The 471,926-nt window shown below is 35.9% G+C and overlaps 3 protein-coding genes across 8 annotated transcripts; 1 reads left to right on the forward strand and 2 right to left on the reverse strand.

The window, feature by feature from the left end:
- Positions 1-76,321: 76,321 nt before the first annotated feature.
- PolQ (DNA polymerase theta) lies at positions 76,322-253,130 on the reverse strand. 2 transcript variants are annotated; one of them, XM_081732413.1, is made up of 28 exons: positions 253,004-253,130; positions 245,961-246,641; positions 243,238-243,349; positions 238,810-238,925; positions 234,272-234,396; positions 227,702-227,830; positions 215,027-215,228; positions 212,083-212,215; positions 207,106-207,282; positions 199,691-199,903; positions 196,218-196,351; positions 191,239-191,435; positions 189,817-189,994; positions 183,360-183,533; positions 179,729-179,879; positions 178,245-178,488; positions 173,250-173,391; positions 166,175-168,398; positions 160,809-161,065; positions 152,768-152,966; positions 146,762-146,943; positions 142,724-142,900; positions 131,985-132,288; positions 128,243-128,394; positions 123,506-123,650; positions 116,714-116,833; positions 104,172-104,395; positions 76,322-76,617 (listed from the first exon to the last, which is right to left on the reverse strand). In XM_081732413.1, exons 2-28 carry the CDS (start codon positions 246,513-246,515, stop codon positions 76,477-76,479), a joined length of 7,107 nt encoding a protein of 2,368 aa, XP_081588539.1. In that variant the 5' UTR covers positions 246,516-246,641; positions 253,004-253,130; the 3' UTR covers positions 76,322-76,476. The 2 variants fall into 2 exon arrangements, with proteins under 2 accessions (XP_081588539.1, XP_081588544.1); XM_081732418.1 differs by lacking the exon at positions 104,172-104,395.
- A 440-nt stretch (positions 253,131-253,570) lies between these two features.
- Caf1-105 (chromatin assembly factor 1, p105 subunit) lies at positions 253,571-310,807 on the forward strand. The gene is made up of 9 exons (XM_081732426.1): positions 253,571-253,729; positions 257,363-257,495; positions 263,907-264,039; positions 267,894-268,109; positions 269,487-269,583; positions 271,753-272,019; positions 293,891-294,178; positions 297,734-298,105; positions 304,401-310,807. Exons 2-9 carry the CDS (start codon positions 257,364-257,366, stop codon positions 304,837-304,839), a joined length of 1,944 nt encoding a protein of 647 aa, XP_081588552.1. The 5' UTR covers positions 253,571-253,729; position 257,363; the 3' UTR covers positions 304,840-310,807.
- A 22,706-nt stretch (positions 310,808-333,513) lies between these two features.
- LOC145665149 (uncharacterized) lies at positions 333,514-370,931 on the reverse strand. Of its 5 annotated transcripts, none has more exons than XM_081732435.1 (3): positions 370,773-370,931; positions 360,424-360,976; positions 333,514-343,952 (listed from the first exon to the last, which is right to left on the reverse strand). In XM_081732435.1, exons 2-3 carry the CDS (start codon positions 360,900-360,902, stop codon positions 342,686-342,688), a joined length of 1,746 nt encoding a protein of 581 aa, XP_081588561.1. In that variant the 5' UTR covers positions 360,903-360,976; positions 370,773-370,931; the 3' UTR covers positions 333,514-342,685. The 5 variants fall into 5 exon arrangements, with proteins under 5 accessions (XP_081588561.1, XP_081588571.1, XP_081588557.1 ...); XM_081732445.1 differs by lacking the exon at positions 370,773-370,931 and adding an exon at positions 370,595-370,737; XM_081732431.1 differs by lacking the exon at positions 370,773-370,931 and adding an exon at positions 370,446-370,694.
- Positions 370,932-471,926: the final 100,995 nt, after the last annotated feature.

Raw genomic sequence — 471,926 nt, forward strand, 5'->3', positions numbered from 1 at the left:
AAGTCCTTAAATCCCGAAATGGAATAATTTTAAAGTAAGTGGATTGCAATTTTGAACAACAATCCGTAACAAAGCATCATTCGAGATATTTGGTAAACTGGCATCCATCACGAGAGCAGAAAGAGGGAGACACGATGAGCAAAGTTATGCGTATTTACAACGATTCTGATGTTACCTAGATGGTACGCATATTAACACCTTCGCAATACACTATCAACAATCTACTAACTCGGGGGACCTATATCTATAAACCTAAGCATCCTGTGGAGCCATCTCGATCATCTGCTGCATTACCACTCTCGTAAGAAAAGTGTCAAATGTACGACACTCACCATACCTTCGAATGCAAAAATCCATATGTTTCTAGCTATTGCTGCGGGCCTCATTCCACCTGCATATACATGAACATGTATCAACCCCCTAAGTATCCCACTTGTACTAACCAACGCCCTGCTTACAGTCACAAGTAGAAGGGAAAGCCATTGACCAAAGAAGCACAGTCTGAGCTCGTTGTTCCATTAGGCATTGCAGAAACCCCCACAACTTCTACCAACCAAACTGTAGACGAACCTGTCACTGTCAGCAAATTGCTTCAGTTTCTCGCCCTCTCTCCAAAACACTCATCCATTTCAGCAACAGCACATTCTTCATTACATCATTCAAGCTGCCGAGTCTCTATTCAGGGTACCTATTCCAACAATTACGTATTTTCACACAACAGACTCGAAACTTCAGTTTAAAGTACGCCATCATGGATATTGTTTTTTTTTCTGAATATAAGTTCCTCCTGAGAAAAAGGCAGTATTTGAAACACTACTTGTTGAAGAACACGTTTCCGCCTTTTTCTCAACGAAACATTTATAAAAACGTTTACAGCATCCAGCATTCCTCGCTACATATTATTAGGAGACAATAACTATCCTCCATTCCTCCGAGCCAATGGTGGCGCTGCAATTGGTCTCTGCAATACTCTGTCTTTTAGACATCACAACTGTCCCGAAACATACCATCACCACGCTCTAGTTCAAAAATATTACCATTATTCTTACAACAATTTACGTCAGACCAGGGTTTCCAATACCTCACAAGTTCTTTTCACATACAGTATCTTTGATACATACAATCATTATATGATTCTTACTGATATTAATATCCACAGCCGCTCGGCTCTCGAGCAAACAGCCTTTAGTAATTTCATTACAATGTATACGACAGGTACGCACATTGATCTACCTTCTCCAACTTGCCCCATCTCAAATACTGCCCCAGACATAGCACTAGTTTCTACTAGCATTCTCAATAATTACACAGTAACAGTTCTTGACTTCCTAGGTAGTGACCACTCATTTATCAAAATCACTTATCACTCTGGTCTTGATTGTTATTCGGCATTCTTCATCTTTTCCTCGCCTCTATCCACGATACGATAAGGCTGATTGGCCCGGTTAAAGCTCATACATTTCTAACGAATTGGGCTATATATATATATATATATATATATATATATATATATATATATATATATATATATATACCGCCCAAAACTACCTCCTCATTATCTAGCTTTAGTTCATCGCTCCCTTCAATTCTACTACGAATATCTTCATACACGCAATCCTGGCGCTCCCCAGCCTTCATTGTCAGCTACAACGAACAGTGCGCAATTACACCTCTGCTTATAAACTTCGGCAATGGGTGAAAATCTACAATCGTCTTTCCAACATCTCTGATCCAACGCTCTACTGAAAACATTTTAATGCTCTCTGTGGTAAACACACCAAACGCTCTTATCCGTTACTATTCCAAGATACACCCTTGCACTCCGACGTGGATAAGGCCAATGCATTTGCAGATTTCTTCAGACTATCTTTACACCTCAAACACTAGAGCCCACCGATCCCGTCGAAAGAGTCAATCTAAATTCTCGCACGCTTTAACCAAACACCAATCACACACTACCAGAGCAAATTTTTACCAGCCCAATTACAGTATCTGTAATTATATTTTTCCTTCAGCGGAAACGGAATACAGCACCTGGTTTCGATAACATTACCAACTGTAAAGGCATATTAAAACTGGACTCATAGTACTTCATATCTTTTTCGCTCTCCTATAGGCCTATATATTCATCCGTACTGATATTTCCTTATCTAATGAAAAGTATTCAAAACTATAATGTTTTAGAAACCTAATAAGTCACAATCTGCTGTATCAGTTTACTGTCCAATACAATTAACTAGCAGATTTGGCAAAATCATCGAGAGGATCCTCTTGAAACGACTGCACCCATATTTGCTTGGCCGACAGTTACTTCCCACAAACCAAGAGAGCTTCCTCCTAGCTTTCTTCATCAACAGTCAATTGTTACGACTCACCACTCTTATCACCAACTATTTTAATTCCGCTCGACCCTCTTGCCTTCTCTTTGATCTGGAGAAAGCTTTCGACAAAATTTGGCATTTGGCTCTTCTATATAAACTCATTCATTTTAAACTTCCTCTGCCATATATTCGCATCATATATCATTTCATCGTATGTAGAGTTTCTTATTTCACCACCAACGACCAACTGTCGCATCACATATTCCTTCTATGTGGTGTACCGTAAGGTATGCCGATGATACGGCATTTCTCGTCTTTGGAAACACTATTTCTCACATGAACATATTCTTACAAGAAGCAATTAACACTTTCATTAATTGGTGTACTAAATGGCGTCTGAAGATCAATGCAGCTGAAACATAAGCAATAATTTTCTTAACAAAAGAGACACTGACCAAAGCTTAAAATTTTACTTTATTTTAAATTATAATTTGTAACTGTTTCGGATATTACTACATAACGGATTAGTATGACGGTTAAAGACGGTAAAGTAGTTGATTAGGATGACGGTTAAAGAATTTAAACTCTGTTATAACAACATTTATATATATGTCTGTATTTTCATTAATTTCGATCGTGTCTGAAGAAGGATATGCTAGATATCCGAAACAGTTACAAATTATAATTTAAAATAAAGTAAAATTTTAAGCTTTGGTCAGTGTCTCTTTTGTTAAAACAATTAATCCAAAGCCATGAATAGTCTTACAATAATTTTCATACATTACGTAAACGTAAAACCTTCTCTGTTATCACTGCGTGTACAAGATATTCCTATTATGGTACAAAACCTGTCATGTACTTAGACATTATCTTTGATCATCATCTAACCTGGAAGTAACACCTCAAACAAATCACAACTAAAGCCTACGACAGACTCAATTTACTAAAACGTTTAACAGGCGCCAGCTGGAGTCAAAAACCTCATACTATTCTTAATACATACAAGATTTTTCTCTGGCTTGTATTAACTTGTGAATTCTCCGAATGGATTTCGTACTTTTCCAAATTGGCCATTTTAGAACGACATAAATTTCGCATTGCTTTCCGAATTTCCTTCCCAAGACCTGCCCATACACTGAACTCCCTCATTTTTTCTACCATTTTCTACTATCATCTGAAAGCCTTCTGCCTAAAATTTATTACTGATAGCTACACAACTTATCAACCTCTTCTCCTACAAACAATGCGTTATCTTGGTCTTCACTCATCGCGACCACCCTATCACTTAACCCCACTCCATCTATTTTTTTACCCTGTATTGTTATACGATTCCCACAATTCACTTGAACCATCTTCTCCTTCAAGATTTATTGTTTGCATGTCCATCTTTCTCATATTTTCTCCTCAATTCATGCACAGTGATCTCATTTTGACTAACAGGGCTCAACACAGGGGTGGATCCAGGGGGGCGATCGGGGCAATCGCCCCCCCCCCAGAAGAGGGAACTTTTTTATTTTATATATATAAATAAAACTCATCTCAAAGTTTGGAGCCCTTAAAAGTAGCAGTATGACAACCCACCGCCCCCCCCCAGAAGTCGGTCCTGGATCCGCCCCTGGCTCAACATATCCTTATTAGCCTAGAGCAGCCCTAGGCAGAATATAATTAGATTCGTTTTGCTAATCACCTCTCTCATCTTGAGTTTGGACTTCACTTTATCCCTTATTCTAATTCTATATTCTTTCTTCAGCGTCTGTATCCGTATTATCAGTATTATTTATTTTGCACTGCACTTAATTTACTATTTACTTAATTCTTTATATCAGTATTATTTCTGTTTTACAGTTTGTTCGATGTGACCACATTATCTGTTTTGATTTGTTCACAAGCACCTTAATTCTGATCATGATCGCAAAGATCACAATAACCCAACAGTGATATATTATTATTTAAATAAAGTTAAAATAAACTAACTTCCTTAAGATCATTCCTCTTTTCGTTACATCCTTCTTTTCTCTTTATATCCCGTCCTTGAAAGAGGGTTACGTACAGGCACGTAGTCAGGATTTTGTAATAGGGGGGGTCCGTGACGAAATATTGCGATTACCACACCAGGTGCTCTATTATTCTAAACTAGGGCCTATTTAACTGGCAACATATATTGGTTCTTTTAACAAGGATTTCATAATGGGGGGAGGGGGGAGGAAGAGTGACATGAAATACTGCAGTTATCACACCAGGAGCACGACCAATCTAAATTATTTTACTAGCAACATATATTGATTTGTTAGGACAATAAAATGTTAGTAAGTATTTTAATAACTAACTATAAAGAAATCTGGACTAAAAGAATATTTTTTAAAAATATTGAAAAAGATATAATCTTCCGAAATCATTGGAACTCGGTTCTTGTTGTCTTCTTCGTTCTTCTTTTTATATCTTCGATTAATGCCGTCAAAGATAGCAACGAGATCTCTTTTGCAGTAAACACATCCTATAAAATGGATTAGTGTTGCCGCGAAATTGAAAATTACTTTAACAAGTGTAACTGGAATCAATGTTGCCAGATTCATATTATTGCTGATTGTGGGCATTTCTTAGGTTCTACCTGACCTGACGGTTTATCGATCGTCATTTCTACTTTATAGGATTAGCATGGAGCTAGATGGAATTGGAAATGCTCCGTTACAATAACATCCATTTTTAACTTGATCTCCCCACCTGTTTCCTTCACACAAAGCTCCTCATAAGAAAGAGTAGCCAAACGCTTGCTGTAGCTTTATATTTTTAACACTGATTCTTCTTTTTCTCGTTTCTTTTTGTTTCATCCTTCCTTAATTTTTTTTTTTTTCATTTCTGGTTTCGAAAGTAGGGGTCCAACCCCCCGGACCCATCCATTGGCTACGTGCCTGGGGTGTAACCCGCTATAAGGTGGCTATTGGCTTGCATTAAAAAAATATTTTCAAAAATCTCTGTCATATCTTCGATTCATTTTTAAATTTCTTACGTGACACTAGATTATCTGTGTATCAACTCCAGTTTCTCATTTCTCATTTTTTTTTTTTTTTTTTTTTTACTCGGGTCTTTCACAAGGATTAGCTTTGTTGTCCTTACTGAACATTCTATTTTGACCGACTTTCCTCCGGTTCCTGCAACTGTAAAACTATTTCAACATGCATACGACACTGCGCTGTTTGCCACCGGCAAAACCAAGCATCAACTTAATCTGGCTTTACAAGACCTTAAGGGCAGACTACTAAATATTTTTCAAAAACTAACAATTTTTCTTTTGCTAGCTTTTCGTAAGTGAAAAGAGATAATGAAATGTAACTTACCTCAGTGATAGATAATGTTATTCTACACCCGAAAATAAGAATCGGAAGAATTTTCAGTGTTGTCATCCATAGAAATTACAGTATGACCAGTATTTGAATTATCCAAAAATCTAGGCTATGGCAGCAACTAGAAAAATGAACTAAACTATAATTGATGACTTATCATGCTATCTGTGTTCCTTATTAACTACTTTTTAAATAATATTTGTATTTATTTTGTAATAAAGAGTACAAAATAAACATTTTTTATTGTCTTGGTCTTATTTTTGATCATTGTCTCACTTGGTTACCATGGGCCTTATGCAAAGTCATTTTGACGTATGGTTAGAGTCATACTAAAGGGCTGGCTACTGCAGGAAACATACGTTAGTAGAACTCTTTAGTATGTCACTAATATACATATACAGTGAAACCTCCCTTAACGGACACCTCTATAATACGGACAGATTTTTTTGTCCCGGCAAAAATATATGTTCTCTTACGGAACAAAACCCTCCCTTTTACGGACACTCTCAGATACGGACGCGGACAGTCCTTTCTTTTTTCCAAACGTTTCAATAACCTCTTCATAATGGACAGGAATTATTCTCGGTTCTGTCATATATTACAGTCGAAAGAAAAGTCTTTTCCCCACAAGTGTAGCTATCGTGAGTCTAGACCTGGAGAACCATCAAACAGAACAAGCTGAGCTTGCGAAATCCTTTTTTTTTTTTTTTTTCTGTCCGCAATAAATTGCTTTCTAGCGGAAATCCTAGTACACCTTCAATAAGAAATAATACTCATGCAGGGTCAGTCGTATGGCCAAGAATTCTATGACAAAGATCTTCCTTTCCCTAACAAATTTAGTCCTTTTTTTCTGGGCCTTGCATCTTTCTTGACAATTTCATAGATAACAAAACAAACATTGCTTGTTTTACAACAACATTTTCAACGAGTAATGTTTACTCTCTTACTTTTTGGAAAAGTGACATTTTTGTGTACAAATTGGCGTGTCGAACAGTTGAACAATTAAAGAAATATGCCTTTAATCGCGGTAACACCCAAGCTCTTCAATTGATCAAACAGTTACAAACAAATTTCGAACAGAAACTAGTGTCCCTAGATTGCAAACAATTATTGCAGACTTTTTCCCAAAAAAAGCATATTTGGTGAGTTTGTTCTTCATATTTTCAGTATGTAATAACAATATTGCATGCTCTATTTTTACTTTTAAGATAGGCGGTACGTGAATTAATGGATTTTTTTAAAGGGTGTTGACATGTACGTAAGAAAATTACATTACAGGCATTATCTTTTCCAGTATTCGAATATATTAACACATCCCCCAGCAATAATATTATTTAACAGAAATGAATTTCTCCTACATCCTTCCCAGTAATTCAAATACGTACCACATAGAGAATTTTCATATTGAATTTTACGCATTTACGCTAATACATAATGTATTTACTGTATATTACTGCATACAATTACCGTTGTGAAAAATTAAATTTCTATAACCTCTCTGTAACGGACACCTCTCAGTAACGGACAAAAATTCTCGTCCCATTGGTGGCTGTTATTCAGAGGTTTCACTGTATATAGGGATGCGCACGAGACGAGTCGAGACAGGATTTTCGTGACAAAATTCGAGTCGAGACACGGCTCTTCCAATAGAGAAATATACATATTTCGAGTCGAGACATCGCTTTTACAGCACATTTTCGAGACGAGACAGCTACAAATCTTGTCTCGTGCGCATCCCTAACTGTATACATATATATGTCTTCCCTTTCCCTCCCCCGCCCCAGGGTTCTACCGTCAAAGAAAAAATATATTTAAAAGACTTTCAAGTATAAATCTCATCTAAGTTGAAAATTTGATCGTGATCGGTCAGATGGTTCAAGATTATATATATATATATATATATATATATATATATATATATATATATATATATATATATATATATATATATATACCCATCCCCTCTCCCTCTACTAGGTTCTACCGTCAAGGTGAAGTTATATATATAAAAAAACTTTCTAGTCCCAAATTTCACTTAAGTTGAAAATTTGATTGAGATCGATTGGGTCTTGGGTGGTTCAAGAGTTATTCACATACCTTGTCACTTTCATTTTCACTTATATTGATTTTTATATATATCTCCCCCTCCACCCCCTCCCCGACGTTGTTTCATCAAAGAGAAGTGATACAATCCATCCCAGTCTCGAACCTCATCTACCTTGAGAATTTGATCGAGATCGGTCTGATGGTTCAAGAGTTATTAAGTTTTATTATTTTTTATCTCCCCTCCCCTAAGTTCTAACATCAAAGTGAATAGATAAAAACACTCCCAGGCCATAAACTGCATCTACATAAAAAAAAAATGATCGAGATCGGTCGGTCGGTTCATGAGATTAAGAGTCACAAAGATAGTCACTTTCAATTCTATAATATAGATTTTTGAAAGTAGCTATCATAGTCTAAGTTCTGGTTGCCCCCGTTTTTACCTTCTAGATCCGCTACTGCTTTCCTTGAGCAAAATACGAAAAATAAATATTTAGGCCTTGGCATCGATCCTGAAGGCCGAAGGTGCCCGAGCTCATCAAAGTTTGCTAGGGCTTTCCATAATCTGCATATTTTTGCTTGGAGTTTTGCTGGAATATACCGAAATATGGCAGCGAAACACATATATACCTGAATCGACCTTCAGAAAGTTATACAGAAATCGGCGCCACTGCATTTAGGGCTACATGTACCTATACAAAAATCCTGAAACGGTTTGTGTTTGGGACCTTGAACCCCATCTCTTGTTTAAATTATATGTACGCTAGTCCTACAAACAGTAAGGACTCTGCAATAATAATAATATGATCTTGTGTGTATGTTAAAGTATGTCTAGATGACAGCAAAAACGATGTTCAAATTTTCTGTCAAAACATACAGCTAAATGAACATTACAATGCAATTGATTAGGCAAATTTTGATAAAATATAGAAATCTACTTCAACAATAGGAATTTTTGTGCTCCATCATAAATAATTAATTAAACAGGTAGATTAATATCCAAACAAACGGGATAAGAATGTGAAGTTCTTTATTTTATTACAGATAATTGTTCCTGTGGTATAAAATTCCACACTGAAACTCAAATTTTTGGAATTCGGGCAGTAGGTGTTTTATGCCCGCGCAATAGTCTTCGAAAGTTTTGCATTCTAACCTTTATTCTACGGGTGAATTGGAGCGCTCGCCTCAAATACCAAAACATCTTCTCGGTTTTCTTTCGAAATAAATTAGTAATTAATCACTAAGGTAAGTGACCACAATAAGGCCCTGTGGAGGCGCGTAGCCAGAATTTTATTTCTAGGAAGGACAAGGACATAAAATTCTTTCGAGGTTTCTGATTCAGGAATTTACTCTCTAGTCTATAGATCTGTACGTTATGACCACTGAGATAATATAAACAACTAGAGAAACCCTGACGCGAGATCTTTGATGGCATCGAACTCGCATATATTGAATTGATCCGCCATATTGGAAGAGGATAAAGAGGTGTTTTTCACGTAAGACTCCATAGTTATTTATGTCTATTTTATTGTTGATTGTCTGTGTTCCTAGGAAAAATTGTACGACGAAAAAAATCAACGTTCTTTGGAGTTTCATAATATGTGAAATAGGGTGGCAACCAGTTATATGGGAAAATTTTGAAATTTATTTTAAGAGGGTCTCAGCGCCTAAATTTATTCCTTTTGGTTATTTAAGCATGCGTGCAAAATTTTATGAAAGTATTTTAATATTTAAAGATCATTCAACGCACTCAAACTTATAGCTACGTTTACATTACTTAAGCATTACATGCGAAACTGAGCGTGTCTTCACCGGCATCAGTCCAACTCTTTCTCTTTGAGTTAGAGTTTTCACACTTACAATATATGACCTCAGGATGTATTCACAAGGTATTGTAAAGTATAGTGATGGTAGTTTAGAGTTCTCATATATAGGGTGCGTGACCAGTACATTTCATTGGGTGCTTGTCACTAGTGTTGTAAATAGAAAAAAAACGGTTCGTATTTTTTCAGAAATTTACGTTTTTTTTTAGAAAAAACACATTGCCTCTCGTTTTTTTTCTAAATTTCGTTTTTTTTCAAATAGTCATTTGTAATACATCTTTCGTCTATTTAAGTATGAAATATTTTTATGTAGGTGTAATTACCGTAAAATGCAACATAAATTATACGCTAGATACTGATACGCTACAAATATTTTACAATTTACATGAATACCATAGCTATTAACAATTCGGATTTCAGCAGTTTTCATCAATATCAACTAAGAAATAAATTGGTGAAATGAAATTTTGTCTTTTCGTAAAAGCAGACCTTTAATAAGTATAAAAATAATGTCACGAACAGTATCCAATAACTTGTCTAAAGGTAAAAACTAATGCTAATTTGCCTAATAGTATTTTTCTAAATGCCATATATAAATATTTTGTCGACTAGATATATATGATATGCAGAGCCGGCTCTACCATATATGCAACACGTGCATTTGCGTGGAGCGGCAAGCTTGGATGGTCCGGCAAAATCTGTCATAAGTATATTATTTAAATTAAATATTTCTTGTTGGAAACAGACTTCATAATGATGGTAGTTACATTTACTAAGCTGACCCTCTATTTGAATACTACATTCATAAATTATGTTTAGGTTGCATTAGTTTAAGGTCACATGGACAATGCTAAAACAAATGGTCGAATAAATCCGAGCACAAATTGCTTGATTGTTGTCAAATGCCAGAATTTAATTCTCGAATAGTACTGAATATCTGTTCCATTTAGTAAGTTATCACAATTTGATATGAAACTAGTCTTGTTTTTGTCAGAAACAAGTTCCTTATCACTGAAGATAGAAACAAGTTTTCTTTTTAAAAAAAATGTTAGAAGGTGTAGAAGAAAAATCAAGAAATAAAGATAAAAGAGCTAGTTGCACTGGAATTGCAAACTGATACATTGAGATTGAAGCTCGATAGTGAATTCTATAAAAAGAATTACCATCTTTCCTCTGCAGGTGTGTTTGCTTTATCTTTCACTAACATAAGAGATTAATATTTAAAGAAAAACAGACACAACGGAATTGCATTTTTAGTAAGTATTTAAGCCTTTCTGAGTGCGACTGCACTTACCCTCACCTTTGTTGTTCATGCTGGAGTAGCATACTTAAAATCATGACTTTTAAGATTTGTTCTTTCTGGAGAAAGGGGGGCGGCAAATTATGCCATTGCATGAGGCGACAAATTGACTTGGACCGGCCCTGATGATATGTATATAAAAGACATGAATATAGGAGGACTCAATTTGAAGTAATGCAGGGTGTTTCAAAATTAATATTAGGGTTTTGAAACTTTGTAGTATCTATTACAATTAACTTACAATTATAAATATTATATCAAATGAAAGAGCAACTCAAACAGTTTTGTACGCACGCATGTGCATGCATTGTTTCTTCTGTCTGCCGTTAGAAAGAGCAAGTAGCAAAGATGGAGACTAGAGAGCAGAAAGCTTTTTGTGTTTTAATAATGACTGAATCTGTACAGTGCAACCGTCTGTGTGAAGAATATTAAGGAGACGCTTGCAACTACGCCTTTACCGTTTGCAGTTGCTACAGGTCTAAAGCCTACAGACCACGGTTTACGTGCCAATTTCGCAAGTGAAATATTCTTGCATAACAATGAAGATTTTCTGGATAGTGTCGTCTTCAGTGATAAATCGACCTTTCACCTAAGAGCTAATGTGAACACTCATAATGTTTGCATCTGGCCGTCAGCAAATCCTCAGGAGATGGTACAGTTGAAACGAGACTCTCCTAAATTGAATGTGTTTTCTGCCATATGGCGGAAAGTTTATGGGCCTTCCTCGCCTATCGACTAGATGTGTGACGTGTGACGCATGAATCTCACATTGAACACTTGTAGCAAAGACTTGAAGACTTCTAGAACACTTGGTGCTCTTTTGCTTGATGCATTGCTTATAATTGTACGTAAAACGTAATAAGTACTACGAAGACTTAAAACCCCAAAATTTATTTTGAAACACTCTGCACTTCTCAGCAACAGTGTTGGAACTAAGATGTAAAAAGAAGAGAAAATTTTCCTTATAAAGTTATTGTTTACAACGATAATATTATTAGTCAAGACTATAACTACAGCAACATCATGAGTTAGTAGTCCAAAAAATGTAATCAAATGTATACTCGGTGGCTCAGGTGGCCAAAGTGGTACACACGGGTGTGTCACTTGTTTAATCCGCTCCTGTGTGGACACTAATTAAGATATCGGGATATTATTCTTGCAAAATATGAAAAATGAAATCTTTGAGTTTTACGTCACACGGTTATGCCGGTTAGGCTAAAGGAACCACAAGGAACTCGCAACTAAAATTTGTTCGTCTTTTCCATCTGGTAGTCCACTTAGTGTCGAAGAATTTGAAGCTTAAAATATACAAAACGATAATCATGCCTGTTGTTTTGTATGGCTGCGAAACATGCTCACTTACTCTGAGGGAAGAACATAGACTGAAAGTGTTTGAGAACAAGATCCTGAGACGAATATTCGGACCCAAGAGGAACGAGAATGGGGAATGGCGGAAACTTTATAACGAGGAACTACATAATTTATATGGTTTACCCAACATTGTTAGGGTCGTCAAGTCTAGGAGGCTTAGGTGGGCAGGTCATGGAAGAAAGTAGAAACGCTTTCAAAGTCTTGACTGGAAGACCAATCGGAAAACGACCATTAGGAAGACCTAGGCGCAGATGGGAGGACAATATTAAGATGGATCTCGTAGAGATTGGAATACAAAGTAGAAACTGGATGCAGTTAGCTAAGGATAGAAGTCAGTGGAGAGCTTTTGTGAACGCGGCATTGAACCTCCGGGTTCCATAGGCCATAGAGTTAGTTATTAGTCCACTTACAATGCATTGGGATAAGAAGTTGTTATCTGCTCTCACTTCTAAGGAACCGGTTAATTTCACAGCGGTTCTCGTTTCTGGGAATGGTGACACGAGACTATTAGAAGTGCCTGCTATTCCAAATGAAATTCAATATTTGGATTAATATAATTTATCCAAATATTGAATTTGGACCCCCCTGAAATAAATTCCTTCGTACGTGTCTGCTTACAAGCTAAGAGAAGAAAGTTAATCGAATGTATTAATTCTGGTCTTCAGCTTTCTAAACCACTATAATCTTTCTTCTCTTAGATTCAGCAATAGATTTTTTCTTTCTTCGATGTGACTCGCACTAGACATCGCCACTTCGATGTGTCTCATACACCAGAAACATTCCTCTTTGCCAGATGTTCGTTCAAAATTAGAGTTTGCTTCTCCTATTTTGAATTTGTCTCAATTAAAAAAAATCATAAGCAATTAGAAAGAATACAGGCAAAATTTTTGGAATTTCTAACCTATAAAGAAACTCACATTCATCCTGCTTACGACAGCTATAAAACAATCCTTTAATCTTCTAGAATAAAGACGTCTTATGATTGATTTATTATTTATTCAGAAAGTACGGTAACTTAAAATATTTTGGACTGTTCTGACTTAGTTTCTTTACTGAATTTTCATGTTCCTTCATTAAAAACACGTAAAAATACTGACCTCTATTACTGTAAAAATAAAAATAAAAATCTAATATATTCAGGAAAACGCCAATCTAGAGAACAATAGCTTTGTATAAAGGTAAACAAGACAGTTCAGTCGGTCTTTCACCCAACACCTTCGAACATCGATATGCCAACCAAGACGTATCTGGAAGATCAAAAATAGTTCCCATCAGCATCGACTATCTTCTGCCAACGTTCTGGAACGCCATGGTTTCCATGGTAGAACTTGGTAGGTCGTGAAGCGAAGAAGGTATCAAGTGCATTTTGCACCTCTACTAGGGATTTGAATTGGCATCCTCTAAGGTGATTATCCAAGGAATGGAACAGGTGATGTTCGGACGGTGCAATGTGCTGCGAGTATGTCAAATGCAATACTGTTTCCCATCCAAGGCCCAGAACGGTATCCCGTGTCATCCTAGCCACATGGGGCTTAGCGTTGTCCTGTAACAGGAGGACCCCTTTGCGATTCAGAAATACTGGCTCCAGAGTTTTGAGTTTGTCTTGAACATGGCTCACCTGCTGACAGTACACAGTTGCATTGATGCTCTGACCAGCTGGTGGCAGTGCCTGATGCACCATGTCGGGAGCAGTCCACCAACCATACAGGAATACCTTCTTCTGGCGCTGGGCTGGTTTCGGCTGTTTTGGAACTGGTTCATGGAATACTAACCAATGATGACGGCGCCGTGGAGCTTCGTACAAGACTCAGTTCTCATCACATTTCAACACATTGCCCAGAAATGGCTTCTTCGTCAGACGAGACAGCAAAGAAACACAGGTATCTGCTCGCGTTGCCTTCTGGCCCGGAGTCAAATCATGTGGCACCCATCGACTTAAATTGTAGTGCTTCTCAAGTAGATGGAAGTGCTGCCGAATTGTTTCTCCACTCACATTGAATTGTAGTCCCTGTTTTTCACATGTCTGGCCAGTAAGTACGCCAGAAATTTTTACTTGGGGGGGTGTTCAAAATAAAAGAGGGTGTGTGCTCTAAGAATAGTGATATAATTTTTAAACAAACTCAAACAAGAAATAAGTATATTTTGTTACGCAACTATTGCAATACTATTGCTATTATTACTAATACTATTATTATTATTATTATTATTATTATTATTATTATTATTATTATTATTATTATTAATAATAATAATAATAATAATAATAATAATAATAATAATAATAATAATAATAATATCAGCTCCTCGCAGTGGTAGGTTCAATAAAGTAAGTTCACACATTTGAGCATTTATTATTATTATGAAACTAAGTAATACAGTGAAACCTCTCAAAACGGAATCGGTTCCGAACACGATTATTTGTCCGTAAATGAGGAGTGTCCCTAAAAGGAAGGGTTCTCTGTCATAACACCACACCACACATATTTATGGAATGGAAGAATAAGAAAGTTTGTCCTCTTATGAAGACGTCCACTATTGAGATATGCCCGTTAAGAGAGGTTTCACTGTATTAGGAATTAACCTCCACTATTTTACCCAGTAATTACACGTGAATTGATTACGTACGAATTATTGTAATTATTTTGCAAAATTCTGCTATTATTTCAATTTATCCACCCCCAGCAAGTTTTAGTGGGTGATATTTTTTTTTTCAAAATATTAATTGGGAAAAAAATCCCTCGTGCCATGCTAAAATCACATCCGTTTAGTAATTTATTCTGTACATAGTTCCAATTTCATTATTTTAATATTCTAACCCTGTTGTTAACGTTAATTGTTGTAATATTATTTGATCTGTTAGTCTCCGTTCTGCCCCTTCCTGGCTACGTTATTGGCTCTGAATATCTTTTATAAGAAAATTATTAATTGATTTAGTTGTTTTCCAGAAATCCAGTTTTTCAATTTACAAATATTTTGTATCTTTCTGTTTTGTCTTCTTTAATATATCCTAATTTTAATAATCCCAGGGCTCATAGTGGTCTGGTCTCTTGTAAATAGTTGAAAAGTGACCAAAAGATGGCCAAAAGGACACGAAAAAGTGACCAAAATCTCATCATGTCCCGTTTTTCCTTTGTCAATTTCTCCATCACCTCTCTCTTTGTTGTTTTGTTTCTTCTTTACTTCTTCTTTTTGAGCTTCCTCCTTTCTTAGGTTTTCAAAGTAAGCTTTGTAGTTACGATAAGCAGACTTAGCAGATGTAAGAAGTTTCTGAGTAAGTGGAACCAGTTCTGGCCTATTTCCGGATTTCTTCATCCCAGACATTATATTTAACTTCGCATTAAGAGTTCTCAAAAACGTGAAATATTCATCACCTACTCTTAAGAAGTACATACAAGAAGCATAACACAAGACGAACATGATGAACCACACAAGCACACACACACACACAATGTTCAACGAGGCGTTAACTATTACGAAAGGAAACTAAAAGATTATTATGATAGAAGAAAGAATAGACACAAAAGGGTTCTCAACCCCACCTTGAGAGCTTAAACATCCACCAACCGTCCACTGTGCTTTAGAAAGAATAAAAGATGAAGTGAGAATAAAGCTGACTGTTTCAAATGTGGCAGCAAGTACTGAAGCTTTCAGAAGAGTAATGAGTGACAAGTTTCTGCCTTTTTCCATTTGTTTTTATATTTTTCGTAGAAAACTGCCAATACAAAACATAATAATATGTCCAAGAAAATTATTGTAAGTTTATTTTGTAATGCACCAACACTATAATTGGGCTTTGCCTATTTGTGTTGTTCACAAATAAAAATAAAATAAATAAATCACACGAAAAAGTCACTTTACCTCTCAAAAAAACCTTTAGTGTCAAATTTGAAAAAAAGTAACTTTTAGTAATCAACTTTTTTTTAAAAAAGTAAAATTTTAGTTAAAAAATTGACTCGCTATGAGCCCTGTTCCAATCAATGAACTTACGTGAATAAAAATATACTTTGCAAAAAATTAAGCTAGCGCTAAATGCGTTCCTGCATAACACTAGACTCATCTAAAATACATATAATTCTTACTTCGATTAATCTCTTCATTTCTAAAAACGTTTTGACTACACCCTTCTAACGTCCGTCTGTTGATACACCACTTGCAGAGTAGGCTCGAAACCAGCCACAGAGCTTTGGGGGCCATGAATATGCTAGGAGTGGCCAAGTCATTAAAATTCTCTTACAAACATCTAAATTGTGCATTTTGTATTGAGGTCTGATGGGACATGAAAAATTAAGGGAGGGCCAGGCCCCCCTCTGGTTGCGAGCCTGCTGCAGAGTAGCACTTACCAACTGAATCTGGTATAGTCTTATTAATATATTGTCACATTTTTCCTTATTGAGGAGGAGGTAGGTGAATGACCGCTTAAGACGTTGCCAATTTCAGTCATCTACATCTGTCCATCGATTTCTTTTCTCGGTAACGACCGCGGAGCCCAGGAGGGTAGGTATGAGCGGGTCTGTTTTGTCAATTGTTTCGATCGAAACACCGCCCGAAACAATGAGGTCATGTGGTTCTCGAAGCCGTGCATGAGAACGAGGTCGCTTCGTATTTTGAAGTAAAATAAATAAATAAGAATATTGCCTTCTTTCCTAAACGCTAAACCTTCTTTAACTTGATGTAATAAATAACCTATATGATACTGATTGATACAATTGGATTTGGGGAGTATTCCTTTTCCATCCAGGGGTATGTGTAAAGAAATTTGGAGGGGTGTTAGGGGGGTGTTAGGGGGTGTAGATTACTCCCTGTGTCTGGCCACAGTTCGCTTCAATTGCTGTCTGAAAATCTTCATTTTGTACATATGTGGGTCTTCCAGCACGTGGTGCGTCTTCGAATGTTTCATCACCGTTCTTAAACTTGTTAAACCACTGCTGCACTGTCCGCGTAGTCACGACATCCTCACCAAAGGTCTAGCATATCTTTCGCCCAGCTGCAGCGGCGTTTGACCCAATTTGAACTCGTACAGCACACATGCCCTTATGACACTCTGTGGAGTTCCCATGTTCACTCTATCCTTACGCAAGTTCACGGTGTAACTGAATTACCACAACCAGGTAATGTTGGATATACCCCCACCAACAACTGACCTTCCCCTTATCTCCATTTACATTGAACCCACGGTGTGAGGGCCAATTGAACACAGACCTCTACAAAAGCGACAGAACTTTCTTGGTTACCTTTATATGATAGAATGTGTGTAAAGAACGATAAATTGGATATATGTGATAGGCCCTATGTCGCCTAAGAATTTTAGAAATGCCGTTATCGAGGGTTCCGAATATTTAATTATGTAATCTTCAACACTGCAACTGTCTTGACAATAAATAAGTAAATAAGATATTTCTACAACGCTACATTACAGATTACGATTGTTAAGGAACTTTTGGTACACCTTGTAGTTCAATTTTTGTTTAGAATAGAAATTAATTTAGTAAGAGACGACACCATTGTCACCTGACAAAACTTTCTTTTTCAACACAACACTCATTAGTTGGTAGGGATAAATAGCTTTTTTTTTTTAAAAAAAAAAAAGAAAAATACGCTCGGTAGATTTTAGCACAACCTTCTTTACAACCTGAGTAAAATAGCTTACAATATCTTTAAAATAATAGCATAAAACTAAAAAGACTTATGCAACTATAGCGTTGTTGTTACAGCACATGCACATTTTATATATAATTTTCAAACTTTTGAAATTATGGCATTTATTCCGAAGTTGGGCGTCCGCTTTCGCCACGTTTTTTCGCTGTTATCTCCTTTCCACACTTTCTGCAGTTTGTTATTAGGTTCATTAATCCGTGCTCTTCACAAACTTTTAAAAGATTTTGCTCGTAATCAACGTATTCCTTCACAAATGTTAAAGCTAGTAGTTCATTTACCACAACCAGGTAATGTTGGATATACCCCCACCAACAACTGACCTTCCCCTTATCTCCATTTACATTGAACCCACGGTGTGCACCCACCTTGTCTCAAAAAGGTTGAACGCATTCTTTATTGGTGTTTTGAGGCAAAAATTTTCAAAGTCCAACTTCGGGTATCTTCGGGAAATAGTAAACCAGGTTCGAACCTCCAAGCCAGCCTTTGTAATCGGGAAAAAGTTTGCAGATGTGTTTTTCTTCTTTTAAATATAATAAGACCTGTTATCAAGTGTTGAAAAAAGCAACATTGATTGAAATACTTAATGACACAATATTTCGAAACTTTGTATTAATGTCACCACATGCTTGTTTGTCATTTAGCTCTCCATACGTAATGGAACATTTAGATATGTAAACGAATCTTTCCATATGTAAAAGAATGCTCAAAGTTAAGACATAGAACATAATTATCGCCTAAGTACTAGAATAATAGTCAAAGTAGAACAAAAACAGCGTTTCTAGTGGGTATGAATGTCATAATTTTCTTGAGAACCGTTATACATCACTAAAAGTACCTTAGCAGAAGTCCTTGTGTTAGCTCACTGGTAAGCTGTTGGATTTCAAATTATAAGGTTGTGAGTTCGAATCCCTTCTGGGTCAATGCTCTTTTAAAATTATATTTTCCGCAATGCATGAAAAATTATATAAAATAATGACATTAAATACATCAGTTGTATATATATATATATAACATAATCATTGCAGAATGTAGTAATTATTATGTTTAAAATATAACATCTGAAATAGGTAGGTGTCCACAGTAGGTCTCTATTATATATATGAGAATGTTAAATACAAGTTAAGAAACTCGTTCACTAGCAATAAATAAATCATGTAGTGTGTTTATTTGCAGCTATTTGTCATATAGAGGGTAATTTCCAACATTCAGAATACAGCATGTCATTTATGTTCTTGAAAACTTATTCGATGCATAAACCGAAGGTTTAAACAGATAATCCAAAGTCGCAACGCTCGCAAGAAATTCATGAACCCCAAAGGTCACGTGAGCAGACTGGAATTGTCCTTATGAAGCACGCCCCAGCAGAAAGTCTTTACATAGATTTTCAATTCAATTCCTGATATATGCTTTTGCAATATGGAAGTGGTGATGCCTTTAGTCGCTCTCTCTCGCTCGCTCGCTCACTCTCTATTTATAAAGAATATAAAAGTGGATGTATGTGTGTGTTTCAACATAATTCTGATATATCTAGCGCAATTATAACTATATTTCTTACAGTCTGGAAAAGAGTACTGTCGGGATACATATAAAAAATGCTAGAAACTGGTCGATATTAGTATCGAATCCATAGCTTCGTGGTCGCTTAGGTGAATAGTTCTACTTTCAATTCAAGTCCAATTAAGTTCCCATTAGCACCAAGGGTGGTTACGTAGCGACATAAAAATATCGAAATCAACTGATATTAGAATCGAATCGTAAATTTTCAGCGCCGCTAACATTGCCGCATTTCCCATTAGTCCACATTAGTCCACATTTCACATTAGTCCCATTGCCTAGAGGGCAATATATTTGCAGAGTGCAAAGTTTAAAACTTGAATAATATTTTATTTTTTTCCGTATGAAAAAGTTAAAAATCAAGAGCAAATATACTATTTTATGAACAATCCTCTTTTACTGTTCTAATATGTATAATAATAGCGTAAGAAATCTAAAAATAATTCAGAACACGTTTCACATTTGTTATTTTTTTGTTACGTAGTTCCAGCTGTAGCATGTAGTGAGTGGTAATTAAATGTAATAAATTCACTAATTAAGAATATTCGAATTAAGTTTTATTTTTAAATTAGGGATGAAGGGGCGGAGAAATATGTGGTTATTGGGGCGCCAAGAGCAAAAGTGCGTAGAGGCGCCGAGCTTTTAAATGCAACACTGGTCGCTAAATTAATTGGTAGAAATTTTAATGTCATTTAAGACCAAATTTAGTCCTAACGGTGGCAGTATCCGTTTGCTCTCCTAGGAGAAATGAAAGGGGCTGACATCAAAATTATATATATATATATATATATATATATATATATATATATATATATATATATATATATATATAAAGACCGACATTAGTGTCGAATCCATAATTTTCGAGGTGGATTAGATAAAGAGTGGCACTCCAGGTGCTTAATGATATAGAAAATTAATTTTTCTTTCTTTTTTTACGTTGGTCTACTTTTCCTTGATTTGAGACTTTCAAATTTCATCCTATTTTCTACTGAAATGTGTCTGTAAGGCAACAAAGAAATAATTATATATGATAAATTTAAATTCATTTTAATTAGGAAGTTGAGAAACACTTTGCCATTATATATCGTAAAGGTCAGATCCACCAGCATAGTAACAGAGAGGTGCTTGAGCCATTGACGGTAGAAATTCAAACTCCGGTAAGTGATAATTTCACAGTCTTGTTTTATTACAAGTGTAGCCTCTTTAGTCAAGGGAGAAGAGGACGTGGATCATGGGTCAGAGTTGATGTCGATGGGTCGGAGTTGATCGCAATGGTTCAGAGTGGTTCATAGTTGGTGGTGGGTCAGAGTAGATCACGATGGATGATGGGTCAGAGTGGGCCAATGGGTCATTTGGGTGGTGGGTGATACTGGATCATGGTGGGTCGTGAATCAAATTTTCATTGACCCACACCATCTCTGGTTAAAATTGTTCTAAAGATACGAGGCACCGAAGATGCATGTCGGCTATTATGCTCAAATTTTGCACATAGATAGTACCCCACCAGAAAGCAGTAAATCTGAAACGGTTCACGGTATCACGTCCTAGAACTCGAGATGTAGGGGTTTGTCTGATTGGCTAAATTAAGACGTCAATGATTTATCCATCAACAAGCAAGCTTTTTATGATCGTTTCCGTAGGGAAATCAGAAGAACACGTGCCTAGTAATCGTAATATTGATAGTTCGAGTCCACCCCGGGGTATTTGTTTTGTGTTTTTTTGACTCACCTAAATATAAACAAATCACACATATAGGCATTTTAACATATTTTGGGAGAGTAATTTTGTGGTTCGTTGTCGTTTCATCGCGTCTCTGCCGCTGGTAGTAAAGTTTTCAAAATGGAACTGGGGCCACCGCATATTGTCGCTGCGGGGCCACCAATTTTTGGCGAGAGGTCAATAGTTGACCATCTGTAGTCCAACGACGCTTACAGCTTAGGGTAATGAACGATGTCTTTGCCTTGTAGACGTCATGACTACCGACGTCGGCAGTCAACTAGCTTTTAGTATTCCTTTACTAACCATCTATCGTTCATGTTTATACACGGTGAATTATTATTATTATTATTATTATTATTATTATTATTATTATTATTATTATTATTATTATTATTATTTGTAGTAATAGTAGTATAATTGATAATAGAATAATTATATTGTCTATGTATTGTCTAGGTAGGACTACACACAGGATTTGGCTCGTTTTGGTTTGACTCGACTCTAATCCGAGTCGAGTTGGAGGATATTTTTTGCGCCGAGTCCTAGAATAGACCTCAAAGATGTCTGTTTCGAGTCGAGTCGAGTTTCAAAGAAAAGTCGCTCGTGCCCATCCCTACTAATGAGAGCTTAATCGGAGTTAAGCGAAATCGAAAGTCACACTATTTATCTAAGCGACCCCGAAAACTATGAATTCGACACTAATACCGATCATTTTCTAGCAATCTTTTATATGTATCCCCCTCCCATTCACCATAGGTAACCCGACAGCACTCTTTTTCAGACTATAAGAAATTTGGTTAAAATTACTCTAGGCCAGTGGTTCTCAATCTAATTCCTATCACGATTCCCTTTTATCACATCCTCTTGCCAGCGACCCTTTTATAATTTGTTTTATAATAAGCTTGTGTGGGATTTTTAACTTACCTATTTCTATAATAGTATAATCCATTTCTTTTTTATAGTGAACAGTGCCGTGGCATGGAAAATCAGCGCTCGGGGCGAGAGTATAAGACGATGTCTCCGTACATATGAGTGAGGTCGGCAGACTAGCTGCGAAGCGCCACCATGGTTGGCACGAAGCTCAATAAAATTTTCAAAAGTAAACTCTGCCTTTTCTTGATTTTGAGCACATTTTATTACGTTTTTCCTTCTATTTTATACATGTGCACATGCACTTTCTTATAGGGATGCCGCGAGACGCGAGAAGTCTCGTCTCGTCTCGCATTTGCGATACGAGACACGAGACGAGAGTGAAAACTTTATGCGAGACGCGAGACGAGACTAAACTATGCGAGACGAGACGCTAGCCGAGACTCGGTTAAGTCTCCCACGAGAAGTCTCGCGAGACTTCTCGCAGTCTCGCAACATTTATGAATTACATTTAATTGTATATTTAGTAATTTTACATTTATTGAGTTTTCTAAGTTGAGCGTTAATGCCTCCAGGAACAAAAAAGTGATTGGGACAATAGACATTTTATGAGATTTATTATTAATCAAGGTTAATTTTCAGAAATAAAGCCTTCTTTAGTTTCTAAAAAAGAAAAGCTTTGTAAATTGGAAATTTATTACAGCATCGATTTAGGACTTTATTTTGCGACACAAACATGTACACGCGGGCGCGCACGAATACATGAACTTCTATTTTTGGTCTGAAAAGCGAATAAGACTCCCTATTGCTGCGAAATATGATATTTCTGTTGTTTCTGTCTTTTTCACATTACTACTAGCGATTAATGTTGGGGGATGGCGGGGAAATCCCCTCTCGTCAAAGTTTATCCCCGGCCCGGCTCGCAGAAATAACATGATTTTTTACATGGAATAAGTATTTTCTTTCTATATATTTATCAAAAACATCCCCCTCTAGTTCGGAAGTGTAATTCAAATACTGGTTTGGCAGGATGTCCCTATAGGTTTCGTGGGAGATGGTAGGAATGGCCCTATATCTGTCAGTAATTTTATTTTCTAGATCTGGCAGTATAAGTTGAAAGCGAAAGTTGATAAAATGCGATAATCCAACATTGCTACAAGCCCGAACGAACCAAAAGAATTGGGTCGTATTGTGTTGTGAGGAGTTCTTTTGTTGTGTACAAGCGCTTTTGGTGGTATAAAAACATCTTTATACTGGAAAATCACCCTTCAAGGAAACGACCAAAACGTGTAAATGTTGATAGTGGCGACGATATTTTAGAAGAGGCAAATATTGCTGGAGACCTCTAAGCTGGAAAACAATGTTGGATCCAGCAACAATTTATGCTGGTTTTGCTGTAAATTATGCGATTAATTTGACGAAAATTAATGGTCCAGCGATCAAATTCCAGCACAACTTTTCTTTTAATTTGGAGCGGAGGGGACACAAGTTCGGATACCATATTGAACTCTACGTTCCGTTTCCTTAGGATGTTATGAACATTCATCCCATGGAAAGCAATGGCAAACCACCATTCACCTTGCCAAGGGACTTTTAGGTCAAAAACCTGCAGAATATCACATCATCATTCATTAACAGCCATAGAATAACACATTGCAAAATTTTGACCTAGAATATATGCGAGATCATGCAAGAAAGTCTCGCGCGAGACGCGAGACGAGACTTCACATTTGCGAGACGAGACCTTACGCGAGACGAGACCTTACGCGAGACGAGACCAACGCTTGAGGTTGCGAGACGAGACGAGACTTTTCCATTTCTCGTCTCGTCTTGTCTCGCGTGCATCCCTACTTTCCTAACATGAGTAGCACACTTCCTACGAAATTTGTGCCCCCTTTTTTCGGCGCCCGGCATTGACAGTGGATACAGTAACTGTACTATCTATATTCCCAACGACGAAGGTGCTGGTTCAAGATGGATGTTAAACTCCTTCTTTGAAGAGGCCATTAACGTATTTGATCTAAGCCCACAACTTCTTAACCAAATAATAGAATGATCATGCTACAAGTCTTTGCAACTGGTTTTCTGTAACAAAGACTTGGACAAGTTCTGGCTGATGAGGAGAGAAGAATATCCTGGTCTGGTATCTGCTGCTTTAAAGTAATAATTCCATTTGCTACATCGTACTTGTGCGAAAGTTTTTTTTTTCATGGTAAACATTAAAACAAAGACAAGAAATCGCTTATCAGTTGAAAATGGCCTCATAATGTTCGTCACGAAGATTGAACCGGGCATTGCTGCACTAGTGAAATTACACCATGCTTAGGTATCTCATTAGGTTTCAATTTTAATTGTATTTCAATATGCAGGTTTTGTTCCATGTGTATTTTTCTAGTATTTCTATATACAGTTCTCATTAGTATCATATCATACGTCTTTCATTTAAATTCATTTTTAAACAACTCTGCACCCTTTGACAATGTTCAGTAGGCTTATTTTTTATTGTTCTGTACAGTATGTATAAAAAATAAAAGTATGCCTATCAGAACAAAATTCAAAATAATTTCCGGTATTAGATTCTAACTATATTTATCTCTTCCGCTTATCTTCGCGACCTCCTAGGGGCCACGACTCCCAGGTTGAGAAACCCTGCTCTAGGCATACATGAGTTATGTTGGAACATACATACATACACTTTTATATGTATAAATGCAGATAAGAGAGAGTTGAGAGAGAGCGATTAAGGTATTATCGCTCTCAATCTCTTCACTTTACTTTTGCGATTCGTGAATTTCTTACGTGACAGTTTGGGGCTAGCTAGTTTTTTGTCTTGAACCACGATCCGATTTTCGATATGCTCTACCTAAATGCTGTAATGCGAATATTGAGAAGTTACCTGCGTATGAAAATAGCTGCAAATAAATACATTACATAACTTATTTATTGCTATTACACGATTTTCTTAATTTGTATTTAATATTCACATATAACATACCGACGTTCTGTCAATACCTTAAATGTTATATTTTAAAGATAAGAATTGCTTATGTCGTGAAATGATATGAATATATATATTCAACTGATATATACAACTGATGAATTGTAATGTAACTATTTTACATAATTTTCATGCATTGAGGAAAGTAGAATATCATAAAAGAACCTCACCTGAACGGATATCGAACTCACGATTTAAACGCTCGGGGGTGTACCACTGAGCTAACATGACCGCTTTTCGGAAGCTGCTTCTAAAATGTAACTGAACTCATACGTAAATTATTTTTTTCGTATGGAAATCACAATGACGAATCGAGAGTGTGAATATATAGTTTCGAAATATTGTATCATTAACTATTTCAATCAACTTTACTTTTTTTCTACACTTAATACCATTTCAACATGTCTTATTATATTTAACAGAAGGAAAAACATATCTGTACATTTTATCCCGATTGCTAAGGTTGGCTTGGAGGTTCGAACCAGCAGCTTTAGTTTACTGTTTTCAGAAGATACCCGAAGTTGGACTTCGAAAGTGTTCGTCTCAATACAGCTATCATCATATCGCTCAATCTGTTTGGTATATGGTATATGTTTTTATACGTGTAAAGTCAGCATAACAATTCATTCTTTAAACAGCTTTTCGTATGTATTAATACTCCTTTATAAAAACTGTTTTTAATATTATTATTACGGCGCACCATTTTCAGATTTCTTTCACGAGTCGTTGACCAAGTCGTTCCCCACAATAGGCGTGTCGTGCAATTAACCAACCACGCGTCAGGTACTATCTTTTACCTATTGCTTCCTGCTCACAGCTCAGAACATTGGTAACTATGGATAGACGTACAGCAGTAATTACTTTATGGGAGTTGGAAGGCTATTCTGCAACTGCAGCTAGCAGGCGAGTACGTGTCACGGCCTCTACAGGAAGGCGATGGATTCGGAAATATGGTCCTACACGTCAAACTGGTAATTTACGATCTTCTGGTTGTCCGCATGTGTCAACCGAAGCCGAAGATGTGAGATTAGTAAACGAAGCCCGGTTAGACCCACTAAGGACGTCTAGACAGCTAAGGGAAGCTTCTCTTTTTCCTGGTAGTAAGCATACAGCTCTGCGAAGGATTCGTCATGCCGGGTTACGTGGCTGTGTTGCTGCCGTGAAGGAAAAACTCTCAGACGACCACAAAATTTACCGTCTCGCGTTTGCACAGGCGAATGAGGGTCGCAATTGGGAAAACGTAGTTTTCTCAGATGAATCCATATTCACAACATCAAATGAGGGACGCCGTTTTGTGTATCGCCCGAGAGGCACCCGATATGACCCTGGATGTGTTGCTGCTTGAAATCGCAGTGGCCATGTATCTATTTCATGTTGGGGTTGGATTTTCAGGCGCGGAGCAGAACAGCTTCACAGAATTGAAGGACACCTGGACAGTGCTCAGTACTTAGATATTATGAGTAATATCATGGTGCCATCTGTACGAGTATTTCAGCCTGATGGTGTAATTTAGTTCCAGCAAGACCAGTCGCCAATACATACTTCCCGTGTGGTTCAGGAATGGTTCGCAGGGCAGCCTGAGATTGATTTAATTGACTGGCCGCCTCGTGGAGCAGACCTCAATCTCATGGAAAATATGTGGGCAGAAGTGAAGAGTACTCTAAGGGATAGTTGGCCTGAGGCAGATCCACCAGATCCCAAGATGACATGTGGCATCTTGTTTCCGAACATAGCTGGAGGTAGGGGAAGGAGATAAATTTGTCACCCATTTAATAGATTCCATGCCCAGAAGAATAGGGCGTGTAATAAATTCAGAAGGGGGAATTTTTTTTATTCTAGTGTTTGTTTTAAATTGATAACATAGATGTAATATTTTATGTAAGACTCCTGTAATTGGGATTCTCCTGTTGGAGTCAGCGGATTTAAATAAATAAAATAAGTATTGGACACAATATTAATGTCCCCGCCTTAACTTCCGAAAACAGTCCTTTTCAGGGCTACCTAAACGCTTCTGAAAATATTTCTAGAAGTAAACCACTCCTTGAATCCGATTTCTGTGCAATTCTACTAACAAAAAAAAAAGATAATTCTCTACAGGCTTTGAACTTAAGACGACCTCATTAACAAGCCCGTACTCTACCAGTGAGCTAACATGAACACACAAATCCAACCTGAAGAAACACGACTTTCAATTTCCGGTATTCCATTACACTGATGGTAATATACTTTGCAAATGTTGTATTCAACTTGGGATATTCCGCAACACATAAACAAAGCGAAAGAGAGAGAGAGAGAGAGAGTGAGAGAGAGAGAGAGAAATGAATATACAAAAGCATATTCAACGTATTCGAATGAGACTCTAAGTAACGATATTCCGTTCTAAAGAGAATTTGTGTTTCTTCCCGTGACGTTAAGGGGATCGGGAAAAGTTATGTGTTTTGAAGCAGGATCCGACTTTGGATACTCTGTTTACACACTTTCTATATTCGTAGGAATATACTGTATTTCACGAATGTAAATGACATGCTGTATTGAGAATATTGAGAAGTTACATCTGTATGACAAATGGCTGCAAATAAATACACTACATAATTTATTAATTGCTATTAAACGATTTTCCTAACTTGCATTTAACATTCTCATATATAATACCGACCTACTGTGAAAATTATCTCAGATTTTATATTTTAAACATAATAATTACTATATTCTGCAATGATTATGTTATATATATACAACTGATATATTTTAATGTAATTATTTTATATAATTTTTCATGCATTGCGGAAAATATAATTTTTAAAAAAGGCATTGACCCAGATAAGATTCGAACTCATAACCTTATGATTTAAGGTCCGACAACTTACCAGTGAGCTAACACAAGGACTTCTGCTAAGGTACTTTTAGCGATGTATAAATATTCTCAAGACAATTATGACATTCATATCCACTACAAACGCTGTTTCTGTTCTACTTTGACTTTTATCTTAGTACTCAGGTAATAATTATATTCTATGTATTAACTTTGAGCATTCTTTTACATATGGAAAGATTCGTTTACGTATCTAAATGTTCCATCACGTATGGAGAGCTAAATGACAAACAAACATTTGCTGACATTAACACAAAGTTTCAAAATATTGTATCATTAAATATTTCAATCAATGTTGCTGTTTTTCTGCACTTGGTAACAAGTCTTATTATATTTAAAAGAAGAAAAACACATCTGCAAACTTTTTCCCGATTGCAAAGGCTGGCTTGGAGGTTCGAACCTGGTTTACTATTTCCCGAAGATACCCGAAGTTGGACTTTGAAATTTTTGCCTCAAAACACCAATAAAGAATGCGCTCAACCTTTTTGAGACAAGGTGTACATTCGCCATGTTAATAACATAAATGCTCGTTTCTTTCCTACAATGCAACTGTTCGGTTACCTTGCGCCAAGTAGTTCCCTCCGCTCGCCGTATAGTCCCATGTTTGTAACCGCTTATATATAAAAAATAAACTGATTTTTTGAGACTCTTATATATTATCAAGCACACAAACGATCAAATTATCCATATCTTTCTTGTAAATTTTAAAAATTTTGCTGGAAACGGACGCCCAACTTTGGAATTTAACCCGAAATTATTTGCAGTAAAGTAAAAATAACCGCTAGCAATAACTTGAAAAGTAATTATGTAAGAATGGCGCACCAATCATACACATTCGACATACTCCAGATCGATATTTATTTCGATCTATCAGCTGTGACGTACCACACGTCAGTATTGCTGTTTTTTGCTACCTTCCTGCTCCTCATCCCGGGTTTTTTCTCTTGCCTCACTTCCGAGCACTGTACGTCAGACTAATCAAGCCAAGGGCGTCGAGTGCTACGAGTTTGGCACCTGAAACTACTCAACCTTGACGGCTATCCAAACGGGTCGTCTCACCTTATATTTTTCATCTCATTGCATCACATCATCGCATTACTAGTTGGCACGGCTTTGTGCCCCTTGATCGGCTTCTCTGGCTTAGTTTCTGGACAATCCTTAGAATGTCGTCACGATTTTTTACCGCCAGTTATCCCTGGTCCCGCTGGTCACACTGCGAAGGTAGAGAAGCGGAAAAACCGCAAGGAGAGACATCGCCAAAACTCCGAATGCTCTACGGCTTCCGCAGCTTCTGGCACTTCAACTCGGACGAGGTCTCGATCACCTCAGAGTCGTACGAGTTTCGCTGCCAAGGTAAAACATTCACCCCCAGCTAAGAAACAACACTTTGTTTCCGCCTCTGAATCTTCAGATATGAAAGCCGAAGGCACTTCAGCAGTACGCAAAACATCTGACCAAATCATTCTTTCTTCAAACGCTACTCCATCTCGGCACTCTTTCCTACTCCAACACTACGATTCTAAGTTCTCCAACGAAAAACTCATCATCTTGTAATTACGGAAATATCTACCTAGCTTCCCACTTCAAGAAGTAGTAAAAACACGCAATGGCTATATCTTCAAATCTCCCGATCCAAATTTTGCAACTACTGTTCGCAACAAAGCATCCTTTGAAATCTTCGGAAAACAATCAATCCTCACCAACCTCACATCTTCCCGTCGCAAACAACCTCCTCCTCCGAAGCGACCCCCCATGTTATCTGTTGTAATTCGAGGAGTCGATCCTACCTATTCAGATGAGGAAATTACGGATGAATTACAATCCGAAGGACACACGATTCACAAAATCATCCGCATTCGTAACAACAGCGGTGCACCTACATGGTGCGTGTCCTTACACCATCACAGGAAACTATTGACCGCCTTCTTACCCAAGGTGCATACATCTATAAACGCAGACACCGCGTGGAACCTTCTCGGTCACCTGCACCTATGCCACTCAGGTGTGAGAAATGTCAGGCGTACAACAGCCATTCAACGGCTCAATGTACAAACCCTGCTGTTTGTGGTTATTGTTCCGGTCCACACCAAACACGTCTCTGTCCGAATATGCAGCTCCCTCCTCAGTGTTCTACCTGCAAAGATCAGCATCCTTCTTATAGCTATAAATGTAAAAGTAAACCTCTTCCTGACCACGCACATCCTGAATTAGTGGCTCCCTTACGCACACAGTCAACCTCCACAAACACAGATCAGCATGTTGATGATCCCGTGACAGTAGGCAAATTGTTGGAATTCCTTACACTTGCTCTTCAGAATATTCACCCCTTTCATAGACAGCATGTTCTCCAACAACTCACCTTAGCAGCAAAACAAACGTTTAACGTTTCTCTCTATGCTACGTATTCAAATAATTACGTTCATTTTCATACCATTCGATACGAAACTACAGTCTAACTTCATACGCATCATGGATTTAAACTTTTTATTTCTCAACATCTGCTCACTCCCTAAAAACAAAGACCTTTTTCAGGCAGTACTATTAGAAGAGCATGTCACTGTATTTCTTCTAAACGAAACCTTTCTTAAAAAGTCCATCACGTGCAGAATCCCTCGCTATGACTTGATCCGACATGACAATACCCTACCAATCCTCCGCGCTAACGGTGGAGCTGCTATTGGGTTTCGCAATAACCTGCCATACAGACAGCACTCTTGTCCTCACCTTCAATTACCTGAATATGTCATCACCACCATTTATTTCAAGTCCATAGCAATTACGTTCGCTACAATCTATGTTCGACCTTGCAATCCCATTCCAACCGCCTTCTTTTCATATATATCCGATACGTACAAACATTTCATTATCCTTGCAGACATAAACCTTCACAGTCGATCAGCCCAGGAACGCACTCAGTTTTGTAACTTTGATCACCACTCATACTACTGGCATACTACTTGCACTTCCTTCTCCTACTCGACCAATCTCAAACACCACGCCAGACATCGCACTTACTTCCAATACATTAGCTACTTATTGCACTGTCACAGTCCTAGATTTGCTCGGTAGCGATCATGCTCCTATGAAACTGACCTACCATACGGGTCTTGCATGTCCATCCCTTTTTCCTACTTCTCGAGTCACACCTCGAAAATGACAAGGCCGACTGGCCTAGCTATCGTACTTATATATTTTCTACTATAAAACCCTACCAAGGTCCAGTCACTTCTGATGATCTTACTGAACAAATTGACACTCTTACTACAACAATCCAGTGCGCATCTAAACTCTATATCCCGCAATCTTCATCCGTTCCATATCGCCCCAAACTTCTACCCCATTATCTTGCTTTGGTTCGACGCTCTCGCCAATGCTATCGCGACTACCTTCGCACACAAAATCCTGATGCACTTATACTTCATCACCAATTGCAGCGTACTGTCCGGAATTATCTCTCCGCCTATAAACAACGTCAGTGGATTAAAACATGCAATAATCTAGCAGACACTTCACATCCAACAATCTATTGGAAACGTTTCAACGCTTTATGTGGCAAAACCACTAAGACAACTTATCCTCTCCTTGTTCATGATAAACCGCTCCAACCAGATCTGGACATCACAAATGCCTTCGCTGATCATCTTCAAGGCATTTTTACACCTTCAGTTTCCGATCATACCTACCGCACTCATCCTACTGCTCAAGTCAACATTGATTCACCTCAATTACAGCCCAACATCACTCACACTCTTCCGCAGCATGTTCTCACTCTTCCCATTACACCTAATGAAATCACCGCTGTACTACGCCGCAAGAGAAACACTGCTCCAGGATTCGATGGCATCACTTATAGACATATTAAAGAATGTCCCTTTGCTCTTCTCTCACTACTTGCTCTGATATACACCTTTATTCTCCGCACAGGTCTCTTTCCCAATGACTGGAAGGTTTCGAAAACACTCATGTTTCTCAAACCTAAAAAATCACCATCCGATGTTTCATCTTATAGGCCAATACAACTCACCTCCACTTTCAGTAAAATTTTCGAACGGATCCTGGTTAAAAGATTACACGCATACTTAAACGATCATCATATCATTCCACCACATCAAGCTGGCTTTCGGCCCTCATATTCAATAAACGACCAGCTCCTTCGCCTTACGTCACTTGTCACCAATCATTATAACTCTATTCAGCCATCTTGTCTTGTTCTATTCGACCTCGAAAAGGCGTTTGATAAAGTTTGGCACCTAGGACTCATCTATAAACTTATCAAATTACGACTTCCTGTTGCATATATTCGGCTTATCTTTCATTTCCTTACCTGCCGTCTTGCCTATGTTGCCATCAGCGATCAGCTGTCACACCCGATCTTCTTGTTATCAGGCGTTCCACAGGGTTCGGCATTATCACCACTCCTCTATCTGCTTTTTGTCGCCGACTTTCCTGAGCTACCTCCGAACGTCTCTTTATTCCAATACGCCGATGATACTGCATTTCTTGCCCTCTGCCGCACAATAGCACAAATCAATCTTGCTCTTCAGGAAGCAATTAATCGTTTCACGGATTGGTGCCACACTTGGCAACTGACCATCAATGCCGCCAAGACACAAGCCATCGCTTTCATTCCATTCCGAAAACGTACGAAGGTCCATCGAAATCCTTCCAAGCTATCCTTACAAGTCAATGACGTACCGTTACATCCTACCAAAACAGTTACCTATCTAGGCATCACATTCGACCACCACCTCACCTGGACACCACATCTCAATTCAGTGAAGACAAAAGCATATAACAGACTTAATCTTCTGAAACGTTTAACAGGTACCACATGGGGTCTCTCTTCGAATCTTGTTCTTAACACTTATAAAGTCTTTCTTAGACCAGTACATACATATGGTTTTCCCGCCTGGATCTCTGCACCAACCTCATATTACGAAAAACTGGCCATTCTCGAACGTCATGCATTTAGAATTGCCTTTCGCATCTCATTGCCTAGTCCTACACAAGACATATATTCTCGTATTTCTTTTCCTATTCTCAAGTATCACCTAGAAACTTTACGCTGCAAGTTCATTACCGACCGCTTCACTCATCACCAGCCACTTCTTTTTGACACCATTCATTATCTTACATTCCATTCCTACCGAGCACGCTATACCTATACACCTCTACATTTACTCTTCACGCTATATTATTACACATTACCTGCTAATCATCCAGCTCATGCTCTTATAGAGGACTTTTGCATTCATGCTCATCTACCTCATATATTTCCATCTTATATCGCACAGTGATTTCCTCTGTTACTAACAGGGCTTCCCCATGTCTCCATCAGCCTAGAGTCGCTCCTAGGCAAAAGTTAACTGCATTCGTTTACTTAACATCTTCCTAGTGTTGTGACGTGTCTGCACCTCATGCCATCTATCATGCTCATAACATGTTTTCCTTGCCGACTAAATAGAATCTTACCGCCTTTTTACTCTTCACTTTGCTTCATTCATTGTTTTGTCCTTTCCATCACCATGTATCTTTTCAAATTTGTCTGTAAATATCGTCTTATACCCTGCTTATATTATGTGTTATAATCTTTGTACCGTACTATAATATTTGTATTGTATTTGTAATATGACTATGTTCCCAATTTCTTCCACTACCGATGTCATAATGATTATGATCGCAAAGATCATAATGTCCATGTTCTTTTGATTTAATAAATAAATAAATAAATGTATATAATGAAAACTATGACCTGGTATTCTAGCCTCCCTTAGACCATCCACAAATAATCCATGCACCAAAATTTATCCTGTAACTTCCCATCCCTGAAAGAGGGCGTACCCCTCTTAGAGGTAGCTAGCTTTCAAGCTAGCCTTGTAAAAAATAATATCATACACATTACCCGAAGAAAGGGCACAACCCATATTTATATGGAAACATTTCAATCGTCTTATCGGGAAAACCAGTGCACCTCACTATCCGCTAGTTGAGAAAAATACTGCCTTGACCACAGATACAGAGAAAGCTAATGCTTTTGCCCGGATTCTTCAAACCACCTTTACACCAGAAGTCCCTCTTCGAGACAGGTCCAATCTCTATCAACGTGTTGCGAAGTACAGCAACCCACATATTGGGTACCTAAGAATAAATATGGATCATACTCTGGACGATCAGAATCCTTTGACAGCACCTATAACTCCACTAGACATTGCCGGGGTCCTACGCCACAAAAAGAACACTGCACCTGGCTTCGATCGTATCACTTACTGTCACATTAAGGAAGGTCCAGCTCTTTTATTCCACATTTTGGCGTCGCTGTATACTTTCGTTCTCCGAACCGGCTATTACCCACCAGATTGGAAGGTTTCCAAGGTACTCATGTTTCTTAAGCCACATAAAGAAAAATCAGACCCAGCATCATACAGGCCAATTCAACTGACGTCAACGTTAGGCAAAATATTTGAACGTATAATCGTTCGCAGACTTCATCACCACTTGTCAACCCATGATCTTCTGCCTACACACCAAGCCGGTTTTCGAACTAATCACAGCGCCATCGATAGTCTCGTACGTCTAGTTACTATTCTCACGAATCATTATAATAAAACAGCGCCTTCCTGCTTACTTCTCTTCGACCTGGAAAAGGCATATGACCGAGTGTGGCACAATGGTCTTATCTATAAATTACTTTTTTCGTCTTCCTGCGGCCTATCTTTGGATGGTATATCATTTTCTCACTAACCGGCTTGCTTATATTTCAATAAATAACAGTCTATCCTTTCCAATCTTTCCTTGCACTGGCGTCCCACAAGGTTCAGCTTTATCGCCTTTATTATATATTCTATTTGTTAGTGATCTACCTGTTATGCCAGAACCGATTTACACTTTCACCTTTGCGGATGATACAGCGCTGCTCGCTTGCTGTCAAACCATGCATCAAATCAATACCCATTTACAACGGGCCATTGATGCTTTCAACAACTGGTGTAGTCGGTGGCAATTAAAATTAAACTGTGACAAAACACAGGCGTTAGTCATCCTTCCTCATAAGAGGCGTAGTCGAGTGAGGCGTAATCCATCTCTGCTTAATATTCAAGTCCATGGTGTACCCATCCATGCAAGTACTACCGCTAAATATCTGGGAGTGATCTTTGATGCTAAATTAACATGGACACCTCACCTTTTTTCAATCAAAGAGAAGGCCCAAAACCGCTTAAATCTATTGAAGCGCCTGGTCGGTACCACGTGAGGCTTAAATGCTGACACATTGTTAAAAACGTATAAAGCGTTTTTCCGTCCGTGTCTCACACATGGCCAGACTGCCTGGGTTAGCGCTGGAGATGAATTTTATAAGCGTCTTCTTATCATCGAACGTCATGTATTTCGTCTAGCCTACCGCATCACCTTGCCTAGCCCTACTCGCCTTTTGTACGATAAGCTGACCTTTCCGCATATCACTCGACATCTTGAAGACCTCCGCTCTATGTACATAGATAAAAAATGGACAACTCAGCATCACACCCTCCTAGAAACCATACACATTGATGCCAGTCTTTCCACTCCTCCTAAGTATGCTTATACACCTTTACAGCATCTACTTACAATCTATAGTCAGAAACATCCAGAGCATCCGGATCAAAATTTCTTTCAATCATATCATCCACCAGAATTCAATCATCACGTTTATCCATCGCTTGCACAGTAACTCTCATTCTAACAAGGGCTTCCCCATGTCGCTCATCAGTGTCGAGTAGCCCCAACACAGAAGATAACCTCATTTGTGACTACTAACACTGCCCTGTGAACTGTGGCGTCCATGCACTTCATCTCATCATCATAACCTTACGACCACTCAGATTTCATAATATTCCTTCCTTGTTTATTTCTTTTCATTTCTATTGTAAAACTTATGATTATTGCAGTCTTATTTTGATGTTAAATAGGCTCTGTGTATTTATCCTTGTGTCTCCTGCCATGATTACAACAACAATAATAATTCACCTATATGTATGAATAAAGTGAGCTTTTTTATTATTGTTGTTAGAAAATTTCATAGCCCACGTGTTCCACTGTGTTCCACTTCTGACTGAAACTAAACTTAAGTCCCTCCCGAAGAGACGACGTTATCGTCTGCGGAAAACAGTTAAAAAAATGTTCGTTTTAAAACCAGTTTTGAGACGAAAGTGTGAAAAGAAAGAAAAGAAAATGAGTGGTTTATTCTGGTTTGTATGGTAGATTTAAGTTCCTGTTGGGTATAGTTCTACGTACGTTTCATAAATCCACGTAAGAAAAACATTGGGAATTTATAATTGGATCAAATTCCCGAAAAATTCAAAAGCGCTAATGATATTTTCTAGTGCAATCGTTAGTGCTGCTTAGAACAGCAACTCCCAATATTAGTGCTTCAATAGTTTGGATGCTAGAAGCAAAAAACTTTGGGGGGCAATTTCACTTTAGCTCCCCCAAAAAGCACTAACGATTAAACCTAGTGCAGTCGTTAGTGCATCGTTAGTGCTTCCAGAAAACACTAATAGTTTCGTTAGTGCTTCACTATTAGTTTGGCTTTGGCGAATTACATGTCACGAAACGCCCGTAAGGAATACATGGGGAATTTTTCATTGGGACAAATTCCCACCAAATTCAAAAGCGCTAATGATCTATTTTAGTGCAAACGTTAGTGCTTTGTTAGTGCTTCTTAGAATACCAAGTCGAAACATTAGTGTTGCAATAGTTTGGACGCTAGAAGCAAAACACTTTTGGAATTCAACTTTACGTTAGACCCCCAGGAAACACTAAGAATTAAACCTGGTGCAATCGTTAGTGCTTCCAGGAAACACTAATGGTTTTGTTTTGCTTTACTATTGTTGTAGATCTGCCCACTTATATGTCACAAAGATGTCCAAACTCACGAGGTCGACGCTCACGAGTTCGAAACTTACGCTCACTCGACCTCAGCCTCACGAAGTGAGCGTGAGATAAGGCTGGTGATGTGAGCGTGTGGTTGAGTGAGCTCTAGGTGACTGGTGAGGTGAGCGTGAGGTCAGATTAGTGATGTGAACGTGAGGTTGACTGTGCGTGAGGTCAGACTGGTGATGCGAACGTGGGGTTGAGTGAGTGTGAGGTCAGGCTGGTTATTTGAGCGTGAGGTCAGACTGGTGATGTGAGCGTGAGGTTGTGTGAGCGTGAGGTCGAAATTAGTTTTTGAGCGTGAGGTTAAGTGAGGTTAGGTCAAAGTGGTCACCTCTGGTTACGGAACTTCCATAAATACATGGGGAATATTTCACTGGGACAAATTCCCGACAAATTCAAAACAGCTAATGATATCTTTAATACAATCGTTAGGGCTTCGTTAGTGCTTCCTAGAGCAGTGACTCTTAACACTAGTGCTGAAATAGTTTGGACACTAGAAGCAAAAAACTTTGAAGGACAAACGTGAAGTTAGCCCCCAAGAAGCACTAACAATCAAACCTAGTGCAATTGATAGTACATTGTTGGTGGTTCTAGAAAACACTAAGAGTGGAAGAGAATGTGAATAATGAGTGTTTATTCACACATACTCTCTCTTCCACTCTTCTCCAAAACCCATTCCAGAGTTTGGAGCTCTTAAAAGTAGCTCTAAGTAGGAGTATTACAAACCACCAAGCCCCCAGAAGTCCATCGTAGATCCGCCTCTCGAGAAGAGTATGCGTGAATAAACACTTATTATTCACATTCAGTTTGCACATCTCAACAAACAAACAATATTTTCATTCACTTCCATCTACTACTGCATTCTACTGAACTGTAACGCCTTTTTATGTTTAAAAATAATTATTCATTTTTCAATAATTGTAAATGTTTAAGTTCAGTAATTCACCATGAATAGAGTCAACTAGAAGTGTTTTTGTAACGAAGAAATAACAACATGAACTGTGAAATATCTTTCAACAAACTGTCGAGGGTTGAGATTCGACAAACTTTAGTCTCTAGTTTACCGATTACCTCGAAACCGCGGTAGCCAGAATTAGCCCAGGATAGGGGACTTATATCAAGAAAATGAAAATCTCAGGAAAATGCAGAAGTCTTTTAGTCTTGTAGCTCTTAGTCCATATGAAAGTACTGATAGAAATATGGACAATAAATTATGACTATTTTGTAGAACATTCCACTTTAATACCACAGGAAATTCATCTTCCGGCTTGCTTGGTTGTGAAAAGTTATAGAGTGTGTTGGTATACTGTGTAAAGTATGTGTACTGTCGCTGATTTGTGATAACAATCAGAAACAGAAGTAAAAGGTAAATTACAGTAATAGTTTTCTCTTAATAGTTTTGTATTGAAGGGGAAATGGAAAACCTATTTTATCTTAATATTTTCTTTCTTAAAATTTCTATTCGGGTTCACACCCTTCCCCCTCATCATTGAATACGGAAATGGAGAACTTATTTAGAATTTGATTGTTGATTCCAGTATATTTCAAGCATCACTTCTCGGACCTAGGCCTGTGTTATGTCAATAACGCTATCGTCGATATCTATATTATCATATATCAACATTCGATATCGCAAATATATGGACATGAATATATCATTCTAAATTTTCGATATCGATATTCGGGGGGGGGCGACGAGGTATAAGGAGCCCCTAAAACTTGCGATGGATGAAGAAATTAGTTACTTTTTACATCATTACATCTTTATTACCACAAATTGCAATGTAAATACATCCACTTGCAAATTTGCAACATTATATGATATAATTTCTTAGACGCCCGAACGTTTCTGTTCCCTGAAAAAAAAAAAATCACGTCCAAAAGCAAGTGCTTCGAACTTTGAACTAGAATTTACCATAAGAAAGTTTTTTATTTCTCTCTTATTTGCAGTTTGCCACACTGATATATTTCTGACAAAATTGAGGTTTAGTCCAACGCCTTTCGAAGTTGCAACCAACCCAACCGCCGAGGTGTTTGGGTTGCCTGCTATTTTAGGAAAAGGAGAATTGCAGGTGGTAATGCAGTTTTGGGGTCGTGTATAGGTATACATATCACCGTTGAGTTGATACATTTATAATTATTGAAGTATGCCTTCTTTGTTTTATTTGGTTTGTGTATAATGAATAATTAGTAGAACACTGTATGGTATTAAATTTCGTATGTTGCTGGTAACCCTGTTAACAATTTGTATTTAACGTTGGAGATGTCTGCTAGGGTAACCGGGGTGACAACAGGAATCTCTTTAGAAGAATTGTACAAGAAAAAGTTTAATCAATAACAGTTACTTCACATTAATTAATTACTCCACATTAATTAACTGTAAAGACACTTACATTGTTTTAATTACAGTCTTCTTAGCATTTTCATCTTCGTATACAACTTTGAATCATGAAGCCTAAAGTTCACAAATAAATAATACTATTCTAAAAGATCAATTAACGTTGTTCCAAAACCTGTAAACACCATTTTACATACTCAACAAACGGAACTAAACATACTAAAATTAGCAAAGGATTGTAGTTAATTTTTATCGTATCGTAAAACAATGCAGAAGAAAAAATAATAAAATGACTGTTTATATATGAACCAAGGAAAAAAGATTACATTTTCATACGAAAAAATTAGAAACATAATGAAATTCATCTCCCAAAACAGAACTAATAGAGAAACAAACAAAACTATTACTGTTTTCTAAAAGTCCTAACGATGCACTATGGATTGCACTAGATTTTGTCGTTAGTGCTTTCTAGGGAACTAACATGAAGTTAGCTCTCTTTTTTTTTCTTTTTGCTCCTAGTATCCAAACTAATGAAGCATTAATGTTCAGAATTGGTGCTCTAAGAAGTATTAACGATTGCACTGGAAGAGATCATTAGTGTTTTGAATTTGGCGGAAGTTTAACTCAACGAAAAATTCCCAATGTTTTTCTTACGTGAGTTTCGTCACTAATAATGAACCACTAACGAAACTATTAGTGTTTTCTAGGACCACCAACAATGTACTATCAATTACACTGGATTTGATTGTTAGTGCTTCCTGGGGGGCTAACTTCACGTTTGTCCTTCAAAGTTTTTTGTTTCTAGTGTCCAAACTATTGCAGCACTACTGTTAAGATTCACTGCTCTAGGAAGCACTAACGAAGCCCTAACGATTGTATTAAAGATATCATTAGCTGTTTTGAATTTATCGGGAATTTGTCCCAGTGAAATATTCCCAATGTATTTATGGGAGTTTCGTAACCAGAGGTGACCACTTTGATCTAACCTCACTCAACCTCACGCTCAAAAACTAATTTCGACCTGAACTCACGAACTCATTTCGACCTCACGCTCACACAACCTCACGCTCACATCACCAGTCTGACCTCACGCTCACCTCACCAGTCTCACCTAGAGCTCACTCAACCTCACGCTCACATCACCAGCCTTATCTCACGCTCACTTCGTGAGGTTGAGGTCGAGTGAGCGTAAGTTTCGAACTCGTGAGCGCCGATCTCGTGAGTTTGGACATCTTTGTGACATATAAGTGGGCAGATCAACAATAACAGTAAAGCAGAACAAAACCATTAGTGTTTCCTGGAAGCACTAACGATTGCACCAGGTTTAATCGTTAGCGTTTCCTGGGGGGCTAACGTGAAGTTGCACCCCAAAAGTTTTTTGCTTCTAGCGTCCAAACTATTGAAGCACTAATGTTTCGACTTGGTATTCTAAGAAGCACTAACAAAGCACTAACGATTGCACTAAAAGATATCATTAGCGCTTTTGAATTTGGCGTGAATTTGTCCCAATGAAAAATTCCCCATGTATTCCTTATGGGAATTTCGTGACATATAACATGCCATAGCCACACTAATTGTGAAGCACTAACGAAACTATTAGTTTTTTCTGGGAGCACTAACGATTGCAATAGGTTTAATCGTTAGTGCTTTCAGGGGGGGCTAACGTGAAGTTGGCCTCCCCCAAAGTTTTTTGCTTCTAGCATCCAAACTATTGAAGCACTAATGTTAGGAGTTGGTGTTCTCAGAAGCACTAAGGAAGCACTAACGATTGCACTAGAAGAGGCCATTAACGCTTTTGAATTTGGCGGGAATTTGAGCCAATGAAAAATTCCCCATGTATTCCTTATGGGAATTTCGTGACATATAACTGGCCATAGCCACACTAATTGTGAAGCAGTAACGGAACTATTAGTGTTTTCTGGAAGCACTAACGATGCACTAACGATTGCAATAGGTTTAATCGTTAGTGCTTTCTGGGGAGGGGCTAACGTGAAGTTGGCCTCCCCCAATGTTTTTTGCTTCTAGCGTCCAAACTATTGAAGCACTAATGTTGGGAGTTGGTGTTCTAAGAAGCACTAACGAAGCACTAACGATTGAACTAGAAGAAATCATTAGTGCTTCAATGGGGAGGGCCAACTTCTCGGACGTATTATACTATGGGTGCGTATTAAATTAATACTGCACGCCTAATGTAACATAATCTAACGTAACTTCCTATAACCGAATGCAATTCATTTTGGTTCTTTTTTTCAGTTTTGAAAGTGGTCCGGCGATACGGCACAAATCCCTTAGTTTTATGTAAAACGTAATTTAAACTACAATATAGCTACCAATTAGGTAATATTTGTCTTTCCAAACCTTGGTATTATAAAGACAAAGCAGAAATTTTTGTTTACAGTTTAACATACATCAGTTGTAGATTTATGCTCAATAGATGGTAGCACATTTCTTCCTGAAGCTTGGTTGAAAAGTTTTACTCAAATTAAAAGTAATAGTTCAAACCTGTGTGGTACCTTATATCTGTAAATTGAGGTATCTAGAATAATTGTAAATGTTAATTACAATTTGCATATTTTTGTAGCTATTTACAATAAAGTATAAACAATCGTATACAATTATAAAGACTAAGGTTATATATACAAAATCAAAGGCAGTTAACGAGCCTCATATCAGTCAGCTCATCCTATGAGCTTTTTAGCAAGTTTTTGAAAAGGGTATTGTTTGTAATTACTTCGGTAATTCTCAATACTCTTAAACCACAATATAAGTTGAACTAGTCCTATGCGCACGGTTGTCAATTCACCAGTGTGAAATGTCGCTAGTTTAGTACTCTAAAGTCGCTAAAAAAATAATTTAAATGGAAAACTCGAGTATTTTTTCTTTTAAAAAATTGACCATCTTGACAAAACCACTGCACTATGAGCTTTGAAGAATACAAAATTAATAAATATAGCATTAAAAGTTTGCAAATACTTAAAATTTTGGATCACTTTTCCCCATTCCCTCTTATAGAGTACGATTATCTTTTTTTTTGGGGGGGGGGCCGGGAATTCATATTGCTTTCGTATTGGAACACTTCACCGATCTCACCCCACGAAATTTCTGTATAATTTATATTAAGAACAACCGCAGTTAAATTAATATATAAATCACACGCACACCACTGAACCAGAAAAGCACAATGTTCTACAACATCACTGTCACTCTACGCACTGTGCAATGCAAGAGGTTGCCAGCTATAACGCAACGCAATTAGTTAGATACGGGAAATTCTCGGATTTCCGAACCGCAGTCAAGAAGGGCATAATCCCCATAGCAGCGATGAATCCAACGAAGTAAGTCGCTCATAGCAGTAGCCCAACCGAGTGTGTAAAAGTAATTATTAGTACTGTATCACAAACTGCAAAATTTTGGAAACTTTAATATAAATACAGATCAAAATATTTGAATTCCTAAATGTCGCTAGATTTGTCGCTAGGCGCTAAATAAAATTTTTTGTCATTAGACACTTCCAAAAGTTGTTAGTTCTAGCGACAAAGTCGCTAAATTGATATGAGTTTCCTTTTGTTGGAATATAGATACATGATTGATCCAAGCTGAATTAATGCCAAAACTCCAGGAAAGTTCAGGAATAAATCTGGAAGAGGCTACGTAATTAAAAGATAGAACCCCAAACGTCTTTATTTCAGTCAGAAGTGTCTCTATCCTACTAGCGTCGGAATGAGGCTTCTAAAAAGTTTCGAGTTCTTCGGTCACTTTCTGCGTCTCTCTGATAGCTTCAAACCGTAGTTTTTCTAAAGAATTGTAATATTCTTCTATTTTTCAATTTGTCGTTTGCAGAGAGAGCTCAAAACACATGTTCACAATCTTGAGATCACACCTGGGTTATTGGTTTCCACCCCAATTCACCATTTTTAGTTTTTTCATATGGATAGTTCTAACCGGAATGAATGAAGTCAAAGTTTCCGTTTGAAATCTCCCTTCGCTCTTTCTTTTAAATTCACTCAACCAGTTACTAGTTGAGATAAATTTAATTTCTAATCTTGTGTTTAGGTAGTACTGCAAAGAGAGTCGTGTGCATGATATCTTGCTTGTGATTCAACCCCTTTAGAATATATATATATATATCATGGAATAGACCTTTGGAATTTGTTTTATACATCTCTAGTAAAGCTTTTCACATCAGTTTTTTTCATTTATTCAAGCGTAGAAGCATCAAAGAACATGTTTCATGGGCATTTTGCAGTCACACGTGCGATGCCTGGGTGTAGTGACGTCACAAGTTTTCACTAATTAAAACAGAGGGTAAATTTTAGACATTTATTTTAAAGAAAAACTTGCCACATGTCTATTTAACCTAGGGTCATGGTTCGACCTTCATTTTGTTCTGAATGAAGCAGAGTTTTCAACTGTACCACTCACGTGTCCCTATTGTGTACCTAAGGTAGGAAAATCCGATCTAAAGTGAGAAAAATGGATTATTAAAGGAACAATTCCCTTTCTCGGGAATTTCTTTTCTCATGTACATGATAGGAAAATGCGAGTGGTACCGTTTGAAACGTAGCACCATGCCGAAGAAAACGAGGCACCAATCGTGATCCGAGGATAAATACTAATGTGTAAAAAGAATTCGGAACTTTTAAATGTTTCCTCTATTACAATTTGTAGTCAATGTGTTTAGTAAAGTCAGCATTGATCCTTAAACCACCTCTGGAATAAATAAGCCTTTCAAACAGTACCACAACCATGTCGACATCACGTACCTGAAGAGAAAAAATACCTAAAAAGGGAAATTTCTGAAAGGAGCGCAGATTGAAAAGAGGGATCTTTTTAGGGATTTTATTCTCCTCAGGTATGTGATATTGACATGGGAGTGGTACTATTAGAAAGGATGCTTCGTTCCGAAGAGAACGAGGTACGATTCATAGTCCTGCGGTAAAAAGGGGTGTGTCAGGAAATTTATTAATATGTTCTCTGTCATGATAAAAAGAACATGGAATTTTCTTCACAAATAAGTAAAAAAAAACTGCCCTCAGTTTTCAATATATGAGATTGCAATTTTCCATAAATATTACATACATTGCGTAGTATTTCTCAGGTGATTTTAAGATTCGAGCGATAAAACAGGGAGTGCCTAGAGAGGCGCAAACTTTGAGCAAAGGGTTTTTTTCAGTATAAAATCCACTTTTAAGGAACTGTTTTCTTCTTAGGTACATGATACCGACTGGAAGCTACCGTTAGAATGAATGCTTCCTTCTGAAAAGAGGTACGATTCATGGTCCTATGGTAATCTTGATGCTAAAGTTGATGGAATAAAAATTGGCGTATTATCCAAAAATGGTTAATAGGTAAAATTGGTAAATTGGCTAGAGCATCAAGAATATTTCTCCTAGTAACATTCTTCGTACCTCATTCTCTTTACAATAAAGCAAACGTTTTTTGGTACAATTCGCATGTTCGTGCATTTAGGTGAGGAGGGAAATTCGTGACAAATAGGGATTTTATTTTTGGATCAAAAGATTCAATATATTTCAGGCAAAATAATTTTGTAGGAATTATATCTGGAATAGTGTAGCCAAACCCAAACTATCACTTAACTCAATATGATGTTTTTTCGGTAAAAAAATACGAAAACTCGATATAGGGGCTATTCAAAAATTCATTCATTCCGAACAAATGAAGGTCGAACCATAATCTTAGAAACAGTTTTGATATTGTAGCTGTTTGAGTGAAAATTTAGAAATCACCTCAAAGGACCAATGTCCTTAAATGATTAAATACTGAGTTTTCTTCCCGTTTGGAAATGTTTTTTCTTCTATTCGTAATAAGTGATGTACATAAACAGAAAACGTGTGATGGTAATCATAGAAGCGTGAACAAAAAAGTGGAGATTCAGTTGGAAGCATTGGCGGCCGGTGGATTGTAGTTTCGGGTGTTGAAGTACGAACGATAAGAGTCAGAAGATATAAAGTTGACTCATTGACTAATCAGCTTAACTTTGTATGCAAATGCTATGTGACATGCTAAATTAAATGAAATTCTGTTTTAAAAAAACAAAAAATGCAGAACATTTTATCCGATTAATCACCTTAATTAATTAGTAGGTTCATTATCCTCTCTTTGATTGGAGCAAATCTGTCTAATACATGCTGGTTGAACTCTGGTATTCTTATTGTCAGGTCTTTTTCGATGGAAAGCATAACCAATGGTGATAACCTTTCTTGGGACATTCAATTCCTTCAAAGTGTCAATTCTCTCTCATGTGGAAAAAAACTCTTCGTCTTTTGCTGACGACATAGGTACAGTTAATATTCATTTCTGAAGCTTTGTAGATTCACTAAATATTTTTTCTAGATTATCGCGAAAGATTCATTCTAGCAAACTCAGTCCCTGACAGTGATCCGAATTCCTCTTCAGCGTTGACTGAAGAGAATTCGTACCAGAGATTAGTGTTATAAAAAATGTACATTGAACACACTTTATTCACAGTTTATCCAGGAAAATTTAAAATAAATTGAGGAAATGTATCTGGTGCAAACAGCACTACTGCAATAAGATATCCTGTAAATTTAAACTAGATTTTTTTCGAACACTCTCCTGAATTACCCTTGTTTTGTCTAAGCCTTAATTGCAAATTTTTCCTCAGTTGAAAGCTTGTCAATGGTTTTTGTAAGTTATTTACAGAAGTCATGGTATACAATTCATTCGGAATGTGTAGGTTATTTACAGAATTAAAGTGCACACAATAAAATTAAACCTAATAATTAAAAACCAAACCAGCTGATACAAAAGAGGTACTGGTATATGAATTCCGAATGTCAAATATTCATACATCAACGCACACACATGTGCGTAAAAGAAAAAACTACATTCCAAATCATCCGTCTTGGTTATTACGCAATGCACGATGAACACAATATACTTCCACATAGGCGAAACAACGCTTACCAATGTGATGTGTTCTGGAAAGGAAACCTCGAAACCCGCCAGATGAAAGATCCGCATGTAACAGAAGCCAAGAATCAAAGAACATCAAAACAAACAGCACTGCCAGTTCTACACCCAGAAATGTTAATTGGGAGGGGTCCAAAGTATTTGAGGGAGGTCCAATACGTCTACATAATATGGAACCTGTCTTATACTGCACCGGAAAAGACGATAAGTAATTCTTACTTACTGTCACCTGTATTTTTAGAAAAAAATGATAGAACGATTATTTTTATAAGAAAAGAAAAGTACATGATGAGGCGTAAAACAAAATATTTAGCCTACATCAATCGTTTCTCTGTTAAACAAGTAGAGTTCGTTAAGAAAGTCTACAAATGTTACACAAGTTTCGAAATTTTTGGGAGGTCCGGACCCGGTGGATCCCCCTCGTGGCTACGCCCCTGAGCATTGCCAACTAGTCCCAAATTCAATGTGGCGTTCTCCATCATACAGTTTTATGTGGAAATAGTCAAGAGTATAAAATAAGTACCAAGATTATAAAATACAATTATTTTATAAAAGAAATATGTTTATACTAAAATACAGTCCCCAGAGGTGGGGGGGGGGAGCGATCCTACATACTGACTTATTAATATTTGAATCACAAATTACTGTACAAGAATCCTTCATTATCAATATAAGCTAAGAATTAACTTGTAAATGCGGGTCTACTTTCATTTGTTTTCTCCTTTACTAGATATTTTCTTTTTTATTTTGCAATTCTGCAATCACTTTTTTAAATTGCCATTATATTGATTTGCTTCAGTATGGTCCCGTAATTTAAATATATGAATGCATAAAAACAAATTCCATTTGTTAATTGCTAGTGAAAGAAAATTCAGAAATCCTATTTAGCGCGAAAAACCTTCTCGTTCACTGGAAACCGTGCTGTGTTGCAGAAGCACTGCAACGACCAGTCCCTTTAACTTCTGAGATAGGAAAAAGGACACTTAACATTCGCTCCAATTCCCGCGCTGAAGGAATCTGGTCGTCGTATGCTCGCTGGAACACACAGTAGCGTAGCTAGAATTTTTTCAAGGGGTGCCAATGAAGGGCCTAAGAAAATTTTGAGGCGGCCACCTCTAATGAATGAAAAAACTATTCACCCACCCACCCACACACACATAGTGATGGGTAAATTCCCGGGAAGATATTTTTCGGGAATATTCCCGGGAAGATTCCCAAAATGGGAATTTATGTACAATCAGAAAGAAAATTACATTCTATTACTATATTATGATTTCAAAGTTGAATTAATTTTTATATCACAGCATATTATTACTGTTGTCTACAGAGGATTCTTTAAAATCTATATATTCTGAACGGTACTATGTTACTTTATTAACACTTTATTATATTTAGAGAGTACGCATAAATGTATATTTATTTACAATATGTTCTATCCATTAAATATGTGTCAAAAATTATATAGTAACAATTTAAATTTATATGTAAGTGGATTTGCTCAACTTGACTCTATTACTGATATTATAGACACATTAAATTTATAAATGTTATAAACCAATTATATTGGGTAAGTGCTAGAAGATACATGTATCACCAATTTATCAACATTTGCGCATACATATTTATGTTCACAAAATTTGAGAGATACTTACTTATCTTTATATTTTAGCACGTAACATTGCCATACACGACCTTTCATTCTACCTATTTCTCGAAATTCCATACGAAATGTAAAAGAAGTCCGAGTACTTCTTCAGAAATTCGAGTCAGAGAGAGGAGACAGACCGATGTCTATTACTAATGGTGGTTCAGGGTTTATTAATAGTACTTCATCTCTATTTCTACATAATTCTAAATTACTTTACAAAATGGTTCCTTTTCATCATTTCTAAATTAATACTTTGCTAATTTGGACTGTTCTTTAGCATTGGAGGCCAGCTTTTGCATCTACTTTTTTGCGATATTCTACTCCGATGCGGTTGTTTTATGGTTTCATACGTTAAATTACATTACCAACATTAAATTCACACAGCATTGCAGAGCGAGCGTTAGCGAATGAAGGCGGGTTAGAGCCCCGCATGGCACGTTGTTTTCTATCTTCGTTACCAACAATTCACTTTCTTTTCTCACATAAATCACTTCCACTTACCTTTCCGTTTTATACAAATCCCCTACTGCCTTAAAGAAAATTGTGTTCGATAGTTTCTTGACTACTTGAACATCACTATCAACTCATTTCTTCCGTAAATCATCCTACTTTTTGCTAGTTTTGGCCTCCAATACTAAACAATTACCTTACTTTTTAGTGCAAATGGAAATGGAACTTAAAAAATCATATTATTAGTTATATAAAGTACCGTCAAATAATTTTAAATTTTTTAACCTCCAAATTCTTTAAACCTAGAAGTAAATCATAATATACTAAAATAAAGTAATTAGTCATATGGTTCTTATAATTTGGAAGATAAAGTAAAGAAATGGAAATAATTTTTTTCCCGGGAATTTATAGGTCAGGGAAAAACCCGGGAATATTCCCATTTTTAAATTCCTTCCCACCGGGAATATTCCCACTGCCCATCACTACACACACACACACACACATATATATATATATATATATATATATATATATATATATATATATATATATATATATATATATATATATATATACAGTGGCGTATTTACGATTTTGTTTCGGGGAGGGCTTTGCTAATTTTCGGAGGGGGGCTTAAGCCCGGAAGCCCCCTAAATACGCCACTATATATATACAGTATATTGACAACGGTTGAATTTTTGAAAAATAGCCCTCTACAAAAGTTGTTCAGAACTAAATTTTGAGCTAATTCACTGTTTTAACGTTTGCCCAGTGTAGTAGCATGATAAAAAATTTAGAGGCTCCACTATTTCCTAAACTATCTTCTAAATATCTGGAGTATACTTATATTCATATGATGAAGAGGTAAGTAGATATTTCAGAGGAGAAAATTGGGGCATGTACTCCCTGTTTCAACTTCCCCCACCCCGACGCGACGCTCTTTCCTAAAACCTACCTTTATCGAAAAAATGCGCACAAATCATGATAATGTAAACGTAAACACAATATTTTATTTTATTTACTTTTACGGTATTTAGTTAAATGTAAGTCACTGTAATTTCTCATAAATTGTATTTCATTTAGTAGAAAGAGTCGTACTGTATTTAGTAAAGCCAGTATCAACTTTTTTTTTGTATATAACCTACATTTTTTAGATCTTCGTTATCTGAGTTCTGAGTATAAATCCTATTTACTTACAAGAAAATAACTTTATTCTGCAAAGATACTTAAATTACGTTTTTGCTTATTACCATGTTGAGTTTGAAGTTGATATTTGTTTATTATTTTTTAAATTGTATCAATTGTTTTCTCTCCCATCACTTCAAATACTGATTACTAGAGCAACCCACATTATGCTTTATTTTTTTGTTTAATTATGCTTTATTTTTCCAAATTATGCTTTATTGTTAATTTCAATCATTGTTTTACATTAATCGTGTATAATGTATAATATTTACTATACATTAAATATTCTAAATATCTTGACTTATTTATTAATATTTTATGCAACCAATTTCTTTCATATTCAATAAACTTTCTACTTAATGCACTGTAAACAGATACCTTTTACTCGAGTCAGTTTTTATTTATCACTTGTGTGTGCCTTAGAAGTGCATATATACACAAAGGGAAAGTAAAGATGCCACCAAAAACTACAGAAAGTGCTAGAGTTCAAGAGGTATACATAATAATATCGTTGTGTGCATATGCTCCTGAGTCTTACCTGGTCTCAGGGCACAGCGCACATTAAACGTTCTTGTCTAGATGAGGTTTCCGTACCTTCAACCTAGAACGTATCTTCATTTTTAAGTTATTGGGAGAGCATTTTGGGTGAATGAAAAGGTACACAGTTTCGAGGAGGAAATGTGCGAGCAGAAAGGAAATATTCATTCACAGCAAAGGCAATGTGTGAGGCTTTAATGCGAGTGCCTTTGTTTCTTAAACGAATCTAATTTGAATTTTAATTCCCGATAAATTTTTGGGTTGGTGTTGGATTGGAAACAACACAGCCTAAAAGGAAACATTCAGATATGAGAGCAGGATGGAGAATGTATGTATAGAAACTGCAACTGACTCGGATTTGCCAATAAATGAATACTACTTACGGCTTTGGTTCCATCCATTCCAGTTCGTAGTAGTCTGTATGAACACTCACCCTAGCACATCACTAATACACAGTTCTTGAAGGTTGTTAAGTGACACTAGTCAGAAAAATAAGGTGGGAAGGTTTTTAGTCCATCAAGCATCTAGATTGATTGTAGATTAACTCTGGGCGACGACCAATTATGAGTCTGGACTCCAGCATCGTAGACTGCTAGGCAATTATCTCTTCCTTCTTAGGGTATGGACGAAGTTTTCGGTGATTTTCCCTCTTTTGGGAGGACCACGAGGGTGTCTCCTAAGGTTCTAAAATACCCTAAAAGTCTATGATAGTCCTTTTCTCATTTTAGGTATTTTCTTCTTCGGATTCGTATATGCTTGGATAACAAAATAACACAAATCGGAGTAGCTCGCGCACAGAGGTGTTGCGAGTTTGAAATACCGAGGTAAAAAGCTTAGTGTTACAAGTCCTTGCTTCTATTTGTAAGTTCGCTCGGCGTTGTTCGAAGGATCTGGCGTCCCTATCTCAGCAAATCAATTGCCTGTGATGAGAACGTTCTCTTCAGTGTGTTTCCATCTTATGTCTGCAGTTTCGTTGTGTTTTTTTTTCTATTCTGCTCTATCTGCATGTTTGCTTCCGGCTAATGTTGAATTATTGCAAGCTAATTGCATGAGACGCGAAAAGAAATCGTTTCTATGCAATGTAAAATTAAATTTAGAATAATCGCGTATCTTTATTTCCTTTTTACTCTTTTCTGATTTATTTTGTATTCCTTTTAGAAATTACAAATTAGATCTGTTTTACGATATAGTGTAAAGTTCTTGTGTACTATTCATTGTTGGCGGAAAATTTCTTTCTTCCTTTAATTTTTCCACATCAAAGGATTATTCCGAAAAGAAGTTTACAGGAATAAAAATAAGCTTTGCATTGTAATGTTCTCAATGATTTTGCGTTGTAAATATTGGTTTTAAAGAATATTAATACAGTATGTTAAGCTTGAAGTTAAACACAATTTTCCAAGAATTGTTCTAATAGAATTTTCCCACAATTGTGTTATATATTTTAAATTATGCTTTATTATGCTTTTAAAATTAGTTTCTTCTGGATCCTTAGACAACCATAACTATGTTTAAGGTACTAACCGTATGTGTAAACTGATTACAAACGTACAATTACACTACTGAACGTACAAACAAGCACCTTATTTCCATTTTTCTTTATAAGTTACACTAAGTTACACTATTCAACAAATAAGTTTGAATATAACTGCAATCGATAAACAAATAAAGTGATTCTAAACTAGATGTTATTTAGTTTAGAATATACACATTTTTTACACGAATAATGTACATAGATGTAATTTATAAAAATAGACGTGATTCGGTAACATGAAAATTACGCGAACGGATTTTTACATTCGCTGCTTTCACAACTGCAGAATTGACAACAAGACATGACATTAAAGCGACACTTAATAGATATGTTTCTTGTGCATTTTTGCAAGTACACGGCAATGGGGTTCGATAGGAAAATTCAAAGTGTCATTTCTGGGATCCATTCGCCATCATTGTCTGTGTAGCCATACTGAGATGAGTCGTGTTCTGGGGTTTCACCATCTATGTGGTACCACTTGTAGCACAGAAAGTAAGCTCTTCTGATGTGAAGATGTATCGAAGATGAGGTTGGCAGTAATTTGGAGAAATCCAGACACCTCATGCGGCGATACTGGTGAATTCTATATTTATCCATCGATGAGAATATACTTGACATCATCTGCACTAGAAAAGTTTCTGCAGACATTACCATAGTTTCTGACAGTTGTTCTTTGCCGAATTCAGCCAGATACTGTGTCATGTTCTTTGCTGCGGTAACAGCAGAATGCTTAGTGCCAACTTAGCTTCTAGTGTCACAGCCAATTAGAGTGTGCGCTGCTGGTAAGACATCAATCATTAGCATGGGCGGAGTTATGGGGGCATAGGGGACATTGCCCCCAACATTTTGGCAAAAAATAAAAATGCCACCTATAAGATGGTCACCTAAGACCTTCGAGACCGACCAAAAGGTTTACCCCCCAGCAGACAATTCCTAGCTCCGCCTATGATCATGGGACGCCGAAAACATTCCAGCTTCTATATAATACCCATAATTCTACTAATCTGTGACTTCTGAAGTCTTTCTGTTAATAATACACGGCACAAGTGAAGGGGTAAATATTAAAGATGTAAGAGTTAGGCGTTTTAATATTCGACTTGGAGACTGCATACTTAATAATAATATGAAGAAATGTCTTCTCATCAGCTTCTAGCTCGCATTGCAAATCAGGAACATCACTTATTTCCTCATTTAATATGCGGATGCTTCTTTCGCCACAAACTTCTAACCCACCAACGTACACATCCGTCCTCACAATTCATGACTCTGTTTCATTAAATAGTCAGCAAAAACATTTGTGGTGTGTACTTAATTTGGAAAGATGCCCAGAATGTACGCATATCTTTTGGCATTGGGCTTTTAGTGCCGTTGATGGTAATTTCAGTTTGTTGATTCTCAGATCTTCTGAGGCATTCGTGAGATTTTACACTATTCTCTTGATACATCGAATATAATATCTGTTCTTCTTGATCCTTGTGCTGAAAATAGAATTCTACACAACTTATGATGTGTAAAATGTCCAAACGTGAACAACGACTTTCCGGCAGACGCAGAAAAACACGGGCATGAAGCATGAAGTCAAATGTAACTGAAGTTGCTAAAGAAGATGCAGAGAGAGTTAAAGTAAGCATTTCAAGCAATTCTTTTTCCAGTTCCTGTATCATTTCGGATTTGTTTGATTTGGACAGGAAAGATTCTCTTGTTAGGAAGAACGAACTTGGAGTTATTTCGTAGCATAATAAGCGATCGAGTGGGTACTCTCTCTTTTTAGCTACGTGAAATATCCTCATACTTTCAGATGTTTCCCTTATTATGTTAAATTTCCTGTTTTCTTGTTGTCTTTGTTTTTTTATTCGCGGCAGAGGACTGAACAACTTACTGTCTTTTTTAGTAAATCTATCATCGCGAAATTTAAGGTATTCTCTATCGCCAATACTCATGCACGTTAGCTAAAGTTCTAATCGGTTTCCGTATAATGTTTTCCAGTTACTAGATTTTGCAAACTACAATTATTTAAATCAAATGGGTTCTGTCTTTTACAGATAAAAATCACATTTTTTTCAACAGATTCGGCATCTGATTACGTGACACTTAATGAGAATTCGTGGTGAAGTGTGCACTCATCATTTTTCTGGAACCTGCACATCTTGCGATTGAAGTGTCTGATGTTGTTCTTTTCATGTTGAATTAGATCGCGTTGGGTAACAGCTTCCTTCCGTCTTGTGATCCTAATGATTCCTCTTGGACCTTTTGCGAGTTTGTTGTAAAGGTGCTCCAGTGTCTGGTCCATTGCAACTCTACTAGTTTCGATCTGTTTGTTGGACAACAAAGTGATCTTTCATGAACTCCTCATGGATCCTTTGTGTGTTTCTTCAAGCTTCAAGCAGTCTTCCAAATGAAATGAGCCCCATCTTAAATATTTTTTTCCGAACGCAAAGAACAGTGGAAGGAAGCGCCGGAGAGCAGACACATAACGCTCCCAATTGCCCTCTCTGTCATCTCGAATCGTATCTCAAGATCGCAAGACTGGAAACACAGCACTGATGAAAGTATTCCAATAACGGAACATTTTGACTTATTGCGTCCGTCTTCCAAAAAGGAACTGAAATCATCGATCATGGGTTGCATAACATTGGAAACTTCAATATCTGAATATTTTTATACATATTTCAGAATTGCGTTATTAAACTTTAATCCTTCTAGGAAACAATAAGCTTATAAGCACGAATGTAATTTAGTTATCTTTGCAGTTTAAAATTATGTTCTTTTAAATAAATAGGATTCATACTCAGAACTCAGCACACATATTAGGGAAAGAAGATATAATTAAAACGGAGGTTATATACAAAAGAAGGCTTTAGTTAATACTGGTTTTGCTAAATAAAGCAAGACTACTTCTACTTCAATAAATGAAACCTCTGAGAAATTAAAATGACTTACATGTAACTAAATACCGTAAAAGTAAATAAAGTAGAATGTAGTACATACATATTTAATGTAGCATACATATTTATGTTATATATCAGCATTTACCTTGCGTGCATTTTTGCGATAAAGATAGGTTTTAGACAAGAGCGTCGCGTCGGGGTGAATGAGATTGTAACAGAGAGGTACATGCTCCAACTTTCTCCTCTGAAATATCTAATTACCTCTTTATCATATGGATAGAAGTCTGGTCCAGACATTTATAAGATAATTTAGAAAATAATGATGCCCCTAAATTTTTGATCACGCTACGACACTGGACAAAAGGTTAAAATAGTGAATTTGCTCAAAATTTAGTTCTGAACAACTTTTGTAGAGGGCTATTTTTCAAAAAATTCAACCGTTTTCAATATATTCAAAGATTTCTGATGTAAGGTAATTTTTCGGTGACCTTTGACCTTGGCGGTCATATTGCCAAAAAACTCACGGTTTTCAGAACATGTGACCCAGCCAGAAATGATCCAGTAGTACCATTAGACAAAGTACAATAATAATTTGCTCTTGACCTTTTCGATCCAATAAGACCTATGGGTGGTCCCAGCACTACAATGACCCTGTTTTGGGGTTGCCTACTATTGCAGGAAAGGGAGAATTGCAGGTGGTAATGCACTTTTGGAGTTGTCCATACAAGGCAAGAGGTTGCTGTTTACACATGATAGATTAAACACCGATATTTGTACCACTCATATTTCGAACGCCATCATAAGCTTGTCCTATGATTTGAGCAACGGGAAGCTAGAGGCTCACCGTCGCATCAAGAATAACTGAAATTATAAGCTCACCACTAGTTTCTGATATACCGGTACTGTAGAAGCCAAGAAAACTTTCATGAGGATAGAAATCTGCATCAAATCACCTGGCACAAATACTTAATTGTTTTTCACCACTCACATCACTGGAACCATCAGATATGATAAAGAACAGAGGAGGTTTTAAGATTTGATTTTGTTACATATGTGAAAAAACAATTTCTTGGCTTTTGTTTTCCACAATTTCGTTCTGAATTTTACCGTCCATGAAATTGCATCTCTTCATGTTTCCATGTATCCAGCTCTTCAATTGTGGAAAATCTTCATAGCGAAGGCTCATCAACTGAAACAAACTCCCGAACCTGGAAGAGATTTGTACGTTTCTCCTACAGACACTGGTGTTTATGGTGACCTAGTACTCAGATTTAAAATTTCATTGTCAGTTTCAGTTAATCCATCCGATAAACTATATTTTGAATCATTTTTTCTCTTCTTTTCTTCAACAATGGCACTACTTTAGCCTATGTATTGTTTTTTTTCTTATGACAAATTTATCAATTTCAAACAAGAAAAAATACTAAATAGAAGCAACAGATGAAAAACCTCAGATCAACGTTATATTCACAGTTACACACAGGGACACAGCTGCCAAAATAACGTTAATGTTGAAGAAAACACGTCCTCTCAAAAACAGTGGCGCACGTGCGTAGAGCGCAGTTGACAAAGTTAAACAGTACGTTAGAAAGAACACACAAAAAGACCTACACACCCACACACGAAGAAAATGATCTTTTAAGGCAGGTTTTCAGTCATTTTCCAAATTAAACACAGTGTTGTAATGTAAGTCTTCCATCCACTTGTAGCTACTGCTTTCTCGGAAGACTGAAGATAAAAAGTTCAAGGCAGAAATTTCTGAAACTGAGCATGGAACTTCTGATAAGTACTAAGTGAGATTAGAAATATATTAGCCTCAGAAGCAAGTTATAGCTAAGTCTTTCACAAAGCGGTAGATGTACAAAATAAAAAGAAGCACTAAGAACTACGTACTTTCAGTTCGTATCTACTATTCTCGGGTATATTTTAAGGTATAAAGATATATTTAAAAACTTTCTTAATATTTTGTATTGTTTTGCCTAATGTTAGAAAGGCTGTATCGTCAGCATATTGGAACAGATAAGTATTCGGCGCTCGAGATGACAAATCTGGACCATACAAGATGTACAAAAGAGGCGATAAGCTAGAACCTTGCGGTACCCCCGTGTGTTGAAATACTGGATGGGATAAAGAGATTTATGGACACTGACATAGGCAATACGGTTAAGTATGAACGAATAAATAATTCTGAGATTAACACCAGCCACATCGCCTTCAGAGCATATCAGAAATACCTCTTTATTGGCTGTAAGTATTTGCATTGTTTTTTATTGTTTGGTATGAGCAAAGGTTTGCGAAACATATTTCGTATTTATGGCAAGTAGCTAATAACACTATGTTTTCTGTAGCCGATTACAATAATATTGTTATAAACCTGTCAATCATCTGACAACAGTTACATACATAGCTGTGCTTCCATCTTTTTTCTTTATCTGTTATTCTTGTGTCTTAGCATATATGAACATAAGATGGCAGAACTGTTGCCTATGTAACTTATCAGACGATACACAGGTTTACAGCAATATTATTGTGACCGATTACTGAAAACATAGAACATTATTCCTTACTTGGCATAAGTGTCAAAGATATTTCGCAAAGCTTTGCACATATTAAACGGTACATACCAATGGAAATTCTCTCATGTAGTAAGTAGTTATTTCTGATATGCTCGGAAGGGTATGTCTTGGTGCTGAATTCCGCGGTGGCTCAGTGGTAGAGCGTTCACCTCTGGTGCTTAGGGTCCCGGGTTCGATCCCAGCCCCCGCCAAGTGAACTTTGTGGTGGACAAATACCGTGTGCGTGGGTTTTCTCGGGGTTCTCCCGTTTCCTCCCACTTTCTTCATTCCACCACTTCATTCATCACTCATCATCACCGTCTCCTTTAGCCTAACCGGCATAACCGTGGGACGTAAAACTCAAAGATTTCATTTCATTTTTGGTGCTGAATTAACACACAAGTAACATGCTAAAGTGGTAGTCATTCTGTGTTGTTTCAACACCTCATTTTTTACAGTGTACCCAGTTTTCGAAATTTTATGCGTTAATTTACATGTAAGAGAAGTCCGAGTACCTCTTCAGAAATTCGAGTCAGAGGCAGCAGATAGTGATGGGCAAGTTCCCGGGAAGATAGTTTTAGGGAATATTCCGGGAAGATTCCCAAAAATGGGAATTTTCCGGGAATTTATATACAATCACAAAGGAAATTGCATTGTATTACTATATTATGATTTCAAAGTTAAATTCGTTTTTTAATCAGAGTAAGCTATTACTGGTGTCCCCAGAGGATTCTTTAAAATATATATTCTGAACGGTATTGTTATTTTATTGATATTTTATTATATTTAGAGAGTACGCATAAACGTGTATTTTCTTACAATATGTTCTATGCAAGTAAATATGTGAAGAAAAATGTATAGTAAGTCTTGAAATTAGTGCGCATCCAACATCAGCTATGATTGTTGCTGTCAAAGAAGAAAATGTACAGTAAAGGTTCAGTTCTACTGATGCCGATGCGAAAGTCAGTGAAAATATTGAAAAGCGTGATGCAGCAGGGAACAGAGCAACGAATTCTTTCATACATCCTCAAGAGGATGATATGATGAAGCTTTTGAGATCCATCCCCATCAACCAAAATAAATAATACCTTTTAAACCTGAGTTTACATGTAAAAGAGCAGATGGCATATTCTCCAGCGTATTCACAGCTTATTCTGCACATCGAAGAAACGCGTTTCTTAAAGATTCTATACGTGACGAATGTAACACTAAACCTGCCTTATCAGCGAACAAGAGAACACAAGAGCGAGCAAGAGATATTTCAAAAAAAGTCAATCAAGCTAGAATGTTTTCTGTTCTATTACACATTACTCAAGAGACCAGGGCTCTGATGTTTTACAGTATGTTCTTGAAACTGTTGTTAGAGAAAAAAAAATGATGCCATTGGAGCAAGTAATATGCCAGCACGCATTTTTCAAAACATCTATGATCAGTTACACGTGGTCGTGTTAAGCTCATACACTCAATCTTGTCATATGTAATCTGACGAAAAGTTGCATTGATTCTGTGTCATTGTTTGTTCTGCTGAATAAGTGTGGGGTATTTATGCATGAGTATTACCTATGAATGGACATTTGGAAGACCAAATGTCAATAAAGGCATCTGACAGTTATTGCGGAAACAAGATGGTGGAAAGCACTCTGCTTTGTAGAAAAAGTTTAGTCATTTTTCGAACCCAGAAAGTGCTTTGTGGGTAGAGTTGATCATAACAATGAAGAAAATTGCTTCTACAGAGAATATCAAACCAGAAGTTAGGTGCAAGTCCGGGTAGGTAAATGAATCCCAAAGTAAAGTCCGGGTAGGAAAATTTTTGTACACGAGTTTTCACGTCGAAAATGGCCTGAAACAAGGAGATGCGTTGTCGCCATTATTATTTGAATTTGTTCTGGAATACGCTATAAGGAAAATCAAAGATAGCAACCAGGGCCTAGACTTGAACGGTATTCACCAGGTTATGGCATATGCTGATGATGTAAATTTAATAGCGGATGATAGGAGAACAATAGAAAGAAATGCAGAGATCTTACTAAACGCTTACAGGGACATGGGTTTAGAAGTAAATGCAGAGAAAACTAAATACATGGAAGTGCGTCGGGACCGTAATATGGAAAATTATGGATGCGTTAAAATATTAAATAATACTTTTGATAAAGTGGATAGTTTAAAATATGTATGATCAGTATTAATAAAGGAAAATCATATTCACGAAGAAACTAAATGTCGACTAAAAGCAGGGAATTCGTGTTACTATTCGGTTCAAAATCTCTTGTCCTCGCGAATTCTGTCGAGGAAGCTTAAAATATAGAAAATGATAATCATGCCTGTTGTTCTGTATGGTTGCGAAACATGGTCGCTTACTCTGAGGGAAAACATAGACTGAAAGTATTTGAGAACAAGATCCTGAGACGAATATTCGGACCCAAGAGGAACGGGAATGGGGAATGGCGGAAACTTCATAACGAGGAACTACATAATTTATACGGTTTACCCAACATTGTTAGGGTCGTCAAGTCTAGGAGGCTTAGGTGGGCGGGTCATGTAGATAGAATGGAAGAAAGTGGAAACGCTTTCAAAGTCTTGACTGGAAGACCAATCGGAAAACGACCATTAGGAAGACCTAGGCGCAGATGGGAGGACAATATTAAGATGGATCTCGCAGAGATTGCAATACAAAGTAGAAACTGGATGCAGTTAGCTAAGGATAGAAGTCAGTGGAGAGCTTTTGTGAACGCGGCATTGAAACTCCGGGATCCATAGGGCCAAGAGTTAGTTTAGTTAATTAGTTTAGAAGTTAGGAGCGAAATGAAAGGACATATAAAAGATCTCAAATTCAAAACAATTCTGAAAGCACAAATATTAACTGAGAATATTTCAAGTGACGACCGCTGGCTAATATTTCAAGTGAAGACCCCTCTGTCGAACTATTTCCAAACACAGAGTGTTGAGGTATAAAATCGTATCCAATGGCGAAAACTACTCTGCCCCAACTGAAAGAGCTGATTTTGAATATGTTAAGAATTCAGTGTCAAGATTTACAAAATGGGTCAATATCAAATTTGAAGAATTAGAACATGACTTCTTTATCTCTACAGACCTGTCGACAACTCGCCTTCGGAGGTGGAAAAGGATGCTTTCCTATGAATGTGAAGATGAAGCTGTTACTTATCCAATGGTCAGGTACGGATTGAAGCATTCAATACAATTTTGGATGAGGTAATTTTGAGTATTTCTTCAAGATTCAAGAAGCAAAATAAACTTACTCTATGGATTGTTTGGACCCTAGAAACTTCAACCATGGAAGAGAATTTCCAGACACGGCTTTCGATAAACTTACTAACCTTCTGAAAAAATTCAGTAAATATAGTGGGGTGTGGGGACACTGAACAATTTCGTGGTAATTTACCTTATAAGCAAACGGTTCGCAACGAATGGAAGAAACTTTACATGGAATCGAAACCCCAATATGTTGTTCAACACTCGGTGCAAGCACTGCGCGATATCTGGTATAGAATGGATGCTACGTGCGTGGAAATGAACTCTTGTTTTCTGTTCAGAGTCACCCACGATCGAGAGGTGAAACTGAACAAGGGAGGGGTGACACTGAACATTAAAAAAAAAAGCACTAAAACTATGCAGAAATACAGGGAAGAATAATCTGCATGTATGATCTGTGCAATAAAAACAAAGAAAGAGATTTATTGAAGTCAAAACAAAATCAATAATATATCTACTGTGTATTAAAACTTCCTGGGGAACGTAGACCCCGTAGAACTAAGTAATGCTGACATGTGCTCACGCACTGGTTCTGCATCGTCCACATATAAAAAGTACATTGTCTCCAGTGCTCACACAGACTGTGGTACCAACGGCTGCATCTTGAACATTGTATCCAGATACCTATTGCAGATAACCCAGGACAGAGAAATGAAAGCGCTTGCAGCATTACATCACGTAATTAACGAAACATTTTCTCCTTTCTCGGCGCATGTCACAAACACTGCGAACAAGCTTTGTCTGCCACAACACGCTTTGGTTTATTGTTGAAAGAAAGGTCAGTCTCTTCCACGTTGTAGATGTGTTCCGGAGAGTTGACCAAGCCAGTGCCTTCTTCGGTTTGATGCAGGAGATCAAAATATTCTGTGAGAACTTCCTTGCTGAAACCTTTTGCACTTGTAAGAGATAACGGTTTCAGGGTTCGTAATAATAATAATTCAGGGTTTCGTTTGAGAAACAATCGAACCCAATCTTTTCCCGCCGATCGCGTCTTCCTGTCGAAAAGATGTTTCAGTGCTTTCTTTTCAGCATAGTCAAATGCGGCTTTTCTTACATTTTGCGGTGTTATAGGGAAAGCTTTCCGTGCCACCTTGAGCAACAAGTTTGCCATTTCGTCTTCCTCTTCTTTCCCAAACACGAACTGACCTCCTAATGACAGACTTCAACCGCAAGTGTAACGTGCCCTTGGGTATCTCGTATTTCTCGGCAGCCTGGCAGAGGGACAGTTTTTTTAATTTTCTCGAAGGCTTGCACCATTGTTTGCTCATTCCATCGTTCGTATTTTGTGCCATTCTTTAGTTCCTTGTAGTTTCTGGGCAGCTGTAATGAAACATGAAACCCTGATAAGGCACTGTATACAAATTGTACAGTAAAAACATCATAACACTAATATAAAGCTGTATTCAGTGTCATCCCATCAAATCTGTTCAGAGTAGCCCCACAACGCAGATTGTCGGTTAAGTGTTCGTAATTTTTCACAGATGGCAACACCAGTCAGGCATGACTAAATCTCCGCCAAACTTCCATGCATCAACAACGTGGTTCTGTGCTGTCTCTCATAGAAATTACACACTATATACATAAGATCTCAAACTACACTATGGCTATTTTATTACTTGATCCTTACATTTGTATTTGTCTCTTTCGCTTTCCTCTCCAAAACAAACATGAGTTCCTCACTTCGCACGAATAGTTAGCTCAGCACACAAATGTCTTCCAATTCCACCACTTTCTACCAAACTCAATGTGGCAGTTTTAGGAAACAAATGACAAACGTTAATATGTTCAAAGTCGCCCGCCGTTCAGAGTCCCCCCACCCCATTCTAAGTTTCCAAAGATTCTATAAAAGTCTTTTCTTGGACTTTTCAAGGAAGTGGGAATTCTTGAAAGTCAGTGTTGATGACGAGTACAACCGTGAAGAAACTACTGATTCTACTGATGGCGTGAGTGATTCAGAATTAGAAGAAAATACATTTTTTTCCCAAGGAAGACGAGTGCAAAACATGTTGCGAAAATTGTCCAATGTGCTTTTTAAGTTATGCAGAGTTGTAATATCTATAGTAGACCCCTAATGGTTATTCAGATTTGCAACTAGCATACAAATTTCTATTGGCTTTGCCCGTAACTCAGGTAACAAGTGAAAGAAGTTTTTCAAAATCGAAATACATTAAAAATAGGTTAAGGAACAGAACCATTTGGAACATTCATGATGATGTCTATTGAAAAAGATTGCTTAATGAACCTTCGGAATGAAAAGATTTTAAATAGAGTACCATCGAAAAGTAGTACACTAAAATATCTGCTAATTTTATAATAAAATATACGTACTCCTTGAACTTCATATAATATTTTGAACAATTCAGAATAATGTACTGATAAAAGAATATAAGGTTTTAATTGTTAATGATTAATAGTATTGACTTACTGTAGAAAGGAAAGTGGGTAATTTAATTTTTAACACTGAGTGAGGTGCTAGTGACCATTGTGGGAAAAAGCGCCCGCGGCCTACTAATAATGCCTATCCGCCCCTGTTTTAAGGGGCAATACAGCTATATTGCTTATACATATTGAAATACAAAATTAAATTGCTTATACATAATAGATATGCATAAACAAGAATAAAAGTAAGGCAATATCCGTTGAGTTTATCATTCGATTTACTTGCTACTTTTTTTAAAGCATTTGGCCATTACTGATTTACAACTACATAATTATAAACTGATATAAAATTAGTTTTGGGTTAAATCCCGTATCACCGGACCAATTTTAGGAAATTTTACAGGGTCAATTGGAGAATTTATTTAAGTTTGTGAGAAAGAATGAGTACAAGGCAGGTAAGGGGAATAGTAAAAGTTAAGAAAGTGGTTGTATTTGTTGATTGCTTTGATGTTGTTAGAGGCACTGTAGCCTATGTGGAGGCGGATGGACTATTTCGCGGAGAGGTACACTTGTTTTACTATACGAATCCATAAATTGTAAAGTGTACAGAAAAATTTGGCAAGTGTTTAATTTGCCCATTTCATGTCGAGAAAAGAACCCAACTAACCCCTGCAGGGCTTCTAACCCGTTTCTACTACTACTACTATTACTACTCTTACTCCTGCTCCTACTACTACTAATACTTATACTATGGATCCATATTAAAGTAATACTACACGCCTAATACACAGTGTTGAATTCAGACATTTTCACCCGGGGGGGAGTGAACTCCTCGGGAGGGGGAAGGGTTGTTTTTCTGAATTTTTGCAAGAAAGCAGCATGTTTAACAATTCCATTCACATGCACATCTTACCTAATATTGAGACTTATTGCTGATAAATATTCAGTGTGAGATTATAATTTTAAAAAAACAAACAAACAAAAAAACGCAATCGTTTAATTTTATCAAAAACATTAAATAAAGACTGGCAAAAATATTTCAGATTAAACTTTAACTGCTATTTACAGTAGCTATTTTTGTTGTTATTTCCTGTGTTCAGTAGTTACTGTTTGTTAGCCTACTAATGTAGAAGTTTTCAAAAAGATTTAAATTAACGCAAATACTTTTTTGTTCTAAAACAAACAGGAATATCTTAACAAAAAGTTATCATTCTTTCTCACACTTCTGATTCTAAATCAAGCATATTAGCCTTGGTTTCTTCATTGCATACACATCAATAGTTTAATTTACGAAATCTTCAGTAGCACTGTCTTCAATAGGATTTTCCACGACTTTGTGCCGTGTCGTGGAAAATCAGCGTTTGGGGCGAGAGTATACGACGTGTGAGTGAGGTTGACAGACCAACCGCGAAAGGTGAGAAAATTTTAAAAAGTAAACCCTGCTTTTCCTTGATTTTGAGCACTTTTTATTATGTTTTTTCCTTTCATTTTATATATGTGCACATGCCCACATGTGCATATGTGTTTCATTCATCTCTTTTTTCTTTCCTTCTTTTCTTTTCCCTCCCGAATTTTGCGCCCCTTACTTCGGCGCCCGGGGCCGGTGCCCCTCCCCCATCGCACGGCACTGAGCAGGATCTTCGTCACCTTCAATAGCAATATTTCACTCATATCTACTATTATATTGATAAATTCTATATAAATCTCTAACCTAGGAGGGATAACTATTCCTCCCTGATCCCTCTGAATTTCACCCTTTAACTCACTTATTTTTAGTTAAACAAAGGTGTGTTTACTTTAACAATCGTAAAACACATTTACGAGTGTTACTTCCGATGCGAGAAATGGAATTTAGGCGCTCTATTTCAAATAATGCAAGAACTGTACAATTTCAAGAAGTGAATGAATTCTGCTGACATCAGAGATCATATGGAATGATCAAAGCCCTATCTTTCCTTTCCTATCTCAATCTGTGCTAGTGCTACCTACAGTACTAATATATAATATAGGGCGAGAGTATAGTAGCCTACCTACTAAAATACAAACCTTTCTTCAACAGTTGACAATTTCATGTTCTGCCAAACTCGGTCATAGCGTTAAGAAATACAGGTTTTATTGACTATTTTGGTATTCTATCTTAGATGTTAATTGTTTAATGTTTATATAGAATGGGTCTGCGTCATTTATATGTATATTGAGAGATCGGATTTCGTCTGCACGTGCACGGAAAGAAAAGCAAATAATTGGGTCAGTGGCGTATTTAGGGGGGTGGCTTCCGGGCTTAAGCCCCCCCCGAAATCTTACTTAGTATAGTAAAGTAAATGAAATATTTTGCAGAATTTTCACATTTCCAGGCAAAGCCCCCCCCCCCGAAAGTTAGCAAAGCCCCTCCCGAAACAAAATCGTAAATACGCCACTGAATTGGGTGAAGTAATTTCTACAGTTTGAGACTGAAATTTTGGAAGTTTCTCCGGGGGAGGCTCCCCCTGAATTCATCCTTGCTTATACAACGTAGTCTAACGTAACTTAATGTAATCCAATAAAATTTAACCGATTGCAATACATTTTGCTGTTTTTTTTTTTTTTTTTTCAGTTTTCAAAGTGGTCCGGCGATACGGCACAAATTCCTTAGTTTTATTTAGAACGTAATTTAAACTACAGTATAACAATTAAGTAATATTTATCTTTCCAAACCTTGGTATTATAAAAACAAAGCAGAAATTTTTGTTTACCGTTTAACAAACATCAGTTGTATATTTATGCTCAACAGATGGCAGCATATTTCTGTCTGAAGTCCGGTTGGACAATATAGCAAAAATTAAGAGTAATAGCTCAAAACTGTGTGGCACCTTATGTCTATAAATTGAGGTATCTAGAATAGTTGTAAATCTTAATTACAATTTGCAAATTTTTGTAGTTATTTACAATAAAGTATAAGCAATCGCATATTATATTTTTAACAAAGGTTATATATGCAAAAACGAAGGCAGTTGACGCTAGATGTGTGGTCAGCGCACCTTTCGCGCTTTTTAGCAGTTTTTGAAAAGGGTATTGTAAATTACTTCGGTAATTCTCAATACTCTTGTACCACTACATAGGTCTGAAGTGAATATATATATCTAGATGATTGATCCAAGCTGAATTAGTGCCAAAGCTCGTGAAAGTTCAGGAATGAATTTGAAAAAGACTACGTAATTGAAAGATAGAACCCCAAACGTTTTTATTTCAGTCAGAAGCGTCTCTATCCTACTAGCGTCGGAATGAGGCTTCTAAAAAATCTCGAGTTCTTCGGTCGCTTTCTGCGTCTCCCTGATGGCTTCAGACCGTAGTTTTTCTAAAGAATTGTAATATTCTTCTATTTTTCAATTTGTCGTTTGCAGAGAGAGCTCAAAACACATGTTCACAATCTTGAGATCACACCTGGGTTATTAGTTTCCACCCCAATTCACCATTTTTAGTTTTTTGATATCCATAGTTCTAACTGGAATGAATGAAGTTTCCGTTTGAAATCTCCCTTCGCTCTTCATTTCAAATTCACTCAACCACTTAATAGTTGAGATAATAAATTTAATTTTTTACCTTGTGTTTATGTACTACTGCGAAGAAATTCGTGTGTGTGATACTTTGCTTGTGATTTAACCAGGGGCGTCATTTCAGACTTCGCTTGGGGGGGGGGGCAAGAGCACCACCGACATAAGACTTTCACGTTTTGTACTATTACATTAGTAGACAATCTATTAAAGTATATGTATTCCTCAAACTCTTGGGGGGGGGGCAATTGCCCCCTCCTTCCCCCCCTAAATGACGCCCCTGGATTTAACCCCTAGAGCTAGACCTTTGGAATTTGTTTTATACATCTCTAGTAAAGCTTTTCACACCAGTTTTTTTTTCATTTTATCAAACGTAGAAGCATCAAAGAACATGTTTCATGGGCATTTTCTATTATCACGTACGATGCCTGGGAGTTGTGAGGTCACTACATACCGTTAAATAGGAAAGCACAGATCATTTACCACTATGCATTATAGGATTAATGAACTTCTTCAAAACTGCTGCTTGTTTTTCTTCCTCGTGGATGTTTTGCTGTTTCCTTTTTCTGTAATAAGATCCGGAATGTTTTTCCTCTAACATTTTAAAAATTGTACCCTGCTTTACTAATATTCTCTAACGAAATAACATATAGGACGGACAGCCTCACTACATCACACATCCGATATCCTTGAAAAGGCTTACTGACTCTTTTATAGTGAAGGAAGGGGGGTTGAACTGATGAGTTTTAGTTTATCGACCATTGCTATTAGTAACAATGAAAATAACATGTGCTAGCGGGAGGAAGGGTTCGAAATAGTAGCTGAATGTTATGTTTTTCGTAGAGCCGCTTTTAACCCCCTCCTATGTTGTTGCAGAGTGGTATATTCGATTTCACAAACACTGTCGAAATGAATGATTTGGCAAGAATTATACATAGCGAAGCAATAACACCTCCTAGACACTACTTTCAACAAAGACCGACAGTTTGGCGAAGCGGTGTCGTTTCTAAGAAATCAAAAGTAAGTGTTGTGTATATACGGTACTCCCTCTCCATTACCACCTTAAAAGAGTAACATATATAAAAATCCAATAATATTCATTGTCTGGGAAAAGTTCAGAACGAACATGGCCCGCTATAAACAACACCAACTCTCACTCCACTCTTTTTTCTACATGATATGTCTCCATCCTACTAGTACTATGAAACTCTCTTCTTCCGTGGTGGAATGGAAAAATATAATGTAATTGACCCTACTTTACAAGAATATAAACCAAAAAAGTCAGTAGGAAACATTATAAAATTTAATTTTTGAGGCTCGTTTTGGCGCCCCAGGAAGTTGCCCGAATAACCCAGCCTTTGGTCTGCCCCTGCGTGGAGTCCCTGGTTCGACCCCACGATTATGCCTTTTAGGCTAAGAGAGACGGATGACTAAGGCAAGTGAATGATTGACAATCGCTCAAGCGTAGGGTACTCGTCACATGTTTGGCGAGCTGCTCAATATTTGCTCATTACTAATTTACAATTACATACAGTAGAGCGTCGATTATCCGAACGTCGGTCAACCGAACGACCGCTTAACCGAACTGTGTACTCGCTCGCTTAAAGGATTTTTTAAACGTTAATTTTGTGTACTGTGTGTATTGTTCATGCAAAATGCGTATGTAATATATACATATTTTTGTTTAATAAACTGTGCCACATACTATATATTCCTACTAAAGTTGCCTTTGTACGTTACTTTGTAATACTTAAAATGATGCCTGTTTTTATGAATAAATTTACTGTACAGTACTTCTTTTTGGCAAATAAACATGTACAGTTCGATTATCCGAACAAACCAGTTTTCCGAACACCCATGTCCCCCAATTACTTCGGATAATCGACGCTCTACTGTAATTACAAACTGATATAAAATTAGTTTTATTTAAATGTAATTTATACTGCAACAATACGATTAAATAATACGTGTCTTACCAAACCTCCGGGAAGATTGGCAAATTTCTTGTTTGCCATGGTAACACAGCTTTTGATGCAGATCTATACTCAATAGATGGAAGCACATTCGCAGGTAAAGCCTGATTGCAACAAATGAATATAAAGTAAATTAATAGCGTAACATTCTAAGGCAGCAATGTTAGGCCTATTGGGAAATCCGGCCTCCCATTCTAAGGCCTATTGGGAAATCCGGCCCTGCATACGTTTGTAAATTGCTGCAACTAAAATAGTTGTAAATATTTATTTTAATTTGCAGGCTGTTGTATCTATTTACAATAAAGGAAAAGGAATCGAAGATAGTCCTTTTAAAAACTATTATACATTCTGCCCTGTCGCGACAAAACGCTGTATCTTTGGTGGAGCAGTTTTGAGAAAAAGAGCCGTAAAGTCGCTACAGACCGGCTAATTTCCTACTTATATCGAAATTCTCTTTGGTATATTTTCAAAAGTATTTGACTCAGCTCAATGCTGGGCCTAGTGAACATAAATATCGGTGGCCTGAAATTCAAAAATGGTTATAGCGACAAAACAATGTAACTCAAGTTACAGCGCAGCATTGCATGGCAGCATTGCAAATCACAGGGTCAGAGCGATTCTTTTTCTCTCTCTCCATTTTCAAATATGCACCAAATGAAAACAGCAATCGAGGAGGAAATTCCCCTTATCCCCCTTGCAAATCACATACAGAAGAAGATATGAACTGCACATCAAAATATTTGTAGAGGAGCTAAATAGGAATATTCCACTAATACATATTGCGTGTTTCCCTCATGTAAATATTTGTTGAATAACAACAACAATAATAATAGCCTACTTTTGCTTATATAAACATCGGCGTCGCCAGAAACTTTCGCAGAGTCAAGAACAAACGCTAATTATATATATATTAAACAAAATCACAATATTATAATTAGGAAGTCATGCAAGTACATATACTATGTTGACTTTAGAAGAACTTTCCAAAGACAGAATCGTATGTTCCCTCTTTAATACTTCATAATAATTCCTGTTTTCAACATCTCAAACGTTGAAATAATCAAAGAGAGAGAGAGAGATTGCATGTTCGTGACTATGTTGCTACCGTACGTGCCTTTGGTGTGGGAGATTCGAGTTAGATTCCCGGTAGAAGTTGAGCTCATGAAGTTTGCATTCCATATGAAGCTTTATGTCCACATCTCACCTCGGGGCTGTAAGAGACACTAAACTCAGAATAAACCAACCCCAAAATAGAAAACTTTATAACAATACTGTGTTCCTTGATGTTTATTTATCAGTCCTTTGCGAAGTCATGCAACAACGAGACTGCTCTCGGTATCTCGATAAGTACAAGAAAATATTTTTTGTGCATGAAAATCAGAACCTAATCATTTCACATAAACAGAAATAAAAAAAATAACATATGCAAAAATGTATTTACGAAAATATTACGGTTTTACTTACCAAACAGGAAAAGAACAGATTTTATAAGATAAAATCGTTGTCATCTTCGTGTTTGTAAATAACTAAGCCACCAGGTAGAAATAATTATTTGTCTTGTTTCATAAAGTTCACACAAAATGCACAAAATCTTTCTTTCTTCCGTAACCACTTTACAAAACGCAGAACAATCAAATTATATATTGCGGGTGTGAAGCGAACACACAATATAGAGGAAAGTGCACATAAAAAATCTATATATAGATAAGCATTATTACGTTTTATTGCTTTATTTCCGGATAAAATGTGGCGTGATCCATCAAATCAAAAAGAGAGTTTCTCTAAACTGTCTGCATCTAGATTTCTGTGTTTCCATAAATCGTACCAGCATTCAGCTTGAGGAAGGAAATTGTCAAATTCATAAATTTCATTTATTTCATCCATCATCTTCATGAATTGTAGTTTAGAGGTGTTTTTTATTTCACGGGGATGCAGTGTGAAGAGTGAAAAGCCTGGACTATGTTCTTCCGAAAATCTATTATTTAGCGACTGTAACAAAGAATCTATGTACGATATAAATATGATTCGCCAATAATATTCTTCCGCATTTGTGTATGGAGTATTAGCACGATGAACTTGTCGAGATGCAAGTCTGGGAACTGACAGCTGAATATTAAGTTCATCAGCAACACGAATACACTTTTCGAAGATCGAATGAAATGTAACTTCAGCTGTATATCTCTGTTCTTTGAACATACAAATCAACTCCGAAATGTGTGATTTTGCCGCCATTAAGTTCAACTGAACTACTTGCAAAATTTGTGCTACTGGCTCAAGGTACGAGGAATATTGACTGATAACTGACAAAGAAACAATAAAGTCTCCTGTTGTTTCTGCACAAAAAAGACGATAAGCATTGCTTCTAGTTTCAGAAACTGTAGAATTTATTGACAGTTCTTCTAACGCACACACTATTTCTATGAAATGTTCAGAACATTTTTTGATGCCGCTGTTTTTGGAAGTCCAGTGGGTTTCAGAAAGAAGTGGGATATTTGGAATATTTTTTCTTCTTAATGGGCTCTCGCGAAAGAAAATTGTGATTTCTTTGATAGTATCCACTGTGTTTCGTATGTAAGAAACGGAACAGCTTATTAACGACAAAATTAAGCTTGTGTGATGCACAACGGTAAAAAAAAAAACGCTTTTGGGAATTGTCGTCTGATAATGCTTTGTACACCGTTACTACATCCAGCCATGGTGGAACAACCTTCGAAACCCTGCCCTACAAGTTCACACTGAGATAATCCACGTTCTTCCAATGCTTTTAGAATTATTCTAGCAATATATGCGGCGTTTAACTCTCCTAATGGAATGAAACCTACGAAATCTTCTCGCATCTGATTTTCAACAGTGTCATAAAACCGAATACTTAGAGACAATTGTTCTACATCCCCAATATCAGCTGTCTCACCTGCAAGCACACTATAATAGTGGGAGGAAACAATTTTAGGCTTTATATACTGTTCATATAAAGTGTTGCCTGCAACTGATATCAATTCATTTTGAGTCTGCACAGATAAGTATTTTGCATTTTGAGCGGCAATTTCAAAGTGTTGCTTTAATGTTATATCTCCTGAATCTACTTGAAATTGGAGAAGATCGTAGAAATTGCCAGATTTAGCATTCTTTCCTCGTAAAGACAAATCATGTGTCGCACAAAAGACAATTGTCTTAATGATTGATGAGTTTTTTTTTTTTCGGTTTTCGGTTGCTTCCGAGCCGCTTCGTCAATTTTCAAATCAACGGACAAACTTTTCGTAGACATAACATTCGAAAATAACTGAGCACGTTCTGTGGACGCCCGATGCCATTCAGATTGTTCGTGTCGTCGAGCAGATGCAAAAAAAACATTATATTTGCTAAACGGTGTTAGTATAAAAGACCCTTGCAATCCTCTTTTTACCGGAGATCGAAAAAGAACACTGCTTGCACAATCCCCCTCGCAACTTTCTAGAATATGCTAGCCACGGAAATTCAACAAACCACTTATACAAAAAGGGGCGTTTTCCTGGCATAACATCTTGTTTAAAATCACATGTTTCGGTCGGGTGCCACGGCGACATCAATATTTCATATCGACCAGTGTCCGACAAACTTGACTACAAATTAAAGTCTATATAATTGCCAATGTCTTTTGGGTCACAGGACGTCTCCTCACCTAATAAAGTTGCACAAGGGGACATTTGGGGAGAAGGTACGCTAACGATATTGCCCTCTGGCAACTCTTTTCAACACAGAATATCACGTTTGGTGTTTTCCAATTTTGAGGACACTTGCTGTTTTAGAAAAACATCGAGTTTCATTTGCTTATGCTTATGCTTGATTAATTTTTAAAAAGCAATTCTTTCTAATTCACTCACCTACACATGAGATATTAAATAAATTATAAACTAAGGGGAAAACACCCACTAAACTCTGAAAGAGACCAGAGATCGAAAACCACACACATTTATCACTTTCCGACACTTCCGAGGAACTTTGAAGTATTGAAAACGAAAACCGCCTATATGACACACCAGAAACACGGATTTCCAATAACTGCGCACAACCAACTATGCAAAACTAAACCTTTCTCTTCTTGAAAAGGGCCAATCTCCATCCTCCCCGCTAAAAATAACATTGTACTTTTAAACCGCGGGGTCTCATAAGAAAAAAAAACTCAATTTCTTTCTGCTCAGAACGCTACTAAGAACAAGGAAGACAATGTTTGACAACATTAGAATCATTGTCCCTGCTGCTCCATTTGCAGTTTTGTTTTCTCGACCCCTTCCCCTCTCTGTAATCCATCAAGATTCTTGGTTTAAATGGAGGCTAGGTCATTCAGGATCACCTTGCTACAGCCAGAGGGCAAACAGGTGCAGAGGAGTCGGTGACATTATTGCCTTCACAAACAGAATTCTTGGGTTATTTTTAACATCAATATGTGTTAAATGCTCATACTTTTCCGATTGTTGCAAAGGTCAGACAAATGAGTCAGAGAAACACTTATTCTGCTTTACAAAGGAAACCGCTGCAGAAGTATTAAAAGATGTGGCTCTTCATTTTCTATGGGAACGATTGAGGATAACTTACTTCATTCTTTCAACGTTTGAGATTTTGAAAACAGGAATTATCGTGAAGTGATACGGAGGGAACATACGATCCTGTCTCCGGAAACTCCTTCTAAGTTCAATATATATACTTGATTACTTCAAGATCAAGGTAATATTAACTAGGAATGCAATGGATGTACCCGATTGCAATGAAATGAGCTGAGCGAGCTTAAACTACGTAATCATTCCTGGCCATTATGCAATAATAAATGCCATTTTTAATTGTTGACAAAAAATCGCGTGAAAACTTTTTCCCCATGTTAAGTCTACGCAAGCGTTTTTCGGTGATTATTCCCCGATGGTACATCGGATTTTTGATTTCGACCTATGTTGTCACTCAGCACGACATACTCTATCAGCGTGCTAAGTTTGGTTGAGATCGGCCAAACGGTCTAGGAGGAAGCGTTTTTCGGTGATTATTCCTCGATGGTACATCGGATTTTTGATTTCGACCTATGTTGTCACTCAGCACGACATACTCTATCAGCGTGCTAAGTTTGGTTGAGATAGGCCAAACGGTCTAGGAGGAGTTCGCGGACAACCAAACGGCTAACCCGAGTATAAGAGCTTCGCTTCGCTCAGCTCAACTAGATTTCCAGGGAGGTCGACCCCCCCTGCCAACGCCCATGGTGAAAACACACGTTATCTTTTATCAAAATTGGAAAATATTGTTACGGACGCTATTCAACTTAATTATTTAATTTTTGTCCATTATTGTACGTACTTTTAGTTCATTACTCTTTAAATAACTTTCAAATAACAGTGAAAAAATGTTAAGTATTTCAAAATTCAATTGTAATTAATTAATTAAATTCTTTATCTGTAAAACTACTATGTAATTATGTCTTTAAAATTGTTTCCAAGTACTAAAATGTATTATCTTTCAGAAGTCAACGTGCAAGTAAGTCCATGCATTGACAAATATGATTAGAGAGAGAGAGAGAGAGAGAGAGAAAGTAGCTTCATTGGTACATGTCCTTACAGTTTCACCGCAAATACAAAAAGTCCATGACCTCAGCTCGAGTCGAAAATCACAACTACTTCGCTTTCCGAAATCGTGGTAGTTGTGACAAAATACTTATCAGGATAAACATCATATTAGAGCTGATTGATCTACTTGTGTTGGATTCTACATCAATAATCTGAGTCATGTACCTGTTTCATATTTGTCAATGCCTAGTCGTGAGTCAGTGCTTACACGACAAAACGTAAAATTACATACACTAAAACCATTTCCCCCAAAATCCCATTCTTTCATTTCAACAAAACAAAATGTTCATAAATATTGGTGTACAAATTAACGATGTCTAAATTTGTAAAAAAGTTGGTTATTGCTATAAATATGATACGTCTCGCATACGTCCCGTTCTATGTAAATCATAAATAATACATAGCATAACCGCATGGTGGAGGCTTAAACTTCTAAAGAAAACAGCGATTTCAGTTTTTCTTTTATTCAATTGTCTTAGTCTGGCATCGATCCCAACACCACCAAAATTAAAACAATGCATCTTTGGTTTTGAAATGAAATCTTTCAGTTTTACGTCCCACGCTTAAGCCGGTTAGGCTAAAAGAGACGGTGATTATGAGAAATGAATGAAATGGTGGAATGAAGAAAGTGGAAGGAAACGGGAGAATCCCGAGAAAACCCATGAGCACGGTGTTTGTCCACCACAAAGTCCACACGACGCGAGCTGGGATCGAACCAGGGACCCCAAGCACCGTAGGTGAACCACCGCGCCCTCAACATCTTCGGTTTTCTAGCCTCACATAGCATAACCGCAATATTTACAAAAAGTTACGAAAGACAGGCAAAAATACACAAGTATTTTCCTCCTATATGTTGATACGTACTTGATAACTCACTTCAGAAAGCAGTACAACTACTAAAATATCTAACAACCATTTTGAATAGACGGCTTAGCACTTGATTATGTATAGCAAGGAGTTTTTCCAGATACATTAAATTTATCCTTATATAATAAGTCTTTGCATAGATAAACGAAAAAACTGGGCAACTCATTTCACCTCTTAAAATTTTATCTTGAACTACTCCGTGCGCACGGTAAAAGTCGTCAAGTCAGAAAGCTTGATAATCTCATAATATAACCTTGCACTTTAACATGTTCTCTTTGATGTGAAACACTTACGGACAAGTATTTTCAGAAAGGCTTAAGTGACAGGGAACACCGAAATCGTACAGTTAATAGGACATTAAATATTAGACGCAGTTAAAAAATGTGTAAATTTATAATTTATTATAACCATGCGTCAATTCATAATTTAAATAATTAAAAATGCATAGAATTTAAAGTAATATTTTAACGTATTTTATTTTATTATTTACAAAAACTGGATAAAATAGTAGACAATACCTACAGACAATACAAAAGATTATAGGAACGTTATCATTATATAATTTACAATGTCCATTGTTCCATTAATTACGTACAATATTAACATGAAATAACATCACAAAACGTCATCTCACACACACGCAAAATTGTTGCACACTATAAACTACTAAAAATTTATCACAGTTTTCGTATAGCGAGAAAACAAGAGTGTAAAACTCTCAATAAAATAAATAAATAAGTAAATCAAACAATTCAGAATCTTAACGAACAGTACTGTTCAAACGTTAATTCTCGCTGATATTTTCTCCCCTGCAATAACATTCGAAACGAGCGTCATTTTTTACTATTTGTGTAAAATTAAATGAAATTTGATTAGTTGAACATATGCATAAGCGCGTGAGGCTTCTGGATTAAGGGAAGGAGAAAAATAATTATTAATAAGTCATTGGAGGAAAAAAATCTTTAATCTGCTTCAGACTTCATGATGTCTTGTAGGATACGAAATATTAAAGGAACATTTCTTCTTAACCTTTTCGATGTGTACGTCTATGGTAGTATAAATAACGGAATTTTTACTCTTTCCATTCCCAAATCCTATCGAAGAACATATTTACTTTTGAGCTTTAGCATAAATATATAAGAAATAACATCCTTATCTATGAGAAAAAATCAGCAACAAATAATTTATTATTTACATAATTTTGTTTAATACTGCAGGTGAAAATAATTTAGTAAATAATTAAACTGCAATATACGAGATGTATCAATTTAATTCCTGAAATAAGCAGGGTGCACAATCATTCGTACTTGTACGTGTTCTGACATGTTCGAACATGCTGTCAACTTGGTTGCACACCAATTAACATAGTTTTCACGTAGCAAATGTGAAAATAACTTATATGTGTATTTTCATGTTAGCGAAAAAATTACAGGTATCTAGAGCATCGTGTTTCTAGCTTCCAAATTCATTCCGAAACTTAACCAAATTATTCCCCTGACTTAGCACTACGTAACTTTTGCCTGTTTACAAAATTAAAAATTGCCTTTAAAAAAGCACAGCTTCGATGTCATTCTAAACATCGAACGCGTGTAACAAACATATTATGCAAATGAGTTCCAGGAGTGTTTCCGGGTAGTAGTACATTCGTGTACCAAAGTATGTCCCTTACCAAGAGGAGATTATCCTGAAGTTAACAGCTTCCGCTAGTGTATCGGTAAGACGACTTTTTTTTATCTACAGAAAATTCAGGAATTAAATGATCATACCTCGTATAATTAGATGTACATTAGATTTAATATTCGATTAATCGTAATTAATTATAAATTATATAATCTGAAAGGTCTTGATCAATTTTTAACTTGTCGAGCGTAACAAAAAAAAAAAAAAAAAAAAAAAAAAAATCTCAACAATGTTTCACTAACGGCACCTGAGTTGTCAGCTTATCAACACTAACCTAACCTAAGGTTTCAGCACACCACAAATAAATAAATTAATTAACAATTTACTCAATTTAAGTTCATTTCGTTAAGCTTGCCCCAGGAATCTCCACAAGATATTTTTACTGGTAGATGTACAGATAATTCCACTGCGCCTTCCATTCCATTCTTCACAATTTGAGCGACTTCAAGAATATCCTTGGATGCAACCTTTAAAATAAGAATTATTTTTAATCCTTCAGTATTGAGAAAGAAGAAAACGCAGTAACAATGAGACAAAACATACAATTAACGGTAAATTAAGTTACATACATTGACACAGAGGGTACTGCTATGATCGTACACAGAAGGTTACCTCTCGTTTAATTTATACAAGTCTCAGTGTCAGGCCACTTACAGTCGGAAAATATAAGGGAAGGGAAGATTAGACGATTTCATCTTCACAATGAAGGTAATATTGCTTTTACCTAATGATAAATCTCAGCTAGAACCGAAGAACGACTACAGGAGATGATTGACAAAATAGTTGACACTGGGAAACTATATGGAATGGATATCAACATCGAAAAATTGAAAATCAAGAGAATATTCTGTGGAAACGCGCCCTTACGGATCAGAGGAAAACAAAGAGAACTGGAGGAAGTCGATCATCTCAAATATTTCAGAAGTATTTTAACGAGAGACGCTTACTACAGCATCAAAGAGATGAGGTCAAGAATTGCCACAACCAAAGAAGCATTCAACAAGAAACGATCACTCTTAACTAGCAGGCTCAATGTTGGACTTAAGAAAAAGTTGGTCAAGTGTGAAGTATTGGACTGTGTGGTTCTGAAACTTTGACATTACGGTAGTTACAGAAGAAATCTTTAGAGAGTTTCGACATGTGGTGTTGGAGGAAGATGGAGAAAATAAAATGGACAGAGAGAGTACAAAACGAAGATGTTTTAAAACGGATAGGAGAGAAGAAGAGATGTTTTTAGCCAGCATCCTTCGTAGGAAGACCAATCGGATTGGACACATCTTTCGAAGAAATTGTCTTCTTGATACCGCCATAGAAGAAAAGATGGAAGGAAACCGAGGAGTAGGAAGAATACAACTGATCGATGATTTGAAAAATAGAAGAAAATATTGGGAGTTAAAACAGAAAGCTGAAGATCGAGAAACGTGAAAGAGACGACCCACTATTTTTCTAACAAAGGACTTCTAAAAATCTACAGCAATACTGGGTATTTTCAAAACTTACAGTAAGACTACACTAAAAATCAAATCAGATTCAGCCCTTCTTTAGATTTCCTCAGTGGAAGGGTTTATTGAATCGTCAGTGTCACTACCAGTGTCATTATAACCTTGGTTTTCTTCACGGAGAATATGGCCCTCAGTCCCACATCGTATGGCGCAAAACTAAAGGGTGAACCCACATTTTTAAGCATGAAAGTGCAGCAAAAGACCTGCTCTTGGATTCGAAAATATACCGTGAAACTCTTTTTACGTTACAAGAGAGTTAGCGGAAGTTGCGGTGATTTGAGGTGATTTTGAGTTTTACGTCCCGTTCAGCAGCGAGGCTATATGAGACGTGGACCTACTGATTAACGTGGAATCCAAACCACATGAGCTCCCGCCGGGAATCGAACCAGCGGAAGTTGCGATCGCAATTACAGTTGAGTTGTAGTTTGTATGAATATGTTGGAGTGCTGATTACAAACATGTATAAACTAAGTGCCATCGCCAATTACACTGTAAGCTACGAAGATGCGATATTTCGCTCACAGTGGACCAAACTGAACATGATATAATGATGTTGGTAACTGCATTCATTGTAAACAGTGTTCTTCCAACTACTGTAGGTATGTGCAATGTATGCTATAGTGAACACGCCGCGACGTACCGAAGGTCACCTGACGACGCGACATCTAGTGAAACCAGACAGACATGAACGCATAAGAGCAATGAACCCAGTATAATAGTGACCCCCTGTCTGTGTTGCATCAACGTCGGCAGTTACTCCGTCCGTGTATGGTGTTACCGGTTTCGTAGCGCCTTACGTTACTTGTGGACGGCAGACAATCTCTACGCGTGCTGATCGTCAATTGGGACAATTGACGAAGCGGCCACCAGGCGGCAGCACGAACAACCAATACAGTCTCCACGCATCCCAGCAGGGACTCGTCCTCATTCTCGCAGTTCCAGCGGTAGGAAGCAGCAGAGCTCCAGCAGCCGGTGCCAGGATCGAGGAGCAGGTTGGAACAAGGGGGCCACATGGACTCGAAATGAATCCAAGGCAGGGGACACCAGAGAAGATGGCCTACCAGCATACACACTGAACAAGCGTATCGTAACATTTCTCTTATCATTTAACCTGTAATCGGAGCCCTCAGCTCAAAACTTTGTTTTGTAATATTAACTTCAATAGTTTTTGGTTCATATAAACTTTCTCTCATCATAAAATTTTGTTTCTTTTGCCCTAAATGATTCTTGCGATTGTGTTTGACAATGTCATTTTTTTTGCGCAACTACCTTTGCGTAATGCTGAGGCAAGTGCACCCTCGGATTCATTAGAATACGACGGTCACATACTCTCACTGTTAATGCAATCGTGTGATAATGAATCCTGCAAATATAGTGAGCATTATTGTTAGCCATTACAAACACAAAAGATGATCTATAGAAATTACAGTAAATGAGAGAAATACAGCTGCATTCATAATCAATGTGATAGATGAAACGGTGGCAACCAATGGTAATAATATACAAAAAGGAAAATACAATCGACTACGTAGAAGAATATGAATACGCAGAAGAAGACTTGTCTGATTGTGAAGAACTTATAGATAATCCAGAACCTGATAGTGATTAAGAGTTGTTAGGAAGTGATGGAATCCCGTAGTCTGCTTATGTGCCAAGCCCACCGAAGAGGAACAAGTGGGCTGATATAACTTTTGAAAAGACAGGAGATAATTGCATTCCAGGATTCTGGGAAAACTAAATGATCAAGCTTCAATACAGTACAAAAACGATATCATATGGTGCAAGACATACATCATCTACGATACTTACGTCACGTGGTAGAGAGAGGGGAGGCAGGCAAGCGGTCAAAACTGCACGTGCTTGGCGATTATGTAGCTGAAAAAATCAGGTTTAGCGAGAACTGTTCTAGGCACTAACGCTCACGACATCGATATTCGTGCGTGGAGTTTGGAAAAAGCCCGAGAAATAGGACTGATCCGATTCACTGCATCTATCCATGGATGAGTTGCAAGGTTTAAACGGAGACACCATCTTGGCTCACGGGCAATAAAATGTGTAATCACTAAAGCCTGGAATACAGGTGGTGACGTGGATGAAATATGTGAAGCGTTTCGCAAGGAGGTAATGTTCTTAATGAACACCATGGAACGTATACAGATTTATAATACCGATCAAAGTGGTATACGGAAGAAACTTAACTCATCGCAAGCTTTGCATTTCAACGGAGAGAAGTCGGTAAGAAGTTTGGTGCGGAGTGATCATGCTACAACTAATTCTTACACCATCCAACCCGTTACGTTGGCAAGTGGATACGTGTTTCCAAAGATGCTGGTAACTTACAAGGAACCTAGAGGTCAGTTTGGAGTGCGAGTAGTGCAACACATGCTGAAACCGCAAAATCTGGTTCAAGTTGTCTCGAAGTCCGGCCTAATCACTAAGCTCCTGAAGCAATTCTCTCAACATATCTCCTTACCATATGCAGCGGAGGAGTCTCTTCTTCTGGTTGATTCGCTCGAGACACACCGTGACAGGACTCATAACGATGCTATCCGACCACAAAACATGGTGTATACAGTCAATACCATTCCTCCAGGGTGCATACCTTAAAGGCGGTGCTGAAGCGGATTGAAGACTACATTATCCTTCACGACTATCAGTTCACACCATCGTCCAGGGATTCAATTTCGTTGCTCATGTGTATTCTGCATAATCAGTTCTGTTCTCCAGTCTTCGCAGACTTGTTCGGTACTCCTGGACTGTAGCTGGATATGATGACTTCCGACCAGAGAGGTTTCAAACAGTGACCGAAGCTTTTTTTTAATGTTTAAACGCAGTGCGACTCGGAAGACTGCTTAATGCAGGCATTCATGAAATGCCCCTACTGTGATAAGCAACTCTGCTTCCGGCACTTTATATATTGTGGTCATGTTCATCCTCGTAATCTTTTGCCCAGAGGTATCGGAACAACCCATTTTTTGAACTTGGTGACTGAATATGCTCATGATTGTTAAGTGCAATGTAATCGTCGATGGCAAATATTGTGCGAATATTTGTACCGTACATGTAATTCTCTTACGTGAAAACCACAACTTTGTTGCAATTGCGATCGCAACTTGCGCACAACTCCCTTGTTAGAATACATCTAAGCCTCACAGGACTTACAGTAAGCAAATATAAGGGTATGAATATTACACGATCTTATCTTTACAATAGCTAATATAATTTTGCTTTTATCTAAGAATATTTCTCAGCATCACAGAATTTACAGTTGAAAAATATAAGGGTATGAATATTACACGATTTCATCCTTATAAAAGGGAATGTAATATTTCTTTTACCTAAGGCTATGTCTCAGTATCATAGGACTTACAGTCGAAAAGTACATATAAGGCAATGAATAGTAGAGCATTTCATATTCAAAACAGCGAGTGCAATATTGCTTTCCCTATTGATATAGGCCCCTATTGTTGATCAACTAATTTGAGGATTCTATTTGTATTGTTTTCTTTTTTTTCACTTTTGTAAAATTGATGGACACTGTTTACTGTGTAAAAATGGGTAAATTGAGGAATTAACGTAATACAAGCCGTAGGAACCGAATAAATGGTGATCAGTGTATTCATTATAAATACTGAAAAAATGTTTTTCTTCTGACACCTGTCGACACACAGACGTAGGTAGACAGAGATGGGCACCCTCACTCATTTTTGCCCTCAAGAGGGCCGCCCTAACCCTCACTCACCCTCATTTCGGTAGATGAGGGTGAGGGTGTCTGAGGGTGAGTGTGACAGATTTCATTGAGGGTGAGGGTGGGAGAGTCGGTTGAGGGTAAGGGTGTCTGAGGGTGAGGGTAAGAGTCGATTGAGGGTGAGGGTGGCTGAGGGTGAGGGTGAAGGCGTCGATTGAGGGTGAGGGTGGCTGAGTGTGACGGTGAGGAAGTCGATTGAGGGTGAGGGTGTAGGAGTCGACTGAGGGTGAGGGTGGCTGAGGGTGAGGGATTCAACTGAGGGTGGCTGAGTTCGAGTATGAGGAAATCAACTGAGGGTGAAGGTGGCTGAGGGTGAGGGAGTCAACTGAGGGTGGCTGAGTGTGAGGGTGAGGAAGTCGATTGAGGGTGAAGGTGAATGAGGGTAATGTTGAGGGAATTGATTGAGGGTGAGGGTGAGTGAGGGTTAGCGAAAGTGCCCATCACCAGAATGAATTCCTGAAGGATGTTTGCTTGAAAGTTATTTATTTGGGAAATGGTTGAAGAAATAGCAATTTCCTGCGAACTTCAAATAGAGTAGGGCCGCGCTGGCTCAGTGGTAGAGCGTTCACTTCTGGTGCTTGGGGTCCCGGGTTCGATCCCAGCCCCCGCCAAGTTAACTTTGTGGTGGACAATCACCGTGTGCGTGGGTTTCCTCGGGGTTCTCTCGTTTCCTCCCACTTTCTTCATTCCACCATTTCATTCATTTCTCATCATCAACGTCTCCTTTAGGCTAACCGGCATAATCGTGGGACGTAAAACTCAAAGATTTCATTTCATTTTTCAAATAGAGTAGCAACCTGTTTGGCACAGAGTGACGTAATTAGGCCACAAAACATCAGTTGGTGCAGTGAACGAATTAATGGGGATGGTGAAAGGGATATTCCGTGTGACAAAAATTTAATTCCCTCCCAGAAGAACATTTTAATTTTTTCCCCTCTCTAGTATTTTTTTCGAGTGGTCATATAGCTAGAAAAGAAAACATATTTTATGTAACCAAACAAAAACATAGCATTTATGTCTGACTTAAAAGAGGTTATTAACATTTTCGCAGTCGTTAGAATCACATACTTTGTTTCTTGGAATACTTACTTATTTTCTAACTTTCCTCATCACAAGTCTAGTGGTTAGCGTGTGCGCCAGTGATGCACAGGGTCACGGGTTCAATTCTCGGTAAGCGAACACAAGGACTTAATTTTACCTTTATTCATTTGCATTAGTCACCCGTCTCCTTTAGAATAAAGGGCATAGCCGTGGAACCTTAAACTACTCATTCTAATTTCGTATTTAAGGAGCTTGACTTACCAACACTTCTTGATCGTAAGGGATGGTGCATGAGCGTGGCTGAGGGTGAGGGAGTCGATTGAGTCGGGAGTCGGCCGAGAGAGTAGATGTACTATTTGTAATGTGTTATAATTATCCACTTGAAGAGTGTGACACATTTGAGGCTGGTTTTGGAAATGGAAATGTTTTTTCCATATATTTTCATGAGTGATGTTTGAGGCTGGCATTTGTATTTGTTGTCTAAGTAACAAATTCCATTGCATCTTTTTTTTTTTTTTTTTTTTTTTTTAAACATAAACATCATAGAGTAAGGAAACCTCTTGAATTTACAAGGTAGGAAATTTATATAAAGTCTTTTTTCGAAAGCTACTCTGAAACAACGGTGTGTCGTTTCCCACAACTCGATTTTGGTGTAGTTTGTCACAATATTTTTATTCAGGATATAACAGTTCCTATTCCAGTAAAGATTAGCACATATCTGACGAAACAGCTAAATGTTGCCGGGAACTTATATCCGTATTGATCCCTTGGAAAAAAGTGGTGAGTGTTCTTGCCTTCGGGACGAGATAAGTCTCATACAATCTCGCTGCTGAAAAAATATTTAGCTCCAAATAAACACGAAACATCCTAAATTTCACGATAACTTCTCTTTTAACGGAGTCATTTATATTAACTCATTTTATATAGTGTACTTTTATATACTTAAAGTAATGTATAGATGAATCGAAAAGTAGAACCACATTATGCTTATCATTCTCAAATGTATTACACATAACTTCTAGACTCAATGTGGTGTTATGACGTAAATTTCATACTCACAAACATCTTACTTGAGCTTTCATTAACTTTAATATTTGTTCTTTTAGCAAAATACAGGCTATAAAATTGTAAGTCAACTGTTGTAAAAGATCCTATAATTGGGGATGATCGTCCCGGTTGGAGTTAGATTGTTAAATAAATAAAATAAAATAAAATAAAAATATAATCAACTCGCCCTTTCAAAGTTTGTATTCTTATATTCGGATTTAATAAAGAATTGTTTATATTTAACGTACTCTAGCAGGACAATGTGTTCTCAAGCACATAATTAAAAATAGAGGCTGCTCTTGAGGGAAGTCACACTGGTAAAAAAAAATAGTTTTCTTGCCTCAAAGTAAGAGAAAGAAGATAATCTGATCCAGTTAGAAAGTGCAGGGCACAATTCGGAACAATATTGCGGTGTCTCAGGTTCCCAAATATATATAAGGAAGGCTTGGTGCAATATAGTGCGAAAACCTTTATTGTTCTCAGAAGAAAATAAAAATTCCAGCTGTACTACCATACTAATTAATGAAGGCAATAACAGCACTTATGGTATTTATTGGCATCTAGTCTCCTTTTTTAAAAACTTGTCAACAGCAACGGGTCATATGATATCCAAGAATACTTTTTTTTTTTTTTTTTTTTTTTTTTTTTTTTTACAAATTTGGCTTAGCACATAGGTGACCAAACTTTCGAGCAAGCCACTCGCGCTCAACTGAGCTCGGGTTCAATAATTAAGAGCGAGCCCGAATCCTAATAAAATAAATCAGAGGAAGCCGAAATGAGTGCGAGCACAACTGACCGAAGTGAGTCCGAGCGAGCGCAATATAAAATGACTATCTATTTAATATATATATATATGTAATATCAATAATAATATACCGAAGATATAATGTATTCCTATCTATATTATAATATATAAATTTCAATCACTTGAATGAGAATCATATTTAACCTTACTTATTGTTTATTAAATACATGAAGGTAACTGTATGAGGGAGACGATTGACGGTGAGAGTGGCTGAGGGTGAGGGTGTTCGATTGAAGGTCAGGGTGAGGGTGGGTGACGGAGTCGATGTACTACAGTATTTGTAATGTGTGATATTTATTCACTTGAAGAGTGTGTGACATTTGAGGCTGGTTTTGGAAATAGAAATGTCTTTTTCATAGATTTTCATGAGTAGTGTTTGAGGCTGGCATTTGTATTTGTTGTTTTAGTAACAAATTCCATTGCTTTTTTTTTTTTTTTTTTTTTTTTTTACATAAACATCATACAGTACGGAAACCGGTTGAGTTTCCAAGGTAGGAAATTTATATACTAACAACTAACGAACCCGTGCGATCATAGAAATATCTAGCGAAATAGGTATTATTTTAATTGTAGGTTTTATAAATCCCAACAAACAAGAGTAGCACTTAAGTGTGTTGAATGTCGACAGCATCATGGTTTCTCAGCCCATTAACTTGTATGATTAAACATTCTATTTATTCTTTGAAATAAACGAAAATTTTAGCAAGTTAATTTTACTGATTTCTTCTTGACATCTTTAAATGTATACTACGCAAAATGTTACTACTGTATGATGTAATTTTAATATTTATGAACAGGAACGTACGCAGGAATTTATTTCGGGATGGTTCCAGAGCTTCTCGGGGAGGGTCCAAACATAATTTCAGGCTAAATTATATTAAAAATTGTAAAATTGCCCCTAAAATAAGACTAAATTTACAAAAAAGTCAGATTTCGGGGGCTCCGGACCCCCAGGACCCACCCCTTGCGTAAGTCCCTGTTTATAAATAAAAATTAAAGCAACATAATATTATATATAAGAATACTTTTAAAGCAAGGGACACGAAAATAGGCCAGAAGGAGAAATTAAAAATCAAAAAATTTAAATCACGAACATTAAAAAAGAATACTTTCTCTAATAAAACAATGGGCTAGAATAAAAAAGAAAGTGGCAAGTCGACATCCTAGAAAACACACACACACACACTTTCTTTTATTAAAGTCTTTTTTCGAAAGCTACTCTGAACCAACGCTGTGTCGTTTGTTACAACTCGAGTTTGGTGTTGTTTACCACAATACTTTTATTGAGGATATATCAGTTCCTTTTTCAGTAAAGACTACCACATACCTGAAGAAACAGCTAAGTGTTCCCAGGCACATATATTCGTATTGATTCCTTGCGAATGAGTGGTGAGTGTTCTCGCCTTCAGGACGAGAGAAGTCCCATACAATCTCGCTGCTGAAAAAAATGTTTAGCTCAAAATGAACACAAAACATCCTAAGTTACACGATAGCTTCGTAAATTGAAAATTGCATTTCTCTTTTAACGGAGTCCTTTATATTAACTCATTTTGTAGAGTGTACTATTTTTCCGTTATATTATGCTACTTAAGAACCGGTTTTTATATACTTAAAGAAATGTATAGATGAATCGAAAACTAGAACCACACTATGCTTATCATTCTCAAATGTATTACACATAACTTCTAGACTCAATGTGGTGTTATGACGTAAATTTCATAGTCACAAATATCTTACTTGAGCTTTCATTCACTTTAATTGGTGTTGTTTTAACAAAATACAGGCTATAATCAACTCGCCCTTTTAAATTTTCTATTATTAAATTTGGATTTAATAAAGAAATGTTTATATTGAATGTGTTCTAGCAGGACAATATGTTCCCAAGCACAAAATTAAAAGTAGAGGCTGCTCTTGAGGGAAGTCACATTGTTAAAAATATTAGTTTTCTTGCTTCAATTAAGGAAAAGAAGGTAATCTGATCCAGTTAGAAAGTGTGGGGCACGATTGGTAACACTATTGCGGAGTCTCAGATTCCCGGTGCAATATAGTGCGAAGCCACTTATTGTTCCCAGAAAAAAAAATTCAACTCCACTACCATAACATTTTTTTAAAGCGGAGAAAAGCAGTTATGATATTTATTGGCATAAAAAAAAAAAAAAAAAGAGAGAGAGAGAAATATTCAAAGGTGCACACACACTTGATGCAAAATTTTAATCTTGCTATCTTGAAAACTAAGGGTGTTTTTTTTATTTACCTCACCCCTCCGCCCCCACTTGGCACCGGCAAGTTTACCATCCGGTTCCGAAACGAATCTGGGGTGCTCTTTGGTCCATGCTTGACTTGACCATTTAAAAAAAACGGGTTCAATACGTGTTATATGAGCTTAATAAGCGTCTAAACACAGCACTATTCCATGGTACCGATTCGTACCATAAATTCCCAAAGGGTTAAACACTACTAAGCAAATACCTGTATTTTCGAAGTGACGGCTGTATCGAAATGATTAAAGATTGGTGTGACATGCTCATACGCTACAAGTCTTTCCTGGCTTTTGTTTTCTACCTGTTCCTGTTAACAAATTTTCTTCAATTTTCTTTTTTATCTGAAAGAAAATGAAATAACGAAGAAATATGTTTACTTTTAACCCGTCCCTTTTTTTTTCTTCAGTAGGTTGAGGAAAAACTACTACTAGTACTAGCTGCTGAGTATTTATCGAAATCAATCGCTCCTTTCTTTCATGTCAACTGCGGCTACAAATGAACAGTACTAATCCGAGGTTCGCTGTTGTATTCGGTGGTATTCAGAACGACGGTGAATGCTTCAAACTAGACCAACGATAGGTCAGATGTTTTGTTATTTTTGTGGAGGCCAACGATTTCTTGGCGCAAATACATTCATTTAATTTCCTCTTAACTCTCAAAGGAAAGGCCACATTTTTTTCGGAACCTCCTTCCGCGTTAAGAAAGGAACTTTTTCTATTCCATATTGCCTTGCTTAAATTGTATCCAATCGACAGACTTTGAATTGAATTTGGAATTTGGAAGGTAGGAACAACGCATGTGACATCTTGAGGAAAAATCACTGCATGTTCAGAGCGCTGCTTTCCATTATAGAAGAGATTCTGAGAAAATTTGATTCCCACATCCCGAAAACGCAAATATTTTAAAAGAATTTAGACATCATTCGCGGTAACAACCTGACGACCAGCTGTTTAGTGAGATATTTTTGTTTTGAAAATTTCGTGAAAAGCAGTTGTTGTTTGTTCCAATGAAGTGAGTACACTATTGATCGAATGTAGCGTATACCGGCGTACTTCCTAAATTTTAGGTGGCTATGCGATAGTTTCCAAAAATTAGAGGTGGGTATACGCCGTATACCGTGTATACCCTCCATTACATCCTTGAAACTAATACGCTCATTTATCCTCAAAGTTGAGTTTTTAATAAATCCTACGGTCTACTACAACGAATCTTTCTTGACACCTAACATTCCCCACACCGAGTTTTCCGTACACCGAAGTTTCCTGCTCCCGAAGGCTTGGTGCAATATAATGCGAAGCCACGTATTGTTCCCAGAAAAAAAGGAAAAATTTCAACTGCACTACCATACTAATTAATGAAGGCAAGAACAGCACTTATGGTATTTATTGGCATCTTGTCTCCTGTTTTTAAAACTTGTCAACAGCAACGGGTCATATGATATCCAAAAATCCTAAAAATAGTAAAATCTGTTTTTTTTTTTTTTTTTTTTTTTTTTTTTTTTTACTTTACTTGAATGAGAATGATATTTACCCTTACTTATTGTTTAGTAAGTACATGTAGATAACTGTGAGTGTAAGGGAGTCGATTGATGGTGAAGGTGGCTGAGGGTGACCAGAGTGACTGACGGTGGTTGAGGGTGAGTGTGAGGGAGTTGATTGAGGGTAAGGGTGAGTGAGGGTTAGCAAAAATGCCCATCTCTGGTATGGACCATGATCCTGCGATAAAGTCTCGACGAAATAACTGCTTGACTGAAAGTCTAAAATTTACCTAAAAAAGCGTAAGTCTCAAACGGTTTAATAGAAAATATGTATTATGCAGTACTTCGACAAAGCTGCTGCAATTGAGTATTTTAATATATTTAATGGCAATAATGTATTTTGAACTGTGTACAATACAAAATAATGTATACCCATATTGTGGAGTGTGTACTCTCTATCATTTTATTGTAAATTAATAATATTTAAAAAACACTAGTGCCTTTGTTTGGCATGCTGTTTTCTATGACATGCTGAGATTTGCCACCACGATAGATTTTTCAGAGGGTTTAGAGGTTCAGACCCTCTGTAGCAACGGCGTTGATTATTATTAGGTTATTACAAACATAATTTTTATCATTGTTATAACATAGTTTGTTGTACCATAATTGTGTTATTTACTGTGAGTTTATGACCGGTTAGCTTTTGTCCGCTTCTGCATCAATATAGGTGAGCTTATGTCCACGATCCGCCACTACACCAGTGTTGTCAGATTCAGAATAACAGACTTCCCGCTCAAAGACCTGAAATTTCCCGATCCCTTTCAAAATTTCCCGCCAAGAAAGAATATTAACCTAATTAATTATTAGTTAATTAATCATTATGTGAATAATTTCATATATAAAAACAAATGACAATGAACAATGAATCAGAAGTACATTTTTTTCCTGCGGGAGAAGAAATATCTTTCTATCTGAGGGTTATTTGGTATAGAGAGAAATTTATACGTGCAGGGGCGGATGCAGGATATGATCAAGGGAGGGGCTAAACCATATTTTGCCGTTTTATCCAGTGTAAAGTAGGATTGAAGCCCATTTTATCCAGTGTATACCTGAGCGTCAAGGGGGGGGCTATAGCCCCTCCCTTGGATCCGCCACTGCACGTGTGTATGTGTATACTAGTTCCAAGCATTATATTCTTCTTTCCTCTTCTTCACCTTAATATTCCGTGAATGACTAGCCACATCAAATATAGTAAGCAAAGGGCCATAAACCCTCTCTCCCTTCTTTCTTCTTGCAGAAAATGGATATTTACACGTTTAATTATCAGTTCCATTTGGTTCCGTTTGTAAATATTTCTTGCTGTTCTGATTCTTTTGACCTTTCGACATATTCCATGTACACAAGGAGTTAGATAGAGACAACATAAAATGGAGAAATAATGATATAATTTCCCATTTTTAACACGAATTTCCCACATTCTCGCCAATGATAAGAATTTCCCGTTTTGCGGGAAATTTCCCGCCATCTGACAACACTGCACTACACGCAAGAACCACGTCAGGATGGAAAACTTGCTAACTTAATTTCAAAAATGTATATGTTAATGGTAAAAGATTCACTTTGGAAAAACTGGAAAAGAACGGATCCCTATCAACTCTCCCTTCCAGATGTTGGTATGCAAGGAACAAGTTTAAATAATTCGCCTGGGGCGAATTCCAAGAAGCAGGAGTCTCTTTAGGAAAAAGCGAACTTTTCTGAACGCGCAGCTGGTGACAAAAACACAGCCTCATAGCTGCCCTCCCGAAGTCTCCTAATCTTCCTCGTGGTGTTGATAGAACAACAGCGAAAGGCTAGAATTGATCCCTCCCCCTGCACTCAACCATGTGTCAGTCTGCAAGAAATCTTTGGTAACAAATTTCCAAGAAAAAGTGATGTACCGTACTTGCCAAAAGGAAACATCCCAGCGGAAACAAATAAATACGGTGGTCTCCGTATTGAGGACAATACAAAGATTGGAAGCGGAAAAACTGGTAGGTTGTCTTCAACTGATCCAAGTGATTTATTCAAAACAACTGGGCATTCACAAAAGTGCATTTGCACACGATACCAGGGAGCAATCTACACCCCGCCAATACCCCCTAACACCCCTCCAAATTTCTTTACACAAACCACTGGATGGAAAAGGAATACTCCTTAGAGACCTGCACGGGCCGAATTTTTCGGCCCGAGCCCAATCCAGCCCGAACGTACCTAGGCCCGGCCCAGCCCGCGCCCGAAAACTTTTGGAGATTTTCGGCCCGAGCCCGGCCCGGCCCGATAAGTTTTTTTAAAATTCTTGGCCCAAGCCCGGCCCGGGCCCGATAAATTTTTAACGTTTTTGGCCCGACCCCGGCCCGATAATTTTTTTAAAAAAATAGCTCGAGCCCCAATGTTTCTCAAAATTTAGTACTAAATTTGACCTAACCTCCGAAACATTTTCTAAACTCTGGTTCACAACCTTGCGCTTGTCTGCCGAATGGTGCCATTGCCTCCTAGAACTTTGCCTGTCATCGAGAGACAAAAACTCTATTCCCTGTAACAAAAATCTAACAATTGATTTTTAACATAAAGTGAAGATGGCAATATTGTTTAGCGACAGGCAAAACATTCCCACCCCTTCTTGTTATATTTTGAGTTCAGTGAAGGTCAAGGTCAGAGCTCAATTTACCGCATAATGACTGCAATCCTCTATAGTGAAAGTGGAGCCGCTAAGCAACACAAACTGTAAATAGCTATTGCATTCTTTGTAACATTTTTCACGGACACATTTCCTCAACGTTTGGCTTTTTCCAATTATCGTTTAACGAAAGTCAATAATTATTAAAGAATTGCAATTGATCGGCCCCAGCCCAGCCCTGAACAGAAATCAGTGTCGGCCAGCCCAAGCCCGGCCCGGCCCAAAGAAATAACAGTGTCGGCCCACCCAAGCCCGGCCCGGCCCAAAGAAATAATAGGGTCGGCCCGCTCAAGCCCGGCCCGCTTCGGGCCTCGGGCTGGGCCCGGCCCGTGCAGGTCTCTAATACTCCTCCAAATCCAATTGTATCAATCAGTATCATATAGGTTCTTTATTGCATTAAGTTAAAAAAGGTTTAGCGTTTAGGAAAGAAGGCAACATTCTTATTTATTTATTTCACTTCAAAATACGAAGCGACCTCGTTCTCATGTACGGCTTCGAGAACCACATGCCCTCATTATTTCGGGCGGTGTTTCGATCAAAAGAATTGACAAAACAGACCTACTCATACCTACCCTCCTCGACTCCGCAGTCGTTTCCTAGAAAAGAGATTGATGGACAGATGCAGATGACTGAAATTGGCAACGTCTTGAGCGGTCATTCACCTACCTTCTCCTCAATAAGGAAAAATGTGACAATATAGCAGGGGCGGATCCAGGGGGGGCGATCGCCCCTCCAGAAGAGGAAACTTTTTAAATTTATATATAAATAAAATATATAGTTTATTTTTTGACGCTCTTAAAAGTAGCTCTAAGTAGCAGTATTACAACCCACCGCCCCCCCAGAAGTCCGTCTTGGATCCGCCCCTGCAATATAGTAATAAGTCTATTTCAGAATAAGTTCGTAACTGCTACTCTGCAACAGGCTCGCAATCAGAGGGGGGCTAGAGAGGGCCTGGCCTTCCCTAAATTTTTCATGTCTTCTCCAGACCTCAATACAAAATGCACAATTTAAATATTTGTAAGAGAATTTTTAATGACTTGGTCCCTTCTAACATATTCATGGCAGCCCAAAGCTCTGTGGCTGGTTTCGAGCCTCTTCTGCAAGTGGTGTATCAACGGACGGACGTTAGAAGGGTGTAGTCAAAGGGAACCGGTCAAAACCCCCACAGCCAAAACCCCCACACTCAAGAAATGTCAAAACGCCCACACAAACTGTCATAACCCCCACACAAATGGACAAATCTCCCAAACGCACGAACGGTCAAAACCCCCACACTCAAGAAATGTCAAAACGCCCACAAGATCGGTCATAACCCCCACACAAATGGACAAATCTCCCAAATACACGAACGGTCATAACCCCCACAGCCAAAACCCCCACACTGGTAGACGGTCATAACCTCCAACGGTCATAACTCCCACACAAATGGACAAAACAGCCACACATAGCAACGGTCACAATCCCCACATAAATGGACAAAACCCCCACACAAATGGACAAAACTCCCACATGCAGAAATAGTCACAACTGCCACACAAATTGACAAAAGCCGCATACTCATGTATTGCCCTTGTACTTTTTAATAACATTTTTTATTCCACTTAAACTGATGTTGCAACTATCTTCTTGGGCGTCATAAAGAGCCGCAACAAAGACGTGAAATGACGATCATTTCAGAGTGTGGGGGATTTGTCCGATTTTGTGGGAGTTTTGTCCATTTATGTGGGGATTATGACCGTTGCTATGTGTGGCTGTTTTGTCCATTATTGTGGGGGTTATGACCGATTGTGCGGGCGTTTTGACATTTCTTGAGTGTGGGGGTTTTGGCTGTGGGGGTTTTGACCGTTCGTGCGTTTGGGAGATTTGTCCATTTGTGTGGGGGTTATGACCGTTTGTGTGGGTGTTTTAACATTTCTTGAGTGTGGGGGTTTTGACCTAGACCCTAGTCAAAACGTTTTTAGAAACGAAGAGATCGATCGAAGAAAGAATTATATATATTTAAACTGAGTCTAATGTTATGCAGGAACGCATTTGACGCTAGCTTAATTTTTTGTAAAGTATATTTTTATTCACGTAAATTCATTGAGCAGAACAGGGTTCATATCGAGTCACTTTTTTAAACTAAAATTTACTTTTCTTCAAGTTGATCACTAAAGGTTACTTTTTTTCAAATTTGGCACTAAAAGTTACTTTTTTGAGAGGTAAAGTGACTTTTTCGTGTGATTTGTGTTTTGCATTGTCAGTTTTCTAAGAAAAATATATAAACAAATGGAAAAAGGCAGAAACTTGTTACTCATTACTCTTCTGAAAGCTTCAGTACTTGCTGACACATGTGAAACAGCCAGCTTTATTCTCACTTCAGCTTTTATTCTTTCTAAAGCACAGTGGACGGTTGGTGGATGCATAAGCTCTTAAGGTAGGGTAGAGAACCCTTCAGTGTCTATTCTTTCTTCTATCGTAATAATCTTTTAGTTTTCTCTCGTAATAGTTAACGCTCCGTTCAACGTTGTGTTCTGTGTTTGTGTGGTTCATCATGTTCGTCTTGTGTTATGCTTCTTGTATGTTCTTCTTAAGAGTAGGTGATGAATTTGATTATTTCACGTTTTTGAGAACTCTTAATGCGAAGTTAAATATAATGTCTGGGATGAAGAAATTCGGAAATAGGCCAGAACTGGTTTCACTTACTCAGAAGCTTTTTACATCTGCTAAATCTGCTTACCGTAACTACAAAGCATACTTTGAAAACCTAAGAAAGGAGGAAGCTTAAAAAGAAAAAGTAAAGAAGAAACAGAACAACAAAGAGAGAGGTGATGGAGAAATTGACAAAGGAAAAAAGGGGCATGATGGCATTTTGTTAACTTTTTCGTGTGCTTTTGGACATTTTTTGTCACTTTTCAACTATTTACAAGAGACCAGACCACTATGAGCCCTGGGATTATTAAAATTAGGATATATTAAAGAAGACAAAACAGAAAGATACAAAATATTTGTAAATTGAAAAACTGGATTTCTGGAAAACAACTAAATCAATGAATAATTTTCTTATGAAAGATGTTCAGAGCGAATAACGTAGCCAGGAAGGGGCAGGAACGGAGATTAAGAGATCAAATAATATTACAACAATTAACGTTAACAACAGGGTTAGAATATTAAAATAATGAAATTGGAACTATGCACAGTATTAATTACTAAACGAATGTGATTTCAGGATTTTTTTCCCAATTAATATTTTGAAAAAAAAAAAATCACCCACTAAAACTTGCTGGGGGTGAATAAATTGAAATAATAGCAGAATTTTGCAAAATAATTACAATAATACGTATGTAATTAATTCACATGTAATTACTGGGTATAATAGTGGAGGTTAATTCCCAATACAGTGAAACCTCTCTTAACGGGCATCTCTCAATAGTGGACATCTTCATAAGAGGACAAACTTTCTTATTCTTCCATGCCATAAATATGTGTGGTGTGGTGTTATGAAATAGAACCCTTCGTTTTAGGAACACCTCTCATTTACGGACAAATAATCGGTTCCACCGATGTCCGTTTTGAATCATTTCACTGTATTACTTACTTTAATAATAATAATAAATGCTCAAATGTGTGAACTTATTTTATTGAACCTACCTCTGCAAAGAGCTGATATTATTATTATTATTATTATTATTATTATTATTATTATTATTATTATTATTATTATTAAATAGTTACGTATTTTAGATATCATATTTGAGATAAGAGATAATATTTTGGTGACCAAATTACCGGTGACGAAATTACCGTGACGAACTTTCCGATGACGAAGTTTCCAGTAACAAAATTACCGCCGCCCGTCGGACATAAGCTCACCGGTAGTCTTATATTACAGGGGCGGAAAAAACCTCACCGATAGCAAACATTAGCTCCCTTCAGGGACATTTAATAAAATTCACCGAATATTGAAATTTATGCGCTAGCTACTTCCTAAGCGGAAAATGGAGCTACTATCTTATATCATTTATCAGGTGTATAAAAAAAAAAAACACTTTTGGGAGTTGCGTTGTATTAAACGTGGACAGACCTTGAGGAACTTGGATCTTGCATCGTTTGGCCTAATCCTCGTTTCGCCTAACCAATTATCTGACATTTTTATGGCAGATGAATGATAAGATTTGTGTCCGCCATTTTAGGCGAAATAAGTATCCTCGTTTGGCCTAATCCTCGTTTTGCCTAAAATGGCGGACTATAAAAAAATTCGCGGAAGTAAGACTAGAGGTAAATTTCGAAAGATTATTCCCTACTATATGAAGAACTGAGAATATTTTATTTCCCCAAAACTAATTTGTAGTACGAGCATTTGCTTTAGGGAAAATGCTTCGACATTTGTCTTATGGTTATTTTTCCATTCCATTTTCAGAACATTAACATTCGATATACCATTCATTTAAACTTAACGCCCTCACAGCATCTATAGTGGCTATATTTCAGATATGAGAAAAAAAAAAAAAAAAAAAAACTAGTTACTCATACTTTAATCCCTATTATTAATTTCGTTTAAAGATGCGTGTTTTATTTTGCAGTTTGTTTCCAAATATCTGATATTGTCAAATGGTACTGCTAATAAGCATCTTAAAGGAAATGTAGTTTGCATGAGTATTACGAAAATATGGATTTTATATTTCTGTTTCGTACTAATGTGGATGCAGAAGTTATATTATTGTAGGTTTTGCTGGTTTTTCAGATTTCATTCCAATTTCAATGCTTTTTTAAAACTGTTAATCCATTATAAGAGATCCTATTGTGATTCTATATTATTTTAATTAATATGAAATTTGAAAACGTTTCGAGCTAGATCTGACAAGAGATATCTAAATTAGCTCATAAAATGGACAACTGTGATTGAAATGAATGACTTGGACAAATCGCTCTACTAGCAAGTTGATCTTTGCATAATTCCACAATCCCAAATATCTCAATGTGTTACTAACAAAAGAAAAAAATAAAAATACATTTGAATTCTAAGTAACCATTAGCAAATAGCTATTGAAAATCTGTTAAGGAAATAAAATTGTATAAACAAAAAATATATATAAGTATTCCTAGACATTCCCTTCAAATATCGTGGACAGGCATTCGCATAATCACAGATAAGTTTTTTTTTTTACTATTTCCAGTTTTGGCCAATCAGAAGCAATTATTTGTTACGTCTTTCAGGTGTATCTATCATGTATTCAAGTAACTGTCCTTTTACTTTTCTATAAATAATCCTTATATTTACGTTTAAATCTTAATTACTGTTCTTAGGATCAATGAAAAACATTTGTTATATATTGTTATTGTATAAATTGTTATTTAAAATAATATTAAGTTTTAAAAGCAATGGTATCAATTACTGATGATACTATTATTTATTTGCTTATTTGGATGCATGTTTAAATGAATCCCAAGGTGAAGTCCGGGTAGGAAAATTTTTGTCCACGAGCTTTCACGTCGAAAATGACCTGAAACAAGGAGATGCTTTTTCACCATTATCATTCAACTTCGTACTGGAATACGCTATAGGGAAAATAAAAGATAGACAGGGACTAGAGTTGAACGGTATTCACCAGGTTATGGCATATGCTGATGATGTAAATTTAATAGGGGATGACAGGAGAACAATAGAAAGAAATGCAGAGATCTTATTAAAAGCTTACTGGAACATGGATTTAAAAGTAAATGCAGAGAAAACTAAATACATGGAAATGCGTCGGGACCGTAATACGGCAAATTATGGATGCGTTAAAATATTAAATAATACTTTTGATAAAGTGGATGATTTCAAATATCTGGGATCAATATTAACAGAGGACAATCATATTCACGAAGAAATTAAATGCCAATTAAAAGTAGGGAATTCGTGTTATTCAGTTCAAAATCTCTTATCATCGCGAATTCTGTCAAGGAATTTGAAGTTTAAAATACATAAAACGACAATCATACCTGCTGTTCTATATGGTTGCAAAACATGGTCGCTTACTCTGAGAGAAGAACATAGACTGAAATTATTTCAGAACAAGATCCTGACAAGAATATTCGGACCCAAGAGGAACGGGAATGGGGAATGGCGGAAACTTCATAACGAGGAACTACATAATTTATATGGTTTACCAAACATTGTTAGCGCCATCAACACATTAGGAGGCTTAGGTGGGCAGGTCATGTATCTAGGATGAAAGAAAGTAGAAACGCTTTCAAAGTCTTGACTGGAAGACCAATTGGAAAACGACCATTAGGAAGACCTAGGCGCAGATGGGAGGACAATATTAAGATGGATCTCGCAGAGATAGGAATACAAAATAGAAACTGGATCCAGTTGGCTAAGGATAGAGGTCGGTGGAGAGCTTTTTTGAAGCGGCATTGAACCTCCGGGCTCCATAAGCCATAGAGTTAGTTAGTTTCTTATTTGGTTGCTATGTCGTATTGCATTCATTTAGAATGTTAGATGACTGAAATGCGAAGTTGTGTTTTACTTGTTTACTTTTAATGCAAACTTTATTTTTTAGTTACTCATTTTACATAAAATTTTGGGAAATAAAAGTAACGTTCATTCTGAAAAAATAAGGTTTCTCATTTTCCTTTCAACATTTCTGAGAATTCGCTATTGAAAATAAGCGTAATATTTTATTTTTTCTTTTGGTTTAAATCTCATTTTTATGCTCCAAGGCTAAGAGAGGCGGTGATGATGACAATGAACGAAACTGGTGGGGTGAAGAAAGTGGAAGGAAACGCATGAAGCCCAAGATAACCCTTACACAAAATTTGTAACGTACACTTGAACATGGTATTTCATTCGATTCAAACATATCTGCTATTTGTATAATTATTTAGTCATATGATGTTCCGTTATAGATTTTTTTTTTTTTTTTTTTGTAGCAAGTGAATTTCACATGATACTGGAATGTTTCCCAGTGCAGTATTCGCTCAAATCTTAGAAATTCGAATGCATGAAATGACTACAAAGCTCTCCCACTACTTTCAACATTTGCATTTTTTATTGTAAAATGTTCTGAAGTACATTAAGGTGAGATGTGCAAGAACGCATCTGAAAGAAGCTCAAGATAAACAAGTATTCTTTATACTCTAGCAGTTTTTTATACGTCTCTGCTTCATTTATAGTTTTGTCGTCCCAATACATTACAAACTGAATTTTCTCAAAGCACTTAATCAACTAGTTTTTTTTTTTTTTTTTTTTTTTTTAATTTATTTGCATTGGTGAAATTATAACGTTTGAATTCAAATTTTACTCGTTTGACACTACCGGAACGTCCATAGCATAAGTCTCTGATTAAGATTGCTGCGTCTCGGAGATGATGTAAAAATTGAACAAATTTTAATGATACTAGTTAAGGATAATCACGCATGATACAATCAAATTTAACTGGTGTGCATAATAGTGAATCTAACATCCTTATTGCATAGTACTGATCTTTTTGTCTCCCGGGCGGACTCACTTTTTCTCTCTCATACAGACACACACACACATTATACTATATACGGACATGGTAAATACATAAAGGAGTTTTGCTAATCCTAACTGCTTGAAAATATTGAACGCGGGTTAATATAATATCAATATTAATTTTAAAAATGCATTTCTTTCTAGGGAATTTTCTTCTGTAAGTTCCCTTTACTTGAATTTCCGTGATTTTTTTTATTGTCCGCCATTTTAGGCGTAACGAGGATTAGGCCAAACGAGGATCCTTTTTCCGCCTAAAATGGCGGACTGAAATCTTATCATTTATCGGTCATAAAAGTGTCAGATAATTGGTTAGGCGAAACGAGGATTAGGCAAAACGTGGCGACACGAGGAACTTGTAACAAAATACCCTGGATATTAAAATCTAGACATTGACTACAATTACAAATAGGCCTAATAATTCAGTAGAAAGCAGAGCTACTAATGTTGTATAGCAGTTATCAGATATCCGAATAAAATAGGAATGTTGCAAGTTTAATGTGTTAAGCATCGGCGACAGAAGGCGTAATTTTTGCCCTGGAAATTTTGGGACCAAATTTTTCTTATAGGCAGGCCCGTAGCCAAGGGGGGGCGGTCCGGGGGATCCGGAATCCCCCTTCGAGACCAGAAATGGAAAAAAATAGGGAAGGATGAAAGAAAATGAAATGAGGCAAAGAATAATCAGCGTTAAAAATAAACTACAGGAAGCTTTTGGTTACTCTTTCTTATGAGGAAATTTGTATTACTTGCAATACATGGTTGCGAGGTGAGCGATATATCCTGTATGAGTCAAGGAATTCGAAATTTCTAGAAAAGTTGCGGAATTCTCAGAACTTCTGCTACTAGTCAGGGAGATTTCAAGCTTCCGAAAGCATAGTGCTGTTGTGTAACAGCGTGGACATTTTTTATCATAATTTTTCGTCATCGCACCCTTGCAATATCGAATATGTTATTTCAAAAACAATTTTCTACTGCTCCTTTAAACTGTCATTTGAAACAGACAGTAGTTGAATAATAAAAACATAAATATATGTGGATAAAAGTTCGGTTAACATTTGATTCAACAGAAAAAGGAACGCAGATATTGCAAAATATTTTACAAGACATTATTGAGTATGTACTTTTTATAATAGTGAATATGTACTTTCATGGGCGGCGATTAGGGGGGGGCAAGAGGGGGCAGTTGCCCCCCACTTTTTTGAAGTGCCCTAATTTATATAATTTCATTTGGAAATGTAAACAGGGTGTCCATACAATTTGGAGAAAAGATCTCTGACTTTTTCCTGACTTTCCATGACAAAAGTTGCAGATTTCCCCGACCCCTGAATAACTTAAAAATATAGAAAAAAGAAAGAAACCCCAGCCTCCAAACTCCCCATAGTTGACCCTGTTCTATTCCACTTCTGTTTCTTTCTTTTTCAATTTTCTTTCCAAAGGAATGTAAATTTACAAATATGTGCATTAGGCCATTATTGATTAGGCCTACATATTACACAAAATATAAAGTAACAAACGAAAGTGTGCAGTATACAGAGTACTTAAGATATGAAAAAAACTACACATTATAATACCAATTACACAGCATTATAATATTGCCTATAGCAATAAACAGTTCATACATGATTTTACTGATTATTTTTTTTTTTAAAAAAAGCACACACACACATTATGTAACACATACTTTTGCTGGTGCAGTTGATAATTGCAACAAATTTAGAAATTTGTTTTCATATTTTTTTGCATAGTTTTCTTCTCATTGATCCAAATGTCCTTGTCTTCGCAGGTTAATTTTCTTTTCTTCCTCCAGCTCCTTTAGTTGTTGCTGAATCTTCCGTTTCTCTCTCCTCTTCTCGTCTCCAGCATTTATTTCTCTTTTCTGTTCCAAATACACCTGATATTGTCTCATTGAACTTCTCACTGAATTTATCATGCCTCTTGTAATTATTAATCCTGATGATCCACCTATTCTCATCACAGAATCATATATGATCCATTGAGCCACCAGAGATTCTTCTGGTAAGTTGTCAACAATAAGAATTTTATTTATTGTGAAACCACTTTCAAAAACTGCGTTTTCGTGAAAGAAGATAAACACATTTCATAACTGACCATAAGTCAACGAAGTTCTTTCCATTTTCTAAGACAAAAACTCATCAAGTCCAATACCATCTCTATCATTGGCTATGAATTCATTCGAGTGTTACTTAAATTTTTCAGTCTGAGCTTTCACTGTGAGCTGGAGATATTATTTCTTCGCGTTCTCAGCCACTTGTCCAGATATCCTCTTGGCGCCATACAATTCTTCTAGAACAGCGTCTACCCTTTTGAGCAAATATGCTAGGATATAGTTAGATGTGTTTTTCGCAGAAAATTAGTTTCAACGACTATATCAGAGAACACTGACTCCCTCAATATCATCATCGAAAACACCACATTTTGCATCCAGTAACAGTAAAGAAATCAACTCTATTTCATAAATTCAATAATTGAACAATGGACCTAAATCGATTTTCTCCTGACTTTCCCTGACCAATCTGCCATTTCCCTGACTTCACCTGATACATTTTTACTTCCCTGACCTTTTCCTGACTTTCACTTATTTTCCAGAATGTGGACACCCTGGTAAAGGTTTTGTATGTATTACTGTTTCATAGAAAAAAGTGGTACCATATGATATTTGCCGTTGCGTGAGAACATATTGCTTATTTGTCTTCCCATGGAGTTAAGAAAGCTACAGGAATTGCGTTTTAATTGTAATTCAAAGCAATTAATATTGCAATTGCATATTTCTTTAAATGTCATAGCATATGCTTGCAGTACTTACTGTATTTCATTTTCTAAGACTAGAACCATTCATTTAATGGCATGTGTGGAATTAAAAGTATAAATTGTTCATTAATTCCCAGTTTCAATATAACTTGTGCAAAACAAGCGTCATTATTCATTACTATTATGATTAATATTATCCCTTCTATTTATTTATTTTGCAAATTTGTTCATGAGCATGAACTCAAATCTCTTCTTACACTTTCGTTGTTTAAGAGTATAAAGGACTAGTACCTACCTGTATTGCTCTTATGAATTTACTTAAAATAGGAATATGATATACGGCATTTTAAGTGAAAAAAGATAGTATCCTATTAGTTATACAACCTTTCATGAAACAGTGTTAGAAACAATCAGGAAATCTAACATTGATATACAATTGTTCAGATCATGTCTTGCCCCCCCACTTCTAAAGTCCAACCGCCGCCACTGTGTACTTTTTATAATAGTTGAGGTCATAATGAAAGGAAAATTGTTATATTTGAATAAACAGACGAAGGATGTACATATTGTATAATCTTTTTCAATACGTTTTTTTTTTTACTCGAGATTTCTTCATAGTTTATTAAAATACTTACCAATATATCCTCACAAATCAATATATGTTGATAGTAAAGTAGTTTAGATTGATCTAGCTCCTGGGTCTTCAGAATTTCATGTCCCCTCCCACCCCCCCGTTATGAAATCCTGGCTAAACAAACCAATATATGTTCCAGTAAAATTGTTCAGAATGATCGAGCCCCTGGTGTGATGACCACAGCATTTCATATCACGGACCCCCCCCTTCACGAAATCCTGGCTACGTGCCTGTTATAGGTCGGACAATTCATCACTGCATTAAAATATTTTGATGATTAGGCATTCATACTTACATAATAGAATTTGGTTACCTAACGGGATTCGTGATTCTGTTTTTTTTTTTTTTTTTTTTTAACGAATTCATCATACTCAGATGTAATTAGGGCTTGCTTCTTAGTGCTGTCGTCGTGTTTGCAGCCTAACACTCAAAGAAATCTCTTTCTAATTTACTAACACAAAGGTTTTTCTTTTGGTTAATAAGTTCTTGTTTTGTTCTTAATAAATGAAATAAGAAAGAGATTCATTTGATGAGCCTTGGTCTGCAAGTATAATAATAGACTTAAGACTTGAACTCTGCAACATTCTTAATATTTTATTCTGATGTCTAATAACTCCTATATGACGTTAGTAATATAGCCTACTTTCTATTGAGAAGGTAGGCCTACTAGTAGTCAAAGCCCAGATTTAAATATCTGGAGCATTTTATTACAAGCTCCTCAAAGTCAACCCACGTTTAACACATTAAACTCTGCAACATCCTTATTATTTTATTCTGATGTCTGACAATTGATATATAGCATTAATAGCTCTATTTTCTACTGAATTAGGTCTACTACTAGTCAAAGTCTAGATTTTAATACATCTTCATACCCATCATACGTTTTTCTAAAGGGGGAGAGCGGTAGATCAGTGGTAGAGCTTTCACCTCTGGTGCTTGGATCCCGGGTTACATCTCAGTCCTCGCCAAGTAAACCTTGTGGTGGACAACTACCTTGTGCGTGGGTATCCTCGGGGTTCTCCCACTTTCGTCATTCCACCATTTCATTCGTTATTCATCCGTCTTCTTTAGCCTAACCGGCATAATCGTGGGACGTAAAACTTAAAAGATTTCATTTCATTTCTTTCTAAAGAAAAATGAAATATTTCTGAGTTGATTTCAGCCATAGTAAAAAAAAAAAAAAAAAAAAAAAAAAAAAAAAAAAAAAAAAAAAAAGGAGACAGCCTTTCACCAAAATTTCGTTTACCAATATTTCTGTGCTACAAAATTTCCTGCACCGAAAGTTTCAGCATAGGGGAGGGGGGTTGGATTACTTTCTTCAGTAAAAGGAAATAGTACTCTTTTGTTTGTCCAAATCCGTTTTCAATTTATATTTTAATATTGAAAATCTACTTCATGTTAACATTCAAAATCTGGTTTTCTGTTTGCCATTTTTCAGGTGCTTTTTAAAATTTTATTCAGGTTTATTTTCCTTTGCAATTAAATTAGTTAACCTATAAATGTATTTAATTATCATTATTGTATTCTTTATTGCATTAATTATCTTATTATAATATAATTATATTATTAGTGGTGAGCTTATGTCCGGAGAGCTTTTGTCCGCTTTTGCTTTAACAAAGGTGAGCTTATGCCCGGTGAGCTTATGTCTGCGACCCTTTGATATTCTTTCTTGTGTTGGTGAACTCGAGCGCGAGCGATCCCAGTGCAAAATGGCCATTTATTATATATATACAGGTATATGAAATATAAATAATATTATACCGTAGATATAACGTATATCTACGTAATATAAATTTCAATCACTTGAATGAGAGTCATATTAACCCTTACTTATTGTTTATTTAGTACATGAAAGAAACTGTGAGTGTGAGGGAGTTGATAGAGGGCTGAGGGTGAGGGTGAGGAAGTCGATTGAGGGTGAGGGTGGATGAGGGTGGCTGAGGGTGAGGGAGTCGATTGAGGGTGAGGGTGAGGAACTCGATTGAGGGTGAGGGGGGCTGAGGGCGTGTCTGAGGGAGTCGATTGAGGGTGAGGGTAAGGGAGTCGATTGAGGGCGAGGATGTCTGAGGGTGAGGGTAAGGGAGTCGATTGAGGGCGAGGGTGTCTGAGGGTGAGGGTAATGGAGTCGATTGAGGGTGAGGGAGTCGATTGAGGGTGAGGGTGGCTGAGGGCGAGTATGAGAAAATCAACTGAGGGTGGCTGAGGGTGACTGTGAGGGAGCCAACTGAGGGTGAGGGTGGCTGAGGGTGAGGGAGTCAATTGAGGGTGAGGGTGAAGGAGTCGACTGAGGGTGAGGGTGACAGTGTCGATTGAGGGTGAGGGTGGCTGAGGGTGACTGTGAGGGAGCCAACTGAGGGTGAGGGTGGATGAGGGTGAGGGTGAGTGAGGGTTAGCAAAAATGCCCACCTCTGTAGGTAGAATCGTATCACAATGACCTCTCATACTTATGCATGCTTTGGAAGTCTAACAAGCTCTGGTAACCCTAACTTAAAAGAGAACGATCATAAAAAAAGAAAAACAAAAACAATTATTTTCTTTTACCTCATACAAAAGCTCGTCATGAAGATGCAGTACTAAAAATGCGCCATTCGTTAGTGTTCTAGACTCTCTCTTGATTGAACCTTTACATTCTCGTTCATGAGCAGGGAGCATAGAGGACGGAAACAGCACCTTCAACTGAGAATCTATTAGAATCATCGCTGTCTTCACTATATCAGCAGCAGTGCCTTGGATTGTTGAATTCACAGCCTGGCGTTCAGCATGAGCTATCAAAGAGTAACAAATATTTAGTGATATCCTTATAAAATAAAACATACTATTGATTGCTTCAATGTGCAACAGAAACTACATGATTTCACAAAGTCTGTCTTTAAAAGGCTATTACATCAACTTTACAGTGAAAGAATTTATATATACACAGTTTATTGTCTATTTAATGGGAAACACCTGAAGTACGAAACATTATCAGATATCTGGGTTGGCAATGGTCGGGCGGCGATGGCAGCGTCGGGCTATTGGTATTGGTTAAAGCAAACTCCGTACTACGTTAGCAGCAGTAGAACGGTAGTGTCCACTGAGCAGAGAAGACGGTGACAGTATAAAATGAGCACTCTCTCTGATTTTCAAAGAGAGCAAATTATTAGCGCTCGGTGCGAAGTATGTTGGGTATATTCAAAAGGATAGTACCCAAAGTGATGAAGTACAAAATTCATGGCAAAAACACATCGGCGAAGAGGAATAGTGGTCAGAAGAAAATCCTCAGTGACAGGTCCAGTCGAGCATTAACGTGGATTATCACTCAGAAATATGTTGGGTATATCCAAAAGGATAGTACCCAAAGTGATGAAGTACAAAATTCATGGCAAAAACACATCGGCGAAGAGGAATAGTGGTCAGAAGAAAATCCTCAGTGACAGGTCCAGTCGAGCATTAACGTGGATTATCACTCAGAAATATGTTGGGTATATCCAAAAGGATAGTACCCAAAGTGATGAAGTACAAAATTCATGGCAAAAACACATCGGCGAAGAGGAATAGTAGTCAGAAGAAAATCCTCAATGACAGGTCCAGTCGAGCATTAACGTGGATTATCACTCAGAAATATGTTGGGTATATCCAAAAGGATAGTACCCAAAGTGATGAAGTACAAAATTCATGGCAAAAACACATCGGCGAAGAGGAATAGTGGTCAGAAGAAAATCCTCAGTGACAGGTCCAGTCGAGCATTAACGTGGATTATCACTCAGAAATATGTTGGGTATATCCAAAAGGATAGTACCCAAAGTGATGAAGTACAAAATTCATGGCAAAAACACATCGGCGAAGAGGAATAGTGGTCAGAAGAAAATCCTCAGTGACAGGTCCAGTCGAGCATTAACGTGGATTATCACTCAGAAATATGTTGGGTATATCCAAAACGATAGTACCCAAAGTGATGAAGTACAACATTCATGGCAAAAACACATCGACGAAGAGGAATAGTGGTCAGAAGAAAATCCTCAATGACAGGTCCAGTCGAGCATTAACGTGGATTATCACTCAGAATCGTGGTGCGACTGCAATGCAAGTGACAGAGGAACTCAAACATTACTTTACACAGCCTGTGTCAAAAATCACAGTTCGCCGAGAGTTGCATGTATTTACTTGGTCAGGTTGTACGGGAGAAACTGATGATAGAGGACCAAACAACACCTTAGCACGACACCAGTGGTGCCGGAAACATGAAATATGCAGGGTTCCCACAAAAAAGTGCAGATTGATTTCCCTGACAAATTCTTGCTTTCCCTGACATAAATTCTTGAATATAAATGGGAAGATATGGGGTTATCATACACATTTTTAACGGCCTCCTCCTTCCCCATATCCGTCCAACAAACTCCTTTACCATTTACATTTTTGCTATGGTCAATGTGAGTAATTGTTATTTACACAAATTTATGATGTAACTATACAATAATATACGTATGTATGATTAGGGTGGTCCTTAGGTATATGGGAAAAAATAAATTTTCGAATTTCTTCCGCCGCACCCCCTATTTGTTTTCCTTTAATAATAAAAACATCATATTCAAAATTTCACAAAAATCCATGAACGTTAACTCGTGCCGCAAAGCACTTGATTTCTGAAAATGAAAAATTCATTAGAATTTCAATGACACTCGATTTACTATTTGTCAATAAACGTATAATAATTATCACAAATTTAAATAGAACAATATAAAGTTTTCCTCCGTAATTCAGAATTGACTGGTGTTCAAATACAGTCGGTTGGTTATCAGGCAACAAGCTATCAGCATCATAATCATCGTCCGTACATATAGTACTTATAGTAATACATAGTATTATGAACCACTGTGCAGAAGGTATTTGGATCTTTTCCTCATGCCACTTATTTCTTAAATAAAATTTACATTAGTTAGGAATCAATCAGCTAGCAAATACAATAAAAATGATAGTGGCTATTAAATGGTGAAATGTAGATCGACTTAATGATAACTTTTGCTTTTTACACAAGGTAGCTTTTCCTGGACACAAATTTCTATAGTCTTGGACTACTTGCGAAAGGAATTGCTTCTTTTCGTCATTTCTAGGTATAATTGCATTGTAATCTTCCATTACGTTTACGCTCTTTCGGCTGCGTCATTTCTAACATACGGCTTATCAACCACTTTTCTCCAGAAAAGAAATTCATCATTTGCCGATCAGCAAACCGGATCAAGGTCCAAAACCTATAGAAATCCGAAAAATTTCGAAGAACTTCTTCGTGTCAGAAAATCTGAAATTTCTTTTCCTTCAATACCACCTATTTCACCAGCGTGCAGTTCAAATCGCTTCATCGTTTACCATTTTTAAATTTTTCCGCCATTCTTTTTTTTCTTTCTTTTTATTTTTGTTCATTATTGACATGCTCGTCAAAAAATGAAAGTGCCATACACTCCTCTGAGAGGTACCAAAGATTCCAGGGAAATTTCAATAAAGCCACTCTGGAGATATCAGAGTTTGAGTTCGTACGTTTGAAGACTCTTCAAAAATTGTAAATCTTGATGTGGTTCACGAGATGCACTGGGACAAGTAAAGCACGCTTGTACATGCAATAGAACAAGAAAAATGCACAGTCCTTCTTCTTCCCTCTCATTTAATTTAAACTGATTACGGAAGAGAAATATTTATGGCATAAGGCTTTTTTCCCATTCAACTTCCCTGATGTACAGCTCCAAGGAAACGGAAAGAAATACCTCCGGGAGGCGTATTTCGTAGAAAAAATACTATTAACTCCAAAAGTTCTCTGCAATTCTTCATTTCCAAATTTTGAACAGGAAAAACTAGCATATCTTTCTTCGTGTTGCACAGAACTGACTTGACACTTCGATCAGAAATTTCTATAACAAAATGAGTGTGTTGAAATCTTGGGCACACTGCGATAACTGTATTCACTAGTCATTGAACACATAACGATCACTTTTTGTTTATTTAATCACACGTGATTATACAAGACCCACAAGGAAACTTCAATCCTCTGAAAATAACGTTGAAATTATCATGTCAGAAGACTACAAATACGAAATGAAAACATTTTTTTATTAAGGTTAAACCCGATCAAAGGGTTACGCCCTTTCTTCGGTAGGAGGAAATCTAGGTATAGGGTTGTACTTTTATTGATAGTTGGGCATTGAGAGTTTGGAGAGCATTAATTTATTTTTATTCTTTTCTGGTCATCATTTTTTTTTCAATATGGCTTTGGAGGCATCAATTGGCATAAGGAAGGCATCGGTATATTTAGGGTCCATTTATTATTCACTATTGCAGTAAGGAGGCCGGGCTATGGTTGTGAAATGAGAGATGAGGTGAAGTGCTGATAGACGCCACAACAAAAACAGGGATATGGTTAGTGTAGACAAATGAATGGTTTTCTTCTGCCCTGGGGCGTCACAGGGATGATGATGACAGATGAAGCCCGCTGCTAACAACATTGATGAAACACTAGTGCAGAGATGGATAAATGCATGGACTAAGGTGAGGTGGACGGTATATAGCAAAATCGGCCTTGTGGGGTCATTATCGTCTAAAGTGTTATGGTAAAGAGTAAGAAGATGTTGAAGAGGTGTGGCTTGATGTTCAGGAGGGGTATCATGAATGATGTCCTGGTGGAAGGTGTCGAGGAAGAGCGGATTACCTTCGGCAATGACTTTTATTATGTATTTTGTGCGGAGTGTTTCCAAGTGTTGTAAGATGGTGGGAAAGTTGATACGGCGATAGAGATCGGCAGTTGGTGCTGGTAGTCTTATGCGATAAGCAAGGCGGAGAGCATGACGTTCGGATATGGCAAGTCTAGTATATAGTGCGTCAGGGGCAGAGATCCAGCATATATGGCCATGTGTGAGAACAGGTCGAAGGAAAACCTTATAAGTCTTAATAACAGTGTCAGTATGTAAGCCCCAAGTGGTGCCCACTAGCCGCCGGAGAAGGTTTAATCGATTTGTAGCCTGTGATCGGATTTTCTGTAAGTGAGGTTTCCAGCTGAGTTTTGAGTCAAAGATAATTCCAAGGTATGTTACTTGTGATGATGGGCGTATGAAAGTGCCATTGACGTGAATATGAAGAAGAGCAGGATTGCGATAAATTCGTGATCGGCAGCGAGGTGGAAGAAAAATGATAGCCTGTGTTTTGAGGGGATTTATGGTTAGGCGCCATTTATCACACCAAGAAGTGAAGGCATCTATTGCTTGCTGGAGTGTTCGATTTATGTGTTGAACCGTATTGGCTGCGGTGAAAAAAGCTGTATCGTCGGCATATTGATATAATGAGACATTTTGTGGTAGAGGGGGCATGTCTGCTACGTATAATATATAAAGAAGGGGTGAAAGAACAGAGCCATGAGGAACACCACAGTGAAGAAAGATCGGATGTGAAAGTGATTGGTTGGTGGTAATGTAGGTCATACGATTTGAAAGTAAAGAATGGATACATCTGATGTAAGAGAAAGGAAGATGAAAAGAGTGAAGTTTTGCGATGAGGCCGGCATGCCAAACTTTGTCAAAAGCCTTTTCAAGATCGAACAATAACAGGCAGGAAGGTTTGGAGGTATTGTAATGATTAGTTATGGCGGTCGTGAGGCGTAAGAGTTGATCGGAAATACTAATGTTTGGGCGAAAACCAGCCTGATGAAGAGGAATGAGGTTTCGTTCAGAAAGATGGGTATGAAGGCGACTGACAAGAATGCATTCAAATATTTTGCTGAGGACTGATGTCAATTGTATAGGACGGTATGATGAGAGTTCTGTAGGAGATTTATTGGGTTTGGTGAAAAGCAGAGTTTTTGAGATTTTCCATTGTGGTGGATAAAAGCCGGTGCGAAGAATGAAGTTGTATATGGCTGCGAGAAGTGTATATAAAACGGGAGGGGAGGCTTTTATGAGTTTATAAGTGATATGGTCAAAGCCAGGCGCCGTGGTACGTTTCGATTTGATGGAGGAAGAGATATCTGCAGGAGTAATGGGATCATTAAGAGGTGAATCGCTGAGTTGATGGTGAATGTTGGGTTGTAGGAGGGGGGAGTGAGGATTTGCAAGGCGTTCGACACGTCGGGTGATAGTTGGATATGGTAGTTGGACGGTAGGGGTAAATATTTCTTGGAAGAAGAAGGCAAAAGCATTTGCTTTATCAATATCGGTTTGGAGAGGATGATGTGAAATGATAGGGTATGATGTATGTCGAGGTTGACCAGTTAACTGATGGAATTTTTGCCAGAACTTGGTAGGATGTGATGTAGTTGAGAGGGAGTTGCAGGTGGAGATCCAACGTTTTCTTTTATAGGCAGTAAGGTAATTATGAAGCATGCGAGTCCAACGACGATGCTGTGCTAAGGATATAGGATTATGAGTACGTTGAAAGTCGCGGAAAGAGCGGCGAGAAGCAGAAAGGATGGAGTGATATTGTGGAGGGATCGGAGGTTTGTGTGGATGACGGGTACGTAGGGGTATGTTATTGTGGGTGGCTGTGTCAAGACATGCTGTGAATTGGTCAACAAGGTCATAGAGTTCGTGCTCTGAGGTAGGCTCTTGAAGATGTTGTATCGAATTTGTAAGATCCGCTTGGAAATTAGCCCAATTTGCATGATTATAATCAAAGTAGTGAATGGGCGGTGGTTGCGTTTGAGCTGAATAAGTGAGAATAATATCTAGTAGTATCGGAGCATGATCGCTGCCGAAAGGTGGGAGAACTCTAAGATTTTGAATATTCAGAGACGCAGAGCTGAGAAAGGAGGTGTTGCTGATGGGGCGAGATGGCGATGGGAGATGATGAAAATCGGCGGCAAGGATATTAGAGATGTAGTTGTGAAATTTTTGTTTCTCAGCCTGCGTGCGGCAATGAATATTTGTGTCTGCCATGATGATGTAATGTCTAAAAGTATTGTCAATGTATTGAAAAAAATCATATGGTATGGAGTGGCCTGGTCGAATGTAGATAGTGCATAGAGTGATGATTTTGGTGCGAAAATATAGTGTGACTATGGAATACTCGGGAAGGTTATGTGGCTTTGGAAAATAGTGAGTGCGTACAGGGATATTGTGATATGTTCCAATTGCAGTGCCTCCATTTGCTCGTTGATATGGTCTAGAGCAATCATGACGGTGTAGTTGAAACTGTGGAAGACAGACATGATGTGTAGGTTTGAGATAGGTTTCGTTCAGCGCAAAAGCCTGTATTTGTTTCTCCCTTAGGAGTTGTTCAAAAACTGCTTTGTGAGTGAGAAGAGATCGAATATTAAGGAAGAGGAAAGTGACTGCCATGAAGATTGATAGTGTTTTAGAAGCTGCTGGACGATGGTTGTAAATTATAGAGATGGCCATTCTGGATCTGTTTTAGTAGATGTGATGGAAAAGTGGGCATGTGGACCGGTGTAAGTGGCAGAAAGTTGTAGGCCAAATAATTGTTGGGCTATGTGATCGACCTGCATAAGAATGTGTGGGCGTAAGAAGGGGTGGATATTTTGAAGAATAAGAGTGGTGAAGCGGAGCAAGTCTTCAGCGGTGATGGGTTCTCGTAAGGAGTTGGCTGGTGGTGTAGCGGAATCGGTGGTGCGGATGGGAACTGATAGTTCAGGTTTATCAGTTGGTGCAGCAGGTTTTTGATGGCATTTATAACTATAGGTTGGGTGTTGTTGATGGCAGGTATTACATAGAGGTGGTTTTTTCAGGTTAGGACAGTTGTTAGTGGAATGGTCCTCATTGCAGTGTCCACAGCGGGGTGAGTTTGGACAGTTTTTAGTCAAATGTGAGGCATATGTTTGACATCTTTCGCAGCGGATTGGAAGTGGTGGTGAAGTGCGGGATGGTTCTACTCTATGGCGTCTGCGATAGATATAGGCACCATTTTGAAGCAGATAGTCTACTGTTTCCTTGGATGTTGTAAGGACTCGAACGAGATAGGTGGGACCTGACTGACACTTGATGCGAATGCATTTGTGAACTTCATAACATTCGAGTCTTAATTCATCAAGGATTTCTTCATCGGAATATGCTGGTGGAACGCCTTTTATCACCACTGAAAACATGGGTTGACGTCGAGGTGGCGGTGGTTGCTTTTTTCTGGTTTGAGAGAGCTTGGATGTTAGCCTTTTCGCCAAAAATGTGAAAGCCTGCTTTGTTTCTGATGGTAGTAACGAAATTTTGATCTGGAGATTTGATAATTATTCCGTTCCTAGTGAAGATGATTTCTGATACATTAGCTCGCGGATAGTATATCATAAGTTGAATTAGAATGTGTTTAGGATTCGAGTATTTGTTGTCAGCATTTGTCAGAAGATAATTGAAGGTTGCTGGAGGTTGGTTGATCCATAGCTAGATCATAGAGGTCACTTTCGGATGCTTGACTGCCAGGAGATCTTGATCGAGGACGAGGTTGCTTTTTCTGATTTTGTGATTGTAATGTTTCACCTGATCGTTTTTGGGAATTGGGACCCGTTCTGGGTTTGGCCCCCTTGCACTCCATCGAGTTCACAGGGGACACACCCACGGATCGCGAAGACTGCGGAGTGGCCGAAGCCAGTACAATAGAAGAAGAGAACAACAATCATCAGTCCGGTTGATGTCGAAGATATGAGATGAGATGATGAAACTGTGTACAACGATGATGATAGGTTTCACCCTCCAGCACTGAGAAGTACTGTCAATCCCAGTGAGAACGTATGCGTGCTGGTCTCTACTGTGCGTATGCAACACAATGTCCTCGAAAGCACGTTAACGATACTCAGCTAGGCTAGGCTTGGTACAAAATGCAGCTTGTGACGTCTGGTACGTCAAGCTGGTAAGAAAGTATGTTTTTTGAAAACATTCAAATACATATTATAAATAGTCTAAAGTTATTTTCGTTACAATTAGAGTTATAATTAAAAGGAAAGGGAAAGAACGATTAAGTCGTAAATAGTTGTAAACAAATAATTGTTTGATATTTGTTTATTATTTTCAATTTAATTTCGTTCATAAATCTCCTCTAAATTACACATAAAATGGAACTGAATACACGAATTTAAGCCTGTGAACGCATTGCCATCTATTGAACAACATAAGAAGCTACTGTTTTCTAAATCGTATTCCTACAAACATTAAAATCGGCACCATTTATCGTCGTCATAACGAACTCAAATTTACACAGGACACTTTTCTCATTAAAAGGAAAAAATTAAGGGGTGTGGTCTCAGATATATACAACTTTAGAAATAAGGACCACCCTAATGTACGATACAGTACCACATACCTTGATATTGTAAATTTTATATATATATGAAAGGAGTTTTACGTCCCACGGTTATGCCGGCTAGGCTAACGGAGATGGTGGTGATGAGAAATAAGTGAAATGGTGGAAGGAAGAAAGTGGGAGGAAACGGGAGAACCCCGAGAAAACCCACGCACACGGTGTTTGTTCACCACAAAGTTCAATTGGTGGGTTATATATATATATATATATATATATATATATATATATATATATATATATATATATATGCATGCTTGAAAAAAACAATAAAAAGCAATACAAGAATATATTGCCAAGTCCCCCTGAGATCTATTACTATCAGCCCTAAAATGAAATCTTTAAGCTTTACGTTCCATGGTTATGCCATCTAGGCTAAAGGAAACTGTAATGATGAGAAATGAATGAAATGGTTAAATGAAGAAAGTGGGAGGAAACGGGAGAAAGCCGAGAAAAGCCACGCACACGGTGTTTGTCCACCACAAAGTTCACTTGACGCGAGCTGGAATCGAACCAATGACCCTATGAACCAGAGGAGAACACTCTACCACTAAGCCACCGTGGCCCACTATCAGTTCTAATATTGCCAATTCTGAGACATGTTAATCCTCATATTTACATTTTATACACAATTTTGTTTTGCTTTCAGTTCCTGAATTTGTTCTACGAGAGCGTCTTGTTCTTATTTGTAACATAATTCCATTTGATTTTTCTTTACTCCCAATTTCTTAACTTCAGCACTTAGTTTTCTTCTTTCACCTGCATTTTTGCATTTTACTTTCCTCTGCATTTTTGATTCGTTTTTGATTAAGGTATTCATCATAGCGTCTCCGAGCTGAACGAACTGAGACAAGCATTCTTCGATCTCTGTCAGATTCTACACCTCCATAGTACATAATTGCATCATGAACCCTCCTCTGTGGTACCAGAGAATCTTCGATTTGGTTTTCTACAACAAGTGTCTTATTGACTAAGAACTCGCCCTCCACAGGCATTGCCATGAAATGAAATTAAACATTTTCACAACATTCCACAAATCACAATATTCTTGTTTCTTGGACATTACACTTGCAAAGAAGTCATCTAACCTGATGCTACCCATCTTCTTTACGTTTTCTCTGAAGGCATGAGACCCCTGAATTTCAGTACAGAAAGACATAAATTGACACTTTGCTTTCTCAGTTACAGAATCAGATATTCTGTTTTGCTCATGCAGAGTTTATAGGATCCGTTTCATCCTAGTCTGAGGAAGTTCCGGATTATTCTTTTGTAGCCTCGGGTCCAAAGCTGACAGAGCACGTACTAGTTTGTACTTCAGAGGGCTCCTTTCCACAATCAACCCCACAATCTTAATTGTGCCGAAAAAAAGTTTTCGACAGTCAAGCCTGAAAGCTAGTTTATCTTTATCTGATGCTTTCAGTAGTTCTTCTGTTTTAAAACCGATTTCACGAAGATGACAGGTCACACTTCGATTTCTGCTTTTACATGTTTAATTATCACCCTTTCTGTCTCACACATGTTACACTTGTACATTTACGTTATGTGACTTTCTATGACATTTTACGCAAAATGCATGTATTCCCTGACTTTCCACAATGTGGGAACCCTAAATATGGAGCACTGATGACTGGACACGTGTGATATAATCGGATGATTCATTATTCACCTTGTTTCCAGTTATGGGTCATGTTTATGTGTGACGGACGCCATATGATCCGCAGTGTTTCCGCCCAACCGTGACACATGGCGGCAGCTCTGTTACGTTGTGGCCCGTAATATTATGGTGGTTTCAAATTAGTCCCGCGCTGACGCTTATCAGTCGCGTCACTGCCCTTGATTATGTTTCCATTTAAGGACATCGTGTGCATCCTGTAATCTAGATGTAACTTCCGAGCTATGACGCCATATTCTAGGGAACCGTGTGCATCCTATGGTCTAGATGTAGCTTCCGAGCTATGACGCCATATTCTAGGGAATCAAGTGCATCCTGTAGTCTAGATGTAGTTTCTGGGCTATGACGCCATGTTTTAGAGAACGGTGTGCATCCTATGGTCTAGATGTAGCTTCCGAGCTATGACACTATATACTAGGGAACCGTGTGAATAATGTAATCTAGATGTAGTTTCCAGGCTATGACGCCATGCTCTAAGGAACCGTGTGCATCCTACGGGCCATGACGCCTTATTCTAGGATAATAAATCGTTCATTCACGTAGTAGGAGCTCTTGCGGCGTGATTTAAGCATCATCCAGGAACATCTGTGGTCTATTTTGGAGACACGAATCCAGTGCAGATTTCCGCCTGCATCTCTTTTCATGGAAGTAAGTAATGCACTGCACGTGTAATGGTGTAATATTCCACCTGCTATCATTCATGACCTCTACGATTCCATTCTAGGTCACATCGGACCTGTTCTGAAAGCAAAAGGTGTTTTAACGCCATATTAATCTGGTAAGTTGCACCTTTCCTAGGCATTTTCATTAAATGATATGGACATGTGTAAGTAATTACCTACCTACTACATGCTCAGTTATCTAGCAGCGGTCGCCGCGCAATACGGATTCCTACAGGCAGATGGAGAATCCACACGTGCATTCCTCATCTGTAGCGATCTTCGCATCTCGCGACTCATTCGCTCATTTTTACGTTATTGCATTTATTGGAAGCGACTTGGTGTATAACTTTTAGACCCGATAGCAATGTCTTTTCCTGTTCATGGGATATTCGATACTATATCAGCGCCTTCGCTGTTTTCTGAATACCTTTAACTGTAAAACGCCACTTTCAATCCATGTTCATTAGATATTTTTTACTTAATTTAATGTGTACTATCCCTTCTTTAGTTTCTCGGTGCAATAACGTACCACCCTGTATAATAACTTACTAAACATTTTTCAAACTTTGATTTTCTTATAATTACCTAAGGAAATAAACTGACGTATGATTAAAATATTAACTATGACTTAGCTTATTCTACGTTGAGATATTTAATTAGGGGAAAGTTTTCGATGGTAATTTCTATCATCTTCAGCGACACTTCTCAAAATATCAACGTCTTCTGTTAGTCTCTGGAAGAACGCTGCTGAAAATGATGGAAATCACTACCAAAAACTAAATATCTTTGTTGTATAATAAGTTGGGTCACAATTAATATTCACTTTCTTCTGTTAAGTTCAAACAGGATATATTAAGGAAAAGAACAGTAATTTAAATTTAGTAATTTCTTTTTAAAAAATAGTTATAAATTGATGTATTTTTTCATAAACATTCATTGAAGTTGAATGTTTATTATTATTATTATTATTATTATTATTATTATTATTATTATTATTATTATTATTATTATTATTATTATTATTATTATATTTTTTTTTTACATTTGCATTGTACAGTAGAGCGCCGATAATGTGGACTAATTGGGACCGGACCAGATCCGGATAATCAAACATCTGACTAATTGGAAGAAAAAGTCAAAAAAGACTATTGTATTCTATTCTGTAGTACAATAGTAAAATTATTATTGCAGTAAAATACTAACATACACAATACAACAAGCACTAGTGATAGTGATTGACATTCAATGTAAACAACAGAGGCAAGCAGATGTCCGACGGGCTCGCTAGCTACCACGTACACTCGCACCGCTATACACTATCCGTAGTACGATCACACTGAAAAATTATCTCACTATGTTCTCGGCAATTTCTCGATTTTTCGCAGCTACTTTTTTTTTTCTTTTTTTCTGAAATCGATCCGGATAATCGTCGCCCTACTGTAATAATTACAACACATACTGTTTCAAACTCAGCAAGTGATATAAAATAGACTTACCTCTTGCAGCATTGTTAGTATCATTAATTTCTGGAAGATATCTTCTTCTGCCAAACAGGGTTTCAGCATAACCTCGTTCTCTACACCTTTCAATTATCTTGTCGATGTAAGTTTTTACTCCTGCAATAGGAATTTAATTTCTTAGTAAGAAAATTATTAATGTTTTACTAAGGAATTCATTGTGTTCAGTATACAATTACTTATATATTGAATGTTTAAGCTATTAGCATTGAGGTAAGTAAAAAAAAAAAAAAAAAAAAAAAAAAAAAAAAAAAAAAAAAAAAAACAATTTTAACATAACTCTTCTTATATTGTTGATACCGACCTCTGTCCTCGTTTATTTTATTGTTATATTGTTCTGGTCATGCTATGAAAGTTTGATCCTAATTCCTCCATTTGTCTTCCTTTTGTTGTAGATAGATCATGGCCGCTCCATTAGAAGTTCGCACCAAAGAGGAACAACGAGCAGTGATCCAGTTTTTGTTATTGGAAGGTGTAGGGGCCGCGTTTCATCAAAGACTTTCGATATACGGGAACAGTGTCTTGCCGCAACAGAGTGTCTACGAATGGATTGAAAACTTCAAAAATGATCGCACAAGAAAGGAGCCGGACGACGATCTACAACCATAAATGACAACATTGAGCGTGGATGACTATTATTGAAGTCGCACATGGTCTGGAAATTAGTTATGGTTCAAGATACAACTTCCGATCACAAAACCCGGATCACTGCTCGTTGTTCCTCTCTGGTGCAAACTTTTAATGAAGCAACCATGATCTAACTACAATAAAAGAAAACAAACGGAGGAATTAGGATCAAACTTCCATAGCATGACCACAACAGCATAACAACAAAAGGAAAACAAATGGAGGAATTAGGATCAACCTTTCATAGCATGACCACAACAGCATAACAACAAAAGGAAGACAAATGGAGGAATTAGGATCAACCTTTCATAGCATGACCACAACAGCATAACAATAAAAGGAAGATAAATGGAGGAATTAGGATCAAACTTTCATAGCATGACCACAACAGCATAACAACAAAAGGAAGATAAATGGAGGAATTAGGATCAACCTTTCATAGCATGACCACAACAGCATAACAACAAAAGGAAGACAAATGGAAGAATTAGGATCAAACTTTCATAGCATGACCACAACAGCATAACAACAAAAGGAAGACAAATGGAGGAATTAGGATCAACCTTTCATAGCATGACTACAACAGCATAACAATAAAAGGAAGACAAATGGAGGAATTAGGATCAACCTTTCATAGCATGACTACAACAGCATAACAACAAAAGGAAGATAAATGGAGGAATTAGGATCAAACTTTCATAGCATGACCACAACAGCATAACAACAAAAGGAAGATAAATGGAGGAATTAGGATCAACCTTTCATAGCATGACCACAACAGCATAACAACAAAAGGAAGATAAATGGAGGAATTAGGATCAAACTTTCATAGCATGACCACAACAGCATAACAATAAAAGGAAGATAAATGGAGGAATTAGGATCAACCTTTCATAGCATGACCACAACAGCATAACAACAAAAGGAAGACAAATGGAGGAATTAGGATCAACCTTTCATAGCATGACCACAACAGCATAACAATAAAAGGAAGATAAATGGAGGAATTAGGATCAAACTTTCATAGCATGACCACAACAGCATAACAACAAAAGGAAGACAAATGGAGGAATTAGGATCAACCTTTCATAGCATGACCACAACAGCATAACAATAAAAGGAAGATAAATGGAGGAATTAGGGTCAACCTTTCATAGCATGACCACAACAGCATAACAACAAAAGGAAGACAAATGGAGGAATTAGGATCAACCTTTCATAGCATGACCACAACAGCATAACAACAAAAGGAAGACAAATGGAGGAATTAGGATCAACCTTTCATAGCATGACCACAACAGCATAACAATAAAAGGAAGATAAATGGAGGAATTAGGATCAAACTTTCATAGCATGACCACAACAGCATAACAACAAAAGGAAGATAAATGGAGGAATTAGGATCAACCTTTCATAGCATGACCACAACAGCATAACAACAAAAGGAAGACAAATGGAAGAATTAGGATCAAACTTTCATAGCATGACCACAACAGCATAACAATAAAAGGAAGACAAATGGAGGAATTAGGATCAACCTTTCATAGCATGACTACAACAGCATAACAATAAAAGGAAGACAAATGGAGGAATTAGGATCAACCTTTCATAGCATGACCACAACAGCATAACAACAAAAGGAAGACAAATGGAGGAATTAGGATCAACCTTTCATAGCATGACCACAACAGCATAACAATAAAAGGAAGATAAATGGAGGAATTAGGATCAAACTTTCATAGCATGACCACAACAGCATAACAATAAAAGGAAGATAAATGGAGGAATTAGGATCAAACTTTCATAGCATGACTACAACAGCATAACAACAAAAGGAAGACAAATGGAGGAATTAGGATCAAACTTTCATAGCATGACTACAACAGCATAACAATAAAAGGAAGACAAATGGAGGAATTAGGATCAACCTTTCATAGCATGACTACAACAGCATAACAACAAAAGGAAGACAAATGGAGGAATTAGGATCAACCTTTCATAGCATGACCACAACAGCATAACAATAAAAGGAAGATAAATGGAGGAATTAGGATCAAACTTTCATAGCATGACTACAACAGCATAACAACAAAAGGAAGACAAATGGAGGAATTAGGATCAACCTTTCATAGCATGACCACAACAGCATAACAACAAAAGGAAGACAAATGGAGGAATTAGGATCAAACTTTCATAGCATGACTACAACAGCATAACAATAAAAGGAAGACAAATGGAGGAATTAGGATCAAACTTTCATAGCATGACTACAACAGCATAACAATAAAAGGAAGACAAATGGAGGAATTAGGATCAACCTTTCATAGCATGACTACAACAGCATAACAACAAAAGGAAGACAAATGGAGGAATTAGGATCAACCTTTCATAGCATGACCACAACAGCATAACAATAAAAGGAAGATAAATGGAGGAATTAGGATCAAACTTTCATAGCATGACTACAACAGCATAACAACAAAAGGAAGACAAATGGAGGAATTAGGATCAAACTTTCATAGCATGACCACAACAGCATAACAATAAAATACACGAGGACAGAGATCAGTATGAACAATGTAAGGAGAGTTATAGCTACATTGCGGATAATTTTTGACCTACCCTCGTACCTCTGTAACATTACTTGTGCTTAGGTTGTGCAGGGTCAGAAAAAACTGGAAAGTTTTTACAATACTCTGTTCTTTTTTTTTTTTTTTTTTTTTTTTTTGTTACACATTATGGTTAATGAGATTTACCTCAATATTATCATTCACCTTCAACTTTAATTTTTGTTTAACTATATACATTTTCCCAAAGATAAGACACACATCAATCACAGATGACATGGAGCTGAACCAATGCCATACTTGAGATAAATTTTTATGTTCGTTGCTAATAACAACTGACAGCTTTTTTGTTAAAAAAAGATACTCGGTACAGCATTTACTAGCAGATTTTTTTTCTATTGTTGCCTTTGCTGAACAATGACGCACATGTTACTTTTAGTAACAAGTAGCAGTGTCACGTGTACACCATGTGAAGGAGTTTGGTTTGTAGAGCGTGTTATTTTTGTCAAATACTGAAACCGGAAGTGGTAGTAGATAACGTTTTAAGATAAGCTTCGAAAATAAATTATCAGCGTGTAATGAAAATAAAAAATAAAAAGAATGATACACTAATCGAAGAACTCATTAGAACTGGAATTTATTCTTACTAAACTGATATTTATTTATTTATTTATTTTTTATTTGTTTTATTTTTTTGCTTTTTTAGTTGGATGAATTAATGATTGCTAATGTAAACTGTTTTGATTGAAGGATTGCGGAAGTATCGCTAGACTTTTGAGGTGTCAGAACCAACTGATATAATACTATACTACTACAAATCTGATTATCAACGTGTTTTTCTGATTTTCTTTACTAAATATGAGCTCAACTTATTTACACAGCCTTATTTACATGATTCTATACTGTGTTGAGAACAGATTGTTAGATAGGAGTGATTTTTTTTTAAAAAATAAGTATGTTTATGACAATGTATTATATATTCCTGCATAGAAAAAGGACACCTATATCTATACACCAATCATAAATGGTTTGAAGCGCGGCACACAATGTCCAATTCTGCACTTTTGCACAGTAGTTCCGCTCATTTCGTTATTATAATCCTTATGTATCCTTAGTATGTTTCCGTCGGCATTATCAGCTTGACAACATAGTAAAATTTTATATCAATGACACCTAAATTATCTACAGAACCTTTTTCAAGTACACAATATTTCAGGAGATACTATACTAGAGCCAATCATTCTTGCAAGAACTCTGGTCACGGCTGACCACGGCGTATAAACGTACCTACTGTTTGAGTGATAAAAATATTGCAAAACTTATGACTCACCCTTGTATTGTTGATCGAATTCTTCTACCAGTGACACACATGATCCTAACATAGGGTTGCCACTCGTTCCGGATTTCAGCGAAGAAAGGAAAGGAATATTATAGTTTGCTTTTTTCACAGGATTAGGTATATAATTATTCTCTTCAACTTCTGAGTATGGCAATTCAAAGTAAAACAAAACTTGAATACATAAAACATGGAGTAATGGATTAACGCATGGAAAATGAAATGAAATCTTTGAGTTTTACGTCCCACGGTTATGCCGCTGAGGCTAAAGGAGACGGTGGTGATGAGTAATGAATGAAATGGTGAAATGAAGAAAGTGGGAGGAAACGGGAGAATCCCGAGAAAACCCAAGCACACGGTGTTTGTCCACCACAAAGTTCACCTGGCGGGGGCTGCGATCGAACCCGGGACCCCAAGCACCAGAGGTGAACGCTCTACCACTGAGCCACCGCGGCCCAATTAACGCATGGAGTTTTAATTAAGTTCACGATTTAACTACTTTGAGAATGAACGAAGCATTTATTTCATTGGGCAAGAGAGAAAAGGTTTTACTGTGTGAAAGGAAACATTATACCTTGAATGAGCTAAAACAGACTCTGAAAGCCACGAAACATAACAGATCCTGAGAAATTAAAAGAAAAGCTTACCAGGGGAGGGGGTAAATCATCTGCTTACGTTTGTTCAACTAGGGAGGGGAAAGTCTACTAAAATGACTAAAAATGTGATTACGTAATACTTGAACAACTCTATCTAATGGAAGAAAATAAATTAGTATATAACACTTCTTTTCATTTTAAGCATTTCAAAAATTCTCGTAATTTAGTAGCATCCTAGATTTTCATTCTATTATGAAATTTTTTTAGGAAACATGCAATGTTTTGTACATGGAACTGCCTGTAAAAGTCTGTCAGATTTTGACAGGCATTATACAGGCGCCTGTTTCGGCGGAAACACATGTAAAGAAAATATTACAGGCACATTGTCTTCAGGTGATATGCGTGTCGAAAAAGTATTAAACTTCTGTTGGAAATTTTGCACGGAAACACGCGTTGTACAGAGCCAGTACATTGAAATGAGAACATGCAATGTACACGTAGTCACTCACATGCAAGTAAATGGAGGGAATATGTACATGTAAAGTACCTTGAATGGATTGTTGATAACATTCGCAAATACAGTAAGAATGAAAAGTACAACGAAGGTGCCTGTTTATCAACATGTAATATACATCTGTGACATTCGCATTACATGTAAATACCATGTATTAGCGTATAGCATGGAAAACGCACGATGTAGAATGTGTTGTTTTACATTTATCATTTTCGTGTACACGCGAAGTGTGTAACTCTTCCTACGTGCAGGTACAGGCAATGTACAAGTGAATGGGAACATGCAATGATCATGATTGCCAATAAATGGATGAAACAGATACGTGTGGTGAACAAGATGGATTGGAGCTAAACATTCACGTTATAGGCATAGGAGACATGCAATATTCAGGCACAAGTCTCCAATTCGCTATTCGCTATGCAAGGTCCTGACACATGTATAGTACTTAATGAGATATACTTTACATGTATATTCCGCTAACACGCCCACCAATTCATTAACACCTGTATTTCACATATATTTAACATATCAATTACATTTTTATCAAATGAAAGCAGTTGTTGTCAGATCCTCATGAGGTAACGTATATGTCAACTACATGGAATATGTCGGTTACGTACATGTCTTTCCACTCTCTACATGTTGTTTACACGCATTTTTCACGTTGCAAGGTTGCAACCCTATCAACATGAAAACTACCTGTTTCCGTGAAATGAACATGCAATGATCGTGAAAAAAATCGATACTTGTCTCATGCATTTAAAAGTGTTCCATTTTCAGACGCATGTACAGGTGCCTGTAAAAATATGCCTGTTCATGCATGTTTCACAGGCGCCTGTAAACCACCTGCATTTTCTGTTTGGGTTTTTAAAATATGGCAACCCTATCCTAACAGTCACGTAATAATGTTTATAAATACTGTAAATAAAAAAAATAATAAATAAAAAAAGAAAAGAAAAGCACACGTTTCTTTTGAGGCTTAAAAATTACAACGATTATTCTATTGACGTTGTTGACGGGTAATATGATGAAATCTCGTAGCAAAAAACGCTTGTTTCTATAATGCATAACGCCACAAGTGGAAGCCTTAGTTTCTCAGTGAACAACCATTGCACTTTGTTTTAAACTTACCAGGATAAGTACTTTTGAAACTATCCATAAACGTAACTGCTTCTTCTTCTTCGACCTCAAGCTCTTCTGCTAAAGATTTTGGTCCCATCCCATAGATCATGCCATAACATATATGCTTAGCTTGTTGCCTCAGAGTCTTCGTTACCTGTCAAAATATCCGTTCATTAACCAAGTGTACACGAGAACAGTCGTAAAATAAAACACATGAAACAAGATTGAGAACTGAAAATGGTTACTTAAGAAATAACAATAATACCAGGGTCATTCAGAAAGTAAAGAACGTTTCAGCATGGTTAAATGAAAACAAAAGACATCAGCACAAAACTTTATTTAGAAAGTCACAGGACCTTACTCTACTTTTCTATGTAATCGCCATAGTTGTCAAGACACTTGTTATAACGTGGGTCCAATTTTTCAATGGATGTTATACTCATCTGCTGCCAAAGATTTGAGCCAGGCTGTTACTGCATGCTTGAGTTCCTCAACGTTTGCGGACTGTTTTCCACCCCAAATTTCTTAAGTTTCGGGAATAAATGAAAATCACTTGGTGCCAAGTCAGGGCTGTAAGCAGGATGACCACAATTTCCCACTTTAGACCTTGAAGTTTCTGTTGTGTTCGTGCTGATGTATGAGGCTGGACATTGTCATGGATCAACAACACTTTTGTCGACAGTATTCCACGTCTCTCCTTTTGGATGGCACGTCGATGTTAGAGAGTTTCAGAATAGGTTTCTGAGATTATTGTCGCTCCTCTTGGCATGAACTCCGTACTTCACGTTTGGCGAGATTTTCGATTGGCGCTGGCATTTTGAATCGATGAAAAAGCAAATAGCGTGACCGCATAGCATTGAGGCTCAGCTCTCACTGAGGTAAAGGGAGAAGCTAATTGCCGCGCACGCGATCGCAATGGCGGGAGGTCGATGCTGTGCGCGATGTATTTAATTTTTGGACGACTTTCGTAATAGCAGCATCCATTGAGTGCTGCGAACAGCTATTGAGCAAAGATACAGCACTTTGTAGAATATCAATATATATCCTGGTACAATAGATTAAAAGTAAAATAATAATAATAATAAATGATAATACATTTGTCAACCGAGTAGATTAAGACTTGTCAGAATGTTAAAATATACAAATTTATTAAGTTCAAAATTATCCTAAAAATACGACTCAAATAAGAATAAGCAATGTTCTAAAATACAATTTCCAAACCAACATACTGTAATTAAGTTTCATTTAAGAGGCATTAGTCAAACTTTTTAAAGTAAACTAATCGCTTTGTTGTCATACTGGCTATAAAGTATGCTGGAATAATAAACAATATTATCAAAGGTTTGCAAATAATTCCTTGTTATAAAACTAATAGAGTCACTGTGAGTTTTCTTTTTCCTAATAACTCATTACCAACAACGTTTCTGTTAGTTTCGTATTTCTAACTCCGTCACTCCAGAGCATTATTTTATTATGTCTGTCTTTCTAATTCAGGAACTCGCATTTTGGAAGACATAAAGACATAACAAATGACCAAAATTCCATATTCAGAAAGGAAGATAAAAAAAAAAAAATATTAATATCTTTGTTATTTTGTTGCATTAGTGACGAAACCATGATTTCCTACGAGGATTGAATGAAAAGTTCTAGCCTCACCATTGAGGAGCGGGAGTCGGGTGATGCAAAGGAGCTTTTTTTCACACAGTTCCCTTGAATTTTCACACACTTTGCACAACGCCTCTGCAGTTTTTCTTATCCCTGTTGAATGGAGCATTTTCTCCTGCGTGTGCCAACTATAACTAATAAACTTTTAGCAAGATGGCTTTTGAGCTGAGGGAATAGCGAATAATTTGAAAACGTCAGTATTGGTGAAATAGGTGGGCGGAGAATGAGTTGGAAGCCTCACTTGTGTACTTTGGTCATGACTATATCTGACATGGGGAGGAAACAGACATAGTACTCCCCCTTCCCCTTCTTTTCGTATGACACGATTCTGTTTACTTACAAGACAAGCATAATAGTTTCCTGTATCATTCTGACTCTTTCTAACTCAGCAAGATTCCTTTTCCGTCTAAAAAAATGTGCACAATAGACCCTACTTGTATATGGAAATGCTTTCGTTATTTTGGCAGTGAAGAAGAAGAGGTATTTCCACTGCTTGGATTGTTGTTTGTACAGAGGATGAAAATGGTGAACCTAAATTTTATCCACAGTTACAAACCGAGCATAGAAACCACCAGGATACTGTTTAAGGAACGTCACATTTTGTTTTTGCTTTGCAAGTCCCACTTGTTAACAGACAACGACCTTGTGACTCACGCTCAGAACCTCACTATGTTAAACACCCTCACGGTCCCTGGTATTGTTTCGATCGTCCACGTAATGTGATTTTTTTTTTCTTCAGTTTTTTCGCTTATTGCAGTGCGTAGTCATTTTTCAGCTTCTCATCACTACATTTAAATTCTGCTATCTACTTTTGATTGAATCATGTATCTCCAATGTGACCATCAAGTCCTTATGGGTCTCCATTGGTCTCATTCCTTTTCTGTTCAAGTAACGGATGAAAACTCCACATAAATTTTTCTTTCATTTTGCTCGGTTTTTGCACGTCCATTAAATACACACAAAAGATCATTGCTTATAAAGAGTATCCCATAAAGAATGCAACTTTTAAAATGCCCCCATTTCTGTTCTAGTAAAAAATGAAATTAAATCTTTAAGTTTTACGCCCTATGTTTATGGCGCCTAGGGTGAAGGACATGATGATGATGATGAAAATGAAATGGTATAATAAAGAAAGTAGGAGGAAACCGGAGAACCCCAAGACCCACGGACAGGGTGTTTGTCCACTACAGGACTCATAGTGTTCTGGTCTCTAGTAAATAGTTGAAAAGTGACCAAAAGTAAACGAAAAAGTGACCAAAATCTCATTATGCCCCTTTTTTCCTTTGTCAATTTCTCCATCACCTCTCTCTTTGTTTGTTGTTTTGTTTCATCTTTTCTTCTTTACTTTCTTTTTGAGCTTCCTCCTTTCTTATGTTTTCTAAGTATGCTTTGTAGTTACGGTAAGCAGACTTAGCAGATGTAAGAAGCTTCTGAATAAGTGGAACCAGTTCTGACCTATTTCCGAATTTCTTCATCCCAGACATTATATTTAAATTAGCATTGAGAGTTTTCAAAGCCATGAAATATTTAAATTCATAACTCACTCTTACGAAGAACATACAAGAAACATAACACAAGACGAACATAATGAGCCACACAAACACACACACACAACGTTAGGCGGAGCGTTAACTATTACGAGAGAAAACTAAAAGACTATTATGATAGAAGAATAGACACAGAAGGGTTCTCAACCCCACCTTGAGAGCTTAAGAGGCCTCATCCCGGCGAAATTAAAATACCGTTAATTTTACAGTAATTATGTGATATCTTCAAATAGATAAAAGATAACTGAAATATGGAACAAGAGCGCCATAGACAATATTATTTTGCGCGAGGTACCGTTATCACAAGTCACCTAGTGGCTTTCCGTTTTCAGCTGTTTACAAACGCGAAAATAAATGCCGATTTTCAAAATGGCTCGAAATCGAAATCAGATAAAGTGAGTCGTGATAACGGTTTCTCATGTAAAATAATATTGTCTAGGGCGCTCTTGTTCCACATTTCGATTATCTTTTATCTATTTGAAGATATCACATAATTACTGTAAAATTAGCGGTATTTTAATTTCGCCGGGATGAAGACTCTTAAGCATTTACCAACCATCCACTGTGCTTTAGAAAGAATAAATGCTGAAATGAGAAAAAAAGCTGATTATTCCACATGTGGCAGCAAGTACTGAACCTTTCAGAAGAGTAATGAGTAACAAGTTTCTGCCTTTTTTCCATTTATTTTTATAATATTCTTCTTAGAAAACTGTCAATGCAAAACATAAATCACACGAAAAAGTCACTTTACCCCCCAAAAAAGTAACTTTTGGTGACAAATTTGTAAAAAAGTAACTATTAGTGACCAACTTGAAAAAAAGTAACTTTTAGTTAAAAAAAAAAAAAAGTGACTCGCTATGAGCCCTGCCACTATACAAAGCCTACTTGACGTGAGCTGGGATCGAACCAAGGACCCGATATGCAACAGACGTGAATGCTCTACCACTGAATCAACGCGGCCCTTTTGTTTTAGTAAGTTGGCAATACTGAACGTTACACGATTTTCATCTGTTGTCTTTGTGGTTAGTAGTTGCGGAGAGCACAATAGCGCACGATCGTAATCTGTTTACTGTACAGGTAGGAATGGAGCGCTTCACAACGAAACAACATGTTATCATAGTGAAAACTTATCACAAATGTGCTGAGTGTTGTAAATTTCTACCCGTACAGAAAACAGATTACGATTAAGCGCTATTCGGCGCTGGCTACTACTAAGCACAACGACAATAGACGAAAGTCGTGTAACGCTCAATGCTGACAACTTATTACAACAGAAATGGAGGACATATCGAAAGTTGTGTTCTTTATTGGACACCCATTATATGTTAAATTTTATCACTTGTGTAATGTAACTTCATCATGGTGAATATACGAATTTTTCATTTCACTTCCGTAGCATGTATTGTATATGAATAAGGCAAATGACGGTTTTCCATTAGAATGTTATTTCAGAAGTATGATAAAACAATCTGGAAATAAAAAAACAGAATATGCTATTGTTTAAAGGAAAATAGAGCTGAGGGATGCTTCTTACTTCTTTCTCACTAATGCCCTTCCAAGCCGCTGCTATATTACAGAACACGTCTCCGCCACTGTTTAAATTTGCACAAAGTTTAGGGTCTTGAGACAAATGAGCTAGAATTCTCAGTTCCAACTGTGAGTAGTCTGCAGCTAAGAACAGATTTCCTGAAACGAAAAATTATGTATGAACAGAACTGGCAATACACTTTAAGGTACAAAAATAAGTAGAACGAAATTATAAACATAACTCTGACTTAAATAAAAATAAAATCTAGCCAAAGCGACATTTATTATTATTAATATGTTTTACAGTTTCGGCAATATATTATTGCCTTTATCAGCTTACTATGAAAGTGCGGGGGCTGTCTAGAAAGTAGCAGACGTTTCGAAATATAAAAGTAACAGAGTGAACACACCAAATTGTATTATATACATTTGAAAGGTACACACTTAAGCTATTTTCCCACATAATCCCAATGCAAATTAAGGCACTTATCATACCGTGGCACAAGCTTTTCAATACCGTCCCGGTAGAAATCTACCGCCTGTAATTTCAACCACTGGCTTACACTGGCATGCAGTTCGGCGTCAGTATCAAAGCTTTGTGTAGCGAGCCATGTCTTCATTGCTGGGAAGAGGTGGCAGAGCTTAACTCACGAATCTCTGTCGCGATTGATGCAAACGAATCGCGGCAGAGATTCGTTTTTATAGTTGCTCAGCGCCAAATACGGACTGTATGGTGGGTGATCGAACATCTCCTATCCAAAACTATCCAAGAATTCTCGGGTGCACTTGGCCGTGTGTACCATTGTTCTCACCCGGCCTTCACTCGTTATTTCATGTCCGTACATTTCACATAGTTGGCAATAGATTTCAATTGAGTTTTTTTTTTTTTTTTCAACAGAAACCTAATCACAGAACACACCTCTCAAGATTTTCTATTGCAGTGCACATTGTAACACGTCACAGAAAGCACAGTAAGAGCGTCACAGTTCTCACGCTACCCAGCTGAATGCGTACTGCGTTCTGACACCAAGATCATTACTCTAGCCCCGCCCACTGCGGCGATGGGCTAAAACGACTGGTATTTCCCGTACAGTTCTCGTACAACCTAAAGCTACAGTTTATAAACTTCAGAAAATCAGACGTTGCTTCAAAACACAAATAATATTTATATATTAATGAAAGGGAGAAATAACCGGATTTTTAATACATCAAATTATCTGTAGGTGCGAATTCACTGATACACGAAGAATGAAAAAGTGGATTACTGGACCGCGATCTTCGACTACCGTGCCGATGCGTTAACCACTATGCAACGCAGTCCGCTTCCCAGAGTTGCCATACACTCTCTCCCTCTCGAAGTTGGTGCTCTTTACTTACATCACATGGCTTCTACCGCAACCTAAGCTGTTGTGCTAGGACAATCCAGTATTTATATTCAGAACACCCTTTGACCCTTATAATATGATGGGTGTGTAAAAAGTGCGGTTGTTTCTTCTTTTTCATTAATATGAAGACTGGATTGTCCAAACACAACAGCTGGGTTGTGGTACAACCCATATGGTCTAAGTAAAGAGCATCAATTTCAAAAGTGAGAGAATGCTACGAGTTAATGATATAATAAACACTTCTGACCAGAGTATATACACTTGTTTATTAAAAACTAAATTCCAGTGTAACAGTTTCGACAACGTAACGTTGTCTTCATCAGACACTAACTGAAAGAGATATCTTAGAGCGTAGGTATTTATACTAAAAGTGAAAGTCCTTGTGTGCATGGGACGCCACCTGGGTCGTACTTCTCCGGGCGTCATCTTTCGGCCACCTGCCCTGACTTAATTACCCTCCCACCTGTGTTTATCTTTTCCAGACACACCTGTTGTTTATACTTGACCAATTGCCTTAAAACTTTCTCTTAATCTACCTCTGATGCCTATTAGAAATAAATAACAAACTATACTACATACAACTGATTATAAATACAGCAATATATATATATATATATATATATATATATATATATATATATATAGACATAAAAATAAACTATAAAATATATAAAACTCTATATAACTATATACAATATTAAACTATATATAATATTAAATATATGAATATAAATTACATATAAATATGTTCAATCTTGTTTTTTCACTTCAATTTGTTCCAATAATTTATCCCTTAGATCATGTATTAACAGTCCACTTGTCGAGTTCATTAATTTGTCACTTTTCTCTTTCTTTATCCTTCGTGCTTCCTTCCATTTCCTTATCATTGGTCTATTCTCCCTTTCTAGCCCCTTTACACCTTCCCAATCTATATCATGCCCCGTTTGTTTAACATGTTTATATATGGCATTATTTTCTCCCTTAAGTCTCACATCATCCCTATGTTGTTTAATTCTCTCCCTAAGTTTTTTTCCCTGTTTCCCCTATGTATATCATATCACAATCCTTACACGTCACTTTATACACTACACCTTCATCTTTCTCACATATTTCCTTCGTTCTACTTTTCGCTTTCCTAATCACTTTCAAAATTCTTCTTCCTCCTTTTCTGTACGTCTTCACACCACCTCTTCTAAGTAAGTTCTTTAGTACTTCTGTCTTCTCCCCGATGCTCTCTATCCCGTGCCATTTGTTCTCCTCCTCTTCCTTCCTCTCCTTTCTCCTTCCTTTCCTTCTTTCCTCTTCAATTCTGTTCTTCCTTAACTTCTGTCTGTTGTACCCATTCTGCTCTAGTAAACTGTGGAACTTCTCTATGTCCTCCTTCTTTTTCTCCTCTTCAGTATCTATTTCTTCTGTTCTTCTCTCCATATTTAGTTTTTAATAAACAAGTGTATATACTCTGGTCAGAAGTGTTTATTATTTCTTTAGTGAGTTCCAGAGTCGTGATGGATAGAGTTAATGATCATTTTGGGGTTTATTTCGGTAACTATACACTATATTGTCAATTTGCTAGCGACATAATAAAGAAATTGATTGGTCAAGTTGGTCAAGTGATATATACGGAGTATTGGAGTGTATGGTTCAGAAACTTGACATTACGGAAGTTAGAGAAGAAATATTTAGAGAGCTTCGAAATGTGGTGTTGGAGGAGGAGGAAGAAGATAAAATGGACAGAGAGTAACAAACGAAGATGTTTTAAAACGGATAGGAGAGAATAGCATGCTTTTAGCCAACATCCTTCGTAGGAAGACCAATTGAATTGGACACATCTTGGGAAGAAATTGTCTTCTTCATACTGTTATAGAAGGAAAGATGGAAGGGAAGCGAGGAATAACAAGAAGAAGAACACAACTGATCGATGATTTGAAAAACAGAAGAAAATATTGGGAGTTAAAAGAGGAAACTAAAGATCGAGAAACGTGGAAGAAACATTTCTAGGCCCAAACTAAAAAGATACACCTCATTAGTACCACCAAAAGGCAGAATACTTAATAATAATAATAATAATAATAATAATAATAATAATAATAATAATAATAATAATAATAATAATAATAATAATACCACCTCAAAATGAGTTTAACCTTAATAATTGGCGTGGTTCTTGTATAGCATCAATTTTTTGGTTTACAAAGAAAAAACAGTTTTCCCCAATTTTCTCGTAAACTACGCATGTGCTTTTAAACTGCGATATATCATTTTGTTCAGCGCAACGGTATCTCTATTATATTGTGCGTGTAAGCAATAAGAAAAAAAAAAAAAAAAAAGACCATAGTTGACAATAATCTAAATGAATACACTCACCAGAACAAGGTGTAAAAGCCAATCTCATGCTAATACACACAGTATCCTGAGCACCTTTAATGTACGATTGTAAATGCTTCATGGCATCTGGGATCCCTTTCTTGGATTTTCTGTGCAGCGTAGATGGAGAATTGCTATCAGACGAGATTAATATATCCGACACGTCAACATCGAAGTCTCTGGGAACATTTTGAAGATTGGGTTCATGCATTGTAATTCTGCCAGTCGATGTATAAGTGTAGTAGGTTCCATAGATACGAGCAGTCGATTTCTCACGAAGCACTTTTGCTAGAGGAAACACAACCTGAAATAGAAATAGAAAATATATATATAGCGTGTTAATCCGAAAGATCTTGTGATCTTTGCGTAATAATGATGCAACAATAATATAGAGTTGTATATTTTGAAAAAATGTGTAAACAAACAGATTATACCTAGGTACTTAAGGTTTCTTAACCTTTGACCTTTTTCTTTGGTTTAAATTGAAAATTAGATATGTCAGTCCTTACCTTGTATTTCGAATATTTCTGACTCACTCAAATCATTTTAGCATTCTTTGACTTTTTTCAGTGATGTCTAAAACTTGCTAAACTGGGTGCATTGTTAAGGTTTATCTCTTTCTGTGGAACTATAATAATAATAATAATAATAATAATAATAATAATAATAATAATAATAATAATAATAATAATAACAATAATAATAATAATAATAATCAACAACTCACTCTTCAAACATCTTTGAAATGGGCAGTAGTAAAAAGCTTCCCTCTGATGCGTAGGATCCCTGGTTCGATACAAACTCGCGCCAGGTGGGCTTTGTGGTGGACAAACATCGCGTAAGTTTTCTCGGGGTTCTCCCATTCTCCCTCAGTCTCAGGGCACAATTATGGGACATTAAACTCAAAAGAAAGGAAGAAATAAAGTTTTTTTTTTTTTTTTTTTTAATACATGTTTTGTCCAATTAACAATATGTCCAGTTTAGCACGTTTTAGATGCCACCGAAGAAAAAGTCAGAGAACATTGAAATGATTTGAATCTCAAAATGTTGAGTAGCAAGGTGAGAATCTAAGCAATCTAGCAGCAAAGATTCGACAGGTCCTTCACTAGTATGTTAAATTATATCCCATTGAATTGATTTATACGGTAAGCTGTTGAAAACAGTGCTATTGCAACAAAGATACAGCTGACCTGTTAGACATCAAACGTCACACAGTTTGAGGCATTTCTCATTATCACAAAGCTTGGAAAATGGGATATCATATTACTATTTCATATTGAAATTCTAAAGGAAAAGTCGTATTTTGACACTCGTATTCTGTAACTCGACAATCCGCAACACCGGCTATTCTGCTTTAGTAATAAAATAAAATAATAATGATAAAAAAACAATACAATTATTAAGATGCTGTAGGATACATTTTAATAGGATAGGCCAATAGATATCTTTTTTTTTTTTTTATTACTCAAAGGGACATTTTGCTGATCGTGCACCACATAATGACAAAATTATTTGACTTCTATCAATAATAAAATAATAATATAAATCATGATAGACTGACTGTAAATTTCTACGACATAATGACTATATAGCACTGAACATCGTTGATGCCGCTGGAGGCTCGCTGATTAGCATTGACTATCTCAAAACTGATTTTATCTAATTATGAAGTGCTTCATGATATTTACATTCTAAAACCAGTGGGGTAGGATAGCGTTTTCTCAGATAGTGGAGTGACAATACCAGCCGAATATGTTTTAATATCTAAGTGGTTTTCTCGGAATACTCGGAGTGTCTTTTCTTTTCCAGGAAAAAAAAAAAGATTAAAACGCCAAATTAGCGGTGTCCGACCAGATGTATGTGAAGTGCTCGCGTTCAAGGCCCTTGAGAAAGTTGAAATATCGAGAAGAATCTGATAAAAAAACGAGAAAGTAATGGATACAAGGTATATTTAAATTTAACAAAAACCGTATTTATGATAGATTTTGCACACCTTGAGGAACACCTGAAATATTTGCGAACAAACGGTATTCATTAGTTTGCCGTGTTTTTTCTCACGTTTATATGTGTTCTAATGGATAAAGGTCGTACTGAGCACATACACCGTTCAACAATTAAGTAATGAAACTGATTTTATTGTGATCAAAATACAGATAATGTAATAATATCTGTTTATTACTCAAAGTATATTCCTTCTGCGTCAATACAGCGAGTGGCACGATGACGTAAGAAGCAGAACGACTTCTGCGACTTAGTTTGTGGTATGTTATGTAATATCGTTGTCACAGCTGCTTGGATGTCTTCAACATTGTCAAATCGTCCTTATAATAGTAACTTCAGCTTAGGAAACAGAAAATAGTCACAGGGGGACATATCTGGAGAATAAAGGGTGAGTGCTGCACCACACACATATACTTATTTTTTCGGCCTAATATTCTTGAACAAGTACTGGCTGGTGCGCGGGTGCATTGTCATGGATAAGGAACCAGCTGCTTGGGGCTGAGTATTCAAGTCGAAAATAACGAATTCTCTTCACAAAACGCCCCAAAAAAACACTTAAATAAAACTGGGAATTCACTGTGTGACCTTCTGATACAAATTTATGATGAATGCTATCCTTACTGTCGTAGAAACACAGGAGCATTGTCTTCACTTTTGACTTCTGAAGTCAGAATTTCTTGTTTTTTGGAGATTCTGGGGACTTTCATTCGGCACTGTGACGTTTAGTAGCTGGACCATAACGGTAACACCAACATTCGTCTTTTGCAACACTGGAAAGAAGGAATTTTATTTCTATGGGCCGTTGCCATGATGTTAAAGGCGTAAGCAATATGCTTTTGCTTTTATTCCTCAAACAATGAGTGTAGCACAAACCGCGATGAGATCTTCTTGCTCAAGTATTTCACTAAGATCTTACAAATTGTCTCCCAGTTAACACCAAACTCATCTGTCATCAGTCTCACTCACGGAACAATCTTCTTGCACACGTTCATTGACTTGAGTTCTCCGTGACGAACAGACATTGGACGACCTGGCCGAGATTCAGCTTCAATCGATTCCACACCACGTTTAAAACATTCACACCATCTAAAGATCTGTGCAAGAGACATACACGTATCGCCATACATTCTCGGCATAAAATCAATAGTCTCTGTGCCACTTTTATTCCGTTTAACACAGAATTTGATATTCACTCTCTGATGCATCCTGCTGGCGTGACGAGGGCCTCTGAGCGACTGCGTCGTATTTCCCGTCACGCTTCGCTGCGACAAAGCAGTATTGTCCGATTGTAGAGAAGGGATTACTGTTTCAAACGCACTATTGGTTTACATATTACAGTCACTGTTTCGTCACAATCAAACGCACATATTGGTTTATGGATTACAGTCACTTTTTCGTCACAATCAAACGCACATATTGGTTTATGGATTAGAGTCACTGTTTCGTCACAATCAAACGCACCACATATTGGTTTATGGATTAGAGACACTGTTTCGTTACAATCAAACGCACATATTGGTTTATGGATTATAGTCACTGTTTCGTCACAATCAAACGCACATATTGGTTTATGGATTACAGTCACTGTTTAGTCACAATCAAACGCACATATTGGTTTATGGATTACAGTCACTGTTTAGTCACAATCAAACGCACATATTGGTTTATGGATTAGAGTCACTGTTTCGTCACAATAAAATCAGTCTCAGTTAGGGATGGCCAATTCCGGAAGTTTTACTTTCCGGAATCCGGAAAGTAAAATCGGAAAATTCCGGAATTCGGAAAAATTCCGGAATTCAAAAAAATTCCGGATTTCGGAAAAATTCCGGAATTCAGAAAAATCCGGATTTCGGAAAAATTCCGGAATTCGGAAAAATTCCGGAATTCAGAAAAAATCCGGAGTTCGGAAAAATTCCGGAATTCAGAAAAAATCCGGAGTTCGGAAAAATTCCGGAATTCAGAAAAAATCCGGATTTCGGAAAAATTCCGGAATCCGGAAAAATTCCGGAATTCAGAAAATTCCGGAATTCGGAAAAATTATTTTTTCTTTTTGTAATCCTAAGAATTTTGTTCAAATGCAAACGAACAAATTTCCTTTTTGTAATCCTAAGAATGTATGATGCAAGTTAAGCTGAAACTTACATCCTAAAGTATACACTACTCAATCTTCCCATGGTTAATGAGATGTAGTCCAAAAGTACGATGTACTCCTAATATTTAATTTTTGTTTTACTGTGATATTGTCCAGAGGTAATACATATATCACACTGAGATAAACAACTTGACATAATGAAGATGTTATCATACGTAGTTTTCCAGAAAATCGTGAGAAACGAATTTTTATGAAGTTAAAATATGCGTCGCTTGTTGCCAGTGTGATACAATTGATAACTTTTATGCTGGAATAGTCTTATTATTATTATTATTATTATTATTATTATTATTATTATTATTATTATTATTAATCGTTTATGTACTGTAAAAGAAAAATAAGAACCGTTAAGTAGTAGATTTTATCTGTTGTTTTTTGATATCTTCTAACAGTAATAACAAACTGCTTGTAAATACGCAATGATTATCAAGGACAATGGCATATTAATGTAAGGACTACTCTGCAGACTAGCAATAAACAATAAACAATAACAGATAAACAATAGTTGCAAAAAAAATAATAATAATAATAATAATAACTAACTTGGGCATGTCAGAATGTTCGCGAGAATATAGGGACGCATTGAGACTCTAGCAAAGAGCGTTGCGTTATTATTACTCAAAGGGCCGTACGATGGAGGCATTAACGCTAATGTTAATGGCACTAATGAGCACTTACTTGCTCTAACGGTTAACCTCATTTTTGAGATGATTCTTAGAAGTGGGCGTGTTGGCATGCAGTTAGAAGACTTATATCCATTATTTAAAAAAAACACGTTATCTGTGGAGTACTAACGATTTGCGTCACTATCGAACACTAACATAGCACTAGCGACGTTTAAAGTCGAAATTGGAGTCTGACGTAAGTGGCTTGTTAACTTCACGGACATTATATTTTCCTTGAATGCGAGAATTTTGCGCCCGGGAAATTTGCGCCCTACCACAAAAATAGGAAAAAATGCGCTCACAATATATTTGCGCTGGGATGTTTGCGCCCTACCGCAAAAAGAGGGGGAAATGCGTCGGCTATATATTTGCACTGGGATGTTAGCGCCCTACAATTCAACTTATTTTTGTATTGTGTAAAGTAACTTCTACTCACATTTGAACTAGGCTTGCCTCTCATCGACTCAGTGAGTTACTCCATCCGTTATAATATTCCGAACAAATGAAAAAATACAATTTTAGTTCACTAAAGGGCAATCCATACAAATACAATTTTTCATTATACTACAAAATTTACAATAAAAGTATAAATGACTGATATATAATTATTTATTAATATAATGAAAGAGTATAATTTAATCTACAAAAGGCTGTTTGGCTCTACCCAGATATCTCTGTTCACAATCCTTGCGAGTTGTTTGGCTTTTCAGGACACAAAATATAGAAAAGAAAATGTAAAGTGAATGTAAAATCAGTTCAGTAATATTATCAAGAAAACTATGTACATTGTGTTTACTTGCTGGAATTACACTTCAAACAGACAATTGCGTTCAGTCGTTCTTTCAGAAAAAATGTTCCGGGGGGCACACTTAGTATTCCGGAGGGGGGGTTACTATTGGTACTATTCTATTTATTATTATATTATAGACGTATTATTTTGGTCTCCTCCGAGGGAGCACTCTGAGAGCTCTGGGGAGGCCAGTGTTCCCCCAAAATCATCTCTGGAAGAAGCAGTGATTGCGTTGATCCGTTGTGTTCTTTTGGCTTATACTGAAGTTTATTCTCCCCTTATATAGCCACAATGAAAATAAATCACAAATGGCATGGTTGTGGGGGCAGGATTGTTTATGCTGTAATGTCAGCCCCTCCTAGCAAATGCGTAAGCTCCAATAGGTTCTTTTATTTCGCAGGGCTCAAACTTCCCGGTGGAGGTACATCGCAGGCGCAATTTTCCCTGTTCTTGAGGTAGGGCGCAAATTTCCCAGACGTAAAATTCTCGACACCGTTCGAATGACCTCGGAAGACTATATCTTTTTCAATACTTTTTTATATTTTTTTTTTACTCGAGATTTCTTCATAGCTTCTTATTAAAATACTTACTAATATATCCTCATTTTATTGTCCTAACCAATCAATATGGGTATGTCAGTAAAATATTTAGATTGATTGAGCCTCTGGTGTGTAACCACAGTATTTCATATCATCCCTCCATTAGAAATCTTGGCTAAAGGAACCAATATATGTAGCCAATAAAATAGTTTAGAATGATTGAACCCCTGGAAATAACCACAATATTTCGTGACAGACCCCCCCCCCCCCTTCCTATTACCACATTCTAGCTACGTGCCTGACTCAGCTAATTCTCTACATTCTTTACCAAGCACACATTTTCTAAATCGGAAAATGCTCTCTAAATACCTAAGCTCATTATTTTCAGCAGATGCACAATTTGGGTAACATTCTATCTACATGAATGTTATATAAGTCGATTACTGGAAACCGCTTATCGCTATCTATTACCATATTTACTATATAATGATTAACGTTAAAACCGGAAATGGTTGATTTGTACCGCTTTCGGTTTGAATATTACATTCATCAGGAAACTCGATTATTAACTATTGACTCTGTACATCGTGGCCAAAATTGATGGTAATCCATCAGATAGTTCTTGAGACTGTTTGTTTCACTGACGGACAGAATGAATATATAGCTATAGAGTTTTGATAAACTAAATTCGTTAATGAGTGATGATGGAACAAATATAAGAAAGGGAACCAAGAGTAGGCCTACCACCGGAAAAATTTTCGAACACAAAATTAGCCATCGAAAACCCACATGTCCTGGGTTAGAATACCATAGATGAAAACTCTACCACTGAGTCATCAATCACCCGCTTATTAGTTTTATTAATTATTATATTAATATAAATTAATGAATGCCTGCTTATGTTAATTATTGAACAATTACATTGTATACTTCGTAAAGTCAAAAATTGTAAATTTGTATTTACTGTACATACAGTGAGCGCAGAAAGTGTTCGTACACCTATGCTATTGGAACGAGAATGCCTGCGAAAAAGAAACAGAAAATTTAAGAAGTGTAATAACACACACAATATGAATAATGAAAACTAAGCTTTATGAATATATCAATAAAGAACCACAAAGACAAGTTTAATGGTCAGAAAGTAAATAAATTCCGTAGAAAGTGTATAGAGTAGACGCAAAAAGAGATCGTATACCTGACGTACGAATACGAAACAAAGATACCACAACTGGGGTTCACTAGTATTCACCTGAGTATACACCTCTGTATAGCTTGACGAATAACAGAATGAGTTTAGTTGTGAATAGGAGTGAAAAAACTGCACGGTAGGCTGTCAAAATGGGAAGCAACCGAACAGAAACGAATGAGGAGACAAGAAAAGTAATTATTAAATTGCATAAGAAAGGTACGTATTTGAGAAAGATAGCAAACCTTGCAGACAGGCCTCGTTCAACAGTACAAACAATAATTGCGATGTATAATGTTTCTATCACTGTGCGAAAAAAAAAAAAAAAAAAAATGGAAGACCAAGAGTGTTGAGTGAACAAGATAAACGTTACATTATTAGGAAAAGAACAAAGGTTCCGAAAAGTAGTGCTGTGCAATTGGCAAGGATCTGGAAACACGCGGTGTTAAAGTATCAGCCAGTACAGTGCGGAATAATTGCAGGGTATCATGGTCGGATAGCCAGGAAAATGTTATGGGTGAACAAGACAAATCGTATAAAGAGACTAAAGTTTGAAAAAGAGTATAAAGATAAGGGATCAGGCTTCTTTCTGGAATAGGGTCATATTTTCGGACGAAAGTAAATTTAATCTTATCGAATCCAATGGGAGGCGTATGGTATGGCGCAAGGTGAATACAGAGATGAATCCTCAAAATCTCGTCCCTAAAGTAAGACACGGAGGAGTGTCCGTGCTCGTCTGGGGTTGTATGAGTGCCTCAGGAGTGGGTCGTCTCCACTTTGGAGTGATGATCCACAAAGTGTATATTAACATATTAAAGGAAAATCTCCATAATAGTGCGCAGAAAACAATTTATTGTTCAGCAAGGCAACAACTCCAAACATACAGCGAAAAATACTCGATTGTGGCTACTCTATAATACCTTGAAACAGCTTCGCACACCTCCCCAATTCCCAGACATGAACCCCATAGAACATCTATGGTCTGTTCTGGAGACAAGAATCAGAAGGCACAGCTTCTCTACTAAAGAAGGCCTGAAAAAAGCTATTCAAGAAGAATGGAACACAATCAGTCCCGAAGCTACAGAACTACGAACTACTACAGGTGAAATCAATGCCACGAAGACTACAGACAATCATTAACGCACAGGGTAATCCCACAAAATATTAAATAACGTAATATACTTTATAAGTATAATTCAAGCATAAGTGTACGGTGACTTTTCGCGTTTACCAAAAAGGAATTCTCTCTTTCTTCTGAACAAAACAGTGATTGTCTTTGTTTGGCCTTTCTCTTGTATATAGAAATAAAATGTATGAATGTGTAGTCTTAATTCTGGTTATATATATATTTTCAACCTCCCGTTCTCATGCTAGCTGTTTCCAATATAAAGTATGCACGGTGTACGAACACTTTCTGCGCTCACTGTAGGTATGTTGACAATAAGCGAATGTTATTAGAATATTTGTTGAGATTTCTTTTCCTTCACTGCCTTTCGCCTGGTTAAAAAGTAGTTTGCAGTGCTTTGGAGCAGCTGCAGGTCGGAACGCGATAATGTTTGAGACATACCGGCGACTTTTTTGTGTGTGAAAATAAGACCTTCCTCATAAAGCAGTAAATAACTGCAGTAGCAATTGTCTACGTAAGTGATAAAGACATATCCAACTACAAGAAACTAATACAGTATATATATTCATTATTGTGTTTTTCTTCTAACAGCTACTAGCTAGGGATGGCCAATTCCAGAATTTTTACTTACCGGAATCCGAAAAGTAAAATCGGAAAAATTCCGGATTTTTTCCGAATGTCGGAATTTATCTGAATTCCGGAATTTTTCCGAATTCCGAATTTTTTCTGAATTCCGGAATTTTTCCGAATTCCGGATTTTTTCTGAATTCCGGAATTTTTCCGAATTCCGGAATTTTTTTCGAAATCCGGATTTTTTCCGAATTCCGGAAAGTAAATTTTCCGATTCCGGAAAACAATTTCCGGAATCCGGATTCCGGAAAATTTTGGCCATCCCTAGTCTCAGTACTTAATTATCAGATGGTGTATTGAACATAATTGTTTTATTATGATTATTAACATACTACTGTAAGTATGGTCTGGAGCGAAACCATTTACTATTAACTACAATTTGATGTCGATATTTTTTGTATCAGCGTCTCTCATTATTATATTTGACACATCTTCCCACTAAGAAATTATTAATTCCTTGTTGGCACTTGATGTATAAATGCTTATTAAAATTCATTTTCTTTGCATGTATCTAATTTTGATGCTACTTTTTGAATGTATTTCTAATGGAGCTTTTTATTAAGTGCTGAATCCGTGATGCCGTCAATAAACGAAAAATGGAATTGGAATTACACCGTCTACAAAGTAAATATTCATTTTATAGCAAAAATACAATAACTTATTTTCACTCAAATATTCACATCCTAGTTCATATTGTGCCCAAATTCTGTTTTTTCGTCATTTAATTGAAAAATAAAACGGTGTAGCAGAACTAACATTTTTGAAGCAACGCTATGAAACAACGAGATATTAAATTTAAATCCCTTATTACAGCTTGATACAACTATCAAAGAAGTTTCAAAAGAGGAAACAAAAAAGTACTGCTTAACTTCTGTGTTTTACATAGCAATCTAATGTCCAAAATGTAAACTGGGTTGTTTTGCACCTCGAAAGTTTATCGAGACCTTTATTTCCAGGAACAGGATTTAGAGATTTAGATTTCTGAGCTTTCGACATCTATGGCCATATTAGCCCGTCTGAGGAATGATGTCCCTCAGCGATCACACTATCAGAGGAAAAGGAAAGAAGGAAGCGGCCTGGGATCTATATGCTAGGTACTACCTCGGCATTTGCCTGATGTGAATGAGGAAAACCCCATTCAGGTTGGCTGGCCTGAAAAAGGTTTTTACACACTTTCGATCGAGTGCTCTCACCGGGAATCGAACCCGGGACCGCTGTTTCCAAGAACAATAAAGTGTTGAAATGGAAGTCGATCCTCTTTGTCGTCAATTCTGCGGCCATTCCCCAGTAATATGGTATGTGACATTCCGTAGTGGAATTGTTTGTGTCATTGAAACCTAAAGGGAAACAGGATTTTCGAAGCCACACTGATCACTGAACTTTATCTATATGTGAGATAGAAGGAGAACCATTCTATCATAATGGAAGGTCAATTATACACTTTTTTTTTTTTTTCATAAACACAGCTAGCTTACTTCGGAAAAAAAAAAAACGACTTTATTTTGCTATTCGTTTGCATTACATTTCTACGATTTTGTGTAGCAAACTGGGATGTGATACCACCTTCCGTAAACGTTGATATATACATAAAATTTAGTTCTGAAATAGATAAATAAATACACTAAAATGTAAGTATAAAGAACTACTTACTTTGCTAAGTATTGCATTAATCTTCCTCCACTCTATAATAACACCTGGAAGCGGATGCAAATTTACTAATTTATTAAGCTCACTTTTGCTGGTTCCAGGATATGTTCTGCCACTTCGTCGTGGGGTTTGTCTGCCACAGCTATTATCAGCAGTCAGAGCTAACTCTTGATACAGAACCTATTAACATATTATAAAATAAAATATCAGTATTTATTTGTTTAACATCCATCAGATACAGCTCAGAAGCCATTTTATACTGGATATCTAACAAAAACAATAACAAAGGAAGGGATTTGGGAAGGTATCGGCCACGGCTTGTTCAGTAGGTGCCATCTCGGCATTTTCCTGGTAGGACTGAGGAAAACCCTGGAAAACCCGAGTCAGGATAGGATGGTCGGCAGCGGGAATCGAATCCACGACCACCCAAATGCGACAGCCAACACACTATCACTTGAGTTACTTCGCTCGGTGAATTATACAGGATGGAGCAGAGGAAACGCATATTTTTTAAACTGTTAGTACTCGATGACGAGTAGGCGTAATTGATTTTGAGCGACTGTTCGTAGACAGTTCAGACAATGCAGTTTCAGTGGCTACGGAGCGTTGGAGCATAGCGTACCGTGTTTTCGCAATGGAGCAGCTCTTTAGAAACAATGATTCTGTGGTCATGGTTCAACGTCTTTTGCGTGGAAAGTTTTATGTCGAATGTCGAGATACAGTGTCAGATCGAAACACTATACTCCGTAGTGGATTGCAGCGTTCAGAAGACTGGATCTGTGATGATAAAAAAGAAAATTTGAGATCATCATGTATGATACGATGAAGCGAACGACGTGATATATCCAGCGATACAGCCTGCCGCCTAGTGGATCGTTTCGAACTAAAGATATACCACATTGACTTGATCCCTAGTCTTCCGTTGCAAGCGCTGCTATTGGCTGAAGGAATTCCACTCGCTTTCTCTCGCTTAGCAACAGCTGAACCCTTATTGACTCAACGCATGGGTGCGTGAGGGTGTGAGCTTTAGTTCGCATTTTTGCCACGGCTCAAGACATTTTGGCAGCACAATAGTAAGAACTGCACTTTCAAATCTGTCTACAGACCAGGTGGTTTCTTTTTCATCACAAATCCAGTACTTCTGAACGTTGCAACACATCGGAGTATAGTGTTTCGATCTGGGAATGTACCTCGATATCAACAAACTTTCGATGGAAAAGACGAACCGTGACCACTGAATCATTGTTTCTAAAGAACTACTCGACCGCGAACACACGATGCTCTACGCTCTAACGCTTTATAGCAACTGAAACTGCATTGTCTGAGTTGTCTGCCAACGGCTGCTCAAAATCAATACCCTTACCCGTCGTCAAATACTAGCGGTTTAAAAAACATGCGATTCCTCTGCTCCACCCTATATATATATATATATATATATATATATATATATATATATATATATATATATATATATATTTTCACTGAATTTTGACAAGAAAAGAATCATACTATGTGCAGAACCTTCTGATATGACATGAAATGTCTAGTTTAATGTCTAACGGTTATGCCCATTAGGTTAAAGGTAACGGATCGCTAATGAACGTGAACAATTACGAAATAATTTATAGAATGAGAATGTGGGAGAACCCCGAGAAAACCCACGGACACGACGATGTCCTCCACGAACTCACATGGCCTAAGATCAAACCAGAGACCATTCGTACTAGAGGCGAGCGCTCTACCACTGAGCCCCAGTGCTTCCTACGCAGAACTTTAGGAATGATTAAAAAAATTTTAGGAATGATTAAAAAAATGCATTAAAAGATTGTGATCTTGGCCAATGATTAGTTTTTGGATCAGGAGCCATAAAATTTTTGAATGTCCACTAAATCGAGTTTTCGTATTTCCTACGGAATAAGCGCATCATACTGAGTTAAGTGATAGTTTGGGTTTGGCTACATTATATGTAGTTCTCCAGATATAAGGCCTACAAGAAAATTTTTGATTGAAATATATTTGATTTTTTGATCCAAAAATTATTATTCATTATCACTTCGTCTTCTACGACCTCGATTACAGACGTGTATTCATTGAAATCTTTGACTTCTTCAACTCCAAAATAGTAAGCACAAGGAATTAGTGACTGCCTGTTACCAAGCGGTTAAAACGTGGCCTTTCTGTGCGCATGGTCTCGGGCTCAAATCTCACTTTACTCAGGAGGATCCCGTTTCTCATAGTCTAAGTGCTGAAAAGGTATGTAATTAATTAATTAATTAATTAATTAATTAATTAATTAATTAATCAATCAATCAATCAATCAATCAATCAATCAATCAATCAATCAATCAATCAATCAATCAATCAATCGGCTATAGAAAAAAATAGGTAAACTATATAGGTATTTTGAATACACCAAACTGTCATTTAAATATACAAAATAATTACAAAATGCCTAGAAATCATTATTTTTAAAAGCGTAAAATGTTGATATATCAAATGAGTAACGGATGATAGTAGACAGAACCTATCTCCGAAAGACAACCCCCCAAAATTCCGCACAGCCTGGAGACCTAGTTATCCTGGGATAACTAATAATCAACAATAATAAGGATAATAGTAAGGAAGTTGGGCAAGGCCTAAGGTACCATTTCGTTATTCGCCCGGTGAGAGGCTGAAGAAAAATTCTGGAGAAACTTCAGTTACCGCTACCGGATTTGAAGGCAGGATCGCTCAAATATGAAGTAATAACGCTAAGTACTAGCCTATGTTCGGTTATACAGGGTTAGGCAAAAAGATGTTATCATTAAATGGGTGTTCTTTTTGTTTTTGCTTTGTAGATTAAATCATGGCGTTCCGATATTCCATTAAGGAACAAAATAAAATAGCTGCATGGATGGAGGATTTTCCCAAGCATCGTACATAAAAAATTCACGGTCTGGACCGGACATGATGCATTTTCGCGCCTGACAATTGGTAGGATCTACGAGAAGTCTGTATGGACGGGGGTGCGTTCAAGACGATTGCAAGGGAGACAGTGGTAGAAAGGGATCTGCCCGAACTCAAGAGAAGATCATCCTCGTCCAGGGAGCGATGGTAGCCAGCCTAACCAAGTTTTCGCGCAGACTTTCTCTAGAGACTAACATTTCTCAAAGGTCAGTGGTTCTGACCTGACCTCAAGTGGCCCCTGCCCATTACAGTCAGATGGTTCGGAATTACCTGAACGACATGTTCGGTAAACGTTGGATTGGTAGAGGTGGTCCTCTCCCATGGCCAGCATGTTCCATCGACCTTACGCCATGTAATTTTTGGTTGTGAGGCATGGTCAAGGATCGTGTGTATGCCAGTAAATGAAGCAACTTTGACGACCTGAAGCACTTCATCACTCAGATCATCGCTGCTATCCCTACTCAAATAACCCAGGGGGCCACACAATCAACAATGGACAAACTCCATAAGTGCATTGAACGGGATCAAATCCTTGCCTTGTAATTTCACGTGAGTAAACCCCCATTTAATATTAACATCTTTTTGCCTCCCCCTGTATGGAAATCATTGATACGAATTTCTGGCAAATACTAACCACGATGTTGTGACATTTTTTTAGACTTATTACTGAAGCCTTCTGAGGAAAAGTGCTACATGTAATTTCTGAATTATGAATTTCAACATGAGTTTCCTGGTGGTTATGTGGATATTATACGCACCTTTGGGAGACCCGAGTTCGTTTCGCGACTGAAGTTCATGTGGTTTGGATCCCACGTTTAGCTGTAGGTCCACGTCTCATATACCCTCACTGCTGAACAGGACGCTTAACTCAAATCCAATGGAATGCAAATAATTTTAACACAATCTTTCGCACTCTACAATATGTGTTCTATACTGACTGTAACCTGTTCGAAACTACCACCTTGAAACAAATTTTATAAGAGTTATCCATTTAGTGGGTGGTGATTTTAATGCACTGCAACCCATAATATGAGAGTTATAGTTTGTTGCTTCATATGGTACTATAATTATTCAACAAATTATCGTAACACATACCTTAGCAACATCACGTGGTGATGTAAGCGAGAACGTGTGTCCAGCCAATTCATAAGCTCTTTCTTCCAGTATCAGCATCTTTGCTCTCATCAATTCGTTCAGACGATCACTCTCTTCTTTACAGAAACCAATACCGTTAATCTCTAAACGAGCTAGCAAACATACAGTTGGCATTTCAACCTCTGGGAAAAAAAAAAAAATAAAAAATAAAAAATAAAAAAATAAAAAAAATAAAAATAAAAATAAATTTTACAGTTTAACGTCCCACTATTATGACCTTTAAGCTAAAGAAGACAGATGATTACGGTAAGTGAGTGACCCCGAGAAAACCCACGGACACTACAACCTTACTTACATGATGCTGGAAACAGTCACCAGCTTGCCATAAGCATAATTATGTGGACAGATAAAATGGAACTATGACAACGAGCACTTGGAGTAACAATTTAATTAATGCAACCTCGTGAAGTGACGTACGCCTCTCGGAATGAGACATGTTCAAAGGCACTTGGTGTTGCTCGAATGGTGTTGCTACCGCGAACGATGAGTATCTCCAGATCGTGAACATCCTCGACAAGTGATGAGACAAGAGTTTTGAGATGGCTAAACGTTAAATTTCGTCCACGATAATGGGTATCCTGTTATCTGGTGAGCATCGAACATCTTTAAAATCTCTGGGATTATCAGGTATCACGTATATATTAATTAGAAGTTTTTGTTGTCTATTCTTAGAGGAATCACGTACTGAAGTTTGAATATAAACTTTTTGTTGCCTCTCCTTACAGGAATCGTGTTCTGAAGTTTGATTATAGATTTTTTTGTTGCCTATCCTTAGAGGAATCATGTGCTGACCTTTAGATATACTTCAGCGCAGCACCTTGTATACAGTAGGAGAGAAAACAACATGTTTGCATATTGCGTTGTTCTTACTGAAAATGCGTTACAGCAATATGAAATATCGTTATGTGTTTGCGAGCTCCTGGGCCAGAAAAAGTTCCCAAAATTTGACCAACTACCTTATTACCCTAACTTAGAACTATACGGCTACTGGCTGCTGATGATACTCTTGATATTGAGTGCGTCACGACACATATATTGCAAGAGTTCTAGAGATGATTCCGGCAATAGGACAGCCTTGTGAAGTACGTTGATTCATAAGGAAACAACTCTGAGTTGAAGGTAACAGCACCCTTCCGTGTATAGCTAAGCAAACATTTCTTTCTTTTGACAGCGGATATTAAATATTACATCTTTCATATTATTTTTACCACTCTCTAATAGTTAACGATTACAAATTACAAGTTTAAAACACCAAACTCCTAATCCTAAACTCTAATCAAATAATAATAATAATAATAATAACAATAATAATAATAATAATAATAATAATAATAATAATAATAATAATAATAATAATAATAATAATAACAATAATAATAATAATAATAATAATAATAATGAAGGCGTATCTTATGGAAAAATGCAGGTTTCACAAGAATACGGCAAACAGGTAAGTGGCTAGATTAGCAGCGATAGTAAATATGGATATCGTATGCATTTTTGGCGTAGAAGACGCAGTTTCGATTGCTGACGGAAACTCATGTAGTTCGGATTCCACGTTAAGCTGTATGAAATGGAATATTTAAATTTTACATCTCACGCCTATGCCGGCTAGGCTAAAGGAGACTGTGATGTTGAGAAATGAGTGAAATGGCGGAATGAAGAAAGTGGGAGGAAACGAGAAAATCCATGCACACGGTGTTTGTCCACCACAAAGCTCACGATGCGAGCTGGGATCGAACCAAGGACCCCATGCACCAGAAGTGAACGTTCTACCACTGAGCTACCGCGGCCCCGTTAAGCTCTAGATTCACGTCTCATATGACCTCGTTGTTGAAAGGGACGATTTTGGTGTAATCTAGTAGTAATAAATAAAGGACAGAAAAATAATACATGTCTTATGCGAGAATACAGGTTCCACAAGAATAAATCGAAGTTAGGCAAGCGGCCAAATTAACAAGTTTTACTCTGCTTATATAATACAGTGAAACCTCCCTTAATTGACATCTCTCAATAACGGACACTTCTATAATACGGGCAGATTTTTTGTACCGGCAAAAATATATGTTTTCTTACGGAACAAAACTCTCCCTTTTACGGAAACCTTCGGATACGGACGCGGACAGTAACCTCCCCCCCTTCCTTAAACGTTTCAATAACCTCTTAATAACGGACAGGAATTATTCTCGGTTCTGCGATACATTACAATAGACAGAAAAGTTTTTCCTCACAAGTGCATCTATCATGTATCTAAACCTGGTGAACCATTAAACAGAACAGCTTCAAGCTGAACTTGAAATTCTTCTTTTGTGCCCACAATAAACTGCTTTCTGGTGGAAACCCTAGAAAGCTTTCAATAAGCAATAACACTTATCCAGGGTCAGTCGTATGGCCAAGAATTCTATGCGTAATATCTTCCCTTTCCTAACAAATTAAGCCCTTTTTCCTCTTGGCCTTGCAACTTTCCCGACAATTTCACAGATAACAAAACAAATATTGCTTATTTTACAATAACATTTTCAACGAGCAATGTTTCCTCTCTTACTTTTTTGGAAAAGCAGCATTTTTCTTTCATTTACGATACTGGAACAAGTCTGGGTTGGAGTTTTTCCGGCTTCCTTTTCCACTTTCTCAATAAGATATTCTTAGTGATTGGGGCTAGGTCAATAAACATATGCACTCCCAACAACTTGCCTTTTCATCCATTCCACCAACGAAGATACCGCGCCAGTACACAAACATACACACACATGTTTCTTCCGCAACCGTACTGAGGATTCTTAGAAGACGTTGCTACTGAGTTTCATTATATATATATATATATATATATATATATATATATATATATATATATATACCCTTGTAGAGGAAAAAGCATACAAGAGTTTAGCCAGTTGGATCCTAACACATCTTTTGAGAAGGTTCTGAGAATTTGAAAAAAATGAAAAACGAGTTTCCTCCCATGCATCTTTTGCAGTATACGTATATATTAATACATTACCAGCAACAATATTATTTAACATAAATGAATTTCTTTTTCATCCCTCCCAGTAATTGTAATAGTAGTAAATAGATTATTTTTATACTGAATTTTACGTATTTACGCTTATACATAACGTATTTACTGTATATTACTGCATACAATTACCGTTGTGAGAAATTAAATTTTTGTAACCTCTCTGTAACGGACAAAAATTCATGTCTCATTGGTGTCCGTTATTTAGAGGTTTCACTGTACTACTTACATACGCAGTTAGAATCATACTATATTTACAGTATATGATATTGCACTTATATATATACTGTACTTGTATATGCACTTAGAAGAATTATGCTGTACTTATATGATACTGTACTCCTATCTATCTATCTATCTATCCATCTATGATCTCTATCTATATATACAGGGTGGTTACAATTAAAGATCCGCTATTTAGGGCGGTCCAGCTCGAGCTGTAATCAACATATTACATTGAAATTTGGTAAATATGCTAATGAGACCATGTGGCAGCAAGTTACGCTGAAAAAATGTTAGTTCCACTTTCCGCCACCAGGGGAAAATGTGGCACTGTACGTAATGTGCACGTGGAAATGCTCTTGAATGTACGAATAAGACGATTATCTAGGTTTAAGAGGTCAAAACATGTGAGACAAATGTAATGCAAACAAGGTGAAGGGTAAGTGATTGTAACGAATGGTGCAAAGGGAACAACTTTAGGAACAATATGAGGGTAACAAAAGGCGAAACTTTATTTCCATTTAATTGTAACAAGAGGTGCAATGGGAGTACCTTTATTAACATTTGCAGTTACAGTGACCAATTTTTTTTACAGAACATGCCACCAGACACATCGACATGTTTCATCAGCACAATGGTTTGCGCAACATTTGCTCGTAGCATTTCCGGTAGAATTGTTGCGACATGTCGCCTTATGCTGTTCTTGAGATCCGTCTGGGACTGGACATTTCTCTGGTAGACTCGAGCTTTCAGATATTCCCACAGCCAGAAGTCAAACGGATTTAGATCGGAGGATCTTTGCTGGTTATAGATCTGAAAAACATCAGGAGATAATGCGATCAGCAGTGAAGGTTTCACGAAGCAGATCTTTCTTGTGGCGACCAATGTGCAGTGTTGCCCCGTCTTGCAAGAAAACAGCCATCTCCAAATAGTTTCGTCATGTAGCGCAGGAACCACATGTCGCACTGATAGGTCCCTATAACGTGCCCATGTCACGGTAATGACAACTAATTGGGTTCTCACCTCTTCAAAGAGAAAACGGCAAATATTGAATGTTCCTGTGAATCCATACCACACGATCACGTACGAATAGTATAATGGAAATAAAGTTTTGCCTTTCGTTACCCTCACATTGTTCCTAAAGTTGTTCCCTTTGCACCGTTTGTTACAATCACGTACCCTTCACCTTGTCTGCATTACATTTATCTCTTGTTTGACCTCTTCGACCTAGCTAATCGTCTTACCCATACATTCAGCACCATTTCCACGTGCGTATTACCTGTACAACGCCACATTTTCCCTTGGTGGCGGAAAGTGGGACTAATACTTTTTCCAGCGTAACTGGTTTTTGCATGGACTCATTAGCATATTTACCAAATTTCGACGTAATACGTTGATTAGAGCCCACGCTGGACCGCCGTGAATAGTGGGACTTTAATTGTAACCACCTTGTATACTGGTATATTATACGAGGTGTGTTAGAAATGTAATGAGACTGATTTTGTACTAATTAAAGTTTTTATGTTTTTCAAACAACAATGTTATCCCCTTCAAAGTGTTCCCCTGGGCAGCTATAAACTGGCGGAGTCGTTGTTCCCACTCTTGGTAGCAGCGCTGGAAGTCTTCAACTGGTATGACTTTTAACTGGTTGGTCGCAGTCTTTTGAATGTTCTCCAGAGTTCCAAAATGACGTCCTTTTAGGACATGTTTTAATTTCGGGAAAAACAAAAAGTCACAAGGACTCAAATCAGATGAATAGGGGAGTTGAGGAAGAACAGTAATGCGTTTTGAGGTTAAAAATTCACTGATGGAAATGGCCGTGTAACACGGGGCATTATCATGATGAAGCACCTACTTGTCTGCAATGTCTGGTCTCACACGAATCACTCTTTTCCTGAGCCTTTCAAGGACACTTTTATAAAACACTTGGTTAACAGTTTGTCCTGGTGGAACAAATTCTTTGTCCACGATACCTTTACTGTCAAAAAACATTGTCTTGATATTTGTTCCACATTCGACATTTCTCCGGCCGAGGAGATGACGGAGTCTGCCACTCTTCGCTTTGTTGCTTTGTTTCAGGATCGTACTCAAATATCCAGGATTCATCACCTGTGATCACACAATTGAAGAATTCTTGGTCATTGGCAATCCTCCCAAGAAGATCAACGCACACGTTTTTTCGATTGTCCTGTTCAGTTGTGATGTTTTTCGGCATCATTTTGGCACAAATCTTTCGCATGTTCAAATCGTCTGTCAAAATTTGATGTACGATGAACGTGTTTAAATTTATATTGTTCACTCATCATCCTTATTGTTAAATGACGGTCTGATCTCACAAAAGCCCTCACACGTTCAACGTTTTCGTCAGTTTTTGAAGTTGAAGAAGGTCTCTAAACTTTTCAAAAGTAACACTCGCGGATTCACCAAGTTTAACACAGAACTTTGTTGCACAACGTTGCTCTAAATTCCGATGCTCCATTTCTGTAACACACAACTTCACTGATGGCGCTGTCAAAAATAATGTGTTAGCTGTACGGAGTTGTCACTCGGACTGAGGAAGTGGAAGGGATAAACAAACCGGTCTAGCACTGGCTGGTAGACACAACGTTGCCAGATCGCCCGCAGCGTTGCCAGTCTCATTACTTTTCTCACATACCTTATATATATATATAGTACTTATACTGTATATACACTTAGAAGAACCATACTTGTGTATGCTTTCATCATGTTCTCTTTAATCAAAAACTTCTTCTGCGCATTTACGATATGGTAAGTCACTATAGCTTCCATGGATGATCGAACTTTAGCTGCTACAGGAATGTGTATATTTAAAGCAATGCTTCCAACACCTCGGTAATGGCCTCCAGTTGACAGCAATTTTGACATTTCTGGACAATACTTCATCACCTGGAAATTACAAAACATCTGGTGTAAATGTCTTTCGCCTACATTATTTAATGTGTATGCAGGAGAGATAGTAAAAAAGAGCCTACAAAATGAAGACGGCCTACAAAGTGAATGTAGAAGAGAGAGTAAAAGAGCTTACAAAATGAATGTAGAAGAGATAGTAAAAGAGCCTACAAAATGAAGACGGCCTACAAAATGAATGTAGAAGAGAGAGTAAAAGAGCCTACAAAATGAATGTAGAAGAGATAGTAAAAGAGCCTACAAAATGAAGACGGCCTACAAAATGAATGTAGAAGAGAGAGTAAAAGAGCCTACAAAATGAATGTAGAAGAGAGAGTAAAAGAGCCTACAAAATGAATGTAGAAGAGAGAGTAAAAGAGCCTACAAAATGAATGTAGAAGAGAGAGTAAAAGAGCCTACAAAATGAATGTAGAAGAGAGAGTAAAAGAGCTTACAAAATGAATGTAGAAGAGAGAGTAAAAGAGCCTACAAAATGAATGTAGAAGAGAGAGTAAAAGAGCTTACAAAATGAATGTAGAAGAGAGAGTAAAAGAGCCTACAAAATGAATGTAGAAGAGAGAGTAAAAGAGCCTACAAAATGAATGTAGAAGAGAGAGTAAAAGAGCCTACAAAATGAATGTAGAAGAGAGAGTAAAAGAGCCTACAAAATGAATGTAGAAGAGAGAGTAAAAGAGCCTACAAAATGAATGTAGAAGAGATAGTAAAAGAGCCTACAAAATGAATGTAGAAGAGAGAGTAAAAGAGCCTACAAAATGAATGTAGAAGAGAGAGTAAAAGAGCCTACAAAATGAATGTAGAAGAGAGAGTAAAAGAGCTTACAAAATGAATGTAGAAGAGAGAGTAAAAGAGCCTACAAAATGAATGTAGAAGAGAGAGTAAAAGAGCTTACAAAATGAATGTAGAAGAGAGAGTAAAAGAGCCTACAAAATGAATGTAGAAGAGAGAGTAAAAGAGCCTACAAAATGAATGTAGAAGAGAGAGTAAAAGAGCCTACAAAATGAATGTAGAAGAGATAGTAAAAGAGCCTACAAAATGAATGTAGAAGAGAGAGTAAAAGAGCCTACAAAATGAATGTAGAAGAGAGAGTAAAAGAGCCTACAAAATGAATGTAGAAGAGAGAGTAAAAGAGCCTACAAAATGAATGTAGAAAAGAGAGTAAAAGAGCCTACAAAATGAATGTAGAAGAGAGAGTAAAAGAGCTTACAAAATGAATGTAGAAGAGAGAGTAAAAGAGCCTACAAAATGAATGTAGAAGAGAGAGTAAAAGAGCTTACAAAATGAATGTAGAAGAGAGAGTAAAAGAGCCTACAAAATGAATGTAGAAGAGAGAGTAAAAGAGCCTACAAAATGAATGTAGAAGAGAGAGTAAAAGAGCCTACAAAATGAATGTAGAAGAGAGAGTAAAAGAGCCTACAAAATGAATGTAGAAGAGAGAGTAAAAGAGCCTACAAAATGAATGTAGAAGAGATAGTAAAAGAGCCTACAAAATGAAGACGGCCTACAAAATGAATGTAGAAGAGAGAGTAAAAGAGCCTACAAAATGAATGTAGAAGAGAGAGTAAAAGAGCCTACAAAATGAATGTAGAAGAGAGAGTAAAAGAGCTTACAAAATGAATGTAGACGAGAGAGTAAAAGAGCCTACAAAATGAATGTAGAAGAGAGAGTAAAAGAGCTTACAAAATGAATGTAGAAGAGAGAGTAAAAGAGCTTACAAAATGAATGTAGAAGAGAGAGTAAAAGAGCCTACAAAATGAATGTAGAAGAGAGAGTAAAAGAGCCTACAAAATGAATGTAGAAGAGAGAGTAAAAGAGCCTACAAAATGAATGTAGAAGAGAGAGTAAAAGAGCCTACAAAATGAATGTAGAAGAGAGAGTAAAAGAGCCTACAAAATGAATGTAGAAGAGATAGTAAAAGAGCCTACAAAATGAAGACGGCCTACAAAATGAATGTAGAAGAGAGAGTAAAAGAGCCTACAAAATGAATGTAGAAGAGAGAGTAAAAGAGCCTACAAAATGAATGTAGAAGAGAGAGTAAAAGAGCTTACAAAATGAATGTAGACGAGAGAGTAAAAGAGCCTACAAAATGAATGTAGAAGAGAGAGTAAAAGAGCTTACAAAATGAATGTAGAAGAGAGAGTAAAAGAGCCTACAAAATGAATGTAGAAGAGAGAGTAAAAGAGCCTACAAAATGAATGTAGAAGAGAGAGTAAAAGAGCCTACAAAATGAATGTAGAAGAGAGAGTAAAAGAGCCTACAAAATGAATGTAGAAGAGAGAGTAAAAGAGCCTACAAAATGAATGTAGAAGAGATAGTAAAAGAGCCTTCAAAATAAAGACGGCCTACAAAATGAATGTAGAAGAGATAGTAAAAAAGATTCAGTAGGAAGTAGAATGATTAGGTGTATACGGTTTGCAGATGATATGGCGCTTGTTGCAAAATCTAAAGGGAAAATCAATAAGAAGTTAAAAAACTTGAGGAAACGCTGTGAAGAATATGGCATGAAAATAAATGTTAGAAAGACAAAAGCCCTGGTGACTGGAACGAAGAATTCGGTGTCAAATGTAGAAGTAGAAGGAGGGGGGGAGGGGGATGAGAACAGGTGACTAGTTTCCCGTACCTGAGTATTATTATTAGTGATGATATGAAGTGTGAACGTGAAATAAAAATAAGGAGTAATGGCAAAAGAAGCCTTTAGGAAGAAGAAAAGTCTAGCTTGTGGGTCCTTGATAAAAAGTTGTCAAAAAGACTCATAAAATGCTTCTTGTGGAGTATTGTACTGTATGGGTCTGAAACATGGACATTATGCAAAAATGATGAGAAACAACTCGAAGCTTTCAAAATGTGGGTATGTAGAAGAATGGAGAAAATTAGCTGGGTCAAGTGGAAAACGAATGAGAGGGTGTTAGAAATGGTGGGGGAGAAAAGAAGAAAAAAATAGATATTATTAAGAAGAGGAAGAGAAACTGGTTGGGACATTGGCTAAGAAGGAACTCTATCATGAGAGATGTGATAGAGGGTATTGTGGCAGGAAAGAGAGGGATAGGGCGAAGGAGACTACAACTAATGGATGATATAGAAACAGAAAGATCATACATAAAGACGAAGAGGTTAGCGGTGGACCGTGTAGCATGGAAATTTCTCAGCTGCTGCAAGTGACCTGCCAGTAAGGGCAGAATACCTATGATGATTATGATGAATACATTCTGCTACAGTAGTATGTTAACATTATTTTGATGTCCATCAGTGTTATAATAGATATCACATTATTTAAATGGTAAATTCTAATACTGATAACCCAGGGTTGCCAACTACATTGAATTTCCTCTAACTTTCGAATCAGTAACATTTTCATGTAATGCCATTATGTTTCTAATTCGCATTCAGTTGAAATAAAAAGAATATTATCCACTGAAACGTGTATGGAACACATTCGACTACATCAACTCAAATCCTAAACAGAGTTGCCACATTGTACAGAATAACAGTGGGGTACATTATACCGTAACGCGCCTGTGTATGGGTTATGATGTGTATCGAATATCGGATGTTCTAAAAAATAGCATGTGGTTAGCGCGCCCACCATTGACGGATTTCAGGTTCGTTTTTCGGTAGGAAAGCCTTGAAATCTGAACGCATTACGATGGTTTGCATTCCACACTCGTAATCTCGATGCTGAAAGAAGTGCTAATCTCCAAACTAATTAACCAACCAATCCAATGATTACATGTTCTTGTGTTCACGTGGGTTAAGGTTCGATTCCAGGTAGAGAAATAAGTGGGAGGAAAGTTCAGTTTCTCCGACAGTGGAATTCCAAGAAGCACAACGCTATTTGAAAAGCGATAACACCATACTAATTATCGAATTATGACATGAATAATATCCATTTAAAATCCTTCAAAAACAATGCTTTCATAAAATGGAGACAAAATTGTTGGGGAAAATGAAGAAATGGAGCTAAGATTAAAAGCATTGGGCGCGATTTGAATGGGGTAAAAACGAAGAAATGGAATGAAGACTAAAAACATTAGGCGCGATTTAGGGACTTAAAATGAAGAAATGGAGCATACTAAAAGCATTGGGTGCGATTATGTGGAACAAAATGGAGAAATGGAGATACGATTAAAAGCACTGGACACGATTTAAGTGGCGTAAAAAGGAAGAAATGGAATTAAGGCTAAAAGCATTGGGCGCGATTTAGATGGAGTAAAATGAAGATACAGAACTAAGACTAAAAGCATTGGGCGCGATTTAAATGGAGTAAAATGAAGATACAGGACTAAGGCTAAAAGCATTGGGCGCGATTTAGGCAGGGAAAATAAAGAAATGGAACTAAAACTAAAAGCATTGGACGCGAATTAGGTAAGGTCAAATGAAGAAATGGAACTGAGACTAAAAGCATTGGGCACGATTTAATACTTAAGTGAGATTTCTTAGCTCTTAACCTTAGGAAGAGGGTTTAATGCTTTAAGTCTCATTTCTTAATTTTATCCCACCAAGAAATATTTTTTTCTTCCTTTTAGCCCATTTTATAGACAAATTATTATTATTATTATTATTATTTTACATTTGTTACTTTTAACTGTTTCTTAAAAAATGTTTTCATGTTTAACTAGTTCATGATTGAATCTTAGGAGGGGATGTTTTAATAGACACTCAATGATTCGACGAAAGAACCCTTTCTTAATTGCATTATGAAAGGCAATAGTTCCTAACTTTTCCCTTCGAGGCGCCACATACAAGTTTCGAACTAGCACTGAGGCACTCTGCCATTTATTGACGTAATGCCTAATAAATTTATTTGGTAAATCTCTCGTTGATAGGAAGTCAACAGAAGCTTAATTGCCTGCAATCAACCAACTTCTGTGAGGGTTTAAGTTGTTATAAAGGGTATTCCATTAAAAGCGACAGATCTATTATGTTTAATAAAATACTGTACATTTACAAAATAATAAATATTTTTACTTCATTACAAGGGAAAAATATTTCCGATTTAAGAATGAAAGATGACATCCGACATATGTCACTCACGACTTCCTCTGTAGGTCATCTCGTAAAAGGAATCGTCATGTCGTTGAAACCACTTGTGTTCCACATGAATTCTGTTAAGGTTCACCTTCTCTCAAAAGACTTATAAACCCTATTTCGGTACCTTTCTCTATTAACTCTCATGGCATTCCCAACCTCGTCTTGGAAAGAAGTACGATTCTATCACGTTACCAACCAAAATCCACACTACATGCTTACTTATGGGGACAGTATTATCAACCCAATCACAAGACATGTTACGTAAAACAAACTTGGCATTCTTAAAGCAGAACATTTACGAATTAAAAAGGCAAAGTAAGCCACACTCTGGCTCTGATAACGTAACACATGTTTGACTAAAAAAAAAAAAAGCTTGTATCGATACTTCTTCTGATGCCTTTGTTACGGTAACTTAGACGTAGCACAACTTGTACTACTAGACTCCTGTACTTTGTTCCTGTACACAAATCAGCATATTAACATTCAAATACAGCTCTAACTCAATATATGAAATGTTTTCCAGTAGTCATTTAATATATAGCTATATAATTAATCAGTTACGGCGTCTTCCCACTTTGCGTAATTCCCATTTTGCCTAACACTTTATTAGCTATTAATCACACATAAAAATCACATTCGTCATTTTAGGTGAAATTCCAGTTCCCATTTAGCCTAATTTCCATTACGCCTAACGATCTTATCAGGAAGGAAATGCCCCCAGATCTGAAAGTGTTTCTATACTTATACACGTATACATCTATTTCACACAAAAAACAACTTACATTAAAGAAATTACTACAACCACTAGAAGTTAATTGCTATGAAATTACTAGAACAGCTTGCTGGCTACACCGCGGAATGACTATGTACTGTTTCCTGCATACATATTGTGCTATATATCACACTAGACATCAGTGTTACTTCTTGAATTGTTCTTTTTACTTTCTTTGTTTCTTTTTGGCTTATGCATATTAACTGTATTACGACATGTAGTAAATATAGAAAATAAATTAAATATTCTTTGAATTTTAAATTTTTATCCTGTGGGCTTTCACCCGCGATTCGTTATAACTAGACTCCGGATTGACTGAAGTTGCAGGGATCATGAAACAAATCTTCGAGTTTGTTTTCTTCAGCATTACAAGACTTCATTCACATATACACTTGTTAATAGCTTGTGTAATTAATTGAACAAGCATATTAAATGCTAAAATGACAAGTTCTTCTTTCTTGTGACAAGTTAGGCTTTTCATTGGAATAAGTTGAAAAGTTCGTTGTGATAAGTTGTTAATATGATTATAGAGCCTTTCTAATTCAAGTGTGCCCTCGGAAAATATGTGAAATAAAAAGCCTTTATATTTTAAGTGTGCCCTCGGAAAATATGTGAAATAAAAAGCCTTTATATTTTAAGTGTGCCCTCGGAAAATATGTGAAATAACAAGCCTTTATATTTTAAGTGTGCCCTCGGAAAATATGTGAAATAAAATGCCTTTATATTTTAAGTGTGCCCTCGGAAAATATGTGAAATAAAAAGCCTTTCTATTTCAAGTGTGCTCTCGGAAAATATGTGAAATAAAAAAGCCTTTATATTTCAAGTGTGACCTCAGAAAATATGTGAAATGTAAAAGCCTTTATATTTCAAGTGTGCCCTCGGAAAATATGTCAAACATACTTTGGCCTCACCCCCGCCGCCATCTTATGGAGAAAACCCTTAATTTGCTTTGGGGAAAGAAGTGAATGATCTCGGCTGTGTTGCCAATTGGCCATTCAGTCGTTTGTTTTTGACGAGAGAATATCGTAGGCTACTCAGAATGGCAACGCTGTCCGCTACCACAGCAACTTGTCCCTCCTATTTTGAGGGAGGTACGGGAAAACACACATCAACAGCGAGGGAACACTTAAAATAAAAAGGCTCTAGTAATTTTTTCGATGTAAATTATTTTTTGTGTTTGAAATATTTTACGTTGTAGTTATTTGAAACAAATGTGGCTTTTGTATGTAAGCTTCTGTCACTTATTTATGTATAAGCATGGAAACACTGTCAGATTTTCTATATAAGCGGCATTTCCTTCCTGATAAGATCGTTAGGTGTAATGGGAATTAGACCAAATGGGAACTGGCATTTCACCTAAAATGGTAGATGTGATTTTTATCTGTGATTGACAGCTGATAAAGTATAGGCAAAATGGGAATTAAGACAATTAACGAGTAAATTATCAGCTACAAGCTGCCATAATATTTAACTTTAGGATTTAACATCCAACTTTAATAAACTTAACACTGCAACTAACATAAGGAATTCATCAAATATATTCTTCTTTCTTTTTTTCTAGCAGACACGGTGATTCTATGCCAACTCTACCAGTAATGATGTAGAAAATTGTCATTTTTCTAATATATATATATATATATATATATATATAGCATATTATCCATCAATTTTGTTGACACACCCTATATAAAGCAACAGGCGCTAGACAATTATTTAAAATTTATTAATTTTACAGTAAAACTATAAGCTACAACGAAAAATTATCAGCAGTAGTTCGATAATTCTTTTTAACTTATTAGTTTTTACAATAACAGGATAAGCTATGGCTAAAAATTATGTGAAAATATTGTATTGTCATCTGGTTTACGTATGTTTTAAAGATTTCAGAGCTCTTGTTAGTACGGAAGTGCGTAAAAGTTAAGTTGCACGATTCGAGGGAAAAAAAAAATAATAGAAGCATTGTAATTGTAATAATAATAATAAATTAAAGTAGCAAAAAAGACAATAAAAATAAAGAAACTTACTAACGAAAAGAGACTTTTCTCTTTTTCTGAATGTTTTAGCAACCAGTCTGCAACTTTCGGATCGCGAGCGACAATTCCTTCCAGAGCAATACCAGTGGCCTGATACAAAATCTTGTACTGGGCTTTAAAATCAAACACAGACACAACTGGTAAAATGTTTCCAGACGTCCCCTTTTCAAAGAGGGATGTCAGAAAATGTAGTCTCTCTGATAATGTTATGCTGTTTTCCAAAAACATAGATTCCGAAGAATTATCATCTGAAATTGTAAAATAATAACTTTGTTTTGAGTGCTGCCAACGGTTTGTAAGCTAAAATACAGTACTTGTAAAATATTACATAATAAAACCTGATACAACAAGCTACAAGTAAAACAATAATTATAATGAATTATAAGTTTATTGTAAACTTAATAGGTTTAGGACCCTTGTCATAAAGAAATATATACAAATTCTCTAACTCAAAATCCTTTTAAATTAAGATCAAATAAAAACGGTTAATGTTCTAAAATACTATTCTCTAAACCAGGGTTTCTCAACCTTAGGGTCGCGAGAGGGTTTCATGGGGGTCGTGAAGATAAGCGGAAGAGATAAATATCATTAGAATCTAATACCGGAAAATATTTTTAAATATTATTTTGAATTTTGTTGTGATAGGTATATTTTCATTTTTATACTTACTGTTAAGAACAACAAAAAATAGATCTATTGACATTTTCAACAGTTGCAGAGTTGTTTAAAAATCAATTTAAATGAAAGAGGTACGATATGAAACTAATGAGAACTGCATACTGAAATACAATTAAAATTGAAAGCTAATGAGATATCTAAGCATGTGATGATTTCACTAGTGCGGCAATCCGGTTCAATCTTCGTGACGCACATTATCAAGTAATTTAAAATACCGAATAACTTTTTTTTTTTTTTTTTTGTTTCATATGACCCAAAATTAGGGAGTTTTAAAATTTTTAAATGGCTTCCATTTTGAAACAGTATGGCAGATCAGATTCGATATTTGTAATATGAATGAACTGACCAAATTTGATTTTAATACATTTGCTCTTAGGGAAATTACTGTATCTACTATACAAGAAATGGATTCTACTCTTATAGAAATAGATGGATATTGTGACATCTCCACAACAGGTATATTAAGAATCCACACAAGATTATTACAAACCAGAAATTATAAGGGGGTCGCTGGAAAAGCGGATGTGAATTAAAGGGGGGTCGTGAAAGAAATTAGGTTGAGAACCACTGCTGTAAACAATGTGGTTAAAATTTCATTTAAAATAAATTAGTATAGCATTCTAAATGATCATGCCTATCAAGGTAAAATATAAGTTTTTTTTTTTTCATATTGTTAAAATATACTGGAGATAAAATTAGCAAATTTATTACAAATTAGCAGATAATTTTTTTGTCATAAATTTAATATATTCGTTCATCTATACGCCAGTTATACTGTAAGAGTTTTATCATCGTATGGGGAAAATAGGGTTATGGAAAATTCGAAAGGTGAATATAAGCCCCTTATCTCTTGTCTTAGAATGCGTATTTCAATCGAAATCTATTGGTGAAAACTCAGCTCGACCCAAGTGCTAAATTCTATTTGAAAACGATTACTTAATATTTGGCTACCACAATATATTCATGCATTTTCCTCATCTAACCGCTTCAGTGTGATTTCTTTTTACTATGCAGGTCTAAACCTGCCGTTGGACATAGTATGACTGGTTTTCATCCGTAATTTCTTCGTTGATTTTGGAAGTATGTTTAAAAAAATAGAAAATATTTTATGACGTGCAAAACTGAAAAAACGAATGATATATAAATGTAATAAGTAATGAATCCATTTTTTTAAAAAAACAAAACATGTCAGTTGCTCCGGCTTTAGGTCGTAATGTATCACAAACAAAATAACGTTTTTTATTAATATAACTAACTAACTAACTCTATGGCATATTAACCCGCAGGTGGAGCTGAATGCCGCGTTCACAAAAGCTCTCCACTGACTTCTATCCTTAGCTAACTGCATCCAGTTTCTACTTTGTATTCCAATCTCTGAGAGATCCATCTTAATATTGTCCTCCTATCTGAGCCTAGGTCTTTCTAATGGTCGTTTTCCGATTGGTCTTCCAGTTAAGCCTTTAAAAGCGTTCCTACTTCTTCCATCCTGGCTACATGACCTCCCCACCTAGACTTGATGATCCTAACAATGTTTGGTAAATGATATAATTTATATAGTTTTCTATTATAAAGTTTGACCCATTCACCATTTCCGTTTCTCTTGGGTCCGAATATTCGTGTTAGGATCTTGTTTTCAAATACTCTCAGTCTGCGTTCTTCCCTCAGAGTACGCGACCATGTTTCACAACTATACAGCACAACAGGCATGAATATCGTTTTATATATTTTAAGCTTCAAATTTCTCGACAGAATTCCTTTTTATTAATAGAGATTTATTTATTAATTCTGAATCTAAGAATCTGATCTCAGCTTTTTAATAATCAACGTATAATATAACCTTTGGTGATAATCTCGCGAATGAAACACCGAAATTTTTGACTAATCAGTAGCCGTGAAGAAAGAAAGAAAGAAAAGGAAGGTGTAAAAAGGAATATTCTCACTTTTGATATATTCGATGAGGACACAGGCTAGCCTTGTTGGTCTGCTGTTAAAAGTACACACTGTTTCAAAAAGAATATACGTATTACGAAGAATTATTTTGTCTAAACTATCGATCGCTGCGTCTCGGCTCAGCTATTGGAGAAACGAATATATAGTCTAGTTTATATTAATAGCCGCTAGATGTCAGTTGTCTTCTGTTTTGGTTGGTAACCGTCATATGTTTAAAATGGCTACTCCGCAGCAGATATCATTTTGTGTTCTTGAGTTTGCGAAGTGCAATTCCGTGATTACAGTGCAAAGATGTTTCAGGTTGAGGTACCAAATTGATTCTCCGAATGGGTGGAACGTTCGCAGATGGTATCGACACTTTGTAGATACAGGATGTGTATGTAAAGGAAAGAGTCCTGGCCGCCCTCGTGTTCTTGAAGAAAATGTTGCACAAATTCAAACTGCTTTCCAACGTAGTCCTTCAAAATCAACTTGTCGTGCCAGGCAGGAGTTACAAGTGCCAACAACAACAATTTGGCGTGTTTTGAAACGTCGGTTGGTTATAAAGCCATACAAGTTACAGCTGTTACAAGCTCTGCATCCTGATGACAAACGCAAACGTGTGGCATTTTGTAACGGGATTCTGGATGCTATTGGCAATGATAACTCTTTTGCACAACGCACCGTGTTCAGTGATGAAGCGACTTTCCGTGTTAGTGGTCAGGTAAACAAACAAAATGTTCGAATTTGGGGCCTAGAGAACCCACATGCAGTCATTGAACATGTACGAGATTCGACCAAAGTCAATATGTTTTGTGGGATATCCCGATCATCTGTTTACGGCCCATTCTTCTTTAATGGAAACATGGTTAACAGTCAGCAGTATCTCGCTATGTTACAAAACTGGTTGTTTCCGAGGCTGCACGAAGACAACTCCATTTTTCAACAAGACGAGGCATTTCCTTACTGGAGTCGCCAAGTGCGTGAATATCTGAATGAAATTCTACCGAATCGTTGGATTCGGAGCTGGCGACTTAGCATGTTGTTGCGCGATTTTATTTAATTTCATAAAAAAAAGCCATAAGTTGAAGATAGCTGTTTAATTAGTTTTTGTTGCCATAGAAACCAGCCTTGACCTTGGCCTCCTGGCGGTCAGGTGGGTGGGTAGAAGCAGGCTGACAGGTGCTGACATCTATAATGTGTAATCAGAGGAAAAATACGCAATGAACCTTCATACGACAGAGGAACATGTTACCGGCGGGATCCAATTAGAAAGTATTCTTCAAAATTATAACCTATAGTGTAAAATGTGGACTGTTTAATGGACATATGTGTTATTAGTGTTTGGCCTTTATAGTCAAAATTCTATAAAATGGATCTATTAGTCGGTGTTAAATAAAACAAATATTTCTTCGAAAATAGTGAATTTACTAAATTGTATTTGAACTGACTTTTCGGCAAAACTATTGGAAACAGAAAGTGATAAGTGTTGTGGATTGGTGATTTATTTTTCATATAACTATATACTGTGGAAGATTTCAGGTATTTGTTTGATTTAAGTGGCACTTGAAGAAATTACCGAGAAATATTTGTGTTGAACCAAAATTAGCTAGACTTACGTTTGAATGCGGAATAATTTGTTTTGTTTGTATTCTTTGTTTTTGATTAAATACTTGTTTTCATTTACATGACCATTTTTAAATTTTATATTTAATAGAGAAGTCAAATCCGCAGTTACAATAACGGTATAATATATCATGCAACAACCTTGGAACAATGTCTCAGCTGGCCTCCACGGTGATTGATTTGACACTTAGCATATCTTGGTATATGGTTGTACATATCAAGAAAATATCACTCTTAACCAGTAGTCTTAATATTGGACTAAGAAAGAAATTGGTCAAGTGCTATATATGGAGCATTGGATTGTATGGTTCAGAGACTGGGACATTACCGAAGTCAGAGAAGAAATATTTAGAGAGCTTCGAAATGTGATGTTGGAGCAAGATGGAGAAGATAAAATGAACAGAAAGAGTAAAAACAATGTTTTTAACAAAAATTTTAGGAATGATCAAAAAAGCATCAAAAGATTGCGATCTTGGCCAATAATTAGTTTTTGGATCAGGGGCTGCAAAATTGTTGAACGGTCCCTAAATCGAGTTTTTTGTATTTTCTACAGAATAAGCACATAGTTTGGGTTTGGCTACCCTATATGTAGTTCTTCAGATATAAGGTGTACAAGAAAAATTTTGATTTAAATATATGGGATCTTTTGATTTAAAGAGATAAGAGAAAAGAGAACGCTTTTAGCCAGCATCCTTTGTAGAAAGGCCAATTGGATTGGACTTAACTAGAAGAAATTGTCTTGTTCATACTGCCATAGAAGGAAAGTAAGGATTAGGAAAAGAACACGACTGATCGATGATTTGAAAGATAGGAGATAATATTGGGAGTTAAAAGAGGAAGCTAGAGATGAGAAACGCGAAAGAAACATTTCCAGGCAAAAAGTACCAGAACATACCAAAGGCAGAATACTTAATAATAATAATAATAATAATAATAATAATAATAATAATAATAATAATAATAATAATAATAATAATATCTGTCAAATAAACCTTGTTTTCTCCTTATAAAAACTGGCATTCTACCAGTGTATCATAAAAATTAAAACCGAGTGTGGTGTTAAGTATGACAAAACTAAACATTTCTAAATTTTCAATAACACAAAATAAAGAAACAACACTTACTCTCTTTTTCGTCACCCTGCAAAGCCACATAATATGCTTCTTGAGAATTCCATGCGAAAGCAACTCCTACAATGACCACATCACCAAAAGAAAGACTTATTACTGGTTCTTTTTTGCTTGTTGGCTTGTTGCGACGTATTCCTAACACTTTGGCTCCTATTTTCTTAGTTGGTGACTCCATTTTCTTTGCACAAGCGATAGAGACCGCATATTTTTTACGCTTGGATAATTCAGTTGTGAAGTTCTGATAAGTCACCTTGTTTTCGCAAACATTAATTATATTAAAAGGCTGTGAAGATTCTTTCTTCTCTGCATCTTGTTCCTGCTTATTTGAAATGGGATCTTTAGTTTGATTTTTAACGTTAGAAAGGGTACTTCTTTTTGTATATTTAGCATCAATAATTCGCGATGATTTCAGCTTAACAGTCTCATCTAATGAAGAGTCTAATATTTCATCGTCTTTATCTTCTTCTAAATCTTGTTTGATTTCTTCTTTTCTAGAAGAGAGTTTTCTCTGATCTAATCGAGCAGATCTTCGACTGCCTTTAAGGTTAGATATCTGAAATTTCGTAACAAGGCTTTTCTCACTACAAAGTTTGTCATTTGATTTCTTCCGAGACTCGTCATTTTCTTTCAATTTCTTAACTGGAGTCTCGTTTACATGTGATTTATTGTAGTTGTCATTTGCTTTTAACTCAGAATTCTTGCGAGATTCACCATTTTCTTTAAATTTCTTAACTGGAGTCTCGTTTTCGTGTGACTTATTGTGATTGTCATTTGCTTTCAACTCAGAATTCTTCCAAGATTCATAATTTTCTTTAAATTTCTTAACTGGAGATTCATTTTCGTCTGCTTTATTCTGGTTATCATTTGCTTCCGATTCACAGTTTGAATTTTCTGATACATTATTTTTACTTATCTTCCTCTTGGTGGGATCAGGTTTCCTGGTTGTCACTTTAATTTTTCTTCTACTTTTTCTTTTCGGTTCATTTTCTGTAATTGAGCTTTCAAGTTCACTTTTGTCTGATGCTGAATCCTTATTTGGTTTCTCTTCATCATTTATACACGCTTCTGGAGTACAGTCTATGTCCATGTAAGTGTTGAAAGCTCGATCTAGAAAAGAATCTGTGATCACATCATCATAATCTGTACTTAGAATAGGACTTTTTACAGGTGTTTCTTCGTTATGTTTAGTATCTGCAGTTTTATCTGATTTGTCATTGTTTTTTGCAGGATTGCTCCGTATTTTATCAATAATTACGTTTTCAGAGTTTATATTACAATTTGCGGATGGAAGAGTAGAACTGCTCTTAATTACTTCTTTACAGATTTCTTTTTCAGTAATGTTATTTGATTGTTTTGTGTTATCTATAGGAGAACTAGATAGTTCAATAGGCTGAGCTAGGCCCAAGCTGCAAGATTTGTTCCTATCCTCAAAATACTTTTTAAACTCCGTGGACGATTGAACATTATCCTCCCTTTTCTGAATACACATAATATCTGAGGCTTTGACAAAATTTCCAATATTACTATTATTATTATTATTAGCCTGATTCTGATCGCTAGTCTGTTCGAGTGGTTTCATATCACTTTGTTTAAGTGTTTCAAACGATCCATCCAGAACGTGACCAAGCTGAGTGTCTACAAGAAAACTATCTCCAAACAAACTTGGACTCTTTCCCGAAGCCAAACTGTTGGGCGAATCTTGGAATATCGGTGATAAACATTCGGCACTTTCTCTATTTGAAGTACTCGTTCTATTCTTTGAAGACGCCGGAGTTTTACTGTCTGTTACAGGGGACAAGAATTGTTCTTTAAATTTCTTCAGCGAAAGACGACTTCTGTCACTGGGACTTGATGTATTTGCAACTTCTTTAGTTTCTAAGTTCAACTGAGGTTGTAGAACTTCTTTCTGTAGACAAGATATTTCTTTATCATTTTCTTTGACATTTAATGACGCTACTGGAGACGATAGATCAACCTTTTCAGCAACGCTTTTGTCTTGCAGTTTTAATGGTGGCTTTGGAGGAGATACTTCTTCACTTTCTTTGTTAATAGTTTCTTGTTCAATTTCGGAACACATACTATTTCGATTTTCATCACAAGAGTCAATATGTATTGTTGAATCTTGAGTATTAGTATCATTCTGTGTTTTAGAAGTATTATTTTCAGTTGATTCTGCTTCTTTTTTCTCCCATTTTACATCTTCAATCCCAAGTTCTTTCTGAAAAGTAAATAAAATATATTAAAAATACACAAATAAATACATAACCAAAACTGAATAATACGAGACGCATCCAGAAAGTAAGTTCTCAAAGTGTCCCAAAATGGCATGAATAGTCAGAACGGGACGCCTTGCGCAGGCGTGGACAAGGAACAAGTGCCAATAATCTAGCGCGAGGGCACTTGTGTGAAGTCAGTTGTGAGAGAACTGTGGTACCGTAAACATGGCTTTGCGCAGTCTCCCGCCGAGTTCGAGGTGTACGCGGTATCTAAGTTTCTCCACGACAAAAAGTCAGCGTCAGAGATCCGCCGGCAGTTGTGTGAAATGTATGGACCGAATATCATGAGTGAAGGAATGGTAAGAAAATGGCGCACAAAATTCAAAGCAGGCCACACGAATGTGCACCACGAACATCATAGTGGCCGACCGTCCATTGTTACGCCTGAATATTAGTGCAAAGTGCGGAGCAAGCAATTCTGCAGAACTGGCGTTCTGCACAACGTCCTACTCTCGTTTAGTGTTCGCAGATCTCCCATTCCGTGCTGTATGAGAGTATCACTCAGCAACTGTTCGTCCTTGGCGGCAAACTTTTTGCTATAGATATACAGAAGCTGATGCCAGGATAGTGCGTATATTGAAAAGTACGTTATATATCACTAACTCCATAGTAATAAAACCATTTTCTTATGTTGCTTGTTTTTGTTTGTTTTGAGTTTAAAGTTCTACGATTATGCCTGGGCAGCTAAGGGAGACGTGGACCTACTGATTATAGTGAATCCGAACCACCTTTTTCGTTCAACTATAACCCCACCGGGAATCGAACTCAGGACCACGCAAACCAAAGGCAAGCGTGCTAGTCACTTGGGCAAACGCGGGTCTTGCTTGTGTTTAATTTTACAGTCCATTGTAACTTACTTTCTAGATGTGCCTTAGAACAATAATAAAGACTGATAACAAATAAAGAAAATTTACGTTTAACGCTAAATGTATTAAGCATTTTATTGTTTCTTACATTTTTAAATAGTATAGTTTAACCTACATTAAGTGAAAACCTGTATCCAACGGAAATAAAGCGTCGTACCAAGCGATTCTGTCATAGACAGGACTTTTACTGTGTATTTTTAAATTTGATGATTTATGGGAGCATAGGACACAAATAAGAAACTAAACTTGATTATTGTATAGAGTTACGGTACTGTAGTCGGTACGGTGTGCCAACCAAACGGAATTTCTGGTGGAAGGAAGATTTATTTTACCATTTTACCCTTGTTGGAATGTGGCTCGAGTTCATCCAGCCTCTATATCGATATTTCGGAAAATGTCCGTTGAATATTCTGAACAGCCAGCAACTTTATGGGGAACTTCATGTGATCTGTCTCTGTAGAAACTTGGATCTTTTTTCCCCAAGAGCTTGGGACTTGAGAAACAATTACCAAGGTATTATTCCACGTGTAGCTAGATTAGGCAACCATATTCTGGCATGCAATGTTACTCTATATGCAGGGTTTGAAGTAGAAAAAAAAGCAGAAGCGGTATGTTTTATTATGATTTTGGCTCGATATATCGGCTAACTGAATGTTGGAATACAGTGAGTGTATGTTTGCCTAAAAGAGTGCATTTCTATTTACATAATGGCTCAAAACCATGGAGGAGCTTCTCCGCAGTTATGTGGGAGGGGGTAGGAAAAGGCTTTGCCCACGTTCCGAACTCTGAGAATAATTTTAAAAAATATCCCCTTATGTTGTGTTATAGATAATTAGCTAGGTATACACAAAAATGCTCAAAAACCAGTTTTTATATTAACAATTTTTAAACAATTTGCCGCAGGACAACTTCCGACACGCACATACATAAGAAAGAAACAATTGAATATGACACGTCAAAATATAAACTGGGCGAACTTCTTTTGTAGACACCTTTCTAAAACAAAAGGTAGGAAAAAGGTAACAAAAATGTCGGCGTTGTATCTTAAAAATTATTTCTACATAAGAAATAATATATTTGTACATGCGAAGCGATTTGTCAATTACTGTGTTTAAAAATGGATTTATTGAACGTGTATTAGTACCCACTTTCCAGTGACGGTATGTCTTGATCACTGAAAAACCAGAGTGGTATGTCTTCATTGCTGAAAAACCAGAGGCGGGAAGTCATACCACCTCATACCGTCTCACTTCGACTACGAAGCGCATGTCAAAAGAAAGGACCGATTACTTTTAAAGTGAACTAACAAAACTGACGAGGCTTTGAGTGTGCAAAAGCATGCTTTACATTATGCCTGCAACATCAGTGTGTAGTTGCGTATGTACGTGTAGCAATAAGTTGAAACGGTTACCGTTATAGAAAAATCTCGCCAAATGTAAAGTAAGGTTTATGAACCAATTTGTCAACGCAAAAGGATAGAATACAGCTGATATCCATCGGTACTTCTATGCCATACGGATCAACAGTAATGAGTGAAGATAAGGCAAGGTAAGGAAATAAGCCCGCGCTTTTCGATGTTATGGCATAAACGTGTTTTTCTGATTCATGACAACGCCCGCTCACACACACACACTATTGCGACTATTCAAAACTTCCGATGGGTACTTTCTTTAAGATATTCTCCTGATCCTGCCCCTAGTAATTTTTTTCCATCACCTGAAAAGGTAGCTTGCTTCTCAACAATAACAGTGAATCCTCAAGATTTGGCGGTAGATTTCGACACAGAGAGTCTATGAAAACGTGCGCCACGATGCCAAAAATGCTTGGAATTTCATAGTAGCTACGTAGAAAAATAGCCAAAGTATGTACTTCTGTAACATCAATAATAAATTTTTTCTTCTCTTCTCTTTCACTTTCTTTATTTCAACAACCAATCATCTATTCGTTTCTAACATACGTCTTATACTACATACTATAGCTGATCCACGACAGCATCATCTTGAAATGAACTGAACACATACTTGCTAGCCAGGCTCTTTAGTTGTATTACGAAAAATGCTGTTCTCTGGTCCATTTATTGTGAAACTTAACGTATTCTTCATATAGTTTGACAATTACGGATATTTTTTACGAAATCTTTATAAGAATGGTCTCATACCTTACAAGGTAATAAATGTTTATCGCACTCATGTGAGTTTGTGGAAAAGAACATGTCCGTAGATTTTCTCGGGGTTTCCTCCCACATTCCTTCATAATTAATTACATTTATTAGTAATTTTTCTCTTCTAGCCTACACGGCATAATCGTGGGACGTAAAACTACAAATTTTATTTCATTTTTTAAACTTCCATCAAGGTTGCATACACTGTATGTCTTAATGTCGATATTAAGGTAGAAACATTTTTGTTAGACTGAATTCCATTAGATATGCAAAACAGATGAAACCGCTCGAAATATGTCTCCATGCCTTCTTTATCTGCATCAAAATTAGCAGAAAGAAACAGTTTTTAATCATTTTGTAACCTGAGCAGTTGCTTCCAATATTAATATACTTCCTCAGCTCCAGTGGGTTTCTATCTTACAATATATGTCGCCACATAGATACAACTAATCAACATTATATCTGGCAGATCATTTATTATTTGAAATAACTATTTACCATCTAACATATATAACACATGTGTCATACCACATACAAGTTGGAGAAAACAATACCAGTTACTGGTATTGTAATCTCAAATGCTGAAGAACTAAACAAAGGACTGGAAAAAATGAAATGAAATATTTCAATTTTACGTCCCATGGTTATGCCATGTAGGCTAAAGAAGACGGTGTGGCCCCGCGTGGCGAAGTCGCTAACGATATCTACTTTGGTCCGAGGTTCGATTCTCGGTGCGGACACTCGGTCGAAAAAGTGTAACAGCTTTTTCAGGCCAGTTATTTTGAATGTGATTTATCCTGGGTTTCCTTCATTCACACCAGACAAATGACGGGATGGGACCTAACATAATGTTCCCAGGCCGTGTCCTTCTTTCCCCTTTATTGGATAGTGTGCTCACCGACGAACGTCATCCCTCATACGTGACGGGCTAACATGCCCGCACATGTCAAAAGCTCAGAAATCTAATTGCTAACTCCCCCTAAATAAGACGATGATGATAAGAAATGGTGGAAGGAAACGAAGGAACCCTGAAAAAATCCACTCACACGGTGTTTGTCCACCACAAAGCTCACTTGGCGCAAACTGGGATCGAACCAGAGACCCACGCACCAGAGGTGAACGCTCTAGCCCTAAGCCACCGCGCCCCACAAAGGATTGGAACTTGTCTAAATAAACATTGTGTTAACGACCTCAACAAATTAAAACTTTTAAAAGCAATTACGCATTATGCGATTTTTTTTAACACTTCTTGACGTACAGTATGTCTTTCCTTCTTCTCTGGTCCCTATATAATGTTTCTTCAAAGAAACACGAATCTTATTAGTTTGAAAATCTGTAAGTTTTACGTTCCACGGTTATACTGGCTAGGCTAAAGCAGACGGTGATGACGACAAATAAATGGAATGGTAGAATGAAGAGGGGAAGGAAACCGGAGAACCCCGAGAAAACCCACGCACACGGTGTTTGTCCACAACAAAGTCCACTTGGCGCAAGCTGGGATCGAACCAGGGACCCCATGCACCAGAGGTGAATACTCTATCATTGAGCCACCGCGGCCGTGAACTATGTAAACAATTTTTAAAAACATTTCGTTAAGTGTTTCTGAAAAAAATCGGATGGTTTCTACGGTCTGACTATAAATCCCGTGTAGCTTGAAACGCAGTTGTTTCTTGCAGAAAGACAAAAATGCTAAGTGCAAGATACTTCTACATTTGATCACCACACTTTTAATCCACAGGCCACCACTATTCGACTGTATATCGTACCTGCAAAAAACTTCTGGCTTCTTGAACTAGCATTTCTGCTGCTTCTCGCTCTGTTAATCCATGCATTCCCATGATCCATATAGCTTTCATTTTTTTACGTTGGGCTGTATCATACTTGCTTTCACCATCAAGCTCTTTACCACTAAAAGAAATAAATATAATAAAATAAATAAATGAAAATAAAATTATATAATATTTAAGTACCACTCTGAAGCGATAACATTAAGGTTTTGAAAGTGATAACAGAATAGGAATATAAACTTAGCTTTCATGCGAAATATTGAAAATAATTTCTTCAAATATTTCACCTAACAATCGCATGCACGGTCAGGAGTCCGAAAATGTTAAAGCTTTTAGCTGAAAAAACTTCATAGTAAAGTAATTCTAATCTGCATATAATTACAACGCCCATTAACAACACACTGTTAGTTAAAGCAGCACTATGTTTTTTTTTTCCCTCCCTTATGTTCGTTTAGGTTTCATTTAACTTACTGTCTTGTAAACTTGTTGAAAATAAACGAAGAAGAAAACACATAGGTATTATGATAACAGAAACGCTAAATATGAAAATAGGTAATATAGTGAAATCAGATTGAAAAGGAGTTCTATTTCCCAAACCAATTAAGCCTTTTAGAATACAATCATAAAGTGTAACACTGAAGCCATTTAGAAAACAATAAAAAATATAACAATGAAACATTTTAGAAAACAATCACAAAGTATAACACTGAAGCCATTTAGAAAACAATAAAAAATATAACAATGAAGCATTTTAGAAAACAATCACAAAGTATAACACTGAAGCCTTTTAGAAAACAAACACAAAATATAACACTAAAGCTTTCTAGAGTACAATCGCAAGTGTAACACTGAAGCTTTTCAGGAAACAATTACAAAGTGTAACACTGAACCCTTTTAGAACTAATAATGAAATTCCAAGCTCGAGGCTCAAGACAGAGACAAAGTATTGAGTTCAAGATTTTAATGACTGACGCTGAGTCCAGATCCTGCATTCGATTGAGACTAACATGATCATCTCCCTAGTCCGAATTAGTTTCGAAGACTAGACGTTAAAGTCAAAAGTCTAAATAGTGTCACGTGATACTGCTTTCGTACGAAATGTCTACGTGTGATACAGTGAGTCGATCTCCGATGTACATGTCTTTACAGACACGGAAACACATTTTTAGTTTGCCTAATGTTTACTCGGTAAACAAATCAGTAGAATTACAATTCTTTGGCAAAGAACGGCTCTACAAATAGGCACAGAGCCTATAAAATAAGTAAAATAGAGACATTTTTATTTTGAAACCTGTTAGCGGGAGATGGTAATAGAGACGACAGCGGTGCAACTTGTAGGGTACATGGCAATTACGGCCCCCATCTTGAATGCAAGTTCGAAATTTCAATTGGGCACGTCACACATCAAGTAGCACCGTCGTGAGCTCAGGAATCCAAAGGTGCAGTTGTTTCTTTCACAGCTTGCATAGTTTACAATCAAAGTTTGAAAATGAAATGAAAGGAAATCTTCTCAGTTTAATGTCCCACAATTATGCCAAGGCAAGTGAATGATGATGGAAGAAACGGTGAAATGAGAGTGTGAGAGGAAACAGCAGCACCCCGAAAAAACCAACGGACACGATGTTATCCATCACAAACTTACTTGGCCGGGTATCGAACCAAGGGCCCCGTGCACCAGAGGTAAGCGCTCTACCAGTGTGCCACCATGCCCTCCAATGGAAGACTGAAAAATTTCACTGTTATTGACAGAATCTTTTACAGGTGGTATATGATGCCTCTGAGAAAGGAACATAAGATGGGAATCATCCTAATATCCGAGGAACAGTTTCAGACATTGCAGAGGACTACAACAGATGGTATCCAGAAAGAAATCCAGTAACACACAGCACGATCGCGTACGTGATCCCAAATTCCGAGAAACTGGTACTATGGAAGATGGCACGTAGTGGCGACGAAAAACTATCACCAATGAGACAGCAACGACGATTCTAATATCATTTGTGAAGAGTCGCAAACGCAATATTCATCTTACTCACTGGAAAATGGTATCAGCCAGTCCTCCATTCTCCGAATATTGCGTATATGCTGGCATCCTTATAAGCTGCACAAGCAACATAAACTAAATGAGAATTACCTAGAGTGACAGAGAGAGTTCTGCACATGGGCTATGAACCAATACGAACTGATTCTTTGTTTACACGTTGCATACTCTTCAGCGATGAGGACTGTTTCTCTGTGAGTAGGGGAGGCCAATCGGCATAACTGACAATACTGGTGTGACAGTAGTCCGAACTCAGATTGATTCGAGTAATTAACACAGTGCTGCAAAGGTAATGGTGTGGTGTGGCATATGGGACTTGCATCATTGGTCTATTTTTCACTGACACTGACTTAACGGCGCAAAAGTTATTGACGCTCATGCTATGAAATTTCGCGACCTTTTTCGTGACTTTTCTTTCCCAAATCATAAAATATAGTAACATTCTCAAGAGTGAATTTGGGTGTGAATTGGGCCGAATTTTCATGCATGCGATAGAAGCGCGCTTTGCTTGCAATTTGGTAGCGTCTAAAGCCGACCATAGACATTTTTGAATTTCGACATTTTCATAGAACAACAATTTCCAATCTATACTTATGTTTGTACAGATAATAAAAATCATGACCCAAAAGTTAAATTTCGTGACTTTTTCTTGACTTTCATGACCGTTTTCTGATTTCGTGACTTTTTCATGACTTTCGTGACCGATAGACACGCTGGGGAACAAGTGTTTCCTTCCCTTCTAAACAGAGACGGCAACTTTCCTTCTTATTTTCAGCACGATAGGGTCTCTTCCCACTATGGCAATGGTGTGCATCAGTGACTCGAGGCACAACTCCTAGGGAAGTGGATTAGGTCCCTGTCGAATGGTCTCAAGATCACTTGACCTTACACCCCTTGATTTCCAAAGGCATGACCATCTCAAGTACTTTGTCTATGCTGAGAAACCTCATGATATAAGGCATGTAAAGCAATGCATTTAGCATGAGTGTGATCATATTTCTACTAAAATAAAATTGGCGCATATAAGGATTTAGAGACTTCACGCTAGATTGAATTGTAGTCTTCATCGCGTGAAGAACACGAGGGAGAAAGAGGGAATGCAAACAGTACTTTTAGGTGGGTTGCTCAATATATGTTTTCCTAAGCTGTAATCTATATATATATTAAGATACATTTATAAAGTATACATACATGTGTAGGGTTCTTCCTCACCTCTCTACATAATTCCCATTAAGATTCAGGTATTTATCTCATCGTTACAACAATTTGTTCAAACCCTTTACAAAAATTTGGGGTCTGGCTATTTAACACTCTCCTCACATTTTGTTTCACTTCCTCATCAGCAGTTGACACGAGATCAAGTCGTTTTTGTCGAACCTAAACTCTTCTTCAGGGAAATGGAATTCGACATAAGCGACCTGGTCGCTTCTTCTTGACGGTAACGCCCACCTCCATTCAGCACGCAAACAAGACACAAGATTGAAGAATTAGGGTGGGTACGGCTACTCCACTTTCCACACAGCCTCAATTTAGCGTCCATCTTTTTTCGGTGTTAAAGTCTACATTGCAAGGTGAACGTTTCGAAGCATCAAGTGAAGCGGAAGGTAAGGAGAGTGCTACATAACCAAAGCCCTGATTTTTTGCAAAGGGATCAGAAAAAATTGATGCAGCGGTGAGACAAATGCCTGAATCTCAATGAGCATCATGTGGAGAACTGAGGAAGGATCCACCTATATATGTAGGTACAGTTTACAAATGTATATTAAAAGTGTTTTTATAGCTTAGGGAAACATATATTAAACGACTCATGTAGTTTGATCATGAAACTTGAAGACGCCACCATCATTGAAATTCTGGAGATGAATAACTGGTGCAAATGCTTTCCGAGGAAATTGCTGATTTCGAGCCAATTTTTGGGTCTTTTAATGATCACGTATATATAAAAAAAAATGTTTCTTATAATTATGTTAAGATGATAATTAAAACTAAAAGCAAAAAACGGTTAATTTAAAACTTTAAAACAGCAGTTATCTATATAGTTATCAGAGGTATTATGGACAAAATGAAACAAAATGCAAGAAACTAAAGGGTACATTGGAGTACGTATGGTGCAATTGTCAAGAGGCTAGGGCTAACCTGGTTAGCAGTACATGATATTGGTATAAGGCACTGAGTGTGCACGAAAACTGGAGTGCTTGGATTCACTAGTTTAAAGCTGGATTGACCTGGGTTTCTGAAGATAGGTTTCTGAAGTTACGCATTTTGTAACTTACAAGCATGCTCAATCGCAAGAAGAGGTTGTGAATTCGGCCATAGCACATGATATTGATTCACTGACAAGAACATCCCTAATTATTCACCAGCTGAAATTCTGGATAGCAACTAACATATGCTGCCCTCAAACGTAAAAATATTTTATATTACAAAGAATTTTTGCAACTTCAATATCACATTTATGTTCAAATCTTTCAGTTTAACGTCCCACGGTTATGCCCTTTAGGTTAGGAGAGACGGATGATTATGGCACGTGAATCATGATGGAATTGGGAATGTGGTAGAAAACTGGAGTACCTCGAAAAACCCACGAACACAATGTTGTCCATCACACTTGAGGGGGATCGAACCAGGTACCCCTACGTACCAGAGGTAAGAGTTCTACCATTGAGCCACCGCCCCCCCACCTCATATATATATCTTAGCTGTGTTTAACTTCCTTCATATTAACAGATATTATGCATTTAAGTCTAGCTTAATTTGAATATAGAATAATATATTAACCATATCTATTGAGATAATTTTCACATTGAAAATATGATTTAATACTTCCCACCAAAATGGCCTTAACAGGTGTGGTTAATATTTACTCCGCTATTCTACTTAACCCGACATTGAATACATTAATCTCTATACGGTTTTTAAAACAAGTCACAAACCTTTCAAAAGGTACGGAGCTATGAAGGGCATTTTCCACATCTGCATAATCAGCTACAGCCAATTCTGATATATTTGTTATCCCTGAGTTAAACAGAGCTCGAGCACGTGGTCCATTCAGAAGAGGCAACCTCATTAAGTCACAAAGCTCTCTTTGGACTCCGAACTGCAAGCGGTCTTGGAATTGAGATACTAACAGTTCCATGCTTGACCAACCAAGTTGCCTACAGAATTGGGTTACCATTCCTGAAATTAAAGAAATGAACAAATTATAAGCTTTGTTGTCTTCAATATTTTGTAACGTAACACTTAATTAGATAAATAACCAGTAATATATGGATATATTTTAGATTATTCTCAATATGGAAACATTTTAGTACCTCAAAAGATAATAAAGAACTTTAGTATTTGAGGAAGACGTTTACATATCGAATAATATTTCAATAAATCAACTCAATTCATAATACGAATAAAAATAATGAAATTAAATGAAATCTTTCATTTTAACTTCCCCTAGTTATGCCTTTTAGGGTAAGGAAGACCGAAGATTAAGACAAGTGAATGATGACGGAAATATTAGTGGAATGACAATGTGCGAGGAAGCGGGAGTACCCGATGTTGTTCCCCATAAACTTATTTGGACGGCGATCGAACCAGGGACTCCACATACCAGAGGTACGTGCTCTACCACTCAATAACCGTACTTCCCATCAAAACAATTAAAATCTAGTGACAAACAAGCAACGAGGTGAAATTAAGTACTCACGTTTACCGGTTGCGACACTGACCGTGATTGTATCGTTAAATGACGTTTACTAGTTGCGTCATTGCCCGTAATTGTATCGTTAAATGACGTTTACCGGTTGCATCACTGTCCGTGATTGTATCGTTAAGTAACTTTTACCGGTTGCGTCACTGCCAGTGATTGTATCGTTAAGTAACTTTTACCGGTTGCGCCACTACCAGTGATTGTATCGTCAAATAACGTTTATCGGTTGCGTCACTTGCCCTGATTGTATCGTCAAATGAAGTTTACCGGTTCCCGGGCAATGACACCGTATTCTAGGATAATAATGGGCCTACCTGAAGATGTTGTGACGTGGTTTGAGGAACACTGAAATGGAGCTGAATACCTTCCCTGGTCCGCTCAATCCCTAGACAAAATGTAATTAAACATTTATAGTTAGTTTAGGAGAAAGGATTCACGAGGAAAGGTGTAATATTTCCCTTTGCTCCCTTTCACAACCTCTAGGACTCCATTCAGAAGTAAGGTATCAGGGAAGTTCTGAGGGCGAAAGTTGGTCCAAAGCCATGTTAGTCTGATAAGTTGCACTTTTCTCAAGTATTTGTAATATTTTGATATACATCTATAGATGGTATAGTAGGTAAGTGAACTAAATGTGTGTTGTGTTTGATCTCAAAATCAACCAGCCTAGTTTTTTTTTTTTTTTTTTTTTTTTTTTGTACTTCTTTTCAAAATACATACCTGCAAAAGTGGAAGCTGATTGCTGTAAACTTTGTAACATTCCCCTGGAACAACCAAATTTTTGAGCTACCTTGTTTAGTGGCACTTCATTCACTAAATCCTGTAAAGCTAACGCTGTGTAAAAACGGCGGTGAATAGCTAATTTCTGTGCCTGAAAAGAATATAACAAATAAATGTTTTTGTGCAATTAAATCAATACTACTTTCTGTTAAGACTAAAAGGGACACATTCGTTAGAATTCATACATCTTAAAAGAACAAAACGAATTACTTTATTTTCGGGCGAACAGAAGAAGAAAGTTGGTTCATTTTCTAAGGCACCGTACAAGAGAATATTTTGTAAGAAAATAAAGGAACCAACTATTTTCCTTTTACACCATATTCCCTATAGGTAGAACTTCACGAAAATTCAAGGAATGAAAAGGTGTAACTAAGACCGAGATTCCAAACCAGATTTGTAGCAGGATGTTGGAAACTTAGTTGGTGGTTATTGAGCAAATATTACGACTAAGTTACTAGCATTTCTTCGGTAAAGATCTCTCTCGAAATCTTGATGTGAAAATTGCTAGATTTAGCTAACAATTTTATATATGTTTCATATTATATATATATATATATATATATATATACAGAAGAGCAATTAGAAATATATAACGCCGTTTGGTTATCAATGCATACACTTGCATATACATAACTTCTATTATACACATTAGAAAAGTACAATATTACATTACTTTTCAACATATTCACTATTCAAGGCACTTGTCATAACGTTTTACAAGGTTTGAAATTCATTCTTTAAAAAAACCTTTCGCCTGGGAATGAAGCCACCCACTAACAGCATTATGAAGCGCATTGTCACTGTCGAAGCGGTGCGACGCAAGCCACTGTTCCATGTGCTTGAAGAGGTGCAGCAGAGTTCAATGCTGACTACAGATGGGCGCCCACTTCTTGTGGCACCTTGCACGTTAGTTCATCCATCTTTAAACATTCATCACCATTCACGTACGACACCTTCACTCATTATGTTTGGTCCGTAAACAGTACACAGTTTGCGATGAATCACAGCTTCCGAAAGTTTTTTCGCACTCAGAAATCTCATTACCGCACGCATTTCACATTTAGTGAGTTTTTCTACTAGAGCGTTCATTTGCAACTGTTACAGCGGACAAATGAACTACAACACGATCTTCTTCCACTACTCACAGTCTCTGAACTACTGCATACAGCGCCACTGGACTGATGTTGCTCTTCCCGGCCACTACTCCCACATGCGCAAACGGAGTTTTTTTTTTTTTTTACGAATTACCCTCGTATATATATATATAGAGAGAGAGAGAGAGAGAGAAAGAGAGAGTATTTTACAATGTAGAAAGTTACAATACAATAGTTCGTTACCGTACTCCAAATGGTGATGACAAAGCACTTCCAAAATCGCTAAATGATGACCTTAGAAATGCATTCACTTGTTCTTTGCTATTAGAAGATGTAAAGCTAGATACATTAACCCTTTCACAGAGGAAGTCGACTTTTGTCGACAGAACCAAATTTCCTTAACATGCGAATGTCGACGTGTTAAAATTTGTTTGTCCGTATCTTGGCTTTGTCGAGACTAGTCGCCAAAGTTGTACCGTTCATTTTTGTTTGTGTTCTATTGTTTTCGATAAACAATAGAAATCACACAGAAAACCTTTGGCGACTACAATCGACAAACCCAAGATACAGACAAATTTAAACACGTCGACTATAATCGACATTCGCAGGTTAGGGAAATTTTTTTCCGTCGCCTTCCACAGTGAAAGGGTTAAATAAGAAATACTGCGAAAATACTATACAGCTATGGTTACACTTCATCTGTAAATAAGCACACTAAAGTTAGAGAATATACGACATATTGTATAGAACACGCTCGTTTAAAGCAATAAAGATCACTTAATGTAAAATCAGCTGTTTTGCAAATAACTGAACACATTCTCACTAGTATAAATGTGCCCATTACTATACAGTAATGGGGAAAGAATATCATATGAAACAAGTATTATGGATTATACTTTAGTAAACGAAGAGTTCAAATAATGCGATTTGAAAAAAGGTATACAAAGTAATTGTATAAATACTGAAATTTCTAATTTCATTTTTGTGTTAACATTGTGTTAATGCTAAAAACAAAATTCTACTTAAAATAAAAACTAAGATTTATTATTCTTTCGCAACTGCAAATCTGACTTATTGTAAACTTGTCCATTTATAATTCTTATAATTCAGAAAATAAGTTCCATATTCGTCTTGATATACCTGAAAACTCTATTGCTGTTACTAGTCAAAAACTAAGTTTTCACAATTGAAATACACTAGGGATGTATCGATACTACTTTTTCACCGATACCCGATACCGATACTGAAGAAGTCGATATTGCCGATACTTTTGGACACATTTCTTATATATTATCAGAAATTTTTAGAATAATAAAATGATCAACATTGTAATAGGGTATATTAGATATAAGGCCAAAATTTGACATATAAAGACAATAAACAGAATTTAATGTTAGGTTCCACACAAAAAATATATTGCCTCTAAATTTAATTCAGCTCACATGAAGTGAACGAAAAAACAGCAAATACTTATATAAGTGTAAACTTAATTCTAACAAGGAACGGTCATGAACGTGTCATCCGGACACCCGAATCAAATCTAGTCCATTCAATAAATATAACAAAGATATGTTCATATACAAAAAATTAGGTGCCATGGGCAACGGAGTGGAACCCTCTTACTATAATGAAAATCGTAGACTCGCAGTGAAATAGCTATTGCATCAACACTGTGCATTGGAAAATCATGGATTATAGTTCACTCTTTTCAGCATAAAATAAGCTTTCCAGGGGTGCTATGTATTGGGGCCCAAAACATACTTGACTACGCCTCATTGTGGGTCCACAAGCTTCGAAGTTGCCATCTTGCAATAGGTTTTATCATTCAGATTAAAGCAAAGCGCCTGAAATGTCCATCACCCGGCTACACGTAGCTCCTCTACTGGTTGTCTTTCACCAGAGTATCAACCTTAACGTCCTAGTGGCAATACTAAACTAACAGGGTCAATAAACTAACAGGACGCCTAAAATGTGGAATAGAAAAATAAAAACAAGCTTTTTGAAAATTTGAGTGAGAACTGACAAATCTTAAAAAACTTGGAATTGACCAGCGAAATCTTGCTTCTAGCACTTGTGGTTTTCGAGATCTCATTGTCGAAAGGACTGGCCACAAACATATAAACTTTTTTTGACCACAAACATATGAACCTAGCATTTTAATACATAAATGAGCATTGGGCATTTTAAAAGAGAAAAGAAAGTTTGTAATGAGTTTCTAGTGACAACTGGTTTGGATTAATTTACAAGTTTGTTAATAGTTGCCACTATAATCTATTTTCAATAGTTATGTAACTATCCAATTTCAAATAAAATATATTTCGTTTTCATACAAGGTTGTGTTTAGGTATTTATATGAATAGTTTCTGAAATATTAAATTGTTATATTCTGTACATGCAATATTAATATAAATATCAAATCAAAATTTTCGAAAAAGAGTGGCTTTTTACTTTCTGGACATGACTGTACATATACACACCTGTCTAGATGCGTTGATGTTAATTGTTCCTCTCATTGCTCTAATGATAAACAATTCTTCCACTCCTACAAGCTCACCAACACGACGCATACTGGCTGGAAGCTCTTCCCATAAGGAAAGATATTGAAGCCAGTCCAACTTTTCCCATTGGTCAGCCAAATTCAAAGGTGTCACCTGCAAAGAATATATATATATATGTTTAAATTTCTAACGCAAAGACCAGCTACACTGATGTTAGAAAAAAAATTCTTAAAATAAAATAAAAAAGAACTACTCTTGCTCTTTTGTATTCTATTACGGATTTGTTTAAAACATCATATTGTAAATACTAAGTAAGTATTAAAGAAAGCTGTGCCAAAAGAATCAAGATGGTAAATCTCATTGTGATCGTTTTAGCAAAGACTTAGTCTTCTTCAGCACAGATTCATTCAGTAATTTTAGTAACGTCTGTTTTATTCAGTAAATTACTAAAGGTGAATTAATGTTGTTAACAAACAAGATCACCCGGAAGTATTTATTATTATTATTATTATTTTAATTTTTCAAGTAAATATGCCGAGCTCTATCCTATGACCGAAAATATTTCCTGTAAATATGCTGTGCTCCTATATACTATGAACGAAACTATTTCCTCTAAATATGCCGACCTCCTATGTCCTACGAACGAAACTATTTCCTCTAAATATGCCAAGCTCCTATATCCTATTTCTGTAAAAATGCCTTCTTCCTCTTCTTCCAAGCCCTTTTATCTCAGTTAGCTGGGGTCGGCTTTTCGGATCCCTGTCCTCCACTTGTTTCTACTTATGTCATATCCGCTGTGACACCACACTGCACCATATCGTTCTTAACACAATCTCTTCACTCCTTTGGTTGGAATCGGACTCATTCGAACTATTTCCTGTAAATATGCCATGCTCCTATATTCTATGGACGAAACTATTTCTTGTAAATATGCCGAGCCTCTATATCCTATGAACGAAACTATCTAAATATACCGAGCTCCTTCATCCTATGAAAGAAACTATTTCTTGTAAATATGCCGAGCTTCTATACCCTACGAACGAAACCAGTTCCTGTAAACATTTCGAGCTCCTACATTCTATGAACGGAAACCATTTCCTGTAAATATGCCGAGCTCCTATATCCTATAACGAAACTATTTCCTATAAATATGCCGAGCTTCTATATCCTATGAACGAAACTATTTCCTGTAAATAAGTGAAGCTTCTGTGTCCTATGAACGAAATTATTTCCTGTAAATATGCCAAGCCTCTACATCTTATGAACGAAAATATTTCCTGTAAATAAGTGAAGCTTCTTTGTCCTGTGAACGAAACTATTTCCTGTAAATATGCTGAGATTCTATAAGCTATGAACGAAAGTATTTCCTGTAAATATGCCGAGCCTCTACATCTTATGAACGAAACTATTTCCTGTAAGTAAGTGAAACTTCTTTGTCCTATGAACGAAACTATTTCCTGTAAATATGCCGAGATTCTATAACCTATAAACGAAAGTATTTCCTGTAAATATGCCGAGCCGCTACATCCTATGAACGAAACTATCTAAATATACCGAGCTCCTTCATCCTATGAGAGAAACTATTTCTTGTAAATATGCCGAGCTTCTATACCCTACGAACGAAACCATTTCCTGTAAATATGCCATGCTCCTATATCCTACGAACGAAACCAGTTCCTGTAAACATTCCGAGCTCCTACATTCTATGAACGGAAACCATTTCCTTTAAATATGCCGAGCTCCTATATCCTATAACGAAACTATTTCCTATAAATATGCCGAACTTCTATATCCTATGAACGAAACTATTTCCTGTAAATAAGTGAAGCTTCTGTGTCCTATGAACGAAATTATTTCCTGTAAATATGTCGAGCCTCTACATATTATGAACGAAACTATTTCCTGTAAATAAGTGAAGCTTCTTTGTCCTATGAACGAAACTATTTCCTGTAAATAAGTGAAGCTTCTGTGTCCTATGAACGAAATTATTTCCTGTAAATATGTCGAGCCTCTACATATTATGAACGAAACTATTTCCTGTAAATAAGTGAAGCTTCTTTGTCCTGTGAACGAAACTATTTCCTGTAAATATGCTGAGATTCTATAAGCTATGAACGAAAGTATTTCTTGTAAATATGCCGAGCCTCTACATCTTATGAACGAAACTATATAAATATGCCGAGCTCCTTCATCCTATGAGAGAAACTATTTCTTGTAAATATGCCGAGCTTCTATACCCTACGAACGAAACCATTTCCTGTAAATATGCCATGCTCCTATATCCTACGAACGAAACCAGTTCCTGTAAACATTCCGAGCTCCTACATTCTATGAACGGAAACCATTTCCTGTAAATATGCCGAGCTCCTATATCCTATAACGAAACTATTTCCTATAAATATGCCAAGCTTCTATATCTTATGAACGAAACTATTTCCTGTAAATAAGTGAAGCTTCTGTGTCCTATGAACGAAATTATTTCCTGTAAATATGTCGAGCCTCTACATATTATGAACGAAACTATTTCCTGTAAATAAGTGAAGCTTCTTTGTCCTGTGAACGAAACTATTTCCTGTAAATATGCTGAGATTCTATAAGCTATGAACGAAAGTATTTCTTGTAAATATGCCGAGCCTCTACATCTTATGAACGAAACTATTTCCTGTAAGTAAGTGAAACTTCTTTGTCCTATGAACGAAACTATTTCCTGTAAATATGCCGAGATTCTATAACCTATAAACGAAAGTATTTCCTGTAAATATGCCGAGCCGCTACATCCTATGAACGAAACTATATAAATATGCCGAGCTCCTTCATCCTATGAGAGAAACTATTTCTTGTAAATATGCCGAGCTTCTATACTCTACGAACGAAACCATTTCCTGTAAATATGCCATGCTCCTATATCCTACGAACGAAACCAGTTCCTGTAAACATTCCGAGCTCCTACATTCTATGAATGGAAACCATTTCCTGTAAATATGCCGAGCTCCTATATCCTATAACGAAACTATTTTCTATAAATATGCCAAGCTTCTATATCTTATGAACGAAACTATTTCCTGTAAATAAGTGAAGCTTCTGTGTCCTATGAACGAAATTATTTCCTGTAAATATGCCAAGTCTCTACATCTTATGAACGAAACTATTTCCTGTAAATATGCTGAGATTCTATAAGCTATGAACGAAAGTATTTCCTGTAAATATGCCGAGCCTCTACATCTTATGAACGAAACTATTTCCTGTAAGTAAGTGAAACTTCTTTGTCCTATGAACGAAAATATTTCCTGTAAATAAGTGAAGCTTCTGTGTCCTATGAACGAAATTATTTCCTGTAAATATGCCAAGTCTCTACATCTTATGAACGAAACTATTTCCTGTAAATAAGTGAAGCTTCTTTGTCCTATGAACGAAACTATTTCCTGTAAATATGCCGAGATTCTATAACCTATATACGAAAGTATTTCCTGTAAATATGCCGAGCCGCTACATCCTATGAACGAAACTATATAAATATGCCGAGCTCCTTCATCCTATGAGAGAAACTATTTCTTGTAAATATGCCGAGCTTCTATACTCTACGAACGAAACCATTTCCTTTAAATATACCATGCTGCTATATCCTACGAACGAAACCAGTTCCTGTAAACATTCCGAGCTCCTACATTCTATGAACGAAACCATTTCCTGTAAATATGCTAAGCTCCTATATCCTATAACGAAACTATTTCCTCTAAATCTGCCGAGCTCCTAAATCCTATTAATGACACTAGCGTTTAATAATTAATAAAGCATTAATTTAAAGCTTCATTTATTTCATCTTTAGCTCAACCCGAATCCGATTACCATTGAAGTGAAAATGGAACAAACGGTATATACAGTAAGTAAGATTTTAAATCAACGTTTCATGAATTATTAATCGCTAGTTTTATTTATAATTTTATACGGAATTCGGTACATTTCTAAAATCACTTCTGGAAGTACGTAAATTATTTTTACAGTAAAAGATAATCAACAGTTCTCTTGTTCGTCTAGCAACCTTTATTTTCTGAAAGTTTCCATCTTGAAGAAAATAATATCTCTGCTGATATGTTTACAATGAGACTTAATATCTGGGTGCTTACGGAAAGTACAGCTTTTGTTAGTATTTAATACGAATCCTATCAAGTCTTTCAGTAACTAAGAAAATATCTCTTTAAAGGTCTTAATTAACAACCAATATATTAACTTGCTATTAAAAAAATCGCCTATTGGAAATTGATTGGAGTTAACGTCCATTTTTTACCGATGTTATACGAGCGGTACTTACAGCTTAAAGTGGGATCCGCAGAAAATCGCACATGTTTTGTGTGAAAGATTGGAGAGACAACTGGAATTTTCAAAATCTCAATGCTTTGAATTATACAATATCATAAATTTACCCTTTAAAATACTTAATAGATCTAGTGACGGTAAAGACAGCAGAAAGATTGTGTAAGTAGTGACACTAACAGTGCTGACAGAATGCATTGTGACATAGCATGCTTCCGCATTGATCGCGTGAACCAATACAAGATACATTTGGTACAAGACTATGCCCATTACTGTTTGTTCCATTTTTCCTACGAGATCAGGCTTTTGGAACTAAGAATGTTCCGAAAAGAAATTTATGAACTTCGGACGTATGTTTGTCACGTCGAAACAAGAAAATATATGTTCACTTTACTGAGAGACGCATAATCATGGAGTTACAAGAGCCCGAATATGAGACAAGTAAAAATATATTAACTAAAGAAATAACTGGAAGGAAACCCAGTGTTAGCAGGAACTATTATGAAATGTATGCATATATTTAGAGAGTTAAGAGTTGCGATTTTATACACACTGAACACAAGATGTAGGTGGAAGGATGTTACAAGATTTTAACGTTAGCTGTTTTTGAATGTAAGTTTGCCTGGTGCTATGATTCAAGTAAATTAGTTTTTAAATATTACAGAAGGATTATTGGTGATTATATATAGTCGTGTGAGGACAAATGAAAAACAGAACAAAGCATAGTGGAAGCTGAATTTGTTCTGTTCTTTGTGCAAACATTGATTGGTGTAGACTTTCCTTGAGTGGATCTAATATTACTGAATTATATCGATCTATGTTAGGTATAACACTCTGTTGAGGGCGGAAATGGTTACATTTCCGTGCACATGCCTTAAAAGAGGAAAAAAGAAGCAGCCTAGATTTTTTATAATGATTATCAAGTTAAGTTTGTAAATTGGTTATTGATGGGAAATCTTCATGTCTTTAGGTAGAAGTTAAATACATGTTGTAATAGTGGAAACGGTTTAATTATTCTAATAATTAAGACATAGAGTAATATAAGGTGAAAGAATAACAAATGGCGCAGTCGGTATTTCAAAACTACGTGCAGTATTTTTTATATAGGCCTAAGTACTAATAATGACAATGCTCAAAGAACCATTATATGTTAATTTAAAATACAACGATCAGATGATAAAATTTCTGCTGGATACAGGGGCAGCCGTTTCAGCTGTTGGGTATACTTCACCGTTATTAAAAGGCGTACTGATAGAGCCGTTTCAAGGACGACTTAATAATGCTGATGGCTCTCCTATTAACACATTAGGTAGATGTACAGTCAAGGTACAGCATCTAGAACACAATGAAAGCTTATCCTTAATAGTCGTTAAGCAAGAAGAGTTCCATCCTATTTTAGGGAGAAGTTGGTTGGATGCTTTGGTTCCGCAGTGGAGAAATCAGTTGGCATTAATGTTATATAGTACTGAAGAATTGCAACAGATGGAAGTTGCTGAAAGTCAGTCGGTAAATGTTTTACAGGATCAGATTATACAACAGTTTAGTGAAGTTTATTAAAGTACAAATCCAAAATGAACAATCTTTATACCAATGCAATACATTATAAATGTTCAATGTGTCCACCGTCTGCTGCACGGCAAACATCTATATGGTAGCTGAACTCGTCCCACACACGAGCAAGGGTATCTACTGTTACTGAGTGCACGGCAGCTGTGATATGGTTTCGCAGATTGTCCAGAGTTACTGGTAGAGGTGAAACCTAAACAGCTTCCTTAACATAACCCCATAAGAAGTAGTCACATGGGGACTACAATTTGTGACTCACTTCTTGCTAACTCAAGAACGGAGAAAACCTTGCGCTCCACGGTAGCCATCTCACTCACAACTGAGAGGGAAACGAATGGCGGCCTATTGCCGCGCGAACTCTACCGGCCGCTTCGGGAACCATCATTGCTCACCAAAACTTTCAACCTTCTTCTTTCCATTGGTATAAGGATTGTTCATTTTGGATTTGTACTTTAATTACTACGAATGTTTAAAAATGGATCCATCATTTATAATAACCCTGTACAATGATCTCGCCTCGCACCAGAAACTTGTGTACTTTGCTGTCAACTTTACAAACCTGATAAATTATATGAAGCTCATTCTCCAGTACAAAACACTGTCTCGCACGTTGAAGTTCTTGAAATAATGTTAAACCAACGTCGGGTGACACCGAGGCCGATAAGCATGCCAATCCAAGTTGAGTGGCAACGTATCTTAAACTCTCATTACCCTCTTTGTCTACGACAGTTTGCAGCCTACAAATGAGAAAGAAGAAGAAAACTTGTAATAGGACAAACAACTATAAAAGAAAAAGAAAAAAGAAAAAAAAGCAATGTACTCATCAGCTATATAACTTCTCTCATTTACTTCTTTAGTTATACATATACATAATAAAATAATATAGTGTATAATTTGAAATTATGTACAAAGAACAAACTATATATATATCTACACTTGTCACTTGCCACTTGAAAATCAAGCACATCAAGTTTGTCTAATTTATTTACTAATATTAGTCACCAGGGTGATTTAAATGTAATTTCGAAATTCACTAGTAATATAATATAAGTAAGGGGAAAATTCTGTCTGTATGAACGATACTAACATTTAGTTTAAACTATATATCTTTTATATTTGTGTAAGTTGAAAATGTTATTTTGTTTATTAGATGCACGTAAATTTTTAATATAATTCTGACTTGCTTACTATAAATATACGAGGGGATATCAAAAAGTTCGTGGAATCACCTAGAAGGTGACGAAGTGCGAACCCCCTTAGAAGCTTGTCAATCATGGCATTTTTAGTGATTTACCTGCAAAGAGTTGTTCAAACGAGTCCAGAATTTACACGTTAACATTCAAGGATCTGATTATAAAATGCATGTCCGAGGGGTTCGTAGTTCATCTTCTAGGTGACTGCATGAACATTTTGATACCTCCTCGTAGATAAGAGTTACTTAAGCAAAAAATGGGCGACAGTAATTTCAGGAGTACATACAATATTGGTAGAAAAATAACATCAACATGAGCTGGTAACCTTCCCTTCTGAACAAAAGAACACACAAATTGAACCCGCCATTTTATAGTGTGCTACTCCGCCATTCGATGTATGACTGGCAGCTAAGCCAAGACGTTCTTCGCACTGCTCTACCGCGGTCAGTTAGTTCCATTTTATTATCGTCTGTAAGCAAGGCTCTAACGAAAGCTAGGAAGTACAAGATTTTTTCAGGAATCACAATTTCATATAAGTAAAATGATTATTAAAATTCCTGTGTGTGTTACTATACTGTATGACATTGACAAAGTTGCTAAAGAGCAACGAAACTGTTTGAAATAGTCATATATATATATATATATATATATATATATATATATATATATATATATATATATATATATATATATATATATATATATATATATATATATATATATATATATAAATCTCCGAGTATTCATTATGTATCCTACAACTTTTATTTAGAAATAATAAACTATACCTGATAAGCTCATTTTCTTCTAAGAATTTAATACATTCTTTAAGCGGATTGTTAAGTCGTCTGACTTCTGAGGATTTCCGCTTGTTTGTCACATTTTCCTTTTCCTTTTCCTCGGCTGCAATCGCCGTTGCAAGAAGTGTACAGTTGGTGTAGCAATCGACTTCCTCTGGAGTAGAAGCCACACCACTCGCTACTGCCTACAAAAAAGGTTTTAGTCTTCTGTAAATACAAAAGCCAACGTAAAACACAATATGCTAACCACTTTCTATCTTTTATATATAACAAAAATATAAAGCTATACTTTATTAGCTGTATGTACATCTCTGCTAGAACAAGACATACAATCTCCTACTTAACATTGTGCAGTGAAATATTCCTTAACGGGCAGCTTTTATTGTCCCGCCAAAAATATATGTATTGTAATATCCCGTACATGGTGCTATTTGTAAACATTAATATCTGCTGATATATACAAACCAAGTGCATTTACAACAAGCCACTACAAGATGGAGGAGGAGCACCAGGTCTACCGCTACACTGGAGCTGTCATAAAATCCAGAGAATTATCGCTACGGGCATCAGTCAATCGTTGGCTGGTCAAATTTCCTCTCCTAGCTTGCGGTGGAGCTTTAAGATAACCTTAACCTAACCTAAGCCTCCTAGCTTACAGCGGAGCTCTGAGGCCTCCTTCCTACTTAGCTTACAGTGGAGCTCTGTTGGGAACTTAACCCCTCTCATAGCTTGTAGTGGAGGCTTGAGAGGTTCCTTACCACAAAACCATCTAGCTTGAAGCTGAGTTCTATGTTCTCTTTTCCGCCTAGTTTGCTGGGAACTCTTTGCTAACCAGCTAACCTTTCTTTGCCTGTAGCGGAGCATTAAGAACTCTACCCTACCTCACACAGCTTGTAGCGGAACTTTGTGAGGGATCCTTCCCTTGACCATCTGGTCTTGGAACACCTACTTATCCTAATCATTAGAAAACTTTTTACTTACTAAAATTGTTTCATACTGTGTTTTAACTGAAAGTTTTGTAACAAAACTGGTAGTAAGAAAAAACGAATCCCGTGTATAATTGTTCTACCTTCTACCAGAAGAAAAGAATTTTACAGTATTATTATGGGAAAGAACTCTCCTTTTTACAGATATGGAAATTTCTCCCCCCCCCCCCCCGTAGCGTTTTAATAACCTCCTCATAAATGGACAATTATTTTAACTTCATAATTCTTTAGCACAGGACATTTCTTTGCAATCTGAAAATAATTCTGTGATACAATACATTAGACAGAAAATTTCTTAATTCATAAAATATATTTGTGATAGATCAATGACCAGATGGACCACCACACAGAACAGTGCAAACAAAAATTAAATTTCTTTCTTTTCTCTGCTCACAATAAACTACTTTTTCTCGTCGCAATCTTAGAAAAGCTTCAATGATTTTTTTCTTCTTCTAGTAGTCAAAATGAAAATCAAGGAATTTTTACAAAGGGATGACATTTAGTTGAGAAGAAACCTCATATGTAGTACACGCTCATTTGAACACACTCCCAAGCGATACTTTATTTTCTTTATAGAATAGCATTTCTCCCTCCCTCAGTAATTAGAACACTGAGTACAGTATATTATATTAGCCTATGTTTACATTTGCAACTAACGTATGTACTTATACTACATACAAGTACCGCATGAACTGTGAGTAATCTAAAACTGTGTCACATCTCTCTAACAAATACCTCTCATTTATGAATAAATATTCATGTCCCATCAAAGTCCATTTTTCAGAGGTTTCAAACTATTCAATATACAGTAAATCAAAAAATAGCTATGGCACTAGAGGTGATGGTATTCACCAGCTTATAGCCCATGCCGATGAAGTAAATCCAATAGAGGATAATAGGAGAAAATACAAAGAAATGCAGAGCTTTCATTAAATGCTTGCAGAGACATGAGTTTAGAAGTAAATGCAGAGAACTAAATGCATGAAAATTCGTCGCAACCGTAATACTGCAAATTATGGATGCATTATAATATCAAATAATACTTTCGACAAAGTAGATACTTTTAAATACCTATTATCAGTATTAACACACCACCTTGAAGTTTTACGCCCGACGGTTATGCCGGCTAGGCTAAAGGAAATGGTCATGATGAAAATGGATGGAATGATGCAAGTGGGAGGAAACGGGAGCAACCCCGAGTAAACCCACGCACACAATGCTTGTCCACCACAAAGATCATTTAGCTCGAGCGGGAATCGAACCAAGGACCCCATGCACCAGAGGTGAACGCTCTAGCTTTGAACCAGCGCGGCCTCACTATTAACAGACCAAAATCATATCCACGAAGTAATTAAATGTCGACTGAAAGCAGGGAATTCGTGTTGTTATTTAGTTCAAACACTTTTGTCTTCGCGAATTCTGTCGAGGAATTTGAAGTTTAAAATATATAAAACGGAAATCATGCCTGTTCTGCTGTATGGTTGCAAAACATGGTCGCTTACTCTGAGGAAAAAATACAAAGTATTTCAGAGTAATATCCTGACGCAAGTATTCGGACCTAACACGGGAAGGTCCTACAAGTTGTCACTCAAATCTGATTGCCACATAGCATACCTGATAGAGCATAATGAGAAATGAAAACGAGCAAAATTTAAGGTGCTATGGACCAGAAGGATAGGAGCTACGGGGCTTCAAAATTTGAATATCCCAAAAAATTATATCATTAATTATGTACGTTTAAAGTAAATATCTTGAAAACCGTTAAAGCAATCAAAACAAAAGTTGCACAATATAATGAAAACAAAATGCCCTATCGAAAACCACGAACAGTGTTAACATAGGTGAAGCAGTGTTGCTAACTCAACATAAAAGTATTTTGTTTCAAATGACACTATAAACAAGTGTGCACAGATTTAAAATGCACTATTATCACTAAACAGTGAAGTGCAGTGGTACAGTGTTGCACACTGTTAGAGCTACGTGTGCTGAAAGTGTTCAATGGAGAAGTCTGATATATTGGTGACAGATGGTAATAAAGGAATGTATTAGCAAAAAGTGAGGGTTTTGCATTATACTTCTGTAGCCCCGGTGAATAAGCAGACAAATCGCGAAAACAAAATGATACACGCGAGGAAAGAAACAGTGTTTTCTAATTCTGTAAACTGGTTCTCCAGATTATCTTACAATATTTGGAAGAGTACTTTCTTGGTTTATGTCTTTCGTGTTAAGTGAGATTCTTTTACTTTCTCTCCTACATACCATAAAAATATGGTACACTTTAATATTACCATATTCACATTGGAAATATAATTTTATTAGTACCTCATTTCGTTTTTAGTCGGGCCGGATAGTCGTGTGGTCTAGAGGGCTAGACAACCGACATATTAGGGATTGGGGTTCCAATCCCGCCTCGGACATGTTTTTGTTGAACTTTTCACCTTACATTTTATTGTTATCTTTCTCTTTCATAGTGGTTCGGATCTCACTTTACACTATAGGTCCCGTTCTATATAGCTTCGGAGCTGATATAGGACGTAAAAATGGCATCACTTAATTTCGTTTTTCAAATGCATCAATACTTTGTGACACTGCTGACATTTTGCTATGTTATATTATCGGTGTTATGCATTTGAACTAAATTCATAGTATGAGACCCAGATATCTTATTACCACATATCAGACTTCTCCATTGTACATTCTCAGCACACGTAGCTCCAACAGTGTGCAACACTGTACTACTACACTTCACTGTTTAGTGATAACAGTGCATTTTAAATCTGTGCACACTTGTATATGGTGCCATTTCAAATATAATATTTTTATGCTGAGTTGGCAGCACTGCTTTACCTATGGAAACATTGTTTGCGGTTTTCGATAGGGTATTTTGTTCTTATTATATTGTGCAACTTTTGTTTTGATTGCTTTAAAGATTTTTTTTTTTTTTAGATATTTACTTTAAACGTACATAATTCGATGATATAATTTTTTGGATATTCAAATTTTGAAGCCCCGTAGCTCCCATCCTTCTGGTCCATAGCACCTTAAATTTTGCGCATTTTTATTTCTCATGATGCTCTATCAGATGTGCTATGTGGCAATCAGATTTGAGCGACAACTTGTGGACCTTCCCGTGTAAGAAGAATGGGAATGGAGAGTAGTGAAAACTTCATAATGAGGAACTACATAATTTATACGCGCACCTTTATGTAACATTGTTGGAGTCATCAAGTCTAGGAGGCTCAGGTGGAAAGGTCACGCAGCCAGAATGGAAAAAAGTAGGAACGTTTTCAAAGTTTTAACTGTAAAACTAATCGGAAAACGACCATAAGAAGATCTAGGCACAGACGGAAGAACAATATGAAGATGGATCTCGCAGAAATAGGAATACAAATATGAAACTGAATCTAGTTGGCTAAAGATGGAAGTCAATGGAGAGCTTTTGTGAACGCAGCATTGAACCTTCGGGTTTCATAGGCTATAAAGTTAGTTAGTTAGTTATACAGTAAATAAATGAATAAACTATTTATTTCTGCAGAGTAGAATCTATCCATCAATATTAACAACATGGCCGCCGAAAAGAAGTGCAGTTTTTGAAAGTCTTTACAGGATAAATATACAAGGAAAATAAAGTCAGTCTTTAATAAGAATGTATTTAGGAATGTCACAGCACATTGTGATAGTTGAACTGTCAATTGACCGCAACAAAACTTAGAAAGGAAACTGAGTTAGATTTTAAGTGTTTATTCTAAACGAGAAGAGAAAATAACAAAATAAAGAAACTTGGTTTACTTAAAAACGACTTTAAACCATGGTTATAATATAGAATTTTGTAAATATTTTTTGTATATAAAACATTTTGCAAATTTTTCCATTTGTTTTCAAAAGTACAGAATATGTATCGTATGCGCTAAGTAAAAACCAAAACGAAACAAAATAAAATAAATAAATAATAAAGAGAAAATGATAAATGTTTCTAATTACCTCTAAAATGGTACGCTTCAAGCAGGAAGTTAGTTTACTACCACCTAAACAGCTTTCAATTGGAGAAAGCTCTGATTGGACCAATTTCTGAGCTACATGTTTCTCATTATTTTGGCAAATAAGAAAACTTTCACCTGTTGAGAGAGAAAATATTTAATACATTACAATTGAGGAGTTTGATGTAATAAGGGCGTAAGTCTGAAACATGCAGTTGGAGAAAAACGATGTTGAAAATTTAAGTAGTGTTTTTTTTTTTTTTTTTCTTACATAAAACAATGTAATATGCAGCATTTTATTCCGATATTGAACTGAAATGTTACCAGGAGGTTAAACAAGCATGGTAAAAGCCACAAATGAGTTTGATGCAAAAAGGGCGTAACTCGCTTACGCCCTTATTACATCCAACTCCTCAATTTCAATTAGTTGAAAAAATGAAAACACATATGCATTAAGTAGAACTAAAATAGTAAAGTCTTCCTAAAAGTAACAAGTCGTGCACGTTCAATTGGGCAGTGTACTTTCGACAGATCTTCCACGGGCATTTTTCCTAGCTCTCTAGACTGCAGTTCATTACAACTTAATTCACTCCTTAACTTTTATGACAGTGGGCCCATTCCCAAAAGAACTTGTTATTGGTTATATATATATATATATATATATATATATATATATATATATATATGTGCTTATATATATATATATATATATATATATATATATATATATATATATATATATATATATACAGTATTTCTCTCAAAATCTACATAAAATGACCACGGATCAAACACAAAACCTAAGCTAAATACCTGAGTGCTCTACCACTGAAAAACAGGTTCTTAGACGACGATATTAGGAAAACAAATTCAAAGTTTATGTATTTATTCATTTCTTATCTTCGTGCACGAGAGAAAAATGCAGGGCTAGCGGTGAATTGACACTAAAGTTTAATTGGCCATATTAATTCAAAAGCTTCTGAATGAAATACTTAACCAAGGTAACATTACTTTCCAATGCTTGTTTAATTGTAGGTTCAATTTATGTAGACTATTGATCGTTCTATCCAAAGTTCTTTATATTTAGACAAAAGTTATGTAGTTAACTAAAAATTTTAGTATTTTACATTGAGTTTTTTGATCTAGTTATTACCAATAGTAGAAAGGGAAATATTAAAGCAAATATATTTTATAAATATGACAAATCTGAATTTTTTTGTGTATGGTAAATAATGGCGTCCTTGCTTGATAATTCGGAAGTTCCGAACTCAAGTCATATGACAGTTTTCTAGCTTTTCCTCAGTACCACCAAGCGAGTGCACGAATAACGTACAAAAGTGCTTACTTTCGTTTTGTTTTTAATTTTATTTATTTACTTTTTTTGTGATTGTTAAAAATTTTAATATAAATAGACATCGCTCGCTGCATCTGGTATTTCGTTAAAATAAGGACAAATCTGATTATAGGAAGAAAACATGTACTGTAGTGGCAACATTGGTACTGTACTGTACTGGCATAACAATAAGAGAACATAAGAGGTCATGCTTACATCAAAAGTTATTTGTTCAGGTTATAGATTTCATTTGATGTATTATACATAATCGTACCTGAAATGTAATAAATACTAGTCTTAAAACGCCGAAGCTTCTTTTGAAATACCCTGTATTTCATATATATATAATAAGGTCGTGAAGGTCTACTACAATGCAGAATTTGGTAAAGATGGGATGAATTCCATAAGTTGCTTTTTAGTGAAATTTCTTGATTTCACTAAGCTCAAAATCTAGTTCGATGAACAATAACTTGGAAAATAAAGATATGTACAACAAAATATTCCACACTATGCTGGAATGTGTACAAAGTTCCTCAACCTTTACAACCATACGAAGTTTGGTCAAGATCGAATAGGCTATATCGATCGTGATTTACTGAAATTTCATTTCACTAAGTCCAAAGACGAATTTGGTGGTCAATAACTCGATAAGGAATGGTCTGTATACCATAATAGACCATGTACACTCAAGTCCAAAATGACTGTCACATATTTATAACTGTCTTCTTGTAAGAATATAATTTGATAATTATTTTGCAGGCTACTTTTAATACTGATACTATGTGTGTAATCGGGAAATGTATATTTGCGGTAAATTTCATTGGAAAAGAATTATAAACACGAAAATTAGAATGAGTAAAACAAAATGTTGCTAAATGGACAAAAAAGTTTTATTTTCGTTTTATTGTTCTTATTTACTGCTCTTTTGACATGAATTTGCCGCATACATGTCTTTGCCGATTATACACATACTAACATTATAAGAAATACCGGACGAATTCGTTATCAAATTATATTCCTACAACAACATATTTATAGACATGTGACAATAATTTTGGACATGGGTGTACGTATTAAGCTACATGAGGTCTACCATCACACCAAATTTCATCAAGATTGGATTAATATCGTGGGTAGAATGTATAATGTTAGTCTTTAATGACTGAATGTATGAAGAAGAGTAATGCGTATTAAGTATTTACTATTTGAACGTACCTGTTACATAAATAATACAAAGTAAACTTAAGTATTTCCTTATTCATCCGTCTCCCTTAGCCTAACAGGCATAATTGTGGGACGTTAAACTGAAAGATTTCATTGGAAAAGAAAACTTTCAATTTTTTAACATTTAGGTCTTGGAATGTATTACAGGAGCAGGTCGTGTTTATTTATTTATTTTTAACATCTTCCCTGGAACACGATCACAAAATACAAAATATTGCCAAACAATGATTTATCTGCGACTTCAGAACTAAATGACTCTTTAGAATATAACAAAGAGTTCTTCCTTTTTGATTCAACGCTAGCCAAAGACAGTATAAGTCTCAAAATATCAAATACAAAATGTTTTAACCTGGAAACACTGGCAATACCGCTCCACACTCAAACTAACAAAAGACAATCTCTTGGTGCGTTTAATTTTCCACATTATGCAAGGGTTGCAAATCTCTCCGACATTATGCAAATCTTGTAGGGTTGCAAGATTTTTTTAATGACAGCTACAAGATTCTTGCAGCATGTCAACCTAGCATTACGCTTATGAAAAATTTATGGTGAATTTTACAGTGTTAACTGATTACGTAATTTAAAATAATAATATATACAAAAGTTATATATATATATATATATATATATATATATATATATACATCTGACAATTACCATATATAATAACTTCTCACTAAGTCGAACTGCAAATTTCATGGTCATTAACTTAGGAAACAAATATATGTACTAACGTAATTCATGTGTGAACTAAGCTCGTAAAGTTTTACCACATTCCAGTTTTCGTCGAGATCAGATAATTTCCATCGATCGCATACGATATATACTGTTCTAACATTGATTAAAAAAAAAAAAAAATTAAGTAAGAAAACATTTTCTTGAGCTGATCACGTTACATACATAAAAAGAATTGCAATTACCTGCAGTGTCAACGCCCATTCTACCAGCACGACCAATCATTTGCCGGTACGTTAGGATATCTAATGGTACACCAAAAAACAATGGAGTTCTAATAATAACTCTTCGAGCGGGCAAATTAACTCCAGATGATAAGGTAGAGGTTGCCACCAAAACTCTGAGAATCCCTTGGCGAAATGAACCTTCGATTATATCGCGCTCGTCTAAAGTCAAACCTACAACAGAGAATACATTTTTAGCACATAATTATATTATGGACACTGTTGTGAGGAATGATTATTATGTGGTGAGGCAGAAGGAGTTTTATAATGAAATAATAATAAGCTTTCATTGTATTTTTAAGTACTAACATTATGTAATAAAATATAATAAAAGTTATATCCCATATTGTGTGTAGTAATCCTTGATCCTTTCTTCCTATATTTCCACCTCTATTACTTTCGAGAACTTTGTCAAAGGACGTATTTTCAAGGAAGTAACTTTCTATATTTCAACTTCTATTACTTCTGAAGACTTTGTCAAAGGGCGTATTTTCTAAGAAGTAACTTCCTATATTTCAACCTCTATTACTTCTGAAGACTTTGTCAAAGGATTTATTTTCTAAGAAGTAACTTCCTATATTTCAACCTCTATTATTTCTGAAGACTTTGTCAAAGGGCGTATTTTCTAAGAAGTAACTTCCTATATTTCAACCTCTATTACTTCTGAAGACTTTGTCAAAGGATGTATTTTCAAGGAAGTAACTTCCTATATTTTAACCTCTATTACTTCTGAAGACTTTGTCAAAGAATGTATTTTCTAAGAAGTAACTTCCTATATTCCAACCTCTATTACTTCTGAAGACTTTGTCGAAGAATGTATTTTCTAAGAAGTAACTTCCTGTATTTCAACTTCTATTACTTCTGAAGACTTTGTCAACGAACGTATTTTCTAAGAAGTAAATGTAGGGAGTCGCGGTAGTTTAGTGGCAGTGTGCCTACCTCTGGCGCATGGAGTCCCTAGTTCAATCGTAACTCCCGCAAGTGGACTTTGTGATTGACACAGTGTGCATGGGTATTCTATCTCGTTTCCTCCCACTTCCGTTATTCAACCATTATCATCCATCTCTCTTAACCTTGGTGCATAACTGTGACCGTGAGATGTTAAAAATAAATAAATAAACGCGACCTGCTCCTGTAATACATTCCAAGACCTAAATGTTAAAAAATTGAAAGTTTTCATTTTCAATGAAATCTTTCAGTTTAACGTCCCACAATTATGCCTGTTAGGCTAAGGGAGACGGATGAATAAGGAAATACTTAAGTTTTATGTCCCATGGTTATGCCGGGTAGGCTAAAGAAGACGGTGATGATGAGAAATGAAGGAAATGGTGGAATGAAGAAAGTGGGAGGAAACGGGAGAATCCCGAGAAGACTCACGCACATGATGTTTGTTCACTACAAACGGATGAATAAGGCAAGTATATGATGATGGAAGAACTGGTGAAATTAGAATATGGAAGGAAACTGGAATACATCGAGAAAACCCACGGACACCATATTGTTCTCTACAAACTTACCAGGGCAGGGATTGAACCAGGGACCCCACATACCTAATTGTTGTTTGTTGACGTTCAGCGTCCTTTGTTAGCACCGAGGATATGGACCTATAGTTTAAGGTGGGATCCAAACCACCGCAATGCATTCAATTTTTTAAATACTCTCCCACTGGGAATTGAACGCACGTGCACCAAAATCTTACGCTCTAACCTTTAGACCAGCGGGGACATGTGGAATTCTAAGATGGTGTGGTTATTCGTGATTATTAAGTTCAAAACGTAGTAGCACATTAACAATAAAACCGCCATCAATGTCTTATTTTAATCTCTGAAAGGCTGCACATATCAGAGTAGCATTGTACAGGGTGTCTACTAAAATGCCAAAACGAAATTTCGTGACTTTTTCGTGATCTTTTCTTTCCCAAACCATAAAATTTAGTAACATTTTTAAGAGCAAATTTGGGTGCGAATTGAGTCGAATTTTCATGCATGCGATAGAAGCGTGCTTTGCTTGAGATTTGCTAGCGTCTAAAGCCGACCATATACATTTTTGGTGGTGAATTTTTAGGTTTTATAAAACAAAATTTTCCAGTCTATACTTATATTTGTACAGATGAAAAAAATCGTGAACCAAAAGCTAAATTTCGTGACTTTTTCTTGACTTTCATGACCGTTTTCTGATTTCGTGACCTTTTCATGACTTTCGTGAATGATATACACCCTGTTGTAGAGCAATGGTTCTCAACCTTTGCAACCTAGTGCCCCTTGGGTGAATGCAATTGTTCTGAGCACCCACTATCTTAACCTAATCCACTCATGCACAAGGCTGAATGTAAGACTTAGCGAAGCAATTTAAAAACCATAAAAAGGCTGCGATTCTTAAAAGCATCTTTGAGCACATCAAGTGAAAGGAAATTTTGTTTCTGCGAAAAGTTAAGCAGTAGGATCTATTTTCGTTTACTTCTTGTGACTATTCTAATGATTTCTACAAATCCTCGTGCTTGGGTACAGCAGAGAGATAAGCAATTTAGGTAGGACTCGACTCTGGTAATTTATGTACGGGCAGCCTTTAGGTCGTATCGGGAGACATAAGATTTCAAAGAAATAGAATGAAATTTACCTTTTCTGATATACAAACATTTATTTAGGTAGGTCTCGACTAAAGGAAAGTCATCTATGGGGCGTTTGTGGGAAAACTCATTTGGCTTAGTTAGTTGATTGGGCAATACTTAAAAAAAAACTGTGGATTAGTGACTAAAGTGGTCGTTTTTGCAAGATAACACAGAAGGTAAATGGACAATATTAGAACATATACAGCACTATTAATGATGCTTTTGGCTCCGGAAAATCTCTGATGGCTCGAGTTCAAATTTTCCAGAATTCTATCTCTTCTCGCAACAATAATGCACAGTACCACGCTACGATGAGTGTATAGAGCAATACAATGCGTATATGGATAAGTTGGTCGTGCGCAGCTCGTGGTTTATGGTGTGCGTTAATACATTTCTTCTCCGTTAATTTAATTAACACGTTTTACATCAAAGCGTTCTTTACTTTTTGAACAACCCTCGTGGAATATCAATATAATATTGGGAAATACAAGTGAAAGTAAACTATTTTGTTAGACAATTTTCTCACTATAGCTTATTAGATTTATGTCCTCACTTACAGAATTTATTCATAAATTTAAAAAAAAAATCAATTACATCTACTTTGAAAATGAAAGTATCTGTAATTTTAAGTAGCTGCTCGACCAGTTCATTCCTTTTATCAACGTTCATGAGAATTCTTTCTGCCATGAAGTATTTAATCTGCTTTAGATTAAAATTTTGCTTGTGTTTACTTGATAATAACACTAATGCTACTGCTAAAAAGTGCTCACGCTGGATGAATTTTTAACTGCGTTTTTTTATATACTAATTTAGGGATACCGAAGACAATGGAACCATTTCTAAACGTAACCAACCATAGGGTCACAAGGAAAAGGACCTTAAAGTTGGGATATTTATTGGAGCGTACCTCCTTTTTACTCCACTTAGGCGTTCGTTTGTACAAATACTTTTCCGAAATGCCTGAACTGTTCTCACTAAATTTAACATGGCGATTCGAGAGCGCGCGCAGTGTCATATTGTATTGTATTGTATTAATTTCGTCCTTTTTTCATACATTTAGTACTGTATTACAATGCATATGAAGTGGACCCGTCATTTATATATGTATATGTATAAACACAAAAGTAAAAATAACAATAATAATGAAAATTACACACACTAGGTTAATAATTATGCCTTCCTTACATCTTATTATCCATTACATTTTGCATGATATCATTATTAAAAATAAAGTAAGTAATTATTACTTGCAGTGTATTTAGAAATCCTTAAACAAATATCTAATGCTAAAAGCACGTAATGACACTGGTTTACTGTACATCATGTATTCCTCTACCGGGTAAAAGCAGTGTTGTAATTAATATTTCTGGAGTTCTTTTTTAAATTTAGGAACAGAGTCCTGAGTCTTTATATTTTTGGGAAGTTTATTGTAAAGCATGATACCCGCGTATTTACACCCTTTTTCATATAATACTGTTCTGTGTTCTCCAATAGAAAAGTTTTGTTTGTTTCTTTTATCATGATCATGTTTTTCTTCTACCCGCGTAAGGACACCCTCTAGGTGTCTCTTTACAAATATCAGTAGATTTAAAATGTACAAACAAGGTACTGGGAGTATAGGAAATTTTTTAAATATTGGTTTGCAGTGATTTTTTGGTTTAGCAGTTGCCATCATTCTTATTATTCGTTTCTGTATTGTAAAAATTACTTTGGCTTTGTGTGTATTTCCCCAAAATATAATGGCATATGTTAAATTTGACTAGAATAATCCAAAGTAAACTGTTTTTAAAGTAGACTCTTTTAAAACATTTTAAAGTACTTTAATTACGAAATAAATTGCTTTAATTTTTTACTAAGCTTAGTTATTTGCACATTCCAGGAGATTTTTATCTATTCAAATTTCTAAGAACTTAGTTGAGTTTACATATTCTATTTCGTTATTTTGAATTACAATGTTCCTAGGCTGTGCATGTTTCTTGCGCATGTGATGAAAGTGATTGCTTGTGTCTTTTGAATGTTCAATTTAAGCTTATTTTCTTTAATCCGATCAGACAGTTTACAAAGGACTTCATTTGCACTACCTTCAGCATCCTCATTTGTGTTCAATTTTACTATAATATTAGCATCATCTGCATAAAAGGCTAGTTCTGCTGGAGCAATATCACTTGGTAGATCGTTAATGTATATCAAAAATAATAACGGCCCTAATACGGATCCTTGTGGCACTCCACATGCCATTTTTTGTTTCTCCGATATGTAGTGTGCAGTTTGGTTTGTATCTCTCTTACTGTATGTAATTTCTACCACTTGCTGTCGATTTTCCAGATACGATTTAAACAATTTGGACGCAATGCTTCTTATTCCATAATCTTGGCGCTTTCAAAGAAGATTTCTATGTCACATTAAGTCAAATGCTTTGGAAAGATCAAGGAAAACACCTATACATTTCTCCTTACTACCTAAATTTTTATGTACAATTTCTACGAAATTATATATTGCGGTTTCCGTTGATTTCCCTTTTAGGAAGCCATGTTGCTCGTGTGTTATTAAATCATGCTTAAGTAAAAAGGATGCTAGTTGGACACACATTGTGATTTCTAAAATTTTTGAGAAGGTTGAGAGAAATGAAATAGGCCTATATTTTCAAGCGTTGATTTATCGTCTTTTTAATATATTGGTTTTACTTTTGCCATTTTTACTAAACTAGGGAATTCTCCATTTAAGAACGACATATTTATGAGGAAACACAGGGAATCAGCAATATATTTAATGCTTTTCTTTACAATACTTGGCGGTATACCATCTACGCCAGCTGACCATTTACTTTTCATTTTCTTTACCACTTTTATTATTTTTGTATTAGTAACTGGATGCAGATACATTGTATTGTTGCAAATTTTTTGAGAATATTTTCGAAGTGGGCAATGTTGGTTCATTATTGTACGTTTTTGATAAGTTGCTGTAATAATTATTAAATAGGTCAACTATTATACGAGGATCTTTTATTATGTTGCCATTTTTAATTATCTCTAAATTACCTTCATCATTACGAGCGTTTACACAAAACTCGCTCTGCACTAGTTTCCACAACGCCTTCGACTTATTATCTGATTTTTTAATGATTGTGTCATTGTGTAACTTTTCTGCTGCTTTCAGAACTCCTTTATATATGTTATTGTATCTTTTGTAATATGTCTCTGTGGACGGTGATAGATTTCCCTGTATTTTAGCCTTCTTAAGAAGTCTGGTTATTATTATTATTATTATTTGCCATTCTGATCCCTTGTGTTACCCAGGGTTTTGATTGTTTTGTTGAAGCTATACATTTTACAACAGGGAATGCTAGATTGAAATAGATGGTTATGGTGTCAATGAAGTAACTGAAAGCTTCATTGACCTGGTTATACAAGTAAAGCTCGTTCCAATTTTCTTCCCTGAGGAGGTGATTAAAATATTGTATATGTTCATCATTAAATTTTCTTTTGTACGTTACATTACTTGTTCTTGTATTATAAAAACTTTTATTAGGAGTTACATGTATATCGAGTACTTGGGCAAGGTGGTCTGAAAAACCACTGTTGAAGACGTCTATTGTGTTGTAGTTAAGATGTTTGCTCACTATGTACTGGTCATTTGCACTTTTGGAGCATTTTATGATTCGTGTGGGAACTTTAACAATTGCATCCATATTAAATGAATCTAGAAAAAGTTCTACCTCGTGTTTTATCGGCTGTAAAAAAAATTATGTTGATATTCCCAACAATTACGACAAAAGGATCGTATATCCCGATCGGGCATTCCATTGAAAAATAATTACCGAAAAACTGGATCTCCGAGATGCTGAGCCGTGCTTCCTCAAATTTGACACGGTGATTCGAGAACGCATGCTGAGTGTCATACGGGGTAACTAGGATATACCACTGAGAAATAATCAGCCAAATACAAGAAGCCAATAGACAACCTTGGAAAAGCATTTGGATTGCAAATTCTCATTGTAAACAGAGGAAAATAGAATTTTCAGCATTAGAAATAGGGCGAAGCCCTTTTCGTTTCGTTCTGCGAATGCAATTTTTCAAACCGAAGCGACCGTAACTGCATTTTACTTGACTTAGGCATTGATTTGTCCGGGTACTCTTCCGAGATGCCTGAACCGTTTTCCCACCAAATTTGATATGACGATTCGTCCGTGGCAATTCAAGAGGAGCGCGTGCTCAGTGTCGTAAGGGGTCGCATGTCTTGATTGGACATATCATTGAGGAATAATCACCGAAAAACGGAAAGCCCATAGATTTAACCTTGGAAAAGCATTTGTCGCGTGAATTCTCATTGTAAACAATGGAAAACAGAACTTTCAGCATTACAAATAGGACGAAGCTCTTTTCCTTTTGTTCTGCGAGCACAATTTTTCAAAGCCATTATGATTTTCACTGATATGTCAAATGCAACTATTTGTATATGGTGTTCGTTCACGGAAACAACTAATGCAATAAAAAAGTTATGAATAATTAATAAAGGTCGATTGCTTTGCTCCAAATTTGAAATTAATGCATACCTAGTATTTATTTATATTCCAAATTTGACATTATTCTTCTCATGAGCCAATAGAGGGATATGTTCAGAAATATTTTCATTCGATTCAGCGCCCTACAATTAATTTAAAAAGCGCAATTAGAGATTTATTCCAGCGAGGACATTTTTACCAGTGGCATTAGCTTTAGTTTTTTATTTTTCCTTCCTTGTTCTTACGAGTATGTGAAAAATCTCTTACCGGCATGATGATACGCGACTCCAAAAGAAACACACCTAGACAAAACAGAATCTAGTCCTGCTGGAGATCTGCGCAACTGTTCAAGGACTTCGGCAATTGAAGAAGAGTTTAATTGCTCTCTCAGTTTCCATTCAATTCTATTTTGGCACGACGGATCATTCGACGATACTTGATTACCTAGAAAACAAAAAAAGTTAGTTATTAAAACATTTCAACAGTTGAAACTGAATGTTAAGTTTTCTCATGTTTCAGTAGTTAAATTAGTTAGAGGATGGTCGAAAAATAACTTGACCCGAGGTCAGTTGATAGGCATTTAGAGCCGAGGTTATATGGGACGTGGGTTTACGAGGGGTTATTGTAGAAAGTTTTATTATTATCAGGAAGTTATTAAGATATGATGATGAAATTTTGACAGTATTATGTTCGGTTCTTAGTGCACGATGTTAAGGAAATTGGCTCCTAATGACTGTTATTTTTTTACAGGGTGTACCAAAACGGACCAAAATGCAAGATGAATAAGATTGGGGAAACCACTCTTCCACCTCATGAACGACGTCATATGTCTTGTCAAAATGGCGACCACGCAACGGATTCTTCATTTCGGGAAACAAGAAAAAGTCATTGGGTGCGAGGTCGGGAGAATAAGGCCGATGCTGCACTACCTCGAATCTATACGCCCTTGCATTGTCGACAGCAACTTTGTCGACGCCATGCTTGCTTCTGAAAGGGTGTCAGCAAACGAGGAACCCAGTGCGCATAAACTTTAGACATGTAAAATTCCTCCATGGATACTTTTCCACACACTACACCATAATTGAGACCAGTCTCATTCTTAATCGTTTGGATGGTTACACATCTGCCTTCTGAGATTAAACACTCCATTTTCTTTCCAGTAGCCACATCGTCCGTCAGGGATAGTCTTCCCGATCTTGGGTCATCTGTGAGGCCCATATGATAAGTTTGGAATTTCCTTTTCCATTTTACAATGGAAAATCATCATCGCTATACACAGACACGAATTTGTCTGGCATTATTACCCTTCAAATGAACGAACATTATCACACTAGGAGCTTCAATTTTATCCATCTTGCACTTTGGTTACTTTTAGCACACACTGTAAAAAGTAACAATCATTAGGAGCTAATTGCCTTAACATCGTACACATAAGAACCAAACATAATATTGTGAAAATTTCATCATCATATCTTAATAAGTTCTTGGTGATAATTAAAACTTTTCGATATCCCCTCGTACAAACAGGGTTGTCCATCCTACAAGGGTTTGGCGCAACCCCCAAATTTACTATTTTCTCGCCATACTTCCTATTATCTCTCCAAATTTACCATTTTCTCCTCAAATTTACTATCTTGCCCCTAGATATACCTCGAGAAGTCTTAAAGATATCTAATTGGTTCCAACATATCTATCGCACAGATGTGTAACTAAAGAAAAGAATAACTTATTGTTCTCGAGTTCAATCCTTGTTTCTAGGAAAGTTAAGTGTTGGCTTCTAAGAACAGAAAAAAAAATAATTAAAACGAAAATGATCTTAAGAAAAAAAAGTTATAAAATAAACTCATTTTGCATCCGGTGTTTTTGTATCCCTGTTAAAACTTAAATATTCAATATTTCAGCTTGCGCTGGGGCCATGATCGTGAACACTCCTACCGCTAACTGGAAGAAATCACTGAGATATTATGTAGTTTTTACTACTGCAATAACGAAACAATCCAACTGTCCACAAAGCTAACTAAACTAACTCTATGGCATATGGAACCCGGAGGTTCAATGCCGCGTTCACAAAAGTTCTCCCTTGACTTCTATCCTTAGGCAACTGGATCCAGTTTCTACTTCGTATTCCTATTTCTGCGAGATACATCTTAATGTTGTCATTCCATCTGCGCCTAGGTCTTCCTAATGGTCGTTTTTCGATTGGATTTCCAGTTAAAACTTTGAAAGCGTTGCTACTTTCTTCCATTCTGGCTACATGATCTGCCTCCGTGAGCTTCCTAGACTTATGACCCTAACAATGCTTGGTGAGCGGTATAAATTGTGCAATTCCTCGTTATGAAGTTTCCGCCATTCTCCATTCCCGTCTCTCTTGGGTCCGAATATTCATCTTAGGATCTTGTTCTCAAATACTTTCAGTCTATGTTCTTCCCTCAGAGTAAGCGACCATGTTTCGCAACCATACAGGCAAATAGGCAAGATTAGCGTTTTATATACCACCATTTTAAGCTTCACATTCAGAGTGTTGTCTACAAAGCACTCAAAAATATTTAACACCCAACAGTTCAAATTATGTCCATTTATTTTTAAAATTTAAAATGTAAGGACATTTGAATTTTTTTAGTGCTTTGTGGACACTTGGAGTGTTTCTTCACTACAGCACTAAAAACTACAAAATATCTCACTGATCATGTTCTAAACGTGGGCTGAAATATTGAAAATTAAGTTTAACACGGATACAAAGGGTACAAAAGCACCAGATACAAGATGAGTTTCTTTTCTGTTAAATATGCATCCTAGAGCATCTACAAATTATTATGAAAAAATATTACTTTCAACCTGTAACCGTATACAGGTTATCAACAAGCAATTGCGTTTTCTGTTTTTTTTTCTCTCTAATAACACTTTTTTTTTTTTTTTTTTTTTTTTTTTTTTTTTTTTTTTTTTTTTTCGCGTATGGTCCTGTTCGGATGAACAGTAAACAGTAAGTTTAAGTTTCAAACGAACTACTGTTGCAGCCAAATACAGATTCAATTCTATCGAACTAAATAAATAAATAATTTTAAAGTATGTGGAGAAGTCCAGCATTAATATTGTAAGGATCCCTACCTTTCAATGTATATTACTTCTACTTCTTTGAGCACATATTACAACTGTAAAACACGTGCTATTGCTTATCAACGCGATTACAATTATACTGTAGAAGGAAGAAACAGGAAGACAGGAAGCAGACACTGTGGAATCCGAAGAGGGGACGAATCTTACAGAAGTCATCCATAAAAGAGGAATAAACTGTCAGTTCATGACTGATCAACTAACCTAAGCACCTGCTTCTAAGGTCGCAATGGAGTTCCTAAGCCTACCTAATGTCTGTTGGCCGCATTAGGCGAAGGACGTTCCTTACAAACAGTCTCCTATAGTCGCCACGAACAGAGGAGACTCTTTTAATAACACACTCCGGAGGCTGCTTTGAGCAAAGGGGTTCCGCACACACCTAACTTGAACCTTCATCATCCGAAGCCACTTTATGTGTGCTAAGGACTTACATTGGAAACACTTATTTTGTATCTTTGCAAAGAAACTTTATAAATTGTTTTATAGAAGATTATTTTTATAATAAAACTGGTGAAGGGCTAATCCCGGACTATTATTGGCTCTACCAAAAGAACATTTTAATATTCAACACTCGTAACCTGGATTCAAAGCTCACACGTTTTGAGTGATAAATTTATAATTGTTCGCATACGTACCATTAACTATACTGTTTCGGTCTTCCCTGGCACCTTTCTCAACAGATCGGGAAACTGCTGGAAATCCATCTCACTTCTCAGAACTTACTATTGCACTACAGGGTGTTTCGAAAATGACCTGATTTTAAAAGTCCATAGGTATTGACAAAAACATACTACAAAAATGGGATAAATTGCAAAATACTCACAAAATTTTCAAGTTTTAGCTGTGCTATTACAAAAGCTCTGTGTGTCCAGCAACATCTAGACGATAGCTAAATTTGTCATAAACTTAGGTCAGCGAGGCTGACCTGGACTCTTACCTTTGCACAAGCACTCTGTCTTTTTAAATTGACGATACTAACGACGAATGCTTTTGGGTGCAGGCGGATCAATACCAAAACACCGACAAAAAGCACACTGGACCGAAATCACTGACTCAGTCTTTTCAAACTGTAGCACACAAAACGCTTTCTGTTGAGCAGACATCATCTTACTTCTGAGTGACTGCAAACTGAGAAGACGCACTGAGTGCCATCTAACAGCGATTTTCTGAAATTCTAGGCCACACCCATTCAAACACTACTCATTTTCTTGCCGGCTCGTCCCATGTTCCGTAATTATTACCGTCCAAAATCAGGTCAGTCTTTTTGAAACACGGTGTATTTTGTTCAAATGAAAATGTAAATTCCCTGCACGAAAATAAACTTCTGAAATTATTTCTGTATAAACAAAATAGTGGCAAGTATATTCTGAGAAGTGAAATGGGTTGCCAGTGCGTTTCTCGATCAGCCGATGAAGGTGTCACGGAGATGAAACAGTATAGTTAATAGTACATTAAATACAGTGAGTCCCACATAAAACCGGTACGCCTCACGCACGAGATTCAAGTAACACCTTAACAGCAAGAATGGATTGACAATAAATAGATAATAGTAACGTTACCCGTTAACTGTTTATAGGAGATGCTGGAAATGGTGGCCATGGGCATCCAGGCATCGCTGACCTCGTTTGATGATATTACCAGCAATATGCTGTAATTCTGCACACGTGATGTTGTTAATTTATTTAGTAATATTCCGTTTGAGATGTAACATTTCTTTACATTCCTTGATGGAGCCTGGTTTTATGTAAAATCCCACAACATCAATTCGCTGTTCTAATGCAAACTGCCCCATTTCTGTCACAAATGTTCCTTGTTACCACAAGCACTGATTCAACACATAACACATTGTAACAACTCAACAATAGAAGCTTTTCACAACAACTGACGTACAAACACACTGCTGCGGTTAACTTTCCAATAAAATGCAGTGTAGCCAACTTTCGAGATAGTGTTGTCACCCCACAAGCAAGTTAACTAAAGATGATTAACCGGTACGTGAGGCGTACCGGTTTTATGTGGGACACCCTGCATTACACGCAAGAAATAAATAAAAAAATAATACGTGTACAAATTACACAGTATTATAAACACGTATCGGGTCATATCTTTAAGTAACTGTAACTGTCCACTTACCTATACGACAGAATTCCTTAGAAATAGTTTCTGCCAGTTTTTCACATCTACTTTTGGAAGGGCAAAATATTAAAATTGAATGTCCTTGTAATATAGTTTCCAAACAAATATAAATGACATAATCCGAATCGCCCTAGAAAAACAAATAGTCAATTTAAAACTGATCTTTACATTATAATTTGAAAGGAAACATAAATCATAATAAAATTTTATAGTAAACTTTTATACGTGTGTTCCTAACCTAATATTTTACATCAATAATTTCGATAGTCTGGATGCTGTCTTCTACTACAGGATATGGACGTGTGTGGATATATCTAGTTTATTGTTATATCCATTTAATCAAACTGAAAGTTCTTAATAAACTAAATATTACAGTTTATTTTATAACTATACAAAAACTATATACAGTGTAAACCGGAAGTAGTGACTCATCTTTTGAGTGATCAGTACATTTTTATGATAAACAAGAACGGAATTAGAATTGTAGGTACAGAGGAATGGTGTAAAAATCAAGTGCTTTACAGTATCTAATCCTTATTCTCCATTTGGAGGTCAACTTTGCGGTCACTAACATCGACGTATGCCTGTATCCGGAAACGCATATTTCACCACATTTGGATTTTCAGCACGCCAGTACATATAGTTGTGGCGGTTCACTGACCCTGATACATGGAACTTTGCCTCGTCCGTCAAGCCTTTGTGGTTTTCGAAGTCGGGATTTTCCTCCACCGTCTACAGGTAGCTACCACTCAGCAAGCTCGATACTGTGATCGGACTCATTCTCGTTGAGTGCGTGCAGCAGGAGAGGATGACACGAAAGCAGATTCAGATCCTTGAGAACCCTGGCAACCGATAACTTCGGGATATTCTAGATACAAGACAACCGTCGAATCGGTTTTGACTTCTGCGGTGACCTACCGCACCTAACAACAATTGAGTCACTACTTCTGGGATACCCTGTACAAGTATTTGTCAAACTTCTCTTCTACGCATACTAAATGATATAATTTACTTTTTCAACTAAAAAACTATTTACAAGTCAAATTGCGAAAATGCTAAATACTTCTAAACATGTAAACACACGGCTGAAATGACTGTTGCGTTACATCTTCTGCTTTTGTTTTCGGTGCTGTAAGTCACATAATTTATAAATAAATAATCGTAAACGTAGAATTTAACTGTGTCTTATTCTGTAACTGAAAATTGTTAAGTGTTAATGAAGATACATATTAATGAAAGGAGCGCATTTTTACACACTAAATTCTCTGTAAGTGCGAATTCAATGGTATACAAAGAATGAAAAAGTTGATGACTAGACCGAAATCTTCGGTGTATCGTGCCGATGCGTTAACTACTACGCTACCATGTCCGCTTCCCAGAGCAGCCATATACTTCCTCACTCTTGAAATCGGTGCTCTTTACTTAGATCACGTGGCTTGTACCACAACCTAGCTACTGTGCTTGGACAATCCAGTATCCACATTTAGAACACCTTGGCGGTTGAATTACCACTATACAGGGTGAACCTGAAAGATGTGCATAGACTCCGGTAGGTGATTCGTGACATAAAAAGAAGACAAAAAGTCCTCTTGCATATTGTCGAATTCCACACTAAAAGGACAGGGGGTGCCAACTTGGAATCGAAACTCGAATTCTGACTATTGGAACGGAATAAAAAGATGTGTACAGCGTACACGACGCGGACTTTGACAACATGCAATAGTACTTTCTTCTTTTGACGTTACGAATTATCTCCCGAAGTATGTACTCATCTTTCAGGTTCACCCTGTGTATTAATGAAAAGAAGGTCAGCTTATTCTCTTCCACCAATATATAATGATAATTCCTGGTCTCAGTCGTGGTCCAGTCACCCACTTTTTCACTCCTTGTATATCAGGTTAATTAAGTTATTTATAGTGATGTAACAATTCTTATGCATGTTCTCTTTATTCGTAGCAAGCACTGGATTTTTTGAGTTTAATGGACATTAATGGTGCTGAGGAACAAACCAGGGACCCGTCGGAACGGAGGTTTGTGTTCTACCACTAAACCACCGTGTCCCACCTCTGGACAATTGACAGCGATGTGTTCAGCTACAGAAAGATCAGGGACACTAAGATGTTATTAAAATTTTCATCCGTCTGAAACACAACTTCAAATGACACTGGTAGACGAAAGTAGTGTATGTTAAATTCCATGAACAAAATAGCATGCCCTCGTACAGCTTACTCTCTCCCACGAATCATCTTGGCATGCTTTTAGTGCGATAACATCTAAAGCGCAAATTCTTGTGCTTAAATCTCGTGAGGTACATGCGTCTATGGTAGACAAGCACCATGTGGTGTTCTCGAGTAAGTTTGGTTAGGACACTCACTTTTTGGGAGTGTAGTATCGTGGTTGATTACTGGTGGAGGCGGCCCAGTCTGCTAACAGTTCAAACAATAACGGCTGGATGTAGTTAAAAACAAGAATGGGGGGAATGTGGTTATAATTTATTTCATTTATACATATTTCTGGGAATTATCGGCATCTACGGCCTTAAGCACGTCACGGATGACAGATGATATTCCTCGGAGAGTACACTTTCCTGAATAGTGGGGAAGAAAGGAAGGAATGAGGAAAACCCAGTGCAAAAACCTCACTCAGAATGGTTGACCTGAAAAAAGCTCTTACACCTTTTCGACCAAGTGTGGTTATGATTTGAAATTACAACGAAATCTTTAGCTAAACATTCTGTGATGGACAAAACCCACGGACATGTTGATGTCTAACAAACTATATCGGAATATCTTGATATCTAACATACCCAGGATCAAACCAGAGCTCTTTAGAATCAAGAGGGATCGGATTTCACATTTAACTAAAGGTCCATTACAGAAAGTAAAACAGAAGAATCATTTAATTTTGTAACTTTTTAAAAAAACAGAAATACCTGTCATACCTTAATGACGATACTTGGTTTAATATCATAAACCTTCTTCATATGAGTGTCGTAAACTGTTTTATCTATTTTTACGTATTCGTTCAAGGGAACAGGACGAAACGTTGTCTTATATAAATCAGCCCGCAACCAATCAGCTAAAAGATCTAAGTTCGGTAATGTTGCAGACATTCCAATAATCTGAATTTTTGTTTCTTCGTCCCTGAAATACAGAAAAAGAAAGATATGTTTCTAAGTTGTTACAGAAATACTACCTACTTATATATATACATATATATACGGGGGACATTCCAAAAGTTCCCGGAATTCTGTTGTGGCTCTTTATTATCACAACATAGGTACACATTTACTTAATTGCCTATTACCACAATATAAGTAGGTACACATTTACTTAATTGCCTATTACCACAATATAAGTAGGTACATATTTACTTAATTGTCTATTACCACAATATAAGTAGGTACACATTTGCTTAATTGCCTATTACCACAATATAAGTAGGTACATATTTACTTAATTGCCTATTACCACAATATAAGTAGGTACATATTTACTTAATTGCCTATTATCACAATATAAGTAGGTACATATTTACTTAATTGCCTATTACCACAATATAAGTAGGTACACATTTACTTAATTGCCTATTGCCACAATATAAGTAGGTACACATTTACTTAATTGTCTATTGCCTCAATATAAGTAGGTACACATTTACTTAATTGCCTATTGCCACAATATAAGTAGGTACACATTTACTTAATTGCCTATTACCACAATATAAGTAGGTACACATTTACTTAATTGCCTATTACCACAATATAAGTAGGTACACATTTACTTAATTGCCTATTACCACAATATAAGTAGGTACACATTTACTTAATTGCCTATTACAATATAAGTACACATTTACTTAATTGCCTATTACAACAATATAAGTACACATTTACTTAATTGCCTATTACAACAATATAAGTAGGTACACATTTACTTAATTGCCTATTACAACAATATAAGTAGGTACACATTTATTTAATTGCCTATTACAACAATATAAGTACACATTTACTTAATTGCCTATTACCACAATATAAGTACACATTTACTTAATTGCCTATTACCACAATATAAGTACACATTTACTTAATCGCCTTTAAAGTAGGGACCTTCGGAACACAGACACTTGCTCCACTGCTCCTGTGATTGCTCGATACACCAACGGAAGGCCTCTTTTGGTATCTTCCGCAGTTGAGCCGTCACGTTGGTTTTGATCGTCTTCTACAGTGGTGGAACAGGTACCTTTGAGGCCAGTTTTTCTTTGAAGCATTATCACCGTAAATTAACTTTAAGGCTATTAAGGTAGGGATCTGAAGCAGATTTCCCCATTTGTATAAAAACTTGATGTTGGCGTGGTGTTCGAACTGCGACAATGCACCAACTGATCACTACATACTCTTTCGTTTAAGTACACTGCTCGTAAACTGACTGTTATGACCTGTTCACGCTTGTCATATTCATAATTAGGAAAATCTAAGGACTGTACAAGATACATTTGAAGGTATTGGGAGCAATATACGTTATGAATTTAGAACCGACGTTGTTTCCGAGTCTGTATAAGAATCAGTGTCTATAATTATGCAAGATGGTGATATGGGAGACAAACTCATTTAAGTATTACAGTTTAAACAATAATGTTAGTTTCTCGCACTTTTAGTGTGGATATAATTTAATGATAAAAAGATGATAATGTAAATAAATGTAGATAATATCACTTGAATCCGCTATTTGAAACTACATTTGCCCAGAAATTCGCAGCTATTCAACGAATTTAATAGAGGAAAAAAAAATGTATTCTGAAGTCACGGATCACTCAATCTTAAGAAGTTAAAATAGTTTCATTATATATATATATATATATATATATATATATATATATATATATATATATATATATATATATATTAATCATTGTCAATCCATTGCTGAATGAAGGTCTGCAACTCTTCTTTACAACCAATTGTCTTCCATTATTATTTATGTAATTATAATTATAATTGTTTTTCATGTTAGTCCGCAGTGCTTCTTGATTTCGCCACATTACTTTGTATGAGGACGTTTCCTAGGTCGTTTCTTATCTCGATACCTAGCCAAGAATCGCTTCTGTCCAATTAATCATCATTTTTTCTTGCAAAATATACAGCCCACTGCCACTTTATTTTCACAATAATATCCGACACCGCAGTCTCGTTCTGATTCATGTGATTCTTTTCCTATCTCTGTGGGTGATTCCTAATATACATCTCCATATGCTTTGTTGTGTAGTCTGTATACTGTGAACGTCTGATTTTGTTAGTCTCCACGTTTTAGGTTCATATGTCAAAACGGGCAGACTACGTTCACTGAAAATTTTACATTTTAAACAATGGTGGCATTTGACTTTTCAACGTTAGGCTGTTCCCGCCGAATGCATTCCAGCGTACTTTAATACGCTGGTAAATTTCTTCTTTAACATTATCATCCATGGGATATCTTCTGTCCTAAATAAACATAAGTGTTCTCTTCATCTAATTCCGTTATTTTCAACTTCCATCTTTGATTTCCTTGCGAAGTTGTTGAACATCACCTTAATTTTTTTTTTTACATATTCATTCTCAACCCAATTTCCTTGCTTTTGATGTTACGTTCTTCTGTCATGTCTTAGAGATCTTAATCTTTCTTTGCCAATTCTGTTCGAAGAATTTGAAGCTTAAAATATATAAAACGATAATTATGCCTGTTGTATTGTATGGTTGTGAAACACGGTCACTTATTTTGAAGGACGCACGTATACTGAAAGCAGAGGTGTTCATCCCCGAAAAGGTAGGCCTCTCGAGGGCATCCTCACCCTCAAATTCTCTCGCCCACAATGACGTGAGGGAGAGGACAAACTGCCACTGCAAGAGGAGGGACAACTATTTTGGAGGGAGGTAACATTTAAAATAACACCTGCTATGTCCTCCAGATGAAAAGATGGTAACAGACCAAGATTATAGATTGTTCATATTCTTTCTTTCATTTAATTGCAATAGACAATTTCTCTTGTGTACTTCCACATAATTATTAAAAATAATACTGCAAATGAATATAATATTTGCTTGTTTCTCATGAAAGTTTCCGGATAGAAATAGCGCTGGTTTAGAAGCGGCTGTGTCTCATTGTTATCCTGCCTGTGCTGGAGACTTTTTAGATAAAAAGAGGTCTACACTGTCATGTTTAAAGTGCTGGTAGGCAATCAGTCATTCAGCAGTAAAGACGTTGTCTTAAGAGCGCTGATATCTGCATATACACAATCAGTGAGAGAACCAATAGAATGCAGCAGATCAGATGGAAAAAGATTTGATGGAATGACTCTGGTTTAATGGAAGAGAGATAAAGCACTAGTATAGGATTTTACACTATAGTACTTCTCACTTTTAGCAGTTAATGCAACGTCACGAAGAAAGAAAGAAAAAAAAAATCAACAAATATAGTAATTTATTAGAAAATTTTTTATTTGTACCTATCGCCATCGAAACTAGTGGATCATTGGGAAATAGGCCAACGAATATCACAGAAACCAGGCGATGCATGAGCTATTTCCTTCCTAAACGTATTAGTATGGCAGTACATCATGGAAATGTTTACCATTCTTGGAATAATCCCAACCGGCAAAGACTCAGAAGAAATTTTTCTCCTGTAATATAGTATTTTCCATTGTTTGTTCCTGTATTCATCTTGAACATACTCCCTTATACTTAGCAAAACTTGTATTCGAAATCTATCTTTAACGAATACATACTATGGATTAGTACATGAGGTAGATAATAAATAATTCATAATTAACGGAATTAGTCCTCAACGAAAATTACCTTTGTTATATGAATCATATTGTACAATTAATACTATTACAGATTATGTTTAATAATAGCCAGTAGCGGCTATTCCGGGGAGGGGGAAGGCATAGAGACAGTTGCCCCCATTTTTTGTCACCATACTATCACCTAATCACAGCTTCTGACTCGTAATTTATTAATGACAAATTTTTGCCTCCTCTCCTTTTCAGTATTTACATCAATCGTCGCGACTGATAATAGCATATATATATATATATATATATATATATATATATATATATATATGGGGTGTTTCAAAACAATACCACTACGTTTGGGAGGAGATTTCTGACACCAAGATGAGACGAAAAGCAAAGACCAACCTGGGTGCACAGATGCTTCCTTTCGGAGTTATAGGCTGCCGGAAACATGAAAAAAAATGAAGTTTGAAGATCCATAGCTCCAAAACTATGGGACCTACCGTAGTCGGGTCAAGACTTCACTTAGGAACTAGTATATGCCCTCTCCAAATATTCAAGTTTCACAATCTGCGGTACTCCCCAACAATTTTTATAGAGGCAGTATGCCTACGGGCATATAATTTGAAGTATTCATCAACTACCTCTATAAAAAATGTTGCGGAAGTACCGCAAGATTCTGAAATTTGTATATTTGCCATCCGGCGAAACTGAATAAGACACAGGAAATCCTCTATGGCAATGGTCGAAGTGAGACGGTATGCGGTGGTATGCCATACCGCCTTTAGCTTTCAATGATGAAGGCATACCACGTCTGATTTTTCAGTCATCAAGACATACCGTCGCTGGAGAGTAGATGCTAAATAGCTTTAATAAATCCATTTAACACACAGTAATTGGCGAATACTTTTGCATGAAAAAAGATTTTATTTCTTATGTAGAAATAATTTCTAAGTTAACAATACCGACATTTTTGTTAGCTTTCTCCTACCTTTTGTTTTTAAAATGTGTCTTCAAAGAAGTTCATCTAGTTTATATTTTGATGTGCCATATTGAATTGTTTCTTTCTTATATGTGTGCGTGTTGCCTTAATGCATATATAGGTGTCGTGTTTTGAGCATGGGTGGATTTAGGGGTTGTCCGCTGTGGGGGACAGATCATCTGGGGTTTGGAATACCTCTCAGTCGAGTGGGGGGGGGGGTCGGGAGATTTCCCGCAGGAAATTAATATAAAAACTCGGCTTTTGAGCATTTTCGTGTATAATTCTCTACAGTACAATATAAGGGATATTTTTTAATTTTTTCAAAATGTTGTTAGCGAGGGATCTAAGTCTTTCCATGCCCCCTTTTCCCGGAACTCAAGAGAAGCTCTCCAATGATTTTTAGTCTTTATGTAAATAGAAAACCCTCTGTGTATTTCTATAAAGCTTTCGCAATATCATGACGGCCTTGGGGTGGGGTCCAGAAAATTGACCCTTCTTCGCCCAGTACATGGTAGTGAAACAGATATTTTCTCCGAAATCCGATGTTGCCAACAAATTTGAACTCCATGACAGCTCTAGTATATGCCCTCTCTAAATATCCAAGTTTCACAATCTGCGGTACTTCCCCAACAATTTTTATAGAGGCAGTATTGCTACGGGCATATAATTTGAAGTACTCACCTATTAAAAAATGTTGCGGAAGTACCGCAAGATTCTGAAATTTGGATATTTGCCATCCGGCGAAACTGAATAAGACCCAGGAAATCCTCCTTAAATAGGAGAGGGTGGGTAAAAGCTGATCTCTGTTACTTGAGTAAGGAATGGAATGTCTTAAATGTTTTGGCGAAGAAAAAAGTAGCCTGGAAGCTGCGAGTGCTTCGTGTTGCTTTGTTATTTGACATTTTCAACCAAGGATCTTATAAAATAGAGGATCTGTCCTTACAACAAAATCTTGAAGCCATACGTCACAGTTTCTCCACCCCTACTCTGCCCACTCCGCCCAATAGGATCGCAATGTTTTGAGCCAACAATCATGGCGGAAACAAAAGTATCCAATCAGACGATGGCAGAAACGAGAGTAGCCAATCAGACGTGCCGATGCTCGGTTGTTTTTTTGGCTTCATCCATTTAATAGGATGAAAATACATATGGGCAGATCCTCTATTTATAACATCCTTGCTTTCAACAGAATATCTTTCTTCTTCCGTTAAGAAGGAGCGAACCATATGTGCAGGCCAGTTGGTCAATGTTTGTTCCTCTCCCTGTTCTCCATATAGAAAGAATGAAATAAACAAAGAAGGCAAGAAATACATTTTGGACTGTGCATTTTTTTTAAAGATAAACATAAATGCATCTATTGAAAAAAAAAAAAAAAAAAAAGCCCGAGAGAGATTTAATCTATATAAAAGTGTCTTCAATTCTAGTCGAATGATAATATCTGAAATGCATGATGAAGAAGTACCTAACTTTCTAATTTACATAATAGATAAGGCAACAAGAGATCAAAAATTTAGGAATAGTATATTTCAATTATATTTTACAGTCTATTAAATTATTACATTATTTTTAATTATTTTATTACATAATTACACTATATTTTACATCGATTATTTTTATAAAATTGTACACTAGAGCATAGGCTGTCTAAATTAATTTTCTTTCACTGATTTTTCCTCATGATACCGGAAGAACATAGGTATAATATTAAATTTTCTTTCTCTTCGTTATTTGATAAAGACAGAAATGATGCTTAGTGTTATGTATAGGCCACGGGGTATAGATCGAGTGTATCCAGGATCGACCATGGCTAGTTATTAGCGGAAAAACTGTTCTCTTGTATTGTTATAATAATAATAATAATAATAATAATAATATCTAGGTATAGTTTGAATGCATTTTAATATTACAATGAGAAATGGAGAAAATATTTGGAAAGGATTCTGACAAATAATAAGTAAAAGGTAAAATAAATAATAACAGAATTCATTCTCCTTAATAATTTAAAGTGGTGTATATTTTGTATTTTAATACATACTTTTAAGAATAAATTATGGCATTTGCATTAAATAGTGAATATTACACATGATTTCTTGCTATAGATAGATCAGACAATAAAAGTATGGTGTACTCTGAAATATTAAAATATTGATGTTGTCGTGTACTTAAAAATCTTTTCTTTCTTTCTTTTTTCTTTCTTTTTTTCTTTTCTTTTCTTTTTTTTTTTTAACAAGTATTAGCACAAAATAGAGCATGTACCTTTCGTTGAAGAGGGGGAGAAAAGAGCAAAGTGGAATCCCAAACCCACGGCAAGGGGAAAAAGAAAGAGAGGAAAGTGACCTCTTAAACCCACATGTGTAAGTCATAAATCAGAGTATAACAGAGACCAAAACTATGACAACGTTGGTGGATACACATTTACTTACAATGTCACTAGTAAGAGGATACGAGTGTTCGGACATTGCCGAAACCACCCACGAAGAGCTTTCTTGTTTTTGCCACGACTCTAATTCAACATTTAGATAGCCGATAATTATTTTACATGAATCTATATTCAATCACGTTGTTATGTGCGCAGAAATTACAGTAGCGGGCGACGGAAACAATGAGTTTTGCTGAGAAAACATGTGTCATGTTGCTCAGTTAAACTACGATCACGTGTGTTGTGCTGTTTAACCTGTGCATTTTTATTATTTTGCATTTTGAATTAGAAAAGAACAACAGTATTTTCTTCCTTACGAAAAAGAGAGAAAACAGACTTTTGTAATTCAGAATGCAAAATAACAAAAATCTACAGGTTTAATAGCACGGCACGCGCGATAGTTGTTCAACTTGGCAACGTCGCACGGGTGTCCTCTACCAACCGCATTGTCTTCGACGATGGCTATGGTATTTTCTCCTCATATAATAACGTGATTGAATATAGATTCATATAAAATAAATATTCAAAGGCCAAACTTACTGTTAGTTTCCCCTGCACTTCGTAGCAAAACAAATTCCGTATTGCTATGACTACTCAATGCTAAGAAAGAGTTGTTTCACAAAATGTACAACTTTTTTTTTTTTGTTTGTATACTATTAGATCAGAATAAAACTTGCAATGCATATTCAAATAAGCTTCTTTAAGAAGAACCAAAATTTGGTTATGATCCAATTAAAAATTTATGCATTATCTCCCTCCCTTGACCTCTCCGATGGAAATGTTAAAAAAATAAATAAATAAATAACTGTTTTGTTCAATCTACAAACATTTTAAAGAGGAAAAAATTAAAAATTTATTTTTACATGGTTAAACGTACAATGAAATAAGCCAAATTTCGGTATAGATTGCTTTTATCCACATCTACAAGTAAACTTTTATTCACATCTAAACTCGTGTATCTATACTTTTTGCCACGACAGTAAGTCTGTCACAAAGTGGACACAAAACGCCCCTCTGTGAATGCACTTCTGGGAACGGAATGACAAAGTAGTTGCCATTTACCATAGCCTTATTTTAGTTACCATTCAGATATGTATTTATCTTGTAAAATTGATGAAAATTTTGGGGAAAATGGACAGAAAAGCCTACAGTTGGACTCAACTCTACGCCGTTTGGTACTCCGTAATGTTCGACACTAGACCAGACATCGGGTAGTACTTGCTTATTCTCTAATTTTATTTTATTTATTTGCGTCTTATTTTCTACGGTGGAAATAAGGCCGGGTAGAACCTTTTCTATTACTCTACCAACATAGGGAAGATCATAATTATTCAGAAATTCATAATAGAAATAGGCAAACTAGTCATCATCATCTCAAGATGGCGTCAAGTTCTAGGTCGATGCAAAGTTTTGCCTTGACCTTTTTTGGTGGTTAGACGTGGAGTTTATGTGCATGCTCTGGTGTCGTCATATAGTTTCGGTGCGGTGACCTTCTCAAGTGAATTATTGCCAATGAAACATGTACTTAAGTGTAGTGAAAGATCTTTCTATTTCAATGCTGCTGCTTGCATACCAAGAGGATCGCCATGTGCTTCCCTAGCTACACCTAATAGCGACGGGGGAACTATCAGTGACTGAGGGACAAGGTATGAATCAAAAGAATAAAACAGTACGTTATTATCTTTTGTGTTCTCCTTTGCGGTGATATTTACGTAAACCCTGGTCCACCGGGTCCTGATTCCACCAGTGCTTTTTAACATATATTACCAAAATGTTCGTAGTATTAAAAACAAATTACTTGAATGTTCAATCAACCTAGGCGAGATAAGGGAACTGGATTGCTTCGGAGTGACTGAATCGTGACTAAATGAATCAATGAACGAAAGTGATACTAATCTCTCAAATAATTTCTCCATCGTAAAGACTGCATAACTCATAAAGGTGGAGTGATGATTTGTATAAATAATAAGTGGAAGAGCAAGAGAAGACTGGATCTTGAACGGAATTGTAAACTTATTTGGGTGGAAGTTTTTATTCCAAAGTGTCACTCTGTGTTTATTGGATGCTTCTATAGACCGCTCAAGAACACATGTTTCTAAGAAAACAGAATAATAACTGCCATGTAAATTAATTGGATTGAACATCAAAATGGCTGTAGTATTAAATGTCGTTGAGAGTTTCAATTGGGTATTCATACGCTGAAAATAGACTAATACTAATTCGTATACTACTAATACTGACCGTACACTAATTCATATACGTAGTATTTATCAATTTTCAGACATCGTAGTAAGCCAATAGTTTTATTCCTACTAAATTACAATTGCTGCCTCTTCGAAATAATTATTAAAATACGAATTTTTTGCAACTTAAATACAAATAATACAGGCTAATAGAAAAGAATATCAATTGGCTATTGATTTGCATATAAGCCAGATATTTGGCAGCATGATAGAACAGGCACACAGTGCAATTTACGAAATAACATATGACTTTATAGTAAACACAACACAGACCTATTCTGCTATGTCGTATTGCACGTTGGACCTTATTACTATATCAGCAGTACACATTGGAGTATACTTTTTGTATTTTTAAGTACAATCACCATCTAGTAAACAATTTCGTTTTTACCTGACTTTTCTATAGTTTAGAACAATAGATTTCCTCTTCAGTTATAAAAGTGTAACTGTAACATATTTATTTCTTTTCTTTTGAATACCTATCATTAATTACTAAAATATAATGACCAGGTTGGAGATAAAATACAATTTTAATAGTTCAACAATCATGAATGAGTGACATTCTATTGATAGCACTTACTAAAATGGTTAAAAACTGTCTAATTACGCCTAGGTATCAATTCAACCTTTTTGTCTTTCTTTTTAAAATAATAATCAATTATGCAAATAATTGCGTTAAGTTTTGCAAGTTTTGCAATCATGTTATGCGTTTCCTAGTTGACAGACATTGAAAAAGAGCTGTAGAACTTCTGCTAATGAATCCGAGCTAAAACTATAAACAAGAAATCTTAGTCCGAACACACCCGAAACATGTTTTGTTGCATGACAGTTGTCATTTCAGCGTGGTAACTTCAAGGTCAAATAAAAAGGATAATACTATAGCCATGTTGCTCTTCTGGAGTATTTTCGAAATTTTGGTAGTAATAAGAACAACTTAAGGTAACCTCGATTGTTGCGAGTTGGTGCCCTCCAAGAGAATTCTCTGCTTAAATAAATGTATCCTCATATTAGTCATTTTAAGGCCGTACCATTAATATTCAAAAGAGAATAAGTCGTATTAAAATTAATACTTACCCATAAATGACGAAGAAAATTATATTTGTTATTTTCTCTTCCTTTTCTTCGTCTTTTGCAATTTATGCATTCGAGGACAACACTGTTATAACCGACATAAACGAATTGCTTCCGTAAGTCAGGTGTCAAAATAAAAGTTTGTTGTATAGGATATTTAGTCAATTTAGTTCTTTTACTTATCGAGCGGTTTGGTGAATTCAGAAGTTTTCTAGTTTCTGCAGTTGAAATATTTTTTTTCCGAAGATTCCTGATCTAATACTTGATCTTGAGACGACATTGCCACATTTAAACGCTATATTTCGCAGAGAGACTAAAACGAAGTGTTAGTTTTCTATCTTATAAAAAGTCACGTAGCACCAAAGTATCAAGTAGTTTCTCCTTCAATTAAGACACAAATGATGAAAGAACGATTCGAATGGTCTACAGTACACGTTACCTTTTTAGCGGTAGCTTATTGCTATAATTCCATGACAATTAATGCTGTAACACTCATCCGTCAGGATAAAACATTCTTTAGCTTCACCACCTCTCCGTTTAGAAAGTATCACTCAATCCTAAATTAGTTAATTCCGACAAAGCAACTAGTCGTTGGATTTCAGTTTCTGTTTATCCATTTCCGAAGCTACCGCGTTGTGAGAGAGAGTTCATTTAACACAATCTATTTATAGTGACCCACAGGTGAACTCTATACTGTTAGCGAACGACAGTGCAAGTTCAAAAATCACTAACGCGAATCATCGTTACTCTTTTCAACTCAGTCCCATTAGGTGAATGGTGCCCTGGTTCTCATATTTCTTGTCGAAAATCGTGCTTTTCGATAGAGATATATAAAATTATGTATTTCCGAAGCTTAGTCCGTACATGCCAGAATTGATACATCTATTTAGACGAAAAAATTAAATGAAATCTTTGAGCTTTACGCCCCACGCTTATGCCGGCTAAGCTAAAAAAGACGGTGAAGAGGAGAAATGAATGGAATGAATAGAGTGAGAGGAAACGGGACAATTTCGAGAAAACCCACGCACACGGTGTTTGTTCACCACAAAGTTTGCTTGGTGCGAGCTGAGATCGAACCAGGGGCCCCACACACCACAGGTGAACGCTCTACCATTGAGCCATTTAGATGAATATAACGTATTTTAGATTGAACTAGTCTCTATTCTGTGGAGGAAAAAACAAATAACATATGCCTATAATGTCTAACTCTATGTAATTTTTACGTTTGAATTCCCTATTCTTTGCTCAACACACGTATCCTTTCACTGAATAAATTGTTATAATTTCTCTTTATATAATATACTGGCTTAAACGTCCGATTTTGTCTTGGCACTTTTAAATTTCAAACATTCATTTAAAGAACTAAAGAAAATATTATACTCTATTTCTATTGTATTTACTACAACTACTATTACTACTATAATTATCACATCAAAAGCAACAACTTTCTATTTGCAGTAGCGCAACCACGAATTTTGGTTTACGGGGGCAAGTATCGGATTTGAGAGTTCCTTGTGGGTATGCAATCAGCGAAGGGAATAACAGATGCTAGTTAGGTTGCATAAGTAGAAGGATGTCAACGTTAAACTAACTTGTATTTCTTTTGTGCCTTTTTAAAAATAGATTATACGTTCTTATTCAGCTTCTGGTGATATTCTAACTAGGAAGGCGCATTTCACCCCTTACCGATTGCGAAATCTTCAAGTTTCATTTGACTTGTACAATTTTCTAGGGATGTTATCATGAAATATACAGAGAAAAAGAGAAACGAACGAAAGGAGGTAACGTTGCATAGTTCAAGCTCGTTTAATGACGTCAAATAAAGTAGAACATCACTTCACTATTTACTTCGAAGAACACTAAGCTTCAAGCAGAAATTCAAAGGAACAGAAATTAAAAACTAGTAGAGAGAATATGACACAGATACTGACTCTTTGTAAAGTAACTGACTGGTTTATCAATATTCTACTGGATGGTCCTGGCATCGAATCTGGTCTACATATTGACCTACATATTTTACTATTAAGCTATAATGCAAAGGCATTGGGAAAAGAATTGTTAATGAGAGACTTTACAGTCTAAAATAATAAATTATGAATAATATTATATAACATATAGTAAACTTACTTGAGGCACATGTACCGTATTTTCGTAAGCAATAATTCTAAAAGATATCCTCGATGAGGATCTCCAAGCAAATGTAGTTCATCAACAACCACCACTCCTAATTTCCTCAAACGACGTTCTTCCATCAACCTATTAAGAGAAACATGATTAATTAAATAAAGGCATCATATTGTACTGTGACACGCCTATCTATTGTTTAAGCATGTTACCCACATGAGCAGACTCGGAAGGAGTCAATAACTTGATGGACCGGGCCACTATTTAAGTTCATCACTGTACAAGACAAAGTATTAAGATTTACAAATAAAATATTACATTTAGAATGCAAGCGTCCTTGGCTATATAGACAATTGTGTGAAGCTGCATATGTTCAAGAATCAAAGAAGTGCATCTAGTTTATCAGCTGTGTAACATCTTCCTGAGGTATTCATTTCAGGCAGAATTCCAGACTAAAATAGTACTTATGTTTGTCAATACGCTAGTACCTAGTCTCGTCTTGACGGCACATTCATTTTTCCGCTAACCTTTATCTTCTATCTAAGAATAATTGACATTAACTAAACTTAAGGTTATCGTATTTCCAACATTACAAATCAGAACACTTTGGTGGGTGGTTTACTTTGCTTCCTTCCATCTGTAGAAAATATCTAATCAACATATTCCATTGCTGTTAAACGTATTACGGTTAGAAAAGTAACACACATACTAACTACATGAGCTGACATAAATTATTGAGCACTCCTTGTAGGGCTACAGTGATTAAATTTGGCATGATGGTAGCTTTCCGGAAATAACCGACAGGAAAATTGCCAAAGTTAATATTTTTAATTTTTAGGGGGTCTAAAGAGAGGATGAAGAATTTCCCCATGTTATTTAAATGGGCCCTTTTTGACCTATTTAATCTCATGTTTTAGGTACTTAGAATTAGAGTAAAAACTTGAAATCCGGTATGCTTGTATGTTTTCTTAGCAGTACCTAAGTAAATCAGTAAAATTAAAAAAAAATAAAAAGTGGGGTGCTCTGCAAAAGAATGTAAGATCGAAAATTTTGTTTAGAATACTGCAATAAGGATTATTAACATTATTATGTATTCTGCCTTTTGGCAGGTCCTCGAACTAATCGTTTTCTTTTTAAAATAGGTTTGGGCCTGGAAATATTTCTTCCACGTTTCTCTATCTTGAGCTTCCCTTTTTTTAACTCCCAATATTTTCTATTTTTCAAATCATCGATCAGTTGTGTTCTTCTTCATATTCGACCGCTTTCCTTCTATAGCGGTAGGAAGAAAATAATTTTTTCCAATTGTGTACAACCCAATTGGCCTTTCTACGAAGGATGCTGCTAAAAAAAAGACGTTCTTTTCTCTCCTATCTGTTTTAAAACATCTTCGCTTGTTATTTTCTCTGTCCATTTTATCTTCTCCATCTTCCTCCAACGCTACATTTGGAGTCTCTCTAAATATTTCTTCCCTAACTTCCGTAATGTCCAAGTCTGAATCATACAGATCAATGTTCCAAATATACCACTTGACCAACTTCTTCGTTACTCCAATATTGAGCCTGCTAGTTAACAGTGATCTCTTCTTGTTAAATGCTTCTTTGGCTGTGGCAATACTTGAACTAGTCTTCGTCAAAATGCTTCCCAGATACTTCAAATGATCGACCACTTTTAAGATCTCTTTGTTCTACTCTGATCCGTAAGTGCGTGTTTCCACAGAATACTCTCATGACTTTCGATTTTTTGACATGAAAACATTGTCACAATTGTAAAAATGAAAAAAAATGAAATGAAATCTTTGAGTTTTACGTCCCACGGTTATGCCGGTTAGGCCAAAGGAGACGGTAATTACGAAAAATGAATGAAATGGTGGAATGAAGAAAGTGGGAGGAAACGGAAGAACCCCGAGAAAACCCACGCACGCGGTGTTTGTCCACCACAAAGTTCACTTGTCGGAAGCAGGGTTTGAACCCGGGACCCCACGCACCAGAGGTGAACGCTCTACCACTGAGCCACCGCGGCCCCTGTCACAATTATAAACTAGTACAAAATGTACAGCAGTGAAGCCTGAAAACCTGGACTCTCTCAGTCGAAGCAGAGCATATGATAACCCTAACTAAACCTGAGCTGGTCTGGCAATAGATTTAAACTCCTTCAACAAAAGGGTGTCCATGAAGAAAGAATGTCAAATATAAGTCCCAGGAGGCAAGTCCGAAAACAAAGCACCAATCACTAGAATGAATTCTATTCATCCAATCCCTCTATCCTCATTACTAGTTATAAGTGTTAGTTTCTTATCGCATTACTTTTAGCGTGGCATTATTTGCAATTTCGTTGGAAAGCACGCCATCGGAAGAATTCATTTATTTGAACGGTTATTTATTGGGAACTTCTGTAATTTCTGTCTAAATATGTGTTATTGTCTATTAGATTTCTGCTCAACCAAGGTTCAGTTGCTCAATTTTTCTGAAGGATACGAGAATACACACTGCCGAAAGATTGTCTTTAATACAATGTCTGTGGCAATTTTTCTTATTACACCTTTGGATTCTTATAAAATAATAGAACTAAAATTTTTATTAGTTTAAAACACTTACGGATTACAAGTATGTATAGCACAATATTGGAAAACGGAAGAAAAATTTATTTGGTAGACTTGTAAGAGGCATTCCATCACTGTTCAGTTTTATGTAAACCTCAACCAATTACGTAGTTTCTGACGAGGCCAGCAAGTTATCAGTGTCTCCTACAACTCATCATATACACCGTGTTTCAAAAAGAGTGACCTGATTTTGGACGGTAATAATTACGGAACATGGGACATACCGGCAAGGAAATGAGTGCTGTTTGAATGGGCGTGGCCTAGTTTCAGAAAATCGCCGTTAAATATCAGTCAATGCGTCTTCTCAGTTTGCAGTCAGTCAGAAGTGAGATGGCGTCCGCTCAAGAGAAAACATTTTGTGTGCTGCAGTTTGCAAAGACTAAGTCAGTGATTTCGGTCCAGAGTGCTTTTCGTCGGCGTTTTAGCATTTATCCGCCTGTACCCAAAAACATTCGTCGTTGGTATCGTCAATGTGAAGAGACAGGATGCTTGTGCAAAGGTTAGAGTCCAGGTGGGCCTCACATTCCGATGAAATGGTGGAAACAATTTGGAAATGTTTGAGCGGAGTCCGTTGGTGGACACACAAAGCATTTGTAATAGCATAGCTTAAACTTAAAGATTCTGTATTTTACAATTTATCAATACATATGGACTTTTAAAATCAAGTCATTCCTTTTGAAACACACTATATATATATATATATATATATACAAAACAAGAAAAATACAAGTACAACCGTTGTTACTTAAACTTGTCATAGACAGTTGTATTTTGAGATATACACATTTGTAAAAAAAAAAAAAAAAAAAAAAAAAAAAAAAAAAAAAAAAAAAAAAAAAAAAAGTTTGACACTGGTGTCGTAAGTCTTGAACCTCTTATGGGAAGGCTCTAAGGTTTGATTTATTGCCTGTCTAATGATAACATTTAAACTATATTTTTTCTCTTTAAAATCTTACTAATTTAAACTTGTAAAGATGATGTTCCACTTAAAATTTATATCTACTTACGCGTATGATACTATCATATATTTATCACATTTATCTTTCGTTTTTTATTCATCCTTTACATTATATAGCTGCTTTTTAGTTTGGGTACAATTCACGTATGCATCCTAGACTGATCTCAATACCAGGCAATCGGGAGCATTTTTAAGCCTCTAAGGAAACATATCTTATGTACAGTCCGCAGAAAAAAAAAAAAAGAAAAAAAAACCCTGCAACATGAGGATGTAAGTTTATTGTGAAACGACGAAGTCTTTTGCTCCAAAATAAGTGTGCAGTTGTGGACGCTGAGGTTTCTCCTGGAGTGCTTCGTGCCATTTAGCGTTATGTTGATTCCTTGCGCTGTTAGGCGTAGTTTTACAATAAACTTACATGCTTATGTTGCGTTTTTTTTTTTTCTGCGGACTGTACCATGAAAACTGGAATTACACTCAAACATTTTCTTAAAGTTTAGGGTGAATTTACAGCTTTGACAGATTTCAATCCCAGATATAGACATTTTAAACAAGGAATATGCTATGTTTCATGAGCAGGTAATTTTTTTTTTTTACTGAATTTTTAGTTAAAACTTTTTTGAACATGGGGCGATTTAATTCCCTCGCTCAGACCTGAAAGCGGTCAAAAGTGAAAATACTTTCCCACTGCTTCTTTCTTTCTCTTTTGGGCTCCAATAACTATGGAACAAACTGATCAACTCGAACACAGTTGTCCGTAACGAACACAATTGTGTTTTTTCTACGTGAAGAAAACTATTCGAATTGGTCAACTGGTTGCTTAATTTGGAATTTAATATTTATCTTCTGCACCGAAGCTATATGAGAGTGGACCTTATGAGATCCGAACAATACGAGCACTTCCACCGGGAAACGAACCAAAGTCTCTTACACCAAAGGCACTTATGCTAATCATATAGCCATAAGAAAGCTTGTTCACAATGAGCAATACATTTAAAAGTTATTGATAAATTAGCAGTGGTAAGGCAGTTTTCCTTTCGAATGTACAAAGATCAAAGTAGGCTGGCCTCGAAGCGTTCCTTTGAGCACTAAGGCTATATGAAACACAGATCTACAGTATAACGTTGAATCCAAACCACATTAATATCCACATGGATTTGAACCCAAGTCTTCTATGCTAAAGACACGTACGCGTACTCCAAGTAAGTTGTTTACACAAAGTATTGCCTCTGATAGATAAAGCACCGGCCCTCAAGTTACCTTTAGAATTAAAAATTATGTTTTGGTGCAGATTAAATCTCACAGTTTGACTGAACAATAGTTTTGAGTCAGGGTTTCCATAAAAAAAAAAAAAAAAAAAAAAAAAAAAAAAAAAAAAAAAAAAAAAAAAAAAAAAAAAGTGAAGATCGATTTTCCTGACACTTATTCTTGTTTTCCCTAACATAAATTCTCGAATAAATGGGAAGATATGGAGTAAGTTCTATCATACATTTTTTAACGGCCTCCCTCATCCCCATAGCAGTCCAGCACACACCTTTAATTATCATTTACATATTTGTCATGTTCAATGAGTAATTGTTACTCACAGAAAATTTAACATGTAAGTATATAATAATATATGGATGATACAACAACACATACCTTGACATTGCAAATTAGACTTTCTTTATTTGAAAAACAATAAGAAACTGTCAAGATTAAGTTGCCAACTCTCCCTGAGCCTAATGCTATCAGTCCTAATACTACCAACTCTGAGACAGTTAATCCTTACATTTATATTTTTAATCAGAATTTTGTTTTGCTTTCGGTTCATGGATTTGTTTTATGAGAGCGTTTTGTTCTTGTTTGTAGCATAATTCCATCTTTTCTTCCTTCTTGAAATTTCTTAACTTCAACACTTAGTTTTCGTCTTCCATCTTTGATTTTACTTTCGTCTCTACTTTGCATTTGTTTGTGATTAAGGTATTCATCAGCGTCTCTGAGCTGAACGAACTGGGAGAAGCATTCTTCGATCAACAGGAACAGATTTTACACCTCCTTAGTACATAATTGCATCATGCACCGAACTCTGTGCCACCACAGAATCTTCGATTAGTGTCTACAATAAGTCTTTTATTGACAGAGAACTTGCCCTCCACTGAGGCATTGCTGTGGAATAAAATTAAACATATTTTTACATGCCACAAAACAGAATATTCCTGTTTCTTGGACATTACCTTTGCAAATAAGGCATCTAACCTGATACTGCAAATCATCTCTTTGTATTCTCTGAAGTTAACTGCAAGAAACTTACGGATTTCAGTACAGAAAGACATAAATTGACACTTTGCTTTCTCCGCTACAGAATCAGATATTCTGTTATGCTCATGCAGAGTTTGTAGGATGCGTTCCATCCTAGTCGAGCAAGTTTTGGATTGTTGTTTTATAGGTTGGAGTCCAAAGCTGACAGAGCACCTACGTACTAGTTTATACTTCAGAGAGCTCCTTTTCACAATCTTCTTGATTGTGCTCAGCAAAAAGTTTCGACAGTCAAGCCTGAAAACTAGTTTATCTTTATCTGATACTTTCAGTTCTTTCAGTAGTTTTTCTGTCTTAAAACCAATGTCCACCTTTTTATTTCTAGTAAATTTTCATTTGCAGTCAAATCCAAGGCAAGAAGCTTCACTGCACTGTCAGCAACTTTCACAATCCTTTGTTTGACGCAACGATTCATTAGATTCTTTAAGAGGGATATAAGTTCTGAGTACAGGAAACAAATGGCTCAAGACTCTAGAATTTCCTTTCAAATGGTTCACACTCTGCTGTGACAGTTTTGAAGCAACATAATTTACACTTCATGAATTGTCTTGTTCATTTACATTCCCCGATTTTCCATGACATTTTACGCAAAATGCATGATTTCCCTGACTTTCCCTGACATGTTTTCATTTCCCTGATTTTCCAGAATAAGGGAACCCTGTGAGTTTATTTTAGGCTAAGTTCCGTGTTTATCGTAACCCAGGATATCCAAAGAACTTACCTATTAATTAAACTATTGGCTTTCTCGATAGTACATACTGCAATATGTACACGCTTGAAGCCTCCAGGTGGTGCATGGCTTCCCATAAAGCCCTCGACTCGGATACCCGCATTTTTCGTAAGCCGCTGAAAATATAAAAAAGAACATCACGCAATAAGTACGGAATTTCTTTCAATTCCATTTTTGATTACTTTTTTCTATTAATTAATTTTCACAGATTATATTGGTACTAAGAGAAAGGAAAGAAAGTATTATTATTATTATTATTATTATTATTTTTTTTTTTGAAACATGAAAATGGTAAATAGGTAAACACGAAAAAACTACTTTTAAAAAGTATATTTATGAACGTGTTAACATATTTTTCATTTTACTCACTAAATCAGATCTTACAATCTACAGATTCACGTTAAAACCTAGAAACTTTACAACTCTTCAGCCTAAAAAAAAATATTAAGGTACGTGACCACAAATAGTAGTTCGAGTTTTCCTTTTAGAAAGAATCAGCTCAGATGAAGACCTTAGGACAAATATAGGCTAAAATATTGAACAATATGACATAATAGAAGTGTGGATCGGTCCAAAGAAGAAATGAAATGAAATGAAATCTTTAAGTTTTACGTCCCACGGTTAGGCTATAGGAGACGGTGATGATCAGAGATGAGTGAAAATGATGGAATGAAGAAAGTGGGAGGAAACGGGAGAACCCCGAGAAAACCGACGAACACGGTATTTGTCTACCACAAAGTCCACACGGCGCGAGCTGGAATCGAACCAGGGACCCCAAGTACCGTAGGTGAGCGCTCTACTGAGCCACCGGCCCCCTTCGGTCCAAAGGAGTAATAAATGAACAGAAAAACCTATACAGGAACAAAGAAAAAAAAAAAAAAAGAAAAAAAATACTGTGGTCCAAAAATGAAATGAAATCTTTGAGTTTTACGTCCCACAGTTATACCGGTCAGGCTAAAGGAAACAGTGATTATGAGAGATGAATGAAATGGTGGAATGAAGAAAGTGGGAGGAAACGGGAAAACCCCGAGAAAACCCACGAGCACGGTGTTTATCCACCATAAAGTCCACACGGCGCGAGCTGGGATCGAACCAGGGACCCCAAGCACCAGAAGTGAACGCTCTACCACTGAGCCACCGCGGCCCATGTGTGGTCCAAAAGTAGGTATACAGTAATGAATTAGTACACTTTATTTTGTTATTTTTTTTATAGGTATTGTAAATGACGATAGAGAACTTAAATGAAGAATAAAAGAAATGGATTTGAAAGTAGTATTGGAAAACTGAAAATACCGAAAGGGTACTCACGGAATGAGTGGTAGCGTTAGCCCCGCCAACAAATCTGACTATTTATCGCAACAGAGACTAGTTTGATGCAAGAGGTTCAGTGGTGAATTTATCCAATATGACCTTCTAAGAACATTCATGAAAAAAAAAAAAAAAAAAAAAAAAAAAAAAAAAAACGTGTAAGATGAATGTTGCTATGACCTTTGCTAATAGTCCAAACTAATCTTCATGGCGTACTTCATAGATATTATGCTTGTCAAGAAATACTTAAATATTGGTGTTAGTTAATATGAAGCAGTTTCAAGGATAGTCTGTAGAAACATTTTACAATATTGCATACGAACACCGGTTAAAGAATGTACTATGAAACAAAAAAAGAAAGAAATCTTTAGTTTAACGTCCAACTATTATTCTTTCTAGGCTAAGGGAGACGGATAATTAAGGCAAGTGAATGATGTTGGAAGAGTTTATGGAATGAGAATGTGGGAGGAAACGAGAGCACCCGTAGAACACCCACGGACACGATGTTGTCCACCACAAACTCACTTGGCCGGGGATCGAACCAGGGACCCCACACATCACAGGTAAAAGCTATACCACTGAGCCACCGTGCCTTCCCCCCACCCAAAGAATGTAATATATTTTGTTTCGGATTTAATGTATTTATCGGTTTGTGGAGTGCTGGTACAGATAATACTTTTACTGGATTATGCCATGTACTAATTTGTACTAGTGATAAACAGATATATGTTCCAATACTTCCAATAATATATATATATATATATATATATATATATATATATATATATATATATATATATATATATATATATATTATACACATCATTTCCTCATTTTCTACACATGTATAGCGTCCAAAACATTGCAGAGTCAATTTACCAGTATTCTACTATTTTGCTCGTTTACAGGCTTTCCAATGCTAATGAAAAAATATAGGAAATGACGACGAAAAAATGTAGGAGGTTTCGTGAAACTGTGAAAAAAGGAACATTTCAATTATTAAATAGGTAGAAATAAAAAAAAAATAATAATCACATGGAAATTACACCAATTGTTATATGAACATACATTCTACTCTTAAATATAAATGGGTAATTATCTCGTTGCAAAACCAACGACCATAAGGAAAGTGTAAAAAGACTTTGCACCAGAAAATCAATGTTTGTAACTATACATCTCCAAGATGTGAATGATTTCATCACTGGAAAGACCCTATCATTTTTATGTTAATTCCTTTTCTCTCTCTCTCTCTTTTTTTTTTTTTTTTTTTTTTTTTTCAAGCAATTTTATTAGCTATCGCTTGAATGCTAAATTATGGCAGTGGAAATTATGTTTTTTATTTACATACAGTTCTGAGTAATAATGAAATAGTAATTATTTCTTGTTTAATTATTTTAGCTGTTATAGCAAAGAGTGCTCAAATTCCCTTTTCTGCTTGATTCCCTGCAGCAATGGCTGCTCCAACTCCAGTATCTGCATTAGTTCATTCTTCTACTCTTGTAACTGCCGATGTTTATTTACTGATTCGTTTTAGAGATGTTTTATTAAATGTATATGGTGGAGATGTACTGTTGCTGTTGTCCGGGCTAAATATTTTTATGTCTACGAAACACAGACGAGTCTCCATTCAACCACTCTACTGTGGAGAAAAGGCCTTCCAACCACCCACATCTTATATCCTTATGCTATTTCCATAAGTGGAAGTAGAAATGCCCCCCCCCCCCAAATATATATATATATATATATATATATATATATACAGTGGCGGATCCAAGGGGAGGGCTATAGGGGCTATAGCCCCCCCCCCTTGACGATCAAGTTTACACTGGATAAAATGGGCTTCAATCCTGCTTTACACTGGATAGAACGGCAAACTATGGTTTAGCCCCTAATTTGATCATATCCTGGATCCGCCACTGTGTATATATATATATAAAAGGTTTCGTTAAAATATAGGAAATATAGGAGTTTATAGGAAGAGACGCAAATATATAGGAAAAATAGGAGCATTGGAAAGCCTGCTTTTATAATATAGAAACACACTTTCTCAAATATCAATTTACTACTGACTGCGCCAATGATATTTTATAAAAGACCAAAATAGAATACTGGTACGTTCACTCTGCAACACTATAAGTGTTATACATATGCGAAAAGAGACAACGATGCATACCTATATTGTTTGATTTCACGTTAACTGGCACCAACATTGAGGTGACCAACCGTTGTGACGCTGATCGAAGACATTCCGATTATTTAAAGGATTAAAGAGGGGCTTAACATCTTGGGCCGTATGCAGAGTCATTTTCACGTGCGATAAGTGCCATACTAAAGAGTTCGACTAACATAAGGTTCCCGTAGTAGACAAGCCTTTATAGTATGACGTTAATCATACGTCAAAAGGACTCTGCATGAGGCGGCTTGAGTTTAATGTTGAACTATTTAATGTCAGTATTTGTAATTTCCATTATCCAATCACTACATACAGTCTTTCTACAGGGTGGCACAGTGAAACGGGAAATTTTGAATCTACAATTAGCAACACTGTTTGGTCGGCATTTGTTTGGGGTCGAAAAGACAACACTGAGAAGATTTTGCCATTTAGTAATGATGAAGCATTGAAGTTAAGCGGAACGTGTGTTTGCTGTGAAAGCATTTGATAAGAACAGTGACATTCTATGGCCTTCGAGATCCCCCGAAATCAGTGTGTGTGATTTCTCTCTGTAAGCGAATCTGTGGGGACATTTCGAAAGCAAAGAGTATAGTACACGTCCTGCAAATATCGTTGAACTGAAACTGAGGTTTAAAGACGTTCGTCAAGACGTAATAAACTTGGGAGCATTTAAGCGAATTTCCAAAACACTCGCATCACAAGGTTAATGCCGAGAAGATGCATCTCTTTCCGATGTTATCTTCAAGAAATAAAGTGAAATGTAAGTGCCATAGCTATATTCATTGTTAATGGCATAGTCTCTACATGCGTGTGAATCATTAAATGTATTCTCTCCTGTGTTGATTATTGCATTTTACATAATTGAAATTTTCCTGTTTTCCTGCGCCACCCTGTATGTACCTGGGCCATTCCGTACATTACACATTTGTGAATGTTGCAAATTTATTTTCATTTATCTTATTATTATTATTATTATTATTATTCTAGTTTAAATTACTGATTAAATAAAAATAAATACTACAGATATATTTTAGTACGATTTACTTACCTGAAGATAAAACATTTTTTCTCTAACAACTGACACGAAAGGTAGAATAATTATCGCCTTCTTCTTGTTTTCAATTACTGATTTTATTGTAAGAATTTCAGCAACAAGGGTTTTACCTGAAAGCAGGAAGTTATGTTTCAAGACTTTCTTAATTTAAGCTTACTTCCACTATTCGACTCATTATTCATTGTGCATCTGACTGTTTCACGATAACTTTCCTAAAACATACCTAGTTTTAGTAGAATTAGGTCTGTGTTTTCTTATACGCTTAGCAACTAAGCACATTGTTTCGGTTGAAATTTCTCAAGAACTAGGGGTTAAATCAATCCTTATGTAAAAGTTGTATTATATACATGTACATAATTGTTGTTGTATATATATATATATATGGAGGGTGTTTCAGATAAAACGTTCAGTGCTTATAAATCAGAAACGGCTGGGAAAAAAAAGATGAAACAAAAACTGAGGCAGGAAAATGTCATAGGTGACATCACGTGGGGTTGTGGTGACCCCCAGGGCCCTCTTTGAAGGAAGCCCAGGGGCCAACTTCAAATTTTCAAATGGGAACATATATTGAATCATACCTCATTCGATAGTCCTTGAAAAACGAAACAACTTTTGTAGGAAAAAAATTTCGATTTGGGCCACCGTTTTCAAAATGGTGCCCTACGACATTTTTCTATCGCAGTTTTTGTTTCATCGTTTTATTCCCAGCCGTTTCTGATTTATAAGCACTGAACATTTGATCTGAAACACCCTATATATATAACTACATGAGCTGACAAATTAAAGGGGTACTTCCGGTTGACGTGGAAAGTTGAAATTTGGCATGATTGTAGCTTTCTGGAACTAACCTACAGGAAAATTGCAAAAAGTGAATAATTTTAGTTTTTAAGGAGTCTAAGGGGGGGGGGGGGGGATGAAGAAATTACCATGTTATTTAAATGGGCATTTTCTGGGGATACAAAATCTTATCTTTCAGACAGTTAAAATAGGGAAAAAACTTAAAATTTGTTAGAATTGTGGATTTGAGAGGCCGTAGGGCGAGTAAATGCAAGAGTCAGGGGGCAAAGCCCTCAGCTGTGCAAAATTCAGGAAACGTAATTAAAGAGCATATGCACCAAATTCACTCTTGATGCAAAGGCTAATACCTAAGAGATGTGAGGCCGTAGGCCGAGCTAAGGTGGGGGCCTGTGGGCGGAGCCCCCAGCTAGCCAAAGGGTAGTATATATATATATATATATACAGCATAAATGTTTCTGAGAATTTTTCTATGTCCTTAATAGATCAATAATGAGAAAGTGAATCTTCCTTTTCCCCTTGTTTGTAAATAAAATACTTCTGTGAGAATGTCTAACAATATTCCGATTTTTGCGAAATATAAAGATGTTTTACTTAACTTTAGAGACTTGCTCGTACGATTCGGAGTTGAAATTAGTGAAAACAAATAGACAGGATCGTTCGCTTCAACCAACATATTTTATTTATGCCTAAGGGACTTGAATCCCTTTAGCCCCAACGAATGTTACAGTGCTTACGACATTTCAAAAGATATCTGTAATGAAACAACAATCATTTATGTTTATACATATAAAATAAAGAACATTTCTGTGATGCAAATCCATACACAACACATAATGGAAAGACCGACATGCAACAACGTACATGAACTGTTTATAATAGGCACAATTCCAATCATTTATTTTCCCATTTTTTGATTGAACAGTTGAAACTTAAGAATAATTACACTACTTATGGCTACGATATGGACGCGATGCAGCTTTTGTAATGTTCTCAGTAACAATTTGAAAAACTTTTCAGACAGATGTCAAAGATGTGCTTTCCCGGAGTTTAAAAGATTTTTTTGGTTGAATGTCAACAAATATTGATGATCCTAAAACTTCACATACTTGGAGTATGTGGGTAAATAAAGCCTAAGTATTACTGCCTTCTTTTTTTTAAAAAACAGATGCCAAAGATATGCACTTCCTAAAGATTAAAAGATTTTTTGATTAAACGTTAAAAAATATTGGTGAGCTTAAAACCTCATACATTTGGGGTATATAAAGCTTAAAATATTACTGTTACTTGACATCAGTTTAGTTATTCCTTTGCTCTGCCTAATTCCTGCCATTAGTTTCATCTCGATCTACTTTTCAGCCTGGTAACACTATCAAGTGACCACTTGACTCTGCAACCCAATATACTTACCCATGTGGACGGTTCAAATCTACTTTTTTGTTCTTTAATCTCTCTCTCTTTTCATTTTCCCTACTTCTTTGTCTGCCCATCTGATAAAGCGTTTTGCGAAGATGCTGTATTTCTTTTACTGGATGTGATTACGTTTTTCACTAACTTACTTACTCTATGGGTTAAGGAATACGAAGGTTCAATGCCACGTTTACAAAAGCTCTTCATTAATTTCTGTCCTTAGCCAACTTGATCCAGTTTCTATTCCTATTTTTGCGAGATCAATCTTAATATTGTCCTCTTATCTGCGCCTAAGTCTTCCTAATGGTCGTTTTCTGTTTGGATTTTCAGTTAAAAATTTGAAAGCGTTCCTACTTTGTCCCATTCTGGCTACATGACCTACCAACCTGAACCTATTAGACTTGCATGACCTAACAATGTTTGGTAAACAGTATAAATGTTATTTTTTACTATTTTCTTAGAAATGAATTATGTAATATGAAATATAAATTTAGTACTTATTTTAATTAATTTTCCACTTCTGTAAAATGTATATATATTGTTGTCTAGTGCGCTACTACTAGATACCAGCAGGGAAAGCCATTCGAATATTAATGGGATTTACAAATTAAGAAAGAAGAAATAAAAGCATACTTAAAAAAAAAAAAAAAAAGTTTACGCATCACTTCATACCAATACAGGACTCAAGTTGATTAGGAGTGGATTGGTCTTTTTGAAACCAAATGATACAGGTACAACCACTATAGTTATCCCAAAATAGTGAAGACAACATAAGTTATTTATCACCCGCGAAGAGTCTGTTTGGTCTCAAACTATCTTCACCACACACAAATCCTGACTCCCAGACTAACTTTTAGTACCAACAAAGTTACCTCCTTTTCTGAGATTTTGTTTTACTGTTACTACATAATGATTATTTGAGTCCATCTTATGAAAGATCTGCGCTGCATTTTCCTGTATACGAGTACTTCATATACTTATGACATGATGATGGTGTTTGTATTTCCTTAACCCCTTTTAGACGTCTGTCGCGAATCCGTGGCATACTTCTTATGCGTGCTTCTACGAGCCGATGTGTGGCGTGGCCGCAGGTGCCAATTGCGACGAATTCACGACGTACCGGTCAACTCATCCTTGCTTAGGATACCGTCTATGCATGATTTGTGTATTTCTATGAGTGGGATGATTTTGGCGGTAGTAGAACAATGACGACAATACCGAGATATGTAAAAGTAATACAAAATGACCGATATTAGTGTCAAATGCATAGTTTTCGCGGTCACTAAGATCAATGCTGACATTTCCATTAGCGATGACTTGCAAATTCAGTTACCATTGCATGCGGGCCGGGGGATACCGAGACATGAAAAAATAGCTCAAAATAACCGATATTAGTGTTAAATCCACACTTTTCGCGGTCGTTGAAATGAATGATGATAGTCCCACAGGCGTTGACTTCCAAATACAGCCCCCATGCGAAGAATTATAAACGTAAAATTTATAAGCATTCTCATTTTCTGCGTGAAGAGACAAGTGTAACCAACCTGACAAATGTCTCGAATTCGCAACATACCGGAAATACATAGTAAAAAAATATTTTTCGCATATTTATCAGTTGATTCAACTTTAGTAATTCTAATTCATGTAGAATACCTAACTGAATATCTTTTTCGAACTATTTTAAGTAATTCCGTCGTTAAGAGGTTAATAAAAGCAACTTGTTTACACTCCTTGTACATTGTCATTGTGAAAACATTTTCTCCTTTTTTTAAAAAAAATGTGAATCTATTTTGAATACTCTACACTGATTTTACTTTACATTTAATGCTATTATCTTTTCCAAATTTAATAACTTACCTTCGAAAAAATGAAATGAAATCTTTGAGTTTTACGTCCTACGGTTACACCGTGTAGGCTGATGGAGATGTGAGGATAAGAAATGAATGAAATGAAGAAAGTGGGAGGAAACGGGACAAACCTGAGAAAACCCACGCACACAGTGTTCGTCTACCACAATGTCTTCTTGGCTTGAGATGCGATCGAACCAGAGACTCCAATGAACCAGAGGTGAAACCTCTACCACTGAGCCACCGCGATAACTTACCTTTGAAATACATGGCTCACATTAAAACTTAATAAACTGGCACCGGGAAATTTATAGATTTCTTACATTATAAGCCACAGGAATAATTAAAAAATTATTTGATAAAAATTTACCTGCTGAAGTTGGAGCTGAATATACAAGATTTCCTCCATTCAAAACATTTTTGTTAGCGAGACATTCCATTTGCCAATTAAACATTGAAGTTATGCCTTTTTTCTTGTATTCCTAGAAGAAAAGACATCAAAATAGTAAGAATATTTTTATTTTATTTATTTTAACGGTGAAGTAAATAATCAAGTTTACATATTACCGACTGTTTCCTATTCGTGTACTGTACAAATAAGGTAAATATATATTAACTCTCACTATAACAGATAATTTTTGTGAGAATCGATGGTAGTCTCAAAATAAGAACATTTCTGGTACATATGGTTTGAAAGATGAAATATTATTCAAATTCAAGCTACCGGAACTGTATTAAAATGATTCTAGCTCTAAATTTAAGGAGCTCAGAAGAGAAAGTAGAACTTATTAGAAAATTAGTATCAGGTGTGCCAATGAATTGGATGATTTTGTAGTATTTATTTATTTTTGGTTTGGTAACACTGTGGAGGATGTAGCTAGTCTCTCTTGCCGAGAACTTCAAAGTGTCTTATGTGCGATGAAGCCATGGGTTTGAACAGAACGTGATTTTGTTGTGAGAATGCTTTACAAAACTACGGTGACAATTTTGTGCTTGCTCAGCGTTAAGCTTCAAAGCAGTTACGGAATTTATCGAAATCATGACGACCTCTGTTTGAAATACTTTAAGCCTACTGGTTATACACTATAAAAGAAAAGGTGGTATCGCAAAATAGTACGTCTACCCGAAGATATTGCGACAGTGAAATAAATAAAATGAAATCGTTGAGTTTTACGTCCCACGCTTATGCCGGTTAGGCTAAAGGAGATGATGAGTAATGAATGAAATGGTGGAATGAAGAAAGTGGGAGGAAACGGGAGAACCCCGAGAAAACCCACGCACACGGTGTTTGTCCACCACAAAGTTCACTTGGCGGGGGCTGGGATCGAACTCGAGACCCCAAACACCAGAGGTGAACACTCTACCACTGAGCCACCGCGGCCCCTGACAGTGAAATAAGCCAGTGAAGGAAGTCCATGCTAGTCTAAAAATGGTTATTTTCTTCCGAATTGTCAGAATCCAGTGAGAATAAAATCTTTCAGTTTAACGTCCCACAATTACTCCCTTGAGGTCATGGGAAAAGAATGATTAAGATTAAGTAAATAGGTGGGAGCATTAGTGGAACGAGAATGTGGGAGGAAAAGGGTGTACCCAGAGAAAACACACGGACACGAAGTTGTCCACCACATACTTACTTGGCCAAGAATAGAACCAGGAACACCACGCATAAGAAGTAAGCGCTCTTCCACTACGCCCCTGTCAGAATCCACTGTTTGATGAATTTCATCCACGGACTTTCATTACCCTTACAAACCTTTTATCTTTCCTGATCAAAAGATCCAACATATTTCAATGAAAAATTTTCTTGTAGGCCTTATATTCGAAGCCAAACCCAAACTATAAGTTAACTCAGTATGATGTACTTATTCCGTAGAAAATACGAAAACTCGATTTAGGGGCCGTTCAAACATTTTGTGACCCCTGATCCAGAACATAATTATTGGCCAAGATCGCAATCTTTTGATCCATTGTTTGGTTTCCCAAAATTGTCGATTAAGTTATCTGAAACTGCACGTTTACACCCAAACGATAATACCTCAAACCTTTTCGAAATTAACTCTGAACAACCGTACAAAAGTCATCGTCTTTGTAGAACATATTCATAGCAAAAACACATTATACTCTAAACCACGTCAACACTGTAATGTTTTGAAACAAGATAGCGTTAATGACATCCATTCCACTATCAGCGAACTGGAAAAGATAATGTTGGAAAATAGCTTGATTCACTGACGTAACCTATATCAGTGATATCCGAATAACATAATCTGGAATTGCGTACTATCTGTACAATTTAAAGAAATACAACTAAACTGAATAATGTTAGCTCCATAAAAGTTATTATTACATACTAGGGCTGTCCAGAAAGTTCCAGACGTTTTGGCCTATCGCGGCATTGGGCGGGGCTAGAGTCGCCATCTTGGTATCAGAACGTTCCCACACTCAGTACGCATCCAGCTATGGTAGACTGAGGACTGCAACCTGTTACTGTACTTTCTATGACGTGTTACAACGTGATCTGTAGTAGAAAATCCCGCCTTTTGTGAGGAGCGTTCTGTGATTAAGTATTTGTTGGCAAGTTGAAACACTGAGAAAGTTAAGGCGCGCGATTCAAAACAAGTTGTTGTTTTTTCACTACAACGCATGTCCACACACGGCCGAGCGTACCTGAGAGCTCGTGGATGATTTTGGAAGGGAGATGTTCGATCACTCACCATACAGCCCGAATTTTGCCGCGAAGCGACTACCACCTCTTCCCAGCGATAAAGATATGGGTCGCTACACGACGCTTTGACACTGAGGTCGAACTGCATGCCGGTGTAAGGCAAAGGTTGAAATTGCAAGCGCCAGATTTCTACCGCGAGCGTATTGAGAAACTTGCGCCACGGTGTGATAGGTGCCTTAATTTGCATGACGATTATATGGAAAAAAGAGTATACCTTTCAAATGTATATAATACAATTTGGTTTGTTCATTCCGTTACTTTCTATTATTTCAAAGCTCTGTTACTTTCTGGATAGTCCCCATATATTGTATATTATGTTAAATATTATTATTATTTTAAACCACAAAGAGGGTCTATCAAATACTTACTTCTAAAATACATTTGGGAAGATCCCACGATTCCAAACGAAGTTTCTCCTGTGTTGACAATATACTGAGATCAGAAGAGATATTCGCTTTTTCGTTCAATTTTTCGCTCGCCACTGAATGCTCCGAAATGCCTGTTTCTTCCTCTACGGACAACGAATCTTCTTTGTCTTCTGCTGCACTAAGCTTACATTTTTGCACAGTCTGCGAGTTGGGAAATATTTCATCTGACAACCGGGATCCAGGATTGCACTTTTCAGTTCTCAATGCGTCTTCACTACTGACAGTAAGAGAACTTTCATCAGAAACCTTATCCTTTACGATCACTAAATCCCTCAAAGTTCTATTTTTAGCTGTATAACGGTTACAGTTTAATGGTTCATTGTTATTAACGGTAGCATTTTTATCATCAAATCCTAACTCTTCGTATTCTAAGTTCTCAATTGCTCTCAACGTGCTTTCGCCCAATAACGGTTCCTCGTTATCACAATCCATCAGACATGATTTGTTTAAAAGACGGGACTCATGTTCGTTGCGTTTCATCTTGAGATCAAACATGTTACCGTGAAGCGAGCATAAAAATAAGATTGTCCAAAATATTCATTGTACTGGAATTTTCCAGTTTCTTAATTGAAAATTTCTTGAAAGTTGTATACTTTTCCGTTACATCCATCTGGTAAACCTCTGAAATAAATAAATAAATGATTAGCTGTTTATTTGAGAAAGCATTAAAGCAGTTCCTAGAGAAGGTTCTCGAGGATGTTTCATAGTATCAGATTGTTTTTCAATTAAAATATTATTTTCTTAACATACTTAACAAACAAGGAGTTTTGTTAGAACAGAATCTACTCTTAAGATGCTGGATGATGATGAGGACGACCTCCACCCACCCTCTCCCATGCTTACTTACTTACTTACTAACTTATTATTATTTAAACGATACCTATCAACAGACAATTATCATCTATAAGCCTTCTCACACTTATGCGTAGCGCATATGTAGCTGTAGAAAACTGTCATTACTGCTTACACATTGGAATAAAGACAATAGTCATAAAAACCCAGAGTAAGCAACTGAGGCATGCTGTTAATTACGGAAATAAAATGCTTAATCCTTTAGTATATATGTTATACCATGCACCTGTAATCAACTATTATTCCCTAGAAACTACGAGCGACTACTGAAAAATTCGTAGGCCAACCCAGGAGTATAGGTAAAATGATATAATTCTCTAATTTTAAAGGACATATCTCTCTATGTAAAAATATTTTTTTTTTATATTAATAACGAAATTCTTATTGCGTTTTCCAGGTCCCTGAAGTGCCCAACCAGAGAATTTCACGAAGATCGAGATCACAGCTATCATCAATTTTTTGTTCTACCAAAAAAAAAGTCACCAAAGCAAATTCATAAACAAGTCAATGAAAGACTATGGGGCTCTACTCCATCTAATGCAGAAGTAGAGAAGTGGGTGGCACACAGGGTTGGATGCTTTAAACCAGCTGGTTAAAAAAAGAACGAAAAATGCTTTAAATCGTGTGAACTTCATGGCATCGTTTTCACATATCAAACCATCTGCATTAGTTATCTTCTTTTCACTTTTTAATCAAGGCGTCCCATGTTCAATTCTTTGTCGAACCACAACCCTTCATTCAAGTGTAAACCAAGTAGTGGTTAGGATGTCAGTTTAAGCGAAAGTCTTCTCCTTAATAACCTAAGTATTACATAAGGATATTAAGCGTAGTCATACGAAACGAAACCAAATTCTATACTATTTCTCCTTGCTTGAATGCTTGTTGTTTTATAAAGAAAAAAAGGTTACTTAAATATATTGATAGAAATTGGCAAAGTTTATTAACTGCCTACGTAGCTTCCAACATTAGGTTGGATTGGACTTTATTTTAATTTTATTGAATGATATCTACATACTAAATTTGTAATTTAATACCTCAGTTTTAGCGTACTGATTGAGATAAGTTGACCTTAAAATTTTACATGCAAATACAATTAAAGTAATAACAGGATGTTCCTAATGGCTAAGGCTGGAGTTTTCCGATTTATATATAATCCTGTATAATGGTTTCATTTATGCAACCGTTTATCTTTCTGTCCTTCTGAAATGACTCTTGACATTAAATTAAAAAGTATGTAAAGATCAGTACAACATATTTTTTATCAGGAGTCCTTCGTGAGTGAGTCGGCAGACTCATTGCATTTGTGGCCAATTAGTCCCGGTTTCCAGTCCAAATGGAGAACAATTTCTCTCGGATGTGAGCCGAGAAGCGATTGGATTCCGCTTTAAGCTTATGCGATCCCTTCCAACATAATCCTATTGTTGCATAATAACAAGGCGAAACAAACCTATGTCTGTCCATATGTAATACATAAAGCAAATTATTTAAACAAACAAACAAAAACAAAAAAAAAAAAAAAAATCGGGTTTAAACCAAAAAATCCGTTTTAAAAAAAAATAGAAACCATGGTTTTTGCCAAGCCTGGTGGCACAGTTAAAATGTGACGACTTCTCAACAGATGATGCCCCACGTACAGAAGACCAAAAACAGTGACTGTCCCCGAAATCCTGAATGAAATTCATGACGTTATTTTAGAAAATTGCAGAATTTTAATGAAACGTGTGGCAGACATTGCGGGTATTTCTAGGGACCGTGCTGATAGCATAATTCGTAATGATTTGGGCATGTGCAACCCCGCGGCAAATGTCAGCAGATTAAAAGCGTGAAAGAGTGAGGGAATCAAAGGAACTCATCTTCCATTTTGACCACAATACCGACCAATTTCTGTCACAAATAGTAACCACAGACAAAGATGGCTGTAACACTACGATCTCGAACCAACAGTCAAACAGTGATGGCACTTAGGTTCCCCTCGTACCAAGAATTTCGAGACAGAAGTTGGCTGGAAAAGTGTTTGCAGCATTCTTCGGGGATAAAGATGAAGTTCGTATTCATAGACTACCTTTCCAAGAGCAAGACATTTAATGCAGAGTACTAACTCTGCATTAAACGCAAAACTGAAAGCCAAAAATAATTCTGGTTCTTAGGACAATACCTCTGTCCAACGCGCACTGCAAACAACTGGCATTTCATGATTTAGGGTTTCAATGTCTAGATCATTCTCTTTATTCCTTAGATTTAGCTCCCTCAGATTATTACTTATTCCCCAAACTCAAACAACAATTGAAAGAACACCATTTTGGATCTGATAAAGTGAGTGCTACGGAAGTCTTCATATGTTTTTGAACTGGTCTGAAAAAAAAAAAAAAAAAAAAAAAAAAATGGAGCACCGTGCAAGAAAGTGTATTGAGCCTCGGGGGGAAGCATGTAGAATAACTGTAAAATTCCATTATTCCACGTGCACTCCTTCTGGATTAGGCTACGAACTTTTCAGCAGTTGCTCGTACATGCTTGCTCCAAGCTGAGTTTTATTTTGTTTCCTCTTTAGGGCCTATGACGCTACAACGAAATATATTTTCCATGCTTTGCGTTAGAAGATATAGGGATTTTACGTCACTTTAAGCTTGACATTGAAACGACGTTACGCCTCCTGTTGAACCATATTAACATTTTCTTTTTCACTTAGCAATAGTGAAATGAAAACAAAAAGCTTACCAGTATCGTTTATTCGTATTTAAGATTCACTGTTGGCATACGCATTGCGTATATATCATAGTGCTTTTAAAGACAAATTATAGTCGGGTACCTTTAGCCGAGGTCGCGCCAAATTTTTAAAAAGGGATTTCTTGGAGGTAAATTTCCTTTTTTCCGTACATTATGAACGCATGCGTATGGTACCATTTGAAAGCCTGCTTTATTCTAAAGGGAAGACGTATGAACTATGATACTTGAATGAACAGCACTGTGTCTGCAAATTTATATTTTATATCCTACCTTTAATTATTTATATATAAAATTTGGTATTGTCAAACAGGATTGAGAAATAAGAACTCAAGTTTTCATGGTGTCGTGATTAATATTGTTGTTCACGGGCATATATTTACTCAAGAATTATTTATTGTGGAAGGAATTCCACTCCTAGGGCAGAATTATTTTAGAAGTGCTTAACCTTATGGGTGTAAATACAGCGTGCGGACACCTCAAAAACTTAGTGCTAAAAACACCAATCAGCCCATATTAGCTGGCGAGTAAAAGCTACAAATTGCATCTGAACCGCGTACGCGTAGAGCTACACTGGTAGACACAGACGCATCCGTAGGGAGAAGACACGTCAGCGACGGTGGGCATGAGCAGAGGCGACAATAGTGGAAATATACACAGGGTTCTAGAATACTTGACCACATCCCCAGTGAGTTGTAATAAAGAAAACGACCAACCTAGCTACTAACCTGTCTTCACGTGAACTGAGTATTGAACTTCAATAAAGAAAAGAACCAACTAGGCTACTGACCCACCTTCCCCTGTATGTGCGGACTAGCAGTCTAGAATCTTCCCGGAAATATGCTGTGTTCCTTCTGTTACTAAATGCCTTAAATGTTGGACAACTTAATCGTTACGGACCATGACTAAACGCACTGCTTCGACAGCATCTCAATTCATCATGTGTACCTATCGGACATACATTATTCGGGCCCCCGCTCCTACCCTGAGTCGGTTAGATAGAATTCGTGTTTTTAATGGCCACCTAGCACAAGTTGACTGGTGTTTTATGTACTGTAGTTTTTATACCATACGTCCATATTGCATTTATACTGAGCCCTCCTAAAGTCTATCTGAAAGTAGTTACGGGGCTCATTTAGTGCATGCTCCGCTAAAAAAAATCTGAAAATGTAAGAAATGTGTCAAAATCTGGTAGAACCGTCTACTCGAGTAATGCTTATTTTGGTTACTTTTTCCCGAACCAACGATACCTATTGCTTTTGTTAATTTGACAAATCTATTCTTGCGTACACGACGGCATTAAATTTCCAAACTTTTGCTGTACCTGGATTGGAGCTTTTACGCTATTACAAGTTAATTTTCAAAGTAAATGCATAACATCTGATAGACTCCATATTGTTCAACTGCACGGCAATTTATATCATAGGTGGGGCCGCGGTGGCTCCGTGGTAGAGCGTTCACCTCTGGTGCTTGGGGTCCCGGGTTCGATCTCAGCCCCCGTCAAGTGAACTTTTTGATGGACAAACACCGCGTGCGTGGGTTTCCTCGGGGTTCTCCCGTTTCCTCCCACTTTCTTCATTCCACCATTTCATTCATTACTCATCATCACCGTCTCCTTTAGCCTAACCGGCATAAGCGTGGGACGTAAAACTCAAAGATTTCATTTCATTTTCATTTTATATCATAGCTAGGTTGCCTTTAAAATTCCAGTTTTAGTTGGTATTCTTATGCAGAAAGGAGGGCATTTATTCCGAAGTTGGTCGTCCGCCTAGATTTTGGTTAAAAGCGTAATAATAGGTTTCTTTGTGTACCAAAGTTTAAAATTTAATTCAAATAGTATTGTCGAGCAAGCGGTAACGAGTGAAGGCGGGTTAGAGCCCCGCAGGATGCGTTGTTTTCTGCTTCTATTACAGCTAAATGGGAAGGGAGACCTGTGTTCCAGAATCTTGCTGCCTTGTTGGTTATGTTATCATTACATTGACAAGTATAACTTTCCTCATGATTTATTACAGTTATTTGATTACCGCATTTTCTACAATCTACTTTTAATTTAGTAAACCCTGACTGGTAAATGTTTAGTAATGGGCCAACACTAACGTAGACAGAAAACAACGTTCCCTGTGGGGCTCTAACCTGCCTTAACTCGCTCGGAAATACTGTCTGAATTCAATGTTATTAACTTAACCTAACCGAATGTGAATAGAATATCGCAAAAATGTATGTTAAAAACCTGGCCCTCTAAAGCTAAACATTTGCTCATTCCCATAATCCTATCATGAAGTAACCTTGGCCAAGTAGTTTCCTCCGCTTGCCAAATAGTTTCATGTTTAGAACCGTTTATATAAGAAAATAATGACAACTTTTGCTCTTCTTATACATTATTATGCACACAAACAAGCAAATTATTCATTTCTTCCCGGTAAATTTTCAAAATTTTGCTACAAACAGACGACCAACCTATGAACTTAAGGCCTATGTTTAGCAGAAGGGGTCCAGTTCTTTTCTCTAAAAAATGTTACAATTTTGGTAATTTCTGTTCACATTCGGTTAATTGAGGGTAGGGTTGGTTAGTTTAAGTTAGGTTAGGCTAGTTTAGGTTACGTTAGGTTAGTTTAGTTTATGTTATATTAGTGTAGGTGTCCCGCATAATTTTCCAAAAAATAATAGAATTTCGCTTATTTCTACTAATATTACGTTAGTTTAGGTTAGTTCAGGTTAGGTTACGTTAGTTTATGTTAGGTTAGGTTAGATTTGGTTACGCTATGTTACGTCTAAGTACTTGCATCACTCATTTCTCCTGTAAATTTTGTGTTTTTTACGTGCTTCTGGACCCCTTGTACTAAACATACCCCGAACTTAACCCCAACGAAAAATTACACTCTATTAATTTCAACTAAATGGGTCCAAACTTCTCTAAGCTACCCCGACCTTACTTATTCCTACGTTAATCTATTCTTCTCTACTAGACTCTTTTAAAGCGGTCCTACTTATCATGCACAGCTGAAGCGTGTATTTTAAACTTTACTGCATATCATAAAACGGTCCATATTCTGTTAAGGGGGTCCAAAACTAACCTAACTTAACGTAATATAACATTATATTATATAATCGAACGAAAATCAATGGAAAGAAGTGAAAAATTGCAAATTTTGCGTGGAAGAAATTACTGGACCTCCTTAACGGAACATTAACCCATTAAACAGACGTAACATGGGAAAAAAGAATTATTTCGTGCAGTTTTACGAGATGTCGTCACATTGTAAAACTACACCAATGATTTGTTAGTTCACCCATTAATGATCCTATTTACAGACCTACCGGTAATCTAGTTTGTCTAATACTTTGTCCAGTTCCAGACATTCCAAGTCTTTTTTATCTACCATACTTTGACCAAATACATAGAAACTTACTGTGTTTCCATTGAATATTATAACATGTATCTATTCATTTATACTATATATTTTGTCTTGTCTTCTGCACAATTTATATTTTTGACAGTATTATATATTTTTGAGAGTAAAAACAATTGAATAACCCGCTGCAGGGTAGGCAAGTGTATTCCGAAAAAAATCACTAAAAGTTGTAAAACGCACAAATTCGATTATTGTTAATTTCTTTGATTTTTTAAAAAAATGAATAACAAGTATCAATTTTGCAATATTCAGAGATGAAACATCACTTTTGCTATAGAAGTACTTATACTTCTATATATTTATATCAATTATTTTTTAAATATTTTTTTTAGAGAACGGGAAGTTATTCTTTTATGATGACCTGGTACCAGTTAAAATTGGAAGACATAATAAGAGATAATATAGTCCATAAATATTAGAATTCATTTCATATTCATTTTGTGAATTTATTTTTCACCTGAAATTGTAATTATTATTGCTTATCAAAAACAATTATAATAAAAATAACACTTATCACTTAGAAGAAGAGTACATACTCGAATAAACGCTATGTTGATTTTATTTTTTCACATCTATAAACACAGTCGACTATGGAAGTTTTCTAACTATGTATAGTATACTCTGAAAGAGCGGGAAAGTATGGGACAGTAGGTATCGGTAATTAACGTGATATTTATTAAATACCCGAAGATTTTACATAATTGTGAATTAACAGGGAAGAAGGTGAGTTGTCATTGCCATAAAACCATGTATTGAAACCTTTGTGTTAAAATTAATTTTCTCTGTATAGGAAAATTTTTAATATGATTATTGTTACAATAACATATCTGTTTGTTACACGATGCATCTCCAAATGTTATTCACTTGCTTAGAATTACTCCTAAATTGGATGTTGCTGGTATGAAAATATTACGGGGATATTGTTATACTGCAGATGAAATTTACGTTCTACCTTATTTTAGGGGTCATACTTTAATGAAATACCTTAATGACTTACTTTTAGCAGAAAATACACTGCCTTAGAAAGTGTTTTAAGGAAGGAGTTGCATTGGTCGATGCAGATGGTTTTAGGACGACAGTACAAATACAGCGTTTGGACATATGGCATAAAAAAAACTTCAGTGAATAAAACTAATCTGTAAATGTTTAGCAGAAGGGGTCCAAAAGTACGTAAAAAAATGAAAAAAAAAATTGCAGGAGAAATTAAAAGAATCAAGTGTACTAAAATAACCAAATCTAACTTAAACTAAACTAACCCAATAATAATAGAAATAAGCAAAATTCTAACCTTTATTTATTTTTTTTATTTAGAAAATTATGCTGGACCCCTATGCTTAAGCACGGTAATCTAATTTGAACTAACCATACCTAACGTAACCTAATGTGAACAGAAACTACCGAAATTGTCACATTTTTTAGAAAAAAAAAAAGCTTCTGCTTAACATTGTCCAACTAATCAACTTCTGCTAGGTGGTCACCGAATTGGCAGGAGAGATTCGTTCGTACTGAAGCGTAGGAGACCCGGGTTCGATTCCTGGCGGAGCTCATGTGGTTCGGACTCCACGTAAATCTGTAGGTCCATGTCTCATATAGCCACGCTGCTGAAAGGGACGCTAAACTAAAATCAATTAAACTCGTTAGTACCGACTACACGCGTCACTAATGATAGGTGCGCATAGACAATAGCGGAAAAGCGGTACTGGTGAAATTTTGCCACACCACTTGTTGGAACATTACAGGTAAAATTCAATACTTTGGATGAAAAGACATTTATAAAGAACGAATTTTCTCGATTTAATTTTGACGCACCGCTATAAAGAATTGTTGAAAAATAATATATATATAATTCTTTCGTGCAGGTTCACTTATGGCGCTCCACTCGAAATAATTCTCGCTAAGCGACATGAAAATATCTCATATCGCATAGTTAAAATTAAAGGGGGGCATCAAAAGCAATTGTTGAAAAATTGCAATTATTTTACAATATGCGTATAAATATGACGTCCAGATGTAACCATAAAAACTACAGTGCAAAAAACACAACCTATGTACTAGGTGGACAGTAAAAAGCACGAATGCTATCCAATAAAGTGAGGGCAGGGCGAAGCTGGGGGGTTCGGAGTGTTAGCTAGGGGGTGCGTCCGTAGGGAGCAGGCGCGTCAGCGAAAGTAGTGAAAACTAGTGTTTTTTGGCAATGATACGAGCTTGGATAGTATTTGTTATGGTTTCATACTAGTTGCGCTCCACTTGTAAACATATATACACTTCTGTACACTGTGCAGAAATACACCGCCGGTGGAAAGTAGTTCTTAATACAGTCGTCTTTCATATGCACTTACTTACTTTGAATGTACAGATTGTTGACTATTTTGAACATAATAATTTATTTAGTAATTTTCAATTTCACTATAGTGCGGGCCTACCCGCTGAAGCTGTTTCAGTTTGTTTTGTTTGTTTATTCTTAACGTCCTCATGTAATAGCGAGGTTAGGAAGGATTGGATATACTACGTAAAGTGGCATCTGAACCACTACTCGGCTTCCAGCTGTGAGAAATATTGTGGGCTCATAGGGACCCTTTAATTACAAGGCGAAAATTAGATTTAACTAACATAGATGATTCGAGATATGCGAACACGTCACTATGAAATTCACACGATTTGTGACATTATTTTTGTTTACACCAGGTTTTAATACATGGTTTAAACCAGCCAACCCTCTGTTGTATCATCATGTATAATTTTATAAACTACATTTATTTACAGTAACATTTTTGTGAAACCTGTATTATTGTTATTTTATTAACTTTTACAAAACGGAAGTTCAAAAATATCAGCATTTTAACTTAGCTTTAAGTTCAAGTTTCTTGAGCATGAACTAGTACGTGTTGCCAGCAGGTTACAAGTCTGTGTGATGGTTTTTTAAAAGTTTAAATTATTGCACATATTCAGGAAGCAGGCGGTGATGTAGTGTTTCATAAATTCTTTGAATGAATGTTGCCTTAAGTCCGCGCCGAAGAAGTGTTTCCTGCGTTGTAAAATGCATTTTTTGAAATTTTATCGTAATCAAGCATTAGTGGCAATATTAAAAAAGAAAAAAAAAAAAATGCTTATAATTATTGGAAGAGACAGTCAGTGGTAATCTTGGTTGATGGTGACCAAGAGCGCAGTGTTGGTCGAAATTGTTTAGAATTTTAAAATATCCACTACGGTATAAAGGTAGATCTCTTGAAATTCAGATTTTACAGTACCGCAACTTAAATTTTGCAAAACATGAGGAACGAATTGGTCTTGTCAGGCATAAAAGTGCACACCTGACTCAGAAATTGTCTTTTAATATTTAAATAAAATATGATAGAAACTTATTTTTTTTTTTTTTTTTTTTTTAAGAGGAAGCAGGTTTTAAAAAAATCGTATGGATAGAAATAAATTTGGTGTTAAGTTCTTATCGAACAACGGGGTTATGGAAGAGGCCAGGATCTATTACTCAAACTGGGATCCGAGTCATTACTCGGTTTGTCTTCAAGGGAAACTGTTCTCCACCTGGACCCGATCTCAGGATCCCTTGATTACAATGACAATGAGACTACCGACTCATCCACGGGGGACAACTGATAGACATACATTGCATGGTTCGAAAATGTTGAGTCAGTTCAAAAGACTAAATGTGCACAGGTGACATCATTCTACAGATTTATTCACATTATTAGAATAAACAAATAATTTCAAAAGACTAAAGAGTACAGGAGATATAATGTAGTACAAATTAGTTCATTGAGTTAAAAATATGGCGACTCCTTAATCTGATTTGCACATCAATAAAAAAAAAGTGAATAAAGATAAGAATCATTTGAGGTCACTCAGGCCCTGAACCATCCATACAATACGCATGCAGAAAATTTCGGGAAGGTTCTAGGTTACTCGTCTCCCATATAGATTAGTAGCTAAGTTGGTTCATTTCTGTATTTAATATTTAATTCACATAGTGTTGCGAGCGACCGTTAGCGAGTAGAGCCGGTTGGTGCCCCGCAGGACACGTTGCTTTCTGTCTTCATTACAGCGTAATGGGAAGGGGAACCTGTGTTCTAGAACCTTGCCGAAAATTTCTTTTCATTTCAGTAAGCCACTTAACTTTGTTTCCTGGGTTTGGAATGTATGAAAAAAGAATTTTCACATATGGAAACGTCACTGTTAAGTTAACACGATTTGTGTTATTTTTGGTTTAAACTTTAAAAAAAAAAAAAAAAACCTGTTTCAAATAAGCGAACTCTGATTGTAATCCTTTTATTTATGCTTACGCACTGCTTTGTTTTAAACATGTAGAAAAATAACCCTCATTTCCTTCCCTTTCTTAAACAGGATGAAGTGTACAATTCCGGAAATATCATGGCACAACAGAGATCCTGTTTTAAGTCTAGACATCCAGCCTCAACCAAATGATAGTGCTGAACCAATTCGTTTAGCGACAGGTGGAACTGATTCTCATGTTCTGGTAAGCATGCTTTTGAGTCCTATTTTATTTTTGCACTGTATTTTCAATGTGTTTGTTGATTGTTCTTCCAGTCGGAATGAAAGCGATCAGAATCCATATATTGATTACTGTAATAAATTACTATACTACAAATATATAATACAAATCTTATATATATAAACCATATTCAATCAAACAAGAGTCATCACTGACACGAGACAAGACACTTTTATATATATATATATATATATATATATATATATATATATATATATATATATATATATATATATATATATATATATATATATATATAAATCTTAGATCGTTTCGAGACTCGTGTTTTTGTTCGTGGATTATAACTTGTAGTGTAATGTCGTTCGCAAATATCGTCGGTTGAGAAAAGGGTAGAAAGTACTAGAACGAAAGTGTGTGCAACAAAGTACATTTCTGCACTGACCCGTATATTAGCATCATCATCATCATTATAGGTATTCTGCCATTATTGGCAGGTCACTTGCTGCAGTTCAAAAGCTTTCGTACTCCAACCTCTAACCTCTTCGTCTTCCGCTAACCGCTTCGTTTTTAAGTACGATTTTTCTGGTTTGATTTCGTCCATTAATTTTAATCTCCTTCGCACTCCCCCTCTCTTTCCTGCCACCATACCCTGTAGCACGTCTCTCATATATATAGTAGATATTTTTAATCAGCTTTGAAAAAATCGTACTTGTATTAAAATCGCAGCCTTGCCCTTTACACATAAAAAAGAAAGTTTATTTCATGCCACGTAGGACTGTACCATCTGTATCACTCCCAGGACCGCGCCGTACCGTTGCGTGACTCAAGGTCAGACATATTGAAATTAGGAAATGGTAATATGTGATGTTGAACTGGGATTTAAATCTTAAGAAATGGAACACAGTCGGTGAATCGAACTCAGAAACTCCCGATGTGCAAAGCTTTAGAACACAGCCTCTGTTGCTCATCAAATGTCGTTCAGGTCTGTTCAGTAATTACTGCGGAATAATTACCACATACAAGCTGTGCTGATGTTACTGTTCTCGTGTATGGAGATAAATGTTGAAACTGGGCCTGGTTAGTTAATTTCAATCACTCCCGGTTAATGGAGGAAATGGAACCTACTCTTGGAACGTTGAATCGATTGCGATAAACCTCACTGTTTTTGATTTGATACCTGTGAGACGGACGGATATAAGACTTTCGACACTTATGCGTAGCGTAGCGACACTTATTCATAGTAAGAAAAGAAAGAAATTTAAAGCAATACGTAATTTGCGAAAAGATAAATTACAATTGTCCTAGAAATAAAGGCACTATGTGGGTTGCTTATTATTGATTATTGTGGATTTCCGTTCATTTGTTCTGTGCGAGGATGTGCAGTGGCTCAGTGGTAGAACGTTCACCTCCGATGCTTGGGGTCTCTGGTTCGAGCCCAGCTTGCGCCGTGTGAACTTTGTGGTGGACAAACACCGTGTGCGTGAGTTTTCTCGGGGTTCTCCCGTTTACTCCCACGTTCTTCATTCCACCATTTCATTCATTTCCCCTTCCAGCTCGTGCCGTGTGGACTTTGTGGTGGACAAACACCGTGCTCGTGGGTTTTCTCGGGGTTCTCCGGTTCCTCCCACTTTCTTCATTCCGCAATTTCACTCATCTCTCATCATCACCGTCTCCTTTAGCCTAACCGGCATAACCGTGGGAGGTAAAACGTAAAAATTTCATTTCGTCCTGTACGAGTAGTCTAATGTGATTAAAACAATGAGGAGTAATCTAATTTTTAACAGCGGAAGAAAGTTAATTGTAGAGAAATATTATTGTCATCGTTTGCAATGAATTCATCCATTTGCTGTCACAGACGCTTGTCGACCACTGTGAGTTTCATCCTTAATGGTTGTTTTGCCTTTCTCTGACGCATGAAATGTTCTTGCCCGCCTACTCACTGCTTGGCTCGATCCTAAAAGAAAAATCAATTAGAGCACATCGATTTAACTGCGCGCACGTGATTCTGTTTTACAAGGTGGTCATACAGAGAGAGAGTGAAAAGAATTCTGCGAACTTTGTCATGGTTATAGTGGGAGGATATATAGCCACGCTCTGTGCACTCTTTTGTTATTATGTTACATAAAATGGCACACTTTTTTCTTGCCAGTTAGACTAAAATAACAAAACCATGATGGCCATCTTAAGTAGAGCGGAAACTTTAATAACCATAGCGCAAATTTTATTCAAATCTCCGTAGTTATTTTCAACTTGCAAGGACGTGTCCAAATTTTTTAAATTATTCTGTATATGCAGATGAGTATTGTGGGGAAAAATTAATATAATTTTATCTTTAGTGTCCGGTTAAGCGAATTTTTATTAAATTATTTCGATATACTCTAATGTATTTCTCAATAATCAATATCTAGTTACAAACCGTACTCATTAAAAAGTCTTGAGGGCCGCGGTGGCTCAGTGGTAGAGCGTTCACCTCTGGTGCTTGGAGTCCCGGGTTCGATCCCAGCCCCCGCCAAGTGAACTTTGTGGTGGACAAACACCGTGTACGTGGATTTTCTCGGGGTTCTCCCGTTTCCTCCCACTTTCTTCATTCCACCATTTCATTCATTACTAATCATCACCATCTCCTTTAGCCTAGACGGCATAAGCGTGGGACGTAAAACTCAGAGATTTCATTTTAAAGGTCTTATTAATGTTGGACTATTCTGGAGGAGTTATTGAGACGTAAATCATCCGAACCTAATTTACACCATTTTTTTTTTTTCTAATGATTTGTGTCTCAGTAATTCTAGAATAATATACACAAGACTGGACTGAAACTCGAAGCAGGGATCTTAGGCGTACGGTGCTAAAATCTCGGGATAGATTCTCGGTCCAGTTATTTACTCTTTCACTCTGTGTATCATTAAATTCCAGGGTGTCAACTGATACTGGAAATACTTGAATTATACTGGAATGTACTTTTGATCCACATACTGGAAAAATCATGAAACTGGTAATTTGTCAAAAACTTTTTTTTTTGTAATTGTTTTATTAGTCTTAAAAACAATTTTTTATCCTTTGCGATTGTAAATTTTTCCAAAGCAAGGGTTGTATAACTTTGTAATTAGACATTTAAAGCAGTTGGTGGAGTGAAGGGCTGAGGGGAGTTGGAAGACCCTTTAAAAATGCTAGAAAAAATCATTGTATTTAAAAAAAAATCAAGGTTAACTAAATTTGTTAAAAATAAAATATTCTTTTGATGGTAAAACAATTACAAACCTGAAATAATCAAGAGTGTGATTATTCCTTTAAAAAAAAAAAAAAAAAATCACTGTATTAGATACAGGAATTTTGTTGATAGTTACACTAAATATACTGGAATTTTGAAAATGAAACTCAGTAGACACCCTGAATTCGGACCTATAGAGAAGTTCGTGTGTTAAAAATCGGTTATTCCTTCCATTCATATAATCCTTTAGAATAGCCCAACGTATATAAGATCCTTTGATGAGCCTGCTATGTAATTAGCTATTAATTAGTGAAGAAGACGTCAGTGTATGTCGAAGTAATTTAATGAAAATTCTTTTAATCAGATACTAGAGATAAGATTATATTCACTTTTTCAATACGTGGGTTCAATAGCATCCGTAAGAAAATTAAAACACAAGTGCATAAATAGTTTTGGTAATAACGTTACACGAAAAGTGATCGTATGTTTTTGAAAAATCTCATATATCACTTTTACCAATTCATGTATCATTTATAGTCAATGAAAATATCAAGATCAGCTTTCAAAAGACTTAAGTTAATTTGTATGAGTGGTCTTTGAGAAGTACAGTCCAGAAGGTGATAAGATGTTACGAAGCAGGCCCAAGTTGACTACTGCTCACAAATATTTACTTTCATATTCTTTCGGCAGTATTGAACATTGGAAATACGTGTTTATCTGTTCGCTTTTACGTTTTTCGTTCCATTTGTTCTGTTTTCTTTCATTTTATGTAATGACAGGCTTTCCAATGCTTCTATATTTCCTATTTTTCCTATATATTTGCACTTCTTCCTATAAACTCTTATATTTCCTATATTTTAACGAAACCTATATTTTCGCATTGCTACTTCCACTTGTGGAAATAACATAACAGCATTATTAGATGCTGTGCAGAACGCCTGGAGAAAGTATAAAGATTAACTTACTTAAAAGAGTGCAGATCCAAAGAGGCCGTAGTGGCAAAAGATTTTCTGAGAAGAAATTGTGCGTTAAGAAATGCGAAGCAAGAAGGTATATCAAAGAAAGTTTTAAAGAGTGAATCGTCACTGAAGAAATTAATTGAAATGGACGAAACAGTACAAAAGGAAATGGAAGTAGCTACTAGACTGATGAAAGATCCTCAGACAAGATTATCTTCTGCGCTATCAAAAAAGAACATCTTTGACGTTAGTGTTGTCGAGGCAATGATCTAGACCGCAATCCTTCGAGATGAATGAGCTACAGAAAATTTAAGACAAGCAGAACAAAGAGAAACAGAAGGTGGCAAATAAGTAGGAGCACGAGTTTTTCGCGCTAAGAATTTGAAAATTTCGCGTTTCGTCGCATTTTCCCAGTGAAGTTTCGCATTTTGTACCTCTTGCGGAAAAGGTATTCCCTGATACTTTTACAATTGTTCCTTTTATTCATAGATCACTACAGAAATAAACCATTAATGACCTAAAAACAAAATACACTGAATATTTCACTTACAGAAAATTATAGTTTTTTAAATCAAACTGAAGGAAAATCAGTAATTTAACTTACTATGAGTAGGAAAGTTTTGCTGTCTTCTGAAAACATAATAGGCACAAGTTACTTTTAATCATTAAACATAAACATGTTACATGTTCCCATATTTTCCTCCTTCATTGTCGTACATTTGTCACTTTTCACCAGTCCATACTTGGGAGAAAAAAAACCTCTCACAATTGACACTGTTTGTTGGAAGCCACACATATGTAACTGAACTTACAACAAACTTCAAACTATCATCACTTCGGAACTCCCCATTCAGCTGCGATTGTGCTAGCTAATGCTCAACAAGTTCTCTATAGCCGTGCCCGAATCACCCAGTATGCACCGTTCATGCCACGTTTTACCGTTATGTCAGCGGAAAACTAGCGTTTGTAAATTAATGAAAACGTATTTTTAAAATTTCGCCTTATTTCGCGTATTGTTAGAAATTTCTCGCAAAACTGCTAATTTCCCGTGTTACGCGCAACGGAAACCAATGAAAATATACATAAAATAGCATAAAACGTCAAGAAACTGGAAATTACTTAATTCTGACGCATTTCGTTCTATCGCACATTGCGAAAAACTCGTGCCTCTATAAATAAGCAGCATATTCAGGCAGTGAAGAAAATGAAAGTTACACTGATACATTTACTGTTGGATATATTTCCGTAGATGCACTAAATTCTGTGTGCAATTGGTATTTAGATACTTAACAAAACAAGTCTTTGTATCATGTGTTTAGTGATTTTTTTAAAATGAATTTTGTATTAATTTTTACAACTTACGTTTTTTTTTATATATATATAAAGAAAAAGGAATTTCCATAGAAATGATAGGATCTTACAAGTGATTAAATTAGTTACATCTTGGAGACATATATTTAAAAACACTGATTTTCTGATTCAGATCCTTTTTACACTTTCCTTATGCTCGTTGCTTAATACTGTGAGCTACGTAGGAAAACACTGAGAAACTCGTATAAAATTTTGCAACGAGATAATTATCCATTTAGGTATATTTAGAGTAGAATGTATGTTCATATAAAAATTGGTGTAATTTCCATGTGATTTTTTTTTTTTTTTTTTTTTTATTTCTACCTATTGGATAATTGAAATGTTCCTTCCAATAAGTAAAAATATTGTTACATGAGTTTCTTTGTTCCTTGTTTCTTCAAAATGTTCCTTTTTCACAGCTTCACGAAACCACTTATATTCCTATATTTTTCCTATATTTTCCTATATTTCGTGATTTCCTATATTTTTTCCATTAGCATTTGGAAAGTCTATAATGAATTATGTCCTGAATTTTCAACACAGTTAATAATAATAATAATAATAATCCTAATTTAGTTTTTCAAATTGTATTCTTTCCGGACTAAAATAGAGTTCTGAATTGATTCCCAGAACTGTTTTTATCAGTATCACAATGCCTTTTTTAAAGATTTATTTATTGTATGATTCTTGGTGTTTTTTTCTCAATTTAAATCCATGAATTGTTAAATTTCACATTTCTATTATGTAATAGTTTATTATTATTATTTCTAGCGGTAGTTTTTTTATGTTTTCTGAAAGCTGAACACAAACCTGTGATAGAGATATGGAATCGCATAATGCATAAATACAATATTGATATTACTCTATAATAATAATTTCTTACTTTGTTCCGTTTAGATATGGCATCTCAAAATCGAACCTACTGGCATCGCCAGAGTAGAATTTGTAGCTGATTTGCAACGACATCAGAAAGCTGTAAATGTGGTTAGATGGTCACCATCAGGGCAATTTCTAGCTTCTGGCGACGACGGTAAGATTCCATTGCTGCATATTTGAATTGTCATCATGTGATACATTAAGAGAATATTGTAGATTTATTTATTTACGTTACACAGCTTGGAAATGAAATGAAAACAACACCAGAATTTCAAAATTCTGTTCAAGATAACTCAACAAGGGCTCTTGAGCACTTCTGTAAAGTTCTTTTGCTTACATAATTTAGTATATTCATGTAATTACTCGAAAACAAAAACATATCGTGAAAATAATTTACCAATAAGTAATTACGAAAATGAATTTGAAATTAAAGATTTATTTGTTTTCCTTGATTATTCCCTTCAGGCAAAAGGATGAAAGTGACAGAAGAGATGGAATGAAAATGTGAGAAGGAACAGGAAAACACCGAGAAAACCCACAGATATGATATTGTCTACCACAATACCTCATGATCTGGGATCAAACAAGGAACCTTCGCACCACTGGTTGGCGCTCTGTCAACTCCCTTAAGCTTACTGCCAATAATCTTTCATATTTCCAGTTTTTTCTTTTTCTTTTATTTTTTCGCGATTTTGTATGCATGTAATGTTTTATATGCATGATTTTCTGAAAAATTAGTTTTTCTTTTTGTAAAATAAAATTACACAACACCAATTGAAGAAGCAGGTTCTGTCTCCTATAGCCTTGGTCCTGAAAAGGGTCATTAAATTTTAGTCGACCAGTCTTTTGATTTCTGAACAGTTTGTCAGCTTAGTCTTGGTGAAACGTCATATACTAGAATTATATTTTTTCTCTAATTAATAATTCCGTGAGTGTTATATACCATAGTAAGCGATTGATTACTGCTGCGTCAAAACTGTGATGATGATCATTATATCTTTCTATTATTTTGAACAGCCGTACTCTTAGCGTGTGCACCTGTATTATCAAATTGCTAGTGTATGTGCGTTTTGTGCTTAGTCCCCAGTTCGGTTCCCGGTGGGATATATAATTTCCGATCTTGACTCAACATTGTGAAACAGTTAAAGCGCTAATATTTCGCACTTAACGTGTTAAAAAGTGTACAATCTGTGGTATATCAAATTTTTTGACTTGTACTTGAATTTTTAATGAATTACTATGAAAGGAGGTTTTTATAGGCCAAACTAGCTGATGCCCCCACGTGTTACTACCAAGCCAAGACAGTGTCCCAGCGAGATGCGCGTAGGTTTCGTTGTGAACGAGGAATGCATTAAAGACAACAGCGTTGCCAACAACTGGACGTATACTACCTCTACGACCCTCGTATCACAATTGTAGGCTAGCCCTTCACACATAAAATAAAATCTATCTCATGCCACACAGGACTACCATTTGTATCACTAGTGACTGTACCCTGATGTTGCGTGACTCGTCACGATTAGATGTGTATTATATATAGGTTGTAGGTAACGATACTATATCATGTTTGTTATAGTTGAGTTTGATTTATACCTAAAATTTGCTATTAAGTATTCTCACTGCGCATCCACGTAGGTATTTGTTCTTTCTGAGTACGTATATTCTCCGTATTCAGTACAATACAGATATCCATATAAATTTCAATCACATTTCAATACAAATTGAGATCACAAGATTTTTTATTTTGATTACATTGGTATTAAAGTGGCGAACTTCTATAAATAAAGCTACGCAATTCTTTAACAGGGTATTCGAAAACTGCACGAACAAACTTTGGGAATTTCTGACAAGAAAACATATTAAAAAAAAAAAAAAAAAAAAAAAAAAAAAAAAAAAAAAAAAAAAAAAAAAAAAAAAAAAAAAAACTGAAAAATGCGCCTACATGGGTGCAGAAATGCGTAATTTCGGTGTTATAGTCCACCGAAAGTTGGGAGGGGTGGTAAAATTCATGGTCATAACTCGAGAAGAAAATAGATTAAGTCTAGATTCAATTAATATACCAGTTGATATGGAGAGAAAATTCTTTAGGTCTTCTACAAACGAAAAATGTTGAATTAAGGACTGAAAATTTGTGCAGATTGAACATCTACTTGTTAAGAGAATCACGTTTAAAATAATCGTTATGTTCTTTTATCTGATCTGACTTTGATCTGATATTTCGTTCACGAGTTGTGAACCTCTATATTTCCGTTCCTTCCAATTTTCGACAGGTGGCCCCGCGTAGCGTAGCCACGAGCGACCTTTGGTGCGAGCGGTCCCGGCTTCGACTCTCGGTGGGAGCACTCGGTCGAAAAAGTGTAAAACGCTTTTGCAGCCCAACCACCGTTAAGGAGGTTTTCTCATTCACACCAGTCAGATGCCAGGGTAGTATTTAACTTACAGGTCCCAGGCCGCTTCCTTCCTTACCTTTCCCCGGATGGTGTGATAGCCGAGGGACGTCACCCTTCAAACGTGACGGGGTAACTGGTCTTAGATACTGAAAGCCCAGAAATCTAAATTCTAAAAATTTTCGGCTTATTGTTACTAGGCTTTGCGATATTCGAATTGAATATCGAAAATCAATGTCGACAAATAACATCGAAACTTCATCGATATATTGAAATATCTCAAACCCTAATTATAGCCCGCCGAAAGTTGGGAGGGACGATAAAATGAACGGTCATATGGTAAGATTGAGATCGGATAAAAGACAAATAGTGATTACTTTGAGCCTAGATGCTATTAATATATATTAGTTAACGTAGAACACACAGTGAAAAGCTCATGAAATCATCTACAAACAACAAATGACAAACCAGGAACTGAAAACTTGTTCAGATTCCGAATGTACTGGTTACATTAATGGAATCTACGCTCAAAATAATCATAATGTTTTAATAAATATTATGTTGTTTTACCTGACTTGATCTAACATTTCGTTCTCAAGATATTGATCCTTCATTTTTTGCCCCGCCTAGTTTCAGGCGGACTATCTCCGGTCTTTTTTTTTTTTCTTTCTTCACTGATTTTTTTTTCTTCACTGATCAGCAGGATTCTTCACTGATTTAATACGATATTTTATGCTGGCCATTAAAATCCTTTAAAAAGCTTGGGGTCGTATTATATATGAGGTACTGTATTCTGGCTAACATGATATGTTTTTACTATTTTCTGGTAAGTAATTTATCACTCCTATACAGTGTGTCTCAAAAGTTCCCTGACATAGGGTAACTCTGTTATTATGAGTGTTACAACAAAATGTAAGAATGGAAATCGTCTCCAAATATGATGTTTTCAATCTAAATTGAAGGTTTATTTTTTTTTATCTTTTATTTATTTATTTTTTTTTTATTTTTTATTTTATAAATCGGACAAGCCGTTTGGTCTGTACACTCTTTATGCTCCCAATGATAAATGAAAATGCAACATTGCCATTTAGCTGGACCCACAACATAAGAATGAAGTTGCTGTCTTTTACATTAACGTGTCGATGGTCAGCCCTCATTCCAAACATGTCCCCATTCACCATACTCTTACAAAATTTATCCACCTTCCGCCCCCACCGTCCCCCAGAACCTCTATCAGTGGAAATTTCGCAATTTCATTTAACATTGGTCGCATAAAGAGTGTACAGCCCAAAGGGATCGTCCGATTTTTTCTTTTAATAAAAATCCTTTACTTTTGATTGAAAACAACGTATGTGGAGACGGTTTCCCCTCTTACATTTGTTGTAACTCTAATAATAACAGACCCGGCGGGAGCTCATGTGGTTCGAATTCCACATTAATCAGTAAGTCCACGTCTTATATAGCCTTGCTGCTGCACGGGACGTAAAACTCAAATTCAATCAATGAATCTAATAATAACAGTTACCCTTTGTCAGGGGACTTTTGAGACACCCTGTATAATACAGGACAGATTTAAGATGAGTTTCTGTATTGTGATTAACAGAAACAATTTTTCTTGCAGAGGCGATCATATTAATCTGGAAACAGAAGACTGATCAGGACGCGCCAGAGCTACCAGGAAGTGATGACGAACAAAATGCAAAGGAACAGTGGATAACGACGAAAGTGCTTCGGGGACATGTGGAAGACATCTATGATCTTTCTTGGTCACCGGATTCCAATAATTTGGTCTCTGGGTCAGTGGACAACACCGCTGTTTTATGGGATGTTTCGAAAGGTATATAGAAGCTCCTTTATATTATTTAACTTAATGATCTCGTAATGCAGTGGTTTCCAACCTTTTTCTGAGTGACGACACACTTCAGTGAATGCTACGACATCGCAAAGCACTTAGTTGATTTTTTTTATTATTACTACTAATAATATAAATTATAGTAGTACAGTACTGGGCATTTGTTACTGCTGCTGGAGACGTTGACTGTACAGTATCTCAAGATTGATTTAACTAATTATTAAATTATTCCTGATTTTCAGTTTTAAAATTTGACGACGCACTGGTTGGGAACCACTGTTCTAATGTATGGCTTCAATGGTGCATGGGCTACTCCAAACTTGATGCAACTCAACAGTAGTAAACACTGAAACAACAATAGATGGAAACATCAGTCATAGTCTGGAGAGCCGGAAAAAAATCTACTGACAATTCTCGACTTATGTACACAAAGTAGATCCACAGCTCTTTGCTGAAGTCGAAATTTGTATTTTTACCTTAGCGTAAGGTTTGTCCCACAACAAATATGAAAACTTACGAAAGAATACTGTTTGATAATGCAATGCAGAAATTCAGTTACATAATATGCTTTATAAATGTTGTACAACACCTTATATTCTCATAGCAGCAATAATAAAAGAATAAAATTAAAAAGTAGGTTAACCAAGTTAAAAGAAAAAATGAATGAAAGAAATAAAATAGTAAAAGAAATTAACAAGCACAATACAGCTCTAATTGCTGTTGATCTATCTTGCACAATGCTGTGTCGTTCTTCCCGCTTCTCAGAAGCCCCACTCACGGATCTAGAACCCAGGTTTAAAATGTAACTTCGGAACCCTCAACTCATGCAAATTTTTATTCATTTCACCTCACATATACTGTCATCGGCTGGGGCATTATCATGACGTATAAGCAGAGTCTGTGTGAGTACGTTATCTCTGCGGTTTCCACGGATGAGATTCAAACGTGAATAAAGGGTCCATTGTAACATAAAATGAAAAAAAAAAAAAAAAAAAATGAAACGAAAATCACTTCTTTAAGTCCATTGTACCAAATAAAATGAATGTTCCAAAAATTGGTTTATAATAAAGACCACTATAAACTAAGAGCATGTAGGGTATATTAACTTATATTCACATTGGTATACGTTTGTCACTGAGCAGTTGCCGAAATTTACAGTGGGAATTCCCATCTTCCTCAACAATATTGGCAATTATCAAATGACAGACATATACGAAGGTTAGTCCAAGTTAATGTTTGTAAACATGCGTTGTATTAGTTTCTCAAGTTAACAGTAAAGAAACGTCAATATTGTACAGACTTTTTATATATAAAAATATATTGTTCAAAAATATTGAGATTTCTTCTTTTGTTTGTACCCAGGTCGTAATCTTGGAATCCTTTCTGATCATAAAGGATTTGTTCAAGGAGTTTCATGGGATCCACAAAATCAATATATAGCAACATTAAGCAGCGACAGGTAAGGAATCGATTACTTTTATTACAAATTCTTTGCTATTAAATGAATTAACGACTGTATTAAAATGAAGCAAGAAAGTAGTCAAATGATCATAACTCTATTTATAGCAGTGCTAACAGAATAATTTGTAGATTAATGCAGCATCGGTAAACCTGTATCCCATGTATTCATTCATTCGTTACCTTTTAGTTTCCTTTTTCGTCATTGGTAATAATTGGCACATGCTAGTAGAGATTTGGATTTTAATTAAGAAACAAAATCTCACCAAAATAAATCACTTTTAATAAATAATAGTGTTACAGTTTCGGCAATGTATCATTGTTTTCATCAGGTATCTGGGACATTCCATGTCAAATTAACGTCATCAGACTTGACATCTCAGATTTTTGCAAAAATTGGTGCACACTTTTATTACAGTGGAAGATGAAAAAATCCCAAATATTACCCCTCTCCTTCTGAAAGTGTCCCGATACAGGGTGTTCAAAAATTTCAAGATTGCCCTATATTGAAGAAATCTGTACAATAATAATAACACTTTAAAAATTTAAACTAAAATTTGAATTTTGAATTTCGCGCAGAAATGTCCCTCTGAATTTGTTCAAAATTGTCCAGATTGTAGTTCATATGTGTACTAAAATACCTCAAAGTTGCATTTTGGACCTCAATAGGATCCGATTCAAAATTCAACATAAATCAAACATTGCAAGATATTGACCATGTGAATATCTGGGTTGCCTGTAGCTATTTACCTGCAACATCAAACGAATTTATATTCAACTTCGTATGTTTCATGATATATTTATTTGAATTTACACAATTATCCACCTTTCGAGTTATTTAGAGAAGTATTACGTTTCCGAACATTACTCAATAGTGGTCATTATTCTTGTTAGTCAGTATAGATGTTTCTAAATTTATATTGGCTACATTGATATATGTTATTTTTATTCCGTTGTTTCAGGATTGTTACAGACATGTGGAAGTGCATCATTGAAATAGGAAAAAAAAAAAAAAATATTGACTAATTGTTTGTGCTGAAAGTGTGTGAAGGAAACATATCCCTCCCTTTCATATTAAGTTTGTAACAGCAATCCCGAAACAACGGAATAAAAATAATATGTATCAATGTAGCCAATATAAATTCAGAAACATCCATATAATACCTCTTTGAATAACTCGAAATGTGGATAATTGTGTAAATTCAAATGAATACATCATAAAACAAATGAAGTTGAATATAAATTCGTTTGATACTGCAGGTAAATAGCTAGAGGCAACCCAGATATTTACATGGTCAATATCTTGCAATGTTTGGTTTATGTTGAATTTTGAATCCGATCCCATTGAGTGCCCAAAATGCAACTCTGTGGTGTTTTAGTACACATATGAAACTACAATCTGGACAATCTGAACAATTTTCAGAGGGATATTTCTGTGCGAAATTCAAAATTCACTTTCAGGAGGAGAGGGATTTTTTTTCTTTTGATCTCCCACTGTAATAAAGCTGTGCACCAATTTTTACAAAAATCAGATCGTCGGATCAGATTTTGTCATTTTATTGGTTGATTTTACATGGAATGTCCCATCTTGAATTAAGAAATAAAATCTGACCAAAATAAATCTCCTTTAATAAATAATAGTGTTAAAGTTTCGGTAATGTATCATTGTTTTCATCAGATATCATGAATTAAGAAATAAAATCTGACCAAAATAAATCAGTTTCAGTAAATAATAGTGTTACAGTTTTGGCAGTGTATCACTGCCTTAATCATAATGTGTTTGATAAAGGCAGTGATAGATTGTCGAAACTGTAACACTATTATTTATTAAAAGTGATTTATTTTGTTCTGATTTTATTTCGGTAATACCTGTATTCTTAGAAATACTTTGTAGTGTTATAAACTGAAAAATTTAACAATCTAGAATAGAACTTGTCTTTGCTATTGCTTATAGTTTATTATAAACAACAGTTAAAAGCATCTATTGGTATTTCTACTATTGACCCAGAAACGTACTATTCTAAGCATTGTTCAAAACGTTTTACACCTTATTTTGAAATAGGGTGCTTATATTCGAGTAAATACGATAATTTCTATGAATTTACGACTTTAAAAAAATGTTGACGGTTTGCTACAAATAATTTAAATTGTTTTGTTTTCTTATTTTTAGGACTTGCAGAATTTTCAACCTTCACACAAGGCGTGTGGTGAGTAGGATCTATAAATCGTGGCTTCCAGTCCCTGGAGAGAATGAAACTCCTGAAGAAAAAGTGGTTCGTTTATATCATGACGATACATTGAAGTCTTTCTTTCGTCGTCTTACTTTTACTCCGGACGGCGAGCTTTTGATAACTCCAGCAGGACTCATTGAATTAGAAGGCGAAGATAATAAACATATTAACACTACATATATCTATTCCAGGCATTTACTAAATAGGTAAATTATGGATTTTCATGACAGTATCGTAAGTTTTTGGTCCTCATGTGTAATAATTGTGTAAAGTCTTTTTTGGTCATGTACGTAACATATTAGCTTACATTGTAGGCTGAGAATTAGTACAGGTCTGTTGACATACGTACACCTATATTCATCCGTCCGTAAATGTATTTTGTCCCAGAAACTGCCGCCATCTGTGTGGCAAGAAGATTATATTCCCGTAATAAGTAGGCATTTTGCCTGGCGATGGCTTTTATTTATTTTATATATTGAAGGGGGAGGGGGGGGGATTCCAGGCAGTTGACTTATTTTTTCCTTTAAGAAAATTCTGTAGTGACAGTAAGCTAAAGGTGCGAGATCTGGTGGGTATGTTCGTTAAGATAGAATATCCTATTCAAGTCCAGTCTGTTTCTCTCTGCTCTGCAAGGAGGTAAGTGGTCTAACGTTCATATTGCCCGATTGGTAAATTCTGAGAGAATACTGATTGGTGCCTTCAATTTATTCAGCTGGGTTCAGTACAAGTCGGAATTCAGTATTTTGATGAGATAGCAGGGCTCATAGCGAGTCACATTTTTTAACTAAAAGTTACGTTTTTTCAAGTTTGTCACTAAAAGTTATTTTTTTGGGAGGTAAAATGACTTTTTCATGTCATTTATGTTTTGCATTGGCAGTTTTCTAAGAAAAATATAAAAATAAATGGAAAAAGGCAGAAACTTGTTAGTCATTACTCTTCTGAAAGGTTCAGTACTTGCTGCCACATGTGAAACAGTCAGCTTTATTCTCACTTCAGCTTTTATTCTTTGTAAAGCATCGTGGATGGTTGGTGGATGCTTTATCTCTCAAGGTGGGGTTGAGAACCCTTCTGTGTCTATTCTTCTATCATAATAGTCTTTTAGTTTCCTCTCGTAATAGTTAACGCTCCGCTCAACGTTGTATGTGTGTGTTTGTGTGTGGTTCATCATGTTCGTCTTGTGTTATGTTTCTTGTATGTTCTTCTTAAGAGTAGGTGATGAATTTGAATATTTCATGGTTTTGAGAACTCTGAATGCGAAGTTAAATATAATGTCTGGGATGAAGAAATTCGGAAATAGGCCAGAACTGGTTCCACTTACTCAGAAGCTTCTTACATCTGCTAAGTCTGCTTACCGTAACTACAAAGAATACTTAGAAAACCTAAGAAAGGAGAAGAAGTAAAGAAGAAAAGATGAAACAAAACAACAAACGAAGAGAGAGGTGATGGAGAAATTGACAAAGGAAAAAAGGGGCATGGTGAGATTTTGGTCACTTTTTCGTGTGCTTTTGGTCACTTTTCAACTATTTACAAGAGACCAGACCACTATGAGCCCTGAGATAGCAAAATCTCGTATTATACTTGTAGAATTATCCGATCTTTATAGTTTCCGTAGACAGTATTCCCTTTGTGCAATGCAAAGTGGTTTTTGAATTGGTTAATGTTTGCTCTTTTCGCTGTTTGCAGGGCCGTTTTCGCAACGTGTGGTACATGATCCATTTCTTGCCAACTAGGTTTTGTGCAATCCCAAACGCCTTAGGTTCGCTCAAGAAATGAGCCGTTGACATTTCGTTTGAGCAAAACAGATGACAAAGACGTTTTGCGCTGTGAGTTCAGGTTTCATGCTTCCATTACAACGTGGATCGTTTTCAAGCCACAATACAACATGTCTAAATCAACGGCATTTCTTACAACTCAGTATTACTGACCAGGATATTAGTGCGGTTTTTGACGGAGGGCGCTGCTATTGTGTTTACATCAGTTGTAGGTAAGCGCGGTGGGAGAGGGGAGCGGACAGTATCACTGCAGTGTATCCAACGGTTTTTAAAAGTTGCACTTTATATGTTATACTTAGCCTAATCTGTTTGTGCTTAATAAAGAACGTCGTAAGTTATATAGTTGTTATTGAATGCAGGAATGGTTCACCATTCTCGCAGTAATGCAGATGTATTGTGTGTAATGATATATACATGAAAATTAGCAGTTTAAGAACAACCTAGCTCAATTGACAATTCAGTGAGTTTCTGCCGTGTATTAAGCAGACTGTATAAAAAATGGGATTATGTTTTATTTGATTTCATTATAAAACAGGAGCAACCTGTAAAACGCAGGAATGACAATGTCAATGACAAGAAGATTAATGTAGGGTTGATAGCTTAGAGACTTGCGCAATGCCTTTTAACTGTAAGTTTAAATCAAGTTAAGTTAAGGCTTACGATGCTTATGTTTGTCTTAAGTGTATGCTTATTGGTTGACAAATAAATTATTTTCTCGAGTTTTGGCAAGAGAAGAATTCCGATATGTTTCCACTCGAGAACTGTGAAAGTCCTCTCCGTTTGTCGATTGGCTAGCGCATTTGCCTTTGCTGTAGTTGGTTCTGGGTTTCATTACCAGTCAGAGCCCAAAAATTAAGTTTACAATCCTTCACTTTCACTATGATCGAAATCCAGCCCTTCGGTAAATTTGTAATAGAAGTATTGATAAAACATCAGTGTATGGATAGTGTAAGCGTAAGTATCACTGTTTCAGCACATAATAAAGTCACAACTTTTATTTATGAGGACAGAAATTCCCCAGACAGAAAATACAGGTGGTTTACAGGCGCCTGTGAAACATGCATAAACAGGCATATTTTTACAGGCGCCTGTACATGCGCCTGAAAATGGAACACTTTTAAACGCATGAGACAGGTATCGATTTTTTTCACGATCATTGCATGTTCATTTCATGTAAACAGGTAGTTTTCATGTTAATAGGGTTGCAACCTTGCAACGTGAAAAATGCATGTAAACAACAAGTAGAGAGTGGAAAGACATGTATGTAACCGGCATATTCCATGTAGTTGGCATATACGTTACCTCATGAGGATCTGACGACATCTGCTTTTCATTTGATAAGAATGTAATTCACATATTAAATACATGTGAAATACAGGTGTTAACGAATTAGTGGGCGTGTTAGCGGAGTATACATGTAAAGGACCTTGCATATGTGCATGACAAACTGGAGACTTGGTGCCTGAATATTACATGTTTCCTACACCTGTAACATTAATGATTGACTCCAATCAACCTTATTCATGGCATGCACCAGTTTAACCCATTTACTGGCAATCATGATCATTGCATTTTCCGTTTATCTGCATATTTCATGTACATTGCATATAGGTGGGTTCACACTTCGCATGTACACGGAGATAATACAGGCAATGTATTCAGTTTTAATCCCATGCATTATACATGTGTTAGCGAATGTCGAACTAGAGACATGTGCCTGAATATTGCATGTCTTCTATGCCTATAACGTGAATGTTTAGCTCCAACACCTTGTTCACCACACGTATCTGTTTAATCCATTTATTGGCAATCGTGATTATTGCATGTTCCCGTTCACCTGTACATTGCCTGTACACTGCACGTAGGGGGTTACACACTTCGCATGTACACGAAAATGATAAATGTAAAATAACATATTCTACATCATGCGTTTTCAATTACATACGCCAATACATGGTATTTACATGTAATGCGAATGTCACACATGTATACTACATGTGTTGATAAACAGGCACCTTCCTTGTACTTTTCATTCTTACTGTATTGCGAATGTTATCAACAATCCATTCAAGTTATTTTACATGCACATATTCCCTCCATTTATTTGCATGTGAGTGACTACGTGTACATTGCATGTTTTTATTTTAATGTACAGGCACTGTACAATGCGTGTTTCCGTGCAAAATTTCCAACAGAAGTTTAATACTTTTTCGACATGCATATCACCTGAAGACAATGTGCCTGTAATATTTTCTTCACATGTGTTTTCGCATAAACAGGCGCCTGTATAATACCTGCCAAAATCTGACAGGCTTTTACAGGCAGTTCCATGTACAAAACTGCATGTTTCCTCAAAAATTTTCATAATAGTCCCCTTGAGCTTCCTCTGAATTTCTCTCAAATTCTAGCTCAGGTGACAAAGAATTAATTCTACTAACTGCTTTCATACACAATATAATTTTGAAACTTGTGAACCTAAAGTTATCTTTGTGTCTGTAGTACATAATCATTTGTCGATTGACTTCAGAAGACTGTGTTTAGACCGTAAGCACAAATTGCCTATAGATCAAACATATAAGATGTACGATCTTGTTTAATAAAATTCGGCCCTCCCCATCCTTTATCTGAAAAGCCCTGTATTGTTATGAAATTCAAAGATAAAGGCAATCGTCTTTAACCAATATTTTTATTTCAAGTCTAAGTAAGTATTAAAATGTGCCACGTATAGTTGTGAGAGGTTGAGTGGCTTTTTTGTTAATACCAGGGTGGAAAAAAATCATGATTTTTTTAATAAAAATCATTTTTGTTGATTTTTTTGATCTAAATCGATTTTTTTGATTTAAATCAAATCTTTCTCCTCGTATAATACAAGTCGCGAACTGGAGAAAAAACATTAGGAATTAACATTAAATGACAATTATGCCATTTAAGTGAAAGTATTTTGGTTTAATTTCGAATTAATCCTCAATCGTTAAGCTATTTCAATCCGAAACAATATTTCTTAAGCATTAAGGAAAAAACGTACAGCAACGTTTATCAACATGACACTTTTCTTTTCACGAAAGTTCCTGATATTTTGCAGGAGTATATTTAAAAAAAAAAAATCGAAACTAGCCAGCGGCACGAAATACATGTAAAGTACATAAATTTCGCTCAAAATTAACTAATTAACTCTATGGCCTATGGAACCCGGAGGTTCAATGCCACGTTCACGGAAACTCTCCACTGACTTCTATCCTTAGCCAACTGGATCCAGTTTCTATTTTGTATTCCTATTTCTGCGAGGTTCATCTTAATATTGCCATCCCATCTGCGCCTAGATCTTTCTAATGGTTGTTTACCGATTGGTCTTCCAGTTAAAAATTTGAAAATGTTCCTAATTTCTTCCATCCTGGCTACATGACCTGCCCACCTGAGTCTCCTAGACTTGATGACCCTAGCAATGTTTGGTAAACCGTATAAATTATGTAGTTCCTCGTTATAAGTTTCCCCCATTCCCGCTCCTCTTTGGTCTGAATATTCGTCTCAGGATCTTGTTCTCAAATACTTTCAGTCTACGTTCTTTCCTCATAGTAAGCGACCATGTTTCGCAACCATATAGAAGCAGAGTGTCTACCAGTCAGGGAAAGTCAGGGAATTTCATTGTGTCAGGGAAAAATCTTTCCCAGGCTGTGACGGGTGAAGGGATGCCACTAAAATAGTCATAAATTACAGGTAAATGAATTGGTTCGTTTGTACGTTTGTAGAATATTATATAAGCGTATAAACCAGCGTTTCCCAACCGGTGTGCCGCGGCACACTGGTGTGCCGCGAGGAATCGAAACAAAGTTATTAATTTTATAGCAATCAAATTGCAAAACGTAGGAAAAATGTATATTTGTATTTCACATTACTATGAACCTCGACTATGAATCTACAATTTTAAGTTTCATACCGCGTTACTGTTCTGTACATTTCTAATGTTGAAAAAAGTATTTGTTATCATTGTTATGATCATTATTACTTCTTTATTGTTGCAGACTATTTCATAACATGAAAATTTAAATTATCATTCAATCCTTTCGAAAAATTATCTACATTTGTGTTTTAAAAGTAAAAGAGATTTGTTTGTTCGTTCGTTATTTAGTGATCTTACTTCTTAGTGAGAGGTTGGATACAGTTTTTAAAGAGAAAGCTTATTTTTAAAAACCTGAGTCCAATATTTCATTGCAATTGTTTTCTATTTTTAAATTAGAATGAAAAATAAACATAATGATTTACCACGGGGAAAATCCAGTGATAGAGCTTTCTTCCCTGCAGTGGCGAAGGGTGATAGTTTCAAGAGGGTAGGCCCAATGTTAATAATAATGATAATAATAATACCTGCATAACATATATCATCTTTCATATTAATTCGAAATGTCAGTTTTTCTCCTCATTAATATGTCTATTATTTTCTTCTTGAAAGCTGTATCCTTGGCTAATATCCTTCGGAGTTCATTATTGTTGCGATTGAAGCTAACGCACTAAGTCTGTCGTTACTCATTATATTTCTCCGGAATGTTTTAATTTTCTTCAGGGCACCCATGCGCTTATCTCACATGGTGTTGTAGTAACTGCAATACTTCAGCACACGTGTAACAAGCTAAGATATTCTAGGTATACTTCTTTGAAGCCGTTTGATGAGATGTATTGAAGTAAATTAATAGTTCTAAGATACTGATTTTGGTAGTAAAAGATGATTGCCAGTTTACTCCGCAGTTGATTACCGTCGAAAGTGGGATACAATTTAAAAATATTGTCTAGTTTTTTTCTTTTCTAAGAAAATCACTATTGTAATCCTGAAACTGTTCACAGTTAAGTAGTTCTACAGATTCCAAAAAGGATAATCAAGGAAATTCACGTATGTGAGTTATAGTTGATCTTAATTCGCCGTAATGCAATTTAATTGTTTCAATTGGGCTTGATTGGGTTGGGAAGATGGACTATCACATTATCTGCGCTTCACAAGAAATATATGCTATTTCGTCTACTTGTGCTGAAACAAACTTCGAACATGTAAAATTTCGTCTTTAAGCATTCAAACAAGTTATTTTGTATGTCACTTGAATCTCCTTATAAACAGAATCAGATTTAAATATTTTTTCATACGCTGCTCTTTATATGTCAGCAGCTTCCAAATAGTTTTTTGTACCAATGCATGCAGAACTCTCTTCCCCTCTGTTTGTACTATTTTCAACACAGGCGTTGGTCTTCGTTCCTTAATAACACATTGATTTTCAAAAGACCACTGACACAGATAATTCTTTAATAGGAATTATATTATGTACTGGCATTTTGTCATTCACTTTTGGGAAAAAAAAAAAAAAAAAAAAAAAACTCGCCTCAATTCTAAAGAACACAACGAGTCTGATTTCATATGGATTTGGTAAAAGGGGAATTAATTTGCAATAATGAGCTTGCTCCAACACCAACACCAGTAACACCTTTGCTTGCTCCAGCATTTGCGTTGCGTTAAAGTCCACAAAAGTTGGTGGACTACAAACAAAGTTGGTAGGGAATGGGGTCCACGTTCTCTTGCTCTTTATTTGTTTGACATATCGAATCGAAATCGAAGGTCTCGAGAGAAACGCTTTATATAGAAGCGAAAGTCGATAAGCGCTGAGGCCGGTCTCATTCGCAGGTTATTAACAACAAGTTCTCTCGCGGGGTTTTCTGAGTAGCTTGGCGGTACTCTACTGCTGCTTGAGACACTGCTCGATGAGCCTCCCAGCAGTGGTGCCAACCACGATTTCTTTATCGAACAATAAAATATTTTTTCAACTTAGAAAATTATCATACATTCTGTGCAAGAAAAGTGGATTAATTATAAATTATAATTTCTGAAAGTAAGTGGGTAGGCCGGGCCTCAGGGCCTCTTATCACCCTTCGCCACTGCTTCTCTGTGAGAAGGAGATCAATAATCACAGAAAAATACCACTGCGTTTTATATTTACAAATAATATCTATAAGTGTGCCGCGATAATCCAAGTAACACCGGCAGTGTGCCGCAAGTTGAAAAAGGTTGGGAAACGCTGGTATAAACAATGGTGAAAACTTACAGTTCACTTTATATATAAGTTGGGGGCGCTGTGACTCACTGGTACAGCGTTCACCTCCGGGGCTTGGGTTCCGTGGTTCGATCTCAGCTCGCGCCGTGTGACTTTGTGGTGGACAAACACCGTGGTCGGGGTTTTTTCGGGGTTCTCCCGTTTCCTCCTACTTTCTTCATTTCATTCATCACTCATCATCACCGTCTCGTTTAGCCTAACCGGCATAACTGTGAGACGTAAAACTGAAAGATTTCATGTTCATGATTTAAATATAAGTTACTTTTAATGAGTTACTAAGAAGAAAAGAATGACAGAATTAGGGAAAATTATAATTTTGTTAGGGAAAGTCAGGGAATTTGATTATGCTTGCTTGCTAGACACCCTGAGAACAACAGGCATATATATTTGTCACCGTCGCATTTACGCTAGAGCAAATGTGAGGGTGCATATTCCTTAGTTGCGCAGATGGCGCGTGGAGTGGTGAGGTGGTATGCAATATTATTTTTAAATAAGAATCGAGGTTTAAAGATTTCCTATATATTTTATAAAAATACTTATGAGTATCGGATACAGACTGTGCAGGTATACTAAGGCAGATAGGATACTTATCATGACATCCAGCTGTCCATTGCACTTCACAAAAAAAAATAACTGAGTCTATAATTCTCGTCGCACTTGGTTTCACTCCATGCACTTGATATTCCCAGATCCTGGTCTCCGGTGCCCCCTTGTACTGGTTCCGATCCTTCCGCTGCTACCACTGTTGATGTTCTCTGCTCGGGTCCCACGTGAAGAAGAAGGGCTCTTCTCACTCTGATGTATACAGCTTCCTTGGCCGGATCCTGCGCTGCCACCTGGCGAGAAATCTGGGAACCATCCAGAGACGTTTCAGAAGCCTGGGACGATGTGGTGGCGCTGACTACCACATGTGGTGCTCCGGTGAGACTTTTGGTGACGAACTCACGAAGGCAGGGAATTCCAGCTGAAATGCGCATGAAAGTAAACAAGGATTAGAAATCTGATGCCTAATGGTGCTGTAACACATAGCGAGATCATGTTATGCTCTTGATTAATTTTGATGCGTGCATTTATTTTTATTTTATTTATTTATTTATTTATTATTTTTTTTTTTTTTTTTTTTTTTACTCAAGGTCTGAGAAGCACTTGCACATTCACAATAAGTCCAGTTCATCAGCAACTGAAGAACAATGAAATACAGAACCACACAATATATACACTTGATGGTAATTTCAGTTCGATGCTAATTTTAGTTTGAAGAGGCAGTCCAATGAAGCATGTTGGAACTGGTTAATAAACAGCATTTCTATTCACATAATATATACACTTAATAATAATTCCAGTTCAAAATAATAGTGAAGGCTTCAAAACTTATTAATATACAGTACTTTCATCCACCCACAGTATACACTGTAAAAAATAATTCCAGTTCAACTAGGCAATTCAGGGAAGCGTTCCTGAACTGGTTATTACACAGTACTTCTATTTACACAGAATATGCACTTAGGAAGGGCACTTTTTAGTTCAAAGAGGCACTTGTGTGTTTTAACAAAAACAACTACGTTCTTTTTTTTTAAATCACATCTCTGCTCGGGAAGCTGGATGTTTGGGGAAATCTAGGGTATAGGAGAACAGGAAGGCGCGTCTGTTCCGGTGTCATTCTGTATCGTAAATTTCTCTTTTAATTTACAGGCATCATCGTCGTTGAGATGACGGAGAGCAATTTTGTACCAAGTTTCCTTTGTTTGCGGAGTTGGCAGCCACAATTTTAAATTTTCAATGGAATGAACCCCAATCGATTTACCGGATAGAGGATCCCGAAGTTCAAATACCTTCTGCCCTACCGGTCTAGTGCAAATGTATGGTCCCCGGTACAAATCAACAAACTTTGAGATCCGTTTATCAACCGAGCTACTAATGGGGTGTTGTTTCAAGAACACTAAATCATGAGTCTGTATCGAACGTCTTTTGCTTTCGCCTTGGTTGATTTTATCATTTCTGCGTTTCAATAAGTTCTTTCTACGCAGGTCTGCCATTACAAGTTTCTTCTTCCAATCCTGCAACTCGTCTTCCCCTGTTTTCTCGGTCAAATGTACAGCAAATTGCTTTTCTATGCTACTGGCGGGATCAATGTTAAGATGTAGTTCAATCGGTGAAAGACCTAATGAAGCAGAAATAGAGTGATTGAGTAATCTAACAATTTGAGACACGAACAACGGCCAGTCTGCGTGCTTTTCTGAACAAAAAAGACGGAACAATCGCGAAATGTTGGAATGCTCACGTTCAACGAGGCTAGATTTCGGATGGAAGGGGGTGCAGTGCTTTATTTTAACGCCATACTTGGCCATAGCTTCCTTGAATCGTTTAGATGTAAATTGTGCACCATTGTCGGTGACTACTGAAGAAGGCACTCCTAAATGATCGAAATAATTTTCAAGACATTTAATAATTGAAGCGCTCGTGGCGACCGTGAGGCAGTATGCTTGAAGATACCGTGTGTAAACATCGAGAACAGTTAATATAAACTTTTCTCTCTTAGGTCCCCTAGGGAGAGGTCCATATAAATCACATAATAGTTCACCTTTCCGTGTCGCAGTGACAGATTGCATAGGTGAATAAATAGGTGTTTTATGTGATTTGGTCCTCATGCAGACTTGGCAGTCCCTTATATGGTTGCGTATATCTTTATTCATGTAAGGCCAGTGAAACGCTCTAGAAATTAACGACAGACACTTGTCCCTACCAAAGTGACCCATTTCGTTGTGATACTTGTCAAGTATCTTCGGAATGTACTTCGAGGGCACACATATACGCCAACGATTCGGGAAATGAAAATCACGAATCTGCAATATTCCGTTCTCTACACGATATAAATCTTTCCACTTTCTACTACTAGGAGGATAACTAACGTCAGCATTGTTACTTTGACTATCATCATTACGGTCCTTTTCTAGATAAGAAAGAACTAAAGAAAATTCTTCATCTAACCGTTGTTGTTCCACCAAATCCTCTACTGAAATATCTTTCACGTCGGTTCGCAAAGTCTGCAATGCATGAGTACGTACAATTTTGTGCTCAGGCGTCGTTAAAACACGAGTTAATGCATCAGGGTTCTTATTCTCGGGCCCAGGTATATATTCAATCTTGTAATCAAAGCGCTGTAGTTGCAGAGACCAACGTAGCAATCTATTATTCCAATGACGTATCTTTTGCAGATAGACGAGACTCTTATGATCACACCTAATAACAAATGGCTGACCCTCGAGATAAGATTCCCATTTCTTCACAGCGTATACTATACTAAGGCATTCGAGTTCCGTTATAGTGTAACGAGTTTCACAATCAGACAGAGTACGGCTCAAATATTCAATCACGCGCTTTTCTTCCCCCTCATATTGGTAAAGTACGGCTCCAATTGCCCGTGGATTTGCATCACTCTGCAAATAGAAGACTTTCGAAAAGTCAGGGAAAGACAGCATCACGTCTTTGATGACTTCTTTCTTTAGAGTCGAAAGCGCACTATCGTGCTCCTGTGTCCACTGCCACTTACGTCCGGCTTTCAATAAATCGAATAGCGGTGCGGCAATAGTGGAAAAGTTGTTAATAAACTTCCGATGCCATGAAAAGATACCTAAAATATGTCTGAGATCCTTTATGCTTACGGGAGAGGGCAAATTGACAATGGCCTGCACACTCTCGGGATCTTTACGGAAACCCTTTGTTGAAATTATAAATCCTAAAAATTTTGTTTCTGTCACAAAAAAGCTACATTTTGACAAGTTAAGTGTCATGCCTGACAACTTTATTCTTTCTAGCAACACGTCCAATTTACGTAAATGCTCTTCCGCGTCTTTGCTCACAAGGCATAAATCGTCGATGTATCTCACTATATGGGGCAGTAGATCAGATTTTAATACTTTTTGCAAGCAACTGTTGAGGGCACTGGACCCGTTACGCTGACCGAAAGGTAAAGATGTATATTGGAGTAGTTCCCCCTCGAACAAAAATGCGGTGAATGGGCGTGAAGATTCTACTAAGGGAATTTGTAGATACGAATTCGAAAAATCGACGGAACTAAAGCAATCGTTACCATGGAAACGCGCTAGTAATTCTTCGGTCTTCTCAGAACGCACATGTTGTAGTGGTGTAAGAGCATTAATAGATCTAAGATCAACTACGATTCTCAGAAACTTCATTTGATTCTTTATTGACTTTCTTAGGGACTACATGAAGCGGATTAAGGTGGCAAGAAGTACTTGACTCGACAATACCCAAAGACTTAAGTTTACTTATTTCCTTTCTCACGGCTTCTCGGTATTTGATAGCAATGGGATACGGTGACCTAACAACAGGGGAATTTGCATTCACTTGCAAATCATACTCAAAATCTCTGCATGAACCAGGAAAGTTAGCAAATACTTGACGATGTGACATCAAAATTGACAAAAGATGCTTTCTTTGTTCGTCACTGAGAGCTGTAGCTTTCGCGGCAGCGTTAAAAATTTCTTCATCTGTCGCGAAGTACTGAGGAAACTTGCTAAAATCGATTCCCCTACCATTATAAACATGTTCGTTACTAGTACTAAAAGTCATGCCATAATTGTTTCCGTTATCTATATTTATGTCCCTACACATGAGTTCATTCTCATCATTCAAGACTTCCTCGAAACATTCAAAATCGTCAATAATTGTTTCTCTAGGCTCGAAGGAACTATTTTCGTCAAGAGATGATGCAGCATCACCATTGCTGAGTGAAGCGGGAGGGATACTCTTATCTTTTCTCGTGTCGATCACCGGTAAGAAACGACAGATTTCCTTGAAGTCATCTACAGAAAATTGCACTGTTTCATCCGCAAAATTAAGAACAGACTTTAACTGCGTCATAATATCCAAACCCATAATTACTTTCTCAGACAAGTTAGCTACGACTAGAAAATACGCGTACAATTCAACTTGGCCTAATTTTAGTGGCAACAAAGCTTTCCCTTTTACTAATGTTCGTCGCCTACCGGTAAAATCTATCAAAGTGACGTTATTAGTAGGTTCTAAATGTGGTGACGACACTAATCTACTTACTTTTTTCCACACTGTTTCATCAATAATGCTTACATCAGAACCACTATCTAATAGAGCCACGTATTCATTGTCAAGCAACTGAATTCTAATGCGTGCCGAACAGTTACGTTTCATAAATTCTAGAACGTGCCCGTCACTGTCACTGATAATTGAATCATGAGCACTGTCTAGCCCTACGGAATCATTAGCTAATGAACAATTGTTAGATGGCAGATGGACAGATCTAACTTGATATGCTGTGTCTTGTACAGAGAAAGATTCAGTTTCTGAGGGATTGACACTATTATTGCAAGCTTCAACTCTAGTACCCCTCTTACTAGAGTGTGAAATCAGTTTAAAGAATCGTTAGATTCGTTAGAGTCAGCTTCGATTCGATTCACTTGTGTAGTTTGCGCATTCGAAGAACTATAACCAGACCTATCGTCCCGACGTATATTAAATTGCCGTGAACCACGAGGCCTTCCTCGAGCATTACCTGAACGGTTGTAGTCATGATCACGGGAATGACTGTTACGATCGAACCGGTTCCTGGAACGGTCGTACAAGCTCTCAGACTCTGGGTACCTAACATTGTCGCGTGGTTGGGCACGGTCAGAATACCTAATATTAGCGGATCTACGTTCCTGGGGGCCAGGCCTGTATGACTGATTGATGTTTCCACGTGAATAATTGTTCCTTTGATTTGCCTGATTCCCGTCACTAAACAAATTCGGAATCGATTCCAGTCGCTGAACACAAGCAAGAAAGTCAGAGAATTTTGAGTGGTGGGTGGCCGCAAGGTAATTCTGGAAACGCGAAGGTAACAGTGGAATTAAAGACGTGATTATTTCGACTTCAGATATATTAGGTGAAAGGGCCTTCATTTGCTGGAAACGATTAACAATGAATGACTCCACTGAACCGTGCTTAGATGGTGAGAATTTCTCCGTGCGTAACATCGTAAGTTTATTAGCTACTACATACGAGTTCTGATAGTGATTAACGAGTGTGTCACTAAAGTCACAAAAATCACGGAACTTGTTCCTATTAAGAGTGAACCATTTTAAGGCGTCTTCTTCGAGTACAAATTCTACAACATCAAGATAATCCGAGTGATGAACACCTAACAATTTCATTTCCCGCTCAAAACGCTGTAAAAACAAGGAAGGAAGCACGTCTGAAGGTGATCCGTTAAATTTAGACAACAACTTAATATCAGCTAATTTCAAACGTGGTGTGCGTGCCGGCCTATTGTTATCACCTTCATTGTCTGATGAATTATTATAAACTTCATGAGCGCGTTCCCTAACTTCACAACTCGGCGCATTTCCAAAATTTACTGTACAATGAGATTGTGGTTGTGAAGCGGTGTTCGAACTTAACGTAACAACAGCATCACCAATCGAAGAATGTAAAGTACGTTCAAATACTCGGTCCTGTGGTAACTGTTGGCGCGAAAGAACATGCGGGTAATCATTGTGAGCGGCTGCGTTCTCTCTAGCAACTTGATCTGTTTTAGCTAATAATTGTGAAAGTTGGTTCTCTAAAGCTGAAACGCGTTCGCTTGTTCTAGATTCAATCTCTACCACGGATTCATCAACTTTAGTCATAAAATCTCTTCGTACGTCTCTAACCTCTAACAAAAGGCTATCCAGCTGAGACTCAACGTCCTGAACGCTAGCACTAACGTATTGTATAACTTCACTTTTCTGACTCTCTAGTTTCTTGGAGACTTCAGCTACTTCCTTTCTCATCACGGTACGATGTTGGTCATGCTCAGTACAAAGGTTATCTATCCTACTAACTACGTCTATCATTTCACTGCTAGAATGTTTGCTTAAATCTTCTATCTTACTTTGCAGTTCTGCATTAACACGCGCCTGTTTGCTTCCCGTAACTTTAATACTAGATACTTCACGAGTAATTCGTTCCTGTTCTGAACTTAAATCTACTACCTTAGTACTTAATTGTGCTACCTCTTGCTTTAATTCGCCTTGCACTTTCGACACGGATTCATTGATTTCACCCACACGCTCAGATAATTCCGTTCTGATGTTACTTAATTCTTTACTAAGAGTGTCCTTGAAATCTTTACGACAACTATTAATTTCTTCCCTAATACTCCTTAAAATAGCTTCAATGTCTACCGGTTCCATTTTGCCTTTTATATGTCCACTGCGCAAGTACATGAAATTAAACACCCAATGACACTAGTGATAAGACAATGCAGCCACATCTAAACATTGCATGCATGAGACTTAACTATAACATACGTACCAAATAACACAAAGAGAGAATATTTGAAATTACAAGACATACCTGTACAGTACTGATTTACAATAAAATAAATCTATCACTTGGGCACGGAAATGATCAGTCTTCCCAACAGCTATGCTTTTTTTTTTTTTTAACAAAGTGGGACAGAGCCTATGTAAACTACGGATCTCAAACCACGTGGACCATACATGTACCACTAGGAAATTGATGTGGGCTTACAGGTATTAAAATGAACAATTTATCTTTCACCATAACAAAAAATAAAGAACGTGGCCCGCAAACAAGGTACTGCAAACTCCGCGCGAAACCAGGCGTAAGTATACACTTGTCTAAAAAAAATAACCACCATTCCTAATGAAACTGGAAACACTCCATGAGTCTCATAATCTGTATGTCACCGTCGCATTTACGCTAGAGCAAATGTGAGGGTGCATATTCCTTAGTTGCGCAGATGGCGCGTGGAGTGGTGAGGTGGTATGCAATATTATTTTTAAATAAGAATCGAGGTTTAAAGATTTCCTATATATTTTATAAAAATACTTATGAGTATCGGATACAGACTGTGCAGGTATACTAAGGCAGATAGGATACTTATCATGACATCCAGCTGTCCATTGCACTTCACAAAAAAAATAACTGAGTCTATAATTCTCGTCGCACTTGGTTTCACTCCATGCACTTGATATTCCCAGATCCTGGTCTCCGGTGCCCCCTTGTACTGGTTCCGATCCTTCCGCTGCTACCACTGTTGATGTTCTCTGCTCGGGTCCCACGTGAAGAAGAAGGGCTCTTCTCACTCTGATGTATACAGCTTTCTTGGCCGGATCCTGCGCTGCCACCTGGCGAGAAATCTGGGAACCATCCAGAGACGTTTCAGAAGCCTGGGACGATGTGGTGGCGCTGACTACCACATATTTTAATCTTCAAATTCCTGGACAGAATTCGTGACGACAAGAGATTTTGAACTGAATAATAACACGAATTCCCTGCTTTTAGTCGACATTTAATTTCTTCGTAAATATCGTTTTCGTCTGTTAATATTGATCCTAGATATTTGAAAGAATCCACTTTATCAAAAGTATTATTCGATATTTTAACGCATCCAAAATTTGCCCTATTACGATCCCGAGGAACTTCTATGCTATGTATTTAGTACATAAATTTCGCCTAGTTTTATTTTTATTTTATTTATTTATTTATTTATTTATTTATTTTTGTTTCGGAAAGGGGATCGGGCCCCTCTAAATACGCACCTATTATCTGGAAACAAACAAATAGACGTGGACATAAAAGAATTTTCGTCTTAAATGTCGATGGTGATTTCTCCGTTGGAATAGTTAACAATTTAAAAACCCTATGTTACGAAGAGAAGAAAGCAGGATTCTCCCGTTACCCGTTCAAAACGGGATTTTCCGTAATCATCTTCTGCATGATACTCGTTTTCATACTGGGGGGCGCGGTGGCTCAGTGGTAGAGCGTTCACCTCTGGTGCTTGGGGTCCCGGGTTCGAACCCAGCCCCCGCCAAGTGAACTTTGTGGTGGACAAACACCGTGCTCGTGGGTTTTCTCGGGGTTCTCCCGTTTCCTCCCACTTTCTTCATTCCACCATTTCACTCATCTCTCATAATCACCGTCTCCTTTAGCCTAACCGGCATAAGCGTGGGACGTAAAACTCAAAGATTTCATTTCGTTTTCATACTGTGCTTCCATAATCGAAATAACAGAACAGAAACGGGATTTTATTTACTTTCACTTTAAATTAATTTATTTCGGAATTTGATTTAAATCTTGATTAAAATCGTGATTTAAATCAGACTGATTTAAATCAATCCACCCTGGTTAATACTGTACTTAGCTACCTAATATTGACACTCACTTCATGAATTGATGTAAGAAGCGGCCGCGTGATTTCCGGCCAATTATTTTGTCACCGGTATCTTTGAGCAATGAGATAGCAGTTGGAAGAAACTTCGTTCTTCTCAAACTTAATACTTTGAAAAACTTATGCAAGTCGTTTTGTTATTCAAATACATATTCACTCTAATCAGTTTTAGAAGTAGCATTAATCTTATAATAACGTAATGGCTGTAAGAGTTACCCTGAAAATATATTTTGTATGTTTTTTTTTTAATGCGTAATTTAGTTTGTTTGTTTTCTTTTTTTTTTCTTCGTGAATTTCACTGATTATAAAAAACCTGCAATTGTCATGTACCTCACTTTAAACTTTAATCGCTTCCCCTCCGTCCCCAATGCAACACTGGGTATACTTCTTTTAAATAAAATTTTCAAAATGTGGCAGAAATACTGGAATTTCTTTATTATCAAACCATGCTAAATAATGACAGGTTAGACATCAGAGAAATTGATCTGTATGTACAATCTCAGTCAGGGGTGGACCCAGGACTCCTGGGGAGCCGGGGAGTGTGGCGGTGAAAGATTATCGGTTCTCTCTCTCACCAGACTTTTGAAGCACATCTAAATATGATCTCAGTGCAGAATAATTTTGTCACTCAAGACTGCTTAGACAATCGATCGGAGTTCACATGGCCTGACTTGGTCGCAATTTCGAAGACATCATCTCAGAATTACACAGTAGAACTTGCTTTAAACAATAAAAGCACCGTTACCAAGTGCATAACTTTGATACACAGAGATGAATTTCAAGGTTAATAGGAGTAGAAATTTCTTACACTCGAACGCTACGAAGCTCTTAGTGTTTCTTTGTACAGTCCGCAGCATAAAACCTGCAACATGAGCATGTAAGTTTATAGTGAAACTACTCCTAACAGCCCTGGGAATCAACATAATGTCTAAGTGGCACGAATCACGCCAGAAGAAACATCGGCGTCCTCCCCTGCACACTTATTTTGGAGCAAAAGACTTCGTCGTTTTTTCAAGTTATTGCCCTCGTTTTTATTCGCAAGTTATTGCAGAAAAAAGGTTTTTTTTTTTTTTTTTTTTTTTTTTTTTTTTTTTTTTGTCACTTAAAATGTTCTGGAAATAACTTCCATAACTTTCTGAGACTGTATTTGTCGTAACTTGAACATATGCGTGAAGTGGCCTATTGGGAACAGGACAAAATAGCTGTGATAGATTAATTACAAGTGATCCGGTTAGAAACACTGATGCTTGCATTTTAGTTACAAAACCGGCTTCCCACACTCGTTCGCTGGTCAGGTAATAACTTGCAAATTGTTTGATCTGTAGAAAGTTTATCGTGTTTACGTAAATGCACTTTGAATCGAAAAGGAAGTTTTGCATTATCGAAAGGCAGGAATACCCCACTTTGTGGGGTGTCACAACTCAAGGTGCAACAATGAAACTTCAGAGATGATTGTGGTTGTAGCATTTAAATCAGTAATCAGCTTGAAACAAAAATGCATAGAAACTGCAAAATGCTGTGCGGGACCACTAGGTCAATAGATAAGTCAGTAAGTTTCGAGTTCATTTCTCATGTGGTTAAAATGCATATGAGAAACTACTAGTTGGGAAGCTTAAGTGATTAGGTAGATTGGGAATTAGGATTAGGGGAAGAATTACCATTGAAAAACTGAGTGAACTAATAATAATAGAATATAATAAAATTGCAATTATATGGACGCATGAGAGTTTGATTCAAATTAGGAAAGAAATGGCTAGTTACCAATGAATCCTCCCTTGAGAAGGCTAAATAATCTCCATACTATTGTGTACCACAATGTGTAATCAAACAAAATATTTAATTGAATTTTAAAATGTGTATAAAACAGGCAATGTGTGAAGTGGAGGCAGTTTGAATATTCTTTAGGATTCATAATCCAATGGAAAATTTAGAGTGCCTTGACTTCTACAATGCAAATGACCGGCTATGACTTCTAGAACTAGGAAGACTCAGAAAGAATGTGCAAGAATGTTGACATGACGGAGAAATCATATAAATATTACCGGATTCTCTTCCGGGTATGGGAAGTTCTATTTTGACGTCGAAACTCTGCAAGTCAGATGATTCATAATTAGCTTTGTTACTCCGTCATTCTGTCCATCAGAGGTTCTGTTCGTCGTCGTTACCAAAAGTAAGTGATTATGCATTGTCTTCTCTAGTCTTTAAGTCATACCAGTCCATACCATGCTCTGTGATTATTCAATTATTCAACATCAGATCATTAAATTCTTATTCTAAATTATTTCTGTGTTATCGAATTTTATCTTTGAATTTCCACTCCCATGTTTCTAATTCTGAGCTACGCTATCTACGTCCCCAAGACTTGCATTAATTTAAATTACTTCTTGGAGGAACTGGGTGGATGTTAAGACCATTCAGTAGTTTTCATGTATGAGAATTGTTTGGGGTTCGCAACCCAGACAAGAGGTCTCCCTTCGACATGCCTCCGGAAGGTTCTAACTGCCTTTTACGTCACAAAACCGGTCACGTTTAAGGTAGATTGCGAACCTATTTTTAAGGTTTTAGCAATACGTTTCGAAACAACAAGCTAGTTCCGTCTTAAGTGGCGAGGTAACAGAGATTAAAAAAAAAAAAAAACGGATAGGAGATAAAAGGTGTAAAACACGGGATACGTACCTGCTTCATACCATACTATCTGCTTCTAGTATCGCCCCGAAAAGTGTAGAAAAACAACCAAATTTGAAAGTTATTTTGTTGATGATTAATAATAATAATAATAATAATAATAAAATCGCGTTCAACGTCAGTCCTCATCTATAGGCCAAACGAAGCGCAATATTAACTCCCGAATTAAAGAACATGTTAGACAATTAAAAAAGTCATAAGGAGAGAGCATGTCGGGATTGGCGCCTTTGTTTGAAACAACATACATAATATAAAACAGGTTAATGTAATAGGTTCAGCAGAAACAAAGAAACAAAGGGAGATTAAACAATCATTCTTTATTGATAAATATAAACCGCCTTTAAATCTAGATATTGGCAATATTGATAGAATCTGGTTACGTACCTTTGATGCATATTTTGAGTCTGACAAAAGTGACGTAACATAGACATCGCGCTTCTTTCGCTTCAGATCACTTTTCGGCGCTGTGCTCTCCTCGTGACATTTCAGAATCCATTCTTTACGTTGCATTTATTTAGTGGTAGGTATCCCTATGGAAGTAGCTTGTTCCGAAACGTATGGAGAATATTTAGGCTTCCCAAGGGAGGATTCATTGGTATGTAGCCTTTTTTTTTGTTTGTTTGTTTGTTTGTTTGTTTTTGTTTGTTAAAATGCGTTTGACCAATTCCATTTCAAATTGTCCAGGCAAACCACAATTGGTCCCCATCATAGTCTCAGATTTCATTTACTTTTTTTTTTTTTTTTTTTTTTTTATATGGGACCTACATGCAATATTATTAGACCCATATTTTTTCTTTTTGCTGAAAAAAAATTTTCCTTCGATATACAGCCTTCCAAAATGGCTGCCCTCCTCTCGGATTGCTCGAAAAACTGAAAAACATGTCAAATTAAAAGTTTTGTTGTAGAGAAACGAATGTACTTACTAACGTAATCGCAATAGCAGGAAAAGTATAAAGTTGTATGTTTCGTTGGAGGGCCAAAATTCGTTTATTGGTCCAATACGAATCGCGCAATGTTGCCAACTTTGATGAAATTTTTGCTAACTTCAAACATTTATTTCCGTCCTCAGGAGCAATATCAACCATCTGCTTCTAGCATCGAAATCTACTCCATAAGGTCTCTTGAAAATGTAAAGTACTTACGTTTCTGATTATTACATCCCACGTTATAGCATGATGAAAAGCTGAAAATTTCATTAAGACGCCATGTTTGGACGCCATTTTCTCAAAAACCCCACCTTTTAAAAATCTGAATTTTTTACATGTATTGAAGAAGTACCTAAGTATTTAATATCCGTTAACCGTTCACGCGACTGCAGCCCCTAACATTCGCAATTAATTATTGAAATTTCGATTTTTGTACTTGCAATGTAAATATTTCCTATGAGGTCCTATACACAAGGCGATTTGAAAGGGAGTATGAAAATTTTGAGAGATGAATCCTGACATCAAATGCAGTAGAAAAGTTCCTATAAACATGAGTCGAATTCCGCTTCGTTTTCGAGTTACAGGGTTTCCAACTCGGGACATAAAATCGGCTCGCGACAATGGAAAATAAAATATAAATTTCGTGTTAAATCAGAAACTATGTGCTAAAGTTATGGTAAAGTTCAGAAAGTTGATTTGTATCAATATGATGATTTTTACGTGTGTTAGAATTCGGTTGACAGTGTTGCCAACTTGCTAGAATTTTTGTTTCCAAATGACACTACGTAGATTTTATTTGATATTTGGTATTCATTAATGATTGCAAACTTCACATGAAGCAATTTTCCCCACATCACCACAGTTTTCGAAAACTTACATGTATTTCATTAAAAGGTTTATCTCATGCGTTATTGATAGTTTGCAACATTACAACAAAAGGTTTGTAGATAACGTAGTTTTACAAGTGTTTTGCAGAACGAGGAACATAATTTTCAAATGAATTACAGTAATAGTTTCTGTCTACATCGCGTATGCATTGGATTATGGTAACAGAGATGACTGACTAGCGTACGCGCCTTTGGCGTCGGAGACCCGGGTTTGATCCCCAGCGGGAGTTCATGTGGTTCGGATCGCACTTTAAAACTGTAGGTGCAGGTCTCACATAGCCTCGCTGCTGAACGGGACGCTAAACTCAAAATCACCTCAGAGATAACTGACATACTGTATGAAAATGGAATCCTGAATAGTGACAACGTTCGTGGTGCAAGATAAGATTTTGTTTTCGAAAAATTCACAGGAACATATGTTAGTAATTATACTATCTTTGCATCATTTGTTGACTTTTAAAATTGATTTATATAGAAAGCTATATAATTTATATTATGTTCCAGACCTGTGGTGTTTCTTCCAACTGGAGATAAATATACGATAGCTGTGCGTTGCTGCCCTGTCCTGTTCGAGCTTCGTCCAGTTCAGAATGGACAAGATAGCAGCAGTCAGAAGGAGGAAACTGAAGATCTCAAGCCATGGGAAAAGCACTCCTCGTTATTTGCATTGCCCTACAGAATAGTGTTCGCAGTGGCTACACAAAATTCCGTCTTGTTATATGACACTCAACAACCATTTCCTTTTGCAAGAATTTCAAAGATACACTATACGAGACTAAGTGATCTTTCGTGGTAAGTTCCTCAGAAATGTTTTTGCTGTTTTTTGGGGTGCGGTATAGGAAAATTTGCTAAATAGGTAATATATTTATTTGTATGAACAAGAACTTCAAGGTAAGTCTGAGACATCATTTTATATGGAGTAAATAATCATGGATATTAGTAACAATTTGAAGGGAAATGGGAGAAGTTGATCAAGGCATGTGATTGAAGCAACCATCCCAGTGTTCGGCTCGACTAGTGAAACGGAAGTAAAATCTGTCATGATGGGTAATCACTTGATTCGAACCCGGGACCTATCGAAGATCGCAAACCACTAGCCTATACTCACGTCGTATTTTATTATTGTTGTAGTGGAAATAAATTTATGAATGGTGATTTAGATCATTTTAATGTGCTTTTCTTAAGAGCCTGCCTTACTAAAAATAATACAAAATTTACCATTTTCCCTTTGCTTGTTTATTCATCAGTGAAAGAAGATAATGAAATGCAACTTGCCAAAATCATAGGTAATGTTATTCTACAACAGAAAATATAAACCTGAAGGATTTTCAATGTTGCCATCCGTAAAAATTACAGTGTTGCCAGAAAAAACAACGCTCCTAAAATCTAAGTTAAGACAGCGACTAGAGAAACGATCTCAACTGTATTTGGTTACGTATCATTTTCTTGTGAATTATTTAGTTTTAATAATTGTATGTTAAAACTATTTTGTTTATTACAAACTAAATACAACTATAATTTAAAAAGTCACTGAAGATCATTCCCAACACAGTCAACAGTCAGTTTGTAGAAGAGACAGACTCCATCAAAAGTCAAAGGTCATTTCTGTATTTAACAGAACTTCAGTTCTAGAAGAGATCCCTTGTGGCTGTGTGGTTAGCATACGCCTTTTCAGCGCGGAAGACCTCCAGGGTTCGATTCCCTGAGGGATCTCATATGGTTCGGATTCCACGTTAAGCTGGTAAGTGCACGTCTTATATACTCGCTGTCGAAAGAAACGCTAAATTCTAATCCATCCATTCAATTCCACAAATGATAGAGTCGAACAAATCTTCAGTGAAATTGAAGTTAATAGCTTTCCTAAACCAACCTATTGTATCGCTTCTTACCATTATAGACCAGCGGCCAAAAATCATACTTTAGTTTTACAGTTATTACCACATTGACTACCGAAGATTTGTACAAGTATTTGCTTTAATACCGATATAACAAATAATATTTTCAACATGTCGGGTTCGTTTTTTATATAACGTCTCTCCTTACATTTACCTCAATTCATTCATGTTATTCTACCTTTTATTCCTAATGAAACTTCAGTTCTTAATTCTTTTGTTAAATGTGTTTATAAGATACTCTTGCATATATTTGGAGCTACATCGTAGAAGTGTTCCAGTGTTGTCAGTGTCCACTTTGTGAGTTATTGGAAGCATTACTGCAGTATTTATTGTACTGATGTATACCTACTTAGCTCCAAAATGGCAAAAATCCTACCGGACACTCGCGACAACCCTATACTTTCGTTTCACCTTCTCAACCTTTCTTCATGCTTCCTCGCCCCAAGTCTTATCATATGGCCTGGTTTTATGGTTAACCTTCTATGTAAGCAGTCAGTCTTAAGTCCATACCAACTTTCTTTCCTTTGCCTGCAACTTACGCTAGCAGTATTACTTGTCAATCCAAGCAACCCAATTCTAATATCCAGCAATTCTTTCCCTTCCTCACAGTTATCCTATACATATTTCTTATTTCCAACATCGGACCATCCCTCATTGCACAATATCCTTCAAGCACTTTAACCGGATGCAGAGCAATCTTTCTGAACCCACCATCATTCGCTACACATGTAAGGGCTCAATCACACTGGTTATGAATCACTCATACTAGCAGTCCAAAGCCGTAACCAACTTCGCAAACTTACCATCGATTACACCCTAAAATCCACGTTTATCAGGGTCAATATTTAAAGCAAAACACCGTGTTGTACATTATTCCAGAAATACTGAAAATTTTTAATTTAACTTCCATGTTAGAATTCACAAATCTGAAAAGCCAGGAAGATACAGTGTTTCCCTAATTGGTAGACCCATCAGATGCATTATTATTTTCCTCAACCTTGAACATAAGCCCAAGATCTCCCACCGTAATTCTAAGACAAGTCACTTACTACCTATACTAATTGCTTCATCACTGATCCTTTACCTTTCATTACCATCATAGCTTCTATTGGCGTAACCTCATTATGCTCCAATATCCTACTTAACCCACAATCTTAGCCCCTTTAAAGAATTCGTGGACACACACACAGAACAGTTAAAAAAATCCTAATCCAACAACTTGCCCAGTTTCCCCTACTATGAAGAATTTTACATTTATTAATAACCACTATCTTCAAATCAAGGGTATATTCATGGGACGCCTCAAACAAATACTCACCTTTCATTACCACTTCAGTCTTTTCGTCTGAGGCATAACATATTTGAAACATGATTTAATGACCTTTCCAACGATACTAAAAAAGTGACAGTGATGTGGTTTCGAAGGGAAGCTATTGAGGGAAATTTATAAAAGTTAAGATTATTTAAAGGAACTGGATGTCAACACTGATTCCCAAATTTCCTTCAATAACTTCCCTTCCAAAGGCACTACTGCCACGTGCTACATACTGTTGGAAAGTCCATTTCCTCACCTTTCAGATGCACTATGTCTCACCTGTGGAATAACTACAAGGTAAGCAATAAGGAACATAAGGTCAAAAATGATACATAACGTATAGTTCTCAAACAGTTGAGAATAGGATCCATGCTAATATGAACTTGTGACTTCTTAGAATCGCCCATACTACTATTCCCCAAAGTATGTGCACTTTCCTCCCTGAAATACTCCGTATAAATAACTTTTAGAGAGAATCAAAATATTAGCAATAATAATAATAATAATAATAATAATAATAATAATAATAATAATAATAATAATAAAAATAGTGACTAGCAAAATGGAAATATTTATATTACCGAAACTTTGTGTCGGACAGCGAGTCTGAGGTTAAAATTAATATAATTTGGTAAAAGTAAATAATGTCAGATGTGTTTAATTCGTTTTACATTACGCCATAGTACGTAGACTGGAAAGTTTTGGTGTTTAAAATGAACAAAACCAGACTGTAGGCTGTCCACAGTTTTTTTTTTTTTTTTTTTTTTTTTTTTTTTTTTTTAATCCAAGAATATTCTCCTCTAGACTGTTGCAAATATTTTTCTTCTTAACATGAAATTTATTTATGTGAACGCCAACATATTTTTTGCAGTTATTTTGACTTAGCTTAAGTAACTTTTATGTTGGCTTTCATATAAACATTATATGATAGGAAAAGAAAACATTTAACTAGAGATGACCACTTTACTATTGAGGCACCGTACTCCAACAAAGTATTAAAGTATCATACATACGGTATAAGTAGAAAAATTCGAAGAAGATTAATGGGAACATATTTTTTAAACAATTGTACATAGTGATAAAAAATAAATTACAACTTGAAATTATTTGTTTTAATGTTCTTTCTGTTATTTGCAGGTCTTCTGATGGAAGAATTTTAGTAGTGTCTTCGACTGATGGATATTGCTCCATCATTTCGTTTCAATCAGGTGAACTGGGAACTGAATGGAAGAATAACACGAAAGTGTCTCAAGAGGAAAAGAACCACGTCACACCGAATAAAGAGAATAAAAATAAGTGCAATAAAGAGCGAAAGAGTGAAACCGAGAAGAATAAAGAAGCGACAATAGAACAGGAGACGAAAAGTACGGTGGTGCGTAATGATGAAGAAAGCAATGATGTGGTGTTCATTGAGGAAACAAAAGCGAAAACTGAGGACTCCAAGCCAAATAAGGAAACTGTTGATTGTAATGTGTCTTCAGCATCTGTGGAAACAAAGAATACCTCCACGTGAGTAATAAGTTCGTTATTTGCTTTGTAACTGTGTGCACCTACGTCGCTGGGCAAAAATAAATGTTCAGTTATACTTCAAATAGTTTCTCGATACCGCTCAATGCTTTAGTGCTTGTCCTTGTAGCTTGTTAATTATCGTTGCAAAAGAAAATCGAACAGGGAATTCTGGGACTTAAAAGAAATTGAAAACTGTATTGGACTAAGTGCAGTCTTGTCTCATAACTGAAAATTTCGTGAGATAATATATATATATATATATATTAATATTTGCTAATGGAAATTAAGCTCATGATTAAATACAGCGTGTCTATTGTTCATACAAAATGATAGTTAATTATGAAGGAAATGTGTAACTTACAAAAATTTATCATACAGCACGAAAACCAACAAATCGTCAACTTTTATGGCGCATTTAGCTTGTAAATTTCAAATTGCTACAGCCAAGGGTGGAAACTGAATGATAATATGGAGTATACATATAATAATTTTATTGTAGACAAACAGAATAGCTACATTACAGAACATTACATTAAGAACGACTAAATAATTAACGAAAGTAGGGAAAATATCCTAACTACAAACACATGGATCACCCTTCATATAATTTATATAAAGAACACACATTTCTAAAACATGCATAGCATTTGTAGTTTGAGAAGAGAAAAATACACTTCTTTATCGAGCTTCTAAAATGAAGAATAAAAGATTTTTAAAACACACAAATTATGCTGGCTGTTTCTTAACAAGATTCGAACACTAATAATATTAATAATAATATCACTAAGATTACTTATAGTATACATTTGGTTGTGAAACATAGATATTCCACTTGTTGGCTGAAGGGGTTCGTTAACGACCAGAAAATTGAACTGAGGTCGACGAAAGAAGAGATAACTGATGGAAGAAAGGAAAGCAATAAATCCTTCGCTCCTACTAACAGAAGACAATAATATTTAACAAGATTTTATATTTAAAAAGGAATAATTAAAATACTAATTCTGTTGCGAAAATAATAATGAAAAAAAAAAAAAAAAAACTTAATCACGAATTTGCTAGAATCGCTAGAATATATATCGGGGTGTCTACCGACCTGAAATTAGCCTGGAATTCATTTTTGTACCTGGAAAAATCCTGGAATTTAACAACCACCCTTGATATTTCTATCTTACCTATTTTCACTGCATATAATGGAAAAATCCTTACTTTTCTTAAAGGCTTATGCTTTGTGAGTATGTTGATGGTGACCACGGGAATACTTGAGCTGAGTTCTATCACTACTTCCACTTGCTTGTGACATCTTTTTCTTTCTTAATTCTTTACACTTTCCTTCGGCAGAATTCCCATAGAACTAGAAAGTCTCTAGGTGTAGTTTCTGTCCATATTTTATATGGCAGTTCGAAAACATTTTTTGCTACAGTGCAAATCTAGAAATTAGGGAAGTACTGAAAACGGAAATTTTACGAAAAAGTAATTCAGGGAAAATTGTACTTGGATTGGAAATCAAGGAAAATTGTGAATTTTTGCTCAGGAAATGCAATGCTCATAGTTCCTGCTTCAAAGGTAAGAGAGGCGCCAATTGTTTATCACCAGAAACTGTGGCCAATGAAACGCTTTGAGAGTCACAAACCACACTTGTGCAAAAGCAGCAAATGGCACCTGTAATTGCAGACGCGGTGAAACGAGAGTATTTGAAATCGTGTTGGAATCCTTAAATCACACAGAAGTTGACAAATTTCAGTCGAAAGCATGAGAGATTAGATTCTTCCCTACTTGATTTATTCATTAAGGAAGGCGTTTCTCATGGTTTTACAAATTTTTCATTCATAAAAATTTGCGTTCTTTTTCACTGTAACGCTGCAGTAGGAAGCAGCTTCTCCTTTAACAAAGAGTGCTTCGTGGAAAATCTACAGGACAAAAGCTTGGTTGCTTAAAGAAGTGTGTTAGATGGTGTACATGCTACTGGAAGGATATCCAAGACAGAAAATATCAAGAAAAGAAAATAGTTCAAAGAGAAAAGGAAAAGGCTGCTGACTGATGCTCAAGATGAAGCATTAGCTTTGGATGAAGAAGCAAAATAGTTAAAACGCCACGTTGAACTCGTGAAATATAAGCATCAAGCTTATAATGTTATGTTCTGCAGTTTGTTATTTGGCTTACACAGTGTGTGAGAATGAGAACATGTATTTTCATTTACCAAAGAAGAAAGCTGCACCAGAAAGTGTACTCAAGAAACACCAATCTGAACACCTTGTTTTCGTTACTTATCAGAAATGAAAAGTAATTTACTTTAATTTTATTTTTCTACTTTTGGTAAGTTTTAAAGAAATTACATGAAGAAAATTAATTGTAAGTAAATGCAAAGCATAGAACACCAACTCCAATCTTAACGCATTTTTGTTACAAAATTATTATACAAGCACAAAGTACTAAAGTAACCTAGGTAGCTAGGATTGCTTCTTTCAGTTCAAGGACTTTGGACCAGGCCTAGGCAGATTCTAAAAAAGTTACTTGTGAATCCAGAGTATTTTTACTTTGCAATTCGTAACTTCTTTATTTCTGTTTTGTTAGCCATTCTATCTTTGTATGAGTAAATTTGTAAAAATGAAATGATTGGACATTCTCCATCCAAGAAGAATATACAATAACATGTAATCGTAATTTAGCGTGTGCCTAGAATTTAAATTAATAACTTTTTCACGAGTAAAACCCAAATGTTAAAAAGTTAATATTATCAAGGGATATGAATCATTCGTTACTTAAAGGTGAGAACTCTGCATGCTTTTGTCAGCTATTGCACCTTTTTCTCAACGGGTCTTCTGGTAGGAGATATTAACAGTAACAACTTTTCTTTCTTTTAAAAAAGATAGACCTGGAAAATAATAGAAACACCTGGAAAGCCTGGAATTTAAAAACACCCTGTATATGGAGAAAACTTTTGAAAGTAGCTTTAAAAAAACGCAATGTGCGTACTTCATTGTGGTCTTTCTGCAATAACTAGCAAGGAGAGAAAAGCACTGTTATAAAATAGTCGAATGGTAAGCTGCGTGGAAAATACAAAATTGATAAAACCCAAGATCAGTGGTTCGAACCCTCTCACGACATGCGAAAGATTTTTCTTTTTTAACAAAAAGGCATGGTAAAGCAACAGGAAAAAAGAAACTTAAAGATGTTCTGTTTCAATGCTGTATTAAATATTTCCGTAAGCACTATGCTTTCCTCACACTTAATTGTTGATGTTGTGTAACTAATATGTAGACACCCTGTATTAACTATGAGTTACGATGTAAAACGTCTGATATGTATTTCCCAGAACGTTTTCAACCCCCTGTCAACTTCAGTATATTCAGAACATGAACTACTAACTTTTAACTTCTCCTGGTGTGACTACTTAAAAAAAAAAAAAAAAAAAAAAAAAAAAAAAAAAAAAAAAAAAAAAAATCTCACAGGAAATTTCCATTTTGTTCTTAATGTGTTATTTTGGACAGTAGGATAATTTCAGAAGTGCATTATTTGTGATTATATCTCGCATTGATATATTTTACATTTGTTTCATTCATTAAGGAGGTAACCGTTTAGTACATCTAAAGTATCGCTAATGTTTTTCTAAGTCGTTGTCTATACGAGGGGATTCGAGTTAAAAATTAACGGTTAATGTTTTGTATAATACCAGTTATCGGCAGCGGAACTTACCAAATATGTTTCAGGGGTTACGGTGGCTCAGTGGTAGTGTATTAATCTCTGGTGTGTAAAGTCCCTGGTTCTATCCCAGCTCATACCAAGTGGACTTTATTTTGGACAAACACCGTGTTCCTGGGTTTTCTCATACTTTATTCAGTTCACCATTGCATTTATTTCTCATCATCATCGTCTTCTGTAGCCTAGCCGGCATAAACGTGGGACATACCGTAAAACTAAAAGATTTAATTTCATTTCATTTCCAAACACGTTCCAATAAGTATATTCTACAATATGATTATTAACGTTCAACAGTTTAAGTTTTGTAGAAATTTGAGAGATATACCAGTCAATATATCGTAATGAACTCGGTAGAATTACATGTGTGAGTCTGAAACCTCGTGCGCAGATTTCGAGATAATGGAAAAACTTAAGTAATCGGTATCCGTTGATTGAAGCTGTGACCTACCTTGTAGTTCTATTTTCCTCATTTCATTGAAATTTTCAGTCCTCACGTTGATCTTCAGCAACGGTTTATGCTGCCTCACAGGACCCTCTGCTTTACATCTCTAACCGTTGCTGAAGATTATCTCCATGAGAATTGAAAATTTCAGTTAAACAAAGAAAATAGAAATACAACGTAAGTGACGTTTCTAAAAATTGGTGCTGACGTGAATCATGTCATTTATTAAGGTATAACAGATACTGAAATATATTCTCATCCAGCTCTTTAACTGCTAAAGATAGGATAGTTCATAATAAGCTTAATGAGATACAGGGTGGACGTAAAGTCTCTCCCTTATAACAAACATTAATAACAAGAAAACTAAAAATGATAAAAGCATGCGGTTAAAGTCTCTCTCTGATAACAAACATTAATAACAAGAAAACTAAGAATGATAGAAGCATGCGGTTAAAGTCTCTCTCTGATAACAAACATTAATAACAAAAAAACTAAGAATGATAGAAGCATGCGGTTAAAGTCTCTCTCTGATAACAAACATTAATAACAAAAAAACTAAGAATGATAGAAGCATGAGGTTAAAGTCTCTCTCTGATAACAAACATTAATAACAAGAAAACTAAGAATGATAGAAGCATGCGGTTAAAGTCTCTCTCTGATAACAAACATTAATAACAAGAAAACTAAGAATGATAGAAGCATGCGGCTAAAGTCTCTCTCTGATAACAAACATTAATAACAAGAAAACTAAGAATGATGGAAGCATGCGATTAAAGTTTCTGTCTGATAACAAACATTAATAACAAGAAAACTAGGAATGATCGAAGCATGCGGTTAAAGTCTCTCTCTGATAACAAACATTAATAACAAGAAAACTAGGAATGATCGAAGCATGCGGTTAAAGTCTCTCTCTGATAACAAACATTAATGAGAAAACTAAGAATGATGGAAGCATGCGGTTAAAGTCTCTCACTGATAACAGACAGTAATAACGAGAAAACTAAGAATGATAGAAGCATGCGGTTAAAGTCTCTCTCTGATAACAAACATTAATAACAAGAAAACTAAGAATGATAGAAGCATGCGGTTCGCAGCAAATAATAGGAAAACTCTTTTTTTCTGATTTAGAGAATTTCCGCATGTGTTCCATTAGTTGCCCGCAATACATCCATGCGATGTCATATGCGAAACTTGCGCGTCGGGGACGTTCTTTTTGTGTTAACGCATGAACAATCTGCACCTTATATGCGTATAGCTTCAAGCGTTTGTGTAAAATTTTTAACATAGTTGACTTAGGGATGTCCAGTTCACGTGATGCGGAACGCAAGGACTTCCGTGGGCTTCGGGTTAAAGCAACACGAAAAGCTTCCACACGTTTCTCACTAACACTCGGTCTGCCGCTTCTGTCACGATCTCAAACACTTCCTGTTGCAATAAACTTTCTATACCACTCCTTTGTGCTCTTAACATCTGGTGGCTGCTGTCCTTACTCTCTTCTAAATGTTTGTTGAACAGTGACGGGAGATTTTGTTTCATGATACCACAACACACACCTCGTTTTCTGCTGTGCAGGCGTCAATTTTAAACAAATGATTGTTGCGCTGCATTCAGCTACAATAGATTGCAGCACAAGCTGTAACAAAATCGTGAAGTATAATACAAGCGATGTTTTCAGACCGCATGTTTCTGTCTTTCTTTATTTGCTTGTTATTTATGTTTGTTATATGTCCACCCTTTATAACCTAATTTTTTTAACTCTCAAACTTTAATTTCTGTTTAACAAGAATTTTGTCCAAAGACGAGGCTTATATCAATTATTATTGAACAAAATAAGATTATTGAGGGTCTATTGTCATGCATTGTTTCTGTGGAGGTCGAGGAAAATAAATCTTAATGGCGTTGACAGGTATACCGTTTGTTGCCAATAGTAATTTATAGTTTTTATTCACCTGAAACAGATCTTATGTTTATTATAGTATATGTGAGAAACTATTAGAATTTATCTGTCGACGTTTGTCTTCTAACAGTAACACACCACTACTTGTAATGTGTCATTTATGTTGAAAAGATAAATTAAATTATTTGAATAATGTATTCTTTACATTATTCAAGTAATTTGATTACCGAAACAAAGTTCTGGATTGTTTCTTTCAGAGAACACACTCCTGAGATTGAGACCGCTGTTGTGAAAGAGCAAGATAAGAAGAGGGAAACCCATGAACTACAAACGCCAGCTCTGTCAGTGACTGAGGAAGAAGCAGCTGCAGATAAACCGTCAGACGACAAGCCTGATCAAGTGGAGCCAATGGAAACGGACGCCGATGAGGATTTTAAACTTGTACTTGAAGATTCGCAGCAGTGTCCAGACGACCAAACTAGCAATCGATTGCTTACAGCTACAGCTACAGCTACTGAAAAAACTACGTCATCGCCTCATATTCAGTGTTCACCACTAGCGATATCCCACGATAAGGAGGAATCTCCTGTGGGAAGTATGTGTAAAACACCGGCCAAGGATGCCAAAAGAACTCCCGGAAGAAGAGTACCTTTCATTACTTTGTCGAGCCCTAAAAGTAAAAAGAAGTTGCTTTGAAGACTTGGTTACATGTTAAGTTATTGCTGTCACATTAGGTGCCTTAATATTACGCTTGTTGTGCGGAAGGACAATAGGCATATATTTTAAGAAGTGATACTAACTGCTTGTGATCTATATTTTATTTAAAAAAGAAAGATGTATATTAGGATGAGTGGAAAGTCAGATAAAGTACGGATAGATCGTGGCATTTTCTATCTCTTTAATGTTTTTTAAAGTGAGGGACAATATTCCAATCACTCAGTCCAGTTCGAGAGTTGTATTGTGGAACTTTGTGTAATCACAAATTTTTTTCAGTACAGGGTGTCTCAAGTTAAGGAATGTACTCTTTGAAATTAAAGTATCTATCTAATTAAAGCAGATAGGTAAACAGTCTTTGTAGTGTTGTGTGCCTAAGGACGTAAATATTCAAAATAGTCTCCTTCCACTGCAATGTGTCTGCCACAACGGCGTAAAACAGTGCAACATATCGATGTATTTTTTTCTTGTTATGTTATAGCAACACAAGCCTGCTCAGTTTGCACTCTCATATCATCTTCCAGTGTTTGGCGTTTCCCGTCGTATACTGTGTTCTTTTTAGTTTTGCATAGAAAGAAATCTAGGGGTTTAAATTCGGATATTGAGGTGGCTAGTCCGCAGTATTTCCTAGTCTTCCTATCCATTTCTCAGGGAATGTGCTATCGAGAAAATCTGTCACATCGAAATAAAAGTGGGGTGACACCCCATCCTTCATTGTCAAAGAATATTTACATTCTTAAGATATATAACGCCATAAAATTGCATACATATCTGCTTTAGTTAATGTGGTAGTCTGTTATTTAAAGGCTGATTTGAGACTCATAGTATTCAGAGAAATATTTGTGCATTTTAAAAGTGCTTTTTTGTCTTCTTTGTTGAGAGGGTTTGATTAGTACAGTCAGCGATAAGTGTTCTCTTCATTTGATGAAATCAGTTTCGCAAATAACTTCTCAATGGAAGAACAATTTGAGTACAGTTTTCGGTAAATTAAAAAAAGTGTAATTTTATGTACGTTCCAGCCTTTAAACTCAGTGATGCGGTGTACGTTCCACTTTTATCCCAAAATAAAATTTTATCAAACGGAAATAATATTTATCGATGACTGCAAGGTGTGTTTCTAAATGTGTAAAGTAATACTTACTAAGGGGTCTTCATTTCGCTCCGCTTTACTGAATAATTTGAGGACAATAAAAAAAATAGCAAGTAAACTAGATAAAACGTAGCAAATTCTATGAAATGATCTAATAACTGTCTCATAATATCTAGCAAATATTATGAAATGTTCTAATAATTGTCTCATAATATCTGGCAAATATTATGAAATGATCTAATAACTATTTCATAATATCTAGCAAATATTATGAAATGATCTAATAACTCTCTCATGATCTTCGCTTTAGAGGATAGAAAAGTTCATGCGCAGCTTATGATATAAGTATGAGGCATTGGAATTTCTTTCCTGTATATATGAATAATGTTGACTTTCTTTAGTAACGCTTCCTAAATGTTAAACAGCCTACTTTCCGAAATTGTCTTATTTTTTGTTGTCATCGTAAAGTTGGTTACTAAAACTAAGAAAAAGTGAGGGCGCAGTTTCATCGCTAAGTTCTCTCTCTCTCTCTGTAATGTTAGTGAATAACTTACAAGGACAACGAAGAACATTAAGAATATAGATAATGGAGTCAAGTAGTAGCTACGAAATGCTATTAAACTAATAATTAGTTTCAAACCTTTCTTGTAAACCAGAAATTTGGGTACACAGTTTGTGACGTCATAAATGTTGGGCACCCAAATAATATTCATAAGGTATTCATAAGGTTTTGAAAACAATATTACTTGTTCATATAATAGCATTTTACAGATATTATCTGTCTTACTCGGTACATTTTTTTTAAAAATATATATTCGTTGTCTGTACGTTATTTACTAATTTCTTTTCTTTTTTCTTCTTCTTTTTTAAATAAAGTACGGTGACCTTAATTAAGAAATTTAGCGTTGTACATCTTAGCCTCTTATCATTTTTTGAGACACCCAACTCTGAAATTTCACTGAAATGTTATTAAAGTTGTCAATCTAAAAAATGTACGGTCGTTGATAGTGTAGTATGTCGTTTGTCAAAGAATAGTCATTTCCAAATTCCCTCATGGCTGTATTGTTAGTGTTACCTGTTTTCGGCGCGGGAGACCGGGTTCGATTTCCGGCGAGTGCTCATATGATTCGAATGTGCCACGTTAAAGGTCTAAGGAAGTAGGTGACCAGCACTGTTGATAATCTTATTCAAATTTGCGTGCCGTACAAAAAGGAAAAAAAAAAAAAAAAAAAAAAGCTAGTCGAATATCTTTCTAGTGACAATAGCTGAGCACTTTTATTGGTATAGGATTTTCTCAAATTTGACTTCCTACCCACTGCGGTGTTCCTTATTTTGAAAAGAGGAATCATCGATTTGAACCAAAATTTTTTCAGGTTAAGCGTAAGTGGAAGACATATTGAAAACAATGAATATCGTAGTTATAGTAATGTACTTTGTCAATTTGTCAGTAAAATACCTGTAAAGGTCAATTAATGTAGACGCCGGCAAAAGTGGGTATCTTGTTACACAATTCTCTCTACTCTCTCTCTTTCTCTTTCACACTCTCTTTTTTTAAATCTTCGTAATGCAGATCTCTCTTAAGATACTATCTGTTTCATAATTTTTTTTAGCAAAAGAAAAACATGTAATTTTAATTTTATCCAAAATTAAAAAAAAAAAATGTTTATATGCAGTATGTACTGTGAAAACAATGATTATGTATTTTAAGCAAAGGTTGGCAAATGTTGCTGGTGACTTATTTTGTTGTTTTCTACTGTATAATTCCAAATTGTCAAGTACTTGTAGTCAAGATAAGAATTTACTATTTATAACACTGTAGCGAAGTATTTTACTTAGTGTAGTGAAGTATTTTTCGTACTGTCCTATTTTAGGAGGAGAGGCCTAATTAGTCAGGAAATACTGACTTATTTTAGCAGCAAATGCATCCGTACTGCTTTAAAAATTGTTTCTGAAGGAAGGAGTTGCATTACTGAGTACAGATTTACTTTAAGATGGCTGAGTATAAATAAAGCGTTGACATACGGCATAGAAACTACAATATATAAAACACAGACCAAATTGTGCGTGGGTGCGTCGTTAGAGAGCAGGCGCGTCAGCGATGATGTGTATGCGTATAAGGGAGGATAGTTGAAAAATAGAAATACTTCATATGACATAAGATTACATACTTTGTGTGGAGTACAGCGTTGCGAACTCTATGATCACTTTGTACACTGTCTTCATATAGCAGTTATATTCATCATGTCTTCTTTGTGGAGTACTACGTGATAAAGAGCACGCTTTGCATTTCGTATGTCTGCTTTATACATTTCAGAGGTAAAATCCCGAATATTTTAATTACTTATACAATCATGTGAAATCAAGTAACGTGTTTCTTCTGTAGATTTTACAAATATATATCCCCCTAAAATAGGATAGCACCTAGTTCTTTTTAGACAGATACTATCTAGCACATCTTGTTAAGATTAATAACTAACATTTATAATGTAGCCTAGGAATCCGTAGAGGATTGTTATATTCCTAGCGTGATTTTGACATCCAATCCTGTTGCCTTGATCCCTAGACAGTAATGAAGAACTCCCGACATCACAAGATTTTTTTTTAAAACATTTTATTGAACTTTCTTTTTCTCATGCAAAACACTAAAATCAACAGTAAGTTAATGACTACAGTGCTAACACAGCGGTACAAATATAAGAACAACTGCAATGTTTCATGTAATTTGAAATATTTCACTTCGCTTCAGTTGCTCTGTTCCTCTGCAAAACATGAAAAATTGCATCAAATATAGTTGTGCGTATAAATAAATTACCTATTTACAAATCTAAAAAGTTGCGTTACATAGACAATTTGAAGTGAGAAAGGCTTACGTTTCTAAATGAAACTGTTTATAATTATTAGTCCGTCGGACCAATGTAAGTTGTAACATCACCGGGAACAACTAATCTGTCAGATTAACAATAAATTTACTGTAATAAACTGAAAGAGTACAATTATAAAATAATAAACTTTATTTAAATTAGGTATTAGAACTAATATTGAAGATGAAAACTTTCATTAGAATAATAAACTGCACTTTTAAAAAAACATCTATGTAATTAAGTCTTCGATCTGACCAGTTAGCCCTACCTGCGCCCGATGTTGTTTAAATTTGTTAACCGTTGAATAAAATGTTTTCAACTTGATCAGACTTAACTTATCTCTCAAATTATTTCACACAGAAGGCGTCACACAAGGGATACTGTAAGCAAGCTCTAGCGCTCAAGGATTATTACATACTCGAAAAAAAAAAAAAAAAAAAAAAAATAGGTTTGGAAAATAATGAAAAGCTACACGATCGGACGCAAGTAATCACACAGATTTACAATCAAATTAGTGCAGATTACATTGAACTGCAAGAAACAACAATGGGTCTGTCGTATAGATTGTGGTAAAATAAGAAACTACAGTGGAACTAGTACTACTGCCGAGGAAACTAATTTTGACACACAAAAACAGTTATTCTTAATATCTCAGATTATATATGTCCGACAGAAGGTTAAATCCAAATTCTTGTCGTACTAGGAATATAATGATCCTTCTAAGATTTTCAAGGTACATTATAGGTAAGTGTTACTTTGCTAAGTCTCTTGTTGGTAGCGCTCGAGCTAATGTTGCGTATGCTATTTTGTTAATGGACGAGTTTCCTCGTTAGTCCGAGCAGAGTTAACAGATTAAGAAACTTTTTAAAGAAAAGTGTATTTTGCAGTGACTAGAGGAAACACGGTGAAATGATAATCAGTGGCGTACACAAAGGGGGTTTAATGTAAATAAAAATCCTGAAGTTACGTAGTCTTAGGACCGTAAACCTCTACTTGATGAAATTCTTTGTGTGCCACTCATAATGACATTTGGTATTATTATTATTATTATTATTATTATTATTATTATTATTATTATTATTACAAACCATTATAATAATAATAATAAAAATGACAACAGAATTAACAGTAAATATATCTGAAGTAGAAAATGATATATTCAACTTATGATTCGAAATGCCAGATATAGAACGTATTATTACAGTAATCAAACTTGTTCTAATTATACAAACACCGTGCTCGTGGGTTTTCTCGGGGTTCTCACGTTTCGTCCCACTTTCTTCATTCCACCATTTCATTCATTTCTCATAATCACCGTCTCCTATAGCCTAATCGGCATACGCGTGGGACGTAAAACTCGAAGATTTCATTATTCTAATTATTTAAACTGTAAATTTCCTAAAACTATTTCTGTCTTACATCCTCACGAGTACTCTGGAAAAGAGAGAGTACAAAAGTGCATATCCTGAAAAAGAGTTTCTACTTCTACAGGAATATGTCTAGTAACCGAAGGTGAGCATGCTTTGAGAAAGATAATAGAAAAGTGGGGAAATATGTTACGAATAGCTCCTAACAATGTTCACCTTTTTGCAAAATATTGTAAATAAATTTGAGATACGACATTTCCAAAGACTGTGCACGAAACATATGAATAGACCTCTGCTTCCTTTCAGACGGTGAGTTATAACAAATAGCTTTCAATTGTGTTGTGTATATAAATACAAGCAGTGGATACTATTTATATGTGGAAGTTGAAATGTTTAATGTTTTAATACTGCCTTGACATGAGAATAAACACTTGTAAATGTGTCTTTAGTATTGATTTATATATAAATACATAGTATGTGCAAAATAATGTAGTAAATGAAATTTTCTAACATGTAACTTTTAAAGTATTTTTGTACAATTTGTAACTTGACTTTCGTACAGACGAGTGTTGAGCCTCAAAGTAAGACCTATCAGAAAATTTTCTTGTAATAAATGTTAGTTTGTGACAAAAGTAGTTTTTTAAATACTACTTTAAAATCCTTTCCCCTCAAACAGTGGGGGGTCTCACATGAATGAAATTCTAAAATTTCATCCTACAAACTAAGGAAAGAAAGCTTATTTAATGTACTAACTGTATACAGTTTTCTGAAGCTATATGAAGGTTTCTTCCGTTAAGTCTTTGGCACATGTTAAGTGTTTAAATAGTGTGGTTGTCAGAATTTAAGAATTTTGAATTACTTTCGGGAGCTAGTACTTGAAAGATAAGTATTTCTGCCTGTCATATATTGAATTATATGCAATATAATGTTAAATCAAAAGTTTAAGATCCCTTTTTTCTACCAAAATGCAAGGATATATTTACATGAAACAAAAGCCAAAAGATATAAAATGAAACATTTTACCATTACGCGAGAAACCAATTAATTAAGCTTGGAGCCCTAATGTGACAGCATTTGATATACCAAGATGAAAAATACAAGTTACGGTAAAACAGCGCTTGTTCACCCATGTCCGAGTCGGGCTCTTTTGTTGAATTGAAAATTTCGAATTTGAATAATTTCGTGATAATTTCTGCACAATGCCTGGTCTCTCCCTTACCTTTTGTATATACGACGGTTTTCATCATTCTGACTCGGAGGTTCTCTATAATAGATTTGTTTTTTCTCCTAATGGCTTTCAATGCTACGTGACTGCCTGAGAATTTCATTTGTCAAAAATATGTTTTTCACCTAAATAAATATATATTTTTATTTTACTATCTAGAATTCCATTACATAATTATTATTTTCTTTTACAATCTTAAAAAATACGAAAACAATATTGATTATTTGAGTAACTTTAACAGGAGTAAAACTTTTTAATAAATTTTATACATTTTTTTTTTCAAACTCAGCCCTTACAATTTCGTTACTGATGAGGAACTGTTCCTGAACATCACCGTAGTGTGTGTCGATCCCTTTGTCTTTTTAAAAACTCTATTTTATACACAGTGTGTGGGGTGACGTAAAAGGTCGTAGGATAAACCCATACACTGTTCAGCACACATTGGGTATACTTTTGTAGGAGAAACAAAGATAACTATTATGCTAGTTTGTCACATATACACTCTCACAATTAGATTGCGCGATTGTGCATAGACCACGATGAGGCCGCGTCATCTCAAGGTGCTATTAGGTGATAGTCCTTTTTGTGATCCACGATTCCTTGATGAGCCGCAGGGAGACAAGTGGTTACATAATGACCGCTGCTAATGACTTATGCATTGAAAGTCTGTGGTGGAGTGTGTAGGCACAACGAAAGATGTTCATTCCATCATAACTAGTGACAAGAAAGTGGTAGAATATGTAACCATGGTGCGTCTTGAGGGAGCACTATGCTAGTTACTGGACTGAAGACTTGAGCTCAGGCATCGTAGCCTGCTGGTGGCTCCAATAGAGCTGGTGAATTCAGGCATCGGAGATTTCCAGTGCCTCTCATATTGAAGGATGGCAGATGGGGGCGTAATAGGTCTCGGTATAAGGGTTAGGTAATAGGAAGTGGATAGTTGTATTTTTCTTGTTACACTTTATACCAGATTGTATGCTATTGATATATTTGTTCAGAGAGAGAGAAAAAATACTTGTAAAGTTTTTGATTCAATAATTTCCACTTTTTTCTTGTTTTGAAAAAAGTCTAGGACTTGATATCCTGTTGAATGGGAAACGGGAATTGTAAAAACGGTAAATAGGAAAAGGATATGTAACTACGACCATGGCATTATCGTATCTACGCTTAGGAGCAAATAGTAATTGTAAGCGTCCGTCTGATATGGTAAGACGTCCACATTCAGAATAGGAATACTAATTTCTAGGGTGTGTATAGAGGCTGCGCGATTGGAACCGGTTGTCTGTTTAAGGATATTGGGTAACAGTGGGTGTATGGAGTGTGGATGGGAGCCTTCGTAATGCAAGAGGGGTATGTGTTTGTATGCTAGAGAAGGTTTTATAGGCAAAGCATTCCTTGCAACAGAATATTCCGAAAAAAAAGCAGTAATAGTGTGAAGGGTGCGACTGTCAAGAGGGTGATAGGGCTCGAGTTGGGGTAGGAAAGAAAAGTAGTAAGAAGATAATTCTGTAAAGAGAAAAGAAAAAAAACGTAATTCTCTTAAATGAATGACCTCTGGATTTGAAATGAGTACCGAAGCTTGGAAGGATTTAAAGCATTTATAAAGGAGAAAAATATCGAGTTCCAAGCGTTATGACAAACTGTAATAATGCCACTCTAGTGCTTATGGGTATTGAATATTCAGGCGAAATCCAATTAGTCCAAGGTAATGTTGTATCATTGGTATGTTATGGGGAAAGTGTCTTGTATTCTCGAACTGTAATTTAAAGATATGTTAGAGAATTTTGATTTGAATTCGAATAGTCGGGCATTTGGCAACTGAAGAGACTACCATTGATAAGTAATGTATGAGTTAACAATAAATGACGGGGTAAGGTTTGATCATGTTCACATAAGTCTGAATGCACGAGGAAAATTTCTTCCCCCGTGATTAACGTGTGTTCACAGGGTAAGGTTAGCTTGAGCGTGCGAGCATAGTGTACATAGAGTTCCGTCTTTTGTCCCTCTGTTGTTGGGAAATATAGAGGTAAAGGAGCTTTGGTAATAATAAATTCAGTATGAATTAATTGTGTGATGGCCAATGTTTAATTTGGTGTACAGGAGAATGGGCACTTTCTTGTACAAGGCTGTAAATTTCGGAAATCATAACTGCTTGAAGCAAGTGGAAAGAGAGTGGTTAATAGGAGGAATGACGGGTATTTTGCATAGAAATGGATTTGGAAAGAAGATGAACTATGTAATGTGATTGGGGACGGGAATAGTGTGTGAGGTATTAAAAATCACGTATTGAATTTCAGTTTGTAAATTAGACGTTTCATTTTTTAGACTAATGGGATATGTTATGAGTTGGTGGAGCGAATATCTGGTATTAAGAGGGATAAATGGAAATTTAACCTGCATGTAGGTATACACTGTAGATAGAGAAATCTTACAGTTTGCCATAGGAATGGTATAGGCAGTGTGTGTTGAAAATGCAGTTTGTACATCCGAAAAACTTTGCTTTGTTTCTTTTGCGAGCCTAAAAACTACTAAAGACATATTAGACCTTATGCAGAGTCGTTCTGACGCGTGACTAGTACCATACTGAAGAATTCGACTAACATATGTTTCCTGTAGTAGTCAGGCCTTTAGTATGACACTAATCATACATCAAAACGATTCTGTATAACGCTTTTTATGTAATTGAGAGTGAACAATGAGTTCGTTTTGTTCTAGCACATGAATATGTTGTTATAGTTCTGTTTCGTGCTATTGGAAGTGAGCTATTTCGTCCTCTGAAGCAGCACCAGTCGTCCAAGTGAGCAAGGATCACAGGAAAGAGAGAAATGCTATCTTTTTTATATTTTTTAGTCAAAAAAAATTTAGAGTTATACGTTGCCTGCATCAAGTCTTGAGAAAATTATTGGCTGATTGGATTATGGTAAGCAACGGCAAACAGTATTGTGATCCATTTTGAGGTGTACACTCTAAAGCGAAAGAATTACTTTCTAGTATTGGGATTTGAAAAGAATATATCAAAGGTACCATTGTACTGTACAGAATGGTCTGTGGGATTGGACGGAATTCCTCCAATTCTAATTTCTATCCCTTCTGGTATGAGTTATTTTGTTTGGGATGGGGACGCAAGGCCAAAAATTATTATAAATCTGTAAGAAGAAGAAAAATTGGCAGTGAGCATTTATTTACAAAATAATATTATTAACAGAAGCAAGATAAAAGGAGATATTTAAAAGTTGTTGGTACTCATTTGTGAGAATACCAGATTTAGAAAACTGTTAAACAAGTGTGGTATGCAAGATAAATCCTTTATTTCCTGGTTGGATATTTTTGTGGAAATATGCAAACAGTCTCCTCATTATCGAACACGTATGCTGTTGCCAGTGGCGTATTTACGATTTTGTTTCGGGAGGGGCTTTGCCTGGAAATGTGAAAATTTTGCAAGATATTTCATTTACTTTACTATACTAAGTAAATTTTCGTGGGGAGGGCTTAAGCCCGGAAACCACCCCCCTAAATACGCCACTGGCTGTTGCTAATCGTCCTTGAGGATGCAGAGTTCAGAAGTGAAACTTTTTGACCATTGTGATTGGCTGTTACACAAGCCAAGAAATTTGTTATTTACAGACTTCCTGACTTAGTATTATTTAGGGAGTAAAAAGTGTTTGATGGGAAGGTTGTGATTTGTAGTAATATCATTGAATGTTAGTGTGTGGCAGGCCCGAAACCAGCCAGAGATTTGGGAGGGGACATAAATATGTTAGGGGGGACAAGTCATTACAAATTCTCTTACAATTCATTACAAGTCATTACAATATTTAAATTGTGTTCTTTTCGTATTGATATTTTGTATTGAGGTCTGGAGGGACCACGAAAAGTTTAGGGCGGCCCAGGGCCCCTAGCCCCCTCTAGTTGCAGGCTTGGTGTTTTGTGACTTTAAAGCCCGTCTCACACGGATTTGAACTAAGGCCTCAACCCATGCTACAACTTAACTCAAACTTCCATGCACCTGAGGTAATGTAGGGGTCTCAGACGATCCTTAAAACTAGGTAGGTTTTACCAGCAGAGCCTCTCGTGGTCGCTGTATTAAACAGACGAAAAACCTGTCACGCACAGGGCAATCAACTGTCGTAATCGTAAATATTATTGTTTTTCTATTTCACAATATGAGTTCATCCGAAGATGATGAAATAGCCATAGCAGCGATATCTGCTCTATTGCTGACAAAAAATCCGCGCTCCCCTCCCCACCCAAAAAAAAAAAAAAAAAAAAAAAAAAACTAGAGAGAGAAAGTAAAGAAAAGCTGGTGGACCAGGGAGTGAATTGTTCGCCGCAATAGTGCACAGGAAAGCACCGTATTTTCAATGGTGAATAATGAACTACTTACAGAAGATCCTCGTTCCTACAAAAAAAATCTACAAGATGGATTATTCAGAATTCCATACGCTATTGAAATTAGTAACTCCGAAAATTCAGCAGCGAGATACGAACATGGGGGAGTCTGTATCATCTGAAAAATGGTCTGTAGATCCTTGGATTCACTAGATTGTAGAACTGAAAATCAAAATACCAACCATTCTAGCTTTGGAACTTCTTGTATAAATTAAAAGACAAATTCTGACCAAAGCATATCTTAACTAATAAATAATAGCGTTACAGTTTCGGCAAATGAACTTTGTCTTCATCAGACACATTATGAAATACAATTTCTAAGATTACAGCTTATATACTTCTTAAAATGAGAGGTCATTCCATGAATCAATCATATTCGTCCTTTCTTTTTTTTAAACAATTTTTAATTAATACATATGCAATTTTTAATGATCAACTTTCACTTAAGAGCTAAACTTTTAATTGGCACACCTGTTTATTCTTAATGAGTAACTTTCACTCTTGAAAAACAAACTTTTAATTGTCTATCCGCTGTTCAATAAACCTGTTTTCTCCTCTTCTTTCTTCTTTGTTTTATCCAACATCTTCATCCATACATCATGTATAGTCGAGACGTTCTATTGGTCCCCACCCGGCTTCCTTTGTACTCAGGCAGAAAATTTACCCTGACCGCCCTCATAAATAACACTCCAAATAAGCCATAAACGGAACGTGTTTGGTGTCGAAGTGATACGTTGTTGCCATCGCTAAACTTATATTATCGATGGAAACATTATGTAATAATAATAATAATAATAATAATAATAATAATATCACTAACATAACAATCATTAAAGGAATCCTATGTAGTAGTATGAACAGGAGCGGTTCAAGGATGGACTTCTAGGGGTGACAACGAAAGATTGTATTTTTTTTATCGGGCTTTTGCAGCAATGGTGCCTGTACATTGGGGGGGGGGGGCAACTTAACATGTTTTCGTACAAACGTTATCGTTATGAAAGTTATACGATATTAACAATATGCTATATCCATTAAGAGTAAAATAAGCACATATCATGAAACTAATGATTAATTCCTTTTTTCATTACTTCATATGCAAATTGAATTTAAATGAAATATTTCAGTTTAATGTTCCACAATTATGTCCTCTAAGCTAAGGGAGAGGGAAGATTAAGGCAAGTGAATGATAATGGAAGAATTGGTGGAATGAGAATGTGGGAAAAACAAGAGTACTCCGAAAAAAAGACAACACGATGTTGTCTACCACAAACTTGCTTGGCCACGGATCGAACCAGGGACGCCACACACCAAAGGCAAGCACTTTTTTTTTTAAAAAAAATTAACCGATCATGCCTCAGTTTCCTGAGCAAAATCTTCATGAGGAATTATTTCATTTGTATTCCACGGCCTCCACATGTTTTCTAAAGCAGCAGCCAGCTATCAATAAAATAACGAAAACACACGGACACACACAGTAAAACGTGAACAAAAGTAACGGAAACAAAAAACAACGAATAATTAGAACAACGAAACCAAAAGTAACGAAAATACTAGATATAATAGGACTTGAAAATCAAATAGCAACACGCACTGTCTCTCTGCCAAAACTAGACTGAAGAATCAGTAAGCAAGAGGATGAAAATTGCAACGTCGCTTTCTTTTTCAGCAGGTCAACTGGAGGGCCACCCTCAACTGGAAGCACTTGTTGAATTATCCCTCCGATGTAACAAAGAAACATGTGGTTTTCTTCAATGGTGTTCCGCTTCCTTTGATGCCGCGTGGGGACGATTTGAGCGGCCGTCGTATATATTTAGTCCGCTATTCCAATTCATAAGTTTCTCGCTTGCTTCCTTTCTTATCTATTCTGCCTCTTTCCATTTTCTTATAATGCTTCTTTTCTCCTTTTCCAGCCCCTCTACGCCTTCCCAGTCTATTTCATGTCCTGTGTCTTTCACATGTTTATATATAGCGTTACTATCTCTCTTCAATCGAACGTCGTCCCTGTGCTGTTTAATCCTCTCTTGTAACCTCTTTCCTGTTTCTCCTATATAACTCATATCACATTCTTTGTATTTAATTCTATACACAACCCCTTCATCACTTATTTGAATCTCTGTTACCTTCCTTTTCCTTGTTCTCAACGCATCTAAGATTTTCTTACTTCCTCTTCTGAACGTTATTACCCCTCCTTTTCTCAATAAGTTTTTTTTTAAGACTTCTTGACTGAAAAAGACGGAAAATCAAACGACTTGTCCAAATATGTAAACGAGGGCAGTTATCAGGCACGGAAAGCTGAAATAAAGAAGAAAGAACAATTTTCTAGTATAGGTACTGAGTGCATCCGCTCAGCTCAGTACCCACAAAAAATACCCACATAGCTTATAAAGTAAATTTATTCCGCGCCAGGAACTCATCTCACGCACTACACCCGGAATTTTTGTATTGTGCCAGCATTGTACAGAGGCTGTTCAATCTACATTTGGCGAATTTCGACTTACCTAAAAATTTAGAAGAATCCATGGCGCCAGATCCGTAAGTGCTCGATGTGTTTCCCTTGGTTTCTAACAATAGCCCGACAGCGTAATTTCCACTGTAATAGGTTTCTTTGAAGAACTGGGAGAGGAATCTGGTCCCATTCCCTTTGCGCAGCTTTCCAAAGTCCTTCCACAGTTGTCACGCCGTTTTCCCGAAGCCCGCTTCAGCAATTCAAATCCACAATAGTCCATAGGACTTGTGTCTGGAGATTTAACAGGTACCTCATTGAAAGGTGCCACTTGCCTCCTCCATCTCCCTGTAGAATGCGAGGGACGATCGTGAGGTATGTGATGAGTAGGGAAAGGAACTTTATTTAAATAATTGTTTTCTCTGCAGTGGGATAGAGGCCCTTTCCTTTGCCAAAATGCATATTATATCTGTTTATGCCTCCATAGCAAATTTTATTTTACATAAAAACACATATTTTCCTGTTTTCCGTATGTAAATACATATTTTAAGAATTTTCGTTTCAAAAACATAAAATCACTCAATGGGGCCTGCTACATCGAAATCTTCGAAAGAAAAATGCTTATTTTCCCACACCTCTTTCATATCGAGTGTGTCAGGTTTGTTTTGTCTTTGAGCACGTTGACTGGCAGACTTCTGGCGCCTTACTTTAATCTACACGTAAGGTCCTGTTGAGGGAATTCTACCCAGCCACAAGCCAGTTACAACATTGCAAGACATTGAATCCACTACGTGTCTATTCGTTTATTATGCTCTGAATGGTGTTTCATCTCGTTTGCACAAGTTCTGTGACGAATACGAAAATGTATTTTCTACTGATGGCGAAATGTTATTTTGCTAACCGTGTGATAAATCTGTCCCGGCTGACCAGTGGCGTATTTAGGGGGGACTTCCGGGCTTAAACCCCCCGTAATCTTACTTACTATAGTAAAGTATATGGAATATCTTGCAGAATTTTCACATTTTCAGGCAAACCCCCCGAAAGTTAGCAAAGCCCCTCCCGAAACAAAATCGTAAATACGCCACTGCGGCTGACCAACGTTCAAAAATTACGCAGCATTTGGAGGTTAAAAAACATATTGCTGCTGCTTCACGTTTGAGCAAGAGACAGGCATTTATTTGTCAATCAATTGCGTCTAGTTCTGGTGAACCATCAAAATTGTCCGCTTTTTAAATGGATTTGTGCAGAGCTTTTGTATCCGCAGATATTCCAGTGTTCAAATTAAAGAACTCTGAATTACAAAATTTTCCCGTGAAATATACGAACTTCGAACAGCCTGACGAATCAACATTGCGTAAAACTTATCTTCACAGGTGTTAGAGCAAACTTTACAACACATTAGCTCGGAATGTGCAAATAAAATATTCGGGTATGTATAGTACCACTACAGACTCCAGTGGTACAAAAGTGGGAAACGTGATTGTAGGAGTGTGTGTTGACGAAAAATTATTTGCTAGTGTATAAAGAGCTATCTGCTACTAGACATGTAACGATAGCAAGGGTTTTCAACGAAGCAATGCGACTATTGTGGCCAGAAGCAACAAAATTTGACAATGTTCTTCTTATTACATATGTTGCAGCTTACTTAAAAAAGCTGCAGTATGCCTTGCCGTTAGCTACCCCAAAATGGTGCATGTTACCCGTGTGGCTCATGCGTTGCATAGAATATGTGAAAAGATAAGAGTTCTTTATTGCAAGGCCAATAAACTAGTTTCAAATGGAAAGAAACTTTTTATCAAGTCGCCTAAAAGAATAGACATTTTTAATAAAAAAATGTCCTGGTATTCCTTTTCCACTCCCTCCTGTAGTTACGTGATGGGGCACTTGGTTGGACGCCGTTGAGTATTATGTCCAATATTTTGAACAATTCGAATCTGTCGTAAATGATCTCGACATCGTCCATAGAAATTCTACAAGAACTGTTAAAGGATTCCTCCGTAAAACTCGAGTTAGCATTCATTTCAACAAATTTGTCCTTTCTTTTTCGTTGCATAGAAAAGCTTGAATCATCATCGAACACAGTGTCAGCTTCAGTAGGAGAAATCCACATAGCAGAAAGGAAACTGAAAGAACTTCCTGCAGCTAATGGGCAAGTGCTAATGTTTAAATTTACAGACATTTTTTAAAGAAACATAGGTGTGTAAACATTGTATACAATTGCACACGTTTTGGAAGAGGAAGTGGTGAAGGAAGTTGTGGTTAATTTCGGTGATATGAAATTTCGTGTTTCAAATTTGCGAGAATTGTTTCTTGTGACGTGGAGGGTTCTTTCTCGCAATATAAGATGCTTTTTAGGGATAATCGTCACAAATTTACAATGTAGAACTTGGAGAAAACTGTGGTGGTCCACTGCAACGCTTCCAAAGAATAGCTCGCTAGAAGGTAAGCATTTTGAAACTGAATTTAAGATGTTCATAATACACATAAGATTTAAGTTTCTGTTGCGAAATATTTTTAATTTGTCACATATTTTTCTAGTTTTATTACATATTTTCAAATTTTATAGCACATATATAAACAAATATTTCTGAGTTTTTTTAGCACATGAAGTTCCGTTCCCTAGTGATGAGGCCTTATCCATGTGAATGCGCACCAGATTGGCGTCATTTCCGTACATTGTTGGAATTTCATGCTCGTAGATCGGCCGCATGATCTGCTCCTGAAAATACTGCGAATTTATTTTGAAGTTCTTCGCCACCCTACGAATCTCCAGTTTACCTCGGTAACAGTAGCCAGTAACGACTACGAACCATTTTGGGAAGGATTCTTTACAAACACGGGCCTACCTTCTGAAGTTCTTGGCCATTTCTCTCGGTACATGATGGCTCTCGGTTTGCCGCAGTCGGAAAGTTAAATCCATGCTTCATCGAGCGTTACGACGTACATTCCCTTTTGTTTTGCCAGATGCCGTTCGTATAGCTTCCGGGTGTTACACTTTCGTTCCTTTTAGTGGGCATCAGTGAGAAAATGACCACGAGCTTTCACGACTTTTTCTAGCTTGAGTTGATGGTGTAACGTCCGGCTCACAGTCCCCAAAGACACGTCAATACGATTAGCCATACACCTTTGTGTTGGCGGATTTACTTGCATTGCCATTTTGCGAAGTTTCCTCTGCATGGTGGAGGTGGCCTTGGTGCATTCCCGCTTCCTAGGCAACTTCGTTAGTGATCCAAATGGTGGAGCTTCATTGCCCTTGTACTTTTAAAAACAGTTTTTATTTCACTTAAACTGATGTTGCAATCATTCTTCTTGCACTGTTTTGTAATGACAGAAACGCTAAAGTGGGCATCATTAAGAGCCGCAACATAGCCTTCCCAAAACCGGCTTAATTTGGGCGGCATTTTGGTCACATAGCGGAAACCCACACACTTGGAAACAAATTTAACACAACACTCACAACAATGGTGCTGTTTTGTGCGTTATTGTCAATATTGTCAGGAATTGAATATGTCAATATTCCAGCAACTGAGACTTCAATGGACGTGATTGATCTTTTACGACTACTAGGACAGCAGATGAATTCCTTGACACAAGAGATGGATTCCAAATTGGAAGAAGTAACAAAATTTGGATTCCAGATTGGAGTAAGTGACAACAAATAGGACAGGTGATGGATTCCAAATTGGATTCCAGACTGGACCAAGTAACTCAACAAATAGGACAAAGATGGATTCTAGATTGGAACAAGTGACGCAGCAGATAAATACCAAACTGGAAATAACCGACAATAGGATAGAGCAAATTATCCTTAGTTTTTCAATGGTGAGAAGTACCGTTGATGTAGTAGAAACGCAAGTCAACGAACATACAAATCAAATTCGGAGACTGCAAGAAGAAATGCAGGCCATTAAAGAGAAAATCAGTACCGCAAAGTGTAATCCTGATCCTGCTTTTAACGTAGTGTATGAGGAACATAAAATAAATGAATCAAGACCCTGTGAAAATAGCAACCCATCAGAACGTTATTCTGAAAGGGAGGACTCCATCTCAAATATGGGGGACGATGAAATAAGACCACGTCGGAAGAACCATATACACGTAAAACCTAGACATCTAAGGTATTTTAGTAATAAATGTAATCGCGTGAACTTTAGTGTAATTAGATCCTTAACTAAATTCAGCAGTAGAACTGAGGAGATCCCAGCGAGCATGTTTTTAGAAAAATTTGAGGAAGAATGCGAACTAATTGGTATAGGTAAAAATAATTTCCTCAAAATATTTCCACATATATTGTTACCACCTTGTTCGGTATGGTATAAAGCGATAAGAGGAAGTTTGCCTAATTATTCCGATTTTAAAAATCCGCTGTTAGCCTATTTTGAAAATGATTTTATGTTAGCAGATCGTGATGCTTAAATTAGAAACTGACGTTTTGATAGGAAAGTTTACAAAGGCTCGCAGATTTTGTAGTTTCAGCATATAATGACTTGAAGCAGATCAATCCATATCAGCAATAATCACGTATTATTGTATCAATAAGAATATTATTACCGTTTACGCTAAAGCAAGTACTGATCTCTTCGCAGTGTATTAATTTCAATCACTTAATAATGACAGTTCAAAATTATGAGAATCAGTCTAGATTGTAAGGTAATACTAGGAGAAATCCAGCTAATCATATTCCCGTACGAAATATCAATGTTAGAGAAGATTGTAGAGGTAATGTTGAATTTTCTCATAATACGAGTAGCAATGCGACTGAACCTAATTTTAGAAGAAACAGAAATAATCCTACCGCTTTTAGGAATAATGTAAACAGTCGATCCAATTTTCCAGGTACTCGCAGATTTTGTAGTAACTACATAGGTGTCAGAAATTTTCAAAATAGGAACTAAAGAACTGGTGAAGTAAACAACATACAGGACTGTACTCAAGATTGTGCCATTCAATGCAACCTAATCGAATCTTTTGGTACTGTCCAAGCGAAAGTTATGACATCCGTCAAAACACGTTCAATTAATTTCTCTTTTGTTTCACTTTGAATATTGTTACGATTTCATTTGTAATTCATACTTCGTTTGGATTCTATACAGATATATTTTCTAGGGTATACAATAGATACTCAAGGAATTAATGATAGCGAAGAATGCATGAAAATTAAGCTTAATTTCCAATTGATATACGAACCTATGTAGAATCTATTTAGGTTATTATTTCATTGTAATTCTTACTTCGTCCACATTCTATGCAATCATATCTATGCATCAATACAAATATTGTCTATCAAAGTTTTGCTAACTATGCCCGAATAAATGATATAGACTATGTTGTACTTTACCTTACACCTATTTTCTTGTTATCAAAGATAAATGGTATTGAGTTAAAGAATCTATTTAGGACCTAAATAATGAACAAACCTTCGACCTTTTGAATGTCTTTCTCATCAATAATCTTATGGAATTAAAATAAAATTGATTTTTCGATAAATATGAAAATGATATTGAGATAAGATGAAAATAATACATTGCTTTATGAATTGTAATTTTTATATATGTATATATATAAAGAATGTTCAAACAGTAAGGTAACTACGTATGAAATGTTTAACGGTCCAGGATTCTTTCTTTAATTGTAATGAATTTAAAGAAGTCCTGTAGTTCGGGAGCCATTATACAACGATAATGTATATTTCGTATGTACTTCTAAGTATAGTTTCTATTTACGGGCAAAAGTGCTATTTAAAAGGCAGAAGCTATTAAGAAGAAAAAGAAGAGAGTATACAAGAAAATAATTTAAATATTTGTATTATATCGAGATATTTCTTGTTTTCGTTGCTATGGCAACTTGTTTATCTTGTTGATATGGTAATATCGAAATATATATAGAACGAAGAACCATATTGTTAGGATTGGGTGTATATTATTTAATGTGATAAATACGGTATATCTTGAAAATACATATATTCAAAAGTGCATAACTGTGGTGTGATTCAATGTAAGTGGAGTTTATAAATATTTAAAGAATATTTGATTGAGGGAATGTAACGCAACAAATAACGTTAAAAAATTCCTGTATCCATAAAAATTAATGCAGGTAATATCGACTCTTCTCTATGCACAACACTATGTACACACAACATGTTTATTTCCATTCGCAATTCGGGTTTTGTATTTTCTGAAAAATGTTCGTTGTAAATTGAGTTTTCCTCCTAGATCACCCCGTTGTTGTAGATCCCTAGTGTTCATAAAACGCGGGTCTTGAAAAATAGTGGCGAATTGCAGAAGCCGAATCTTAACTCAGTCAAATAATTCTCTCTTTAATGCATAACTCTTCATATTATTGGAACACGGTCTCAGAAATTAAACCCTAAGCAACTTCGTGTTTCATCCGAGTGCGATACCGTGATCTGCCTTAATCCCCGGGACCGACTCGAAAGTATCTTTCTGAGGATAGCTCTTTCTTTTAATTGTATCGTGAGACTTTCTTCATATTCGTATCCGTATTTATTTTGATTGTTTCTACTTATATTCCGTAACGTCTTTGGTTCGTGTGAAACCCGAAGCACAACGAGTTAAATCGGGGAACTAGACGATGTCTGCAAACCGGTCAACGACAGCTACGATTCGGTGAGACGTCCATCTGGTTGTTCGGCAGCGGATTTCGAACCCGAAACCTCTGGATGAGACTACTACCAAGGCGGTTAAAATTTCCTTCTCTGTGAGACCATAACATCCATACGGTCTAGAAAAGAATGAGAGTTTACTTTGGGCCCGGTCTGGGCGAGACCATAGGAGTCCATACAGTCTGGAGGAGACCAGGTCTAATCGAAGAACCAAAGAGCTTTTCGTATTCGTCCTGTCCATATAATCCATTCCCAACTATTTTGTTTTGAAGTTGTGAAAAGGGAAAGGAGAGAGATAACTTGAAATCCTGGCCTGTTCCAAAACTTCCTTAATTGCCTTCATCCCTTTTGCTTGTCTTCTCTGCATAAGTGGCTAACTATATTTATACTTCACCAACATCCTTTATAGCTTATTGTTAGTTTAGACACAAACGAGGTTTGATACCGATTTCGGAATAGTTTAAGAATTCCAAACATAGTTTCAGCTTTATTCCCAGATTTTGTTTTCCTCTCTTTCCTTATTTATTTTTCAACTCGATGTCGGTTCATTGTTGCGCAAAAAATCATTAACTTCAATTTTCTGTACTCCAAAACTTTCGAACGTTTGGTTAGGTCTTTTTCAACAATTGTCAAAATTTGTACCTCTGGAAAGTTTGTTTCATGCTGAAGAGAATGAAATATAAACCATGACTTTCTAAGGAATAGCCATTTAACTGCAGTCTACGATTTTCGTTATACTAACATGTTAATAGGTCCCAGGGACGTACTCCATTGTAAATGGCACCTAACTTTTTGTGCATGAACATATCTTTGTTATGTTGATCGAGAGGACTAGGTTTGATTCTGAAGTCCAGGTGACACACTCATGTCCGTTCCTTGTGAGTTAATGTCGAAATCGCTGTAAAATATTAGATTTTAACGATATGAGAATGACATTTGGTGGTTATGGACGTTTGGGAGATACAGTATGTGTAAGTGTGTATTTGCACAGTATGTGCAAAGTTTTGTATTCGTAGCTTGAACAATATTTAAGCTGTGGAGCCTCGAAATTTTCTTACTTTAATCCATTCACTGACTGGCTAACTAACTCGCCTTATTGTTCAGTCTTTTCAATGTCGCAGAAAGTTGTAATTTTGCAGAAAGGCACTTCATATATTGAGTACAGAAAAATTATGAAATATAACGTAGGTTGTATCACAGGTTTTTATATAAATTTTGATCTGCGGCTATTTAAATGTTAAATTGTTTCCTATGAAAATATGAAACCTATGAAAATTGTTTCCTTGTGATTTAGGGAACCAACCGTATTTGAAAGTTTCTTGGATTGCATTTATGTCAACGTAACTTCAAAACCTGCGAAATCATCAAAAATTAAGATGCGAAACTGTAGCCATAAGTTCGTCGGTATTAAATGGGTAAGATAGAGGAGGGAATACCCAAGTTTCTTGGCGAAAGCATGTAAAGGCAACTGGGATTAACTTGTATAATCTTTATGCATAAATGTTAATGCTTAGCAGTAGCACCTTACGTAAAGAACGCCCAGACTGAACCGTTGAGTTTCAGAAAAGTAATTTGGCACTAACAGTAAGATCTATCACCAAGAGTAAATAATTGTAAAATTTGGACAAAGTTGCCAACTTAAATGCAATGTGACCTCTAAAGTACTTTCGTAATAAAGAATGTCTATGCCGAATCGGTAGAACTAAAGAAACGCAACTTGGTACAAAGGTGTATCATGAAAGGTAGGTTACAGGAAAGTCAAAAAATTTCTTTTAAAGTAGACATGTTGAATCCAATAGGACCGCCAAAATAATTTACGTAATAAAGAATGTATAGCCTGAATCACTGAGGTAGACAAATTAAATATGAAATGAAGACGTATATTAAGAGATGTTTGTGATTAGGGAACGTAATACCGAGATCCCGAAAAGCAGGATCTCGGTGCTTTTTACAGTTCCGAAATCACGGGATTAGAAAATTCAAAGTACCGAGATTTCGGACTAAAATATATATATATAATCAAGATGATTGCATTAGCCATATCAAAGATATTCCCAAGTTACTAAGTGACATTCCTTTTCCTTACGATGACGAAATCACTCAGCTTCTTGCTTATTATCACTCTCATCTCATAGTGCTCAGCTGCTGAAAAGGAAATTTAGAATTGCACTTCATAAATAGAGGTTGAAATATCAGTATCTCACTTTTTTTCTCCCATTCTGAAAGCCCGGGAAAACAATGTTTGTTCTCATAAAAACATTCTTGAGATTGTTTCCATTACGTACTTCAAATGTAATTCATGTCATTATGTATACATTCTTAGTGTTAGTTGGAATTTTTCCTGGTGTTGCTATTTTCAATGGTACAGATTTTTCTTAAATCTCGTTCCTGAATCTTAACAAAACTTGATTTGTTTTAATACGGTAGTATTAATTTTGTCGAAAGAGAACAAAACAACTATGCTATACGTATAATTAATTTTTCTTACTCAATAGTTAATTTTTTCCGCCTTTCATTTTTCTCATTGGATGTGCATATCCATTGTATGTATGTGACTCGCCCCTCATTATTTCCTTTGAAGTGTACAAACACTCCTTTTCTTGGTTCTGATCACAATAGAAGGAGCCGTTAGATTTGTAAGTTATGGTAGCACAATTCAATCATACGGAGCGTATATGTTAGTTGACTTTAAAAAAAAATTAGTAAAATTGGCACTAGTAAAATATTCTGTTGGAAGAGAATGTATGTAACAAGTCGCGTTATTTAAATCTGGAAGGAATTAACATTTGCAAAAATTGTTAATAGTCGTTGCAACTTGTGTCATTTCAAATGTTATTAAGAAAAAAATTAACTTTGAGCTATTTGCGAAATTTGTTAAAAGTCGTTGCAGCTTGCGCCATTTCGTATGTTTTTAAGAGAAATTAGTTTCTTGAGATACGACAAATAAATGTTAAAGATTTGTTCTTTGAAGATTCTGAAGATTAAAAATTTGAAACTTATTGACGTATTCGTTCGAAATTTGAGTCTTGTAAAATTTAATAATATATGAAAATGAAATGAAATATTTAATTTTTACGTCCCACGGTTATGCCGCTTAGGTTAAAGGAGACGGTGATGATGAGTAATGAATGAAATTGTGGAATGAAGAAAATGGAAGGAAACGGGAGAACCCCGAGAAAACCCACGCACACGGTGTTTGTCCACCACAAGGTTCACTTGGCGAGGGCTGGGATTTAACCCTGACCCCAAGCACCATATGTGAACCATATATATATATAATATTATATATATTGAATATTTGGTTTGTTAGTTCGTTTAAAAATTGTTGTTAATTATTTTTGGGGTTGTAATAAAAATGTTACTGTTGGAAAAGCGTTTTTGCATTTATTTCCTGAAACAAGAAATAAGCTTAGTTGCTACCAGAAAAAAAATGTTTTCAAGTGTTGACTTCTTTGCTACCGGAACGAGAAATGCTGAATCCGTTCCTGACTGTGTGCTTGTTATTGTTTTGGAGGCTGGTAAGAGGATTTGCCCCCCGGGTCTGGTGTATACCCACACAGTATGGAATATTTCCTCAACAAAAATAAAACATTTTCCTTGGTTTCCAAAAGGTTTTCCTTCTCTGGAGATTTCCATGCTGGTTTCCGCAATGTATTCCGAATATTTCCCGAAAATGTTTGTAAACCATTTGAGAAATTACCGAGAGTACATTTTGAGAATGTTTGCCGGAAAGTAAATCCAGGAAAGTAATCACAAAATATATTAGAAATATTGTTTTGGATGTAATTTAATGTTTTCACTGTTGAGAAAGGAAATATTTTCGAAATGATACTAAAAATATTTTCCATATATGATACAGAAGAAACAATGAAACGAAATATATTCCATATATTTAAAAATGTTTTCTAATACGTTATTTGCAATATTTTCTATTTTTACGAGAAAACATATTATGTATATATTTTTAAAATCGTTTAGGATATTTTAAAAACAAATTCTTTCGTAATATAAGAAATATTATTCAGAAATGTTTTAAAAGAGTTTTCTTAATTTTAACAAAGGTATTTTGGTAATCTTCAACTATAACTTAAATAACATATTTTCGTATATTTTAGTATTATCTCCAGAATATTTTATCAAATTTTGAATATAAAACTTTAAAACAGGTAAAAGTAAATATATTAAAAATGAATTGAATGTGTTTTGGAAAATACACCGTATTTTGTTTTTAGTGAACATTTTCTGATATATAAACATTTCTACATTGTTTTCAGAATATACTCTTCTGTTACTGGAGAATATAGATTCCTTGTTATATTTGAGAAAAATCCCAAATATTTACCGGAAATAGTTTTTTTAGAAAATGTTTGGAAAACATTTGATGAAGTACATGAAGTACAGGGTGTCCGAGAAGTCCTTCCCTGATTACAGAAATTGATAACTCAGGCTAGAAATAAGATAGAAATATGAAACTGGTGTTGAATTGTTTACAAACTATAAAAGTTTTGGTCACATCAGTACACTTCCACATGAGCACCCTTGGTAGCACGTAGCACATCTAGGCGATATTCAATTTCCATCCACACATTAGCCAACATCACTGGAGGGATCGATGCAACGACTGTGGTTATTCGTTGCTGCAGGGTTTCAAGATCTGGTACACGTGTTCGGTAGACCACATCCTTGACATAACCCCATAAAAAGAAATCTAATGGGGTTATGTCAGGAGAGCGTGGAGGCCAAGCTGTTGGTCCATCACGACCAATCCATCGCCCAGGAAATGTCCTATCGAGATAGGCACGGACGTCCGAACCCCAATGAGGTGGTGCACCGTCTTGCTGAAAAACGACATCGGGGCGATACTGAAGCAGCTGAGGAACAGCATACAGCTGCAACATATCTAGGTACACTGCAGATGTGATGGTATCCTCAGCGAAGAAGAATGGCCCGATAATTCGATCGTGCAATAACGCGCACCAAACATTCACCTTTGGACTGCCTCTGGTGAACTCCCTGGGGGGTTCTGAACCCCAAATGCGTACATTATGGCGATTCACTACTCCACTGACAAAGAATGTCGCTTCGTCGGAAAAGGCAATTCGTCTGAGATAACCATTATCGTCCTCCATACGTGATAGCATTTCGACCGCAAAGTCATATCGACGTGTACCGTCGTCGGGCAACAAGGCCTGAACGAGTTGCACTTTGTAAGCACGAAACAATAAACGTTTGTGTAAAATGTCATGGATAGAGCTTTTTGACATCTGTAATTCACGTGAGGCCCTGCGCACCGATTTCTTAGGACTTCTCAGAAAAGACTGCCGCACAGCTTCCACCGTGTCTGCTGAGGTTCTTGGTCGACCAGACCTCGGAAGGTCAGCAACCGACCCTGTGTTCTTGAACTTCTCATACCAGGCTTTAATGCTCTTGACATCAGGTGGAGTCCTCCCAAATGTTGTCTGGAACTGTCTCTGCACCGTGGTTGGTGATCGTGTCTCATGGTACCACAGGACACACTGTGCCTTCTCCTGGTTGGTTGGCATGGCTTCTTGGGCTTCTTACTTACGTACTACAAACCTAAAACAAAAAAATGAGACTTGGTAAAACAGAACAAACCTAACACAGACAAAAACTTTTATAGTTTGTAAACAATTCAACACCAGTTTCATATTTCTATCTTATTTCTAGCCTGAGTTATCAATTTCTGTAATCAGGGAAGGACTTCTCGGACACCCTGTATATTTTTTTTAGAACGTTAGAAGGAAAATAGTGTAGTGAAAATTTTCACAAATTGTACTAGAAATATTGTGTTGAATGTAATGTAATATTTTTTATGTTGAGATTGAAAATGTTTTCGTAGTAATAGTAAAAATGTTTTACATACATGATACAGAAAACAGAATAGGAAACGTATTCCATATATTTTACAAATGTTTCCCAATGTATTATTTGCTATCTTTTCCATTGTAAAGAGAAAACGTACGAAATATAATTTTTAAAATGTTTCGAATATTTTAAAAATAAATTCTTTCGTAATATAAGAAATATTTTCCAGAAATATTTTTAGAACGCCTATTAATTTTGTATGGAAATGTTTTTATTACCTTCTTCTGTAAGTTAAATGAAATATTTTCATACAATATTTTCGAATAATTTTCAGAATGTTTTATCTAATGTTTAATTTAAAAAGAAAACAATATTAAAAATGAATAGAAACTGTTTACCATCGTGTTTATGAAATACAGTTTGTGCTTTTAGTTAATAATATTTTCTGATATATCAAAGAAATACTTTTACATTATTCTCATACTATATGCTTCTGTTTCAACAAAAGTACATATTCGTTGTTATACGTAAAATTAATTTTACCGGATATGTTTCTGATGGAGATTATATATATATATATATATATATATATATATATATATATATATATATATATATATATATATATATATATATATTAGTGCACTGCACGGGTTGGACTTGGGCGGTCCAGTTCTGCGGTTTTCTTAGCCCAGGCCGGCAGGGCCGGGCTCGGATCGATTATTTGCAGCTCTTTAATAAGTATTAACTTTAGTTAAATGATTATTGCAATAAAACCAACGTGGAGTGAAAGGTATTAAAGACAACGCAATGTTTACAGCTAGTTGCTTATTGGCTCCACTTTTGCTATATACAGAATTAATTGTTTACCCTAGTGACCGGCACGGGCCGGGCAAGTTGGCTTCACTATTAATTTGGGCCGGGCCGGGCATGGGACAAAAACTTCGAAAAATTTCCGGGCCTGTGTTTGGCTGGGCCGAGCCTAGCTACATTCGACCCGGACTAGGCTCTGGGTCTCTAAAAATGTATATATATATATATATATATATATATATATATATATATATATATATAGGAAGTGGCTGGACCCACACCCAAAGAGAGGAAAGAGACGAGAAACTATCGAGATGTGTATTGTATTTCGTATACGACGTAATCAGTAATGAAATTTGTTGTACGATAGAGATAAGTTTTAGGCATGATTTCAGCGGAAAATTTATTATTGTACGCCATTGTTTATTGTTTATAATTAAACACACACTGAAAACACAGTTCTTACCTTTTACTATTTTCAGTCCACTAACTTACCAGCAGACGAACCATGTACAATCTCTTTAGCCAATAAGAACACATGTTACATTACGTTTATGACGTAACCCTCTTGACGTCATCTTTATTGATGTACGAACTCCTATCGGCCACGAATGGAGAAAATTTAACCTAATATTCACACTAATGTTACACTAGGTGTGGATGCAGCCGCTACCATTCTAGAAATGGCTTCCACAGACCACAGAGCACTATTCTACATGTCAATAAAGCGAAAATGCTATATGATGAAATACTCTCCGCTGCCTTCTTTATCTACTAGGGAGAGTTGAAAGTATATCAGGTGTTTTATAAATGGCTTTCGCATACCACAGAGCACTAGCGTACACGTGAAGATAAAGCGAAATTGCTATATCCAGTGGTGCTGTTTTGATTTCTAACAACCGCTTCTCTCTCTCTCTCCCTGAAAACACACACACACATATATATATATTCTAAACTATTCCGCCGTTTGTTGGATATTAATAAACACTGCTTTGTTTCAAACATTCTTTCCGGGAAGCGTTGGCTTATTTGATCCACCACATCTGAAAACACACACACACACAGACATATATATATATATATATATATATATATATATATATATATATATATATATATATGAGATAGTTTATGGATAGGTATACCACAAATGACTAGTGGTGACTAGAGTATCCTAATATAAGGTGGTGTGTCGAAATTGTTGCGCTGTAAGTATCTTCTAAACGAGTTGTCCAAGATAGATTGTTTCAAGAAGTATTGGAAAGACCTTCATCTAGCAATTAATCAACAACTGTTGCTATTTAAAAGGTATAAATAATGACGTTTCAAATGTAAATAATTGTGAATATCTCACTCATATGATTCCAGTTCTCATTCCTGATATCTGAGCATCATTCTTGATACCTCATGTGTGTGCGTGTGTGTTTATGTCTCGGTATAAGAAACGGTTCTTCGAACTGAAAATATTTTGCAAGCTGTTCTTTCGAACCGGCTGAACAGCACTACTGTTTATATCTGAAACCACAGGTTTGAATACGGTTAAGATAGATATTTTCTATTCTTAGAATGCTACATCAATATTTAAATAAAAACTTTATCGCTGTCTCTTATCAGGTTTGGTCTATGTTGATCAGTACTAAAACCAAAAATTTTAATGGACTTTTATTGCTTCCGGCTTTGGTACAGACTAAAGAAGATAGATGAAATGTACTCTTGGGGTGTTTAATCGATAGCAGAAAACCACTTCTCCATACGCATATGTTACCGTGTTTGTTCTATAGCGATCAATAAAACTCGGAAATTGTTCATTTTATTACCAATTTGATTATTACCTAGGTAATCGAACTCTATTCCCAAGTTTTGACTCACTACTTACTGAATAAACTTAGTGATCTGTTATGTAAGCGCTAAGATGTTTTGTCTTGCGGACTGACGGAATGTGTACATGTGTAACGGAGTTTTGATACACTAATCTCCTTAAAAAAAAAAAAAAAAAAAAAAAAAAAAAACTGTTCCTAATTATAATAATTTTGCACATAAAATAAAAATTGTTTCCTGTTTCTATTCTCCTGAAGATTCTGAATCATTCTAGTGGGAAAAACGTTAACTGTGCCGGGGACGAAAAGTTTCATCTTCGAGCAGACATTTCTGTCCTTAGATGTTTAAATACGAATCCACAAAAGAGATAAACGTATACCCCCTTAGTTAGTAAGTACGTCATTGAAATAAATCAATGTATGTTGAACAATCAAAACGATATTATATGTTGAATGTAATACAGAACTGAAACTGCTTACACGTCGAATAATGTATGATTAAGATGTAGGCTGTACGACTTGTACAGCCTAAATTGCAATTTTCTCGAAATTAAAAAATATGTTTGCTTAATTTTTATATTAGTACTGGTAATATTATTTCTTTCTGAAGATTTACGACTTCAAGAAGTTAGGCTATCAACCGACGATACACTGTCATTAACTACATCTACAATATAGGTCCCTAATTGTTATATCTAGCAAAATATGAAGAGAGTATAACCTCAGTCATAACTAGGTGTCCTAATAAGGTAGAAAAATCTTAATACATTTAAGTATTCTATATTGTCTTCCTTTTTTGTGTGTATGATTGAATAGTGTGAGAGGTAACCTTTGATTTTTTATAGTCTTTTAGAGTAAGCATGATAACTTTGTTTGGTTAAGGTATGGTTTATAGACTTATTGCCAACTCTGTATATTTTCTGTGTATTTAAATCACATTACCACTGTTTTTTAGAGGCATATCTTACGACGCTTATCGCGACTAAAACTTCCAACTAAAGTCATGATCATTGAACAGAACCAATAATGTTTGTCTTTTCAACTATTAATTAGTCCAAACGTCTATTAGATGCATCTTGTAATTCAGGTTAATAAGTTGTCTATAATTTGCTTCCATAGCTTATCATCTGTAACACAAGAAAGTTGTTATATGTTTAGAAACATATCTTAAATCATCAATTATTAATTGGTATTCTTCTAGTGTCCGTAATTTGTTTAAGTCAAATCTTAGTGTCAAGTACCTTTGGCCACCTGGTAAAACACCCGTACCATAGTGTACAAATTGAATGAAAATAACACATAATGGAATGGAATGCCTCAAATTAGCCTATTTAAAAAATTAACCTGCTAAAAAGCAAAGAATATGGTAGTTTCATCCTAACATCCTGAATTTGTCCTGTTTGCCAAGAAATGTTTCCAGAAAGGTAAAAGGACGGCTCAGTATCTATAACTACTGTAATGCTCATAAAAAGAATAAGTTGTAACTTTCTAAGATTACCCAATATAAATTAATTAGCTATTCAAGGTGATTTCCAGGTAAAATATAATCGAGAAATAAAACCCTACGATCCTGTTAAGTATCTCACCCTATACAAGAAGTATAGAGAATATTTACCCTTTTCTCATAAGTAAAGCCTCTTTGCAGTTTAACCATTATAGTACCGTTACCGACTGGAAGTTAGGATAGGATCACGTACATGTTTTGGAAAGACGATTTGTCTTAATTTTTTCTTTCTTGTTTATTTTTTTTAACAAGTTCGACAAATAATCTGTTACATAAAATTAGTTCCTGTTGTCCTAACGCTGGACTCACTGCTCGAATATATCCGCCTCAGACTCTTTCGTATGTGCGTGGTGAGAGAGAGAGAGAGAATGAGTGTGAGATGGTGCTAGTTGAACCTACAATAGCTAAGTCACCGGCAAGTGTTGTTGGTTTCAAACCTTGCTTTTTCTTTTTCTTAAATCACAGAGCCGGACTAACACTATGTAAACCTAACTGACGCTACTCATTGTAACATAAGCCAGAATAAAAAAAGTGTGTTTTTAAAATATGGAAAAGAAACAAATAGAACGCATATGTTAATTTTTCTCCCTCGGCGTGCTTGAGCAAACCAAGAGAAAGATAGAAGACTCTTCATCACCACGGCGCCTGTGCGGCAATCTTCTCTGCTCTTGCTGAGCACTTACCAAAGTTACCTCTGAGGAAAAACATAGAAGTTGAAGGTCACGCGTAGGACGGTACGTGCTATATAAGAAGGAGCACGATCTTGAATTCTGTCGCCGCTGTCACTTCGAAACCTAACGTAGAAGAGATCAGAAAAAATAGGCATTCACTCTGTAACCTCAAAAGTACATTTTACAGATACTAATTTTTAAGTTAAGACTTAGGAGTTCGTAACATAACTTGGATTTGGAGGGTTTAATCGCAGAGTTGACCGTACCGATGAGTAGAAGGAAGCAAGCACTAACCCGTAAACAATTGTCATGCCTTACGGTAGTATGGACTACTTCTTCGTCTCGGTTCCACTTTTCCTAACTTAGAATCTGCCGAAAGAGGGTTTTCAAGTAAGTTACACATTTTGTTGTAGAAGCTTATAGCATATAGTTAGTTAAGTTGGGGTTGGTTTCATATGAAGTGAGGACCTATCACTTGTATTTCACACCATGTAAGCCTCTTGAAATTTCCTTGTAATTTTCCATTTTCTTCATTGTAATAAAATTACTTGCTAGAAATTTTCAATTTGCTTCAAGTTATAAAAACTTGGTTCCATAAATACCTAGTACGTATCTTGGTGTATGCCATGATCTAAGATTCATGGTCCCTAAAAGAGACTTGCTTTCTTATATTTCCGAACTAGCAGTCAGAAAATGAAGTCTGACGTCCTAGGCTTAAATGCAAGTTTCCGATTTCCAAACTTGGTTGCTAGGTGGAAGAGATGGACGAGCTGTCACGAAAACGAGAGATCGATATAGGAGAGGTTTTACTAGAAAATTCTGTTCTAATCGAAATAGTATGTGGAGACCCATAAACCGGCTTCATACTATGTGGGTTCTAACACATCTTGAAATGAGACACAGGAAATCACGCAGACACATCAACACACACTCACGTTTACAAGAAAACCCACGCATACACAATACACATAACAGACTCGAGCGGGGTTAAGCCGTGTTCCGACGGACAATTACGCTGTGCATAAGAGTCACATAGCTCACACATACATACATATATATATACTTCGAGTGAGATTTGCCTTTTGTGTTCTTACGCCGAGAGCTAAAGAAAATATTCCATGTAAGCAGAATACAGTTTTAATTCCACTGCACTGAAAAGGGGCATGAATCAGGTAGTGATTTTCTGGGTACGATACTGTCTTGTATTATCGAACTTTTCACATTTCTTGCGTATCACATTGTTTCTTTTCTTATCAATTGTAAACTATTAAAGTAGTATATTAAAAAAAAATAGCGTTATAAAAATGGAATGGGACTATAAAAATATCGGAAACGGCTTGTACCATTACCAGTACACCATATTAAATCCGTTGAATTAATTTCTTAGTTTTTAACAAATATGCATGTTTTCGAGCAATATTGCTTTGCTTCGGATATTAAGGGAAGAGTTTCCCCTATTCCTACGTTCCCACCCAAAATCTTACAGGAATTAATATGTAATGAAATGAAATCTTTAAGTTTAACGTCCCACGTTATGCCGGTTAGGCTAAAGAAGACGGTGATAATGAGAAATGAGTGAAATCGTGGAATGAAGAAAGTGGGAGGAAACGGGAGAACCCCGAGAAAACCCACGAGCACGGTGTTTGTCCACCACAAAATCCACACGGCGCGAGCTGGGATCGAACCAGGGACCCCAAGCACCGGAGGTGAACGCTCTACCACTGAGCCACCGCGCCCCCCGGAATTAATATGTACTTGGATAAAATATATACACGGTTGAGATCAAGAAATAAGTAAACATTTTATTGTGTGACAGAAGATATCTAGAAACAGAATTTCCATCATTAACTTCTAACTGATTTTCCTAATGATATTTATCCAGGAAAAATAAATTCTATATATAAGGTATACATAGATAATTATATATATATGATTACAGATGCTTACTCAAATTTACTTAATTATAAAATCCGTTCTGTTACGTTCGATTTTAATTATCTTTTGTGACAAATCACTTTCAATTAAATTTCTTGCCAATATTCACACGGATTTTGTATGTCTGTGTGAACACGTCATTTCTTAACACCTTCCACTACGATTTATTTTGTAAATCCTTATAATTCAGGTATAGGTTATAAAAGTGTATTATAGATGGTTTATCTTTATGTAACTTTCTAAACATCAATATAGTAACCCTACGTGATGTTACAATACTTTTAAATTTCATGGCGAGTGTAGCTTGTCAATGTGCGACTTTGCACCGCGAGGCCATGAAGAGGTAGACTCGTGATTTCAGTGCAAGGTTTTAAATGTGGTTTGTTTTCATTGCTTGAAAATATCCCCTCACGTATGAATTAACATGGATCTCGCTAACCTGATATTTCAGTAAATCATTTCCACACACCTCACATGTTAAAAGCCTTTTGTTTCCGTGCCTACGAACTTTTCGACTCTCAGAAATTGCATTCATATAATCTCGAGGCAGGGATCTTCTATCAGATATAATAAGTATTTTATAATTCAATTTTAACCCTTATCCGGGCAAGACAATTTTGTAACGTAAACGGGCAACCGGGGCCTGTCAGGCCCAGTATATATTTTAAGTGCAGAACACTCAAAATTCAATGTCTGTTGCTGCATACTGTTCCGACTAAAGGTTACAATATTCACGTGTTCAATATATAATTATGTGACAATTTGATCTAATATTTGACAGGAATTTCACTAAAGTTATACGGGGCCTCCTAGGCCCCGGTTACGTCAGGAAAAGATTTTCAAATTAAAAAAAAAAAAAAAAAAATTAGCTTTACCAACGCGATATGTTCATGATTTTAACTTCGACAAAAGATAGAAGAATTCTTCTGTCAGTACACAGTGTCTTGCTAAATATGAATATTCAAAAGTCGTACTTCAATCTAACTAGTTGAAACATTTTTAACTGTATGTATTGAAATATGTTGGCAAACTTTAATTTGGAGTAAACCTGTAGTTTAACCTGTATCAATTAAGATGTATGTTACAATATCTGGACCTAGACAAAATCTTCTTCCATACTCTGAGCGTATTTGAGATTTTTTTGTTATAATCAATATGTCTTTTGACAAGTCAGTTTTCTAATAAATAAGTTAGGGTGGTGTTGGCACTTGTAAGGTTTTACACCTGTACGTGATTCTGTTACCAAGATGGAAATTTTACAGAACTCCTTTCCAAACTTCACATGTGTGAGGTATTTCACGTGCATGCATCAACATGTTTTGCAAAATCTGATGTCTTAGTAAATAGTTTTCCACCAACTTGGTCCTCATAAGGTTTATCAAACCTGGGTGAACACGTCTTTTGTCAAAAAATATGTTTCTCAGTCTCATTCCAAACTTTCACGTGTATGCTACGGTAAAACTTTTACTAAATCCCTTTTCACATTCTTTACACATTTGAGGTTTTAAGCTGTATTGATCGACATAGGAGTTCCCAAATCTGACCTTTAAATAAATCTCTATTATCATTCGTGGCACTGGCGAGGTCTTACAAATACATGTGTGGACATGTTTTGCAAAATGTTACTTTGTAGTGTAGTGTGCCGGAAGCGCCATGACAATTGGCGCCAAAATTTTTGCCACAGTCCACACAAACCATTAATTAGGCATTCTCTTCGCACTGATTCAGTTCCTTCCAGCTGTCTTTATTTTTTTTAGATGAAATAATGTGTCTACTCCATCCTCTTTCAGCCAGCTGACTGTCTGCTTCAAGAGGCAGTTAAACTATAACCTTTCTCGTCTGAGAAGATAATATTTTTCCCTTAGGAGAAAAGTAACAGATTCTTACTTTTGGTTCTCACAACCTTAAATAAATAGAAACGACAGGAATAATCTAAATTTAATTTAGTTAACTGAAAGGATAAAAAGGTTATTTTACCAGCCAGCAATATATTCGATAACTCTGACACAAAGTCCCGTTTCCTTGCAACACAACCACAAGTGTTCCATTATAAATTTGATTACTCACTCTGTTTTTGGACGTTTTCGTAATACAAATTTTCATAGTCCTTAAATTGTTATTTTGGAACACACTTGTAAGGTTTGAACTTTTGAACTCTCTACATTTTATTGGAAATATAATGTGTCTGTCGAGTCATGGTATAATTGAACCTGTCTTAGTAAATTGTACTTTCTGTAACCAGACGTGACTCTTTGTACACATGAGGTCAAATGTCAACTTCCTAATGTTATCAGGGTTTTGTATAAAGAAATTTTCCCATGTAAAGGAAACCTTTAGGATACGCCCTCCGCCTGCTTCCGCAGCCGCAGAAACTCAAATTCGTTTCATAAATAATTAAAAATCCAATCAGGTAACACCCTGGCTTACCCCTGCATTCACACGTCCCTACCCTAGTGCCGTGTGAAAATGAGAAAAGCAAACAAAAATTGAGTACATCTCTCTTTTTGCGGGATTCCAATCTAGTTTTTCGAAGAGGCACGAGCTCCGTGCTCGTTGCCCCCTTCGGGGGAATACCATCAAACTTCAAGACATGGACCTACCGTCCACAGTGTAACTTAGAACTTACGCCGGAACGTTGACACTCCGCCTCTAGCCCGTTTTTCGGTCGGTAGAAACTGTGTTACGTCCTTCACCTACCTGTGCTACTTTGTTGTGTCGGCATGGACTGTTAATTCCATCATACGGCGTATGAACGGTACTCTTTCACCACGGTTACGTCATTAAGATTCACCATCTTAGCCGAGCAGTGTGTGTTATCGCCAATCCATTCCTAAGTGCTCACTTCAACTGGACAGTACCACTTGTTTCATTGTGAGTATGCAGTGCATATAGAACTTAGTTACTACTACTCAGATTCTGTCTACCTAATCTCAGAACTGGCTCTGCACGGATCTCTTCAAGATCTCACATTAACTCTTAACTGTTTGTGATCCTGAATGCTTCCTAATGCAATAGTAGTTAACCTACGCTAACGCTGATTTATGTATCCCTAGAAGACCTCATGTAGGTAGTCACTTGTGTTGTATCAAGTCCACGGACTTACTCGAGCCAGCCAATAAAACTATTTCTAACTCGAACTTGCGTTGTTTACGTCATTTTAAAAAATTCTCAATACTTCCTTTTGGTGAACGTTTCAATATCTTCCTTAAGATCTCTATTAACGCCTCAATATCGACGTGCCAATGTTGTAGTCTACTGGAGAAAGCAGATGACCTGTGGAATGAGATCCTGTTGGATATAATTCTATCCTGGGAACTGCGTTTTACCATTCGTCTCACCTCTATTCCGTCATCCATCCAGGAGAAGAGCAGACTGTGCGAAGTTCCAATTTTCCGAGGATTTCTAGTCCTGTACGAAGCTCAGTGACAACATCGTCTTACACGAAGTCCTGACCATTGTCCGTCTATCCTATTCCTGTATTTCAGCCGCACGAAGTACAAGTGAGTAAAATTATCGCAAGTGTTCTTGAGTGCTTAAGTGACTGTGCTACCTGGTGTGTACGAAATAACTACAGCGACGCCAAGGTAACCCCAGAGTCTTCCCATCTCGACTTGGAGTGCCTGGAGGTAGGACCACGGACCTCAGGTGAGTTACCACTGTTTATTTAATATTTTCATGTACCTATCATTTGCATTTCTTTTCCATCAATTCGCTTAACTGTAAAGAGGATCACATCCCAAGTAGTTTCAAAATTACTTGAAACCTGTTAGTTACTTAAATATCGTTTGTGTGAACGTTGACAGAGCGAATCCTAATCGCTCGTCTCTTTTGTTAAATTGTTGATTACGTTTGATTTCCAAGATCTCTTTTTTTTTTTATTCGAGCGGTAATCTCGTGTTTAATTCTAACGATATAGTGTGCTTTGATGTGATAACTTGTTAAGTATTCTAAACTGGCTGATAGCAGTGGTATTCCAACTCGCTGAAGCTTACTCACTAAGATTATAATACTCGTAATCATTCATTCTCTTGCGTTCTAACTACCCTCGTCCTCATTCTAACGAAACCGCCCTGCTTTTGTATCTGTATTGCTGCGGGACCCTAAAGCTGTCCCCTTGACGAGTGGTCGGCCATTTGATAAACTATTTGCTTGAGATGGACATCCGCGCCTTTGCGCCCTGACTCGGTTGTTATTGAAATTGCATGCTATGAAATCATCTACCACCCGAGCTGCATAGCTCGTCTTTGATACGGACTAATTTAAAGTCCCAATATAAACAGACTTTTTCAAGGCTATCTCTTGCTCTTATTTATTATTATTGTGCTAATAACAACCCCCACCACCAAGACATAATTGGTGGCGGCCGGTGACATGCGATAGCCCGCGTCACACACATAATTTGGTAGCTATAGTGAGACTCGAACCCTGGCCAACATAAATGGTGGCCATAATGTGAATTATTCTTGTTATGCGATATTTATCACCTGGCGGTATATAAATACTTGTTATTCTTAGCTATCGTTCTCGGTCGGTGTCTTCACACCCTGTTAGTACGCCCATAAACTAGTTAAGCGCTCGTGTATATAAAATAAATATTTTTGAATTCTACCAGAGCTTACTTGGGAGCGTGAACAAACTATTTGTTGTTCTTTGAAAGCAAATGATAGAAGCGGTGTTTTCACAATTTCCTAACACTGAAAATCCTACCAGTCGGCCACCACGGTCTAGTGCCCCTTGAGATCGTTCGTGGGCGCGACAGTAGTAAATACTTTTCCAAGCTCTGTGCACTCGTAAGTTCCTTCATTTCCACGCGTTAGTGTGTCCTGCCAAATAACTTTTAGTAAATCCTCTTCCTTATTTTTGATACGTGTGAGGTCTTTCATGTATATGGATCAACATATGTGCTGCCAAATGATTTCCTAGAATACCCGATTTCACCCCTTTGTAACTTGCGAGGATTTTCATCTGTATGTATTACAGCATACTATTTTCCAGGAATTCTTTCAACATTCCTGGCACCCATCTTGGGGTGAATATGAGTTGTGCTCGAAATGATTTCACAATAAACACTTTTCGACACTGCTTGCATCTCTTAAGTTTTTCACCTGTATGTATCGACATTTAGCTTGCCAATCTTCGATGTAGGGTAAATTCCTTACCACACTCTCGGCACGTGTAGGTTTCTTGCCTGTATGCATTAAGATGTGTTAACAAATGTCCACGTTGAGTATATCCCATACCCCACTCTTGGCATGTGTACGATTTCTAACCTGTATGTAGTAGCATGTGTGTTGCCAATGATGATTTTCTGATAAACCCCTTTCCACACTCTTGGCATGTATAGTCTTTATCACGTGTATGTATTAACATGTGTTTTGCCAAACTTGCACGTACCGTAAATCGTTTACCACACTCATGGCACATTTGGTTTTTTTCACCTGTATGTACCAACGTGTGTTTTGCCAAACTTGCACGTACCGTAAATCGTTTACCACACTCATGGCACATTTGGTTTTTTTCACCTGTATGTACCAACGTGTGTCTTGTCAAATCTCCGCGTTGAGTAAATCCCTTACCACACCCTTGGCATGTGTACGGTTTTTCACCTGAATGTATTAAAATATGTGCTGCCAAAGTCACCCGTAGAGTAAATTTCTTACGACACACTTCGCACGTGTACGATTTCTCACCTGTATGTATTAACATGTGTTTTGATAAACTTGAACTTTGAACAAATTGCCTACCACACTCTTGGCAGGTATGGCGTTTCTCACCTGAGTGTATTAACATGTGTGCTGACAATAATGATTTTGTAATAAATCCTTTTCCGCACTCTTGGCATATATAGTCTTTATCGCGTGTATGTATTATCATGTGTTTTGCCAAATGTAGGCGTTGAGCAAATCCCTTACCACACCCTTGGCATATGTACGGTTTCTCATCTGAATGTGTGAAAATATGTGCTGCCAAGTTAGAACGTAGGGCAAATCCCTTTCCACACTCTTGGCATGTGTACGATTTCTCACCTGTATGTATTAAGTTGTGTCTTGCCACATGGCAACGTTGGGTAAATCCCTTACCACACTCTTGGCACGTGTACGGTTTCTCTCCTGTATGTATTAAGGTGTGTTTTGCCAAAGATGCACGTTGAGTAAATCCCTTACCACACTTTACGCACGTGTACGGTTTCTCACCAGTATGAATTAACATGTGATTTGCTAAATTTGAATTTCGACTAAATCCCTTACCACACTCTTGGCAAGTATGGCTTTTCTCACCTACATGTATTAACATGGATGTTGCCAAACTTGAACTACGGGTAATCCCTGTTTCATACTTTTGCCTCGTGTGGGGTCTTACGCCTCTATGATTTACCTTTTCTGTTGCTAAATTTGAAAGTTGAGTAAATTCCAGTCCAGATCCTGGGCACGTATGAGAGTTTTCCAATCCCGTGTAAACTTCCTTGTTCGTGCGAGATCCCTCTCCTGCATGAGAAATATTTTCCTTTTTTGTGATGAACGTATTTGCTCTTCTGCAAAATTCAATATACACCAAATAAAAATAAATAATGTAAAAGTCCAGAAAAATGCAAACTTTAATATTTAAAGTGCACTACAAACTGGAAGATATTTATTTGGTGTTATAATTCTTTTCCATCTAAAATGTGAAGTGTTCCCAGGCACTAGTACATTATATTTCGTGATAAACTGAAATCTCATACTACATAACTATTACATAATATAGCGTGGAAATATGGAATTTACAAAAAAATCGAGGGTTTTCCGTAGCAGTATTATTCTCCAAGAATGCATTGTGTTTCATATCTGAATATGTCTTTAAAATTTAAATATTAGAAATCACGTCTAACTCAAGTACGTACCTAGGAACATTCACATTCAGAATGAGTGTCGCATAAATATAACTGTCTTCTTCTGAGAATATAATTTGATAATGATTTTGCAGGGTACTTTTAATACTGATACTATGTGTATAACCGGGAATTGTATATTTGTGGTAAATTTTGTATTAAAGAATTATAAATACGAAAATTAGAATGAGTAAATCAAAATATTGTTAATGGACAAGAAAGTTTTATTTTCGCTTTATTGTTCTTATTTACTGATCTTTTGAGATAAAATTTGCCACATACATGTCTTTGCCGATTATACACATACTAACATTCCAAGAAATACCGGTAAAATTCGTTATCAGAATATATTCCTAAAATAATATGTTTATAGACACGCGACAATAATTTTGGACATGTGTATACATATGTTATAATATGGAATGAACATTTTTTATAGGCGAAAATGGACGCGGAAAGTGAATTAATATATTTATAAATTATATTGTTAATTTAAGTGGCAAAAATTTTAGTAAATGCGAGAACTTGTTGCAATTACAACTACCAGAAACTGCTACTATAATTACAAGGAAACAAAGAAAGACTATAACTACTTGTAAAATTTTTGCACAAAATACGTCATTTGAAACAGTGTAATATAAACTGCTGGTCTCTTTGATATCCTCCGATTGCTTTGATATATTAAATTCTACTATGCTCTGAGTGTTCTGATTTATTAAATTTTAATACCCGATACGATCTTCACGTCCATTGATATATATCTACGTGGTTAGATGTGATACATATCTAGGCGCTTTTTAGAAGTAAAACTTTTGACAAAGGGCGAGTTTCGAATTGCTTGTAACTTTTAACCTATTTATAAGAAGTGGGATTATGATTATAAAATTCGGCGCTAGGATAATGAGGATATGCAGTGAGCCGTTCGTCTCCTTTGTTTTATTATTGTTACAGGCATTTCGAATTTCATATGTTTTCAAGCTCTAACGTCCTTATCTTGCAACACAGAAAAACAATTCTACATCTATTCTACATTCCGGTTAGCACGTAAAATTTCAATTTGTATTATCCTGATGTAATGACTTTGGACGAAAAGAAAATGTATACTTGCTTTGCAAATTTTTTATCGTAGGGTATGTCAAATAACGTCTCCCGGGAATGATTTGCATCGCGAGAAACTTCAGTGTTTATTTTTTAGTACTTTAAAAGTTAAAAGAGCGTGTGAGGATAGAGCAACCGAAAAGAATTAAAAACATAAAAAGCATAACAGCGATTTACACATATTGTTGGTACCTTAAACATGGTTGTGGTTGTCTAGGGGTTCAGAAGAAACTAATTTTAAAAGCATAATAAAGCATAATTTAGAAAATAAAGCATAAAGCATAATTTAAAATATACAGCACAATTCTTGAAAAATTATGTTTAACTGCAAGTTTAACATACTCTATTAATATTATTTAAAACCTTTATTTGCAACACAAAATCATTGAGAACATAACAATACAACAACGAAAAGCTTATTTTTATTCCTGTAAACTTTATTTCGGTGTAATCCTTTGATGTGGAGGAAAAAGTAAAAGAAGAAGAAAACTTTCCGCCAACAATTAATAGTATACAAGAACTCCGCACTGTATTGTTATGAGTACCTCTTGAACTTGAGCACTTTCTGGACCTTGTGTGGCAGCTTTTGCTTTCCCTTTCTGTATATACGCACCTCTAAAGTGCACACAAGTGTTAAGAAAAACTGACTCGAGCAGATATTTTTTTACAGTGCATTAAGTAGAAAGTTCATTAAATATGAAAGAAATTGGTTGCACAAAATATTAATAAACAGATCAATATATTTAGAATATTTCATATATAGTAAATATTATACGTTATACACGATTAATATGAAACATGATTGAAACTAACAATAAAGCATAATAAGGCAAAATTTGGGAAAACAAAGCATAATTTGGAAAATATAAAGCATAATGTAGGTTGCTGTAATTAATTGCATCGCGAGAACTTTTTATTACTTTTTATTACTTTAAAAGTTAAAAGAACGAGTGTAGATATACGGCCAACTCTGTATATTAAAAAGTGAAATAAACTTGTTATACATTAGAGTATAAAGGCAAGGAAGCTGGATTGTTTGAAATGAATTTTCTAATATCTTGGCCGTGTACCTTAAACTGGGTGTTTATAATGTAACTATCATTTAAAGGGTATCGTAAGAACAGAATTGAAAATGTACGTCAAAAATTATCATGTCACGAGTCTCTTTGCTCAGAGAAAGAGCACTTAGTATACATGCTTATCACTCAAAATATACTGTGTCGAGCATTACTGTTTTGGGAAATACTGTATTCCCAAGAAAAGAAAAAAGATTTGCGTATTACTTCTCAGTACGTAAATTTCTCATCCAGAGTCTCCCATTAGCTCAGGAAACGAGCAGATCACTTGAAATTAAATTTTATACTGAAGTTACAACTGCCTCTTACTGGAATGAGGATCATATGAGTAATAGAACTTATGTAAATTGTAGGCCAAAACTAGGGTATTTGCCGACTCGATTATGTCAGGATGGTGAAATCTACAATATACCATCTTTACTAAAACCCAGTGGGCAAATGATCTACGCTTAAAGGCTGAAAGCAGGCTATTTGTGTAGTTTTCAATAATATATATCAACTTACCTTCTTGCAGTATGATATAAAATTAATATTAACACAGTTTAGTGCCGACAGTTTTGCCAGCACAGAAGAAACTTAAGGAAAACTAAGTATTCAATTGGATGTCACCAAATGTTATTCAGATGTGAACCCATACATATTAAACATCTTAAACAAATACATCTACGATAAATCTACCGCAGATAGAATAAGAGAGCAACTTAGATGAATTAGCCCAGAAACGAGAAGATAAAAACCAAATTAGCAATTAAAAACTCAACAAAAACAAAAAAAAGACATGTGAACGATTACACAGTGAAACAAATACCTTCTCGACCCGTGAATTACAAAACGTGAAAAGAAAAAAGCATGAAGCTAGGAAACTTTATCAACATAAAAAAAAAAAAAAGACAAAACCAATTAAACAAACGTAGAGAGTTAAAAATGTGAATATAAAAGAGAATCAAAGAAAAAAGCTGTAAACACATTGAAACCAGTTTAAAGTTAGGTCCCTGGGGTGAACCCTACAAAATTATAAGTAATAAAGTTAAAGCACCTACCACCCTTTCAACTATAAAAATAACAAAAGGTACATATAAAAATAATTGGGAAGAATAGACTATGTAACAAAATCTCTATTACCACAGGATATACCTGAAGAATATAGTAACTCACAAGGTTTCATTAGAAGAGAAATGCAAAAACCACATTCAAATGACAGAACAGAAGCATCAGAAACCAGCAAAAAAGCTCCTGGACCGGATGTAATAAAATCGGAAATTTTTAATATTAATGCTGACAAACGGGGGGCACCATACCTAGCAAAACTTTTAGATTTAGGTCTTAAAAACGGACGAATTCTAAAAAGGTGGAAACAAGCAAATCAGCACTTTAAAAAATCAGATGAGAAGGAAAAGGACGATCCAAAATCCTATCGCATTATCTGTTTATTAAATGTAATAAGTAAATTTTGGAACGAACCATTGTGGAAAGAATAAACAAGACCAAAATTGCACATAACGAAAAATTGCACTAAGGTTTCAGAAGAGGAAAAACCACCGAAACAACTGTAAAAATTCGAATGGATCTCGTTGAGATCGTAAGCTGGAAAACTACTAAGTTGTTATCTATGACGACACTAGTGGTGATTTTGACAATTTATGGTGGCCCGCACTTTTCAAAGAATTCAAAAAAAAAAAAAAAAAAAACTCAAAATTAGTAAATCGCTTTAGAAAATAACGCTGGATTACTGTACTGACAAAACGATTACATTAAAATCTCCAGCAAAAGATGTAACTGCAATAAGCACCAAAGGATGCACATAGGGTTTAATATGTGGACATACAATGTGCTACATTACTTTCCAAGCATGCTTAAGAAAACTAAACAATCTAGAAAAAATATTAGACCTAGTGGGTTAGCGGAATTTTTTAAGATTGTGATGACAGATCCTCAAGAACACAAATAGAGCCAAAAGGAAATGTAATATTAGAATATCTAAAAGGATGGTGTATAGAAACTAAATTAACTCTATCGGGTAATAAAACGAAAATTACAGTATTGGGCCAAACTCTACGGAGAAAACCCATAATCAAAATTAGGAACAATAAAATAGGAATTATGAATGATATCAAATAGGTGGGTGTATGACTAGAAAATCTACCAAAATCATATAACTGGAATAACAGAGAAGATGAAAACAATAGCCAACATGCTTTTAACACTCGCTATAAAAGAATTAAAAATTGACAGAAAAAATTTTAAATTGTATAACAAAGCTGTTCTAATGGCTATTGCACAATATTGTGCCGGAATCTGGGGTCATAGACTGTTTCAAAAAAAAAAGCATAAGGATTATTTAAAATATATAGCACAATTCTTCAAAGATTTTGTTTAACTGTAAGTTTAACATACTGTATTAATATTTTTGAAATCCAATATTTAAAAACCAATTAATTTAAGGCAAAAATTAATAAGAGTGCAGGGATTAATGCTAATTATATCCCCATCTAAAAAGTATCTCTGCAGAAACAATACAACTTTTGGACAATGAAGAAACCATACACCTTCAGAAATTAAGAAGATGTATTAAGACATGGCTAAAGATATTGGAAATCACGGGAGAATTGGCCGGCACGGAAGAAGATAGTAACAAACTACGGAAATAGGAAGATGAATAGAAGTATTCAATAAAGGGGCAAAGAACAAGAAGCACTATCCCAAACTTACAAAAAAAAAAAAAAGAGAAGAAATGGGATTAATAAGCTGTGAGTTAATAGAAAAAGTCTCTGGACATGGATAGTATAAATCTCATCTGAGAAAACAATATAATTAACGGCAATTAAGATACATGTAATGAAGAACAAACACCAGAATATGTCTTTTGGAATTGCAATAATTATATAACAAATAACAAAACAAAAGAAATAAGAGACGAATTAAAAAGGGATAATGTAAAACTATAATAAAGATGGAATGAAATTAGAAAAAAATAATATTGGTTGCAAGACACGTATGAAGCAACTTGCTGAAGGAAAGAAAGGATGAAAAAAAAGAAATTAACAAGACACACACCCCTGTATTGTAAATATAAACAAATACAGAATTAGAAGAAAATAAAACTAAACAAATCAAACATAAAAAATTAAGTTCTGACGACAATTCCAGAACTTTAAAACAATGCACAAGTATACAGCATATCTGCTTTGAAAAGAAGTAACCCTCTACATAGCATTTCTTCAGTGTGCTAAAACGGTATTACAACAACAGAGTATGTTTCATTTTTGAGAGGATATAACATTTGTAATGGGAAAATACACAAGATTGTCTTTCATTTGTCATAATCATATACAACAGCACTATATCCAGTGCTAATTTGAGCTTTTATCATTTGCCCCATTAGAATTTTTTAAACCCAAACTTCAGATTTTGGAGAAAACCGGGATTTTGAAACAATCATAAAAATATAAGGGTAAATGTATCACGATCAATATATTTTGTTATACTACTGACCTATCTGTTGATAGTAAAAAATAAATGAAACTTTATATGCCACTCCTTCCTACTTACAAAACATTACAATACGTGAAATTGCATCGATATTGATGTTTACGTCTACTTTTAATTTTCTCATAGAAAGGAGAAACATAGGTATATACCTATAGGCCTAGTTTTTCTCAATTCATTATCAATCAAATTCTTTTGGTTTTATCCTTTTCGAACAAGTACTTTTAACGTAATGAACTTTTTTCTTAATCTTTACAATCGTCAAAGTAGGCCCGTGCCACAAAACAAACATGGCCGTCACTGGCAAACCGCTTAGATAAACATATTATAAACACAGTTTTAAAGTCTTAAAACACGAAGCAAAAAAATGCTTAGGTTTCATAATTTTCAGAAACTGTCGACGAACCAATTTAGTTTCTTCTAGATCACTTGAGATGGATTGACCCTTGTGAGTAGTGTGATGCTTGTATTTTTGCCTAATGTCGGGAGATATATATATATGAAAATGTGAATAAAATCAATACGGAACAAAATAGATGGTGTGAAAAGAGTATCAGCACTGTATGACTTGACTTGTCGAAAAGATACACATAATTACGACTATAATATTGCACACAAGCACTGATTAGCATGGACGAAAACTATACAAGGCTTACCGCAAAACAACGAAAAACGCACTCACAAGATATTTGTTTCAAATCTCTAAACCAAATCGCTTTAGTATATGTTTGGTTCACATTAGGAACAGTTATATTGAACACGTTCATTCTCATTTGCCTTAGCGTACGACGCGGCATTGGCTTGGAAGACTCTGGTTGGATGCAAGACGGAAGGTTATGTGGTTCGGTTAAGAGGTTAGGCTGTGAATCAACCTCTCTTATAGCCTCTGTTCAACCGGACGCTAACTCAAATCTAATCCAATCAAATCTTTGTTAGGCCCAATGAGCTTTTAAGTCATTGGGAGAGCTTTCTTCAGTTGACCATATATATCGTTATATTGTTTTGTTACGCTTAAATCGACTGCAATCAAACAGAAAGGTGATTCACTCGATCTGGAATCGTCGAATTTTTGCAACCAGAAAATATTTTTTCCGGAATCTGAACCATATTAAAAAAAAATCAGCACTTAAGCTGATTTTATGTTCGTGAATGGTTTACATTTATATGTAGGCGTCCATGCTAAAATTATCAAATTTGTTTTTCCATGTAATAAAAACAAATATCCGCAAAGCACTTTTGAACACTTGGGAAACAGTTGAAGAATTCATGAAGGGTGAACTGCTTTTGAAATGATAGCGTTCTTTATTAACAATTTAAAATTACACACTTCTCCGTTTCGTGTAAAGGGTGCTGTGAAATTACTGACAGTAAAAGTGTGGAATTCACATGGAGAATTACAAATGAAACAGGAATGGAAAATAAATTAATCACAAATTGAATTTTGACCTGTATTCCAACACACATACATAGTTTAACTTTATTGTTGACAGTATGCAAATTACTGATGAACTATTATGCAACATGCGACTAATTCTTTATAAGCAAGAGTATGTACTCTACACACAAACAGTGGCATCGATTCTTTCCTGATAGCAGTTAAAGTGATAGACCTCGATAATAGCACCATCTATTAGCGTCGGTACAAACATAAGCTCAATTCACTTGAGTATAGAAGAGCAAATACCAAGTTAAGCTAAACTGTTTCTACAAAAATACCTATATTCTAGCAAAATCATTGTAATTTAGTTTTTAGAACCAATCGCAAATATATAATTGTTTAGAAAGAGAATGACTGAGATCTGAATACTTGCTAAATTAAAAAAAAAAAAAAACTGCTTCATTACTTAGACGGTTTTATAATGCTTCACCACAATCTAATCAGATCTCAAACTATAGTTCTATACATAAATCTCTTTTTAAGAAAGCACAATTATATGGCATAGATAATTAAAATTTACTCCTTCAGACTTTCGAGGCATAATTATGCACACCGTTTTGTTATATTTAAAACAGGCAACAAAATTAAAGTAGGGACATACTCATGCGATGTACACAATTCTGCACAACATCGTAGCAGGATTATGGCACTGGTGCAGCGATCTAGCATCAAAAAGACAAAATTGTGTCTAAAGACAGCATGGCTGGATGTTACACAGCACGCAAAGATAAGTCACTGTTTCTTGTTCATTTTTAATATGTAAAGTCCATTGGCTTAGAGGTTTCATAACAATTTTGAAGTAGGAGACTAGTTAACTGGTAAAGTAAAAGCATTAAATATACGATTATACAGGGTGCGGCACGTAAAACCGGCCCGTCGTAATGTCATGGTATATTGCGTTTCTAGCGACAATTAAATTATTTTCAGCTTCCTACCAAGAGATAGCGTGTCTAGCCGGGGTTGAGACACGTATATGTTAAACATATAAAATGAAATGCAATGTTTTCAGGGGCTGAAATTGTCCGCCCACTTCAACACACTTCTGAGTATATGTGAAGAGATTCATACACTTGTCAGTTGATTACATCCTGGATGGAGGTCTTGAGTTCTTCAATTGTTTGTGGATTTGTATCATATAGGCTCTACACTTCCCTTTAACAGTCCTCACAAGTAAAAGTCACAAGGCAATGGCAACACGCTCGGTTATAGGATACGGCATTGCCACACACTCACCCGACTTCACACAACGAGACCTACTTCTCAACTGGTTTGGACACGTTTCACTGGCTGCGACTGCAGCTGCTTTACACGTGCACCTACAGCATACGTGTCTCAACCCCGGCTTGACACGCTATCTCTTGGTAGGAAGCTGAAAATAATTTAATTGTCGCTAGAAACGCAATATACCATGACATTACCATGGGCCGGTTTTACGTGCCGCACCCTGTATTATGCCAAATATACATCCTGAAATTGATGTGCATTGGTTATTAATGTATTTATTTAACGATCACCAGGTACATCTGAGAGACCATTTCATACTGGATATCTAAGAACAACGATAACAATGGGAAGGATTTGGTAACATTGACCAGGGCCTGTTTAGTAGGTAGCATCCCGGCATTTTTTGGTCCGACTGAGGAAATCTTTGGAAAACCCCAGTCAGAATGGTCGGCAGTGGGAAGCGTACCCACGACCTCCCGAATGAGAATGCAACACTCTACCACTTGAGAGGTCGGAAGAGTGCCGTTTAGGTTGTGGGAAGTGGAGGTAGGAATGCAGAAGAGAATTAAACATTAGTAGTTATTTTTGAGGGAGAATTAGGAATTATGGTGTAAATTGTGGTTCATATTTTTCTTTTAAATTATAAAACTAGTGTTAAATATTAAAGTGTAAAATAGGCGAAATATTTACATGGAACACGAAATTATTATTATAAAGTTACTGAAAACAAATACTAATGTTAGAGAGAACTTCTTGTTATCAGAGTCCAAAAAACGAGGAACGGGGGCCATGGACCCTCTGGAGAATGGAACCTGAATAAAAGTTGATAAATTTTGGCATATATGCCATATAACTTCTGCCCATGCAATTTGAAAATTGTATGAAATTCTAAGAATTTCAGTAACTGGGCCTCCGTAGGACCCTCTTCCCCCAGTAAAATCATGTGGAATCTCTGATTATTCCTATATGGTTTTCACTTTTATTTATTGTTATGCTTCTGCTATGCGAACTTTTTTGTGCTATAATTATGGAAAACAATTATTTCCCTACAACTTTTCTGCCTTACAGACATGCTTAATGGCGACGAAATAGACAAGAATCTACAATTACTCGAATCTAATAATGTATCTGATCTAGACATCAATGATGGTGTGGATGCCGGGGAGCTTCCAATACTTCGAACGTCCGGTAGGAAGATAGATTGCAGCCTGAAGATGTACTTGAAATTGCATGAATGATAACTGGGACAGGAACGAAGTTGCAAGCACAGTAGAAGGTTTTAAAAAGGAAAATATAAAATGGAGAAGACGGTGATTTAAGGAAATTGAAATTCCTTGGAAGAATGCTGAATATGAAACTGACTTAGTGAATGAAAGCTGAATATAAAACTGACTTAGTGAATGAATGCTGAATATGAAACAAGACTTAGTGCTTTAGTGTATGTCTGTTGAGGATTTTGGTTAGAAGATTGAAACGTAACATGAAACTTTTTTATTTTTATGAATAATACAGTCTTGTTCGGGAGTGCAGTTTTATTAATTTTGGTATATAGAAAATTTCAGTTCTCTTTAGCGGCTGATGGGCATTTCACCATATTGCATTTTCGCTTTATTTTGAACGGTAGAATAGTGCACTGTGGTCCGCCTGTGCCATGTTTAGAACCGATATGAGTTAATATTAATTTGAATACCTTTACTTATACTACAAAATTGTAAATATCAAAAAATGTAGTCATCCTCTTGATATATTATTGTATATCCCAACTTTTACTGTTTAAACAAATCGATGAGTATTGATATGGACAAATATCGGGATACACATTATCACTTTTACACTATTATTGCTGGCGTATAAAATATAGAACGTCCATTTAGTATTTGAACACTTATTATTCACTTACACTGACGGATGGCTGTTATACTATTGGATGTCCTTGATATCGCTATGTCGGCGTGCACATATCTTACGAAGCGAATGATGCTCCTCACACTTACTCAATATCTACTTCTCACACTCCATATCATATCATTAATTACTATATTCTTAAGGTCTACTATTAGTTGTAACATAAATACAAATGTATTCTTCTGCCGGTAACAGATGATGTGTATATATTTACATTTGTCGCAACTATCCTTTATCTCTGCTCCGACAATGTTTTCTTTATACTCCCCTCTGCTTTTTCCTGTTTCTAGCGTGGGAAATTATTTCTTGTCAAGGTTGGAACTTCCATCACTGCCAACTATCCGTCTTCCCAACTTCACAGCTATTATCAACTTTCTGACTGTCAATAAATTGTCCTGAACAAGGACCGAACTTCTCGAGAGTAGTTCGAGGACCTTGGCGGTATAGTTGAGGGTCATCGCGAACTTACGCAAAGGTTATATACAATAATGCAAAATATGAGATATAATCTGGAACTTTTAGGAGATTGAGGTCGAATCCATGTCTTTTTAATTGTTCAATTCGTATTAACGATATTTTGCATATGTTGATTTGCTTTTTCAACGCATTCTCCCTTGGTGTGTTCTGTTTTCATAATCTACAATTATTCACCGACTAAAACGATAGTGTATTCCCATCATTAGGATTTACTAGCTGAACTACCTTATCATTAAATGCCTCTTTACAAATGTATGGGCCTCTAAAAATATTAAAAAACTTAGTTTGTGAATGTTTACCTAGATGATGTTCTTTTATGAAAACGAGATTTCCTGCTTCTTTTCTTCATTCGATTTGTGGCGGTCATTCTTTCTCTTCAATTTTACTTTCTTATTCTGCTCTGATTGCATTATCTTTTCTTGACTGAGCGCTTGATCTTGACTAGATCTCTGAGATATTGAGGTAATAAAGGTCCTCACATTTCTTCTTGAGTTACTCTCCAAAAATCTCATAAGAGCTGCATGCTCATCTTAATTTAACATTAGGGATGCTGGAGATACACCTAGCGGACTTGACACGCTATGGCTTTACACCAATCTCACGCATGGTGGAAGATACTGACACCATATCTAGTGGTCTTCGTTAACTATAGTTTGGAGGAGTCTTAGAAGGTCTAGGTGTATCTTTTCAGTGGAGTTACTGCTCGGATGATACCTCGTTGTTGAATGTATCTTGATGCCTATATTCTACCCCTTTCAGTAAGAAGGTGTCTGTAGAACACCGGAGCATTGTCATATAACAAATTTTCAGGTTGGTGTAAGTGCTCAAAATAGTCTTGGAAGCTCTTAGTGACAGCCTGGGTGTTGGCCTTACGATGTGTATATGTGACCAAATATCCCGTAAATGATTCGGAATATCTGCATCCATTGGTTGATGGGGGCCATTGCCGTAGAAAATCAACATACACAATTTACCTGACACTGGTGTGATGAGTTGATCTGATCACTTTCAAAATAGGGTGGTAGTCGCATTTTGTTTCCGTACATTTTCTGCCAATCAGTGATGCAACTTGTAATATTTTGTCGGGAAATTTTCATATGCAACGCTTGTTGTATCGTGACCATGGTTCAAACAATTTTTCAATGACCTTCTTCATCATGTTAAAATTAACACTACTGAAACAAGCGTTTTTGGGATGCACACATTCCTAAATCAGGATTGTATTATCCTCATTTTCCCGTCTTGCTCTTGTCCTAAAAGGTGGCCAGTGATATATGGGATGTGTCACTCCTGATTATAAACTGACCACTAAGGTCCGGCAGTGTTAATTTCATGTCTTGGCAAATTCTTTGATTTTATCTAATAAATGCCGTTTCACAATATTCTGTCTACAACCATTTTCTTCCCTTTTTTAAAAATGCGTAAAGCAATGCGGCAACTCCGGCCACGCTCTTCAAAAACTTATACTAAGTATTGAAGGAAACCTAAGAATCGTTGTAGCGATCTCATGCTTACAGGCTTTTGGTAATATAATATTGGAGATACTGACTCCGGATCCTTCCCTACTCCAGATACAGAGATAATGTATCCAAGGAACTTCCGAGTTGAACGACATTTAGCTTACTTCTTGAGACTCACATTAATACTGGCTACTTTCACACATGCAAATAATCTTCTCAACTTTTTTACATGTCCATCAAAGGGGTCATGAAATAAATATATGTAGTCTATGTCTCTACCAATTCCTTTACCAAATTCCTCTTTTTGGAGTATTCTTTGGAGTGTCGTAATCAGTTGTTCTGATGCACTGATGTATCCGTGCGGCATAACCGTAGATTCCCATTGTTTTCCCTCAAAAGTGATTTGCCACGCATTAGGGTGTAATGGTATTGAATGGTATAAAATCCAATTCCGACTAAAGCTTGCGATACTTAGTTTTAATAAACGTTATCAATCTCTTCATTCTTCAACTGTCTTATTCGTATGTTTATTCATTTCTTTCACATCCAAACCATTTCGATTTTGTCCGTACCTCTTTTGGAACGACTAAAATGGTGTTAGAATATTTAGATACACTTCGCTGTAAAATTCCAGATTCATAATTTTTTGACTTCTTTTCTAACTAGAGATCTATACTTAATTTGAAAAGATTTTTCTTCCCTGCTATGGAATCTTGCGTATTCACCTCTACCTTAATTGTAAATTTATTATATCATCCATTATGATCTTGGAACATTTCCCTCATTTCATCGAGTAACCCCCTTAACCTTCTTTCTGCGTGTGATTTAAGTAATCAGCTGAATCCGTACACTCACGCGTCTCTTTGTTTCAGTAACACAATCCGTAACCCAATTCTTGTTGTCTGGTCTTAAGTATTGTAAAACGTTAAAGTTTGTCTTATAGAAATGTTAACCTTGTTTGTGGAATGGGTACTTGCGGAATGGATGAATTATCCGTAACATCTTGACTTATCTCTTCATCTTTTGCAACACTGTGATCCCCTATTTCCCCCTTCGCGGTGTGGGCAGAACAAATGAGGTACATCTATGTTGCAGTAATATCCTTTTCCACACGCTGGCGATATGGATCACTATCGATGCGTCTTAACAGTTTTCCGATCGATGGTTAGGTTCTGAGCAAGCCTGGTCATTACCTCCTGTAGTCGTTTCTGTTGGATGTTCGAAATGCTGTGTGACTCAGAGACTCTTATTTGGGCTTAAAACGCTAATAACCAACACCTTTTGAAAAGAGCCTAGATATTCCCAATGTAAGGAGTTCGCGATTTCGATCTGAAATATCGGTGAAAAAGTTAACATTAAACATTACTCATCACGGCTGTGACGCGTAAGGTTAGTATTGTACTTCTATTGTACACTTCAATCGAACATAAAGTAATATTAGAAAATTGTCAAATATATTTCGTATTTAAAAAGGCGATGTGTGTATCTGACAGCGTGAATCAATAGAAACTTCAACCATGTAACACTCACCACTTCGCACCGCGATCCACTACGCCCAGTATGTACTTCAAACTTAGTAAATTATTATAACCTGTCACTCTTCGCAACCACTGTGGTCAACCGTCATCTATTACATTCGACGTCTAAGAATCACTTGCTGAAAATGAGCATTGTATATTAACACTTCTTATATGTATTTATTTAACGTAATTCATGACTGAATTAAAATTTACGTGGTGAGAAAGAAGAAAACAAAGAACGTGGACATTTCGTTGCTAATCAGAATGTGAATCTCTATGGTTAATTCCAAAACGTACCTTTACTCCACAGTAACTGTAGATCACGCCATTATGATATAAGCAGCGTTCAATATTGGTTATAGCTCGCTTAAACGCAAGGAAGACAAAACTGACTGAAGCAAAGGTCTAGTGATGCTAAAATGAAGAATTCGTTTTATACAAAGTCAGTCACTGTAGATTGTAGTCTTAGATATTTTAATTCTTCTTCGTTCTCTTTTTGTCTCGCAATTTATATTAAGAGGCCTCTATTTTATGCCCATTCTATGCATAGGTCACAAGTATTCATGTTGGTTGTAAGCTTTGTCACGAAAAATGTCTGCACATGATCCACATATATCTCTTATGCTTTTGAGCTACTGAGAACTGAAATCGTACAAGTGTACAATAGAATACAAAGAAAGAAAGCGCTACCTAATTATGAATTAATCTACTTCTAATAAATAACGGGATAAATGTCTTCCAAGGAAAAGATATCCAACAAACGTTCTTCGAAGTACAATTGAATGCCTTACATTAAAAATCTTAAAATTTTGAGTTACTCCATTTCTAACTGCCAATCATTGAAATAATTTAATGCTTACTTACTAAATAAATGTATCACAGCACATATTATATTTATAGACTGTTTGCCTGCCATTTAATTAAATAATTACAAAGCACCGTTTTCAACATTTCTCATAAAACGGTTATGTAACTACTTATGATTAAATACAAAGAAAAAAAAAACCCTAAAGTTATAACTTGATAATATTTGGTTACGGAATACGTAATGCTGTCTATACCCAAGTAAAATGAAGTATGGATGCAATGTATTCGCTTGAAAAAATCGAAAGAGAGTGGTTAAGTATTCATAACTTCCTTCTCTTTGTAATGTTATCGAATTCTATCGCTTTCAACTGAATTTTAATCGTTTTAGGTTCTCTTATCTTGGGCTACTTAGCTGTCAACATTTATCAGTAGAATGTTTTTTTTTTTTTTTTTTAAGTTTAAACATTTCATGTTTGTGAACCCAGGCTAAAGGGGAAATTGAAACGCATAACAATACTGCAATGAGGAAAGTGAGAAACCCGTGAGAACTCCAAGAAACCCAAGGAAACTATCGTGATTTGGTACAGAACCGGCAGCTCCAATGCCGGTACGCAGGGGGGGGGGAAACGGGGGTCCGGACCCCCCCCCCCGAAATTTCGAATTTTCTAAAATTTAGCCTAGTTTTAGGGGCAATGTTAGGAATTTTAATATAAAATACCTTCATATTTAGTTTGGACTTCTCCGAAATAAATTCCTGGGTACGCTACTGGCCGGAGATGATCACATTTTCAGTGACCAACCTTGACCCCGTAACATGATCAGTGTTCAAAGAACAAACGAGAACATATTATTTTGCCTGCAAATGACATACAAAAATAGCAAGAAAGTAGAAGACTTTTTCTCTATAAGCTTTGCCCGTGGTACAAGTGCATATTATCAGACACTCTACTTTAAGATATAACCTTCTGAGACACGAACATTTATCAGTTAAGTTAATGAGCCACATAATAAAATAAGCGTATGAGGAAAAGTTGAATTTATGGTTGGTCTAGTAGGAGCTCTTTTCTGATATGACATACATCAATAATAAAGCAAACGCAATAACGTAAAGGATACTGTAACGTCAACAATCTTATATAAAAAAGAACTCGATAATTCCTTAGTGTGATTCACATATGGTATTTTTTAATTACTAAAGTGTTTTTTATATAATATAAAGTTACAGTTTCAAAACCGATATATAAATAAATACTAAAATATTATTTATATCACGAAAACTTTTTGAGTTAGAGGGGAAAGATATAAATAACTCGGCGAAGTACTGCTCCGTATAATATGAAACGTATGACCAGATATTGACATTACTCAGAAGCATGTGAGAATTCAATCGTGACATTCAAGGCCTGGTATAAGGAGGTTTACAGCAATTTACCGTTACCTTTGCATACTTATGTCAGTACCGAACTGTCTTACTTCTTACAACGCTACGCATTAGGTTGCATTATTTGTGTTGAAAAGTTTGCGATTCCAATACAGAGTTTAAGGTGAAGGAAAAAGGAATACTTAACGAAGTATTGCAAGTACTGAAAAGAAAATATTTATACAAAACATACTTCGGATGAAATAAAACGCATTTAAACGTACCTCAGTGCCTGCGTATTGCTACCAACTTCTCGATTATCATTTTCTTGAACGTCCCCTCCGCCATTGTTCTTGTCTCCAATAGTGGAACAAATGTGACTGCTTGACCCTTCCGTGATGTATGTAATATCGGAGGATCTTAGCCTGACGTTACTGCGACAATGTTCGGCATTTACATATACATCAGCTGTTGGTAAACGCTTCACCAAACATATTGCTTTCGAAGTTAGTTTCCAATCTGATATTGTTTCATCCTCATTCCTTTCTGAAGCTATATTCTCTCCTTCCGTTGCACTTTCTCTTGTCTTGTATTCCGAAGCTATAGTAAGAGGATCTTTATAATCATTAGTGTTACTAATACATAGTTCATAATTACATTCTTCAAATGACTCGTTTTCTATTTTCATTTCAACTCTAATAGGGACATTTTCTGTTTTCGTTTCAATTTTATTACAGACAGAGTTGAAATAATGTGAAGCCATTTCGGTCACACAAAACTGTTCACGTTGGAGATTTGAAACCTTCAGCAGCTAATGTTCGAGAAAAAGTAATAGATCTGAAACCAATAAGAAAATATTATTCGTTTTAATAAAAATTATGAGCATCTTGGAAGAAGACAACGGTAATTGCACTTAAGATGAAATTGAGTTGGTGGGTGCAACTGTTTGGGATCATACTAGAGATGTAAAAAGTACTTTAAAATATCCGAAATTTTACTACTACTTATATCAGAATAATGATAGACCTATATACCGAAAATGCAGAACTATAAAGAAATATCGAAATACTCACAAATATACGATTATTTAAAATTTTACCCCTCATCAAAGAAAAACTTATTAGGCCTTATGCAGATTCGTTCTGACACGTGCTTAGTATCATACTAAACAGCTCGACTAACATATGTTTCGTGTAGTATTCAGGCCTTTAGCATGACGCTAATCATTCGTCAAAACGACTCTCCATAAGGCGGTTTATCTTCTTGTACTTAAATACGATATATACGCCTAAATTTTCTTTCTTCCATATCATTATAATTTTCTTACACATTATTACATTTTACCGAAGTACGATTCTTGATTATTTTTTCTCTTTCCTTTCAAATAAATTTACCAATATTCAACGTATGACCACTGCTGCATGAGCACAGAAAACACCAAAACAAAAACATCATCTACTGTATCACTAGCTTATATTTTAAAAATAAAACACGACAGCAATGCTATTCAAATTTTAGACTACCTGAAAAATCGAGATAATCCTTAAAGTAACTATTACGACACTTCGCACACCTACGCAATACGTTGACAAACTCTGTACACAATTTGTTGAAGAACAGTACGAAATGACCTCAAGATGCTTGGTTAGAATCTCTATGGTTAGCTTAGGTTAGAGCGACGTGGCACTCGTAGCGATAGACAGTGGGAATATTCCCAGTGGGACGGAAAATAAAAAAATAAAATATTTCAGTTTTTTCCTCCGGCACATAAATTCCTGGGAGGGAATTTATTTCCCTTTCTTTACTTTATTTTCTAAATTATGGTATAGGAACCATATAACTAATTACTTTGATTTCTTATTATTTACTTCTAGGTTTTAAATTATCTGGATGCTAAAAAATTAAAATTCGTTGACTATACTTTATATAACTAATTAATAATATGATTCTTAGATAATATTAAAAGAGATGGTGATACTCACAACTACCTTGCGCGTGGAAAAGATAACTTATCCACAGTGTATCATACAACATCAGGATACGGAAAATCACACATCTATATGGGTGTAAATTTGTACAATAAACTACCTGGGTACATAAAAAAACGAGTCATGGAAAGAGTTTCTTTGTGAACTCAGAGCACAAACTGCTATTATAAGACATTTTATACTGTAAATGAATATCTTAGCAGCAAAGTTTGAAACATGCAAAAGTAAATAAATTCCAATTGTATATACTGGATTTATGTCAGTTGATGTAGTTTTATGTATAGTTAAGATGGTAAATACAAATATACAGTAACTAAGATAATAAATAAGTTTATATCTATCTATTATATATATATATATATATATTTGGTCTAGGAATTAATTCGTGCGGTTGGTACGCACACATTGAAGTTGTAGTACAAACACAAAATACATAAATACCTTAAGAAAAATATTGTCCATCGCTAGCCACTACTTTCGCCCATCTGTCAGGCAATGTACGGATTCCGTGGCGAAAGAAGTCCTCATCCTTGGAAGCGATCCAGTCAGAGACCCATGTTTCGATATCTTCTGAAGAAGTAAACCGCTGTCCAATCAAATCGTTGTTCATGCAATCGAACAAGTAGTAGTCCGAAGGAGCAACGTCTGGTGAATACGGCGGGTGGGGTAAAACTTCCCATCCGACATTTTCTAAATAGGTTTTGACCGGTTTTGCGACATGTGGGCGAGCGTTATCATGTTTAACAATAAGTATATCATGTCTGTTCTCCCATTCTGGTCGTGTTCTGGCCAGAGCTTGCTTCAAACGCATTAATTGTCGTCGATAACGTTCTCCATTCATAGTTTCACCCGGTTGCAGCAGCTCATAGTACACCACACCTTTCATATAGCACCATATGCACAGCATAACCTTTGCACAGTGAATATCTCGTTTTGGTTGTGATGGACCTGGTTCACCTGGTTTCACCCAGGCCTTTTTCCGTTTAGGGTTCTCGTAATGGATCCACTTCTCATCACCCGTAATAATTCGATGCAGAAACCCCTTTCTGCTCTGTCGTTGAAGCAGCAATTCGCAAATGGTTTTTCGTCTTTCAACGTCTCTGTCTTTCAATTCATGTGGAACCCAATGTGACATCTTTTGAATCATTCCCATGGCTTTCAAGCATTTGGAGACTGTTGTTTGATCAACGCCTAATGCTGCTGCAAGTTGTTCCTGCGTTTGACACGAATCCTGCTCGAGCAATGCTGTCAATTCTTCGTCTTGAAATTTTTTTCGCTGTCCAGCTCGCTCTTGGTCTGCCAAGCCGAAATCACCACTTCTAAACCGTGCAAACCACTTCTGACACGTTCGCTCAGCTAGAGCATGGTCACCATACACTTCCACCAAAATACGATGACTTTCAGTCGCACTTTTCTGCATGTTAAAGTAATGCAGCAGGACACCCCGCAAAAACACTTTATTAGGCACAAATTGCGCCATGTTCCCTTAACTACAAACTGGTGTTGTTGACGCTTTAATCCACTGCCCTATACTACAAACGATACGTGATGACAGGGGTTTGCAACACATGTGTGGATACACGGAACTGTGGGACGCTCCGTTCGTTGCGCCATCTCTTGTCCACCCGCACGAATTAATTCCTAGACCAAATATATATTATTGTTATATAGATTGTAGAATTGTTTTAGCCTATATCTATTTTCACAAGTTGTTGAACACTAGAGCATTGTATTTGTTTTAAATATTGAATCTAAATTATGTACTGACAACTTCTATATTATTTTGTACAAATGCACATGTAGCATGGTCCAGAGAATGATTAATAAATCTAATCTAAATTCCATTTCCATTTGCACTATAAAGAAGCAAAATACTAACTTACAAATAATGAAAAGGAGCCTGTTTGTAAAGTAATGTAGAAATTCTGTAGAAATAGAAGTGAAGTACCACAAATAGTCTGCGAACCAAGTTTAGTAATAGACGTCGATCTGCCTGCTTATCAAAAAGAATCTGCATGTAGACGATGGCGTCTGTTTGGGGATTTTTCGATCGGAGAATATCTACTTCAGTCTTAGGAAAAACTACCTCATAAAAAATCTCTGTGCAGTTTTCTTTTTTTCGTGATGTTAGTGTCATATTTATGTTATTGCATGTTGAGCTTTACAAACTGTAGTCCTTATGACAGTGGTGTAACAAGAACAGGTGAGAGCAGCAGACAATGAAGGAAGACAATGGTAGTTGCTGCTTCTGGTGAAATTGAGTTAGTGGGCTATCATTGTTTGCGATCACACTAGGGATTAAAAAATACTGAAAGCAGTACTTTAGAGTATCCGAAATTTTTCTACTACTTGTATCAAAATAATGATATACCTAAATGCCGAAAATACAGAACTATACAGATCTATCGAAATTCTCACCGACATACATTTTTTTTTTTTAATTTTACAGGTTGTCAAAGAAAAGCCTAAACAATTATTTTCTTCTACTTACACACAAGATATCATAGGCCTCTATTTTCTTTCCTCGATATCATTATTATTTTCTTATACATTATTACAGTTACTCGAGGTACGATTCTTTCTTCTCTCTCTCTTCTTTCAAATAAATTTACCAATACTCAACGTACGATCACTGTTGCATGAGTACAGAAAACGACAAAACTAAAATATCTTCTACTATATCACTAGCTCATATTTTTAAAATAAAACATGACAGCAATGATGAACAAAACTTTCCACTTAAAAATGGATAACATTTTCGACATACCGTAATATTTTATGGAGAGATTTACTTGTTCTATCCAGCATTTCGTCTTTACTCAAATGCATATAGCGGTAGCAATTTCTAGTTAAATTTATTTTCTTGTCGTTACCGCATGCTTTAATTCGCTGGTCTTGCCTTCCCGGATACTTTCATTTCCCCAGTATTTAATTCTCTATAATTCTTCTAATAACTTGTATTTTTTGTTTTTTGGTTCTATTTGCCTTTAGCGTCCAATGTAGTAGCAATGTTATATGAAACATAGACATACTGGCTAAGATTGTATTCTAACATGTGTTCCTACCAGAAAAGAACTGGACTTTCACGCAGATGGCGGACAGGATAAGTTTAGAGTATTTATAGAGATCTTGTAAAAGATGTAATGGGGCATATACCCTCCTAATCTTTTTACAGTACAGCGCTACCTAAATTATATTAAAGAAAGATCAAACGTATTACGAGCGTGGGGAGATGGTATATTTTAACGAACTAAAACATCTCATAGATAGATACTTGCTCGCATGGTATTTTAGTTTTGAAAAGTAACGATATTTTTCGATATTTAAAGTACCAAAATCAATATCAATCAAATCTTAACATTGAACTACCTAATCGGCATATATATTAACAATTCAATAACTTTTAAAAACTTGAGTAAAACATAATGGCTACAGAACTATGTTACTTTTCTTTTCAACCAAACTTTAAAAATAAATTTACTTTACTAAATTAAATCCCTGTTCTTATTAATAGCTTTCTTGACAAAAAAAAAATCTCGGAGCTGGTGCACGTTTGGCGCACATTTTCGAAGATTTACAATAAAATGGAACACTTTGCACACATATTAATTGAATAAGTTTCTGCAAGCAACGAAATTTAATACAAAATAATACAGCTGTATTTTAGGTTATAAGTGCACGGGTACCATAGTTGTCATTAAAACTGATGTATGACGGATTTAATAAGTAAATGCGTATGAAAACGGCTCTGTTAGGTGCTACATTACAATAGCGCTGTATTTCTATAGAGTGTACAGACGCTATATTTTATATACAAGTGTAGTGTTACTAGTATGAAATCATAGCAAGTGCTATTGAAACATGTATCAAACCACTTCTCTTCACTGACTTTGTTTACGCTTATAACTACCTACTCTGACAAGCCTGCTCCCTTTTCACACGGTCCCGCACATGCCCTGCTAGGACTCGGGGTAGAGAGCATTTGTGCTTTCTATAGGCTGCCTAGTACAGGTTGGTGATTTTTTATAGTGTAGTTGTTACGTTATACATCTAGAAGCTATATTTATACGTAAATCGTAAAAGAATTGTAAATTTTCAACAATTTCTTCTCGTGGTCCCATAGAACTTAACCTAGGCCAAGCGACATACTTTCATGTTGGCAAGCGCAAGTCCTTCATGGGACAATAAAAGGGAAGTTAGTGAAACAAATATATTTTTTCAGCAATTATTTCGAGTAGCGGGCCTAAAGTAAATCTGTACGTATATCTTTACCTTATAAGCAAATAATCTTTTTTTTTTTTTTTTTTTTTTTTTTTTTTTTTTTTTTTTTTTTTACAAATATTGGTTTCAATCAGACAATATATGGTAGTTGCCTGACAATGTTCATCTCAAGTTCCTTTTCCTGCGAGACAGTGTGAATGTTTCCTCTTAGAGCTAAAAAAAAAAAAAAAAAAAAATCAACCGGAGTTTTTCCGATCGAACTACAGGGTTGCAGGTGTTTTCCCAGTATTTCTTTCAATCTAAGGCAAAAATCTTCTCAACTTGTTATTACTACCATTAATTTTCGAATGACATACAGGGTGACACACGACAGGTGGACGGTTTATAATGAAGTAATACTCAACCAATTTGAAAATTAATGCATGTTTATTTGCATAAAATCAAAGCCCATTACTTGCCATTTTAGTTAACAAAGCTCATTATTTGCCATTTTAGTTATTTGTGGAAAATAATGCCGTCAAGGTGACGTCCATAATTTCGAATGCAGGACTCAAGTCTGAACATTTTCTGGTGTCGTTACACTGCATCTCGGGCAAGGATGCTTCTTATCCAGTATGTCTCCAGTCGATCTGAAATTTATCACTCATCTAAGGATTGTATTACGGCGCGGAACAGCTCCATGTCAACCGACATTAAACTGCGCAAGAAACAATCGCTGCATAGCTGTAATAGACTCACCACTTCTCATGAACCTGTCATAGACAAACAACCGACGTTGCAAGTCTCATTGCTCAATAGGAACTGACCAGTGATTGAGTAACTGAAATGGAGTCTTCCGTAGAGCAGAACTATCCCCACCACCGCACTCTCAGTACTATGCAGTTCAAAACCGTCCGTCTCCCGTGTGTCATCCTGTATTAACATTGAGTACTAAAACCGTATGTAGAAAGAGAGACTGTGCTCACATAAAGGCTCTTAGAATCTCTGGATTCGTAAAGTAAAACTGCACCAAATTATTTCTTGTGACCTCCGTGAAATCCATCTATGCTAAGTAGGATTTTGTGATTAGAGCAAATAATTCTTGAGGATAATGAGGACCATTAGGAGTACGAAATTTTTATGTGAAATACTAATTGTGGCGTAAACTTTAATATACTCGATCCACCTGCGCATCGGAAAGTAGGATCGATTCAATATAAAAGTCTATTATAGAGATAAGTAGCATGGGGGTAGGAGCGGGTTAGCTCAATTTTAAGCTTAGGGAAGTTCTGACATATTTTAATTTTTTTTTCTAAGTGAGTATATCAGCTGGAGTGGGCACTGCAAAGTTAACCCGTAACTTGATTTATAAATATATATAAACTCACGTTGCCACAATTGTGATTTAAAATTTTTAAACTCACATTGCTATATTTTCTTCTACAAACACACTAAGCAGCATAACGGTTAAAAAATAAGCGGTGAGCAAGGGCTCCTCTTTTCAAAGCTCATGTGCAATGTGACCAGACGTCCCGTTTTAGCCTGGATAGTATTTCTTTTTTCAAGTTTTCCCATTTTTATCCGATTCTCAAACGGGACACCTAATGTCCCGCTTTTAAGCAAAAATGACCCAGGTGCCACGTAATTATTATTCAAAATATAAATGGTCAATGCAAATTCTACACTTTTCCGTACCAACACTCATTGGAAAGGTTGAGCCTTGTCTGGAACTTCTGAATGTTCAAACGAGAATTGAATGTTCTGTGGTTCAAGTGGGAATTGAGTTCGATTTCTGAGAGTTCAAGTAGTTAAAAGTATTGTTGGGTAGTACTTAAGTTAGAAACGCTGTGTTAACATTCTTACTTGTGTATTTTGTAAATTGAAAACACTCTTGAGTCTTAAAATACAATCTGGAAGTCACACATTTATCCCCTCTCCCCCGCTCGTCGCCGATTCACATGTGTCCCGTTTTTGCAAGTAAAAGTTCTGGTCACCTTGCTCATGTGAGCCTCCATGTATTTTTTATTGTTATGTTTTTTTTTTTTTTTTTTTTTTTTTTTTTAATGAATGGGTCCCCCCAAAGTTACAGAGAAATCGGTGCCGTTGGTGCTAACAGAAACATCATATAGGTCACAGATGCATTATTGAACATTAGTGCTATATCAACGGACCAACTTAAAAATCAAAAAAATGGGCCTAATTGTACTGCATTGAGTTACATTTGTTTGCAATACATTAAGTTACGTTACAGTACGTTATTAGGCGTGCAGTTTTATCATGAGTATGAACAGTATAAGCAGGGGGGGGGGCATGGAAAGACACTTGCCCCCCTTAGTTTGAGATTTATATAGATTTTATCAATATAATAGTAGTAAGTCAGTGAAACAAGCGAAATTTTACTTAAATCAGGGGGTCTTGCTTAGTGATGGGTAAATTCCCGGGAAGATATTTTTCGGGAATATTCCCGAAATGGGAATTTATGTACAATCAGAAAGAAAATTGCATTCTATTACTATATTATGATTTCAAAGTTGAATTAATTTTTATATCACAGCATATTATTACTGTTGTCCACAGAGGATTCTTTAAAATGTATATTCTGAACGGTACTATGTTAACTTATTAACACTTTATTATATTTAGAGACTACGCATAAATGTATATTTATTTACAATAGGTTCTATCAATTAAATATGTGCGAAAAAATTATATAGAAACAGTTTAAATTTATATGTAAGTGTATTTGCTCAACTTGACTCTATTACTGATATTATAAACACATTAAATTTATAAATGTTATAAACCAATTAGATTGGATAAATGCTAGAAGATACATATCTCACCAATTTATCAACATGTTCGCATACATATTTATGATCACAAAATTTGCAAGATACTTACTCATCTTTATATTCTAGCACGCAGCATTACCATACACGACCTTTCCTTCTACCTATTTCTTGAAATTCCGTACATTAATTCACATGTAAAAGAAGTCCGAGTACCTCTTCAGAAATTCGAGTCAGAGAATGGAGACAGACCGACGTCTATTACTAATTGTGGTTCAGGGTTTATGAATAGTACTTCATCTCTATTTCTACATAACTCTAAATTACTTTACAAAATGGTTCCTTTTCATCATTTGTAAATTAGTACTTGGCTAATTTTGGCTGTTCTTTAGCATTGGGGGCCAGATTTTGCACCAACTTTTTTGCGATATTCTATTCCGATGCGATTGTTTTATGGTTTCATTTGTTAAATTACGTTACCAACGTTAAATTCAGACAGCATTGCGGAGCGAGCGTTAGCGAAAGAAGACGAGTTAGAGCCCCACATGGCACGTTGTTTTCTATCTTCTTTACCAACAATTCACTTTCTTTTCTCACATAAATCCCTTCCACTTACCTTTCCGTTTTGTATAAATCCCCTACTGCCTTAAAAAAAAATATGTTCGATACTTTCTTGACTAATTGAACACCACTATGAACTCATTTCTCCATAAACCATCCTACTTTCTGCTAGTTTTGACCTCCAATACTAACCAATTACCCCACTTTTTAGTGTAAATGGAAATGGAACTTAAAAAGTCATATTATTAGTTATATAACTTACCGTGAAATAATTTTAAATTTTTTAACTTGCAAATTCTTTAAAATCTAGAAGTAAATCATAATATATTAAAATAAAGTAATTAGTCATATGGTTCTTATAATTTGGAAGATAAAGAAATGAAAATAATTCCTTCCCGGGAATTTATAGGTCGGGGAAAAGCCCGGGAATATTCCTATTTTTAAATTCCTTCCCACCGTGAATATTCCCACTGCCCATCACTAGTCTTGCTCCCCCAAACAAAATCTGAAATGACGCTACTGAGTATAAGCAGTAGTAGTAGTACTAGTAGGAACAGGTTGGACTGTTTTGTTTTTTTTCTCAACATAACATGGCTAAATAAAAGACTTCCCCAAATCTTTCATTACATTTTACAATGTATGGATCCGTACAGTAAAACAGGTGTACCTCTCCTCGAAATAGTCCATCTGCCTCCACATATAGTGCCCCTTACATCATCAAAAACAAACACAAATGCAACAATTCGTATCTGTTACTATTCCCCTTACCCGACTTTAACTCATTCTTCCTCACAAACTTAAAGAATTGATCTGATAATTTTCCTAATATTGGTCCGACGATACAGCAGTTAATCCCAAGATTGTTTTATGTATGATTCACAACGAATATTTTATGAAATTAATACTAAATTCTGCACCTTCTACCGGTTCCTATCAATGTCCTCACTACTATTGTCTTATTTGTTGCTGGTTTACTTCTGGCGCACCACATTTTGGCATATTTACAGATACAATTAAGTAGGCCTACTTTCCATGGAAGGACATATTCATAAAGGAGAAATTTCGGTGCATTGTAAATTTAAAATATATACTCACGTAGGTATATTTTCTTTTCTTCTACAAATATACTCGCGGTTAAAGAAATAAGTAATTAGGGATAAATCCTACAAGTCACAGATGTAAAGTTGTTTTATGTATACTTCACAAAGTTGATTTTTTTTTAAATAAAATTGTCCAATTTGTTTGTGGTTGCTATGACTATGCTCAACAGTGTTGCCAACAACCTCTGAAGAAAATAGGCTAGTTGATCTTCAGAAATAAGCTTTTTTACGCAAAAAAAAATAAAAAAAAAAAAGAATCGATTTTGATCTGCTAACCTATAATCCACATTGTAGATTTTAAACCCCCTTTTTGTGTGTAGGATTTTAAGTGAGTTATAGTAAAACATGAAATGTAGAAATTTATTCGCGGAAGACTAACAAGCAACATACATGTCTAAATTACAGTAAAATCCATCAACTCATCTGATTTGTGAAAAACGGCAGCCATATTATCTGTTTAACCCTAGAAAGGCAAACTTCACTATCAACCCATTAAAGGTAAACATACGTAATATTTACGTACACACTAAATAATGATCTCTAAATACATGAACTATTATAGAAACTATTATTGTTACTTTGTTCAAGGTTCCAAAATTGAAGTTTTATTGTTTAGATAGTATTACAGCACAACTATTATCCATGGCCGCAATTTGTGGGGGCAGGGGTGACAACTGCAACCTAGGGAAGCTTCCCGCCATTTGAGGGTCCCCATTTTAAGAAAAATTTTCTTACTCCACATACGGTACGAACATGGAATTATAAATGAAGCATCAAACAAGTTCGCTTCATTACATAAACAAAACAGTACACAAAAGGTAAATAACACTATAATGAGTCTAGGGCCCGTTTCAGTAAAAAATATATACTATTAGGTGCCCTAGAAATAATATTTATTCGTATGGCTTTGAGATTTATCAATATTGTCCCCTTAATTAATTTGTCATATATGGAACGGGCCCAGGGCGTAAGTAACTGCCCCGATGACCTTGCCGTGTGATAGGGCCCACAAGCTCCGGGGTGCATAAAGAGTAAGAGAAAATGGAACGAGAGGGGGCCCAAGTATTAGAAAACACCTTTTTCTAGGGGGCCCAAATACACGTATTAATGCTCCCCCCCAGAAAAAATCTAGGTTACGACGCTGCTATTATCTTAAATCTTTTAGGAGTACATAGAAGAAGAGCAAAATAAACATTAATTATTAACACTTAGAAAACACCTCTGAGAAAGTCTAGATATATAACTGATTATTTTTGTTACTAGGAAATATTGAATTCATATTCAATAGTTCTTTCACATTACATGTCAGAATGATTCGCAAATCACACACAGTTACAACGCATTTTGATCTGATGTTCACCACATAGTGGCTTATTGCAGTTATGACAGTGTTCCTTCTTGGGATCTTCCCACTTGAATCTGTCATAGGATTTGTGTTCCAGGGACCATTCTTTCCTAGCAATTCAGTAACACCACTAACTTTCACTTGCCTTTCGTCAAATGGAAGTTCCTTTGCCTTCTCATCTCTAAAATATACTGCCCTCTCTGTCTGATTTTATCCAGATTCTTCTCTTGAATGTGTAGCGAGACTCTATTTTCGTTTTTACTACACGTGGAAACTATCCACTTCTTTGGTTGACTTTGAGGTTTCACATTCAACAATTAAAATTGCTGACACAAAATGTGGTTCAATATCATTTTCACTGGGGTAGTAATCTCCATCTTTGTCGGAGTCATCTGCTTCTTCTTCTGATCTCACATCAAATTCAGCATTATCTTCCTCCATTTCTGAATCTGAGGTTCCTCTAATATCGGTAAAATAGCTTCCTCGCTATTTATCGCACCACACTTGCCCATTTTTGTAGTAATAATTAAATATTTACTAATGACAATGGTCCATTGATGGTAAACATACGTAAAAAATGCGTGCAAGAAAACTAACGCTAAAGGTAAACACCCGCTAAACTTACGTGTAAGATTTTACGTTAAAAGGTAAACATACGCCAAATTTACGTATAAGGTTCTACACTCAATCGTTTGGCACAGAGATCATAACACCTACCGAAGTAATTAACGTCGGAACTTCAAGAAAACTAACACACGATACCATATCTAGAGGTTTGTATTTTTACACACAGATCCTGCTACATCACATCAGTGTTTCCAACTCGTACACGTAAAATTTACGTAGTTTACCTTTCTCGGGTTAATTGAAATTAGTCATCATCGATGACATCGCAGCTAGGTGAGATGCTGGAATTGGATGTACCATTGTTGGATTGTAGACTGGTTGTGTTTACTTAGCCTGCTATTTTCCGTATTTTCAGTACTACTTCTTTCGGCAGGTCATAGTTCTTATAAACACTTATTGTTTCCCCGTACATCCACATGAATCATCATGATTGCATTGAGAGTTTTGAAACTAATTAGATATCCCATTTGTTTCCGTAATACGGTAAACGAAAACAATGTTTGTAGCTTGAAGAAACGAACAGCTTACTAAATTTGTTGAGTTGAGTTGACTTTAAGTTTAACGCCCCTTTCAGCAGCGAGGCTATATCAGACGGGGCCTACTGATTAACGTGGAATCCGAGGCACATGAGCTCCCAACGGGAATAAAACCTGGGTCTCCCACGCCAAAGACGCATACGCTTACAAAATTTGTATTAGAAAACTCTCATTCTTGTAACAAAATGTGAAAATTAAAATAATTAAAAAGTATCAAATAATGGGACCATTACGGGAGAGACATTGAAATTCTGAGTCGATAAGTTTTGTTCGATAGTTGTAAACCTGTGGGCGGGGAGAGAGGGAAGAAGAATAAAGAAAAATATTTGTTGCGTTATAAGATAACCTCTGTCTAAAGAAATTAATACGATGATTTATAATGACAAATAGACTATTTTTTTAAAAAAAAAAAATACTTCATTTGAAAGAAAAAGAATTTTTACTAGTAATTTAACACTAGAAGGACCAAGCCGTCATTTTGACGGCATCACGTAAAACAATTTTCTATATCTCATAAATTTCTTTGACTTACGCAACCATACTTGAGGAATTTTAATATTTTAAAGAGAGGTTTGATATAGCATATAAACATTGTGTGTCTATTTTAAATAAATACATATTTTTGTTGTATACCCCTAGAAGGACCAGACCGTCAATTTGACTGCCGCATTTAAAAATCTAGACAGTGAAACCTGTCAACTTGGCCACCTCTCTAAGTTGGCCACCTGCTTATCTTGGCCTAGTTCGTCTTGAACCTGCATTTTCCCATAAGACATTCGTTACTTACTACTCTATAAGTTGGCCACACTGAAGAAATGTTTACCCTATGATGATAATGATAAATTTACCTGCGTATCTTAGCCACGAAAAATACAGTTTTGTTATTTTTTCTTAACTCTTTCGAATTCCCATACGAGAGGCAAATGTTTTGTATCTGTGACTGGACACAAAGAAGCATAGATTCGCACGATTTGTTCTTGGAGGTCAATGGCCAGAACACTACCCTCATAAAGGGTGGTGAAGGAAGATGTGAATAAGAAAAAGCACGTACAGGAATTCAGGAAATGGTCGTACGTATTTGTTTACCCTGTCCGTTTTGTAAAACCATTAGCTATATCAGCTCCTCTCATCAGTGGAGGGCTTTAGTAATGCCGGAAAATTCTCAAGGTTAAAACTAACCATCTCGATTGTCAGCTATTGGCACCTGTCGGCTTGTCAAAAAATAGCGGAATTTTTGAGATATGAATTCCCTCAAGATTTTCTCAAAACATCTTTTGCTCCGTGAGAAACATTTCTTGTCATTAACAAGAGGTAGTTAACTACAATATTAGAATGTGCATATCTGCCAAAAAGAATAAAGCTAATATGTCTAGAATGAACCACCATTCAGTAACAACTGAAAAGAAGTCATATAAATTGCAAATGAATTTCCCAAATTATAACTTATCTTTTCTGGTTTTCAATCTGAATAACTCAGTGTGCTATAATATCAATTTCAATAAACTGAGTACATACACTTCTATTTCACGGTTGTTTGTGTTATTGTATTCAATCCGAATAATCCAATGTACCAGACTAGTTTTCAGGAAGAGAAAGTTATGCACATATATTAAACATACTATCAATAGCGCCGATCCTGGGACCGAGGGAGCCCGGGCCCCCCAAAGCTCATGTGGCCCCTATTTTATTTATGAGTATACAATATTTGGTATAATTTGAGTGCAATTTGTCTTAAAACCTTCATATATATACCTTCCGAATCTGAATCCCGCCCCCCAAATTTACAGAGAAATCGGCGCTCTTTCATACTGTAGTAATATTTTCTAGTACTATATTTTTACGATTACTCTATATACATTATTTATAAGTAGCTGTCGTGCCACTGCTTATTAAAATTTTACAATCAAATAATACTAGAAATCCTATTCTGAAAATACACAAATCACACTTATTTTCTATAAGTTGGCCACTTTTCGATGGAACCGATGGTGGCCAACATAGACAGGTTACACTGTATTTTGTTGTTGATGTGGACTGTTTTATAGGTTGTACGCTATATGGTAGTATCTCTGTTGGAAGTAATACTTTTGAAATATTTTACATAATTTTTCAACGAGTTTGCTATTTGATATGTTTTATTTCTGCTTTTCAAAGCTGTACGGAAAAATATATATGGCACTTCTTTGAATGATTTTCTTCTTCAATTATATTCGTATCTCGTTGGTAACATTGTTCTCTGTAGAAATAAATGTTTTCTTGAAGGTACATATGAATAATTACAAAAGCAAGATGAGACATGATAAAATGTTACGTGCTTTCTAAGATTTGAGTGAAAATGAATTTCGCTTGGAAGAACAACAGGGAGACTGCTTCGATGAAGACAACAGTAGTAGCGAGAATGCAGTGTCTCAAGCTACTTCTTCGGATAAGAGGAGGGAAACAGATACAGAAGTTTCCAGAAGTAATCGATCAAATATCTTTATAGCAGGTCATGGGACACGTTGGAGTAAAGTGGACAGACAGAACAATGCTGGGCGTAATGCCTCACACGACATCCTTCGCCAGAAACCTCTTTGTTATATTATGTGTTACATCATATTGAAGATGGTGATTTTGGTAGTGCTCTTCGCATGTTCATAGAAGAGACAATGCTGAGAAACATTCTGAAATGCACCTTTATTGAAGCTCAGACAGCGTCAAGATTCCCGTTGGCCACTGTCAATCGCAGAACCCGTTTCATTTCTAGCAATATTGAAATTTCGTGTAGCTTCAGATATACTGGTAAAGGAACTATAAAACGTAAGCTATGGACCAGTGTTTTACAGAAAGATCATGGAATGAAAGATATTTCTTGAAATAATGAAGTATCTTCGATTTGATGAAAAGTGCCTTAGCTCTTCAATGCTGAAAGCAAACAAGCTTGCTTTGGCATCATCTGTGTAAAACTTATTCATTGAGAATTGTATCAGGCTCTGTAAAACCCACTCAGTGTTTGTGTGGATGAACAGTTATTCTCTACTAAGATGAGATGGAAATACATATAATATATGCCATAAGCAAGCCTGGCAAATTTGCATTCAAATGTGGTTGCTTGCAGTTGTGATGTCACGGTATGAACTCAAAGGCATTCCCTACCTGGAAAACGACTACGAACGACGTCGGGACTTACAGTTAGGCGAATATATTGTTCTGAAGACGATGAATCATTTTCTCAACAGAGGACTGAATGTTACTTACGATAACTTTTCTTACAGGTTAAAAATTAGCCGAATCTTTGAAAAAGAGACAGATGACCTTTATTGGTAGTATGCGTCCAAATAGAAGAGAACTTCCCAAAATGTTCTTGAATCAGAAAGAAAAGGATATGTTCACTACAAACGTTTATGGAAAGAAATCAGAAAATACACTCACAGTACACAAGTGTAAGACCGAGAAAAGTGTTGCTGTCTTGAGTTCAGTGTATACAAGTTGAAATAAATTATATTGAAAATGCAAATTTACTTTCATGTAATAAAAAGTTCGACATAAAACTAATAATTTTGGTTCATTATACACAGGGTCTGTGCTAAAGAAAAGTAGCCCAGCCAATGTCTACAGGACAGGAAGGGTGATCACGTGACTCGTATGAAAAGGATTTCATACGTAGGAATATAAGTATTATTCCTTTATTTTAACTTTTCATGTCACTGTCCTGTGGGCGAACTTCCGATATTAATATTATATTTAATATTGACGGGGTTTAGTGGATCACCCTGTATTATATCACAAGAAAAACTTACGTAAAACATAAGCTAGTCAATTAAACAGATCAAATTCAAGCTAAAACAAGAGAAATATAAAGAAAAAATACATACATCTCTTGGAATTAAATAGCCGTCAAAATGACGGCTCGGTACTTCTAGGGGAATAAAAGTTTTGGTCCTTCTAGTGTTAACGGCTAATAAAAAGGGCAAAAAAGTCTTATAAAGTGAGCTATATTTGAGACTATAAGCATTTCGTAAATTTGTATAGCTAAATGCGTCTCCAAACAGGCTAGATTTATCCAAAAATAGGCTGAATTGGCATCACTGCTCTTCAAAATTCTCTTGTTTTCTCTGTTTTTTTAAAGGGCCTTTGTTTTTTGTCTTGTCGTGTCCGGTCAAATACGTAGGTGCACCAGTTCGCTAGGCGTATGTTCTACGATTGCATAATGGTCAAATATGTACCTGACACGGAGAATTTACGATTCAGGAACAAAATTGATTAACATACAGGACACAATTGGGAAGAAAGGACACAATCGGAGAAAAGGTCATAGTCAGGAAAAGGTCAAAATCGGGAAAGAAGTTCAGACAGTAAAAGAGAGCTGAAAGCCAATTTGAACATGGCAAAAATTATAGGAAAGTGGGAAGTGTAAAATGAAAAAAGAACAGAGAGTAAGTAGAAGAAAGAAGGTGATATATGTACGAGTAAATGTAAAAGAAAGTGTAAGTGTAGCGTAGGTGTATAGGAGATCCCACTCAACTCTCTTCATCACAGAGCACAACCACATACGAGGCCCTCGCCGTAACGGCCATGTCGAACTCCCTCTGTTAGTTCACTTCACTTCACTTGCGCTGCACCATAAATTACTTTTGAATATTACCACTGTCACCAACAAGATTTATCGGCATTTTACGGAGCTAAATAAAAAATTAAGGAAGATCAAATTGGGTAGGAAATAAACTCTGGAAAATTAAGACAAAAGCGTCGGAGAAAATAGAGCACTATGAACTCCAGGGAAACGTGGGAATTTTAGAAAGAGAAAACATAAAATATCAGGAGAGAAATCGGGGTCGTGAATAAATGTTGAAAGGTCCGGAGCCATAAGTTGCATACGAGAGAGTAGAACTGGGAACGTTAGAATGAGTAGAGAGGTCATAAAAAATGATTATGTACCGAGGTCCGCTCCGTAATCGGAGCTTGGAGAGGGACCTGGATGGAGGCGATATAGGCGAACTGTCGTAGATGCGATATCAAGGTGGAGTAGGAGTAATAAACGGTTTTGAAATGTAGATTGGAATGTGGAGAGAAAGCAAGGGGGAGTAAGAAAAGAAGGGCTTTGTTACTTTTCCTATATCAAGTATGTATATCATTGCGCAATGTTGCCACTAAGTATTTCAGAAAGTAGGCACAATAATATAAATTGTAGTGCATAAAAGTTTAAATTAGCCTTACCCGAGAACGTCATTGCTTTTCACCTTTCACATAATGTGGAGAATTAAAAGGAATGCAACGCATGTAAATATTTATAACTGTTATTCATTATAACAAACTAAACCGTAAATTCTGTATGTATAGACGCACACGGTTACAGACTATTGCTCTCATACGTTGCCAAAGCGAAATAGCTAATCTAATATTTAATTTCTAAACTACTTAAATAATTTATACTGGATTGTGCCTGCAAAATTTCTGTTTCTGCTATCAATCGCAAGAAAGTTCAATGAGAATTTCCTTCGACTAAAAATATTTTAGATCTAATCTTCGCTCGTAAGGATTTTGTTACGTTTATGCTGGAGGACACTCTGTAACAATATTCACAAAATATTTGGTATAACAATGCTCATAATTATACAATGTGTTGGTTAGCGTATCTGAAAATCAAGATAATCGTTATAGTAGTAATTATGTCACTTCGCAATCCTATCCGTAACGTTGAGAAACTCTGTGCACAACTTGTTGGAGAACGGTATGGAATGACCTCAAGATGTGGCCCTTATTCAGATTCGCTCTCACGTGTAGTTAACACCGTACTAATGAGTTCTGCTTCTTGGAGTAGTCAGGTCTTTAGTATATCGCCAATCATACATCGAAACGACTCTGCATAAGACCCAATTGTAACGGCGGAGGGTATTAGTGGTTAAAATATGGCACAAAATTTTAATAACCTCCCGTTATCCGGAATCTCGTAGCAGGAGCGCAAGCTCCGAAAATAGTGTATCAAGAAATAATGAACTCAAATAAGAATACCAACATTAATACTGCAACACTCTTGAGTCATAATCGACAACTTATCATTCGAGCCTTCAATATAAATCTCCACGCTGATGTTATTCACGAAGTTGTCAGACGTAGCGTGGACGTAGAGAGATGATGCAATCTAGACTCAGAATTTTCAGAATACACTTGCGTAAACTTGTTATTAAAAACCATATGTGTTTATTTACTATATTTGTTTCTATAATACCACATTCTGTCACAAAACATTATTCATATACACAACGGATAATGCTCACCACAAATGAACAATATTTTAACGTAAACAGTCGCTTCAACAATGATTTGATAACGTCACTGATTTTAATTATTGATAGCGTTCAACATAAAACTGAGATTGACAAGGACTCAAAAGAAATAAGATATATAAAACAAGGAAACATACAAAATACTATATACAACACAAATAATAAAAAATACATGCAATATCTTTTCAGAATAAATGAAAGTCCAGACGACAGTAGCAAATTTTTTTATACTCCTACGATTTATTTCTTGATAATTGAATGTGAACTATTTCTATCCTACTAGAATGCCTTCGAAAACATCCAGTTTACGATTCAAATTATATTATTTCATAAGTCTAGAAAGAATTGTTTTTGAGAAGCTTGATGTCTTATTTATTTTTAGTAGTGAGGGAATGGGGATTCTGCAGACAAATTTATTATTATTCCATTTTAACTATATGTCACCCTATCATCACCCTATATGTCACCATTTTGCCGCCTGTATTTATACAACCCAACACAGAAGGTTTGTATCGTTTTCTTCTCTCTTTCTTCTGAGTATGTAATAATAACAACACCAAAACTGTCTGTCCTACCTGTCCGTCCTGGCTGTCACGGCTTGTTGTCTGTCCCGCTTTTTTCGATTCAAGGTCATCACTTTGAAGAAAATCCTTGATGCAAAATCTGTCCGCAAATCTCTAGCTTTTATAACTGAAACATACCGCATGCAACGCCATCTATTGAATAAGTGAGTAACTGCTTGAATATGGCGATCTAACCGACAAATTTAGTTTAAGCATCAATGTTCAAAAAAAGAAAAAAGTCAGTGTCTCCAACTCAATATATTTTTTCGGAACGTTCCAGGATTTTAATTTTTCAAGATATCGCTTTAAAACATATCGGGATGAATTCACCCCATTTCTAATAAATATGATAATTTTTAAAAATGAGAGGGCAACACTTGCAGTCACACCCCCAAATAACGTTATTATTTAATACCTCGGTCCCTAATTAACCGATTTCAAAAATTCAAACGGTAAATGAATACTAATAACATAACCAATTTTTCAAAATGTACAAATGGTTGCATAGCCCACAGGATATTTTTCCCTTTTTCAATATCTCTACAAAATATCATTAAAACGAAAAAATAAAAATATTACCATAATTCAAATAAAATTTTAAGACTTTTGTAAAGAATAACATTTTCCCGAAAACTCAAAAATAAACCCCGTAAAAATTCCCGAAATTTTGAGTTTGCTGTAACTTCATCAAATATTAACCGATTTTCAAAATTCAAACAGTAAATGGTTTCTATTTTCTTATAATTTTTTTCTAACGCGTTACTGGTTACTTATGTCTAAGGATAAAATTACAAAAACAACTTTTATGACTTAAAAATATAAATTTTACTTAAAAACTAAACTATACATAATTACTCACTAACACCTATCAACTACACATCTCATAAAAGTTAACTAAATTTTACCTAAAACTAAACTATACATAAAAGTTAATTAAATATGACCTAAAACTAAACTACACCACACATAAAAGTTAACTAAATTTTACTTAAAACTATACATAATTACTCACTAACACCTATCAACTACACATCTCATAAAAGTTAACTAAATTTTACCTAAAAAACTAAACTATACATAAAAGTTAATTAAATATGACCTAAAAAACTAAACTATACATAAAAGTTAATTAAATATAACCTAAAACTAAACTATACATAAAAGTTAATTAAATATGACTTAAAACTAAACTACACATAAATACATTTTAACTATATCTTGTAATGCCCCCAAGCTAATGTACTTATACCACCCTCTAGTATATATCTTTTATCATCATTCGAATCTAATGCTAACTTATTTACAGCTATAGTATATACATCATGCTTACAACTTCGAATTAGATTTATATTTTTGTATGTTTTCACATCATTGAATAGGGTTTGCTTATAATCATCAAATTGTAACTCTTTTGCTACTACACATTTCGTTATTCCTTTTGCTTTCTTCTCCTCTTCATTCTCAACTTTAAAGGCATACATCTTTGATCTTAACCCAAAAAACTCGGTCATTATTTTACCTTTGTTTTCATCCTTCATCTTTCCTAATACTTTTTTGTTTACTAGTGGTATTCCATATTGATTATCCTTTCCATAATCACTTGTATCAAATAGATCAACCATTTCCTTTAAGTCTTTGTAGAAGTCATCTGTACTAATTTCATATATAAAACTATCAGTATCCGTGTAACATAAGTTTATATCAATATCATATTTAGGTTTCATAATGTTGTAATGGAAGTCATACATTAATAGTTATGATAAATCTAGCACACTCATACCAACATATATTGGTTTGTTGAAGGTCAATTTGTCTTTTTTCATATGTATCGCACACAAATCTTCAGTAAATATTGTTCTGTAATCAAAGTTCGGTTTTGCTATTAACTTTTCCACCCTCATTGGGTCACATTCTAAGGTAATAGATGGCCTTTTTCTAATGTTTTCCATTGTTTTACCAAATACGCTATTGTTCATTAACTTGTAAAAATCTTTCTCGAAATCATTCTTAGCACTTGTTCTCATATTTGTATTTAGATCAATATATTCCTTTAACCAGTTTGATTGCTTGAACTCTAATACTGTATGAATTTTCTTTAATATCATCCCAAGTGACATACAATTTTAAGTTTCTGTAGTGAATAACATATCTTTCTTTATTGTAAAGCGTTGTTAATAATTTTGAATGTTTCGATCCTGGTGGACACATATTTTCTGGAGCTAATGGCAGATCTGTATGTTTATCATGTAAGTATTCTGGATATTCTAAATCAACTTCTAATATGTAGCCAGTTTCTGAATCATCTGGAATATTCATTATGTTTATGTAAGGTTGAACCCATTTAAAGTCTTTGTAAGGCATGTATTGACTCATAGCCCATCCATATAAATTATTTGCATCTAGATAAGCTAAATACTTTGAAGGTTCGTCTTTGTTATAATTTTTCATATGCTTATTATTTGCTTTTACATATCTCTTACTACATTGTGAAATTCCACCTCTTATACCTTTTTCTATCATTAATATTTTGTCATAGTCAGTTAACATTTCTAGTTTAATCTTAGTCATCTTTAACATTGAATCCCACGATAAACCAGGAGCAGTGAAATACCAAGCAGTATCTAAACCATATGCTTTTAAACACACATCTCTAAAACTTTCAAATACATCAGCTAATATTAATACATCTGTCTTGTTATAAAGTTCTGTATATTCACCTAGATTTTTAATATTGAATGACTTCCAAACATTTTTCGCATGCTCATAATCTTCATCACTGATGTGGGTGTTAGTAAGTTTATTAAAGAACATTTCTTTTGAAGGTAGTTTTGTTTCTTCTAATCTTTCAATTGAGTCAATATAATCATATGGGTACACACCTTTTTTAATTACTAAATCTAATAAATCATTAGTGATATACTTTGACGCTTCTCTATATTGTTCTTTTGTAAGGTTATTTGCTAGTTCTGCTAAACTCCTTGACATAAACCTAAATGAATCTAGAAATCGTAAATTAATCCCATTCTTTTTATCAACTTTCACATATTTCGAGTATGTTATATATTTTTCCTCATTATTTGCAATTAGTTTTATTTCATTCTTATCATAAGCAAGTTCTTTAACAAATAGGTGAGTATCATAACCACTTAAGTTGTGAATAAATACTGGAATAAAATTAGGATTTCGATAGCTTAAGTTACAATAACTGTGAGCTGCACCTCTAAACTTTCCAGTTAAATGATCATGATCTCTTACTTTTGCTTTATTTTTATTTATATCCTTTAAACATTTTCCTAATTCATGTTTCCATTCTTCTAACTTTTCAATCATGCTATCATTATCTTTAGCGAATTGTATTTTTTTATTTAACATATTTATTTGTTTTTCAATTGCTGGTGGTAAATCATTCAAGTTTCTCTCACATATATGACAACTATTGGAATTATTATATATCTCGTTCTCATCTTTAGTTAGGTCAATCATTTCAACTTTTTGGTTATATATTTTCTTTATTTCTATTGTTTCTTGTTTTAACTTCTCCACAAACACCTTTGCAGCATTTAAACCAATATAACTAACAGGACTTTTATACTTACCATTTGAATATTTGATGTAATAACAGAAACTCATTGGTAAATGCTTTTGATACTTCACAGTTTTACATAACAAACATTCAAAATCGGCATATGTTGCAAATGGTACTCTTAATGATCTATTATAAGTTTGGAATTGTATTTGATTGTCATATGGTTTTGGAAGTTCTATTCTAACAGATTCATGCTCCTTACAATATAGCTCATGTTGTTGTAATTGCATCTCATTTCTAAAATGTCTTACCAAACATCTATCACAAAAGTACAATTTCTCCTTATGTTTTGTTACTTGACTTCTTATTAATCTCGATAAATCCTTTATCCAACAAAAATGACTATTATTTTCATCTTTTACATATAATAAATTGACGTGTTTGTCCTGCTTATTTTTTGTGATTTGAAGTGGGTATATATTATATTCATCATCATAACTATACACGTTAATGGATATGTTACTTCTCTTTTCAAACTTTACTATATCTTTTAATTGTACAGGAAATTCAATACCATTAGAATATTTATCTTGTAACTCATTCACAATATCTGTATAGTGTGAAGGTCGTTGATATTGAGAACATCTATCAATAGGTTTTAAATAACTTGCAATTGAATATAAGAAACATTTATTACCTTGATTTTTAATATTGATTACTGCTTTCTTATCTTTAATTGGTTTAGGAAGGTCAATATATGAAGAAGCTCGTAATGCTACATATTTATTCAGTCTGATTTATAAATGTTTAATTTGATGTAATGTCCATCCTGATCCTCTACCTTGAATTTCTTCCATTTCTCTACATAGTTTTTGTTTAACATGGGTTATATATTCATCTAAGTCAGTTGATTGTAATATTCTTTCATTCATAGTTTTAAAATTGCGTTCTTGTACTTCCTTATCTTTAATATAATCACAAATGAATACAAGGTTGACTTTTAATGGGTGGTGCTTTAATTCTTCCTTGATTTTGTTAATAACTACTTTCCCACTTATATTTAAAAGCTTCACCGGATCTTTATATCCTCCTATGTTTTCAATTGTGTTAGTTTGTAATCGTTTCTGTATTGCTGTTTCCTTTGTTTCTACTTTAATTGGTATTCGTTGTGGTTTCGATTCTTCAAAAACATCTTGTTTAAATGGGAATATGTTTCTAATTTGTGATCTGTTTTGTTCATCTTCGTATTTTTTAATACGGTCAATAAGTTCAGCCTTTCTTAATTTAGAATAACCTTTTATTCCTTTCCTTTTACAATGGTTTTTTAGTTCATCAACTTTCATTGTGTATATAACTTTCAATTCATCTGGTTCATTTTGATATTGTTCGATTTTTTGATTAATTCACTCTTATTTAAAGAACTATAGTTACGGATTTTCTTGACTTTACATATTAGTTTTAGTTTTGTAACCGACATCTCCTTCATCTCCTCACCAGTAAAATTAACATTATTTATACTCATCTTATATGAAAAAATACTGTATCGTTTATTTATATATTTACCAAATTTTTTAGTTCATTTTCATAATATTTTTTTCATGTTATATATACCAACATTAGCATACTTATTTTTCCTAACACAACTGCTAATACTTGTACACTCCTACCATTGTCTACATATATTAGTGTGTTGTGTTAGTATAGGGCTTTTATGGGATCACCCCATCAAAGTCATTATTAATATGATAAGAACTGAATCATTTTCATAAACTCACTCATCATCATAATTATCATTTACCTTCTTATCCTATTTACCTTTAATAAAATAACTATAAAAGATAACATTTATAATATTATATTACTTTTATTTATTTAATTATTATGCAAATTATTAAGCCCTAACCATGTAATAAACCCTAACCATTTAATAAACACTTTATTACTTTTATGAAATAACATTTATAATATTATATTACTTTTATTTAATTAACTATTATGCAATTATTAAAACCCTAACCATTTAATAAACCCTAACCATTTAATAAACAATTTATACCTTTTATGAAATAGCATTTATAATATTATATTACTTTTATTTATTTAATTATTATGCAAATTATTAAAACCCTAACCATTTAATAAACAATTTATACCTTTAATGAAATAGCATTTATAATATTATACTACTTTTATTTATTTAATTATTATGCAATTACTAAAATCCTAATCATTTATTAAACCCTAACCATTTAATAAACAATTTATACCTTTAATGAAATAATCATAAAATATAACATTTATAATATTACATTACTCTTATCTATTTAATTATTATGCAAATTATTAAACCATAACCATTTAATAAACAATTTATACCTTTTATGAAATAATCATAAAATATAACATTTATAATATTACATTACTCTTATCTATTTAATTATTATGCAAATTATTAAACCATAACCATTTAATAAACAATTTATACCTTTTATGAAATAATCATAAAATATAACATTTATAATATTACATTACTCTTATCTATCCAACTATTATGTGAATCATCAAACCCTAACCATTTAACAAACACTTTATTACCTTTCTTTCTCAATATTTTTTCAACCAAATACTCATCCTTATATTTAGTTTTCAATAATTCTGGTTCATAAAATCTTCCTTTAACTTCATTGTTTAAATCTTTAATTTTATATGTTGGTGGATTAGGTGGTATAACCTCATTAATAACAAACACTTCTGCTGACCAATTTGGTGTATATCCTTTTTCAAACAAACCTTTATTTTACTTATACGAACATAATCACCAATCTTATACTTTAACTTAACAGACTTATATTCTTTCTTATACACTTTTTTCAATATCACATGCTCATTTTTCTTATTCACTTCTACAGGTTTCACACCAATTGTTCTATGTACTTTGTTATTATATTCATCAACCAAACTGCAATATTTTTAACCACTTATAATTACCTTGAACAGTAAATTTCTTCCACATATTTTTTTTAAAGTGTTTTGTTAAATCTTTCAACAACAGAAGCTTTTTTACCACTATATGTTGAGTAATGATTAATGTTGTTTTTTCTCATCAAATCTTCAAATTCTTTATTGTAAAACTCTTTCCCTTGATCAGTTTGTAAGTTACTAGGTTTTCTTACTTTTAACACTGATTCAAATGCTTCTGTAACATTCTTACCACTTTTATCTTTAACAGAAACAGCAAACGCATATTTTGAGAACACATCTATAATCGTTAGCAAATACTTATAACCTTTATTTAATTTTGAAACACCTTTTAACACACCACTATCCATTTCCACAAGATCTGCTTGCCATAAATCATCTATACCTTTAACAATAACACTTAACCTAGGATAATTCTTTCTAGATGGTTTATGAATTTCTTCTATAATGTCTTCTCTAATACCTTCACCTTCATATAGTCAATCGGGCTTTTTAATGAATTGGGATTTATTAGTACCACATACAACACATATACCTTTCTTAATATATCTTCCATTCTTTGTTTGTTCTATTCTAATGTTATCTATTTTTGTATCTGTTGATTTCTTACACTTAACACAATACATCATACTATTTATTATATGGAAAATTATTAGCCTCAATCTACAATTCAAACACTATATCAACTAACAACATCATTCTAAAGATCGACCTAATTCAAACTATAATTCAACTAACAACATCATTCTAAAGATCGACCTAATTCAAACTATAATTCAACCATATGTTTGTTTGATGCTGTTGCCGATATTTGATGATTAATACTATAATTAACGGGTGTCAATATTTGATGATTAATACTATAATTAATGCTGTTGTTGGCATTTGTTGATTAATACTATAATTAATGCTGTTGTTGATTAATACTTTAATTAATGCTGTTGTTGATTAATACTATAATTGATCACGAACTTCAATCTATAATCAATCTATATAATAACTTCTACAATTCAAACACTATTCATCTATATAATTTAATCAATATAACATTCTATAACTTAGTCTATAATTCAAACAATAATTCAATATAAATAATTTATAATTCATCTGTATAATTCAATCTAGAATTGTTATATATAGATTGAATTAGAATGTTGTTATATAGATTGAATTAGAATGTTGTTATACAGATTGAATTAGAATGTTGTTATATAGATTGAATATAGCAAAAGGTTTTATGAAAGCTCTCTTTCTATGTATATTACAACAAACAATAATTGACCTTCTTCCATAGCTGAATTTTTATTTGGTTTAATTGTGATTATATCACCCTTTTTAATGTTTACAGGTAAATTTTCAATCAAATTATCACCTAAATATATCTCTAGAAAGTATTTTCCAAACTTAATTCCATGTGCATTATTTTTCCATTATAGAGATATTTGTAACCATTAGAGAGATTAAATATTCTAAAGATTGGATCTGGAACATTTCTAGTTCTCAATCGACATAATAAATTTATAGTTTCTTTTTGCATAATCAATTTAGTACTATCCATCCTAATCTTTTGAAAATCATCTTTCTTTATATATGTGATTTGTAATGTTTTTAATACATCTTCAAATTTGTTTCTATCACCTTCCAATTGACTATTAACATTACTATTTATTGAATCTAGCTGTTGTAAAGTTACTACATCATGTTGGTCAATTGCATCACCTACATTAACAAGTCTTTTGTTTTTGAAATCAACCCATGTTATATTATTTGATGTAGAAACTTCACTTACATGATTGAAGTTTGTAGTCCTCGTTTTAGTATTACCAAATATATCCATATTTATTATATAATAATTTGAATTATTTAATAGCAAGTAAAACAGTTATACGAGCTCCACCAAAATCAATCAAATCACCATTCTCATCTTCAATTGAAACTTTGAAATTTTTAAATTTATTGTGATGTATTGGGAAAAATATCTTTTCATTAGGTTCATATATAATTGGTTCTCTAAACTCTGCATTTGTTCTAAATGTTGCAATTAAGTCTGTTTCGTTGTGTGTTGTGTCATTATGTTTTAAAATCATACCTTCTGCTAAATCACAGTGAATATTTATAGTATCAAATGGGTGAAACTTTGGTATCTTATCTCCAACATGTTCTGTGTTTCTAGCTAAGTTTTTTCACTAAAACCTAATACAGTGTTAATGGTGTCTAAGGTTATATCACACGGTCCGCTAAATATTTTAACTCTATTTTTCTCTCTGTCCTCAGTAAATTTAATATTTTTAAAAGTATCACCAGTGTATGGAAGATTTGATTTAATATATTCTTCTAACTCTTTTAAATTATATTGGCCAGGTTGAACTATAAGTTGTTTTGCAAGATCAGAATATCCAGGAAAGTTAAAAAACGTTAATTTATTATTTTTCTGTAATGTTTGGAGTTAAGTATGTTGTGTAAAATCCTGCAACAGCTACTTCTAAATCGTTTTCAAATGGGTAGTGCAAAGACATGTTTAATATAGATGAATAACCATTTAAATTAAATACTTTCATTTATTATATAATAAATAATTAAAATGGATAATTGGGATATTAAAGTAAGGTTAACAGAAGAAACAGCGAAGAGAAAGAGGAATGGAGAGTTGTTACATGATGATATAAGATGTTTAATAGTTGGGCCTAGTGGTTGTGGTAAAACAACGTTAATGATTGATAATTTTTTGTTGGCACCTAAATGGTTAAAATATGCAAATGTTTATATCTATTCTAAAAGTCTAAATCAACCTAAATACCAACACTTAATACAACTTTTTCGAGATATAGAACGTAATATTAAAGATACAGTAGCAATAAATAAAAGGAAACAATGAAGAGATTATTCCATTAGATGAATGTGAGGACTATTCTGTGGTAGTATTTGATGATTTTATATTAGAAGAACAAAATCACGTTAGAGAATATTTTACTCGAGGTCGTCATAAAGGTTTGAACTGTTTCTATCTTGGACAAACCTATTCTAAAGTACCAACACAATTAATTAGGGACAACTTAAACTTTCTTTGTATATTTAGACAGGACAATGTAAATTTAAAACATATATATGATGAATTTGTTGCATCTGATATGTCGTTTGAAAAATTACAATTATTATGTAGCAAGTGTTGGAGTGAAGAACATGGTTTCTTAACAATTGATATGACTAGGAAGGTGAATAATGGTAAATATAGAAATAAAATTAAAGAATTTCTAAAAGTGTAAACTAAACGTATATGGATGCAGGTGAACGTATATGTTATGTTATGTTATGTTATGTTATGTTTTTATTTTTTCTTTATATAATAAATGGATGTTAATAAAGCTAAGAAGTATATTAAGTTAAAAGAACTTGTTAGAAGATTTAAGGAAATTAAACAAAGTAATCGAAGTAAGTATGAAAAATTTAAAGAACAAGATCAGCCTGTTATTGATGCAATTAAAGATTTAGGGCAAGATATATCAAAAGTAGCAGAAGAAAATAAAAATCTAATTCAAGAGTTAGTTCCAGTTGTGTATAAAAGTGCGAGAGTGGATTCAAGCTTATTAGAAACACCACCTATGTATGATAGTCCTATAAATGAAAGTGATACGCCTATAACAGAAGAAATAAAACACATGAAAAAACAAATTAAATATAAAGTAGAAGGAATAGAATCTTTAGCAACAACTCATTTTGGTAAGATTGCCTCAAGATATTATGCAACTAGAGATGATAAAAGTTTTGGAATACAACCATATGATGAAGATGGGAAAATTATACACATGATAGGAAATGCAGAAGTTAAAATTCATGGTGATGATTTAGTTATTAATAATCGACATTATACAGGAACAGAAGGTTTATGGGAATTATTGACAAAACATAATCCAACAAATTATAATGATGATGATCTAGAAAAATATAAACAAATAGTAATTGATTCTAGTGTTGCATTTCATAATAATGATCCGAATACAAGAAAACAAAAATCTAGTAAAGGTAAAAAATATAAAGAAATTATCAAACCTATTTGGGATGAATATATAAAACCAACAACACCTTCAAAAAAGATACCAAAATCTGGAGAAGGAATAAAGGTATATAACGAATTATCAAAAGAATACATACGGATGGATGATGTGAGAAAACTGATTGATCGCTTGATTGTTATTGATGGAGAAGAAAAATCTGGAAATGATAACTTTTATAATGAAAAAGTAGGTATTATGGATATGATTAATTCTAAACTCATACAATTTATACCTAATGATCCAAAAGGTATAGGTTATTTGATAAAGATATTGAATACGCTGCCACCAAAATTTTGGAATAGTGAAAAGTATGGAAAAGGATTAATGAATAAAATTTTAAACATGAAAGGAATTCCAGAGTTACATATACCAGGTTATGAATTTTGCGGACCTTTTACTAAGTTACAAGAAAGATTAGAAAGAGGTGATAAAGGTATAAATGCATTAGACGAAGCTTGTAAAGAACATGATATATACTATAGGGATAATAAAGATACAGAATCAAGACATATTGCAGATAAGGAATTAGAAAATAAAGCTTGGGAAAGAGTTTTTGACAAAGATGCAAATTTAATAACTGAAAAACTACCTGCTCTTGGAACTGCTTTAGTGATGAATACAAAAGTAAGATTTGGTTTAGGTTTATAAGTAACAAAAGTAAGATTTGGTTTAGGTTTATAAGTATTTTTTAGATTTAGGTTTATATGTACTTTTTATGGAAATTTTTTCATAAAAAGCTTTTAATTATATAATAAATATGCAGTTAAAAGGTTTTACATTTACAATTCCTAATCAGGAACTTAAACAATTAAATATAGATCACATTTTAACTAACAAACAACTCAAACAAAAGGAAGCAAAACTAAGTAAAGGACAATGTATGTCTCTATCTCTTTCTATACCACAACTTAAGAAAATAAACAAAGAAATGAAGACAAATGATGATAGAGTTCATTATGGTGGTTTTATATTTATTATTCCAACGATTTTAGCTTTAATAGGTGCTCTAGGTTCTGTTGCTGGAGGTGCGGCTGCTATTGCTAAGACTGTAGATGATGCAAAAAAGAATAAAATGGAATTAGAGGAACAAAAGCGACATAATTTAGTAATGGAAGAAAAACAAGGTGGTAAGCTTTTGAAAAAACGTAAACTCCAAAACAGTAAAGAAAAAGAAGAAATTAAACCTTTAAGTAATTTAGACCTAATACAACTTGTTAAAAAACTTAAGATAAGAAACTTTAGAGGCGTATTTATGAGTGATGAATTGCTTAAACAACCAAGGAAGAATGAGTGTGGTATTGTTATTTTTGATACGTCTAAAATATAGGAACGCATTGGATTTGTTATTGGAAAAAAGGAAATAGAAAGTATGTGTTTGATTCATTTGGAGGTAATCCGCCAAAAACACTCGTAAAATATCTTGGTCATAATATAGAGTACAATAGCAGCCGTATACAACATTTTAACGAGGTAATTTGTGGACATTTATGCATTACAGTGTTAAAAATGTTTACAGATGGGTATAGTTTTTCAGAAATTATTAGTCAGGTGAATAGGAATAAGGATATTTGGAGAAGTTATATTTAAGTTTTTATGGGTTTATTTTATGGGCTTAATTCATAAAACGATTACAAATATTTTTTATAATAAATATGGATAAGATAGAATCATATGAATTACAATCCTTTAAACCTAATCAAAAAACAATCGAGAATTTAAATAAGCCAAACAGGTCTATTGAATTTGATATTGACGTGGGTGATGGCTTCATACATCCTTATTATGCTGATATTTATGTAACTTTTGAAATTAGAGGTAGAGATGCTGATGGAGAATATACTACTGGTCAAAATATTAGACTTATTAATAATTTCTTCCCACATTTGTTTTCTCAAATTCAAATTAGTAAGCATGGACAGATATTGGATATTATAGATTATCCTGGTTTAACTTCAACAGCTGTAAACACATGTACGATTTCAAAACCAGAGGCAAATCACTATGATGAATGTGGATGGGAAGGAATTACGTGGGCAAGAACAGATGAAGAAATAGTGTTTTTGCTAAGACTTCTGCCAGGATTTTATTCAGATTTTAAAGATATTATGTGGAAAGGAGGTTTGAAATATACATTTAAAAGAAGTGGTTCTGATGATAATCCATTTGCTATTTGGAAAACAAAAAAGCAGGATGGAACATATGAAGACAATCAACCACATCCAGGTAAAATTAAGATTACAAATATGGAGTTAAGAATGCCTATTGTTAATTATGAACCTAACTATGCCACTTTGTTAAGATCTAATATGTTAAAAGAAGGTAAGATTCCTATTTCATTCAACACATATCAATGTTTAGAGAAATCAGTTAGTGGGAAATATTTAGAATTCGATTTAACCACACAATTTAACTCAAGTGAATTTGATATGCCTAATTTCGTGATTACCTTTTTCCAAACTGATAGAAATGATAATCAAGAAAAAGATTCAAGCTATTTTGATCATTGTAAAGTTCAGAATATCCATTTTCGTAATTCTAGAAATGAATCTTTCCCATTAGAATCTTTAAACTTAGAGTTTGCAAAACATAAGTATTTGAAAGTTTATGAAATGTATACGGTATATAAGCGAGCTACAATTGGAAATACTGAGATGTTTTATTATCCTAAAGAATTTTTAGAAAATAGGCCAATGTTCGTAATTAATACAAGCAAACATAAATCAGTAACTGTAAGTGATAGAACTAATTTGAAATTGACTGTTAATTTTGAAAGCGATGTACCAGATAAAACAATTTGCTATGTTGTTATGATTGGTATGAGAAGATATAAATCAATCATATGTTTATTAGATTTGTTTAGTTTGTAAGTGTTTTTATGATATTATCATAAAAACTTATTTAATAAAATGACTATTCCAGATAACATTCCACGTGAGAATTTAATTGCGTTAATTGAAGATACTATATTAAATCTTGAGAAGTTATTAATCAAAAACAAAAGAAAGTTTAAGCGAATAAATTGTGTTTATACTACTCTTATTACGTTATCAATTCTATTATCAGCTTCTATAGGGTTTATCAATGTGTTTATTCCTGTTACAGTATATTCAATTATTACAACTGCATTTGCTTCGGCTTCTGCTGTTATCACTGGTCTATCAACACGGTTTAATATAGCTTCAAAGAAAGAGTATTATAAAAATATGGTGAATCGAATTGGGTTGTTCAAAGATGAGCTTAATGTAATTAAGCTCATGAATGGTGAATTAACAGATGAAAATGTAAGAGATATTGTTAACAGAATCAATGACATACTTAATGAAATTCGTGACTATTAGAAACTAATTTTTTAAAAAGTTTGATATAATAAATACTATGGCGAGTCATATTGAACTTTTAAATAAACTTGGAAGTCTTGAACAAAAACAAGTTATTGGATTAAGAGAATTAGAATTAAATACAGAATATAAGATTGTGAAAATGGAAAAGATTAAAACTAAGTTTGGGAAGAGCACTTTAGTTGAGTGTGAGGAGTTTAAGGTCTTTCTTCCACCTAGATTTACAAAACACTTAACAGATAAAATGATTGATGAGATCGTTAAAGATGGAATAAAAATCAAATACACTGGTTTAAAAGATAATTATCCAACTGTTGAGTTCTGTATGTAAATTTCAAATGATGATCGGTTTTGTGAATCCAAAAAATAATAAAAATGACCAAAAATATGTCGTCAGAAGTAAAGAATGGAGTGAATAGAATGGACCCTCAAAAGAAATTTATACTTACTAATAATTTCAATGTAATTGCGAAAAATGTGCAAACCGAAGTTCAAGTTGTTTTTGATATTAACGGCTGTCTATTCAGCTTGAATTATGATCAGTGGACAGAGTTTAAGAAGTCATTGTTTCCTATAGAGAACGAGGTTAGCAGAAGATTTCATTATCAGTATCCAAACTTGTAACTATCAATATACTAATTTGTAACTATTATGTAATTATGTAGAATTTAGTTAACTTTTATGGTAAAATCATAAAAGTGTTTTTTGTAATTTTATTTTACTAAATTTAGTGATTTAGTGATTTTTGTAACCAAGTTTAGTGATTTTTGAAGTCAAAACCGGTTATAACCAGATTTTTGTAACTAGATATAGTGATTTTTGAAGTCAAAACCGGTTATAACCAGATTTAATGATTTTTTTATAACTAGATTTAGTGATAGAATACATTAGAAGTTATTATGAGTAAGATAGAAGTTATTTGGGATGTGATAGAAGTTATTTGGGATAGGGAGTGCGCTAAAAATTATTAGGGGTAGATTAGAAGTTATTAGAGATGATAGGGTGACATATAGTTAAAATGGGCTAATAATATTAAATTTGTCTGCAGAATCCCCATTCCCTCACTACTATTTTGATATTTATTATTTATTATTTTTAATTATTTCCTTTTTACGGATGCACTGAACTATTATATTATAATTGCTACTTTGGTATAATTGTTTCTATCTTTAGTTCTGTCTTTGCCCGAACAGATGATTCACTAGTGTAATACTATTTTGAATCAAAGTGACTAACTGACACTTAACCCTTTCCGGATTCTTGGTACAATTTGTACCATACGCATTTTTCATGGTACATTGCGTTATTTCTCTTCTATTTGAGCTTTTTCGTCCGTTTTTTTTGTTTTTCAAGTCCAGAGACATTGTAGAAGACATTGCATATGGTTTCAGATCGTCCTGCGTCCAGATATAGGAGGTGATGACGTCATAATCTTAAATGTATTTTTTCCCTTTTTAAGCCTATGTTCATTATTTTTTGGCGGGCTTATTTTTGAACGTAGAAGATTGAAATTTTGCACAAACATTCAGTCCAGCGAGTAGTATTTACCAGATTTTTTTGTTCCGATGTCAGTGTTAAAACAGAGGGGGGGGGGGGACCAGAGGGGCAAAAGGTTAAAAAAGGGATATTTTACCCCAAAAATCCCGTTTTTCGTCATTTTCCCGCCTCACATACACGGTGGGGACACGTGAGTCATACCGCCTGAAAGGCAGTTCCATTCTGAAGAGATCGACGGTCGAATTATTATTCTAGGGTAATTAGGGCCGTCTCAGTGAATTTTTATCCAAATATACTTCTGTATAGGGTAAAATTGGGGCATGGTAGGGATTTTTTTCTGGCGGGCCTATTTTTACATGAAGAAGATTGAAATTTTGCACAAATATTCAGTCCACCGGGTAGTATTTACCAGAAGTTTTTTTTCGATTTTTGCGTAAAACAGGGGGTCCAGAGGGGCAAAAGTTGAAAAAAGGGATTTTTAGACCCAAAAATCCCTTTCTTCGGGATTTTCCCTATTTATATACACGATAGAGACACGTGAGTCATACCGTCTGAAAGGCAGTTCTGTTTTGAAGAGAATGATGGGCGAAACATGACCCTAGGGTAATTACGGATGTCTCAGGAATTTTTTTCCGTGAGATAATGGTGTTTTGCGGTTGGTTTGGGCATGGTGGGAATTGCTGATAAAATTTCTCCCGCCCTTACTATTCAAGATAGAAACTTGAAATTTGGTACATACATTTAGTTTACCAAGTACTATTCATGAGATTTTCTGGAGGTTCACACAGGAGGGGCAGTGGGCCCAAAGTTGGACAAATAAAATTCCCCATCAAAATTTTCCTTTGACATCAATTTTCCCTCTCCTGGTATATGGTATGGGCATGGAAGTGATACCTGCTCTATTCTGAAGAGAATGAGGTATGAACCATGATCCTAGGATAAATAGTGACGATGCAGTAGCTGCTTGACTGAAAGTCTAAAAAGTAGCCAAAATGCCAGGATCCGGAGGGGGTTAATGGTCTCGACTGGCAAACTTTGATTTAGATTAAATTCAACTCAGTACTGATACTTCAAACATTCTTCACAGATAAATATGTTAGCTAGCACAGTTTTCAGAAATAATACAGTTATGTAACGATGTTATGTTACTACTGTAGATATTTTTATAGCTATAAATTGAACTTATGCTATTATATAGGCCTATATCAATTATAGATTGAATTTGTTTCAAGTGCTTTTTATGGATATATGTTTCAAACTTGAGCTTAAGGCTAAAAGAATTCAATGCAAAGTAACGCGTTCATATTGTGCGCTCATTATATGCATGACGTTCTATATTTACTGATCCCCTAGAGTGTATACAAGTTATTTACTTCGACTAATACTCACTGGCACCAGAAACTTTAATTTTTCTAGCACTGATACGCTGTATCCAATAAAATAGATTAGGCTATGAGTAAAGTATTTGAAATGAATATTATTATATCACTTTACATAAATACTGTATCAATATTTTAGATTTACTTTTTATATGCGCATATGATTCTACGGTTATATCAAAAGAATTCTATAACGTTACAAATGCAAAGCATGCTTTAGTGTGTCGTATACCGTATACACATATCACTTGTTTTAACCCTTTTCGTTGAAATTAGTACGTGAATTCACGTTAAGTTCAATTGCTCAAATATTACTTTTTTCACTATGATGCATGCAAACATAGTATATATTCCAAGTAATTTCAATACAACGATCTTCAATAGTAATATGCGATGTTTACTTACAGTATCTTGCTTCTTCACGAATACGGCTTAGTTGTTAGTTTCAAGTATATTCAGTTTTTCTTACCTCGACCGGCAGGTTAAAACAAAACAAGTCCTTAAACGCTTCTTATTCTATTATTAATTTACTTAAAAATAATTCTTCATCGCTACATTTTTCTTCTATTATTCTCTTTCTACCTGTCCACCTCCTGTCTATTCACAATGCTGCTGCTGGTCATGTGTTGTCAATGTTGCCACTAAAGTTTAGACAGCTAAGGTGGAGTTCAGAAGGTTACTGAGCGGAGCGCTCAGTCGCACCGCTCGAAGTGAGCGAAACTCAAAACTCGCGAAAACAACGGGTACACAAATGCCGATGGGGCAGCGTGTCCTGTCACATATGGCGTCCGAATAGGTTGATCCCTGCGCCGTCACAAAGCAATTACAGATTAACTTTCACTTAGTTAAACAGATACTTATAAGAACAAGATAATACATAAACAAATGAAACATGACACATGCATTTATATACATATATATACAATATTTCAAAATATGTCCAGCCCGCAACCTATTCGCAGTATTCATCATTCAAGTCCTTCAAAAGTTGACTGGCACAACTCTCCTCTGCCTCATTCCGCCATTTCCAGTATCCTTCCTTAGTGGACTTCCACAATTTACACTGATGTTCGGATCGGTGTCCTATCGATTTCCCATTGTTCGGATCAATCAGCTCCACAACCTTAAGGCTTGGCTTACGAACATGTAAGTATGGTCCTGAGAACAGATCGAACACCTTTTTTATCTGCTGGGCTGCTGCATCACTGATGGGATGTGCCCTGAGGAATATTAGATCGCCTACATTAGCATGCCGATCCGATGTCATTTTTTGTTGGTGCGTTGATTCTTCTTCGCCATCTGAGACTTCTTAGGGTGTGCAATCATAAGTAACCGATTGTCCCACGAATTCACGTCTTCATCAGTCTCCTCTTGGAACAGTCGTTTCATCACAGGTGTTACATCCTTCACGGTTAGATGTGCTTGGACTGGAGCAACGTTCAGATTGTCCACAATAGTGTAATTCAGTAACATAACGATATTCCACAAGTGCTTACTCCAATCCACATGTTGTCCAGCACAACACAACCTCCAAAGCCTATTCATTACTCTATGCATCCTCTCCATGGGATTTGTTTGAGGATGGTACGGTGTGGTGTGATACACTTTAACTTCTTTACTAGCCATTAACCCTAGGAACTTACTAGATACAAAACATGGACCGTTGTCACATATAATGGCATCCGTAATACTTAAATGCATAAAATACAAATCCGAACACCTCAGAATTGCAGCAGTTGTAGCTCGTTTTATTGGGTACGCTACTAGATGCCTGGTAAACACATCCATGCACGTGCATATGTATGACATGTTTGACTTGCTGGCTGGAAGCTTCCCTACCACATGAACTGATAGTAACTCTCGGGCTCTCGAGACGGTGACTGACTGTAACTTCCTTGAGAGAGTGAGGATCAGCTTTGTGTCTCATACACAATACACAATTGCGGATGTATTGTCGCACATCAGTATACATGTCTTCCCAAACGAAAATTTCTACAAGCATCGTGTGTGTCTTAGCATATCCAAAATGACGCCTGTCATCATGGTAACATCTCAGTACTCTGCTTACTAAACTTTTGGGTACAACTATCCGCCATTTATCTTTCAAATGAAAATCACGTTTTAACAGCATACCTTGTTGGATCTTATAATACAGCCGTACTGATTTACCCCAACTTATTTCTGGTACATTGGTCTGATCTTGGTCCAGAGCACCAATGTGCTTCATTAACTGTGGATCTTCACACTGGTATTGCTTCCGCTATTCACTGGTCATATTTGCTAAATCTCCTGGAAGGACATGAAAATTCAAAATTGTAACGATTCTAAGTGATTGGCATACGGTAATACGAGACGAAGTATCCGCTTCTACATTAGTTACTCCAGGTATGTATTGGATTTCTAACTCCGCATGTTGCACTTCAATACACCACCGATACAGCCTGGTATTCCAATATTTTATGCTCTTAAAATGCACTAAAGCTTGATGGTCAGTTTTTACGATCACATGATGCCCTATCAATAGATTACGCCATTTTCTTATAGCTTTCACAACACCCACCATCTCTATTTCGGTAATGGTAGAGCGAGATTCGCAAGGCTTAAGTATATGTCCAGTGAAACCAATAACTCGTTTCCCATCTTCATAATCTTGTGTCAAAATAGCAGCAGTCCCAATAGTCGAGCTGTCGACTATGATAATGAAGTCTTTTGACATATTTGAATGTATAACGACTAAATTAGCTTGTTCTCTTTGTCTTAAGAATTTGCAGGATACCTTTCTTAACTCTGAGGATATAATGAAGGACTCTCCTGCGTGAGACACAAAACTTAACACATTCACACAGGATTGAAACTTTAAGCTAATCAATTCTCCTAAACATATTTTGAGAGCACGATGTCTTAACAAATCACATAGGAAGAAAATAATAAACGAAATAAGAATAAGCTGAATTCCATAAATAATGAAATTTGCAACTAAGTAAGTTAACGAAGAGTGTAATGAGAGAATATTCTTATCATAGTTACAAAGATTTATTACATTAATCTTACGACTAAAAAAAGTGATAATGCTATATACAGGCATATTAATTATTTATTAACCTGAGAAAGGCCTACGACTCGATTATGTGGGAAACATTTTTTAACATTCTTACAGAATTTGAAATACCGAGAAAAGTTATTTAAAGTAATTAACATATGTTTGAATGAATCTCAAAGTAATATATTTTTCTTCACGAACTATGGGAATGGACGGAAACAAAGAGGGATGCGTTGATGTTCTTATTATACTGAGCACTAAAGTAGTAACACATGGATCTACAACTTAATGTACGATTTAAAAAAAACCAGAAATCTAAATCCTAATCCTAATAATAAGAGTTAGTGGCACGTGAGGTCCGTGATTCTATACCACTCGAAGTAAGATTGTTGATGTTCCTAACTATATATAGTTAGCATTCCCACCTTTGATATGAGATAGAAGTATAATTGTCAATGGGAACTTATCTGATTCGAAAATAAAATGAGATCTTTCATTTTAACGTCCCATGGATATACCCCTTAGGCTAAGGGAGACAAATACTTAAGGTAAGTGAATGTGAAAGGAGAGTACTCCAAGTAAACTCATGGATACGACGTTCTTCACCACAAATCTTAAAGAGAGACGGAACAAGCATCTCTAATAGCAAAGGTAAATGGTCTACCAATAAAGTAACGTACCTTGTATACACAGAAAACTAACTCAAAGTTAAATTTATCTTTCATTTTCTAATATTTCGTTTCCTTTATCATCCTTCATTCTTTCATTCTATTTATTCAAAACATTGGTCCTGAGATCGATTTCCGATGTGGACATACTATCGAACAATTATGCATAATTGGTTAAAGGATATGATGATAATGAAAGTGCACGAAACGAGAGAACCCTCAAGGTCTTTCGTATTTCGTAGAAAATCGACATCCTAATCACAAATAACAATTATTTAGAAAAGTCTCATTATCTTGATCCTGGGATCGATTTCCGAGGTGGAATGATAAGTAATTATTAAGGAAAACAAGATTAAATGTTGAACTATATCAAGGCTCGTACTCTTTGGGAATCCTATGGTACAATTTGTATCATACGCACTTTTCATGGTACATTGCGTTATTTCATCTTCTATTTGAGCTTTTTGGACCGGGTACTTTTTGTTTTCCAAGTCCAGAGGCCTTGTAGAAGACATTACGTATGGTTTCAGACCTTCTTGCGTCCAGACATAGGACGTGATGACGTCATAAGTCAAAAATTTATTTTCTCGTTTACTAAGCTTATGTTCAATATTTTTGGAGGGGCTTATTTCTCCACATAGAAGATTGAATTTTTGCACAAACATTCAGTCCACCGAGTAGTATTTACCAGATTTTTTGTTCTGATGTCAGTGCTAAAACGGGGGGGGGGGGGGTACCAGAGGGGCAAAGGGTTAAAAAGGGATATTTTTACCCCAAAAATCCCGTTTTTCGTCATTTTCCCGCCTCGCATACATGATGGGGACACGTGAGTCATACCGTCTGAAAGGCAGTTCCATTCTAAAGGGAATGACGGTCGAATCATTATCCTAGGGTAATTACGGACGTCTCAGGGATTTCTTGAAAAATATACTTCTATATAGGGAAAATGGGACATGGTGGATATATTTTTTTGGCGGGCTTACTTTTGCACCTAGAAGATTGAAATTGTGCACAAACATTCAGCCTACCTAGTAGTATTAACAGATTTTTTTCAGATGTCTGCCTTAAAACAGAGGGGGTCCAGAGGGGAAAACCTGAAAAAAGGGATTTTTAGACCAAAAAATCCCGTTTTCCAGGATTTTCCCGCCTCACATACATGACGGAGACACGTGAGTCATACCGTCTGAAAGGCAGTTCCATTCTGAAGAGAATGACGGTCGAATTATTATTCTACGGTAATTAGGGACGTCTCAGTGAATTTTTTTCAAAATAGGCTTCTGTATAGGGTAACATGGGGAATTTTCTGATTTTTTTTTTCTGGCGGGCTTATTTTTGCACCTAGAAGATTGAAATTGTGCACAAACATTCAGTCCACCGAGTAGTATTTAACAGATTTTTTTCAGATTTCTGCGTTAAAACAGGGGGCTCCAGAGGGGTTAAAAGTTGAAAAAAGGGAAATTTAGACCAAAAAACCCCTTTTTCTGGAATTTCCCGCCTTAGATACATGATGGAGACATGTGAATGGTACCTCCTGAAAGGCAGTTCTATTCAGAAGAGAATATGGGCGACACATGACCCTAGGGTAATTAGGGATGTCTCAGGAATTTTTTCCCTGAGATCAGAGTGTTTTGTGGTAATTTGGGGCATTGTGGGAAATTTTTATAAAATTTCTCCCTCCCTTACTATTCAAGATAGAAACTTGAAATTTGGCACACACATTCAGTATACCAAGTACTATTTATCAGATTTTTTAGATGGCTACGTTCACACAGGGGGGGGGGCAGGGAGGCCAAAGTTCGAGAGAAAAATTTCCCTCCGAAACTTTCACTTTGACGTTTTTTCCACTTCTGGTATATGGTATGAGCATGCAAGTGGTACCATTTGAAAGCCTGCTCTATTCTGAAGAGAATGAGGTATGAACCATGATGCTAGGATTAATAGTGACGATACAGTAGGTGCTTGACTGAAAGTCTAAAAAATAGCCCAAAAAGCCAGGATCCGGAAAGGGGTAATAAGATCGTAGTTAGTAAAGTAGCGATTCATCGAGGCTACGAACTTCATGTTTTATTATCTAGAAAGTATATGCAACCATACGTAGAGAACTATAGAAATGTAGAATGGAAGGCAAAATTGTGATGGCTTGTAGTTCCAAGTCGGGTTGCCATATTACATGATTTAGCGGGTACCATCCGATTTTTAATGAACATTACAGCCCTAATTTACAACACTGCAAACAGAATGGAGCCCTTTTACTACGACTTTTATAAGGGGTTCAGTCCGACATTGGCCCTTTGGGGATCCCGTGGTACAATTTGTACCATACGGGTGTTTCATGGTACATTGCGTTATAACTCTCCTATTTGAGCTTTTCGTCCGGTTTTTTTGTGCTTTTCAAGTCTGTAGTATTTAACAGATTTTTTCATATTTCTGGGTTAAAACAGGGGGGTACAGAGGGGCTAAAAGTTGAAAAAGGGATATTTTTACCAAAAAATCACTTTCACGGGATTTTCTCGCCTTAGATTCCTGATGGAGACATGTGAGTGCTAACGCCTAAAAGGCAGTTCTATTCTGAAGAGAATAATGTGCAAACCATGATCCTAGGGTAATTAGGGATGTCTCAGGGAATGTTTACAAAATATCTCTCTGTATACGGGAATATAAGACGTCGGTATATATATATATTTGGCGGGCTTACTTTTGCACCTGGAAAATTGGAATTATGCACAAACATTCAGCCTACCTAGTAGTATTTATCAGATTTTTTCAGATCTCTGCGTTAAAACACGGGGGTACAGGGGTGATAAAAGTTGAAAAAAGGGATATTTAGATCCAACAATCTTTTTTTTCGGGATTTTCCCGCCTTAGATACACGATAGAGACACGTGAATGGTACCGCCTGAAAGGCAGTTCTATTCTGAAGAGACTGATTGGATTATAGTCCTGGGGTAAATAGAGATATCTCAGGAAATTTTTTACCTGAGATCATGGTGTTTTGTTGTAATTTGGGGCATTGTGGGGATTCTTGATAAAATTTCTCCCACCCTTAGTATTCAAGATAGACACTTGAAATTTGGCACACACATTCAGTATACCAAGTACTATTTATCAGATTTTTTTAGATCTCCACGTTCACACAGGGCCGTTCCAGAGGGGCCCAAATTGTAAAAAAAAAAAAAAATCCCTTCGAAATTTTCCCTTTGACATAATTTTCCCCTCTTTTGGTATATGATATGAGCATACAAGTGGTACCATTTGAAAGACGGTTCCATTCTGAAGTGAATGAGGTATGAACCATGAACCTAGGATAAATAGTGACGATGCAGTAGCTGCAAGACTGAAAGTCTAAAAAAATACTCCCAAAACCCTGGTTACAGAAAAGATTAGACCTCCTCATAGATTTTTGTAAAAGTCTCGTCTGGTCTTGCTTCTCGAAGTATTCTGTCTCGTCTCGAGAAGGAATTGTATCATGTGAAATGTGCCCACGCCACAAAGTTAAGATTTCCTGGTCGAAGTAATTCTACTTAAGGAACGTTTAAGATGATTTTTCGTTTCTTTGTTTTTCTATAAGTAAAATAACACAACTAAATTCTAGAATGTTATTAATGTTGAACGGGAAAGACAAGTGTGCAAAGATAAAGATGAAATCTTTCAGTTGGTCGTCCAACGAATATCTCTTGTAGGCTAAGATGAAGGGATGATTAAGGTAAGTGAATAATGTTGAAATGATATAATGAGATGAAGCGAAAGTATCCCAAGAGAATCAACGGACACGATGTTGTCCACCACAAACTTATTTAATGTCCTATGATTATGCCCATTATGCTAAGGGAACCGTAAACTAGCTTATTCAGGGGGTCGAACTAGGGACCCCATACCCCAAATGTAAGCGATCTGTCGCTGTGTCAACTGGCCCCCTTTCCGTTATTAAGTAGGAACACTCGTGAAAACCCACAAACAGGATGTGGTCCACCATAAGCTCACTTTGCTCGCGATCAAACTAGGGACCCATGCAAGAGAGGTAAACGCTCTGCCACTGTGCAGAACAACTAGTAATAAAAAACTTCATTTAGCCTTCCCCAGCTGGTCTAATAGCTAGCACGGACCTGTGCTCAGCGTAGTCCTGGGTTCGATTTCTGGAGGGAGGACATTGAAATTTTAATAATGTGTCCTCTTAGCGAAAAAGGACATTTTTGTGGGACATTAAACTGAAATATTTCATCTCTCTCTCTCTTTCTCTCTCTTACCAAAAGTAAGTCTTGTTTAGAAGTATTTTTCGGTAAATAGCGTTGTAGTGTCGTTGTTATAAGCCATGCTCGGTTCAATTGCACGAGGAATGCCCACCAAACTGAATTAGATGACCTCTTAGCTAGCATTCTTTATGAACCACGTACGGATACCAACTAAAGTATACAAAATAAATTATATTATATTTCGTTGGAGTTTAGCATCCAATTCTACAGGAAGGTTACAATGAGACATGGGCCTACTGCTTCAAATGGAATCAGAATCACGTGGGATCACGCCTTGAATTGAATCCGGATCTCCTGAGCCAAAGACGCGTATTAACGATATAGATCCGGACAATGTAAAGTTAACCCTGCTTTTCTTTACAATAAATATACCAGGGTCAACTTTACATCGCCTTAAACTTTAAACCAGTGGTTCCGAAGGGACTAGAACAAGGGAGGAATCACAAGCTGACTACAAAATGAACTATAAAATTGTCAAGAAACTTAACAGATGTTACGTGTTTGATATTTTAACTTTCTTATACTCCCATTCGAGATTTTTAAATAATTAAACACTTAAGAAATATAAACAGATGAAAACAAGGCGTGTGGTTTAAGGTTTGGAGTCCCGTTCAGCAGCAAAGCTATATGAGACGTTAAACTACAGCTTAACGTAAAATCCTAACTACATAAGTTCTTGCCAAAAATCAAACTCAGGTCTCTCGCGCCGAAGACGAAAGTTCACTTGTCGTGAGCTGAGATCAAACCAAGAACTCCATGCACGAAAATTGAACGCTCTACCACTGATCCGCCGTGCAGTTTCGTGCTAGGATGAAAAGAGAGTGAGAGAGAGAGAGAGAAAGATGCAACGGGACAGTTTAAACTGTTGCTTCATGTCTCAAGTAGTCCTGGTACTGAAAAGGAAATATTTCAGTTTAACGTACCACGACTTTGCCAATCATGCTAGCGAGACGGATGATTAAGGCAAATGAACGATTGAATAAGTAGCAGAATGTGTGAGTAGCCCATGAAACCCCACGGACACTATGTTGTTCAGCATAAGCTTACTTGTTCGGGGATCGAACTAGGGACCGCATACACCAGAAGTAAGCGTTCTGCAACAGTGCAGGGCAACTATTAATAAAATAACTTCTTTCAACCTTTCCCGCTGGTTCTACGTAACGTCATCGTACTTCTCTGTGAACGAAAGAATATATCACAGCTCAGAATATAGCTGAATATAGCAGAAATGCAGTATACGTACAATTCTTCAAATCTCATCCTACGTTTGAAAAAAAAAATATGCAATGCAATATTCATCTTAGCAACCAAGATCAACTTGATCAAAGACAGTATGCTACCAAATCCTATTCCCATGGATAGTTACAAGTGACTTCGTGAGAATCCCAAGACTAAATTAGATATAGCATCGGTTCCGCTGAGGTGGAAAATACCAGTAGCGACTCGTAGTCTGTACAAGCACCGGTTGCAATGTTGCAATATCAAAGGTATGTAGGTACGCGCAAGTGTCCCCCCCCCCCAGCATTCTTGAGTCTTATCCAAAAAATATTCAGGAAATATGAAGAGGAAAGTCTTTTAAGCTCTATTTGTATGTTATTGATTAAATTATTTCTCTAATATTGATTTAATATATAAGCTACTAGCAGCGTTCACCCCGCTTCGCTGCGGTCACCCTGGAACGCAATAAACTTTGTTACTTAGATAATTTTTACTTTTTCGCTTTCAAGTGATATGATAAAAACCATAGAAGATTGGAGTAAATGTTAACATTATATCGCCTGTCATTTATGTTAACCCGCCGAGTGACACGGTCATGTGGGTTGCATATAAATACGGTTAGTTTTAGCTATGATGAGCTAACAAAGGATTTGTACGTTATGGACACTTGAATGGTCAATTATCTCAAGACACTGGTCATTGAAAATTAAAGTGATATGATAAAAACCATCTAGGGTCCAAATCTTAATAACCCCCCAAAAATGAAAGAAATTGGTTCAGCCGTATTAGCGTGATGAGCTAACAAAGGATTTGTACGTTCTCTTTTATATATATAGATTTCCTTTTTTTCAAACAACCACTATCAATGTACGTTTATATACTATTTATATACAAAACCTCTACACTCATGTTATTAAACACGAGATAAATCGAATATATAGTATGTGCTGTAAGCCATGAATGATGGCGTTAATCCGAAAAGAAGAAAAAAAGCAAGAAAATTGCATGCACGCAGTTAAACAAAATTATTTAATTATATAAACTATGCATTATTTTAGAATGGAAGGTCTTTCTTCCATCTTTTGGGCTTCAAATATTCTATGACTTTATTGAAATCTGAAATGCTGCTCGCCAAGTTTATCTGAATAGAAAGCATCGCTACCGCAAATATTTTCCGCTTTATTTTCTTTAGGGTCCAGAAACACCTCTCTCCTCCGACAATATGCAATTTGTTAGCATTTCTTTGTATAAATAAACGGTACAAAAAGTCCATTTTAAGAAACCACGTATTTTCTCTGTAAAGAAGCATGAAATCTAAGATGTTTTCCTTCGAAAAGGAAAAAATAAAAATAAAGTAGTTTAACGTTCCAGCAAATTAGGCTAAAGAAGACAGATGAGTATTGGAAGTGAATGATTTGATATTAATTTATGCTCTCCGCCGGAAATCGAATACAGAATCATGTGCACGAAAGACACAGAGCTAGGAGTTAGACCAGTAGTAAGACATTTTCTTCTTCGAGACTCGATCGATCCCCCCAGAATAGGATTTTTTAAAAAATAAATCTTATCCCAAGAATTTTCACCTTTGTATTATAAATGTTAAATAAAATCTATTGACTTCGAACGACCGCCCCCCAAACTTTCAGCCTGGATCCGTCCCTGCTACCACCAGACTTATATTTGTTCTTTACGAATTTATGTTTTGTGAACAACTTCTTTCTTCCAAGCGTCTGTATCTCGCTCACCCTGCTAGCGCTGCTAAGCGGAGGAATTCGTAACTATTACAGAAGCTGACCAGTTGCGGAAGAAAGGCAACCGCATGAGTCCAATACGGGAAGATAGGAGCGATGCAAGAATAAATCCACTTCCCCATGTTAAGAGATAGGAGCTCGCTGCCATATGCTCAATGTTACTGCTTCCAGTGGCAACGTTCGCTGCCACTGGAAATGTAAATCTCTCTCTTTCTTTCCGTTTTTTTGATTGACTTTTTTCAGAAATGCATCAATACTGTTTTGCGCTCAAGAGCAGAGGTTTATTTTTTACTGATACACTACTTTAATACTTAAAAATAATTTTAGTATTAAAAAAATATCCAGTTGCACAACCATGCAACATATAGTACCAGCCGCCACTGGAAAATACTATGAGAAGCTTCCGTTATTAGATTATGCTTAATCGATGGAATCTAAGGCTTTTTAAGAAAATCATAAACTACGATATTGATCTTAGTAACGCAACGCCCAGGGAACAACAAACATGAACTTCCGTGTGGGATATTGACCCTAAGATCATGAGTTCCCGTTCGCTGAGGTGAGAACGTTCTCAGGTCGAGAATTTTCCGACAAGTGGTCCTAACACTTAGCAACAGAATGTTCCATGATTTGAGTCTTGGTGCTGGAAAGATGCGTTAACACCAATCACGAGTTAGATTATCCACGTTTGTGCTCCCTCCAAATAATAATAATAATAATAATAATAATAATAATAATAATAATAATAATAATAATAATAATAATAATAATAATAATAATAATAATAATAATAGTGATGCTGTATTTTTTATTTTTCAGTTTGTTATTTACGATTTAATACCACTTTGATCCGGGTTCGATTCTCGATGAAAGAGAGAGAGAGAACATTGAACACTTTAGCATTATAGTGATTCGAAATGAGGAACTTCAACGATGAATATTTTTTACGTTTTAATACCACTTTGTTCAGCATTAAGGAGTTCGATTATACACACAACCATTAACATATCTTTCGTAAGCTCGATTAACGTAATTTCACACTTGGCCTATATGTAAAAGTGACTTTGAATACTAATGATAGCATCGTTTCCCATGGGAATGTGTTTCGATAAAATATCTTATCACGGCTTCAACACAAGCATCAAATTTGATGGCATAATTTGATCTTGGGGGTTCTCTGCATAAGTGATTTTGATTACTTGGGAATGTCTTTCGAAAAACTCTCTCATAACGGCTCAATATTACAGACGTCATCATTTTTCGTTGGCGTAGTTATTGACATAAGACCTGCCTTTGGCGTGGGAGGCCCGGGTTCGATTCCCGGCGGGAGCTCATGTGGTTCAGATTCCACGTTAATCAGTAGGTCCACGTCTCATATAGCCTCGCTGCTGAACGGGACGTTAAACTCAAAATCAACTCATTGACATAACACGTTTCACATCAAGACATAGGAAAGTCGTGTTTCAAGTTGTTTATACAGACATCTCTGTGGGAATACGGCAACACAAGCCCCCTGGAGGGACTTGAGTATACAAATTTCCATCCTACGTTTTCAAAACATTATGAAATGCTATCCCAGGACGAAAAGCTTGCCAAAGCGGGTCCAAACAGTTAGCAACAGCATGTTTCATGATTTTATTTACTGTGTTTCGATATTATCCACTCAGCGTCCAGTCCGAGGGACTAGGTTGAAGGGTTCGAGCATTGAACACTTGAAAGCATTATAGTGATTCGAACGGAAACTATTGTACTTGGGACCCATGCCCAATCAACACACACACACACACACACACACACACACACACATATATATATATATATATATATATATATATATATATATATATATATATATATATATACAATACTATAACACAGGAACTGTCCCCTTAGCAACTAAGAACATTTCCATCACGATCTTCGCCAGAGAGGCTGGAGATCCAAAATAGCTATCCAATACAAGACGAGAAGACGAAGGCCAATCAATAGGGAAGCTTCGATCCCTGATCGCTTGCGCTCTCCGCAAGAGGGATGGGGGTCCAAAATAACTACCCAATGCTATGAGAAGCTTCCGTTCTTAGCTTCACAAGACTGGAGGGGGCAGGGGGTTCAAATAACTAGCTAATATACGACGAGAACGTGAATAAGAGGAAAAGGCATGTTTAATCTTGTTTCTACAGTTAGTAGGCGTCTAAGAGTATACTTCCTTATTCTAGCATAGCAACATATTGGTTTAGGCCAGTTTAGGGCTCCTGATAACGGTTTTGGGGCTAAAATTTTCCCACGGGGATGAACCTTCTTTATCCTACTCTTGCTACTGAAGTCCTGTAAATCTGCGTTCCAGCTGTCAGATTGCAGCATCCAGTATTAAAAAAAGCAGTCACCCGAAATTTATCTACTGCATTTCTTATAGGTTCATTGCAAGACAACCCCTCAAGAAGGACTTAGTGTTTCGTCTTCTTTTGTCTTGCAATGTGTGTGACACTTCAAAGCTATCAGCAAGAGCTTTCGCATAAGTAATACACTGGTGCTCCAGCTGCTTCGAAGTCGCACAAAGCGGTTTATTTTATTTGTCATCCTTACCAAATACACTCCTACACTTAAATCTGCTGAAATGGACTGTAGTTATTTGGAAACCTTATTTAATGATAAAGAATTTCCTCTAAACGACCAACAGAACTATAAATTCAAAACTTCATAATTTCAAGTGCAGATATTGGGCATTACTTTGCTCCTTAGATTTCTCAGAAGTAAGCATTGTTTTGCTTAGAATTTGTAAAACATCTTTATAACGACATCTCAAAACCCTAAGAGCCTGAAAACGTTAAACCCATCAGGTTGTGTAAAATATTTTAAATGTAAGATTTTGAAAACTATTTCAGAACTGAAAGCTATTTCTGCCAAACGAGCAAACTATTCCTGAAGAAATTATACAATTTCCTCTACAATATCAGAAAATACTGTAGCTTCTACTACTGTGTTAACAGCGTAACTAATCATGAGGTTAAGATTATGAGGCGCACAATGTACGTAAGGTATAGGAGCAGAGGTAAAAAATCTTTTAATCGCTTCTGTACACCGGTGTATGCCCCACTCATAACAGATGCTCCATCATAACCCTGCCCTCTACATTTTTGTATGTTAAGTTTCCATTTTTCAATTAGGTTTATAGAAGATTAAACAAGTTTTGAGCATTTGGTGTCTCAATATTAATGGATTTAAGAAAGCTTTCGTTAATAATCCCAATTTGTCTTTTAAAATCTACCTTAATCCACCTAATTACAATACTTAATTGATTACGCCATGCGATGTCACTGGTTGTGTCTAAAAGCACACAAAAATAGGAGGCACTTCTGATGGCTTCAAGGTTATGAGACCGAGTAGCATCGCCTATCAAAGTAGTAACTTCATTTTGAACCTTTGCACGATTGATTTAATAATTTTTGTAGCACTAAATCAAACTGATCTACAAGATACACAATGCTAAGAAAATTTCCACCTTCACAAAATCCTCAACTAAAATTTTTTCATGGCCACGACATGGGAACCCAAGCACAGCAAGAGCAACAGTGATCGCCACGATCCTATGTAGTACTTTCCTCCACAAGTTGGTCTATTTACGGAATTGTAGTTCCTGTTGTTCGTCGATCATATTTCAGTTTCTTCCACGAGTCAAATATTTCCAAGGATTGTCGATTTGTCGATGAAAGACACATGTCTCGTGCCAACGAATCTTTAAACATAGATGTATGTTCTCGCTTTTTAATCTGTTATTCCACTCCCAACGCATGACAGATGATGACTGATCACCAAAAAGCCAACATAAATCACTGTTAATTTGTAGTCCACCTGCTGTTACACTGGGATAATGTTTTGTTGAGAAAACATTCTTTAAATAGACCAGTGGGTTTGCAGGGACTATATTCAGTTATGAGGTGTTTCAGTTCGTTCCTTGTAATCGTAGCGGGATAGTGACCTCTATCAATTAGATATTATTTTCGATGAATATCAAACGAAATCAACTGGGATTCACTTGTATCTTCATCACTTTTGCTGCTTGCAGCACGTTTTTTCTTTGCTGTTTCGATTCAGCCACATTTTCTTCAGCTCTATTATGTTGACTACACTCGTCCATTTCAACATGAATTTGATGAGCAAAATCTTCAAGTCTTGGAATATTAGCCTATTGTTCATCATTGCTGGCTACGCCTTTTTGGCCTTTATCATATTCAGCTACAGAGCTACGTGCAAGTGGAGATAAAAAGTTCCGGAAACACCGAAAACCCACAACATAAGTGAATGATGTTATTGTCTTTTACGCTAACGTGTCGATGGCCAGCCCCCATTTCAACATGTCCCTATTCACCATACTCTCACTTAACTTCATTCAGTTATGTTGTGGGTCCAGGTAAATGGTAACATTGCAGTTTCATTTAACATTGGGTGCATAAAGAGTGTACAGCCCAAACGGCTCATCCGGCTTTAAAAAATCATTCACTTTAAACTGAAAATATATTTGGAGACGGTTTCTCCTCTTGCATTTTATTATAACTCTGATAATAACAGAGTTACCTTATCTTAGGGGGCTTTCGAGACCCCCTGTATGCAAAGGAAATACTCCGTTACAGTACACTTACTTTAAGAGTTTAATACTAATTCCGCTCAATTATTCTTTACCTCAGTAGGTCATCACTCTTTAAAAAATATGAAAGTTACTAAGACAATATTATAAAAAATACAACTTTGCCATCTTCTATGAATACACTTCCACCGGCAGTAGTCTAATTCATTCTACAGTATAGAATGAACTCAGTTATAAACACCTGAATATGAACACACTATAGAAAATCCAAGAATAACATATATAATGTAGGAAATACCAGAAAAGTGCCGCTGTAACAACTTGGCTACTTTTACTTATCAAGACCCATGGTTGAATGACAGCCTACTAAAAATGGTCTGCCCAAATTTTGACTCCCTATGCACTATAGATTTGTAGAATATATTTTCAGCAAAATACTTTTTTTCTTTAAAATTAATGTGTCATAGTGGCATACTTTTCTAGAACAGGTGTTTAGAAATTAGGAGGTGAATTTCTGATATTTCGAAAGATTGCTCTTTATGAATAGAAACAAATAATACGAGCAGCAGCAAGAACATGCTACTGAGGAGAATCTGAAGAAATAAGGCCAGAATAGTGTACATTTATATTTTTATTTAACTAAATGAAATTAAATGAAATGAAATCTTAAGTTTTACGTTCCACGAATATGCCTGCTAGGCAAAAGGAGACGGTGATTATGAGAAATGAATGAAATGGTGGAATGAAGAAAGTGGGAGAACACCGAGAAAGTCCACGCACATGGTGTTTGTCCACCACAAAGTTCACTTGGCGGGAGATGGGATCAAACCCTGGACCCCACGTACCAGAGTTGAACGCTATACCATTGAGCCACAGCGGCCCCTTTTATTTAACTACTAACTGAAATTAACTTATATGTATATACATATTATAGTGGACAGTATAACTTATGACTACATAATGTTCCCTTGCTCTCATAATTTTAAGCATTTCTTTACGCAAAATCTTATTTACATACATAATGTGTCTGGGTGTTCCACCGCTACTACTGGTTTGTGGCCATGCTGTGCATGTATGTTGGAGTCTCTTATGTGATGTTACGAGATTCAACTGCATATTAGTATGTTCACAATCATCGCCTGCCAGTTTTGAAAGTGATTATATTGGATTCATTTTTTTTAGAAAAATAGGAAAAGGGTCGTTAACAATTGTTTCTTGAATTTGATGGCTAAACTTCAATCTTTTTCCTGTGTTTTGAAAAATGAATCCAATATAGCGGCTTTCAAAACTGGCAGGCGATCATTGTGAACACACTAATATTCAGTTTGAATCTTGTAACGTCACATAAAACGCCCCAACATACATGCATGGCGTGGCCACACACCAATAGCAGCAGTGTAACATCTTTGGGACATGTCACAATTTATGATCCATTGGGGTTACGTGGATATCCCAATGATGCAATCAAAACGGACATTTGGCCATCCCAGAGACATCACGTCGATTATCCTAGCGAAGTCACATGGGATGTCCCTGGGGTGTAACCAGAGTGGATATTTGGAGGTCTCATTTACCTCGTGTGGACTTTCTGTACCAGGCATTTTCTTTTTTCATGCAATGCCTTTCTTTCTAAACCAGCTGCTCTCAGGTAATTGAGATATAATTAAGCACAGTATTTGAATACGTCGAATTCTCCTCAATATGATTTGGAGAATCTAAGATGTCCTCACTGGACTGTTATATACAGATATACGTTGTATAAGAAAATCAGTAGCGCGATTGTCTCCAATAGCGCTGGACGCTGTTTTTTTTTTCAGGCTGCAATAGTTCCTCGTGATGAAGAGTTAGTAAGGCAAGAGTGTCTAGGCAGGTAAATCTCTACAGAAGAATCTTACGTTTTCTTCCAACTGCTATGTCGCAGCCTGGCTGGTTTGTTTTCAACCCAGTATTTGTTCCCTAAAAGGCAAAAAGTAGGTGACGCAAAAGTCGGGAGTCCGTATTACAAAAATGAAATGAAATCCTTAAGTTTTACATCCCACGATTATACCGGTTAGGCTAAAGGAGACGGTGAATATGAGAAATGAACAAAATGATGGAATGAAAGAAGTGGGAGGAAACGGGAAAGCCCAGAGAAAACCCACGAGCTCGATGTTTGTCCACCACAAAGTCCACACGGCGCGAGCTGGGGTCGAACCAGGGACCCCAAGCACCGTAGGTAAACGCTCTACCACTGAGCCACAGCACCCCCTAGTCCATATTCCAAATCGGTTACCATTGCAGATATGAAAAACAGGGGTAAGATATGTGAGGATATTTTTTAATTCCAGCAACAGTTTTGTTTCTATATTAGTATACCGCTCAATAAAGACAATGCGTTACCATACGCCATGTTGAATAACATGAATGAAACAATGTGTGGCTTGAAATTAACTACAACGAGAAGAATTGAATGGCGACACAATGAAGGATAACCACGCGACTTCAATATCCACGCCAGTGGGGTACCAACCACGAGGTTGGGGGTGAGAGCAGATACGAAAGACGCGAAATTGAGTCCTGCATTATATCCTTCATTGTGTCTTTCTTTTTGTTCTTTTGGTCCAAATAATTTCAAACTACACTTTCTTTCAATGTTGTCCAACAGTGGTAGTGTTGCACTTTTCATTAGTATTGGATGGTATACTAGTTTAGAAACAAAACTGTTGCTGGAATTGAAAAATATCCTTATATATATATATATATATATATATATATATTACCTTGTTTTCATATCTCCAATACTAACGGTGTGCGCCTACGTGCTCCAGACTTTTCCTTCATCCTATATATATACGGCCTCCTTACTGGCAACAAACAATGGGTGGAAATCAGCCGGCCACTTTGCGACATAGCAGGTGAAAAGACAGCGAAAAGACGACCTGACGCAGGTAGATTTCGGGTTGGTAGAGGCGCGGCAAACCTACGACTTTGGCTATAAAAAGACTACATTCCGAAGGGTGATTTACGGTCGGCAAAGCGGCGACGTAGCTGTAGGCAATATGGAGTTTCGAAGGCTTGAATAGGGTCGAGAAGTGGGTTATCCAGTTGTCGCGAAAACGTCGGCGGCCCAGAGGCTTTCACTTTCTTTGGCAGAGAATTGAATCTGTGACCAGCCCTGCCGCAACGTCGCGTATTTGCCGATATACAGTCGGCAAAGTGTCAGAACAGGGTCGGGCAAGAGTCGGAGTCGCGACTACCTGCTGCCTCCGATTTGAGCGCAAAACGGTGTTTTTTAAGTACATAGTCGTGTATGATCCGCCGTGTGCGGGTGCCGACTCCCTACTGACGATCGCGATTGTCGACGGTGGCCCTCCCGCTTTTCGACATCGATTTTCCCATGGGGTCAGTTTCCGAACATATTATCAATCCGTATGCAGTTATTTGTTATTATCCCAGATTAATAACAGTATAAAACGTCTTATTAAAACAAAAAAGTCAGATATGTATATTTTTTTATTTGATGGACTCTTCTTTCTTAATCTACACCCGATATGCTTGTATATTAAATTCGCAAATTAATATTTATACTTCCCATTGCCTCAAAATTTAACAATAGTTATGGGAATGCAAGCTCTGTAATTACATAAATTGTGTATATTGTGAACAAAAATAATAACAATTTATTCCAGCACGAATACTTTGAATATGAGATAATTAGTGGTAACATTCTACACCTCCCAAAAAATATTTATTTAAAACTGTATCTCTCTCTCAGAGGCCCTTCACAGTTGTTTTGTAGTTTGCTGTACCCAATTCGAGCACTGATTTGCTTTTAAATGCTCTTGAATTGGATTGTTTCAACAGGATCGAAACGACATAAGTTGAACGAAACTATTGAATTCAAGACAAAAATTACGTCAATACTGACGTCATTTTCATCAAATAGTCTTGAATGGTCTGAAACAAGAGTCTTGTTAAAGCTTTCTTGGATCGTCTACAAACAGTATTAATTAGTACTTGGCTGAAATGGAATAGATATTTAAAAAGCACATTATTATCATTAGTTATATAAAGTATAGTAAACGCATTTTATTTTTCTAAACCTCCAAATTATTTAAAACCTAGAAGTAAATAATAAATGAAAATAAAGTAATTAGTCATATGCGTCTTATGAGTTGGAAAATAAAGTAAGGAAATAGAAATAAATTCCTTCCCGGAAATCTATATATACCAGAGAAATATTTTTTTTATTTATTCTCATTCCCACCGAGAATATTCTCACTAGTGATGGACAAATTCCCGGGAACATATTTTTCGGGAATATTCCCAGTGAATATTCCCGGGAAGATTCCCAAATATGGGAATTTTCCGGGAATTTATATACAATCACAAAGAAAAGTGCATATATTACTATATTATGATTTCAAAGTTAAATTCGTTTTTCTTGTCACAGTATATTATTATTGTTGTCTCCAGAGAATTCTTTAAAATGTATATTGTAAACAGTATTATGTTATTTTATTAATATTTTATTATATTTAGATAGTAAGCATAAATATATATTTACTTACATTATGTTCTATGCAAGTAAATATCTGAAAAAAAAAATGGTATAGCAAGTGCACATACTTCTACATCGCTGGAGTTTAAATTTATATGTAAGTGGTTTTTTTAAATTTGACTCTACTACTGATATAAACATATTAATTTTTTAAATGTTATAAACAAATTATGTTGAGTAACTGCTGAAAGGCACATGTCTCACCATTTTATCAGTATTTGCGCATACATATTTATGTTAACAATATTTGCAAAATATTGAGTTTATGTTTATAATTTTGCACATAACATTGCCATACACGACTTTTCTTCCTGCCTATTGCTCGAAATTTCAAGCCTTAATCCACATGTCAGAGAAATCCGAGTACCTCTTCAGAAATTCGAGTAAGAGACAGGAGAAAAACCGACGTCTATTAGTAACGGTGGTTCGTGGTGTATTCATTTAATCATTTAATCATTCATTCATTTCGTCTTTTTAGTCATCCATAGTGGACGATTACGTCCATATGAATAAGACTCGTCAAAGGTACAAATATATAAAGTACGTAGTAATGACAAATACATACCGATTGAATTAAACTACTATGCTACATCTACGATATAAAAGCAGTACAAAACAATATATATTTTCAAAACTATCAATAGAGAAATTCACTTATATATCTAAAAATTCATACACAGAATAAAAGCAGTGCTACAATAGATATGTTTTCATTAACTTCTTTAATTCTCCTTTTTGTTCTGTCCTTCGAATATACTGAGAAAGTTTATTACACAATATCATACCCATAAACATTGAATTCCTTTCATTTAACTTAGTGCAGTGCTGTTTGGTGGAGATTTTATCCTCACGCCTGGTATCATATTTATGTGTTGATGGTGTGTTAAATAAGTCAATGTTGTTTTAACAAAGAGCAGCAGTCGAAATATGTAAAGAGAGGGTAAATGCAAAATTTTTAATTTCTTGAATATTAACCTACATGTGTCGTTTATTTTGGCCCCGCTATAGTTCTTAAAAGCCTTTTTTGAACCGCGAGTAATATATTACTTTTTCGGGAATTTCGCCTCAGAAGATTATGTCATATGTAAGTAAAGACTGAAAGAACCCGAAATCTAAGTTACAAATCGTGTCTAGTTGTAAAACATGTTTGATTGATTTTAATGCATAGAGCATTTTATTGAGTTTTCGAGCCAGTGAAAATATGTGAGTTTCCCAGGAGAGATTGTGATTTAGCCAGAGCCCAAAAATTTGGTTGAGTTTGAGTACATGATTTTATGATTATTTAACATTATATCAATTTCTATGCATTGCTTATTTTGAATGTGATGGAAATTTAGAGCTGCAGTTTTGTCGGTGTTTAATTTGTTTGTTTTGGGCAAACTAGTTTTCTAAACTAAGAGTTGCCTCGTCAATTTTGTCGCAGACAATATCGTACTTTGTACCAGTTATTGTTAGGCTTGTGTCATCTGCGTACGTAGTTGTATTTGCTAAGGATACGTGGTCATGTGGCAAATCATTTACGTATAACAAAAATAATATGTATCCTAGTATTGAACCCTAGGGTACACCGGTAGAAATGCTCCTAAATTGAGATTTATAAGTTCCTGATTCAGGTGTCTCTGACGAAAAATATATTTCAAAAGCTTGGGTGCAATTTTGCAAATAAGATTTAATCCATGAGTTAACGACACATCTTAGACCGTAACTTCTAAGTTTATGGATAAGAATGTTATGAGGGACAGAATAAAAAGCTTTGGATAAATCTAGAAACATTTCCACGCATTTTTTGCCTTTGTTCAGGGCATCAGTGACATCATTGATACAATTATAGATATCAATTTGAGTTGATTTGCATTTTTGAAACCCGAACTATGAAAGTGAAATTACATTATGCTTAGATAGGAATGGTATAATTTGGTTGAAAAAGTCCTTCTCTATAATTTTTGAGAAAGAAGAGAACAAGGAAATTGGTCTATAATTTCCGATTTTTGAATTGTCCCCCTTCTTATAGAGCGGTTTAGCCTTGGCAGATTTTAATTTCTCAGGAAAGGTACCTGCCTGAAAGAACATATAGATGAGGTAGCACATTGGTTCCGAGATATGAATGCTGGATTTTTTGATGATAGCAATTGGTATTTCATCAAGATCAGAAGACCAATTTGACTTCAATGACATTATTATATTATGCACCTCTCTTGTTGAGGTGGAGCATAAACACATAGTACCGATAGTTGTATTTATCTTGCAAATGTTTGGGTGCGATTTATCATTAAGAACGTGCTGGTTATGTAAACCTGTGTAATAATTATGAAGGCGTTTACAATATGGTCTGGGTGTAAATTTGCTCCCATTAACATCCAATTCAGTAATTTCATTTTTCGTTTTGATGCTACGTTGTAACTCTATGTTTACTACCTTCCACATAGCTACCTGTTTGTTTTTACAATTGTCTATATAATTTGAGTAATGTGATTTCTTGGCAACTTTCTATAAACGGTTTTGTAGCGTTGATAATATTCCTATATTTCTGGAGATAAATTCCCTTTTTCATACGTCATTTCCAAAGACTGTGCATGAAACATATGAATAGACCGCTGCTTCCTTTCAGACGGTGAGTCATATCAAATAGCTTCCAATTGTGTTGTGTATATAAACATAAGCAGTGGGTACTATTTATATGTGGAAGATGAAATCTTTAATGTTTTAATACTGCCTTGATGTAGTAGTAAATGAAATTTTCTAACAGATGTAACCTTTAAAGTATTTTTGTACAATTTGTGACTTGACTTTCGTACACAGGAGTGTTGAGCCTCAAAGTAAGGCGTATCAGAAGATTTTCTTGTAATAAATGTTACTTTGTGACAAAGGTAGTTTTTTTTAAACACTACTTTAAAATATTTTCCCCTGAAACAATGGGGGAATCTTCAGGGAATTCACATGAATAAAATTCTAAAATTTCATCCTACAAGCTAAGGGAAAAAAGCTTATTTTAATGTACTAATTGTATACAGTTTTCTGAAGCTATATGTAGCTTTTTTCCCTTAGGTCTTCGCTACATGCTAAGGGAAGAAAGCTTACCTAACGTACTAATTGTGTACAGAGTTCTGGAATTATGAAGTTTTCTTCACTTAGGCCTTCGCTAAAAAACTAAAGGAAGAAGAAGGCTGACCTGACGTAGTAACCATATACATATTTCTGGAACTATATGAAGCTTTCTTCCCTTAGGTCTTCCCACAAGGTAAGGGAAAAGGACTTATTTAACGTACTTATTGTATACATTTTTCACAAGCTCTATGAAGCTTTTTTCCCTTAAGTCTTTGGCACATGTTAAGTGTTTAAATAGTGTGGTTGTCAGGATTTAAGAATATTGAATGACTCTCGGGAGCTAGTATTTGAAAGATAAGTATTTCTGCCTGTCATATATTGAATTATATGTAAGATAATGTTAAATTAAAAGTTTACGATCCCTTTTTTCTACAAAAGTGCAAGGGTTTATTTACATGAAATAAAAGACAAAAGATATAAAATAAAACATTTTACCATTACGTTAAAAACCAATTAATTAAGCTTGGAGTCCTAAAGTAACAGCATTCGATATACCAGGATGAAAAATACAACTTACGGTAAAAACAGCGCTTGTTCACCCATGTCCGAGTCAGGCTCTGTGTTGAATTGTAAACTTCAATAATTTCATGGTGATTTCTGCACAATGCCTGGTCTCTCCCTGACCCTTTCTATATACAATGATTTTCATCATTTTGAATCGGAGGTTCTCTATAATAGATTTGTTTTTCCTCCTAATGGATTTCAATGCTACGTGACTGCCTGAGAATTTCATGTGTCAAAAATATCTTTTTCACCTAATTAAGTATTATATATTTTTATTTTACTATCTAGAATTCCATTATTTAGTTATTATTTTCTTTTACAATTGCTATTCCAAAAAAATACAAAAACAATATTGAGTATTTGAGTAACTTTAACCTTACAATTTCGTTACTGATGAGGAACTGCTCCTTAACATCACCGTAGTGTGTGTCGATCTCTTTCTCTTTTTTAAAAGCTCTGTTCTGTACACAGTGTGTGGGGTGACGGATAAACACATACACTGTTCGGCACACATTGGATATACGTTGTACGAAAAACAAAGATAAACTATTATGCTAGTTTGGAACACAATTATACTCACACAACTATTTTAGATTGGGCGATTGTGCATGGACCACGATGAGGTCGCGTCAACTCAATGTGCTATTAGGTGATAGTCCTTTTTGTGGTCCACGATTCCTTGATGAGCCGCAGGGCGACAAGTGGTTACATAATGACCGCTGCTAATGACTTGTACATTGAAAGTCTGTGGTGAAGTGTGTAGGCACAACGAAAGATGTTGATTCCATCACAACTAGTGACAAAAAAGTGGTAGGATATGTAACCATGGTGCGTCTTGAGGGAGCACTATGCTGGTTACTGGACTAAAGACTTGAGCTCAGGCATCGTAGCCTGCTGGTGGCTCCAATAGAGCTGGTGAATTCAGGCATCGGAGATTTCCAGTGCCTTTCCTATTGAAGGATGGCAGATGGGGGCGTAATAGGTCTCGGTATAAGGGTTAGGTAAAAGGAAGTGGATAGTTGTATTTTTCTTGTTACACTTTATACCAGATTGTATGCTATTGATATATTTGTTCAAAGAGAGAGAAAAAATACTTGTAAAGTTTTTGATTCAATAATGTTACAGTAAAAGTTTCAGTACAGAAAGAGGACCATAAATTATTTCAACTTTTTTCTTGTTTTGAAAAAAGTCTAGACGGGACATCCTGTTGAATGGGAAACGGGAATTATAAAAACGGTAAATAGAAAAAGGATATGTTACTACGGCCATGGTATTATCGTATCTACGCTTAGGAGCAAATAGTAATTGTAGGCGTCCCTCTGATATAGCAAGACGTCCACATTCAGAATAGGAATACTAATTTCTAGGGTGTGTATAGAGGGTGCGCGATTGGGACCGATTGTCTGTTTAAGGATATTGGGTAACAGTGGGTGTATGGAGTGTGGATGGGAGCTTTCGTAATGCAAGAGGGGTATGTGTTTGTATGCTAGAGTAGGTTTTGTAGGCAAAGTATTGCTTAGAACAGAATATTCCGAAAAAAAGCAGTAAAAGTGTTAAGGGTGCGACTGTCAAGAGGGTGATAGGGCTCGAGTTGGGATAGGGAAGTAAAGCAGTAACAAGATAATTCTGTAAAGAGAAGAGAAAAAATGTGATTCTCTTAAATGAATGACTTCTGGATTTGAAATGAGTACCGGAGCTTTGGAAGGATTTAAAGCATTTATAAAGCAGAAAAATATTGTAATATCCCATGTGAAGTTGTTTACAAACAAATCCACGCATCAAGTTTTTATAAACACCACCACGTGCTTCATCAAGAGGAACTTCCACCAGGGGGACCTGCAATCACCTGCAGACGACGTTTAGCCCCTCCCACGGAGCAGAAGACGAAATTGAAGCAGTAGCGCCACCGCCACCCAAGGGACGCTATAAATTGGAAAGAAGAATCCAGCTCAGTACCAGCTTTCTGATGACCCTCCTTTAGTCTGCTACGGGCTCTTGGAGTAACCTAACCCCAGGCCTCTAGTCTGCTACGGGACTACGCCTATCCTATCTCCTGGCTTCGCCTGCTACGGGGCTCTGTCTTGTAATCCCAACCTCAGCGCTTAGCCTGCTACGGTGCTCTGTTGGCAACTTAACTTGCCTCTGCTTGCTACGGAGCATTCGTTCCTTAACTCCACTCCTCTTACCCTGCTACGGGGTTCTGTTGGAGATCCTGTCTGCGACTACTCGGTCAAAGACTACCTTCTACTTACCTTTCGAAATAGAGATCAGATTGTATAGTATTTTGTACAAATACTTTATAGTGGATTTTATAATAAAACTGGTAGTGGAAGTCGATTTCGGACGCTCTTTTTATTAACAGCTCTACCTCTTCCCTATATATGAGACAAAAAATACACAAAGGTTTACATGGTAGAGGCTTGACCGACTCAGAATAAGCTCTGAATACTCCCTTACCGGACAGTATTTTTTTAACCGGAAGTTGACTTTTTTCTTTGGAAGGTATGTGAATTTTTAAGTGTTAGTGATTTTAGTGAACTGAATTTGTTTATGCCTCAAACTAGAACTGGTAAAAACGCTTTTCCAGAAAACATTTTAATATGGAGCAGAATTCGCGTCTTTCCTTACTAAATACTCGGGTCATGTGACGGAGGATCCCGATAGGTTCTTTATGCTCTTTGACCATCTTGCATTATTACATTCGTGGAATGAACAAAAGAAGAAAGAGCTGTTACCTATGTATTTGCAGGATGTCGCTCTGGATTTAGTTTTGCAATTAAAAGCTCAGAATCAATTGGACACACTAAATTATGATCAATTAAAAGACAAATTAATAGATTTGAGCAGGCCGAAACTTCCAGCGTATAAGGCGGAATTTGAAATTTTCCCGGTTCAGCAAGGGGAAAATGAACCTGTAGATGCTTACTTTCTTAGGAAATTAAGAGTAATTCGGCAAGTTTTACCTCAGGCCACCAAGGAACAGAAAATCAATTACTTATCATTAGGTTTGCAAAAAAAAAAATTTTTTAAAAAATAGCCTTGGAATCCTTTACAACTCTTCAGGCTCCACAGACTCACTCACATAATTTAGAGAAAGCAAATGACTTGATGAAGAAACGTGATTATGTTGAGCTACAACAGGCCATTTACTCACTGTGCGAACAAAATACACCAGTCAGCAATTTACATTCGAGACCGATCGCTTGCGCTTGCTTTCCTGTTCACCAACAACAACAAATCACATATCCGTTATATAATCCAGCTCATAATTGGAGTCAATATCAACAACCTCCTGCTATGTTCCCTGCACCTTCTGCACCACAATTACAAGCTACACCACAAATCAAATACCTACAAGTTCCTCCCACCAAACCGCGAACCAGAATCCCCCTCCCGACGCCCCGGCGCATAGCACTTCTAGTAATTCTAATGCAACTAACTCGTTAGACTTTTCTAAATTAGCAAACCAGATGGCCGAACTATCACTTTTGGTGGCCCAGAATGCTATGAAAGCCTCACAATTTAGAAAAGGCGGCCGTAATAATCATAAACCAAAAAACACAAATAATAATCAGAACCATCAGAAAAATGGGAGAAAGAATGGTCCTAAAAACAACAATAACAATAATGAAAGACCTAGACCGGAAACTGTCACTGTATGCGGGACGTGCTATAAGAGAGGACATACCTCCAGCGTATGTTTTAAAAATACACAACAGGGAAACGTATAGACGGGCCCCAGGACAGACCCTTACTAGAAAACGTTCTGGGAGGCGAAAACACAGATAAAAATGAACATCAGATAAAAGGGAACACATCGCTATATGCAGTGGCTCTTTTCTCAGAAAGAAGAGAAAGTGTTAACATGTTAAATTAAGACCATAAATTATTAGTTAGCGTATCGGTTAATAGAAAAAAATATCCAGTAATTATTGATGCCGGAAGTTCGTTGTCTCTCTGGCGTAGATTAGCCATTCCTCCTAATACAAAATTAATCCCTTTTAACACTAATTTAAGAGGAATTGAGAACTCTATTATAAATCTACGATACATAGCTATAATCAAATTTAGATTGGGTTCAACGACATTCTCACATTACTTCAGAATCTTAGAACATGGAGACTTTCTACCTCTATTTGGCGAAGATATTTTAAACGGATTGCAAGCAAAGATCGATTTGCAAAATCATACACTGTCAGTGTATAAAGAACCTAGACCTCCACAGTATCCAAGGGAGATTAATACTCTGGAAAAACTATCGGCTAGTGCCATGAATACAATTAGGCAATGCAAATCGGCTGATGTTTTCACAACCAGAAAAGTCACTATACCTGCCAGGACACATTTCGTTTTACATATTAGTATTAAAAATCAGCAGAAAAAACGCAAACATTTTTCATTTTTCCATTAGAGAATTTATTAGACAGGCATGGTCTTCAAACATTGCCTACCAAAGTACCTAAAAATAACCTCTCTCTATTAATATCGAATCCTACAAATAAGCCGGTAACACTAGCAAAGAACACACCTGTTGCATACGTAGAAGAGAACCTTCAAGAAATAGATTTACAGGGCAATTGTCCAGATAGTGGCCATGGTGACGAAACTTTTTACAGATCAGAAAAGAAATTCAGGATCGATTAGAAGATACAAAATCATTTTTTGATATTAATTTGTTTGACATAAACCCGGATTTATCAGAAGATAAAAAGAAAGCCGTACAAGATTTACTCTTTAAATACACACCAACAGATATTGGATATTTCCCAGGTTATATACATAAAATAAGGATAGACAAAGGAGCATCCTTTCATCAAAGATCTCCTCCGGTTCCATTAGCTGTAAGACCTCAAATTGACTTACAAATTAAGCAACCCTTAGACGACAATATTATCAAGGAAACTAGCGATAGTTCGTTTTCATCGCCATTGCTCATTGTGAAAAAGCTCAGGACGTCGGAATTCCGGCTAGTTTTGAACCTCCAAGCTTACAATAAGTTCTCACACTACTTGAGTATTCCATTTCAAAATACGGAGGATATTCTACACGTTTTAAAAGGAAAAGCCTGTATATTTACCATTGACATAAAATCCTCGTATTTCCAGCTATTGTTGCATCCCAAAAGCCAAAAATACATGACTTTTGAGGTCAACCATACTAGAAAGGCATATAAATTCCAGAGGTGTACCATGGGTCACTCCAGTTCCGCCGCCGGACTCAGTATAGCTGTACGCATGCTTTTAGAGGGCCTACCACCCCGTATAACGCCTTTGCTGACGATTTGGTCATAGGAAGTAAAAATTGGAAACAACAGTTATCGGATTTAGAATTACTTTTTAAAAGATTAAAAAAGCATGATTTTCGTGCCACTCCAAAGAAGACCCACTTATTATACACAGAATTGGACATTTTAGGCTTCACCGTTAGTTGGAAAGAAATCAAGATTTCACCCAAAATCGCTAACAAGATTTGAAATTTTAAGAAACCAACTTCTAAAAGACCTCTGAAAAGCTTTTTAGGATTATGCTCTTATTTAAGAGCACATATCAAAAATTTCTCGGAAAAATAGAACCATTTCAGTGCCTTTTATACAAGAATTCAAAATTTAAATTGACCTCTCAGCATGACGAATTATTTGAGAAACTTAAGGCGGACATCATACACGCGCCATCTTTGTTTCACTTCGATCCCTCATTGGAGATATGCGTGTATACTGACGCTTCCTCTATCTCCGCAGGAGGCTTATTAGCATGCTATAACCATAAAACGAAACAAGAAAGTGTTGTTGCCTATGCTAGTAGACGTTTTACACCAAGTGAAAGAAAAGCATCCACTTGGCAAAAAGAGCTGTACGCCTTAATTTACGTTTTGAGAAAATTTAGATACTTCCTGCTAAATAGAAGATTTAAATTATTTATAGACGCCAAATGCTTGACATCTCTCACAACACAGGCGGATAAAGTTGGAAAATTTAGTCGCTACCGAATATTCTTAGCAGACTACAATTTCGAAATACAACACATTAAAAGTCAATTACACCCAGCGGACATCTTTAGTCGTTTAGAAGATAAACAAGAAATTAAACAGGAAGAAAAACAAGAAGTTGACAACTTCTCGGACACAGAAGATGCTAAAGTATTTGCATCCCATTCTTTAGACACTACTCTCCAAATCGAACAACCTATAATCCAACCAAATTTAGCAGAAGAACAAAGGAAAGATCCTTCATTCTCTGACATTATTACTGTTTTGGAAAATAAGGAACCTAATAAGTTGTCTACTCTTCGGACCGCAAAATATTTTTCTCTAAAAGACGGGATATTATACAGAACACAGAAGCATCCCCAATTAGGACTGCTATATTTACTTTGTGTGCCGAAATCTTTAATAAGTAAGTGGTTTGATGCCTTACACAATAACCCCATTGCACCACATTTTGGATATACCAAGACATATCATTCGGCGCTTAGGAAATACTACTTTCCTAATATTTAAGCGTACATTGCAAACAGAATTAAAAGATGCATTTTGTGTCAGAAACTCAAGAAATTACCAGTTAAACCAGCGGGTCAATTACTCCATCCCCCACCTAAGCCGATCGCAACAGCTTGGCAATATGATTCTATTGGAAAAATAACAGTGGGAAATGGACAATTTAAACACATATTAGTGGCCATAGAAATACCCACAAGATATTGTGTGACCAAGGTTGTGGACAACATAACAGCGGAAAAAATTGAACAATTTCTTATATATGACATCATACTCAAATGTGGACCTTTTTCATATTTATATCTGTATAGACATTCAGTACATAGCGCTAAGAGGCTGCAAAATTTGGCAAAATGCTATAACTTTGAATTTAAATTTTATCCCGCATACGACCATAAACACCTAGGCATAGTGGAAACGTTCCACAAGACAATACAGAATGCACTTAAATTTTTCGTGCAAGAAAACCAAAATCTTTGACCGAAGCTGATACCATATATTACATTAGCAATTAATACATTCGTACAAGCCGGGACTAAATATTCAGCCTTTTTCCTCATGTATGGATATAAACCTAAGACCATCTCTGATATTGCGTTAGCGTCAACTCCAACATTATGTGTCAACAAAGAACATTTGAATAAAATACGCGAGAGTGTAAAGAATAACTTGATCACTAGCTATAATAAGCAGAAAAGTATTTCGACAGTAGACACCGACAAATTCAATTTAAAAAGGGACAAAAAGTACTAGTCTACTTTCCTAATCGGCAAATAGGAATGCCGGAAAGCTTTTCAGCCTCCTATGTGGGACCCGTTCAAATCCTGGATAGACTAAATCCTAAACTTTATAAGATAGAATTTCCAAATTCTTTCCGGCAGAAAATACAAGAAATCTCAATAGACCGAATTAAGCTATTTTATGAAGACAGAGATTATATAGAACAAGAATAAATAACTTCTTTTTATTTTCTACACGAGCGAAAAAATGCAGTACTCACCACTAGGAAGAAGGAAATACAAAGACAAGACTTCAGCAGATAAAAACACTTTTCACAAAGTAACAAACGTTCATTTCCTCTTTGTTTTATAAAAAGCTGAATCATTATTCTGCAACTCAATCGAAAGAATGCCGACGTTAGCACTTCCGCGATTAAAAGGCAAATGATCTCTACAAGGACAACTAACCTATAATATTACAATTCCTTGATAATTTATTTTCTTTTCCTACTGTGAACTACATATTGTAACTGACAGCATGCAACTTGAATATTGTACAGGACGTTTCAAAAGTTATGACCGCATCTACATTCTACAGGATGATCAGGAATTCAGGACCATCATTGTTATCGCCATTGACATTTAAAATTGGATTATTTTTTGAAACACATATGTTTACAGCTAGTATTTTTCATAAAGTATTATTATCCTTCAAATTCTAGATTAAAATAACGATTAAATGTAGAACAAAATTATTACTTGACTGCTATTTAATATTATTTTTGCTACTCAGCACTTTTTCTTCTCTTTTTGTAGGGAGTACGCATATTCAGTAGCAGAATGCTGATCCTTTTCACTTATCACTTCCTAGTACTGCTTATAGACGGCGTAAGTGACAATGAACTTGTATCCGCACAATATGGTGTTTCTATAGCTAAGTTCAAGCCCATAATCAGTTACGACAATATAGAATTCTTAACTTATAGGCTCCCTCCATTTAGATTTTTCAGCAGTACACCTTCCGAATGATTCTTGTACTGGATATGAACATATAGTATCACTTATGCACGATAAAGAACGTCAATTCATTAATAAAGTCAAAGATATAATACCTTGTGATTTTAAAACAGGGTGTTCCAAAACACCGAGACGAATGATCTTCAACCTATTACTTGGACTCGCAAATGTTGGACTTAGTGGATATAGTCTATATGAGGTTCATAAAGACCAGATTAAAATCAGCTATTAATCAAATGCACGCACAGAACGATTATCGAAATTCTCAAATACAGGAAATTAAGAAAAATAATTTTGAACTCACACATCTGGTGACGAACTTTTCAGTAGCTGTAGAAAAATTGATAAGCGAAACTCATCATAGTATTTTGAAATTGTTATGTATTATCTGTCAGGAAAGTAAATGTACACCTATTTTTCGAGTCTGGCATTCCTGCTCTCCATCCGTGGAGAGTATGAGAATTAAATCAATCAAATGTTTACTGAGGGGCAAAAAGAAAAGTTTAATCTGAATAAGACATTGCAGAGGGACACAAGCTGTGAATACGAATAGTGCATAGTGTAAATAAAGGACGACACCAAAAGAGAAAGCCAGAAACAGCTGTTAAACTTAGAAAAAAGAGTAAAAATTGTTGAAGTGGGAACATAAAACACAAATACAACAAATACGCCCATGGGCGGCGATTAGGGGGGGCAAGAGGGGGCAGTTGCCCCCCCACTTTTTTGAAGTGATCACTTAACTCTTAAATTATTTTACCTATTTTTCGGTGATAGGCTAGAATCTTCATTATTCGATTAAAAGAAGTACCCAAAAAGCTTTTTACTTCTGTTTTCTTTTTCTCAAGCCTGTAGGCATTGTTGAACACGTTACATACGCTTTCACGTTTTTCTGCGGTGAGACGTAGAGTGTGATGACGTCATAACTAAAAAATATTTTTATACCTTTTTATTACTTTTTGCAGGGCTTACCTAGAAGATTGAAATTTTGCACACACAATCAGTGCACCTCTTAATATTTTCTAGATTCTTTTCAGATTTCTGCGATAAAACAGGGGGGTCAGAGAGGCAAAAATGTTTAAAAAACTCTTTAACAAAGTTTCCTTTTTTCGTGATTTTCCCTCCTCAGATACATGATGGAGACATGTGAATGGTACCGTTTGAAAGACTGTTCTGTTCTAAAAAGAATGATGTACGAACCATGATCCTAGTATAAATGTCTCAGGGATTTTTACCTGAAATCCTATTTTATAAGGGAATCTGGAGTATTGTAGAGATATCATTTTTAGCGGGCTTACTTTTGCACCTAGAAGATTGAAATTTTGTACACACATTTAGTACAACCCTTAGTAATTTTCAGATTGGTTTCAGATCTCTGCGTTAAAACAGAGGGGCAAAAAAGTACAAAGCAGGAATATTTTTTAAACAAATAATCCATTTTTTCACGATTTTCCCACGCCAGGTACACTCATGTCCAAGATGGTTGTCGCATATCTATAATTGCCTTCTTGTAAGAATACAATTTGATAATAATTTTGCAGGGTACTTTTAATACTGATAGTATGTGTATAATCGGGAAATGTATATTTGTGGTAAATTTCATAGGAAAAGAATTATAAATACGAAAATTAGAATGAGTAAAACAAAATATTGCTAAATGGACAAGAAAGTTTTATTTTCGTTTTATTGTTCTTATCTACTGCTCTTTTGACATGAAATTTGATACATACATGTATTTGCTGATCACACAGATGCTAACATTATAAGAAATACAGGGCGAATTCGTTATCAAATTATAACCTACAACAACATATTTATAGACATACGATAATGATTTTGGACATGCGTGTACACGATGGAGATATGTGAGTGGTACCGTTTGAAAGTATGTTCTATTCTGAAGAGAGTGATGTACGAACAATGATCATAGGATAAATAAGGATGTCTCAGGAAAATTTTATATCACATCCGGTCATCTGAGTCATTGTGAGAATGTTCTTAGCTCATTGGTAAACATTTTCCCGCACTTAGTTTTCAAGATAGAAGCTTGAAACTTTTATATACATTTAGTCCACCCCTTCGTATTTTTCAGTTGATTTTGAGATCTGTGCGTTAACAAAGGAGGTCCAGAGAGGATCAAAGTTTGAAAAAAAACAGGAAAATCCAGATTTCCTTCAAAATTTCCCGCCTTTGGGACATGATAGGAAAACGTAGATGGAACAGTTTGAAAGATTGTTCTATTCTGAAGAGAATGAGGTACTAAACATGATCCTAGGATACATAGGGATGATGCTGTAGCTGATTGACTGAAATTCAATAATTTACCTTTAAAAAGCCATAATTTAAAATAGTTAATGTACGGTATATAGTTTCATTTGGAAATATAAAGTTTTTGCATATATTACAGATTCATAGAAAAAATGGTACCATATAAAACAGCTACAGGAATTGCGTTTTAATTGCAATTCAAAGGAATTAATATTACAATTGTGTCGTAGCATATGCTTGTAGTATTTACTGTTTTCCTTTTTCTAAGAGTAATAACATACATTTAATGGCAAGTGTGGAATTAAAAATATAAGTTGTTCATTAATCCCCAGTTTCAATATAACTTCTACAAAACAAGCCTCATTATTCATTAGTTTGATTAATAATATCCCTTCTATTTATTTGTTTTACAAATATGTTGTTAAATAATCTGATAACACACTTTTCCAGACAGATTTTTAAGACGTTCAGGAGCAAGGAATCAAGGGTTAGTACCTATGTGCGTTGCTCTTGTCAATTAAATATGAAACACAATATACGGCATTTTAACCGAAAAAGATAGTATCCTATTAGTTATACAACTTTTCGTCAAAGTGTTAGAAACAACCAGAAACACTAACATTGATATACACATATTCAGATCATATCTTGCCCCCCCACTTTTAACGTCCAATCGCCGCCACTGAATACGCCGACAACTAAACAATCACCATGCCATGATCTTGGTGTAGTGGTTAAGGTGCTGGCTTACAAATGCAAACGTCACCAGTTCGAATCTTCGGTCAGGGCATTTTTAAAAATTTTTGTTAATAATACATGCAGCTCATGAGAGATGGTAAAAGAGGTCGTATTTAGTCTTTCGTAGCAATTATTATTGGTAATGTTTAGTACTGATAATACTTTTTGTCTTTGCGTATTGCTTTTATTCTTGTCTTCATTTCAAAAGAGAAGAATATCCGAACAAATGCCACCAAAATTCCTCATATTTTGAATGTAAACGCCATTTGCAATTAGTAAAAAATAAAAATTGAACGTTCCGATGTAGCTGCAAAAAGTAAAAAGACAAACATGGAAGTGGAGTGTTCGAATCCATACTAATGGTTATTAAAAATACAATTTCTACATGCCTTACACCTCCCGACCACGTTTCTACGTTAGCAAGTAAGAGGTTTGTGTTTAGGTCAGGCTGGTCAATACGTTTTGCAAAGGGGCCCGGTTTAGCTCTGACGCACCACAGGTGCGAGAAGGGAGCAAAACACTTTTTCTCTCTCCCTCTGTGTGTCTATTTATCTATCTATCTGTATATATATAACGCTATTTGTGAATGCCATAACCACCCTAATTTTCAGCGGATTGAGATTAAACTTGGCACAAACATTAATTGTTGAAATATCTTCAGTTCGTTAACCAGAATAATCAGACGAAAATGTTCAAAATGGCGGCCTTTCAAACTCTTAAAAACTTCCAAGGGAACCAAATTTCGCCCATAAATGGGTATTCAGAAAGTTTGAATAACTTTTCCTCTTTTACTGAAATATTTGTGTGCAGAGACTTATTGAAATATTGGACCCAATTAATCGCATAAAGAATGTTCACGCCCTTTCGCTACGGTCAGGCTTTTTTTTTTTGCAGGAGGGGGTTATTTTCGTATCGGAACAAGATGATTGTTAGTGATGATATGAAATTACAACATTGAAAGTGAAGTAACTTGTGAAACGTGTTATTTCAAAGAATATTATAATAAATGTGCTTTCCTCTAACACAGAGAACTGTAAATCATGTATTTCAAGTTCGGGAGCGTGAATGGCGAGGAGTGTTATTTGATTTGCTTTTTAGTAACACATTGCATTGCAAATAAAGGTAGGCAACATTAGTGGTAAGTAAAATAATAATAATAATAATAATAATAATAATAATAATAATAATAATAATAATAATAATAATAATAATAATAAAAATAATTGGTGTTGTTTGTGGCAAGGCAATATCTTCCTCAATTCTTCTTCAAACGTAATGATTGTAACGCCATATCTTCCTTACAACCAAATATTAGCAATTTATATCGAGAGAACGGGAAACTCTTGAGTGATGGGAGCAACGTTGGACGGTATGCACTCATAGTAATCAGAAAAATAAGTGATTTCGATGCAAAATGAACGAAGAGTCATTGTTATGGGTAGTCATGGAGCCAAGCAGAGCCCTCTTTAGGCAAAATGTCGATAACTTATATCGAGAGAACAGGAGGTGATAATTAGATGGGACCAACGTTGGACACCGTGGACCCATAAGGCGCATCGAAAAAATTAGGGGGGCGGGCGCCAGCAAGCCTTCTTATTTCCACATAATAATATAAAATTATATTGTCGAAATACACACACGAGTTAGCTAGTAATATTTCATATTATTATTATTATTATTATCGACAGCGTCTCTTCATTACGTGTGCATGTTTGACATGAAGCGAGAGAGAAGATCCATCATTCGTAGAAAGAATAAGAATAGCCAGTTACTTTAATTGTGAACGACGGCAGAAAATACGAAAAGAGTGACAACCTTAGCGTAAAGAAACAAAACTTTCTCTCAAATGGATAAAAAGTCAAGCCGAGATAGATTCGAACTCGCATGTTTGGCGCGAACAGCCTGTTCATTGTCTACTTTTTTTCTTTAACTGATTCACCGAATGTGTTTCAGTAACTTACTTATTGCTAATTTTACTTGCTTCACTCGTTTAACTTGCTTTTTCTAATAACTTATTACGACAGGGACACGAACACAGAAACATCGAGCACAGTTAAAAATCATAGATGCTCTCCCGCCGGGAATCGAACCCGGGACACCATACACCAAAGGCGCACATGCTAGCCACTAGACCAGCGGGCAGGGCACTGCTCACTTTCTGTGTCGTTAGGGATTACGACCACTGTATTGCCAGCTATCACTTCTGTGGGTTGTATACTATGATCACACGTTTCTTCTTTGCTGGAAGAGTTAAACCTACATTCTATGTAATACATGAGGTATTTAGACCTACATGCTCTTCATATAATGTAATAAAAGGGTCATGCTGGGAATAAGAAAAAGAACATGCCTTGGACAAAACGGAAACTATTGGCATCAGAAATATTTATCTACGAGGCATGCGCAGTAGTATATTTCAGAATAGTTACTGTTTAGTTCAGTAAACGAAGAAAGGGGTATAAAAAAGCAAATATGTCGCGTCAACGAGATCGACCAGAGTTAACAGAGGCGGAAGCAGATGTGTAGTAATACAACAACTTGGTTAAATTGATAATTGGTTCTTTATTCTGTAGTAGATCGTATCACAACTTAACAGGAGATCAGAGAAAGACTTACTAACGCTGTCATATAGTAAGCTTTAGTAACACGATCATACAGACACAAATGGATGCAACTGTGAGTACTAAAACTTCTGGATAGATACTGTATATTTAGAAATTTCTGATTTCGTTTACATTCCGGAATTCGGAACAATCTGGATTTTTTCGAAATCCGGAGTTTTTCTCAATTCCGGAATTTTCTAAATTCCGGATTCTTCCCGAGTTCCGGAATTCTTCTGAATTATGGAGTTTAACTGATTCCATAATCTTCCAAAATCCGGAAAGTGAAAGTTCCGCTTCCAAAAAAATGAATTTATTTTGGTTAATATGAATCGTGGTGGAAATAAGTCTTTGACCAGGTAATGGCGACTTTTTTGAAAGAAATGGGGTGTATGAGAATTCAATCTGTCATATTTGTAGTTTCGTGTGGAGAAAAAACAAACTTGTGAACCAACGGCTTAAGAAAAACTCAAGTTACTCATGTAAACTTCTCCGACATCATAAAAGAAATACGAAAGACATTTTGAATCGAAGAAATATAACATACAAGTTTGCAAGCGGGGACAAAGAAACCTAACGTAACCAGACTAAAGACGAATCGTTTACCGCGTAGCGATCAAGGTCAAGCTGTTTTGCAGGGCGAGTTTCGAGTTGAGTCGAGTTTGATAATGGCTCGCTCGCTCGTTCAGCTCGTTTTAACTCTTTTTTAAATAATGGCCTGATTAGACTAGAAAGCGAAAGCCATGAGAAATGTAAGCACTAATGTGGAATATTTTATAGTGTTGCTCACGACAGGGGTGCGTCTCGTCTCGTAATTTTAGTGCATCTCGTGGGGCAATTTTTGTGTATCTCGTCTCGTCTAGATAACGAGAAGGCAAGTTTTTTTTATTATTACGAGACAGCCTCAAATGTCGTAATCACCAATATAAGTATATACTGTTGTTCTTAAAATCAAGGCTGAGACCTTCACTGTCGAATTTTTGAGCCCAAGCAGAAGACCAACTTGGGTAGCGATATCAACCGGCTCGGCTCGAATCAACTGAGCGATCAGCTCGAGTCGGCTCGGTTGGGATGAACCGATGACCCGAGCCGGCTCAGTTGGAACGAGCCATCGACTCAGCTCAATTGAGCCGATGGCTCGAGCTTTCTCGGTTGGGATGGGTCCCCTACTCGGCTCATGTGAACCGGTTCAAGCCAGCTATGTTGAAATTAGTTCATCGGCACGTTTCGATTCAGCTCAACTGAGCCGATGGCTCAAATCGGCTCGGTTGGTTGAGCTGTTGGCTCGGCTCACTTCTTGGTTCGGTTCGATAGTGAATGAGCTGTAAGCCGAGCCGCTCGAGCCGTTGATAAGCCTAAACCCGGTCCCAGCTGTTTTGAACATGTTTGGCTGAAGCCTATAACTTATAACAATTGTTGGCTCGAGCCCGAAAACTTGCCCCTTCGGAAATCAAACATAGAACGTGACCGATGTCCTTCCCTTCTGAAGACTTCTCGACGACCGAGATCGAGCTTTTACTATTCAGTTACAAACCGTATATCTTTTAAAGATTATACACGGTGTTGATATAATAATAATAATAATAGTAATAATAATAATAATAATAATAATAATAATAATAATAATAATAATAATAATAATAATAATAATAATAATAAAAGTTTTAAGCTTGCCGTTGAAATTTGGCAAAAATTACTTAAAAGTAGAGATTTCGGGGAAAGGGTTCCGTACCTTCAAGACAGTGGCGTAGGGAAGGGGGGGGCCCGGAGGGGCCGGCCCTCCCCAAAGAGGTCCGACAATGTACTTTGGTACTTTGATGTTTGTAATTTTTTATATATTTTTATGTTTATATATTTTTTGTTTGTAATTTTTCTATATGTGCCTATAACAGCACTTGCCCCCCCCAAACACACATCCTGGCTACGCTACTGCTTCAAGACACACCTCTGCAACTACCAACATTTTAAACTACAACGTTCCATTGAAGTTTCATGTAGAAAGTATTCTACTGTATGTTTTAAGGAAAATAACTGTAATAAATATAACTGAATATCACGCAACAGTAAGGCATATAATAAACTAATTTTTAGGATATGCAGAGATAAATATATAAGCTTTGCTACAAAATACCTACACAGAGCATAATTCAATGAGCTCTGAAATATAATGTAACGAAATAGCCTATGAGATTCAGTCTACAGAGCAATTGTTACTTAAAGAATGGACATACACTATTTCGAGAATCGAGGCAAGACGGGAAATGTTTATCATACTTTTCGTCTCGTCTCGATTCTCATCTCCAAAGAGAGACGAAAATTTTGAGTTAGCTTTGACCCGTCTCGAATGTAAAGTGTTAATTCTCATGTTATTTTATTTGTTTTAGAAACGAGATGAGAAACTCCTCTTCTCGTGAGCAACATTAAACCAAACCGAAATATTCTTTTCAAATGTCACGTTTCTGCTTGTAATGGTATGATCTGAGCGATAATTAGCTCCTAGCTTTTAATCTTCTACGAGACAATAATAATTATTATTAGTTTATTATTATTATTATTCCTGAAGATTTGATAGTTCAAATATTGAAACATCCGAGTATTCAAATATCAGAATATAATAAAACATATGTTATCGCTGATCAATCGCCATCAAAAATCCTAAAGTAAAAAAAATTACAATGTGCATTCGCACAAGCACCTTGACCACCGAACCGCGATCGCTACGCGGTAAAAGATTCGTTTTTAGTATGGTTACGTTAGGTTTCTTTGTCTCCGCTTGCAAACTTGTATGTTATATTTCTTCGATTCAAAATGCCTTTCGTATTTCTTTTATGAAGTCGGAAAAGTTTACATTAATAACTTGAGTTGTTCTTAAACCGCTGGTTCACAAGTTTGTTTTTTCTCCAAACGAAACTACAAATATGACAGATTGAATTCTCATACACCCCATTTCTTTCAAAGAAGTCGCCATTACCTGTTGAAAGACTTATTTCCACCACGATTCATATTAACCAAAATAAATTCATTTTTCGGAAGGGGAACTTTCACTTTCCAGATTTCGGAAAATTATGAAATTAAGTCAAACTCCGGAATTCAGAATAATTTCGGAACTCGAAAACAATAGGGAATTTAGAAAATTCCGGTATTGAGAAAAACTCCGGATTTCGAAAAAAATCCGGATTGTTCCGAATTCCGGAATGTAAACGAAATCAGAAATTTCTAAATTCCGGATTTTTCCGAATTCCGGAATTATTCCAAAATCGGAATTTTCCGAATTCCGGAAATTGTCCTGTTTTACCTTCGGGAGTCCGAAAAGTAATAATTTCGGAATTGGCTATCCCTGGTTTATACACAACCTTTCAGAACACTAAGCTAGTAGCTGTCTACAAACAAACAAGTAGTGCAAAGTATTTTGTATCCTGCAATACGTCATGTATTAAAATCCGACAGCAGTTTCAGTATCTATCCAGAAATTGCATGTATCTAGTTACTGGAAGCTGAGGTATGAAGAATTATATTGTGTCTTAACTTTTTGTCTTATACAACCCTGCAAACCACTGAATATCTAAACGGGTTTCGTTAAATCCAAGTTGTAGTACTCACAGTTGCATCCATTTCTGTCTGTATGATCGTGTTACTAAAGCTTACTATATGACAGCGTTAGTAAGTCTTTCTCTGCTCTCCCGTAAAGTTGTGATACGATCTACTACAGAATAAAGAACCAATTATCAATTTAACCAAGTTGTTGTATTACTACACATCCGCTTCCGCCTCTGTCAACTCTGATCGATCTCGTTGACGCGACATATTTGCTTTTTTATACCATTTTCTTCGTTTACTGAACTAAACAGTAACTATTCTGAAATATACTACTGCGCATGCCTCGTAGATAAATATTTCTGATGCCAATAGTTTCCGTTTTGTCCAAGGCATGTTCTTTTTCTTATTCCCAGCATGATCCTTTTATTACATTATATGAAGAGCATGTAGGTCTAAATACCTCATATATTACATAAAATGTAGGTTTAACTCTTCCAGCAAAGAAGAAACATGTGATCGTAGTATACAACCCACAGAAGTGATAGCTGGCAATACAGTGGTCGTAATCCCTAACGACACAGAAAGTGAGCAGTGCCCTGCCCGCTGGTCTAGTGGCTAGCATGTGCGCCTTTGGTGTATGGTGTCCCGGGTTCGATTCCCGGCGGGAGAGCATCTATGATTTTTAAATGTGCTCGATGTGTTAACAAAAAGTTAAACGAGTGAAGCAAGTAAAATTAGCAATAAGTAAGTTACTGAAACACATTCGGTGAGTCAGTTAAAGAAAAAAAGTAGACAATGAACAGACTGTTCGTGCCGTCCATGCGAGTTCTAATCTATCTCTGCTTGATTTTTTATCCATTTGAGAGAAAGTATTGTTGCTTTTTGTTACAGGCAGAGGCGGATCCAGGACCGACTTCTGGGGGGACGATGGGTTGTCACACTGTTACTTTTAAGCGCTCCAAACTTTGAGATGGGTTTTATTTATATATATAAAATGAAAAAAATCCCTCTTCTGGGGAGGCGATCGCCCCCCTGGATCGGCCCCTGGCTACAGGTAATCAAGGTTTCGTATTTTTCGCTGTCGTTCACAGTTAAAGTAACTGACTACTCTTATTCTTTCTACGAATGATGGATCTTCTCTTTCGCTTCATGTCAAACATGCACACGTAATGAAAAGACGCTGTCGATAATAATAATAACAATAATAATATGAAATATTACTAGCTAACTCGTGTGTGTATTTCGACAATATAATTTTATATTATTATGTGGAAATAAGTAAGGATGGCTGGCGCCCCCCCATTTTTTTTTCGATGCGCCTTATGGGTCCACGGTGTCCAATGTTGGTCCCATCTCACTATCACCTCCTGTTCTCTCGATATAAGTTATCGACATTTTGCCTAAAGAGGGCTCTGCCGTGGCTCCATGACTACCCATGACAATGACTCGTTGTTCATTTTGCATTGAAATCACTTATTTTTCTGATTACTATGAGTGCATACTGTCCAACGTTGCTCCCATCACTCTACAATTTCCCGTTCTCTCGACATAAATTGCTAATATTTTGTTTGTAAGGGAGATATGGCGCTACAATTATTACGTTTGAAGAAGAATTGAGGAAGATATTGCCTTGCCACAAACAACACCTATTATTATTATTATTATTATTATTATTATTATTATTATTATTATTATTTTACTTACCACTAATGTTGTCTACCTTTATTTGCAATGCAATGTGTTACTAAAAAGCAAATCAAATAACATTCCTCGCCATTCACGCCCCCGAAATCGAAATATATGATTTACAGTTCTCTGTGTTAGGGGAAAGCACATTTATTATATTATTCTTTAAAATAACACGTTTCACAAGTTACTTCGCTTTCAATGTGTAATTTCATATCATCACTAACAATCATCTTGTTCCGATACGAAAATAATCCCCTCCTGCAAAAAAAAAAAAAAAAAAAAAAGCCTGACAGTAGCGAAAGGGCGTGAACATTCTTTATGCGATTAATCGGGTCCAATATTTCAATAAGTCTCTGCACACAAATATTTCAGTAAAAGAGGAAAAGTTATTCAAACTTTCTAAATACCTATTTATGGGCGAAATTTGGATCCCTTATAAATTTTTGAGAGTTTGAAGGGCCGCCATTTTGAACATTTTCGTCTGATTATTCTGGTTAACGAACTGAAGATATTTCAACAATTAATGTTTGTGCCAAGTTTAATCTCAATCCGCTGAAAATTAGGGTGGTTATGGCATTCACAAATAGCGTTATATATATACAGATAGATAGATAAATAGACACACAGAGGGAGAGAGAAAAAGTGTTTTGCTCCCTTCTCGCACCTGTGGTGCGTCAGAGCTAAACCGGGCCCCTTTGCAAAACGTATTGACCAGCCTGACCTAAACACAAACCTCTTACTTGCTAACGTAGAAATGTGGTCGGGAGGTGTAAGGCATGTAGAAATTGTATTTTTAATAACCATTAGTATGGATTCGAACACTCCACTTCAATGTTTGTCTTTTTACTTTTTGCAGCTACATCGGAACGTTCAATTTTTATTTTTTACTAATTGCAAATGGCGTTTACATTCAAAATATGAGGAATTTTGGTGGCATTTGTTCGGATATTCTTCTCTTTTGAAATGAAGACAAGAATAAAAGCAATACGCAAAGACAAAAAGTATTATCAGTACTAAACGTTACCAATAATAATTGCTACGAAAGACTAAATACGACCTCTTTTACCATCTCTCATGAGCTGCATGTATTATTAACAAAAATTTTTAAAAATGCCCTGACCGAAGATTCGAACTGGTGACCTTTGCATTTGTAAGCCAGCACCTTAACCACTACACCAAGATCATGGCATGGTGATTGTTTGGTTGTCGGCGTATTTGTTGTATTTGTGTTTTATGTTCCCACTTCAACAATTTTTACTCTTTTTTCTAAGTTTAACAGCTGTTTCTGGCTTTCTCTTTTGGTGTCGTCCTTTATTTACACTATGCACTATTCGTATTCACAGCTTGTGTCCCTCTGCAATGTCTTATTCAGATTAAACTTTTCTTTTTGCCCCTCAGTAAACATTTGATTGATTTAATTCTCATACTCTCCACGGATGGAGAGCAGGAATGCCAGACTCGAAAAATAGGTGTACATTTACTTTCCTGACAGATAATACAACGGCCACAAATGAGCGTTACCTAATCGATCTTCTTAATTTCCAAAATGTAGAGCAACACTTCGATATTATAATACAAAGTATTCTTCAAAATAAAGTTAACGACGTTTTAATAAAACCTGCTTTAGCTAAAGAAGTGATTAGACAGAATATAAACCTAAGAGGCACATTAATGGAAAGAGATCTTGGTTTATTTTATCAATGTTCAAAGACATTTTTAATCTCATTCGACCCAGAATCCGCCAATTTAGACATTATAATACAAACACCAATTGTGCACACTAATGATTATCACATTTTATATAAAATTTATAACAATGGATTTCTAACAAAGACAGCTCATATACGTATTCAGACACCTGAATATTCAATTTGGACAGACCAAAGAATCTATGAGTTAGACTTATCACTATGCCAATCACATAATATGTTCTCTATATGTAAATTGCAGGCACAACCCCGCTCTCATCAAACAGGCTATCTATTTAATTACGTTTTTCGAAATACATCCGATAGCTGACATCTGAAACCTACTTTGTCACGAACAGAGGAATTTTATCTATATACGCCCATAGGACTTCATCTTACTACGCGTAAATCTGTTAAAATAGCACTCCAAAGAAACCACTTGTTAACCGCTGATGCAGTTAATCGCTCATCAACTTACTTTTTTAAGAATGAAGAATTTCAACGCATAATTACCGATACTTTGAATCTTCCTACTAGGACCTCAGCTAACTTCACGTTAATATACAGAAATTTGCCAAAAAATCCAACTTTGAATTTTACTCATAACCTTCAAAATTTCCAAAGCAACATAACTTCAATGCACTCCTTACTTCAACACGAACAAAATTCTTTGTTGGATAAGGTGCCGCAACTACATCTTTCCACCGCATTCCCGTGGACCATAATTGCCTTAGCCATTCTTATTATCATATTATTGATTGGTCTTGGAATATTCTTATATTTTATTTATAAACGCATTATTCATAACAATGCCTCATAGACATTTTACATTGTACAGGATCTCCACTAATTATCAATCGTAATAATTTTTTCCTCTCTCCTTCCAGTATGGAGCATCTTTATATAACAGTATTAATTGCAACTTTTTTTAGTATTCCTAAGTCTTATTATTTTATACATATTATATCGTCGTCTTCGCTCGTTACCAAACAAATCTAGAACAACCCGCATAGAAATTTCATCTTCTATTCCATTGGAAACATTTAATACCAATAATACAACTAAGGAGCAACCGCTAAGACAGACTCCAACTTTACTTACTATAAGTGAGTTAGTATATATTTATTGACGCCAAGCCAAAAACAACCCTATCTCGAGGGAAAGGAAGTATCATGTACCACGTACGCATCCTGCCTGTATATAGGGACCACCTGTTTAGTGCTCTATTCCCCTACCACATTACTGCTCCGAAACGTAATTTTCATTTATTTCAGTGCCACAAGTGTTTAGTGCTTAGTGATTTTTTTTGCGTGTGATTCCTCAGTGTTGCCAACTATCACAAACAAAAATAACCCTTCGGTTTATTTTTAAACAAGCCAGGGGGATGTAATATCCCATGTGAAGTTGTTTACAAACAAATCCACGCATCAAGTATTTATAAACACCACCACGTGCTTCATCAAGAGGAACTTCCACCAGGGGGACCTGCAATCACCTGCAGACGACGTTTAGCCCCTCCCACGGAGCAGAAGACGAAATTGTAGCAGCAGCGCCACCGCTACCCAAGGGACGCTATAAATTGGACAGAAGAATCCAGCTCAGTACCAGCTTTCTGATGACCCTCCTTTACTCTGTTACGGGACTCTTGGAGTAACCTAACCCCAGGCCTCTAGTCTGCTACGGGACTACGCCTATCCTATCTCCTGGCTTCGCCTGCTACCGGGCTCTGTCTTGGAATCCCAATCTCAGCCGCTTAGCCTGCTACGGTGCTCTGTTGGCAACTTAACTTGCCTCTGCTTGCTACGGAGCATTCGTTCCTTAACTCCACTCCTCTTATCCTGCTACGGGGCTCTGTTGGAGATCCTGTTTGCGACCACTCGGTCAAAGACTACCTTCTACTTACCTTTTGAAATAGAGATCAGATTCTATAGTATTTTGTACAAGTACTTTATAGTGGATTTTATAATAAAACTGGTAGTGGAAGTCGATTCCGGACGCTCTTTTTATTAACAGCTCTACCTCTTCCCTATATATGAGACAAAAAATACATAAAGTTTTACAATATAGAGTTACCAAGCCTTATGAAAAACTGTAATAATGTCACTCTAGTGCTTATGGGAATTGAATATTCAGGCGAAATCCAATTAGTCCAAGGTAATGTTGTATCATTGGTATGTTATGGGCAAAGTTTCTTGCATTCTCGAACTGTAATTTAAAGATATGTTAGAGAAATTTAATTTGAATTCGAATACTCGGTCGTTTGGCAACTGAAGAGACTACCATTGATAAGTAATGCATGAGTTAACAATAAATTACGTGGTAAGGTTTGATCATGTTCGCATAAGTCTGAATGCACGAGAAAAATTTCTTCCCCCGTGACTAACGTGTGTTCACAGCGTAAGGTTCTCTTGAGCGTGCGAGCATGGTGTACATAGAGTTCCGTCTTTTGTCCCTCTGTTGTTAGGAAATATAGAGGTAAAGGAGCTTTGGTTATAATAAATTCAGTATGAATTAATCGTGTGATGGCCAATGTTTAATTTGGTGTACAGAACAATGCGCACTTTCTTGTACAAAGCTGTAATTTCGGAAATCGTAAGTGCTTGAAGCAAGTGGAGAGAGAGTGGTCAATAGGAGGAATGACGGGTATTTTGCAGAGAAATGGATTAGGAGAGAAAATGCAACTATGTAATGTCATTGGGGACGGGAATAGTGTGTGAGGTATTAAAGATCACGTATTGAATGTTAGTTTGTAAATTAGACGATTCATTGTTTAGACTAATGGGATATGTTATGAGTTTGTGGAGCGAATATCTGGTATTAAGAGGGATAAATGGAAATTTAACCTGCATGTAGGTATACACTGTAGATAGAGAAATCTTAGTTTGCCATAGGAATGGTATAGGCAGTGTGTGTTGAAAATAAAGCGTTAATTTGTGTGACTTTTTTTATGTAACAGTAAGTTCAATCGCTAAAGCATTCTTTAACATATTGTGAGTAATTAGAGTAGTGGGTATTCTCTTTTCGTTGCATGCTAAGTGATTCACCGTAAAAATGGCAAGAAGGAAAAACAATATATAAATACGTAACATACACACGTATGAAAACAATTTCAAATATATTACTCAAACTTACCTCCGGCATGTATTAGTTGAAGAATTTCTAGTCTTGTAGACAAACTATTAGTACTGGAATATTCGAGAAACAAATTGATTATAGTAGAAAAATGCTCTGGTTTTTCTTTTATGTCTTTTCTATTATTCCTGAATCGATGTTTACTGTATACAGAACATAATTTAAGTGAAACAAAAGTAACCACGATATGTTATTATTTTAGTAATGCAAATCACGTAGTCAAATTCGCAATACTATATACATAACATAACTTATATACAACAATAATAACTACACTATTGTAGGCCCTAAAATTTTGTATCGTCTAATTTCTTATAATGGAAATCCATAGTTAACTTCGTTGTACTACAACCTCATTAATTACTCGTACATGCAACAACAATAACTACCTTGTACTCTGTCATGTTTAAAATCTCAAATTGTGAGATGACTACGTCAATGTAATCTAAACAAAAATTCTTCAGCCTGTTCTGCAAATCAACATACACTTACTTTGTCTTTTCCGGCACTTATTCCCTTTCATACTACAGGATCACTGTTTGCACTGCCGCACTGTCCTGTTGCGGGCACTTTCATATTGTTGGAGGGTTGTACCCAGTAAGTCGGGAAAACTTATTGTTTCAACCCTCGAATAAGTGGGTTCTCTCCAAGAGTAGCCTAATGCACTTTCCAATTTTGTTTTGGAAACCGCGGCGGAATATATCTTACTCTCGGAGTTTCTTCCCTTCCTACTCTCTTGTATGAACCGAATACATATATTAAATCCAAAAAATAAATGACCCTTTCTGCTTCTGGAGGAGCTATCTGTTTTACGTACTCCACGTCCTGCAACACATCTTCACATGAACAAACGCCAGTGAATCAATTTGGTTGCAGAACATAGAAAATTCTACATCTTCTTTTATAAAGTCCTCACAAACTCAATTATTGAATTTTACGATAAGTACTTTGTCGTAGATCGAAGAAACATCCTTGTATAGAAACATCATGCTAAAGCTTATTTCGAACTGCATTGTAAACTGCTACTCCAAAGTAACATACAACTGTTGAAGAAATGCATAAGCAACCGTTATCTCCTATATTTCTCCTATCGGGACCCATATTACATATAACAGTTAATAATCGAGATGCCATTGTAATAAACAAAACAGGTACTTCAGAAAGAACAGCCAACTAAATTCCTTATGAAAATGCATCTTACATGTATATGTTACATGTTTACGTATTGTATTTTCATCCTGCCATTTTTTCCGCTTTAAAAGTGACCCTGTCATTTTTTCCGCCTGCCACTTATACTGCGCACCATGCTAAGTATATATAATTGAAAATGGACATCTCTACAATTTGATGCAAATTATTCAACAGGTGAGTGTGTAGATTAAAATTTAATTGAATAAATGTTGTAAGTCGTCGTTTGCCGGACAGTAATTATTGTTGTATCCGCTTTTCGCCTTGTATAATTCGCGAAAATGCAGCTTGTACATCCGAAAAACTTTGCTTTGTTTCTTTTGCGAGCATGGAAACTACTAAAGACATATTATGTAATTGATAGAGACCGGATGTTAGGCAAAATGCCTATTCTTTAATATTAAAGATATGATCAAAAATAACGTTTTAAAGTTTATATGGGGGGTTATAGTTTCGATTTAAGCCAATTTTATTTTGCCTATTTCGACCTTTACTGCCTAAATAATTGCTTTAGTGTCTAATGTTGCCTATTCTACGCATTTTCTTCAAAATAAGCCTTTATTGGGAAAATATATAATTTATATAACATAAATAATACATACATATATACGTATATTAGGTGTTTGTAAACACAAGCACGTGGTACGTTATAATATATACACAGGGTGAACTTCAAAGATGTGCACATACTTCCGAGGTGATTAATGATATCAAAAGAAGACAAAAAATTCTCTTGTAGTTTGTCGAATTCCGTGTCGTGTGCGAGTGATAGTATGCCAATTTGGAATCGAAAATCGATTCTTCACAATTGGAGCGAGACATAAAAGTATGCACATACGTTTGGAGGTGATTCGTGACATGGAAAGAAGACAAAAAGTCCTCTTGAATGTCACAAATCACCTCCCAAAGTATGTGCATACTTTTATGTATCGCTCCAATTGTCAGGATTCCATTTTCGATTCCAAGTTGGCCCCCCTGTTACTCGTATACGACGGGGAATTCCACAACATGCAAGAGGACTTCTTGTATTCTTCTGATGTCACGAATCACCTCCCGAAGTATGTGCACATCTTCTAGGTTCACCCAGTATATATGGAATGCATAAAAAGCTTCGTTTCTATATATACAATAAAAGAAGATATTGACGAAGATGTATGTTTCTATATTCTTTGAGCATTAGTTATGACTTGAATCTATTTTTTAATGGTATTGAGTATTTATCTTCATTATTTCGAGCTACATTTTAGTGCCTATTTTACTGCCTATTTTCTAAATTTTTAGTGCCTATTTGCCTGCCTATTTTCTAGGTTTTTCGTGCCTAAACATCCGGTCTCTAGTAATTGAGAATGAACAGTGAGTTCCTTTTGTTCTAGCACATGAATATGTTGTTATACTTCTGTTTCGTGCGATTGGAAGTGGCTATTTCGTCCTGTGTAGCAACAACTGTCGTCCAAGTGAGCAAGGATCCCAGGAAAGAGAGTAATGCTAGCTTTTTTGTATTTTTAGTTAAGAAAAATAGAGTTATACGTTGCCTGCATCAGTCTTGAGAAAATTATTGGCTGATTGGATTATGGTAAGCAACGGCAAACAATATTGTGATCCATTTTGAGGTGTACACTCTAAAGGGAAATAATTACTTTCTAGTATTGGGATTTTAAAAGAATATATCAAAGGTACCATTGCACTGTACATAATGGCCTGTGGGATTGGACGGAATTCCCCCAATTCTAATTTCTACCCCTTCTGGTATGAGTTATTTTGTTTGGGATGGGGACGCAAGGCCAAAAATTATTATAAATCTGTAAGAAGAAAAAAAATTGGCAGTGAGCATTTATTTACAAAGAAGAGTATTAAGAGAAGCAAGACAAAAGGAGAGGTTAAAAGTTGTTGGTACTCATTTGTAAGAATACCAGATTTAGAAAACTGTTAAACAAGTGTGGTATGCAAGATAAATCCTTTATTTCCTGGTTGGATATTTTTGTGGAAATATGCAAACAGTCTCCTCATTATCGAACACGTATGCTGTTGCTAATCGTCCTTGAGGATGCAGAGTTCAGTAGTGAAACTTTTTGATCACTGTTATTGGCTGTTACACAGGCCAAGGAATTTGTTATTTAGAGACATCGTCATTTAGTATTATTTGGGGAGTGAAAAGTGTTTGATGGGAAGGTTGTGATTTGTAGTAATATGATTGAATGTTAGTGGGTTGCAGGCCCGAAACAAACCAGAGATTTGGGAGGGGCATGAATATGTTAGTGGGGCCAAGTCATTAAAAATTCTCTTACAAATATTTAAATTGTGTTTTATTTGTATTGATATCATTTTGAATTGAGGTCTGGAGGGGCTACGAAATGTTTAGGGTGCCCAGCCCCTAGTCCCCTCTAGTTGCAAGCCTGGTGTTTTGTGACTTAAAAGTCCGTCTCACACGGATCTGAACTAAGGCCTCAACCCATGCTACAACTTAACAGTGTTGCTTAACTCAAACTCCCATGCAATTTCTTTTATCCTGAGGTGATGTAGGGGTCTCAGACGATCCTTAAAACTAGGTAGATTTTACCAGCAGAGCCTCTCGTGGTCGCTGTATTAAACAGACGAAAAACCTCTCACGCACAGGGCAATCAACTGTCGTAATCGTAAATGTTATTGTTTTTCTCTTTCACAATATGAGTTCATCCGAAGAGGTTGAAATAACCATAGCAGCGATATCTGGTCTGTTGCTGACACAAAATCCGCCCTTCCCTTTTATATTTTATCCTTTTCCAGCCCCTCTACGCCTTCCCAGTCTATTTCATGTCCTCTCTCCTTCACATGTTTATATATAGCGTTACTATCTCTCTTCAATCTAAGGTCGTCTCTGTGCTGTTTAATCCTCTCTTGTAACCTCTTTCCTGTTTCTCCTATATAACTCATATCACATTCTTTGCATTTAATTTTATATACAACCCCTTCATCCTAAGCAACTTCGTTGGTGATCCAAAGGGTGGAGCTTCATTGCCCTTGTACTTTTTAATAACAGTTTTTATTCCACTTAAACTGATGTTGCAATCATTCTTCTTGCACTATTTTCTAATGACAGAAACACTAAGGTGGGCATCATAAAGAGCCGCAACATAGCCTTCCCAAAACCGGCTTAGTTTGGGCGGCATTTTGGTCACAGAGCGGAAAGCCACACACTTGGAAACAAATTTAACACAACACTCACAACAATGGTCCTGTTTTGTGCGTTATTGTCAATATTGTCAGGAATTGAATATATCAATATTCCAGCAACTGAGACTTCAATGAATGTGATAGATCTTTTACGACAACTAGGACAGCAGATGAATTCGTTGATACAACAGATGGATTCCAAATTGGAACAAGTAACACAAAATATGGATTCCAGATTGGAGCAAGTGACACAACAAATAGGACAGCAGATGGATGGATTCCAAATTGGATTCCTGACTGGACCAAGCAACTCAACAAATAGGATACCAGATAGATTCTAGATTGGAACAAGTGACGCAGCAGATAAATACCAAACTGGAAATAACCGACAATAGGATAGAGCAAATTATCCTTAGTTTTTCAGTGGTGAGAAGTACCGTTGATGTATTAGAAACGCAAGTCAACGAACATACAAATCTAATTGGAAGACAGCAAGAAGAAATGCAGGCCATTAAAGAGAAAATCAGTACCGCAAAGTCTAATCCTGATCCTGCCCTTAACGTAGTATATGAGGAACATAGGAGAAATAAATCAAGACCCTGTGAAGAAGGTAGCAACCCATCAGAAGGTTATTATGAAAGGGAGGACTCCATCTCTAATATCGGGGACGAAGAAATAAGACCACGTCGGAAGAACCATATACACTTAAAATCTAGACATCTAAGGTATTTCAGTAGTAAATGTAATCGCGTTAACTTTAGTGTAATTAGATCCTTAACTAAATTCAGCTGTAGAACTGAGGACATCCCAGCGACCATCTTTTTACAAAAAATTGAGGAAGAATGCGAACTAATTGGTATAGGTAAAAATAATTTCCACAAAATATTGCCACATATTTTGTTACCACCTTGTTCGGTATGGTATAAAGCGATAAGAGGAAGTTTGCGTAATTATTCCGATTTTAAAAATCCGCTGTTAGCCTATTTTGAAAATGATTTTATCTTAGCAGACCGTGATGCTCAAATTAGAAACTGACGTTTTGATAGGAAAGTGGACAAAGGCTTGCAGATTTTGTAATTTCAGCATAGAATGACTTGAAGCAGATCAATCCATATGAACAATAATCACGTATTATTGTATCAATAAGAATAGTATTACCGTTTACGCTACAGCAATTACTGATCTCTTCTCAGTGTATTAATTTCAATCACTTAATAATGACAGTTGAAAATTACGAGAGTCAGTCTAGATTGTAAGGTAATACTAACAGAAATCCAGCTAATCATATTCTCGTACGAAATATCAATGTTAGAGAAAATTGTAGAGGTAATGTTGGATTTTCTCATAATAGCAATGTGACTGAACCTAATTTTAGAAGAAACACAAATAATCGTACCGCTTTTAGGAATAATGTAAACAGTCGATCTAATTTTCCAGGTACTTGCAGATTTCGTAGTAACTACGTAGGTGTCAGAAATTTTCAATATAGGAACCAAAGAACTGGTGAAATAAACAACATACAGGACTGTACCTGAAATTGTGCCATTCAATGCAACCTAATTGAATCTTTTGGTACTGTCACTAGCTAAAGTTATGACGTCCGTCAAAACACGTCAAATTAATTTCTGTTTTGTTTCACTTTGAATATTGTTACGATTTCATTTGTAATTCATACTTCGTTTGAATTCTATACAAATATAATTTCTAGGGTATACAATAGATACTCAAGGAATTAATGTTTGCGAAGAATGCATGAGAATTAAGCTTAATTTCCAATGGATCTACGAACCTATGTAGAATCTATTTAGGTTATGATTTCATTGTAATTCTTACTTCGTCCACATTCCATGCAATCATATCTATGCATCAATACAAATATTGCCTATCAAAGTTTTGCTAACTATGCCCGAATAAATGAAATAGGTTATGTTGTACTTTACCTTACACTTACTTTATTGTTGTCAAACATAAATGGTATTGAGTTAAAGAATCTATTTAGGACCTAAATAATCAACAAACTTTCCACCTTTTGAATGTCTTTCCCATCAATAATCTTATGGAATTTAAATAAAATTGATTTTTGGATAAATATGAAAATTATATTGAGATAAGATGAAAATAATTTATTGTTTTATGAATTGTAATTTTTATATATGTATATATATAAAAAGGCTGTTCAAAAAGTAAGGTAATTACGTATGAAATGTTTAACGGCCCAGGATTCTTTCTTTAATTGTAATGAATCTAAAGAAGTCCTCTAGTTCGGGAGCCATTATACAACGATAACATATATTTGGTATGTACTTCTAAGTGTAGTTTCTATTTACGGGCCAAAGTGCTATTAAAAAGGCACAAGCTATTAAGAAGAAGAAGAAAAGAGTATATAAGGAAATAATTTAAATATTTTGTATTATATCGATATATTTCTTGTTTTCGTTGTTATGGCAACTTGTTTATCTGGTTGATATGGTAATATAGAAATATATATATATAGAACGAAGAACCATATTGTTAGGATTGGGTGTATATTATTTAATGTGATAAATACGGTATATGTTGAAAATATATATATTCAAAAGTGCATAACTGTGGTGTGATTCAATCTAATCTCGTGGAGTTTATAAATATTTAAAGTATATTTGAATGAGGGAATGAAACGGAAGAAATAACGTTAAAAAATTCCTGTAACCATAAAAATTATTGCAGGTAATATAGACTCTTCTCTATGCACAACAATATGTACACACAACACGTTTATTCCCATTCACAATTCGGGTTTCTATTTTCTGAGAAATGTTCGTTTTCAAATTGAGTTTTCCTCCTAGATCACCCCGTTGTTGTAGATCCCTAGTGTTCATAAAACTCAGGTCTTGAAAAATAGTGGCGAATTGCAGAAGCCGAATCTTATCTCAAACAAATAATTCTCCCTTTTATGCATAACTCTTCATATTATTGGAACACGGTCTCAGAAATTAAAGCCTAAGCAACTTCATGTTTCATCCGAGTGCGATACCGTGATCTGCCTTAATCCCCGGGGACGCCTCGAAAGTTTCTTCCTGAGGATAGCTCTTTCTTTCAATCGTATACTGAGACTTTGCTTCATATTCGAATCCGTATTTATTTTGATTGTTTCTACTTATATTCCGTAACGTCTTTGGTACGTGTGAAACCCGAAGCACAGCGAGTTAAAGCGGGGAACTAGGAGTAGTAGTAGTGGCCTGACCTGAGGAAACTTTTGGCCCCTGGGTCCCTGCCTCAGGACCCATGGTCCCTGGCCGGGGTCAATGACCTAGGGGTACATAGGACCACCCCCCTAAATTTTGGCAGGGGTACCTAGGACCACCCCCCTTCAATTTTGGAAATTGCCAAATCTAAAAATTTGGTATGGTAGCCTAGAACCATAGTATGTACCTCTATTAGTATTGGGTGTCTATGTCGTTCCCTTTTATGGGTAAAAAATTGCCAAAAAGTCAAATTTCGGGTTTTTTGACCTAATTTATCCCCTTTGATGAGGTGTTATTACCCTATATGGTTATATGTTCGTATACAGGGGTTCATTACCTTTCATAAGACATGGGTATATTAATTCACCCCTTGAAAAATTTGGGAAGGGGACCTTGGCCCACCCCTAAAATTTTGGAAATTGTCCAATTTAAACATTTGGTATTATAGTATAGGACCCTAATATGTATTATGATAAATTTGGATGGTCCACCTCGTTCCCTTTTAGGGTTATCAAATTGCCAAAAAGTCAAATTTCGTTTTTTTTTACCTAAGTTATCCTTTTGGATGAGGTCCTATTACCTTATATGTTTATATGGGGTATTTGGGAGGGGTACCTTCGCCCACCCCTTCATTTTTAGAAATTGCCCAATTTAAACATTTGGTATAATAGTATAGAACCCTAGTATGTATCACTATAAATTTGGGTGGTCCACCTTGTTCCCTTTCATGGATACAAAATTACCAAATTTTAGTACAACCACGTGTTTGGTTTTTTCACCTAATTTATCGCGTTTGATGAGGTGTTATTATCCTATATGGTTATATGGGCGTATACAGGGGTTCATTACCTTTCATAAAACATGGGTATATTGGTGCACCCCTTGAAAAATTTGGGAGGGGTACCTTGGCCCACCCCTTAAATTTTGGAAAATGCCCAATTTAAACATTTGGTATAATAGTATATAACCCTAATATATATTACTATAACCTCGTTCCCTTTTAGGGGTACAAATTGCCAAATTTTAGTACAACCACGTGTTTGGTCTTTTGGACCAATTTATCCTCTTGGATGAGGTCCTACTACCTTATATGGTTATATGGGCGTATACAGGGGTTCATTACCTTTCATAAAACATGGGTATATTGGTGCACCCCTTGAAAAATTTGGGAGGGGTACCTTGGCCCACCCCTTAAATTTTGGAAAATGCCCAATTTAAACATTTGGTATAATAGTATATAACCCTAATATATTTTACTATAACTCGACAAGTTTCAAACCAAGATGCGCAGATCGTTGCGGAGCACTTCGTGTTCCACCACCCTCCCCACTACTCTTCCATCCACTGATCTGGCCTTGAAAATACCAGTGATACTAACTCAGCAAACTTATGCTACAACAAATATCACCTGCTAAATAAATGACAAATATTACCGTGTAGCGTTACAGTATCGACTCGTAATTCTCATATCAGTGGTCCATTTCATTTAATCCCGCTTTTGAAAATGCCTTCCGGTGGTAGCTCTTAGTATTCTACGGTAGTATATTCGCGTATGTTCGTTATTAAGCTTTATGACGAAGAGAAACCAAAAGGCGAATGGCTTAATTTTCTGGATTCCACATTAAAGACTGAACTGACAGCCGAGCCTACTAGAACAATACGACACTGAACCAGGGGCGAAGACAGAACGAGGGGCGCATCTTTGTGAAAAGGAAATATTTCTGTCTTACTTCAATGAGACGAGTTGACAAAAGTATTTTTGTCAATATAAGACAACAAATAAGCTGCTATCAATCTATTGTTAGTACAAACTATGTCTCAAGTGTTATAATGTTTAACATTTTGCGCCCCCCATCCTTCTGAGTAAGAATGAATAATTATTCAACTTCCAAGGCCGAAGATACAACTTGTGCGGCCCCCAGAAAAAACTATAACAACTGATAACTAATAGAGAAAACTTTGTTCAACGATTTCTTTTATTTCAGCTAATTCCTCTTCCAGAAGTGCGGATCAAAATATTTGGCATAGTTACAATTAAAATATTTGATTTAATTATCACCCTAGTTATACGTTCAAGGCCCCAAAGGACATGTGGGCCCCTATTGTATTTATGAATAAGCATTATTTGGCATAATTTGAATGCAATTTGTCTTAAAATCCTCATGTATATACCTTCTGCATCTGAATGCCCCCCTCCCCAACTTTACAGAGAAATCAGCGCCCTTGGGTCGAACCTAAATGCTAAAACATATTTCTAACTTGAGTCGGGCCTCACATTATTAATTCACAGGCCCGGCCTGAGATGAAACCTACATTCACGCATCACATTCAGTACCGGCGTGTTGGCAAAGTAAGAATGAAATAGGTGTAACAGAAACTGCTGGAAAAGGGCCACATCTTATTATTGCCCATGCAGGAGGGGAATTTGGGTTTGTTGATAATGCTCTATTAATGTTCAAATCTAAGTAAAAAAGTGGAGATTATCATGATGACATGAACAGTAGAAATTTTTCAAAATGGATCGATGAAAAACTACTTCCTAATCTTCCCGAAAACAGCGTTGTTGTCGTTGATAATGCCAGTTATCACAATGTTCAAATCAATAAAAGACTATCTATGTCTTCACTTAAAAGCGACATGATACAGTGGCTATCAACGACAGACAAACCTATAAACGAAACCGAAATTGAAGCAGAGAATAGAGTAAATACATTGTGGAGAATGAACAAAAGACAACTTTTCTTAAGAATTCAAACTGTACCTTATGTGAAACAATACGCGATTGCCAAGAAATTTATAAACGCGGGGCACACTATAAGACGACTTCCACCTTACCACGCAGACTTAAATCCTATTGAACTTGTGTGTGTGTGTGGAGGGGGGATGGAATCAGGAGCAAAGCAAGGCAATGCATTTCCGATTCACTTGATGCAAAGAAAGAATTACTGGGAAAGTTATTTAATGAATATTCACCACAGAAATGGGTAAAATGTTGTGAACACGTGAAAAAATTGAAGACTCTTACTTTGAAAGAGACGGACTTATGGATGAGTGTGTAGATGAACTGATACTAGATTTGGTGAAACCGATTTAGACTCAGATTCATCGGCCGATACAGACTCAGATGAGTGGGAGAGTGAAACTGAAGGAGAAATGGAAAACATTTAGAAGGTGATTTCTGTTATTTATTTATTTATTTATTTATTTATTTATTTTTCATTAAGATTCATTGCGAACTTTTCCACCTTTTAATTCATATATTACGTTGGTAAGGAGTACCCCTAATCATACTTAATTCATTTAATATTCAAAGAGAAAATATTAAAATGCATTAAAAATTTAGTGCAGTCAATATACAGCATTTACACTCAAATGTCGTAGAAAATCCTCAGACCATTCCGCTCCCTCCAGATTGCAACACTGCAAAACATCATCGTCGCGGAGAAGGGAGTGGGGAAATGTAGGATTAGGTGCGCAACAACTAGGCTGCAGCGTTCTGTTTACAAACTTTTTTACTTATATAACCTCGATCCCTTTTAGGGGTACAAATTGCCAAATTTTAGTACAACCACGTGTTTGGTCTTTTGGACCATTTTATCCTCTTGGATGAGGTCCTACTACCTTATATGGTTATATGGTTATGTATGGGTGTCTATTCCCTATCATAAGAAATAGGTACATTTGTGCACCCCTTTAAAATTTGGGAGGGGTATCTTGGCCCACCCCTTCAATTTTAAAAATTGCCCAATTTAAACATTTGGTATTATAGTACTGGATCCTAACATGTATTATAATAAATTTGGGTGGTCCACCTCGTTCCCTTCTAGGAGTACAAAATTGCCAAAGTTTAGTACAACCACGTGTTTCGTTTTTGACCTAATTTATTCCCTTGGATGAGGTCCTATTACCTTATATGATATTATGGTCATGTATAGGGGTCCATTTCCTATTATAAGACATAGGTAGATTGATGGACACCGGAAGGGGTAACATAGCCAATCCCTTAAATTTTGGAATTTTTCCAATTTAAGCATTTGCTATCATAGTACATGACCTCAATATGTATCATGATAAATTTGGGTGGTCCACATCGTTCCCTTTTATGGGTAAAAAAAATCCCAAAATATAATTGAGTTGAGTTGATTTTGGGTTTATCGTCCCGTTCAGCAGCGAGGCTATATGAGACGTGGACCTACTGATTAACGTGGAATCCGAACCACATGAGCTCCCGCCGGGAATCGATGCCAAAATATAAACATAAGCAATATGTTGTACCACGTGTTTGGTTTTTGACCCAATTTATCCCATTTGATGCGGTCTTATTACCGTATATAATTATATGGTCATGTATATAGGTTCATTTCCTATCATAAGACATGGGTACATTGATGCACCATTTAAAATTTGAGAGGGGTATCTTGGCTCATTCACTCAGTTTAGAAATTGTTTAATATAAGCATTTGGTATCTTCGTACAGGTCTTCAATATGTACCACTATAAATTTGGATGGTTCACATCGTTCCCTTTCATGGGTAAAGAACTACCAAAAATCAAATTTTCGGAGGTTATTGACCACTTTGATAAGTATTTAGCACGTTATATGGTTTACTACCTTTATATGTCTATGTGCCCTTTTAAATTTGGGAATTATCAAATAACAAAATTCGATAAACGTTTTTCTAGGACCCATTGTAAATGTTGGTGTTCCTCTTATGGCCAAATATTCAGAATTTAAAGGTTATTGACCTATCTTTTGATACGGCTTTATTATTGAATAACTACAGGATTTATTAGTTTTTCATAAGACACAGGTGTATTTGTGTACCAATCTTAAATTTTGGGAGGGGTACATTTCTTATTGTCATATTAATAATTGGTAATTGTTCTTAAAATTGGATAGTATCTCATTCATTGGGTAAATCATTATGATCACGTGATCAGTTATTGACCTATGATGGGATTAGGAGTCCAGGACATTAGTACATTTAAGCTTTGTAGGATAATTTGAGAATGCGTCATTGGTATTGATTATTACAGCCAAATATAAACGTAAGCAATACGATGTACCACGTGATTGACCTTGATGAGGTAGTGTACAGGGATACATAGCTAACCTTATTGAATCTTATGACTCATAGTCTTAAGGGAATACATGCTACAACACTGGCAAAGTAGTCCTGTGTTTGTAACATTGAACTTGTAATTTACTGCAATAGTGATTACCGTGTTACCTAGTGATGCTATAATGTTGCATTGAATCCAATTTTTCTGGTGCAAGAGGTTTTCAGTTCGATTCCTTTAGAGTGCTTCCCGTCGTTCTTATAGGATTATCATGTTACTTATTTCATGAAAGATCATGCCAGTAGTGAATGATGCTACATTGAATTCAATTTACTATGGTGGAAGAGCTTCCCTCATAAGATTATAAATGAAGAAAGAAAAAAAACTGTTACGGCTTTCCTTGTGTAAAAGAAATGAACGATTTATCGTTTTGATCTCATATTGTTTTGTACCATGGTGCTGTAATACGAGTGATTTGTATGGAAAACAATTTCATAAAAGTGAACAAGTGCATCTAATGCGAAAAGGATTCTAGTTTGATCCTTCTGACGTTCACTATTTTAAGTGAAGTTTTTATACGATAAAAGTATTGCACGAACAGTCTGTGCCTACTGCTAAAACTTAATTACATTTTCATTGAAATCAACATAAGTAATATATTTGTATTTAAAAAATGTAATCAGTATGTACTGTAATAAACAACATTGTGTGTTTGTGTGTGTGTGATGTTAGTCTAAACAACAGTCTTTTTCATGAATGGTTTTTAAATTATTGTTGTGGTATTTGCTCCTCGAGAAAAAGCTGAGGCCTGCAAAATGATCTTCCTCAACTCAGTGACCTTGCTTGTTTCATGTTAAGTGTATTATTATCTGTTTTACGTCGTGATGACTCAAAGACAGAGGTGTGTAAGGTCGCTGGTTCGATATTAGCTAACGCCAAATTGCTTTGTAGTGAACAAAAAGCCGTGTGCGTGAGTTTTCTCAGGGTTCTCCCCACTATATTTAATCCATCATTACATTTATTTCTCATCATCATCGTCTTCATTAGCCTAGTTAACATAACCGTAAGACGTAAAACTCAAAGATTTAATTTCATTTCTCTGAACTACTGTCGCCATCCGACAACTCATAATTATATATTTAATCAAAGACATATATATAAAATAATCATTTTGTGACTTTTTGATAAAAACACTTCTCTTGGCAACACTAGATAGCTAATCTGAATTTGTTGCATTAATAGGTACAGAAAAAAAAGAAAAGGAAGAATAACGTGGCGGGTAGAGCGAGAGAAGAACGGAAGGGAGTGACTGTTCATTTCAATACGACAAGTGGCAAATTACACTCTTATTTAGTGTTGTAAATGATCCAAACTCCTTTTAAATGTGTGATTCACGTAAAAATGTAAGTTTCCTATGATAGTTGCATTAATAAAGGAGAATAAAGAGAGAGAAAGGTAAGATGGTCTGTAAAATGTATGCAAGAAGTATCAATGTGCAGTGTTAATAGCCTTAACATATCCAGAAGTGTATACTACGCTCAGAAAAGTGCAAATAAAAGAATCATCCTTCAAACTAATTGTGTGTTCCTAGGTAATTGTGTGGTGAAAGATTACTATACTGCATATTTGTCTGACAACAAAATCAGTGTTTTGGGGCAACTTATCCTACGGCTAGCGGGGTGTTGATCGTCATAATTTAAGAATAGTCTGTTCTTTTATTCCTACCGTGAAATTTTATATTTATGACGATAACTAACGGCCTATCGGTTTACGGTGCCAACATCAATAGGTCAAATTCAGTGTCGCCAGAGTGTGCACATTGTATATGAATAACATGTATATAATGTGTGATCATTACGAACGTAGCAACACTACCACGAGTGTTTTTTGTTCTCTTCACAGTACCGAGGACGTAAATCTTGTGTTCCTAGACTGCATAAGACGTGAACGATAAAATCTGAACCACACGTCACCTATTGAGATTTTGCTTATGCTTATTCAGGGGCCATGCACGATGGTACGAATGAATCAGAGGTACATTGGCCAGGCTATGACGTCATTGAATTGGGAGTATTGGATCAGAGGTCATGATGATTCTTTAAAATTACTAAAAATATGATCTTGATGATTCATTACGTTATGAAATAGTACAGGTTTACGAATGCTTTTTATTTTTTCGTTCCCTTTTATGACATAAAATTTGGATATTGTTATCCATGGACTAACACTGGTGCCAATGAAATCTTTAGTTTTACGTCCCACGATTATGCCAGCTAGGCTAAAGGAGACGGTGACGATGAGAAATCCCATCGAACCAGGGACCCCATACAGCAGAGGTGAACAGTCTACCACTGAGTCACCGCACCTCTACTGGTATGAATGAATTAGAGGTAGTTGGTTCCAGCTAATATGTTCGTTTGACGTTACTGAACTGTGATTTTTAGCTTGGAGCTTATGATGGCTTGTTTCGTTCCCTTTTATGGGTATAAAATTACCAAAACAAGGTTTGATCTCTTTCTTGACGATCTATTACATTATGAATTAGTAGACCCCAGTAATAGTATAAATTAGTATTAGTATTAATATGAAACTCGAAAACATTGGAGTTCCTTCGTGACTAACCGGTTAGCGTATGCGTCTTTAACGTGGGAGACCAGGGTTCGATTCCCGGAAGGAGCTCATGCGGTTCGGATTTCACGTTAATTAGTAGGTTCTATTTTTGCTGCTGAACGGGACGTAAAACTAAAGATTTCATTTGCACCAGTGTTAGTCCATGGATAACAATATCCAAATTTTATGCCATAAAAGGGAACGAAAAAATAAAAAGCATTCGTAAACCTGTACTATTTCATAACGTAATGAATCATCAAGATCATATTTCATCAAGATCAATCATCAAGATCAATAATAAGATTCTCTTTACAAAAGTTATAAAAGAATTGAAGTATTCTTTTCGGACACACCACAAGCAATTTTCTGTTCCGGTACGTTATGAGCGCTAATACATAGCACCTCTGGAAAGTTTGTTTCATGCTGAAGAGAATGAAATATAAACCATGACTTTCTAAGGAATAACCATTTAACTGCAGTCTACGATTTTCGTTATACTAACATGTTAATAGGCCCCAGGGACTTACTCCATTGTAAATGGCACCTAACTTTTTGTGCATGAACATATCTTTGTTATGTTGATCGAGAGGACTAGGTTTGCTTCTGAAGTCCGGGTGACACACTCATGTCCGTTCCTTGTGAGTTAATGTCGAAATCGCTGTAAAATATTAGATTTTAACGATATGAGAATGACATTTGGTGGTTATGGACGTTTGGGAGATACAGTATGTGTAAGTGTGTATTTGCACAGTATGTGCAAAGTTTTGTATTCGTAGCTTGAACAATATTTAAGCTGTGGAGCCTCGAAATTTTCTTACTTTAGCCCATTCACTGACTGACTAACTAACTCGCCTTATTGTTCAGTCTTTTCAATATCGCAGAAAGTTGTAATTTTGCAGAAAGGCACTTCATATATTGAGTACAGAAAAATTATGAAATATAACGTAGGTTGTATCACAGGTTTTTATATAAATTTTGATCTGCGGCTATTTAAATGTTAAATTGTTTCCTATGAAAATATGAAACCTATGAAAATTGTTTTCTTGTGATTTAGGGAACCAACCGTATTTGAAAGTTTCTTGGATTGCATTTATGTCAACGTAACTTCAAAACCTGCGAAATCATCAAAAACTAAGATGCGAAACTGTAGCCATAAGTTCGTCGGTATTAAATGGGTAAGATAGAGGAGGGAATACCCAAGTTTCTTGGCGAAAGCATGTAAAGGCAACTGGGATTAACTCGTATAATCTTTATGCATAAATGTTAATGCTTAGCAGTAACACCTTATGTAGAGAACGCCCAGACTGAACCGTTTGAGTTACAGAAAAGTAATTTGGCACTAACAGTAAGATCTATCACCAAGAGTAAATAATTGTAAAATTTGGACAAAGTTGCCAACTTAAATGCAATGTGACCTCTAAAGTAGTTTCGTAATAAAGAACGTTTATGCCGAACCGCTAGAACTAAAGAAACGCAATTTGGTACAAAGGTGTATCATGAAAGGTAGGTTACAGGAAAGCCACAGAAATTCTTTTAAAGTAGACATGTTGAATCGAATAGGACCACCAAAATATTTACGTAATAAAGAATGTATAGCCTGAATCACTGCGGTAGACAAATTAAATCTGAAACGAAGACGTATATTAAGAGAGGTTTGTGAATAGGGAACGTAATACCGAGATCCCGAAAAGCAGGATTTCGGTGTTTTTTACAGTTCCGAAATCACGGGATTAGAATTTCAAAGTACCGAGATTACGGACTAATACTCGTATGTATATATATATATATATATATATATATATATATATATATAGTATACATATATATATATATATGTACACTCAACATGATTGCATTAGCCATTTCAAAGGTACTCCTAAGTTACTAAGTGACATTTCTTTTCCTGACGATGACGAAATCACTCAGCTTCTTGCTTATTATCACTCTCATCTCATAGTGCTTAGCTGCTGAAAAGGAAATTTAGAATTGCACTTCATAAATAGAGGTTGAAATATCAGTATCTCACTTTTTTTCTACCATTCTGAAAGCCCGGGAAAACAATGTTTGTTCTTATAAAAACATTCTTGAGATTGTTTCCATTACGTACTTCAAATATAATTCATGTCATTATGTATACATTCTTAGTGTTAGTTGGAATTTTTCCTGGTGTTGCTATTTTCAATGGTACAGATTTTTCTTAAATCTCGTTCCTGAATCTTAACAAAACTTGATTTGTTTTAACACGGTAGTATTAACCTTGTCGAAAGAGAACAAAACAACTATGCTATACGTATAATTAATTTTTCTTACTCAATAGTTAATTTTCTCCGTCTTTCATTTTTCTCATTGGATGTGCATAACCATTTGTATGTATGTGACTCGCTCCCTCATTATTTCCTGTGAAGCGTACAAACACTCCTTTTCTTGGTTCGGATCACAGTAGAAGGAGCCTTTAGATTTGTAAGTTATGGTAGCACAATTCAATCATACGGAACGTATATGTTATTTGACTTAAAAAAAAAAAAAATAGTAAAATTGGCACTAGTAAAACATTCTGTTGGAAGAGAATGTATGTAACAAGTCGCATAATTTAAATCTGGAAGGAATTAACATTTGCAAAAATTGTTAAAAGTCGTTACAATTTGTGTCATTTCAAATGTTATTAAGAAAAAAATTAACTTTGAGCCATTTGCGAAATTTGTTAAAAGTCGTTGCAGCTTGCGCCATTTCGTATGTTTTTAAGAGAAATTAGTTTCTTGAGATACGGCAAATAAATGTTAAAGATTTGTTCTTTGAAGATTCTGAAAATTAAAAATTTGAAACTTATTGACGTATTCGTTCGAAATTTGAGTCTTGTAAAATTTAATATTATATGAAAATGAAATGAAATATTTAATTTTTACGTCCCACGATTATGCCGGTTAGGTTAAAGGAGACGGTGATGATGAGTAATGAATGAAATGGTAGAATGAAGAAAATGGGAGGAAACGGGAGAACCCCGAGAAAACCTGCGAACACGGTGTTTGTCCACCACAAGGTTCACTTGGCGAGGGCTGGGATTTAACCCTGACCCCAAGCACCATATGTGAACCATATATATATATATATATATATATATATATATATATATATATATATATATATATATATAATATTATTTATATTGAATATTTGGTTTGTTAGCTCGTTTGAAAATTGTTGTTAATTATTTTTGGGGTTGTAATAAAAATGTTACTGTTGGAAAAGCGTTTTTGCATTTATTTCCTGAAACAAGAAATAAGCTTAGTTGCTACCAGAAAAAAAATGTTTTCAGGTGTTGACTTCTTTGCTACCGGAACGAGGAATGCTGACTCCGTTCCTGACTATGTGCTTGTTATTGTTTTGGAGGCTGGTAAGAGGATTTGCCCCCCGGGTCTGGTGTATACCCACACAGTATGGAATATTTCCTCAAGAAAAATAAAACATTTTCCTTGGTTTCCAAAAGGTTTTCCTTCTCTGGAGATTTCCATGCTGGTTTCCCCAAGGTATTCCGAATATTTCCCGAAAATGTTTGTAAACCATTTGAGAAATTACAAAGAGTACATTTTGAGAACTTTTGCCGGAAAGTAAATCCAGGAAAAAAATCACAAAATATATTAGAAATATTGTTTTGGATGTAATTTAATGTTTTCACTGTTGAGAAGGAAATATTTTCGAAATGACACTAAAAATATTTTCCATATATGATACAGAAGAAACAATGAAACGAAATATATTCCATATATTTCAAAATGTTTTCTAATACGTTATTTGCAATATTTTCTATTTTTACGAGAAAACATATTATGTATATATTTTAAAAATCGTTTAGGATATTTAAAAACTAATTCTTTCGTAATATAAGAAATATTTTCACAAATGTCTTAAAAGGATTTACTTAATTTTAACAAAAGTATTTTGGTAATCTTCTCCTATAACTTAAATAACATATTTTCGTATGATATTTTAGTATTATTTCCAGAATATTTTTTCAAATTTTCGGTATAAAACTCTAAAACAGGTAAAAGAAAGTATATCAAAAATGAATAGAAAATGTTTTCCGTTGTGTTTTGGAAAATATTTTGTTTTTAGCGAACGTTTTCTGATATATAAACATTTCTACATTATTTTCTGAATATACTCTTATGTTACGGGAAAAAATATATTCCTTGTTATATCTGAGAAGTATCCAAATTATTTACCGGAAATATTTTTTTTAGAAAATGTTTAGAAAACCTCTTATGAAGTACAGGAAGTATATTTTTAGAACGTTAGAAGGAAAATAATATAATGAAAATTTTCACAAATTGTACTACAAATATTGTGTTGAATGTAATATAATATTTTTTTTATGTTGAGATTAAAAATGTTTTCGTAATAATACTAAAAATGTTTTACATACATGATATAGAAAACAGAATAGGAAATGCATTCCATATATTTTACAAATGTTTCCCAATGTATTATTTGCTATCTTTTCCATTGTAAAGAGAAAACGGATGAAATATAATTTTTAAAATGTTTCGAATATTTTAAAAATAAATTCTTTCGTAATATAAGAAATATTTTCCAGAAATATTTTTAGAACGCCTATTAATTTTGTATGGAAATGTTTTTCTTACCTTCTTTTGTAAGTTAAATGAAATATTTTCATACAATATTTTAGAATAATTTTCAGAATGTTTTATCTAATGTTTAATTTTAAAAAAATAAAAAAAACGATATTAAAAATGAATAGAAACTGTTTACCATCGTGTTTATGAAATACAGTTTGTGCTTTTAGCTAATAATATTTTCTGATGTATCAAAGAAATAATTTTACATTATTCTCATACTATATGCTTCTGTTACAACAAAAGTACATATTCGTTGTTATACCTAAAATTAATTTTACCGGAAATGTTTCTGATGGAGACTATATATATATATATATATATATATATATATATATATATATATATATATATTAGTGCACTGCACGGGTCGGACTTGGGCGGTCCAGCTCTGCTGTTTTCTTAGCCCAGGCCGGCAGGGCCGGGCTCGGATCGATTATTTGCAGCTCTTTAATAATTATTAACTTTAGTTAAATGATTATTGCAATAAAACCAACGTGGAGTGAAAGGTATGAAAGACAACGCAATGTTTACAGCTAGTTGCTTAGCGGATCCACTTTTGTTATATACAGAATTAATTGTTTATCCTAGTGACCGGCACAGGCCGGGCAAGTTGGCTTCACTATTATCTTGGGCCGGGCCGGGCATGGGACAAAAACCTCGAAAATTTTCCGGGCCTGTGTTTGGCTGCGCCGAGCCTAGCTACGTTCGACTCGGACTAGGCTCTGGGTCTCTAAAAATGTATATATATATATATATATATATATATATATATAGGAAGTGGCTGGACCCACACCGAAAGAGAGGAAAGAGACAAGAAACTATCGAGATGTGTATGGTATTTCGTATACGACGTAATCAGTAATGAAATTTGTTGTACGATAGAGATAAGTTTTAGGCATGATTTCAGCGGAAAATTTATTATTGTACGCCATTGTTTATTGTTTATAATTAAATACACACTGAAAACATAGTTCCTACCCTTTACTATTTTCAGTCCACTAACTTATCAGCAGACGAACCATGTACAATCTTTTTAGCCAATATAAACACATGTTGCATTACGTTTATGACGTAACCCTCTTGACGTCATCTTTATTGATGTACGAACTGCTATCGGCCAGGAGTGGAGAAAATTTAACCTAATATTCACACTAATGTTACACTAGGTGTGGATGCAGCCGCTACCGTTCTAGAAATGGCTTCCACAGACCACAGAGCACTAGTTTACACGTGAAGATAAAGCTAAAATGCTATATGATGAAATACTCTCCGCTGTCTTCTTCATCTACTACGGAGAGTTGAAAGTATATCAGGTGTTCTAAAAATGGCATTCGCAGACCACAGATCACTAGTCTACACATGAAGATAAAGCTAAAATGCTATATGATGAAATACTCTCCGCTGTCTTCTTCATCTACTACGGAGAGTTGAAAGTATATCAGGTGTTCTAAAAATAGCATTCGCAGACCACAGAGCACTAGTCTACACGTGAATATAAGGCAAAAATGCGTTATGATGAAATACTCTCCGCTGCCTTCTTCATCTACTACAGAGGGTAGAAAGTATATCGGGTGTTCTAGAAATGGCATTCGCAGACCACAGAGCACTAGTCTACACGTGAAAATAAAGCGAAAATGCTATATGATGAAATACTCTCCGCTGCCTTCTTCATCTACTACGGAGAGTTGAAAGTATATCAGGTGTTCTAAAAATGGCATTCGCAGACCACAGAGCACTAGTCTACACGTGAAGATAAAGCTAAAATGCTACATGATGAAATACTCTCCGCTGCCTTCTTTATCTACTACAGAGAGTTGAAAGTATATCGGGTGTTCTAAAAATGGCATTCGCAGACCACAGATCACTAGTCTACATGTGAAGATAAAGCGAAAATGCTATATGATGAAATACTCTCCGCTGCCTTCTTCATCTACTACAGAGAGTTGAAAGTATATCGGGTGTTCTAAAAATGGCATTCGCAGACCACAGATCACTAGTCTACACGTGAAGATGAGGCGAAAATGCTATATGATGAAATACTCTCCGCTGGCTTCTTCATCTACTACAGAGAGTTGAAAGTATATCAGGTATTCTAAAAATGGCATTCGCAGACCACAGAGCACTAGTCTACACGTGAAGATAAAGCGAAAATGCTATATGATGAAATACTCTCCGCTGCCTTCTTCATCTACTACGGAGAGTTGAAGGTATATCAGTGTTCTAAAAATGGCATTCGCAGATCACAGATCACTAGTCTACACGTGAAGATAAAGTGAAAATGCAATATGATGAAATACTCTCCGCTGCCTTCTTCATCTACTACAGAGGGTAGAAAGTATATCGGGTGTTCTAAAAATGGCATTCGCAGACCACAGATCACTAGTCTACACGTGAAGATAAAGCGAAAATGCTATATGATGAAATACTCTCCGCTGGCTTCTTCATCTACTACAGAGAGTTGAAAGTATATCGGGTGTTCTAAAAATGGCATTCGCAGACCACAGAGCACTAGCGTACACGTGAAGATAAAGCGAAATTGCTATATCCAGTGGCGCTGTTTTGATTTCTAACAACCGCTTCTCTCTCTCTCTCTGAAAACACACACAGACATATATATATATATATATATATATATATATATATATATATATATATATATATATATATATATATATATATATATATATATATATATATATGAGATAGTTTATGGATAGGTATATCACAAATGACTAGTGACTAGAGTATCCGAATATAAGGTGGTGTGTCGAACGAAATTATGTTGCTTTGTAAATATCTTCTTAGCGAGGTGTCCAAGATAGATTGTTTCAAGACGTATTGGAAAGACCTTCATCTAGCAATTAATCAACAACTGTTGATATTTAAAAGGTATAAATAATGGCGTTTCGGATGTAAATAATTGTGAATATCTCACTCATATGATTCCAGTTCTCATTCCTGATATCTGAGGATCATTCTTGATACCTCATGTGTGTGCGTGTGTGTTTATGTCTTGGTATAACAAACGGTTCTGCGAACTGAAAATATTTTGCAAGTTGTTCTTTCGAACCGGCTGAACAGCACCACTGTTTATATCTGAAACCACAGGTTTGAATACGGTTAAGATAGATATTTTCTATTCTTAGAATGCTACATCAATATTTAAATAAAAACTTTATCGCTGTCTCTTATCAGGTTTGGTCTATGTGGATCAGTACTAAAACCAAAAATTTTAATGGTCTTTTATTGCTTCCGGCTTTGGTACAGAATAAAGAAGATAGATGAAATATACTCTTGGGGTGTTTAATTGATAGCAGAAAACCACTTCTCCATACGCATATGTTACCGTGTTTGCTCTATAGCGATCAATAAAACTCAGAAATTGTTCATTTTATTACCAATTTGATTATTGCCTAGGTAATCGAACTCAATTCCCAAGTTTTGACTCATTACTTACTGAATAAACTTTGTGATCTGTTATGTAAGCTTTAAGATGTTTTGTCTTGCGGACTGACGGAATGTGTACATGTATAACGGAGTTTTGATACACTAATCTCCTTAAAAAAACTGTTCCTAATTGTAATACTTTTGCACATAAAATAAAAATTGTTTCCTGTTTCTATTCTCCTGAAGATTCTGAATCATTCTAGTGGGAAAAACGTTAACTGTGCCGGGGATGAAAAGTTTCATCTTCGAACAGACATTTCTGTCCTTCGATGTTTAAATACGAATCCACAAAAGAGATAAACGTATACCCCCTTAGTTAGTAAGTACGTCATTGAAATACATCAATGTATGTTGAACAATCAAAACGATATTATATGTTGAATGTAATACAGAACTGAAACTGCTTACACGTCGAATAATGTACGATTAAGATGTAGGCTGTACGATTTGTACAGCCTAAATTGCAATTTTCTCGAAATTTAAAAAATGTTTGCTTAATTTTTGTATTAGTACTTTATATCACATATACGTACTTAATGGTAATATTATTTCTTTCTAAAGATTTACGACTTCAAGAAGTTAGACTACCAACCGATGATATACTGTCATTAATACACCTAAATATAGATCCCTAATTGTTATATCTAGCAAAATATGAAGAGAGTATAACCTCAGTCATAACTAGGTGTACTAATAAGATAGAAAAATCATAATACATTTAAGTATTCTATATTGTCTTCCTTTTTTGTGTGTATGATTGAATAGTGTGAGAGGTAACCTTTGATTTTTTATAGTCTTTTAGAGTAAGCATGATAACTTTGTTTGGTTAAGGTATGGTTTATAGACGTATTGCCAACCCTGTATATTTTCTGTGTATTTAAATCACATTACCACTGTTTTTTAGAGACATATCTTACGACGCTTATCGCGACTAAAACTTCCAACTCAAGTCATGATCATTGCACAGAACCAATAATGTTTGTCTTTTCAACAATTAATTAGTCGAAACGTCTATTAGATGCATCTTGTAACTCAGGTTAATAAGTTGTCTACAATTTGCTTCCATAGCTTATCTTCTGTAACACAAGAAAGTTGTTATATGTTTAGAAACATATCTTAAATCATCAATTACACAGGGCCGCATAGGTTTTGTTGTTTTTATAATTTTGGGTGTTTTATATGTATTTGAACATGCTGAAACCGAAACTGGCACTAGTTTTCTCATATCACGTAAGAATTTCTTACAATTCACGATTTATATATGTTGACTGCGGTATGCATGTTTAAGCGTAATTCAACTGATTGACGCTAGATGTCACAAGTACGTGGTGAAATTATCCAGGCGATAATAAAAATGAATGTGTTTTAAATGTAAGGAAGTTTAATTTAGTTAAATTAACTAAAATTTTGCCTGCACGGATATTTAAAATATTTCTATATCAAACCTTGTTATCTCATTTCAAATAAATTTCATATTTAATTATCGCAAATCTTAGATGTGCTTCAATAGTATGAAATGTTAATACCTGGGGCTAGTCTTCTTTTGTAGTTCCTTGAGTACTGTGTTGTCATGGCATCTCGTGGTTGTAAGAATAGACCAGATTTATTTTGTTACATCTGTGGTGAATTTGTTCCACACAAACAGAAACAGAAAGTTACAGATTTTGTATGAAGGGCATATTTCGGATACTCCGTATGGAACTTGGAGATCAAGATAAATCGTGGACTCTACACAATCTGTGTAGATCTTGTGTGGAATCGTTACGAAAGTGGAGCACTGGAAAGCGGTCATCTATGCCATTCGCAGTACCAATGCTGTGGAGAGAACCCACAAACCACAGCGACGATTGCTGCTTCTGTTCCTGTGAAATTGTAGGACACAATACTCGAAACAAGACGAAGATAGTGTATCCCAATATTCCTTCTGCAATGAGACCTGTGCTGCACGGCCTAGACTTGCCTGTTCCGACACCTCCATCAAGTCTTGAGCCCGTAATGATCCTAGTTCGTACAGTGATTCAGCGGAAAATAGTGAAATAGAAGATGAAGTTTACAACCTCCCTAGCGGATCTCGTGATCCTATACCACTCACTCAACGCCAGCTCAATGATCTAGTTAGAGGCATAAATCTGTCTAAAGAATCTGCTGAACTTCTTGGTTTCAGACTTAATAAAAATAACTTGCTGGCCTGTGGAACATTTTCCTGGTACAGATATCGGGAAAAAGAATTTGTGCAGTATTTCTCAAAAGAAGGTTCTGTCGTGTTTATTTTGATGTGGCAGGTTTGTTGATCAAGTTAAATTTCCCTTGGCTTTCTAATGATTGGAGATTACTCATTAACTCGAATAAAAGAAGTTTAAAATTTGTTCTGTTATATAATGGAAATAAGTTCCCCTCAGTTCCTATTGCTCATTATGTGTCACTGAAAGAAACATACGAAAATGTGCAATTTATTCTTAATAAAATTAAATACGACGTACATGGTTATGTGGTTTGTGGAGATCTGAAGATTTTGAGCATTGTATGGGCAACAAGGTGGGTATACGAAAATACCATGTTACATCTGCGAGTGGGATAGTAGGGCACGAAATGACTACTATTGAAGGAAACAGTGTCCATTACGGAAAACACTGAACGCGGGATCAAAAAACATTATTCAACAAAATTTAGTCAGTCCTGAGAAAGTTATACTACCTCTCCTTCACACAAAATTAGGATTGATGAAACAATTTGTTAAGGCACTCGACAAGGAAGGCGAATATTTCAAGTTCATATGCAACAAATTTCCTTCACTTTCATGTGCCAAAGTGAAAGAAGGTGTCTTCGTTGGCCCAGACATGAGGAAGTTAATGAAGGATAAAAACTTCGAGGCAACAATGACTAATGCTGAAAGGGATGCTTGGATACATTTAAAAGCGTGGTGGTGAACTTCCTGGGTAACCAAAAAAAGTGCTGAATACAGAGAAGTTGTTGAGAATATGTTTGTTAAATTTCAAGAACTGGGTTGCAACATAAATCTCAAGTTGAGTTCTCATCTTGATTACTTTCCACCAAATCTCGGAGAATTAAGTGGGTAACAAGGAGAACGGTTCCATCAAGACATGAGAGATATATAGAAAACGTATCAGGCACTTTGGAGTGTTAGCATGATGGCTGACTACTGTCGCACACTGCACACAGAAACTTCAGAAGAAAATCACAAGAAAATTAGGAAAGCTTATAAGAGAAAGCGTGCTAAAACGATGTGAAAAATAAGTATGTTATATGACTATGTTGATTTCCATTTTACAACATATATATTTATGTATATATTTCCATATTATATGTATATATGTAGTAATCTGTATGTGTAGAGAATTTTTATATTCTTTTCTTTAATGTCTGCATTCACATTAAACAAAACATGTTAATTTATTTACCATAATAAGCTATTTAGTCTGATAGGAGATAAGAAATAAGGTATAATAAAGCAGTATTGAATACGGGAAAAAGCCCAAATTTTGACATTGATTTGTAAGAAAACCTTACGTGACAGGAAAAACGAATTCATTATTCGTAATCAGCTAGGAACAAAGAATTAAGTTCACCTATTAATAAAAAAACATGAACTTTTTTTTCAATTTGCAGCCCTGTGTTATTAATTGGTATTCTTCTAATGTCCGTAATTTGTTTAAGTCAAATCTTAGTGTCAAGTGCCTTTGGCCACTTGGTAAAACACCCGTACCATAGTGTACAAATTGAATGAAAATAACACATAATGGAATCGAATGTCTCTAATTAGCCTATTTAAAAAACTAACCTGCTAAAAAGCAAAGAATATGGTAGTTTCATCATATCCTGAATTTGTCCTGTTTGCCAAGAAATGTTTCCAGAAAGGTAAAAGGACGGCTCAATATCTATAACTACTGTAATGCTCATAAAAAGAATAAGCTGTAACTTTCTAAGATTACGCAATAGAAATTAACTATTCAAGGCCAGGTAAAATATAATCGAGAAATAAAACCCTACGATCCTGTTAAGTATCTCACCCTATACAAGAAGTATAGAGAATATTTACCCTTTTCTCATAAGTAAAGCCTGTTTGCAGTTTAACCATTATAGTACCGTTACCGACTGGAAGTTAGAATAGGATCACGTACATGTTTTGGAAAGACGATTTGTCTTAATTTTTTTCTTTCTTGTTTATTTTTTT

This window comes from Thermobia domestica, chromosome 1 (genome assembly GCF_964235325.1).
Source record: "Thermobia domestica chromosome 1, izTheDome1.hap1.1, whole genome shotgun sequence".
Taxonomy (NCBI): Eukaryota; Metazoa; Arthropoda; class Insecta; order Zygentoma; family Lepismatidae; genus Thermobia; species Thermobia domestica.

Coding starts and splice junctions, on each gene's coding strand:
- PolQ (XM_081732413.1), bottom strand. CDS start 246,515: ATGTTTGATCTCAAGATGAAACGCAACGAACATGAGTCCCGTCTTTTA. Junction 178,489..179,728: donor ATCAGCTTCCACTTTTGCAG/GTATGTATTTTG, acceptor CTTTAATTTCAG/GAATGGTAACCCAATTCTGT. Junction 146,944..152,767: donor CATGATGAAAGCATACACAA/GTATGGTTCTTC, acceptor TTTTTTTCCCAG/AGGTTGAAATGCCAACTGTA.
- Caf1-105 (XM_081732426.1), top strand. CDS start 257,364: ATGAAGTGTACAATTCCGGAAATATCATGGCACAACAGAGATCCTGTT. Junction 268,110..269,486: donor TTTATGGGATGTTTCGAAAG/GTATATAGAAGC, acceptor GTTTGTACCCAG/GTCGTAATCTTGGAATCCTT. Junction 272,020..293,890: donor TCCAGGCATTTACTAAATAG/GTAAATTATGGA, acceptor ATTATGTTCCAG/ACCTGTGGTGTTTCTTCCAA.
- LOC145665149 (XM_081732435.1), bottom strand. CDS start 360,902: ATGGCTTCACATTATTTCAACTCTGTCTGTAATAAAATTGAAACGAAA. Junction 343,953..360,423: donor AGCAATACGCAGGCACTGAG/GTACGTTTAAAT, acceptor TGAATTTTGCAG/AAGAGCAAATACGTTCATCA.